This window comes from Trachypithecus francoisi, unplaced genomic scaffold (genome assembly GCF_009764315.1).
Source record: "Trachypithecus francoisi isolate TF-2019V2 unplaced genomic scaffold, Tfra_2.0 Contig01579, whole genome shotgun sequence".
Taxonomy (NCBI): domain Eukaryota; kingdom Metazoa; phylum Chordata; class Mammalia; order Primates; family Cercopithecidae; genus Trachypithecus; species Trachypithecus francoisi.
Genome location: NW_022681442.1, coordinates 9,032,110 through 9,473,079, shown reverse-complemented (window position 1 = coordinate 9,473,079; position 440,970 = coordinate 9,032,110). Strand labels below are relative to the sequence as shown.

Below are 440,970 nucleotides of genomic sequence, written 5' to 3'. Positions count from 1 at the left end.
TTTTTTTTTTTTTTTTTTTTCTGTATTTTTTTTTAGTGGAGACGGGGTTTCACCGTGTTAGCCAGGGTGGTCTTGATCTCCTGACCTCGTGATCCGCCCGTCTCGGCCTCCCAAAGTGCTGGGATTACAGGCTTGAGCCACCGCGCCCGGCCTAATTTTTTATTTTTAGTAGAGATGGGGTGTCACCATGTTGGCCAGGCTGGTCTCAAACTCCTGACCTCAGGTGATCATCCCGTCTCACCCTCCCAAAGTGCTGGGATTACAGTCATGAGCCACTGCGCCTGGCTTGTCTTTTCTTTTTGAGGCAGTCTCACTGTCACCCAGGCTAGAGTGCAGTGCCACAAGCAAAGCTTACTGCAGTCTCAACCTCCTGGGCTCAAGTGATCATCCCACCTCAGCCTACTGAGTAGCTGAGATTACAAGTACACACCACCATGCCTGGCTAGTGTTTGTATTTTTAATAGAGACGGGGTTTCATCATGTTGCCCAGGCAAGTCTCAAACTCCTGAGCATGGGAGCTCAGCCTGCTTTGGCCGTCCAAAGCGCTGGAATTACAGGCGTGAGCCACTGTGCCACTGTGCCCAGCCAGCATATGTGTTAACTCCTTTAATCCTTATGGCAGTTTCAGAAGTTAAGAAATGTAGATCAGAGAGGCTAAATAACTTACCCAAGGTTAAACAACTAGTAACAGACATTTGGAGTGAGAAAAGGTAATAAAGATAAAAGAAATTGAAATGGAAAAGAGATAAACAAATACTAGGTTTGGAGCTATGTGAGTTCCTAAATGTCTACTTTGCTGAAGGTCAGAGGCAACTTTTTTGTCTTCCATGAAAAAAAAAATAGCTTAATTTAGTTTCTCCCTTTTTGGGGGAAAACAGAGGACACCATTAGAATGTCGTGAGATGCTAGCAATAGACAGTTGTCTGCTTTTCATATTCTTACTTGACAGAATAAAATGGTGACGGAAAAATTTTTCAGTCCCATTAACTTTTTTTTTTTTTTTTGAGATGGACTTTCACTCTCATCACCCAGGGTGGAGTGCAGTGGCAACCTCCGCCTCCCAAATTTGAGCAATTCTCTTGTCTCAGCCTCCTGAGTAGCTTGGATTACAGGCGCATGCCCCACCACACCCAGCTAATTTTTGTATTTTTAGTAGAGACAGGGTTTCACCATGTTGGCCAGGCTGGTCTCGAACTCCTGACCTCGTGATACCCCCACCTCGGCCTTCCAGTCCTGTTGGGATTACAGGCATGAGCCACTGCGCCCGGCCCCCATTAACATTTTTTATGTTCTCGGATGTAATACTGAGTCTACAAAGCACAAGTGTGAGGCTCGGCACTAGGTCCTGGTGATGTGAAGGATCTTTGCATGGTGAGGACAGGCTCAGATCATGTTTCTTAAAGATAATAAAGTAAAACACATTCTCCTTTCCCTCTAAAAGTGTTGTAAGTAGGTGGGACCTAAGTTAAGGCAGAGAAAAAAGGGTAAAATAACGATAATCTGAGGACAGAGAGGAGGGACACTCCAGGAAGCAGGATTGGGTTGTATGAGCAGAGGCAGGGAGGTGAACGGGAGCAGCAGGATACCTCAGGTGCCAGCAGAGTCCAGGAGGTGCTTTCCTCTGCAGGCCACTCACTGTCAGGAGCCCTAGATTGATCTCCTTTCCTCAACTGTCTGGACCTGGCCATCCAGTGTAATAGATACTAGCCACATGTGGCTGCTGAGCACCTAAAATGTAGCTAGTGTGACTGGGGAACTAAATTTTTTTGTTTTATTTAAATTAATTTGAATTTTATTTATTTATTTATTTATTTATTTATTTTTTGAGACAGAGTTTCACTCTTGTTGCCCAGGCTGCAGTGCAATAGTGCGATCTGGGCTCACCACAACCTCCACCTCCCGGGTTCAAGTGATTCTTCTGCCTCAGCTTCCCAAGTAGCTGGGATTACAGGCATGTGCCACCACACCCAGCTAATTTTGTATTTTTAGTAGAGATGGGCTTTCTCCATGTTGGTCAGGCTGGTCTCGAACTCCTGACCTCAGGTGATCTGCCTGCCTCAGCCTCCCAAAGTGCTGGGATTACAGGCGTGAGCTACCGCCCCCAACCCTAATTAATTTGAATTTTAAAACTACAACAGTACAGAATACACCAAGCAGGCATAAATGCCATAAAGTCTACACAGGTGTATCATATATAAGCCAGCAGAAATCAAAGACAGAAAATCTTGAAAGAAACCAGAGGAAAAAAAAGACCTTTCATATAGAGGAGCAACAATAAGAATTACATCACACCTCTCTTCAGAAACCATGGAAGCCAGGAGAGAGGAGAGTGAAGTATTTAAAAAATATTGAAAGAACAAAAAACAGCCTAGAATTCTATATCCAGAGAAATTATCCTTAAAAAGTGAAAGGGAAGACTATCTCAGACAAAAATGGAGGGAATTTGTTGCCAGTAGACCTGCTTTCCAAGAAATGTTGAAGAAATTCTTCAGAGAGAAGGCAAATAGGCCAGGCGCAGTGGCTCACGCCTGTAATCCTAGCACTTTGGGAGGCTGAGGCAGATGGATTACCTGAGCTCAGGACTTTGAGACCAGCCTGGCCAACATGATGAAACCCTGTCTCTACTAAAAATGAAAAAAATTAGCGGGGCATGGTGGTGGCACACACCTGTAATCCCAGCTACTCGGGAGGCTGAGGCATGAGAATCACTTGAACCTGGGAGTTAGAGGTTGCAATGAACAGAGATGGTGCCAGTGCACTCCAGCCTGGGCAACAGAGTGAGACTGTCCCCAAAAAAAAGATGGCAAATAATGTGGCTCAGACATTCAGCTCTGCATAAAGAAAGGAAGAGCATTAGAGAAGGAATAAGTGGAGGTAAAAATGTTTTTAACCTTAATTGATCTAACAGCAGTTGACCACAAATAATAATAACAACTTGTATTTGGGCCAGGCATGGTGGCTCACACCTGTAATCCCAGCACTTTGGGAGGCCGAGGCAGGCAGATCAGTTGAGGCCAGGAATTCGAGACTAGCCTGGCCAGAGTGGGGAAACCCCATCTCTACTAAAAATGAAAAAACTTAGCCGGGCGTGTGGTGGGCGCCTGTAATCCCAGCTGCTTGGGAGGGTGAGGCGGGAGAATGGTGTGAACCCAGGAGGCGGAGCTTGCAGTGAGCTGAGATCACGCCACTGCACTCTAGCCTGGGCGACGGAGCGAGACTCCGTCTCAAAAAAAAAAAAATTGCAAACTCAAGGGCAACCATTTAAGCTATGGAAATAAAAAGTTAAAAAGTAAATGAAAATAATTTTAAAAATAAAAAGCAAAAACATTTGATAGACTAAATGAGGAGAAAAACTCAAATCATATTCAATGCTTAACTTAAAACCCGAAGAGGCAGGCCAGGCACAGTGGCTCACATCTGTAATCCTAGCACTTTAGGTAGCTGAGGCAGGCGGATCACCTGAGGTCGGGAGTTCAAGACCAGCTTGGCCAACATGGTGAAACCCCATCTCTACTAAAAATGCAAAAATGTAGCCGGGCATGATAGCACACGTCTGTAATCCCAGCTACTTGGGAGGCTGAGGCATGAGAAATCACTTGAACCCAGGAGACAGGTTTCAGTGAACCGAGATCATGCCACTGCACTCCAGCCTGGGCAACAGAGTGAGACCATGTCTCAAAAAAATAAAATAAAATAATAAAAAATGATAAAAATAATAAAAAATAAAAGCTGAAAAAGAGTGGAAAGAGTGGAACAGAAAAAAAAAAAAAAAAACAAGAACAAGAGCAGAAAAAAGAGAATAGTAACTGGGCCAGGCACGGTGGCTCAAGCCTATAATATCAACACTTTGGGAAACTAATGTATGCCAGGTCTGTCCCGCAGACCTGGCTGAGCAACAGATGAAATGAGTACTCAGACACTGGCATGCAGTGTAAGAGCAGCTTGTGGACTGCCCGGCTCAAGTGGCCAGAGTACAGCCCCGAGAAGCTGGAGCTGCTTGCTTTTATTCAGTGCAGGTACAATGCCAAAATCCTGAAGCAAACACAATCTGTGGGTAATTAACATTTATTGTTCCCCTTTCTGGGAACGTTGTGCCAATATTCAAAGGTCATTTCCTGGACATCAAACACACAAGCCTGATCAAGATAACTTCCCCTTCACTCCCTTGCACATACTCCTCGCCCTCTGCCTCAGGGTTAGAGAACAGCTGCCTTCAGCTTTCTCCCCGAAGCTATGCAGAGCCTTCTGACCTTAAAGAAGGCCTGTTCCTTTCCCTACCTTTCTCCTGCCACTCTGACTGATCTGCAAAAGTGGGTGGATCACTTGAGGCCAGGAGTTCAAGACTAGCCTGGCTAACATGGTGAAACCTTGTCTCTACTAAAAATACAAAAATTAGCCAGGCATGGTGGTGCACACCTGTAATCCCAGCTACTCGGGAGGCTGAAGCAGGACAATCGCTTGAACCCGGGAGTCAGAGATTGTGGTGAGCGGAGATTGCGCCACTGCACTCCAGCCTGGGCAACAGAATGAGACTGTGTCTCAAAAAAAAAAAAGTAACATGGCAAATATTAATCCAACTATATCAATATTCACTTTAAATGTCAGTGATCTCGGCCGGGCGCGGTGGCTCAAGCCTGTAATCCCAGCACTTTGGGAGGCCGAGACGGGTGGATCACTAGGTCAGGAGATCGAGACCATCCTGGCTAACACGGTGAAACCCCGTCTCTACTAAAAAATACAAAAAACTAGCCGGGCGAGGTGGCGGGCGCCTGTAGTCCCAGCTACTCCGGAGGCTGAGGCAGGAGAATGGCGTAAACCCGGGAGGCGGAGCTTGCAGTGAGCTGAGATCCGGCCACTGCACGCCAGCCCGGGCTAGAGCGAGACTCCGTCTCAAAAAAAAAAAAAAAAAAAAAAAATGTCAGTGATCTCAAGACACTATTTAAAAAACAGACTGTCAGCATGAATAAGCAAAACAAGACCCAACTATATGTTGTGTACAGGAAAACCACCTTAAATTTAAAGACACACTTAGATTAAAAGTAGAAGGATGGGCCAGACATGGTGGCTTATGCCTATAATCTCAGCACTTTGGGAGGCCAAGGAGGAGGATTGCTTGAGGCCAGGGGTTCAAGACCCTGGCAATATAGCAAGACCCTGTCTCTACAAAAAAAAAAAAAGAATGTTTTTAGCTAGGCCTGGTGATGTGTGCCTGTAGTCCCAGCTACTTGGGAGGCTGACATGGGAGGACCACTTGAGCACAGGAGGTTTAGCTTGCTGTGAGCCATGATCACGCCTCTGACCACCAGTGTGGCCAACAGAGACCCTGTTTCAAAATTAAATAAGTAAATAAATGAGGAAGGTTATACCATGCTAGCACTAATTAAAAGAAACATAGAATAGCTATATTAATTTCAAAAAAAAAAACAGACTTCACAGCAAAGAAAATTAGGAATAAAGAAGGGCATTATATAAGATAAAGAGGTCTATTCTCTAAGAAGGCATAACAATCCTTTATGTGGGTACACCATCCAACAGAGTGGTAAACTACATCAGGCAAAAACTCATAAAACTACAAGGAGAAATAGATGAATCCACTATTTTTTTTTTTTTTTTGTCTTTTTTTTTTTTTTTTTTTTCCTTTTTGTGGAGAACGGGGTCTCACTGTATTACCCAGGCAGGTCTCGAACTCCTGGGCTCAAGCTATCCTCCCGCCTCTGCCTCCCTGAGAGCTGGGATTACAGGCGTGAGCCACCGCGCCCGGCGAATCCACTATTATAGTAGGAGACTTCAACACCCCTCTGTCAGTAATTGATGCATCTACCAGGAAGAAAATCAGTAAAAACATAGTTGAATCAAATAACATCATCAATCAACTAGATCTAGTTGACATCAGTAGAATTCTTCACCTAAAAGTTTCTTCTCAAACTCACAACATTCACCAAAGTAGACCACATTCTGGACCGTAAAAAAATCAGCTCAACACGTTTTAAAGACTAGAAAACCTGCAGTATCTGCTTTCAGACCATAATGATTGAATTGAACTAGAAATTAATAACATTAGCCGTGCACAGTGGTGTTTGCCTATAATTCCACCTACTTGGAAGAGTGAGGCAGAGAATCACTTGTGCCCAGCCTGGGCAACTTAGCAAGACTCTGTCTCAAAAAAAAAACAAAAACAAAAAAACAGCTGAAAAATTCCAACATACTTGGAGATTAAACAACACACTTATAAATAATGCTTGGGTGAAAGAATAAGTCTCAAGAGAGATTTAGAAATACATTGAACTAGGCTGGGCGTGGGGGCTCACGCCTATAATCCCCATATTTTGGGAGGCTGAGGTGGGCAGATGACCTAAGGTCAGGAGTTTGAGACCAGCCTGGCCAACATGATGAAACCCCATCTCTACTAAAAATACAAAAATTAGCCAGGCATGATGGCAGCCGCCTGTAATCCCAGCTACTTGGGAGGCTGAGGCAAGAGGAACTCTTGAACCCGGGAGGCAGAGGTTGCAGTGAGCAGATATCATGCCATTGCACTCCAGCCTGGGGTACAAGAGTGAGACTTCATCACAAAAAAAGAAAAAAAGAAATATATTGAACTAAATGAAAATGAAACCACAACTTAAAATTTGTGGGATTTAGCAAAAGCAGTGCTTAGAGGGAAATTTATAGCAGTAAATGCATCCTTTAAAAAGGAGATCTAAAATCAAGATTCTACCTTTGAAGGCTAGAAAACGACCAAATCCCAAATAAGCAGAAAAAAAAATGATAATTGGAGTAGAAATCAAAGAAATTAAATAGGGGAAATCAGTACAGAAAATCAGTGAACCCAAAAGCTGGTTCTGTGAAATAAAATTGATAAACCTCTAGTAAGGTTAAGGAAAGAGAGAAGACTAGTTACCAGTATCAGAAGTGAAAGAGGGACCATCACTACCGATCCATGGACCTTTATTATCCATTATCCATGAGTAATAAAGGGGGATATAATTAAAACTCTTGCCCACAAATATGACCACTTAGAGAAAATCGATGGATTCCTTAAAAGAATCTGCCAAAACTCACCAAAGAAGAAAAAGATCATCTGAATAGGTCTATATCTATTAAAGACATTTAATAAATAATTAATGACTGAAAACAATCACCAAGCACAGATGGGTTCACTAGTAGATTCTACTTAACATTTGTAGAAGAAATTATACCAGTTATCTGTAGTCTCTTCCAGAAAATAGAAGCAAAAGTGATACTTTCTGACTCATTCTGTGAGGCCAACATTATTCTAATTCCAAAATCAAATCTGACAATATATAGGAAGAATTATACACCACCACCAAGTAGGATTTACTCCAGGTATGCAAGACTTGGTTCGATATTAGAAAAGCAATTAATGTAGCCCATCACCTCAAATCAGAAAGAAAGTCATATGATCATATCAATAGATACAGAAATAGCATTTGACAAAATTCAATACCCATTCATGATAAATACTCAGCAAACTAAAATTCAGGAGAACTTCCTCAAGAATATCTACTAAAGTCTTAACAGCTAACATCATACTTAATGGTAAGAAACTAGGTGGTTTCTCCTGAAAAATGATCTTATATCTCCTGATCTTAATCAGGAACAAGGCAAGGATGTCCTCTCTCACCATTTCTATTCAATGTCTTAGCAGAAGTCCTAGCAAATATACTAAGACTAGAAAAGGAAACAAAGGTATATAGATTAGGAAGGAACTAAACTGTCTTTGTTTACAGATGATATGATTGTCTATATGGAAAATCCCAAAGAAACAACAACAACAAAAGCCTCCTGGAACTAATGGCTAATTAGAGCAAGGTAGCAGGGTACAGCCTTGTTAATATCCACGCACCACCATGCCCAGCTAATTTTTGTATTTTTTAGTAGAGACGGGGTTTCACCATATTGCCCAGGTTGGTCTCGAACTCCTGACCTCGTGATCTGCCTGCCTCAGCCTCCCAAAGTGCTGAGATTACAGGCATGAGCCACCATGCCCAGCCAGCTTCCTATCTTTAATGACCAGTTATGAACATAAATAATATGTGACTAAAAATATATTAAAGTGTGTGAAAGCTAAAACCTCCACAGCATTAGTATTTAGCTGAGTGACACCCCAGCTAAGTGATGATGAGGCCACATGACTGAGTCAATTGCCCACTCACCCAGCCTTCTCCAACTACTGTGAGTATACATACAGGATCCTTTCCAAGGGTTTACACTGATTCCATTTCCATGGAAAATACTCAATATATATGCCGAAGAAAAGCAAATCAGATGCTCTCATTGCCTTTTACATTGTTTTCTCTCCACTGAGATGGGATGCCTGTGTCTGTTGAAACACAGCCTCCTTTAGCTTCTCTCTCTGACCATTCAGCCCAGCTTACACTGAGCGAAGCCCATTCCCTGTCAACCATACTATGTCTTCACATAATGCCTCACAGTAGTGTCAGTCTATGATAGTGATAACACACAGAAAAGCTTGTGACTGCTTCTGGTTGCCTTAGAAATCAGCTCAAGGCATCCTGAAGGATCAACAGTAGGTAACTGAAAGTCTGAAAGAGGGTCAGAAACTTTAATGTCTGCAAAACAGTGCTTTGCAGAATAGAGAATGAGTGATTAGAACATGGGAGAGCAGACACAGTTGGAGAGAGAGGAGCAAAGATGTATGTAAAGCTGGCAATTGATAGGGCAATGGTGGAAGCAAAAGGTGTCAGAACAGCATGAGGCAGTGACTCAAGGTACTATGAGGAAGTGGAACGGGACTAGCGAAGGATCAACAAACAGGATATGAGTCTTTGGTGACAGACTAAGAATGGTTGAGGCCGGGCGCGGTGGCTCAAGCCTGTAATCCCAGCACTTTGGGAGGCCGAGACGGGCGGATCACGAGGTCAGGAGATCGAGATCATCCCGGCTAACACGGTGAAACCCCGTCTCTACTAAAAAATACAAAAAAATCTAGCCGGGCGACGTGGCGGGCGCCTGTAGTCCCAGCTACTCGGGAGGCTGAGGCAGGAGAATGGCGTAAACCGGGAGGCGGAGCTTGCAGTGAGCTGAGATCGGCCACAGCACTCCAGCCTGGGCGACAGAGCGAGACTCTGTCTCAAAAAAAAAAAAAAAAAAAAAAAAAGAATGGTTGAGGCTGAGTGCAGAGGAACAGTAGGTATTATTTTCCTGCTATTTTGGGCAAGAGAATATTCAGCTATCTGGGAGTGAGTGTAGCCCAAGGATGAAAATGATGAGCTCTGGAGTCATGTAGGCACATATCTTGACTCTGAAACTACTCCTGGGGTCTTTGACAAGTCATGAAACCTCTCATAGCCTCGGTCCCTTTGCTAAGATTAGGGGATAATAAAGACCTATCTCACAAGATTGTTTGGAAGGCTAAGTAAAATAATCCATTTACATTCATAGTGTAATGCCTAGTGTATAGTAAACTCAATAAATGTTGCTATGGAAACAATATAAGAAGCTCTTAGAAAAGAAAAATATAAAACGGTATTATGAGTCTGTCTTTTTAAGAAATTAGCTTTATTAATACTTACCAAATAGTCTTTTGTTTTTTCCAGTTCTATCTTACAAAATCTTTCCCTTATTTTGCTAAAAGAAGCCAAAGAAAACAAAATATTTATAACCCAGGTTGTTAAACATAGAACCTATTTGCTAACGAATCAGATTAAGAAGAGGTCTCCAGGATGCTTAAACATAACTGTGCTCTATCCTAAGTAATACATTTCTCAGCTATATTTTTCTGCATTAAATTTTTTAAAATTTTGTCATCCAGTTTTATTACCAGTTTAAAATGTAAACCTTTGACAAGAATCATGAAAAATGTTAGATAGCTGTTGTTGGAAATTAATGACAGCTTATAAATTATATTGCTTGCTAATAACTTTGCACATAACTGCACTTAAAATGTACGTACCGACTTTTGCTTGTTTTCTTGTACTTACCAACTTTGAAAACTTTTCTCATCAAAGCTAAGTTCTTTGTCCTAGCAATAATATACAAAAACAGTAGTTTGTGATATTTGAAATAGCAATATGATCTTCCCTGTCCAGTATTAAAATAAAGGTACTTCTGACAGTTTCAGCCCCAAACAAAATAGGACTCTTTGTTTATTCTTTTATCAGAGTGCATTCCTTCCTTCCTGCAGGCAAAGACAGAAGTTAAACATACCATAGAGTCCTGCCTGTTGGCAAGAGAAATGCCTTCTGTTATATATGGAAATGGTGTCCCAAATCAACTCCCTAATATAATTCATACTATAGCATGTTTCCTGAAACCTTTCTCCAAATCCTAGTATAATTTATCTTTTTGATCTTCTAGATTGGCCTGGGCTAAAAATACTCAAGGCCCTCAGATTGCAGTAGGTTCCTATTCCCCACTAGAAAAGAAGATTAAAGTGAGGAAATACATTTACCTTGAAGTTTGGAGCCAATCATCATCATCATAAAAAACTTATCCCTGAGGTAGAAAGGGCCCACGTGTTTGGCGAGAAAGTGCTGTCTGCCTGTTTAGTTCAGCATTTGGCTCCGTGAGCACCAGTGGCACTGGCCGGACAGCACTGAACAGAGAATAACCACCCCTGCTCCCTCAAAGGGGTGCTCAGCCTAGTGAGAAGCATGGGTTTAGACAAACAGCATACATTACCAGAAATGCCATGGGAGGGTGAGGTTTTCTCTGAGTTTGTGGAAGGTCTGAGGGAGTGACTTTTAAGCTGAAATCGAAAAGTGGTCTACATAAGACCCTAGTAGTCCCAGCTACTCAGGAAGCTAAAGCAGGGGAATCGCTTGAACCTGGGAGGCAGAGGTTGCAGTGAGCTGAGATCGCGCCACTGCACTCCAGCCTGGTGACAGAGCAAGACTCTGTCTCAAAACAACAACAACAACAACAAAAACACTGATGACCTAGACAAGAGCAGTCAGTGAAGTAGTCAGGGGAGAGGGGTGGCGGATGAAAACCCAGCAAAAGTGGAATGAGGAGAAAAGGTGAGGTAAGAAAATGGAGAGGGATCACAGGTAACTCCTCAAATTATATTGTGAAGAGGAGTAAAAAAGGCGGATAAAAACCGGAGGTTTTTACATATGCTGAAGCCTCTTTTTCTGTGGATGGGAGTGATCCAGCAGCAGGGAGATTTTGAGGAAAGGGAATCTGATAATTGCAAAATTGAGTCTCGAAGCTCAACAAGCACAGGTGCAAGGCTTGGCATTGCAAAGGCGTAGGGGCAGTGTTTCCTCTGTAAAGTCAGGAAGGCAGAGTTGGGACAGAGGCAATGTGGTAGTTCTGGCAGCGGGGAGGGAGGAACTCCTGAGGGACTGCTGCTCATTCCTCAGGGAAGGCTAAGGCAAAGTACTCAGGTAGGAGGGAACACTGCGGGAGGAGAGTGTAGAAGGCATGAAGAGGAAGACATGAAACAAGGTTAACTATCCCTAACTGGGCTGGGCGCGGTGGCTCACACCTACAATCCCAGCACTTTGGGAAGCTGAGGCGGGCGGATCACTTGAGGTCAGGAGTTCGAGACCATCCTGGCCAACATAGTGAAACCTTGTCTCTACTAAAAATTACAAAAATTAGCTAGGCATGGTGGCACATATCTGTAGTCCCGGCTACTCAGGAGGCTGAGGCAGGAGAATCGCTTGAACCCAGGAAGCGAAGGTTGCAGTGAGCCGAGATCATACCACTGCACTCCAGCCTGGGCGACAGTGGAAGACTCCATCTAAGAAAAAAAAGTGTCCCTAACTGGGACATGGTGTAGGAGTTTGAGATCTGTACCATGGAAACCGAATAAAGGACATCCAACTTAAAATGTTCTAATACTTCCCTTTCATAAGGGTTTAGGTGGTGTCCTTTTTTTTTTTTGGAGACATAGTCTTGCTCTGTCACCCAGGCCAGAGTGCAGTGGCGTGATCTTGGCTCACTGCAACCTCCACCTCCCAGGTTCAAGCGATTCTCCTGCCTCAGCTTCCCAAGCAGCTGGGACAACAGGTGTGCACCACCATGCCCAGCTAATTTTTGAATTTTTAGTAGAGATGGGGTTTCACCATATTGGCCAAGCTGGTCTCAAACTCCTGACCTCAGGATCCACCCGCCTCGGCTTCCCAAAGTGCTGGGATTACAGGCGTGAGCCACCGCGTCCGGTCTAGGTGGAGTCCATTCTTCAGAAGTGAGGAAACTGTTAGTCCCCAAGTTTCAGCAGGAGAATGAAACACTTCATAAACTGAAGGCCTTGTCTTTTGACTTCCTGTTTGCTAAAGCAGAGGCATACTACTATCAATAGTATCAAGAAATGATGATGGGAGAAGCATGGGACTACGATACGGTTCCAAAATGGGAAACTAAAATAGAGGAAGAGGAAAAGAGACCACAAAGTGAGAAAACAGAAGGTGCTAAAAAATGGGACTCTCTAGTGCCTGAGAGGGAACTGAGTCACATAAAGAAACACACATACCAGGCTGAACGAGCCAGAGGCCTCAGGGACCACAAATACTGACTGCTCCCTCAAAGAATTCCCAGTGAAATACTTTCCCCTAAAATACTGGAAAAGGATGGAAAGCATGAAACGATCCAGAAAACACACAAAACTGAAACCAGTAAGCACAAGGTGACATGGACAAAGGAACAGATGAAAGGACATCAAGACTGAATGATCTGAGGGAGAACTCACAGAGCAAAGACATGCTCAGAAGCGCTCCAGCCCCATTCCATCTTTCCTAAAATCTCAAGTGGAGAAAGAGAAGGTGAAAGTTTGAATGCATCACAGCTTATCCAGTTTTGCAACCTTATCAGAAATCACTTAGAAAAGTGATGATTCTGATGGAGAAATCAAAAAAAGAGGGTAAAATTAAGAAACCACTCTGAAGGGAGCTCTTGAGTATGCCACCATTTTTGAGAAGTCAACTAGAAAAAAATAAGGTTTAAATTATTTTATATTTTTTAGACTAGCATACTTTTATAGTCATTAATGCAATAAAATCATATACTCCATGGTTTTAAGTGCATCAAACTGGCAAAAATAAAAAGTAAAGCCACAAGCACAGTATTTCCAAGTGTTTCAGCTGGCTGTGTAACAACTCTAAAACTTAGTGACTTAAAGCAGCCACCACTTTATCTCACAATTCTATGTCAGGATATCAGACAGAGCTCAACTGGACATTTCTGTTCCATGAGGTACCACCAGAGCTGCCTGGGGATATTCAGGTGATGACTGGGCTCATCTGGAGGGTCCAAGATGGCTTCTCTACATGCCCTTGTCAGGGAAGGCTAGAAAGCTGGGCCTCCCTGGCTCTTCTCTCATTTGTAGCTCTCCATGTAGTCTCAGTGCCACACGGTAGTTGGACTTATTATTCAGTGACTCACGACTCTACAACTGTGTATCCCAAGAGGCCTGTTGGAAGCTAGAAGGCTTCTTATGACTTGGCCTCCCAAGTCCCAGAACATCACTTCTGTAGTCTACTGGTCACATAAGTCACCAAGACCAGCTTAAATCCAAGGAGAGAGAAAACAGACTCCTATCAAAAAAAAACTTTGGGCTGGGCGCAGTGGCTCCCACCTATAATCCCAGCACTTTGAGAGGCTGAGGCAAGCGTTATCACGTAAGGTCAGGAGTTCAAGACCAGCCTGGCCAACAAGGTAAAACCGCATCTCTACTAAAAATAGAAAAAAATTAAGACGGGTGTGGTGGCTTGCGCCTGTAATCCCAGCTACTCGGGAATCCGAGGCAGGACAATCGGTTGAACACAGGAGGCAGAGGTTGCAGTGAGCTGAGATCTGGCCACTGCACCTCACCCTGGGGGACAGAGCAAGGCTCTGTCTAAAAAAAAAAAAGGTAGCCATTTTTAAATCTCCGCCTCCAAGACTCTGAAAAGCCTTTACTCTGAAAAGCCTTATCTCACACACCTTCATCCTTCGCTGTGCTTTTCATCATTCTTTTAACACTACTAATCCCAACACTTTTCTAGAAATCCAGAAACCTACAATTTCACAGCCTCTGAGTTGATCTTGACCAAAGAGGCATGGCTCCCTCTCTGAAGGAGTAAATATAGCAGAGGGTGTACAAGCCTGTTAGAATTATGCAGAAACACATTGTCTTATGCTTTCCAATCCACTTAAAATTTAACAAGATACCATACTCCTAAGCCTAAGCCCTAAGTGTCAGGGAGCAATGACTCTAGCATGTAGCCCCTCTACTTCAAGGGGTTTACAACTCATCAACTTGTGGGGAAGAAAACACTGAAGAAAAAAATAGCACGTCTGGCTATGCAGTATAAAGTGTTTTATTGAAAATATGGACTAGAGTAGGGCAGCAATTTATGGGGAACTGAGAATGGACCTTGGATGATAACTGCTTAGGCAGCATAGACAGGAGGAAGGCATGGCCACAGTTCCATCCTGATTTTTACCACCGTCAGCACAGAAATAAGGCTCCTCCCCAGCCCTTGGGGACATCCATGGAAAAGATGTGTGAATACATGAGATGAGCACAGACAGGACAACTGATGTAAGAACAAGGTGTTATTAACAAAACCCTGGAGGAAAAGAAAGGCTTTGGGAAGGTGATGAGTTTTATTTATTTTTTTTGAGACGGATTCTGGCTCTGTCACCCAGGATGGAGTACAGTGGCCCAATCTCAGCTCACTGCAAGGTCCGCCTCCCGGGTTCACGCCATTCTCCTGCCTCAACCTCCTGAGTAGCTGGGACTACAGGCACCAGCCACCACGCCAGGCTAATTTTTTGTATTTTTAGTAGGGACGGGGTTTCACCATGTTAGCCAGGATGGTCTCGAGCTCCTGACTTCGTTATCTGCCCGCCTCAGCCTCCCAAAGTGCTGGGATCACAGGCGTGAACCACTGCGCCTGGCCGAGTTTTATTTTTAAAAGATAACATGGCCGGGTGCGGTGGCTCACGCCTATAATCCCAGCACTTTGGGAGGCTGAAGCAGGTGGATCACCTGAGGTCAGGAGTTTGAGACCAGGCCGGGCGCGGTGGCTCAAGCCTGTAATCCCAGCACTTTGGGAGGCCGAGACGGGCGGATCACGAGGTCAGGAGATCGAGACCATCCTGGCTAATATGGTGAAACCCTGTCTCTACTTAAAAATACAAAAAAAAAAAAACTAGCCGGGCGACGAGGCGGGCGCCTGTAGTCCCAGCTACTCGGGAGGCTGAGGCAGGAGAATGGCGTAAACCCGGGAGGCGGAGCTTGCAGTGAGCTGAGATCTGGCCACTGCACTCCAGCCTGGGTGGCAGAGCAAGACTCCGTCTCAAAAAAAAAAAAAAAAAAGGAGTTTGAGACCAGCCTGGCCAACATGGTGAAACCCTGTCTCTACTAAAAATACAAAAATTAGCCAGGAGTGGTGGCAGGCGCCTGTAATCCCAGCTACTCAGGAGGCTGAGGCAGGAAAATCCCTTGAACCTGGGAGGCAGAGGTTGCAGTAAGCCAAGATCACGCCATTGCACTCCACTCTAGGAGAGGAGCAAAACTCCAACTCAAAAAACAAAATGTAACATTTTTTCTTTTCAGTTCAGAAATTTAAAGAAAAAGTAGCTCATAATAACCACTGTTGATTATTTTATCTTTATTTTTTTGAAATGGAGTCTCACTCTGTTGCCCAGGCTGGTATGCAATGGCCCAGTCTCGGCTCAGTGCAACCTCCACCTCCTGGCTTCAAGCAATTCTCCTGCCTCAGCCTCCTAAGTAGCTGGGATTACAGGTGCCCGCCACCACGCCCGGCTAATTTTGTATTTTTTAATAGAGAAGGGATTTCACCATGTGATCCAGGCTGGTCTTGAACCCCTGACCTCGTGATCCACCCACCTCAACCTCCCAAAGTGCTGGATTATAGGTGTGAGCCACTGCGCTGGCCACTGTTGATAACTTTAAAAAGTAAAAAGTACAGTTTAGAAAATTCAATAGTTGGCTGGGTGCAGTGGCTCACGCCTGTAATCCCAGCACTTTGGGAGGCCGAGGCGGGTGGATCACAAGGTCAGGAGATCAAGACCATCCTGGCTAACGCTGTCTCTATTAACAATACAAAAAATTAGCCAGGTGTGGTGGTGGGTGCCCGTAGTCCCAGCTGCTTGGGAGGCTGGGGCAGGAGAATGGCATGAACCCAGGAGGCGGAGCTTGCAAGGAGCCGAGACTGGGCCACTGCACTCCAGCCTGGGCAACAAGAGTGAGACTCTGTCTCCAAAAAAAAAAAAAAAAGAAAATTCAATAGTTACGGAAAGGTACAAAATGAAAAGCAACATAACCTTCGTTTACAAAATGTAACCACTTTTAAGTTTCTCAAATTAGGAAAGTTTGAAACAAACAGAAAGCAGAAAAAGGAAACATAAAGAAGGGGTCAACTTTAGACAACAACTCGGAAATAATTCCATTTATGTGCAATGTCTAGAACAGGCAAATTTACAGAGTATGTTAGTGCTTGCTTAGGGATAAGAGGTCAGGATGGGAGGTGAGGTAGAGTGGGTTCAGGGTCAGGGGAACAAAAATGTTCAAAAATTAAATTGTGGTAATGGTTGCTAAGTCCTATGAATAGATAAAAATGATTTATACAGTTTACATGGAAACTGTAGGCATGTGAATTTTTCTTTTTTTTTTTTTTAAGGCAGTTTCGCTCTTGTTGCCCAGGCTGGAGCGCAATGGCACAATTTCAGTTCACCACAACCCCTGCCTCCCCAGTTCAAGCGATTCTCCTGCCTCAGCCTCCTGAGTCACTGGGATTACAGGCATGCACCACCACACCCAGCTAATTTTGTATTTTTAGAGACGGACTGATCTTAAACTCCCAACTTCAGGTAACCCGCCTGCCTTGGCCTCCCAAGGTGCCGAGATTACAGGCGTGAGCCACCGCGCCCAGTGTGAATTATATTTCAATAAAGTTGTTTAACAAAAAAATAAATGCTAGAGTTGAGTCCAGACAAAGCAGGCCTGGCAATGTAGGCAAAGGACCTGAGCATGCGAGGCTTTGAATATCACTAAAGAGTTCAGATTTTTTTCAATCTTCAAGGCAGTGGGAAATCCGAGTAATATATGACAAGTGGTTCTGAAGAAGCAGAAGAGACCTGAAGGACAGGAAGTAGGCGATAACAGATTGGAGTTTGTGGTCGTAACCTGGGCAAACTGAGAGAAGAGACCAGATGGGGATTAGTGACTGGTTAAGGTAAGGGCTTGGAGGCTGGGGGCAATCTTATCTTTCATCTGAGAAAATAGTTGTAAAAGTGCCAGTATAGGTCTTATAGGGAGATTTGAAGGGCTGTTTTGTACATATCTAAAATAACCCACATGCTGTCCAGTGAGCAATTGATTGCATGTATCTGTAACATTTTCAAGAAGTTTAGGCATCAAAGTTTTCAGACTGTTTATGGTGTAAATGTCAGCATAAATGACAGTGACTATGAAAGGGGAACCAGGGAAAGCAACAGACATCAAGGATACAGTTTCAAGGCATAGATCTCCAAGTGTCAAATGCACACCCATGTATCCACTGGAGTTAACAATTTGGAAAGGAATTAGGAAATCTGGCATAAAACAGACTTGATTAGCGGGGAAGGAGGTGCCACACTGCCACGGACTGACATGAGGGGAGACAAGTGACTCTCATTAAAGAGGTGATAGGATAGCAGCTTGAAGAGGGTCATGGTAATGTTTTTTAAATGAGAGATGAGCTTAGTTGAAGGGAAGACTCCAGATACAGGTCAAGGGGATGACAGACAGCAGACTCCCCTAGGAGGCAGGAAGCGCTGGAGCCCAGAGTCTTCCACAGAAAAGACGCCTCTACCCCTGATGCCAGAGGGAAGCAGTGAGAAAACATGAAATAGCAAAGTGGGCACTGGGAGAAGAAACTGACTAGACTTCAAAGCACAGCCGAGATGAGAAGCATGGAGTAGCATGCTGGTAAGATGGAACCAGGGCTGGTGTTGCTGGGGAAAGTAGTCCAGCCTGGCTTGCCAGAGGATTTAATAGTTTCTTGTGTGTAAATCAGAGGCTGAATCATAGGAAATTGCTTGTATTTGACTGTATTTTACCTACAAAAACAACAGTTTCATATGATACAACCTATTTGTTGACTAGCTAGCTTTGTGGCAAAAAAGAAGTAGAAGGAATCATAATGGTCCACAGGGCATTAATAACCTAAGTAAAACTTTCACTGGTAGAGGACTAGACAAAGGAGACACTCTCCAATAATTAGAAAATAAAGAGCAACTACAATTATTTGTGAATATGGTGGTGAGTTTCCTTTAATCAAAGACAACCATGACAAATTTATTAACTATCAAAAGCTACATTTTACTAAAAACAATCTGCCTTTAAAAATGTTGAATCATACAATATATACAATACATGCCGCTTTCCGTTTTGGACTTCACTATCCATTTGAGTCCTAAAAAGGGGAAGAATAGCTGGTTAACAGTTTATAAACGATAAACCAAAAGTTCATATAATATACATAAATGAAATAGAACAATTAGCCCTCTTCAGTGAGTAGGGCCCAGGGTAATCCACATTATATATCTTATATTTATTCCCTTCTTTTTTTCTTTTTTTTGAGATGGAGTCTTGCTCTGTTGCCCAGGCTGGAGTGCAGTGGCGCGATCTCAGCTCACTGCAAGCTCCGCCTCCTGGGTTCACGCCATTCTCCTGCCTCAGCCTCCTGAGTAGCTGGGACTACCGGGCCTGCCACCACGCCCGGCTAATTTTTTTGTATTTTTAGTAAAGCCTGGGTTTCACCGTGTTAGCCAGGATGGTCTCAATCTCCTGACCTCATGATCCGCCCGCCCTGGCGGGATTACAGGCGTAATACTGGGATTACAGGCGTGAGCCACCGCGCCCGGTCTATTCCCTTCTTTCATTTAAAATATTTTTACAACTTGGAACAAAAGTATTTCAATTAATTGAAGCACATATTAAGTGTTTACATTAAGTATGAAAAAGCTTATTTTAATGCTCAAAATCACAAAATTTGAGCTGGAAAAAAATCCTTAGCAATGATCTACCTTGAAAATCTTCCCATTTTATATATGTATTTATAGATTAAAAAAAAATGAAGTTGGCCGGGCGCGGTGGCTCAACCCTGTAATCCCAGCACTTTGGGAGGCCGAGACGGGCGGATCACGAGGTCAGGAGATCGAGACCATCCTGGCTAACACGGTGAAACCCCGTCTCTACTAAAAAAATACAAAAATCTAGCCGGGCGAGGTGGCGGGCGCCTGTAGTCCCAGCTACTCCGGAGGCTGAGGCAGGAGAATGGCGTAAACCTAGGAGGCGGAGCTTGCAGTGAGCTGAGATCGGGCCACTGCACTCCAGCCCGGGTGACAGAGCGAGACTCCGTCTCAAAAAAAAAAAAAAAAAATGAAGTTGAAGCCAGGCGTGGTGGCTCATGTCTGTAATCCCAGCACTTTGGGAAGCTGAGGCGGTTGGATCACAAGGTCAGGAGTTTGAGACCAGCCTGACCAACATGGTGAAACCCCGTCTCTACTAAAAATACAAAAATTAGCCGGGCATGGTGGCAGGTGCCTATATCCCAGCTACTCAGGAGGCTGAGGCAGGAGAATTGCTTGAACCCGGGAGGCAGAGGTTGCAGTGAGCTGAGATAGCGCCACTGCACTCTAGCCTCGGTGACAGAGCAAGACTCTGTCTCAAAAAAAAAAAAAAAAAAAAAATGAAGTTGAGTGAGTAAAGCAAGGGACAAAAATAAATAAATAAAGTAAGGGGCATAGCCAATGGAATCTAGGTCTTCCCACCCACAACTGTGTGCACTACAAAATGCCAGATGATTATTAAGATTTCTTTCTAGAAATGTTACCCTTGATAAAAATGAAGAATTCTTTCATAGCCTAATACAAACTTTAGAAATGCCAATTTACTAACATTATTCTAAGGTAATTCTATCCTAATCCTCCTTTTCTGCTTTGTACTTATAAAATAAGCAAATCTAATGGTACAGTGAACAACAACATGGATGGAAGGATTCAATATTTCACTTATCTAATTTACCAGTTTGTTGGGGGGAAAAGAAGCAGCTGGGTACAGTGGCTCATACCTATAATCCCAGCAGTTTGGGAGGCTGAGATGGGAGCATCCCTTGGGCCCAGGAGTTTGAGACCAGCCTGGACAACATAGTGAGACCCCTTCCCTATTTTTTATTAAAAACAAAAACAAAACCCACCAAACCAAGAACAATCCTGCACTGTTTCTTTCAGCTGCAAATCTTTTTTTTTTTTTTTTTTTGAGATGGAGTCTTGCTCTGTCTCCTAGACTGGAGTGTAGTGGCGTGATCTCGGCCACTGCAACCTCCGCCTCCCAGGTTCAAGCAGTTCTCCTGCCTCAGCCTCCCGAGTAGCTGGGATTACAGGCGTGCACCACCATGCCCGGCTAATTTTTGTATTTTTAGTAGAGATGGGGTTTCACCATGTTGGTCAGGCTGGTCTCAAACTCTTGACCTTGTGATCTGCCTGCCTCAGCCTCCCAAAGTGCTGGGATTACAGGCATTAGCCACGGTGCCTGGCCTCAGCTGCAAATCTTAACAGCACAAATTTAATCAGTCCAGAGAAGGGAACCACTTCTCCTTTCTCACTTGTTACACAGTTCTAAAAATAGGGCACTACAGGGAGGCAAAAATCCAAATTTCACTGGAATGGGGAAAAAGGATACTTTGGATTGCCAAATAAACTTTAATAAAACCGTGTAGCCATCCCATTGAAAACATTACCTTCAGCTAGCATCAAGCACTTAGCTTCTGCTGCCTCTGACTTGGAGTAATCACAGGCTCTGAAATCTCAAAGGTCTTCACAATCTCCTGGCAGACAATAATGAACATTTAGGCATTGGGTTTACAGAAAGTGAAGTCAGAGTCAGAACTATGCAGGGGCAACAGGCAGAGCTTTACCTCCCAGTCACGGTAACTCAAAGCTATAATTCCTTGATTCCTAACTTGTGTGTTATGTTCAAATCCCTCATTTTCTTCATTAATACTAACAGGCTCTGTTTGAAAGACAAATTTTTCAAATTTATCAAAGGTTATTAAATCGGAACAGGTAATCTAAACGGAAACTGATGTATAATAGCAATGAAACCTGTATTGAAAAGATACTTATAATATTACATACTTTTTAGGATTTCATGCATTATGGAGCTGCTGCAGTATTATTACAGTAATCAGTCATCCCATCTGTTTCCATTTAAAAAAACATGTAGTAGAGTAACACATTCGAGACATTTGAAAATCTGTATATCTATGTGTCAACCACAGAGCTAAGCCCTAGTGAGTCCAATAGGACACTGAGAACATCGAAAGTAGCAAGTAAGTGTGATGGAGATATTCTCTCCACAGGAGACCTCGGGAGGACATGAGTAATGGAGAGTGTGAAATTATTCAGGTAAGAATGAAAGATTCATAGAACCTCCAGGAGAAAAGAAGGTGCTGGCGTCTGACAAAACGTGATTAGAAAGAGGGATACTACAGAAATGACTGCAGTCATTTCTAAATTAAGATCTGAGGGAAATTATATCATTTCTTTGTTAATATTTACAGCAGATGTTGAATCAATGATATAGATGAATCCATCAAATTTTAGACACTGGCCATGTTTTCAGTGTCTTCAGGTAGTTGAGCAAGATACAATATTGTAAACGTTAATCTACATTGAAAATTCATTTACATTTAGTAAAGTACTTAAATTCTACTAACAAATATATTTTCTCTAAAACTAATTTTTCCAAACATAGTATCATTTACCTATTATTGGCAGTCGGTCTTGGTCAAGTCTTATTCTTGCAAAACCATCCTAAAATGAAAACATGATTTTAGGAGAAGACAAACATTTAAGACTCAAACCTATAACCACTAGATGAAAAAAATTACTCAGAAAATTCAGTATCTCAGAAAATCAAATTATACCAAAGCAATAATGTGATGATATAGATAAGACTTCCCTAGTATCTTTTGTTTACACAGGGTATCTTTTGGGTTTCCAATCAGCTCTTTCACCCAGACACAGCCTCCATCCTGAGAATCTCTTTTTTTTTTGAGACGGAGTCTCGCTCTGTCACCCAGGCTGGAGTGCAGTGGCCGGATCTCAGCTCACTGCAAGCTCCGCCTCCCGGGTTCACGCCATTCTCCTGCCTCAGCCTCCCGAGTAGCTGGAACTACAGGCGCCGCCACGTCGCCCGGCTAGTTTTTTGTATTTTTTAGTAGAGACAGGGTTTCACCGTGTTAGCCAGGATGGTCTCGATCTCCTGACCTCGTGATCCGCCCGTCTCGGCCTCCCAAGGTACTGGGATTACAGGCTTGAGCCACCGCGCCCGGCCCATCCTGAGAATCTCTTAAGTGAAACTCATCTTGTCTCTTTAACTGATTTATATATATTTTGGAATACTCCACATTTTATTCTGCATAATTCTGTCACTGGAACCACTGGCAAAATATGCCTTTTTTATTATTTCTGAGAAAATACTTTGGTCAACATAAGCTTTTCTCTAAGGTTAAAATCAAATTCATCTTACATGTGGGAATGCAACCTGAAGTAAGATTAAAGACAGTCTAAAGTAAATTTCCGTGGTACATTTCTGAGTAGAGTTTTAAAACCGATTTTGAAATAATTTCACACTTAAAGGGCTATAAAACTACTATAAACACATGCCATACATTCTTTATCCATATTCATCAGTCATTAAAGTGTTAGTTACCACGTTTACTTTATCACTCTACATACTATTATTTATGAATGAAATGAGAATGATAGACGGCCTGCTTCTTTTCCCTAATCTTTCAGTGTGTATTTCTTGAGAACAAGGATATTCTCTTGTACAACATAACAACTATCAAATTCAGGAAATTTAACATTGGCCGGGCGCGGTGGCTCAAGCCTGTAATCCCAGCACTTTGGGAGGCCGAGACGGGCGGATCACAAGCTCAGGAGATCGAGACCACCCTGGCTAATACGGTGAAACCCCGTCTCTACTAAAGAATACAAAAAACTAGCCGGGCGACGAGGCGGGCGCCTGTAGTCCCAGCTACTTGGGAGGCGGAGGCAGGAGAATGGCGTAAACCCGGGAGGCGGAGCTTGCAGTGAGCTGAGATCCGGCCACCGCACTCCAGCCTGGGCGACAGAGCCAGACTCCGTCTCAAAAAAAAAAGGAAATTTAACATTTATACCATACTGTTACCTAATCTACAGTTCCATATTCAAATTTTTCCAATTCTTTCTCTAAATAATGTCTAAAACATAAAAGCAAGCACATAAAATTTTAGCTAGCTGCTTCTACCTAATATGCCAATTAACGTTTTGCTACAATGGGTCTGAAACATATACTGGCTAGCGTATACAGATACCTTTGCCAGCTCCCTTCTACAGCTTTTCTTATGTATTCTTTTAAAAGCATATAAAAGCAATTAGAAAAATAATCTTTAATCTTACCCGTATAATGAAGGAAACATGAAAGATGTTTTCCACTGTACGGGGGAAAGAGTGAGGATCAACCACAAAGTCAAAGAAGGACATTGGGGTATCAGCTATAGACAAAAAGAGAAAAAAGATTTGATTTTTGTTGATCATTAATATCAGTATACTCTAGCATTAGCCAGAGACAAAGAAAGGGTGTGTACTCATCCTGCTGCAGGAGTGCAAATCAATCCAACCCTTCTGGAGGCCAATTTGGCATCTCTACTAAAAACATGTATGCTCACCCACCTGGAAAGCACCTCTAAGAAGCTGTCCTACAGAAACATGAATGTAAGAACACAAAATTACATGCTAAGATTTTTTACTTCAGCAATTTATACAAGAGTAAAATGCTATAAAGAACTTATTCATCCAGCTGGGCACGGCGCTCACGCCTGTAATCTCAGCGCTTTGGAAGGCCGATGCTGGCAGATCCCCTGAGGTCAGGAGTTCAATACCAGCTTGGCCAACATGGCGAAACCCTGTCTCTACTAAAAATACGGAAAAAAATTAGCCAGACATGGCATGCGCCTGTAATCCCAGCTACTCGGGAGGCTGAGGCAGGAGAACTGTTTGAACCTGGGAGGTGGAGGTCGCAGTGAGCTGAGATGGTGCCACTGCACTCCATCCTGGGTGACAGAGTGAGACTCTGTCTCAAAAAAAAAAAAAAAAAGGAACTTGGCCGGGTGCAGTGGCTCACACCTGTAATCCCAGCACTATGGGAGGCCAAGGCGGGTGGATCACAAGGTCAGGAGATCGAGACCATCCTGGCTAACACAGTGAAACCCAGGCTCTACTAAAAACACAAAAATATTAGCCATGCATGGTGGCGGGCGCCTGTAGTCCCAGCTACTTGGGAGGCTGAGGCAGGAGAATGGTATGAACCCAGGAGGCAGAGGTTGCAGTGAGCTGAGATTGCGCCACTACACTCCAGCCTAGACGACAGAGCGAGAGACTTCTTCTCAAAAAAAAAAAAAAAAAAAAACCATTATGGAGGGTCTGTTAAATACATTTACAGCACAGCCATATAATGGGAATCAGTGAACAAAATAATGGAGATCTATATGAAATGATATGGAAGAATGTCCACTGGAAAAGTCGCATAGCAGAAGAATGTGCATATGATGATTAGCTTGGGAAAAAAAAAAAACAAAAACAAACTTTGTTTGAGTCAGAGTTTCATTCTTGTTGCCCAGGCTAGAGTGCAATGGCACGATCTCAGCTCACTGCAACCTCCACCTCCCGGGTTCAAGCGATTCTCCTGCCTCACTCTCCCAAGTAGCCAGGATTACAGGCACACACCACCACACCCGGCTAATTTTGTATTTTTTAGAGAGATGGGTTTCTCCATGTTGGTCAGGCAGGCATCGAACTCCCGACCTCAGGTGATCCGCCTGCCTCAGCCTCCCGAAGTGCTAGGATTACAGGCATGAGCCACCACGCCTGGCCAAAACAAACTATTTAGGTAGGTGTGTATAAAACTGATAAAATAATCTGAAAATACACACATTACATTTTATAATGAGGGGAGGTGGAACAGGTACTTTTCACATTTCTCATTTGAATGCATATTTCATTTTGTAACAAAAAAATCTTTTAAAGATAAAAATGAAAAAGTTAACTTCAAACTTTTCACATGAAATTTCTGAAGGGAAGAAGACTCTTCATTAAATGAATATGCATTTATTCAAACATTACATACAGCTGAAACTGCCTTTAAAATATAAGTAACCTCACTGAACAGATAAATACAAATTGCTCCACTTTGAGTGGTGTTACACTTACGATCATCTTGAAAATATGTCTGTAACAATCCCAAGATTCTTTCTACTTCTTTCTCTGTTGCTTCTTGATGAGATTCTTCCATTCTTCTTAACTGAAAAAAGTCATTATCAAGCTGATAGACCTACTTACTGGCCTATTAGCAACCTTTTCTTCACTCTTGCACACCCAAACTTTTTTTTTTTTTGAGACAGGGTCTTGCTTTGCCACCCAGGTTAGAGTGCAGTTGCATGATCTTGGCTCAATGTAACCTCAGACTCCTGTGCTCAAGGGATCCTACCACCTCAGCTTCTTGAGTAGCTGGGACTAGAAGCATGCACCACACATCTGGTTACTTCTTTTTTTTTTAACTCATGTTACCTTGTCTAGGATACCTTGCTAATTAAAAAAAATGTTTTTAGATATGGGGTCTTGCTATGTTGCTTAGGATGGTCTCAAACTTATGACCTCAAGTGATCTTCCTGCCTCAGCCTCCCAAAGCACCTAGATAACAGGCACGAGCCACTGTGCCCAGCCTAAATGTCATCTGTTGGGGATTACTAGCAGTTTATATCCCCATCTTAAAATTTATGGTTTAGGCAGGGCACAGTGGCTCACACCTGTAATCTCAGCACTGAGGGAGGCTGAGGTGGATGGATCACAAGGTCAGGAGTTCGAGACCAGCCTGGCCAATACAGTGAAACCCTGTCTCTACTAAAAAATACAAAAATTAACCAGGCATGGTGGTGCATGCCTGTAATCCCAGCTACTTGGGAGGCTGAGGCAGGAGAATCGCTGGAACCCAGGAGGCAGAGGTTGCAGTGAGGTGAGATTGTGCCACTGCACTCCAGCTTGGGTGACAGAGCAAGACTGTCTCAAAAAGAAAAAAAACATATATATGGTTTTAAAAAATACAGATTTTCTAGTTTCAGTAACTTTTTTTTTTTTTTTTTTTTTGAGATGGAGTGTTGCTCTGTGGCCCAGGCTGGAGTGCAATGGCGCCATCTTGGCTCACTGCAACCTCCACCTCCCAGGTTCAAGTGATTCTCCTGCCTTAGCCTCCCGAGTAGCTGGGATTATAGGCACCCGCCACCACATCCGGCTCATCTTTTGTATTTTTTAGTAGAAACGGGGTTTCACCATGTTGGCCAGGCTGGTCTTGAACTCCTGACCTCAGGTGATCCACCCGACTTGGCCTCCCAAAGTGTTGGGATTACAGGTGTGAGCCACCGCACCCAGCCAACCTTTTTTTTGTTTTGTTTTGTTTTTTGTTTTGAGACAGACTCTCACTCTGTCGCCCAGGCTGGAGTGCAGTGGCACGATCTCGGCTCACTGCAACCTCTGCCTCCTGGGTTCAAGTGATTCTCCTGCCTCAGCCTCCCAAGTAGCTGGGACTACAGGTGCCCGCCACTACGCCTGGCTAATTTCTGTATTTTTAGTAGAGATGGGGTTTCACCATATTGGCTAGGCTGGTCTCGAACTCCTGACCCTGTGATCTGCCCGCCTCAGCCTCCCAAAGTGCTGGGATTACAGGCGTGAGCCACTGTGCCTGGCCTCAGTAACATTTTTCTATCAGTTTCTTAATAGAAGAGTAACATTACCAAATTAACCATTTTCAGATTGAACATAAAATAGCGAAATACAAAAGGGCAGTTTAGAAATAGTGGTTCTCGAGTGGGTGTGACTTCCCCCCCCACACCCCCAGGGGACATTTGTTGTCATATGTAGATATTTTTGGTTGTCACAACTTGGGGGGTTGAGGTGGGCTATGAGCATATAGCAGGTAGAGGCCAGGGATGCTGCTAAACCTGCAATGCACAGGACAGTTCCCCAAACCAAAAATTATCCAGCCCTAAGTGTTGACAGTGCTGAGGCTGACCCTGGCTTAGGAGAGCTGATCAAAACCAGAGAAATGAGTTAAAGACAAGCAGCCAGTCCAATACAATGCTTAAAAGCTTAAATAAAACGATTATTTAAGTGACAAAACCTGGCTCCAGACCCGCAAGCTTAGAAAAAATGGCCAAATTGCATGCACATCATTTTAATGGCTATTTTAACTTTTAGGTGTTTTTTAAAAAGCAACATTTTGGCCGGGCGCGGTGGCTCAAGCCTGTAATCCCAGCACTTTGGGAGGCCGAGACGGGCGGATCACGAGGTCAGGAGATCGAGACCATCCTGGCGAACACGGTGAAACCCCGTCTCTACTAAAAATACAAAAACTAGCCGGGCGACGTGGCGGGTGCCTGTAGTCCCAGCTACTCGGGAGGCTGAGGCAGGAGAATGGCGTGAACCCGGGAGGCGGAGCTTGCAGTGAGCTGAGATCTGGCCACTGCACTCCAGCCTGGGCGACAGAGCGAGACTCCGTCTCAAAAAAAAAAAAATAAATAAAATAAAAAAAAATAGGCCGGGCGCGGTGGCTCAAGCCTGTAATCCCAGCACTTTGGGAGGCCGAGACGGGCGGATCACGAGGTCAGGAGATCGAGACCATCCTGGCTAACACGGTGAAACCCCGTCTCTACTAAAAATACAAAAAACTAGCCGGGCGTGGTGGCGGGCGCCTGTAGTCCCAGCTACTCGGGAGGCTGAGGCAGGAGAATGGCGTGAACCCGGGAGGCGGAGCTTGCAGTGAGCTGAGATCGGCCACTGCACTCCAGCCTGGGTGACAGAGCGAGACTCCGTCTCAAAAAAAAAAATAAATAAAATAAAAAAAAATAAAAAAATAAATAAAATAAATAAAATAAAAAAAAATAAAAAAAAAAAGCAACATTTTTAAGCAAACAAACCTGGGCAGGCATTGCCCTCTCCTCTTGTAGCATAGGAACTTTTCTTGGACGGTCGACTCGTGGCTTTGGCACAGGGCACTCTCCGTATATTGAACCCAACCTGATGAAAAATATGCTTTCATGTATTTTTTTGCCTGTTATTTGTTAAACAAACTAATTTTACTAAAAGTAGTTTGCATGGTATAGTCAAATTCAGACCAGACATTAGTGATATGCTGACATCAGACTAAGACTCTTGGTAAGGTTTGTGACAGCCTTTCTGCCTTCTTTGTATTTCTAAAATAACTCCTAGGAGCTTTACTCAACCACTGATACCTCCTCAGACACCTGCATACTGCCCTGTACAGTAGGCCAGTGAATGTGCCTGTGACATCTTCCCACCACCCAACCTATTATCTGTTTTGCAAAGCCAACTTCTAAAAGAGCAGGGGAAGGATGAGTATGTATGTGGGGAAGCTCCAGTGGGGTCAGAAGCCTTTGATCTGGGGAGACCAAGGCAGAGGCTCCCAGCCCAGGACTACGAACACATCTGTCTTAGAGTAACAGGGCAAGTCACAGCCATGGGATTCCTTTTCCTTCTGGATTCTGCCCTTATGCAGACTTGGGCTACAGTAATAGATGTAAGTCTGCATCATGTAGAGATCGAAGCCCCAAGAATAAGGCTCATGTGGTCCCTACCCTTGAGGAGACGGAAGTATACGATGTAGATGGACAGCTACGTTATACACGCAGATCCATTTCAACATCACATGGTGGGTTACTCTGGGCACACTCCTGCTCCACAAGGAGCAGTATCAAAAAATAAATTAATCAAAATTTTAAAAAGTAACATGGTAGATCCTAGGTGCTTAGAGAGTACTGCTCAAGTGCTGTGAGAACACCTGGGCAGAGAGATCTACCCAGACATGGGAGTGACGTGGTTGGGAAATCTGATCCTACACTGCTAACACCTCTCTGTCTGGAGAAGTTGCTGGAGGCTTCCAAGATGGGGCCTGCGGGATAAACAAACTTTACCGAATGGAAAAGGTGAAAAGGAACTGGAGGCCAAGAGAACAGCAAGTACAAAGACACAGAGTTTTAAGTACTTCATTGTGGCTGGAAATTGGGCTGGATGACGAGATAAAGTTTAAGGCTTTATCTTTATAACCTAGGATTTATGAGTTTAGTACGATAGCAAAAAACAAAGATTTAGACTTTATCATAAGATAAAGAAGTTTCGTCGACATCCTATTAAATAGAACATACACAAATGGCTCTGGGCACCTGAGTTACCTGAAGTCTTACTAAAAATAGATGGCAGACCCCACACCACACTACTACATTGGCATCTCCAAGGCCTTCTACCCGAGCCATTACCAATCTCAAAGGTATTTAAAAAGACAAATTAGAAAAGACAAATGCCCAGGAGCTATACCATTTAAAGAAGGACTGGGCCGGGCGCGGTGGCTCAAGCCTGTAATCCCAGCACTTTGGGAGGCCGAGACGGGCGGATCACGAGGTCAGGAGATCGAGACCATCCTGGCTAACACAGTGAAACCCCGTCTCTACTAAAAATACAAAAACTAGCCGGGCGAGGTGGCGGGCGCCTGTAGTCCCAGCTACTCGGGAGACTGAGGCAGGAGAATGGCGTGAACCCGGGAGGAGGAGCTTGCAGTAAGCTGAGATCCGGCCACTGCACTCCAGTCCGGGCGACAGAGCGAGACTCTGCCTCAAAAAAAAAACATAAATAAAAAATAAAAAAAAAAAAAGAAGGACTGAACAGCTCAGATGGCTACCCCTAGAGAAAGTATCTACTGGGCAAAAAAACCAATATACTTGAAGGTCCTCTTAGAGAACAGCCAGTAAGAGCTGTTCTTAGTTTCTCCATAGGACCATGCCAGGAAGTTAAGACAGAAGCCAACTTCATTCGAATATGAAGAAATCCTTTTTTTAAATCAGAGTTCTATCTAAAAAATGAACTGGGCAGTTCATGTGGCAGTGACAAGTAATCTTCAAATACAAGTCAGTGGTCATCCAATAGGGTATTATAATAAATGTCACTTTAGACATTAGGAGACTCATAAGATACCCTCAGTAGGAGGTATCATCCTCCTATATGGTAAGGATTTTAAAGATGATAAACCCAGAGCCTCATAAGCTAGAAGCAAAGGAGCCAGGAGAGAGCGCTGGTAAAGAGGTTCTGGCCTTTCCTGCTAAAGCAGAATGAGAGATCCTTTAAGGTTCCACCCACATCTAGAGTTTATGGACTTTTTTTTTTTTTTGAGACAGGGTCTCACTCTGTCACCCAGGCCAGAGTGCAGTGGCATCATCTCAGCTCACTGCAATCTCTGCCTCCCAGGCTCAAGTGATCCTCCCACCTCGGCCTCCCAAATAGCCAGGACCACAGGCATGGGCCACCACAGCGGGCTAATTTTTTGTATTTTTGGTAGAGATGGGGTCTCGCCATGTTGCCCAGGCTGATCTTGAATTCCTGAACTCAGATGATCTACCTGTATCCACCTCCCAAAGTGCCGGGATTAAAGGCGTGAGCCACCACGCCCGGAGTAGTGTTTATGAACTTTTATATCAAAGTTTCAAGTCTCCAAACAACGGCATCATGACTGTCACCTCTACAATACCAAATAATCTGTCCCTACAAAAAAAAACAATTTAAGGTTCACAAATAGCTGGTCTGTTGGATTTTTAAAATAATCTTACAGAAAGTGGAATGTATGGGTTTTATTAAAGGTGTTTTCTGCTGTTTTGCCTGATATTTTCCAAGAGTCATAGACGATGAATTCAAAATCAGGACTATCTTCCTCACGGATAAGTTCTTCAGCTTCTAGCGGATTTACACCCATATGTGTGAGCTACAAAAATGAAGGAAAACAAAAAACCCAGTTAAGCCACACGCAATCATTGTCCACATCCAATAATCTGCATCACTCAACCTTTAAGAGGCCAGCCTGCTTTCAGTGTCTTAACATGCTGGCTAAATTTCTTATTGTAAAGATAACTTTACAGTTAAAGTCCTCTTTTCAAAGCTACCATCTTTTTGGCAGAAAATATTCCTCAATGTACTTAAAACCTTTGGGTGAGAAAGTGAAATGATTTAGACTAGTGGTTCTCAACCTGGGTATACTTGCCCACAGGGATCTTTTGGCAATACCTGGAGATATTTTTGGGTGTCACAACTGATATGCTGCTGGCATCTACTGGGTAGAGGCCACGGAGGCTGCTGAATATCATACAATGCACAGTACCGGCCCCCAAAACAAAGACATGCCCAGCTCAAAATGTCAATCAATAGTGTCAGTGCTGAGAAACCCTACTGTAGCCCACTGGCAGCCAGTGATTTAGGTATGCCTGAACTGAGCCCCTGGGGAATTTCTGTATCACCAACAGTTCATGTATTAGTAAAGCTGTACTAGCATACAAATATAAAATTAAATCCCAAATCAAAAGCTTCATGACAGCACAAGCAAGTTCAGCTGGTTTTCAGATTTTAATTTTTTGCAAACGTCCTACAAATCTCTATTCAGCTTGTATCACAGTATATCCAGAGCGCAGTGGCCCGGCATTACTGAGAGAATGGCTCATCTTTTTTTTTTTTTTTGAGACGGAGTCTCGCTCTGTCGCCCAGGCTGGAGTGCAGTGGCCGGATCTCAGCTCACTGCAAGCTCCGCCTCCCGGGTTTAGGCCATTCTCTCGCCTCAGCCTCCCGAGTAGCTGGGACTACAGGCGCCCGCCATCTCGCCCGGCTAATTTTTTGTATTTTTTTAGTAGAGACGGGGTTTCACCATGTTAGCCAGGATGGTCTCGATCTCCTGACCTCGTGATCCGCCCGTCTCGGCCTCCCAAAGTGCTGGGATTACAGGCTTGAGCCACCGCGCCCGGCCGAGAATGGCTCATCTTAAAATTCCCTTCCTGGGAAGAGTAGACGGAAGTCAAATAATTCTCTCATCTCAAACTGTCTTACAGAAAATGTGTTACATTGAATTCACTTTTATGAAAGTACATTTTTATTACATTATACTGTAAAATGCCTAGAAGTTATCCAGTTATGATGGCAATATCATATATAAACAATAACCACAAGACCCTCGGGGAGCTTAACCCTATTAAAGGCAACCAGACTTTCAAGAAAGACTACAAGAGCCTGGTCAGAGTGCTACGGCCTGCTCTTCTCTGTTCCCTTGCTGCCCGTCCTACCACGGCACCCTTGTAGGTGGATGTGGCAGTTTTGGTCTGTTTAACTGACAGAGAGATCCACCAATCTTCCCTTACAGTGTCTATATTTCATGCTATACATAGGAAAGTCTTCTCCGCCCAGAGACTGGACAACTATTAATTTAAGGTTTTATATTTAATGCTTTAAGACTTACAGAATTTATTTTGATATGTTATTTAAAATATGGAGCTTGGCTGGGCGCAGTGGCTCACACCTGTAATCCCAGCACTTTGGGAGGCCAAGGCAGGTGGATCACGAGGTCAGGAGTTCGAGGCCAGCCTGGCCAACATGGCAAAACCTCATCTCTACAAAAAATACAAAAATTATCCAGGCGTGGTGGCAGGCACCTGTAATCCCAGCTACTTGGGAGGCTGAGGCAGGAGAATCACTTGAACCCAGGAGGTGGAGGTTGTGGTGAGCCGAGATCATGCCATTGCACTCCAGCCTGGGCAACAAGAGCAAGACTCTGTCTCAAAAAATAAAAAAAGAAAAAAGTAAAGTACAGAGCTTAACCTGATAAAGTAATTTTTAAAGAAATACCCAATATATGGTTACTTTATTGATGTACATTAGAGTGCATTTTCCTAAGTGTATTATGATTCACAATAAAAAAAAGTTAAAAAAAAAAAAAAAGGAAAAGGTTTGAAAAACAAACTGGAAATAATCTCGTGCCTCATGCCTTTACAAAAAAAGTACTTTATCTGGTCAGATCTCATAGTACTAAATTATTTTAATAACCATTTAACATAAACATCCAGTTAGAAATGCAATGTTCATACTGAGGTGCAGCTATCTGTACTAGGATAGAGGTTGGCTCAGATTGATACATTGACTGATTAATTGATTTTGAGACGGAGTCTCACTCTGTAGCCCAGGCTAGAGTGCAGTGGTGTGACCTCAGCTCACTGCAACTTCTGCCTCTCCTGCCTTAGCCTCCCGAGTAGCTGGGATTACAGGTGCCCGCCACCACACCCAGCTAATTTTTGCATTTTTAGTAGAGACGGGGTTTCACCATGTTGGTCAGGCTGGTCTCAAACTCCTGACCTCAGGTAATCCACCCGCCTCAGCCTCCCAAAGTGCTGGGATTACAAGCGTGAGCCACTGTGCCCGGCCAGAATAGAATTTTGTAAAAAGACAACAAAGTGAGCTACAAGGTCAGTCTCTGTGTGCTTTTTCATTTTTTGGTAAATTCATCAAGGAACAGTTTCAGAATTGCAGGTAACCACTATTCAAACTTGTCAAGAGACAAAGAAAGGTGAATAAAACATAAAACCAAAAAAACCAAAACCTGGCCGGGCTAAATGGCTCACGCCTGTAATCCCAGCACTTTGGGAGGCTGAGCCGGGCAGATCACGAGGTCAGGAGATCCAGACCATCCTGGCTAACATGATGAAACCTCGTCTCTGCTAAAAATAGAAAAAAATAGCCGGGCGTGGTGGCGGGCACCTATAGTCCCAGCTACTCGGAAGGCTGAGGCAGGAGAATGGCGTGAACCCAGGAGGCGGTGCTTACAGTGAGCCAAGATCAAGCCACTGCACTCCAGTCTGGGCGACAGAGTGAGACTCTGTCTCAAAGGAAAAAAAAAAAAAAAAAGCAAAACCCAATCATATTCATATGGTTTTGAAATATTCTCAAAGACGGACCAAAACATGCCCTCTCGCCAGGCCTAACTCAATTCCAGCTGGGCTCTGCCATCACAGAGTGGGCTTCTGTCCAGCCCAAGACAAAGGTCCCAGGTCACTGAGAAGGATCTAGAACACCAGTGAACAGAGGAAAATCGGCTATTGGCAAATGACCCCAGCACCCAGCATCTTAAGACAGCACGCTACGGGATTTTCACTCCAAGCCCCCACCCAAAATTCCACCACATAGCTGTGCTTTCATCTGTTTAATTTGGTAAGATCTCTCTAGAGGAATCTGAGACCAAAAAAGAATGAAGTGAAATCATCTGCATATGGATATGAGCAAAGTAAATACTTATGTAACATATAACAGAACATTTCTTATTCAGTCTGTAGCTTTGAACTTACTAGAGTTTCAACATATCTTAACATGTCAAAGGAACTCAGGTCTGAGCGCAGCTGCTTTGCTTTCTCTTTGCCCAAATCGGAAGCCAAAACAAGAAAGTGGGCATCTAGGACTGCTTCTCTTGCTCGGGACACTATGCAAAAAAGAAAAAATATTCACATTACAAAATACACGTTATCCATAGATATTTTCCCTACATTTCCAACTACTTACCAGGATTTCCCACTAGACTAACAAAAAAAAGAAAACCTCAATAGGCAACCGACCCATCTCCTTCTAAAACTTGCTCCCCTGCCCAGCTTACCACAACCTCTAATGAAAGCTGACCAGTCTTCCTAAAAGCCAGCTTTCTCTCTAGTTCTCCTACTCCCGTTAGCTGAATCACAACCCCAGTTGAGCAAAATCCCTGTCATGTCTAATACTCACTTTTCCCTCTGACTCAATAACCCATCCTAATCACGATGATCATGTGTGCCGATGTAAGGAAAATCAAATTCCCACTACATGCAGGGCCCTGTGTTTGGCATGGTGGTTTGTGAACAGCAATAGGTAAGTTGCTAACAAAGTTGCTAACCAAAATCATGGCATGTGCTAGGCTGGGACCAGGAGGCTCATGCCTCCATATGGCTTCACAGGCAACCCCAGCAAAGCCACCCAAATGAACAGTCTACAGGCAGCAGGTAGTGACCCCTGAGGATGGATGCTCAAGAAAGGCTTGACAGAGGACATGGGATTTAGGAAAAGCTATGGAAAAAAAGATTTAAATTAATGGAGAAACAGGCCGGGCGCAGCAGCTCACGCCTGTAATCCCTGCACTTTGGGAAGCCGAGGCAGGCGGATCACTTTGAGCTCCAAAGTTTGAGACCAGCCTGGGCAATGTGGTGAAACTCCGTCTCTAAAGAATCAAAAATTAGTTGGGCATGGTGGTGCACGCCTGTAATCCCAGCTACTCGGCTGCTGAAGCTGGAGAATCGCTTAAACCTGGGGGGCGGAGGTTGCAGTGAACCAAAATCATGCCACTGCACTCCAGCCTGGGCGACAGGTTTAGGTGTTCCCAGACTACTTTTCATACTCCCTGTTGCCTGCAGGGTCTGATTAAGCAACCCCTTAGCCCCACTGTTTCCTTTTGTTGACCCCTTCTTCATCTCCCTAGTATCCTGTGCCTGCCTGCCCCACTCCCTTCTCCTTTATTTATTTATGTTACAAACTGAGACCATCAAATCCATGAATGCCAAGCGTCTATTGTTTGCTGAGCAACTCCTAAGGCTCCATTGACTGAATAATTTTGCCCTAAAATATTGCTTTAAATACTGGAAATAGCTGAGAGAGAAATGATGTGGGGATAAAGAACTGACTAGATGCTCAGTAAATATCAAAGGAGTAATTGAGTCAAGCAAGACTAACAGTGAGGAGACTGGGAGTCTAGGTTGCAAAGAGAGGACAAAGCTTAAGAGGGTAGTGGAGGGATTTAACCAGGTGAAGGAGAAAGACCCGGTTCCTGAAGGTTTTGATGAGGTTTAGCAAATGCAGTAGACTAAGATGGCGAATTTTTAAGGAGGCTGTGGTCAAAGACAGACAGAAATTGGAGAGCATATATAAAGTGATAAAAGGAGACATTTAAAGAACTAGTCATACTCAGCAATGACTAAAAATAAACGTTCTAGTCCTTTAAGAATATGAGGAACCGGCCGGCTGCGGTGGCTCATGTCTGTAATCCCAGCACTGTGGGAGGTAGAAGCGGGTGGATTACCTGAGGTCAGGAGATCGAGACCAGCCTGGCCAACATGGCGAAACCCCATCTCTACTAAAAATACAAAAATTAGCCGGATGTGATGGAGCGTACCTGTAATCCCAGCTACTCGGGAGGCTGAGGTAGAAGAATCGCTTGAACCCGCGAGGTGGAGGTTGCAGTGAGCCGAGATTGCGCTTCTGCACTCCAGCCTGGGAGACAGAGCGAGACTCCATCTCAAATCTCCAAAAAAAAAAAAAAATGTATTTGGCTGCATTCTCCCCTATGTTCCCACAAACCTGTAAGAGAGGGCTGGAGGCGACAGTGGTCTGCGTAGTAGTCCTGTGGCTCTATGACCATGTACCCACATCAGGGAGTACCCCTGTTACCAAGCAGACAGACGGCTGCTACCAATACCACTGCCGCTGCTTTCAATTCAAACTAAAGTTATTTTTTAAAGCACCCATGGCCTAGAGTTCAGTGCTCTGGGATCTCTCTCACTCACTCACTCACACACAACACACCCCAGACTGGAGACCAGCAGGTACACTTGCAGGCCTTGCCACCTCCACTGCACTACAGGTGGACCAATAGCAGGGAGCTGAGGAAGGCAAGACTGAGGGTGGGACAGGAAAAGAAACAGGATGTCAGAGGCTAGCTCAGTTCTGTAATTCATCCACTCAACCAATGTATACTAGGGATACGGCAGTAAATACAGAAAAAGAAAAAAGATAACACATGCAACATCCTCAAACTTGAAAAGGCAACAGAATCAACTGGGGGCTTAATACAGACTGCGGGACCTACCCCCAAATTTTCACGTAAAGCCCTTATTATATAGTAAGCGCATAATACAAGTGGCATTATTGCTATAATGAAACGGTTCCCAAACTGGGAAAGCACTATTACAAATGTGGGAATTACTTGATGTCAATAATTTGGCGCTTATATAACACTAATGAAAAGCATCATAAAACACGAGAGAACATAAAGTAACAAATTACCTTCATTAAACAGAGTGTTAGCCTCTTCAAGGACCTCTGTTAATTTGTCACCGGCATTCAGTATGTCCTCCCGGTTTTCTATTTTAAAAAATACAAACTTTGGGAAACTTGTTATGCATTCACTAGTAAGCAGTTGACAAGGTTATCACCTACAACAGCAAAGCCAAGGCCCGGCCTCTGCGCCCTGAGTAATTACTTCCAATATCTTTATCTTTTTAACCAAAATGGCCCGGAACAGGAAAAAGGCGACCCTATCCTTTATGCAGCATGAATTTTAAAACGAAACCCTGGCTCCCTCTAACCTTAACACAAAGGGCTGGACTCCGGCTGCATCCTCTGAGTGCTCCATAACCGAGTGGTTCTCAAACTTTGCAAGCAACACACACCATCACCTGGAGGGCCACGCCATAGTTGGGCGGGCCCACCCAGAGATTCGGATTCCGTGGGTCCGGGTGGGTCCCGGGTGGGTCCACGTCCGAGAACGTGCATTTGACAGCTCTCGCGTGCCGCTGCCGCTGCGGGGCCGGGAGCCCACTCCGAGGACCGCCTGGAGCAATCAAAGCACGCGGAGTCCGCGTCTTGCCTCTCCCCACTGGCTGGCTGGGCTCAGGCGAGTCCAAGAACGGCTCTGGCCTCCAGCTTTTCCAGCCCGCCACTCGGGTACCCGCGCGCCCCCCGCCAAGGTCGCACGGCTCCAGCCACAGAACAGCTGTGGGAGCACTTTGTCAACAAATTAAGATGCTGCGCGCGGCGAACGGCTGGCAGCCGGCGCGTCTCTACTCGCGCCGCGCGGGGCCTGCGCCTGTCACCTGCCTCCGGTGCCCTCCCCACCGCGCCCGGCGCAGGGCGGGGACGGCGGCCCGGCCCGTGCCGCCCGGAGGCACCGCCTTACGTTGGACAGAGTTGATGAGCGCCCGGTACTGATGGCGGATCTGGCGGCACAGGCCTTGGTCGGCCTCCGCCTCCAAGCTGGCTGGGTCCATCATCTCGTCCCCGGAATCCGACGGCTCTGTGTCCTCCAGGCTCGGGCGCTCTGGGGCTTCTCTGCGCTCCGGCGCGGAGCCGCGGCGGGACCTGGGCAACAGCGGGGACCGCGAGCGGGAGCGGGAGCCGGTCCGATCCCGGTGCGGGTCGCGGCCCCGGCCCCGGCCCTCGGTCCCGCGGCAGCTGCTGTCCCCAGACATAGCGCCAATTCGCCGTGCAACTTCGGAACGGCGGAAGTTCGCGCCAGAAACTGAAACCCCTGCTCCACGCCAGCGCCTGCTCCCCGCGGAACGTGGCTCCCGGGCCCGAGCGAGCGCACAGCGACGCCTGTGGCTGGAGGCCGGCGACGGGCCCGGCCAGGTCTCCAAGGCGTCTGGGGGGTGCACAGGAGGGGTCTGGCGGGGATCCTTTGTTCCCTTGACAAGATGTGTAGTGAGCTCCCTCTTACTCCACACTGCAGGGCCGTGAGAATCTTGGTTTTCTGCCCCACCCCCCCCTTTCCCACCCCACTGGACCTGCATCTTCCCTAGGTCCCTTTGCCTGCCCAGGACACAGCCGAAGCCTGGCACCCACATGGGCACGCAGTGCATGTGTGTTAAGTTAAACGAGGTTCCTGCCGTGGAGCAGGATGAGCGCGGGACGTGGAGACCAGATGCGCTCTGCTGCTCACCTTGCCCTCAGTTTTCCGGTGTCATCATGGCTGGCGAGGGGGGACGGTGGATGAATCAAATGTTTATGTGCAACTGGCAATACCACTTTTTGTGAGGATGGCAGAACAGACAAATTAACAGGTAAACTGTTAACCATCCTTCTAAATATCTACAACAGAATGTCACCAGAGCACAGGGCTTTGGTCTAGGTCCTCCTGCCCCCCTCACAGAAAACCAATCACTGAGACACTATTATTACCAAGGAAGAAGGCTTTAGCAGGGTGCTGCACTCAGGGAGATGGGAACTCAGTCTCAAATCCATTGCCCTGACCAACTAAAATTAAGGGTTTATACAGTTGCAGGGAAGCAATGCAACAATGTGTGGGAAAAGAGGAACTTTCCTCTTTTCAGGAGGGGGAAGGAAGCTTTGGGGATGCGTGAGGGGCTTGGCATCCCATTGTCTGGAATGCGGTGATCTGGTGAGTTTCAGTTTTTTGATACTTTTTCAGAGGCCCTGGGGGTCCTTTCCTGAGGAAGGAACTCAGATAAAACAAAGGTAAATTTCAACCTTAAGACTAGAAAACATAATTTCTAAGTTTATTTAAAAAAAAATTAACAGTCTATGGGATTATTGGGTTGATTTTAATGACAGTCTATGCTAACATTTGATCGATTTTTTTTTTTTTTAGACAAGCTCTAGCTCTGCTGCCCAGGCTGGAGTGCAGTAGCACTATCTTGGCTCACTGCAAACCCATCTCCCGACCTCAAGTGATCCGCCCAACTCAGTCTCCCTAAGTCCTGGGATTACAGACGTGAGCCACCAGGCATGGCCTGATTCTCAAACTAGACAATTCTAAGAATACCTCCTGCAGGGCCCAATAAAGATGGAATTATATTCAGTATACTTTGAAAGATAAATATATGAATTTCACTCCATATATTTTGGATGGTATTCGAGTATTGTTTCCCAAAAGGTCTCTTTGGTGCTAAAAACACATTTTCTCGAAGGAACAATATTGTAAGTTGGGTTACTACACAACCTACAAATATACCATTTTGTGCATCGTGTCTGCTAAACTTGAGTTAGGCACTGTTCATTGCTGTCCAACAGCTACTACTTCAGCCACCCCTGCTTATCTGTATTTCATGAAGGGGACATGTGTGTGCCTGCTTCCTTAGATGAAATGTGATTGCTCTATCCAGGTCAAGGTAATCTTTTTTTTTTTTTTTTTTTTTTTGAGGCGGAGTCTCGCTCTGTCGCCCGGACTGGAGTGCAGTGGCCAGATCTCAGCTCACTGCAAGCTCTGCCTCCTGGGTTTACGCCATTCTCCTACCTCAGCCTCCCGAGTAGCTGGGACTACAGGCGCCCGCCACCTCGCCCGGCTAGTTTTTGTATTTTTAGTAGAGACGGGGTTTCACCGTGTTAGCCAGGATGGTCTCGATCTCCTGACCTCGTGATCCGCCCGTCTCGGCCTTCCAAAGTGCTGGGATTACAGGCTTGAGCCACCGCGCCCGGCCAGGTCAAGGTAATCTTATTCCCCTTCCCCAGTGACTGGTCTAGGGTCATGTGATGCAACCTGAGTCCGTGAGATGTGAGAGGGTTTCCCAACTGGATGGAACACAAAGCCTTCAGAAAAGAAAACCCTTGACCCCCTACCCCTTTGAGATGGCTGGCATAAGAATGTGGAGCCTGCCAATTAGCGGGCATGGTGGTGCATGCCTGTAACCCCAGTTACTCGGGAGGCTGAGGCAAGATAACTGCTTGAACCCAGGAGGCAAAGGTTGCAGTGAGCTGAGATCATGCCATTGCACTCCAGCCTCGGTGACAAGAATGAAACAATGTCTGAAAAAAAAGAATGTGGAGTCTGCCATATTGGCAGCATCTGGCACTCAGGATGTGACAAGCATGAGGAAAGACCAGAGTGCTGGGGACAGTGGAGAACAAAGATGGACATGGCTGAATTGCTGAATCAAACACATTACCTCTAGACTCCCTGTGAAGTAAGCCGTAAATCATGGTTTAAACCAGTTAATTGTTTTGTAGTTGTTGCTTGCAGCTCAGTGTTCTGTAACAGAATACTGAGCGTTCTTCCAGGTGAAAGTTCCTTCCAAGCTCCACACAAAAATACATGAAACAGGCTGGGTGCGGTGTCTCATGCCTGTAATCCCTGCACTTTGGGAGACCAAGGTGGGTGGATCACCCAAGGTCAGGAGTTCGAGACCAGCCTGGCCAACATGATGAAAACCCATCTGTACTAAAAATACAAAAAATTAGCCAGGCGTGGTGGTGGGCGCCTATAATCCCAGCTACTCAGGAGGCTGAGGCAGGAGAATCACTTGAACCCGGGAGGCGAAGGTTGCAGCTGAGATCACACCACTGCACTCCAGCCTGAGCAACAAGAGCGAAACTCCATCTCAAAAAACGAACAACAACAACAAAAACCCTGAAATAACTCATTTAATTCAAAAGTTATTTGAGGTAGGGCTGGGCGTGATGGTTCACACCTGTAATCCCAGCACTTTGGGAGGCCGAGGCGGGTGGATCATGAGGTCAAGAGATTGAGACCATCCTGGCCAACATGGTGAAACCCTGTATCTACTAAGCATACAAAAAATTAGCTGGGCGTGGTGGTGTGCATCTGTAATCCCAGCTACTTGGGAGGCTGAGGCAGGAGAATCTCTTGAACCGGGGAAGCGGAGGTTGCAGTGAGCCAACATGGCACACCACTGCACTCCAGCCTGGTGACAGAGTGAGACTCTATCTCTAAATAAATAAATAAATAAAAATATTTGAGGTATACTCATAGACTAGACAACCTACAAAGCACAGCAGTGCATACAGATAATTCAGGTACTTGCCTTTGCTTTACAGGGTATCACCAGAAGACAGGCATTAAACTGTTTCTAAAATTCATGTGGGGAGCCAGGTGTGGTGGCTCATACCTGTAATCCTGCACCTTGGGAGGCGAAGGCAGGTGGATCAGTAGAGGCCAGGAGTTTGAGACCAACCCAGACAACAAAGCAAGACCCTGTCTCTACAAAATATATATATATGTCAACATTAGCCAGGTATGGTGGTGCACACCTATAGTCCCACTGACTCAGGAAGTAGAAACAGGATGATCCCTTGAGCCCAGGAATTTGAGGCTGCAGTGAGCTATGATCATGCCACTGCACTCCAGCATGGTGACAGGGCAAGAACTTGTTTAAAAAAAAAAAAATTATATGGAAATGCAAGAGACCCAGAATAGCCCAAACAATCTTAAAAAAGGACAAACTTGGCAGGACTCAGACTTCTTAATTTCAAGACTTAAAGTTGTGTAATCAAAACTGTGTGGTATTGTCATAAGGACAGACATACAGGTCAAAGGAATGGAATTGAAAGTCCAGACATATGGGCCGGGCGCGGTGGCTCAAGCCTGTAATCCCAGCACTTTGGGAGGCCGAGACGGGCGGATCACGAGGTCAGGAGATCGAGACCATCCTGGCTAACACGGTGAAACCCCATCTCTACTAAAAATACAAAAACTAGCCGGGTGAAGTGGCGGGCGCCTGTAGTCCCAGCTACTCGGGAGGCTGAGGCAGGAGAATGGCGTGAACCCGGGAGGCGGAGCTTGCAGTGAGCTGAGATCCGGCCACTGCACTCCAGTCCGGGCGACAGAGCGAGACTCCGCCTCAAAAAAAAAAAAAAAAAAAAAAAAGAAAGTCCAGACATAAACCCATTCATTTATGGTTAACTGATTTTCTTTCTTTCCTTTTTTTTTTTTTTCTTTGAGACAGCGTCTCACTGTCACCCAGGCTGGAGTGCATCTTGGCTCACTGCAACCTTCACCTCCCAGGTTCAAGTAAATTTCTTCTGCCTCAAGCCTCCCAAGTAGCTGGTGTGTCCGGAATTGGTGGATTCTTGGTCTCATTGGCTTCAGGAATTAGTGGGTTCTTGGTCTCGCTGGCTTCAGGAATTGGTGGGTTCTTGGTCTCACTGACTTCAAGAATGAAGCCACGGACACTCACGGTGTTACAGTTCTTAAAGATGGTGTGTCCACAGTTTCTTCCTTCTGGTGGGTTCATGGTCTCGCTGGCTTCAGGAGTGAAACTGCAGACCTTCAGGGTGAGTGTTAGAGCTCATAAAGGCGGCCTGAACCCAAAGACTGAGCAGCAGCAAGATTATTGCAAAGAGCAGAAAAAACGAAACTTCCACCATGTGGAAGGGGAACCAAGCGGATTGTCGCTGTTTGGCGCGGACAGCCTGCTTTTATTCCCTTATCTGGCCCCACCCACATCCTGCTGATTGGTCCATTTTACAGAGAGCTGACTGAACCGTTTTGACAGGGTGCTGATTGGTGCGTTTACAATCCCTGAGCTAGACACAGAGTGCTAGACATAAAAGTTCTCCAAGTCCCCAGTAGGTCAGCTAGGTACAGAGTACCAATTGGTGTATTTACAAACCTTGAGCTAGACACAGTACTGATTGGTGTATTTATAAACCCTGAGTTAGACACAGAGTGCTGATTGGTGCGTTTATAATCCCTTAGCTAGACATAAAGTTTCTCCAAGTACCCACTAGACTCAGGAGCCCAGCTGGCTTCACCTAGTGGAGCCCACACCAGGGCTGCAGGTGGAGCTGCCCACCAGTCCTGAGAAGCCGGCACAGCCTGCACTCCTCAGCCCTTGGGCGGTAGATGTGACCGGGCACTACGGTGCAGGGGGCGGCACCCGTTGGGGAGGCTCGGGTCCTGCAGGAGCCCACCACAGAGGTGGGGCTCGGACATGGCAGGCTGCAGGTCCCGAGTCCTATCCCACCAGGAGGCAGCTGAGGCCAGGCAAGAATTCGAGCTCACAGGTGGCGGGCCGGCAATGCTGGGGGACTCAGCACACCCTCTGCAGCTGCTGGCCCAGGTGCTAAGCCCCTCACTGCCCAGGCCGGCAGTGTCGGCCGGTGGCTCTGAGTGGGGGGCCAGCTGAGCCCGTGCCCCCCAGAACTCATGCTGGCCTGTGAGCACGGTGCTCGGCCCCAGTTCCCGGCCACGCCTTTCTCTCCACACCTCCCCAGCAAGCAGAGGGAGCCAGCTCCGGCCTCGGCCAGCCCGGAGAGGGGCTCCCACAGTGCAGTGGTGGGCTGAAGGGCTCCTCAAGCTCCGTCAGCTTGGATGCCAAGGCCGAGGAGGCGCCTAGAGTGAGGGCTGCTAGCACATTGTCACCTCTCAGTGGGACTACAGGCGTGTGCCACCACGCCCAGCTAATTTTTGTATTTTTAGTAGAGATGGGGTTTCACCCTGTTGGCCAGGATGGTCTCAATCGCTTGACCTCGTGATCTGCCGGCTTCAGCCTCCCAAAGTGCTGGGATTACAGGCGTGCATCACAGCACCTAGTTGATTAACTGATTTTCAACCAAGGTGCCAAGACAATTCAATAGGGAAAGAACAGTCCTTTCAACAAATTGTAGTGGGACAATTGGATATCTGTAGAAAAGGAGTGAGGCTAGACCCTTCCTTCACATCTTATATAAACATTAACACAGAATGGATTGGACCCAAATGTAAGCTAATACCATAAAACTAAAACTCTTAGAAGAAAACATAGCTGTAAATCTTTGCGGCCTTGGGTTAGATGATAGTTTTTTTTAGATATGACACCAAAAGCATCAGCAACGGAAGGATAAAAAAAGATTAATTGTAGACAAAGTTTGGGATCATTTGTTACAGCAGCCGTAGGAAACAACTCCTGGTACCCAGGATGAGCAACCATGGGAAGATACTACTATCCCAAGGCCTAGAAGGTCCAAAGGAAGAAGCAGTGTTATCAGAACTCCATGAAGACTGAAGCCATGGAGAAGGGGCAACCAGACAGGAGTCCTGGTTCTGGAGTTTGCGCCATGCCAGGACCACAATACTATGCAAAGAGGAAATGAGGGCAGAAATACCCTGATCTCATCCTTCCAACCTCTCCTCCTGTGCTTTTACCTCTTGTTGGCTGAGGCCAACGGGATGCCAGAGGGCAAGAGAACCTGTGTGATGCAGCCCATAGGCCAGTCCCTGCTCAGAGCAGGACCAAGAAAGATGGAGATGGATTTGAGGTGGGAATGGGGACAGATGGAGAGTAACCAGCCTTGTGTGTAAAGACTCTGCCAGGGTCTATTTAGCTAGGTATATGAGAAATCCCACTATAGTGTGTTAGTCAAAATGGTCACAATTCTTCTTGTAAAACAGAAGCCTAGAAATAGGCAGGCCAGGATTGGTGCATTGGCTTCATTGCCTCAACCCCAAAGTGGCACATGTCACTGGGATTAAGCAGAAGTCTATTGAAGGTCTTATCAGAAATATTTTTCTACACAATAAAAATAGACACTAAGAGGAAGTGCTCCTCTTTAGCCAAATGTAGTCATGTCTGCATATGTTGTTCAAAATATGGCAGTCATCTTGTGACCATGTGAGGACAAATTAACATTACCCCGCAGCAAGAACCCAAGTCCTTCATGACATCACCAAGCTGCTACCACTGCCTTTTCTCTGGACATCTTGTTACAGGAGATAATAAATATCCTTATTGTTTTGTTTTTGTTTTTTCTTTTTTCTTTTTTTTTTTTTTGTGAGATGGAGTCTTGCTCTGTCACCAGGCTGGAGTGCAGTGATGGCTCACTGCAACCTCTGCCTGTGGGATTCAAGCAATTCTCCTGCCTTAGCCTACCGAGCAGCTGGTGAGCCACCACGCCCGGCTAATGTCCTTATTGTTTAAAACACTCTTCATCAGGTGTTCTGTTTTGTTATTTGTCAACAAAACTACCCACATGATGCATCTCTTCCCTACTTAAGCCAATTTGCTTTAGATTTCCTAATACCAAAAAATAAAGAATCCTTACTCGTGCAATCTAATAGTTCCGGAATATAGGAACTGTACCCTAAACAGAAAAGACTGATTAGCACGGTGGTTGCACATAATAATCAGGAATGAAGAGTGTTGCAAGATGATGAAATGGAGAACAACATGACGAGAACTAAATAAACTCTATCCACCTTCCTGGGAGATGAAGCCCCTGGATTACCCTCCTGGTTAAAATGAGATGACAATGAGGAGTTGTAAAGGATGTCTAGTAACCAGGACTTAGTGAACGCCAGGCAGAGAGGAGAGATGCAGAAGATGAGTTAGAGATTGGGCAGATTTGGAGTGAAGGAGTGCTCTGGTATCATGGCGTCCCCACTAGGCTGCAGCTTTTACCAGCCCTCTTGCAAATCAAATGGGAAAACATGCAAATTCTCAGTGGGAAAAAGTTTTTAATAGTTCTGGCAATGTTGCCTGTAGGGAAGGCAGCCCACCATAGGTTTCAGATGAAATCAGATCTGATTGGGTGCTAGGAATTCTAGCCTTGGTAGCCATGTATAGTCCAATCAGGGCGGAGTTAGAGTGTCAGTAATGCGTTTATTGTGGCAAGTGTCATGAACGTGTCAGTATCATTAACTACTCAGTGTGGGTGCCTGTAGTCCCAGCTACTCGGGAGGCTGAGGCAGGAGAATCACTTGAACCCGGGAGGTGGAAGTTGCAGTGAGCCGAGATTGTGTCACTGTACTCCAGCTTGGCGACAGAGCAAGATTCAGTCTCAAAAAAAAAAAAAGATAATTTGTAAATGAATAAAATAGGGCATGTTAGTAAACATGATCACACCTGCTAAATACTTGGAACCTCAATTCTAGACCACATGCCTCACTCATGCTGTAGAACAGTGCTTCTCAAACTTTCACATGCATTCGCATCACCTGGGGATCTTGTTAAAAATACAGATTCTGATTCAGTGGATGTGGGATGGGCCTCCAATTGTACATTTCTTTTTTTTTTTTTTTTTTTTTGAGACAGAGTTTTGTTCTGTTGCCCATGCTGGAGTGCAGTGGCACTATCTCGGCTGACTGCAACCCTCTGCCTCCCGGGTTCAAGCGATTATCCTGCCTCAACCTCCCGAGTAGCTGGGACTACAGGTGTGTGCCACCACACCTGGCTAATTTTTTTCTTTCTTTTTTTTTTTTTTTTTTTTTTTGTAGTTTTAGTAGAGATGGGATTTCACCATATTGGCCAGGCTAGTCTCAAACTCCTGACCTCAGGTGATCTGCCTGCCTCAGCCTCCCAAAGTGCAGGGATTACTGGCATAAGCTGCCAGGCCCGGCCTAATCATACATTTCTTTTTTTTTTTTTTTTTTGAGACAGAGTCTCGCTCTGTCGACCAGGTTGGAGTGCAGTGGCACAATCTCAGCTCACTGCAAGCTCCACCTGCTGGGTTCACACCATTCTCCTGCCTCAGCCTCCTGAGTAGCTGGGACTACAGGTGCCCACCACCACGCCCGGCTAATTTTTTTGTATTTTTTAGTAGAGCCTGTGTTTCACCATGTTAGCCAGGATGGTCTTGATCTCCTGACCCTGTGATCCACCCACCTTGGCCTCCCAAAGTGCTGGCATTACAGGTGAGAGCCACCGCACCTGGCCTCAATTGTACACTTCTAACAAGCTCCCAGCTAATAGTGATGCTGCGGATCAGAGACCCCACTTTGAACTGTGAGACTTAGGAGATACAGAACAATTTAAATATGTTTACTCAATTGCGAAGGCCCGAGTGAAATATTTTTTGTTGTTGTTAAAGGAGAGTTTTCTTTCTTTAGAGCTCAGACATAGGAGCTCCTGGCTCTTAGGTCTTCAGATTCCAGGAATTATACCAGCACCATCACCCCTGCCACCTGCTTCTTAGGCCTTTGGCCTTGGACTGGGAGTTACACCATCTGCTCCCCTGCTACTCAGGCCTTTGGACTCCAACTGCAGTACGCCACCAGCTTTCCTAGTTCTCTAGCCTGCAGATGGCATATCGTGGGAACTCTCAGCTTCTCTAATTCCATGAGCCCATAAGAAATCTTCTCTTACATATCTACATATATGCTATTGGTTCTGTTTCTCTGCAAAACCCTAATACATCCTCTTTCTGTATTTGTAAATTCCTTCTCAACAGTAAGAAACCTGGTTCCTATTATCATTGATAATGGGAGTCATTGCCTAATCCTCCTGTAAACAATCTCTGGCCATGCTGGCTGCATGCTTGGCATTCAGGCTTTGACACTTAGCTGCAATTGCTGATGCTCTCAGTGTTTTTCAAAGTGTTAATCAAGCTGGGCAATAAAGCTATACTTACTTTCTTTCATGTCTCTAGCACCCGCTACAACCAAGCTAATACGTTTCCTTCACTAAGGTACCATATGAGCCCATCACCAGCAAAAGTTTTAATAAATGCACCATCACCTTCTGCCAGAGACAATCTGTGTGCCACCTTCCACCAATGATGGTGTCCTCATTGTCAGCCAGGTGGCAGGTGACCCAACCCCAAACATCCAGTCCTCCTGTTTGGGTTTTTTTGGATCACACCACTTCTGGTACCAATTGTCACAGGTTGGATTCTCTGGGAAGCAGACTATGAAGCAGATTGGCATGCAGGAGGTATGTTAGGGGATGTATTGCAGAAGGGAAGGAAACAGAATTGGGCAGAGGAAGCAGCTGAGTTTCAACTATGCATCTCTCTTCTGCTGAGGCAGTCTGCAAAGGGGCACGCAGCTGAGGGCTGTCTGCGGGCAGCACTTCCAGTCACTGGGAAAATAATTTCTTTTTTCTCTGGACAGTGCATCACAGGTCCCCCCACAACATCATCAAGGTTGTTCTGCAACTACAAGTAAATTATCTCTTTTTCATCTATAAGTTGATTCACAAATTTGGAAATCAATGTGGAATATTTTTCTTTTTGGATTTCTGCGAATATTGTTTAATGCAGAGCTTGTGATCAATATATGATTATCAATTATATTTTCTTGCCGATACTTTTGCTTTCCTCTACAGTTTCTAATTGCTTTTTTTGGTACTATTTGAAGAAATATATTGTCAACTTTTTCCAACCTCTTCATCCAATTCACTTTTCTACTGAAATCCTCTTTTTCTTCTATTTTTTTCTTTTTTTTTTTTTTTTTTTTTTTTGAGACAAAGTCTCGCTCTGTCTTCCTGGCTGGAGTGCAGTGGGGCGATCTCGGTCACTGCAACCTCCACCTCCCAGGTTCAAGCGATTCTCCTGCCTCAGCCTCCCAAGTAGCTGGGACTACAGGTGCCCACCACCATGCCCATCTAATTTTTGTATTTTTAGTAGAGATGGGGTTTCACCGTGTTGGCCAGGCTGGTCTTGAACCCCTGACCTCAGGTGATCCGCCTGTCTTGGCCTCTGAAAATGCGAGGATTACAGGCATGAGCCACTATGCCTATGCCTGGCTTTCCTTTTTTTTTTTTTCCCTAGAGCTCTCCATCCCAGGGCCCTGTGTCTGTCCACTTCAGTTTGGATGAGCTGTTATTCCAGACTTGCTACACAGTTGTCACCATGGGGCTTCCCTTTACTGCCATCCTTGGTTAAATTCATTGCTTTCTGGGTTCCATGTTTAAAACTGTTTAGTTTATGCCCTGGTTTTGCTGAGGTATTTTCTTAGAAGAGATGCAAAGCAAGTTTTATGAGTCTAAAAAATGTCTTTATTTTACTTTTCCATTTAGTTGAAGATTTGACTGGATATAGAATTTGAGCTGAAAATAATTTTTCATCAGGAATTTAAAGGCATTGCTTCATTGTCTGCTTGAAATTGATTTTTTTTTTTTTGAGATGATGTCTCGCTTTTGTCACCCAGGTTCAAGTGCAATGGTGTGATCTCGGCTCACTGCAACCTCCGTCTCCCAAGTTCAAGTGATTCTCCTGCCTCAGCTTCCCGAGTAGCTGGAACTACAGGTATGGGTCACCATGGCTGGCTAAGTTTTTTATTTTTAGTAGAGATGAGTTTTCACCATGTTGGCCAGGCTGGTCTCGAACTCCTGACCTCAGGTGATCTGCCCACCTCGACCTCCCAAAGTGCTGGGATTACAGGCATGAGGCACCGTGCCTAGCCAAGATTCTGATTCAGCATTCACTCAACAAACATTCCAGGTATGTTCTAGGCACTGATGATATAGGTGCTCCTTGTAAATTCTTCATAAATTAAAAATACTGAAAGTTGAAAATGCATTTAACACACCTAACCTACTGAACATAGCGATACGGGAGTTAAGAAGAAATTACTTGGACAGATAGTGAGGGTACGGAAGTCCTCGATAAGGCTTTTATCCTTAATGAAAAGCAACCCCAAATCGTTTTTTAACAAAGAGCAGCCCGTAAAGTCAAGCTGCAGATATAAACAAACAAGCTGGGAGCTTGCACTGGTGAATGCTGGCCGGAGCTAGGGACTAGACATGTTCAAGATGGTGGCTCTGTCTTCCCTTCTCTTTGTCGGCCACTGTACGATAAAGAGCAGACAAGATAGTGCTGATCAACTGGAGAGTCCATTTGCGTAATAAGATTAGGGTGGGGCAGCCGGTCTTCCCCTCGGGCTATGTAAATGTCATACCTGATGGTAGCAATCTATGAGCTCTACGGAAATCAGACACTGCCTTTTCCAGCCTGCCTATAAAATCTGCTGCACTCCATCGCCTCCCGTTTTGGACATCTCTCTCTCTCTCCTTTCTTATATTAAGTTTTCTACTCCTTAACGCACCCATGTGTGTCCGTGTCCTGAATTCTTTCTCGTTTTGAGACAACGAACCCTAGCATAAGTACCCTAGACATTGTAGCTATTACAGTAGCACAGCCTAGCCTACCTAAAACGTGCTGAGAACCTTACATTAGCCTACAGTGGGGCAAAATTATCTAACACAAAACCTTGTTTGTAACAGTGTTGAATCTCATATAGTTTATTGAATACTGTACTGAATGTGAAAAACAGAATAGTTGTTTGAATACTCAAAGTACAGTTTCTGCTGAATGCATTCTCTCTTTTGCACCATCTTATGATAAATCTACATCAAATTATCATTATGTTAGGGACTGAAACTGCCTTTGCAAAACTGACAGTAACAGAAATGTGACATGGTTGACTTCATCTTGCTTCTGACCTCCAAGCTGTCTTTGGTTATTCCTGGGCATAGGCCAAGCTACCTTTGGGAGGAACTCAATTTATAGTTTAATTTGAAAGCAAAGATTATAATAGTCCCTCCCTAAAACTAACCCCCTCCTTTCTCAGGGACCAAAATCGCCTTCGTAAGACTAATGAAAGGCCACAAGAATAGGATTATGCGATAAACCAGAACTCTGCTAAAATGTAGGCATAGTTTCTACAGTCCCTTACTGTCCAGGGGTCATGTGGCCAGAGTTAACAAGATCTGTGACTTTCCCAATTACTCCTATAGGTAACATCACTATTGTAGAACTTAAGATTGGGTTTTTTTGTTGTTTGTTTGTTTGTTTTTGGTATTTTTAGTAGAGACAGGGTTTCACCATTTTGGCCAGGTTGGTCTTGAACTCCTGATCTTGTGATCCACCCACCTCAGCTTCCCGAAGTGCTGGGATTACAGGTGTGAGCCACCCCGCACCTGGCCAAGATTGGGTTTTTTGAGATGTTTTTCAGACTGACCTCACTCGGACTCATGACTCATGACTCAATATGTTCTGGGGCTCCACCCAGAGGCTGACTCAGTGCATAAGGACTGTTTTCCACACCAATATGATTTCATCCCCCTACCCCCTGACAACCAAATTGTCCATAAAAACCCTACGTTCCAAGCCTACAGGAAGACTGATCTGAGGGATAACTCCAGTTCTTCCACATGTGTCAGCCTCGCGGCAATTAAACTCTTTCTCTATTGTGATGCCATGGTCTCAGTGAATTGATTTTTGTCTGTGCAGTGGGCAAGAAGATCTCGTTGGGTGGCTCCAGAACCATCTGTATAATGATGAATAAGACAAAGTCCCTACTCTCATGGAGGAGACAGATAATAAAGAAAAGGGAAAAAAGGGATTTGGTAATTCTAAGTGCTATGAAGAATTTAAATAGGCTAAAGGGATAGGTGGAGAAGGGAAGTTGCATTTTTTTTTTCCTCCAGATAGAGTCTCATTCTGTTGCCCAGGCTGGAGTGCAGTGCAATCTAGGCTCACTGCAACCTCTGCTTCCAGGTTCAAGTGATTCTCTTGCCTTAGCCTCCTAAATAACTGGGATAACAGGTGGCTGCCACCATGCCTGGCTAATTTTGTCTTTTTAGTAAGAGGGAGTTTTACAATGTCAGCCAGGCTAGTCTTGAACTCCTAACCTCAAGTAATCCACCCACCTCAGCTTCCCAAAGTTCTAGGATCACAGGCATGAGCCACTGGGCCTGGCCTGGGAGCTGCTATTTTAGATGTGATGAGCAGCACAACATCTTTCCTGAGGAGGTGACATTTGAGATGAGACTTGAATTGTGAGGAGTAATGTGTCATGCAAAAATACAGGGAAATCATATTGTAGTCAAAGGCAATAGCAAAAAAAAGTCTTTGGGGTTAAAATGAGTCTGACACATTCAAGAAAGTTCAGGAAGGCACACATATCTGTGTCAGAGTAGGTAGCTAGGGGGACATGAGCAGGGTAGCAGAGCACATTCCACCCCCACCCCCAACCAGGAATGTCAGGTGAGCGTCATATGATGTTCAGGTGGTTGTTCCACTGTTTCTCTAAAATCATCATTGGTTGCAGCTAGCACCAGGGAAAGGCCGTCTCCCAATAGACAGAAAACACCTGAAGCTAGTGTCAGCGGCTTCCTGATAAGATTTCAGGAGTTGGGCAAGTGGGCTCAAGCATGCGCCCTAAGAGGCAAAATATCAGAGTTTAACTAATATATGACCTTCCTCTAGGAATTCACAACTGGCAAGGGAAAAATGCCTCAAACGAGCACGCGCACAACTTCAGTAAACACACTGTGAGTGTGGCCACTCCCAAGTGCTGGTAGGCCACTGCGTAAGTGGACAGCCTGCTCCGAGGGAAGGATCAGGAGAGAAGAAATGCAAATCCCAGAACCGTGCAAATATATAAAACCCCGCATTAAGGGTTGTACAGTGCACTTGGATTTCTCAAGTCACCCGCTTGGTCCTCTTCCAAGTATACTTTACTTCCTTTCGTTCCTCTCTAAAACTTTTTTAAAAACTTTCACTCCTGCTCTAAAAATTATCTTGGTGTCTTACTCTGCCTTATGCCCCTTGGGCGAATTTTTTCCTCTGAGGAGGGAAGAATAGAGTTGCTGCTGCAGACCCATCAGATTCCCTACTGGTAACAGCTGGAGTGCGGTAAGTAAGGAGGAGAGGGCTGGAAAATGAATTTGCCTCTGATTTCCATTACTTGAAAATTCGGGGTAGGAAAACTATCTTCCTAGGTTCAGTGGCTGGGGAGCACCAACCCTCAAGGTGAGAACCGCTTGGCTGAGCCCAGCCAACCCACAGAACTGTATGAGATATTTTCATCTACTGTGGTAGGCACCTAGTGAGAGCCCTTTTGCCTCTTTCAACTTTGGAAAAAATTATGATTTATTTTTATTTTTTAAATTAATTTTTTAAAATGTTTTTAGAGATAAGTTCTTATTCTGTCATCCAAGCCAGAGTGCAGTGGCATGATCATATCTCACTGCAGCCCAGAACTACTGGGCTCAAGTGATTCTTCTGCCTCGGCTTCCCAAGCAGCTGGTACCACAAGCACATGCCACCATGCGCAGCATGGGAAATATTTTTATATTACCTTCTTGACACTTTCTTCCTTCTACTTTTCTGTTTCATGTCTGCATCTTCCATCACTTAGATAGGGACCGCACAATTTGATTCTCCAGACGTTTAATATTTTTTCATATTTTAAATATTTCTTTAATTCTGTTTTTTGAGATATTTTATTAAATTTATCTTCAATCTTCTGTGGATTTTTTTTTTTTTTAGGCAGGGTCTTGCTCTACTGCCCAGGCTGGAGTGCAGTGGCATAATCATGGTTCATTGCAGCCTCGACCTCCCGGGCTCAAGCAATCCTCCCACCAGGAGCAATCCTCTCAAGTAGTTGGAACTACAGGTGCATGCCACTAAATTTAGCTAATATTTTTTATTTTTTGTAGAGATGGGGGTCTTGCTGTGTTGGCCAGGCTGGTCTCAAACTCCTAGGCTCAAGTGATCCTCCCGCCTCAGCCTCCCAAAGTGCTGGGATTATAGGTATGAGCCACCAAACACTGACAGAATTTTAAGTATCAGGATATAGGAAAGGTTTTGCTTTTTTCAATTTTGTTTTTGTCTTATGGCACAGGGCCAGGCAGGGCAAAGGGTAGATTCCATTGACACTTATTTTTAATTTTCTTCCCAAGTACGTTTCCACCACTGTTCCTGGTGTTTCAGAGCCTCTCCAGGGTCTGCAGAGTCTTGTTTGGGCTGGAGCCCCTTCTACTCTAGTCTAATGCCCCTCTTCCCTGATTCCTCAACTACCAGACCGTCATCTGCTTTCCATTAACCACAACCATGGAGAAAGCTCTCATTAGCTAATGGGCCTTCTCCAGTTTGCCACATTATTACATTATTGTCTAGACATACCTGTTTTTTCTTCTTGTTGTTTGTTTTTGAGACAGTGTCTTGCTGTGTCACCCAGGCTGGAGTGCAGTGTCGTGATCTCGGTTCACTGCAACCTCTGCCTCCCAGATTCACTCGATTCGCCTGCCTCAGCCTCCCAAGTAGCTGGGATTACAGGCACCTGCCACCATGCCCAACTAATTTTTGTATTTTTAGTAGAGATGATTTTGCCATGTTGGCCAGGCTGGTTTCAAATTCCTGACCTCAAGTGATCCACCTGTCTCGGCCTCCCAAAGTGCTGGAATTATAGGCATGAGCCACTGCGCCTCACCTGGACATACTTGTTTTTAAAAATGCTTTTGTTATCATTTTAATGAAGTCTGTTAAAGGAAAGGAGTTGTATTTGTGTGTTCTGTCTTCTTCAGTAAAGAGAGGACTTTTATTTATTTATTTTATGTATGGAGATAAATGAGCCTTAAACATTATATATTTTTATTTTTATAAATCCACCTGTTTACTGTCATTTCAAACATTACTTTGAATTTATTTTCCCCTCAGAGCTTTTAACTAATCAGGAGCTCTAAGCATTGCCTGGGAAATGTTTTCTTTGTGCTCTCTGCCATATGCTAGTGATTTTCAGCAAGGTTATGTTTACGTGTATTTCAATTGGGCAAATATGAAGTAATATGAAATAAAATAATATTAATCAAACCTGACTTTATGAGCAAGTTTTGAAATAGTTCACATCTCCTCAAATTAAAAATCAGTCTTTGCTTTTGCTAATTAATGAATGAATGTTTTGGTCAAGAATCATTTCAAAGCTGAGCAGCTGAGTGAAAGATAGAAACTGCACTCACACTGTTGCTGTATGGTGGCACCATCTCAGCCGGTATACAGAGACATCTGTGGGTTTTCATCAGGATCATGGGAACTGCACTGTTGTTTATAGACATTGGAACTCTGGTGATTTTAGTATAATTTAAGACTTTTTTATATCTCAAAGCCATTTTCTTTAGTCCATTTTCACACTGCTGATAAAGACATGCCCAAGACTGGGCAATTTACACAGGAGAAAGGTTTAATGGACTGACAGTTTCATGTGGCTGGAGAGGCCTCATAATCATGGTGGGAGGCAAGGAGGAGCAAGTCACATCTTACATGGATGGCAGCAGGCAAAGAAAGCACTTGTGCAGGGAAAGTCCCCTTATAGCCGGGCACGGTGGCTCACACCTGTAATCCCAGCACTTTGGGAGGCCGAGGCGGCGGATCACAAGGTCAGGAGATCGAGACCACGGTGAAACCCCGTCTCTACTAAAAATACAAAAAATTGGCCAGGCACGGTGGCGGGCGCCTGTAGTCCCAGCTACTAGGGAGGCTGAGGCAGGAGAATGGCGTGAACCCAGGAGGCGGAGCTTGCAGTGAGCCGAGATCGCGCCACTGCACTCCAGCCTGGTGGACAGAGTGAGACTCCGTCTCAAAAAAAAAAAAAAAAAAGAAAGTCCCCTTATAAAATCAACAGATCTCATGAGACTTATTCAATATAATGAATATTATATTGAAAGATCTGTCCCATCATTCAATTACCTCCCACCTGGTCCTTCCTAAAACATGTGGGAATTTAAGATGAGACTCGGGTGCGGACACAGCCAAACCATGTCACCATTTCACCCAAGTTTTATGTGTTGGTACTAGTGGGCGGACTAAAAAACTGTTCCCAGATCAATAAACTGGGAACAAAAGTGAGAAGTGGTAGAAAGCTGTGGAGAAGGCCCAGAACAGCCCACCCTAATATGCCAGGCTGTTCATCTGGAAGAAAGCAGTTTGTACACAAGAGAGGTGATGCTGAGAAAGTGAAAAATCTAAAGGTTTTAGGTGCCGAAAAAGTGCTAATGTGAAAACACGCCACGTGGTTTTAGGTAGAGGCCCCTTTACTTTTATGCTTTTTCCGACAGGAAAATTTGACTTAAGTTATTTGAGTGTGGAATTACACAAGTACTTCAAAACAAGTTATAAAATGTAATTGCCCAGAACAACTCAATTCTAGAATAGGGATTTTCCATTTTTGAAGGGCTTTTATGTACATCATCATGATTAAGTCATGCTGGGCCTATGAAGAAGATGGAGTGTGGGATCATTCTCTTTTTATACCTGATGAAATGAAAGTGCTTAGTGCTTGGGCAACTGATCCAAGTCACTGCTAGAAAATAGGTGAATTGGTCAGGCATGGTGGCTCATGCCTGTAATCCTAGCACTTTAGGAGGCCAAGGAGGGTGGATTGCCTGAGCTCAGGAGTTTGAGACCAGCCTGAGCAACACGGTGAAACCCCGACTCTACTAAAATACAAAAAATTAGCCTGGCATGGCAGTGGGCACCTGTAGTCCCAGCTACTCTGGAAGCTGAGCAGGAGAATTTCTAGAACCCAGGAGGCAGAGGTTGCAGTGAGCCAAGATCGTGCCATTGCACTGCAGCCTGGGCAACAGAGCAAGACTCCGTCTCTGGGGGAAAAAAAAAAAAGAAAGAAAGAATAAGGAAAATAGCTGAATCAAGACTTAGTATCCAGCCTTCAGAACCCTCATTAAAAACTCTCTGGGAAGCTAGGCATGGTAGCTCACACCTGTAATCCTAGCACTTTGGGAGGCCAAGGTGGGAGGATCCCTTGAGCCAGGAGTTCAAGAACAGACTGGACAATGTAGCAAGACCCCTGCCTCTACAACAAACAAAACAAAACTCTGGGAGGTCCTTTGGTATTACAGCATTTTAGTTATTATAAAACTCTGTCTTCTTTTTTTTTTTTGAGACGGAGTCTTGCTCTGCCACCCAGGCTGGAGTGCAGTGGCCGGATCTCAGCTCACTGCAAGCTCCGCCTCACGGGTTTACGCCATTCTCCTGTCTCAGCCTCCGGAGTAGCTGGGACTACAGGCGCCCGCCACCTCGCCCGGCTAGTTTTTTGTATTTTTAGTAGAGACGGGGTTTCACCGTGTTAGCCAGGATGGTCTCGATCTCCTGACCTCGTGATCCGCCCGTCTCGGCCTCCCAAAGTGCTGGGATTACAGGCTTGAGCCACCGCGCCCGGCCCAAAACTCTGTCTTCTTAAGGAAGACAACTAACTTTTAAATATGTGAAAAAAAGGAGTTATAGTGACTTGAATTTGCACTCTGAATACTAGAATAATTTTGAAAATTAAATATTTCTGATGAAAATTAGATTGCCTTTTAAGTTTTCTCTGAAAATTATACATTCACATGAGATAAAATCCCGAGACTAGAAAATAAATATGAAAGGGAACAGTCTTCCTCTTTCCCTGCTCCGCAGTCCACCCACTGTCACTAGTTTCTTATGTGAGTTTCCAGAAAGATTTATATATTATAATGTAGTGCATTGTATGGTTAGATTTAGATCATTGCCTTTATAATGTAGTATATACACATAAATGTATATCCTCCTTTTGGGTTTTTTTTTGGTTTGTTTTTTGGTTTTTTTGTTCATTTGTTTTGGAGACAGGTTCTCAATCTGTCACCCAGGCTACAGTGCAGTGGCACCATTACAGCTCACTGCAGCCTCAACCTCCCTGGCTCAAGCAATACTCCCACCTCAGCATCCCAACTATCTGGGACTACAGGCGTGCACCACCGCGCCTGCCTAATTTTTTTGTTGTATTTTTAGTAGAGACAAGGTCCCTCTGTGTTGCCCAGTCTGTTCTCAAACTCCTGAGCTCAAGTGATTTGCCCACTTTGGCCTCCCCAACTGCTGAGATTATACAGGCGTAAGCCACCACACCCAGCCCCTTTCTTTTTTCTTTACATAAACAATAGTATATCATACACACTGTTCTGTATCTTAATATTTTTCACTTGATGTATCTTGGAGAGTTTTCATTGTTGGTATGTAAAGAGCCCCTCTCACCTTGGCCCCGCACGGCGGCTCACGCCTGTAAATCCCAGCACTTTGGGAGGCCAAAGCGATCGAGACCATCCTGGCTAACACGGTGAAACCCCATCTCTACTAAACAAAATACAAAAAATTATCCGGGTGCGGTGGCAGGCGCCTGTAGCCCCAGCTACTCGGGAGGCTGAGGCAGGAAAATGGCGTGAACCCGGGAGATGGAGCTTGCAGTGAGTCGAGATCGCGCCACTGCACTCCAGCCTGGGCGACAGAGCGAGACTCTGTCTCAAAAATAAATAAATAAATAATAAATAAATAAATAGATGGCCCCTCACCCTTTCTCCAGCTGCTTCGCTTCCATTGTATGATTGCATCTTTAATTCCCTGTCTACTGATGAAACTGTAGGTGGCATGCTGTTTAGAACTCGCCTAACTGCTCATTCTCCCTTTCTGAAGGAGGCATATTGATATGTTTGAAAAGGACTGCTTGATACTATGTCAGCTGAGGCTGGTGATGACCTGTCCTTGTTTACTAGAAGCACTGCTAATTTTTTTTTTTTTTTTTTTTTTTGAGACAGAATCTCGCTGTGTCGCCCAGGCTGGAGCGCAGTGGCGCAATCTCGGCTTACTACAAGCTCCGCCTCCCGGGTTCAAGCGATTCAACTGTCTCGCTCTCCCGAGTAGCTGGGACTACAGGCACGTGCCACCACACCCGGCTGATTTTTTTTATTTTTAGTAGAGACGGGGTTTCACCATGTGAGTCAGGATGGTCTCCATCTCCTGACCTCGTGATCCTCCCGCCTCAGCCTCCCAAAGTGCTGGGTTACAGGCGTGAGCCACTGCATCCGGCAGCACTGCTAATTTTATGGCTAGTTTTTTTCTTCTTTTATGACTGCTTTGTTTTGAAAAGTGGTTTGTCCCAGCCAAAATATAAGTCAAATAAAGCAAATTGCAGCCCAAGGTAGTTGACACTGGCTTCGGATCCCAAATAAATGTGTAGTGAGAGGCACAGAGAGCTGCAGGCTGGCAGTACCTGCAGGCTCCCTGCTCCTTGTTACCCTCTCCCTCTAGGCTGCAGAGCCTTCTGGAAAGCTGCTGCCTGGCCCGGGTCAGATTGCTTACACGCCGCTGCCTCCCAGGCCAGCGTTCCCAGCCTTAAGCCAATGCACATTTATAGAACAACTCCATGTGATCCTGGGGAAGACAGACCACTGGTGGAGGGCAGTGCTGAAAAGGAGCCTCCGGAAGAGAGGGCCTTCTCCTGCTTCTCTCCTCCTTCTCTCCATGCTGGGGGGATACTGGGTGAGTGAGTCTCAGACTGAGAGCTTCTTCCTTTGAGCAACCTGTGGCTTTAAACCGGTTTGACCACTGAGATTAGAGGGATAAAAGCATTGCTTGCTTGCTTTTCCTTATAAAGTGAAATTAAAGGCACATCTGTGCCTCTCCACTCCTTGTTTCTGAAGCCAAATGAACTGTACTTTTTCTAATACGTCACTGGTTACTTTTGATAGACTATGGTCCCATTAATCTAGACCTTGGTCTCTTAATTTGTGAAATAAGGAGTTGAGCTAGATGATTACTGGAATTTCTTCTGGCCTCTGTTGCGATTCTGCCCATCACAAATTTCAGTTTCAAATGTTTGTGATTCTGCAGAAAGATGACTTAAGAGAGAACCCCGAAGGCCCTGAAGGTTTGTAGAACTTTGTGGGAGAAAGTCATTTGAAAGCTCATATTGTGTTGACCTTGACATGTTTGCACAGGTATTTCTCTAGACTCCCACAAGTGCTTTTCCAGGCTTGTTTCTGGTGTTGTGCCTGCCAACTTGAGCCACTGTGTGATCTTGACAGACTCTGTGTTTCTGAGTTTGACTTGGTGTCAGTTATAACTGAATCATCAGGTTAAAGCCAAAGTTAGGCAGAATTCTCTTTTTTTTTTGAGACGGAGTCTCGCTCTGTCACCCAGGCTGGAGTGCAGTGGCCAGATCTCGGCTCACTGCAAGCTCCGCCTCCCGGGTTCATGCCGTTCTCCTGCCTCAGCCTCCAGAGCAGCTGGGACTACAGGCTCCCGCCACCTCGCCCGGCTAGTTTTTTGTATTTTTTTTAGTAGAGACGGGGTTTCACCGTGTTAGCCAGGATGGTCTCGATCTCCTGACCTCGTGATCCACCCGTCTCGGCCTCCCAAAGTGCTGGGATTACAGGCTTGAGCCACCGCGCCCGGCCAGTTAGGCAGAATTCTAAGCCTCATGAGAGAATCCTACAGTTCAGTTAAACACAGAAGTGTGTGTGTATGTACTGTTTCATACCCTGTACCATAAAACAGAAATGCCCTGACCAAAATCCTTTATCCCACTGACAACATGTATAATCTATTGTGTAATATCTGCTTAGGTGTGTATACAGGGGGCAAAACTCCTCCCAGTTCTAGTGGCATGGTGAGTGTATTAGTCTGTTTTGCATTGCTATAAAGGAACACCTGAGACTGAGTAGTTTATAAAGAAAAGAGATTTTTTTGGCTCCTGGTTCTGCAGGCTGTACAGGCTTGGCACTATCACCCACTTGGTGTCTGCTGCGGTCTCAGGAAGTTTTTACTCATGGTGGAAGGCCAAGGGGAAGCAGGCATGTCACATGGCAAGAGACAGAGCAAGAGAGATGCCAGGCTCTTTTCTTTTTTGTGTGTTGAGACAGAGGCTCGCTCTGTCGCCAGGCTGGAATGCAGTGGCGCTATCTCAGCTCACTGCAACCTCCACCCGCCGGGTTCAAGCGATTCTCCTGCCTCAGCCTCCTGAGTAACTGAGACTACAGGTGCACGCCACCATGCCCAGCTAATTTTTGTATTTTTAGTAGAGACAGGGTTTCACCATGTTGACCAGGCTGGTCTCAAACTCCTGACCTCATGATCTGCCTACCTTGGCCTCCCAAAGTGTTGGGATTACAGGCATGAGCAACTGCACCTGGCTGCCAGGCCCTTTTTATTTTTTATTTTTTATTTGAGATAGGATCTTTCTCTGTTACCCAAGCTGGAGTACAGTGGTTCAGTGTAGCTCGACTTCCTGGGCTCAAGCGCTCCTCCCACCTCAGCTCCACCCCCCCCCACCCCCCCCCCCGCCAGTAGCTGGGACCACATGCACGCACCACCACACCTGGCTGATTTTATTTTTTGTAGACAGACTGGGTCTTGCTGTGTTGTTCAGGCTGGTATTGAACTCCTGAGCTCAAGCGATCCTCCCGCCTCAACCTCCCAAAGTGCTGGGATTACAGGAGAGAACCACCTCACCTGGCCTCCAGGCCCTTTTAAACAACCAGCTGTCATGTGAACTAATAGAGTGAGAAGCCACTCCTTACTACAAGGAGTGTTCATGAGGGATCACTCCATTCATGAGGGATCCGCCCCCATGACCTCCCACCAGGCCCCACTTCCAGTGCTGGGGATCACGTTTCAAAATGAGATTTAGAGGAGACAAACCTCCAAATTCTATCAGTGCAACAGAAGAGGAATGAAACAGAGGGAAAAATACAAGATTCATTTCTTCATTTCATTCAGCAAACACTTATTAAGTGACGCTGAGCAGGCAGTCACCATGGGGTGTAGAATGACCACAGTGGTCCCAGGCCACATGACTGAAAGAACGAGGTCCTCTAAATCCGATGGGCAAGGCAAGAGAGGGATTGGCTTGAGGGGAAGATATTGAGTGGACATTTCAAGAGGCTGATTCATCTAAGTAGACAGTTGGTGCAGGAGTGAGAGGTCCGGGCAGGTGCTTTAGGTTTAGAGCCTTTTCCCTGGACTCAGTAGAGAAAGCCATGGGAATCAGTGGACTTTCCAAGGAGAAGACCAGGCTAGAACACCACATCCTGAAGCTCCTGGTTGACTTGACTGAGAAGGTGGGAGGAGGAACTGGAGAAGGAGAAAGAGAGTGGGGTTTTGCAGCACCTCATTAGAAAAGCCTTAGGTGGAAAGAGGCTGGAGGAGGGAGGTAGGGGGACAGTCTCAGATGCTGCAGGGAGGTTGAAAGAGGATGAGAACGGAGATGAGGCCAGCATCTGGACATCATGGGCAGCTTTTGAGTGTGCTTTCAATCGGGGCACATTTGGTTGCAAGAAATAGAAACCCACCTGAAAAGGGGCATTTGCTGAGCAGACATAGTTCTGGGCTGCAGCAACTTCTCACCCCTGCTTCTCAGCAACCACTGGCTTCATTCTGGTCTGAGGGTGGACGGGTGTCCTCTGCTGGGCTCCTACCCCTGCCTCTCCCTAAGTCCAGCATGCACAGACTCTGGGCTTCTCTATCACTGGTCCTGGCCCCCATTCCTCATTGCCTGGTGATGAGTGGCCTCCTTTGATGGTCTTCCTTATCAAATATCTAGAGAGAAAATCTGATTGTCCCCACGTAAGCCAGAATCTACCCTTAATCGAATTAGCAGGGTCTAAGAGGTGGGTTGATGGGGTGGGCCAGGACCACTCAGACAGGAGGGAGATGGGGGATGTTGGGAGGGTTGAGGAATGAGAGGTTTTCAGAGAAAAGAACAAAGGCAGGCCCTCCAAAGTGGCTGCTCAAGTGTGTGCTGTCATGGGAGCAGAGAAATGAATGCTGAGGGTGATGAGAGTGTTTCTTTTTTTTTTTTTTTTTTTTTTTTTTGAGACGGAGTCTTGCTCTGTCACCCAGGCTGGAGTGCAGTGGCCGGATCTCAGCTCACTGCATGCTCTGCCTCCCAGGTTTACGCCCTTCTCCTGCCTCAGCCTCCCAAGTAGCTGGGACTACAGGCGCCCGCCACCTCGCCCGGCTAGTTTTTTGTATTTTTTAGTAGAGACGGGGTTTCACCGTGTTAGCCAGGATAGTCTCGATCTCCTGACCTCTTGATCCGCCCGTCTCGGCCTCCCAAAGTGCTGGAATTACAGGCTTGAGCCACCGCGCCCGGCCGACAGTGTTTCTAACTGCAAGCAAGGGCACATACTTAACAGCCAGGGACATGTTGGGGTAGGGGACAGCCCTGCTGGCTAATAGGGGGAGGGAGAGCCAGGGAAAATACAGTTGTGTACACTTGGAGCATTGGCCAGTAGAAAACCAAACTCATTCTGATGCGATCCCGATCCAATGCTCTGAACCCCAAGAAGGCCACCAGCCTAGGGAAGATTTGTCCATCTCAGCACAAGAGGTCCCATCCCACCACCCCCAAAGGCAGGCATGAGGATCAAGACTTCAGGTGGTGGCAGCAAGGGAGCAGCCAGACACTGCTTAAGAAACTGACAAGGAAGGCTCGTCGGCCGGGCACGGTGGCTCACGCCTGTAATCCTAGCACTTTGGGAGGCCAAGGCAGGTGGATCACAAGGTCAGGAGTTTGAGACCATCCTGGCCAATATGGTGAAACCCATCTCTACTAAAAATACAAAAAAAAAAAAAAAAAAAAAAGCTGGGCATGGTGGCAGGTGCCTGTAGTCCCAGCTACTCAGGAGGCTGAGGGAGGAGAATTGCTTGAACCCGAGAGATGGAAGTTGCAGTGAGCTGAGATCATGCCACTGCACTCCAGCCTAGGCGACACAGCGAGACTACGTCTCAAAAAATAAAATAAAAGGAAGACTCCTTTCTGGGGGCCTGTACTCACCCTTAGCAGATCTCTGGATAATCCGCTGTGACCCTTGTCCTAGGGTTTTTAATTCAGCTGTGTTTACAAGAGATGGATATCACTGTGTTTTTATCATCCTAGTCTGCAGGGGCAAGTTTGTTCCCATGATTCTATCTTGTGATATGTCATGGATATCAGGAGCAACTCAAGATAGCCACCACCTTGCCAACGTTTCATAAGTGTTATTAATGAAGGTATTTAAAATCGACACAGTGGAGAGAGTCGCTATGATGAGTGACTACTCTGAATTTGTGACCTAAAAAGGGGAAATTCTGCTCCACACTCAAGTCAGGGAACAGCCTCAGCAGAGCTCTGTGCCAGATCGGGTGCCAAAGAATTGGAAAGAGATTAAATCCAGCAACACTGGCTGACTCTATGCAACCAAAGCCACTTTCATTGGTATAAAGTTCAGGAATGACTGAAAGTGGTTGTGTCTCACTGTCCTGGGGCTCCAAAGAAATATCCAAGCCCTACCAAGGTCTGACCTCCTCTGAGTAGCTGCCTTTACTGCATATTAAATCCTGAGTTGCAAGACTTCGGCCTGAAGCATGTATTTCTTATTTCTCTCTGCTTGTGCTCAGTTACATGTGAAAGGACCTGGAAAAGTACAAATGTATGGGAAGCTGGAGTGGCCATTTCTTTTTTCTTTCTTTCTTTTTTCTTTTTTTTTTTTTTTTGAGACAGAATCTTGCTCTGTCGCCCAGGCTGGAGTGCAGTGGTACCATCTCAGCTCACTGCAAGCTCCGCCTCCCGGGTTCAAGCGATTCTCCTGCCTCAGCCTCCCGAGTAGCTGGGACTACAGGCGTGCGCCACCATGTCCAGCTAATTTTTTGTATTTTAGTAGAGACAGGGTTTCACCATGTTGGCCAGGATGGTCTCGATCTCCTGACCTCGTGATTGGAGTGATCATTTCTAAGTGGGACCAAGATTTTCATTTTGAGGAGACATAATTTTGCAGCTGGCTCCCTGAACTTAAAAAGCACAGCTTTGTATTCACTTTTGGTCATTCAGAAAAACCATTCCTCTGAATATCCTTTTGCTGAAACTGGTCATAAGGTTGAAGTTAGAATCTGACAAAGTGCTTTTGCATCTCATGTTTCATAGCAAACAGATGAGACAAGCAACGCTTGAATCCCACTTGGTCACAAGCTCATCGCCACATGTGTTCCAAGTCTTTGAAAAGCATTTGGTGATATTACTGTTTGCGGGGCCTGGTAGAAGTTTCCCTATTTGGCGTTTGTCAGCGTGCCTGTCTTTACCCAACACCAGCCTGCTTTACTGCCCCAGGACTGTCAATGCTTTGGCACATGCCTCCTCTTCATTTGGCATAAACAGAGAGACGTGGGTTGACATGTCTTGGCCCAACAGGTGTGGAGGAAAACGACCCTCTACAGACACCGATGTCAATCTTGGAGAAGCAGCTATTAAATAGATAGAGGAAAAACAATGCCTGAGGGCAATCGGTCACTCCTTCCTGAGCTTCGGTCAGATGGGTAGATCCCAGGAGTTCAGGAAGTTAACCTTTAGAAGATATGTTCATCTGTGGCAAGATCAGTCTGCAGGCCCAAGGTCTAGGAGCCAAGAGTAGTGGTCAGACACGTGGTCCTAGGATCAAACCAGTACAGATGCAAGAGAAGGGCTGAGTGAAGACTTGGGATGCAGCACTCGGATTTAGAGTTCTGTTGGAGACACCAGGTCTCATGTCTGAGGTGCAATGGGGAAATTCAGTTTAGAAAATGCAAATCAAAACTAGCTTACTTTAGTAGCCTGAATTACTGGCAGATTGCCTGCTTATGAAACGATAACCTAATTCCAAAGCCCACCACTGACAAGCCAGAGATTGACTTGGCCAGGATTGGCTTAGGAACTGGAGTGGGCCCTAGTCACAAATGAGGAAGGAAGCGTTTCTTTTCCTCCCTTCCACCCTGTCTCCTTTTCTTTCTTACTATTTTATTAGGGACTTTTCAAGTATATACAAAAGTAGAGAGAACATTATAAGCATCCTTATGTACCCACTACTGGTTTCAACAATTGTCTACAATGGTTGATCTTATTTCATTTATTATCCTCCTTCCCACTAACATCTGCCTTCCTCCCTCCACTGTTGGATTTTTTTTTTTTTTCAGACAGAGTCTCACTCTGTTGCTCTGTTGCTCTGTTGCTCTGTCGCCCAGGCTGGAGTGCAGTGGTGCGATCTTGGCTTACTGCAACCTCCGCCTCCTGAGTTCAAGAAATTCTCCTTCCTTAGCCTCCTGAGTAGCTGGGACTACAGGCATGTACTACCATGCCCAGCTAATTTTTGTATTTTTAGTAGAGACAGGGTTTCACCATGTTGGCCAGGCTGGTCCTGAACCCCTTACCTCAGGTGATCTGCCTGCCTTGGCCTCCCAAAGTGCTGGGATTACAGGCATGAGTCACCGTGCCCGGCACTGTTGGACTGTTGGATTATTTTAAAACAAATAATCCCATTGTTTAATCAGTTACAGTTAAGCATGTATTTTGTATTAGTTTGTTCTCACACTGCTAATAAAGACATGCCTGAGACTGGGTAATTTATAAATGAAAGAGGTTTAACTGACTCACAGTTTCACATGGCTGGGGAGGCCTCACAATCATGGCAGAAGGCGAATGAGGAGCAAACTCATGTCTTACATGATGGCAGGCAAGAGAGCTCGTGTAGGGGAACTCCCTTTTATGAAACCATCAGATCTCTTGAGACTTATTCACTATCACAAGAACAGCATGGGAAAGACCCACTCTCATGATTCAGTTACCTCCCATTGGGTCCCTCCCATTACACATTAGAATTATGGGAGCTGGGCCAAGCACGGTGGTTCACGCCTGTAATCCCAGTACTTTGGGAGGCCAAGGCAGGTGGATCATGGGGTCAGGAGTTCAAGACCATCCTGGCTAACACGGTGAAATCCCGTCTCTACTAAAAATACAAAAAATTAGCCAGGCATGGTGGTGTGCGCCTGCAGTCCCAGCTACTTGGGAGGCTGAGGCAGGAGAATCAGTTGAACCCGGGAGGCAGAGGTTGCAGTGAGCCAAAATTGTACCACTGCACTGTAGCCTGGGTGACAGAGTGAGACTCCATCTCAAAAAAAAAAAAAAAAAAGAAAAGAAAAAAGAAAAGAAATATGGGAGCTACAATTCAAGATTTCAAGATGAGAATTGGGTGGGGACAGAGCCAAACCATATCACATCTCTAAAAAATTAGGACTCTTTTTGTAAGCGTATAACCACAGTATCCTTATCATACAAAAAATGAATAATTACTTAATAATAAAAATTGTGTCAGTGTTCAAATATCCCTGGTTGTTTCATTTTTAAAACTTTTGATTTATTTAAATCAGGATCCAAATGAGTTTCACAAGTTGCTTTTGGTTGATATGTCTCTTAAGGCACTTTTCCATTTCCCCCCAGAGTTTCCATATTCCTCCTATATCCTCCACCATATACATCCTCCAGACATTTCCTATGTCTTCCACTATTATATCTGCCTTTTCCAGTAGATTATTTATGTTATGGTTATAAGAGCTGTGTTGAGTCTTTGCTAGTTCCACGCTCTGGGTCATCTTTGCATCCACTTATATTGATTATTTTTCCTCTTGATTGTAGGTCATTGTCCTATTCAGCCCAGGCTGCTATAACAGAATACCATAGACTGGTGACTTAAACAACATAAATTTATTTTTCACAGTTCTGGAGGCTGGGAAGTCTCCAAGATGAAGGTGCTGGCTAAGGCCCTGCTAGGGTCATCTTCTTGGTTTGCAGATGGCCACCTTCTTGCTGTATCCTCACATGATAAAGGGACCATTTCTCCCAAGTCTCTTCTTACAAGGGCACTAATCTCATTCATGAAGATGGAGCCCTCCTGACCTAATCACCTCTCAGATGGCCCACCTCCAGATACCTTCAGACTGGGGATTTCAACATAAGAATCTGGGGCAGGGGGTATAACATTCAGTCTATAGCAGTATGGTATATTATTTTCTGTATATAGTGTTGGAGTTTGCTAGTATATTTTTCAATATTTTTGCATCCCTCATGTTCATGAGTGATATTGGTTTGTAGTTTTTGTCTGGGGGTGTGTGTGTCATTTTTATCAGGTTGAGGAATCAGTGTCATTCTTCATAAAAGGAATTAAGGGGTTCTTCTGCCTTTAAAATGCTTTGGAATAATTTGTAGAGCACTCTGGGACTATCTGACCTTTAAAGATTTGGTAAAATTCCCTTGTGAAATTATCTGGGCCTGATCCTTTTGTTGTGGTATAGTTCCTTAGTAAATTTCTCTGTTTTTCTGTGGAAATAGGTATGTTTAAGTGTTGTAACTTTAATGGTGTCATTTCTGGCAAACATTTCACTAAGATGCTATCCATTTCATGCATTTTTTATTTGCACAGACATCTGCAAATCAGCCTCTTGTAATGTTTAACATTTCTTCTGTTACAATGGTTATTTGCCTCTTGTAATTTTGTGTTTGTGCTTTCTCCCTTTTTCTTTCTGATCAAGGTAGCTAGTAATTTTTCTAGTTTATTCATTTTTTAAGAATTAGGCTTTTGGCCGGGCGCGGTGGCTCAAGCCTGTAATCCCAGCACTTTGGGAGGCCGAGACGGGCGGATCACGAGGTCAGGAGATCGAGACCATCCTGGCGAACACGGTGAAACCCCGTCTCTACTAAAAATACAAAAACTAGCCGGGCGACGTGGCGGGCGCCTGTAGTCCCAGCTACTCGGGAGGCTGAGGCAGGAGAATGGCGTGAACCCGGGAGGCGGAGCTTGCAGTGAGCTGAGATCCGGCCACTGCACTCCAGCCTGGGCGACAGAGCGAGACTCCGCCTCAAAAAAAAAAAAAAAAAAAAAAAAAAGAATTAGGCTTTTGTCTGGGCATGGTGGCTCACGCCTGTAATCCCAGCACTTTAGGAGGCCGAGGTGGGCGGATCACCTGATGTTGGGAGTTTGAGACCAGCCTGGCCAACATGGTGAAACCCCATCTCTACTAAAACTACAAAAATTAGCCAGGTGTGGTGGTGGGCGCCTGTAATCCCAGCTACTCCGGAGGCTGAGGCAGGAAAATCACTTGAACCTAGGAGGTGGAAGTTGCAGTGAGCCGAGATCACAGCATCGCACTCCAGCCTGGGCAACAAAGCAAGACTCTGACTCAAAACAAACAAAAAAACAAAAAAGAAAAAAAAAGGTTTTGATTTATTCATTAATCACTCATTTTTCTCTTCTATATTTCATTTATTTCTGCCTTTAACTTTATTTTTTTCTTCTTTGTGCTTTTCTTAGTTTACTTTGTTTTTCCTTTCCAGTTTTTTGAGTTGGGAATTTAATTCATTATTTTCCTTCTTTCATTTTCACTGACAAATATGTTTGATGCAATGAATTTTCCTCTGATCACTGTTTTAACTACATCCCATTGACTCTGATATATATGTAGTGTTTTGCTGTCATTATAAAACTGCCTTTGCAAAAGTTGTAACACTGAAAGAGATCTGACCTAACCAACTCTATTTTGCCTTTAACCTCCAAACTGCCTCTGGTCACTTCCGATTGTGGGCCAAGATAACTTTGTGAGTTTTTTTTTTTTTTTTGAGATGGAGTCTCCCTCTGTCACCCAGGCTGGAGTGCAGTGGCGTGATCTTGGCTCACTGCAACCTCCGCCTCCCAGATTCATGCCATTCTCCTGCCTCACCCTCCCGACTAGCTGGGACTACAGGCGCCCACCACCATGCCCGGCTAATTTTTTGTATTTTTAGTAGAGATGAGGTTTCACCATGTTAGCCAGGATGGTCTTGATCTCCTGACCTCGTGATCTGCCTGCCTCAGCCTCCCAATGTGCTGGGATTACAGGCGTGAGCCACCACGCCTGGCCTAGGGAGTTTATAGTTTAAATGATAATCACCCCTTCCAAAACTAAGCTCCCTTTTTTTTTTTTTTTTTTGAGACGGAGTCTTGTTCTGTCGCCCAGGCTGGAGTACAGTGGCGCGATCTCAGCTCACTGCAAGCTCTGCCTCCCAGGTTCATGCCATTCACCTGCCTCAGCCTCCCGAGTAGCTGGGACTACAGGTGCCCGCCACCATGAATGGCTAATTTTTTGTATTTTTAGTCGAGCCTGGGTTTCACCGTGTTAGCCAGGATGGTCTCGATCTCCTGACCTCATGATCCGCCTGCCTCGGCCTCCTAAAGTGCTGGGATTACAGGTGTGAGCCACCGTGCCTGGCCCTAAACCGCCTTTTTAAAACTAATGAAAAGGGCTAGGAGCAGTGGCTCATGCCTGTAATCCTAGCACTTTGGGAGGCCGAGGCAGGCAGAAAACTAATGAAAGGCCACCAGGTTAGGACGATAAGAGAGGTCTAAATTCTGCTAAGATGTAGGTGTAGTTGGCAGGGCATGGTGACTCACACCTCTAATCCCAGCACTTTGGGAGGCTGAGGTGGGTGGATCACCTAAGGTCAAGAGTTCAAGACCAGCCTGATCAATATGGGGAAACCCCGTCTCTACTAAAAATACAAAAATTAGCTGGGGGTGGTGGTGGGCACCTGTAGTTCCAGCTACTCAGGAGGCTGAAACAGGAGAATTGCTTGAATCTGGGAGGTGGAGGTTGCAGTGAGCCAAGATCATGCCACTGCACTCCAGCCTGGGTGACAGAGTGATACTCTGTCTCAACAACAACAACAACAACAAAATTACACTAGTTGTTCCAGAGGTCAAAAGTTTGCAACTTCCCCAATTATTCCTGTAAATAAAATCACTATAGTACAACCTAAGGTTAGCCTTTTAAGATGTTTTCAGAGTTTGGTATTTCTGATTACCAGATGATTCCACCTAGACCAGCGATTCCTCTGTGGGCCCACGCCTCACCTCCCAGAATTGGACTCAGCACAGGAGTACCTTCTATCCACATGCCTCTGATTGCATCCCCAACCAATTAGCAGCACCCATTCCCTAGCTCCCTGCCCTCCAAACTATCTTTGGGAAAACCCTAGACTCTGAATTTTTGGGGAGGCCAATGTAAGTAGTGACAAAACTGGCTCTACATGCATTAAACTTTGTCTCTATTGCAATCCCCCTCTCTTGATAAATAGGCTGTATCTAGGTAGCAGGCAGGAAGACCCTGTTGGGCACTTACAATTATTATTATTTTGTATTTTGTAATTTAAATTTGTATTTTTGTATTTCCCCTTTTATTTAAGAGTAGTTTGAGTTTTAGATGTACATTTACCTATTTTTTAATCCTTATCCTCAGTGGTTTTACTAAAGTTTTCCCAGTTATCACTTAGTTGGATGAAATACATCATCTAGTAGATTCTCAAGACTGAATCTGATGGGTGTAGAATTCAGTAAGTTACTGTAATTATTATTATTATTTTTGAGATGGAGTCTTGCTTTGTTGCCCAGGCTGGATTGCAATGGCACGACCTTGGCTCACTGCAACCTCCACCTCCTGGGTTCAAGCGATTCTCCTGCCTCAGTCTCCCAGGTAGCTGGGATTATGGGCGTGCACCACTACGCCCAGCTAATTTTTTGTACTTTTAGTAGAGATGGTGTTTTGCCATGTTGGCCAGGCTGGTCTCAAACTCTGGACCTCAGGTGATCTGCCCGCCTCAGCCTCCCAAAGTGTTGGGATTACAGGTGTAAGCTACTGCACCTGGCCTGCTGTATGTTGAAAATTGTTTTTCTCTAGCCTTGATATATGAAGAACAGCTTGGCTGGATATAAAATCCTTGGTTCACACTTTAGTTCATGCGTTGTTTTTTTTTCTTTTTTTTCTTTTTTAATGCTGTTTCATTGTTATCTTGCTTTGTTTATTGATTTTTTATAAATAGGATGCCACTCTAATTCTTTTGGTTTTGTACGTTATTAGATCTTCTTGTCTGGAGGGCTTTTATCATTGTCTTTGAAATCTAATAGTTTTACTGGTACATGTCTTGGGATTTATTGTTTTGGGTTAATTTTCCCAGGTATCTAGTGAGTCCTTTCTTTTTTTTTTTTTTTTCTTTTTTTTTTTTTTTATACTTTAAGTTCTAGGGTACATGTGCATAACGTTTATATCATGTATAACTCCCCAATGCAGTCCCTCCCTTCTCCCCCCTCCCAGTGAGTCCTTTCAATATGTAGATTCAGGTATTTTCCTGTTTCTAGAATTTTTTCTTAGATCAAACATTTTAAATTTCAGCTCTATTCCATTGTTTTGTTTTTATTTCAGGCACTCCAATAATAGAACTATGTAATTCCTTCTTTGTCTGTCTCCTGTTTTCTTACTTTCTCTCTGATCCTTTTTATTTATTTCTTTATGCCATTTCTTATCCTCTTCATTGCTTTCCTGACTTTTTTTTTTTTTTTTTGAGATGGAATTTTGCTGTTGTTGCCCAGGCTGGAGTGCAATGGCATGATCTCGGCTCACTGCAACCTCCGCCTCCCAGGTTCCAGTGATTCTCCTGCCTCAGCCTCCTGAGTATCTGGGATTACAGGCATGCGCCACCATGCCCAGCTAATTTTTGTATTAAGTAGAGACAGCGTTTCTCCATGTTGGTCAGGCCGGTCTCAAACTCCCGACCTCAGGTGATCTGCCCACCTCAGCCTCCCAAAATTCTGGGATTACAGGTGTGTGCCACCGTGCCTGGCCACTTTCCTGATTTTTAAAATGCCTTTTATTAAATTTTAATTTAAATCTATTATCCCTTGGGTGCCTTATGATTTATTTATTTCTGAGATAATTTTGTCTTTTTCTTGTATTTTTTTCTGGAGTTCAATCAACAATCTTTTTACTCCTCCTTGCTTTTTGTCCATTTCTATTTGCATGTTTGAATTTCTGATTCAAGGTATTTTAGATTAATGGGTCATGATGGGAATGGGTTAGTTATCAAGACAGTGGGCCTGTTATGAAAGCCAGTTTAGCGTACTCTAGCCTCTTGCCATGTGATGCCTCTGACCATCTCAGGACTCTGCAGAGAGTCCTCCCAACAGCAAGAAGGCCCTCACCACGTGTGGCTCCTTAACCTTGGATTTCCCAGCCTCCAAAACTGTAAGAAATACATTTCTTTGTATTATAAATTACCCAGTCTATAGTATTCTGTTATAGGAACAGAAGATGGACCAAGACAAACACCCAGTTGCCATTGGGTAGTCCTGTTATCATTTCTGCCTTTTTTTCCCCCAGAAAGCATGCATTTTGAAGGCTACCCTTTGAATTCTGTCTATCCCTTTGTTATTATTATTACTATTTTTTTTTTTTTTTTTTTTTTTGAGACGGAGTCTCGCTCTGTCGCCCGGACTGGAGTGCAGTGGCCGGATCTCAGCTCACTGCGAGCTCTGCCTCCCGGGTTTACGCCATTCTCCTGCCTCAGCCTCCCGAGTAGCTGGGACTACAGGCGCCCGCCACCTCGCCCGGCTAGTTTTTTTTTTTTGTATTTTTTAGTAGAGACGGGGTTTCACAGTGTTAGCCAGGATGGTGTCGATCTCCTGACCTCGTGATCCGCCCTTCTCGGCCTCCCAAAGTGCTGGGATTACAGGCTTGAGCCACCGCGCCCGGCCTACTATTTTTTTTTGAGACAGAATTTTGCTCTTGTTGCCCAGGCTGGAGTGCAGTGGCGCGATCTCAGATCACCGCAACCTCTGCCTCCCGGTTCAAGCGATTCTCCCGCCTCAGCCTCCCAATTAGCTGGGATTACAGGCATGTGCCACCACGCATGGCTAATTTTGTACTTTTAGTAGAGACAGGGTTTCTCCGTGTTGGTCAGGCTGGTCGCAAAGTCCCGACCTCAGGTGATCCACCCGCCTTGGCCTCCCAAAGTGCTGGGATTACAGGCATGAGCCACCGTGCCCGACCGTACCTATCCCTTTACATTCCATGTGGTTTGAAATTTCTTTATAATAGTCCCTACTGTGACCTGCTCAGACACTTTTTAAAGAATTTTCTATGTTTGGGTATACTTAATCATCTGACAATAATTCTAGACCAGTGTAGGCCCCTTTCATTAGCTGCCCTCTGTATCGTCCCAATTGTTTCTAGGGAACTGGGTCTGCCTTTTTTCTCTACAAATACTTGTTGTAGGGTGAGGACAGGACCATGAGAAAAATCCAGGATTTTCTGACTTTCCTCTTTTTAGTTACAGTTTTGAAAAGTGATTACAGTTCTCTGTTTTATTTTCTGTCTTCGGGTTATAGAAAGTCTGCCTTTTGAGTACATTTACTTCTCCTTTCTCATTGTTTTATATCACTTTGGGAGGAAGTATTGGGAGACAGGTAACTGGAGGCCTCTATTATTTTCAGTTACCCCAAAAGCTAACTTAAAAACAAACAAATATGAAATTAGCTGGGTGTGGTGGTGCACCCCTGTAATCTCAGCTACTCGGGAGGCTGAGGCAGGAGAATCAGTCAAATATGGGAGGCAGAGGTTGCAGTGAGCAGAGATCGTGCCACTGCATTCCAGCCTGGGTGACAGAGAGAGACTCCCTCTCAAAAAATCCCACAAAAAACAAATATGATTAAGGTGTTCTTCTGTTCTTGCTCTTGCTTGGGGAGAAGTATAAACTGGCCAAATGGTACTTAACAAAGTCCTATTAATTAAGGACATTTAAAAATTATATAATAGTTGTTATTGGTCAGGCACAGTGGCTCACACCTGTAATCCCAGGACTTTGGGAGACCAAGGTAGGTGGATCACAAGGTCAAGAGATCCAGACCAGCCGGGCCAACTTGATGAAACCCCAACTCTACTAAAAACACAAAAATTAGTTGGGCATGGGGGTGCGCGCCTGTAGTCCCAGCTACTCAGGAGGCTGAGGCAGGAGAATCGCTTGAACGCAGGGGGCGGAGGTTGCAGTGAGCGGAGATTGCGCCCCTGCACCCCTGCCTGGCGACAGAATGAGACTCCATTTTCTTTCTTTCTTTTTTTTTTTTTTTGAGATGGAGTCTCGCTCTGCCGCCCAGGCTGGAGTGCAGTGGCCGGATCTCAGCTCACTTCAGCTCACTGCAAGCTCTGCCTCCAGGGTTTACGCCATTCTCCTGCCTCAGCCTCCAGAGTAGCTGGGACTACAGGCGCCCGCCACCACGCCCGGCTAGTTTTTTGTATTTTTTAGTAGAGACGGGGTTTCACCGTGTTAGGCAGGATAGTCTCGATCTCCTGACCTCGTGATCCACCCGTCTCGGCCTTCCAAAGTGCTGGGATTACAGGCTTGAGCCAGCGCGCCCGGCCGAGACTCCATTTTCAATAAGCTTGCCTGGGAAACAGAGCTTTTAAAAAGCTATTTGTAACTTAAATAATAAAGTAGCCTGATGTTAGCTAAAACTCTCTCTGAGGTCGGATGATTGCATTTGCGAAGTCCTATGATGTCATATGGGAGGCAAATATCTGTAGTTTCTTAGTTCTGCTCTGACATGTGTGTCATCAGGAATAATCTCTTTGGCTCTGGTGTATTTGGCACTGACACTATCTCCCTCTCAAAATCTCTCCCATGTTGTTTGCACTGGAACAGCCTCCCCACCCCTTCATTCTGTCATCCCTCTCTCTTGCCTTAACCCACACTTCTTCATGATGTTGATACTGTATTTGATATCCAAAAATGACAGCATAGTTCAGCTTTGGGGTTCAAAGTGATGTTGAGTTTTTGTGGGTTACAGCAGCTTGTTTTAATAAGAAATACGGTTTTTGCTCATCTTGTCTGCAGAGAGGGACGGTATGGAAATTGCGAGTAAGGGGAACCTTATATTTTAATGTGTCATCAAGCATCTGGTTTAGCAGGGGAAAAAGACGCCCTTTACTGCAAATCATGTTTCCATTTTGCAATTCCAGAATGGAATGCTCACAGCCTCATCCCCAGAGAGGCTGACACACTCTGGCATCCTGATGACACTGGGTCTGGCATAGACCAAGACAACACTGGTGGCTGCCAGTCAAGGGGCCATGCCTGTAAATGGTCATTTCAACAGTGGAGAGGGATTGGACGCATCCCTCAGTCTTCCCTCGCGTGGCATCCTTTGTGATGCAATGCTTAGATCTTCATGACTGCCAGCCACAGTTGGGTACAGGCTGGTGTGAAGGAAAGGAAAGTGAGAGCCTCTGGGGAAATCTTATCAGTTAGCTTTTGCAACATCACAAACCACCCCAACACTTAGTGGTTTAAGACAAGAGTTTATTTATTTAGCTTTTGATCCTGTGGGTTGGCAACTTGGGAAGGACTTAGCTGCCCCTCTGGGTGGTTCTCTTGGTCTCAGCTGAGATCCCTCATGTGTCGGTGTTCAGCTGTGGGCTGGCGAGCTACCAGCTACCACTCACCAGCCATGAAAACAAGGGAATATGCTGACTCTGTAGTCTCTGAACAAGGCAAATTTAGATTGGCTCTTGGGTAAAGGCCTGTCCAACTAGATTAGCCCCGTTGGTCCTTGGGCCTCACCACTCACCATTACCCAGTCCTTGCTTAGTGGTGTCATCACTGTTCAGAGCTCTGGGATATCTCACAGAATCGTGGGTATGATCTGGATAGTGGAGCAATGGAAATAACTTTCTAGCGATCTGGTAAACTCTCTCCAGATAGGATGCCTCAGAAGGTAGCGAGTTTCAGTGAGTTTCCCATCACTGGAAGTATTCAAGCAGACTCAGAGATCCCATGAATATTCTAGGTTCTGGTTTAGAGGTTCATAACTTGGAAAGCCAACCTGCCAAGGTACCTGGCCTCTGTCCCTGAAGAATCAGATTCCAGCTCATGAGCTAGAAACTTTATGACCTGGCTAAACCATCCTAGGACATGATTTCCTGAGACCTCCCCATTAAAGAGCAGTGTAGGCTGGGTGCGGTGGCTCATGCCTGTAGTCCCAGCACTTTGGGAGGCCGAGGCGGGCAGATCACGAGGTAAAGAGATTGAGACCATCCTGGTCACCAAGGTGAAGCCCTGTCTCTACTAAAAATACAAAAATTAGCTGGGCGTGGTGGTGTGCGCCTGTAATCCCAGCTACTCAGGAGGCTAAAGCAGGAGAATTGCTTGAACCTGGGAGGTGGAGGTTGCAGTGAGCCGAGAGCCCCACACTGCACTCCAGCCTGGCAACAGAGTAAGACTTTCTTAAAACAAAAAACAAACAAACAAAAAACAAAAGAGCAGTGCAGGGCTACAGAGCTATCCTCTCTCCCCAGTTTGGCTGCAGCCCTTCCCACCTCCCCAGCCACACTGTGTCCCTCTCCACCTGGCCCTGTGTCACTCTCTACCTGACCCTGTATCCCTGTCTACCCAGCCCTCTGTCTGCTCCCTGACTCAACTGCTTGTGCTACCCCAGTGCCTACTCCACTTCTGACCCTGCCAATCTGAGCCGTCCCCTAGGTCCACCTGCCATTCACAATTCTCTGTCACTCAGGCTGTAGTGCAGTGGCACAATCTTGGCTTACCACAACCACTGCCTCCTGGGTTCAAGTGATTCTCCTACCTCAGTCTCCTGGGTAGCTGGAATTACAGGTGCCTGTCACCATACCTGAATAATTTTAGTATTTTTAGTGGAGATGGAGATTTTTGGCCAGGTTAGTCTCAAACTCCTGACCTCAAGTGATCTGCCTGCCTCAGGCTCCCAAAGTGCTGGGATTATAGGCATGAGCCCCCGTGCCTGGCCATAGTCCTTCTCAATTCTAATAACCTGTGACAGAGCTTGACACTTGGATGGCAGGAAGTCTAGGCTGCAATTAGGTGATAATTTGTTGGTGGTGGTAGCGATGGGAATCTGAAACAACAACTTATTAACGTTGGAACCAATGAATGGAGTGAACTCACTTTACTATTCCTTTAATTGAACAAATATTTATTGGGTTCCAGTGCAAAGAGTCCTGAACCAGGAGAAAGAAGACCTAGGTTTGGATCTCAGCTCTGCCAGCCTATCAGTCAGAGTTGAGTCAGGAGATGAAAAGCTTCCAGTTTTTTTTGTTTTTGTTTGTTTGTTTTTGTTTTGGAGATGGAGTCTCATTTTGTCACCCAGGCTGGAGTGCAGTGGCAAGATCTTGGCTCCCTGCAACCTCCACCTCCCGGGTTCAAATGATTCTCTTGCTTCCACCTCCCGAGTAGCTGGAACTACAGGCGCCCGCCACCATGCCTGGCTAATTTTTGTATTTGTAGTAAATACGGGCTTTCACCATGTTGGCCAGGCTGATTGCGAACTCTTGACCTCAGGTGATCGGCCTGCCTTGGCCTCCCAAAGTGCTAGGATTACAAGCGTGAGCCACTGCTCCCAGCCAAACTTCCCAGTTATTTTAATAAAATTCGATATATGAAGAATTGTTATCTATGTAAGTAGAAAGGCAAAAAGCAAACTCTCAGGTATCATGGAAGGTAGCAACTTCAGAAAGCAGCTACCACCCTTAAGCCTGGGGGAGGAAAGAGTAGAAATTGAAATTATTAAAATTTGGAAGCTTATGGCCGGGCACGGTGGCTCATGCCTGTAATCCCAGGACTTTGGGAGGCCAAGGTGGGCAGATCACGAGGTCAGGAGATCGAGACCATCCTGGCTAACATGGTAAAACCCCGTCTCTACTAAAAATACAAAAAAAATTAGCCGGGTGTGGTGGCAGGCACCTGTAGTCCCAGCTACTTGGGAGGCTGAGGCAGGAGAATGGCGTGAACCCAGGAGGTGGAGCTTGCAGTGAGCTGAGATCCGGCCACTGCACTTCAGCCTGGGGGACAGAGCGAGACTCCATCTCCAAAAAAAAAAAAAAATTGGAAGCTTAGAGGAGCCCCACAGAAGTGAACCTCAGAGCTCCATGGAGGGGGATCCAGGTGGCTGGAACTGACGTGTCTGAGGGAGCACCATGTGACTGGCTCTGCAGGAATCAGTAAAATTGCACACTTGGTTCTTTCACTGCTGAGGGAGGGAACTGCTACTGCCTGGGTGAAGCAGTGGGCCAGGGTGCTGCTCACAGAAACAAGAAACAGACCGGAAGGAGTGTGTTCCCTGTCCTTCTTCCTCCTCTGGCCTCTGGTCCCTCCTGGCAGAGCTTCTTGAAGAGCAGTTGGCAAAGCAGAAATGCAGTTTGCAGAGTCCTCCAACATCTGAATGTGGGGGATTTGGAGATGACAAGCAATAACTCAAGCAATAACTCAATAACCGGCCCAGCCTGTCATGAGCAGAAGGATGAATATGTCAGTTCTGTTTCTGATCACTGGGTCATGAGAGCAGGGAATCTCTAAGGTTTTCCCAGTCCTGATGTTCTACAAGATTGGAATTTTCTACATCAAAATTTCTAGGTGTCCTCAAAGGTGGAGGAAAGGAAGAAATAGGAGGCTAAGGGGAGGGTGTGAAAGAAGAGTCATCATTTTACTCAAACCCCACAGAACAGCCAGGTGCTTGGTGCTGTGAAGGTCTCTTGCCAGAGGAGAAGGCAAGCAACCTCTGACAGATCTCTTTCCTGGGCTACAGCTGTTTGTTTGTATTAAAACGGGAACATGGTAACAGAGCTATTAGTAGCTCCATGCTCAGCTGTGTAAGGTAGGGAGTTAGAACACTGAATTCAGTCACCGGAGAAAGAAGCTGAGGTCTCCTGATGGCCCTAGGATGAGGGCTGGGCCATCTGTGAATAGCAACGGGCTTAGGTCGCTGGGTTTGTCCATCAACCATGGGAGCTGTGGGTCCCCCTTGACGAGCAAACACAACTTGGACCACGTCCTCCACTGATGCGGAACCGGACTGCCCGAGGCCTCTGTGGCTGGGGAGCAATGCCATGGCAGAAAACGCAGTTCTGAACTGAGCTTGCTGGCCTGGTCTGGTCCAGTCTGGAGAAGCCATTCAGAGCCTGTAGGGCCCTGGTAGAGATGAGAGGAGGCAAGCCTGTGTGAAGCCAGTTCTGATTCCAGCCTTGGAACTGGAAGACTGTGGGATGTTGGGTAAATCATTTCCAACCTCCAGGCCTCAGCTTCCTCATCTGTAAAAAGAGGCTTTGGAGAGGGTGGTCTTCAAGCTTCTTCCAGCACTAATAATCTAAATTATTCTATGTAGGAGAAATATCAGAATTTATTAAACTTATAAAACGATACAATTCTATCACGTTGCAAAAAAATATAATTTTTTCTTTTCTTTTTTTTTTTTTGAGACGGAGTCTCGCTCTGTCACCCAAGCTGGAGTGCACTGGCCAGATCTCAGCTCACTGCAAGCTCCGCCTCCCGGGTTCACGCCATTCTCCTGCCTCAGCCTCCCGAGTAGCTGGGACTACAGGCGCCCGCCACCTCGCCCGGCTAGTTTTTTGTATTTTTTAGTAGAGACGGGGTTTCACCGTGTTAGCCAGGATGGTCTCGATCTCCTGACCTTGTGATCCGCCCGCCTCGGCCTCCCAAAGTGCTGGGATTTACAGGCTTGAGCCAGCGTGCCCGGCCAAGATAATTTTTTCAATAGAGAATAAAAACTCTAATAGAAAACATGATGTGACTGCCTAACATATCAACAAATCCCAATAGATCATTACTAGGCTATACTCACAGAGAAGTATGGGGTAAAGACATTGTGCAAGCTGCAAAACCTCTCTAAGCCTTCATCTTATTGTTGATGAAACGAGACCTGTGTGATTTTTCTTTTTTCTTTTTTTTTGAGACGGAGTTTTGCTCTTGCTGTCCAGCCTGGAGTGCAATGGCACGATCTTGGCTCACTGCAATCTCTGCCCGCCGGGTTCAAGCGATTCTCCTCCCTCAGCCTCCGGAGTAGCTGGGATTACAGGCGCCTGCCACCACGCCCAGCTAATTTTTTGTATTTTTAGTAGGGACGGCGTTTCACTAGGTTGGCCAGGCTGGTCTCGAACTCCTGACCTCAGGCGATCCACCCGCCTCAGCCTCCTAAAGTGCTGGGATTACAGGCAGGAGCCACGGTGCCCGGCCAAGACCTATGTGATCTTGTCTCCGATTCCTCAGCTCCCTTCCCCTCTGTACTCCATGTGCAGTGTATAAAATGAGGCATCAGCCTGGCCTAGACTTCATGGTCCTAGCAATGTCTTTCACCTGCTCCGCCCATGGTGGCTTCTGCAGTCTTGCTGCTGTGTTGCTTCTCATGTCTCCATTTCCCCTTCTCTTGCAGGCCCGCGCATAGGGCCCATGTCCCCAGTTATGCTCTTGGTCATCTTGGCCATGGCTCTGGCTACCCATTTCTGCTTGGCTGCCTCAGCCACAGTGATTAGTCACCTGGCCTAAACTTGCACTTTCCACTCTCCTCCCTGATCAAGGAGGGGGATCACATGAGCTGGTACCTTCCAAACCAGCTTTAGTTGCCAACAACTAGAAAAACCATGCTCTGTTATAGAACTAAATCAATAAGAGATAAAGACAGGAAGTTATCTTTGAATTCTTTGCAAAAATCTTCCCAAGGTGGTAGCATCACATTGTTCATTGAATGCAGCATCTCCATCCTTCCTCCTGGCTCTCTGGTGGACTCTGGCCAAACCACTTATGTGCATTTATGGGCTTTGGCAGTTCATCTGCTATTAAAAAAAAAAAAAAAAGGACAAAACATATCTCATAGCTTTGCCCTAAGTATGAAAGAGGACATGAGCATCTAACAGAGCTTGGCACATTAAAAAAACAAAAACAAAAACTCAATGTTGGCTGGGCACGGTGGCTCATGCTTGTAATCCAGCACTTTAGGAGGCCAAGGTGGGGGGATCACCTGAGGTCAGGAGGTCGAGACCAGCCTGCCCAACATGGTGAAACCCCGTCTCTACTAAAAATACAAAAATTAGCTGAGTGTGGTGGCACACACCTATAGTCCCAGCTACTCAGGAAGCTGAGGCAGGAGAATCACTTGAACCTAGGAAGCAGAGATTACAGTGAGCCCAGATCATGCCACTGCACTCCAGCCTGGGCGACAGAGTGAGACTCTGTCTCCAACAAACAAATAAACAAAGAAACAAAAAACTCAGTGTTTATGAAATGCGTTAATAAGAAGTGAATTAGGCCGGGCATGGTGTTTCATGCCTGTAATCCTAGCACTTTGGGAGGTTGAGGCGGGCGGATCAGCTGAAGTCAGGAGTTTGAGACCAGCCTGGCCAACATGGTGAAACCCCATCTCTACTAAAAATACAAACATTAGCCAGGCATGGTGGCACGTGCCTGTAGTCCCAGCTCCTCGGGAGGCTGAGACAGAAGAATCGCTTGAACCCGGGAGACGGGGGTTGCAGTGAGCTGAGATCGCACCACTGTACTCCAGCCTGGGCGACAGAATGAGACTGTCTCAAAAAAAAAAAAAAAAGTCAGTCCCTGCACACCTGAGGCCTTTCTCACCTCTGTCATCTGAAGCTGTAGTTACATTGGCTTAAACTGCCCCATTCTGAGCACTGTGGGGTGCCGCTGCCTTCCCAAAGACATGTCTAAATGCCTCAGCTTTACATTTCCCCCAGCTTCTTTTGACTCCAAGTTTCTTCTATAAGATCTTAATTGGTTTGTGTCCCCACGAAATTCATATGTTGAAATCCTAACCTTAGTACCTTAGAATGTGATTGCCTTTGGAGATAAGACCTTTCAAGAGGTAATTAAGGTAAAATGAAGCCGTATGGGGGCGCCTGATCCAACATGACTGTTGTCCTTAGAAGAACAGAGTAGGAGGTCGGGCACAGTGGCTCACGCCTGTAATCCCAGCACTTTGGGAGGCCAAGGCGGGCAGATCACGAGGTCAGGAGATCAAGACCATCCTGGCTAACACGGTGAAACCCCGTCTCTGCTAAAAATACAAAAAAATTAGCCAGGCTTGGTGGCGGGCGCCTGTAGTTCCAGCTACTCTGGAGGCTGAGGCAGGAAAATGGCGTGAATCCGGGAGGAGGAGTTTGCAGTGAGCCGAGATCTCACCACTGCACTCCAGCCTGGGCGACAGAGCAAGGCCCCGTCTCAAAAAAAAAAAAAAAAAAAAAAAAGCTTAGGACATAGAGGGACACAGAGGGAAGACCATGTGAAGACATGGGGAGAAGACTGCCCTCCACAAGCCAAAAAGAGGACACAGAAGACACCAACCTGGCCAACACCTTGATCTTGAACCTCCAGCCTCCAGGATGAGGAGACAGTAACTGTTACTGAAGCCGGCGAATCTGTGGTGGTGTTACAGCAGCTGGAGCTGAGCAGAGCGGGCTCTCTTCTCTGCTCAGAGCATTCACACTCTCCCAGAAGCCCCAATCACCCCGGGCATGTGTGGGCCACAGAGTTGACAGTTTCTGGAGGGTGGTTTCCGGAAAGTGGTTTCTGGAGGGTGCTTTATGGATTTTACGTCACAGCAGCGCACACAGCTGAAGATGGAAGATCGCACATATCCCCCCTGCCAAGTCGCCTGTGCCGCCGCCATTTTGGTGAGCCATCCTCTCTCCCTCCCTCCCGCCCAGTCCTCAGGAGTTGCCCCTAGTTCTTTTCCTCCCTTTGCCAGGGCTTTCCCTGTGTTTTGCCACCTGTTGAAGACTTGCCGCCATTCCCAATTGGCTCATTCAAAACGTTTTACTTAATAAGATTCGCCTTCTTAGAAAAAGTATTCTGTGACCAGGCATGGTGGCTTATGGCTTGAGCCCTAGAGGCAGAGGTTTCAGTGAGCCGAGATCACGCCACTGCACTTCGTCCAGTCTGAGTGACAGAGTGAAACTATCTCAAAAAAAGAAAAAGAAAAAGAAAAATTCTTCTGTGGTTCTTTGAGGAGGAAGAGGCAAACAGTCTTGTCTCTCATCCCTCCAAGCTTTTTTTTTTTTTTTTTTTTTTTTTTTTTGAGAAGGAGTCTCGCCCTGTCGCCCAGGCTGGAGTGCAGCGGCGCGATCTCGTCTCACTACAAGCTCCGCCTCCCGGGTTCACGCCATTCTCCTGCCGCAGCCTCCCGAGTAGCTGGGACTACAGGCGCCTGCCACCACGCCCGGCTAATTTTTGTATCTTTAGTAAAGACGGGGTTTCACCGTGTTAGCCAGGATGGTCTTGATCTCCTGACCTTGTGCTCCACCCACCTCGCCCTCCCAAAGTGCTGGGATTACAGGAGTGAGCCACCGCGCCTGGCCCAAACATTTTTTTTTTAACCTGGTAGTGGAATTCTTTTTTTTTTTTTTTTTTTTTAACATAAAACCAGACCTCATTTGTTTTCTTTCTTTCTTCTAAAAAAAAAAAAAAAAAGGAATACTTGTGCAGAACGTGCAGGTTTGTTACTAAGGTATATGTATGCTACGATGGTTTGCTGCACCTATTGACCCGTCCTCCAAGTTCCCTCTCCTCACTCCCAACCCCCAACAGGCCCTGGTGTGTGATGTTCCCCTCTCTGTGTCCATGTGTTCTCAATGTTAAACTGCCACTTATGAGTAAGAACATGCGGTGTTTGGTTTTCTGTTCCTGTGTTAGTTTGCTGAGGATGATGGCTTCCAGCTTCATCATCGCTGCAAAGGACATGAACTCATTCTTTCTTAGGGCTGCAAATTCTTTTTTCAAGCAATGTCTTATGCAGAAGCCCCATATATGAAACATATACACTTGTAAAAATTCGGGTGAAATTCACCTTACATAAAATTAACCATTTAAAAGTGAGCAATTCAGTGGCATTTAGTATATCACAATGCTGTGAAACCACCACTGCTCTTCAGTTCCAAAACATTTTCATCACCCTAAAATAAAATCCTGTGCCCATTAAGCCGACACTTCCCCTTCCCCCCGCCCCTGACAACAACCCGTCTGGTTTCTGTTTCTATGAATTTGCCTAACTGGCTGTTTCCTATCCATGGCATCGCAAAATCGATGACCTTTTGTGCCCGACTTCTTTCACTTCGGGTGAGGCTTTTGGAGCTTCTCCTCGTTGTAGCATGTGTCAGGACTGCATTCCTTTTCATGTCTGAAGAATATTCCATTGTATGGATAGACGGCATCTTGTTTATCCATTCATCTGGTGAAACATACACACTTCTGCTCTGTTCCATCCAGAAGCGGGGCACTGAGCTCCGCCTCCTCAACTAGCTTCCTCCACCACCTCCAAGGAGCTCCTAAGGGTCCTCTGAGCTTGGTAAGATGCGTGGTCTCCGGAAGCCTTTGATGAAATAAATGCTAATTTGTTTCCATGGAGTGGTCCTACCTTGTGGCAGGGGTAAGGAGCTTCCATTTGCCTGAAAGTCTCTGCCCTACACAAAAAATAGAAACTGGCTGCATGCATGCAAAGGATGGCTGAGTGGTAATAACTGGAGGAACTGCGGGCGGCCGGACGCTGCGGGGCAGGAGGGCCTTTGGGTCGGTACTCTCTGCCCCACCCGAGGTCCACAGGGCCTCCTCCACCCAGGGTGGGCCGGCAGGTCTGCCTATCAGCGATCTGGGCAAGCCTGCTGCTTTTTATGACCTCACTTGCCGAAACTCAAGCCACGCCTGGGTAAGTACATTCTGCACACTCCATAAACAGGTGCCAGACTGCCGCGTCATCACATTTTTGCAAGTTTTTTTTTTTTTTCTTTTTGTATGTGTGTTTCCACATTATTTACGGCGGAATTTGCCCAGGTGCAAACAGGAAGCCCTGGGAGCAGTTGTCCCATTTTTAGAAAGACAGGTTTGTTCCCGGCCCTACTGCATAAAGGGCAAGAGAGAAGTGAGAGGTTCCTGGCGGAAGGCTCCTTGCAAGGGACAGTTCTGAGCTGCTAGGTGCGGCCAATCAGATGGCAGGGGCCGCTTTAGTTTGGATAAGCCCTCTCCGAAAGGAGCCCTGCTGATGTAATAACGGGGAAAATCCCTGTGTGAAAGGCCCTGAAACTGACGGGCTGGGAAACGCTGATTCCCCGTGGGCAGGAACGCTTGTCTAATCGCGACGGCTCTGCACGGCTCCTGCCCAGGTATGAAGTGCAGCGGTTTGCACCAGTGCTAGGGCGGAGATGCACTGTTTGCCCGACTGTTTGGGGTGTGTCAGGGGCTCTGCTTAGAACTCGCACAATTCTGAACGGAGGAGGAGAAAGTCCAGTTACTGAAGGGCAGAATTTCCATGCGCCTGCAGCCTCCAAATCCAGACCACCCCCGAATGTAAGTAGGAGGCAGAGATGTGTGCACCTTCGGTTCTGTCTTGGGAAAGCCAGAGAGGGTGGTGGTTGCAGAGTTCCCTAGAAGAGGATTCCAGGAAGCCTCGGTGGTTTTACAATTTACACCTCACCAGGAGTTTTGCCGGTCTCTTTAGTCTGTTTGTTTAAAAACCTAGTTCAGATGCCTTGATTTTTAATAAGGTTATTGTATTTAATTTGGTTAATGATTGTCACAAATTAGTATTACATTCAGCCTGGAAGATACAAGGAAGTTAATAATTGATAAGGCAATGATTCTTCTAACACTCAATATTTTCTAATGAGGGATCATCTTCCAAATGAACATAAAAAATAAATGGAAGTGATTAATTTTAAATGCATGTAGATTTTTACATTCTCTGAGCATGTGGTTGTGTGTGTATGTGTGTGTGTGTCTACAGCAAAAGGCAAGAAAGGATTAAGGAGTCATATCCTTTTGATTAAAGGGTTAGGAGTGAAAGAATCGACTGCTGTCGGGACGTCACTCACAGTTTTCTCAGTTTGGAGGCATTTTAATTGGGCCTGTTCGAACCATTTTCTTTTCCAGTGATGGTTCAGTACACATAGTGCAGGGTGACTACGCAATCAATGTTGCTTAAATAAATAAGCAAGTCAATGGGTGAATTTTAAACTCTCTGAGGAAATATTATGATGAAAACCATATTTCCATGAAGAAATCTTCAATTAGAAGGATGGAGTTTGAGGTTTATTTCCAACTTTTGGCCTCCCCAAACTGGGTCTTTGGCAAGCTCCTTCCGTTCTCCAGCCTGAGTTCCCCCACTGGGTTAGACTGGTCATCTCTACGGCTCCAGCTCTGAAAGTCTATGATTCTTAAAGATTTTCTGTAATTTAGTTTTTCTAACTGGAAAAAGTGAAAGTAATACCTCTAGGCCTGAATATATGATAGCATCATATGGAATTCAGTTGGATGAGGTCAGTAAATGTACTGGGCTTCTCCGTGAATTGTGTGGGAAGCACCCTGATTACGATGATCATTAATAGGCCGGGTGTGGGGGCTCACACCTGTAATCCCAGCACTTTGAGAGGCTGAGGCGGGTGGATCATGAGGTCAGGAGTTCAAGACCAGCCTGGCCAAGATGATGAAACCCTGTCTCTACTAAAAATACAAAAATTAGCCAGGCGTGGTGGCGGGTGTCTGTAATCCCAGCTACTCTGGAGGCTTAGGCAGGAAAATCGCTTGAACCCAGGAGCCAGAGGTTGCAGTGAGTTGAGATCGCACCACTGCATTCCAACCTGGGTGACAGAGTGAGACTCCGTCTCAAAAAAAAAAAAAAAAAAAGAGAAAGAAAAAGAGAAAGAAAAAAATAGATCATTAATAAACCATGTCACTAAGTGAGCCCATGAAATGATTCTAGTTGACTTGGTAGTATGCTGCCTTACATGATCTCATCTGGTCCCAATCACCCATTTTCCTTAGCAAGAAAGCCATTCTGCCTTGATAGAAAGTGTGTGCAGAAGTGAAACTGATTTGATGAAACAAGTGTTTAGAGTAAAAAAAATAAAAACCATATGTTGTTGGAGAGCAGTGGATTTCACGCCTCCTGATGTCTGACACTGAGCTCTGCCGTCACCAACAGTGGGAAACCAGCCACACTCTGAATTTCCAAACTGAACACAATTAGAAACAGAAAATAATCTGACAAGCAGCATTCCTCAGGCTCTTTGGCAAACGGACCCCTTTTGTCACTCCGTTTGTATATATACGTATATGTGTACGCTGGCACTAGCTCAGAGTCAGTAACAAACCTGTTTTTCAGAAGTGTCTGCCAGCCCGGGGTGGGGAGTGAAAACACCAGCCCGTATTGGGAAAGAAACCTGGGTGGCAGCTCGCGAAAGAAAACCCTTCAAAAGTAATTTTCCATGATGTGGCTGTAGAGATAAACATTTCCCATCATCTGGCTTTTGAGTTTGGGGAGATGAGCAGACAGAAAAAACCTCAGATCTTTTTTCGTTTCACAGATGTTTATACCCTTTTGTTTCTTCCAGTCACCTCTCACAAAATTCTGGGGACGCTGGGTACCCTGAATCACCATGGGCAATGAGAACAGCACCTTGGACAACCAGGTGGGTGTCAGGAAGCTTCTCTCTCGAGATACATGGTGCTCTTGGCTGACCTTGACTAGGTTCTTCTTATAGCGTCTCATCTTCACCCAGGAAGGAGCAAGCCAAGACAGCTTCTGCATAGATGCGTGCAAGCATTTATGGATCTATGCAGCCATTTTTCATTTCATTGGAATTCTCTTACGATTAAGGCTAGCTCTAGTTAAGGCCAGAAACACTAATTCTACTTATTATTTATTATTATTTTTAAAGACATGGTCTTGCTCTGTCACCCAGGCTGGAATGCAGTAGCATGATCATAGCTCACTGCAGCCTCAAACACCTGGACTCAAGTGATGCTCCTGCCACACAGCCTTCCATAGCGATCCTCCTGCCACACAGCCTTCCACAGAGATCCTCCTGCCACAAAGCCTTCCAAGTAGCTTGAACTACAGGCATGTACCACCACACCTGGCTAATTTTTTAATGTTTAGGTTTTGTAGAGATGGGGTCTGGCTATGTTGCCCAGGCTGGTCTTGTACTCCTGGACGCAAGCAATTCTCCTGCTTTGGCTTCCCAAAGTGCTGAGATTACAAGTATGAGCCACCATTACAGGCATGAGCCACCAGGCCTGGCTTTACTTTTTATTCTGTCTTCTAAAACTGACCTAAGAGAGGTTGGCACATTTTTCCTAGGTTGTGTCCCTCAACTTACATGGATTTAGCAGAGGTTAAAATAAAACCTTTCCATGCTGCTCCCCCAAATAAGGCTATGGCCATTAAAAAATGATTTTGAAATCTCTCAGTGTTGGGCAGATTAAACGTAAGTGGTCATTCTCATGTTAAACAAGATGTTCACAATTGAAGAATGGACTTTAACTGCTTAATTGTGCATCGGCTGAGATATTACAACCTATTCAAATCTTTCATTATCTATTTTAAGTTTGAAAGTTTTAACTTAATGCCTTGGTGAACAAAATCAGGGAGACACTTTCCCATTTATCTCACACAAACTGGAAAGTTTGGATTAATGACATTGAGTTCCTTGAATGAGAAAATTGGATCTAAAAACCCTCATACTGTAATTCATTTTCCCTCTGCCTTTTTCTTCCGTGCAATTTTTTTTTTTTGGACAGAGTCTCTCTCTGTCACCAAGGCTGGAGTGCAGTGGCATAATCTCCATCTCCCGCCGGGTTCAAACGATTCTCCTGCCTCAGCCTCCCGAGTAGCTGGGATTACAGGGGCCTGCCAACATGCCCAGCTGATTTTTGTATTTTTAGTAGAGACGGGGTTTCACCATGTTGGCCAGGCTGGTCTCGAACTCCTGACTTCAGGTGATCCACCCTCCTTGGCCTCCCAAATTGCTGGGATTACAGGCATGAGCCACTGCACCTGGCCTCTACAATTTTCTTTTCTCAAGCAAGAAAACAAAGGGTCCAAAGAAAAGTTGTCAAACTCCAGTGTCTTTAGGGGCAGGCCAGAAACAATAATTGTGTTAAAAGACTGGGTCTGAGACAACAGGGAGAGGCAAATGCTCTGGCAAACAGGGAGTTCTTGTCCTACTGTCTAAAGACGGTAGCCACCATCAGCTCCAGTGGTCGATTGCCCTGTGGGAAGGTGGGCCCAATGTTCTGAGTTCAAAATAACTCAGAAACCCGTATTTTTCTATGAAATGTTAAGTTGTTAAATTTTTTTTTTTTTTTTTTTTTTTTTTTGAGACGGAGTCTCGCTCTGTCGCCCAGGCTAGAGTGCTGTGGCCGGATCTCAGCTCACTGCAAGCTCCGCCTCCCGGGTTCACGCCATTCTCCTGCCTCAGCCTCCCGAGTAGCTGGGACTACAGGCGCCCGCCACCTCGCCCGGCTAATTTTTTATATTTTTTAGTAGAGACGGGGTTTCACCGTGTTAGCCAGGATGGTCTCGATCTCCTGACCTCGTGATCCGCCCGTCTCGGCCTCCCAAAGTGCTGGGATTACAGGCTTGAGCCACCGCGCCCGGCCACAAGTTGTTAAATTAAACTTATTATTTTGAGATATCAGTAGATTCACACGCGGCTTAAAGAAACAATACAGAGAGCCCAAGTATGGCGGCTCACATCTCTAATTCCCGCACTTCGGGAGGCTGAGGCAGGAGCATAGCTTGAGCCCTGGAGTTAGAGATTAGCCTGGGCAACATAGGGAGACTCCGTATCTACCAAGGAAAAAAAATTAGCTGGGTGTGGTGGTGCACACCTGCAGCCCTCACTACTCAAGATGCTGAGGTGGGAGGATTGCTTAAGCCTGGGGGGTCAAGGCTGCAGTGAGCCATGTTTGCACTGCTATACTCCAGCTTGGGCAACAGAGCAAGACCCTGTCTCAAAAAGAAAGAAAGAATAAAGAGAGGTTCCATGTACCATTACTTAGTTTTCCCCAAGGGTAACATCTTGCCAAACTATAATGCAATATGATAACCTGGATACTGGCATTGATACAGGCAAGATCACAGAGCATGCCCGTCACCAGGGGATTACTCTTGTCGCCCTTCTATAGCCAGGCCCACCTCTCTGTCCTCTGATCCCTAACCCCTGGTAACTGCTATTCCTATTCCCTATTGTTCCCTATTTCTGTAATTTTGTCATTTCAAGAACGTTACATAAATGGAGTCACACAGTAAGTGACCTTTAAGAATTGGCTTTTTTTTTTTCTCTCTCAGCATAAATCTCTTGAGATTTATCCAAGTACTGTGCGTATCAACAGTCCATTCCTCTTTATTGCTGAATAGTATTCCAGGAATAGATGTACTGTACATTTTGTTGAATGATTCATCCATTAAAGCTCATTTAGGTTGTTTCTAGTTTTTGTCTTTTACAGACAAAGCTGCCAAGAACGTGTGTGCAGGTGTTTTTTGAGAGCACACGTTTTCATGTCCCTAAGATAAACACCTAAGTGTGCAGTTGCCAGGGTGTATGATAGTTGCATGTTTAGTTTGATATGGAGCTGACAAACTTTTCTAGAGTTGCTAAGGCATTTTTCATTCCCACCAGCAACGTATGAGGGATCCGGTCTTTGGACCCTGGCTGTCATTTTGTGGTGTCACTTTTTGGTGTTGCTATTCTGATAGGGGTGTTGTGATATTTCCACTTGGTTTTAATTTACATTTTGATTATGGATAAAGTTGTTGAACACCTTTCATGTGCTTATCTACCATCTACATATTCTCTTTGGTGAAAAATCGGTTTATGTCTTTTGCCCATTTTCTAACTAGATTATTATTATTAATATATATGTTTTTTGAGACGGAGTCTCGCACTGTCGGCTGGGCTGGGGTGCAATGACATGATCTCGGCTCACTGCAACCTCTGTCTCCCGGGTTCAAGCAGTTCTCCTGCCTCAGCCTCCCGAGTTGCTGGGATTACAGGTGCGTGCCACCATGCCCGGCTAATTTTTTGTGTTTTTAGTAGAGACGGGGTTTCATTATGTTGGGCAGGCTGGTCTTGGACTCCTGACCTCGTGATCCGCCCACCTCAGACTCACAAAGTGCTGGGATTACAGGCGTAAGCCACTGTACCTGGCCTAGTATTTTTATTATTTTTTAAAGAGTTTTCAGAGTTCTTTATATAGTCTAGATCCTAATCCTTTGTCAGCTCATGGTTTGCAGATATTTTCTTCCATTCTGTAACATGTCTTTTTGTCTTCTTAAGAGCATCTTTTACAGACCAAAAGAGTATAATTTTGATAAGGTACAGTACATCAGTTTTTGCTCTTGGGGTGCTGCTTTCGGTATCAAATCTAAGAACTCTGCCTACACCAACATTCTGAAGATTTTCTGCTGGATTTTTTTGCTAAAAGTTTTGAAGTTTTACATTTTGAAGTTTTACATTTATATTTGAGTGCATGATTTATTTTGAGTTAATTTTTGTGTGAGGTACACAATTTAGGTATTGCACATTTTCTGGGTTTGGACAAAGGAGTAGTATCATGCAGGGTAGTTTCACTGCCCTAGAAATCCTCTGGGCTCCACCTACTCATCCTTCCCACACCCCTCAATCCCTGGCAACCATTAATCTTTTTACTGTCTACAGAGTTTCGCCTTTTTCAGCATGTCATGTGGTTGGATCCTACAGTATGTAGCCTTTTAACATTGGCTTCTTTCACTCAGTAATGTCCATTTAAGGTTCCTGCATGTTTTTTCACTACTTGGTCATTGCTTTTTAGTACTGAATAATTTTCCATTGCCTGAATGTACCAGTTTATTGATCTACTCAATAACATCTTGGTTGCTTCCAAGTTTTGGCAATTATAAATAAAACTACTATAAACGTCTGTGTGCCGGTTTTTGTGCAGACGTGTTTTCAGCTCCTTTGGGTAGATACCAAGGAGCGAGATTACTGAATCATGTAGGAGTATGTTTAGTTTCGTAGGAAACCACCAAACAGTCTTTCAAAGTGGCTGTACCGTTTTGCATCCCTACCAGCTGTGAATGAGAGTTCCTGTTCCATATCCTCCCCAGCCTTTGATGTTGTCGGTATTCCGGATTTGGGGTCATTCTAATAGGTATATAGTGGTATCTTGTTGCTTTAATTTGCATTTCTCATAGGATGTGGAACGTCTTTTCATATGCTTTTTTGCCATCTGTGTATCTCCTTTGGTATGGTGTCTGTTCAGGTCTTTGCCCCATTTTAAAGTTAGGTTGTTTGTTTTCTTATTGTTGAGTTTTACAAGTTTTTTGTATATTTTGGATAAAGTGTGTCTTTTGCAAATAATTTCTCCCTGCCTGTGGCTTGTCTTCTCTTTATCTTGAGGTTGAGGTTCTTTTTTTTTTTTAACCTATGAATGTCCATCTTTTTTTTTTTTTTTTTTTTTGAGAGGGAGTCTCGCTCTGTTGCCTAGGCTGTAGTGCAGTACCACAATCTCGGCTACCTGCAAGCTCTGCCTCCTGCGTTCACAACGTTCTCCTGCCTCAGCCTCCCGAGTAGCTGGGACTACAGGCGCCCGCCACCACGTCTGGCTAATTTTTTGTATTTTTAGTAGAGACGTGGTTTCACCGTGTTAGTCAGGATGGTCTCGATCTCCTGACCTCGTGATCCACCCGCCTCGGCCTCCCAAAGTGCTGGGATTACAGGCGTGAGCCACCGTGCCTGGCCAGAATGTCCATCTTTCTAACAACATTTGTAAAAGAATATTTTTCCTCCATTAAACCATTCCTGCTCCACTGTCAAAAATCAGTTAGGCATATTTGTGTGGCTCTGTTTCAGGGTTTCCTATTCTTGTCCATTGATTGTCTTGATTACTGTGGCTATATAATAAGGCTTGAAATCTCATTTTATTCTTTTCCAAAATTGTTTTTGCTATTCTTGCACCTCTAACTTTCCATGTTAATATTAGAATAAATCTGTCCATGTCTACAAAATACTTTCTGGGATTTTGATAGGAATTATAGTCCAATTATAGATTAATTTGAGGAGAATTGACTTCTTTACTATATTGAGTCTTCCAATCTGTGAACACATGGTATGTCTCTCCATTTATTTAGGTCATCTTTCTTTTTTTTAATTTATTTAATTTTTTTATTATTATTATACTTTAAGTTCTAGGGTACATGTGCATAACGTGCAGGTTTGTTACATATGTATACTTGTGCCATGTTGGTGTGCTGCACCCATGAACTCGTCAGCACCCATCAATTCGTCATTTATATCAGGTATAACTCCCAATGCAATCCCTCCCCCCTCCCCCCTCCCCATGATAGGCCCCGGTGTGTGATGTTCCCCTTCCTGAGTCCAAGTGATCTCATTGTTCAGTTCTCACCTATGAGTGAGAACATGCGGTGTTTGGTTTTCTGTTCTTGTGATAGTTTGCTAAGAATGATGGTTTCCAGCTGCATCCATGTCCCTACAAAGGACGCAAACTCATCCTTTTTTATGGCTGCATAGTATTCCATGGTGTATATGTGCCACATTTTCTTAATCCAGTCTGTCACAGATGGACATTTGGGTTGATTCCAAGTCTTTGCTATTGTGAATAGTGCCGCAATAAACATACGTGTGCATGTGTCTTTATAGCAGCATGATTTATAATCCTTTGGGTATATACCCAGTAGGGGGATGGCTGGGTCATATGGTACATCTAGTTCTAGATCCTTGAGGAATTGCCATACTGTTTTCCATAATGGTTGAACTATTTTACAGTCCCACCAACAGTGTAAAAGTGTTCCTATTTCTCCACATCCTCTCCAGCACCTGTTGTTTCCTGACTTTTTAATGATTGCCATTCTAACTGGTGTGAGATGGTATCTCATTGTGGTTTTGATTTGCATTTCTCTGATGGCCAGTGATGATGAGCATTTTTTCATGTGTCTGTTGGCTGTATGAATGTCTTCTTTTGAGAAATATCTGTTCATATCCTTTGCCCACTTTTTGATGGGATTGTTTGTTTTTTTCTTGTAAATTTGTTTGAGTTCTTTGTAGGTTCTGGATATCAGCCCTTTGTCAGATGAGTAGATTGCAAAAATTTTCTCCCATTCTGTAGGTTGCCTGTTCACTCTGATGGTAGTTTCTTTTGCTGTGCAGAAGCTCTTTAGTTTAATTAGATCCCATTTGTCAATTTTGGCTTTTGCTGCCATTGCTTTTGGTGTTTTAGACATGAAGTCCTTGCCCATGCCTATGTCCTGAATGGTACTACCTAGGTTTTCTTCTAGGGTTTTATGGTATTAGGTCTAACATTTAAGTCTCTAATCCATCTTGAATTAATTTTCGTATAAGGAGTAAGGAAAGGATCCAGTTTCAGCTTTCTACTTATGGCTAGCCAATTTTCCCAGCACCATTTATTAAATAGGGAATCCTTTCCCCATTTCTTGTTTTTGTCAGGTTTGTCAAAGATCAGATGTCTGTAGATGTGTGGTATTATTTCTGAGGACTCTGCTCTGTTCCATTGGTCTATATCTCTGTTGTGGTACCAGTACCATGCTGTTTTGGTTACTGTAGCCTTGTAGTATGGTTTGAAGTCAGATAGCGTGATGCCTCCAGCTTTGTTCTTTTGACTTAGGATTGTCTTGGCAATGCGGGCTCTTTTTTGGTTCCATATGAACTTTAAAGCAGTTTTTTCCAATTCTGTGAAGAAACTCATTGGTAGCTTGATGGGGATGGCATTGAATCTATAAATAACCTTGGGCAGTATGGCCATTTTCACGATATTGATTCTTCCTATCCATGAGCATGGTATGTTCTTCCATTTGTTTGTGTCCTCTTTGATTTCACTGAGCAGTGGTTTGTAGTTCTCCTTGAAGAGGTCCTTTACATCCCTTGTAAGTTGGATTCCTAGGTATTTTATTCTCTTTGAAGCAATTGTGAATGGAAGTTCATTCATGATTTGGCTCTCTGTTTGTCTGTTACTGGTGTATAAGAATGCTTGTGATTTTTGCACATTAATTTTGTATCCTGAGACTTTGCTGAAGTTGCTTATCAGCTTAAGGAGATTTTGGGCTGAGACGATGGGGTTTTCTAAATATACAATCATGTCATCTGCAAACAGGGACAATTTGACTTCTTCTTTTCCTAACTGAATACCCTTGATTTCTTTCTCTTGCCTGATTGCCCTAGCCAGAACTTCCAACACTATGTTGAATAGGAGCGATGAGAGAGGGCATCCCTGTTTTGTGCCAGATTTCAAAGGGAATTTTTCCAGTTTTTGCCCGTTCAGTATGATATTGGCTGTGGATTTGTCATAAATAGCTCTTATTATTTTGAGGTACATTCCATCAATACCGAATTTATTGAGCGTTTTTAGCATGAAGGGCTGTTGAATTTTGTCAAAAGCCTTTTCTGCATCTATTGAGATAATCATGTGGTTCTTGTCTTTGGTTCTGTTTATATGCTGGATTACGTTTATTGATTTGCGAATGTTGAACCAGCCTTGCATCCCAGGGATGAAGCCCACTTGATCATGGTGGATAAGCTTTTTGATGTGCTGCTGAATCTGGCTTGCCAGTATTTTATTGAGGATTTTTGCATCGATGTTCATCAGGGATATTGGTCTAAAATTCTCTTTTTTTGTTGTCTGTCTGCCAGGCTTTGGTATCAGGATGATGTTGGCCTCATAAAATGAGTTAGGGAGGATTCCCTCTTTTTCTGTTCATTGGAATAGTTTCAGAAGGAATGGTACCAGCTCCTCCTTGTACCTCTGGTAGAATTCAGCTGTGAATCCATCTGGTCCTGGACTTTTTTTGGTTGGTAGGCTATTAATTATTGCCTCAATTTCAGAGCCTGCTATTGGTCTATTTAGGGATTCAACTTCTTCCTGGTTTAGTCTTGGAAGAGTGTAAGTGTCCAGGAAATTATCCATTTCTTCTAGATTTTCTAGTTTATTTGCGTAGAGGTGTTTATAGTATTCTCTGATGGTAGTTTGTATTTCTGTGGGGTCAGTGGTGATATCCCCTTTATCATTTTTTGTTGCATCTATTTGATTCTTCTCTCTTTTCTTCTTTATTAGTCTTGCTAGCGGTCTGTCAATTTTGTTGATCTTTTCAAAAAACCAACTCCTAGATTCATTGATTTTTTGGAGGGTTTTTTGTGTCTCTATCTCCTTCAGTTCTGCTCTGATCTTAGTTATTTCTTGCCTTCTGCTAGCTTTTGAATGTGTTTGCTCTTGCCTCTCTAGTTCTTTTAATTGTGATGTTAGAGTGTCAATTTTAGATCTTTCCAGCTTTCTCTTGTGGGCATTTAGTGCTATAAATTTCCCTCTACACACTGCTTTAAATGTGTCCCAGAGATTCTGGTAAGTTGTATCTTTGTTCTCATTGATTTCAAAGAACATCTTTATTTCTGCCTTCATTTCGTTATGTACCCAGTAGTCATTCAGGAGCAGGTTGTTCAGGTTCCATGTAGTTGAGCGGTTTTGATTGAGTTTCTTAGTCCTGAGTTCTAGTTTCATTGCACTGTGGTCTGAGAGACAGTTTGTTATAATTTCTGTTCTTGTACATTTGCTGAGGAGTGCTTTACTTCCAATTATGTGGTCAATTTTGGAATAAGTGCGATATGGTGCTGAGAAGAATGTATATTCTGTTGATTTGGGGTGGAGAGTTCTATAGATGTCTATTAGGTCTGCTTGGTGTAGAGATGAGTTCAATTCCTGGATATCCTTGTTAACTTTCTGTCTCGTTGATCTGTCTAATGTTGACAGTGGAGTATTGAAGTCTCCCATTATTATTGTATGGGAGTCTAAGTCTCTTTGTAAGTCTCTAAGGACTTGCTTTATGAATCTGGGTGCTCCTGTATTGGGTGCATATATATTTAGGATAGTTAGCTCTTCCTGTTGAATTGATCCCTTTACTATTATGTAATGGCCTTCTTTGTCTCTTTTGATCTGTGATGGTTTAAAGTCTGTTTTATCAGAGACTAGTATTGCAACCCCTGCTTTTTTTTGTTCTCCATTTGCTTGGTAGATCTTCCTCAATCCCTTTATTTTGAGCCTATGTATGTCTCTGCATGTGAGATGGGTCTCCTGAATACAGCAGACTGATGGGTCTTGACTCTGTATCCAGTTTGCCAGTCTGTGTCTTTTAATTGGAGCATTTAGTCCATTTACATTTAAGGTTAATATTGTTATGTGTGAACTTGATCCTGCCATTATGATATTAACTGGTTATTTTGCTCATTAGTTGATGCAGTTTCTTCCTAGCCTCGATGGTCTTTACATTTTGGCATGTTTTTGCAATGGCTGGTACCGGTTGTTCCTTTCCATGTTTAGGGCTTCCTTCAGGGTCTCTTGTAAGGCAGGCCTGGTGGTGACAAAATCCCTAAGCATTTGCTTATCTGTGAAGGATTTTATTTCTCCTTCACTGATGAAACTTAGTTTGGCTGGATATGAAATTCTGGGTTTAAAATTCTTTTCTTTAAGAATGTTGAATATTGGCCCCCACTCTCTTCTGGCTTGTAGAGTTTCTGCCGAGAGATCTGCTGTTAGTCTGTTGGGCTTCCCTTGTGGGTAACCCGACCTTTCTCTCTGGCTGCCCTTAAGATTTTTGCCTTCATTTCAACTTTGGTGAATCTGGCAATTATGTGTCTTGGAGTTGCTCTTCTGGAGGAGTATCTTTGTGGCGTTCTCTGTATTTCCTGAATTTGAGTGTTGGCCTGCCCTACTAGGTTGGGGAAGTTCTCCTGGATGATATCCTGAAGAGTGTTTTCCAACTTGGTTCCATTTTCCCCCTCATTTTCAGGCACCCCAATCAGACGTAGATTTGGTCTTTTTACATAATCCCATACTTCTTGCAGGCTTTGTTCATTTCTTTTTCTTCTTTTTCTTTTGGTTTCTCTTCTCGCTTCATTTCATTCATTTGATCCTCAATCGCTGATACTCTTTCTTCCAGTTGATCGAGTCGGTTACTGAAGCTTGTGCATTTGTCACGTATTTCTCGTGTCATGGTTTTCATCTCTGTCATTTCGTTTATGACCTTCTCTGCATTAATTATTCTAGCTGTCAATTCTTCCACTCTTTTTTCAAGATTTTTAGTTTCTTTGTGCTGGGTACGTAATTCCTCCTTTAGCTCTGAGAAGTTTGATGGACTGAAGCCTTCTTCTCTCATCTCGTCAAAGTCATTCTCTGACCAGCTTCGATCCGTTGCTGGCAATGAGCTGTGCTCCTTTGCAGGGGCAGATGCGCTCTTATTTTTTGAATTTCCAGCTTTTCTGCCCTGCTTTTTCCCCATCTTTGTGGTTTTATCTGCCTCTGGTCTTTGATGATGGTGACGTACTGATGGGGTTTTGGTATAGGTGCCCTTCCTGTTTGATAGTTTTCCTTCTAACAGTCAGGACCCTCAGCTGCAGGTCTGTTGGAGATTGCTTGAGGTCCACTCCAGACCCTGTTTGCCTGGGTATCAGCAGCAGAGGTTGCAGAAGATAGAATATTGCTGAACAGCGAGTGTACCTGTCTGATTCTTACTTTGGAAACTTCCTCTCAGGGGTGTACTCCACCCTGTGAAGTATGGGGTGTCAGACTGCCCCTAGTGGGGGATGTCTCCCAGTTAGGCTACTCAGGGGTCAGGGACCCACTTGAGCAGGCAGTCTGTCCCTTCTCAGATCTCAACCTCCGTGTGGGGAGATCCACTGCTCTCTTCAAAGCTGTCAGACAGAGTCGTTTGCATCTGCAGAGGTTTCTGCTGCTTTTTTTGTTGTTGTTGTTTAGCTGTGCCCTGTCCCCAGAGGTGGAGTCTACAGAGACAGGCAGGTTTCCTTGAGCTGCTGTGAGCTCCACCCAGTTCGAGCTTCCCAGCGGCTTTGTTTACCTACTTAAGCCTCAGCAATGGCGGGCGCCCCTCCCCCAGCCTTGCTGCTGCCTTGCGGTTAGATCGCAGACTGCTGTGCTAGCAATGAGGGAGGCTCCGTGGTGGTGGGACCTTCCTGGCCAGGTGTGGGATATAATCTCCTGATGTGCCCGTTTGCTTAAAGCACAGTATTGGGGTGGGAGTTACCTGATTTTCCAGGTGTTGTGTGTCTCAGTTCCCCTGGCTAGGAAAAGGGATTCCCTTCCCCCTTGCGCTTCCCAGGTGAGGCGATGCCTCGCCCTGCTTCAGCTCTCGCTGGTCGGGCTGCAGCAGCTGACCAGCACCGATTGTCTGGCACTCCCTAGTGAGATGATCCCAGTACCTCAGTTGAAAATGCAGAAATCACCAGTCTTCTGTGTCACTCACGCTGGAAGTTGGAGACTGGAGCTGTTCCTATTCGGCCATCTTGCTCCGCCCCCTAGGTCATCCTTCTTTTCTTTTTTCTTTCTTTTTTTTGAGATGGAGTCTCATTCTGTCGCCCAGGCTGGAGTGCAGTGGCATGATCTCGGCTCACTGCAACCTCCACCTCCTGGGTTCAAGCGATTCTCCTCCCTTAGTCTTCCAAATAGCTGGGAGTACAGGTGGCCATCACCACGCCTGGCTAATTTTTGTATTTTTAGTAGAGACAGGGTTTCACTATGTTGGCCAGGATGGTCTTGATCTCCTGACCTTTTGATCCGCCCACCTTAGCCTCCCAAAGTGCTGGGATTACAGGTGTGGGCCGCCATGCTGGGCCTATTTTCTTTTTCATTATCATTTCTGTAATCTTCAATGTATAGATCCTGCATATATTTTGTTTATATATATGCAGTTATATAAACTGCATATATACCTAAGTATTAGAAGTTTATACCTAAGTATTAGATTTTCTTTGGAGTGACTGTAAATGGTATCATGTTTTTTTTTTTTTTTTTTTTTGAGACGGAGTCTCGCTCTGTCACCCAGGCTGGAGTGCAGTGGCCGGATCTCAGCTCACTGCAAGCTCCGCCTCCCGGGTTCACGCCATTCTCCTGCCTCAGCCTCCCAAGTAGCTGGGACTACAGGCGCCTGCCAACGCGCCCGGCTAGTTTTTTGTATTTTTTAGTAGAGACGAGGTTTCACCATGTTAGCCAGGATGGTCTCGATCTCCTGACCTCGTGATCCGCCCGCCTCGGCCTCCCAAAGTGCTGGGATTACAGGCTTGAGCCACCGCGCCCGGCCGGTATCATGTTTTTAATTTTGCTATTCACGTGTTCATTACTAATGAATGATTTTTGCATGCTGATTTTGTATCCTGTGTCCTTGCTGAATTAACTTATTAGTTCCAAGAAGTTTGTTTGTTTTTGTAGATTTCTTGTAATTTTCTATGTACATAATCACTTTATTTGCAAATAAGGGCAGTTTTATTTATTTAGTTTTTCCCATTCTGTACAACCTATCTTCCTTTCTTCCTTCCTTCCTTCCTTTCTTCCTTCCCTCCCTCCCTCCTTCCCTCCTTCTCTTCTCTTCTCTTCTCTTCTCCTTTCTTCTTTATTGCAGTGGCTAGGACTTTCAGTTCTGTGTTAAACAAGAGCAGTGAGAGGGGACATTTTTCCCTGGTTCCCAGTCTGAGGAGGAAAGCATTCGGTCTTTCACTGTTAAGCAAGATATTAGCTGTAGTTTTTTTGTTAAACATAATACTTGTAATCAAATTGAGGCAGTTCTCTATTCCTAGTTTGCTGTGGTTTTTTTTATCATGAATGAGAGTTGGGTTTTGCCCGATGCCTTCTCTGTGTCAGTAGATGTAATTGTATGATCTTTCTTCTTTGATCTGTTGATATATTGGATTACACTGATTGATTTTCAAATGTTGAACCAGTCTTGAATAATTATTTTTACACATTGTTGGATTCAATTTGCTAACACTTTGTTGAAGACTTTTGTATCTAAATTCGTAAGAAATATTGCTCTGTAGTTTTCTTTTATGTCTGGTTTTTGTATCAGGACAATACTAGCCTCACAAAATGAGTTGGGAAGTGCTTGCTCCTATCCTGTTTTCTAGAAGAGATTATGTAAAGAAATCTTACATTTAAAAAAAATGTTGGCAACTAATTTCAATTATTTTTAAGCACTCTGTGGGCCAAACAAACGTGCCTGCTGGCTGGGGTTGGCTCCGGGCATGTCTCCCAGTAATTTCCACTTAAAGGAATGTTCTGTCTTGTGTTTTAGAGTTGAGAAGGGCACAGCTATCGGGTGAGTGCCCTCAATGTGCACAGTACGGGCCACTAGACATATTTTGGCCTTTAGTCCTGCTCATTAACAAACCAAGCAGCTCAGGTTCAACCACTTCTTTGGGGTCTGATGGATCCTTTTGGACCCCAAGCTCCCTGCAGGCCCCACTACTGGCTATAAACAAGATAGAGCAGTGGGCAGGGGGTGGGATGGGATGGGGCGGGAGGTGTGTGATTTTGTGCTTCAGGGGACATTTAGCAATATCTCATGACAGTTTTTGTTGTCACAACTCAGAGATAGAGTGCCACTGGCATCTGGTAGGTAGAGGTCAGTGTTGCTACAGAGTATTCTACAATGCACAGAACAGTCCCCCACAATAAAGAATTATCCAGTACTAAATGTCAACAGTGCTGAGGTTGAGAAACCCTAGAATACAGGAACATTTGACTTAGCTGCTTTAACAGAACGCCCAGGGGAGGTGGGTAAACTTCTTTAACCTGCAATGAATTTCTACCTGAATATAGGCAACATTGAAAATGGGTTACATTTTTCTCCTCATTACTTTCATGAAACCTCACTGTCCAGAATTGAATGTACATTGTTTACTTAGGATAGACTCATTAGAAATGGAATTGCAGTGTCAAACGAAGGGATAGTACTTTCAAAAGGCTCTTGCTATATACATTGTCAAAATGCCTTCCAAAATAGTGATGTCACTTCTCCCACCAGGGCATGAGTGCCTGTGTCACTGCATCCTTGCAGGTGATGGATGTTTTAATGCTTCAGATCTTTACTATTTAGAAAGGTTAAAATGCTGGTGTGGGGGTTCAATACCCGCATCCCACTCCACCTGTCCCTCATTTCTCACCTCCTACCAGCTCCTGACTCCATCTCCCCTCCTCAGTCTTCATTCTGCTTGAGTGATCAGATGTTTTCCTAGCTCTGCAAGTTTTCACTTCTCCAGCCTCAGCCCGACATGACCCAGTTTGGCGGAGGTTTGGGTCATGTCTGGCTGAGGTTGGAGAAGTGGGGTTGCCTTTAGGATTCCAGGACCAGACGAGGGTCTGTCTTTGGTAGAGAAACAAGTAGGAATGAAGCGTGGGTGTGTCTGGCTACGAGACTCAGGGCTCTCCCAGGGAACTGGGGCTCCAGACCTATCTGTACCTGGTGACTCACAGCCATCCCAAGTCCCTCCAACCCAAACTCAGCTTCTGCCCCCATAATGCTCATCATCCTGTGATCCCCCTCTTGGGTACCATGATCCACCTGGCCATCCAAGACAGAAATCTGGGGGTCATCCCTGACTCCATCCACTCCCACCCCCACATCTGATAAGTCACCCTATGTTTAATTAATTAATTGATGAATGGCCTGGCCATTTGGCCTTCCAAATTTCTGGCTAATTAGAACTTTTTTTAAAGTAATAAGAGATAAAAGACCATCTTCAGTGACCATAAGCAGAAAAAGGGATTGTTGGCTTATAGAATTGAGAAGCCCACAGAGAGGTTCTGGCTGCAATAGTGGCTGAGTCCAGAGATTCAAAAGATGGCTCTGGGGATCCCTCTCACTGGGTCGTGCTCTAGTTTCCTTTGTGACTCCCTGGTGCCCAGGGAGGTGCCCCCAGCCTGGTGGAAAAGATGCCCTTGGCAGGGCCAGCCTTCCATGCTTCTTCCAGCCAACGGTCCAGCCTTCTCTTTTTTATCGAGACAGAGTCTCACTCTGTCACCCAGGCTGGAGTGCGGTGGTGTGATCTTGGCTCACTTCAACCTCTGCCTCCTGGGTTCAGGTGATTCTCCTGCCTCAGACTCCCGAGTAGCTGGGATTACAGGTGCATGCCGCCACCCCCAGCTAATTTTTGTATTATTATTTTTTTTCTTTAGCAGAGATGGGGGTTCACTATGTTGGCCAGGCTGGCCTTGAACTCCTGATCTCGGGTGATCCACCTGCCTTGGCCTCCCAAAGTGCTAGGATTACAGGCATGAGCCACCACGCCCAGCCTCAGCCTCCTGATCAGCTCCCATAAGGAATCTGAGTGACCCTGATTGTGTCATGTGCCCTCTCTGAAGTCAATCACTGTGCCCAGAATATGGGACACTCTGATAGCCACGTGAGTCGTACACTCACCCCAATAGGGCCAAGGTGGGCCCAGCTCTATACCAGCCGCTTCAATATCCCTTGGAGCAGTTTCTCAAAGGACATAAAGGCAGCACATATCCGTGAAATGATCTTCTCTAACAGTTTTTCTCCTCCCCATCCCTGCTGTCACAACCCTACCCTGTCACACCTGGATTACTGTGAACACCTCCACACTGCTATCTCTGCCCCAGTGGGCACACTCCTCATCGCACCCAGGCCCCTAGCCCCTCAGGAGACTCTGAGTATGAGTGCACTTGGAGGTCCCTGAATCCTGCTTGCTAGGGAATGTTTGGAAGGAAAGATGCAAGTCTGAAGAAACCTCCTGTTCACAGATTAAGGACCGGGCACTGAGGAGCAGCTGTGTCACCAGGGCAAAGGGTGAGGGACAGGCCTGCACAGTCCTGGCCCTGTGTACTTCATACACCCTCGGGCTCCTGGTTCCTCCTCTCTCTCTGTTGTCTCATTTCTGGGACGCCGTGGGCAGCGTGGGAGCATGACTCCTGGGTTTGGCCTGGGATATGTTCCGCGATGCTGAATAAGGCTTATGTTGCCAGCAGAATGGCCAGGCGTGGTGGCTCACGCCTGTAATCCCAGCACTTTGGGAGACCAAGGTGAGTGATCACCTGAGGTCAGGAGTTTGAAATCTTCCTGGTCAACATGGTGAAACCCCATCTCTACTAAAAATACAAAAATTAGCCGGGCATGGTGGCGTGCACCTGTAATCCCAGCAACTCGGGAGGCTGAGATAGGAGAATCGCTTGAACCTGGCAGGTGCAGTTTGCAGTGAGTTGAGATTACACCACTGCACTCCACCCTGGGCAACACAGCAAGACTGTGTCTCAAAAAACCAACAAAACAACAACAACAACAAAACCCCACGAAAACAGCAAAGATTGTCCATCTGGTCCTGTTCCCTGTGACCTGTCCTAACGGTGAGATCCCTTTGCATTTCAGCAGGAGGACGCCGGCTTGCATAACGTCATCCTGTGGCCTCCAAACCCTGAGCCCCCACAGGTACTGGGGAATGTGCTGTTCTGCATGGCTTCCCTCTCAAGCCCCTTCCTAACGTCTAGATGGTTGCAAACATTTGGTGTGGCATGTGCATTTATATATTTAGGTTTTCTCCTCCTCTCTCTTCCATTGCTTCTTCCATCCATCCCAAATAAATTGTAAAACACAGTCGAAATCGACAGTTTATGTTTAGATTTTTTAGGATAGTATTTTAGTGTGCCTGTCCAAGAACTGGCTTGGTTGATATGTTCCACAGTGCTGAATAAGGCTTATGTTACCAGCAGAAAGGAACGCAGATGCTGGGAGCCAGTACTAACCCCTCCGAACTCTTCTACTTTAATATGATTTGTCCGCAAGTGAAGCTGGGGATGGGGTGGGGACCCCACCTTTGCCGCCTGTGAGCAAAACCGAATCGTTGTAAAAGAAGATTAAATTCTGAATCAGCTGTCAGTATCATGCAACAATGTGCTAGCTGAGTTCCGCTCCTGTAGCTCTGCCCAAAGTGTTTGCCATCCACTGGGGAAGATGGTAAATAAGGAACTTTGCATCATCTCACAGTACTTTTTCCTGGAGAGGACCTTGAGGTTAGTGTGTGTTTATGGGTGTGGTCAGGGTGAGGCTGTAAAACCCCTGGCTCCTCACTGGCCTGCTCTGAAGTCCCCTTCACACCTGGCCAGGTGTGGCAGTCATCCAGGTGAAATGGTCTTTTTAAAAAGATTGGGTTGGGTGCGGTGGCTCATGCCTGTAATCCCAGGACTTTGGGAGGCCAAGGCAGGCAGATCACTTGAGGTCAGGAGTTCAAGACCAGCCTGACCGACATGGTGAAAATACAAAAATTACCCAGGCGTGGTGGCACACACCTATAATCCCAGCTACTCAGGAGGCTGAGGCAGGAAAAGTGCTTGAATCTGGGAAGCAGAGATTGCAGTGAGCCGAGATCACACCACTGCACTCCAGCCTTGGTGACAGAGTGAGACTCTGTCTCAAAAGAAAGAAAAAAAGAAAAAGCTGCTCTCCCCTGGAGGATGGCTGTTAGGTGGGTGCACCTGATGCATTTGTTCCTCTGCAGATCCCAGCAAGCAGTGATGTTTAAGGTTGTGAAATAACCATTTGCATAGAGCATTGTGAAACCTTTTCATAGGTGTGAGTTCATCTGCTTCTCCTCATTATCCCATGATCTGGGCTGATGACTCATGTTTTGTAGACTCAGAAGGAACCTTGGAAGGTTAATCATCCTGGGTCATTTGGGTGAGTGGAGGAGTGAGAATTGGAACTCTGGGTCACTCAGGCTGCTGGGCCAGTGGTTTTCAAACTGGGTTCTGGGAAATCCTGGAGCCAATAGCAATGCTTCCTGGACTGGCTGAGGACAAAGAGGAAGTGGAGAGGGGAGAATCCAGCTTCCTGCCCCTGACCCTTCCACCAGTGCAACTTACCCTATATGGCCTTATAATGCAAGATAGCTCTTGGAAGAAAATGTTTTGGGGCCAGGTGCAGTGGCTCGTGCCTATAATCCCAGCACTTTGGGAGGCCAAGGTGGGCGGATCACGGGGTCAGGAGTTTGAGACCAGCCTGACCAACATGGTGAAACCCCGTCTTTACTAAACATACAAAAATTAGCCGGGCGTGGTGGCGCATGCCTGTAATCCCAGCTACACAGGAGGCTGAGGCAGGAGAATCGCTTGAACCTGGGAGGCAGAGGTTGCAGTGAGCCGAGATCACGCCACTGCACTCCAGCCTGGGCGACAGAGCGAGACTCTGTCTCAAAAAAAAAAAAAGAGCTCTGGAATCAGAGTTGGAAAGAAACATTAATCTGGCCCACCTCCATTATTTTTCAGTTTTGTGCATGGTGGATCCAAAGGACAAGGGACTTACTCACTGCCACAAATCAGTGGCAGGTTGGAGATCAGAAGCCATCTTGGGGGATCCTAGTCCAGGCTCCCACGGGTGTCCCTGTTAGGGGAAGAGCACTTTGTCCAGCTCCATCTCACAGAGGTCTTCCATAGCGCTTTGCAGCAGAGCTCAAGAGTTCAGTCACAAGCTCCCACGTCGTGATGTGATGTGGATATGGTTTTTTATTGGCTTGGTAGACATATGGGAAGCCCCTCCCTGCTGGGCAGCTGGTACTTATTTAGGTGCTGTGATCTCTAGAGAAGCAAGACAAACAAGGGCCCTACTCTCTGGAACTTACAGCCAATCGAGGAGTCAGATAAGCAAGTGAATAAACAGACATCAGTGAGTAAATACATTTGAGACTTTACTGCGTATGTATTGTTTACCAGGCATTGCTCTAGCACTTGAGAATCAGCAGTGAACAATTCGGCTGTGATCTAGTCGAATGAAGCTTCCTTATGAGGCGCTAATAGGCAAAAAACGCATCATAAAATTTCCAATGGTAACCACGGTCAGGTGGCTATTTATTTTTTATTATTGCAGTAAAATATATATAACATAAGATTTACCATTGTAACCATTTTTAAGTGGACAGTTCAGTGGAATTAAGTACATTGCAGTGCAACCATCACCACCATTCATCTCCAGAACTTTTGCATCTTCCCAAACTGAAACTCTGTGCCCACACTCTCCCTCTCCCCAACCCTTGAGAACCTTTCTTTCCTTCTTTCCTTCCTTTCCTCCTTCCCTCCTTCCCTCCTTCCTTCTGACCGGGTCTTATTCTTTTGCCGAGGATGGAGTGCAGTAGTGCAATCATAGTTCACTGCAACCTCGAATTCCTGGGCTCAATCAGTCCTCCCTCCTCAGCCTCCCTAGTAGCTAGAATTATAGGCATGCGTTACTGCAGCTGGCTACTTTGTCTCTGTGAATTAAACTACCGTAGGTACCTCATGTAAGTGGAATCATATAGTATTTGTATGTGATTATTATTTCACTTTTGCGACTGGTTTATTTCACTAAGCATAATGTCCTCAAGGTTCACCCATGTTGCTGCATGTCACAATTTCCTTTCTCTATAAGGCCGAATGATATTCCATTGTATGTATAGAACACGTTTTGCAAATCCGTTCTTTTTTTTTTTTTTTTTTTTTTTGAGACAGAATCTCATTTTGTCACCCAGGCTGGAGTGCAGTGGCCGAGATCTCGGCTCACTGCAACCTCCACCTCCCAAGTTCAAGTGATTCTCGTGCCTCAGCCTCCCGAGTAGCTGGGATTACAGGCGTGCACCACCACACCCAGCTAATTTTTGTATTTTTAGTAGATGGACACTTGGGTTGCTTCCACCTTTTGACTGTTGTGAATAATGCTGTGATGAATATGGGTGTCCACGTATGTATCTGAGGCTCTGCTTTCTATTCTTTCGGGTATATACCTAGAAGTGGAATTGCTAGATCAGATGATAATTCCATGTTTAAGTTTTTAAGGAACCACTAAACTTTTCCACAGCAGCTGCACCATTTTATGTTTCCACTATCAATGTAGGAATGTTCTGGTTTCTCTACATCCTCCTCAACACTTGTTACTTTGTGTTGTTGTTGTTTTTAAATTACAGTCATGCTAGTGGGTGTGAAGTAGTATGTCATTGTGGTTGGGCTATTTTTGATGCAGTGCAGGGGACAGCTCTCTGTAGACACCTGGTGGACTGAGAAGGAGACAGCCACATAAGGTTTTGGAAAAGGAACATTCTGGAATAAGGTAACAGGTGTGTATAGTATAGGAATAGTGTAACAGGTGTGGGAGGAATGAGCTTGCTGTACTTTAAGATCAGCAAAGAAGGCCAGAGTGGCTGGAGAAAAGTGGATGAGGCAAATTGTGGTGAGCTGTGCAGCCAGGGAAGTGGGTGAGGGCTCATTTTTGTAGGTCCCGACCAGCCCTGGTAAGGAGTCTGGCTTTCTTCTACTTGTGGTACAAAGCCATGATGAAAAAAGAGCATTTCACTGGGATTTGAGCCTGTGTGCTCACTCACCATGGGGGTGAGACCCCAGCAGTCAGGGCTCTCTAAGGAGGAAGCAGAGCAGCTGATGGTGAATTTGTATCCAGCTCTGTCTGGGTTCAGCAGATTTGAGACTCAGCACTCAGTCAGGCTGAGCTCCTCAAACTGGCCAATTGGAAACTGACAAGCGAAGGACTGGTTAAAACCAATCAGCCACATTTCCGTCCAAAACTCTCTGGCTTTTGCTTTGTTGAGTCCCCGTGACTTGTTCAGGGAGATGGTCTTTGAGCCTTCGCAGGAGCTGCAGTCCCTCAGGTATACCCATCTGTGTGAGTAAATCTCCTCTGCTTCAAGCTCAGGGTCTTGGGTTATTCTTTGCAACTCAACAGTCACGGTGCCTGATTCTTTCTCTCGTACACAACGATCAAGGGGCTGAGCCTCTCAGCTGTGTTTGGCTCATTATTCTGGATGGGGCTGAGGTCTGGGGATAATAGAGAGCAAGAAACCTAGGAGGCCAGGCTCCCAGGTGAGGCTTTTTGTAGGTTTTTGTGGTTTTTTGTTTGTTTTTGTAGGAGATACCTCGGAGGGTAAAAGGAGTGCACTCAGTAGCGTTGTAACCAAACCAAAGCTTCAGTCACTCACCACTTGTAGCGTCCAATTAACAAGAGCTACAGGAGTTTGAGACTAGCCTGGGCAACATGGCGAGACCCCCGTCTCTACTAAAAATACAAAAAATTAGCAGGATGTGGTGGTGTGCACCTGTGGTCCCAGCTATTCAGGAGGCTGAGGTGGGAGGATCACTTCAGCCCTTGGAGGAGAGGGGGCAGGGGTTGCAGTGAGCCAAGATGGCGCCACTGCACTCCAACCTGGGTGACAGAGTGAGACCCTGTCTCAAAAAACAAATGAACACACAAACCAAAAAACAAGAGTGAGGGCTGACATGAAAAAGTGACTTTTTATTCCAAAGCTTAGCTTAGGGGAAAAAGTACAGGCTTCTCTTTTTGAGGGCACTGCTTTGGTTTTGGGGCAGAAAGCAGGGACTTTTAAAGGGGGGACTTTGCATGCACAGCAGGCGGGCAGGGAGCGAGCAGGTGGGGGACCACTGGGCTCACTTCAGTGCCTTATGCACCAGGTGGTCCAGCTGGCACAAAACTAGGTTCTAAGGTGGTCATTGTCTTGAGATGCTCTCCAGGTGGGAAAGAGTTCTGTCGTGGGCGTACTTGAGGTTGGAAATTGACAGCTGTCTCTTGAGGGAATTTCCTGGTGGGAGAGCTTTCTGGCTCTGAAGCTTCTAAGTGAGCACATAGTCAGATAAGCTTGTCCTGTAGGGAGTGTCTGGTGAAGGGAAAGTCAAGGCTATAAGGTTATAATTGCATTTCTAAAGAGCTACGTAGGAAGTGAGGAACATGAGAAAAGGAGAGAGAAAAGAAGAAATAATAATTAAAACCATTTTCTTTCTCTTAGAAAAATGGTGTACTCGGTTACAGCATCACAGCATTAAGGGACATTGAGTTTTGCAGGTGGGGGGATGCGAAATGGCTTAGAAAGAACACGGGGGAGTGCACAAGGTTCCTGACTCTATTTTGTGTTTTTTGCTTTTTTTCTGTTTTGTTTTGAGACAGAGTCTCACTATGTCAGCCAGGCTGGAGTGCAGTGGTGCAATCTTGGCTCGCTGCAACCTGTGCCTCTTGGGTTCAAGTGATTCTCCTGCCTCAGCCTCTGGAGTAACTGGGATTACAGGCATGTGCCATCACGCCTGGCTAATTTTTGTATTTTTTAGTAGAGATGGGGCTTTACCATGTTGCCATGCTGGTCTCGAACTCCTGACCTGAGGTGATCCACTCACCTTAGCCTCCCAAAGTACTGGGATTACAGGTGTGAGCCACCATGCCTGACCTCCTGACTCTATTTTGAAGCCATGATCTTCTGGGCTTGTGGAAGGAAAATCAGCCTCCCCTTGAGAGGGTGGGAACCTGGTAGGTTCTCAAAGGACAGCTGGCATGGGTAAGGTGGGAAGGTTAAGGGTCTGTTCTGTGATGATCCTGGGATATAAGGGTTCAGACTGCTGATCTGAGTGCAGAAAAAAGTGTGGGAATTGGAAGGTGGGGGTGGAAACAAGGTCAGATGAGGCAGCAGGGTCTGTGGCGGCCTGAGATGTGGTGTTGGGGGACAACAAGTGCCTGGGAGGACTGGGCCTTCAGGAAGATGAGGGAGGCAGGGAGGTAAGCACAACAGGACCTTTCCTCGGAGCCTCTAGGCAGTGAGCCGGCAGTTTATTTCAGCAATATTTGCTTTTGACACTTTTTGACAACAATTAATTGTTGCATTAATTACAAACTGATTTATCTTATTCAAGAAGTCCGTTTTAATAACATCACTATAGTCTTACCTTCGTATCCTGTGATTTCTTGTTTTGTCAGCACAAATGCTATTGAAACTCTCAATTTTAGTGGTAGGCTTGGGTTCTATTCTCTGTTCCTGAGGGAAGAGAAGCCATTGACAGAGGAAAATTGCCACACTCAGCCTGAAACCTGTTCTGTCCGCTAATCGGATTCCTCTTACTGAGCTGGGACCATGGAGCCTCAGCCCGGCCCCCTTGTGGGTGCCTTTTGCAGCAAGCTGAGTCCTAGTTGTTACTCTTGCTCCTTCCTTTGGGAATGGACTCACTTAGGCCTCTTGGGAGGCTGTTCTCAGGAGGCTCCAAGCAGCCTCCGTTACTGAAGTACACTTGCACAAGTGAGATATTGCACCACCTGGTGGTTGGAAATGAAGAGAACGCCGTATGTATAACCACAGCTCTAAAGGGTGACTCGTTTGGGGAGTGGGAGGACACGGTCCAATGGGAAGTTGGGGGGAATGTCTAACAGCCCAGGGGAGCATCACCTGTCCCTGAGAGTGTCAGGGTCCTGGCTTATGTGTGTCTCTCTCCGGGAAAGAGATGGTGGCGATGCTGTGATGAGAGCTGTCTCCACTCGACAGCCCTTCTGGGGGTTTCGTGCATCATGACTTGTGTAGAAAGCTCTATGGTGAAATAAGGGCCATGCCAGCCCACAGCCCCAAATGCTGAAGGTGGGCTTCACAGTTGTTCAGTTCTGGAGAGCCCTACAGGGGACACCCGGGCTCCAAGCTCCACGCATGTGGATTTCAGAAGGGAAGGGCAACCCTAACCCCTGCATTACCACTTTCTGGAGTTGCCCTTGGCCGTGGGACTGTCATGATTCCCATCTATGGCTCTGACTGTGTGGGAAGGAAGAAAAGACATTCAATCCTATCATTAGAATGATCTGACTTGAAAACATATCATCATTCAGTAACTCCATTCTAACACTTCTGTTGTCTGGGTGTTTCTGTAGCAAGTCCTAAAAAACATAATTTTCAACTCTAGAAACTGTGATCAATGCTATGAAGCAAGAAGACAGGTGCACAGACCCCAGACCTAGCCTGGGTGTCAGGGAAGGCACTCCTGGGGATCTTATGTTTGAGCTCAGAGCTGCAGATGAGCAGGAAGTAGGCAACATCAGAAGGACCTAGAGCCAGCTCAGCAGGCACGCCTCCCCCAGCTTGGGCAGGTCTCCCCTGGTCGGGTCCCTGCTCTGTGTACAAGATATGGCCTGGATGAAGTTTGCTCCTGAAGGAGACCTCAGCACTGTGGACATCTGAGGAACAGAGGACCGGGGGGACAGGAGAATCTGTGTATGCGAGCCGTCCCCAGGATCTGGTCATCAAGAAAGGCTGAGGTTGTCTGTTGCTCAGGTCCTGTGTGGTTATTGTTACTTTGCTTGACAGAGGAAAGTGCCATATATATGTGCACATCTTGTTTAAAGCTACGCTTGGTGCTCTAAGGTTAACTTGAAGGTTCCTTCTTTAGCTCTTGAGGAACTCAAGGAACTCAGCATTACAGCAGCTTCAGCCAGTGCAGGACAGGCAGCATTTCCACAGGCTGCAGGTGGGCATCTGAGCTGCTTTAACTGTGTTTAACGTGAAAGAAGTTGAGCAAAGAGCAAATTAAGCAGCAAGAATTAATTCAATCTTCATGACAGCAGAGAGTTTCCTCTTTCTTTCTTTCCTTCTTTTCTTTTCTTTTCTTTTTTTCTTTCTTTTGTAATGAGATGGAGTCCTGCTCTGTCGCCCAGGCTGTAGTGCAATGGTGCAATCTTGGCTCACTGCAACCTCTGCCTCCTGGGTTCAAGCAATTCTCCTGTTTCAGTCTCCTGAGTGGCTGGGATTACAGGCATATGCCACCACGCCTGGCTAATTTTTGTACTTTTAGTAGAGAGGAGGTTTCACCATGTTGGCCAGGCTGGTTTTGAACTCCTGACCTCAAGTGATCTGCCCACCTCGGCCTCCCAAAGTGTTGGAGAGAGGCTTGGAGAGGGGAACTGATCTGACCAAGGGCACATGGATTTGGGTTTTCTGACCATCCAATTACAGGCATGAGCCACCGTGCCTGGCCAACTTTTTACTTTAGAATATTTTTCAGATTTACAGAAAAGTTGCAAAGATTGTACGGAGAACTCCCATACAGATGCTTCCCCAGCTTCTCCTAAAGTTAACATTTTACACCATGCCTGTTTTAGTCATCAGTGTCTACGCAGAACCTAGACTCAGCCCTTACTATTCATGAGGAATAATCATCAAAACACCCGTCAAATTCTATTCTGTTGTTTTCCATCTTTTAAAGGAGGGGTGAGGACTCAAACCCAGCTCTCTCGGACTTCGGAGCTTATTCAGTTATTCTGCTCTATCATGATGTATCACATCAGAAAACATTCCGTTTGCAGAACGCTGAAATTCCACCCTGGCAGCCTGTCATTCGTTGGCCTGACAGAGTGCCTGCTAGGTTAGGCTGAGGTGTCCTCTGGAACCTATATTCGTCAATCTTTTGTGCCCTCTTGGAGGTGAAGAAGCATTTGGGAGGATCTAGCAGAACTGGTGTGAGAATCTGCCTTCCCTTCAAGGGGAAGATGGGCAGCCGGCTGGCTCTAGCACGGAGCATGTGTTTGTCCTCCATATTTGGCCAGCCTGGCAGTTGTTTCTGAAATCTGATTCCTAATGCCATGGGGATGACCTTTGGTCTACTTCCCAGCATTCACCTGCAGTCAGGCTGCTCCCAAGGAGCTTGTTCAAAGAGGGGGCGACTTGGGCAGACACTGTGGTCATGATCTAACCATGTGAATTAAGCATGGTTTCATTAACTCTATTGGCATAACCAGTGGGCAGTGGTCTAGAGTGATGGAGCATTTAAGAGGTAAGTGGATTTTTTTTTTTTTTTAGATGGCGAAATGCTTTAGCTCCTTACAAAGTATATTTTTTAGGACTGGAAAATTGCTGTAAATGTTTAAAGATTGCTTTAAAATAGACTCCAGGCTCTGGAGTGTTCCAGAGCCAAGGAAAGACTGTTTGTTTACTCAGCAATGGCAGCAAAGGAAAGATTTGAAGAAGCAACTGGGCAAGTAGCACGTGTTCTGTAAGGCTTGCCAATTGTTTTTCCAGGCTGTGATTTGGAAGTGTAAGGAGTAACTTTAGAAATGCATGCTGTTTTGCAGTGACGCCTGCTGACACACAGGTCCTTTGGAATCCAGTAAGCAGTAAAGCTTGACTATCTCTAAGATGGGGAACAGGAAGCGGGATTCAAACACACTAGGAAATGTGGCAAAAGAGAGAGCTCCCAGGGCTGAGGGTATGTCCTTCGATTTGCAGACGTGACCACCAGACTAAATAAGAATAATCTATTTTTCATACATTCAACAAATATTTATGGACTGCTTCTTCTGTGCCAGGTGCTATTCTGGGCATCAAATCTAGGCTCCTATACCACATTATCCTCAAATGTTCAATTGCTATAGTTCCTTGGAGCATGGCAGCAAAATGGCAGTGACCATAAAGCAATGAATTCCACTGTATGGCGAAGCAGCATAAGGCAGGGACAAGAGCACAGACTCTGGAGCCAAACCATCCTGGTCCAAATCCTGGCTCCACCACTTCCAAGCTGTGTGACCTTGGGCAAGTGGCTTAACATCTCTGTGCCCAGTATTCTTAGCTATAACACCGGGCTCTAAGGATTGAATGAGTTTAAATATGTAAAACACTTAAAAGAGCAGTACTTGGCACATAGAAAGTGTTCATAATAATTAGGTTGCTGTTGTTGTAGCAGAAAGAGTGCTATGTAAATTTTGGGTGTCAGTATTCTTGTGGAAAGAGCATTGGACTTCAAGGTGGGAGACTTGCAGAGGGCGGAAGGCAAGCCTCTCTGTTTCTTATCTGGAAAATGGAAAATATGATTTTACCTGCCCAGTATAGCTCACGGGGATTTTGTAAGAATCAGATGGATGTCAAAGAGCTTTGAAAAGTGCAATGTGCCATTCACACAGAGAGTTTTGTCGCTTTTAACTCCATCCAGATACGTTTCTGTTGGGGAGAACTAGTATCATTCTTGCAGGTTAGCTTTCTATTAGAAAAAGAAGTGGGCTGGGTGCTGTGGCTCAGGCCTGTAATCCCAGCACTTTGGGAGGCTGAGGCAGGTGGATCATAACGTCAGGAGATCGAGACCAGCTTGGCCAATATGGTGACTCCCCTTCTCTACTAAAAATGCAAAAAAGTAGCTGGGCGTGGTGGGGTGTGCCTGTAATCCCAGCTACTCAGGAAGCTGAGGTAGGAGAATCACTTGAACATGGGAGGCAGAGGTTGCAGTGAGCCAGGATAGCACCATTGCACTCCAGCCTGAGTGACAGAGTGAGACTCCACCTCAAAAAAAAATAATAAAAATAAATAATAATAAAATAATTTTTTTAAAAAAAGAAAGAGAAGTGGAGCTGAAAAGGGAGAGAGGCCTGCTTTTTTTTTTCTTCTTCAAAGACAAATCCAAGCCCTTGTTATAGTCCGTCTGCCTGAGGAAATGTAGCCCGTGGTCCCTTTCTTCCCTGGACTCGGAGCAAAGATCTGTCTCCTTATGCCATCTGTTGTTTGCATCTGTCTGGGCTATTATTCGTCTTCTTTCCAGAATTACTTTAAAGAAATTTTCTTCATGGAATACTGGGCACGAGATTTATCTGTTAAATTATTTGCAGAATATTTTACTGCAGGTCATCTGGTGATTGAAAGGGGGGCCTGGTCTTAGGTGTTAGGAGCTGAGGTTTGCATGGCAGTCAGACAAGTAGGAACTGGATTAAAATTTCAAAAATGCAGGACCCTGATTAAAAATACCACCCACTCTGTATTGTTAATCTTGAGTTATTATAGTAAAATGTGAGAATCATGCATCCAAAGATTTATAATTTATAGATAAAGAGTCTTGGCCGGGTGCGGTGGCACCTGTAATTCCAGCACTTTGGGAGGCTGAGGTGGGCCAATCACAAGGTCAGGAGTTTGAGACCAGCCTGGCCAATATGGTGAAACCCCATCTCTACTAAAAATACAAAAATTAGCGGGGCGTGGTGGTGGGCGCCTGTAGTTCCAGCTACTTGGGAGGCTGAGGCAGGAGAATCACTTGAACCTGGGAGGTGGAGGTTGCAGTGAGCCAAGATGGTGCCACTGCACTCCAGCCTGAGTAACACAGCGAGACTCTGTCTCAAAATAATAATAATAATAATAATCTTTCTCTGAAAATGAGGATTATAGAGTGTGAACTTATAAGGTGATTTAAAGTTTCCATGGTCTTGACATTGTCCTATGGAGATGATTGTCTTCTTGGATGCACAGATCAAGAGGCTGAGGCCCCTGGGGCAGGGCAGGGGCACTCATTAAGGGAATGGCTTAGCCAGCAAGGAGGTCAGGCCAACCCTGGGTCAGCAGCCCCCTCTCGTGTGAGGAACCATCCCCAGCTCTCTCTGCCTCCTTCGACACCGCCCCATGGAAGGGATCAAACAGAGATGCCCTGTCCTGGTTCTGGGATCAGAGATGATCGGTTATGTCTAGATTCCACTGCTGTGTGGTCTTGGCTCAGTTACTAAACGTCTCAAAGCCTCAGTTCTAAAACAGGGACACAAATATCCATCTTTCTCTTAAGACAGTTGTGCAAATTCAATGACATAGTTCATGGAAAGATACTGGCCCAGTGCCTGGCCTTCGTAAGTGCTCAATAACAGGAACACTTATTGCTGTTGTTTTATTTCCCCCCATATTCTGTCTTTCAGCTAAAATGAAGGAACATTTTTGTATTGTAGTATTCACGTTAGCACTAGAATGTATGGGTGCCTGAGAGATGAAGCATCTTTATGTTTTACCTTTGGACACAATGGGATGAACACAGATAGCCAGCCGCTCAGAGAAATGCACCAGGTAGGGGAACCCTAGCCAAAGCTAGCTTGCGCTTCAGGCTGGTGTCTGAAGGTCAAAGACTACAGCCTATCCAACAAGTCTGATGGTCTCAAGAAGTCCCCAGGTGCAGACTAGGCAGATGATTTGCTTTCACATGTCCTGCAGAAATGCCAGGATTAATTTACAAAATCCATAGGCTAGAGGTTGGTAGAGTTTGATGGGTGGGAACCCTCCCTTCCTGGTGGACCTTGGGGGCTGTCTGCTTCACCTCCAGGCAGGAGCCATACCTACTATCCTCATTGGGTGCCCTCTGTGTTCACACCCCTGCAGCCATGGGACTGGGGTCAGTCTCCCTAGACTGTGAGCAATGGGTAAGGGGAGGAAAGGAGCCTTATTTTTTTCTCTTCCCCTTCCTTCCTTCCTTCCTTCCTCCCTCCCTCCCTCCTCCCTCCCTCCCTCCTCCCTCCCTCCTTCCCTCCGTCCCTCCCTTCCTTCCCTTCTTCCCTCTCTCCTTCCCTCCCTCTCTCCCTCTTCCTTCTTTTCCTTTCCCCTGTTTATTTCTGTTTCTGTTTTGTAGAGATGGGTTTCACCATGTTGTCAAGGCTGGTCTTGAACTCCTGGGCTCAAGCAATCTTCCCACCTCTGCTTCCCAAAGTGCTGGGATCGCACGCATGAGCCACCGCACCTGGATGGGGAAGCTGTTTCTAATTCACACAGTGGCATTGTCTGCTTCTAGCCCATGCATTTGGCCCAGAGGAGTGCCGCCTTCTGATTTTCACCAAGGTGCCCATGGGCTAGGGAATGTCTGTCCTACAGATTTGCATCATCTGCTAGATTTAAGCAAGCTAGAAAGAAGTGAGGTCTTGTGCTGTCTTCAAATGTGTGTTCCACGTAACATGAGTTCTATAAGATGTTAAACTGTGGTACATAAACAAAGAGTCCTGTGGTGAAGAAATTCTGGTGAACTCTGAGTTAAAATTCGGTAAGTTATTCTGCTGTAGAACTCAGAATCTTGACTATGCTCATGTGCATTGTGAATTTCTAAAAGAGGCCTATATTATGTAGCACTTGTCAAAGGTGTTTGACCAGGGAATACTTTGTTTTCCTCCAAGCGGATCTGGTGCAGCTCATCTGGATGAGAGGTGGACCAGGGACTGCACTCTTAGTTGCTAGTGACAGAAATTCAGCTTGTACCCACTAAGGTGAAAAGGGCAATGCATGCGGCCTCCTCATAGAGCCCCCAGATGGCTAGGACAGAATGAGGCTTTGGCCCCAGCGGGGCTGCTCCCTCTGCCTGACATCTCAACTTTTCTCTGCCTGCAAGCTCTGCCGTCTCTTGCTGTGGCAGCTTCTTCCACCACAGCTGGAGACGGCTGCAGGTGACTCCCGCACTCACCTTCTATAGAACACCCCCACCGGAACTGCCCTGGTTCTTCAGGGAATCCCATAGAAGGTCCTGGCTTGGCCTGAGTCTCATGTACACTCCAGTGGGCAGGGACATGGGGCACTATGACTGGCATTTTCCATGAGAACCTCAGGGACGGAGGGTATGGGTGGACCTGTTCCTAAAAGAAGGCAGACCTCATCCCAGAACGAGGGGTGTGTGTTGTTTGGGGTGGGGGCACAGGGTCACCGCTGGGGAAACAAAATGAAAGACAGTCACTGCTTTGGGAAATACGGCTTGGGGCTTACAGAAGCCCTTCCCCTTCTTCTGATGTTTATATTACACGAAAATAGCATCATTTAAATAAGGTTTTTTTTTTTTTTAATCTCATCTCTGTCCTATGATTTAGTTTTGACTGAGCCTTATATTTTTGCATCCTGGTTTTAAAAAATCAACTAGGCCGGGCGCGGTGGCTCAAGCCTGTAATCCCAGCACTTTGGGAGGCCGAGACGGGCGGATCACAAGGTCAGGAGATCGAGACCATCCTGGCGAACACAGTGAAACCCCGTCTCTACTAAAAATACAAAAAAAAAAAACTAGCCGGGCGAGGTGGCGGCGCCTGTAGTCCCAGCTACTCGGGAGGCTGAGGCAGGAGAATGGCGGGAACCCGGGAGGCGGAGCTTGCCGTGAGCTGAGATCCGGCCACTGCACTCCAGCCCGGGCGACAGAGCAAGACTCAGCCTCAAAAAAAAAAAAAAAAAAAAAAAATCAACTAGTCTGTAGGAATATGGTTTATAAAAACAACAACAACAAATCCACTAACCAGTGGACAAGCTTACCCTGGAGCGGAAGAAAAGGTGGCCTCCTCTCAGAGGGGTTAGGATCCCAAGTGGTTGGGTCCGAATTTCTAAGGGTTCGTCATTTTCTTCTTCCAGTTAGTTTTTTCCCTAGGTTTCCAGCTGAATTCCGGTATGTGAAGCCATCGGTGTGGAGGGAGGGAAGTGTGTTTTCATCTCAGGAGTGCCGCAAACAAATCGGACACTTTCAAGTCTTAGTTTTAATGGCTCTACTTCTCCTAGGGATCTAGTGACCCCAAAGTGTGGTAGGTGTCCCCAGTTTTGGTTTTCTACTAAAGCATTCAGTTGGAACTGCTACTGCTTGTTGGACTTTGTTTCTTCCCCACTGGATGAGAGCAGCAGCCACCTTTGCTTTGCTCCCCATGTATCCTCAAGGCCTAGCTCAGTGCCACGCATAGTAGGTGCTTCGTTGGATGGCAGAGCAAGTGAACGACCTTATCTTGAATGCTGTGGTGGGGGCTCTGTTGATAAATGTTTTTCTGTTTTCAGAGACTCCTATCTGATTTCCTTTCCAATTTCTCTTTCTCCTGGCTCAGAGGACTTCATCAGCTCAGACGCCAAGGTCCACACAGCCACCGGGGAACAGTCAGAATATAAAAAGGAAGCAGCAGGACATGCCCGGAAGCCCTGACCACAGAGACGCATCCAGGTAGGAGGCCGGCTCTGGAGGACCGATGCAGCCCAAGGCCTGCCCTGCTCATTGCCTGCTCCAGCATTAGCTTTGCCCCATTTGCTTTGGAAACTGGATGCTTAAACCCATGATATCATCCCCAGTGGTGAGACATTCCAAGCAGTGGTTCACAGACCTCTCTGTGACTGGCTAGGCCTGCATGATTGAAAAGTTCATCCTGATTTCCTGCCCAAAGATGAAATTAGTAATTATGGACTTCCATTCCAGCCACACTCCAGAGTATCTTCATTGTCAGAACTGAAAATGGAAAACATCAAGGGTTCCCAGGGGTTTATCAGTGTCTAATCTGTGGCTAAGTGGAGTCTGTATCCCAGTGTGGTGGCTGTTGCGGGCACTGGACGATGAAACAGAGGACTGAGAACACAATTACCAAAGCCACCCAAGCCCTTCGTCCCGGGGAGGCTGGTGCATGAATCCCAGAAACCAGCTGTGGCAGTGGGATGTGGTGGCCCATCAGTCACTGCCTTTTTTTTGAGATGGAGTCTCATCCAGGCTGGAGTGTAGTGGCACGGTCTCGGCTCACTGCAACCTCTGCCTCCTGGGTTCAAGCGATTCTCCTCCTTCAGCCTTCCGAGTAGCTGGGATTACAGGCGCCCGCCAGCATGCCCAGCCATTTTTTGTATTTTTAGTAGAGACGGGATTTCACCATATTGGCCAGGCTGGTCTCTAACTCCTGACCTTAGGTGATCCACCCACCTCAGCTTCCCAAAGTGCTGGATTATAGGCGTGAACCACCATGCCTGGCTGGTCACTGACTCTTGTTAAGAGCCACAGCCAGGCCCTAGGGCTCCCTGCCGGGGCTCTCTCCTGGGCCTCTCCCCATGTTGGCCCCACACTCATAGTTTTAGGGGATGCAAGCAGTAGTCCAGCAGACTCGAGCACCTGGTGTCCAGCATGGACACAGGCCAGGCACGCTGGGGGCACTTAATAACTGCTTATGGGTTCAACTCACAAACAGGCTGTGAATTTGGTCAGAAAAACCCTGAACAATTGGAACCCAGCTCCCAGGAGTCTATCATGACAGGCCCTAAGGGAAACAAATGAACAGGAACTCTATGGAACAAAAGTGCAAAATTGAATGATAGGCCCCATCACAGACAATGAAACTTTGGCTCACAGGCTACTTCATAGCTTTGCAAAACCTTGAGACTCAGTGACTTTTTTTTTTTTTTGCTTTGGGTAAGTAAGAGCAACCCCTGGTGGCAGGAATTTCCATGCCTGGGGCATTGTTTTCTGGGTGGCTTGGGCTATGTGGCTTTCCAGAGGAAGTACTTGGGGCATCTTGGCAGGAGCTTTGGATTTCTTTAAGGAAATGGCAATCAGATGGGGCAGAGTGTTTTTTGCTGAGGGAATCAGAATGGTGCCTCGAATAGCACCTTTGATCTGTATTCTCTGCTGAAGATGGTGCCTCCTGTACCTCCCCAGACTCCCGTGGCTGTTCCATTTCCATGAAGTTTTCCTCAGGGTCACAGGACAAAGGTTTTAGTCTTTGATTCTACTGAGACCTCTAACTTGGCTCTGGATGACTATGAAACTAGTGAATGGATTTGTCTTTTCTGGAATCCCACACAAGTGAAGCCACTCTGGCTAAGGCCCAGCATCCAGCTCTTCTCTTTCCCTCTTGGTGAGGTCCCAGGATCTCCTAAGAGGACTGGGAATTGCTCGAGGCCTGTGTCACAGCTGGACTGAAGAGTAGCAGCAGCTCAAATGTCTTTTCTTGCTTATTCCCCGGCTTTGGTCAATTATTATTTTTCCCTTGAAGAATTGCCTCTCATTGGCATGCAAATTGAGCATAAAAGAGGTGCCTGTAATCCCAGCACTTTGGGAGGCTGAGGCGGGTGGATCACGAGGTCAGGAGATCCAGACCACCCTGGCTAACATGGTGAAACCCCGTCTCTACTGAAAATACATAAATTAGCCAGGTGTGGTGGCGTGTGCCTATAGTCCCAGCTACCCAGGAGGCTGAGGCAGGAGAATCGCTTGAATTCAGGAGGTGGAGGTTGCAGTGAGATGAGATCTCACCACTGCACTCCAGCCTGGGCAACAGAGTGAGACTCCGTCTCAAAAAAAAAGAGGTGTCTTCCAAGAGCACACTCAAAAAAGCAGCTTCCTGTTCACAATTAAAAACATTATTCCCCCCCATAAATGTGTGTGTATCTATAGTGCAGGGCCCTGTACTAACTCAGAAATCATCTATCGAGAAGGAACAGGCCCTCCTACTCTGCAAGGGCTGACAGTGAGTCCATCGCTCCTGACTGAGCAGGGCTCCTGTGTGTGCTTTCAGTGAGTCACCCGTCCTTGCTGTCACCAACAAGGATAAAGAGTATTTATCCGGTGGCTCAAGCCTGTAATCCCAGCACTTTGGGAGGCCGAGACGGGCGGATCACGAGGTCAGGAGATCGAGACCATCCTGGCTAACACGGTGAAACCCCGTCTCTACTAAAAATACAAAAAAAACTAGCCGGGTGAGGTGGTGGGCGCCTGTAGTCCCAGCTACTCGGGAGGCTGAGGCAGGAGAATGGCGTAAACCCGGGAGGCGGAGCTTGCAGTGAGCTGAGATCTGGCCACTGCACTCCAGTCCGGGCGACAGAGCGAGACTCCGCCTCAAAAAAAAAAAAAAAAAAAAAGAGTATTTATCGTTGATTTCACATATGGGTGCCAGACCCTATGCCAAATGCTCTGTGTGCAATAGATCATTGCATTTTTTTAAAACCTATTCAGTTCTGATCCTGAGTCCTTATTCTGCCGGGCTGGTGGGTATGCCCAGTGTATTAGTCTGTTTTCACACTGCTGATAAAGACATACCCAAGACTGGGCAATTTACAAAGAAAAGAGGCTTAATGAAGAACTCACAGTTCTAGTGGCTGGGGAAGCCTCCCAATCATGGCAGAAGGCAAGGAGGAGCAAAGTCACATCTTATGTGGATGGCAGCGGGCAGAGAAGAGAGCTTGTGCAGGGAAAACTCCTGTTTTTAAAACCATCAGATCTCGTGAGACCCACTCACTATCACAAGAACAGCACAGGAAAGACCTGCCCCCATGATTCAATCACCTCCCACAACACTTGGGAATTCAAGATGAGATTTGGGTGGGGACACAGCCAAACCATATCACCCAGGGCAGCCATCCTTGGGACTCCCGTCTCCAGAGCCTGGTGCATTGAGGCCATCATCCATTCCCTCCCCAACCCCAGAACTTTCCCTGTGATGCCAGTGACCACACTGCCCCTCCGGCCGAGGGACTGTGCTGCTTCTCTGCCACTGTAGGCAGGAGGAAATCTTTGGTGAGGCTTTGGGAGCCCCATGGCAACTTTCTTGAGCACCCTCCCTGCTCATTTCCCCTCTGAACCCGAGGACACGGTCTGGAAGTAGAGGGGGACTCTCAGAGGTTCCCCACTGTTCAGGGCCCTTTCTCTCCACTCTCAGGTGCATTGGCCTTGAGGCATCTGTCACTTGGCCTCATTGAACAACCAGCATTTTCTCTTTAAAGGATGTAAGTTTTTAAAAAAGGTGGGAAGAGCCATTGACCTGCAACTCTTTGTTTTCTACTTGGAAGAACTCCAGAGGCAGAAAACATAGAAGGGCCTGCAGTGGCCACCTGCTGGGCATGGAGCAAGGGAAGAATGTAGGGAGAATGCATATGTGAATATTTCCAAAGATTGCCCCTCTGCCCAGACATTATCTCCACTCTACATATGAGGAAACTGAGGCTTGGAGCATGATGTAATCTACCTTAGAGGTAGAAAATCCATCGTTTCTCCTCAAGGCTCTTCCCTCTCTCCGAATTATGCTAAAACATGGGGTTTACTCATCCCCAAAGCAGGTTAAGTTCTTCATTAGGAAGAATGCAGGGTCCCATCAGTTCAACTGCCTTGCTTTCCGGTTGCCACGTGGTGGCGCTGTTGTAACTTAGCCCAGCATAGTTCAACCGCCCAGAGTCTGGGAGTTGCCTCCGTGATGACCATCCCTGCACAGGCCCCTGTGTTCTTGAGGGAGAATGATCCTAGCCTCCTAGGGTGAAGCTCAACCCCAGCAGCATCTCTTTCTGCTCACTAGTCTCCACACCAGTACAGCTGATGTACCAGTACAGCTGATGCCCAGTCTGGACTGGTCCCTAGTTTGCCCTCCTTGGATATCACCAACCAGGGACTGAGCAGCATTTTCCTTTTAGATCCTTAAGACACAACCAATTTTATCATACAACTTTTTGCCAGATAATGGAGCTATTAATATTAGGTTGTATCAAGGAAATTACCATTTAGGTAGGTCAAAAATTGTTGGACATTGGCCATTTCCTGTGCTTCCATGTCATACTTGCTCCTTCTTCCAAAAAAGGCCAAGGGCAGTGTTTCGAGATGATTGGCTTTTCTCAGGGAGTGAGAATCAGGCAGGGAGTGACCTTCAGTGATTCCTAGCTGAATTCCTGGTGCCTTTGGTTACTGACTACAGTGCTTAGGCTCCCAGGCAATGGTAATTGACAAAAGACCAAGCAAATTTCCCAAACAAGGCTTTGTGAGGGGCTTATGTTTGAACACAAGGGAGATAACGCCCGAGCAGAATTCTCCCACTGGCTCCCCGAGGACAGGTCTTTTTGGTGTTTTAAGAAGGGTGTGCTGGGCGTGGTCACTCACACCTGTAATCCCAGCACTTTGGGAGGCCGAGGTGGGCGGATTGCCTGAGCTTAGGAGTTTGAGACCAGTCTGGGCAACACGGTGAAACCCTGTCTCTACTAAAATACAAAAAATTAGCCGGGCGTGGCGGCATGTGCCTGTAGTCCCAGACCCTCCGGAGGCTGAGGCAGGAGAATTGCTTGAACCTGGGAGGTGGAGGTTGCAGTGAGCTGAGATCGCACCACTGCACTCCAGCCTGGGTGACAGATCCAGACTCCGTCTCCAAAAAAAAAGAAAAAAAGAAGGGTGACATGAATAAGCATGAGGTATGGGAACGTCGTTACATGTTGGGTAGAGCACAGGGTGCACAGGCACAGTGAAAAAAACATGTTAGGCCATGTATTGCATGATCAAAAAATGGCAGATATGGAGCCATAAAAAAGAACGAGATCATGTCCTTTGCAGGGACATGGATGGAGCTGGAGGTCATTACCCTTAGTAAACTAACACAGGAACAGAAAACCAAACACTGCATGTTCTCACTTATAAGTGGGAGCTAACTGATGAGAACACATGGACACATAGAGGGGAACAACACATACTGGGGCCTATTGGAGGGAGGAGGGACAGGATCAGGAAGAATAACTAACGGGTCCTAGGCTTAATGCCTGGGTGATGAAATCATCTGTACAACACACCCCCATGGCACGAGTTCACCTATGTAACAAACCTGCGCTTGTACGCTTGAACTTAAAACAGAAGTTTATAAAACAAAACAAAACCCAAAAAATGGTAGATAAGCCCCATCTGGGTGGGAATTTTAGTATTATAATGAGCCAGTGGGTGAAGATGGGTGATTCTTCTGGACTTGTGCACATGCGGACAATAGGGTTAATTCCCTTGAGTAAGATGATGGTGGAATGCTGCTAACCTTAGCTTCTTCAAAGTCTCTTGGACAGCAGGGATGGCACCAGATGGGGCATGCAAGGTCTAGTAGAGTCCTGGTAGGGGCCAAGTCTCGTCCATACCCTGTCTCACTTTGTCACTGAATGAAGGAGAGTGGAGTTTTAGCTGTTATCTGATGGTCCTCAAACTTGAGTGGGCACCAAGATCACCTGTAAGGCTGATAAAGACACAGATTGCCAGGCCTCGCCTCCAGAGAGTCTGATACAGCAGGTCTGTTCTCATCAGTTAGCTCTCACTTATAAGTGGAGGGAAGGGGCATTTCTTTTCCTTTTTCTTTTTTTGAGATGGAGTTTCGCTCTTGCCGCCCAGGCTGGAGCGCAATGGTGCAATCTCAGCTCACTGCAACCTCCGCCTCCTGGATTCTAGCAATTCTCCTGCCTCAGCCTCCCAAGTTGCTGGGATTACAGGTGCTTACCACCATGCCTGGCTAATTTTTGTATTTTTAGTAGAGACAGGGTTTCACCATGTTGGCCAGGCTGGTCTCGAACTCCTGACCTCAGGTGATCCACCTGCCTAGGCCTCCCAAAGTGCTGGGATTACAGGTGTGAGCCACTGCGCCCAGCTGGGAAGGAGCATTTCCATCAAGTTCCCAGGGATTAGTGCTGCTGGTCCAGGGACCACACAATGAAGACTGCTGCATTCTGCCACGCAGCTGTGTGACCACCTCAGCCCAGTGCTGTTGGGGCTCAGAAGAAGCCTTCTCTGAGAGCTGGAGTAGACAAGGAGGGTCTCCTGGCAGGGGTGGAGGGAGCTTGAGTGAAAAGGGCAGGCTCTAGAGGTCATTCCAGGTAGGGGCAGAATTCCTGAACTGGACCTCTTTGGGGCTGAGCAGGAAGTGAGTGCAGACCGAGGTGGTGACGTTCACTGAAAGCAAGATATGAGGAGTGGCGCCACATTGAGGAGAATCTGTCAGTCAGGTGAGAGTTGAGATTTTATCCTGAAGTTAACAGGAAGCTAAGGAAGTGCTCTGTGGTTTGTATGCTTTTAAACAAGGGGCTTGGCACAGTGACTCACACCTTTAATCCCAGCACTTTGGGAGGCCAAGGCGGGTGGATCACGTGAGGTCAAGAGTTTGAGACCAGCCAGGTCAACCTGGTGAAACTCCGTCTCTACTAAAAAATACAAAAATTACCCGGGCGTGGTGGCACGCACCTGTAGTCCCAGCTACTGGAGAGGCTAAGGCAGGAGAATACCTTGAACCCAGGAGGTAGATGTTGCAGTGAGCTGAGATCATGCCACTGCACTTCAGCTGGGCGACGAGAGTGAGACTGTGTCTCAAAAATAAAATAAAATTAAATTAAAAATAAAATAAAATAAACAAGGGCTTATGCATACCAGCAAAGTGTTCCAAAGATAAAGGTAGGGGCACCGACTGGTGCAACTGAGGGGTAGAGGCTGGAAGGGGCACTAGGGGATATTCTTGCAGTAGAGGAATAGTGGCTGGAAGGAATCCCAAGGGGGAACCCACAGAACCCGGTGACTGCCTGGGTGTGGGCAGAAGAGGTGGAGTCAAAGAAAAGGAAAATCCTAAGCCCTCCATCTGGCTGAACAGAGTCCCTCTCGGCCAAAGGGATCCTAAAGAAGCCTTAAAAACTAAGTTTGGTCGGGTGCGGTGGCTCACGCCTGTAATCCAGCACTTTGGGAGGCTGAGGCAGGCAGATCACCTGAGGTTGGGAGTTCAAGACCAGCCTGACCAATATAGAGAAACACTGTCTCTACTAAAAATCAAAAAAAAAAAAAAAAAAAAAAAAAAAATTAGCTACTTGGGAGGCTGAGGCAGGAGAATCTCTTGAACCCGGGAGGTGGAGGTTGGGGTGAGCCAAGATCACGCCATTGCACTCCAGCCTGGGCAACAAGAGTGAAACTCCGTTTCAAAAAAAAACAAAACAACAAAAACAACAACAACAACAAAAAACTGAGTTTGGAGCCCTGACAGGATGGAGGTCAGACAGCCTTCGCATACCCACTCCTGACAGGATGGAGGTCAGACAGCCTTCCCATACCCGCTCACTCACTAGCCGATGTTAGACTTTCTTTCCTAAGGGTTCAACAGAAACTAGCAAACCAGCCCTTTTGAAAGACTTGTTCCACCACTGGTTTCAGCCAGATCCCCTTCCCTTTTTTGGTTTCAACACAACAGCTGACCAGCATTCCTTCTACATAAGAGATCACCCGCCATGGAGTGGTTCGACTCCCTGAGTGCCTTCGCGCCCTTTGCGTCACCTTTTAATGTATAGAGCCTAATTTTAATGCATTTAAATGTTGTCTCCACCTCAAAGTAAGCATGGGGTGTAACATGTCTGTTTGCTTACTATGAATGCACGCCCCTCTTCATGAATATTCATAGCTCCTCCTATAATCTGTTGAATGTGTCTACTTAGATAGCCTGTTCAGCATAAATTCTTGTCTCAAGCTTCCCTACCTCGAGTGCCTGCTTCCGGCTTCTGCTGCAAAGTGCGGAAGCGCTTCCGTCACTTCCCAGCCCAAGGGATGGATGGCCAACCTGCAGGCTGCAACCCTTTATTATTTATTTATTTATTTAGAGACGGAGTCTCACTATATCGCCAGACTGGAGTGTGGTGACGTGACCTTGGCTCACTGCAACCTCCACTTCCCGGGTTCAAGCGATTCTCCTGCCTCAGCATCTCAAGTAGCTGGGACTACAGGTGCGTGGCACCATGCCCAGCTAATTTTTGTATTGTTAGTAGAGATGGGGTTTCACCATGTTGGCCAGGATAGTCTTGATCTCTTGACCTTGTGACCCACCCGCCTTGGCCTCCCAAAGTGCTGGGATTTACAGGCATGAGCCACCGTGCCCGGCCAGCTGCAACTCTTTATAAGAAATAAGCTTTCCTCCCCAAGTTTATGAACCTCATGATTCTTCAGTTGACAAGAAGATGCTAAGGTTCTGGACCAAGAACCCAAAAGAAAGATCCAACATTAAACACTGGGAGATGTAAAGCGAGAGCTAGGCCATGCGTGAGCCACTGTGCCCAGCCCCGTCTGTTTTTTTTTTTTTTTTTTTTGGTTGTTGTTGTTGTTTTTCTTTTGTTTTTTGAGACAGAGTTTCGTTCTTGGTGTCCATGATGGAGTGCAGTGGCGTGATCTCGGCTCACTGCAACCTCTACCTCCCGGGTTCAAGCCATTCTCCTGCCTCATCCTCCTGAGTAGCTGGGATTACAGGCGCCTGCCACCACGCCCGGCTATTTTTTTTTTTTTTTTTTGTATTTTTAGTAGAGACAGGGTTTCACCATGTTGGTCAGGCTAGTCTCGAACTCCTGACCTTGTGATCCACCCGCCTCAGCCTCCCAAAGTGCTGGGATTACAGGCGTGAGCCATCACGCCTGGCCTCCACCTGTGTTTTTAATAAGCACCCCAGGGGATTCTTCTGAGCAGAGAAATTTAAGGAATGGTGAGCTATTACCAGAACCACTTTATCAGAATTGCCTGGGATATCAGTTAAAGTACCCATGTCCTGAACACCCTCCTGCCCCCTTGAAGAGTCTGAGCCAGCAGCTTTGGGATAAGACCCCTACATCTGTGTTTGTAATAAGAATCCCATGAGATTCTCATGAGAAAGCAAGTTTGGGAGACACTGACCAGGGTTTACCCCCAGGCCAACAAGGATAGCTAACTTTTGTTTGCACTTTGGATAATTCGCATACAGACTCATTGCCCCCTCTCCCATTCGCTCCTCTGTTTTTTTTTTTTTTCAACAAGTATTTATTGGGCACCCATGCTGTGCCTGCTGCTAGGTGGTGAGGATGTAGCTGGCATCACGCACCATGGGGCCTCTGCTCCGGTGGATAAATACACTGTAGTTGAGTTAGACATCGAGCAAGGAAACAAATAGAACAGAGACACTTTTGGGTGGTATGGAGGCTCTGAAAGGTGCCCAGCAGGGTGTCAAGCTAGAGGGTAGCAGGGAAAGTGGCTGCTTTAGATTAGATCTCTCGTTCTCAAAGTGGGGTTTCTGACCCGGTGGCCCCAGCATCACCTGGGAATTTGTTAGAAATGCAAAACTTTGACCCTACTCCCACTCACTGAACCAGAAACTCGGGGTGGGGCCCAGTGATGTGTGTTTTAACGAGCCCAGGGATTCTGGCACCCCTAAGGTTTGAGAATCACGAGATTAGATGGCCAGAGAAGGAGGTGATATAGAAACTGAGTCTGGAATGACAAAAAGGAGGCAGACATGGAAGACCTAGGGGACCAGGCATTCCAGGTGGAAGGACAGGCCTTGCAAAGGGCTTAAGGAGGAAGAATTCTTTAGAATCCTCTAAAGAATGCTTTGAGGAATGGTGACCATTGAGACAGTGAGAGATGGCCAAGTGGGCAGGGGCCTGATCAGTTAAGCCTGGACCCTGAAGGCCGTGGTGAGGAACTTGGATTTCCTTCTGGTGCTGAGGATGCAAGCAACACTGGGACCAGGCGGTCAAAGAAGGGGCCCAGGTAGAGCCCCAGGCAAAGCCCCAGGCAAGATGTGGTAGTACCTGGAACTAGGGCAGAGTTTCTCAAGCTTGTTTTTATTGCCACTCACTCCTGGCTGCCTGCAAGGAACTTAGAGACATTTATTCCCCATTGCCCTTCCTTCTCCGAGAAAGTTCAGTACCACAGGAAGGCTGTATATGTTTCTGTGCTATGGCCTTTGAGGCCACAGACTATTGTAATATCTAAGGTTCTTTTCACCTCTCAAGAACCAATTTTCACCCCACCTGGTGATAAGTCTTGGCCCACTGAGAGTGCATGGACTGAGATGAAAACCAGTGAAGGTGGAGAAAATGTGAGCAGCTTTCCATATTTTGGATATTTTGGAGCTAGAGATGCCAGGACTTGCTGATAGATGGGCTTTAGAAGGAAGGAGAAAAGAGGCCAGGTGGGGTGGCTCATGCCTGTAATCCCAGCACTTTAGGAGGCCAAGGTGGGCAGATCACCTGAGGTCAGAAGTTTGAGACCAGCCTGGCCAACATGGTGAAACCCTGTCTCTACTAAAAACACAGAAATTAGCTGGGCGTAGTGGCGCATGCCTGTAGTCTCAGCTACTCGGGAGGCTGAGGCAGGAGAATCACTTGAACCCAGGAGGAGGAGGTTGCAGTGAGCCAAAATCACGCCACTATACTCCAGCCTGGGCGACAGAGACTCCATCTCAAAAAAAAGAAAAAGAAGGATGGAGAAAAGAATGGAGGAAGATTCCTGAAGCTTTGGCTTGAGCGACTGGGCAGGTGGGATCATGTGCTGAGATATGCAAAACACTAGGCTCAGGTATGTCTGCTAAGTTCCATGGCCACAGACCTGGGCTCCAGGAGGAAATCCTACAGGCACCAGGTGAAGCTGGCAGGACAAAGTACCGACCATCACAGACCCAGGCTTGTGCTGGGGGAATCCCAGGAGGGCCTGGCATCTCTGAGAGAACAGCAGAGTTCTCCTTTCTGCTTCGGGGACAGCTCATTTCCTGCTCCATGTCCAGCTCCTTAGCACCCCAGCCTTTTTGGGGGACAGGTGTCTTACTCGATTTAATAAACACAGGCCCACTACCCACTACAGGTCAAGCTCTGGTCTGGACTAGAGGTACAAAGATGAGCAAGATGTCCAGTCCAATCTAGAGAAAGGCATGCAAATGAATAATTCTAGAACAAGCCCTGGGTGGGGGTCTCTGGGAGCACAGGGGCAGGGAGACAGGTACTGGCTCTGCTGGCGAGAACCGGGAGAGGTCTCCAGGGGAGGTTTCTTGGGGCTGGGTCTTCAAAACTGAGTAGAAGTAGAGGATTATGGGGAAAAGACAGTCCCAGGCAGAGAACGGCTGAAGTAGAGGATTACGGGGAAAAAGCAGAGAACAGCTGTCCTTATTGTAGATCCACAGGAAACAGAATTTAAGAAGGACTAGACACATAGACTTTACGACATTTCAGAGCTGCTGCTTTTTTTTTTTTTTTTTGAGGCAGAGTTTCGCTCTTGTTGCCCAGGCTGGAGTGCAATGGCGCGGTCTTGGTTCACCACAACCTCTGCCTCCCAGGTTCAAACAATTCTCCTGCCTCAGCCTCCTGAGTAGCTGGGATTACAGGCATGCATCACCACATCCGGCTAATTTTTTTTTTTTTTTTTTAATTTTTTAGTAGAGACAGGGTTTCTCCATATTGGTCAGGCTGGTCTCGAACTCCCGACCTCAGGCGATCCACCTGCCTCAGCCTCCTAAGTGCTAGGATTACAGGCGTGAGCCACTGCGCCTGGCCCAGAGTTCTTTACATCTGGGAGATAGGAGGTGTAGCATAATATTAAGCTCAACCTCTTGGCTTTTTCAGAAGACAAACTCCTAGTTAGAACAAGCACATCTTTGGTGTGGATAGCAGCAGCTATGGGGAAGGTTTAGAAACATGGTTTGAAAAAATGAACTAAAGAGGCTTTAAATGGAAGGCCAGGATGTTTCTTACTCCTCCCTTTCACTGCCATTTGTGGAACTGGTCTGCTGCAGGCTGGGCGTTGGGCCTAGGGTTACACACATCACCTCACCTGGCAGCTCTGTGTGGATGGCTGTAGATGACCCAAGGGGGCCATATGAGGAAAACAGGGCTCAGAGAAGTTAAGGAAATTGTTTTGGGTCACACAGACAGAAAGTGGCAGGGTAGGGACTAGAACCCCGGCTGGTTTGATCCACCTGAAACGCAGACTCGTAACTAACTCTCACAGGTGTCTTTTTCCTTTTTTTTTTCCTGAGATGGAGTCTTGCTCTGTTGCCCAGGCTGGAGTGCCCTGGTGCGATCTCAGCTCACTGCAAGCTCCGCCTCCCGGGTTCACGCCATTCTCCTGCCTTAGCCTCCCAAGCAGCTGGGACTACAGGCGCCCGCCACCACGCCTGGCTAATATTTTGTATTTTTTAGTAGAGACGGGGTTTCACTGTGTTAGCCAGGGTGGTCTTGATCTCCTTACCTTGTGATCCACCCGCCTCCGCCTCCCAAAAGTGCTGCGATTACAGGCGTGAGCCATGGTGCCCGGCCCACAGGTGTCTTCAAGTATTTGTGTTCTGGTCTCCATAATTAGAAAGTGAACCTTGGTCAATCTTTAACATTTAATTTTCCTATAAACAGGGTCAGTTCTTAGCAGAAAAGAGAAAAATCAGAAAGATCTGAGCTGTGCTTTGCGCATCGGCCGGGGCCAGCTGTTAGGGACCGAGCCCTGTGTTTCCCAGGCGGCCTGCTCTGTTCCTTCCAAGCTTGGGTGGACGCTGAGATCAATTCCCAGGCTCCTGCCCAGCCAGGGTGTGTCCAGAGTGGAGGGCAGCCTCCGCCCCTCCTCGTCCTGCTTCTGACTCATTATTTATCTTTGGCAGGAAGTAAACACAGAGAGGAGAGTGGGAGGGAGAGGAGGAGGGAGCTCCTGACTTTTGACACTGGCTGAAAAGGAAGATCATGTGCTGAATTAGGTGTGTGTCTTGTTTCCTGCTCCTCTGGTTTCAACAGAGCATTTGAGGCTTTAAACAACAGGGAAGAGGAGTATTTTTCCATTATGAGATAATACCCGTTTATTGTAGCAACTTGGAACATAGCGAAGAGTGCAGAGTGGGGAGGAAAAAATCACCAATGCCCCTACCATATGTGGACAAGGGCTTTCAAAATGTTAATGTTTTCCTCACACTCTTCTGTTTTTTTTCTAGTTCCTTTCTTTATTGACTGTAAGATAGCTATATTTTGTTAGGTGGTATATTAAGTGTGCATATATATTATAAAAACATGCAAATTATATATTATACATATATTCTAATATATTATAACATACAAATAATATATACTATATAAATTATATATATTATAATATATACACACACACACACACCCCTATAGATATGTGTGTGTGTGGCCGGGCGTGGTGGCCTACTCTTGTAACCCCAGCACTGTGGGAGGCCGAGGCAGGTGGATCACTTGAGGTCAGGAGTTTGAGACCAGCCTGGCCAACATAGTGAGACCCCGTCTCTACTAAAAATACAAAAATTGGCCGGGCGTGGTGGCTCAAGCCTGTAATCCCAGTACTTTGGGGGGCCGAGATGGGCGGATCATGAGGTCAGGAGATCGAGACCATCCTGGTTAACACGGTGAAACCCCATCTCTACTAAAAAATACAAAAAACTAGCCGGGCGAGGTGGCGGGCACCTGTAGTCCCAGCTACTCAGGAGACTGAGGCAGGAGAATGGCGTGAACCTGGGAGGCAGAGCTTGCAGTGAGCCGAGGTCCGGCCACTGCACTCCAGCCTGGGCGACAGAGTGAGACTCCGTCTCAAAAAAAAAAAAAAAAAAAAAAGCAAAAATTAGCTGGGCATGGTGGTGCATGCCTGTGGTCCCAGCTACTTGGGAGGCTGAAGCAGGAGAATCGCTTGAACCCAGGAGGCAGAGAGGTTGGAGTGAGCCGAGATCGTGCCACTGTGCTCCAGCTTGGGTGACAGAGCGAGACTCTGTCTCAAACAACAACAACAAAAAGTGTGTATGTGTGTGTAACTTATATATATGTATATGCACTTTCAAAATAATATGGCCGGGCGCGGGGGCTTACGCCTGTAATCCCAGCACTTTGGGAGGCTGAGGTGGGTGGATCACGAGGTCAGGAGATCGAGACCATCCTGGCAAACACGATGAAACCCCGTCTCTACTAAAAAATACAAAAAATTAGCTGGGCGTGGTGGTGGGTGCCTGTAGTCCCAGCTACTTGGGAGGCTGAGGCAGGAGAATGGTGTGAACCTGGGAGGCGGAGCTTGCAGTGACCCGAGATCACACCACTGCACTCCAGCCTGGGCGACAGAGCGAGACTCTGTCTCAAAACAAAACAACAACAACAAAAATAATAGGCTATTTTCAGAACAGTTTTAGGTTACCAAAAAATCGTGTAGCTAGTACAAAAGAGTTCCCATGCACCCTTCCCTCCTCCGTACGGTTTCCCCTGTTATTAACACCTCACATGAATGTGGTATATTTGTTTCAATTAATGGGCCAATATTGATACATTATTATTATTAACTAAAGTCTATACAGTAAGTTGTCACTCAGTCTCATTAATAGGTTCTTAGAAACTGCAATTTTAAATGAAATGATGTATAATGAGACCAGTTTTTTTCTCATCATTATACTGAAACTACATTGAACAAAACCACATTATTGACGAGCCTACTCTATATCTGTTTGCTCAAAGTTGCAGTTTCCAAGAACCACTGGACAATATTGAGGACTTACTGTCGTTTACATTAAAGTTCAGTTTGTGTTATACATTCTGATGGATTTGACAAATGCACGATGTCATGTATCCATCATTATATTAGTTTCACTGCCTTTAAAACCCCTTAGGCTCCACCCATTCCCCTCCCTCCATCCTCCCACATTCTTGGGAATCACTCTCTTTTTAGTGTCTCTAATAGTTTCTTCTAATTCCTTTTTTATTGGTATCAGATACATACTGTGAGTTGTCTAAATTTGAGAGCTTGATGAATGCTTATACTCCTATACACCTGTATTATCACACCCAGTTATAGATCTGGGTCATTTTCATCATACCAGATTGTTCTCTCTTGTTCCTTCCCAGTCAATACCCCTTCCCAAGAGTAAAACTATTCTGACTTCTATCACCATTGATTGGTTTTGGTAGTTCTTGAACTCTATATAAATGGAATCAAACAGCTTATATGCTTTGCTGTCTGGCTTTTATACACGGACACTTGTTGATTTTTAAAATTATTTTTTATTGTGGTAAAAGGGCAGAACATAAAATTTACCATCCTAACCATTTTCTAAGTGTACAATTCAGTGGTATCGGTTATAATCACATTGTTGTGTGACCAGTGTCTCTATAGTTTATTAGGTGAGAAGCTAGCATCATTGATTTGAGACCTTTCTAAAATATGGGCATTTTAGTGCTATAAATGTCACTCTGAGACCTGTTTTAACTGCATCCCACAAATTATATTTGTTTTTATTTTCATTCTGTTCAAGTACTTTACAATTTCCCTCTTTCTTCTTTTACTCATGGACTAGAGACGTGTTATTGTTTCCAATAGTTGGGGATTTTCCAGATATCTTTCTGTTACTGATTTCTAATTTAATTTCATTTTAGCCAGATAGGATACTTTGTATAATTTGAATCATCTCAAATTTATGCACAGAATATGGTCTCCCTTGTACATGTTCCATCTGTACTTGAAAAAAATGTTATTTTGCTATTATTGGATGGTGTTTAAAAAGTGTTAATTAAGTCAAGTTGGTCATAGCATTGTTCACGTCATCTGTATCCACACTGATTTTCTATCCACTTGTTCAATTATTGAGAGCGGTTTGGAAATACCAGACTATAATTGTGGATCTGTCCATTACTCCTTTCAATTCTACCAGTTTTTACTTCTTGTGTTTTGAAGCTCTGTTATTAGATAAAAAATTTTAGACTTTTTAATCTTTATTTTAGAATGTATAAAATTTTAAAATTTATACAGATAAATAGAATCCTTTATCATTATAAAATTATCTTCTTTATGCCTGTAATATTTTTTGCTGCAAAATCTACTTTGTCTTAAATAATATAGACAACAGCCTGATTACTATTTGCATAGTACATCTTCCCCTTCTTCCAATCTTTTACATTTAGCCTATTTGTGCTTTAAAAAAAATTTAAGTACCTATATTGAAGACAGCATAGAGTTGGATCCTGTTTTATTAATGCACTCTGAAAATCTATACCTTTTGGCCGGGCGTGGTGGCTCAAGCCTGTAATCCCAGCACTTTGGGAGGCCGAGACGGGTGGATCACGAGGTCAGGAGATCGAGACCATCCTGGCTAACATGGTGAAACCCCGTCTCTACTAAAAATACAAAAACTAGCCGGGCGAGGTGGCAGCCACCTGTAGTCCCAGCTACTCGGGAGGCTGAGGCAGGAGAATGGCGTAAACCCGGGAGGCGGAGCTTGCAGTGAGCTGAGATCTGGCCACTGCACTCCAGTCCGGGCGACAGAGCGAGACTCTGCCTCAAAAAAAAAAAAAAAAAAAAAAAAAAGAAAATCTATACCTTTTTCTTTTTTTGAGACAGGGGTCACTCTATCACCCAGGCTGCTCTATCACACCAGTGCAATGGTGTGATCTTGTATCACTGCAGCCTCCATCTTCCAGGTTCAAGTGATTCTCCTGCCTCAGCCTCCCAAGTAGCTGGGACTACAGGCGCCCGCCACCATGCCCAGCTAATTTTTTTTTTTTTTTTCCTGAGACAGTCTCACTCTGTCATCCAGGCTGGAGTACAGTGGTATGATCTCAGCTCACTGCAACCTCCGCCTCCCAGGTTCAAGTGATTCTTGTGCCTCAGCCTCCTGAGTGGCTAGGATTACAGGCATGCACCACCACACCCAGCTAATTTTTGTATTTTTAGTAGAGAAGGGGTTTCACCATGTTGGTCAGGGTGGTCTCAAACTCCTGACCATGAGATCCACCTGCCTTGGCCTCCCAAAGTGCTGGCATTACAGACGCGAGCCACCGCGCTCAGCCTAATTTTTGTGTTTTTGGTAGAGATGGTGTTTCACCATGTTGGCCAGACTGGTCTCAAACTCCTGACCTCAAGTGATCTGCCTGCCTCGGCCTCCCAAAGTGTTGGGATTACAGGCATAAGCCACTGTGCCCAGTCTGAAAATCTGTACCTTTTAACTGGAGTGTTTATAACATTCACATTTAATGTGATTGTTAATATGATTGGTTTAAATCTATAGTCTTGTTTCATTTTTCCTCCTTTTTTGCCTTCTTTTGGATTATTGTATTAGCTACAACTATTTGTGTTATTTTAGTGGTTGCTTTAAGAAGTACAATATAGGCCGGGCGCGGTGGCTCAAGCCTGTAATCCCAGCACTTTGGGAGGCCGAGACGGGCGGATCACGAGGTCAGGAGATCGAGACCATCCTGGCTAACACGGTGAAACCCCGTCTCTACTAAAAATACAAAAATTAGCCGGGCGAGGTGGCGGGCGCCTGTAGTCCCAGCTACTTGGGAGGCTGAGGCAGGAGAATGGCGTAAACCCGGGAGGCGGAGCTTGCAGTGAGCTGAGATCCGGCCACTGCACTTCAGTCCGGGCGACAAAGCGAGACTCCACCTCAAAAAAAAAAAAAAAAGAAGTACAATATACATATTTAATATCTCACATTCTACTTTCAAATGATTATATCATTTTACATATATTAGAAGAGGCTTACAACAATATGCTTCCATTCTGTTTCAGTCTTTGTTCTATTTTGTCTTTCTACATAAGCTACACATCCCATAATACATATTATTTGTGCTTTAATCAGACAATTATCTTTTAAAAGAGATTTAAGTAATAAGGAAAAAGAGACTGTATTTACTTGCATAGTTACATTTTCTGGTGTTCTTTATCCTGTTGTGTAGATCCTGAGTAACATTTAGTATTCTTTTCTTTCTGCTTGAAGGTATTCCTTTAACATTTCTTGAAATGTAGGTCTGCTAGGGGTTATTTTAGCTTTTGTATGTCTGGAAAAATCTTTATTTCACCTGGTTTAGGAAAATATTTTGTCTAGGCAAAGAGTTCTAGGTAGGCAGTTTTTTCCTTTCAACACTTTAAAGATATTGTTTCTATATACTGGCTTTCATTATTTCCAACACAATTCTTACCTTTGTTCTTTTCTTCTCTGGCTAGCTGTAGTATTTTTCACTTTGTCACTGGTTTGCAGCAGTTATAGGTTATGATATGCCTTGGCACAGGTTTTTCACTATTTCGGGTGTTTTGTTTTGTTTTTTAGACAGAGTCTCACTCTGTCGCCCAGGCTGGAGTGCAGTGGCCTGATCTCGGCTCACTGCAACCTCTGCCTCCCAGGTTCAAACAATTCTCCTGCCTCAGCCTCCCAAGTAGCTGGGATTATAGGCGCATGCCACCATACCCAGCTAATTTTTGTATTTTAGTAGAGATGGGGTTTCACCATGTTGGCCAGGATGGTCTCGATCTCCTGACCTCAAGTGATCCACCCGCCTTGGCCTCTCAAAGTGCTGGGATGATAGGCATGAATCATTGCCCTGAACACTGGCCCTTGCTGTTTCTTATGCTTGGCATTAGTTGAGATTCTTGAATATGTTGGTTCATAGTTTACATCATATTTCGAGATTTTTCAGTCATCAGTTCTTCAAATATTTTGTATCTCCCCTACTGCTGTGGGGACTCTACACATATATTTGGTTACTTGAATTTGTCTCACAGTTCACTGATGCTTTTTTGTTGTTGTTGTTATTTCTTTCTTTCTTTTTTTTTTTTTTTTTTGAGACAGAGTCTCACTCTGTCACCCAGGCTGGAGTGCAGTGGCGCGATCTTGGCTCACTGCAAGCTCTGCCTCCTGGGTTCACACCATCCTCCTGCCTCAGCCTCCTGAATAGCTGGGACTACAGGCGCCCACCACCACGCCTGGCTAATTTTTTGTATTTTTAGTAGAGATGGGGTTTCACCGTGTTTGCCAAGGTGGTCTCGATCTCCTGACCTTGTGATCCGCCCGCCTCGGCCTCCCAAAGTGCTGGGATTACAGGCGTGAGCCACCGCGCCTGGCCTGTTGTTATTTCTCTCAGTCTTAATTCTCTCTGTGTTTCATATTAGAACATTTTTAATGCTATATCTTGAAGTTCACAATCTTTTTCTCTCCAGTGTCTAACCTGTCATTAATTTCACCCAGTGGGTTTTTCATTTTAGACATCCTAGTTTTCATTTCTAGAAGTTTGATTTGGGTCTTTTTTTACATCTTCCCTCTGTGCTTAACTTATTCGGTCTTCCCTCTAGCCTCCTGAACATATGGAATACAGTTATAATTCTGGAAAAAAAGTCCTTTTGTACTAATTCTATCATCTGTGTAATTTCTGCGTTCAAGACAAATTATGTGATTTTTTTTTTTTTTCCGTTGTGGGTCACATTTCTCTGCTTGCAGGCTAGACACAGTGGACTTTAAGCTTTTTGGGTTCTGGATATTTTCATATTCCTATAAATATTATTGAACTTTGCTCTGGGATGCAGTTAAGTTATTTGGAACAGCTTAATCCTTTGCATCTCACTTCGTTAGATGGAATGAGAGAGAGCAGTGTTTAGGTGAGGATTAATCTTCCCCAGTACTGAGGCAAAACCTGCCTTAGTGCTCAACAGATGCCTTACGAGTGATGAGGTGCTCCACTCTGGCTGGTGGGAACAGGAACTGAGTGAGCTTTGAGGATTGCTCATCCTAAACCTTTCAGGTGTTTTGTTTTTTTTTTTGAGACAGAGTCTTGCTCTGTCACCCAGGCTGGAGTGCAGTGACACGATCTCGGCTCACTGCAACCTCCGATTCCCGGGTTCAAGCGATTTTCCTGCCTCAGCCTCCCGAGTAGCTAGGACTACAGACGCACGCCACCACGCCTGGCTAGTTTTTATTTTTAGTAGAGATGGGGTTTCACCATATTGGCCAAGCTGGTCTCAAACTCCTGACCTTGTGATCCACCTACCTCAGCCTCCCAAAGTGCTGGGATTACAGGTGTGAGGCACCGCACCCGCCCAACCTTTCAGGTGTTCTGTACCTCACCTCAGGGGGTTTCCACACCTGCACATGCTCATCAGTACTTTGCCCGTCTCTGGGGTTCTCTCTGTTCAGTCCTCTCTAGTATTCTGCCCTGGGAACTGCTGCTGTCTCAGTCTCCCCAGATAAGCAGCTTCACTCGGCTCACTACAATCTCAGCTCACTACAATCTCCACCTCCCGATCTCAGCTCACTACAATCTCCACCTCCTGATCTCAGCTCACTACAATCTCTGCCTCCCGGATTCACACCATTCCCCTGCCTCAGCCTTCCGAGTAGCTGGGACTACAGGCGCCCGCTACCACACCTGGCTAATTTTTTATATATTTTTTATATTTTTTAGTAGCGTGTTAGCCAGGATGGTCTTGATCTCCTGACCTCGTGATCCGCCCGTCTCGGCCTCCCAAAGTGCTGGGATTACAGGCTTGAGCCACCGCGCCCAACCCCCATTGTTTTCTTCTATCTCCAGGATTCCTGCTCCTCCTTTCCTCTGTTCCTTAGTAGCTAATCCTCCCTTTGTCCAACCCTTCTTGTAGTTAATAATTCCTCATATGACATTTTCCAACCTAGGCTCTCTGAAAACGTTGAAAAGCTACCATATCAAGTTCCTTTCTTGGGTTTTAAATGAGAATGCAGCAAAACACCTGGCATTTATTTTGGAAGAGGCGGGGAGACCCTTCTAGAAAAAAAGAGCAAGAGATAAGATGCCGCGGGCAAAGTTGTTTCTCTTCTCCCTTCAAGAGTTGCTTGTATCACCGACACTTGCAGTCTCCGCTGTGTCTTGCTGTGATCTCAAATGCCAACTTTGACGGTGGTTAATCTTCCCAAACTTGTCACTGCAGCTGTGTTAGTGCTGGGAAGGAAGCTGGATGATCTTTATGTCTTTGACATTGAGCCAGCTTGGTGCCCAGTAATGTTGACTCATCCACTTTTTCCCCCCATTTAGATTAATGGGATTACAGAGAGACAATCTCAACAAAATAGACTGGCAATCAGGATTTATTCTGAAAAGAAACCCTTCATCACATTTTTGAGCTCAGGACATATGAGCTCTGTCTGAGACAGGTAACACCGGTAACAACATATGGGTCAGAGAATGCCCCAAATTCTCTGAAAGGTTTTCAGTCATCAAGAGACATTTCCACTATGTACCCTGTTTTGACCAATGTTTTCTGTGGCAGGAAAATGATTTTAATTAATGCTACGAGTCTTATCAAGAAAGGATATAGACTGGGCATGGCGGCTCATGCCTATAATCCTAGCACTTTGGGAGACTGAGGTGGGCTGATTGCTCGAGCTCAGGAATTTGAGACCAGCTTGGGAAACATGGCAAAACCCTGTCTCTACAACGAATTAGCCAGGTGTGTGAAGGGGTGGCCTGCCCCTCCACACCTGTGGGCGTTTCTTGTTAGGTGGAACGAGAGACTTAAGAAATGAGACACAGAGACAAAGTATAAAGAAAGAAAAAGTGGGCCCAGGGGACCGGCGCTCAGTGTACAGAGGACCCACGCCGGTCTCTGAGTTCCCTCAGTATTTATTGATCATTATCTTTACCATCTTAGAAAAAAGGAAGTGACAGGATAATAGGATCTTCGTAGGGAGAAGGTCAGCAGTAAGACATATGAATAAAGATCTCTGTGACTTAAGTTTAAGGAAAAGTGCTATGCCTTGATACGCATATGTAAACATCTCCAGGTGTGGTGGCTCACACCGCCTTGATATGCGTATGTAAACAACTTATAGGCCCGGTGGCTCACGCCCATAATCCCAGCACTTTGGAGGCCAAGACTAGTGGATCTCCTGGGGTCAGGAGTTCGAGACCAGCCTGACCAACATGGAGAAACTCCATTTCTACTAAAGATACAAAATTAGCTGGGCATGTTGGCACATGCCTGTAACCCCAGCTACTTGGGAGGCCGAGGCGGAGAATTGGTTGAACCCGGGACACGGAGGTTGCAGTGAGCTGAGATCTTGCCATTGCACTCTAGCCTGGGCAACAAGAGCAAAACTTCGTCTCAAACAAAAAAAAAAAAAAAAAAAAAAAAAAAAAAGAAGGGATATAACAAAAATACATTTACTATTCTTTGTTGTTCAAAATATCCTCATGCTGTCAAAATAACATATAAAAACACCACCAGAATCTAGCTATACAAGCAGAACTCTCATTTGCATTTTTCTATGAAGCACTAGCAAGGGCTTAAAATTAAGAAAATGTTTATACTCGGGTAAATATTCTACCAAATCCCTTGATTTGGGCTTATTCGAGTTTTAAAGATCTTTATTGTGAATAAAAACAGGTATTTTCTCTAATGGGATAGTAGTTTTATTTTTGGTATTTGATCATTAAAAAAAGTCTGAATGATCAGAAATTATTATATCAGAATGTCATTGGCATGACTTTATCTAGACACATTTGAAGGACAGCAGACAGATGTGAAAGCCAGGTTCGCGCTGGCTCTGGGGAGTACCGGTGTCAACCACTCAGCAGCAGCCCCTTCCAGCAGCCAGTCTGGGAATCACAAAATGGGGTCGTTCTGCTGACTTTTAGGACCCCAGGAGAGGGTTGCTGAAAAAAATTGGTTGAAAGATAGTTTTTGAATTTTCTTTGAAATTCAGTTGCCTGTCCCCATCCCCACACTATGCTGGATAATGGATTTTCAGGAATGGAATGGCACCTGACCTTGAAGTCATATAGAAGCTCATATGAGGTCAGGCACAGTGGCTCACACCTGTAATCCCAGAACTTGGGGAGGCCGAGGTGTGTGGATCATCTGAGGTCAAGAGTTTGAGACCAGACTGGCCAACATGGCAAAACCCTGTCTCTACTAAAAATACCAAAAAAAAAAAAAAAAAATTATCTGGGTGTGGTGGCGGGCACCTATAATCCCAGCTGCTCAGGGAGCTGAGGCACGAGAATCTCTTGAAGCTGGGAGGTAGAGGTTGCAGCGAGCCGAGATCGCACCACTGCACTCCAGCCTGGGCGACAGAGTGAGACTCCGTCTCAAAAAAAAAAAAAAAAGTTCATATGACTTGGGTAGGATACTTTGGGATTTAATCCATACCCCCATACATATGTTGATCTCCCCAAGAGCTTTTTTTTTTTTTTTTTGAGATGGAGTCTTGCTCTGTCTCCCAGGCTGGAGTGCAGTGGCGCGATCTCGGCTCACGGCAAGCTCTGCCTCCCAGGTTCACGCCATTCTCCTGCCTCAGCCTCCCGAGTAGCTGGGACTACAGGCGCCTGGTACTACACCCGGCTAATTTTTGTATTTTTGTTAACCAGGATGGTTTCGATCTCCTGACCTTGTGATCCACCCGCCTCGGCCTCCCAAAGTGCTGGGATTACAGGCGTGAGCCACCACACCCAGCTCCCCAGTAACTCTTTAGAACCTCCACATATTTTTCTGTCATCTATTACCTGGATTGCTCAAGCATCACATACTTGATTTTTCGTTTGTTTGTTTTCTATTGAAGAATGAGCACAGTGAAGATAAAACCGGGTTAAAAATATGAAGCCAAGTCTGGCTGTCCTGCTAAGGTCAGTGGGCTTCCAGGCTTCTGTGTGGGGAGCATTGTTTGGACAAGTTAGAACCATGTGCGTGGAGTGGACACAGTGTACTAGGGTTGTAAAGAAGTTTCTGAGGAGGTGTCTTTCTCTGTGAAATACTACGTTATTATTGTTTTTTTTTTTTTTTTTGAGACGGAGTCTCGCTCTGTCGCCCAGGCTGGAGTGCAGTGGCCGGATCTCAGCTCACTGCAAGCTCCGCCTCCCGGGTTCACGCCGTTCTCCTGCCTCAGCCTCCCGAGTAGCTGGGACTACAGGCGCCCGCCACCTCGCCCGGCTAGTTTTTTGTATTTTTTAGTAGAGACGGGGTTTCACTGTGTTAGCCAGGATGGTCTCGATCTCCTGACCTTGTGATCCGTCCGCCTTGGCCTCCCAAAGTGCTGGGATTACAGGCTTGAGCCACCGCGCCCGGCCTACGTTATTATTGTTAAGACATGGCAGTTTTTCTCTCCTATTAACATGAGAATTTTTTCTTCTGCATGGATCACTTAGAATATAAATTCCTTTTCCAAAGTCTGGAATAGGTGACGCCTCCTACAGTGCAGGTGTCAACCTATGTGAGCAGTTATCACGGCAATGCAACTGTCAGTTTTAAAAAATGTATTTCTTCACTTATTTATGTATGCCATCATTCGGTCACTCATTCAACAGAGCATAGACCAGTGCTAGACTAAGACATAAAAATATAAATGAGGGCCAGGTGTGGTGGCTCACCCCTGTAATCCCAGTACTTTGGGAGGCTGAGGAGGGCGGATCATGAGGACAGGAGATTGAGACCATTCTGGCCAACATGGTGAAACCCTGTCTCTACTAAAAATGCAAAAAATTAGCCAGGCGTGGTGGCGCAGGCCTGTAGTCCCAGCTGCTAGGGAGACTGAGGCAGGAGAATCGCTTGATCCCAGGAGGCAGAGGTTGCAGTGAGCCAAGATCATGCCATTGCACTCCAGCCTGGGTGACAGACTCTGTCTCAAAATAAATAAATAAATAAATAAAATATGTATATTTTTAAAAATGTTTTTAAAAAATTTTGTATATTGTATAGAGTGAGATGAGCTCACTCTAACCTTGGGGGGATCCTAGTGGGAAACAAATAAACAAATCAAGAGGCCATGAAAGGTACTGAGTGTCTGAACACAGGGCCTGGAGAGTAGCATGCAGCCCCGGGAAGGGGAGCAGGAGGTCCCACCATGGACGGGGGAAGGAGACATCCTACCTTGGGAAGAGTTGAGAACTCCGTGTGTTCAGAGACCTGAATTGGCCTTGCTCTGAGACACAAAAGAGCAGTTCACATCTTCCTGGGTGACACAAACAGATTCTACCTGGGAGGGTGAGAGGTGAACAGTGTGTTTTGAAAACTATCCATGTCGTCCTCTCAAGGGCATCTGAAATGTCCTTACCAATTCTTCTTTTGATGTAAGGCTGTGCTTTCCACAGTGTGTTCTGTGGCCCATCATCCTACTAAAAGCTCTACTGAGAAAAAGGCAAAGGAAGATTTCCAAGAAACAAATTTGGGGAAACAGTGTGTATGTATTTTCTTGTTGACTCACAAGGCACAATGGTTTCTCAAAGGCTCTGAGAAGTCCTGCAGTAGAAAAGCTTGTTTAACCACACTTCACCTAGCGCTTCCTGCATTCTTTCAACAGAGGAAGCTTCATTCTTTTTTTTTTTTTTTTGAGATAGGGTGTCGCTCTGTCATCCGGGCTGGAGTGCAGTGGCGTGATCTCGGCTCACTGCAAGCTCTGCCTCCTGGGTTCACGCCATTCTCCTGCCTCAGCCTCCCAAGTAGCTGGGACTACAGGCGCCCGCCACCATGCTTAGCTAATTTTTTGTATTTTTTAGTAGAGACAGGGTTTCACCATGTTAGCCAGGATGGTCTCGATCTCTGGACCTCGTGATCCGCCTGCCTCAGCCTCTCAAAGTGCTGGATTACAGGCGTGAGCCACCATGCACGGCCTCTTTTTGTTTTTTTGAGTTGGAGTGTCTCTCTCTGTTGCCCAGGCTGGAATGCAGTGGCGCCATCTTGGCTCATGGCAACCTCTGCCTCCCAAGTTCAAGCGATTCTCGTGCCTCAGCCTCCCAAGTAGCTGGGACTACAGGTGCCTACCACCATGCCCAGCTAATTTTTGCATTTTTAGTAGAGACAGAGTTTTACCATGTTGACCAGGCTGTCTTGAACTCCTGACCTCAGGTGATCTGCCTGCCTCGGCCTCCCAAAGTGCTGGGATGACAGGCGTGATCCACCGTGCCTGGCCTAGGAAGCTTCATTGTTACACATCTAGCAATCATATTATGAGAAGCACTGAGTTTAGTTTTTAAAAACTCTGCATAGAGTTGTAAACTATGGAGGGCATATCCTATGTAACTTTCGTTAGTCATTAATGATTGATACAGAATGATTTATCTGAGTTGACTCAATCACTGAAATTCTTGAGGAGACTTTCTTACGCAGTCTTTTCAGCTTGGGATGGAAAAGGGAAAAAAGAGAAAGTTGGGAGTGGGTCAAATAAAGGGAATAGAGTGCTGGAGAGAATTCTGACCACTCACAACCACATAGCACCTTGCCTACTAGACTTATGATTGATGGAGAGAAAAATATGCAAAGCCGAGGACAGGAATAAAGATAGTGAATTGACCAGGTGACCACAGAAGCTTAGCTGTATCACTGTGAAGATCTGCATGTCCCTGAATTAACTGGTTTTATTCTGATTTCATGTTGGGTAGGACTGAAAACCTTCTGGAGTTTCATTTCCTTTCTTTGGGCACGGCCTCAGCCTTCCTTCTCCTGAAGAAGTCATTCGCGCAACATGGCCCATGGGCCAATTCGGATCTTGACAAGCCCTCAGAATGTGTGAGAAAATAAAGCACTTCTGACATCCTAAATGTTGTTGGGGTTTGGGGAGCTAATTAATCACAACCCTTTCCACCATACTTTTAATTATGAAATAGATGCCACAGTCTGAGAAAGGTAAGAAAGTCCACCTTATAGGGCAACCTGCTCAGGTCACCTTCCACGCCGTGGAACGTTTGTTCTTTCGCTCTTCACAATAAATATTGCTGCAAAAAAAAAAAGAAAGGAAGGAGGGAAGGAAGGAAGGAAGGAAGGAAAGGAAGGGAAGGAGGGAAGGAGGGAAGGAAGGAAGGGAAGGAAAGGAAGGAAGGAAGGAAGGAAGGAAGGAAGGAAGGAAGAAAGAAAGAGAAAGAAAGAAAGAAAGTCAATGGTATTAACGGCAAGGTGAGGCCGCAGGATGCCAAAACTGGAATCCTCATACTGCCCCCTGAACCACCCTTCCCCGCCAAGTCCCAGGCTACATCAGTGCAGGTGCGGTGAAGGATGGGGAAGGCTAGCCCCAGTGAGCTCGTCATGTGGCAAATGGCTGCGAGAGGAGAAGGGGCTGCATTGGGGTAGCTCGTCTCAACGACCTCGAACACCTTACCCCCACCCATGGGGAAACTGGCCTAACGGGGGCTGGCTCTCCCCATATCACCACTTGGAGAAGTCTCCTCCAGTGGATATGACCATAAGGGGGCAAAGAATATGGCAGAAGCATCATACTTCACTGAGAGCTCAGAAGTGTTGGTAAAGTCTCTAATTTGAGGGCCCAGGCAGGAATGTGGGGAACTGGGGATCACCTTTCAGTCCTCGAATCCCCTCATCTCCACATAGCTGTTGCCTCTGTTAACATTTATTTAGGTTGGCAGTTCTCAGAGGCTCGTCAGTCTTAGTCTGTGTTCTGTTGCTTATTGCAGAATACCCGAAGCTGGAGCATTTATAAAGAAAAATAATTGATTTCTTTTTGTTGTTGTTGAGACAGGGTCTTGCTCTGTTGCCCAAGGCTGGAGTGCAGTAGCATGATGTCAGTTCATGGCAGCCTCTGCCTCCCGGGTTCAAGCAATCCTCCTGCCTCAGCCTCCCAAGTAGCTGGGATTACAGGCGCCTGCCGCCACAATTTTTGTATTTTTGTATTTTTAGTAGGGACAGGGTTTTACCATGTTGGCCAGGCTGGTCTTGAACTCCTGACCTCAGGTGGTCCGCCCACCTCGGCCTCCCAAAGTGGTGGGATTACAGGTGTGAGCCACCGTGCCTGACATTGATTTCTTACAGTTATAGAGGCTGAGAAGTCCAAGGGCAAGGGGCTGCTCCTGCTGAGGGCCTTCTTGCTGGTAGGGCTTTTGTAGAGTTATGAGGTGGCGCAGGACATCACTGGTAAAAGAAATGAACATCCCAGCTCAAGTCTTGCTTCCTCTTCGCATAAAGCCACCATGATAACCCAGTAATCCATGAATGGATTAACCCATTTGTGAGGGCAGGGCCTTCACAACCCATTCACCTTCACCTCTTAAAGGCCCCCACCTTTCAACACGATTAAGTTTGGGGATTAAGTTTCAAGAGGAGTTTAAGGGGAAAACATTCATTCAATCCATTGTACTAAACCCACTGACTTTCATTCTACCCCGGCTTTCCTTTTCCAGAAAGTGCACCAGAATGCAACGAGTAACAGTGATGATGTTATGTTAGGAAATCTAATCTTTTGAATTATAGTAATTTATGAAAATGACAAATCATTCACAGGCTTTAGTACTTTATAATTAGTCACAAATGACTTGCAGTACATGCCCTGACGCACTAGACCTACCAGTGAGCATAGAGGTATGTGCTTGAGAAGTGCTGCCTTAACTTTGTTTCACAGACATGTTAAAAAAGTACTTTGCCTTTTCTAGACGTCAGTTTCCTCACTTGTGAAATGAGAGGTTTGGACCAATGAATTACTGGAATGCTATGCTTGATGGAAGAAAAGAATGTTCGTGATCGGGGCTGGGCCCTGTGACTCATTCATGTCTATAATCCGAGCACTTAGGGAGGCCAAGGTGGATGGATCACTTGAGCTCAGGAGTTCGAGACCAGCCTGGCCAACATAACAAAACCCTATCTCTACTAAAAATATGAAAATTAGCTGGGCATGGTGGCACGAGCCTGTAATCCCAGCCACTCAGGAGGCTGAGACACAAGAATTGCCTGAACCCGGGAGGCGGAGGTTGCAGTGAGCACAGATTACACCACTGCACTCCAGCCTGGGCGACAGAGCGAGACTTTGTCTTCTCGTGAAACAGCCATGATTTGGGAGCATCTCTATATATTCAGTATCCTCGATTTGGGTTCAGTTGTATCTGTCCATCCTACTCTCAGTCCATCCTGGCATTCACTTGTACATTCATATATTCAACAACATTTTATTGTTTGCTATATGCCAGGCACCAGGGATATGACATTGAAAGGAGACTAGAGCCTGACCTGCATTACACTCCAGTAGGGGAAACAGTCACCAACCATAGCGATGGCAACCGTGGCTAGCGCTCGGTGGGCCTGTGAAAGAAACGGATCTGGGAGCCCAGGCCAGGGAGGCTACCCTGAGAAGTGAAGAGTGGAGCTGCGACCTGGTGGGGAGCAGAGGGCTGCAGGCTCCAGGCAGATGCATGGCTGGGGAGCTTCTTGCGGGATGAGGCAGGAAAGGGGGGTTGGGGCCACAGCTGAGAGCAAAGTGAAGCCACAGTGGGGTGACAGGAGCAGACTTTGATTTCTAAGCAGTTGCTCTGGCCGCAGCTGGCAGAACAGAATGAAGGGGGCCAGAGAGGATGGGAGAAGGGGCTGCTGCACCTGTTTGGGTGAGAGGCTGGTGCAGGTAGCCAGTACAGGGCAGCAGGAGGCAGCACCACAGGGCTCGATCTTGCTTTGCATCAATGGCTCTTTGACCCTGGGTCCTGTCTTGAACTTCTTCGGGAAAATGTCCTTGTGTATGCAATGGGGCCACCCCTCTACCAGGCTGTTGTGTGGATTAAATGCAATAGTAACTGAAAAGTGCCCAGGCCAGGTGCAGTGGCTCATGCGTATAATCCTAACACTTTGGGAGGCTGAGGTGGACAGATCACCTGAGGTCAGGAGTTAGAGACCAGCCTGGCCAATATGGCGAAACTCCGTCTCTACTAAAAATACAAAAGTTTGCCGGGAGTGATGGTGCACGCCTGTAGTCCCAGCTACTTGGGAGACTGAGGCAGGAGAATTGCTTGAACTCAGGAGGTGGAGGTTGCAGTGAGCTAAGATTGTGCCACTGCACTCCAGCCTGGGTGACAGAGCAAGACTCGGTCTCCAAAAAAAAAAAAAGGCCCTGGCAGGGTCTGGCCTGAGTCAGTGTTTAGTACATGGGAACTCTCCATCTTTATGGTTTTACCAGTTCCTGAAAGCCTGGTCGTGCAAGGGCCATGTTTGTGTTTTCTGCAGCTGGTCTCCTTCCTCCCTTTAAGCATTGCATGCGTGTGTGTTTCCAGAACTATGCATTTAAGAACCCATCTGTGTCCCCATCATCTGCTCAGACCTTGGTTGTGGCAGATGACTCCCTGCCAGCCCCTGCCCATGCTTCTCCCTTCACTGTACTGTGAACATCTGGTCTGCGACGGAGGCTGTAGTCCCTGGGCCCTCCCTGACCTTCACACAGACGCAGTGCCCCTGCAGGGTGAAAGGCTTCATTCAGGGTGCTGGCTGCCCAGTCCCCAGGGTGCTGGCCTGTGGATTCTGAGCAGAGCCTCTATCCACACATTTCAACTCAGTCTTGAAGCATAAAAGGATATTATGTAAGCTTCAATTAACGCAGAGCCCTCAACAGATCAGTTCTTAGAATTTTTCCTGCCCTTAGGCAAATCTGCTCCTGGTGAGCAGCTTTAATCTGGCTTTAAAAATTACTTCTGATGGGTAATCAAAGCGATTGCTAGTGCCCAGCTTATGCTAAATAAACCAATGTCTGGGTTCTTATTTGGGAGGAGTTGTTGTGTATCCCATACTCCATGGAAAATTTGTTCCTGGTTGCTCCCTGATAAGACCGCACAAGTTTGCAAGATACCAAAATAGACTTTATCATCTTGTCCCAGATGGTAATGACTTCAGTCAGCCTGAAGGGAAGCCACATACTCTCCTAAGTTGGCAGTTCCTGTCAGAGGCATGGATGAGAAAGTGGCTTCGTTTATTTCCTGCTTGATAAAGCCGACATAAATAGGAGCACTTCGTTTCTGAATTATACACCATTAATCTTATCACATACTAAACTGTTTGACTTCAGTTAATGGGTGGGACATAATGAAATGTAAAGTGCTTGTTACAAGGAAAATTGCCAGGTCCAGATGCTGAGCAGCAAAGGGAGGGGGAGGAGGAGGAGCAAGGGGCGGCGGGGCGGGGGAGGAGGAGGAGCAAGGGGCGGCGGGGCGGGGGAGGAGGAGGAGCAAGGGGCGGCGGGGCGGAGGAGGAGGCGAAGACGTTGGTTGGGGAGACATCGGGTTTCGTTCTGGACCTGGTGCTTTCCAGAAAGCCAGGCCAAGACACTTTACCCAAACCCCAAGTAGTTTTCCAGATGTCAGCCTGCTCGGGCCAGGGCTCTCCATGGGCCCATGTGTCCTCCGTGACCATTTGCGAATTGGAGGGTTTTATATAATTTACCCTCTGAGTTTTCTCTTCTTTGAACTAGTCAGCTTCTTTTGGGTCAGAAAAGGCAAATCTGGTTGAGACAGTAGCCAGCTCTCTTTTGGGTCCTCAGGCACCATCCCCATGTCCCATGTGCAGGAACAGCCATTAGATAAAGATGAGGGCAGGGGTGGTGCTGTGTCCACACCTCTTTCAGGGGTGTCAAATGACACCGCATGTACTTCAGAGGTGAGGGGCAGGACAGAGAGGCTGGAATGGGGCTGGGGGAAGAGGCTCTTGCCTTCCTTGGAAGTTTTTTTTTATTCTGCATAGCACAGTGAATAAGAAGATTGCGGCCAGTGGAATCAGATGTCCACGTTGAGATCCATGCTTAGCCTCTGTTCTCCAGGGTTCTCATCTGCACGTGGCGAGGGTGGTACCCACCTTGCACAGCTGTTGGCAGGGCTAAATGAGATAGTCCACACAAAGCACTGAGGCCTAGTGAATTTCAGCCGTTATTATTTTCCCAACTTTTTATTTTGGAAAAATTGAAACCTCAAAAATGTTGAAAGGATAGGACAGTAAATACCCACCTGTCTATGGCATTGGTCTGCTCGGGCTGTCATGAGAGAACACCACAGCCTGAGTGACTTAAACAACAGAAATGTATTTTCTCCTGGTTCTGGAGGCTGGAAGTCCTGGTCATGGTGCTGGTGGAGTTGGTTTCTGGTAAGACTTTTCTTCCTGGCTTGCAGAAGACACCTGCTCTTGGTGTTCTCACATCGCTTTTCCTTTATGTGTGTGCATTCCTGGTGTCTCTTCCTTTCCTTTTTTTTTTTTTTTGTTTTGTTTGTTTGTTTTGAGACAGAGTCTCACTCTGTTGCCCAGGCTGGAGTGCAGTGACATGTTCTCAGCTCACTGCAGCCTCAACCTCCGGTGCTCAAGTGATCCTCCCACCTCAGCCTCCTTAGTAGCTGGGACTCCAGCTGTGCACCACCATGCCCAGTTAATTTTTATATTTCCCTTTAGAGATAGGGTTTCACCATGTTGCCCAGGCTGGTCTTGAACTCCTGAGCTCAAGCAGTTTGCCTGCCTCAACCTCCCAAAGCACTAGGATTACAGGTGTGAGCCACGCACTTGGCCTCTTCCTCTTCTAAGAAAGGACGGACACCAGTCCTATCAGATTAGGGCCTCACTACTATAACTTCACTTAACCCCAATTGCCTCCTTAAAGTGCCTATCTCCAAATACAGTCACATTGGGGGTTAGGGCTTCAACATATGGATTTGAATGGGGGCACAATGCAGTTCATAGCACATATTTTAAAAATTTAACAAGAATGCATCTCACCACCTCACTGTATGCATCCCTCCTGTATGGATGCATGTGCACTACCTGGTGTGGAAAACTGGAATTTTGGTAGTGGACATTGAGAGGAGACTCTTTCCACTAGCCCCATCCAGAACACTGTGGGCTTATGTGTGTGCGAATATGTGTGCATGTAACAAACAGTTACAAAAAGATTCCCTAAATTTTCCTTTGATATTTCCCCTATAATAACTTTAAAGAAAATGGTAAAAGCTTTAGAAAAACCATACTTCCATTAACTTTGTCTTGAGGAATTTCTCTTGTTACTAGAATATATATAATCATAACAAGTATATAGAATCACAATTATGTAAAAATAACAAGAATTATACCCCCAAACAATTGTGTAGGAAAAATCAGGAAGTTCACTAGAACTCTGAAAGTGGCAAGCATGTAGCAGTATTTTTTCTTATTTTTTTCCTACATTTTTCAAACTTTGTGTTGGCCACATATTATTTTTAAAATTAAAAAATGCACAGCATTGGCTGGGCGCGGTGGCTCACACCTGTAATCCCAGCACTTTGGGAGGCCGAGGCGGTCAGATCACAAGGTCAGGAGATCCAGACCATCCTGGCTAACACGGTGAAACCCCATCTCTACTAAAACTACAAAAAAAAAAAAAAAAAAGAATAAATATTAGCCGGGCGTGGTGGCGGGCGTCTGTAGTCCCAGCTACTCGGGAGGCTGAGGCAGGAGAATGGCGTGAACCCGGGAGGCAGAGCTTGCAGTGAGCCGAGATTGTGCCACTACACTCCAGCCTGGGCAACCGAGTGAGACTCGTCTCGAGAAAAAAAAAAATGCACAGCATTAAAACTATGTAGAATGAGCAACATAGTCCAAATACAGCATGTAATAAGCCATTTTATAATAACTGGATAGTTAGTTATGTGTAGCAAGTCCAAAATTTGGAGTCAAGTTCCCCCAAGTTCCCTGAGTTTCATTTTTTTCCTCACACATTACCCAGATAAATGTGTTCAAGTTAAGACAAATATGGATATGAAGGTGATTCAGCTCCCAAGAGTTATACATAGGTCATGTGCAGAAATTCCATAGCCAAATATAAATGATTTTTGGGTTATGCCTGTCACTGTCCCACCTGTTAAATGTGAAGAATCAAGTTAACTATTACCAGGAATCGCTCTTTATTTCAAAGCCTGGCTTTGCTAACTTGTGCTTTTTCCTGAACATCTAAGGATCTCTAGGGGTGCTGGGGACCGGCCTATAATCTTCACAGGACTGGTTCAAATCCCTATTATGATTTACTCTTATTAACAACCTTCTGGGTTGTCAGCACGGTGGCTCACGACCATAATCCCCGCACTTTGGAAGGCTGAGGTGGGAAGATTGCTTGAGTTTGAGACCAGCCTGGGCAACATAGCGAGAACCAATCTCTACAAAAAATTTAAAAATTAGCTGGGCGTGGTGGTGCAAACCTGTGGTCCCAGCTACTTGGGAGATTGAGGTGGAAGGATTGCTTGAGCCGAGGAGGCTGAAGCTGCAGTGAGCTGTCGTTGTGCTGCTGTACCTCAGCCTGGGTGACAGAGCAAGACCCTGTCTTAAACAAACAAACAAACAAAACCTTTTTGGGTTTCCTGCATTTTAGACTATTATAAATGAATTGTCACATTTCTGTATTCACTGCTGACCAGCATGGAAGGTCCACACTGTGTTTGAGATGCCCTGCAGTGGTTTTTGGGGGAAACGAGGGCATGCATAATGGTTGTGGGAGGGGTACAGGGAGCTCTCACAGAGAGGAATGAGCTGCATGAGGATGCTGTGTCTGTGGTCTGGGCACTTGGTGGCCTTTTGTGGGGATGGTGGGGGGTGACCTGCCTGCAATGTGGCTCTGTCCTTGGCATCCATGATAACCAATGAAACATTAAATGTTTTCAGGGTTGGCAGCGTTGGGCTTGGAGGCTTCTGCACTGCTTCTGAGAGTTCTGCCAGCCTGGATCCATGCCTTGTGTCTCCAGAGGTGACTGAGCCAAGGAAGGACCTACAGAGAGCCAGGGGGCCAGAACATTCTTTACTGCCCAGCCCACCACCACCCCAGGAGCGAGAGCACCCCTCGTCCTCCATGCCCTTTGCCGAGTGTCCCCCAGAAGGTTGCTTGGCAAGCCCAGCAGCGACACCTGAAGATGGTCCTCAGACTCAGTCCCCCAGGAGGGAACCTGCCCCAAATGCCCTGGGGGACGTCGCGGCAGCATTTCCCACTGAGAGGGACAGCTCTACTCAAGACCAAGAGGTTGCTGCTGTCCCCAGTGCTGGAAGAGAGAGAGAACCGAAGGAAGAGGGACAGAAATCCTCCTTCTCCTTCTCCAGTGGCACTGACCAGTCACCTGGAATGTCACCAGTACCCCTCACAGAGCCAGTGAAGGCAAAGCTGTGTGGAAAGGGGGACCAGCCTGGTGGTTTAGAATCCCAGGGGAAAGAGGCTGCAGGTGGCTTTCCCCCTGTAGAGTCCAGGCAGGGGGTGGCTTCTGTGCAAGTGGCCCCTGAGGCCCCTGCTGCAGCCCAGCTGGGCACAGAAAGCTCAACTGTCTTGGAGAAGCCCCCCCTAAAACCCGAGGCCCTGATCCCACAAGATCCAGCCCCAAGAGTCTCAGACAGAGTAACAGGCCAAGGGGAGGTGCCACCTCAGTATTTAACAGATGACTTGGAATTCCTCAGGGCCTGCCATCTCCCTAGGAGCAATTCAGGGGCTGTCCCAGAAGCAGAAGTGAATGCCACTTCCCAGGAGAGCTGCCAGCAGCCAGTGGGAGCACATCTGCCACACACAGAGTTGCCCCGGGGCTCGCCAAGTCCTGCCCTGGTGCCAGGGGCTGGGGGCTCTGGGAAAGAGGCTTTGGATACCAGTGATATTCAGGGTCACCCACAGATAGGGATGCAAGGAACCGAGTCCAGTCAAGTTGTCTATGTGGCAGCAGGTGGCCGACCTGAAGGGGGTTTGCTTGTGAGCCCTGAACCCTCCCTGCTCACTCTGACTGAGGAAGCACATCCAGCTTCAAGCCTCACTTCACTCCCAGCTGCTCAGATTCCTATTGCCATAGAAGGACCCGGATCATTGTCCAGGGAATCAGTTTCCAAGGCCGGGATGCTAGTTTCTGCAGATGTAGCCAAAGAGGTAGTGGATGCAGGGTTGGTGGGACTGGAGAGGCAAGCATCAGATCTTGGAAGCAAGGGAGAGCATCCAGAAGGGAGCCCTGGAGAGGTTCCTGCCCCATCACCCCAGGAAAGGGGAGAGCACTCGAACATGGAGCAAAGCCATGTGGTCCAACAAGGAGTACCACCCCCTCCTCTTCCCAGTGCACCAAGTGAAAGTGCCAGAGGGCCACTGGGGCCAATGGATGGAGCCAAGGCCCATGAAGATGCCACAAGCCAAGCCGTGGCTAAAGAAGGAAGCAGATCACCTGGTGACAGCCCTGGAGGAAGGGAGGAAGCCCCAGAGCCACCTGATGGTGGAGACCCAGGGAACCTGCAAGGAGAGGACTCTGAGGCTTTCAGCAGCAAGTGTGATCCGGAAGTAGGCAAAGATGAGCTTTCAAAGCCAAGCAGTGATGCAGAGAGCAGAGACCATCCCAGCTCACACTCAGCACAGACACCCAGAAAGGGGGGTGCTGGGCACACGGATGGGCCCTACTCCCAGACAGCAGAGGCCGATGCATCTGGCTTACCACACAAGCTGGGTGAGGAGGACCCTGTTCTGCCCCCTGTGCCAGATGGAGCTGGTGAGCCCACTGTTCCCGAAGGAGCCATCTGGGAGGGGTCAGGATTACAGCCCAAATGTCCTGCCACCCTTCAGAACAGGGAAGGATTGGGAAGAATGGAGCCTTTCCTGACTTTAGAACCAGAAAAATCAGATTTTCTGCCAACTCCTGTTGCAGAGGTTGCACCCAAAGCCCAGGAAGGTGAGAGCACATTGGAAATAAGGAAGATGGGCAGCTGTGATGGGGAGGGCTTGCTGACATCCCCAGATCAACCCCGTGGGCTGGGGTGTGATGCATCGAAACAGGAATTTCATGCTGGGGTTCCACATCCGCCCAAGGGGGAGAACTTGGCAGCAGACTTGGGGCTCACGGCGCTCATCCTGGACCAAGATCAGCAGAGAATCCCGTCCTGCCATGGGGAAGGCTGGATAAGAGGAGCTGCATCCGAATGGCCCCTACTATCTTCTGAGAAGCATCTCCAGCCATCCCAGACAGACCCAGAGGCATCAGTCTCTGACGTGCTCAAGGAGCAGGCCCAGCCACCTGAAAATGGGAAGGAGACTTCTCCAAGCCATCCAGGTTTTAAGGACCAGGGAGCAGATTCTTCCCAAATCCATGTACCTGTGGAACCTCAGGAAGATATGAACTTGCCCACTCATGGAGGACAGGAGCAGGCTTTGGGATCGGAACTTCAAAGTGAACTCCCCGAAGGCACCCTGTCAGATACTCCAACTTCATCCCCCACTGACACGCTTTGGGAGAGTTCTCCAACAGAAGATTCAGAATTGTCAGCACCAATGAGACAGAAGTTGCCTGCACTAGGGGAGAAGCGGCCAGAGGGAGCATGTGGTGATGGTCGGTCCTCAAGGGTCTCACCTCCAGCAGCAGATGTCTTAAAAGACTTTTCTCTTGCAGGGAACTTGAGCAGAAAGGAAACTTGTTGCACTGGGCAGGGGCCAAACAAGTCTCAACAGGCATTGACCGATGCCTTGGAAGAAGGCCGCCAGCATGCAGAAGCATGGCAAAGGGATGCAGGAGCTTCTGAAGCAGCTGAGGGTTGTTCCTCACTCTGGGGCTTGAGTAAGAGGGAGGTGGCAAGTGGAAACACAGGGAAGGCCCCACCTTGTCAGCCTGACTCAGTAGCTCTCCTGGATGCAGTTCCCTGCCTGCCAGCCCTGGTGCCCGCCAGTCCCGGAGTCACACCCACCCAGGATGCCCCAGAGACAGAGGGATGTGATGAAACCCAGGAAGACAGGCAGCAACCAGTGCTGGCCCCGCAGCAGAAAATGGAGTGCCCGACCACTTCGGATACAGAGGCCCCAGAGCTTCTTGCAAGTTTCCCATCAGCTGGGGAGCAAGGTGGTGAAGCGGGGACTGCTGAGACTGGTGGCAGCGCTGATGCAGGAGACTCAAGAAAGCAGCAGGCTCCAGAGAAACCCGGAGAAGCTACTTTGAGAGGTGGCTTCCTTCAGACTGAGCACTACCTTACCTCCGGGGAGGAAACTTCTACCTCTGCCCTCCGTGAGCCCTGCCAAGCTGAGCAGCCCACGGCCAGCTGCCAGGATGCCTTGCTGCTAGCCAGAGAGCTGGATGAGATTCCCAGGAGCACCATGGATATTTCTACACACGAGGCTGTCCCAGACCCAAAGGAGCTCCTGCTGTCTGGGCCACCAGAAGTGGCTGCTCCGGACACCCCTTACCTGCACATCGACAGTGCTGCCCAGAAAGGAGCAGAAGACAGTGGAGTGAAAGCTGTTTCCTCTGCAGGCCCCAGAGCTCCTGGCAAAATCCCCTGTCCTGTAGGGGAGCCCCCGCTTGCCTTGGAAAATGCCGTCTCCTTGCAGCTGTCTGCTGGCTCCCTCACCCCCCTCTTGCAACCAGGAGCTGAAGGTGGGGAAATCTCTGCAGTGCAAGCCAGCAGTGGCAGCCCCAAAGCCAGAACCACTGAGGGACCTGTGGACTCCATGCCATGCCTGGACCGGATGCCACTTCCGGCCAAGGGCAAGCAGGCAACAGGGGAAGAGAAAGCAGCAACAGCTCTGGGTGCAGGTGCCAAGGCCAGCGAGGAGGGCATGGCAGGTGATGCAGCAGGAGAGACAGAGGGCAGCATGGAGAGGATGGGAGAGCCCTCCCAGGACCCAAGGCAGGGCACATCAGGTGGTGTGGACACAAGCTCCGAGCAAATCGCCACCCTCGCTGGCTTCCCAGACTTCAGGGAACACATCGCCAAGATCTTCGAGAAGCCTGTACTCGGAGCCGTGACCAAACCTGGAGAAAAGGCAGGAGCTGGGATGAGTGCAGTGGGTAAAGACCTCACCGGGCCATTGGGCCCAGAGAAGCTTCTAGATGGGCCTCCAGGAGTGGATGTCACCCCTCTCCCTGCACCTCCTGCTCGACTCCAGGTGGAGAAGAAGCAAGAGTTGGCTGGAGAGGCTGAGATTTCCCTGCAGGATCAGGCTCTGCAGGATCCAGCTTCAGACAAGCTTCTGGGTCCAGCAGGGCTGACCTGGGAGCAGAACTTGCCAGGTGCCGGTGTGGGGAAGGAGATGGCAGGTGTCCCACCCACACTGAGGGAAGATGAGAAGCCAGAGGGACCTGGGGCAGCCTGGCCAGGCCTGGAAGGCCAGGCTCACTCACAGCTGGAGAGGAGCAGGCAGGAATTAGCTTCAGGTCTTCCTTCCCTGGCAGCTACTCAGGAGCTCCCTGTGGAGAGAGCTGCTGCCTTCCAGGTGGCTCCCCATAGCCATGGAGAAGAGGCCGTGGCCCAAGACAGAATTCTTTCTGGAAAGCAGCACCAGGAAACATCTGCCTGCGACAGTCCACACGAAGATGGTCCTGGGGACTTTGCTCACACAGGGGTTCCAGGACATGTGCCAAGGTCCACCTGTGCCCTGGAAGCCCCTTCTCCCCAGGGGGAGGTTTTGACTGTGCCTGAGGCCAACAGTGAGCCCAGGACCCTTGACACGCTTGGGAGTGAAAGGAGGCCCGGAGTCACTGCTGGCATTTTGGAAACGCAAAATGCCCTGGGCAACCAGAGCATCCCTGCACCACCAACTGGAGAAGTGGCAGACACTCCCCTGGAGCCTGGCAAGGTGGCAGGCGCTGCTCGGGAAGCAGAGGGTGACATCACCCTGAGCACAGCTGAGACACAGGCGTGTGCGTCCGGTGACCTGCCTGAAGCAGGTACGACGAGGGCGTTCTCCATTGTGGCTGATGACTTGGCACTGCCAGGAAGCTGTCAGGACCCAGCCTGCTCTGACAAGGCTCAGGGGATGGAGGGTACAGCTGCCCTTCATGGGGACAACCCAGCCAGGCCCCAGCAGGCTGAGGAGCAGCCAGGGCCTGAGTGCCCCGTTCCAGCTGGGGACAGGAAGGTGTGCGTCTCCTCACCTCCAGAACCTGATGAAACTCGTAACCCAAAGCTGCAACATTTGGCTCCGGAAGAGCTCCACGCTAACAGGTACTTAAATGAAAAAATTCCCATGGGAATGTGTGGTCAGTTTCAAAGGTGATTCCCAGCCTGATGTTTAGGAGTCAGTTGCATAGGCGAGTTGTTTTCTAAAATCTGAGTTTTCCATATCTAATTGCTAAATGAACCTGCTTACCCCCTCTGGATGTCCTGAGGCTCTGAAAAATGTGAGAACCATGGTTGGAGGCTGGGAGTTGTTGACTATGTTCCTTTTCTTGTGTTCCTTAATTCATCTAACTTAAACCACTGGCAAAGTATCAACTGTTTACTGACTGGCTGTGCACTATTAGGTGATAGGTTATAGTCAGTCATATGTTTTTCTGGAGTCCAGATACATCTGCTTTTGAATCTGGATTTATTTAGGCAGGGGGCCCTTTATCCTAGGGATTATTTTTGTAGTAGCCACTTAAAACTTTAATTGGGAAATCTGTTTTTTTCAGTAGGACATGGGGAGAAATGCCCTGCTATCTACAATATCCTATCAATTGTTTTCTTTCATTATCCCAGAGAGAGCCCCAGGCCTGGCCCATCCATCTTACTTTCGGTTCCTAAGAAGGATGCTCCAAGAGTCATGGATAAAGTTACTTCAGATGAGACCAGAGGTGCAGAAGGAACAGAAAGGTCAGTGAAAGATATTGGTCTTTGGAAGTCCATGGTGGCTTCCTTAGATATAGACACACTGGATGTTTTGTAAAGGAGAGTAGTCCTTATACAGCCCGAGTTCTTACATAAGAAAGAAGCAAATGGCCATTCCCATTTTATGTACAGGTACAGCAGTACCTGGGATGACTAAAAGCTCTGTTGTTGGAAAAGGGATTGAATGAGTTGCTTTCATACTTGAGTTTAATTTATTACCTTAAATTTAAAAAGTCAGTCTGGGCACAGTGGCTCACGCCTGTAATATCAACACTTTGGGAGGCCAAGGCAGGAAGATCACTTGAGCCCAGGAGTTTGAGACCAACCTGGGCAATTTGGTGAAACCCCATCTCTAGAAAAAATACAAAGATTAGCCAGGCACAGTGGCATGTGCCTATAGTCCCAGTTACTTGGGAGGCTGAGTTGGGAGGATTGATCATTTGAGCACAGAAGGTGAAGGTGCAGTGACCTGTGTTTGTGCCACTGCACTCCACCCTGGGTGACAGAGACCCTGTCTCAAAAAAGAAAAAAATCTTTATTGAGATGCAATTCACATACCATATAATTCACTCATACGATTCAGTGGCTTGTAGTATATTCACAGTGTGTAATCGTGGCTACAATCGATTTCAGGTTATTTTCATCCCCACAGAAAGAAACCCTACAGCCCCTAGATATCATACCCCAGCCCCATACCTGCTGCATCATCTCTAGGCACCCGCTCATCTAGTTCATTACGTCTTGATGCAAATGGGTTCAATGCTGATTTTGTCTGCGAAGCAGGAATGGCTCACCAACAGCAGTCACACTCCAGGAGATCTCCAGATTCAAGGAGTGTAAATGTAACCATGAACAAGTGACTTTCACGCTTGCAGTGTGCCTGCCTGTTCTTTTCTACGTGAAATGCCACCTAGTGTTGTGCAGAAACTGCTGCTCAAAGTTTCATCCTTTTGGGGAGACGGAGATATTGTGCACGTACACAGACACACAGTGAACAAACTTTCCGCCTCCCTAGGCCTTTGGCTGTTCTGGTGCTGTGTGTGCACACACATACACATGCATATACACTTGTGTGTATGAGTAGGGTGGAATCAGACTTTAAATTAGTATCTGTGTACCCTACCAAACAGCTGCAGGCATTTTATAAATGATCTGATTCATATTTTGCACGTTCGGAAAGAATGCATGATCACCTGTTTTTCGAGTCTGAACACTTCCACTGATACCCAGCTGCCTCTGCTGCCTGTCAGTAGTGACTCCCATACTCTGGGCCAATGTGGATGTGGGCGTGTGCTGGCCAAACAGATGTCAGTTTAATCTGCATTTGACACCCTTTTCTGCTACTGACTTAGGGTACAATTTCCTGCAGCCTTTGCTGTTATGTATTTTTTATATTCCCAGTTCAGGGGCAGGAGAAATATCTGTCTAGCTTGGAAAAGTCTTCCCCACCCCAAAAATGACCATATCAGGGCCTTCTTTTTCAGAGTCCTTAGACATGTTAGCACCTTCTTGAAGAACGCAGGGCCAGACATATAGCAGTACAATAAATATTGTACTCATTGTTTTAATTACTTTAAATTGTGCAATTAAAATTTATAAAGTATTATTATAAATTATCAATTTTTTCCAGAATACTTGTGAGGTATAGAAAAGTAGATAGAGAAGGGGTGGGCGAGGTGGCTCACGCCTGTAATCCCAGCACTTTGGGAGGCCGAGGTGGGCGGATCACGAGGTCAGGAGATTGAGACCATCCTGGCTAACACGGTGAAACCCCGTCTCTACTACAAAATACAAAAAATTAGCTGAGTGTGGTGGCAGGCACCTGTAGTCCCAGCTACTTGGCAGGCTGAGGCAGGAGAATGGCGTGAACCCGGGAGGCGGGGCTTGCAGTGAGCCAAGATCGCGCCACTGCACTCCAGCCTGGGTGACAGAATAAGACCCTGTCTCAAAAAAAAACGAAAAGTAGATGGAGAAAAATTCACAACCAGAATACCTACCAATTATTATTTCGTATTTTAGTATATTTTCATTTTAGCAGTTTTTTAGTGCCCTCAAAACACTCTTTAATGTTTTTAGTGCTGTCAAAACTCTTTAAAAACAAATCCTTAAAAAATTATTTATTCGTGTATTTATTTATTTTGAGACAAGGTCTCACTCTGTCACACAGGCACAGTGGCACAATCTCTGCTCAATGCAGCCTCGACCACCCCAGGATCCTCCCACTTCAGCCTCCCTAGTAGCTGGGACTACAGGTGTGTGCCACCATGCTCAGCTTATTTTTAATTTTTTTTTTTTTTTTTTGAGACGGAGTCTTGCTCTGTCGCCCAGGCTGGAGTGCAGTGGCCGGATCTCAGCTCACTGCAAGCTCCGCCTCCCGGGTTTATGCCATTCTCCTGCCTCAGCCTCCGGAGTAGCTGGGACTACAGGCGCCCGCCACCTCGCCCAGCTAGTTTTTTGTATTTTTAGTAGAGACGGGGTTTCACCGTGTTAGCCAGGATGGTCTCGATCTCCTGACCTCGTGATCCGCCCGTCTCGGCCTCCCAAAGTGCTGGGATTACAGGCTTGAGCCACCGCGCCCGGCCTATTTTTAATGTTTTGTAGAGATGGAGTTTCACCATGGTGCTCAGCTTAGTCTTGAACTCTGGGCTCAAGCAATCTTCCGGCCTCCGCCTCCCAAAGTGCTGTGATTACAGGCGTGAGCCACCACACCCAGCCTAGAAACAGATCTTCATGGCTGAAGCTGCATGACTGATTATGGTGTTAACAGCAGTGGAAATCTAGGTTCTGATGGTGTTCCAATTCACTTTGTTCCTGCTGAGACTTTTGTACTCTCTAGAGCTGCTCGCTCTGGTATAGCAGCTCCTGGCTACGTGTGGATGGAGATGTGCTGTAAGTGTAAAATACACACCCAATGTTGACAATTAGGACGAAAAAAAGAAAATACATCACTAGTCCTTTTGAATATGTTAATTATATGCAAAACAATAATATTTTTGATCTATTGGGCTAAAATATCTATTGGGCTAAAGTTAACTTCACTTATTTCTTTTTTTCTGTTTTTTTTTTTTTAATGTGGCTCCCAAAATTTAAAAAAATGTCATATGTGGCTTTTGAATACCTGGCTCACATTCTATTTGGATCATTTGCCTCCAGAAGCTGCTTTTCCTTGGTCTTTGAAGGAAATGGGGTTGTAAAAAATTGCCCTTCCCTGTACTTTGGGCTCTTGGGGAAAAGGCTTCCTAACATTGGTTGAGAGTTTTTGGAAAAAATTCAGATTGGACTCTCTCATCCAGCCTGCCAGGTTGGGAATGCTTCTTTCTCTTGAGGCGGAGGCTCTGAACTTCGTGCTTGTGAACCCATCCACCATGAGGAAGCCGTGTCCGTGGACCTGGACAGGTCTCGGAGGAAGTCCTGCCAGGTCAGGGGCTGTACTTCCTGGGAGGGGCAGGTGTTGTCTTTGATGGTGACAGTCAGCAGCAGTCTGGGGGAGGCTGGGTGGCCGACTTCGGTGGACACTGCCAGGAGCTGTGGTGGCGATGAATTTCAGGGACAGGTCTCTGAATTCACACCCCAGCTCTGCTCCTTACTAATTACATACCTAACCTCAGTTTGTTCGTCTGTAGAATGGGGATGACAACAGTTGTACCTGCCTCGAAGAATTGCCATGAGGGTTAAATGAGATCCTTGATTCAAGTGCCAGAGCATGCGCGTTCTGGTGCCCAGTGGGTGCTAGATTCCCTGTTGTTCTTTGATGGTCATTTCTGGTGCAGTGACCTGCATGATTATATCTCTCTTCAGTGTGGAGATGGTTTTGGGATCTCAGTCTGTTCTCCTGAGGTTGAAACTTCAACCTGACTGTCTTTCTTTCCCAGTGTTGAATTCTTTCTCTGCTAAAATATTTCAATGGCTGAGGAGAGTGAATGCTTTCATACCCCATACTGCACAGCCCAGAGTGATCTGCTACAAGTTAAAATTTTGAGATTGTGTTTCATTGTAACACTCTGAGTATCTTTGTGTACCATATTATATTGTATGTCACCATCAAAATACTGTTTCAAGTTACCTCCAGAACAAAGCAAAGCAAAATCAGGTTTTCTATGATCTTGCTAGTTATCAGGTGATATGCTTCTGTGGATTGAATTTTGAAGATTCTACCTATTTGAATAGGGCTGATACCACATATCAGATTCAATATCTAAGAAACGTGTGTTTTTCTTTTTTAGTGACAGGCTAGTTTGATAACCTAATCTCATACACATGTCCAGGAAGATAGCATAAATTTGTTTAGTGCTTTATTGTCCATCTTATGAAGTCAAATTGGCATTGCTAATGGATGTGGTATGGATATCCCGTGGCTTTGCCTACCTCCAGCCATACTTCACACCCATGGGGGTCTGTGTGTCCCACACTCTGAGAAGCAGGCACTCTTCTCACTCTGAGAAGCAGGCACTCACAATGTATACAAATGTATAGAATGGAACGTACAGAGACTGGCTGTGCATTTCTGTACATTGTATGATCCTCCCTGTGGAAGAGCCTGGGACTCAGAGATAGCCTCATGTTAGTTTCAGGTTGTTTTGCAAAAGGTGCTTGAATCAATTTCACCTATGTACATATACAACTATCTTCCCTGTTAGTGGGAAGTCTAGAATTTGGCATTTTGGTTATATAGCACTAATGTTCAGACATGTAGTTCTGGATTAATCTTGGATATCACCAAGCTTGTCATTGCTGAATATGTGTTTAAAAGGAGTCTCTCTCTCTCTCTCTCTCTCTCTCTCTTTTTCCATTTAGGGAAATGGTTGGAAAGGTATTTTCAAGTATTAGTGGATTTTAAGAGAATTAAATTGTTCCCAGATGCTTAGGGTCTTTGTGTAAACCTAGGCTGAATGTGGAAGGGCAATTGGATTGAAAAGTGGAGGGAGGGAGGACAGAGAGGACAGCTGGCCTCCCGTCAAGGAAGCCCTGGCTGGACCTGAAAGCCTCACTGGAGCCGCTGCTCTCTCTTCCTCCCACGCCTTCTTCCCACTTGGTCTCTGTTTCTTCCTTCTCTCTCCACTCCTGTCTAAAATTACCAGCTGTGACACCATGTTTTCAAGTTTAAGAATAAGCTTTTACAGGGTGGCCACAACTGTATAAATTAAGGAAAAGAGAAAACAACATTCAAGCACAGTTCTCTTAGCAGACAAAGCCAGGACAACAGACCTCACCCCCAATTTTATATGACATAGGAAATCGACACTTGGTAATGTCACAGCAATACTCTTCTCAAATGGGAGGCAGTTAAGTTAGACACATGCATTCACATCTCATTGGCCTCTTATTGGCTTCGCTACCTTGGATAAGCTGCTTAACTTTTCCATCCTCAGTTTCTCTCTCTATAAAATGGGAAGATAACATCTGTCTTTTAGGATTGGGGTTAGGATAAAATTGGAATGTTTCCAAAGCCCCTGGTATATGGTAAGTGTATGATTACAACGGTAACTACTCTTGTAATTTGAAATGTATTTCTTCAAAAGCATCCTGGAAATTAAGCAAAAGGAAGCAATGCCCAAGATCTCCAAATGAAATGATAACAGATCCTGCAGGAATCTGTCAACGCAGGAACTGGATGAGTGTCTGTCTCCAGCCCTTCCACGTCTCTGAGGCTATTTCTGTCTGTCAAGTTGGGGGCTCCACGAACCCTGCTTTGCCCACAAGGAGCTCATTATGTGAAATGAGATCACAGATTCAAATGTACTTAGGAAACTAAAGCCTCTACAAATTGGTGTCTTATCAATAGCTTCAGTCACTATAAACAATCATATACAAAAGTCAAGGAGCCTTTGAAAATGCAGCCTTTATGTTCCGAAGCATCTGTGTTTCATAAGTAAAATGAATTTCCTGAGAGGTTAATCTGTCATTTGGAAAAGCTTCAAGTATCTTTATTTATTTTTAGAGATAAGGTCTTGTTCTGTCTCCTAAAATGGAGTGCCTTAGTGAGATTATAGCTCTTTCTAACCTCCAGTTCCTGGGGTCAAGCAACTCTTCAGCCCCTGTGCCTCCCAAGTAGCTGAGACTGCAGGTGCGTGCCGCTACACCTAGTTAATTTTTAAATTTTTTGTAGAGATGGCATCTCACTATGTTGTCCAGGCTGGTCTCGAACTCCCAGCCTCAAACAATCCTCCCACGTTGGCCTCCTAAAGCACTGGGATTGTTATAGGCATAAGTCACCATGTCCAGCCCTCCATATCTCTTTAGAAAGTGGGTTCATGAAGCACCTGCACAAAGGGCAGCAGCCTCCTTGGAGGCAGGGGCTGGATTCTCTGTCTCCAGGTGGCTGGGACAGGCACACCACCACCTTGGCTTCTGGCTCTCCAGAGCTTGGAAGCCTGTCTGCCCCCTTGTCCCCTGTTCACGCTGCACTTGAACCTATAGCATGGAAGAGCCGCTCACTACCACTTCAAAGTCAAGGGCCAGTTTCATTCAGGTCAAGGTGGTGATTTCCCAAATTGAATGTCTCCAGGCTGACCTGCTCCTTTCTGGGAACCTGTTATTACGGCCCCCGGTGGAAGCCACTGTGTTTGACCTGGGTTTGGGTCTTGTTTCAGCAGCAATGTTTGAGAAGTGAATATTTTATACTCTAGCTGGTGAGAGCTGGAAGGAAATGTGGGGGCATTCTTATTGAGCGCCCCCCGCATACTTTATGGAGGAGGAAACTGAGGCTCGGAATGGGGATAGAGCTAGGGGGCTAACTAGCTGCAGAGCTAGACCTGAGTTCTGGCCCCTGATGGCAGGTTCCCCCCCAGATGCCTGTGCTGAACTGGGGACCCTCCTCAGGAGGGAAATGGGGCTCCTCCTTCCACCAACACCGGCCACCCCAGTTCTACTTCTAGGTTTTCGAGAAAAGACCATGTGATTCTGAGGTCTAGGGTGCGACAAGCACAGGCCTCCGAGTGGACAGGGCTCAGGTTCTAGTTCCGTGATCCTGGGGGCATCGCCTCGCAAGGCATTTGACTCACCTGTAAAATGGGGTGACATAGTACCTCTTTACAGTGCTGTTAGAATTAAATGAGCCACTTTATTGAGAGCGCCTGCCACAAGTGCTCTGTGTAAGTTCCTTTCATTTATTTCTCCCTCTGGGCCAGTGCACTTCCACACCACAGCAGCATGGTTCTTTCTCACTTCGACCCGTAGGTGGGTGCTGTTTGTGTACCCCTTTTCCACATGAGGAAATGGAGGCTCCCAATGGTGACATGGCTTGGTCAAGGTCAAAAAGCTAATAAGAGCTGGAACTAGGACTAGAACCTCAAGGCTTTTCAGACATCAGATGTACGTTCAGAATGCTGATCATTCTCTTACTAGCCAGGTGGTGTCCTGGGGAGGCGCCCTGTTCCCTACAGCAACGCTGTCTACGGAAACTTCTTAGTGATACGAATGTCCTGTGTCTCCATTCTCCAAGATGGTCGCTGCTGGCCACAGGCTGCCAGCGAGCACTTGAAATGAGGCTGGTGCCACTAAGGAACCAAATTGTTAATTTTGTTTAATTTCAACTAATTAACATTTATAGTGAAATACCCACATGGGGCTATGGCTTCCACACAGGACAACCCAACTGGAAGCCAGTATTTCTTTGCATTACATCAGAGGCTAATCCTCACCATCAGAGCCAGTGGGTTTGGTGAGGCTCTGTGTGTGACGTCCTGGACGTTTCTCAAGCACCTAGTGGTGCTCAGTGAGTATTAAGCCCCCTTCCCCTCGCTGGCTGGCTCTGTAAGTGGGGGGACCAAGTGGTTGTGTCTCTGGAGTGGAGGCTGAGGTGTGTTCATGGCACATCTGCCCAGTAATGCGGATGAGCAGGAGGTGTCTTTCTTGCACCTAAGGAGGTCTCGCATTGCACCTGGGGGCTTGGCTTTACCTATGGGACTGCATGTCCAGGCCTGCAGACCCATATCTGAGCTGGCATTGTAAGAAGGCCTGGATGGCCCAATGAACTGGCTCCTGACAGCAGCACTTGTGGTAAACCCTCCCTGCCCACAAACCACCTAGTGGCCACACCTACAAGAGTGCCCCTCACCAGCCGGGCATGGTGGCTCACGCCTGTAATCCCAGCACTTTGGGAGGCTGAGGCTGGTGGATCATCTGAGGTCAGGAGCTCAAGACCAGCCTGACCAACATGGTAACATGTCTCTACTAAAAATACAAAATTAGCTGGGCATGGTGGTGTATGCCTGTAATCCCAGCTGCACAGGAGGCTGAGGCAGGAGAATCACTGGAACCCAGGAGGCAGAGGTTGCAGTGAGCCGAGATCGCGCCATTGCACTCCAGCCTGGGCGACAGAATGAAAGTCCGTATCAAAAAAAAAAAAGAGTGCCCCTCACCAGACTGGGAGGGAGCCCAAATGGGCAGACATACGGTTTTTCCATTGATGTCTCTGCACTGTTCTTGTCCCGAAAACCTGGCAGGATGCAGAACAGGCCCCAGCTTACAGCATCTCAGCCCCTTCTTTCTTCTCTACTTTCTTAATGCCTGTGAAGTTGTCCAGTGTTGAATATTTTAGCAGCTTCCTGATGGCTCAGATGTGGACTGTGACAGTGTTTCTTTTTTCAGGGAAGGCACCGGAACAGGTCTAGTTACAGATGCTCTTAATGCCCTTTTGCAAGCCTGGCCAAGGGTGTTTAGGAATAAAAACTTTCCCAGTTGCTGGGCGTGGTGACTCCCACCTATAATCTTGGCACTTTGAGAGGCTGAGGTGGGAGGATCGCTTGAGCTCAGGAGTTAGAGACCAGCTTGGGCAACATAGTGAGACTCCATCTCTACAAAAATAAAAATAAAAGTAAAAATTAGCCTGATGTGGTGGCGCATGCCTGTGGTCTCAGCTATTCGGGAGGCTGAGGTGGGAGGATCGCTTAAGCCCAGGAGGTCGAGGCTGCAGTGAGCCAAGATCACACCACTGTACTCCTAGGTGCAGCCTGGGTGACAGAGTGAGGTACTGTCTCAAAGAAAAGGAGGAAGAAGAAGAAAAAGAAGAAGAGTAGGAGGAGGAGAAGGAGGAGAAAGGAAGAAAGAAGAAGAAACTCAGGGGAAGGGAGTCTATGTCTTGAGAGTGGGCAGGGTGGGCCTAGTGAGGACCCCAATGCACAGTGGATTTCGGTCAGCACTCAGTTCTCAGGCCAGGAGTACACTTGGTGGGAGAAGAGTGGACCTCTGAAGCTGCCCCAGGGGAGGGAGAGGGCCCTGGGAGCAGTAGGGAGGAGAAATGAGGCTTAGGATGAGATCAAGCTGGAGGCTGGGGTTGGTAGGTGGCTGGAGTTTAAATCCCGGCTCCCACTCGAGAGTGATGCTGGGTGCTATTAGGACTGCCCCAAGCCTCACCTTCTTTGCAGGTAAATGGGGCTGACAACGTCTCCTGGGGGTAAAGGAGGGTTTCAGTGGGGAGAAGATGAGACGAGACACGGCACACCCTACACAAAGTCAGCTTGCAGTGGAGACTTTGTGGACAAGGTCCCTGAGCTGCAGGGGGTCTTCTGGGCAACTCCATCCCCACAGCCAGCTCAGCAGCCATGCAGCAAATGTGCACCCAGGCAGGTACTTAGAAGGAGAAGCCGAGGGCTCTCCCACGAGGGAAGAGCTGAGATGAGCTTTGAGGACATGCTGGGTACAGGCTCCTCTGCTAGAAAGAGGTTTGGGGTAAATGGTTAGGTGGGTAGGTAGGTAGGTTGATGTGCGGCAAGTGAGCGACAGATGTGGTTTGTTGACTACCAGCCCAGGGCCCAGCACACACCTGAGGAGTAAACCATTCACGGGCTCCTGTCTGCTCACTGTGTACCTTGTAGGATCAGGAAGTTGGACATCATGATCCTAGGTTGTCTTTCTAGAAATGTTTGCTTAGATATGTGTTTGTGGCCATTTTGATAGAGAGTTGGTCTTGGCCTCTGGCTAAGAGAATAAGCTATGATCTTGTTTCTTGGAGAATGTTAGATTTGCAGGGCATGGCTCTTGGTTACCCAGCACCTGATACCTTGCATGAGGCACCCTCGGCACTGCATATGTGTTTGCTGCATAATTCAACACAACGAGCTATCAGGTGAGTCTGAGGGTTCCTGTCCTAGAAAACAAGGTCAGACAGCACTTTGGAGGCGGGCAGCTGCACCTAACTTCCGGCTCTGCTATTAGACTCTTTACCCTCCAGCAAGTTCCTTAGCCACCCTAAGCCTCAGTTTCTCGCCTGAAAGATGTGTATAATGCTAGGGTCCACCACAGAGAGTTACATAAAAATAACGTGTGAAAAGCTTAGCAAAGTGCCCGCCTGGCATGCAGTAAGCACTGAGGTATCAGAGATTACTGTTTTTTATTGCTATCATCATTTAAATGATTATAAGACTATTATTAAGGTAGATTAATGGTAAGTACCTGTGTTTTTACACATGGGTTCACAGAGTTCACGTACATCTGGCCTGGATTCGTTGGAATGTGCCACTACCCTCTAATGCTTCTTCCCGTTCTGTAGCCTCAGCCTCCCAATGGGGGTGGCTCTCTATGTTGCAATATTGTAAAGTGGAGCCATCTGGCACCCATGGGGAATGCATTCCCTTCCTTGTGGAAACTAGGGCTTTGGGGTTAACCTCTTGCCAGGAGCGGCTGCAGAGAGGCTGCAAGCTAACATTAGTGGGTGGGAGTGCGCCTGTGTGGTGAGCACAGCCGTGCTGAGCACATCTCATGGGACAAACCGCCTCAACTATTTTGGCATGACATTTTGAGCTGTGAGCCCATTCCAAACCTCCTAGAGGAAAGGACAGGGTGAAAAGTCATCTGGCCCTGCCTGCCAGATGCCATAGCATAATAGCTGGAGGAGTAGACCCTTCCTGGCAAGTGACCAGGCAGCTGGTATTGAAACATATACATGGCCAGAATTGGCAGACTGAGAATTCGGGGAAGAGTGGGAGTGCTGAGCCTGGACTTAGGTCTCAACCCCAGACCAGACTGCCTTTCCAGGCCACCTAGGAAGGATGCTCCTCTGGCATCCGAGGCTGGGTAGCAGGGAAGCTCACCTTTGAGATGAGGTACCACCTCATGCCTGGCTTGGGCATTCATAGTCATTCATTGTCTCCTTCCGACACACTCAGCTGGTAGGGGATAAAACTCCAGTTTCAGCAGAACGTTCTCCTTTTGAACTCTAAGCTGAGTCTGTCCTCCCCAGCAGCATCCACATACTTCCCAAATTGTGGTGAATTAAAGAAGCTGCAAGCACTGGCCCAACTAGCTTTTCCTGGTGGTTTTTCGGCAACCCTTCTGCAAATGCTATCAGCCAAGCAAAGGAAAGCCAGGGCCACACAGCACAGAGGCTGCAGCTTAATTCAGCTTAACTTTGTTTCTTTACAAGTAGGCTATAAATTTGTGGGAGATAAAATGCACTTAATGCTCACTGCAGGGTTTAGTTTTGTTTTTTTTTCATGAAGATGGGAAGCTTATGTGTTAGGAACCACCAGGGTCCTGTTGAAGCATTGTGTATACCTCTCATTTAGTTCATATTTTATCTTCAATGGAGAAGATTCTGTAAAAATGGAATGTAGAAAATTGCCCCTCCTGGGGTGACATTTTTGCTTTCAGAAACTCTTTGGGGCTGGGCACAGTGGCTCATACCTGTAATCCCAGCACCTTGGGAGGTCAAGGCAGGTGAATCACCTGAGGTCAGGAGTTCAAGACCAGCCTGGCCAACATGGTGAAATCCGTCTCTACTAAAAATACAAAAATTAGCCGGGCGTGGTGGCGTGTGCCTGTAGCCCCTGCTACTCGGGAGGCTGAGACAGGAGAATCACTTGAACCTGGGAGGCGGAGGTTGCAGTGAGCTGAAATTAAGCCATTGCACTCCAGCCTGGGCGTCAGAGCAAGACTCTGTTTCAAAAAAAAAAAAAGAAAGAAAAAGAAAAGAAACTCTCTTTGCATTCTGCATTTGGGGACTGTGACTGAGTCTAGGAGGAAAGCTGTAACTCTTCCCTGCTCCTTTCTGAGAAGGAAAGGTCCTGAAAAGCCACTGGCTCTAAGGTCTAACAAAGGCCATTTTGTGTCTTCTCTTCTTTTTTTTTTTTTGAAATGGCGTCTTGCTGTGTTGGCCAGGCTGGAGTGCAGTGGCCCGATCTTGGTTCACTGCAACCTCCACCTCCTCGGTTCAAGCAGCTCTCCTGCCTCACCCTCCCAAGTGGTGGGATTATAGGCATGCACCACCACGCCCAACTAACTGTTTTGTATTTTTAGTAGAGACGGGGTTTCACCATGTGGGCCAGGCTGGTTTCGAATTCCTGACCTCAAGTGATCTGCCTGCCTTGGCCTCCCAAAGTGCTGGGATTACAGGCATGAGCCACAGCGCCCAGCTGGGCCTTCTCTTCTTAACCCCTTTTCGTTTGGTATAAAAATGTGGAGAAAGGTATGAGTGCAGAAGCAGGCCCAGACTGTAAAGACATAAGAGGCAGGAACTCCAGTGTGGCTGAGAGCTTTTGGCCAGACCCATGTGCCTGTGTCTCTGGGTGACCCCTCTGCCTGCCTTGCCCCTCCCTTTACCTGTAGCCCATGATGGGACCACATTCTGGTTCAAGAGACAGTAGAGGCTCAGACAAACATAGTTCTGTGAAGCCTTCCCAACCCTTCCACTCCCCAGGAGTACCCCCATCTCCCACCAGAGTAGTGAGGTTCCTTTCTGTAGCTTGACAGTAATTTTAAGACAGGGGCAAGTGTATTACAGTTTGGTGAATCAGATTTTGTCATTTGTAGAGGAGATCGGGTGTTTTGAGCTGGACAGATCTAGTTCAAATCTGCTGCTTATTCACTGTAGGACATTCATCATGTTACTTAGTCTCATGAGGTCTCAGTTTCCTCACCTGCAAAATGAGTATAAAATTAGTACTTACCTCATGAGGATTCAGTGAAATAGTGCACTGGAAATGCTTGACCAGAGCTGGCACATCTATCACCCAAGGACCATCTCTCACTACTGGAGAGAGTCCCCCACAATGGCAGGGACTGTGCCTGGTCCCCAGTCCTTAGCACAGTGGGTTGCACATAGTAGCCCCTCAACAAATGTTTATGGAATGGTTGTGTTTAGCTGGGCAGGGTGGCTCACACCTGTAATCCAGTACTTTGGGAGGCCAAGACTGGAGGATCACTTGAGTTCGGGAGTTCGAGACCAGCCTGGGCAATATGGCAAAACCCTATCCTTTTTTTTTGAGACAGAGTCTTGCTCTGTCGCCCAGGCTAGAGTGCAGTGGCATGATCTCGGCTCACTGGAAGCTCTGCCTCCTGGGTTCACGCCATTCTCCTGCCTCAGCCTCCAAACACCTGGGACTATAGGCGCCTGCCACCATGCCCAGCTATTTTTTTTTTGTGTGTGTGTTTTTAATAGAGATGGAGTCTCACCATATTAGCCAGGATGGTCTTGATCTCCTGACCTTGTGATCTGCCTGCCTCAGCCTCCCAAAGTGCTGGGATTATAGGTGTGAGCCACTGCGCCTGGCCAACCCCATCCTTTTTTTAAAAAAAAAAAAAAAGAGAAAAAAAAAGACGGCAAAGGCAGAGTCTCAGGTACTACCCGAGGCCTGCTGAGTTGGAATCTTTACAGTCATGCATTGCTTAATGATGGGGAGCTGTTCTGAGAAATGCATTGTTGGGCGATTTCATCATTGTGTGAACATCGTAAAGTGTGCTTACGCAAACCTAGACAGTATTGTCTACTACAAGGTACTGCACGACTCTTCACCTGTCAGAGTTTGGGCAGTGCTGTTAGGTGTATGGGCCACCCTTTGAGTAGCAAGGGGTCTAGGGCCCTCTGCCCAACATTGGCTGCACACTGAAAACTCCCATGGAGCTTAAAAACAATGTTGATGCCTGGATGCCACCCCCAGAGTTTCTGGTTTAGTGGATATGCGGGTGTAGCCTGGGGGTAGTACATTTTCAAAGCTCGCCAGGTATTTCTACACAATACGGAACAGCTGGCCTAAGGCACACAGAAGAAAATCAGACCAACTCGGCTCTCAGATGCTTCTTTGTCTGTTGCAGCATAAGACATCTACATCATCACGCCCACTGCATAGGCTGAACTGAACCCTGTAACCGCGCCTCACTCCTGGCCCCGCCAGACCCTCGCACTACTGCGGCTGATCTATCAAATATTTTATTTTTCAACTTTGCCCTGATGTCACATGGATATCTGACTGTCTCCTAGAGAAAGTTGTTTTTCTGCCAGAGAAGGTACAGCAGGGAAGGTGTTGCCTCCTATTTAGTCAAAGGCTTATTTTAAATTGGGACTAGGCCAAGTTCAAGTGCAGGAACACATTGGCTCCTGGGGGAGCCTGGTCAGGTACATTTGGCCTGTGAGACCAGGGGTCAGCACTTTGGCTCATGGAACACATGTCTGTCTGAGCAGTGCAGACCTGGCTTGTGTGAATTGGGCTTTGTGTGCCCTTGAGGAAAATGCTGAGGCCACGTCTAGAAATTCTGGCTGAGCCTGAGAGCCATGTGCAGAGCTGCCCCCACACATTTCCTTATGTATATTTTGGGTTCAGACTGACATTTCATCTTAGCATGGGTGGAGGTAATGGCTGAATTTTTAGAAGGCTTGAATCCCTTCTACCAATACGTCTCCTTGCCCTGTAACCAAGTTTTGCTGGGTTGCAGTTCAGGAATGTATCTTGCTGCTTGCTTGTACAGCCCATCATGGAATGTGAGGACTTAGCTCAGAAGAACAAAGCAGTATTCCTTCTAGAAAAAAACAAAAAAGGAAAGAAAGAAAGTTCCTTGGAGTTCACCAGTGAAATGGATCTTATATTATGAGTGTGAGGGCTGAATTCCTATGATATGGCTGGGTTCCTCATGGCATATTCCCCTCCTGACATGTCTAAAGTATATAAGAAATAACCCACGGTTTAGCCTTGGTCACTGTAGACTGGTGAGGAGTTTGAGTTCTGCACCATGCAGAGCCTGTGTATGAACTGTGGCGCTGCTCAGTGTGGCCTCTGGGTAAGTTCACCACTCGAAGCCTGCTTCCTCCATTGCCAACTAAGGACAATAGCAGTACCTGCTGCATAGGCTCATTAAGAGAATTAAGGCAAAGAAGAGATGGGAGCCACTTAGCAGAGGGCCATCTTTGTGACCAGTGCTCACAAATGGTGTCTAATATTATTGTGGTTATTTTAGAAAAGCTTTTAAATTACCTTTTTGGTGTTCTTTTTCCAGTTATTAAGTGGGGAAGGCACAGTGCAAGTTGGCATGTGGATGGTATTTTGCCACTCTTCAAAGCTGGCAGGTAATGGGGTCATCTTCTAGGCTCCACATACCCTTTCAGTTTGAATTCTTGGTGTTTGAGTGAAGCCCCGAGATGCTGTCCTGTGGGAGAAGAAGAGTGTCACGGGGCAAGGTGGTCCTGAGCTGTAGAGCTGAGGGAGGCTGTTCCTAGAGGTGGGGGACTTGTCTTGCAGGAGAGAGGAAGGATGGAGGACAATGGGCACTGGACTGGGGTCAACCTAGCGGAGGCCCAGCCTACCAGCTGCCTGGTGAGCACTGCAGGAACGCTTGTTTCCTGACCTCAAGGAGACCATGTCCTGTTTTAAGAGACAGTACACAGGCATTATAAGATTAAAACAGCCCATGGCCCTAAGTGACTTTGCCTCTATTTGGTATTTAATGAATGTGGCCTTTTGTCCTTATCTAGAAGGCATTGTCTATGAAGGCAAGGATGTTGTCTCTTCACTGCCGTTTCTACAGCTCCTAGAAGTACCTAACATAATGTAGGTCTTTTTTATTTTTATTTTATTTTATTTATTATTATTTTTTTGAGACGGAGTCTTGCTCTGTTGCCCAGGCTGAATTGCAATGGCACGATCTTGGCTCATTGCAAGCTCCGCCTCCTGGGTTCACGCCATTCTTCTGCCTCAGCCTCCTGAGTAGCTGGGACTACAGGCGCCCGCCACCGTGCCCGGCTAATTTTTTGTATTTTTAGTAGAGGTGGGGTTTCACCGTGTTAGCCAGGATGGTCTCGATCTCCTGACTTCATGATTCGCCTGCCTTGGCCTCCCGAAGTGCTGGGATTACAGGCGTGAGCCACTGTGCCTGGCCAAATGTAGGTCTTAATAAATACTTGATGAATGACTTAATCATATACTTCCTTATTAGAAGGCATTGGAGATTCAATTGAAGAAGTGAAGAGATTCAGTTCTTACTACCTAGAATATTCTACCTCTCTTCTCCTGGTCCATGTCCTCTTCTTTTTTCAGCTCAGTGTTTCACCAGTGTCAATCATTCATGGGCCACCTTCATGACATTTACCATCTCTACACTTGTGTTATTATCTATTTACTATCTTTATATCTACTTATTAAAAATGGCTTCATTTTTATTTTATTTTATGATTTTCTTTTCTTTTGAGATGAAGTCTTGCTCTATCACCCAGGCTGGAGTGCAGTGGTGCCTTCTTGTCTCATTGCAACCTCCGCCTCCCAGGTTCAAGCGATTCTTCTGCCTCAGCCTCCTGAGTAGCTGGGATTACAGGCGCTTGCTGCCACGCCCAGCTAATTTTTTTGTATCTTCCGTAGAGACAATGTTTCACCATGTTGGCCAGGGTGGTCTCAAACTCCTGATTCCAAGTGATCCTCCCACCTTGGCCTCCCAAAGTGCTGGGATTGCAGGCGTGAGCCACCAGGCTCAGCTTTCATTTTTTATTTCGTTGTGTTACTAGTCAATGTCTGTGAAGTTATGGGTTGGTGTGCTCATGGTATCTTTTTCCTAGTATTTAAGGCCGGGCGTGGTGGCTCACGTCTGTAATCCCAGCACTTTGGGAGGCCGAGGCGGGCGGATCACAAGGTCAGGAGATCGAGACCACGGTGAAACCCCGTCTCTACTAAAAATACAAAAAAATTAGCCGGGCGCGGTGGCGGGCGCCTGTAGTCCCAGCTACTCAGGAGGCTGAGGCAGGGAATGGCGTGAACCCAAGAAGCAGAGTTTGCAGTGAGCCGAGATCGCGCCACTGCACTCCAGCCTGGGTGACAGAGCAAGACTCCGTCTCAAAAAAAAAAAAAAAAAAATAAATGCATAACTATTGAAATACTCTAATCTGAGAAATCCTAATATGGTAACACTGACTTATCCTCTAAAACTCAGCTTAACTATTCCCTCTTCTGGAAAATCTCCTCATATCTCTTCCAACGCTGGTTAAAATATTCCTTTCCTATCTCTGTCATGTGGTAGCCGTCATTATCTGATGACAGACGTAATCATAGGAACCATGTTGCATCTCACTTTTTAACCCTAGTGCTTTGCACAGGGCCAGGATGTAGTAGCACTTGAAAAGTGATTTTGAATAACTAATTGAAACTGCTTTAGTCTAGGGAAGTTTATGCTGTCTGGCATGCATGGGGGCCCCTAACAGGATGCTCTATGATTCTGTGAAGACAGTGTGCTGTCATCCAGGGCCCCAGCATTCCTAAGCTTCTATTTGGGTGCCCATCAACAAATCAGTTGTATGAACTTTGATTTAGACTCTCAGCTCCCAGCAAGGAACTAGTATGCTCTGTGTCTGGGGAGGGTTTGGCCTCTGACCTTCCGTATCACATATTCCCTGTCAGTTACCCAGCCAGCCTTGGATGCTTCCAGTCCCTGGTCTCATTTCCCAGGATTTCCACATGGATGAAATTGGGCATTAGCAGTCTGGGATGGAGGGGGAAGTGATCGGGGAGAGGCCTTTGATCCAGTAGGGCACAAGTGAGCCATTAGATGGAATGGAGGTTTCCTTCAGTCTCCTGAAGTTACCTTCCCTAATGTACATGCCATAGCCTCAGGTTCTTCCTGCTCTGAACTCTGACTGTACCTTGTGTCTGCTGCTGTTTTGGTTCCATATTACTACTTCTTGCCCCTCCAGCATGTGCCTGTCTTTCCAGGCAGCATCCTATCTTAAACACTTTTTTTTTTTTTTTTTTTGCGATGGGGTCTTGCTCTTTTCACCCAGGCTGGAATGCAATGGTACAATCTCAGCTCACTGCAACCTCTGCTTCCCAGGTTCGAGAGATTCTCCTGCCTCAGCCTCCCAAGTAGCTGGGATTACAGGTGTCCACCACCATGCCTGGCTAATTTTTTTATATTTTTAGTAGAGATGGGGTTTCACCATGTTGGCCAGGTTGGTCTCGAACTCTTCATCTCAGGTGATCTGCCCGCCTCAGCCTCCCAAAGTGCTGGGATTATAGGTGTGAGCCACCACGCCTTGCCTATCTTAAACATTTTATGTGTGTGTGTGTATGTATACATACATACATATATATATATATATATATTTTTTTTTTTTTTTTTTTGAGGTGGAATCTTGCTCTTGTTGCCCAGGCTGGAGTACAGTGGTGCGATTTCAGCTCACTGCAGCCTCCACCTCTCGGGTTCAAGCTATTCTCCTGCCTCAGCCTCCCCAGTGGCTGGGATTATAGGTGCCCACCACCATGCCTGGCTAATTTTTGTATTTTTAGTAGAGATGGGGTTTTGCCACGTTGGTCAGGCTGGTCTCGAACTCCTGACCTCAAGTGATCCACCCACCTCGGCTTCCCAAAGTGCTGGGATTACAGGTGTGAGCCACCGCACCTGGCACCTGTCCTAAACATGTTTATCCACTTATTGATTGATGGGCATTTGGGCTGATTTCATATTTTTTCAGTTTCACATGGGCACTCAGAGGGTGACTGCAGATGCTGGTGAGTATTTGATCCATTAATGGTTATTTCTGTGTCAGGCAAATTGAGCACAGGTTTCTAGCCTGGCTTCTCATTTGTATGTGGCTTTCCACTTCTCAGGGAAAGCAAAATATTGTTGCTACAACAGAATTTGAAAGGAAGCTGCAAATGCATAGCAAAGCATTGCTTGGTGGATAGGGCCACAGTTACTGCCTAGGCACTGATTTGCCTTTTGTATTCCACAAAACTCCTTTGGCAAGTGATAATGTGCTTTGTGGTCTTTCATTGCTTTCTGAAGCCTTAGGCTTAGTATCTACCATATGAGCACTTCTCAACGCCACAGTTGACAGCTCTTTGAAGATGCTGTTGGCTACAAGTAACAGACTACCCAGTACAAGAAAACTTCAACAATCATAGGTTTATCATTGCACCAGCAGGAAGTTCTGAGGTTGAGTAATTCATTAGTTCAGTGACATCACTGAGGACCCAGGCCCTTTTCATCTTCCTCTCTACCCACATTCAGTGTGGCCAGATGTTCCCCTCATCGTTTCAAACTGGCTGCAGCAGCTCCAGGCACTGTGCTCTCGCATGACAATGTCAAGAGGCGGGAAGACCCCTGATGGTCAGGAGCTATGCTGTCTTGTGTCTCTTCCAAAGAGTGAGGAAACTGTCTCCGGAAGGCCCAGCTGATTTTCTCTTCTGTTTCATTGGCCAAGGGTGTGTAACAGGACCATGCCTAATCCAATTATTTAAACAAAAGTAAGGAAACAAAGAGGAAGAACAGCAGTTTTGAAAGCAAACAATGCTGGCCATAAAACTTCAGATTCAGTTTCTCCAAGTGTGGTCTGAAAAGCATCTCCTTCAGAATTATCTACAGGCTGGGTGCGGTGGCTCACACTTCTGATCCCAGCACTTTGGGAGGCCGAGGCGGGTGGATCACTTGAGGTCAGGAGTTTGAGACCAGCCTGGCCAATATGGTGAAACCCCGTCTCTACTAAAAATACAAAAATTAGCTGGACGTGGTGTCAGGTGCCTGTAATCCCAGCTATTTGGGAGGCTGAGAAAGGAGAATCGCTTGAACCTGGGAGGCGGAAGTCGCAGTGAGCCCAGATTGCACCACTGCACTCCAGCCTGGGTGGGAGAGTGAGAAGATTCTGTCTCAAACAAAATAATAATAATATGTTTTTAAAAAAGAATTATTTAAAATATGCTTTCTAGAATACACATTTCTTTTAAATATATATATATATATTTCAATAGGTTTTTGGGGAACAGGTGGTGTTTGGTTACATGCATAAGTTCTTTAGTGGTGATTTCTGAGATTTTGGTGCACCTGCCACCTAAGGAGTGTACACTGTACCCAGTGTGTAGTCTTATATCTCTCACCTCCCTCCCACCCTTTCCCCCAAGACCCCAAAGTCCATTATATAATTCTTATGCCTTTGCGTCTGCATAGCTTAACGTCCACTTACGAATGAGAACATACAACGTTTGGTTTTTCATTTCTGAGTTACTTCACTTAGAATAGTGGCCTCCAATTCCATCCACATTGCTGCAAATGCCATTATTTTATTCCTTTTTATGGCTGAGTAGTATTCCATGCTCGCTCACTATATCTATCTGTCTGTCTGTCTATCTATCTATCTATCTATCTATCATATTCTATTTCTTTATTTTTTTTGAAATGGAGTTGCGCTCTTGTCGCCGAGGGTGGAGTGCAATGGTATGATCTCGGTTCACTGCAACCTTGGCCTCCCGGGTTCAAGTGATTCTCCTACCTCAGACTCCCGAGTAGATGGGATTACAGGCACGCGCCACCACGCCCAGTTATTTTTTGTATTTTTAGTAGAGACAGGATTTCACCACATTGGCCAGGATGGTCTCAATCTCTTGACCTCATGATCTGCCCACCTCGGCCTCCCAAAGTGCTGGGATTACAGGCGTGAGCCACCGCACCGGTCTTCTTTTTTTTTTTTTTTTTTCTTGAGATGGAGTCTCGCTCTGTTGTCAGGCTGGATGGAGTGCAATGGTGTGATCCCGGCTAACTGCAACCTCTGCCTCCTGGGTTCAAGTGATTCTCCTACCTCAGCCTCCTGAGTGGCTGGGATTACAGGCACACGCCACCACGCCCAGCTAATTTTTTGTATTTTTAGTAGAGATGGGGTTTCACCATGTTGGCCAGGCTGGTCTCAAACTCCTGACCTCATGATTCACCCTCCTCGGCCTCCCAGAGTGCTGGGATTACAGGCATGAGCCATGGCACCCGGCCCACATTTTCTTAATCCACTCATTGATTGATGGACATTTGAGCTGGTTTCATATTTTTTCAGTTGCAAATTGTGCTGCTGTAAACATGGCATGTACAAGTATCTTTTTTCATGTAATGACTTCTTTTCCTCTGGGTAGACAGCCAGGAGTAGGACTGCCAGATCAAATGGTAGATCTACTTTTAATTCTTTAAGGAGTCTCTACACTGTTTTCCATAGTGGTTGTACTGGTTTACATTAAAAGTGTTCCCTTTTCATCACATCTCCACAAGCATCTATTATTTTAATTTTTTGAGAGCACATTCTTGCAGGAGTGAGGTGGTATGGCATTGTGGTTTTGATTTGCATTTCCCTGATAAAAGGCACATTTCTGAGCCCCTTTCCTGATGTGCTGAATCAGAATGCCTGGGAGCCAGGCCCAGGAATTTGCATTTTAACATTGACCCACTGAGTCTTATTGGCACTGAGTTTCAGCCCCACAGCCTGGGGTTCGTGGTTGTCTCCTATTGATATTTTCATGTCATAGATGTCCCTTCAGCAATGCTAGTCCTGTCAAGCAGAGGCTGGGGGCCCAAGAAGAATGAAGACTCAGACTTCAGAAATTCCCTTTCTAGGTCTTGCCTTTAGAGATTCAGACAGAAATATTAACTGATGCAATGATGCTATCTGGCATTTGCTTCAAAACAATCTGGGTAGCAGAGGGAAAGTGGGATTGTAGATAAAATGGAATTAGCCATAATTTGATCATGTTGGATCTGGGTGTCATATATAGGATGCATTATCCGGTTTTTTCCACTTAAGTTTTTTAAAGTCTGCATTCCGGAGGCTTGCTCTGTCGCTATGCTGCCTTTGACTCTGGGTAAGTCCATCTCCTTCTTTGGATTTCAGCATAAGTTCTCTATAAAATTAGTGTTTTCACATTTTCATTTTTTCCCCTTCCCTCCTGGTGAACCTCTTCTCCAAATAAAATCTTATGTGGAACTTAAAGATATGACAAAAGTGAAACAGCTCTTTTTGCAGGTGCTATGGATGTCTTTAAGATAACTCCAGAAACCCTAGGACTCTGGAGAAGAGAGTTTAGCAGCTACTGTAGTAGAGCCTTGCTGTAAACACATATGCAGACCACCCTGATGCAGAACCATAGCCTGGTACTCAGACTGAAAGAATCCTTGGGAAGTAAAGATTCAGCCATGGATGCAATTTCTGAGGCATGTGTTGCTGCCTGCAAGTCAGTCTTCAGTAGATTCCAGGTATCCCAAGACAGAGAGCACAAGCCTGCATCTTCCCTCCTCTGTATTGCATTGCTACCCTGACTTGGAGCAGGAGGAGATGGCAGTGCACATTTACTGTAGCTCTAGGTTCACTGTCCAGGCAGGATTTCTGGTCGTGACTAGGAACAGAGCTGTGTGGGTTGGCCGAGAGTTTCTGACGTGGATGTATTTCTGTTGTGTGGCAGGATTTGAGGCTCAGTCCTGTATGATATTAGGAGCCCTTGACTTCATCTTCTGATGAGTTGGTCCTACATGGGACCATGGCTGTGTCCGAATGCTGGCTGCTCAAGACCATTGCACTGCCTGAGCTCGGTCATTCCTCAGAGAGGTGCTGAGGTCAGCCTTCCTCAACCAGAGTGGCTCTCCTACAGCGAATAACCTTAGACTCTAGAGATGTTAATGAAATCTAAGCTATCTTCTTAAATCCTTCAGCTGGGCGCGGTGGCTCACGCCTGTAATCCCAGCACTTTGGGAGGCCAAGGTGGGTGGATCACGAGGTCAGGAGATCGAGACCATTCTGGCTAACACGGTGAAACCCCGTCTCTACTAAAAATACAAAAAAATTGGCTGGGCGTGGTGGCTTACACCTGTAGTCTCAGCTACTCGGGAGGCTGAGGCAGGAGAATGGCGTGAACCTGGGAGGTGGAGCTTGCAGTGAGCCAAGATCGTGCCACTGCACTCCAGCCTGGGGGACAGAGCGAGACTCCATCTCAACAACAACAACAACAACAACAACAACAACAAATCCTTCAAAGAAGGGATTAAGTCACAGTAATAACCAGGTACCTACTGCATTAGTTTCCTGTGGCTGCCATAATAAATTACCACAAAACTAGTAATTTTGGCTTAAGACAACACAAATTTATTTTACTAGGAGTTCTGTAGGTGAAATGTCTAACATGGGTCTCACTGAGCTAAAATCAAGGTTTCAGTAGTGCTGTGTTCCTTTGTGGAAGCCCTCGAGAAAAAAATCCATGTTCTTTCTTTTTCCACCTTCTAGAAGCCGCTCACATTCCCTGGCTCATGGTACCTTCCTCTGTCTTCAAAGTCAGCATCTTCTAATCTCTCGCTCACTCTGCTTCCACAGCCACGTCTCTTTCTCTGACTCTCTTCTTCCTCCTCCTTCCAATTAAAGGACTTTCATGATGACATTGGGTCCACCTGGATACTCCAGGATTGGCGCCCTAGTTTGAAGTCAGGTGACTTCAGCAACTTTAATTCCATCTCCAACCTTCATTCCTCTTTGTCATGTAACTTAACATATTCACAACTCCAGGGATGAAGATGTGGCCATCTTGCCAGGGCCTTCCTTTTGCCAACCACACAGACCTGCCAGTAGGTTTTGAAACAGAGCGGCACCTTCCTCTGTCCTGAAGGATATGCATCTGTCAACTGGGAGGGGCTGTTTCACATGAACGGGACAGCACCTCAAATTCATCTTGGCTCTTTGCTCAGTTGGGGTGCTGGAGCTTACATGGTGGTGAGCAGTGTATGTTTCTACCATAAATGGATATGACCTACATTTAGGTCCTTTTAGAACTACATTTTAGAACCTTTTGTTTTTGTTTTTGTTTTTTTGTTTGTTTGAGACGGAGTCTCACTCTGTTGCCAGGCTGGAGTGCGGTGGTGCAATCTCGGCTCATTGCAACCTCCGACTCCCTGGTTCAAGCCATTCTCCTGCCTCAGCCTCCTGAGTAGCTGGGATTACGGGCACATGCCACCATGCCCAGTTAATTTTTTTTTTTTTCTGTATTTTTAGTAGAGACGGAGTTTCACCATGCTGGCCGGGATGGCTTCAATCTCCTGACCTCGTGATCTGCCCGCCTCGGCTTTCCAAAGTGCTAGGATTATAAGGCACAAGAACCTTGAAGACTGGGCATTCCCATTGTCTCTTCACTAACAGCAGATGGTATACATTTAAACTAGCCTATTTGGGTCTCAGTTATCATACTTGTAAAATGGACACATTAATACGATACCAGGAAATCCATGATAAGGATGTGAACAAGGAATCTATTTAAATTTTCATCAGAAATGTGACTCTTAGAAGCACTGCGTTATTTAAAAAAAAAAAACAGTATTTTCGCAGAAGGCAGTAAAAGTCTTATTTCTTTATTCTACAGAGAATCCTCATTGGGGGCTCGTAAGATCTGTTTCTTTAAGAGGAGGAAAGGAAATGCTGAGTAATTTCTGAGTCTCTTGCCCTTTGGTCCGAGTATATAATCTACAGCAGTGCTTTCTGTGACACTAAACTGAAAATTGAAAGCCTGGTATCTCTATAAGCTTTTCATGATTGGGGCCTAGCTGCAGAAATTTCTAGAGGAAAGGTGATATGCCATGGTATTGGCAGGTAAGCACCACTTCTCATGGGTGTGAGGTCCATGTTAGTGAAGGAGTTGGGCCCTTAAAGGAAAACAAACCTCACATGCCAATAGATACATAATTCCTAAAAATATGGCAGCAGGAATTGGTTTGGATTTAGCCTCTGCCGACTTCAGAGTGTGCAACAGCCAAACAGAAGGCACGTCAACAAGTTTTGCAAACTCTAGCACAGCCCGCGCTTTCTGTGGTTAAGCACCACTAATCCCACACAGGTGAAGAAAAAAGGGCCGGAATTTGGCCCCAGGAAGAAGCGAGGCACTATTTCACCCCCAGCTTCTTTCTGAGGCTCCCAGGTAGCCTCAGGCGGGCAATGGCCCCGCAGAGGAAGCGCGGGCCGCCTGGCCTGTACTTGACCTTCCCAGTCCGTTCTCACGCCACAGCCTTCCCGGCGTTGCCATGCGTAGTGGAAGGCCGTGGACAAACTAGAACAGTAACAAGTTGTCATGACTCAGAGACTCCTGGAAGTCTGCAGCGCCTCCAGGAGCAGCGGCCGGGCTGCGCGTCCGTCGGTCCGTGCGTCTCTCGCCTGCCGCTCTGCGGCCGCGGGCCCCTCGGTGCGTCTGGGCGCGCCCGGCCCTGCGCATTCCTGGCCGGGGAGGAGAGCGCGGCGGGCGCCCTGCGCGAGCAGCTGGCCGAGCGCTGGCCCGGCTCGGAGCGCCCAGGGCTGGGGGAGGAGCCTGGCCCGGCTGCCGCCGCTCGCCCAGTCATTGGCCTTTTGTGCTGCAACTTTTCCCGAGCCTTTCGGGGAGCCACGCCGGCCCTGCGCCGTTGTCCCGGGAAACTTTGCGTCCCAGGGCCGCACCGGGCCGTGGTGACCCCACGCGCCGCGCCGCCACCGGGCTCGGAAAACCCAGCGCCCCCGGGCTCTTTGGCAGTTGCGTCTCCGAACGAAGGCGGCTCCGTGCGGGCCATCCCCTATCTCCCCGGGCGGGTAAGTGCCGGGGCCACGGGCGGGCGGCCGGGGTCAGGAGAAGACGGGCGCCCGAAGGACCTTGGCCTCCAGACAAAGGCGTACTGGAAGTGGCCAAAGCTCATTTCGGCTTTCCCCGGCAGGGACTGGCCGAGGGTGGAAAAGTGGCAAACTACACATTCGGTCCCCTGCTGGCAGAGGAGTGTGGCTGCGGGGAAACCGCGGGCCCCAGAGTGTCTGCCCGGGAGCCTGGTTCCCTTGAGTGGAAGCGCGGGGGTCAAAGCCCGTGGTTCGGGGCGCGCGCCCGTGGCTGGGATTCCCGCTCGCGCTTGGGGTCCCCGCGCGTGGTTGTGGTTGGCGCCCGTGACCGGGCTCCCCGCCAGGGTTGGGGTCCCGCCCTTGGGCGGCCTCCGCGCCTTCCCACCAGGCTCTTTCCCAGCTTGTGTGGGCCCACTGGGTCGCGCAGGGGCATCCCCGGCGGGTCACGACGGGTGGAATAACCATAAAACTCTGCGCTGATTTCCTCCGAGTTTGGGACTTTTAAATTCTCGAATAGTTACGTCAGCGGGGCCGAGCGCACTTCGGAGATCGGGCGCAGCACGTGACCCGCCCGAGCGTCCCCACTGCGTCCTTGGCTCCCGCGGCAGAGTGCGCCTCTGCCTCGGGGTGTCCTGGAAATCCAGTCTCGGGGCGCTGGGATTTGCTGCCCAGGCTCCGAGCGCCGAATGCCCCACGCTGTGGCCAGGTGTCCTCTTCAATCCTGGTCTTTTCTTAAAATGGCTTCATTATCATCACTGTTAACTGTTGTTGCTATCTTCAGACTCTGTCAAATGCTAGGACAGGAGAATGTGATAGCGGGTTGAAATACAGCTGAAATAGACATTGTGGAGGGGAAATGGAAGTGGGGCCTAAGGAGGGGTGGCTGGAGAGGGTCGGGGGCCCTCGTGTCACAGGACGTGGTACATTGAGGATCCTAGGGCAGTTTCCTATGCTATGCCGGAGGAAGGTGCGGCTCTGTTACCAGGCAGAGAACCCTCCCCATTCTTATTTCTCTGATTTCCGATTGAGGCCACATTTCAAAAGCCGTTTCCATGATACCTGGAAATGACTTTTTCCTGGGACTGTGACGTGAGGCAGTGTTTCATCTGTGGTTTCCATTCTTTCAGATGCACGTGCAGATGAACAGTTGAATCTTCAGCAGTGTTTTTAAGATTGACAGTTGATGGAACTTGGAGGAAGGGTTTTGTTGAGAATCGCACAGTGAGTTCCCTCCCGGAGCAGCTGGCTTTCCGTTCTGAGGCCAGGAGGGAGGGCCTCCTGAGAATGGGGCCAGTTGAACCAGGCGGGTGAGTGGATTCCCACGGGGCTCCTTCTCACAGGCTCTGCCTGGGACTCATTCTCGGGGAGGGGAATCGGAGCAGCAAATAGGCCAGCAGCCACCCTCCTTGTGCAAATGCCACAGCAACTCAGAGAGTCACTAGTCTCTCATCAAAAGTTACATCCCGAGCCTCAGAAGTGTGATCATGGAATATGACCTGCTTGCATTACAGTTATTCATATACTGGTGTTATGGAACTACCTTATGGAAATCTTCAGGTCAAATGCTGCTCCCTCTGTGGAACCTAGATAGAATTAGCCCCTTGTCTCTCCGTTCCAGCCATCCTCTTTTCTCTCTTAAAATGTTCAAGAAACGTGCTTGAACATTTAAAATATTTTAGCAAGAAGGAAAGTTAAAGATCATGGTTTCGTTTTACAGATGCGAAAAGGGAGACTCAGAGAAGCCCAGGGCCTTGGCCAGGGCCACACATCAAGGTAGGACTCCAACCCCAGGCCCCAGACACTTGACCTGGTGTTCTCTGCGCCAAGTCCTGCAGCCTCATCGGTTTTATTAGGCTTTGTATCCTGGTTATTTGTGTTTGATGCTTCTATGGAGACAGACACTGCTTGAGGAAGGATATGTCTGGTTCACAATGCCATGCCACAAGAGTAACAGGGAGCCCGGGAGATAGATAGTGGTTGAATTGAATAAGACACAGTCCCCACCTTCAAGGAGGTAGGCAGGTGTGTGTGTGGTGTGTGTGTGTGTGTGTGTGTGTACGAGAGAGAGAGAGAGAGAGAGAAAGAGATACCTGAGCATGCACGTATTGGGCAGGCTTTGTGGTGAGGGCTAGTGTCCCAGGAGGGGATGTCTGGAAATGTGGGAGGATATTTTTGGTTGTCCCAGTGACTAGGGAGGGAACTGCTATTAAGAGGATATTTTTGGTTGTCCCAGTGACTGGGGAGGATACTATTGGCGTCTAGTGGGGGAGGGCTAGGGTCACTCTCATATGAGAGTCCTGCACAGCCGAGAATTGCGTCACCCCAATGCCAATAGCATTCTGATAGAGGATGCTTCCAGAGTTTGAGGAATCATGAGAGATAGTTCTAATTGGGAGGAGGAAAGAAAGGGTCTCTGGGCTTGCCCAGCTCTGGACTGTAAGCGTAGAGGAGGCTGGGAAAGAATGAAGGCTTGATAGAGAGCACCTGTGTGTGTGTATGTGCATATGTGTACATGTATGTGTGGGTGTATTTCCAGGACTTGGTTCCACAGCCAAAAGCAAACCGTTCTTGAATTTACTGTAGTTGGGGTTTAGCAGGCCCTTGCAACTTTTGCGCAGATGATCAGGAGATGGTTTAGGAAACTGGCAATAAAATCAGTAACTAGTGCTGGCTAGAGGAGCACAGAGATGGCTGCAGGGCTGGGTGCCCTCGTGACCAAGGTCTATGAAATCTGTCTTGGTGGCTAGCTGGGTTTTTTTTTTTTTTTTTTCCTGCCTCTCCCCTATTGAGGTCACAGTCCTTGGTTCATAACCCCAATAATCATTTTCACAGCAACTCCCTGTGGTGATAGAACATCCTAAGTATTATGAAATCATTCAGGAGAAACGGGAGGCATGAGAAGGAAGACCCAGGAAAACCAAAGCTTGCAGAGCAATGCATCTGAAAACAGAGGAGCAAGTGAAATTCTCCAGGGAACGTAGAGCAGCCCATCCTCTGTAATGGAGGTGTCATTTCAGATGTGTTGAGTATCAGCTCTGTCCCCCTCCCTCTGTCCGCTATCCACAGTGGTATGGAGTTTCAATCTGTCACTTTGCAAGTGTATTCACGACTGCTAATTGACAGAAAGCAAAGTCCCCAAGACTTTATTTTCCTTAGGTTGGGGAAGGGCAGTATAGAGAAAGCCCAGAATTTATAGACAAAGGTCCTGTATTAGAGTTCCTGCCATACTCCTTACCAGCTGTGTGACCTTAAGCAAGTCGTGATGTTGTGAACTATCTGAGTCACCTTCCTTCTTGTAGACGGTGGGGCCAGTTATCCCTGCCCACCTGGCTCTCAAAGCTGGAGAGGACAGTGATGTCATGCACATGAAAATACTTGATGAGCAAGCTGTAAAGAGCTGTGCAATGGAAAGTCAGTAGTGTTCATATTTTTCATCTGGTTATGATTAAAAGTACTGATACAGGGGAGCTTGATTTCCTAACACCTGCTGTAGCCTGTGTGCATTAGTGTAGGTTTTAAATGCAAACCAGGAGACATACTATGAAATGCAGTTCTTCCTTATTTAGAAGCTGTGTATTGACTCTGCCATTCACGAGCTGGTTATCTGGGCTTCATTTTTGTTCATCTCCGTTGCTTTGCCACACTCCTTTTTTTTTTTTTTTTTGAGACAGTCTTGCTGCATGAGTGAGTGAGTGCAAAGCCCTTCACACAACACCTGGCAAACAGAAGTGCTCACAATGTGAGTGGTCCTTATGACTGCTGTTATCATTAATACTTTCATTATAATGATTTAAATTTATTGCAGTATTTCATATATATTTAAATTTTGCCACTAGCAACAAAATCAGCATGCTTGCGATGTTAGATGAAGTCCCTCAGATCTCAGGGCCACAGTTTTTCCTCTGCTCCTGGGAGAGGTCAACCTCTCTGGTCTTAGAAATCTTTTTCTTTTTTTTTTCTTTGAGACAGAGTCTGGCTCTGTCACCAGGCTGGAGTGCAGTGGCGTGATATTGGCTCACTGCAACCTCCGCCTCCCAGGTTCAAGTGATTCTCCTGCCTCAGCCCCACGAGCAGCTGGGACTACAGGTGTGCACCACCATGCTTGGCTAATTTTTTGTATTTTTAGTGGAGACCAGGATTTGCTATGTTTCCCAGGTTGGTCTCGAACCCCTGGTTTCAAGTGATCCGCCCATCTCGACCTCCCAAAATGCTGGGATTACAGGTGTGAGCCACCGCACCCAGCTGCCACCTTCCCTTTTAATTGTTCATTTATATTTGCCTAGAAAATAAGTCCAAACACATGAATATGGAGCTCTTGTTAGGTCTGCTCACAGACAGTAACTCTGGGGAGAAAGAAATGGAAAGAGAAAGCAGCTGCCCCATTGGCTCATCTCAGGTTATTTACAGTCCCGCTAATTCTTCTCATTCTGTGGTTGTGTCCAGCTCGGTCCTCTGAGGTCCAGGAGCTATTCTGGTGTCTGCATCATTTAGAATAGATGGCTCCTGGCTAGCATTCTTGCATTGAAGCTCCTTGAGGGCATGGGGGTTGATTTCATATCATGACTGCTCCCCCAGTGGGGCACATTCTAAATTGAGAAGAGACAGTAAGCAGCTAGATCACATGGCCATTAACAGGATCTGTTTTCTTCTTCCTTTTATTTATTTATTTATTTATTTATTTATTTATTTTTATTTTTATTTTTTTGAGACGGAGTCTCACTCTGTCGCCCAGGCTGGAGTGCAGTGGCCGGATCTCAGCTCACTGCAAGCTCCGCCTCCCGGGTTCACGCCATTCTCCTGCCTCAGCCTCCCGAGTAGCTGGGACTACAGGCGCCCACCACCACGCCCGGCTAGTTTTTTATATTTTTTAGTAGAGACGGGGTTTCACCGTGTTAGCCAGGATGGTCTCGATCTCCTGACCTCGTGATCCGCCCGTCTCGGCCTCCCAAAGTGCTGGGATTACAGGCTTGAGCCACCGCGCCCGGCCTCTTCTTCCTTTTATACCCAGGACACCCCTCCCTCCATCCCTTGGGCTTGCTGTGGCTCCTACTTTCTGGCTCCCTGGTTCACACAGAACAGGAAAAGATTGAACATTACCTTTCTTTTTCTCTTTCTTTTCTTTCTTTCCTTTTTTTTTTTTTTTTTTTTTTTAAGACGGAGTCTTACTCTGTTGTCCAGGCTGGAGTGCAGTTGTGTCATCTCAGCTCACTGCAACCCCCACTTCCCCAGGTTCAAACTGTTCTCTTACCTCAGCCTCCTAAGTAGCTGGGATTACAGGCATGTGTCACCACGCCCAGCTAATTTTTGTATTTTTAGTAGAGTCGGGATTTCACCATGTTGGCTGGGCTGGTCTTGAACTCCTGATCTCAGGCAATCTGCCCGCCTCAGCCTCCCAAAGTCCTGGGATTACAGATGTGAGCCACCGCGCTCAGCCTAGATGTTACCTTTCATACCTTGGCTGAAACCGGTTCATCCCAGCAACTTAGCTGGCCTAGGACTCTGTATTCTAGAACTCCCACGTTGTCTTGTGGTCAGCCGTGTGGCAGGGTCTCACCCTGATGGCTGAAAACCCCTGCGTCATTGCTCTCTGCATCCTCAGTACCTTGTATTGCGTTTGGCAGAACAGATTTTCGGCAGTTTCTTGTTGAATCAGCTAATGAATCGTCTCCTCTCTTGAACTATAGGCTGTAAGGCTTTGCTTCTTGTTTACGTCCTAGACCTGGTTGCATTGCAGGGAGAGGAAATGGAGGTAATTTTGCTGTTTGTATGGTTTTGGAATCAGGGAAAATCTGTGACTCTGCTAAGATCCTGAGGACTGAATGACGTTTTTCTAAACACCAACTAAGATTTTGCCTTGTCTGTGTAAAAATACTGGCGGCATTTGTTGAGACCTCAGTTTGTTGTTTGTGAGCTAAGTGGCCTGTTCTCAGCCTGAAAAAGTTAGAGAGGAAGCTGATTGTGGCCTGAATTAAGTGTTAGCTAGACAGATCTGGAGGCAGAGGCTATTAATACCATTCTGTTAGTGCTATTTTCCATGAACCCATGCTGTGTATTGAGGACCTGTAGTGAGATGATGCTATGCTTTACATGTTTTTTAAATTGTGATTAAACAAACCACATACCATGTACCATCGTAACCATTTTTAAGTGTAGAGTTCGGTGGTAGTGTTCATATTTTTCATCTGGTTATGATTAAAAGTACTGATACAGGGGAGCTTGATTTCCTAACACCTGCTGTAGCCTGTGTGCATTAGTGTAGTGTTAAGTATTTTCATATTATCGTGAAACAGATCTCCAGGACCTATTCATCTTGCCAATCCGAACATCTGTACCCATTAAACAACAATTTCGCTTCTTCCCTTCTCTCCCCAGACCCTGGTAACATCATTATACTTTCTGTTTCTACATATACTTTTTGCTCTTATGTCTTTTAACAGTCTTTCAAGTAATGCATGTATCTCCATTTTACAGGTTCAGAAACTGAAGTTCAAAGAGTTTAATGAACTTGCCTAGGGCTTATAAATGGCGAGTAAGTGGCAGAGCCGGATTCAGGCTCAGATCTATGTCCAAAGTCTGTACTCTTTGTACTGTACTCGCTGCCTCTGCCCACCTACCCTCCTGGACCCCTCCATGTGATTTCTGTGCCCATTGTTCTGGTGAGTCAGTGCACCTGTGGTTTGGTGCACTGGGTTTGGGTATCCTCAGCCGAGATCTTGATCCCAGAGGGGCTGGCCCATTCAGCTGGCTTTGTGTTGCTTTGATCAGGAGGACAGCTACACTTCCACTCACCTGACTGTATAGCTTCTCCCAGCATCTGGCTGGGTTTATTTGTTATCTTTTGAGAGGAACATCAGGCTGGGCATGGTGGCTCACTCCTGTAATCCCAGCACTTTAGGAGGCCAAGGCGGGTGGATCACCGAAGGTCGGGAGTTCAAGACCAGCCTGGCCAACATGGTGAAACCCTGTCTCTAGCTGGTGTCTATTAGCTGGTGTGGTGGTATGCACCTGTCATCCCAGCTACTTGGGAGTCTGAGGCAGAAGAATTGCTTAAACCCGTGAGGCAGAGGTTGCAGTGAGCCAAGATCGCGCTGCTCTACTCTGGCCTGGGCGACAGAGCGAGACTCCTTCTCAAAAGAAAAAGAAAGAACATTGGCTGCCATCTCCCTGCCTAGTCCTCCCAGAGTAATTTCCTCTCCTTTGAGCTTGCCATAAAATTCAGTCCTTGGGCTCATTAATCCTGAAGGATGTGGGAACAACAGTAGTCTAATTTTAAGGGGTGATTAAATTGTGTATGAGGAGAAGGTTCCCTTTCCGTCCTGCAACCTGCCCTTCCCCACAGTAAGGTCTCCTGGGGAGCTGGAGCTGTGAGTCAGCAGGTCACCCCCTGCCTCCCGTCCTTAACTCCTAAACAGGAGCTGCTCTGCTTCCCTGCCTGGCCTCGGGGTTGGGCCAACATGGGCACTGATCACGACTTCCTCTAAGCCAACCTTTCTCAGCCAGGAGACCTTGGGTTTCAGATCAAAAGATTGTTTGGGCTGGAAGGGACCCTAGAGATGAATAGTCGAAACCCTCATTGGGTGGAAGAGGCACCCACAGCCCTGGGAGGGGAAGGATCTTATGCCCCCACCCCCTGGTGGTTAGAGCCACTGCTGATGCCCTGGCTGGCTGCACACACCCTCTTTCTAGGGAGGCAGCACTCACTCGGCTCTCAGCATGCCACTCCCTCTTCATAGCACATCATGAGGCTATAGGATCCTTCGCTGAGAGAACTGGAGTCAGAGCGGCTGGGATGGAGCTCAGCCCTGCGTGGCCTTGGGGAGAGGGACTTCCTGCTGTCACATTGCTCACAGTGACGAAGGGCCTGCACAGAGCCTGGCGCATGCTGGGTGCTCATAAACATTGGTGTCCTTCACTTGCTGCCACCTGTATTCATTCTTTTTTTTTTTTTTTTGAGACGGACTCCTACTCTGTTGTCCAGGCTGGAGTACAGCAGCGTGATCTCGTGATCTTGGTTCAGCTCACTGCAACCTCTGCCTTCCGGGTTTAAGTGATTCTCCTGCTTCAGCCTCCCGAGTAGCCGGGATTATAGATGCGTGCCACCATGCCCAGCTGATTTTTGCATTTTTTGGTACAAACGGGGTTTCTTTCACCTTGTTGGCCAGGCCAAAATCCTGACCTCAGGTGATTCGCCCGCCTCGGGCTCCCAAAGTGCTGGGATTACAGGCGTGAGCCACCGCACCGGGCCCTTTATTCTTTCTTAATCCACACCCCAGTTGATATTCAAATAGAGCCTGGGGTGCCTGAAGGAGCAGCGTCTGCGCCTGAGACACACACCTGGGCGTGTAGGTGAGGCGAGAGGAAGGCTCCTGTGGACTTTGAAACAGTACATTCTGTATTTTATGTTCGGGAAATAGCACATCCCGTAGTGTCTGTCTTAATGACGCCATCATTTGTGGAGCACTTTGTGTGTGCTGGGCACCTTGCTACAGAAACGTTCACATGACTGGTCACAAGGAATCTTCTCTGTTCCCTTTCCAGGAAGGACTGTCATTGCCATCTTTGACAGATGAGGATACTGAGGCTCTGAGAGGACCTTTTTCAAGGTTGTACAGCTGTTTATTGCTGGAGTGGGGTCAGGCTTGGGCAGTCTGGCCCTGGGCTCTGGCCTCCTGTCACCTGCCCTATCCTACCTCTCAAGGGATAGGAGGAGTGGCATTTTATTTCTTCATCTGTGAAGGCTCCCAGGCATCACAGGAGTATCTAAAAAACTGTTTAGGACTTAAAAAAATTTGACTTCAAAATGTGACAAGCACAGCTCATAATCGAAACGGGCAAATGTGCACTTTCATGTGGCTGCAAAGCATCACGGTGTATCAGCCTCATTGGCTCCTGGGCCTGGGCCTGGGCCTCTGCTTTGGTTCATTCATTCCAGTAAATGCATTACCGACTGTGGGCTGAGAATTCAGCAGGGAAGGTAGAGGTCCTTGCCCTGTTGCTGGGGGCCACGATTGCACTGCTGGCTCTGCCACCTCTCCCTCCCCTGCCAGAGGCCTCTGCCGCCTCCCGTGCCTCCCCTGGGGCTGTGCCGCTGAACTCTGGACAGGGAGCTATGGTGTGCCCACTAGAGGAAAGACCTGGGGTGGCGGGGAGGGGGTGGCAGTTTGGGTTTCCAGACGAGGACAGGGCCATGGTTCTTGCCATGGATCTCTTTGCTAGGTTGTTTAATTCCTTGAGTCTCGATCTCCTCTCCTCTTCTATAAAATAACTTGTCTGCCTTCTTCATAGCGGTGATGAGGAATCATAAAAGCGGCATTTGGCAAAGCTCTAAGATACTATACACATATAAGTTACTAAGTACTTTTTAAAAGTATTTCTTTCTTTCTTTTTTTTTTTAATAGCTGAAGGCTCCATCTTTAAATTGCCGGACTTTCTCATTCAAGAGTGGAAAATCTCTGTCCTCCCTGCATGGGCTTCAGGGTCCATTTGATAAGCTGCTTTCTCCAGGGTCCTGTGGGAGACATCTTCTTGTTCGTTAGCTTGCATCAGGCCCAGAGCATGCTATGGGACTTTCTGGCTCCTGTGCTCTTGGACGTGGGTCCCAGTCCTGACTCTGTTCTTCGCCCTTTTACGGGGAGGGGCTGCCTGAGTGAGTGCGTGCAAAGCCCTTCGCACAACACCTGGCAAACAGAAGTGCTTACAATGTGAGCTGCTCTTATGACTGCTGTTATCATTAGTTCTTTTATTGTAATTATTTAAATGTGTTATAATATTTCACATATATTCAAATTTTATCACCAAAAAATAAAATCGGCATGCTTGCAACATAAGTGAAGTCCCTCAGGTCTCAGGGCCACAGTTGCTCCTCTGCTTCTGAGAGAGGTTGCCCTCTCTGGTTTTAGAAATCTTTTTTTTTGAGAGAGTTTCCTCACCCAGGCTGGAGTGCAGTGGCACAATCTCGGCTCACTGCAACCCGTACCTCCTGGGTGCAAGTGATTCTCATGCCTCAGCCTCCAGAGTAGCTGGGACCACAGGTGCACTCCAACATACCCGGCTAATTTTTTTGTATTTTTTAGTAGAGACAGGGTTTTGCGACGTTGGCCAGGCTGGTCTTAAACTCCTGAGCTCAAGTGATTCACCCACCTCGGCCTCCCAAAGTGCTGGTATTACAGTTGTGAGCCACCGCGCCTGGCCTGGTCTTAGAAATCTTATTACTCACCTGGCCCCAACCCCGTGCCTGGCCTGCAGGGATGCCAGGCCACACTTTCCACCCATTTGCCAGATCCAGAAGAGATGAGTTGTTTTTCATCATAACTAAAAAGCACAGCATGCTTGTGCCAAGGAACCTGTGGAACCCACCTTTCAAAGCGCAGCTGGGGTCTGTGGGCCCCTCACCCAGAGGAATGCCAAGCGTGGCTCTGGAAAGGATGCCCTGTGTGTTCCACATGTCGTGGTGCCGGTGCTGTGGCTTCTAACTGTGGCCAGTTGGGTCATGCCCAGCCTAAAACTGGCCATGAAAATGCAGATCTCGGAAGATTCCATTTTGCTGACTTATGACAGGCTTTGCTTCTCTTTTCAAAACCGGAGTCAACAGATGTGAGCAGCCCGGGGCTCAGCTTTCCCTCTGTTGGTGAGAACTATGCCGGTGTTCTGAAGTGGGGTGCACAGTTTCTGGGGAGCCTGTTCTTGAGTTGGGTTGCAGTAGAGTCATTTTTTTTTTTTTTTTTGAGATGGAGTTTCAATCTTCTTGCCCAGGCTGGAGTGCAGTGGCACGATCTCGGCTCACTGCAACCTCTGCCTCCCGGGGTTAAGCAATTCTCTTGCCTCAGCCTCCAGAGTAGCTGGGATTACAGGCACGCACCACCATGCCCAGCTAATTTTTGTATTGTTAGTAGAGACGGGGTTTCTCTACTATGTTGACCAGGCTGGTCTCGAACTCCTGACCTCGTGATCTGCCTGCCTCGACCTCCCAATTGTAGACATGAGCCACTGCGCCTGGGCTCTTTAATCTTTATTAAAGGTAAATCAGTAATAATACCAGAGGTCTAAGGTTTTATGTGCAAGGCATACAGTTAATAACATAGTCTTCCAGCCATTAGATGTTCAAAACCCAAATCATCTTTGATTGTTCTTCATGTCCCTTCCCTCCACACCTAGTGTCAGGTAGATGTCATGAAGCCTCTGGAACGACTAACTCCACCTCCTCTGCAGTGGTCCCAATGTGTCCTGCATCACCTGGCACCTGAACCGTTCCAAAGCTCTTGCTTCGGCTTCATTGCCTGCATTTCTTGCCCCCTCCAATTAATCTCCACTGTGGCACAGTCATTATCTTCTGAATATTCTGCCACTGGCCTGTGTTTGAATCTCTCATGTTCCCCATTGCCCCAGGACAACAGGCTCGTAGCCTGAGCGTCTGAGGTTCCGGGGCCCCTGTCACACTGGCCCCAGCCCCAGCTGTCCAGCTAAATGTCCCCCCAGCTGCCCGATGCTGCTAAAGTGGGTGGCACATCACACTGTGTCCTCCAGACCCAAACGGAGCTCCATGCATGCTGGAGAGTGGCTCTTTGCCTGCATGCCTTTGCCCAAGAAGTTCTTTTCTTTTTTTTTTTTTTTGAGACGGAGTCTCGCTCTGTCACCCGGGCTGGAGTGCAGTGGCCGGATCTCAGCTCACTACAAGCTCCGCCTCCCGGGTTTACGCCATTCTCCTGCCTCAGCCTCCCGAGTAGCTGGGACTACAGGCGCCCGCCACCTCGCCCGGCTAGTTTTTTTTTGTATTTTTTTAGTAGAGATGGGGTTTCACCGTGTTAGTCAGGATGGTCTCGATCTCCTGACCTTGTGATCCGCCCGTCTCGGCCTCCCAAAGTGCTGGGATTACAGGCTTGTGCCACCGCACCCGGCCAGAAGTTCTTATTTGTTTGTCTTGAGTACAATTCCTGATTTACAGAAAAGTTATAAGAATACTACAAAAACCTTCCATGTTCCCTTTCCCAGATTCCCCAGTCATTGACATTTTACCACGTGTGCTGTGTCATTCATCCTCTCTATATATATCCATCATTGCTACTTTTTCTGAATCATTTGAGAGCAAGTTTCAGACATGAAGTTGCCACCCTCCAGGAAAACAAAAACCAAAACAACCTCCACCCTCCCTGCTTCCCCCTAATGTACCTTTCTTGCAAACACTCCTGCACGATGCCAGCGCAGCCCTGCAGCTGGGAAGTCGCCATCCAGTCCTCAGAACCTGCTTGGATTCACCAGCATATACCTTTTTCCATCTGATCCAGAATCCAGTCAAAAAGCATGTGCCGTGTTCTGTGTCATGCCCCCAGACTCTCCTTCCATCTGGAATAATTCCTCAGTCTCTCCCTGTCTTTTGTGACTTTTTTTTTTTTTTTTTGGAGACAGGGTCGTACTTCTGTCGCTCAGGTTGGAGTGCAGTGGCTCAGTCACAGCTCACTGCAGCCATGAACTCCCGGGCTCAGGTGATCCTCCCACGTAGCTGAGCCTACAGGTGTGCGCCACCATGCCCAGATAATTTTTTGTATTTTGTTTTTTAGTAGAGATGGGGATTTGCTATGTTGCCCAGGCTGATCTTGAACTCCTGGACCCAAGGGATCCTCCTGCTTCAGCCTCCCAAATGCTGGGATTACAGGCATGAGCCACCACGCCTGTCCCATGACCTTTATAAGTACAGCTCCTTCACGCTGGAAGAAGTCCCTCAATCTGTGTCACCTAGTTTCTTCGTGGCTAGGCCCTGGCTGTCTGCTTTGGGCAGGGATTTCACAGAAGTGATGCTCTGCCATGCCAGGGCACAGGGCATGGACTCTTTCACCACAGAGGATGGCCAAGTTGGTGCCTACCAGGTTTATTGGCTGTAAAGTCATCATTTTCCCCTTTGTAATCAGTCAGCATTTGGTGGGAAGATACTCAAAGGCTACACAATATCCTTTACTTTTTTTTTTTTTTTTTTTTTTTTTGAGAGGGAGTCTGGCTCTGTTGCCCAGACTGGAGTGCAGTGGTGCAATCTCAGCTCACTGCAACTTCTGCCTCCCAGGTTCAAGTGATTCTCCTGCCTCAGCCTCCTGAGTAGCTGGGACTCCAAGTGTGTGCCACCATGCCAGGCTAATTTTTTGTATTTTTAGTAGAGACGGGGTTTCACCATGTTGGGCAGGATGATCTTGATCTCCTGACCTCGTGATCCACTTGCCTCGGCCTCCCAAAGTGCTGGGATTACAGGCGTGAACCACCACGCCCAGCCTAGCCTTTCTTTCTTTACACTCTCCTGCCTGCCTTGGCTTCCTTTGATGGCTCTTCCTTGAATTGAGTGCCACCATTAAGGTTTCTTCCATGGCAGTTTTCTGTTTGTATTGCCCCTCCTACATGGACTAACTAGCTGGCATTGTATTGTAAGGGGGGCTTTCCCTTCTTCCCTATTTGTTCATGTCTTTATTTAGATCTAAATGGACTCATAGATTATTACTTTTATTCCATGGTTTATAATCCAGAACTGTGTGTGTGTGTGTGTGTGTGTGGTGTGTGTGTGTGTGTGTGTGTGTTCGATGTTCAAATAGTCCCAGATTTGGCAGTGGCAGCCCCTTTTAGGTGGTTCTCATGTCCTTTAACACGACTCCCCCAAGGAAAAACTGGGACGTAGGTACATGAATGTGCACATGCTTGTGTGCACACAGCCTTCCACACCTAGTTCTGGGTTTGTCTGATCCCTCTGATTGAAGCCCTGCCCTGAGGGATCTTTGGAGTCCAACCCCCTTCTGTATATGCAAGCACTTCTCTGATTTTGAGAACCTGGCTCCTATTATCCTTGATACTGGATACTATTCTTTGTAATAAATAACAAGGAAGGGAACAGAACCAACCTGGAGAGAGGAAGGGAGAAGCTTTTTTTTTTTTTTCATCTGGAAAGCCCTTTGCACACATTAGCCTATTGAAGCACTTTGCTTGATTCAGCTATTCTCCTCTCAGGACCTTCCTGTATCATCCCAGCCTGTAGAATCCTGGGTTTCTGTGGCAGTTTGTTCTTCTGTTACCACCTGCTATGCTGTGAATGTTTGTCCCTCTCAGCCCCAAAATTCCTGTGTTGAATTCCTAACTCCCAAGGTGATGGCATGAGGAGGTGGGGCCTTCGGGAGGTGATTAGGCCATAAAGGCGGAGCCTTTGTGAATGGGATTACTGCCCTTATAAAAGAGGTCCCACAGCGCTGCCTTGCCTCTTCTGCCACGTGAAGATGCAGGGAGAAGGAGCTGTCTGTGAACCAGGAAGGGGTCCTCATGAGACACTAAACCTGCTGGTGCCTTGATCTTGGACCTCCCAGTCTCCAGAACTGTGAGCAATACATCTCTGTTGTTCATAAGCCACCCCATCTATGAGGTTCTGTTGTAGCAGCCTGAGCCAATGAAGACACCACCCTTCACAGTTCTCCTTGCTTTGGACTTTCAGCTCCTCAGGCTCAATAAGCCCGTCACCCCTGGAGTGTGCGATCCCCGTGGAATCCACCCCAGTGCCCGCCTTGGTGCTCTTCCTGTGGCATGGATCCTATGTATAGAACTGAAGATGTGGGCTTTTAAGGCCGGAACCTGAGCGTCTTCCTTTTTGGGCAGAGTCCATTCCACCAGTCTCCGAAAGGGGTGACTCATGGCCCTTTGCAGAAGCACTTGTTAGTAGTACAGGCTTCCCTCCCTGACATTCCAGTGGCAAATCAACCCTTTGCTGGCCTGACTAAATTTATAGTGGGCTGGCCCCGGCAGCTGGTGGCAGCAGCTGGTGGTTGAAATCTGACAGATTTTTTTTTCCTCTGAAAAATATTTCAGTCACTCTAGTCCCAGAACCACCACCAGCAGAACTTAGAAGCTGTTTATAGCCTCTTACAGTTGCTCTGAGAAGAGCTGTTTTAGAAGAATCCCCCCATTTCCCCAGAAATCCCCTCCCATCCTTAGCCACCTGGAAAATATTCAGATCATTACAAAGTCAGAATGGGTCTGGAAGTGACAGCACAATGTCAATTTGACAATTTATTTCTTTGTAGCAGTTTCATATGATTGAGCCTAATGTATATGCATCTATACACATACGTGTTTATGTTTAACTTATAATGATTTGGTATGGAAGGTTTGTAGATCTTTATTTGAGCCTGTTGACTCTTGATTTATGCACCGTTCTAACAACTTCCACCATGTTTCTTAGCCTGTAGTCTGTTAGAAGGAGAGAACTGCAAGGCAGAAGGTGGCAGGGGGAGGCAGGTGAGTGGGTAGCAAGAAGTGATAACTGACAGCCTGGAGAGCGAGGGACAAGGCTGAGTCAGAGTTCTTGGTGATCGAGTAGTCCGACGCCTTCACTTTTCCAGACAGAAAGGCTAAAGCTCAGAGAAGTGCCCTGGCTTAGATCCCATGGTGGGGCTGGACTGGAATCCAGTCCCCTCAACCTCACATACGGTGATTGCATTTGGTGCCACAGCACCAATGTCACTCACTTATGTCATAGTTGCCGAGGACGACTGAGGGTCATTGAGAAAGTATTTAATTATGTTCAAGATCCTCTGTCTCAAAAAAGTCAGGGAAGTGTTTATGATTTGAAAAATAATTCCATTCCAAAAAGTTTAGATGAAAATGCCATCATGTAGAATATGTGGGCAGATATGTTTTATTCCAAATCTTCTTTGCTGGGACCTCATTTTCCCCCAGTGGTGCCTAATGGACGAAGCCTGGCCGCATTCCCGCTCTGGAATGAGGCGGACAAGCTTAGGTCCTCCCAGTGGAAAATATGAGTACAGAAGTGAGGAAAAGACAGTGGCTTTCTGATTGTCTCCACCTCTGAAAGCTTTCACTGAGCCATAGGTGGAAGTTGTTCCCTGGCACTTAAAATAACTTCTTACATATGGTTTCTAATTTATTTTACTTAAAAAAGTTGTATATATTCAGCATAGAACTAGAAAGTGGAGATAAATTTCATTAAGAAGAAAAAACACAAATGATTTTTCACCACCGAAAGAGAATTACCATTAACACCTTGGCAATACTTGTCCAAATTGCTTCATTGTTCAGGTTATTATGCTCACGCTGTCTCTTTCTGTCTCTGTCATGTGCTCGTGTGTGTATGTTTATACATGGACTCCATAGACACACATACCCATGTATATCGATATATCCATAAAATGTGGATCATGCTGGTAAGTTTTTTCAACAGATGTTTAATTAATAATGGACATGTTTACATCTAGATACATGAAAATCTATCTTATTTTTATTATCATTATTATTATTATTATTATTTGAGATGGAGTTTTGCTCTTGTCACCCAGTCTGGAGTGCAGTGGCACAATCTCCACTCACTGCAACCTCCAACTCCCGGGGTCAAGCGAGTCTCCTGCCTCAGGTGCCCGCTACCACACCTGGCTAATTTTTTGTATTTTTAGTAGATACGGGGTTTCACCATGTTGGCCAGGCTGGTCTCAAACTCTTGACCTCAGGTGATCCGCCTGCCTCAGCCTCACAAGGTGCTGGGATTACAGGCGTGATCTACCATGCCTGGGCTACTTTATTTTTTAAACAGCTGCAAACAAGCCCATCCTATGTCTGTGCCTTAATTTGATGAACTGCCCTCTACTGTTGGGCATTTTAGTTGTTTCCAGATTTTTTGCCATCGTGATTACAGTTGTGATCAGCATATTTGCCCATGCCCTTAATTATCTCCTTAGAATGAATTCTTGGAAGAACCATGGCTGTGTCAAAGGAAACAAAGTCTTTTATGGCTTTCAATGTGTGTTGCCAAAACTTTGGAGCTCTGTTTTTCCACTCAGATTTTATGACTTTGGAAAGTGCCATTGTCTGTAGTTTAGGATTCTACACATTGTGATTCACCAAGACACCCTTCCGGCGCTCCTGCCATCCTCCCTCTTCTGGGCTCACTGCTTCTTTCATTTCTCTTCGCAGGGATCTCTCTCTCTCTGACTCCTTGGGTGTGGTTGCAGGGCTTCAGGATCTTGTTCTGGGGGAATTGGAACGGTGGTGGGAACAAGGAGAATGGAGAATAAGCAGTAAAGTGTGAGTGCACACATGTGCTAGTCCAATCGTATTGAGAGGATAGTTGTGGGAAATTCACCCTGGACCTCCCCACTGTCTTTCATCTCAATGCCAAAGGCACTTTATGGCTGAACATTGGGTTGATGCTTCAGGCTGATTCTTCTGCCTAGGATCAAGTCCCACTTCTTTGACCTGGCCTTCTGATCTGGCTCCCGTCCACCTCTCCTCCTCATGGTCCCCGCCTTTTTTTTTTTTTTTTTTTTTTGAGATGGAGTCTCGCTCTGTTGCCCAGGCTGGAGTGCAATGGCCGGATCTCAGCTCACTGCAGGCTCCGCCTCCCGGGTTCACGCCATTCTCCTGCCTCAGCCTCCTTGGGTAGCTGGGACTACAGGCGCCCGCCACCTCGCCCGGCTAGTTTTTTGTATTTTTAGTAGAGACGGGGTTTCACTGTGTTAGCCAGGATGGTCTCGATCTCCTGACCTTGTGATCCACCCGTCTCGGCCTCCCAAAGTGCTGGGATTACAGGCTTGAGCCACCGCGCCGGCCATTTTTTTTTTTTTTTTTTTTTTTGAGATGGAGTCTCCCTCTGTCGCCCAAGTTGGAATGCAGTGGCGCAATCTCAGTTCACTGCAACCTCCACCTCCCGGGTTCAAGTGATTCTTGCACCTCAGCCTCCTGTAGCTGGGATTACAGGCACATACCATCATGCACAGCTAATTTTTGTATTTTTAGTAGAGATGGGTTTTCACCATGTTGGCCAGGCTGGTCTTGAACTCCTGACCTCAAGTGATCTGCCCACCTTGGCCTCCCAAACTGCTGAGATTACAGGTGTGAGCCACTGTGCCCAGCCAGACTCCCCTTTCTTTATCTATACTCTAGTTGCAGTGACTTTTTGCAGGTCCTCTAGAATACGAAACTCCTTCCTGATTCAGGGCTTTCAAATACGTGACTCCCTGAATGGGGAATAGGGCTGAGGGTGGGGGTATACTCTTCCTTATTTAAGCTTTAAAATTTTTTCTCAAGACAGGGTCACACTATGTTGCCCAGGCTGGTCTTCAACTCCTGGCCTCAAGCGATCCTCCAGCCTCAGCCTCCCCAAAGTGTTGGGATTACAGGCATAAGCCACTGTGCCCAGCCCCTCTTCCTTCCTCTTACTCTTCAACCTGTGGAACAAAGCCAAATGTGGAGATTAAGAGCATGACTCCTGGGGTCAAGCTTGGGTTTGTATCCTGGTTCTGCCACTTATCTGCTGTGCAACCTTGGATAAACTGCTCAGCCTCTCTGTGCCTTAGTTTTTACATCTGTAAATTGTGTTTAATAATAGTATCCACCTCAAAAGGGTTGTTGTGAGGATCAAATACAGTGCTGTCTATATGCAGTTAGAACAGTTCCTGGCACGTAGTAAGCATCAGGAAACATTTGTTGTTACTGAGCTGGCCTCAGCATGCTCACCACACCACAAAGAAGTTTTCCACAACCCCCATTGTGGGCCAAGATTTCTTAGTTTGTGTTCTCATGACCATCTGCACCTTCCTTCTTAGCAGTGACTGCAGTTGTTACTAAATAAATAAGCATTTTAAAAAAATGTGTGGGCCGGGCAAGGTGGCCCACGCCTATAATCCCAGCATTTGGGGAGGCTGAAGTGGGAGAACTGCTTGAGCCTGGGAAATCGAGGTTACAGTGAGCTGTCATGGAGCCACTGTATTTCAGTCTGGGTGACAGACGGAGACCCTGTGTCCAAAAAAAAAAAAAAAAAATCTGACTCTTGCCTGAAGCTGTCCTGTGAGAGATCCCATGAAGGTAGGGGCCGCTGCTCTCTTGTTCACAGCAGAGAATTGGTTTTCAGTAAGGATCTGATCAAGGAGTGGAAAGAATGGTTCTGCTACTTATTCATCAGAAAGTCACTCAGGGACCTCCTCGATGAAATAATAGGGTAACTGACTACAAGACTATGGATGTCCAAGGACTGAGCCTCTTCTAGCTTCCCAAACCAGCCTATGCTTGGAGGTTGCAGACTCTCTCAGTCCATAAAGGACGAGGGTTGTTTTTAAATTTCTAACTCATCATAGATGAAAACTTTAAAAAATATAACTAAATGAATTGCTAGAAAATGAAATAAAACTCAAGGCCAGCGTTTCTCAACCTTGGCACTATTGATGTTCTGGGCCACAGAGTCCTTTGTCTTGGGGACTGTCCTGTGCGTGGTAGGATGTGGAACCTGTCCTTTTATTATTAGATTTAACAGACATGAACGTATGCTATCAAATTGCTACAAAGGGGCTGGGCACGGTGCTCACGCCTATAATCCCAGCACTTTGGGAGGCCGAGGCAGGCAGATCACTTGAACCCAGAAGTTTGAGACCAGCCTGGCCAACATGGTGAAACCCCATCTCTACTAGAAATGCAAAAATTAGCCAGGCGTGGTGGTGGGTGCCTGTAATTCCAGCCACTCGGGCAGCTGAGGCACAAGTATTGCTTGAACCCATGAGGTGAAGGTTGCAATAAGCAGAGATCATGTCACTGCACTCCAGCCTGGGTGACAGAGTGAGACAGTCTCAAAAAGAAAAGAAAAGAAAAGAAAGAAAAGAAAGGGGGGGAGGAGAGAGGGAAGGAAGGAAGGAAGGAAGGAAGGAAGGAAGGTCGGTCGGTCTACAAAGGTTTCTAAACACTTACTTAAGGTTTCTCTACTAATGTTGGCATAGACTGGTGACAGACCCTGCTTTGAGCAGCACCAAACTCATCCCTCATAGAAAGGGAAACTGAGGCCCTGCTCAGGATCCAGATAGAAATGTGCTGTTAAAACACATTGAAAACTTGGAGGAGGCGTGGTGCGGTGGCTCATGCCTGTAATCCCAGCACTTTGGGAGGCCAAGCAGGCAGATCACCTGAGGTCAGGAGTTCGCGACCTGCCTGGCCAACGTGGTGAAACCCTATCTCTACTATAAATACAAAAAAAGTAGCCGGATGTGGTGGCAGGTGCCTGTAATCGCAGCTACTCAGGAGGCTGAGGGAAGAGAATAGCCTGTATCTGGGAGGCAGAGGTTGCAGTGAGCGGAGATAGCGCCATTGCACTCCATCCTGTACAAGAAAAGCAAAACTCCCAAACAACAACAAAAAAAACTTGTAGGAATGTTTCTGAGTTTAGGTTCTTTCCCTTTTCTCTCCCCAGTTCACCTGTGGCAGATGATGTCATCCAGCCGGCTGTCCCCACAGACCTGGAAAGCCCATCCTTAGCTGCCTCTTCCTACCATGGTGATGTTGTTGGCCAGGTATCTACGGATCTGACAGCCCAGAGGTACGGTGGGGACCCTGGAGCTGGTGGTGAGACCCCAGGGCCCAGTCCTTGAGGCTGCCTCCCTCCCTCCCCTCTCCTGCAGTTTCACTCCCTCTGCACACAAACACAGGGTGTGCACACCTGTCCTGAACAGGTGTGTGCCAGAGCTGGGGCCTCTCTTTTGACCTTAGGAATGATCTGAGATACCAGGAAGACTGTCTTCCCTGACCCGGGCCCCAGCACATACAATGGGCATTTTACAGATTTTTTTCCTGTGTGGCCTTCAGGGGTCCCTATTTGAAACAGAAGCCCTCCAGTAGACAGAAGGTGCTACTTCTCCTTTTTCAGGGAATGGTTGAGTTAGCTTCCTTCTGGTCTCCTGGGACAGAGCTGGATTCACTGCTCATTTTCTTTCATTTTTTGGTGGTGGTCAGAGAAGAGGAGGGTCAGCAGCACATGGCAGGGGAGCCAGAGGCCTGGGGTCCCTGCTCCTGCCCTTCTGCCATATCACCTCCCACCAGCCTCCCTTCTCCTTGCTCTTCACACCCCAGCAACCCCACACTCATCATGGTTCTCCATCTTCACTGTGCTTGGCCTGGATTCAGGCTTCACTGCTTCTTCTGCCTGCAAACTTGGCATTTAACCCCGGGCTTTCCCAGAATCAGCCTCAGAGTCAGCTCAGATGCCCATATATGCATATATAGGCACACATGTATGCCTCCACGTGTCTCTCTCCATACACACATGTACACATGCATGTCTACATATGTCTATACACACGTACACATGCATGTCTACATACGTCTATACACACATACACATGTATGTCTACATATGTCTATTACACACATGTCTATGTGTGTATGTCTCTCTGAATACACACGTACACACATTTGAACTTATGTTTATATCAGTGAAACATCTGCTTTTTGCCTGATATTGCCTGGTGCTGGGGAAGCCATGGTGAATAGGCAGATACTGTCCCTTCCCTCCTAGAACTCATGGCCCAGTGACCCTTCCTCCAGGAAGCCTTCTCCCCAAGCTGAGAGAAACTTGCCTCTGAATTCCTGCAGTCGCCAGTTACGCCCCATGTCACTGCCCTCCACAGATGCTTGTAAATGACCTGTATCTAATTCCATCTCCTTTGCAAGACTGGTAACTCCTCGAGGGAGGAACTGGTCACCTGTAATCTCTGGAACCGCAGTACCCAAGATGGCATTGGGCAGGCCCTGGAGGAATGGTGGTGACTTGAACCAGATGAGGGGGGACAGGGACCTGGGGACCAGCCCGTGCTGACCTCTTCCTTGGGGTGCAGGCAGGTAGCTGACAGCACCAAGACGCTTCTTCAAAACTAGGAGGAGGTTCCTGGTAGGGGAGAAAGCAGAGGATGGGATAGACAGGGCGGGAAGCTGCAGGCGAGAAGCAGATATTCCAGGGCAGCCATGCACTGATGTGGAATTTTAGATATTCCTTTTACAGGTAGGAGTCAGCCATAGTTCTTTTTTTTTTTTTTTTTTTCCGAGACGGAGTCTCACTCTGTCGCCCAGGCTGGAGTGTAGTGGCACAATCTCTGCTCACTGCAACCTCCGCTTCCTGGGTTCAAGCGATTCTCCTGCCTCAGCCTCCCGAGAAGCTGAAATTACAGGTGTGCGCCACCATGCCCACCTAATTTTTTTTTTTTTTTTTTTTTTAGTAGAGATGGAGTTTTGCCATGTTGGCCAGGCTGGTCTTGAACTCCTGACCCGAAGTAATCCGCCTGCCTCGGCCTCCCAAAGTGCTGGGATTACAGGCATGAGCCACCACACCCGGCCGAGTCAGCCATAGTTCTTACTTTTGTGTGAATTTAACTTCTTAAAGGAAAACCCTAGCTGTGAACGAAGGCCCCCAACACTCAAGAAGTATACAGAAGTTTCCAGTGAGAAGTGGGGCACCCCCTTCTTGTCTCTCCTATTCCTCCCGCTCTTTGTCCCATTTGGCTCCCTGACCACCACCGTTTTAGGAAGACCCAGGGGCGTCTGGCTGTAGCCAGTGGGGCACACCCTCCCTTGGCGAAGCCTGGAAGGGAGCCGAGATCACTCTCACCCGATGCTTCCATCTTACAGTCGAGGGATGCGGGGACATGAGGAAGCTCTGAGCAGAGGATGGTGCTGGACTTGGCTGGATGGCTCTCCCAGAGCTGCAGTCCAGCACGGGGTGTGATGGGTGCTTGTGAAGGCCCCTCCCATGCCTGAGATTGCGTGTTTTAAGTGATTTGTCCCAGGCTCCATAGTAGGTGAGTGGTGCATGCTCTTAAGTCTCCTTTTGCCTGGATACTTCCTGCGCTCCAGGCACCATGCTGGGTGTGTTTCATTGAGTGTCTCCGTAAATCCTCACGCCAGCTGTCAACGGTGGGAGCTGCTGTCATGGCCGCCATTTCACAGTTGAGCAGACTGGGGCTCAGAGACATTAACATAGCTAGTAAGTGGCAGCGCTGGGACTGCGGCAGCTCTGGCCCGGCTGCCCACCTGTGTTCTGAAACGTCCACTGGCAGAGCTGCAGGAGAGCTAGGCTTCCTCAAGACTCCGTGTCCTGGGGCCCTGCCTGTATCCGTGGTCTCTCTCTAGTCCAAAGAAGGTAATGCATTAGGTAATGCAGTTGTGTTACCTATAACCCTGACCAGGAGTGACCACAGAATGCAGGAAGGGACCAGTGGCTAAGCAGAGATGTCGGTGCTGAGAACTCGGCCAGCTTCTTGCCTTTTCTCCTTATGGAAAGATTCAGACCTCTGTGCAGAAGGCAGGCATGATTAAAACTGGGGGCAGTATTTGACTAAGGAATGAGCAATTTTGGTGCCTTGTCAGTGTTACTGAATATTTATCCAGAGTTGTGTTGTTTTGTTTTTACTGGATTGGTAGAAAAGAGATAGTTCTGTTAAGACCAAGGATTGGTCTGACTTTGGTCACCAGATGCCTCTGTAAAATACAGTAGGTCCTCATTGGCAGATTCCATATTTGCGAATTTGCCTTCTCACTAAAATGTATTGATCACCCCAGAATTGATACTTGTGGTCCTTTGTCAGTCATTTGCGGACACGTGCAGAGCTGCCCAGCACGCACGTTCTCACCTAAGGTTTAACAAGGCAACACCCTGCCTTCTTGTTGTGGCTCTGGCACTGTAAACAGGTGTCCTTGTGTGGCATGTTTAGTTCAGTTGTTGTGCTTTTCATTGGTGAATACATTATTTCAAATGAGCCCTGAGCATGATGCTGAAGTGCTCTCCTAAGTGCAATGATGGGCCTCGGGGCGAAAAGTTGTGCTTTAGAGAAGTTTCGTCCTGGCATGAGGTGTAGTGCTGGTGGCTGTGAATTCAGTGAAACAAAATTACCTATTAAAGAAGGCATCTTTAAACAGAAGCACACGTGGAACAAGGTTATGTTTTGGTTGATTGGCTGATGAAAATGTTGTGCCCAGAAACTCACAGGAACCTAACCCTATATTTCCTCTAGACGCAATAATTAAGTGTTTCCTAATTCAGGGTTCATGGCGACTTGATAGAACGTTACTGTAAATAGCAAGAATCAACAGCGCTCCACCTTGCCCATCTGATGGAGAAACTAAGCAGGCCGTTGTAGTGTGCAGTGGGGATTTAACCACAGCAGTGGCCCCACCACCCCATCCACCTGCAATCGCTGTGCACTTTCTGCTTCCCGCAAGGACAGAGGCAGAGGGTGGGATGCAGGAGGAGGGGAGGGATGAACATGGGGCAGGGGGCAGGCTGTAACAGTCTTCAGGAGAGGTGTGCCCTTTCAGTAGTTTAAATTTAAAAATTAAATAAAAATGTGTGTGTGTATATATACACGTATATATAGATGTGTGTGTATATATACATATATATGTGTGTGTGTGTATATATATGTATTTTAGATGTAGTCTTGCTCGGTCTCCCAGGCTGGAGTACAGTAGCACAATCTGGGTTCACTGCAAACTCAGCCTCCTGGGCTCAAGCTAGTGTTCTGCCTCAGCCTCCTGAGTAGCTGGGATTACAGGCGTGCACCACCATGTCTGGCTAATTTTTGTATTTTTAGTATAGATGGGGTTTCACCACGACAGCCAGACTGGTCTTGAACTCCTGACCTCAGGTAATCTGCCTGCCTTGGCCTCCCAAAGTGCTGGGATTACAGGCGTGAGCCACTGCACCCGGCAGAATTTTTTTTAATCAATAAAAAAAGTAGGGCGGGAGCATTTGCTTTAAGCCATCTGAGAGAAAAACAGAGAGCAAGCCTCACTCCTCCTTCCCTGTTGCCTGGTAATTCTTTGGTGCCCTGCCCTCTAGTTTCAAGAGCTCTTATTTTTCTGAGTAGCAGAAAAAGGAGAAGTCATCTCCATCTCTAAGGTATTTCTCAAATAAAATGAAAGGGATTTTGATGCACCCTTTCTCTATTGTTAATGCCACTGGAGGGCATCAAAATTTGCTCCTTCCTCAGGGAAGAGCTGTGAAACTGCATCAGGGGTTGAGCTAACCCTGGATGACAAAGAAAGCTGGGCCCAGATCTTCTAGAACTTTCTACAAATGACCACATTGCCTATGGCCACTTGTACTCTCATCTGTTCAGTATTTTCATTTTTTTAAAAAAGCAGAATGAGCCTGGGTAACGCTGCCTCTACAAAAATTAGCTGGGTATGGTGGTGCGTGCCTGTAGTCCCAGCTACTCAGGACGCTGGGGTGGGAGATTGCTTGAGCCCGGGAGGTGGAGGTTGCAGTGAGCAGAGACCAGGCTGAGAGCTGGGGTGACACAGTGAGGCCCATCAATGGTTTTTCAATGAAACCTTCCAGCTGCTGTACCACTGTGTATTAAACAGTGAAATGGGGCCCATCCAGGAGCCTCCTGTGCTTTTCCCACAGTCAAGAATCTACGCAGAGAGGTCCCCTGAGAACTTGAGGACTCCCATCCACATAGCTGAAAAACTGCTCACCGGATTCGTGTCTGTGGGTTAGACTTCAGTGTGCGTCAGAATCACCTGCTGACAACCCAGATTGCTGCCCCCTTCCCAGAGTCTGATTCAGGGGGGCTGCGAGGGGCCCAAGCCTGCATTTCTAATCCCTGGAGGGCCACCAGGTGAAGGCGGTGTTGTCCAGGCACTTGCTTTTCTCCTCACCTGTGAACAAGTGTGAGCAGTTCATCATAGCTCCTCAGGAAGGCAGACCCCAGGCCCAGCAGCTGAGGGCTGAAGTTTCTGGTCTCTGACTTTGGACAGAAGGAGGTGGGGTAGCCCCTGCTGACTGTCATAGCCTCACCAGAGAGTTTCCAGATTCGGGAGCAGAGTGTAAAATGGTCAGAAGTTGAAAGGCCAGGGAATTCATATTGACCACAGCTTCTATTTCTCGTCTCGCTTCCAAATCATGTAGTTTCTTTTATTTTTTTTTCTGTCTGCACAATAAGATGTTTTTTGTCTTCCCTTGGGTATACATAAGTGAGTTCAACCACCTCACAAAGGTTAGTTGAACCTTTATTTAAGCAGGTGCCTTATTAAAAACTGAATGATAGGCTGGGCATGGTGGCTCATGCCTGTAATCCCAACACTTTGAGAGGCCAAGGCAGGTGGATCACCTGAAGTCAGGAGTTTGAGACCAGCCTGGCCAACATGGCAAAATCTTGTCTCTACTAAAAATACAAAAAAATTAGCTGGGCGTGGTGGCAGGCATCTGTAATCCCAGCTACTCGGGAGGCTGAGGCAGGAGAATCGCTTGAACCTGGGAGGCGGAAGTTGCAGGGAGCCAAGATCGTGCCATTGCACTCTAGCCTGGGTGACAGGAGTGAGACTCTGTCTCAAAAAATAAGCAAACAAATAAAAACTGAAGGATAAGGTGGAGGAATTATTTTCAGTTTAGAAAACAGATCTCCCAAAAGTCTTCTCTGAATAATAGAATTCCTTTGTACCCTTTAGAAGGTACTTTGACATTCATGAATCAAATCTGTGGAGCCGGCCGGGCGCAGTGGCTTACGCCTGTAATCCCAGCACTTTGGGAGGCTGAGGCGGGCGGATCACGAGGTCAGGAGATTGAGACTATCCTGGCTAACATGGCGAAACCCCGTCTCTACTAAAAAAAATACAAAAAATTAGCCAGGTGTGGTGGCCGGCGCCTGTAGTCCCAGCTACTCAGGAGGCTGAGGCAGGAGAATGGCATGAACCCAGGAGGCGGAGCTTGCAGCCAGCCGAGATCGCGCCAAGGCAGTCTGGCCTGGGTGAAAGAGTGAGACTCCGTCTCAAAAAACAAAAGAAAAAAAATTGTGAAGCCAGTGACCAGCGTGCTGAGTAAATTGGGGTGCACCGTTACACTTCTGCAGAGCCTTTGAGTTTCCAGTGTCTGGCTGGCTGCTGTTGGGTTGAGCCACATGAATTGCCACGTTGGCAAGTGTCAAATATTGAGAATTTCATACGGTTCACACTAACACAAATTTTGTTCTTGTTTTGGTTTTTTTGTGCTGCTTGAGCTGCTTTATCTGTATAGGTAGATTTTGGCTTTCTGAATAAATAATCTTGGATATCAAAGATCACTCTCCTTTTATCCCTTGTGTCTCAACCCCTGTAGCCTCTGTACACCAGGACTCATCCCCAGAGAGCTCAGGACATAAGCAAGTCTTGCCCCTGGGCCCGCAGAGCTGCTGGTGATGACCAGGCATGGGGATTTATAACTTCGACGATCCAAGCCAGACCAAAGCCCTGCCTATGGTTTTGGGATGGTGTTTATCACTTTTCCCTTGGTGAATATTTTCGTTCCTGCTTAAGTTTTGTTTGGGCCAAGTTTGAAAATAATGTCCCTCCCCTGAGCACGGGCTCACTCTGTGAAGGTAACCTGGATAGACATGTGCCGGGGAAGAACTGAGCAGCCAGTTCGGGGTTAACTGCGCAGGAGCCCAGCGCCCGCTGGAAATCTGCACATCAGCTCGTTTGAGGCTGCTGGCGCTCTCACGTGACCTGGCTGGTGCTGGAACGCCGGTGGATCTCACCAGCGACCAGAAACGTCTGGACATGCCCTGCCTCGGAGCTTCCAGCCAATTCACAAGCATCTCTCAGCACCTTCTGATTTTGGCTTTGGGGCTTTTCAGTGGCTGCCTCTGAGAGATGCCTGTTCTATCTCCCATTGCTGAGTCTCATTTTATCAAGTCCCAGGCCTCCGTGGGACTGGCTGTTCAGCATTTGTATCAACCAAGCCTGGCTCTCCAAACCCACAGTTTCACAGCACTTTCCTTTCTGCACTTTGCATCTCACCTTCAGCATGACCTGAGTCAAGCTTTAACGCTTGCCCTATTATGTGATCATGTGCACTTGGGGATTCGGGAAGAAAAAAATCAAGAGGCCTGGGAGGAAGGGCTGTTGTGCTAAATGCCTTCCAGATGGTGATGTGAAATGGGAGATAAGATGCTGTCGCCCATCTGGTCAACAGGACTGCTGTGTTCAGCCTGCACCTTGGGGGCCGTTATCACCCTGCCGTGACAGCCTGGGCCACTCTGGTGTTTGTCCTTGCACAAGGGCTTAATTTGGCAGCTCTAGCCGATCTCTGAAATGAAATTTGCTATCAGTTCAGTGAGGGATTTGCCTGGCAGGACTCAAAAGCCCTGAGCAGGAAATCAAAGGACAACAGCTGCTGATGGTGTCTCACTGCAGCCAGACCTGCAGGGCTGAATGCGAGCCCTGGAGCTGTGTGTGTGGCTGGAGACTGCAGCCGAACGGGCAGAGTGACCAGTTGTTGTTTGTGAGGACCTTAGCAAGGTGCTAACTCAGGAATAGCAAGCTCTTTGGATCCATCGTCTCTGATCCATTGGTAGTGGTTCTCTAGGGGTCTGTGTTGAGATGGACTCTGAGGTCTTGTCCAGCTGGGCTTAGCCGGAAAGAACGCCTTGATCAATAAATCATGGCTGTCTGCTAAAAGCGTGGTGGTTTCTGTGCTGTCAACTCTGTCCTAAACAAAAAGAAATAGCAGGTTATGGCCGGGCGCAGTGGCTCAAGCCTGTAATCCCAGCATTTGGGAGGCCGAGACGGGTGGATCACCAGGTCAGGAGATCGAGACCATCCTGGCTAACACGGTGAAACCTCGTCTCTACTAAAAATACAAAAAACTAGCCAGGCGAGGTGGCGGCGCCTGTGGTCCCAGCTACTCGGGAGGCTGAGGCAGGAGAATGGCGTGAACCCGGGAGACGGAGCTTGCAGTGAGCTGAGATCCGGCCATTGCACTCCAGCCTGGGCGACAGAGCGAGACTCCGTCTCAAAAAAAAAAAGAAAGAAATAGCAGGTTGAATTTAAATCAACATATCCTTCCTCTTTCAAAAATATAAATACTCTAGGTGAATTTGAATTCAGCTTCTTGGTTATTCTAATAAAGTTTGGAAGATGCTGATTAACTCCTTAAATGGAAAAAGGCATCCCAGACGTTTAGCCCCAGGCTCACTTCCCACCGGAGGAAGAGAGCAAGATAACTAACAGGTGGAATGAGACCACAGAATGTGCAGGCCCCATCTCGGTGCCCTGCTTTCTCTGGGCTGGGTTTGGCAGCTGTCTGGAAGGTTCTGCAAAGGCCTGGGATTGGTCCTGGGCGTTTGTTCAGGGCCCGACTTCCTGAGAACAATGTCTCTAAGAGGAGTCACTGGTGGTCACGGGAGGCTTGAATGCAGGCGGAGCTGACAGGGGTTGTTGGTGAGGAGCTGGCTGCCGGCTGCCGCTACCTGCTTGCTCAGTCTGCTTGAGCAACATTGCCTTCTGGCAGCTCAGGGGAAGTTTGAGGGACCTTGTTTAGGCTCCTGTAGGACCGGCTTCCGAATGCCGTGGAAAGTCAGGGAGGGCTTTCGTCAGTGGAAGGACCTGATCAGAACTTGAGTTGGGTCATTCTAGTGACTGTGGGGCCTTGGATCTGAGGGGACAAAATGGAAAGCAGGCACAGCAGGATAGCCCAGGAGTCCTGCTCAGAGAGGACGGATTCCAGAAGGAGGAGGTGACTCAGCAGGAAGGGGTGATGAGGGGCATGGGAATGAGAGAACTGGAAGTCAGTGCCAGGGCCTGGTGGGCTGATGGTGCCACTACCATGCTGGGAAAATTGGGGGAGGAGGAGGAGGGTCAGGAGGGAAGAGAAGTTCTTTTGGGCCCGGGAGGTGTCTGTGGGGGCCCATGTGTTAGCGCTTGGGCTTGGATGGTGAGTCACTGAGTGTTTCCTGGTGGGAGCCTGACCTCCTCGGCCCCTGGGTATGAGCCAACAGGCGGTGGAAGGAGGGGGGCGCCTTTCTTAAATGAGCTGTTGAGTCACACTTGTTTTGTGCCTTTGGCTAATGGGACCCAGCCAGTGCAGGAAGGGTGTGGCCATGGCATTTGGGACCAACACAGGGAAGGGAGGAGGGAGCAGCCAGGTGGCCCCCAGGAAGAGGAGCAGCTGTGGGTGTTAAGAGCAGGCAGGGGAGCTTGGTGAGTGAGCCTTGGTTGTGCTGCCCCAGGGTGTTCTCAGAGATGGGGCAGGTGTAGCCTTGGGCATCTGCATCAGATGCCCGCAGGGTTGGCTTTGCTGTGATTAGCAGTGGGCCACATATCTAAGGTAGCATCTCCCCCTCCCCTCTGCCACCATTTTCTAAGACAGAGATCCTTCCTTGCAGTTTGATAAACAATACCCTTACAGAACCACAAACAATTCCACCTTTCCTCAATTTGCATTAAACTAAGTAAAATCTTGGTGGGATGTGTGTGGTGGAGGGAGGAGCACAGCCGTGTAATTTCTTGAGAAAGCAAAGTTAGACTAGTAGTTTTGCGTTCGTAAGTGGTCCATTTGCCGATTATGAGTACACGTCGGCCTCCAAAGTGCAAAATAGCTCTCTTAAGGAGCTCAAACGCCCCTGGTAGTTTGCATTATTCATTTTGAGTCATTCTTTTATGAAATAATTAATTTTAGTCACTGCCCAAATTGTTACAAATAATAGTTTGACAAAGGAGGCCAGTCACTCCATCTGTAAACCCACTTCGCTGTTTTGCTGGGTTTCCTCCAAGCACTTGTAATTTTTGTTTCCCCATAGATTGGTCTGCTCTGGGCTTCCCTTGGTCGTTATTCCTTGGGCTCTGTTTTTCTCTGTTTGTGGGGCCCCAAGGGAGCAGGCAGCGTGGGTTCCAGCCCTGGCTCTGCTCCCACTCTTGGTTGCAGCCAGCTGGACACTTGGCAGCTCCCTCTCTGCCTGCTGTGGGCGGCCTGGTCCAGGGTTGGGATCCTATGTGGCCCCTGTCCTCATGGACCTCTGAGGCCAGGGCGGTGAGGGGCTGGGCAGTGCCTGCTGGACCTGCAGAATCTGCTAAGCTGTGACCAGACTTATGGGCAAGACTGTGTCCTCTGTCCAGTGTGTGGTGTGAGCACCTATGGCAGCTGCCCTTCAGACCAGGGTGCTGGCCTCTCAGGTGGACCTCGAGAAGATGGAGCGAGCAGACGTAGCAGCCCAGAAGCCCACGAAGCCTGGACTCCTGCAATCTGGGAGCTCCCTGCAGGTGTTTACCCCCAGAGGGAAGCAGTGATCCCTCACTGCAAGGGCTGTGATGCCACAAACCCCAGCTACCATCTCAGGCTGGGTTTCAGGCCCTCTGTGCTGAGCCCACTATTCCACCTGGCTACCCCAAAACACCTTCAGCCTGGCCAGTCCCACTGTGGACAGAAGCACGGATGGCTGGAGAGGCAGGGAGGGCACCAGCCTGAAAGCTGTTCCCAGGCTTTAGTCTGTGGAGACCATTGCTAGCATTGCTTTTTGCCAGCGGGGAAAATCAGAACCTCTTCTGCACTGCGTGCCTAAGCCTTTTGGCTTTTGTGGGGAGTGGTCTCCAGTGCTACCCCTGGAGGCCCCTGCACACTGTGGTTCCCCAGTTGTCCAGCAGGGGGCACTCGTTCCCTGCCCGAGGGCCATACTCCGGCTCTGAAACTCATTCCTCCCCCCAGGACACGGGTGGCCCAACTGGTCCCGGGGCAGGTTCCCGAATTACCCCATCAGCCTTTTCCCCTGGATTTTTCTCAGCCTTGGGATTTGCGGGCAAAGCTCGGGGAATTTGTAAAGTTGTGTTTTGGTTCTCACCTCATAGAGTTTTATTGCCTATCAAAAACGAATAGAAATCATCATAAAAAAAATCCTCTCCTCGGCCGGGCGCGTTGGTTCCGCCTGTAATCCCAGCACTTTGGGAGGCCAAGGCTGGTGGATCACGAGGTCAGGAGATCGAGACCATCCTGGCTAACACGGTGAACCCCGTCTCTACTAAAAATACAAAAAATTAGCTGGGCGCGGTGGCAGGGGCCTGTAGTCCCAGCAACTCGGGAGGCTGAGGCAGGAGAATGGCGTGAACCTGGGAGGCAGAGCTTGCAGTGAGCCGAGATTATGCCACTGCACTCCAGCCTGGGCGACAGAGCAAGACTCTGTCTCAAAAAAAAAAAAAAAAAACCTCTCCTCTAAACAAAAATCAAACGAGAAAACTCACATAGCGTGTCCCGGACACCTGAGCTGCCTCTGTTAAAGAAACCCCGTTTCGCAGGAGCCTAAGAAGGGAGGAGCTTAAGGGCCTGGCCTGGGAGCCGCTTTGTTGCAGCCACAGGCCCTGCTGTGTAGAAGTGGAGGCCTGGGTGGGGAAGCTGGGGAGCCCTGTGATGGGGCTTAAAGAGTCCATTCCATGTGTGGGCGGGTGGGTTGGGTGGGGTGAGTGGGGCCTGATGAATGTGCCATTAATGAGCCCAGCCCCATGTGGAATAATTCCCTCATTGTGTCCCCAGCATCTCCCCAGCTGCTGCCCGTGCGGGTCTTGCTCCCTCGGCTGCAGAACACACAACTTCGCCTTCTGCCCCAGCTGGTGACGGAGTAGAAGCTTCTCCTCCCTCCTGCCCAGATCCGGCCAAGGACCTCAGCAGGTATCGTGCAAGCCCCCTCCACAGCAGCTGCCCCTGGAGAGCAGGGGCTTGGTGGTCTCTGGCTCCTAGGTCTTGGGGTGAGCTGCATTTAGGATGGTAACAAGGCGGTGACCGTCTGGCCCTATGAGACCATGTCTTTCTGGCCCTTTGGGCCGTAGCCAATGTCAGGTTTACCCTTGCCCACCTGCTCCTCATGTCACGGTGGGAAGCATGGTGTGAGCGAGTGTGTTAGGGTTTTGCAGAGAAACAGAGCCAATAGGATGGATGGATAGATGGATGGATGATCTATATGTGTGTGTATTTATATGTGTATATATATGCAGAGAGAGGGATTTATTTTAAGGGATTGGCTCATGTGACTGTGGGAGCTAGCAAGTCTGAAATAATGCAGGGTAGGCTGGCAGGCTGAAGAGTAGGGAAGAGTTGATGTAGCAGAGCCTGAAGGCCATCTGCTGGCAGAATTCCCTTTTCCTTGGGGGAGGTCAGTCTTTTTCCTTTAAGGCCTTCAACTGATGGGATGAAGTCCACCCACATTGTAGCAGGTAATCAGCTTGACTCAAAATCTACTGATTTAAATATTGATCTCATCTAAAAAATATCTCCACAGTGAAACTGAGACAGGTTGTATCAAATATCTGGGTTCAAAGGGCCAGCCAAGTTGACACATAAGGTGAATGATTAGAGCAAGTCTTTGGAACTCCTGTTTCCATACAAGCAGTTGGTTTTGATTATAAATCATTAAAGCCTCCTAAAGAGCATTCTTGGACAATATTTTGTGGAAAACCAAATGCACCTGGGTGTGCTGAGAATGGCAGGCCTTGGTCCTCAGGGAGCTCCTGCTGGCTGGGAAGCGTACAGTGCTGAAAGCTAATCCGTGGTAGAGGGCAAGAATATAAGGGTTGCCCAAAGCATAGACAACAGCTGCCAAACCAGAGTGTCCGAAAGTAGTAGAGAAATCAGAGAAAGGGAACATCACCGCATGCAGATGATATTCTAGAATACTGGGTAATAGTAGGGGGGGCCTAGAGCTGGACCAGAGTCTGCCTTACTGGATGATGCCACCCAGACCATTAAACTCTTCTCTGTCCTGTATCTCCTGGCATCTCCCTGCAGCTCTGTTGGTCCTGAGTCCCAGAGGGACTTTCCATCCTTCAGATTGTTATGCATTTGTTCCACCCCTTTTGGATCCACCACAGTGCCTGGTCTATACCATAATTCTTGGCCCAAGGACAAGGAAATGTATGGGAGGTCTGCTTTTCTGCTGATGAGATAGCACAAGCAGAGAGCAGGAACATCCCCAGGTATTTGGGGAGACATCCTTGGTTTGCCTTGGACATAGTAGGTGCTCAACCAAAATGTGTTGGAGAAAGACATACAATTACTCTTCTCAAATATTCTGCCCTTCAGTTTCTTATAAAGGTAAACATAAATCCACCATATGACCCAGCAATCTCCCTTTTAGATATTTACCTATGAACAATAAAAATATATGTCTACCTAAAAACTTGTACGCATATAGTCTTCATAATTGCCCCAAATTTGAAACAACCCAGGTATCTATCCACTGGTGAAAGGATCAACAAATTGTGGTATGTCTATGCCAAGGAATATTACCCATAAAGAGCAACAAGCTATTGATTCATGCAACTAAATTGATGAATTTCAATGCGTTAGGCTAAGTGAGAAAGGCTGGACTCAAAAGACTACATTCTGCATGATTCAGTCTAGATGAGATTCTGGAAAAGGAAAAACAATAAGGAATGGAAAACAGATCAGTGGGCACTGGAGGCTGGGATTTGTATTGGCTACAAATGGGCATGAAGGGATCTTTGTGGGGGTGATGGGAATGTTCTGTAAACTTTGTGAAATCATATACCTAAAAAGAGTGAATTTTACTATTTTTTGGTATGTAAGTTATACCTCTTTTTTTTTTAAAAAAAAAACTTATTCAAGGGCTAGAGTAGATTTTTGATGAAATATAAAATAAACATTCCAACTTCCAGACCTTTTAAGCTGATGCAGTCTTAGGGTCAGAGAGCATCTCTGGTGCCCATTTGCTCTCTGTTTTTCTTTCCAGAGGTCAGATGGGCTCACGGCTCTCAACCTGTCATAGAAGGCACACTGGGCGATCTCACCTTTAGCCCTGGAGCCCGCTGTGTGGGGTGCTTCTGAATCTCATTCCTTTACACATCTGAGCATTCAGCAACATGAACTTGGGATTACCCTGGGCCAATCACTGTGCTAGGGACAGGACTCAGAGGTCCGGAAGACAGGCACCATCCTGCCCTCGAGGAGCATCCAGTGTTGGAAGATAGACAGGGAGCGATCAGTTACTGGGGAGAAGTGCAGCACCCTGGGTGGATGCAACGCACAACCTCACTTAGTCTGGGTAGCTGAGGATGGCTTCCCAGGGAAGCAACTGAGAGCTTAAGCTGTGTGGGTTTATGCGTGGGCTGGGCTGGGGGTTGCTGAAGATACTGGGAAGACAATAGATATTGCTGGGGAGGAATAGTACGTGCATGGACCCTGAGGTCCATCTCAAAAAAAAAAAGTTATTGATATATTGATACATCTTTCTTATAATAACTGAAGTCTGTAGTTGCTATGGTTTGAGTATTGGTCACTTCCAAAACTCATGCTGAAACTTAACCCCCAATATGGCAGTATTGAGAGGTGAGGCCTTTAAGAGGTGATTGGCTTATGTGGCTCTGCACTCATGAATGGGTTAATCCATTCATGAATTAATGGATTGCTGAGTTATCATGGGAGTGTGACTGGTGGCTTTATAAGAAGAGGAAAAAAGACCTGAGCTAGCGTACTCAGTCCCCTTGTTATAGGATGCCCTGAACCACCTCGAGACTGTAGAGCCCCACTAGCAAGAAGGCCCTCACCAGATGCAGCCCCTTGACCTTTGACTTCTCAGACTCCATAACTGTAAGAAAACAACTACTTTTCTTTATAAGTTATCGAGTTTCAGGTATTCTGCTATAAGCAACAGAAAGTGGACTAAGACAATAGTTTATTCATGTTTTCTTAGTTTTTCCCTAATGTCCTTTTTCTGTTCCGGGATCCCATCCAGGACACCACATTTCCATTTTGTTTCTGTAGGTGCCTGTTGGCTGTGGCAGTTTCTTCTTAGACTTGCCTGGCTTTTGATGACCTTAAAAGTTTTGAGTTCTGGTCAGGTATTTAGTAAGATGCCCACTACTGGAATTTGTCTGGTGCTTTTCCCAGGATTGGACTGGGCCTGTGGATTTTGGGAGGAATAACAGAGATCAAGTGTCATTTTCATCACATCCTATCAAGGGTACATACCATCAACATGACATATCACTGCTGACATTGACCTCAGTTGCTTGGCTGAGGTCATGTTTGTTGAGTGTCTCCACTGTAAAGTTACTTTTTTTTTTTTTTTCTGAGACAGAGTCTCACTCTGTCACCCGGGCAGGAATGCAGTAGTGCGATCTTCATTCACTGCAACCTCCACCCCAGAGGCTCAAGCGGTTCTCCTGCCTCAGCCGCCTGAGTAGCTGGGATTACAGGCTTCCGCCACCACGCCTGGCTAATGTTTGTATTTTTAGTGGAGTCAGGGTTTCACCATGTTGGCCAGGCTGGTCTCAAACTCCTGACCTCAAGTGATCCGCCCGCCTCGGCCTCCCACAGTGCTGGGATTACAGGCGTGGGCCACTGCGCCCCACCAAGTTCCTTTTTTCCTCCCCTTTCAGTGCTGTAGTCTGTGGAAGGAAGTCACTATGTGCACACTTAAAGGGTGGGGAGTTGCGCTCCTCCTCTGTTAGGGCAGAACATCTACAGAGTTATTCAGAGTTTTTCTGTGCAGGAGATTTGTCTCTTCTCCTTCATTTATTAATCATGTATTTATATCTGCGTGGACTCCTGGATATTCATTTTATTATTTGGGTTATAATCCAATACTACGTTATTTCATTGCTCCGATTGTAGCAGCTTTGGTCATGGGCTCCGTGGGCTTTCTTTTAAGAGCGTCCAGAAGCCCCAAGGCAGTACAGTGATATGATGGGATGTGCATTGTTAAAGACCTGGCTAGCTGCCTGCCAAGACAGGGGTGGTTTTAGGATTGAGGCTCGCATTTCCTGGGGCTCCCTAACAGCTGTGGTTCCATCACCTTCAGTGTAATCTCCACCTCGACTCTCTCCACAGCTGCTTTCAACCATGGGGCCATGGCCTGGATCCAGGGATCCAATAAACCGTGTTTTTTTCCCTTTGGATGAGATCCTGGAGGTTTTCAAAGCAAGTTTCAAAAATGTTAGCTTGAACATTTCATTTCACTGAAATGGAAGTCGTTATTCACCCAGCCTGAGCCAGAATTTTTTTTTTTTTTTTTAAGGCGGAGTTTCGCTCTTGTAGCCCAGGCTGGAGTGCAGTGGCATGATCTCTTCTCACTGCAACTTCCACCACCCGGGTTCAAGCAATTCTCCTGCCTCAGCCTGCTGAGTAGCTGGGATTATAGGCACCCACCACCACACCTGGCTAATTTTTGTATTTTTAGTAGAGACGGGGTTTCACCATGTTGGCCAGGCTGGTCTTGAACTCCTGACCTCAGGTGATCTGACCGCCTCAGCCTCCCAAACTGCTGGGATTGTAGGCGTGAGCCACCATGCCCAGCCCTGGGTCAGAATTTGAGGTCCTGGTTGGACTCTTGATTTGGAAATGCATCTTCCGTGGGTTCCCGCCTCTAGCCGGGCATCTCCTGTTGGAGCCAGTGCGCCTTCTGGGTGTTATGCACAGGCAGCTGCAGTGCCCACCACATCTGTGGCTTTGTCTTCTCTCCTTGGGCTTGGAGGGGAGCAGCGAGGCAGTGAGACCTGGTGGATTGACAAAGAAAGCCCAGGGCACGTCTTATTACAGAATCGACAGATGCTCTGTTCTTGCAGACATGCTGGGTGACTTCCTGCTGCCTTTTCCTGCTTCTCATGGCTGCTGTGGAAAACGATGACACAATCCCACATTTCCAGTGCAAATGGCTTTTCTCCAGGAGTTTTCACACTCCCCTCCCCCACTCTCATTGGTAATCATGAGGCCATAGGCCTTGGGGAAAACAGATGTGACTTAGGGAGAAAAGCGAGGTTCTGGGAAGGAGAGAGAGCTTCAAGTCTCTGCCTCCTAACCCTGCCTGGAAGGGAGACCATTGCTGCAGTGATCACGATTCTGATGGGCCTTCCTTTCCCCTCCAGTGTAGCCTGAGGCCTTGTGGGGTCAGCAGGTCACCCTGACTTTTCCAGAGTTATCAGCTCTTTGAGAGCAGTATGAGGCTGAAGTCAGGCGAGGGGTCTGATGATAAGAATTTGCAGGAATACAAGTTGAAAGCCCTAACCTCACCAAGGCAGCCACAGCTGACCTCTGGGGGCTTGTGGCAAAGAGCCTGGTGTGTTGGACATGAGCTGAGTGGGTGTGGGTGTGAGCCCACGCAAGCATCATCTCTGTTCAGAGTTGGCCTCTCACTCCCTACTGCGGACAGCTGTCCCCTAGGAATTGGTGACTTGGAAACCTGGCCAAGGGCTGTCTGGATAGACCCGGGAGAAACGGGATGGGAGAAGCCGCTGAGCTTCTTGCAGGGAGGAAGCTGGATCCCTGGTGCTGGGCAGGAGGCCCAGCAGACACCCCTTGAGAAAATGCTGCCCTGAGCTGCAGCCTGTGTCGGCTGCGGCCTTGGCTCTTGAGGCTTTCCTGTGAGGTACCGCACACTCCCGGCACCACCCGCCCTGGGCAGCCTGCCCCAAATTGCTCCCTTCCCTCCGTCAACACTTCTCCAAGACCCGAGAGTTTTTCCTGCGTAGGAGGGGAAGGGCAGAAACCTCCCCATTCCCTCCACCCGAGTTAGAGAAGTGAGCCCTTTGGAAAACATGATGCATCTTCGCTCTGGAGCCAGTTCGCCAGCCCGCTCCCCAGCGCGGCACTTTGCCTTGTAGGCGGGGTGTGGATGAGCCTCTTGGCCTCACCAGGGAAAGGGGCTGGGTTGTTGGGCTGAGGGTCTCTAGGGATTAGATTCTGCGCTGACCAGACTGGGCTCTCGTGGCATCATTTCTTCGTTACGCAGGTCAAGTTTCCATTGTTCTTTTGCCTTTAAGGCCCACTGGGTCCAGGGCAGACAGCATAACTAACTACCCCGAGCCACGTCACCGGCCGGTGAGACGCGCGCGGGCATGGATGGTATCCCGGCGCCTGCTCAGTCTCCGTAATGTGAGCTGCAGCGGAGCGGGTGCTGGGCCGGCCGGCTGGCTTCAGCCTGAGGAGCAGGAGCAGAGGGCGTCAGTTAGACTGTGGCCTTCTCAGTCCCGTGGGCCCAGGTCTGCAGTTCTTTTCTTTTTTCTGGTAGGGGAGGGGAAGGAGAGCCGTCAGCAGCGGGGCTCCTTGGCCCTACTCTGGGGGCACAGCTGGGAGAAGCTGCAAAACTTCAGCTTGTGACGCCATCTGGGCTGCAGTCCCACGGCCCCTAGAGCAGCTGGGAAGGGGATCCCGCCCCGAAGTGGGGCTCAGGGAGGAACATATGGGCAGGAGTCTGAGAGCGCGGCTGGACACGCTCAGCACAGCACTGCTGGGTGGAAGGTTCCAAGGCAGTGTGGGGTCCCTTCTTGCCCTGAATAGGGGCAGCTGAGGCCAGGAGCCCACCCTCCTTCCCCAGCACGGCTGCCCAGGGACGGCCTTCGGCTGCCACTTGATGGTTTAGGTGCTTGCACTCCAGGAGGCTGCGTTCCTTCCAAGCCAAATGCGTACTCTCGAGCCCTCAGACCCAGTGGAGGTGCAGAAAGAGGGGTGACCAGGAGACCGCCGGTCACAGGGTGCCCCAAAGGAGGGAGAGAAATAGACCCCCAAACCAAGGGAGGCAGGGCCCAGGGAGGTGGGGTGGGATGGGACATGGCACGAGCATGTGTGGCTCGGGACCCCACCTTGCCGGAGTACCGCCCCGTGTTGATGAGTCAGTTTCTTTAATGCTTGGCTGGCAGGAGAAGGACCTGCTGAGCCCTGGAGTCTAGGTGGAGTCATGCAGTATTCCTCGGTCCTCTCTTCTGCTTTGTTTGCGTTTTTTTGATCCTGCCAGCCAGCCTCTCAGCAGATACATCCGAGTTGATTCTGTGCCACCGACTATTCAGAATGTGGCACAGGGGAAGGAGCATGAAGTTGGAAAGACATGCCTATTTACCAGCTGTGTGATGTGGCGTAAGTTACTTGACTACTCTGAGCCTTGGTTTACCCATCTTTAAGGTGGGGCTAGTGGTACCCACCTCTTGGGGGTTATTGTGAGTAGTAAATATACATGAAGAATGTAGCTCAGTGTTTGACAAGTAGGAGGCATTGAATTCATATTCCCCCTGCTTCAACTCCCAGCAGTGATGGGGAAAAGGAAGCAGACAGAGAGAGCTGTTCTGGAAACAGAAAAATACAACATGATAAACTTAACATAATACAACATGATAAACTCTCCAATAGGGCTGAGAACAAAAGACCTCAAGAGAAGGGAGCACCTGACTCTGCCTGAAGACGTTGGGAAGGCTTCCCAGAGGAGGCAGCATCACCAGTGAGTTTTGCAACATGACTAGGTGTTTGCTGAGAGTAAAGAAGGGCAAAAGTGCTTCAGGGAAGAGGAACCAAATGTGCCAAAGCTTGGCGTGTGGCGAGGCCCGGCAGATTCAGGCAACAGGTCAGGGAGGAACTGAAGGGACTGGAGGGAGGTACAGCAGTCTCAGACAGAGCAGCAGGGTGAGCAGCCAAGGTGGCCATAGTCCTCAGATTTAGAGGGGCCTGCAGCTGGACTGGGGAGTTTGCTGGTGCCCAAGAAGTGCAAAGAAACATGTCTTCTCTTTTCAAGCAGGGGAGAGTCAGGATGGAATTTAGTTTGGGGAAATACCTCTGGTGGTGAGGAGGAGGGTGGGTGCAGGAGAGGTCAGAGGGCCTTGTGGAAATTGTTACAGTGGTCCAGGTGGGAGACAGTGGTGGCCTGAACTAAAGCAGTGGCCGTGGGGATGGAGGGGACCTGGCTCTGTCTTTGTGCCTTGCATTCATCCATTCACCAACATTGATTGAGCATTTGCTCTGTGCAAGGTTGAAGGCAGGTGCTGGGGATACAGTGGTGACCCTGCAACGTGGGCCACAGTCTGTCTGAGGGTGACACTGCAGAGGTGGCTACTCCCAGACTGCGCTGTGGCTGGGCAGGGGCTCGGTGGGACGAGTTGCCCTGGGCAACTTGGTACCAGCATTTCCTCCCCTTACTGCCCAAGGCTGGGGCCCAGGTCGAGGGGTCTAATTCCCCATGTGGTTCCACCAAACATGGAGACCTTGGAAGATTCTCCTGGGCTAAGAGGCAAAGGATGGTGGCTTTTTGGGGATGATTTGCCCACCTTGTGCCCCACCATGGTGTCCCTGCTCCCGTCTCTGTCTAAATACCATCTCACTGAGCATCATTTCCTGGCTTTGCAGAAAGAATTACAGGGTTCTGCCTGCCTTTCTTGGGTTTAGATAATGGGGCTGAAAGCCGATGAACAAAATCAGAATGATTTCTTAAAGAGGGATGGAAGATCAAACAACAACAACAACAACAAAAAGAAATAAGCAAACAAAAATGAAAGGGGAAGTCTTCCAGGTTGGAGGACCTGCAGCCTGGCCAGAGTGGCTTTGCTGAAACCACAGGGAGAAGCTTAACATTGTGGCCAGTACACACGTCCTAACCCCATGTGCGTCCATGATTGACATGGAACGTCCCTTACTTGGTGGGCTGCAGTGATACTCTATTCCATTCCATTCCATAAACGCGTGTTGACACGGCTGACTTGATGATATGATTCCCTGCTGCATTGTCCCTGCTGAGGAGGCAGCTTGTCCCGAGGTTGGCACGTGGTACCTGCAGTGCCTCTGCCAACACAGCCTGAGACATCTGTCCAGACTGACGTAGTTGGGGAAGTGGGCTGAGCCATCCTGCATCCTCACTCTCTGTGGCCAGAACGCTGACTGTTGCAGCGCTGTTTGGCAGGACTCAGGGTGGGAGCTGGGACCTTGTGGAGAAAGGATAGAGAGCAACATAAGAGGCTCTGGCTGGGATTGGGTTTCAGGTTCTCCCTGGAGCATCACAGAGTGGCTGTAGTTTTCTTACTTCCTTTTTGTGATGACATCTGGCCTTTATTGAGTACTTTCTATATACCAGGCACCGAGAGCCATGCTTTTGATATATATTTCTTTCTTTCTTTCTTTTTTTTTTTGAGATGGAATCTCACTTGCTGTGTCTCCCAGGCTGGAGTGCAGTGGTGTGATCTCAGCTCACTGCAGCCTCTGCCTCCCGGGTTCAGGCGATTCTCCTGCCTCAGCATCTTGAGTAGGTGGGATTACAGGTGTAGGTCACCACGCCTGGCTCAGTTTTGTATTTTTAGTAAAGACAGAGTTTCACCATGTTGGCCTAGCTTGTCTCAAACTCCTAACATTAGGTGGTCCTCCCACCTCCCAAAGTGCTGGGATTACAGGTATGAGCCATAGCGCCTGGCCCGATACATATTTCATCTCATTTAATGTGCGTAACAGCCCTGTCAGGGAGATATTCTTACTGTGCCTGTTTTATAGATGGGACAGCTGAAGGCCAGCAAAGTCAGACACTGGCCGAGGTCCCAAGCTCTGAGGCCAAAGCTGTGACGGGAACCATTTGGGTTGGGTCCTTTCATATCTGTGGACTCCTCCAGGGAGCTTTCCAGCCTCTAACTCCTCTGCCTGATTGAAGACCTCGGGCTTGGGGTCTCAGAGATGCTGTGAGAGTCAGTGAGGCAGGGACGCCAGGTCCTCCTTGGGCCAACGTGATTTCTTGTTTTTTCACAAAACAGCCACAGCAGCAGCCACAGCTAAACATGTATTGAGCACTTGTTGTATGCCTGGCACTGCAGTACCTTGGGCTTTTTCACATATTATCTCATTTAAACCTTGCAACCTGCATGTCATGGAAGAGGAACTGTTACGATTTTCATTGCACAGATGAGAAAACGGAAGCACAGAGGCCTAATAACTTCTCAGGGTCAGCTTAAGGATGCCAGTGAGTGAAAAATGTCCCTTGCTTTCTATTCATCTTTTTGACTTAAGTGTCTGAGGAAGAGAGTTTAATTCAAACCTTATTGCCGAGCACCCAACCTGTCTTCCCTGGCTCCCCAATCACAAAAACAAACAAGATCTGCCGCTAGGGAGATTGTTGAGGTCAGGGAGACTGGGGAACTGGCTCTGGGCTCTGCATGTGGTACCTGGGGTCTCTTTGCAGCCCTGGAAGGGCTCATCCTAGGGAGGACCTCCTTGAGTTGCCTTCAGCCCTGGCCTCAGCTGGAAACAGTTTGGATGTTTGCCTTTCTCCTCTGTGTCTGCGAGTACAGCTCTGTTGACCCATTTCTCCATTCATACCCCCATAGTTATTGAGGGTTTCCAAGGGCCTGATGCCGGGCCAGGCTCCCTCTTGGAGCCAAACTTGCGGCTGCTAGGACAAAGGAGCCGTCACATACTGGGGCATGGGTGTGTGTATAAAGTGGGTTTAAGAGCATAGGCACAGGTAGGTTCCAAGGCAGGCAGTCACTGCACAGGGGAAATGCTTATGCGAAGTAGCAACCCTTCATGTCTTCCTGGTGTCATAGTTTAAAGAGATGCAGAAAAATATGTAAATATGCCATGCATTTGTTTTTTGCCAAACTGATGCCTAATAGCCTCTGCAAGCTGTTAGGAAACCTTGTCATGCCTGTGTCCTGCTCTCCCTCACAACAATTCCTCAGCTCAGCAAAGATCAAGCAGGAATTTGGTCAGTCTATTGTCACAGGAAGATTTTCTTCCCATGTACACATCAACTGCTAAAGATCTGAGAATTTGGGAAAAACAATCTCTTATCTTCAGACACAATTATATATTAATTGCAGCTGGCCACAGTTAGGCAGGATGTAGAGGGAATTATACCGACAGGGCCTCTCAGATGGTTATGGAAAAAGGGAAATATTTTTAGGGCTTGCTAACACACATGCAGGCGCACACACACCCACCCACGCGGACACGCTCATTCACTTACTCTGCCCACGGACTTTATGCTATCAATAGATGCTCATGGATGCTATTTCTGTCCTGGCTTTCTGGATTTCTGTTCCTTCATGGAGCCTTGAGTCAGCAGTTCTGATCCTCAGCGCCTGGTTTTTGCTGCCTGGCTCACAAGTAGGGCAGCCCTGTGCCAGGTTCTGTCTCGATTGCTGCCGGCAGGCGTGGGAAGAAATTTGCCCCAGATGCTGCAAATTCACCCCAGGGCAGTCACAGGTAGCCGCTGTCTCTGCTCGAAATGAGGGAAGGACGGAGAGGCGTGGAGGTTCTGCGTTTGCTTTCTGTACTTTCATCTTGGAAGCATCTCCACCACTGGGCCACTGAGGGGAGCCCCTCCCACCACAGAGGCACACATCCGCCCTTCCCAACCTGCTTCTCCAGTCTGGACTCAGAAACCAGCTTTGCTGTTGGTTTTGGCAGCTGGGAGACCCCATCTCTGTTTACACCCAAATGTTTTCCTTAAAAGGTCTTTTATTCCTAGTACAAAGTAGCCTCTAAAACCAGTGACTTTCAACTGTAGAGGAACTCAGTGGATTAACACATCAACATTCAAACCAAATGCAATATTAAGCCTCTTTCAACAAGAACCAAAATATTTTTGTGGTGCTTACTGAATTTTCTGTTCTTCCTGGAAATAGTTTCCCGAGAAGAAAGATGTATAACACTGGTTGTTTTTGATCCTAGACAGATGCAGTCACCTGGCTTAGGTGAGAGCGTTGGCTCTATCTTCTCAGGTTTAGAATGGAACTGGGCTTTATCTCGAAGTAGCAGCCTGAACTTTAGAGGTTGAGATTTTATTTGGCCCCATGTCTGCTGTGGGCCACCTTCTTGATTTTTGCCTGTGATCTTAAACCCAGTTTATAAAGGTAGTTACAGGAAGGACATCTGGGTTTTCTGAAGGAAACTGTTAACTGAGAAAGGCCACTTAAAATGAGTACACTTAATAAATCAAAAGTTTTATGGTAATAGTGGGAAAAACTTTTTTTTTGTTTTCTTTTTGAGACGGAGTCTCAGTCTGTCGCCCAGGCTGGAGTACGTGGTGCAATCTCGGCTCACTGCAAGCTCTGCCTCCCAGGTTCACGCCATTCTCCTGCCTCAGCCTCCCGAGTAGCTGGGACTACAGGCGCCCGCCACCACGCCCGGCTAATTTTTTGTATTTTTAGTAGAGACAGGGTTTCACCATGTTAGCCAGGATGGTCTTGATCTCCTGACCTAGTGATCCACCCACCCTGGCCTCCCAAAGTGCTGGGATTACAGGTGTGAGCCACCGTGCCCGGCCAGTAGTGTGAAAAACATTTTTAAGACTTCACTCTGAAAATAAATGAAAAATTATGAAAATGATTTTATTTTATATTTAACAAAATGTAGATTTTAATGGTAACCACATGTTAATGCTTAGAATGAACAAAGGATTTGGGCAGATGTTTATTTATTTATTTATTTATTGCCAGATTTTCAATGCTGCATATTCTTCACTTCACACCTGACTTCAGCTTAAGCAACAGGGTCACTCTTTCATAAACAGTTCTGAGGGCTTCTCTTGGTTCTTTCATCTTCACGTTCTCTCTTGGAAGCCACCTTCTGTCCTCATCCTGGCTGAGTTTCTCTTCTTCAGTTGCTCACAGGTCTGACTGTGCCAGCTGCCCTTTCTTATAGCTTTGGGGTAGGTTTTGAGCAATTCTCTGGTGTCACTTTAATTGACTCCATGACATCCTCCTCCTTCTTCCAGGTTTGCAGTTTTGCTTTCTGGTTGTTGGCACTGTATATTTGCTCCTTCAATCAGCAAGAGACTGCCAAAGACTAGACTTGTGAGGACATGACTGGGTGCAGTGTCTCACGTCTGTAGTCCCAGCACTTTGGGAGGAGAAGTTGGGTGGATCACTTGAGCCCAGGAGTTCGAGACCAGCTTGGGCAACATAGACCACATCTCTACAAAAATTACAAAAAATTAGCCAGGCATGGTGGCACATGCCTGTGGTCCCAGCTACTCAGGAGACTAAGGCAGGAGGATCGCTTGAGCCCAGGAGGTCGAGGCTGCAGTGAGCTGAGATTGTGCCATCGCACTCCAGCCTGGGTGACAGAGTGAGACCCTGTCTCGAATAAAATACAGTAAAATAGACTGGTGAAGACAGGAGGAGCATATGAGGGAGGATCAAGTCTATAAATGGTTACTTTGTTGATGACGTTGTCCTAACGCTGTCCTTTGTGTTCTCTTATGTAACCTTGTTAGCATGGAAACTTGAGTGGTGGGGACCCTTAGTGTAGGATGGGGGCACTAGAAACGCATCCTGGGAACTTTGTAGTTTTTGGATTTTGTTGATTGCCAGGAGAGCTGAGGAGCCCCTGCCGTGCTTGCTGACATAGCTATGTGGAAGGATATTGTATTGGTGGGAGGATATTGTTGAAGGCATCAGCCACCATATACATACAGTCACCTGGTGAAGGGCTTATAGGAGAATGCGTGTTCAGAAAGTCACAACAGAAGCTGCTCATCCGTGGGATGGTCTTTTTTTTTGCTTTTTTAACCTGTCGGATTTTGTGAATCATGTAACTGGTCATAGTTGTTGCCCTTTTTGCTTTGGCTGTTGGGAAACTTAGAGCCAGACTCGTACCCCACTCCTGCAAGAGCTAACGTCAGTACTTCCAGGCCCGCCTCACTCCCTCTGGCTTTTACCTACCTTTTCTTCCTGTATTTTCTTTGTTCTCTTGAATTGTGAGCTTAAATCCTTTTTGACATTAGGTAGGGTATAGTCTCTCAAAAGCTACCTCACGAGTGTCTCCTACGATTTCGATCTCAAAAGAGTGGAAATATCAAGCCAGCAATGGTGTGTTTAAGAAAAAGAGGGCTGAATTAATTTGGTAAAGAAAGGAAGATTTTGAGAATCTTATTCCGTCTTTTTGAACATGGTATTTGTGTTACTGATTTTTTATTTTTTCATATGTGATGAGAATTCTTAATGCTAACAACTTTTGTATAGCCCTGAGATTTTGGGGACTGGCCTCCCTCCCTCCTTCCTTCCTTCCCTCCTTTCTTCCTTCCTTCCTATAGATATCAAAGATTACAAATATGTTCTGAATTCTTAATTTAAAAATAAAAGTGAATCTCAACTGGCTGCGAGATTACAGGTGGCTCACACTTGCAATCCCAGCACTTTGGGAGGCCGAGGCGGGCGGATCACTTGAGGCCAGGAGTTCAAGACCAGCCTGGGCAACATGGCGAAACCCCATCTCTACTAAAAAATACAAAAATTAGCCGGGCGTGGTGGCATGCACCTTTGGTCTCAGTTACTCGGGAGGCTGAGGCAGGAGAATTTTTTGAACCCAGAAGGCCGAGGTTGCAGTGAGCTGAGATTGCACCACTGTACTCCAGCCGAAGCGACGGAGCAAGACTCTGTCTCAAAAAAAAAACCAAAAAACAAAAGTGAGTCTCATTTCTCTTTACTGTCTTCTTTTCTAGCACATTTGGGTTACCTCCCTGGGTCTAATAGTAAAATTCCCAGTCCTCTGCCTCTGTCATGACTGAATTGACAGAGTTTTTCCCCTGAAGACTCGCCTGGAGAGCTGTCCTTGCTTGTGAAGAACTCTGAAAGGTCCCAGTTGTAAATATGGTGAAGGTAGTAGAAAGAGATGCCGTAAATAGATCAGCCCTTTGCAAGGAGAGAACAAGAGAACCTTCTGGAAAAGGTGGGGCTTCACTGAAGCTTGTGCTTAAGCCCAAGAAACCACTCAGACTCCCAGAGGTGAGCATGTGAGATTTCATGCTGGCCTGTAAGAGGTTAACAGAATATCTGTACCGCTGCAAATAAACGAACGCAACCATCTTCTGCCTTTTCTCTATTCATCATAAGACGGAGTTTTGCCAGGACCTTCTCCCCGTCTGCTGAGGTTTCGTGCAGCATGTGTTTATGGGCTCTGGCTGTTGTTTGGGGCACCCTGCATGGCTGGAGGGCAGAGACACAAGACACAGACACACCTGAGACTCTAACAAGGCAAGAAAGCACCAAGGCATCAATGTGCAGGCAGCCGAGGGAATGGGAAGAAAAGTCTGGGGCTGGCAGGGAGCAGACCCCTCCGGGGAGTTGGGAGAGCTGGGATGTGATTTTCTGGAGGAACTGAGAGAGATGGAGAAGTTGAGGAGGGGGCAACTCCTCAGCAGTGAGGAGGTGAGGACCTGGCCATGCTCCAATGCCGAATCAAAGCCAGGAGGTCGAATGGGGACTTTTTTTGCAAAGGCAGTGGACAAGCTTTGGAACAAGACTGAGTGATGTGGAAGTGTGTCCCCAAAGCCCAGGAAAGAGCATCCATCCCGGGACCGTGACACCCGGGTAGAGAAAGCCCGGCATGGCGCCATTCTTGCCTGAGCCCAGGCTCTGTCCCTGCTCACAGGTACCCTGCTCATGTTGATGTGTGGGTGCTGCATTCAGGCCACACAGCTTCCCAGCTCTTTGAATGTTCGGCAAGGCAATGAGCGTGCCTAGCTCAGTGCAGGGCTCAGGCGTTCAGGCACTGCTGGGTGCAGAGTTGTGTGACGTGGGGCTGGATGCGCGGGGCCTCAGGTGGAGTAACAACACTCTCAGAGACAGCCCAGAGCCGGTCTCAAGTTTGGCTCCCTGAAGAGAAGTTGCTGGGGTTTTGTCCAGCCTCCCTCCACTCCCCACCATGGTGTAGTGGGTGGTGGTGAAGACCCAGGGCTTGGAGGAGCCCCGTTCTCCATCTGTGTTTACATTCTTCGCTCCTCCAGATGGGTTTCTCTGTGATTTGACCTACTTTCCTGAGTGTGTGTGCTCGGGCTAATTAGCAGCTCGGGGTCCATTGGTAGTGTTTAGAGAGTCTCACTGCTATGGCAACTGGAGACTCCCTGAGGCCAGAGGCAAAGGTGGAGCCACTCACGTTTGTTTTTCTTGGGGTATCAGAGGGGTCTCAAACTACTCGCAGTTTCTGACCGTGGCTCAGTCCCTTGAACCTCTGTGGGACTGAAGAGGCTGCATTACATGGTTTATCTTTTGGCTACAGGGATTTGTCAGGTTTGCTGCTCTTTCTGGTAGGTGTCACTAAGTAATGTGAGAATAAGCTGGTTTCCACTTATAGGCCAGGCACACAATAGGTGCATTAATATATGTTGAACTGCTTTTTAGAAATGATGGATGCATTCCTTAATGTATCCAGGTTTCTAGGGTGTCTTAGGGGACATCAGTAGGAAGGTTTGCAGTGGAGCCTGTCTAAGCAGGCTATGACCTTCGGGGGTCTAGAATATGTGGACTGTGGTCTAAAGGCCCCCAGGGGCTGTTTGAGTTCAGGGTCTCATTAGGGCCATGCTTAGGAGTGGTGGGGTTCCCTGGGTGGCTTCAATAGAACACATTGATTTCTTCTAGTTCTGTAGGCTGGATGTCTGAGATCAGGGTACCAGCATGGTTGTGTTCCTGATTTAGGCTCTCTTCCTGGCTTGCAGATAGCCACCTTCTTGCCTCACACAGCAGAGAAGGAGGGTGGGGGGTGGGGTCTTGTGTCTCTTTCTCTTTTTATACAGGTATAATCTCATCTTGAGGGCACCCTTATGACGTAATCTAATTCTAGTTACCTCCCAAAAGCCTCACCTCCAAATACCATCCCCCTTGGGATTAGGGCCTCAACACATGAATCTGGGAGGGAGGCACAAGCATTCGGTCCATAGCACAGCCCTTTTCCTCTCTGCTCATTCTCCCTCATTTTCTTCAGCTTTACATTTTCTGTAGGCCGAGTTACTAGATCACCAGCTTTGTTTTAAATTGTTTGTAAAGTCAGCATCAAAACGTCTTCAATGAGGGTCTGAGAGACTCTTCCATAAATAATTTACACAAACTAATCACACATGGGTTTTAGTTGCATTGACTGTAATGGTGCCCATATTCTGTGTATTTCTCTCCAGGTTTTTGTTTTGTTTTGTTTTTTGAGACAGGAGCTCGCTCTGTCACCCAGGCTGGAGTGCAGTGGCACGATGATTGCTCACTGAGTGTGTGTGCTCGGGCTAATTACCAGCTCGGGGTCCATTGGTAGCCTCGACTTACTGGGCTCAAGCACATCAGCCTCCTGAGTAGCTGGGACCACAGTTACACACCACCACACCCAGCTAATTTTGTTTATTTTTTGTAGAGACAGAGTCTCACTATGTTGCCCAGGCTGGTCTTGAACTCCTGGGCTCATGCAATCCTCCCACCTCGGCCTCCCCGAGTGCTGGGATTACAGACGTGAGCCACGGTGCCCAGCGCCCCTCCTGGTTCTTGATTGTGTTTTTGACAACAGTGAGATGCTGTTGTCCCGCTAAGTAATATACCCTGTCACTATGTCATAGCTTTTCAGTTATTGGGATTCTATGTAAAAGCACTTCACTTTAATGCTGCCTTAATTTCCTTTATGGTACTATACTTGGGGAAATTTTTTTCTTATAAAGAAGAATCCTGGTTCTGGGCATTCATAGATGGTATTTAATTTACTTTTTCCAATGTCCTTGCAAAATAGATGCTTTTCCTCTTTTGTCAGCCAAGGAAATAAGGTTCAGTATGGTTAAGTTGGCTCAGGCCACACAGCTAACGAGGGAGAAGTCAGGATTTGAACTCCAGTCTCATTTCAAACCCTATCTTGTTATCGCAGCAGAACCTCTACCTATAAGGGTAAGGACATTTAGATGGCTTTGTACTTTTGGACATCATCTGAAAAATGTTTTTAAAAGTTGGCAGATGAGTTCTAATTGTGGTTTGAAGGGGTGGCCTGCCGCTCCACACTTGTGGGTGTTTCTCGTTAGGTGGAAACGAAAGACTTGAGAAAAGGAATAAAACACAGAGACAAAGTGTAGAGAAAGAAAAGTGGGGCCCAGGGGACCGGCGCTCAGCTTACAGAGGACCCACGCCGGCACCGGCCTCTGAGTTCCCTTAGTATTTATTGAGAATTATCTTAGTCATTAAAAGGATAAGGGAGTGGCTGGACAATAGGATTATTGTAGGGAGGAAATCGGCAGTAAGACATATGAAAAAATCCTTGTAATATGAACAAGCATAAAGGAAAATGCTGTGCCTTGAGATGTATATGCGACATCTCCATAAACCTTTTAGCAGTATTGCTCCAGCAAGTCCCACCTTATTCCTAAGGCGGTTTCTCCTCACTCACTAAACAAGGCACACAATGGGTATTACCCGGAGATGTTCCATTGCCCAGGGAGGGGCAGGAGACAAATGTTTTTCTCTTTGTTGAGATTTAAGAGAATGGTGATGACGCCGGGCGCGGTGGCTCAAGCCTGTAATCCCAGCACTTTGGGAGGCCGAGACGGGTGGATCACGAGGTCAGGAGATCGAGACCATCCTGGCTAACACTGTGAAACCCCGTCTCTACTAAAAAATACAAAAAACTAGCCGGGCGAGGTGGCGGGCGCCTGTAGTCCCAGCCACCTGGGAGGCTGAGGCAGGAGAATGGCGTAAACCCGGGAGGCGGAGCTTGCAGTGAGCTGAGATCCGGCCACTGCACTCCAGCCCGGTCGACAGAGCAAGACTCCGTCTCAAAAAAAAAAAAAAAAAAAAAAAAAAAGAGAGAATGGTGATGACTTTTAACCACAAGCAGCCTTTAGGCACTTGTTTAACAAGCACATTCTGCACAGCCCAAAATCCTTTTAACCTTAAATCACCTTCGCACATGTCTCTTGCAAGGACAAAGTTGAAGGTAAGGTCACAGATTAACAGCATCTCAAATACAGAACTAAATGGAGTCTTTTATGTCTACTTCCTTCTATATAGACATGGTAACAAGCTGATCTCTCGTTCTTTTCCCCACAGTGGTTCCTCTTTTTTTCCTCATGTATTTTCTGAGTACCAGGCTTGGCTGAAGGCCAGTCCCTAGGTGCCCAGGGAAAGGGCCACTTTCCTCAGAACAGTACCAGCCCAGGTTAGAGCTTACCAATGTTTCAGCTCCGCGTGGTAAGCTTCTTTGGGCCCTCACCTGCATATGGAGCCCAAGAGGTCTGTTTTCTGACAGCGAAACAACCCCCAGGGTGCTGAGAATGATGACAGGATGAACAGGTTGCAGGATCCTTGCCACCAAGTGACACCCAATGCTGACAATGAGTGACGGCTTCCCCGGGAGGTGCTTTCCAGAGCACGCCTCATCACGCCACCCCTGACAGCTACCTTCCCTGCAAGATTGACATAATCATTAGCTATTTTCATATAAATGCAAAAGTAAACCTTCTCAATGTTTCCTGGAAATTTCATGTTGTTACATCCCACAGAATGATGTTGATCCTCTGGCATTCTGTTTGACACTGATACTGAATAGGAGCAGTGGAAAGTCATCCCCGTGAAGCTCTGGAACTACCGTGACCTCGAGTGTCGGTATCAAAAGAGCCCATCCAAATGTCCTTGGCCATGTCGCTAGAAAACAGTGTATTGGAGGCAATTTTAAAATGCTTTGAACAATTTTGTTTTTATTTTCTTTTGCTTTTGGCCACAGTTGAGATACATTTTAGGCTCACTGCCCTATGGGTGAAGAAAAGCTGGGAAAATGTGGAAGAGTCTTCCACTTACCCATCAGAGGTTCCATTTGAATTCAGTTGTGAGTCTGGGCTGGGAGCGCAGGAAGCGGTTGTGTTGAATGTACAGCATGAGGGGGACGGTGGGGTTCCCAGGTGTGCCCCAAACCTCCTGTACCTATACAGAGATGATGAACTCTTTCTCCAGCAGCCTTCAGTGAGGCGGCTCAGGAGCTCAAGCCTTGAGGGTTTCCCAGCCAGCCACAGGCCAGGGACGGGGATTTGGGGATTTGGCTGCTGGTGGGTGACATGCTGCCAGCCACAGAATGGCGCTGGGCACTGGGAGCTTGGTGACGGGGTGTCACGGACATTCCTACAGGCCCAGCCCCTGTTTAGAATCACAGAGCTGAGCCAATGCATGTCACGGAAAACTGCTTTTGCCCTGTACACGCATGCTGCATTAGGGGCCTGCCTTGGGCGGCTCAGCTGGCCAGGCATCTGCTTGTTTAGGGTGAGCCTTTGCACAGGGCTTGGCTTTGTGGAGCTCATTTGGTGGCCAAAGATGGTGTTGCAGCCCCAGCCTGCTCGCAGGCCCAGTACCTTTTGCTCCCTAGCTTGCCCCAAGCCCTGCAGACTATGCGGTGCAAAGGTCCGTGGAGGCCAGGCCCGGGCTGGCTGTGAGGGGAGAGCCAGGCCCTGCAGCTCTCCCTGGTACAGACCTCAGCTGCCTCCAGGGCCCAGGGCCTGAAGGAGGCAGAAGCCGGCGGTGGAAAAGGGCGCACGTCTCTCCCAGCGTCGCTCCCGCGGCCCGCTGCAGCCTGTTTACCTGTTCCTCCAACCGTCCCCCGGTCCTGGGCCGGGAGAGACCATTTCCTCTTTCCTGGAGGGATGAGCCAGCAGGGCTGAGCCCCCCACTCTCGGTGGTCAGCCCACCCGACCACCACGCCCCTCCTTTCTGGGGCCCCAGCTCCCGGGCCGCGGCTCGTTTGCATTTCAAAGCTGCACAATGCGGGCGGTCCCGGCGAGGCGGGAGGGGCTGGGGCAGAGGGAGGGTCTTCGCCTCCCCACCCCCAGCCCCGTTTCCGGAGCCCGCGATGGAGCTTTGTGAAGATGCAGGCATTGGGACTGCTCGGTGATGATGACATCATCGTGTCACACACAGGAGCCGGCTGCCGGGGGGGAGTTTAAGAGAAGAGCCTTTCGGACCACACCGGCGCTCACGCTCACACCCGCACGCCCGGGGCAGAGCCGCGCACGCCGGCCACACTCGGGCGCGCGCCGGCCACACTCGCGCGCACACATCCGCGGCGCTCGCCCCCCGGGCCCCGGCTCGGGCCGCGAGTCGCAGCTCCCTGCCGCCGCCGCCACGGATGCCCGCAGCTGCTCCCCTCTGCAGTGCAGCAACCCCGGCCGCCGGCCGGCCCGCCCCGGCTCTCGGCTGCAGGAATCGCGCCAGGACGCTGGCCCCAGTCGCAGCTAGCTTGCACGCCAGGGCACAGCGAGGATGGGAGGGTCGCAGTCCCTGCAGCCAGCCCCAGCCAGCGACCTGAACCTGGAGGCTTCCGAGGCAATGTAAGTGCTCTGCCCGGGCCGCCCCGAGCCTCCCAGGGAGGAGGAGAGGATGCCCGGGCTTTGTTAGTGTCGCCTTTCCTAATGCCTGTGCAGCCTGGAGCCCAGGCTGGCCTAGGGTTCTCCGCAGCCTTGCAAGGCTTTACCTGGTGACTGCTCTGGGAGGAGCATCTGGTAGCCCCAAGTTACCGCTGTGGGGAGAAACGATTCCCAGGAATGCGGTTTTGGTCGCTCAGCAGTGGGTGCATGGTCGGGGGCTTCTCCTGCCGTCAGCATCTTTCCTCTGCACCCCCGGCACAGTGGTATTTCCTGCAAGGGAACAGCCAGGCATCAGCGACTGCCTCCTCCTAGGAAGAACCCGTGAGCCTGGCAGCTCCGTGCCCGGGGAGACAGCCCAGTTTCCGGGCAGCTACGCGTGTGGCTGGGCAGATAGCGTGGTGTGCTCTGGTGGACGTTCCGTCCAGTTAGCCTAAGCATCATCCACATACTCACTCTGGTGAACACTCGAGGACAAGGCCGCTTGCTATTATTAGTAAAGGGCCGAACCGTCCTGTCATTGGTGGAGGCAGTGCTTGGCTGTGCATCGATCCAGGAATCCGATCTTTTCTCTCAACCACAGAGCTAACGTGCTCAGAAGTGGCCTTTATCCTGGCTGAGTGTTTATTAGAATTCACGTTTCTGTTATGGTCGTCTCCCTTACCTACCCAGGCATGTTTGGACGATGGGGCTTATTGAATGGGTCTGCCTGCCGGGTCGCATTTCAGCAACTCAGGCTTGTATCCAAAGTGGACCTCCCAGCCTCACCTGCCCGCCCCCCGCCTCCCCCCACCTTTTCCAGAGAGAAGACTGTTTCAGAGAAGAGTATTTTCTGGGGACTTGGGGTGGGGTAGTAAAGTGGTGGGTTCTTAAGAGTCATGGATATGTAGATGAAAAGATGCTGGGGATTGGTCTGTGTGTTGTAGGAGGGATGGGGCCCCGAGGTGGGGGACTTCCTCAGTGGTCCCCCGACCCCTGGACTTCAGTGAGGAGCTGGCTCGGCGTGGTGATGTAATGCTAGGCTGAGCCTTGTGGTTTTCTGGGCTCCAGCTCTTTAGCAGGGAATCATTCTTCGGCGCAGGTGTGCACCCATCATTTGTCTTCACTCCTGTAGCTTGAGAAAGCATCGTCTTACAGTGGAGGTACATCGTGTTTGAGGATTTTCTTTTTAAGTGTCAGGATCCTTGTGCTGTGCCTGCCTTGTTTCTCATGCACGTGTAGTATTGCTAGGTGCATGGAAATACAACTCGAGTCTAGGCAGAAAAGAACCATTTTAACCTATTTTTTGCAAGTCTCTATAGTGGAATTGAGTTAATCAGTGACAGGCACTGGCTAGCTCTCCCAGCTTAGACCTCTCACAGCTCAGACCTATCTAGTAAAGAGCTTAGGAAACAGAAAGGACAAGGTGGCTGTACGTTTGGGAAAATGTGCTCCTCAGTCATTGGAAATTCAGCTCGCCAGTCCCTAACATCCCCGCCCTCTTTCTCAGCTGAGTTAATAAATGATCAGTATTCTGTCAGGTGAGGGCTGAGTTTAGAGAGCTTCTGTTAGGTAACTGTGCCTTTTTGGATAAGGTCCCTTAAGGTTCTGCCCACTGGAATAGTGGTGTTTAAATAAAATTTCAGGCTGAATGACCACATTGTGATGGAAGCTGCTTATCAAATATTTTCACGGTTGAGTTGGTCCATATGCACCCGCCTGAGGCTTCTCTCCCTAGAACCGCTGCCTCTGAAATGTCTCTAAATATAGATCTTTAAGATAGTATATTCACTCATTCACAAAATCCCACCCTCCATCCCATAACATTTTTGTTCTAAAAAAATGGAGAGAGAGGAAGTGTTTGGGGCCAGTGCCATTGCTAGCATCTGTCCTCTTCAAAACCCGTCTCTGCTCTCTGAATAACTGGGGCTTATTTTTCTACTACAGATGTGCTCTTTTCCAGTCTAGAGGTTTTAAATATATATATTCGGAGAGTGCCTCTTTTCTGCCCAGACGCAGGTCTTTCTTGGTAGTATGTATTTCCGTGCAGCTAAAAATGCATGCATGTGAATAATACACAAGATAGCAACAGAGTGTGGGGTCCATGGCAGGAAAGAGGTTGCGTTGTAAGATGATGCCGTCAGGGCTGCGGGGATGGTGACAAACACAGGGTGAGCACCTGCTGCGGGATCCAGCTCCTGACAACCGGAATCTAGGGTGAATGTTTCCCTTTTTCTTTTTCTCGGCTGGTTCCCTGTGAAAGACTGGCTTAAGGAGGGCCATGGCGAGTGAAATCAAATCAAAAGATAGAGGATTTGGAAGTGACTGAAGGATTTTTTTTTTTTTTTTTTTTTAGCTTTAAGATTTCTTTCCTTCCAATTGCAGATTTGGGGTGCCTTTGGGCAGCTTTTGTAGCTCCAGCTGACAGCTTCATTCTATGCAGGAGTGCATTGGCGTAGGGTGGGAGCGAGTTTTGTATCTCTCCTTTTGAGAACTCAAGCATCAAGATTGGAGCAGCAGAAGTCCCATGGGACTGGGGATTGAAGCCTGAGGATGAAGGTGCAAGTGGTGACCAGTTCCTTGCTACTCCCAGAGTGGGCCACACATGACAGCATCCGCTTCCCGAAGAGGCTTGCTAGAAATGCAGAGCCTCAAAGCTCACCCCAGACCAGCTGAATCAGAATCTCCATTTCATCCAGTGACTTGTAAAGATGCCCAGGTGATTTGTAGGCATCTCAAAATTTGAGAAGCTATGAGCTGGTTCAGTCTTCCCGCCATCCTGTCCATGAGAAACAGCTGGCCGCTTCTCTGACTGCTCCTTTCTATCTGGCAAAGAAGTTCTTGTAGCAATAGTGGCCATTTGTTTCTAAATAGAACAGGGGTAGCAAGGAGAGGGAGAATCTCCCACAGAAAACACTGATTTCTCAGTATGGATGGTAGGAGACACAGGAATGGACAGGAAGTACTTTGAGTAAATGTGGTCTGCAGCTATTGATCAGACCTGCTGTTCATCCTTTGCGTCTGTGGCAGCCCCTTGCGGCTTCTGCTAAGTGAGGCAGCATTAGGTACTTTGTCCTTTGTGTAGCTGGAGACCCTTGTTTCAGGGGTTCCCTCAGCTTCCACCAAATCCCCACATCCTGGCCACTGAAAACCACCCAGGGGGCCATTATCATCAGAGAGCAAAAGTGGTGGTTCTGTTGGCAAAGTCGGCCTGTCCCGACTGTTACCCTACTCTGAAAGTGAGCACGTCCCTCATCTCTGAAAAACAAATCACAAATACGGAAACCCATACCTCTGTAGACCCATGGATCGAAGTAGAGGGGCCAGGGTGGGTGGGAGAGAAGCGATGGAGGAGGAAGCAACAGGCTCTGTGATGGACGCGATCAGGGAGGGAAGAGAAGAGACAGTGGCAAGTACAAAGTGGAAGTTTCATACCCTGGTAACTAAGAGAAAGAAGTGGCATTGGCCAAGATAGACAAGAAAACTGGATTGGGAGCTACTTTGGGGAAGTTGATGAGTTGGCTGAGATTTCAGAAGTGGGTGGGATCAGATGTAGCTGGAGAGAGGCCAGGCAAAAGAAGGATCTCGGGTACCACCGCAGTAGGTGGAGAGGTTGGAGCTCTCCACGCATCTATGGTTAGAAGTGGGGTTCTGGTCCCTTCCCTCATGTGGTTCCTGACCTTTTCTTTGGGAGCTGTAGAGAAAATCCGATGACTCTGATCCTGCCCCTCCTGCCTCGCAGGGTTTTTCAGAGGTGAGATGCCACATCTGTCAAGACTCGGAGAAAGACATAAGTGCCAGAAAACTGCTAAAGTGGAAATGCCCTGTGCCTGAAATTGCCGGCCTGTCCGTCACTCAGAAGGCCAGGAACAGCCGCTGGGGCTCCAAGCAGGAATCTTTCTTCAGCTCTCATTAGATCTTTTTCTTTTTCTTCTTTTTTTTTTGAGACAGTGTCTCACTCTGTTGCCCAGGCTCATATGTAACAGTGTGATCGCAGCTCACTGCAGCCTCGACCTTCTGGACTCAAGGGATTTTCCCACCTCATCCTCTCAAGTAGCTGGGACCATAGGCACACATCACCATGCCCAGCTAATTTTTTTTTTTTTTTTAAATAATTTTTTTGTAGAGACAGGGCCTTGCTATGTGGCCCAGGCTGGTCTCGAACTCCTGGGCTCAAGTGAGCCATCCGCTTCAGCCTCCCAAAGTGTTGGGATCACAGGCATGAGCCAGCGCACCCAGCCATAGATCTTTTTCAAGACTTTGTTTCTTGAGACAACCCTTGGCTAAATCCTTTAGCTTAGATGACAGCATTCCTAATGTGGGTTGCAGTCAGTTTCTGAGTTCCTGGAGGGAAATTTTACTTTGAATATTACTGTTGGACACAATAGAGTTTTTTCTCCCCTAAAATAGAATAAGCTGCAAAATTATCTGTAGAGTGGGAGGGGGAGATTGAGTCCCAAAGGAAGCTCGGGTGCATTTTTCCCTGCCATTATTCCTAGATATCACTAGTGTGGCCCTGTGCCCATGTTCGTAAGGATCCTGGGCCTTCACTATCTTCTCTGTGGTACTTGCCTGGAGGCTTTCTCTTAGGTGGGCTGAAGGCAAATATATTCCGAGGTCCTCCAGGTAGCTAGCTACCAGTCATCCAAGGGGCCATGCTGGGGCCCTGGGACAGGGTGCCCTGTCGAGGATAGGGTGAACAGCTAGGACTTGGATACTGATTGAGTGTGGCACTGCAGGTAAACATCAGATCAAGGTCAGTGGATTCTGGGTCACTCTTCTCCACCGACCCTTCCATTCCCATCCCTGTGTTTCTTTCTACTGTCTACAGCCTGTTTCTGTGGCTAGATTTTTGGTTGCCTAGGAAACAACTTTATTCTGAAACATGATTGGCTGTTCTTGCCAAATGGATTTACCCAAGCTAGGGCAGTGTTCTGGGGTAAGCAAGCGATGCTGAACAATTCTGTTTCTTCCCTTTAAGATTAATGGTGAGGACTTAGGCATTGTAAGCGATTGTTCTGTGAAAACCAATTGTTCATGGACTGATGCTTTTGTTTCAGGTTGGACAGGGGTTTAGGGGAGACTGGTTGGCTACAAAGAACTGACTGAGTCAGAACTGCTCACACATATCTATCCTGTGTTGGAAGCAGTAGCTCAGATGACATTTCTGTTTATATTTACAAATTCACTTTAGCAGTTGTGTCTGGAGTGCAGGTGTGTGCTATTTAAATGCCATTGCCAAATATGGAAACAGAGCTGATGCTGCAGTGTTGAAACCAGGAGTGAAAAGCCCGCTGAGCAGGCTCAGATTCAGCAGAAACTCTTGTGTGCCGTGTCTGTGCGCTAGGTTTTTTTCATTATAGAAATAACTATATCCCTTAATCCTTCAAGGTGGGTGATTTTTATAGATAAGGAAACTGAGTCCTCTGGATGGTTCAAATTAAGGGGTCAGCAAAGTTTCCATAAAAGACCTCATAGTACATATTTTAGGCTTTCTGGGCCATTCAGTCTTTGTGCAACATCTCTGCTGTTACAGTTCAAAAGCAGCCAGAGACAACATGTAAATCCATGTTCCGTGAAAACATGTTCTGTGAAGTTTTAGTTCTAAAAACAGGCTGCAGGTTGTAGTTTGTTGATTCCTGGTTATACGGATGGTTGGTACAGGGCTCAGACTTATGTCCCCTTTGGCCTGGCAGTCTTTGTTTTATGTTCTTTCTCTCTCTCTAAGACATCTCATTTATGCTGATGGACTTAAATAATATGTGCTGATAATGCCGCAATTTATATCCTTCCCTCTCATCTGAGCACTGTAATTTTCCTTTTTTTTTTGAGACAGGGTCTCACTCTGTCACCCAGACTGGAGTACAGTGGCACAATCACGGCTCACTGCATCCTTTACCTCCCAGGCTCAAGTGATGCTCCTGCCTCAGCCTGCCAAGTAGCAGGGAATACAGGTGCACGCCACCATGCCTGGCTAATTTTTAAATTTTTTGTAGAGACAGGGCCTCCCTATATTGCCCAAGGCTGGTCTTGAACTCCTGGGCTCAAGTGATCCTCCTGCCTTAGCCTCCCAAAGTGCTAGGATTACAGGCATGAGCCACTGTGCCCAGCCTTAATTCAATTGTTTACTTCATATCTCCTCTTGGATTTCTCCTGGATAGCTCAGGCTCAACATGTCCAACGTAGAACTCTGATGAACATCTTCCTCTCAAAAACAAAAACAAATGTACATTTTAAACAAACCCAGCCCCACCCCCCTCTTCCTCATCTCAACACCTGGCATCTCGTTCACCCAGGTGCTCAAACCAGAAACCTGATGATCAAGTCTTTTTTTTTTTTTTTTTTTTTGAGCCGGAGTCTCACTCTGTCCCCTAGGCTGGAGTGAAGTGGCATGATTTTGGCCACACTACAGCCTTCGTCTCCCAGGTTCAAGCAATTCTCCTGCCTCGGCCTCCCAAGTAGCTGGAAATACAGGCGCACGCCACTGTGCCCAGCTAAGTTTTGTATTTTTAGTAGAGACGGGGTTTTAATTCTGTATTTTTAGTAGAGATGGGGTTTCACCATGTTGGCTAGGCTGGTCTTGAACTCCTGACCTCAAATGATCTGCCCTCCTCAGCCTCCCAAAGTGCTGGGATCACAAGCGTGAGCCACTGTGCCTGACTGTGGTAATTAAGTCTTATCTTCCCTTCTCCCTCACCTCTCTTTTTTCTAGAACAGTCCACGTCCTTGGACTTCCATGGTTAAAACCTGTATCTGCTTCCCATTGCTTTTAGTCTAAAATCCAAACCCCTTGCTAGCACCTCCAGGCCCTGCCACCTGGCTCCCGCCCCTCCTCCCCTCGCCTGATTTTCACCAGGACTCTGGTCGCCTGTCAGTTCTTTGAACACACAACGCTGTCTGGCCTCAGAGACTTAGCACGCTCCATCCACTCCCCTCAGCGGGCATCTTCTGCTCTGTCCCTTTGCTGGTCTCTTTTTTTCCTGCCTTTATCTCCTTCTACCCAAGGAAGTTGCTGGCTGGGTAGACCAGGAGTCTGCTGCAAGCGCTGCAGGACTTGTGAGGAGGCTGGCATGTGGCTGTGAGCAATAGATTACCTTTGTTCCTGCATTTTTAGCCTTTACAAAGGAAAGCAGTGGGTCTTTTACAAAGGAAGGTGGGTCTTTTGTACAGTACACCCCGTGGGTGTGCAATAAATCCAGTGGGGGTGGTGGGCCTCCCTGCAGGTTTTGTACCTGTCTGCCTCCTTATTCAGAAGGTCTTGTTTCCTCTAAGTTTCTGCTTTTGCCTTTTCCTCTGCTTTCTCCTTAAATGGAAGTGGATGGATGCAGCTCTTCTTGCCTAAAACAGAAGCCGTGGGCTCTGGGCAGGGCAGTGGGGGGCCGAGGTAGAGGGGTGGAGGCAGGGTGGGGTGGCCCCTCTGCTCAGGGTTTCCCGGAGCCCTGCTGACAGGCAGTCACAGTGGCTCCGTGTCCTTAATGGGGCCAGGAACTCAGGCCAGCTGCTGGGCCAAGTTTACCGTCAACATTCCAGCTTCATTTACTCCAAGGTGTTTGTGGAGTTCCAGAGTCTGTGGATGTTAGAACTGGAAACATCAGGATTTTAGAAATAACAGAGGCTTTAAATCCCCCAGCACATCATCTGTGAAATATCACTTAGGTCTTTGCGGCTAGTCATTATTCAAAGTAAGTCAGGTAGTCATTTTAATCTTTTCCCTTTAACTTTCAATGCGCTAAAAGAAAATGTTTGTAGGTGGACGTATCATTTGGTAAATTCAGATCAGAGGCCTCTTCCCACGTGGTGAAACAGCTTAGACTGCAAATTCTATCTCCCGTGAGGAAATGCAATGGATGGTTAATTTGGGAATAAAAATGAGCCTCCTTGGCCCAGGCCCTTCCATGTATCTTTGCTTTGAAGTATTTTTTTCTTTTCTGTCTCCATGTAGCTCCTTAGGGATGTTCTAGAGGTCGGTTCCAAGGAGGGTGGGTGTTTACTGTGTTTAGCCCCAGTGGAAAATAGTTGTAGCCGTCTTCAGAGAAAGCTGACCCCTCCTGAGGTCCAGCAAGCCCAGAGGTGGTTGGACAAATGTATGGGCTCTAGGTATCCGACACCTGTTGAGACTGGCCTGAGTTAAAACCATCCAAGCCTGAATGTAGAGCCCTAGAGATGAGCTAGATTGTACTCAAGGCTGCAGGGATATGACCCGTGACTGCTGGGCTCTTAATGTTATGTTTTGACTCATGGTTACAGATGCTATTGGTCTAGGTTGAAGCTTGACATTTAGAAAATACCTGGGCTGCTGCTCTCCGATTGCTGCTGGGGAGAGAATCAGGCAGGGGAGGGCACAGTCTGTTGTTGCTGCCCACCCAGGAGGAGCTGAGTTTGCTGCCGCAGTCCTGTGCCAGCACCACCCTTCATGGGGCTCAGATCTGGGTCTCTGTACTTGAGAAACAGCCCACACCCAAGGGGCTCCAGCCTCTCACGGTGGCTCCTCTGTGCCAGTTATCCAGGCCCCTGGTGGAAGCTGCACGTTGTTCATTGTTCTGCATTAAAGGGAGGTGCCTACAGTGGTCTGGAAGTATTTTCCCTCCAGGAAGAAGGCGGGAGAGGTTGGCTTTATTGGCTTTACTTTAGGGAGAACATCTGCGCACATTTAGACCCTGCGTGGAACTTCCCAGCTGAGCCTCTTTCAGAAGAGGATCCTGTGACTGCCCATTGCCTTTCATGAATGGCCCTAAGATGCCATCCTGGGGCGCGGGGCTTCTGGGGGAGTGGGGAACATCCCTCACAGCACCAGGCTCTTGTGGCAGGAGGAAAAGCCAGGAGTGCACAGAGGGTGAGCGAGAGGCAGCCGGGGAGGGCAGGGGGTGAGGGGCAGGCCGTCCCTTTGGCATTCTGGCCCCTGTGTGAGAGCGCTGCGTTTGGACCCCCAAACCAGTGACTGGTGGAGTTTGTGTGAGCAGGTGAAGGCTTGTGACCAGGAGCCTGGGGCCAAAAGAGGTGTTTCTGAGCAGAGCTGCACCCAGAACATCCTTAGACAGGCTTTGCCTGTGGCGTCAGCCTGGGTGCCTTTGGTTGCAAGTAGAAAAAAAAAAAACAATTCAAACTGACAGAGAAAAGAGGGCATATATCGCCTGTGCCTGACAGGTGGGATTCCTCCAGGGGTTGTTGCCAGGATAGCTTTAGAAAAATGGGCCCTCCTCACCCCAGAAAACCCCAAAAAGCCCAAAGCATCAGAGTTTCTGGGTTTTAGAATCACCTTTGATCTAGAACAGCTGACTTACTCTTGTGGTTTCCTGGGGCTGCCTCATCCTCTCTGCAGCCTTCTTGACAGACATACTGGCTTCCAGCTGCCAGGGGAGTTCCCAGAGCCAGGCTGGGGAGGTGAGGGCCCTGAAAGGAGAGCCCGGCTCTACGCTCTGGGCTTTGGCTTGGTCCACGAATGCCCATTGATAGCTCAGCTCAGTCTCCTGCCCTAACTGAGGAGGCCATGGGAGGCAACCAGCTCCTGGGGCAACTTCCAAGTCTGGCACTTGTTGCGAGCATCTTTATGTGCCAGGGCACAGCCTAAGGGAAGTGACACGAGACACAGGAGAGGCAAGGGGCTGGAGGAGTGTGGTCATACGTGGCACTGTGTTCCTAGGAGCCGTGCTGCTGATGGCCCTGGGGTCAGTGGGGAAGAGCACCAGGCAAGAAGGGAAAGCATGTCTATGGAAGGTGGTCCTTCGCTTGCCCTGTGAGATGAGGGGAAGCAGGACTTCAGGAGCCAGAGGTCTTCCTTCTCCATGCCCTTCCTGCCCAGCCTTTCTAGTAACAGATAAGGGAAGAGTGTGGCTGAGCCTGCTATGGAGCACACACCATGAATGCCAGCCCCCTCTCTGGGGCACAGCTCTTACCCTCAGCCCCATGCACGTTCCAGGCTCCATGACCTGGGGCCAGCAGCCACCTGCTCCCACAGACAGGGAAGTGGGCTAGGCTGGGCTGGGCTGGGCTGAGCCAAGCCCAGCCTAGCCTGCAGCCAGCGGAGCTCTTCTGCCCGGCGCCTCCTCTCTCTCTCCCTTTGTGGGATGGGACTATCCCTGTTGTCCTGGTCATGCCACAGGGCTTGGTGAACTGTCCAAGGGTTCTTTTTCCTGATTGTAGTTCTCTGTTTCCTCTTTGTTTTTCCAGTAGGTGCAACTATCAGTCCATATCTGTGACCTGCATATTTTACCTGGACCAACAAGACAGGTGACCTGAAGGCTGAGGATGTGCCTGGTAAACTCAGCCAGCACTCCCAAGATAGAGCCTGCCCAGATCAGCCCTAGCCAGCAATCTCTGCTGTTAAGAACAGTGCAGCGCTTTGGCAATACCTCCCAGAAAAATAGCTAGTGGGCAATGGCACTTGCTCAGCGCAGACCTGCCCTAGGTTTCTGGACACATGACAGTGCCCACTCACTCCATGGGCTTGACACAACTGGCATTCAGGGCCTCATTTGTGATGTCAGTGAAATGGAAGTAACACCCCATCTCCCTCTCTGTTGCTAAATAATTCTGTAGGTAAGAAAGAGAATACATAAGTGTTTAGGGAACCAGGAGAAGAATTGGTGCATAAAACGTTCGTGAAACACTGTGCTCTTGTTTTTTTTAATTGACAAATAAAAATTCCATTGTAGAATGGCTAAATCAAGCTAATCTGTGTATTACCTCCCCTACTTTTTGTGTGTAGAATACACTTAAAATCTACTCTTACAATTTTCAAGTATATAGCACATTGTTATTGACTAGATATAGTCACTAAGTTGTACTTAGTGTAACTGTTGAACTAACTAGTAGTTGAACTGATTTCTCTTAGCTGACTGAAATTTTGTGCCTTTGACCAACATCTCTCCCCCATGTCCCAGCCTCTAGTAAACAGCATTCTACTCTCTGTTTCTGTGAGTTTGGCTTTATTTTAGATTCCTCATGAAAAGGAGATCACTGTGGGTTTCATTTATTTTTAAATTCTATTTACTTATTTTGAGACAGAATCTTACTCTGTTGCCCAGGCTGGAGTGCAGTGGCAGTCATGGCTCACTGCTGCATCAGCCTCCCCAGGCTCAGATGATCCTCCCATCTCAGCCTCCCTAGTAGCTGGGACACACCTGGCTAATTTATGTATTTTTTATAGAGATGGGGTTTCTGCCATGTTGCCCAGGCTGGTCTCCAGCTCCTGAGGAAACAGTTCTCCTGCCTTGGCCTCCCAAAGTGCCGGGATTACAGGCATGAGTCACTGCACCTGGCCTGGTTTTGTATTTTAAATACAGCATAATTTTTGGTGAAGAAAAACACTGAAACACTGATGCATTGTGATCAGTTAATGTGGGAAAGGATACATTAGTTAATGTGGGAAAAGATACATTAGTTAATGTGGGAAAGGATACCTTAGTTAATGTGGGAAAGGATACATTAGTTAATGTGGAAAGGATACATTGGTTAATATGGGAAAGGATACATTAGTTAATGTGGGAAGGATACATTGGTAATATGGGAAAGGATACATTAGTTAATGTGGGAAAGGATACATTGGTTAATATGGGAAAGGATACATTAGTTATCACTCCTGAACTGTTTGTGACAACAAGGAAACCCCTTCATGCCCGCACTAACCCTCCGAAACAAGCCTGCTCAGACCCCGTTCTGTCCAGAATGCTGTTTCTATTCTTTGTGCTCACTCCTTGGGTTCACATGTTGCATTTCTCGATGTAGGCTCGAAATTATGTGAATTTTTATTTTTCTGGATACTGTTTTTCTTCCACTTCTTCAAATGTGACTACGCTTTCAAAAATTCAGACCTTAAATGCCTGACAGAGTAAGAGGAAAGGAACCGAAGGCGTAGGGGTGACCAGGTACAGATTTTCCTGGAGACTGTCTGAATTGTCTACAACTCAGGGACCCAGCGAAATACCTTCTCACTATCCAGAGGTAATATTTTATTGGTCAAAAATTTTAGAAGATGGGCCGGGTACAGTAGCTCACCACTTGTAATCCTAGCACTTTGGGAGGCTGAGGCAGGCAGATTACTTGAGCTCAGGAGTTAGATACTAGCCTGTGCAACGTGACCAGCATGACAACATGGCAAAACCCTGTTTCAAAAAGTACAAAAATTAGCTTGGTGTGGTGGCGCATGCCTATAGTTACAGCTGCTTGGGAGGCTGAGGTGGGAGGATCACTTGAACCCAGGAGTTGAGGCTGCAGTGAGTCGTGTTTGCACCACTGCACTCGAGACTAAACAACAGAGTGAAACCTTGTCTCAAAAAATACACACACACACACACATATATATGTATATGAAGATGAAATTGGAGTAGTCAAGTTGTAAGATAGAAAAGGCCAAAGTGGCAGAATGGTAGCTGCAATGAAGATTGGGTGCCACTCAAGTTGACTTTCATTCTGAGTTTTCACATTTGTAAACTCAGAGGTCTGGCTCTTTTAATATATGGGTCCTTATTCTTAGAAGTAAGAGGCTGGCTTTGTCATTTAGGATTGTTTGGAAATTGGCATTCCTGAAATTCTCCCTTCGGGTCCTCCCTGATCAATAAAGAACTTTGGCTCTTACGCCTGGATGGACAGTGGTTTTGTGCCTCAGAGGCTCCCACAGGGGAGTTTTTTGAAATAGGCTGGCTCTTGTTTTATGAGGGTCTAGGGGACTCATGCCAGCGCTCACAGCTCATCCTAGCTAAAGAGAAAGAGTCACATCATATGTGTAGACAAAAATAGACTTTTTTTCTCTGTAAAATGTGTGGCCTTGTAGAGAACCATGCAGATTCAAGCTGCTCAAAGGCCTGATGTGGCCCCAGGAAGCCAGAATTTGAATGAGATTAGTCACAGCAAGTCAGCAAATGCAGGAGATGGAAAACTGGCTTCCTCCGCCCACCTAGGTTCTTTGACTGGGCTACAAATTAAATGGACATAAAACAGATTAACAGGAGAAAAAACACAGTAATTATGTGGGTACTCCTGGGAGTCCCACAAAATATGAGACTCAAAAGAAGGGTCAGAAGAGGGAAGCTTATGTAGCACCCTGAGCCACAAAAAGGAATAGGGGCCTGGGGTTTCTGGTGGGTGGTGGAGACAACTTATGGAAGGGTGAGGGGAGGAAGTGTAGGGTGAGTAAATGTGGTCTTGTTATGCCTATAAAATCTCTTGGTTCATCACAGGTGCCTGGGGCAGCCCCATGTCCTGATAGAGATACTTTACTAATGTAGATATTTTCTTAATGGATATCAATGTGTTTTACAAAAGGACAGCTTTTCAGAGCTACTCCTGTGTCTGCAGTTTATCAGAATAACCAGCCCCAGATATGACAAGCATAGTTTGGGGTGGTGTATTCTGGTCTCCTACAGTTATATTTTGGGGTAGTATGTCCTGAGCCCAACACGGAAAAGGAGAGCAGTAGGAATTTAAGAATTTCAGATAAAGTATTTTCATTTTGGAAGGAGCAGTGGAGGGAGGCTGGAACAGAGAGAAAGTCAACTGCATTTGGAAGATGCAGTTTGAAAAACAATGAGATGATTGTGCACAGGGCCTTTTAAAAATTATAATGATGGGAGGACGGAGTTGCAGAGATGATGGCACGAACCTGTAATCCCAGCTGCTGGGGAGGCTGAGGCAGGAGGGTTACTTGAGCCCAGGAGTTAAAGGCTACAGGGCACAATGATTGTACCTGTGAATAGCCACTGCATTCCAGCCTGGGTAACATAGTGAGACCTGTCTCTAAAATAAATAAAGTGATGGCGCAGGGAGTGGATTTTCCTGGAGACTGTCTGAATTGTCTACAACTCAGGGAGTGGATGGCTCAGAGGTGAAAAGTTTTCTGAGCAGCAGGAGAATGAAGCTGGGGAGGAGATAAGGCCCAGGCCTCTGGGGCTGTGATCTGTGATCGCAAACAAACAGCATTATTCTGTCGCAGAAAGAATTGGGAGTGTGGATTTCAGAGGTGTACAGGGGCAACACTTGAGCACAGCCCTTCCAGAACTGCCATGGTTCCTGCTAGAAGCTCCAGATCCTGGGTGAACAACACGCCCCAGATTCACTGAGGAGGCGAAGGAGCAGCATTTCATGCCTCTGGGAGGCCCCTAAGCCCTGGGTTTAACCCTGGGTTCAGGTGTCAGGAAGCAAATCAGGAAGATGGACGGCATTTGATATACAGTGATTGGATGGCTGGGCTTACCTCGGGACGTCTTAGACTTCTTGGGCTGCTACAACAAAATCCCATACATTGAGTGACTTATAAATAACATACATTTATTTCTAACAGTTTCGTAGGCTGGAAAGTCTTAGATGAAATTAGATTTGGCTTATGGCCAGAGCCTGCTTTCTGGCCCATAGCACCTTCTTGCTGTGTCCTTGCATGGCAGCAGGAGTGAGGGGTCTCTCTATGGCCTCTTTTATAAGGGTTTTTTCCTTTCCTTTCCTTTCCTTTCCTTTCCTGTCCTGTCCTGTCCTGTCCTGTCCTGAGACGGAGTCTTGCTCTTGTCGCCCAGGCTGGAGTCCAGTGTCGCAATCTTGGTTCACTGCAACCTCCACCTCCCAGGTTCAAGCAATTCTCCTGCCTCAGCCTCCCTACACAGGCACATGCCACCACGTATGGCTAATTTTTGTATTTTTAGTAGAGGCAAGGTTTCCCCATGTTGGCCAGACTGCTCTCAAACTCCCGACCTCAGGTGGTCCGCCACCCTCGGCCTCCCAAAGTGCTGGATTACAGGCATGAACCACCACACCTGGCCAGTTCTTCCTTAGTTCTGATGCTGGATCAGCGCATCCTGTGCTGAGTTAAAAAAAAAACAGGATAAAGGGTCAGGTGCAGTGGCTCATGCCTGTAATCCCAGCATTTTGAAGAGGCCAAGGCAGGTGGATCACTTAAGGCCAGGAGTTCGGGACTGGTCTGGCCAATATGGCGAAACTTTGTCTCTACTAAAATTACAAAAAATTAGCCATGGGGTGCGCCTGTAGTGGAGGCTGAGGTGGGAGGATCACCTGAGCCTTAAAGTTTGAGGCTGCAGTGAGCGGTGATCAGGCCACTGCACTCCAGGTTGGGCAGAGTGAGACCTGTCTCAACAAAACACAGGATAAACCCCTACTTTTTTTTTTTTTTTTTTTTTTAACGCAGCTTATGTTAAAATTCCAAGTGAAACCAGAAGTGTGACTTTTAAGTAGCAGGAACATGGAGATAATGGAAAACTTGGAGCCTTTGATGAAGGAGATTTGAGAAAACAAAGCACAAATCTGCTCTTTAACACCTTGCCATGAAAGTTACAGAACGCTGAAGCATGTTTATAAGTCAGAGGTCTGAAAGTCATGATGAAGAGGAAAAGCCAGGTGACTGCTGTCAGATTCAATACCTTATCCTGTTTCTTTCATCATGAAATGGAGTAGTTCGTTGGCAAGACGGTCAGGTCTGAGCATCTATTTGAACTCTTAACCTTGAGACACTGATGCTTATGTGATGTGGGAAATTGTATCTGCTCATTAGAGCTCTGATATGTAATTGAAATCTGAGATTACTTATCTGCCTTGTCATATTTAAACCACTGATTATGGCTCTGACATTTTTGTTACTCTTCAATCAACCAGTATATAAAAGATTCAGAATCTCTGAGAATTAAGAAAAAGCTGTTATCTTCCTGGTATCAGTTATAGTGCAAGTAAAAAGCAATGCTTTTTTTAGCCAAAACTTTCCAAAAGTACAGGTTGGGATCTCAGATCTTTCCTTGATGCCCTTCACTTTAACCCCTACTTTTTTTTTTTTTTTTAGGTGGAGTCTTGCTCTGTCGCCCAGGCTGGAGTACAATGGCGTGATCTCGGTTCATTGCGCGCTCTGCCTCCTAGGTTCACGCCATTCTCCTGCCTCGGCCTCCTAAGTACCTGGGACTACAGGCACCTGCCACCACGCCCGGCTAATTTTTTGTATTTTTAGTAGAGACAGGGTTTCACCATGTTAGCCAGGATGGTCTTGATCTCCTGACCTCCTGATCCGCCCGCCTTGGCTCCCAAAGTGCTGGGATTACAAGCGTGAGCCACCATGCTTGGGCTAACCCCTACTTTTACACGTGACTCAAACCCGGCCACTTCTCATCTTGGTGGCGAGCAAGCTCCGTACCCTTCTGCTTCCACTCCTGCTCCTGCTGCTGTTCTCACAGTTGTCAGAATGGCCTTCTGAAAACAACTTGGGGGCCAGGCCTGGGGGCTCATGCCTGTAATCCTAGCACTGTAGGAGGCCAAGGCAGGAGGATCACTTGAACTCAGAAGTTTGAGACCAGCCTGGGAAACACTGGGAGCCCCTGTCTCTGCAAAAAATGTTTTTAAAAAATTAACCAGATGTGGTGGCTCACACCTGTAGTCCTAGTTATTTGGGAGGCTGAGGTGGGAGGATCACTTGAGTTCAGTAGTTTGAGACCAGCCTGGGCAACATAGGGAGCCACCATCTCTACAAAAAATTTAAAAAATATATAGCCGGGAGTGGTGGCATGTATCTGTGGTCCCAGCTACTCAGGAGGCTGAGGTTGGAAGAATCGCTTGAGCCCAAGAGGTCGAGGCTGCAGTGAGCCGTGATTGCGCCACCGCACTCCAGCCTGGGCAACAGAGTAAGACGGTGTCTCCAAAAAAACAGCAACTCAGGGCGAGTCCTTTCCCTGTGTAACCCTCAGTGACTTTCAGACTCCTCATGGGTCTCAACGAGGCCAGGTGATTGTCATTGTTACCCTCCTCTCAGGTCTCCTGACAGACTTCCTCCTTCTTGCCCACTTTGTTTTCTTTTTTTTTTTTTTTTTTTTTTTTTTTTTTTTTTGAGACGGAGTCTCGCTCTGTCGCCCAGGCTGGAGTGCTGTGGCCGGATCTCGGCTCACTGCAAGCTCCGCCTCCCGGGTTCACGCCATTCTCCTGCCTCAGCCTCCCGAGCAGCTGGGACTACAGGCGCCCACCACCTCGCCCGGCTAGTTTTTTGTATTTTTTAGTAGAGACGGGGTTTCACCGTGTTAGCCAGGATGGTCTCGATCTCCTGACCTCGTGATCCACCCGACTCGGCCTCCCAAAGTGCTGGGATTACAGGCTTGAGCCACCGCGCCCGGCCCACTTTGTTTTCTTAAATGGCCTGAAGCCCATTCCTTGCACCTGCCACCCTCCTTCCCCTTCCTACCTCAGGACTCTTCATCTTTTTGTTCTCCCTGCCTGAAACTTTCTTCCCCCTAGTTCTAATGACTGACTCCTTTTTCACTCTTCATGTCTTAGCTTTGAGAAGCCTCCCTTCCCAGGGAATACAAGAGGAAGAATTTTTTTTTCTTTTTGAGAAGGAGTCTTGCTCTGTCGCCCAGGCTGCGTGGAGTGCAGTGGCACGATCTCAGCTCACTGCAACCTCCGCCTCCCAGGCTCAAGCAATTCTCCTGTCTCAGCCTCCTGCCTCAGCCTCTCCTGCCTCAGCTGGGATTACAGGCATGCGCCCCCATGCCCAGCTAATTTTTGTATTTTTGGTAGAGGCAGGGTTTCACCATGTTGCCCAGGCTGGTCTGGAACTCCTGACCTCAGGTTATCCACCCACCTCAGCCTCCCAAAGTGCTGGGATTACAGGCATGAGCCACCACGCCCGGCCAAGAGGGAGAAATTTTAAGGCATCCTAGAGCCTAGAACAAACAGTACCAGGCAGCCCTTCTTCTGTTTGGCTGATTACAGTTTCTCTCTTGAGTGGCTGTGAATTAATTCAGTCAATATTCACGTGAAATTTATTGCTTAGTTTTACAATCCCTTGCCCACAGCCACTTTAGCAGTATGTGTCTGTGCGTGTATGTTGTACAGGGCATTGTGGGATGTGTGGGAAGAGCAAGAAAATCACATTCTTTTTGCATAGCTCTGTAAACTCAGGAATCATTGGTACAGCTGTCCCCTGGCTCCTGGGAGCATGGCCGTGCTTTATGTTTCTTCATTGTGTTAAGGTGAAAGAAAGATGCAATAATTTTGGCTGTAGAATTTTAACACTTTAAGGACTGGAGCCAGTAAATATCTTCTAAGTGCCTGGCATTGTGCGAGGTGCCTTACAAATATAAACTCAGCTCTGAAAGCAACCCATCTACTAACCTTCTATTGCCCATTGCATAGACAAAGAAACTGAGGCCCAGGGGTGTTAAGTAACCTCTCCAAAGTTACTCACCTCGCATGAATTTGGAACCAGATCAGTTGATGCTCATGTTTGATGGCTGTGGTGCTGTTTTCTTCTACGAGATGTCAGAATCGTGTAATTCATATATTAATATGTGAAGAAAGTGCTTTAATTTAGACTTTATCATTTCAGAATTTTTAATAAGTGGGTTAAAGATTGAGTTGAGGATGCTGCATTATGTATGAGAGAATGGTGTGAAAACATCGGAAGCAGGAAAAGCACATTTTCAAGGCATTGAACAAGACTTATTCCCTACAATTAGTGTGCTGTTTACCAGCTATTCTTTTTCTTTTTTTTTCTTTTTTTTTAATCATGTAAAGAGGTTAGAAGAACGGAACAAAAGATTTAAGTCTTTCTTCCTCGTGATTGTGCTGCTTTATTGCACTGCTTGCAGATTGCGGTAGAAAATAAGCTTTTAAAACTTTCTAGATTTTCAGGCTTTCTACTAAGCCGTTGCAGCTTCTCCATCCACATCTGGGTTTGCGCACTTTATTTGTATGTGCCAAATCGTGATTGAGACTCATTGAGACACACAGTAGACCACAGATTGCCATATTTAGCAGAGCAGGGAAAGAACTCTGGAGAGTTTGCCTTTCTGATGAGGGAGAAGCGCTGTGGGAGGTATTTGTTGAGCAGCTACTCTGGGCAGGACCCTAAGAACCATCAACTTTCAGATGAGTGAAGCAGACCAAACATGAAACTTACTCTGGACGCAGGTTCTGTCTGAATCGGGCAAAGCTTCAGGTCGCTGAAGGCCTAATTCAGGTGTGTGTTATCCATGGCAGGGAGGGCGTGATGCCTGATTAAAATTCCAGCTGCTTGGCTCCCACCAGGAGCTCACCACGCTTTCTGAGTTGCTTGGGATTTAGCCAACTGGTTTGAAAACTGCATGTAAGGTGTGTCTGTATTTGTTAAAAACAATGACTTTGCAGCAGGACACAGTAATGGGTTTTCACGGAGTGAAACATTACCAAGAGATGAATGCAGGGATGTGATTGTCCTGTGCACTAACAGCCTTCAGATCCTTTCGCCATATTTGCAAGGTGTTGAAGTACCGCTTTTAAGGCAAAATTGTAAACGACAAGTTATAAAATCAAAACACGTGAGCTTTAATTATTGATGGAAAATGCAGGATTCTCGTCAGCAGGGCAGCCTCCAAATATGCCTTTCCTGATTTTGACCAGATGGAGAGAAGAGTGAAGGGGCATGGCGTGGAGAAAGAAAGGTAGATATACAAGAGGCAGAGACTCAGGGGCAGGTGGAGGCAGAGGCAGGTTCAAAGACACACAAAGACGCATAGGTGAAGATACATTCGACATAAAAAGCTTAGGAGCCAGGTGGCTCCTAAGCTCATATCTGTAATCCTGGCTCTTTTGGAGGCCAAGGTGGGTGGATCGCTGGAGGCCAGGAGTTCGAGACCAGCCTGGCCAAGATGGCGAAACTCCATCTCTACCAAAAATACAAAAAATTAGATGGGTGTGGTGGCGCGTGCTTGTAATCCCAGCTACTCGGGTGGTTGAGGGATGAGAATCACTTGAACCTGGGAGGTGGAGGTTGCAGTAAGCCAAGATCGCACCACTGTACTCCAGCCTGGGTGAGAGTGAGACTCTGTCTCAAAAAAAGAAACCAAGAACAACCAGGGGGTGGGGGCTTAGGAGCCAGGATTCCAAGGCCAGAGCTGCTCCTGCTCTGAATCCTATGGCCTCGTCTTTGCAACAGTCTACCCTGAGACTGTCACCCTCTCAGTCTCCCGTTGGCCCTATGATAGTGTTACCCTTTGCCCAGGATGTGGTTAATGAGAGTAACAGAATTCAGGGTTGACTTGACTCTCCTGCAGAGGTCTGGGAGAACCTCCATGTCACAGCCTTCCCATGTCACTCCATGTGGGTTCCAAGAATCTCAGGCCTTTGCAGCTGGGATGGCATGGCATGGACATGTTCTGAGACACCCCTCCTTGTTTATATGAGCGAAAGGAGCAAAAGAACAGGGTGGAGGGCCTGGCTGGCTGCCCCCATGGGCTGCTATGGATCTAGATGCAGAAACTCTGCTGATTCATTCCCCTGGAGGTAAGGCTGCTCTGGGATATGGCAGCTCCCAGACCTACCAGAGACTGATTTGCAAAGGAGAACTCCAACCTGTTCACATACAGGAGCCTCCGTGAGTGGGGATGGTACTTGGCTCAGGAGACGTGTATGCTTGTCTTGGCTCTGCCCTTGCCCCTGAGTGGTTCTGAGCCCTCAGACAAGATGCTGAGCCACTTGGCTCCAAGTTCTCCTCCTCAGTACCCAGGAGGACTTGAGCATCTTGAGAGTGGGAGCTTATCTGTCTGGTTCACCAGCCCAGGTGCCCGCAGGTGATGGGGAATAGGTCCTTCTGAAACCGTGAATAGTCAGGGAATGGTATCCATGTGCCTCTCCTGTTGTCAGGATCAGTCATGAGGAAGCTCTGAAGGACTGTAACATGTCAGCTGAGGTGAGCGGCCATGGGGTTCTCATTCCTGACACTTCTGAGCCCCTGGCTGAGGCACCCCCATCCTGGTCCTTGGGTACCTGCCTGAGAAACCATACTTGTAATCAGAAGGATGCTTGGTGAGTGTGGAACATGAGCCTCTGATGCAGGATGGATGTGTCTTGCTGGCTGGGGGACGCCTGGAGGGGGTCCCTGAGGCACCCCTGATAGTACAGCCTGGGGGTGGGGGGGTGCCCTGGTTGGTGTGTCTTCCCTGGCCAGTGCAAAGGGGGACAGCTACATTTTTGCCACTCCTCTGCTTCTTCCAAACTCCTTGTTGGCTCCTTCCCTTAATCCATGTTGCCCTGGACAAAATCCAGCTAACCGGATCCCACCTGGGTTCCATGTGTTGGTTGTATCCAGGACCTGGATGAGATTTGGAAGAACTTGCTGAGCACGTCTGGGAAGACCCTTGAGTCCCCAGCAGGGTGACTGAGCTCTGCCTTGTTGGGGCCTGTATCCTCCCTTGTACCAAGGCAACCTTGTTTCTGGTACCCGTGTTTAAATATCTTTTTCTGACTTACATAAACAACACCTATGCGTTGCTTTTATGTGTGTGTGTCTATACATAGACATCTATGTATGTCAGTGTACATATGTATTTAGGTATCTTTGTCTAAGTCTATATATAATTATTTTATCTGAAATAAGCTCATATTATATATACATTTCTTAATTTGCTGGGTTTTTTTTTTTGCTACTTATCACCTAACTGGGAGCTATCCTGATTGTACATGCAATCCCACTCACCTTCGTTAACAGTGATTATGTTACTGAGGGGTGATAGCAATGGGGAGTCTGTCCCCTGCTAGGTGCTTGGGGAAGCTCCAGCAGTTGGCCAGAGCTGACTGCTCTTTGAGTTCTTGCATCTTCTTTATGGTTTTTCTGTCTCTGCTATCACTTACTCTTTTTTATTGATTGATTGATTGATTGATTGATTGATTTTTTTAGTAGAGCTGGGATCTCATCATGTTGCTCAGGCTAATCTGAAACTCCTGGGCTCAAGCAATCCTCCTGCCTCGGCCTCCCAAAGTGCCGGGATTACAGAAGCGAACCACTGTGCCTGGCCTGTCACATGCTCTTTTTTTTTTTTTTTTTTTTTGAGACGGAGTTTTGAGTTTTGCTCTTGTTGTCCAGGCTGGAGTGCAATGGCGTGATCCTGGCTTCCTATAATCTCCACCTCCTGGGTTTATTCAAGTGATTCTCCTGCCTCAGCCTCCTGAGTAGCTGGGATTACAGGCACATGCCACCATGCCCAGCTAATTTTTGTATTTTTAGTAGAGATGGGGTGTCTCCATGTTGATCAGGCTGGTCTCGAACTCCTGACCTCTAGTGGTCCACCCACTTCGGCCTCCCAAAGTCTTGGGATTACAGGCGTGATCCCCCGCACCCAGCCATACTCTTTATCAATGCTATCTGTGTGCCTGCCTCCAACATTACCCTACCCCTTCTCATTTGATTTGGGTTCTGAAACCAGATACCAAACCTATTAGACTAGACTGTAAAAGAAGGCTAAGTGTGTTTCCAGAGAAGAGCAGACGGATCTTTTTATTGAGTCATGTGCAGGATCCTTTAGCGTAAGCTCTGTGTCTCATGACTTGGTGGAACAGAAATGTTTGTGTTTTAGGGTCATGGTTGTGTTTCAGATGGGTAAAGGGGTACTCGTTTGCTTGTTAAGTGGCTTGTGAATAGGTAGGGTGTTACTGTACTTCTCCTCTCTAGAGAAAATACAAGGACTTTAATGACAACCTGTTGAAAGCTCCTTCTTATGTCTTTTTGAATTCACTTTTCTTTTCTTTTCTTAATAGTATCCATAAGTAACTCATTTTCTATTTTTTCTTTTTTTTTTTTCTGAGACAGAGTTTCGCTCTTGTTGCCCAGGCCGGAGTGCAATGGCGTGATCTCGGCTCACTGCAACCTCCGCCTCCCGGCTTCAAACTATTCTCCCGCCTCAGCCTCCCGAGCAGCTAGGATTACAGGCGCCCACCACCATTCCTGGCTAATTTTTGTATTTTCAGTAGAGACAGGGTTTCGCCTTGTTGTCCTGGCTGGTCTCAAACTCCTGACCTCAGGTGATCCGCCCACCTCAGCCTCCCAAAGTGCTGGGATTACAGGTGTGAGCTACCATGCCCGGCCAAGTAACTCATTTTCTATTACATTTTTTAAGAATCTCAGTTTAGGCTGGGCGTGGTGGCTCACGCCTATAATCCCAGTACTTTGGGAGGCCGAGGCAGGCAGATCACGAAGTCAGGAGATTGAGACCATCCTGGCTAACATGGTGAAACCCCGTCTCTGCTAAAAATATAAAAAATTAGCTGGGCCTAGTGGCGGGCGCCTGTAGTCCCAGCTACCTGGGAGGCTGAGGCAGGAGAATGGCGTGAATCCAGGAGGTGGAGCTCGCAGTGAACCAAGATCACACCACTGCACTCCAGCCTAGGCGACAGAGCAAGACTCTGTCTCAAAAAAAAAAAAAAAGAAAAAAAAGAATCTCAGTTTAGTGGTCAGGCCCAGTAGCTCATGCCTATAATCCCACCATTTTGGGAAGCCGAGGTGGGAGGGTCATTTGAGACCAGCAGGGTGTGGTGGCACACACCTGTGGTCCCAGTTTACTTGGGAGGCTGAGGCAGGAGGATCTCTTCAGCCCAAGAGTTTGAGGCTACAGTGAGCTATATGACTGTGCCACTGTACTCCAGTCTAGGTGATGAGCAAGAATCAGTCCCTGGGGGGGAAGAAAAATGAGGTTTTTTTTTTTTTTGAAACACAGTCTTGTTCTGTCACCCAGGCTGGAGTACAGTGGCACGATCTCCACTCACTGCAACCTCTGCCTCCTGGGTTTAAGTAATTCTCCTGCCTCAGCCTCCCGAGTAGCTGGGATTACAGGTGCCCGCTACCACACCTGGCTAATTTTTGTATTTTTAGTAGAGACGGAGTTTCACCGTGTTGGCCAGGCTGGTCTCGAACCCCTGGCCTCAAGTGATCCACCCACCTCGGCCTCCCAAAGTCCTGGGATTGCAGGCATGTGCCACCGCCCCTGGCCAAACCTGAGTTTTAAGATTCCAATTTAAGTTACTCAATCAAGGAGTTTAGCTACAAAGAGACTTTGGCGATATCTGTGTGTGAAGGCAAGGAAACTAAAAGGGCAGTCCGAGGCTCTTGTTTCTTTATTTCTCCTGACACTTGATTCAGTTTGGCCTTTCTCCAGGAAGACACAGCAGGGTCCAGTTACAAATTAGTGAAATCATGAGCCCGGGTTGTGAGGGCCAGCTTAGTGTGTCACTCTGCACTTCCTGCAGTGGGCCCTCAGCCACTAGAAAGTCACTTCTCTTTTGCAAGGAGCCTGCTATTGTCACAAATAAGCCAATTTCGAAACCAAGTATGTTTGTGTTAGGGGAGTGAGTTTCAGCAGACACACATATGCACACCCACATGGGCACAGTGCCACACTGAGCCCCCTTCATTCTGGAAGCAGTCCCCTGGCCCTGGATCTGTGCCCCTTGAGGGGAGGATGAAGTTGACCTCAGCATGACCCGGAGCTTGCCCTTTCTTCGGTACACTCTGGTGTCTGCAGGCGGCCTGGCTTAGCACCAGCCACAGTTTGTTCCTGCCTCCAGGGTCTCTTTCCTGTCCAGCTCAGCAGCTTTGACCAAGTGAAACAGAGGACTGGGTCTGCTTGCTAGCAAAATTACATTTCCCCACATTTTCTTTTTTTTTTTTTTGAGACAGAGTCTTGCTCTGTCGCCCAGGCTGGAATGCAGTGGCGTGACCTTGGCTCACTTCAACCTCTGCCTCCTAGGTTCAAGCGATTCTCAGGCCTCAGCCTCCTGAGTGGCTGGAATTACAGGCACACGCCACGACGCCCAGCTAATTTTTGTAGTTTTAGTAGAGACAGGGTTTCTCCATCTTGGCCAGGCTGGTCTGGAACTCCTGATCTCAGGTGATTCGCCCCACCTTGGCCTTCCAAAGTGCTGGGATTATAGGCGTGAGCTGCTGTGCCCAGCCCCCAATTTCCCCAAATTTCTAATGCTTGGAGGCCAAGGGCAGAGTCAGAGCTGCAATAATAATGGGGAGGCATTATTCTTATGGTCATTAATATGTCCATTTATGTGACAGTCCCAGGGCCTGGGAGGTCAGGCGTCTTGCCTAAGGCCATGTGCTTGTCAAGGGGAGCTGGGAGGCATCCTGTAGTGGACTCTGGTTGTTTGTGGCCTGCCTGCCCTCCCTTCCACCTTCTGCCTGCCTTTGGGGAAGTCTGTCTCCCCATTCTGTTGAGTCTCAGCAGGTTGTTCCATTGTTAAGGTTCCCTACCCTCTTCCAGCCAAGAGACCCAAGAGGAGCCAAGTAGATACTCCCTCCCTGGAAGTTAAACCATGAGGTGAGATTCAGAAAATGGTTGGCGGACTGAAGTGCCCTCATTCCTGTCTCTGCAGATGTGGTTCCTTAGCTTCCTTAGGTTTTTAGTAATTTTTTTTTTTTTTTTTTTCTGAGACGGAGTCTCACCCTGTCATCCAGCCTGGAGTGCAGTGGCGCGATCTTGGGTCACTACAACCTCCGCTTCCCGGGTTCAAGCAATTCTCCTGCCTCAGCCTGCCAGGTAGCTGGGACTACAGGCATGCGCCACCATGCCTGGCTAATCTTTGTTTTTTTTTTTTTTTTTAAATAGAGACAGGGTTTCACCATGTTGACCAGGCTGGTCTCGAACTCCTGACCACAGGTGATCTGCCTGCCTTGGCCTCCCAAAGTGCTGGGATTACAGGCATAAGCCATGGTGCCTGACCATGCTTTAGTTTAAATTCAGAATTGGGTTCCTATTTCTTGCCACTGTATTCAATTAACACCTGGCCGTAACCCAGGAATGGGACTCCTCAATCTGCGGTGCTCTTTCCTCTTAGTCATGCTGTTGCTGTAACCTAGCGATGGTCAGGACGGCGATGGCCAGTGCTCCAGGAACCCTGGTAACATCACAACATAGCCACAAAGTGATAGCTACTTGATTCTGAAAATAGGACCCACTGGGAATCTCGGGGTAAATGTGTTGTCATCTGCTTTGATTTTTCTTGAGGCAGCCATAGGTGGCAGCCTGGAAAATTCTGGCAGCCTGGCTTGCCAGAGCCAGCTCAGTGTTTATTCATGGAAGGCAGCACCTGGCTGGCTGCTTCTCAGTCACCTGACCGTCCAAGATGGGCCTCGGCATTTGCTTGTATTGAAATCATGTTCTTATTTGCCTAAATATTGATATCGCAGAGCAGTTCCTTTTGTAAGTGCAGGATGGAAGAATTAAAGCAAAAGACTATTTTGTCAGCCCTTAAAAAAATGACCGGTCTGATCATGTTGTTTTATGCCAGCGAGGTGTGTGTGTGTGCACAGACTGGGGAGGGGAAAGCTTTTATTGGCAAGACCATCTGAAGGTCTCATTCAGCGGAATATTTTGTTGAATAGAATCTAGCATGCTGCAGTTTCAAAAATATCCACTCACTCACAGATTCCTCAGACTCTTACATGAGATGAAGAGATGAATGAGACTGATCTGTCGCCGAGGGCTCAGTTTTGTTTCTGGAAGGTCTCCCTCTCTCTTCAGGGATGGCAGCTGCTCTTTCAGCCTGGACAATGCTGGCTGGCTTTCCCCAAGCAGGGCTTTTGTCCAGAGCTGTTGCTTTTACCTGGGCTTGGTCTTCAAGGGAAAAAGAGGTGGGAGGAGGAGGGGAGCTCAGAAGAAGGAAGCCCCTGTCTTTGGCCTGCACTGTGTCCTTTCACTCTGAGGGGTGGTCCCAAGACCTTCCCTCCAGTTCCTGGATCACTTTCATGTTGGGAGCTGCAAACGGGAATTCTAAGGAATTGACCTGGATTCAAGTATGGAAGTGTCCTCTTCCCCTTAGACAATGCTCAAGAAGGAATTATTTCTTGATAATCAGGTAATATTCAAATGTTGTATAAACTTTAGATTTCCAGGATGGGTGTTGTATTTAGAGCAAGGCTCTTGTTTGGAGACAGTGCTCCATGAAGGTAGGCCCAGTTCTATGGAATTTCCAGCTCTGGTTGTCATGAATGGGCTGGCCACCTTGGGCAAGCCACTTTAGCTCTCTGGGCTTTAGCTGGGATAAGTGTGTTGGAATAGGATATGATCTCTAAATTTCCTTCCAACTTCCAAGATTTTATGGCCTTTGCAATTTATTATTCCAATCCCTTGAATTATCTCCAGTAAAACTTGAGCAAATGTAACCATTTAATGATATACTGGGAACTACATCTATAGTACCTCTTTATTACAAGATGCTTGTGTTTTAGAGATATACTCACACGTTCACACGTGTGTATATATGTGTGTATGTGTATATTATGTATGTGTGTGGATGCTCATCTTAAACTATTTTGTTGTCATAGTTCATAGAAGTAAAAACCTGAAAATGTTTAAACCAAATCACAAACACAGGGAAACAGACTCTTAGGGTCTGCATTTTCCAGCTACCTGACTGTTGCTTTGGGGCCATTTTCCATGTCCTTCTTTGACACAGTGTGTCAGCTGCGGAGGTGCTTAATTCAGCACTGTGTGGAACAGAGGCTTTACGCCTGCTCTGGGACTCTAGAGACCAAGGAAGTACTTGAAAAACACGTTTTTAAGCTGAACTAGCGCACACTCGAGGAGCTCGGCAGGGTCCTGTTTTCGTGGCCAGCACAATCTGTCCGCACTTGGATTTATGTGTTTCCCTCCTGCCTGCTTGGTTGCACACACTGCACCGTGTGGTATTGGATCCCATTAGCACATTGATTGCCTTATACTGATAGGTTAATTCGGTTGGTACAGCTGGTTGACACTCCTGCCCTGTCTGCCTTATTAAAAATTATTGCATGATCACAGGACAGGCCGTTAAAAATCAGGGGCTGTTTGTAATGACTCAAGGGTGCATCTCAGGACTCTTCCCAGTGATGTGCAGGGGGGAGAAATCAACAGGCATCCGGCTACCTCACGTCTCCAGCCCTTAGTGTCAGATTTTCAAGTTCCTCCAAACAACTTAATTGCTCTCCATGATAGACCTTATAATACAAGCATATTGTAAATTGAGCTCACTAAAAATGTTTGGAAGCCACAGACGTAGCAAAAAGGGCATAGGTTTTAGAGACAGGCAGTTCTGGATTTGAGACTTAACTTCCATCATTTAGTAACCGTACAGCCTCTGGCAAAGGAGTGTGCACCTCTATTGCCTAATTGTCTCATCTGTGAAATGGGCCTGCTCTCTGGCAGCCAGGACCTTTTCTTTTCTTAAGAGTCAGAGTCTCGCTCTGTCGTTCAGGCTGGAGTATAGTTGTGCGATCATAGCTTGCTGCCGTCTCAAACGCCTGGACTGAAGCGATCCTCCTGAGTCAGCCTCCCACATAGCTGGGATTACAAGTGTGCACCACCATACCTGGCTAGGCAGGACAGTTTTGAAGACTTTAGATGTGTGTACAAAGGGCCTATTCCTGTGCCTGACACATAACAGTATGTTCAACAAATGGTAGTAATTATCATGCTTTTCAAGCTAAGAATTAAAGTGTTATAAGCCAGGGGTGTCCAATCTTTTGGCTTCCCTCAGCAACATTGGGAGAAGAAGAATTGTCTTGGGCCACCCATAAAATATGCTAACACTAATGATACCTGATGAACTGTAAAAAAAAGATCACAACAAACTCTCATAGTGTTTTAAGAAAATTTACGAATTTATGTTGGGCCGCATTCAAAGCTGTCCTGGGCAGCATGCAGCCTATAGACCGTGGATTGGACAAGGTTGGTTTACACTATAGAAATATAGATATTTTATTGCATTTGCATATTTACTTCTGTAGTGGACATAGCATATGCATGTCCTGATAAATACATTTTCCTATAATTTAGATATTTCCTATAATAGAGATATTTCAGCAGATTGTAATGACAGCATTTCTCTTTCTGCTACATTTTTGTAGCAAATTAATTTTCTTTTCTTTCATTTTTAAAATGTGTGGAGCCTTAACAGAATAATTTCTTGTACTTTGGTTTTTTTTCTAGTAGGAAAAGAAATATCAAACAGCCAGTGAGAATTGCGCTCATACACTGGGCCTCCAAAGTGCTGCTTTATTTTTATGTACAGACTCGTTGGGGGTGGACTGCCGAAATCCTTGCTTCTTAGAAATGTATTTGAGCCCCTGGGAAACTGGATAGGGAAAAAAGAGCTAATTAAAAAAGCTGCCATCCACCTCCTCTAATTAACTTGCTCTCTGTTCCCAAGAGCGGGCTCAGAACTATGAAAACAAGGCAGGCAGCACCGGAAGTGAATGCCATTCTCGTGGTCCATGGTGGGCCCTGGGGTTTTGATGCAGAAATCGTTCATAGTAAACAGGCAAGGGACCACAAAGGGGCTTGGTGTGCCCTGGCCCACCCCATGCTCTGCCTTCCACACAGGGCGATAGTGAACGGTGGTCCCTCTGAGCAGGTGCGCAGGCTGGGCAGCTGCTGCAGCGGAGACCTCATTGGAATTCAGCGGCTGGAACCGAGGGGCATCCGGCCCTCCCTGTTGCTTGCTTGTGCTGTTCAGAAAGAGCAGGGCCTTTTGTGCTTCAGAGCCTGACGTTGCCAGTGCCCAGGAATGCAGAAGCCAGGGGATGGACGACTACTCAGGCTTTCCTCGAATCTCTGCTTGAGTGGGACAGCACCGGGGTCTCCGGACACTGGAGAAGCTCACAGCATCTGTGGCTGGTGGTGCAGCTAACTTTTTGGGTGACATTGAAAGAGATTTAGATCCAAGAGATACCAGCAGGGGAATTGGGAGTGGGAATTTGGGGGACAGAGGCTGTTCTTCAGCGGAAATGGCCTATGCCTCCTGGCAGATGTGGTCCCCAGTGGAATGGGCCCGGTGGATGTGGACAGCGGTGACCAGCAGTGGGGACTCTAGTCTGCTGGTGCTTCAGGGAGGCTCTGGAAAAAGGCAAGTCATCTCTGTGTATCTTGTCAGTGTTGCTCTTGATGGTGCAGTGCTAGGGGCCTGGTGAGGAAGTTGGGTTCCCAGGGCTACACCCAGGGCCGTGCCCAGGGCCTGCCAGGCTGATCTGAACTCTCATTCTTCTTTGCTGCTCAGTTGTGCGACCTCCTTTTGTTTTCCACAGTGATAAACAGATGCTTCAGGTACCTCGATCTGTTGTTGTGCAAGTGTGGATCTTACCCTCTCCCCATAGACAAAAGCTAAGCCCTTTGGTATTAATGAGTGTTTGTAAGAAGTCAGTATCTTCTGTTGTGTTTGCATGAATTTTTTCCTCGTGAAATGTAATAGTAGAGTGGGTTTGGCTCGTTGGATCCCATCAAAGGCAGCTATGATGTTTCTTTTAAACTCTTTTGTTCCCTGGAGGCTTTGTGGCTGGTTGGAGGAGCCAAGGTCCTTACGGGGGTGGAGGGGGCAAGGGGATCTTTGGTGCTGATGAAGTAAGTCACTGACAAACTAGTTGTAAAAGCATTGATATATATTTTCTGAAGTGAACTCACCAAATAGCTCTTTCTTCAGGTCCCAACGGATAGTGGAGGGATTGGTTTGGTTCCTGGTGCTCTCTGCCAGCTGGCTGATGGTCTTTAGAAGATGATGGCCTCTACTGGGGTCCCTGGTTCTTTGGTCCTTGTGGAAGCTCAGCAGTCTGAGCATCTCTCAGCATTGGGTTGCACGGCTTGGTGACACGGTGCAGCTTCGTGCCCACACTGTCCGTAGTCACCTGCCAGGTCACCCTGATTTCATGTCTTCACCAGATTTGCTTACTGGGATCATTTGTGCCATTCAGCCACCCTAAGTGTCCACCCTCTTGATAATTAACCCCCTCATTGCAAATGAATAAATCAATATTTTGGTCTGTTTAACCCTTCCAAAATGGGACTCAGCCCAGCTGCTCCTGCTGCTACCAGGCTAGCTGTCCTCTGAGGCAAAGCTGGGCTCAGGACCGTGGGCCCGTGGGCATCTTGAGCATAGGTGGAGCTGGCTTAGTACTGGGGGAAGCCTTATTCTTTCTGGCATAAAATTGAGTCACCGGTGGAAGCAGGGTGATGGGGAGGGCTGTCTGTTGGTTCTTCCTTGTGTTCTTTTTATTTTTTTTTAAGAGACAGGGTCTTGCTCTATCACCTAGGCTGGGGTGCACTGGCACAGTCACAGCTCACTGAAGCTTCAAACTTCTGGGCTCAAGTAATCCTCCTATCTCACCCTCCCTAGTAGCTGAGATCATAGGCATGTGCTGTGGTAATTTTTTATTTTTATTTTTTATAGAAATAGGGCCTCACTGTGTTGCCCAGGCTGGTCCCAAACGCCTGACATCAAGCAGTCCTCCCACCTGAGTCTCCCAAAGCGCTGGGATTAGAGGCATGAGCCACCACACCTGGCCTGTTGGTTCCTCTTCAGCCCAGGCCAAGGCGTGGCCAGTGACCTCTCCTTGTTAGTGGACAGAATTTCTCCACATGGATTTTTGGTTCAGTTCTCTGGGTGAAGAGTCTTCCTTGGAAACAGACTTCCCTGCAGACCAGCGAGGGCCATTTTCACTGTGTCGGGGTTGGTGGCTGTGCTTGTGTCTTAGTCTGATGCACCCCCTGCCTGGCCAGCTTGCTGGCTTCCTTCATTCACTCCATTCACCCACTCAACACGTGTTAATTCCCGGCCCTCCACTGAGAGGCTTGGAGATACTGCGATAAACAAGGCCGGCTGCCCTCCTGTGTTTTGAGCTCAGTAGAAAAGAAAGACAGTAAACACCACGAGAATTAGTCTGTACTCACAAGTTATGAGAGGTGCTGCGAAAGCAGGACAGTGGAGAGGATGATGGAGTGGATCATGTGGGTGAGTTGGCACCATGGCATTGAACATGCAGAATGCCCTTCTCTCTCTCTTTGAATCAATACCTAATAATGATTGTGTGCGGAAGTTCATCCAGAGTCCGCTGTGTGTGTATTTGCCACTAAGGCGAGAAGCGTGTATTTCCAGTAGAGCCGAGTTCAAAGAATACATCATTTGTGTGCAATCAGAGCCAGTGATAAGATTCACCCTTAGGAATCACGACTGAGAAAGTGACTTTCCTCTCATCTGTGCCTGCACAGCTTAATTGAGCAGGAACCCACTGGCTCTGGGTGCGAAGGCCACACTTGCTCAGCAGAACTGGCTCTGGGCCCCTTTCTAACCTGTGCTTCTCCCTGTGTCCTCAGGAGTTCCGATTCTGAAGAGGCATTTGAGACCCCGGAGTCAACGACCCCTGTCAAAGCTCCGCCAGCTCCACCCCCACCACCCCCTGAAGTCATCCCAGAACCCGAGGTCAGCGCACAGCCACCCCCGGAAGAACCAGGTAACCAAGGGTAGGGAAGTCCCCAGACAGCCTTGTGGCTGTGAGCCCTGCGGGAGATCTGCGGCACTTCCCCCGGTCAGGCTGGAGGCGAGCACCGAGTCGGCCTCTTGGCTTTGAGTTGTGCTTGATGTGGCTTTTGTAGTTTTCTTGAAAATGAAGGGTGAACAGATACATTGGATTATTCTCCATTTGTTTTGCAGAATTTTAGGGGAGGCCTCTGGGGAGATCGGGTTTGGAGGAGGGCAGTGGGTCTTGAAAGTTCACAGCACAGTCTTGGATTCTAGCACTTGGCGCCTTGCTCTTGTAAGAATGTTAGTTCTGGACAGGCCTGCGAATCTACATGTGTATTTCCAGCGCTAGGCTTGGGGAAGGAAGGTAGCCAGTGGGCGAGGATAGAGGTGGACATTCACAGCACATCATGGTGGTTTCTTTATTCCTCATGAGTCTTGTTGTCACCTGATTTCTTATCACATTCCCACATCTTTCTCCCTTAGTGTGAGTGGAAACACCTCTATGTTCCTTTTAGACAGGTGGTTAGTGGACAGATGGAATAGATCTCGTCCCCACCCCACCCCTGTGGTGTATTCTGCACCTCCCAGTTACACCAGCACAGAGAACCACCTCTCACATGGAAGATTCATAGGAGCTGGAAGAGATGGGGCCTGCCAGAAATGGCTCCACAGGCTGGCCAGGGGGCTGGGGGGTCCTTAGACCTGGACAGCTCTGGGCCCTACACTTTAGAGGACCCCATTCTGGCCTTCCTTGGGCCTCTGGAGGCCCACAGCCCTCCCTTGTGATTAGGAGTCTGCAGGGCCAAACCCCTTCTACCGCTTCTAGGCCACACGCTGGATACCTGAGAGTGGCCACTGCCAGGGGCCCCCTTGTCGCCTTCTCTAGCTCTTCCTCCCAAGGGCAAACTGTACCTGAGAAGGAGCCAAGAATGGGGCTGGGTGCCTCCAGTATGCTCTTGCCCTGGCCGGGAGCCAGGTAAACTGTACAATAAAACAACATTTTGACCTTGATGTTGGTTTTAGAAAGAAATGGGTAGAATTCTTTTTATCCGCCGTGGATTCAAGCAGCCCATTGTTTTGGAAAGGATGTACACTCCTGGGGCTTTGTTCCTAAACCAGCAAGGCCCGGTGCTGGGACAAGGGGGCGGGACAGTTTTAATGAGAGCTGATGCCTTTGCTGGAGTCTGCCGAATACTGCTCCCATGTCCCCCGTCTTTGACAGCTCGTCAGTCCGCAGCAGTGTCTGGATTTTGCTGAGTCAGTGTAGACGCCAGGCTCTGGGAGGATAGTGACTGGTATTTCTTTGATTTGAAAGTAGAGAAGAGCCAGGAGAGCTGTCTATAGTTCTCAGAGAGTCATTTGCATCTCTTCCTTTATTTTGTATGATAAAGCATATAAAACTGTTATTTCCCGTAATATTTTTAAAAACCTACCCATAAGTTTTCATGGAAAGTGGCTGGATGACAAACACATTGTAATCTCTAGGTCAAATATGTGATGAAGAATAAACTATTCTGGCCGAGGTGGGCGGATCACGAGGTCAGGAGATCGAGACCATCCTGGCTAACATGGTAAAACCCCGTCTCCGTTTAAAATACAAAAAATTAGCCGGGCATGGTGGTGGGCACCTGTAGTCCCAGCTACTCAGGAGGCTAAGGCAGGAGAATGGTGTGAATCCGGGAGGCGGAGCTTGCAGTGAGCCGAGATTGCACCACTGTACTCCAGCCTAGGTGACAGAGTGAGTCCATCTCAAAAAAAAAAAAAAAAAAAGAATAAAGTATTCTTGGCCGGGCGTGGTGGCTCACGCCTGTAATGCCAACACTCTGGGAGGCCAAGGAGAGTGGATCACCTGAGGTCAGGGGTTCGAGACCAGCCTGGCCAACATAGTGAAACCCCGTCTCTACTAAAAATACAAAAATTAGGCAGACGTGGTGCCGCACGCCTGTAGTCCCAGCTACTCAGGAGGCTGAGACAGGAGAATGGCTTGAACCTGGGGGAAGTTGCAGTGAGCTGAGAGCACACCACTACACTCCAGCCTGGGTGACAGAGCCAGACTGTGTCTCAAAAATAATAAATAAACAAACAGTTTAGAAGAAAATGATAGCATGTTACGGGGCGTGTTTCATCCCCAGCACGAAGGAGTGTGCAGAGAGGCTATTTCTGGCCACAGGTGCGTCTTTTGGGATTCCCAGTCTGATGTCCTGCCAGCTCTGGGAGAACAGGACGCCACTCTGTTCTCTTCTTTGGTCCTGTCCTACTTCCTTCTGCCTAACTTCCTTTCAGCAAAGCAAAGAACAATCTCCATTCTTAAAAACGAACACGCACAACACCGACCTCTCTTAGATGGCAGTTACTAAAAGAATGAGCATTATTGAGGATTAAGAGATAACCTCCACCAAGGAAGGGGATGGAAACGCTCATTGCCGCAGTCACAGCCCCTCAGAACCTTGGATTACACCCGTTGGAGTGTTTGAACGGGGACTTTATGTTTTTCCTCCTTTGAAAACGGCCGCGAGGCTGGCTGTGTAAGGATTGTACACTCAGGAGACTTACGGCTGGAACTGTGTCTGCTGAAAGGCCCCTAGCTTGGGCTGTACAAAGATCCATTTGATTTGCTGCCCTGGTTAGAAAACCGCCTCCCAGGCGGAGGGTCCCCTCGTCCATTCTGTAGACCAGCATGGGGCATTACGAAGGCGTGGGAAGGCAGCTGTGCTTGCTAGTGTAGGTGGCTGTAGGAGAAGAAAGATTCGTTCTGTGAACCACAGGAAAGAAGGGCACTAGGGGAAAATCTATTGTTTACTTTCCTCTACACAGTGCCCGGGATGTTGGGAAAGGTGCTGCGGGAACCACGTGAATTAATACACGAGACCTTTGGCTGTGAATAAAGACGGTTTTTCCTCCTGGCAACCTACATTTTATAAAGCACTCACTTGCCCTACCTTGGGTCCTGCCAGCGTTTCTGGGCTCCCTGGGATGGAAGATGTGTGGACTGGAGCAGTCCTGCCAGCCTGTCCTGAGGGCTGTAGCCTGGACCACAATCCTGAGGCAGAAGATGGGGCAAAGGATTACACCTGCTGCCAGCTGGGGTGGGCCAGGACTCAGCTCATCTGAGCGCAGTTCCCTTATCTGTAAAATGAAGAGGGTGATCTGTGGGCCCCTTCAGATCCTTCCAGCTCTGGCCTCCCTAGGTCCTGTGAACGGAATGGTTGGCTGATGTACAGAGACCGTGTTATTAGAACTCAAAATCGGCCACTGAGGGACATAATTACATGTCATATAATTAAATAATAGCTCCCATTCAAGCATTTGCCTTGTCAGGGCTGTGCTAGGTCCTCTGAGTGTTTCATCTCCCACTCAGGGGAGGGAGGATCAGCCGTATGCACACAGCATCCCTGTGTAGTGGATATCTTCCCCTGATTCCCCAGTGACACGTGGAGGTTACGAACCTCATGCGCAATCTCACAGCAGATAAGGGGCTCTGGTGTCAGAACCCAGGCCTGCCCACCTTCAAGCCCGGTTCCCTTCCATTTGGAGCCAGAGTGCTGTCTGCGCAGGTGCAGTGAGCTGGTGCCTTTGTGCGCCTAGCCTGGGGCAGGCCCTTAGTAGGTGCTGAGTGAAAGCTGTCCCTGGACCTGCTGTTGCTCAGACGTGTGCTGGGGCAGTCCTGCCAGCCTGTCCTGAGTGCTACAGCCTGGGACACGCCCCCGAGGCAGAGGATGGGGCAAAGGATTGCGAGTCAGTGGGTGATCAGTGGGGTTGACATGGCAGGAGAGTTGAGGCGGATCCATTCTGACAGTTGCCCACCTGCCCATCAGGGACATTGTTCAGCATTGGGGAATGCAGCTTCTTTACTCATTCTTGCTAGGAGATTGCCAAGCCCAGGGAAAGGCCCATGTTGGGGCCTTGGAGGTAACGGGGGCCTCCCGGTGCCCTGCATGCCTACACTGTTCCTCTGTCTCTGGGGACATGGTCCCACCAGGCACTGATTGTGCCACTGCACCTGGGGGCCCGAGTTGTAGAGCCAGGAGTATACAGGTGCACAGCCACCCGATCCAAGTGCCAGTGTCCTTGCCAGGTACTGATTGTGCTCCAGGTGGCTGTTTGTGGACAGCTGTCCTCACATTGACTTGGAATGGAGCTCAGTGCCCAGCCTGGCTGCAGAGCACACAGTGGCTTCCATTTTCTTTGGACCTGCCACTGGTTTTTGTACACACTGTCACCTGCTTTCATCTCCAAGGAGGCCACATGTGGGTGCTCCCTGTAGCCACGGGAGATTTCCTGGCATGGGGTAGGGCATCCCAGAACCCAGCTGAGGCCCTTCCCAGCCTGGGGCAGGGGCACAGGGGTGGATGTCACTATGGCGTGTGAAGAGCAGGGGGCTATGGTTGCCGTTTCCTGGCACCTGCTATGCCCTGGGCCAGGTGCTTACAGACTCTCCCTCTTCACCCACACAAGAATTCCCTGTGACAGCTAATGACAGCACACTGTCTTAGGTCCGATCATGCGGCTATCACAACGTAACCATAGACCGGGTACCTGTTAGCAACAGAAATGTATTGCTCGCAGTTCTGGAGGCTGGGAAGTCCAGGCTCAGGGTACTGGCAGATTTGGTGTCTAGTGAGGAACTGCTTTCTGTTCACAGAGAGCACCTCCTCCCTGTGGCCTGACATGGTGGAAAGACATACAGTCTTCCTCAGTCCTCTTTTGTAAGGGCACTAATCCCACTCTTGAGGATACTGCCCCCATGAGCTCATCACCTCCCAAAGGCCCCACCTCCTGATACCGTCACCATATATGAGGATTTCAACATAGGAATTTTGGGGACACACACATGTGGACGAGAGCCACAGTGAGCTGAGGGCCGAGCCTTTTCAGGCCTGGGTCTGGCTGCCACAGGCACTCAGGCCCTCTTGAGCCGGCTGCTCCCTCCTCACCATGTGAGTGTTTCATGTGCCCAGGACCAGGGAACAGGTGAGACCGCTGGAGATTTTGATGCAGTCCAGGCAGAGGCTGGCACTGCACCTGGAGGCCCTGGCCATTGAGCCAGGGGTATATGGGTTCATAACCACCAGATCCAAGCCCCGCTCATCCCAGGCTGGAAGGATGATGGAGAATTTGGGGCCTGCATAGAGCCAGGTGAGGAAACATGAGAGGACAGTGACCTCACCTGCCCACAGCGGCCACATCTACAGTGAGAGGACGGCGACCTCACCTGCCCACAGTGGCCACATCTACAGTGAGAGGACAGTGACCTCACCTGCCCACAGTGGCCACATCTGCAGTGAGAGGACGGCGACCTCACCTGCCCACAGTGGTCACATCTACACTGAGAGGACGGTGACCTCATCTCCCCAGGGTGGCCACATCTACACTGAAAGGACGGCCACCTCACCTGCCCACCGTGACTGTGTTCACATGGGGAGGACGGTGACCTCATGTCCTGTGCACCTTGGACGGAGACACCAACAAGCTGGCAGGGCCCCAACCCTCTGGACGCACATTCACTTCTCCAATGACCTCACTGGAGGGGCTTGACTGCACTCCACATCCGCACAGGCACAGTGGGCCGTGGATGGACCCTGGGATGCTCGGGGCTCCCACAGACCCCAGGCTAGTTGCTCAGCCCATTATCCTTCCAGGAAGACAGGGGTATCACGAAGCCCCACGGGTGTTGTTCTGTTACAGATGACATTTGATGATAATAGAAAAATAGTAACATTGTGGGGGGTGGTACTAGAGACAGTGACATCAAGGCATAGCAAGGTTAAGGAACTTTGGCCAAGGTCACCAAGCTGATTAGTGGCAAAGCCAAGGTTTCAGCTGCTTTTTATCTGACTCTGGACTCTTTGAAACTGACCTCTTTTGAATCTGACATTATGTTAGTGGTCTGTCTGCATGCTGTCTACTTCAGCTTTTAAAGAAAGCACTTTTCCAGAGTGTCCCATTTCATGCCTGCTTGTAAAGGATGAGGAGTGGCCCCAGGTCACAGCTGGTGTTATTTCCCCCATTGCCCTCTCTCTCCGCCTTCAAACGAGCAGTTAAGTCAGTAAACTGGCAGAGCCCTTGTGCTGATGCTGGGGCCCTGCCGGGGGAACTGTGGCCCCTTGGTAGGCAGCCCACCAGCAGGACAACAGGTGGGGACGTGGCAAGGAAAGCTGCTCATCTCTGGCTGACACGAGAGAAGTGACAATCAGCAAAGCAGGACAGACAGGTACATGTGGGCTGGGCACGGTTGCCTGTGCCTGTAATCTCAGCACTTTGGAAGGCTGAGTTGGGAGGATCACTGGAGCCCAGGAGTTTGAGACCAGCCTGGGCAGCATAGCAAGACTGCATCTCTACAAAAAATTTAAAAACTAGCCAGGTGTGGTATCACGAGTTTGGCTGGCTACTTAGGAGGGTGAGGCAAGAGGATCACTTGAGCCTGGGAGTTCGAGGTTGCAGTGACCTATGATAATGCCACTGCACTACAGCCTGGGTGACAGAGTGAGACCCTGGCTCTTAAAAAAAAAAAAAAGAAAAAAGAAAGAAAAAGTGACATGTGGCGTGCTCTAGGTGGAGCCAGGACCAGCCCGGGGTTGCTGAAGTCCCAGCTGTCGGAACCGCCCCCACAGCACAGTGGGGCTGTCACTCCAGCCGTGCTCCTGCGTGTCTTCTTCTTACCCCACCGAGCAGAGCCTCCCCTTAGGTTCTCCCCATCCTAACCATGGCTCTGTCACTTAGATGCTCACAAGGCGGACTCTGCTGGGAACAGTTTGGTTTATGTAAAGAGAATTTAATTTCTTCATCACTAAGTGAGTTAACATGGTCGGTAACTGTCTCTCCCCACAATGCCTTGACGGCACTTTTCCCTCTTGGTTTCTGGGAATTGAACAGAAGTTTGACCTCAGGAAGCAGAGGAGCACAGACCCTCCCGGTGGGGGTTCCTGGGGTCTCTGTGAGATCCTGAACACCTGCTGGTCTGAGGACAGAAGGCAGCCACGGCACGGGCCTCCTGCTCTCTTGCTGGTCAGTTTTGGGTTTGGTTTCTTGAGCTGTCTGTTTTGGATCACATCAGAGGAGGGTGGGCACCAGAGGACAGCCTCTGCCTGGCACTTCTGCAGCCCTGATGCCTCACGCCTCTGAGGTAAAACCCCCACAGGAAATTGGAGCTCAAAGGCCCATCCAAGCTTATCCTCAAAGCCCACTCATTTTTGTGGCCAAATACGAAAGCGTTGCCCACTGGAGGTTTAAGAATGAGGATAGACCCAGATAGAAGCAGATGAGGTGAGATAGCCCAGTTCCAGACTTCCCGATGAGGAGACGCAGCTGCGGCACCTGTTACGATGGGCCCCGAGCCCCACCCCAGCCCCGTGGAAGGAACTGCCGCTCTGCAGAGGAAGGAGGCAGATGGAGGCGGAACCTGGGGTTTTAATGAGTGTCTCAGGTGTATCTTAGGCTAGACAAATTTGGGAAATACTAAATTCATTATGGACTTGCTCTGAGCTGCCCACAGCAACCAGCAAACTGCCACACAAAGACCAAGTACTGCTTTATCTATATCTCGTTAGCCTACTTAAAATGAAGACCTTTTCCCAGAACAAATATTACTAATTGAGGATTACTATTCATGTACTTAGAAGATAGAAAGCCATGCTCCCTGTGTAGGAGACCATCTACCCGTGATGTGTCAGCTTAAGAGAAGAGTCTGTGAGTGCCTGGGCACACCTCTGGCCCTCTGGGTGCCAAGGATCCCTGCCCAGAGTGAACTCACGGCGGGACGGGGGAAGGAGGGAAGGATGGAGAAGCGCCAATGTGGGGGCTAGCAGCAAGTGCTTCTGTGAGAAATAGTCCAGCAAGGCTAAGAGTGTGGCCTTTGGAGAAGGTAGGGTGACATCAGCTGGGTGATGTCGGCTGTCCTGTCCTAGCGTTCTCCTTTTCCTGGGAGCCTCCTGTCATTTCTAACACATTTGTTTTCCCTCAACCTGGGCATTTTATTTGCCCAGCACTGGTGCTAGGTCTGAATTGTGGCCTCCAACATTTGTATGCTGAAGCCCCAACCCCCAATGTGATTATTTGCAGGGAGGATGTTTAAGGAGACAGTTAAGGTTGAATGGGTTCATACGGGTGGGGCCCTAATCCCATGGGGACCAGTGTTCCTATACGAAGAGAAAGAGACCAGGAGTGCACACAGAGAAAAGGCCATCTGCAAACCAAGGAGAGAGGCCTCAGGAGAGAAAAACCCACTGGCACCTTGGCCTTGGACTTCCAGCCTCCAGCACCGTGAGAAATACATTTCTGTAGTTTAAGCCGCCCAGTCTGCGGTCCTTGGTGATGGCAGCCCAGCAGGCTCATGTAACTGGGAAACCCTAGTGACCCTTTTCATCTGATGAACCGCAGGTGCTGACTTTGTTATCAGACTGAGCCAGAAACCTGGAGCCTGTGTGCAAGGCACTGTTCTCTAGGGCATTGCCCAGATCTGTGCCAGTGGAGACAGGAGGTGGAGGAAGTGTTGTGTGTGTATTCATCTGGGGTCCTGTCCTTCCTTACCTCTATAACCACAGCACACCCCACAGTGGCTGATATATAGAAGGCACCCCAGGTTATTTGTGGAATGAACAAATGAATCACACAGTTGATTGCATCTGCATCTGTCTTCACACAGATATGCCATGTGGATGTTTAGAAATCCAGCAGGGGAGCAGGGAGGCTGGGTGCGGTGGCTCTCGTGAGCCTATAATCTCAGCACTTTGGTAGGCTAAGGCAGGCGGATCACTTGCCGTCAGGAGTTGGAGACCAACCTGGCCAATATAGTGAAACCCATCTCTACTAAAAATAGAAAAATTAGCCAGGCATGATGGCACATACCTGTAATTCCAGTACTCAGCAGGCTGAGGCAGGAGAATCACTTGAACCTGGGAGGTGGAGATTTCAGTGAGCTGAGATGGCATCACTGCACTCCAGCCTGGGTGACGGAGTGAGACTGTTTCAAAAAAAAGAAAATCCAGTAGGTGAGCAGGGAGGACATGGAACCCATTTGGACCACAGGGGCCATTCCAGCCCTGTGAGGGACCCCGTGGAGCAGCCTGCTCTGGTGACCAGCACAATAAGACAGCCGCTCCCAACCAGGGAGGATTTTGCCCCCGCCAAGGGTACATGGCAGTGTCTGGAGACAGTGTTGGTTGTCACAACTGGGGTAGGGGGTGGGGCCTACTGGCATCCAGTGTGTGGGGGCCAGGGATGCAGCTAAGCATCCTACAGGGCACGGGACAGCCCCCGGGATAAAAACCTGACTGCCCCCAAACGTCCATAATGCCGAGAATAAGAAACCCTACAGCAAGATTAGGTTTCCGGTTCATGATGAGCTAACGAGAGCATGTCAGTTCTAAAGAGGAAAGCCATGCTAAGCAGGCAGGGAGCTCTTTCTTCTGGAGGAAGCAATGAGCAGATGGTTAAGCTGAATATCCGCTCATTGTTGCGTGATAACTGCTGACATTTGAAGGGCCTCCGAAGGCTTCCTTCTGCAGGCTGCAGAGGCACGTGTAACAGCCTGAGACGGAGGTTAGTTTTTGTGGGCCTTGCTTTAGAAATGACGGGATAGGCTGAGGCTCCTTCTTCTTCCTGCCAAGGCCCATTTGAAAGCACCTGGTCCCCCTCAGCATCCCCTGGTCCTCTGTGCCCTCCGTGTATCCAGGGGCAATTACGGAGCAGGAAGAGGAGGTCACTGCTGGTGGGAGGATGTGGTACTTGAGAGTACTAGGGCCTAGAGGAAACAGTGAGTTGATTTTAGAAAGAAGGGAGGCAACACCTTTTGAAATGAGAAGGAAGCAGGAGTGTTTGGAGAAACCATCTGGTAGAAAGAGCTCCGTATTTAGGGCATCTGCTCCAGGTAGGCCCTGGGTGGAGAAGACGGGAGTGAGAGGCTTGAAACCAGGACTAGCTCATAGACGTGCTTCCAAATGACGTTTTCAATCCAAGCATTTCTTGATCCTGTAAGAGAAAGTGTGACCAGTCAAGCGGGAAACAGAGCTAAGGCTGGTTCCTAAACTCAAGAAGCTTGGGGTTTTCTTGTGTTGTGAGCTGAGTTCTCTGCCAGGTTCTCCAGGAGAAAGGTTGCTTATGAGCAAAGCTTGGTAAGCACTGTGCAAAGTACTCACTGCCCAGAGATTTGCAGTCGGGAGCATGAATTGCTCTGAGAAAATCAACAGGAAGAGACCAGTTCAGGGGTTAATTGTGCATTTCCCAAACCTTGTTTGTTTGTTGGGGTGAGAGAGAAGGCTCCCAGATTTAGCAAATGAAAATACAGGGTGCCCATTAAATCTAAATCTTAGATGAACAAAGAATCATTGAGACATGGGACATACTTACATTTAAAAAATGTTGATTTATCTGAAATTCAAATCCAGCTGAGCATCCTGTCGTTTGTCTGGCAACCATGCCAGTGGCGGAAGGGGACTGGGGGCACATAACACCAGTCATGAGGCGCACACCCAGGTCTTACCTGTGCCAGCTCCATTTATTCCTCATTCTGCATCCTCCTAGTGCTTAGGCCTGCAGACCGCTTTATCATGTTTGCCCCCTTGTCCAATGACACACTTTTAGTTTTCTGGCAAATCATTTTCTGGCATCCGTGACTGCCTGGAGCAGCTGTGAACTCAGAAATGCATGAACGATGCCGCTGGGTGCCAGCAGAACCCAGAGCAGCCGAGCCAAAGCTGGGACTGGCCAGACCCCCATGGGCAGTAGGGTGGTGGGACCTTAGAGCATCATTTGGCCAACGTTTGCAGCATCTGCAGCGTGTTTGGGAAATAGGAGCTACCTCCTTGGCTGGTAGTGGCTGATGAGTAGAAAAGCTGAGAGGAGGCAGCTGGGAGAGCAATGAGACTAGGCAAGAGCAGGGCCAAGGATAGGCAGGCAGGACTGAAGGAGAGGTTACACCTGATGGCTGGAGCAGCAGGTGGCAGACAGCAAGTGCCACTACAGGTGCCGGGGGCCTCTGTGTACAGGCTCCCCTGTTCTTCACAGTGGCTCTGAGGAGTCAGGAACAGGCTTGTTGGTGGCTGTGGCTGGTATTAATATTTATGGAAGGCTCCATATGCCTTCCTGCAGGGTTTCTCTGTCTTGCTGTCCCACTCCTGACCCTTGCTTTAGCCACACTGGCCTCCTTGCTATTTCTGTAACACACCAGGTGCTCCTGCCGCAGAGCCTTTACTCGTGCTATTCCTTTTCTGCCCAGGATGCTTCCTTCCCAGGAGTCCTCCTGGTTCATGTACTTACCTTGATTCTGGTCTTTGCTTAGATGTCTCCTCAGAAGATCTTGCCTGACTACCTTATTTTAAAAGTGAAACTCCTATCCTGGCTTTATTTTTCTCCTTAGCATGTGTCACCCTCTGAAATTCTGTACATTGTTTGTTTATTTTTGAGACAGAGTCTTAGTCTGTTTGGCTAGAGTGCAGTGGCACAATCTCGGCTCTCTGCAACCTCCAGCTCCCAGGCTCAAGCAATTCTCCCGCCTCTGCCTCTGGAATAGCTGGGATTACAGGCGCGTACCACCATGCCTGGCTAATTTTTGTGTGTTTTTTTTTTAGTAGAGACTGGGTTTCACCATGCTGACCAGGCTGGTCTCGAACTCCTGACCTCAAGTGACCTGCCTGCCTCGGCCTCCCAAAGTGCTGCGATTACAGGCGTGAGCCACCACGGCTGGCCCTGGTGATTTATTCTCTGTCTTCCCCTGAGTAACGTGACTTCCAGGAAGGGAAAGCTTTTGTCTATTTCTGTTCCTTGTTGAATCTCTAGTACCTAGAACCATGCCTGGTCCTGATGAGACACTTGCTGAATGTTTTTGAATGAATAGTCTGAGCTGTTCTTTAATCGGTCCTCATCACCCGCATTGTACAGATGAGGGAACTCTGGGCAAGCCTGGCCTGGGTCTCGAGCTAATTATGGGTGGGCCAGGATCTGTACTCAAGTAGTACACCCAGTGATGGGCAGGGGTGGCCTGGGGCCGTGGTTTGTCAACCCCGACGCTGGAAGGTGATGTTTTGGCACAAGAGGAGAGCTCGTGCCCCAATGCATCCTGTGTCTGTAATTGATGGATTTGTCTCTGTTTCCTCAGGATGTGGTTCTGAGACAGTCCCTGTCCCTGATGGCCCACGGAGCGACTCGGTGGAAGGAAGTCCCTTCCGTCCCCCGTCACACTCCTTCTCTGCCGTCTTCGATGAAGACAAGCCGATAGCCAGCAGCGGGACTTACAACTTGGATTTTGACAACATTGAGCTTGTGGATACCTTTCAGACCTTGGAACCTCGTGCCTCAGACGGTAAGAATCAGGAGGGCAAAGTGAACACACGGAGGAAGTCCACGGATTCCGTCCCCATCTCTAAGTCTACGCTGTCCCGGTCGCTCAGCCTACAAGCCAGTGACTTTGATGGTGCTTCTTCCTCAGGTAATCCTGAGGCCGTGGCCCTCGCCCCAGATGCATATAGCACGGGTTCCAGCAGTGCTTCCAGTACCCTTAAGCGAACTAAAAAACCAAGGCCACCTTCCTTAAAAAAGAAACAGACCACCAAGAAAGCCACAGAGACACCCCCAGTGAAGGAGACGCAACAGGAGCCAGATGAAGAGAGCCTTGTCCCCAGTGGGGAGAATCTAGCATCTGAGACGAAAACAGAATCTGCCAAGACGGAAGGTCCTGGCCCAGCCTTATTGGAGGAGACGCCCCTTGAGCCTGCTGCAGGGCCCAAAGCTGCCTGCCCTCTGGACTCAGAGGGTGCAGAAGGGGCCGTCCCCCCAGCTTCTGGAGGTGGCAGAGTGCAGAACTCACCCCCTGTCGGGAGGAAAACGCTGCCTCTTACCACAGCCCCGGAGGCAGGGGAGGTGACCCCATCAGATAGCGGGGGGCAAGAGGACTCTCCAGCCAAAGGGCTCTCCGTAAGGCTGGAGTTTGACTATTCCGAGGACAAGTGTAGTTGGGACAACCAGCAGGAAAACCCCCCTCCTACCAAAAAGATAGGCAAAAAGCCAGTTGCCAAAATGCCCCTGAGGAGGCCAAAGATGAAAAAGACACCCGAGAAACTTGACAACACTCCTGCCTCGCCTCCCAGATCCCCTGCTGAACCCAATGACGTCCCCATTGCTAAAGGTACTTACACCTTTGATATTGACAAGTGGGATGACCCCAATTTTAACCCCTTTTCTTCCACCTCAAAAATGCAGGAGTCTCCCAAACTGCCCCAACAATCATACAGCTTTGACCCAGACACCTGTGACGAGTCCGTTGACCCCTTTAAGACATCCTCTAAGACCCCCAGCTCACCTTCTAAATCCCCAGCCTCCTTTGAGATCCCAGCCAGTGCTATCGAAGCCAATGGAGTGGACGGGGATGGGCTAAACAAGCCCGCCAAGAAGAAGAAGACGCCCCTAAAGACGTAAGTTCAGGGGTGGAGGTGGTAAGGATCGGAGGCGGGGGTGCAGATTGACTGTGACCGTTGGTCATGTGCCTGGATAACCTTCGACTGCCCTAACCTTGCCCCGGGTGCTGTGATGATGCCACGCTTATGGCCTTTGCACCAGGCAGACAATATACGTGTTTTCCTTTCTCTCTGCGGTCACAGTGGTGGCATTTTCCCATCCTCATACCCCTTTGTGTCCTTGATCTTTTGCTTTAATAAATCAATGGTCTAGAGCTTTACTTGTAGCCAAAGACCTGATGTTCAGCTCCAGAGCAGTCTGGGAGATCCCGTGTAAGGGAAAGGTCCCTTAGAAATCTGGTTGATCTCCCTATTAGTGACTGATGACTTTTTGGAGAAGCTAGGAGATATACCCTTTAAAATATTAAAATTTATAGTACTTGTTTCTGCCTATTAATGAGACATTAGCCCAGGAGGCAAACAGTAGATTCCAGGAGGCCCAGGAATGAGAGATGTGGCCTGGGCCCCTCCCTGCTGCACCCCAACCAGCCTGTAAGAAACACCCCTCTTTGTCTCCTTCCTCCTCTCCAGTCATCTTTTGTAGACAAAGTCCCTGCAAGTTCTGAAGAGATAAATGGAGCCTGAAAGCAGGGAGCAAATCCCCACAATCCCCAGGAAGCCATTAGTCCTTGGCTCTGTGGACTTGGCAAAGACACAGACATTTGACAATGCCAAGTATATTGTGCTTAAAAACCAAACACCCATGCCTCCAGAATCCATCCCAAGACCCGGCTCTAACATAGATGGCTGCTGTCCTTTATTTTTTGGCCTCTGTGGTTAATACCTTGGCGATTTCCTTACTCTTATGGGCAGTATTGTCAATCATTTGACAAAGCTGAGGAGATCAGTCTCCCAGGGGCAGCAGAACAGACCACAGTGCTGGCCCCTCTGGGTCTGTCTGGCACGAAAGAGACAGAACGACATGTTTACCTCCGTTCTGGGCTCCCCCTGACGTTGAACATCTGAGAAGAACCCAGGGCCTCCCGAGAGGAGCTCTCTGTAGCAGGTTACCTTGGATCAACCTGCCACTGTCTAGTGGTGGCTGGAGGCCATCCTGGCCAAAATGGGGACTTTTTTTTTAGATCAGTTCCCCAACTAGGTCCTTCCTAGAGACTCCCTAGAATTCACGTTGGAAACTTGATTTCAAGCCCGAAAGAGGAGAAGTCTGCAATGGCTGGACTGCAAGGCCATGTTCTCTCATCTGTGGAATGAGAGCCAACCTTAGCCACCACCTCCTCCTTCTCCAAGACATGTCCTGTGTCTCATAGGCGTCCCCAGTCACTTTCTTGTTTGAGCATCAGAGCTCACAGGGGTCGGGGAAGTTTACCCAGCTTGTGGCCTCACCTCTAGCGCAGAAGGGACTTTGGCTTGGAAGATCGTGCATGGGTCTGACAAAGCTTTTGGGGCACCACAGCTTTGTGGCATCATTAGGACCAAGAGAGGAAGGTAGGAAGGTGTTCCCCAGCAGCTCCTTCCAAAACGCGGGGCATTGCCAGCCTTCAGAAGTAGACCTTACAGCGATGGCCGCCATATCCTAACCCATTAATAACCAGTTGTCTGCAGATTTATCTTTTTTGTCAGTTCCTTCTGTCTGTCTCTCTTTTTCTTTGTCTTCTTGTCTTAGGATGGTTGAAGATGTGATGTCTGTGTGTTCTCTGTTGTAAGTAAATTTAATGCAATCTGCCTCTTATGCCAAATGTGCTTATTTTTCTGCCTTTTGTTTTTGCTTCCAAGCCCATTTTGTTTCCCCTCTATGGCTGCTACTGATGTATTTATGTGGTGGGCCTGGGAATGACGGGGCATGGGGCTCCCCAGTAGCAAAGATTACTTTTCTGTTTCATAGTGATTCGCATAAGAGACTGCTTGGCTGTGAAAATGTGATTATCCAGCATCTGGCTGCTTGTCAGGAATGGAACTTTTTTCCTTCCCTTGCATATTGGATGTCTTCATCTGAAATCATACATTTTTTTTTTAACTCTTCATTACATTCTTTCATTTTAAATTGGGCTAGTGGGCGATTGCTTTCAACACTACTGTGGCTTCACGTTAAAATAACTGTCTGGTCTAACCACAGGCAGCGATGGCCACAGCTTATTCTTGCTAACATGTGAAGCAGAAATGTTTGGGCCGTTCCAAATTGAGGCCTGCAGAGTGCCCTGAAATGCAGGGCCAGCACAGAGTGGAGCACACGGCTGTGAGAGCCATCGCCAGGCTGCCCGAGTCCTGCATCCTCAGTCACCCAGGACCTGGCTGGGTGTCGGCATGCCTCGTCTGCCATCTTTGGGTCACTTGTCAGTAGAAACAGAGCTGACCATTTCTGTGCCTCTGCTGCTTTGCCTCCCCTGGCCAGGAGGGATCTGTGGGCAGTTCTGGGGGGTCCAAAGACATGCACCTTCTCCCTGTCCTTACAAGGGAAGCTGGCCAGTCCAAGTGGCCAGCAGTCCCAGGATAGGGTCGAGTCCATCAGACTCTCTTCTGCCCAAGGGATTTCTTGAATATTTTTGAGCCACTTAGCAACTATAAAATATATGATTATATATTTATATGCATGAATAAATATATGCTTCAAGCTGCGATGGCACTATTTTAATGGCAAATGTTATAAAAGCTGTAAATAGCTATTTATAGTATTTTTTTTTTCATGATTAAATGCCATTGTTGGAGTGATGTGAGAGAACACAAGGAAGGAACTTGAGTGCCAAATTAAATTGCTCTGCCCACCCAGTTAACGTGCAAAGCAGGGGAGGGTGGTAGGATATAAGGAGAGGGATCATCCCCCAAAGCCTTGGCTTTGCTGGGAGTGAGACCATCCCATGGAGGGGCTGGAAATGGGGCAGGGCTAGTCTACAGGGTGGAAAGAGCCCCCATTCTGACTGTGGAAGTGACCCCCAGACTGCTTGGTGGACTGAATGGAACTGCTCAGGCTAAAAGTCATCCCTTCCTCCTGGGATCTGCTTCCTTGACCCTTCAGGAGTCTGCTTTGGTGTTTGCTTTGCCTCCCAGCCCCGCTATTCCTATGGAGGAGAAACAGAGAAGAGCTGTGAATCTTGTCTGTTTACCATGGTTAGGAGAAGACCAAAAAATTCATCTCTCCCCGGGCCCTATCTTTCGTCAGGATTCCACCTAGAAGCCTTCAGAGCATGGGAATCCATTGAGCTCGAGGATCCTGTGATAGGGAGGATTCAGCAGGTTCTCCTTGAGGACCCCGAACTTTCTTTCTGCGTGGCCTCCTTCAATTGTTCCTTCAGTGAGGTGTTGCCTTGCCCGTCTGTAAATCGGTGTCCTGAGCCTGGAGCCCCTCCCTGAGCCTTAGTTGGGTTCAGACATCCCTGGAAGAATCCAGATAAATTAATCTGCTCACCAAAAATTTGCTTTATAAAATAAGGACATTTAGTTAAATTTAGCTTCATTTTCTGGGTCATTCTCCAAAATGGCATCTCTTTAAAGATTTCCAGCTTGATGGATCTTTCCTTTGGGGGCAAAAATAATAGCTGTTAAAAAGTGAGAGTGGGTAGCCAGCGCGGCCGTCTTCTCGCTGGTGTTGCAGTGGCAGAGGCGGGAGGGTGGCCTGGGCCAGATGGCTCCGCAGAGGCAGTAGCTTCGGTCCGCTCTGTGCTGCTCTGGAGTGTTCCATCCCTCTGCTTGTTGTGTTTACGTTTTCCATTTTGTTTCCAGTGACACATTTAGGGTGAAAAAGTCGCCAAAACGGTCTCCTCTCTCTGATCCACCTTCCCAGGTACAGTGTTCCTTTGATCTTGATGGTTTTATGCCCTTCCTCTCCCAGGGGGGTTTTCCTCCCTTGTTGACAAAGCTTTGCTTTCTGCTCATCCCGGGCCTGTTTCCAAGATCATGTTTCCAAGACCCTCTTCTTGCCTCCTGTGTGGAGGGTCCCTCGATGTTTGCCTGACATTGTTTTGATCCCTTCACTTTGCGGAAGATCAGAGGGTGTCCCGAGAGTAGGAAGACGTTCAGGAAAAACGTTGGTTGGGCTCTAGAGGACCCGCTCTGCTCCATTCAGGCCAGTTCATCCGCTGTGAACTTCTAGGACTGTCAAGTTGAGAGTCTCTTGAGATGAACAAATAGCAGTGAGAAGGTGAAAAAACTCAGCAAGTGTCGGGAGCACTGAATTGTGCAGCCAAAATTGGAGTGGGAAGAAAAGGGAACCCCCTCCCCTGAAGAAGTGGGGCTTGGGTTCTTTCTTTCTTAGAGTCCCTCTTACCAGTTCCTCCATCAGATAGATTCCATTTCTTCTACCCTGTTTACAGACCAAGGAAAGTTATCCTCAAGCCTGTCAGTCATACGGTTAGGGCTAATTTCTGGGCCATAAAACAAGCAGACCTGCCACGCCTCCAAGTCTGAGCCAGCAAAGCCCCAGCCTACAGACCCTGGCCAGGGTGGGGGCAGTGGAGGGAAGCACTCAGCCCTGGGGATAGGGGCTCAGGTCCCAGCTGTAGCTCTGCCCTGACCTCTCTAGGTTCCCACCCTGCCCTACTCCACTTCCCACTCTCCTATGGACATGGAGATAAGATCCCCCTCTTTCTGCCTCCGGGGACTGGTGTGATGATTGTCAGGTGATTCTGGTGATATTGATATGCAAGCCTGAAGCACTGTGTGAGCATCCACAGCTGTCATAGTCATAAAACTAGCAGGAAAGCTCAAGTAACCAAGACACAAAATCCTGATTTCTTTTTTTTTTTAAATTGATGGTCATTCCCTGAAACCATTTTAAAAGGAGATTCATAGAGAGGGAAGAATCTGTGTGTCCATCTGTTTCCTTAATGGGCCATTTGGAGCAGAGTCCGAGAAGAGCATGCACAGGATTGTGACCGGGACCTGTCCTGGCTAATGGGTCCCCAGACCTGAGGGTGGGAGCAGTTTCTGACCAAGAGTCTGATGAGACAAGACACTGTTTCTCTTCTCTGCAGGACCCCACCCCAGCTGCTACACCAGAAACACCACCAGTGATCTCCGCGGTGGTCCACGCCACAGATGAGGAAAAGCTGGCGGTCACCAACCAGAAGTGGACATGCATGACGGTGGACCTGGAGGCTGACAAACAGGACTACCCGCAGCCCTCGGACCTGTCCACCTTTGTAAACGAGACCAAATTCAGTTCACCCACTGAGGGTAAGCAACTCTGTGGCCAGCTGGACCCCCACTCTGCCTCGGAGAATACTGCCCCTAGGGAGCCAAAAGCCAGGAGAGAAACGTCTCAGCCAGGTAACCATGTGATCATTACTGTGAGATGGTCTGCACGTCTCCCGCTGCACTTGAAGCTCAGGCTGTGTTTGAAAACAGCCTGAGACTTGAAACCAACCGTCCCTCGACCCAAGACTCCTGCTAAGAGCCAGCACGGCGCCCTCTAACTCCACCTCAGGACTCCACCAAGTGGGTCCTGAGCGCCCACTCGAGCTTTGCCCATGGCTTGTGTCCCCTCTGTGATTTTGATAAACACAGCTCCCAGGGGGTGTTATTCAGGTCATACTTTCAGTGTAGGTCACTGACCTGGAGTTGCTTGGCGCCACCGTTATTCCTAGGCCTCATATGGTGTTCAGACACTATGGCCACACCTTTTAATGAAGCCTCAAACCGGAGATTCGCCCCAGGCTTGCTAAGAGGACATGATTCCCTCTTCAGAAATGGGCTCCGCACACTTTGCTTATCTCTTTATATCCTCCTTCCTCCTGTGTGTATTCAATTTCAGTGTTCTTTCTTTTTTTTTTTTTTTTTTTTTGAGACGGGGTTTCACTCTTGTTGTCCAGGCTGGATTCATTTTGCCACATGGCTAAACACTGTCTCTACCAAAAGTACAAAAAATTATCTGGGCATGGTGGTGTGTCCCGGTGGTCCCAGCTACTCAGGAAGCTGAGGCGGGAGGATTGCTTGAGCCCAGGAGACAGGTTGCAGTGAGCTGAGATTGTGCCACTGCACTCCAGCCTGGGTGACAGTGAGACTCTCTCAAAAAAATAAATAAATAGAAAAAAATAAAAGTGACCATCTTGCTCTCACCTGACCCCAGAGGCCCTGTGATCTGGCCTCAGCCTCCCTTGGTTCCTCATTTCCCTCTGCACTTGCATCCGAGGCAGGAGCCTCTTCCTGGAAGACCCCTTACTCAGCTGCCTCTGCAGTGCTGCTGCAGACCCCGCCTGCTGGAACACCCTTCCCCCTACCCGCACTGCACTCCCCCGACCTTATCCCTGTTTCCCACCCTTTCCTTAGTGCTGCCTCCTCCCAGCCTTTCCCTGGACTTGGGATCCTGGCTCCTCCGCCCACCTTCAATGTTTGGTCTGTACTGAGCTGGGGGTATGTAACACCAAAATGATGTGTGTGCATTTCTTGCTTCCCAACTAGCTTGTATGTTTCCTGAAGGCAAGAACTTTGTCAGGTTCATCTTTGTTCCTTACAGCACCCTCAATGTCATGGGGCTAAAGTCAGGTTTGTGAAATAAAGTTAATACAAGGTCAGGAAGGTCAACAGCTTAGTAGTATCAGCTCAGCAATTTGATCTTGCAATGGGCATCACCTGCATCGGGTGTGGAGTGTTGTGGGGAAGAGACTTTACATCCCAGAGGCAGCAAGGGACATTTGAGCACAGGCATCAGACTTGGCCATTTTGATAGTACCTATGATGGGTCACATCTCTTGAGCTTGGTAAGAAATTTCTGAATGTCGGAGAAAAGCATTTAGAAACCATCCTGAGGTTGGGGCCGGGCGTGGTGGCTCACACCTGTAATCTCAGCACTTTAGGAGGCTGAGGCAGGCAGATCACTTGAGGTCAGGAGTTCGAGACCAGCCTGGCCAACATGGAGAAACCCCGTCTCTACTAAAAATACAAAAATTAGCCAGGCATGGTGGTGGGCACCTGTAATCCCAGCTAATAGGGAGGCTGAGGCAGGAGAATCGCTTGAACCCAGGAGGCAGAGGTTGCAGTGAGCTGAGATCACGTCACTGCACTCCAGCCTGGGTGACAGAGTGAGACTGTGTCTCAAAAAAAAAAAAAAAAAAGAAGCCAATTTGAGCTAGGCATATGATTTTGATATATGTGTGTCTTTAGTTTTCCTATCAGGAACCAAATACATGCATTTTTTTTCTTAGAAAATATAAAAAGACTAACAGTACTTTTAGGGTTAATATGTACCTCATTGGATGGTGGCATTTATTTGTCCATCTTCCACACTACTAAAACAGACAACTTACTAGCTGAGTGACATATTTCACAGTTGTTTGTTTCTGTACAAATTGAACAAATATGTAAATACATGGGTTTGGAACAAAACTTGGTTAAACCCATTACCTTAGAAAATGGGAAGATTTGGGAAGTCATGACTATAATTTTAGTTGGTAGACAATCAAAAATCCTTCATCAGTGTGAAGACACAACAGCTGCAGTTTCCGGAGGTGCGTTCCCGCTGCATCTACCTCGCTAACACACCCAGGGTCCCTCCAGCATCTGGATGTGGAAATACCGTTAATGTAATGAGGTCCGGTCTAGCAGCACCAGACACACACTCGGGTGCTGATGTGATCATCAGAAAGAATCCGTGCGGGGCCCCAGCTGTGATCTGAGACTTTTCATGAAGTCATCAACCGTAGGAAAAGGAAATGTTGAGTGAGAAATAATAATTATGATTTAAATACATATTCGCTATTGTATTAATTCTATAGGTAACAATAATAAGCTAGGACCTGTCATTGGGTGAGGACTTACTTTGAGCTGTGCAGTCTTCTATACTCATATGATTTTATTTCATCCTCTCAGTCTGCTGAGTGCTTTTCTACAATTCCCCATTTTAAGAACAAGGATTCAGAGCTTGGAGCTGTTAGTGACTCCCCCGGTGTTCTGGCACAAATCCGTGGAGAGCCAGGTCTGCCTGACGTAACAGCTGTGCTCTTTCTGTGAGCGTGGAGAAGGCTTGCTGCCTTCGCCTGTAGAATGAGGCTACTGACTAATCACACTTTCCTACCTAGGTCCGTAGGAGTGGAGTGTTGAAGAGCTTCAAGTTGTCTTTAATATTTCAAAACACCTGAGTGTAACTAGTTTAGAAAGATGCCCAGGGGATTAAAATACCATACTTGGGCTGTAATCGTATCAACTCACTAGCATGACACTGGTCATCTTCCACGGATGAAGAACTCATTGACAGTTATAAATGGTTTTCTTTGCATGGTTGCTTAGCAAATGCCCTTTTTTGGTGCAGTCTTTTAAAGCATGATGCAGTGGGAGAAAACTTAACCCATGTGGTTCTTGTGGAGGAAAAGATTAGGAACCATTGGTCTACACAGCTGAGTCCTCTTCTGGCTGTCCAAGAGACCCTGACAGAGTGCAGTTGTTTTAGAGTCACAAGTCTCAGTGACTCTGGTGGCCACCCAGTTTCCCTGTGTCCTTTAACACAGCTCTGTTAGTCCCTCCTTCCCACTCTGACAGAGGGGAAAGCGCCCTCCTTGGAAGCTGCAGCTGTTCTTTAACGGCAGGCACCGTCTCTGTCACACTGCAGACACTTAGAAGGGTGATGGTGGGGAAGCTGGGAGCAGCCTCTGTCTGTTTCCCTGGACTCTTTTCTTCTCCCCTAATGTAACATCACTTAGGTTAAAAGTTCCAAAAATACTAGCCATGAGCAGGAATATATCTGATCATGCTCCTTTACATTTGTGTAACCCAGAGAAGGATTTTTATCTTAAAGTATTTCATTTTAGCCTACAAAATGTAGGCTCTTTGAGCTCCACTTGTTCGATAAGACAATCGGCCAGGAGACATCGGGTGAGTTGGCTTCCCTGATCCTGGGAACAGAGACCTAGACTCAGTGGCATCCTTCTGGCTTCTGCTGAGGCTCTTTCCTGTTCCCAGCAAGCGCCCGGCAACTAGAGTCAGATGAAAGCAGCACCGAAGCCCTCTCGCTGTGCAGTGCCCCCATAGGAAATAATTACCAAAAGCAGCCCTCAGAAATGACGGGACCGGGGAACAATAACTGAGCCTCTTCAGCTGGGAGCAGCCACACACGCTAGCAAGGGCTGTCTCCTCCAGTTGAGAATATGATGTGCCACTTGGTATGGTGGCATCACCCTTCCTGGCCTACCAGCTGTGTGTGGCATGGTGTGAAAATGGGGCTGAAATTGGATGTGGCTTCACCTCTGTGCCTGCCCTTTGAGGCTTAGGATTTGAAGCAGATGAGTGAAATTTTGAAAACCAAGTTCAGAAAGATGTTTTCTCAAAGGATCAGAGATCACCCAAGATGACAGAGGGAAGTATTTGTTTCTCTTACATCCTGTCCAGGTCATTTTGTAAATTATAAATCAGGACCCCAAATGACTGTGACTGCAGCAAGCAGGGTGTGTTCCGAAGGAGCGTCTCCAGGCGTCTGCCACTCGTCTGGGATTGTGGGCCTTCTGAAACCAGGCATCTCACAAATGCAAACACTAATGTGGGTATCAGAGAACCCCACTTTTGCGCCGGCAGTTGTTCCTTCTGAAGGGAGGAATGAGGGACACAGGACAGTGGGAAGGGACTTCCTTTTGGCAGGTAGCAGAGAAGGCAGATGAGTGATCTCCATGACCTAGAACTCACCCAGATTCAACCACCAGAAGAGCTGAGGTTCCAAGTGGCACGCTTTAGTGAGGCGAGCTGGTTACCAGAGCCGGGCACTCGCCTGAGGCCACAGGTCCCTGGAAAAACTCTGCGGTGGTCTGTTGCTCGTGTGGTGTGTCCTGGGTGCCCTGTACTGTATTGGAGTGTGCTTAAAGATTTCTGTTAAATAATTTAGGGCTTGTAATGCCTTAGCAATTGTAATGATACCTTAGAAGAGGCAGCTGATTCACTATTATTTTCTCAACTTAAACAGCTTATAAAAGAACAGGAAAATGATAGTCCCAGGGTTTTATACTTGGAAAGTGATAGATAGATCAGGGAGAGACCCTAAATATCACCTCGTCCATCCCTGTCTCCTTCCTCCTTCTCTCTCTCTTTTTTTTGGAAGCAGTCTCGCTCTGTTACCCAGGCTGGAATGCAGTGGTGCAATCTTGGCTCACTGCAACTTCTGCCTCCTGGGTTCTGGGATTCTTCTGCCTTAGCCTCCCAAGTAGCTGGGACTATAGGTGTGCACCCAGCTGATTTTTGTATTTTTAGTAGAGATGGAGTTGGCCAGGCTGGTCTTGAACTCCTGACCTCAAATGATCCGCTAGCCTCAGCTTCCCAAAGTGCTGGGATTATAGGTGTGAGCCTCTGTGCCCTGTCCTGCTTCTCATTTTTAAGGTGAGGAGGCGATTAAGACTTTACAAATTAATGCTTCTGTCTTAAGCTGGGGCAGACCCTGGGGTTCAGGCTTGGTGTGAGAGTTGGAAACTCACTTTCTCTACTCATCTCTATTCAGGATGCAACAGGGCTTTCTGGCCTTCAATCCACAAAACTGTCTTTGATCTCATGACCTGGCCATGCCGAGTAGAAGGGTATGTTTGCCTCACCAAGGGAGATTCAGAGATTCCTGAAAGGTTGTCCACTTGTTTAAGTAGTTGGGGTTATTCAGCCATTTGCAGGTTTTAAGAAAGTCCTCCAGGAAATATCTCATTTTAAAGCTCATAGTTTTTGGATGATGCCTTTAACAATAGGCAGAAATAAAGGGGCTTTAAACCAGAACTGCTGTTTATCTTTATTTTCATCTTTAAAGAAGTTGAAAGATTAAACTTGATGAATTGCCACTGAAGCTTTTTCACAGTGGGTTTCTGAGCAGGTCACTCTTCACCTCTTGGCTTTCTATGTTAGTAGAAAAGAGGCACCTGGTAGCTCTAGATTGTGGCTTCTGTGAGGACAAAAGTCCATTCTGGTCTTATCCACCACCGTATCCACTATGCCCGGCATAGTGCGAAGCATATAGGAGGTGCTCCATTCGTTTGCTGGACGGGGAATTCAGTTGAGTGTCAGCTCAGTTTCCAGGTACTGGAGGCAGGCAGTGGTGTTTGCCATCTCCATTGAGCGTATGGGATTTTCACCAATCAATTTTAAACAGGTCATTTCTCCACCCATTGGACTTTACTAGTCTTTGTGTTTGAAAATAGATTTGGACCAGCCCTGAAGACACTGGTAGACCCCTAAGAAAGGCTCCAGGTGACTTGCAAAGCTTCTCTTACCAGCAGCACTGAAGGAACAATATCGTTCTTCCCTCACTTCAGAGGGTGGCCAGAGCCGAATACCCAGAGAGGGACAAGTAAGGGTCCAGTTCCAAAACGTCATGAGGATGTATCATCCCACGTGTTGCACATGAGAGTTACAGAGGAAACCAGCACCCAGAATGCACAGGCTGTCTTATGGGAACACTCAATGCAGAGCGCTCAGGTCTGGCCACACTTGGGCTATGCTTGGTCTTGCCTTGGAATTCCTCAGGACCTTCTCAGCCTCCCTAATGGCAGAAGCCCCTTTACAGCAAGACGTTTACCAATTGTCTGAAAATAGCCAAGCTGGGCCTTTTCTTCAGGCTGTATCAGAAGTTTCTAGGCAGTGGACACCGTCAGCCCAGAGTCTTGGGATAGCAGCAACCCTGCCTGGCTCACATCTTCCCATTTTTCTCCTCTGGCACTAACCTGATCTTTTGTTTTTTTGTGTTTGTTTTTGTTTTTGTTTTTGCAGAGTTGGATTACAGAAACTCCTATGAAATTGAATATATGGAAAAAATTGGCTCCTCCTTACCTGTAAGTTCTTCTGCCTCGGGCCACTTAGGGGACTCGCTTTCCTGCCTTCAGGGGCCTCCTCCCCTGTGCAGAGCGTCTCTGGGAGCTCAGACCCCAAATCGAGTGCTCTCTGTGTACACAGCTTCCCGGGTGCACAGCGATGATGGACTGGGGCTGGGGGGTTGAGGTTTGTACTCAATCCACTTTGTTTGACATTTTCAGGGAGAAAATCATAGAATGCAATTAGATGTCCAGCAGAATTACTTTCTTAGACTGAGAAAGAGCTAGAGACTTCTTTAAAATAATAAAATAAAATGAAGTAGTGGTGGTTTTTCGGGTATACGATTAGCTGTTTTTGAGAAGTTGTTTTAAGTAACTGAATATTTTCTCTGGGCAATAAGCCTTTCTCCCTGGTTTTTCATTTTAAGAGGTTATGATGGGCACTGTCTTTCCTGGCATAATACCTGCTGCCCTGAGGCATGTTATTCCAAGGGTGACCTCTTGCTGCTGTCAGCGATGCCCTCGGAGACGTGTGGCGCACAGGAGGGCTTGCTTGCAGCACTACACAGTCCTGGACGTGTTGCTCTTTGTCTTACTTTGCATCAGTCATTGATGCCGGGGTTACTGCTTCCAAACTGCAGGTTGCTGTAAGTTAGACCTGAAGGTTGGGTGGGAGAATGTCCCCCGGCACAGGCTTAACACAAGCGCCACGTCAGTGAGATCACAGCTGCCTGAGTATAGTGCGTGGGCTTTGTCATCATCCCCTGGTGTGTTGCTTAAAGAGCTTAGCTCTGTAATCACAACTGAGTCCCCAGTAGCTGAGGCCATATACATAATACTGAGGGTGACACATTTTACCACTGAAGGGGAACTGTCATGTGTTTGGAGATCTTTGATTTAAATGGATTGAAACCACAAGGGGCCCCTTCCTCTTGTGCCACCACCCACTGCCTGGTGCATTGGCAGGCCTCGCGGATGAATTTTGTGAGGAGCATGCCCTGCTCGGGAACAGCAGAGCCACCCAGAGATTTCATGGCGGTGCAGAGCAGCATGCCTGCCGGCCATTGCAGGGACTTCTTTGGGGACCCCAGCAGGGCATGTGGAGGGGATCTTTCAAGGCATCACCGAGAGATGCCAGTTTCCATTTTGGGGCTTGACATCCCACAGCCCTGTTTCTAGTCCAGCTGAGCTGCTCTCCAGGCCCTGCCCCTGCCCTGGGCTCAGTCAGCTACGGTCAGCCCAGATCTGGGCTCTTGCCCTACCTCTCTGTTTATCTGCAGTGGCCAGCGCAGCTCCTGGCCCAGAGAAGGTGCTCAGAAAATGTTGGTGAACTGAACAAAGTCCAGCTCACCAATGCCGTGGAGTCTTCTCCACTGGCGCACGTTCCTACTTGAACTCAGTTGTACTTTCTCTGCATCCTCCTTCCCTCCCGCCCCCCCCACCTCACTCCTAACCAGGCCCCACTTCCTCCTTTCTTTCTGGTGGCTCCAGAACGATGAAGGCTTTACCCTGGTGGGTTATTTGTTCCCTGTTGAAGAGTGCTGTGGTTTTCATCTCAGTTGCACGTTCAGGCCAGCTGTACCCAAGCTGATATGTGACTTTGATCCCTGCAGCAGGACGATGACGCCCCGAAGAAGCAGGCCTTGTACCTTATGTTTGACACTTCTCAGGAGAGCCCCGTCAAGTCAACTCCCGTCCGCATGTCAGAGTCCCCGACGCCGTGTTCAGGGTATGACTTCCATGATGAGAGAGTTACACATCACGCTGGATGTTCCAGAGCCTCTGAGCGCCTTCATGCTGTTATTTTGACTTCATTTCAGTGCATAGATTCAGGCAGCTGACAAGCCACATAATTTTTTTTCTTTTTAATAGAGACAGGGTCTCACTATGATGCCCAGGCTGGTTTCAAACTCCTGGGCTCAAGGGCTTCTCCCACCTCAGCCTCCCAAAATGCTGGAATTACAGGCATGTACCTGGCCACAGTACATGCCTTACAGGCATTACAGGCCACAGTACCTGGCCAGCCCACACTTTAGTCTCTCTGAATGTCCACAGGGACATAAACACATTGGTTTTGTTACTGGCTGCCCTTTGGACTGAAGAAAAATCCTTCAGCAGCTGACTGTGTGACCCACACCTTATAATCTCGCCCAGCACACACACACCTTATTCCATCATTTATCTAAAGGGGGACACTGTGGTCCAGCATTCAGAGCTTGACCCCAGGACCCCCTCCTGGTTGTGTGACCTGATGTGAGGTACTTGGCTCTCCTGGGCCTCAGTTCCCTTGCATGTAAAGTAAAAGTAATAATGAAACGGACCTTGCAGGGATTTTATGAAGATTAAAGGAGGCTATCAATCTTCCAGAGCATCCCCCAGCTGTGCGAGGGGGAGAGGGCACTCTGTCTTCCAGAGGGATGCTGTGTGTAAAGCTCTTGTTAAAGTACCTGGCACACTTCAAGTGCCTGGTAAATGTACATTATTGATATGGGTGTTCATGTTTGCATTTATGAGGGCTAATGTTTGGAGCAGCGCATTGTTTGATCAAGTAAGTGTGGGCGTTGCTGTAAGATTTGGACCAGCCTATTTTTGTCTGCCTGCCCCTTTAAGCGGGAGTGAAAGTGCTAGCACTAACTTCTCAAACTTACAAAAGAGACTTTGCAGGCTGCCCAAGGTGGTGAGAACTATGACGATGGTGATTACGTTACTAAAACAGTAGTGGCACCAGGTGACAGGTACCGCGTTAAGTGCTTTACAGGCATGCAGCATCTCATTTAATCTTCACAGAGAGGTCCATTGTCTCCATCTTAAAGAGAAGGAATTGGAGGCACGGTACCCAGTCACTTCCCCAGTGTCCACAACCAGGCAGCTGGTGGTCTGCCAAACTCCGGAGCTTGGGTCTATAGCCAGTGGCATCTGTACTTCTGCCCCTCGCTTGACTCTTGGTCCTGGGGTGACTGCCCAGTCTAGAGGCTGCATGGCCACTGGAGACCTGGCCCATATCCCTCGGGAAGTCCAGGATTCCTTGTGATATAAACATGGTCAGGGGATTCTGGTTGATTTCAGTGGGTTTCCCAGTGAGAAGACTGAAGATGCCCTTTGCTTCTCCCAGGTCAAGTTTTGAAGAGACTGAAGCCCTTGTGAACGCTGCTACAAAAGCCCAGCATCCTGTCCCACGAGGACTGGCCCCTAACCAAGAGCCACACTTGCAGGTGTCGGAGAAATCCTCCCAGAAGGAACTGGAGGCCATGGGCTTGGGCACCCCTTCAGAGGCGATTGAAATTGTAAGTGGAGTTGGAGGGCCCCCAGATCACAGGGCCAGCTGTGTATTGTCATCAAGAAGGCCAGGCCTTCAGAGCAACACTCACCTGGTACCTGCCATGGGTCCCACCCTGACTTCCGGACCACAGAAGCCAACCTGGGCGATCCCATACCATGAGGATGAGGGGAAGGTTCTCTGTTCATACCAGTGTGGTTTTGCATTTCCCACTTAAGTACTTTATATGCCTTCAGGGTTATTTAGTTTCCATTTTTCGCCCCTTAGGACGGACTGTTGCTTTGGAACAGTCGTTAAGCAGTCTTCTGCAGCTTCATCCTTGACAGAGGGCAGGGGACCCTTTTTTGGGAAAGTTAGTTTTCCTGGGACTTAGTGATGGGAATTTCTCCTGTTCAAAGACCAGGACTTTTCCTGTCCCCAAGCCCTGCTGGGGTCTTGCAGAGCAAATAGAGCTGAGCTGAAGGGCTCACCTACCCCTGAGTCCCTGCACAGCACACGTGTCACATGGTCTTCTGCCTTCCCCAAACTAAGTGATGCCCATGCCATGGTCTTCCACGCATCTGAAATGCACCATCCTTCTGGTGGATTTTAGTTTTATTTCATCTACCTCCTGCCCAGCAATCCCTAAGCAGGTGTGAAGCCCTTGATTTAGTGTGTTATTTTTGTTCTGTGTTAGTAGGCCATTTCTCTCATGCATCAAATGTTTATTGAGCACGTACTGTGTGTCTGACAGTTGGATGCTGGAGTGGATACTAGAACAACAATAGTAAAAAGAGGGTCTAGATGTGAATCAATCTGTCACATTAATACTCTGAAGCACACGTCCGTGATTCACCTTCTACAAAGCTGGCTTCTGATCCTGAAGTCTTTCTGATCAGAAGATACTTTTTCATTTGAAATCATCTTTCCATGATTTAGAAAATGACCTTTACCAAAACCTTACTTCCTGTATATATATATATTGGAAAGTATTTCTTGAAGAGTTATGTTATGTTTGGAAAACCCCCCAGCTAACTGGCCTTTCACCTTCTACGAGCTAGCTGCCACTCACTGACCAGGGAGTGAGGGTGGCGTGGGAGTGGGAGGACACTGAAGGCTGCGCTTTTGGGGAGGGTGTCGGGTCTGCCAATCTCAAGATGTCCATTGTCAGCATGTGGGAATTAGTCTAGATGAAACCACAAGTAATGGCAGCTAATTGATACTCTCTTTAGCCTCAAGGCAGAAATGTCCAGCAAATGGCTCTGTGGCCCTTGCTTGGAATCAATATCACTCTCTGTTCTCCTCTATTTTTCTTGTGTGTCCTCCTCTCTGCCGGCGTTCAGACAGCTCCCGAGGGCTCCTTTGCCTCTGCTGACGCCCTCCTCAGCAGGCTAGCTCACCCCGCCTCTCTCTGTGGTGCACTTGACTATCTGGAGCCCGACTTAGCAGAAAAGAACCCCCCACTATTCGCTCAGAAACTTCAGGTTTGTAGCCCACGTGTGACCTTTTGGGAGTTTGTGAAAACCTCAGTAGAGAATGAACCCCCGAGGCCCAAATGAAATGAGGCAGGATTTGATGAGGAACTGCCGAGAATGTTCCCACTGACTTATCTTCCCTTCAAAGAATGGTATACGTGACGTTCTTTACCCACGGTACCAAAGTGATATAAATTGTGTGATTACATATTGAACAAACCGTTTCTATTTCAGTTTAGAAACTGGGCCCAAATAGTCATTATTTAGAAGCGTTGATAGCCCCCAAAGCAGTTTCTGTGATTTATTCACTGAACCAAGAATATTAGATCACCACTGGGCCAAGCTGTTTATATATATACGTGGCTATCTCAGACTCCCAGTGAGATAACATCTGGGCTCAGTCTTGCATCTGGAACCAAAAACAGTGATGTACTCTATGCTTTAAATTTGACAACTTAATTTGATATTCTCTAGACTAGGATGTTCAGAGTAAACCTAGAGAGACTATTAACAGCCATAAGAGAGATGCAGCTCCATTCATGGAAACTGTTGGCCAACTTTACCTTAAGAAAGAAAAAGGGAAAGAAATCAAAGAAAAGAGAACAGTAAAAATTTTGATCCCATTTTGAAAATCATTTTGTATTCAACTGCACAATACTTCCTGACAGACAATCACAAGGGTGGTTTTTAGAAAAGGAAATTAAATGCTTATTTCATGATCTGCTGAGGTGCTAATTGTGAGAGAAAGATGGAGCGCGTGTTTTTCCCGAGTGCCTGTCATGACACATTTTCGTGGCACGTTCATTTCTCGGATGTGGAAACCATTGACGTCTGTCTTGATGCATTTCCCTGCGGTTTGCCCACACTCCCTGCGGGCAGGAGGAGTTAGAGTTTGCCATCATGCGGATAGAAGCCCTGAAGCTGGCCAGGCAGATTGCTTTGGCTTCCCGCAGCCACCAGGATGCCAAGGTACCGGTTTGCTGCCGCGTGCGCCACCTCCTGGGAATGTCATGTGTGCCGCTGGGGTCCAGAAGCTGCTTTGCTAACCATCCACCAGGCGGGCATCGTCGGTGTCCAGCAAAGGGTCATTTCCAAAAAGCTGAAAGCGTCACTCTTGCATAAATACACACTGAGCACGTAGCTGAGATCCATTTAACTCAATAATGCTAAACCGCGAGATGGTACTGCTAGTTAAATGGGGGAGAATACAGAGACCAGTGTATGGGTCAGTAGGGTAAAGAAGGCTAGCCTAAGACGGCAAAGTTGAATAGAAAACTGGTTAGCACCAATTTGACAGAGCAAAACAAAATCATGACCTTTGAGAGTTTTTTTTTCTACAGATAGCATTTGCTTCTCTATTGAACAAACATAATTTGCAACTTTTCTATTTTCTACAAGTTAACATCTGACTTTGTTGCAACGAGGCCCTAATCAATAATACATAGTAAGTGAAACCAAGACATCTGATAGTACTCTAGACCAGGCCAAAGAAATCCTTTCTGTAAAGTGCAGATAATAAGTATTTCCAGCCGTGTGGGCCATACTTGTCTGGCACTGTTCCAATAAAACTTTTACTTATTTGCTTTCTTTCTTTTTTTTTTTTCTTTACAATAAACAGCAGTGGGCCATTTGGCCCATGGAGTTTCCCAATTCCTAGTTTTAGCATGGAGTATGACATTGACAGGGCATGCAGAAATCTTTTTGCCTGCCTTCCGAGTTTGGGGTAACTTTTATTAACAATTTGAATGAGTTGCTGATGACGTGCAGAGTGTGTGTTTGTCCCTGGACTGCCCATGCAAACCTTGGTCTCTGAGGGCATCCTCGTTCCTACCCCTTACCCCACCCCAAGCTGGACATCCCGATGAACCTAGTGTGTCAGACTGTGCTCTGTGGCTTTGAACAAGTAGGTGAACCTCTCTGAAGGCCTTAGTTTTGCCGTTCATGAGATGAGGCCAATAATAGCCAGTTTATAGGTTGTTGTGAGGATGACAGATGTCTGGTATGCGGAGAGTGACACCATGCTTGACACCTAGTAGGTGTGTGATAAAGGAAAGCTGCTGCTGTTAGCGGACACTTCACCTTTTGCTTCTGTTACCTGATCAGGTGCTCCCAGTGTCTGTCCCCAGTGGGTAGATCCGGGTCCCATTTTACAGATGGGGAGATGGAGCCACTTGACAGTGATTCACCAGCCTGTTGGGGACTAGAACTCAGGTCTTCAAGTGAGAGGTCCCCAGCTAGGTATGGTGGTACACACCTGTAGTTCTAGTTCCTCGGGAGGCTCAAGTGGGAGGATTGCTTGAGCCCAGGAGTTCAAGGTGACAGTGAGCCGTGATCACGTCATTGCACTCCAGCCAGGGTGACAGAGTGAGACCCTATCTTTAAAAACAAAAAAAAAAGTACGAATGGGAGCCCCTGGCCTGCCTGCCTGGAGTAACAGCTCATCCGCAGGGGTCGGGGGGCAGTGACGTCTGTGTCTCTCATCCTTGGTACAGGAGTAAGAGTAAGAGTTCCGGCTGCTACTACGGCCCTGATGGCTCCCCCAGTGAGGTCTCCTTGGCCATATGCAAAAGAGAGACCCCACCCAGAGACAGTAGGTGCTTACACTGTGGGTGTGCAGGCTGGGAACAGCGAGACCCGGGGCAGGGACAAGAATGTCAGTACAGACTGGGGATGTCCTCGTTCTTGTTGCCAAATCATAAGCTTAGGTCGAATTTCTATGAAAGCAAGATTTTTAGAAAGCATGAAGCAGTGAGGACTTCCCCCCACCCCCACACGCACTAGATTTATTTCTAGACATCCTTGGGGCCTAAAGACAGAATGAATTGCATGTAGTTTGACCACTGTAAGTACCGTGTATTCCTGTCCAGAGTTTGAGATGGAATTGAGCATGTTTGGTGAGTAGCTCAGGGTGGAGATGGAGTGTGCTGAGGGCCGTGGTCCCCCTGCCACCTCCTTTGGAGAGCGGCCAGAGACAACTGTTGGCAAATAATAGTCAGGAGTTGACTTTTTGTCAATTACAAGCTGTTCTCAGAATATGTGCCCCAATTCTGAGTTAGAAAATAGTGTCCTGCATGTTCATAGTGTGTGGGTCGGAGAGGCAGCCCAAGCCACCTCTTTTATTTCAGAGGCGTGTGCTCAAAGGAGTATTCTGTGAGGGTAGAACTGTCTTGGAGTCTAGAGGGAACATTTTTCTCTAGTAGAGTAACTTGTATTGCTTTTGTAAAAAGTGCATTACCTGGTGATGTTGGCCCGTGGAAAATAGATGGTATTCCTGTAGCTACCCAGCCCGAGGGTGGTCCACGGGCCTGACCTCAAGTTGGTCCCTGTGGGTTTCTTTTCCATATAGAAAGATTGTCCCTTGCTGCATTGGAAACTGCTGATGCATAGGAAGAGAAAACAGCAGCTGTGTATCCAATTCGCCTTTTTTTCTGGCCATATATTTCAGCGGTAGGTGACACAGCTCCGTCATTTTGCCAACATGGTCTTAAGCTGTTGCTAACACAAAGATGAAATCACTTGGAACGAAAAATACCATATTGCATGGATGAGAGTCACCATGAGCTAGAGTGGGGAGTGGTTTTTCCGGTCGTCCCCCAAAGCAGCTTTGACTTCCATTTCTCTTTAGACTGGTGGAGAGCTGAGTCAGCCTTGGAAGAGCTGCAGTGGGGGTTTCTCCATCTCAGTTAGAAAATGTGAGAAATGAGGAAAAGTCCTTAGGGGCTGGGGTGTCAGGCTGCAGTCTTACCATTACTGTCCTTCCACATCCTTCTGGTCAGACGGAATTCGGCTGTGTCCTCCTGGGCATGAACCTGACCAAGGTCGCTGGAACTGTGGTGCAGGAGCCCTGAATTTAACACTCAGCCACGTCAGATGGAATCTGAATGTTGTGTCTGGGTGGCTCTCCAAGAGGCGCAGGCTGTGGGCCTTTCTGGGTTAGGAGGACCCAGTAGAAAGATGGAAGACTGTGTCTGGGTTCCTTAGGAGCAAGGCCATACAAATAACAAGCTTCAGGAAGGGGCGAGTCCTGGCAAGAGGCCCCCGGGGCGGTAGAGGGGTGTGGCCCCTCAGTCCTGGCCTAGAAGAGGCTGATGCCCGGAGCTTACATGAGCAGAAGGCGTTGGGGCCACCTATGTTGTCACTGAGCAGCCTGGCACCATGCTCCGTGTTTCCCTCTCGATTGCTGTGTCACAGACTAACCCCCCATACGCACACATGAGCTGAGATTCAAAAGGAGGGAGATGTGATGCCCAGAAGCCACGAGAACAGCCTGAGAGGAGTGACAAGTACCAACTCACGAGCGCCTGTGTATTTGGCCCTCTGGAGCATCTGTGGTCATTGCCTGGAGGCTATGTCTTGGCTTGGTAAGCGGGAGCAGCTGGCTGGTGCCGGTGGTGCCACCTGTGGGAGTGGCATAAGGCCTGATGCTGAGTGCCTCTCCATGATCCCCGCTCCTCCTGGGCTTGGGGACCGCCTGTGGTCAGAACTGGATGGGGCAGCACCCAGCGGAGGCCACTCTCCTGCTTGGGTGGCAGCACATGACCTGGACACCCCCTGAGCGCCAGGCCTATGTCCATGCACCGTGGCCTTGGTCCAGGTAGCTGTCATCTCCCTAGCTCATCCTGACTCCTGGCCTCACCCCTCCGTGGCCCCTCTGGCATGGCTCTCCCAGTCTTGGATGTGCAGGTGCTCTGCCCATAATTGGCCTGTCTCTGCTCCAGGGGACAGGGATCCTGCCACAGTGCCAGCCCCTCCTCTCCATGTCTGGCAGCAGGGAACTGTCCACAAGGGGGCTAGGACCCCACCCCCAGCTGCCAGCAGGAAGGACCCCAGGCACAGCCTGCAGGTCTGAAGCAGGAGACAGTGGCCAGAGGTTCTCGCAGGTCGCGGGACTTGAGTGGAGTGAAGGTTGGAAATTTTTACAAAGTCCATGCCTTCTGTGTCACAGCCATTTCACATTTCAATTTGTGATTCTAGTGGCTTTTTTGGCCCCTCTAAAGTAGCAAGTGAGGGTTATGTGAGAGAAACAAAGCTTAATCTAAAAATATCTGATCTTAAAATATCAGCGAGAGACAAAGCTATTAATTTCAGTTAAAAACAATTCTTGGTTGTAAGGGGAAACCAGAGTGTACACGATGAATTTCATCAACACGCAGATACTCGGGCAGTAATTCAAGAGGGCTCTGAAGTCAGCTGTTCCTTTATTGAAAACACCAGGTGGCCGGGATGAAGGGGTCAGTGAACAGTCTACATGGTAGTGTCCGTTTGCATTTTCTTAGAAACCTCATTATTTTATTGATTTTTTTCATTCCCTTTCTTGTTTTACAAAGGATTTTAGGCAGCATAAAGATAATTAATTCCTTCATTAGTCATATTTAGTTTCTGCCCAGTATGATAAAGTTAGTTTTAATTAAATCAATTTTCTCCTGCACTGCAGGGAGCCTGCTTATTTTGGTCAGAATTGAATCTCATTCTGGGAAACCTTGAGGCCAGTCACTGAGATTCTCCATTATATTCATCTTCAGAAGGTCCACGCTGAGTTTGATGGTGACTGATGTTGTTTTCATTTTGAAATTTTATTGCTCATTAAAAAAAAAAAAAAACACACATTTGTTGACTTTAAAAGTGAACAGTTTTTGTTTTTCCTTTTAAAATCCTTTATCTTTTTTTTTTTTTTTTTTTTTAAGACAGACTCTTACTCTGTCACCCAGGCTGGAGTGCAGTGGCATGATCTCAGCTCGCTGTAGCCTTCGCCTCCTGGGTTTCAAACAATCCTCCTGCCTCAGCCTCCTGAGTAGCTGGGGTTACAGGCATGCACCACCATGCCCGGCTAATTTTTGTATTTTTAGTAGAGACAGGGTTTTGCCATGTTGGCCAGGCGGGTCTTGAACTCCTGACCTCAAGTGATCCACTTGCCTCAGCCTCCCAAAGTGTTCGGATTACAGGTGTGAGCTACTGCAACCGGCCCCCAATTTTTTTTTATTAAAATTTTTTATAGAGATGGGGTCTTACAATGTTACCCAGGCTGTTCTCAAACTCCTGGCCTCAAGGGATCCTCCCACCTCAGCCTCCCAAAGTGTTGGGATTACAGGTGTGAGTGAGCCACCGCACGCGGCCCAGGATTTTTTTCAGAATTGTGTGTTTATGAACTTTCTCCATAAGGACAAATATTGAGTCTTGATCTCTGTGTCATTTTTCAACTGCTTCCTGAGAAGTGACAAGCAGAACTGTGAAAACCATTTTCAAAGAGTAGAGATAAACCCCTGCATGTGAGAGGCTCTGGCCCTGTGGCCTGGTGGTGCCCTTGGTTCTGGGAGGTCAGCCTGCCTCTGCTGAGGGCTATTAATGTGTATTCTGGTCAAGCGTCCTTGACACAGGGGCTTCTTGAGGGCCTGAGCCTGCCCTGTTCTCACATGAGTGAGTCTCTGGGGTCTGCTTGAAGGAGACTGTGTACTTCCATCTCTGGCCGGTGGATCATTTGGGTCCTGCTTCAGGGTCACCCCAAGTATGCTAGGCCAGGCAGGGGCCATGAAACCCAGGCAACAGACATTCTCTTCCAGAACAACCGAAACTATATAGTTTCACCCTGCGTGTATACAGCTAACTAACTGGTCCTAACTCAGTCATCTCCGTCCTATCCATTAAACTCCTGGAGTTTTCTACGCTGTCTGCCTTCTCGGGTTTATTTTCCCTGATGCTGTTGTAGGGTAGGCATGCCTGTTCTTGTGGTGGAAGGGACAAATTCTGGACAGGTACCTTTAGGTCCTCCCCCTTCCCAGTTACTGTTGACTCTTTAATCTTACCTGCTGTCCTTGATAAACCCTCATCACTCTTCCCGCAAATCTCCTTCTCTCTACTTCACTGTGGTGGCCTTTCACCATTCAATTTCTTCTCATAATTTCCCAAAGAAGCAGCAGTCCTTCTCTGCCTGTTAGAGCACTCTATTATTGATAACTAGGATAGAGGTTCACTGGGCAGCCATGACAGCATCACAAGGTTAATGCATAGGACTGAGAGTGTGGTTGGTTTGATGTTTCTTTTGCAGTAGAAGTAGACTGACAACCCGGCTGTGCTGGTCGATGATACTGCTAACACCGCATTTCAACTGTGTTGCAAATTGCCGAGCATTTTGTGCAAAGGGAAAAAGAATAACCACAGACTCCTCTTCACCTCTGGGAGGCTAGTATCTGCTCTCCACAAAAGGCTGTAAAGCCTCAAACCAACATCAGTTGAGTGGGTTGGGGTGGTGGATCATGCCACTTGTTCGGGGTCTAATCAGCAAATGTGGATATTGTCATTGACCCAGTTTTTAATTTTCCCATTTATGTAACAGACTTCATGGCAACAGAACTCCAACATAACTCTTACATCCAGAAACTCTACCTAGCCAAAGGTGATATTGGTTGACAACTACAGTAGGCCTTAAGCTTTGTGTGACTCACATCCTTTCAAACAGAGCTAAACAAATGGTCCCAAAATTGAAATGTAAACAGTCTTACAAAAGTGATCAAATCTGTGGTTATTCAAAACTAGGCAAACGTAGACTAGTAGACTAGAATTCAACGTTATTCACCATTGAGATCTCATTTTGGAAGTGGAGCCTGCTGAATAGTGCCCTGGGTTCTCAGGCGCTGTGCCTAAGTGGCTCAGCGTGTGATAAATGGCAGAGATAAGCAGGTACCAGACATGCTGGACTCCAAGGCCTCAGAGCTGCGGGGGCCTCTGCCATTAGCCCCTTTGTCTGCCTGCCCAGGTGCAGAATGATAGATCTCCATCCCTAGATTAGACTCGGCATTTCCCTGTTCATCAGTCTCTGCACTTTCTCATACTTTTGATGTTTCTTTGTTTCAAAACCATACAACTGGCCCATTCATGAGAGGGTGAGTGTAATCCTCTTTGTCATATGATTAATGCTAACTTTTTTTTTTAATTAAAAACCATTCCACAGAGAGAGGCTGCTCACCCAACAGACGTCTCCATCTCCAAAACAGCCTTGTACTCCCGCATTGGGACCGCCGAGGTGGAGAAACCTGCAGGCCTTCTGTTCCAGCAGCCCGACCTGGACTCTGCCCTCCAGATTGCCAGAGCAGAGGTATCGTGGCATGTGGTGTGATTACCCTCTTCCTGCCACTTATAAATAAACACGTATGCCCGTGGTCCACAAAGCCAGAGTCTTTGGAGACAGACTTTGTCCTCTGAACACTGCAGGCAAAGATGTATGGCGAACCGTGTGTTTTGATCTTCCTAGACACTGTCGTGTGGTGGGCCTTTTGGCCTTGTTGAATTTACAACAAAAAGCATGCCCCTTTCAGTTGCTACCCAGTGGGCACTGTGAAAGTCTTGATGTCTCGCTGCTTTCTTTTTTATGCTCAGGGAAGTTCTCTGAACGTAATTATGGTTTGTCGTAGGAATTTTTCATTCCACATTTATTCACCGTCTCCTTTTCTTGATGGATGAATTGCTCAGAGCCGAGTTCACTCATCTGGGGCTAACCTTTCTCTTCTTCTCCCTGAAACTAGATCATAACCAAGGAGAGAGAGGTCTCAGAATGGAAAGATAAATATGAAGAAAGCAGGCGGGAAGTGATGGAAATGAGGTCAGTTGGGGAGCTGGGTCTTCCTCGTGCCTGAGGGATGCTTACCAGTGGTTTAATAATGACTGCAGCTGGTGTGGTTCACAGAAGAGTATCTTCTGTGGAAGTTCTCTCTTCTTTATTACACACGGTTCATGTTTTTTCTAAAAGTATTTTTACTCTATTACTAATACTAAAATAGCATGCCCATGAGTTCAATAATGCATTCAAATAAATATAGGTACAATGCAAAACAGATCTTCTCCCCACTCAGCCTCCAGTTCCACAGCTCACAGATGACTATCTTCTGTGTGAATCCTTCCAAGAATTTTCCATTTCTCATCACAAATGTAATAATGAGTGTAAACAGCCTCTTTTTTCTCCAAAACAAATGAGAACATGCAGTATACATTATTCCACACTCTTTTTAATTTTCGTTTCTTTTCTTTTTTTTTTTTTTGAGATGAAGTTTCGCTCTTGTTGCCCAGGCTGGAGTGCAGTGGTGTCATCTCGGCTCACTGCAACCTCCAACCCTGCCAGGTTCAAGTGATTCTCCTGCCTCAGCCACCTGAGTAGCTGGGATTACAGGTGCCTGCCACCACGGCTGTCTAATTTTTTGTATTTTAAGTAGAGTCAGGGTTTTACCATGTTGGCCAAGCTGGTCTTGAACTCCTGACCTCAGGTGATCCACCCGCCTCAGCCTCCCAGAGTGCTGGGATTACAGGCATGAGTCACCACTCCTGGCCCACCACTCTTTTTAAATTTAACAGCATATCTTCGACGTATTTTATTCCTCTCTGCCTCATTCTGTTTAACAGGTGCTTAGTGGTCCATTGTATGGATATAACATAATTAATTTAAACAGTCTCTGTGGACAAACATTTAGGATGTTTTCTGACATTAGCTTAAATGATTTATTTTCATTGTGGTATATTGTAATAGAAATATAGCCACCATCTATAGTGTACATAAGTTGTTTTGTTTTGTTTTGTTTTTGAGATAGAGTTTCGCTCTTGTTGCTCAGGCTGGAGTGCAGTGGCGCGATCTCGGCTCACTGTAACCTCCACCTCCCGGGTTCAAGTGATTCTCCTGCCTCGGCCTCTCAAGTAACTGGGATTACAGGCGCCCACCACCATGCCCGGCTAATTTTTTTTGTATTTTTAGTAGAGATGAGGTTTTACCATGTTGGCCAGGCTGGTCTTGAACTCCTAAGCTTAGGTGATCCACCCGCCTTGGTCTCCCAAAGTGCTGGGATTACAGGCGTGAGCTGTTACACCCAGCCCCGATACTCGTTTATTATCAAAATCAATTGCATTCCTGGCTACCATTTTAAGAAGAAAGTGAACTGTAGGTAATCATATCCCGTTTTCTAGGTCGTGGTAGGATCTTCCTGAAAATTTTCCTGTTTGTTCCTTCTTTCTGCTGATGGTCCCCTGTGGCCACCTCTGGACACTGAGCCTAGTGTCCTGTTTCACATTCAAATGAAAGCCCTGCATTTGCATTATTTTTAAACCTCTTTGTTTTGTCTCTTATCTGGGGGGCATGGGTGGCTCTAGTTTTTTCACGTGCACTGAAAATGAGGCATGGCACCCAGGAAGGCTGGAAGTTCTGTCTCTAATTTCTTTTGCCTCCTGGGAGCTTTGCCTTCTTGGTGCCTGGGGAGTGCTTGTTTGTGGTTTGAGAAGTCGTACCACTGAGGGGCCCCCAGGAGGTGCCATTTACTAGCTGATGTGTTAGGATTTCAAGATGTCACCAGCTGGCGCAGATGTGCCGGCATTTGATAGCCTGAATGTCAGCCTCTGGAGCTAGACTAGGTGAAAACCAGGCTCTGCTTCCCAGCCATTCCGGGGCGTCTTACTTAACTCTGTGCCTCACTTTGCTTATTAACTTGAAAATGGGGGTAAAGAACAGTGCCTCAACAGAGTAGAGCAGAAGGATTATGAACAAAGGCTGCAGAGTCTGATGCTCGGATTCACATCTGGGCTCTGCCACTTGGCAGCCTTGGAATCCTGGAAGAGTTTCTGAGTCACTCTTACCCCACCCCAGTGTCTTCCTCAGTAATGCTGGGAGCAGTGAGAGCACTGCTTCTTAGGGTCATTGTGAGGGTAAAGTGAAAAAACAGCACCACTAAGGTATTTTCAGGTCCCTGGTCTCTCCACGCTTCCAAAAGGACACATCCCTTACCTCCTCGTGTCCTCAGCAGTGATGGGTTTAGACAGGGCAGCCTCAAAGATCTATCCAGCTTTGTGATTCTGAGATGCAAGGAGGTGCTGTTTAATGACAGGAAACACAGAAGTGCTTCTGTGTAGGATTCCATAAGAACCCTTGGGGGCTCATCTCGTGGTTACCTTTCTTGGGAGTCCATTCTGGGGTGAGACACTGACCTTAGGACCAAGGTTGAGCAGCCAAGGACAGGCACCCAGCATTAGACTTTGCAGAATACATTCTACTTTCATTATTCCTTTTACCCTTACTGAATTTGCCATACAGCCCCGAAAGGTGGGGTCTAGGAAGATCCTTACTGTACCAAGGAGTAAGCAGAGCACCTGCAACTTCAATGAATGTCACCCTCAGGGTCACACAGCTGGGAGGGGCAAGCTCAGCGGGAGCCCAGGCCTCCTGACTGGGGTGGGGGTCTCTATGGTCTTCTGTCATTAGGGTCCTGGATCTTCAACAGTTACCCGCTCTTGGTTCTCTTGTGGGGAATAATTATTAGATAATGTAGATGAACTCCTGATTCTTTTTGAGAAGTTTCTTCCAGCAGATTGGCTTTGGAGGAAGGACTTCTTCACACATCGGTTCTTCCATGTGGGGACAGCTGGGAGGCAGTATGACAAACGGAGTCTTAGTGCTTTTGTGCAGCTATTGTCTATTGAGGCTTCCCAGGAAGTTTACTCTGGGTCAGTAGGAGATAAGATTTGTGTTCAATGATGCCAGATACATGAGATGCTTTGGAAGAAGATGCAGATAAAAGGTGATAGGGTTCCAAGGAGAAATCAAGGAAGGCTTCTTGAAGGAGACGGCATTTGAATTGGACCTTGAGAAACAGACTGTGAGGGGTAGAAATCGAGAGAAAGTGAATAACATAGGCAGGGGCATGGGGATAAGAAGGCCAAGAGCAAACAAGAAATCATTTGTTCTTATTGAGCCACTGTGGTCATGACATGGCGTGGAAGGAGGTAAGATGGATGAGGGAGGTTGGGCCCAGGTTGCAAAGACCTCCATTGTCAGACTGGAGGTTTGGCTTTATTTTTAATTTTAAAAATTTTTTGGAGATGGAATCTCGCTCTGTTGCCCACGCTGGAGTACAGTGGTGTGATCATAGCTCACTGCAGCCTCAGACTCCTGGGCTCAAGTGATCCTCCCACATTAGTCCCTTGAGTAGCTAGGACCACAGACGCAGACCACCACACCTGGTTTTTGTAGGGATGGTGTTTCACCATGTTGCCCAGGCTGGTCTCGAACTCTTGGACTCAGGCAAACCTTCTGTCTTAGCCTCTTGAGTAGCTAAGAGTACAAGTGCACAGCACCATGCCTCATTCATTTTTTTTCATTTTTGTATAGGCAGGATCTGGTTCTGTTGTCCAAGGTGGTTTCAAACTCCTAGCCTTAAGCAATCCACCTGCCTCAGCCTTCTCAGTACCTGGGACTATAGGCATGCACCACTCTGCCTGGTTTGGTTTTTTTCTTAGTGGGCAGTGAGGGGTGTTGAAGGCTTTGCACAAGGGGGTGGCATATTTAGAGTCATGTACCAGGAAAATGAGTGTGCAGGGCGAGGACTGACATTGAAGGTGACCCTGGAAGTCGGGACCCCGCTGCACATGGGCCAGGCTGTGGCGCCCAGCTGTGTGAGATGGGAAACCATTCTGTTGTCATGACTCCAACGTGTCTTTACTTCTCTTATAGGAAAATAGTGGCCGAGTACGAGAAGACCATCGCTCAGATGATAGGTAGGTGTGCTGACCTGCGGGGGCTCAGGCCGGCCCTGACCTTTCTGAACTATGTGGAGACCTTGGAAGATAGGAGGCTCAGAGTGGGTTTCTGGTAGAGCTTGAAGTCTTTCAGGGAGGGACCAGAGCATTTCAGAAAATATGGCTTTGCCCCAGGACCGAGACCCTGGGGCTCCTTGGAAATGCCCCCCTGGACTGTGCCGTAGCATTATTCACACGCCTGGGAAGCCATGGCAGTCACCTGCCAGCTACCATCTGACCCAGCCAAGGACTCTCCACCTCGTGGGGAAAGAGATTCCTTTTGGTTGGGATATTTGGGGGATTTTTTTCTTTTTGCTTGTGGGAGAGAATAGGAATCAAATCCCTAGACCCTAACTTAGTTTAGACTCAAATGACAAAATACCCGACTCAGCCTTTCCTCAAGGACCCAAGGACAAGGACGGTGGGCCATGGCGTGATTGTCCGCCCCCTTCTTCCCGTGACCACGGCAGGCCCTGTTCACTGACCCCAGCACCGTTTCTCACTGAGATTGGACGTTGCCTCGGAATCCTTCTTAACGCAGCACCCCTGGCAGCCAGTACTGACAAACTTGCTGTGGTCCACAATAAAAGAAGGCCTCAAGTTATAAGCTACACATGCCTGGGCCATTTTTTCTTTTGTTTTCTTTTTTTAAATAATGAGAAAAGATCTTTCAGAAGTTCCAAGCCCAAGTTTTTACACTAGTGGTCACTATTCAGAAATCATATTATGACTGGGGCTGTGGGATGCTTTTATTTATTTATTTATTTATTTATTTGCTTAGGTTTATGATAATCCACTGTTTGTTTGTTTGGGGATGAGGTCTTGCTATGTTGCCCAGGCTGGTCTCAAACTTCTGGGGTTCAGCAGTCCTCCTGCCTTGGTCACCCAACATGCTGGGATTACAGGCGTGAGCTACCATGCCCAGCCCATGATAACCGGTTTTGTTGTTGTTGTTGTTTGAGATGGAGTCTCGTTCTGTCACCCATGCTGGAGCACAATGGTGTGATCTCAGCTCACTGCAACCTCCACCCCCCCAGGTTCAAGCGATTCTCCTGCCTCAGCCTCCCGAGTAGCTGGGATTACAGGCACCTGCCACCATGCCTGGCTAATTTTTGTATTTTTAGTAGAGACGGGGTTTCACCATTTTGGCCAGGCTGGTGTTGAGCTCCTGACCTTAAGCGATCCACCTGCCTCGGCTTCCCAAAGCTCTGGGATTGCAGGCGTGAGCCACTGCACCCGATCCGATAAGCAGTTTTTTTTTTTTTCTAAGGATATATGGAGTAAAAACTCCAGGTCACTGCAGACCACACTTCATTTGTCCAAGCTTGACACTGTGCTGGCACCTGGCCCCCACCCCCAAATATATGGATGTGTGAGTCACATCACACCTCTAGCTTGTCCCAAGATGAATATAATAGTAGCCTCAGCAATGGTGAAGAGGCCAGCAATTGAGTGCTTTCCATTCAAAGGAGCTTCAGTTTTGATTTATTGTAACAAAGTTCATTTCACCCAGAAAAGCAGCACATTCAGGTTTAGCCTCATGGTGCATGCTTTCTATCAAAGTGAAACTTCTTTATTAAATTGGTATAAGAATTTATGAACACATATGGATAAGATAAAGAAAAAACTCTTGGAGTTGAAAATGCTGGCAAAAATGGTCAGGCTAAGGGATTGATGTCTTCCTTATGCGGTGTTTGGTAAGTAGAACACAACTCTTTGGCCTCCGGGAGTCTTGCAATTTGAGAACATCGCTCAGGCCCTCCGTGGCTCATCTGGAAACATCCCGCTCCATCTCAGAGCCGTACGCTTCTTTTTGTCCTTGGTGATGACATTTTGATAAATGTTGAAATGCGGGGGAAAGGGCGTGAGCTTTTGCTCCTGAGAGAAGCCTACCCAGGCCATCTTTTATTGCTCAGCGAGTGAAGTTGATATACACAGACATTCCCTCTTGAAAATTAGAAGTGGAGAATTTCTCTAGTTGGCATAAATGTTCTGTCCTTGTCATGACAGAAAGATGACTCCCACGGTTTCCTCAAGGAGTATCTGCAGGTGACAGCAGTGAGAATCTTTTCAATCCTAGGCAGTGTAAGTTCCCGCCAAGCCCTGGAGAGAGTGCCACCTGCCTTCCTCTCACCCCGGCTCCAGGGATTAGGGCTACACATCACCCCCCATCCCCACCCCTGCTCCCAGACCTCATATGTTTGGCCTGAGGGGCCCTGTCTTCAAGAGCTGTACACACAATCCCTTAGAGCATTTTCCTGTCCTTGGGCTACTCTCTGGGTGGCCCCGTGAGACTCCTCCAGTGTCCCTGGCTGGGAGCAGCATTGCCACAGAGGGGCATCTCACTGTGTGTCTCTTCCCGGATCCCCATTCTCATTCACCCATTGGCCGTCCTCTTTGTCATTCCAAGGCTTTTTCATCAGAAAGGTGGCAGGCCTGTGGTTGTCATTCCTTCAGCCACTGTTGCAGGTCATTGACTAAAGTCACCATAGATTTCAAGGTCCTTGTGTCCTTGCGGAAGACGGCAGGGGGCTGAGGCATGACTGGGACTCATTGTAGCTGTGGGCAGGACGTGCTTCTTTGTGGCATGGTTCAGGTCAGGGTCTCTCCATGCGTGGCCACATGCCCAGGAAGGAGGCCCACCTGGGTTCCATGCTTTTCTTTCCATTTTCACTCACCTAACCAGCATCCCTCGTGAAAGAGGAAACAGGTCCAGAGAGATTGGCAGTTCAGGACCACCGTGACTGTAGCTGTATTTTGAAGTCAAACCAGCTCTGGCCCACATGTGCTAGCTCTTCCTGGCTCTGCTCCATTCAGCTTTCACAGATGCTCCACACCAGTGTGACATCAGTCCTGCCATTGTTATTCATTCGCATCAAATGTTACTGGAGAGGATATGTCTTATTAAGCTTAAATAGTGACTATTCAGAATTCAGAACGAAAAGAGACTTCTGTGCTTTCTGCATTCCAGGTTGTTGCAATTGATTTCTTTCTGCTTTTCTAACAACTGCCCTGATTATCTGTTTTGCTTCCATTTTCTGTTGCTTCTTGCCCTTTGCTTGCAAAACAAACAGGCAAGCCTGGTAAGTAAACGCTTTTCCCCCTAATTTGACACCTGCCCATCGCAACCCTTTGTTTGTTTGTTTTTCTATTTTTGTTATTTTTGCTTTGTGTATTGCTGCATTCCCCCGACATGATTTCATAACGTTTTCCCTGAAAAAGCCAGGAAGGCCTTCAGGAGCATTGTTCTGTTGTTGAGTGTAGGGCGTCTTTCTCCTGATTTCAAGAACCTAACTGCATTTGTCATGTACAAAAAGATTTGTGAAGCATTCTTGCCTCCTCTGTCTCCTGGGAACGGGGTAATTCTATTTTTAAAAGGGAAGAGGAAAGGAAACCTGAGGCAGGCAAAGTCTTGGATCCAGGAAATCAGATGGACTTGGTTTGGTAAACAGCTCCTTTACCAAGGCAGGTGAAACATACACATGGGCTCCAATCAGCCCAGAATATACACCATATAGCGTGCTGGGAACTAAGGAAGCAGCCAGAATTCAAAGAATAAAAACAAGCATTTGATGACTAGAGACATGTTGAAAGGCCCTTTCTTTTAGGAGTGTGGGTGTAGCAAGCAGGTTGCTGGTGATTCTTATCTCTGTCTATGTTAAAAAGCTCCCCCTTCGCAAGCCACTGTGACACTGTTGCACTGATTCCAGGGGTTACAGAGTTTATTATGGACAATGAGGCTCTTAATAATGGGTTACCAATACGGGACTCTTCCTCCTTCTTGAGGGCTTTATGCACAGTTTCTCATGTAATCTGCAAATGCAAAGAGATATAAATACTCTTTTCCCCTATTTTAGACAAGGAGGCTGAGACTCAGAGTTTAAAACCCTACTCAAGATCTCGCATATGGGAAGTGTCAAAGTGAGGTCTTGAACCCAGGCAGTCAGACTCCAGAGGCTCCTAGCCACTGGCCTGGGCAGCTCTGGGCTGCTGGTAGTGAGAGCTCTAGGAGTCCCACGATTGCAGAGGCAGGTGGGAGGGACATTCGGCGTCTTCAGGGCCAGTGGTTCTCCAAGCAGGGTCCCTGCTCCAGCAGCATATGTGTCACTCGGGAACTTGTGACCTGAGCATATTCTCTGCCCCACCCCAGACCTCCTAATCTCACGCCATGGGGTGAGGCGTAGCAGCCTGCATGTGAACAAGCCCTTCAGCTGAATAAATCCATGCTCACATGGGAGAGTTGTTGGAAATGAGGCACTGGGACCCTAAGAGGTCAGAACTTTAGAGCCAGCTTATGTCAGGACCGGAGCTGAAACTGAGGAAATGACCGCACCACACGGTAACAGTGTGCCTAGTTCTGGGGTATGGCAAGATGCAGATCTGTCCAGAACCTAAGGGAAAAGAACTCACGCAACCAAATCTCCCTGCTACTAAGGGAGCTGCATCCTACAAGGTCTGTCATTACAAGGGGCCCATGTAGAGACGTGGTTCGGGCTCTGTCATTTTCTCAGTGAACAGTGACGTAGCTTCTTAAACCCTCTGTTTCACCTTCTGTAAAATGAGGGTAAGAAAAGCTGCCCGGGTGGTTGTGATGCTCTAAGTCGTTCACTCGTCGCATGGACATGTATCAAAACATCCTCTATGCCCGGCACTGTCCTAGGCCCTGGGGCAGAGCAAGTGGACAAAACAGACTCTGGTGCCTGCCCTCACAGAGCGTGCATTCATCAGGGAGACGAGCTGCTGATACACTAGCATAGGCACACATGCACACACGTGCACGCATGCGTGCACACATCTGATATAAGGGGTGGCTGCCGCTGCAAAAGGAAAATAAAGGACTCTAGAGGAAGAGGAGCCATTTCCAGCAGCTCTGGGGAGGTGACATGGGATCAGAGCCCTGAGCAAAATGTTGGGGAATCCTGGAAGCCCTGGGGCATTGGAGGCCTTCATGGCTGGAGCAGAGAGGCCAGGAAGGATAGAGGGCAGAGCATGTTATTTCCATTTCAGAGGGAGGTCACTGGGGGGACTCTGAGCAGGAGTGAGGTGGTCTGGTGTGCACATTAGGAAGCTCGGTCTGGCTGCTGAGTGCTGGCTTAAGGACAGTCAACACCTAGAGCAGTCAGCAGGGCGCCCGCCGCATGGAAGGGTCCAGTCAGCGCTGGCGGCCGCTGTTCTGTGATTTCCAGATGTGATCTGTCTGCAGCAGCCAGCCCTCGGAGTCATCCCAGGTGGCAGGCAGCCCTCCCCGGTGACCAGGGCCTGGCAGAAAGACAGGTCTGCTAAGCTCCTTCCCCAGGAGCTCTGAGTGGGTGCTTCTCCCTTACCCCCTCTGCTGTCACCAAGAGAGCAAATGGTTCCTCACACACCTGGGCCAGGGATGGATCCACGCAGAGGACAGAGGGGTGTTTTGTGTAGAGTAGTCAGAGAAGACCTTTCCTATAAGTGTAGAAATGAATTTTTAAGCAGCCATAAAAAAGAGCAAAGCCATGTCTTTTGTACCAGCATGGGCACAGCTGAAGGCCATTGTCCTCAGGGAATCAATGCAGAAATAGAGCACCAAACACTGCGCATTCTCATTTATAAGAGGAAGCTACACATTGGGTACACACAGACACGAAGATGGGAACAGAAGACACTGGGGAGTTCACAGTGGGGGCGGCAGGAAGGGGGACAAGGGTTGAAAAACTGCCTTTCAGGTACTCTGCTCAGTACCTGAGTGACAGGCTCATTAGAAGCCCATACCCCAGCGTCAGTCACTCAGTATGGCCATGTACAACCTGTGTGTGTGCCCCAAATCTAAAAATATGTATTTTCTAGATATTTGGTGCAGATGATTAGCTTGGAATGGCCATGGGCCAGAGAGGTGGGGCAGAGGACAATGGTTCCTCTCACCAGGATCAGCCACTCGGAACTGGGCCGACATTGAATTATATTGTACATCACTGAGAAACTAACCTTGATGGAAATAGCTCCATGTTCCTTGGAGTTACGACACTTGCTGTATCGCAGACGCTATCTGTGCCTGTGTGAATGGAATTTCAGAGGAGACGGTTTTTTGGGCTCTGGGTTTCCAGACGACCTCTCTGTCCTGATACGTAGGAGAGCCCACCCCTCACAGCCCAGACCTCACACCCTTTAATTGTCCCAACACAAAGTTCACTAGCGATGTCTTCTTTTTTACTTTATGGATCTGTCTGCTTGCTGTCAGCAACCACATGGAATCACCAGGGACACCAATATAGACCTGTGTAGGGGGCTGCACTAGTCAGGTTAAGGAATAGTGATGGCTCATTTCTTCCTTACGCAAGGCTGCACAGGCCCGGGTCTGGGAAGCCGGGGCGCTGGGTTTTGTTCTGTTAAGAGACAGTCTGGGAGGGCTCTGGGGCGTGGGTTCGTCCCAAGGAAAAGCTGGGGTTTGAGGTGTCCCCGCCGGTGAGGCTGAGTTGCACCTGAGGCCTCGGCTGGCGCCAGAGACCCAGTTTCGACTTTCTGGGCTCCATCATTTGGCTCCTGGTCTCTCCTGCCAGAGGACGAACAGAGAGAGAAGTCGGTCTCCCACCAGACAGTGCAGCAGCTGGTTCTGGAGAAGGAGCAAGCCCTGGCTGACCTGAACTCCGTGGAGAAGTCTCTGGCCGACCTCTTCAGGAGATACGAGAAGATGAAGGAGGTCCTGGAAGGCTTCCGCAAGGTGGGGCTGAGTTTGGGGACGATGGAGGAGGAGGATCTGGTTGGGAGAGATTGTGGGGAGCACTGGGTGGGGGTGGGGTTCCGGAAGTCGGTCTTGAGCCACCTGCAAGGAGGGGGTCCATGCAGGCTGGGGAGGCAGACTTGGCTGCCTGGGGTTACACCCGCATCCGAGAGTTCATGGGGGTTCCCACCACTCCCGGGCATTTGTTCTTGTGGACTTGATGCCTATCCTCTGCCCTGCCGTGTCAGAATGAAGAGGTGCTGAAGAGGTGTGCACAGGAGTACCTGTCCCGAGTGAAGAAGGAGGAGCAGAGGTACCAGGCCCTGAAGGTGCACGCAGAGGAGAAACTGGACAGGTAACAGCCACTGGGGGTGGCTCCCAGGGGCCTCCCAGGGGGTGGCTGCCCTTACCCAGGCAGGCTGGGACCTCTGGCAGCACCTGTGACATTAGCTTGGAAAGGGGGAGTCATCCAAGTGTGTGTTTCAGTAAGACTCGTGAGAAGGCACACACGGTTAGCATCATTTAATCAGTGGAGGATGCATATTGCAATGTCCAGGGTGCCCCGGCACCTTGGCCTCATAGCGATGGAATTGGGTTTGGTGTTCTCATGGGCTCCTGTGCTCCAGCTCCAGTTGGTGGGAGCTGGAGCCAGACCAGGCCACTCTCCCTGCCTGGAGCTGGGAAGCAGGACATGTCTCTAGTGATCCACAAAAAAGAATGAAAATTCTGAGCTCCCTGTCTCTGCAGGGCCAATGCTGAGATCGCTCAGGTTCGAGGCAAGGCCCAGCAGGAGCAAGCTGCCCACCAGGCCAGCCTACGGAAGGAGCAGCTGCGAGTGGACGCCCTGGAAAGGACGCTGGAGCAGAAGGTAATGGGAGGGGCGTAGCCTCCAGGTGGGCCGGGCTGCTGCTCTCTGTGCTGCTGGCCAGTCCAGGTAGACAGGCTGGGCTTCCCTGGCCACTGCTGCTCCTGAAGACGAGTTCATGTTTCATGTGCATACCCTTGGCTCCTTCTAGAAGTTCCAATTTCATGCCAGCCCTGAGACCAGCTTCCTCTCCACCATTCCTGGAATTGCAGCCTGCATGTGTTAATTACTGCCATTTTCATTCCTTTCCAACATTCGTTTGTTTGTTGGATATTTATTAAGCGCCTTGTGTTAGGCGTAGCCCTTGAACCCCTGGATCCAGCATGTTTACTGGTGAGTGGAGGGGGTGCCCACCAGGCCCTGGCAGCGACGGCCAGCTGATGCAGAGCAAGGGCAGTGTCAGGACTGGAAGGGCGCCCAGGTGGCCTCTAGGGACAGGGGTGATCTTCCCGAGGACACTCAGCTTGTGCCCAGGTTTCCTGCTTTTGGATCTGGCACCCGTCGTCCACTGTGAGCACTGTCTCCCTGGGTGTCCAGATAAGACGTTCCCTCAGCCCAGCAGGGCCCTCTGAGCATTGGGCTGTTGAGTCTGCGTGTGTGGGTGAGGGCCAGCCTCCCTCCTTGGATGTGTTTCTCAAGAAGAGGATTTCCAGATGTGCAGCCTCCTTCCAGTCAATGTCCTGAGCCTTGGGGTCCCCCTGCATGGTCATCCACGAGCCCAGCAGCCTGGGTTAGCAGCACTACTTACGCATTTTGGGACTTGATAGGCAGTGACGGGGCATCCTTTGTTGGCATCAGGAATCCATGTGCCTCCCGAGTGGCCTCTACTACCCCAGGAGCGCCCAGCCAGCCCCAGGGGATTGACTGTCCTCCTTTGCCCACTGTGGTTGGTGGTGGTCTCGAGGGGCATTCGGGCCAAGCAGTGGTGATCTCTGCCCTGGGCAGGTGCCAGCCCTCACTCCACCTAAGTGATGTTGGAGAAAGAGCCCTGGGGAGCAAGAAACAGGGTTCCTGGCCCCACTGCACCATCTGTCATGGCCCTGGGCAAGCCTTGCACCCCACCTCAGTGTCTAGGTTACTTCTAGCCGTGAAAATTTGAAGCCTGTATCATTGGGCAGATGGATTTCCCTGAGGTCCAAATCTGATACTCACCCAGTCTCCACTAAGCCCTGTGCCCTACAGGATGTTCCTGGTTACCATGTTACAGATCATTCTTTTCCTTTTTTTTTTTTTTTTTTTGAGGCAGGGTCTTTTTCTGTTGCCCAGGCTGCAGTGCAATGGTGCCGTCATGGCTCACTGCACCCTCAACCACCTGGGCTCAAGTGATCCTCCAGCCTCAACCTCCTGAGTAGCTGAGACCACAGTGCCCCCTACCAGCCTAATTTTTTTTATTTTTGTTTTTGTAGAGACAGGGTCTCACTTTGTTGCCCATGCTGGTCTTAAACTTCTGGGCTCAAGCAGTCCTCCTGTCTCGGCCTCCCAAAGTGTTGGGATTATAGGTGTGACGTTAATTTAATTCTTTACCTTTCTTCTTGGGATGAAAAAGACAGATGGCTACTAGACAGCTTAATATCAAAATTGCATTTAAAAAATAGTCTGGAATATGCATATATTCAACTACCTCTGTTTTGTAGGCTCCGATGATTGCTCTTAGCAGTATAGTCAGAGCGAGATGTGTGGTCACATCTGTCAAGTGCAAGGTTTTGCTCACTTACCCAGTATTTATTTATTTATATTTTTTTGTTATACTTTAAGTTCTAGGGTACATGTGCACAACGTGCTGGTTTGTTACATATGTATCCATGTGCCATGTTGGTGTGCTGCACCCATTAACTCGTCATTTACATTAGGTATTTCTCCTAATGCTATCCTTCCCCCCTCCCCCCTCCCCACAACAGGACCCGGTGTGTGATGTTCCCCTTCCTGTGTCCAAGTGATCTCATTGTTCAATTTCCACCTATGAGTGAGAACCCACCCAGTATTTATGGAGCATCATTATGGTTTTAGTGTTGAGTGTCCATTTTTTATTCATTGTATGTTGATAATCCATGTGTGGCATATTTGATGACTTGAAAAATGGAATGTTTCATTAAAATGAAGATGATATTAGAAGCCGGGCGTGTTGGCATGCGTCTGTGGTCCCAGCTACTTGGGAGGCTGGGGTGGGAGGACTGCTGGAGCCCAGAAGTTCGAGGCTGCAGCGCGCTGTGATTGTGCCTGCAAGTAGCCAACTGCATTGCAGCCTGGGCAACAGCGCAAGACCCCGTCTCTAAAATAAAGAAATAAAAACCATATTTCACAGTCACTGTGGCTATTGCAGCAGTTGAACATAAAATGTCTCTTGGTGAGAAATGTAGCAATGTATAGTTTGAGATGGTTCCCCCGTTTCCTGTGTTTAAATTGCATTATCTTAAACTAAACTTTCAGAGGAATGAACGAATCACACAGGTTCTTCCCTGAAAGACCTAAGTGATATCTAGGGGACAGTCCCGTTCTAAAGAGATTCAGAAACATGATCCACCCAGGCAATTCTTGCATGGAGGCGCTGGACATTTCACCCAATCAGCGCTTTGTAAAGACCTTTGCTCCATGAACTGAGCTTTATGCTGGGGCAGTTTGCTTAGTGGTGGCTGATGATGCCAAGAGAGAGCCTGGAAAACCTCCAGAATCACTTTCTAACGGGTGTGCCGATGCCTCTCAGCCATCAGTCACTGAACATGATGTTGAACAATTATAATGGCAAAACCATATAGGAGCTGGGTCAACCTGAATTTGTGTTCCAGGCGTGCCACATCTGACTGGCTGTGTGACCTTATACACAACCCTAACTTCTCTGAGCCTCCATTTCCTCACTGAAAAATGAGGATCATACTGGCTTCCTTGAAGGCACTGTTGAGGGAAGCAGGGGAGGCCAGAGTCCCTGGGTGTGTTTAGCATGGTGATCAGCATGTGGTGAGCTCTCCAAGGAGATGGAGAATTACCCTTGGCAGCCCCAGCAGGGGCCATAGTGGCAATGATAGTATTTATTTTTTTCTTTTGAGATGAAGCCTGTCTCTGTTACCTAAGCTGGAGTGCAGTGGCACGATCTTGGCTCACTGCAACCTCCACCTCCCAGGTTCAAGCAATTCTCCTGCCTCAGCTTCCCTAGTAGCTGGGATTACAGCTGTGTGCCACTACACTCAGCTAATTTTTTGTATTTTTAGTAGTGACAGGGTTTCACCATGTTGGCCAGGCTGGTCTTCGAACTCCTGACCTCAGCTAATCCACCTGCCTTGGCCTCCCAAAGTGCTGGGATTGCAGGCGCGAGCCACCATGCCCGGCTGATAATAGTAATTTTAAGATTAGTGGTCAATGCTGGACCCCATTCAGAGCCCCATCGTCCAGCTGGCCTTTCAGCGCCTCTCTTGAGTTGTTGACCTCAGGTGCAAATTCGAGCCAGGAGGTGGGCCAGGGTTTTATGTTCGAGGCAGGCTTCTCCCACAGCAGGGCCTGCTGCTGGAAGGACTGTGACTTCCCCTCCACTGAGGAGAGCCACTGTTTCCCCAGCACTGACACAATGATGAGTGACACCAGGAGTTCTAACCTAGGAACAGAGGGCATGTGGGTCTGGGCTGGAACATATCTCAGGAGTTCTGAGGTTTTCAGGGAAGGGCTCTGCACAGCCTCAGGGACAGGCTTTTGGTGAAGACTCACCTTCCATGGGAATCTCAAGGAAAAGCTGGCTGCAAAACATCCCCAGTATGCTGGAGCGATTCAGCCCCCCTGGAGAAGGCCATTGGAGATTGGTTGTGCTGTTGAACTTTATTTTTTTATTTTTTATTTTTTGAGACAGAGTCTCACTCTGTTACCCAGGCCCGACTGCAGTGGCCCTATCTCGGTTTACTGCAAGCTCTGCCTCCCGGGTTCACACCATTCTCCTGCCTCAGCCTCCCAAGTAGCTGGGACTACAGGTGCCCGCCACTACACCCGGCTAATTTTTTGTATTTTTAGTAGAGATGGAGTTTCTAAAGACCCATGTTAGCCAGGATGGTCTCAATCTCCTGAGCTTATGATCTGCCCGCCTTGGACTCCCAAAGTGCTGGGATTACAGGCGTGAGCCACCGCGCCTGGCCTGTGCTGTTGAACTTGATCAGCATCAGAGCCAGCATGTAACCTATCTGAAAGCAAAGCCACACCGTCCATGATGGAGGGATCGTCCCACTGGATCCCCTCACTTTCTGAGAAGATGGACAGTGTAGGATCATCTATGCTAGACAAATCTGTGGCTGGTTCCCTTGATTAGACAGGCAAGCTGTGGTGGGAGAATCACCATAAAGCCAGCTTGCATCTGCCCCCACCCCTTGTCATGACCCTGTAGCCCCAGTACCACCTATTTGGCATGCCTCTGAGCAATGCAAGTGATCCCATTCACGCAGAACTGCGGAACCCTCCTTACGCTATGTCTCAAACCACGGAGGGCTTTAGCCCAGACCCTCCTCACCTCAGATCACATCCTTCACAGGCAAATAAAGGGAAATGAACCAGACTAGTTAGTCCTTCACTCTGTGCTGGTCACTACCAGGAAACTGTACATTTATCACCTCATTTACTTCTCAGAAAGAAACATGTTATCACCTACATTCTAGAGTTAGAGACAGCAAGGCTCAGAGAGGTTGTGTAACTTGTGGAAGATCACACAGCTAGAGCCGGGATGTATACTTGGATCATTTGGCTCCAAGTCATTTGTCTCACTGCTTTAGATAATTTCAGTGGGACCAAGGGGGCCTGGTGGACCCCCATCTCCCCAAAAAGCCCCATGAGCATTCTGATTGGCCAGATTTCAAACATCAGCAACTTCTTTCTTGTCTACACTTGCAGAATAAAGAAATAGAAGAACTCACCAAGATTTGTGACGAACTGATTGCCAAAATGGGGAAGAGCTAACTCTGAACCGAATGTTTTGGACTTAACTATTGCGTGCAATATGACCGTCGGCACACTGCTGTTCCACCAGTTCCAAGGACAGGTTCTGTTTTCACTTTTTCGTATGCACTACTGTATTTCCTTTCTAAATAAAGTTGATTTGATTGTATGCAGTACTAAGGAGACTATCAGAATTTCTTGCTATTGGTTTGCATTTTCCTAGTATAATTCATAGCAAGTTGACCTCAGAGTTCCTGTATCAGGGAGATTGTCTGATTCTCTAATAAAAGACACATTGCTGACCTTGGCCTTGCCCTTTGTACACAAGTTCCCAGGGTGAGCAGCTTTTGGATTTAATATGAACATGTACAGCGTGCATAGGGACTCTTGCCTTAAGGAGTGTAAACTTGATCTGCATTTGCTGATTTGTTTTTTAAAACACAAGAAATGCATGTTTCAAATAAAATTCTCTATTGTAAATAAATTTTTTTCTTTGGATCTTGGCAATAAATATGTCTCGAATTTATTTTCTGGGAAGGGTTGAGTCTTTTCTCACCTTTGTCAAATCAGATTTGGCTTCGTGCTCTTCTCTGTCTGGGCTCATTTCTTTGTCCATAGACTTCAATAACATTTCCTTTCTTACCGTGGCTGCATTTGTAGGATGAAGCTAGTGAGAAATACTGACTTGCTCCTGAAATAACTAAGTGAATGCATTGGACTAGCTGAGATTTGGTTTTAAAAAACCTCTTTGATTTCAGGAAGCAAATCTATTTCCTTTTATTGAGTCAAGGAAGTAACAGACTGCCACTCTTTCTGTTCAATCCCTTGGTGTGTGAAGGTCAATCCTGAAACCCCGATTCCCATCTAAAGAAAGGATTGGGAAGGGGTGAGCAATTGCCAGTGGGCGGCAGGCCACTTTGGAGATTAAACTAGCAGTGTGCCTGGCCGTAGATCGCTTCATTGCTGCTGACTTGCTCAGGGCTCCCAGGTTGAAGGCTGGGTGGATGAGGGGAGTTAGTGGGTAGAAAGGTGTGATCATCTCGCCATCAGAGAAATGCAAATCAAAACCACAATGAGATACCATCTCACACCAGTTAGAATGGTGATCATTAAAAAGTCAGGAAACAACAGGTGCTGGAGAGGATGTGGAGAAATAGGTACACTTTTACACTGTTGGTGGGACTATAAACTAGTTCAACCATTGTGGAAAACAGTGTGGCAATTCCTCAAGGATCTAGAACTAGAAATACCATTTGACCCAGCCATCCCATTACTGGGTATATACCCAAAGGATTATAAATCATGCTGCTATAAAGATACATGCACATGTATGTTTATTGCGGCACTATTCATGATAGCAAAGACTTGGAATCAACCAAAATGTCCATCAGTGACAGACTGGATTAAGAAAATGTGGCACATACACACCATGGAATACTATGCAGCCATAAAAAAGGATGAGTTCGTGCCCTTTGTAGGGATATGGATGCAGCTGAAAACCATCATTCTCAGCAAACTATTGCAAGAACAGAAAACCAAACACCGCATGTTCTCACTCATAGGTGGGACTTGAACAATGAGATCACTTGGACACAGGAAGGGGAACATCACACACCGGGTCCTATTGTGGGGAGGGGGGACGGGGAAGGGATAGCATTAGAAGATATACCTAATGTAAATGAGTTAATGGGTGCAGCACACCAACATGGCACATATATACATATGTAACAAACCAGCACGTTGTGCACCTGTACCCTAGAACTTAAAGTATAACAATAATAAAAAAAGGTGCAATTGTTTCCTAGGGCTGCCGTTAACAAATCACTGCAAACATCTGCAGCTTCAAACGGCAAAATTTATTCTCAGTTCTGGAAGCCAGAAGCCCAAAATCAAAGTGTCAGTGGGGTGGGTTCCCCCAAGAGGCTCTGTAGGAATCTGTCCCATTCCTCTTCCAGCAACTGGTGGCTGCTGGCTCTCCTTGGTGTCACTTGGTGTGTAGCTGCAGCACCCCAATCTCTGCCTCTGTCTTCACGTGACCTTCTTGCTGTGTTTGCGATTTCCCTCCTTTCTTATAAGAACACCAGCATTGGATTTAGGCCATCCCCAATCAAAGATGATCTCATCTCAAGATCCTCAGTTACATCCGCAAAGACCCTGTTTCCAAATAAGGTCGTGTTCACAGGTAGGAGGGATTAGGATGTAGACATGTCTTTTTGGTTACATGTGTGTCAATGGGATGTATGGTGTGGGCTGTAAACTTGGAAGGCAGACGAGAGCCCCTGATGGCCCAGAGCTCAACTGTCTCTCTGCCTCGGCATGGTGGCTACAGGCTACTCCTCTCACAGGAGGACAACCCCCACCCATAACAGGACAGGCCTTAGGCAGCCTCAGCTTTTTGGGGCCAGGGTGAGGAGTGTTTTCTGTGATTTACAAGGTGGATGAAGTTCGGCTGTGTCGGACAGCTCCAAGGAGAGAGGACCACATGTGCTGTTGGCCTGGCAGGCTGCTCTGGGGTGCGGGGATGCATGGTGTCTTTTGTGCTCTGAGGTCCTTTGTTTTCTTTCTGCTACACTTTCCCAATCCATCCAGCAGAGCCTGCCTCTGGTGCCACTGAGACCCTCACCTGCCAGGCACCCTAAGCCAGGGCAGGGGACTGCCTCTTTCCCACTGCCAACATCCTTTGCTTGGTCCAGCCTCCTGGTCACAGCACGTTCCAGGGCCCAGCCGTGACCCCTTACCCAGGTGCTCGCTTCTCTAGGCCAAACCCCTGCTCTGGCCTCACTCCAGATTCTGACCTCAACTATGTTCTCAGAAATGTGCAGCTTCTATCTCTTGGAAACTTATTTCTCATTAAGTAAAACATTTCCATTGTGAAAAAGATTAGAAAACAGGTAACAAAAAAACCTTATAACTGCCAAACCAAGAAACTGTTAATGTTTGTACATTTTATGGCCCTTTTCTCCATCTATAAAATATCTTATTTGTTGTTTGTTTGTTTGTTTTTTGAGACAGAGTCTTGCTCTGTCGCCCAGGCTGGAGTGCAGTGGTGCGATCTCGGCTCACTGCAAGCCCCACCTCCCGGGTTCACGCCATTCTCCTGTCTCAGCCTCCCGAGTAGCTGGGACTACTGGTGCCCAACACCATGCCTGGCTAATTTTTTTGTATTTTTAGTAGAGACGGGGTTTCACAGTGTTAGCCAGGATGGTATCGACCTCCCGACCTCGTGATCTGCCCGCCTTGGCCTCCCAAAGTGCTGGGATTACAGGCGTGAGCCACCGCGCCCGGCCTGTTTGTATTTTTAGAAGTGCCACCCAGTACCACCGTGTGCAGCCACCTGTGGTGATCCTGCATACAGTTTTGGAAACTTTTTCCCCTAATACTATAATGTGACCATCATGTTATGGTAAACTTTTTATATCAATGAATATAGCTCTTCGTCATTTTGAAGGCTGCACATCATTCCATGTGCCAAAATGTGTTTAACCAACCCTCCCCGATACTGATGAGCATTTATATTGTGTCCATGTTTTTGTGTCATTATACATGCCATGTGAGTGTCCTTACATATATTTATGGATGTAAGTATTCTTTAGGTCAAATTCCTAAGAGTGGATCACCTGGGTTAAAGATGTCACTGCACTCCAGCCAGAGACCACTGGGACCAGTGGCTGAGCAAGTTGGGTTTATTGCTCATTGCAAAAGTGAGCCAGGCACACGCCAGAGGAAGCCCTGAGCATCTCGGTTGGAGGGTCTTCGGAAGGCTGCAGGCATAGGATTCGGACTTGGGTTAGTCTTTCCAGGGAGGATTTCAGGAAGCTGGGCTTTGGTCTGGCAATTCTAAGACGGGGTGCCTCGATAAATCTGACCTACAAGAAGAGAGGACTAGAGTAAGAGAAAGCTGCAAGTGGTAGAGAAGCAACAGTCATGCATATTAGCCAGAATTGAGAGAGTTGGTCCTTTTTGTGGTTTGGATGATGTCCAGTGTGGCTGCAGACATTTGCGGAGTGGGCTGGTTTTTCTTTTTTAATTCACTGCAGTCCAAGTGGCCTGTCTGGTGCTGATGTTTTGTGAAATGGTTTACCCCCGGATGCCAGGGGCTGCTTTTCTCTTTCTCAAAGGGTTTGCACATTTTTAAAGTTTGGGAAGCTCGTTGCCAAATAGCCTTCCTCTAAGGTTGTACTGATAGATGGCCCTTTCCCTCCCCTCTCAGTAGTCTGTACATTTTGGGGTGTGTGATCCAGCCCCTGGGCTGCACTCTTTCTGCCTGTCAGCCCAGCCTAACGAGGAGGAGGGAAGAGACATCCAGAATAGTAGTTGGAGTAAATAGTATAACTACGAGAAAATGTTTACTGTTTTCCCTCCATGCTGTGATTACGCTTGTTCTCAACTAATTTGTTGTGCTGTCTACAAAGCCTCCAGTGAAAGAACATTTCTATTTGCTATTATTACAGGTAAGTGTCTGAACTGAACAGACCCTGCCTGACTGCCATCAAAATTACAGTGCCCAGAGCAGATAAGCTCAGGGAAGCAGTCAATTCCCTTGCAGAATTGTGTCTTAACAGAGCTTATGTCTCTCTGGATAAGAGTGACTCAGGCTGAGAAGTGAGTGGCCCCAGAATATAATAGATCATTCCTGTAGCTGGAGACCTATGTCATGGGTCTGACAATGCCCATTCTGTGCAACTGCTAAGAAGGTTAGAGAAGATGATCGCAGCTGCTGGGCACATGGTAAAGTTTAATCAATGGTGGAGATGATCGTGACAATGAAGATTATAGGGACTTGGCCTTTGTGGCCTGGGACTCGAGAGAAGTAGGCCAGCTCTCTTGGCCCCGAGGGGTTTGGCCAGGCCTGCCTCATGTCCTGGGGGCAGGGGCCAAGCTATAGAAAGATTCCTCCATAGGGAGAGGGGCTTTGCCTCAGTCCTCCTCCTACCCAGGGGCTGCACGTAGGTGCCTTTGTGGATGGAGACGTGGAGGTTGGATTAGGCTTGCACTGCGTGCAATTATAGCCCACACAAATGAATGGAAAACTAAATCCCAGAATCCCAGGCTTGGCCTCAGGCCCACCTCCATGCTTGGCTGCCTCGCTGCCCCAGCATCACCCAGGCTGCGGCTCTGTTCCCGGGATGCTCCAGGAAGTGGCGTGCGTCAGCTCACTCGTCTTGTTAGCACGCTTTGCGGTGGGTCCTGAGCGGTGTGTGTTTCTATTCAACCGGCTTTTCTTTTGAAACCCTAAAGGGCTGTGTCAAGGTGAGCAGGGATGTGAGGTGGGGGAGGCCCCCATGAGAGAGGGCTGGGGTGATGACTGCGCCCTCTTCACCATTCCCCTGTGGACGATCTGACTGGAAGGTGGAGAGGAAAGCTCGCCCCTAGAGGCTGCACCAGCCCCTGGTGAAGCATTGGGCTGCGGATCTCAGTTCCACCACCTTCTAACTGTGACTGGGATAGGTCACACTGTCTCTGGGCCCACAGTGAGGATTCCTACTTAACCTCAAGGCCATTGTGAGGTGTGTCTGGCCCCAGGACCCACATGGGCTCAGATGAGTTGCTTTTTCCCCTGCACTTATTTTCTCTCATGCACGTGTTCACCCTCGGGATGGCAGTTGAGAACTGTTTATATTATTTTGCTTTGCTGAGTGGGAGCTCAAGAGCAGGCACCTGACCCCATTCGAGGCTTCCCCCTCCCCGCCGTGCCCCAGCAGCTTTGGGATTCTCAGCATTCTTAGGAACTTTGGTTTGCTAAGTCAGCTGAAATCTTGAGCTTCTAACTTTATTTTTCCTGGCTCAGCATTTCCTCGGGGTTCTCAAATTAAAGGTAGCTTTGTTGTGATACGAAGATTACCTTGTGAGGACAGGGAGTGGATATGAGTGGAGAGGGAGCTAGGAAAGACGGGAGTGGGCACTGAGGACGGCAGGGCCAGGACCAGGGGATCTTGGGGATTCCTTTTCTCAGCCCCTTGGGTGTAAGATCTGAGGGGCCCAAGGGCCATGCCAGGGAACATCCCCCTGTAGACACCTTCCCATTCCAGGCTGCTGACCTGGGAGAGAGAAGCCATCAGTGCTATGCATGGGACAGGCGAGGGAGGCGACGGGGACAGCAAGAACTGCCTGGCTCGCTGGTAATTGCTCCTTTCATCTACTCCTTGATGCTGGTAAGGTACTGAGGTTTCTTCCTCTTTTTTTCTTTTTTTTGAAATGTGAATTTCAACATTTCAAATTACTGTTTCTTCTAACATTGTCTCTTTTTTTTATTAAGGTTAAACATAAAATTTACCATCTTAACTGTTTTTAAGTGTACAGTACAGGATTAACTACATGCATTTTTTTTTTTTTTTTTTTTTTTTGAGAAAGGGTCTTGCTTTACCACTCTGGAGTGCAGTGGCACCATCAGAGCTCCCTGCAACCTCGACCTCCTGGGCTCAAGTGATCCTCCCACTTCAGCTTCCTGAGTAGCTGGGACTACGGGTGTGTGCCAAAGTGCCGAGCTAAATCTTTTATTTTTTGTAGAGACAGGGTCTGGCTACGTTGCCAGGGCTGGTCTCAAACTCCTGGCCTCAAGCAATCCTCCCGCCTTGGCCTCCCAAAGTGGTGGGATTATAGGCGTGAGCCACTGTACCTTACCCTAAGTGCACATTATCGTGCAGCAGATCTCTAGAACTTTATCTTCTTACAAAGCTACAATTCTCTATGCATCGAACAACCCCCTTTTTCTCTCCCCACCACCAACCACCATTCTACTTTCTGCTTCTAACAGTTTGACTACACTAGATACTTCACATTAAATGGAATCAGGCATTATTTGTCATTTTGGGACTGACTTTATTTTGCTTAACAAAATGTCCTTAAGGTTCATCCATGTTGAAGCATATGACAGACTTTCCTTCTTTTTAAAGGCTGAATAGTATTCCATTGTATATATACACTGTGTTTTCTATATTCACTCATCTATCAGTGGACATTTGGGTTGCTTCTACTGCTTAGCTGTTATGAATAATGCTGCAATGAACATGAGAATGTAAATATCTCTTCAAGATCCCAGTTTCAGTACTTTTGGATGTACACCCAGAAGCAGAGTTGTTGGATCATCTGCTAGTTCTATTTTTAATTTTTTGAGGAACCACCATACTGTTTTCCATAGCAACTGCACTATTTTATATCCCCACCAAGAGTGCACAAGGATTCCAGTTTTTCAACATCCTCACCAACACTTATTCTCTGTTGGTTTGTTTTGATAGTGGCCACCCTAACAGGTGTGTGGTGATAGCTTATTGTAATTTGGATTTGTATTTTCCTGATGATTCAGGTTATTGAGCATCTTTTCACATGCTGCTTGGCCATTTGTATTTCTTTGGAGAAGTGTCTATCCAGGTCCTTTGCTGAGTTTAAAATCAGGTTGTTTGTTTTGTTATTGTTAAGTCGTAGGAGTTCTTTATATATTCTGAATATTAACTCCTAATCAGGAGTAATATCCTTATTAAAAATGTGTTTGTAAATGTTTTCTGCCATTCTATGCATTACCTTTCTACCCTGTTGGTTGTTTCCTTTGCAGTGCAAAAGTTTTAAAGTTTGATGTAGTGTCATTTGTCTATTCTTGATTTTGTTGTCTGTCCTTTTGGCATCACATCCAAGACATCATTGCCACTCAAATGTAATGAAGTTTTATGGTTTTTTTTTTTTTTTTTTGAGTTGGCGTCTCACTCTTGTCACCCAGGCTGGAATGCAGTGGCACGATCTTGGCTCACTGTAAGCTCTTCCTCCTGGATTCAAGCAATTCTCCTGGGATTACAGGCACCTGCCACCACGCCTGGCTAATTTTTGTATTTTTATAGAGACGGAGTTTTGTCATGTTGGCCAGGCTGGTATCAAACTCCTGACCTCAGGTGATCCGCCCACCTTGGCCTCCTAAAGTGCTGGGATTACAGACGTGAACCTCTGTGCCTGGCCTGAAGTTTTTCCCAGCCTGAGCAACATAGCAAAACCTTGTCTCTACAAAAAAATTTTTTAATTAGCAGGGTGTGGTGGTGTGCGCATGTAGTCCTAGCAACTCAGGAGGCTGAAGCAGTAGGATTGCTCGAATCCAGGAGTTTGAGGCTGCAGTGAGCTATGATCGCATCACTGTACTCCAGCCTGAGTTACAGAGACCTTGTCTCAAAAAAAAAAAAAGGAAAGAAAAGTTTTTCCCTATGTTTTTTCTAGGAGTTTCATAGTTTTCAGGTTTTATATATTTAGGTTTTTAATCCATTTTGAGTTAATTTTTGTATATAGTGTAAAGTAAGGGTCCAACTTCGTTTTTGGCATGTAGATATCCAATTTTTCAAACACCATTTGTTTCCCCATTTTGTAGCCTTGCCATCTTTGTTGAAGATGATTTGACCATATATGTGTAGTTTTATTTTGGGGCACTCTATTCTGTTCCATTGACCTATATGGCTATCTTTATGCTAGTACCATACTGTTTTGATTACTATAGCTTTGTAATATGCTTTGAAATCAGGACGAGTAAGGCCTCCAGTTTTGTTTTTCCTTCTCAAGATTGTTTTGGCTACTTGGGGTCCTTTGAGATCCCATATGAATTTTAAGTTTCTTGCTTTTTTTTTTTTGAGACAGGGCCTTGCTCTGTCGCCCAGGCCAGAGTGCAGTGGCACAATCTCGGCTCACTGCAAGCTTCACCTCCCGGGTTCACACCATTCTGCCTCAGCCTCCTGAGTAGCTGGGACTACAGGTGCCTGCCACCAAGCCCAGCTAGTTTTTTGTATTTTTAGTAGAGATGGGGTTTCACCGTGTTAGCCAGGATGGTCTTGATCTCCTGACCTCCTGATCCACCCGCCTCGGCCTCCCAAAGTGCTGGGATTACAGGCGTGAGCCACCATGCCTGGCCTGATTTTTTTTTCTATTTCTGCAAAATATGCCTTTGAGATTTTGATAGGATTGCATTAAATCTGCAGGTTACTTTTAATGTTATTAAGTTTTCCAATCCATGAAGTGGGTTTTCTTTCCATTTATTTTTGTCTTCTTTAAATTCTCTCAGCAATGTTTTGGAGTATTTAGTGTACAAGTCTTTCTCTTTGGTTAAGTTTATTTTGATGTCATCATAGGTGGAATTGTTGTCTTAGTTTTCTATTTAATTGTTCACTGTTATTGCATGGAAATGCAACTGTTTTTTTTGTGTTGATTTTGTAGCCTGCAACTTTACTGAATTCATTTATTAGTTCTATCAGCATCTTTGGAATCTTTAGTTTTCTAAATATAAGTTCATGTTATCTGTGAACAGAGATAATTATACTTCCTCCTTTTCAAGTTTGATGCCCTCAGTATCACAAATTATATCTTTTCATATTTTGTAATCATTAACATAGGTTTGGTTTTTTGCGGGGGGTGGGGAGTGGGGAGAGCTCTGTCACCCAGGCTGGAATGCAGTGGCATAATCTCGTCTTTACCAATCAGTTCAGCCAGTGATTCTGAGGACCTCAGCCTCAACCTCTGGGGCTCAAGTGGTCTTCCCACCTCAGCCTGCTGAGTAGCTGGGACCACAGGTGCATGCCATCATGCCTGGCTAATTTTGTTTGTTTGTTTGTTTTTTTATAGAAATGATATCTCACTATGTTGCTCAGGCTGGTCTCAAACTCCTGGGCTCAAGCAATCCTCCTGCCTCAGCCTCCCAAAGTGCTGGGTTTACAGGCATGAATCACCATGCCCAACATAACATAGTTTTCTAGTTATAGTTATTTTTAAGCTTTTTATCTTCTAAATTCTGTATAAGAATTAAGTGATTTACACAACAATTACAGTATTACAGGATTCTGAATTTGTATATGTATTTAGTTTTTCTAGAGAGCTTTCTATTCTTGTTTGTTTTCATATTATCTATTGTTTTTTCATTTTAACTTGAAAACTCCCCTTAGCAATTCTTGTAAGACAAGTCTAGTAGTGATGAAGTTCTTCAGTTTTGGTTTATCTAGGAAGGTCTTTATTTCACCTTCATTTTTGAAAAAAAGAAAAAGTTTTTGTCAGATATAGTATTCTTGGTTGGCAGTTTTCTTCTTTCAGCACTTTGAATATAGCATTCCACTCCTTTCTAGCCTATAATGTTTCTGCTGAGAAATCTGTGATAATCTTATAATTGCTCTCTTGTACATTATGAGTTTTCTTTTTTTGTTGCATGATTATTTCTTTGTCTTTTAGTTTTAACAGTTTGATTTTGATATATCTTTGTGTGAGCCTCTTTGGGTTTAGTCTAGTTGGAATCCTGTAAGCTTCTTGAATGTGGATGTCCATTTTCTTCCTCAGATTTGTGAAGTTTTCAGTTACTATTTCTTCAAATAAGCTCTCTTCCCTTTTCTCTCTTCTCTTTCCGAAGCTCTTGTAATATGTGTATTGGTCTGCTTGATGGGGTACATGTGTCTCTTAGATTTTCTTTACTTTTCTTCATTGCTTCTCCCCCCCACAACTTGATAATTTCAAATAACGTCTCTTCAAGTTCCCCTGATTCTTACTTTTGTTTGATCAAGTATGCTGTTGAATCCCTCTACTGATTTTTTTAAATTTCAGCTATTGTATTCTTCAGTTCCAGAATTTCATTTTGTTTTTTTTTAAGTTTCTATTTCTTTGCTATTTTCGTTTTGTTTATACATTATTTTCATGATTTTGTTCATTTGTCTCTTTTTGTTCTCTTGTAGCACACTGAGCTTCTTTAAGATGATTATATTTATTTCCTTGTCAGGTAACTCATAGATCTCCATTTTTTAGGGGCAGTTTTTAGATTTCTTTGATTGGATTTATTTGATTTATTTGATTGGCATTTATTTGATTGGATTATGTTTTCCTGTTTCATGTGCTGTGGGTTTTTGTTTTTATTTTATTTTTTGCTGTGATTTGCTCATTTGAAAAACAACAATCACAGCAGTCTCTCCTCCCATCTTTATAGACCAGCATCCTACAGGGAAAAACCTTTACCAATCAGTTCAGCCAGTGATTCTGAGGACCTCACAAACATTTTTTGAGGATGTGTCTTCTCTGGGCTTGTGTGTATAACTTCCCAAATAGAAAGATTTGCTGGTTTATTTTTAGGAGCTTGTAGGCTCTTGTTCCTTCTAATGTCTGTTGATAGTGCTGCAGGTTCTGTGGGACTGCGACAAGACACTGAGCTCTCTTTTGTTTGCAGTGACACCCGGGCATCCAAAATATGCCAATTCCTCATCATTGCTCCAAGTAAGAGGAGACAGAAACTAGTCCTGTGGGCATTGTGCCAAAAAGCTGAAATGTTGAGTGCACATTCCAGTCTTCTTTTTCTTTCCCAGTAGAGAAGTCATGAGGTGTTTGCTCCAGATTGCACCAAGTTGTGCTGGCTTTGGGGAAGGGCTATCTTGTTTTTGTATGAAATGGTTTTTCTTGCCTGTTTCAATGTGGTTATTCTTTGCTTTGAGCTTGCATGGGGGTACAACAACTTCTTAACTCATTTCTGGGACCTCAAAAGGCTTTTTGAGCTGTATGTCGTCAAGTTAGTTTCCCTGTCAAGGAACAAGATCAGGAGCTTCCTATTCTGCCATCTTGCCCAGATCCTGAACAAAGCCTCTTTGTTTTCCACAATGTTCTCACTAGAAAAAATTGAACAAAGCAGGGTGGAGGTGTGTATGGGCAGGGTCAAAGTGTGTGTATGCACAAGGATTGTTGGAAGGAGGAAAGATATTAACATTTGAGCACCCACAATGGCTCACTCAGGTTAGTGCTATCTTTTATTAGTCTTGAAATGATCTAGTGAATGAAAACTATTTTTATTTTACAAGAAGGAAACAGGCTCAGAGAAGTTAGAAGACTTGCTCAGGTCAATCAGGAAACGAGGCAGCCGGGATTCAATCCCAGGTCTTCATGACAGAAAGGCCCACATCCTTTACAATCCCTGGAGAAGTGTTTCTTTACAAGGAATTCCAAGCAGAAGGTGGTGGGGAGATGAGGTACGGGGTGAGGATGCTCGCAAGCACATGTGGTGGGTCCTCACATCCATTCTTTAGTCTAGTTGGTGCCTTCAAGTCTGGACTTGACTCCTCCACTGCATTTATGGACTATAGAAAGAATTCTGCTTGTTCAATGGATAGAAGCCACAGTGGGGCTCACCTAGGGTATACATTGTTAGATGCGTTGGAGTGGCCTTGTTCTTCCTCATCTTTGTTTGTTTCCCTTGGGTGGTCAGTGGACCAGTGGTACCTCCCCAGGTTGGTGGTGACCAGCCGGGCAGGGCTTCTGCGCTCTCAGGGCTGGACTCTCAATGGCAGAATCTGGAGAGTTCATGGACTGTCTTTTGGGTTTATTTGAAAAACCAACCTGGAGATCAAAAGAGATAGGACTACATAAAACTCAGACTCCTTGGCCTCTATGAGCCCTGGGCTATTGAGCCACTTCTCCTCTTCCTTCCTCCTTCCTCCGTTCTCACCCTGCACTGCTGTCAGACTGCATTGGGCCATTCCTTCAGTGGCTCCTTATTTCTCCACTCTAGCCTAGCATATGCTGTTCTCTCTGCCTGGGACACTCACCTTTATCCCCATCATTTTGTCTTTCAGCTAACTTCTATTCTGTGATGTCACTTTCTCCAGGGAGTCCTCCTTGAACCCTTGGGCCTGGGTCAGTGTTGAAAAATATAGGTTTTATTATTATTTTGTTATGATTGAGATATGGCGAGGCCAATAGATAAGGAGATAATTGCCTTTGAATAGTTTGTTACAATTCTCAAGAGGGGGGGCATACCCTGCCACTGGGCACAAGGGCACACAAAGAAGCAGTAAGGTTAGGAGACATAAGGGGTGAGGGGAAAACATGGGCAAGAGCCTTTATTGTGGATCCCATGGGAAGAAATGAGGGAAGCAGTGTAATCAGGTTTAGAATTGGTGAGTTTGAATAATTTCAGTGGGCTCTGGGGTATAGGGATAGTCTCTCATCTGGTAGTACTTGACCCTGGGTGATTAGGGCAAGTGGATAGCGGCCCTGAGTTTGACAGCTTGATAAGGGAGGTGGTTGGGGTATAGGCTCTAGCTTACTTGGCTTATATATGAAAGGCATGCTTGTAGGAGTCCTTTACTAACTCTAGGAATTATTAATAGCTAGCCCTGGGAGGGGCAGTCCCTCCAGAGTGAGCAAGGCCCCAGATGTCAAAGCGTCAGAATGACAAAGCAGGTTAATGCGGTTGATTGCCTCTCCTATGAATTCCCGCAGCTCACGGACTTGACTACACTGTGAGCCTTACAGTGCCGATGTTAAACCTCCAAAAGTAAGGTGCCCAGGCATGGAAGGTGATTTTCAGGGGCAGCTCATGTACGACCTTTTTTAAGTTATGTAGTTATTTTAATGTATATTCCAAATAAACCAGCATACTAAATATGTTACTTCGTTGATAAAATAAATTTACTTTAAAAACATCATAATAAAAATGTTATGTAGAAATGTAAGTCCAGTATTAAAGAACAATTTTAAGCAAATGACATCAGAGGCTGCGAAGGTAGTGCACATCCTTCTCTTTGTCCCCATTTTATCTCCAGCACCCAATACAATCTTGACACTCAGACCTTGTCTAAGTGAGTGAATGAAGCAGCCCTGGGCCAGCTGCATTGGCATCACCACACTCCAGAACATCTTGGAAAAGAGGATCAACAGTGGATGGAGCAGAGGAGTTGTTTTAACTTTTTTTGGCAGATGAGAAAATGGGAAGCCAGAGCCAAAGAGGACTTCCTCAAGGTTCCACGGCAAGTTCATGGCCAGTTCTGACCCAATCTTGTTTGTTCTTTCTTTCTTTTTGAGATAGAGTCTGGCTCTGTCACCCAGGCTGGAGTACAATGGCATGGTCTCGGCTCACTACAACCTCTGCCTCTGGGGTTCAAGTGATTCTCCTGCCTCAGTCTCCTGAGTAGCTGGAATTACAGGTGCACATCACCATGCCCAGCTAATTTTTGTATTTTTAGTAGAGACAGGGTTTCACCATGTTGGCCAGGCTGGTCTTGAACCCCTGACCTCAAGAAATCCACCCACCTCAGTCTCCCAAAGTGCTGGGATTACCTCCACCTCCTGGGTTCAAGCGATTCTCTTGCCTCAGCCTCCTGAGTAGCTGGGATTACAGGTGCTCACCACCACACCCGGCTAATTTTGTATTTTCAGTAGAGACAGGGTTTCTCCATGTTGGTCAGGCTTATCTCAAACTCCCAACCTCAGGTGATTTGCCCACCTCAGCCTCCCAAAGTGCTGGGATTACAGGTGTGAGCCACTACGCCCGGCCACGTTCTGTCTGTCTTTTGGTTCATGCAAGGCCTCCACCAGGGGTTGGTCTGGAGGTAGCACTCCCAGAGCAGCCTGTACCCTGGCTGGGTGCACTGGGGCTCTCAGGCACAATCTCCAATCTTCCAGGCCCCTGAGGCTCCGGATTTTCTCTTTTCCTCAATAGAGGTGAAGGATGTGTCTAGGGTCGCACAGCTAGCCAGTCAGAAGCAGGTCAGAATTGGGTGTTCTTTTCAGTGTACTCCACCACCTCTCCATGTGGGTGACTGGATGGAGTGGGCTGAAATGGGCTCTCTGGCAAAGTAATAAGCTCCCCATGCCTGAGGGTGCAAGAAGAAGATAGATTTCCCTTCATAATCCCCCTGACTGTGACATAGGAGATTTTGGCATAATGGGGTTCCAGCTAAGGGCAGTGCTCAGCGAGGTTTGATGTCTGAGTCACTGAAGACCTTTGCTCGTCGGATTTCCAGCTCATTGGCTGCTTCACAGGCTGGGCCGAAGGGGCTCAGTTACTGACACTACCAGGAAAGAGCTCTCAGGGAAACATGCTGGAGGCTATTTCCATTGATTTGTATTTGCTGTCTTTGACTTTGGGCATTAGCTCAGCTCCTGGGAGATCTGTGGGGGATGTATGTGTTGAGAGTTCTAGGGGTGAGCTGAAGGCCTCAGATTCTTGAGCTGGACCCTGCAGAAAGCGATGGATTCAACAAAGGCCAGGGTTCTGCCTAGGACTGCTGGGGGCGTGGCATCCTGGGACGCTACCTCAGAGTGGCCACTAGAGGGAGCCCGCTCTCAACTGCACCCCTGAAGTGATACCTGGAGGCATCCCTAGGTTGGCCCATGATGGAGCAGGTGAGATGTCAAGCTGGTCCAGGGTAATGTCTTTCAAACTTGTTAATTGGAATCTTACATGGGGCCCCACATTCCAGGGACAGTTAGCAGGGAAAAGTTTGGGGTGGAGGGAAAGGAGCCGTGTAGAGAGAGGAAATCTGTCTGTTTGTACACAGACTTCTGTTCAGCCCGTCTCCGCCCCCATGTTCTTGGCACTGGGCTAGGAGGGAAGCCATGGACCAGACCTGAGGGGGAATGGAGAGCAACACGATGGTCAGGGAAGAGAGAAGGTGCGCAGCGGCTGTGTGTGCACACCCGTGTGTGGGTGCCCAGATGAGCCTCTGTCACTGCCCCGGAAGGGAGCTCAGCCTGAGGGGTGGGCTGTACCTCCAGCTGCCACATGTCCAGCAGAAGGGGTTGGTTACCCTAGTCCCCATCTGCCTCTGCATCAAGAAGCACGGCATCCATGGTGAAACCCCGTCTCTACTAAAAATATAAAAATTAGCTGAGTGTGGTGGCAGGCGCCTGTAATCCCAGCTACTGGGGAGGCTGAGGCAGGATAAATGCTTGAACCCGGGAGGCGGAAGTTGCATTGAGCCGAGATTGCACCAGTGCACTCCAGCCTGGGGGACAAGAGTGAGACTTCATCTCAAAAAAAGCAAAAACAAAAACAAAGCACAGTGTTGCCATTAACAGTCATGCACAAAAATGCAGGCGGAAACGTCTAACACTTAGCGAACAACTCAGGTTAAAGAGTAAGTACAGTAGGACCGCATTTTCAAAAATGTGTGCATACATACAAAATGTTGATGTACTATTCATGATGCTGAATTTGGCTGTGGAATCCAAATGATTTTTATTGTTAAAAATTTTTGCCTCTGAATTTGTGCCTATAAATGCATTGCATTTGTAACAGGAAAATAAACTAACAAGTGTTTGTTTTTCAAGCCTGAGAGAGGCCCACACCTGGCTCAGGAGTGCAGCCTCTGCCTCTGGCTCCTGAGGCCCCTGCAGCAGCTGTTAGAGGCCTGCTTCCTGTCTCGTGCTGCCCCTGATGGTGGGCAGACCCTGAACTGGGACTCCTAACCCCCTCCCCAAGACATGCCAGTGTCTTCAGCCCCTTGTCGCCTACATTATTCTCCCACCGGTTTTCTTATTGTGCACGTCCCGCCCTACCTCCTGATCTCCAGAAGAGCTACACTGAGAGGTGAGCAGCAGTGGATTCCTTTGGACTCCACCTCAAATCCTGACTGCAGCACTAGCTGCTGCTGCTTCTACTAAACACCAGAAACCTGACAATCAGCTGCTTCCCCAACCAGGTGGCAGTTGCTGGGATCAGTTGTAGACTACCACGAAACCTCCTGTCATCTCATTCCCAAACCCGAAATCCAGTGCACAACCAAGAGACATTGCTCTAAGCTGAAGTGCACCTCTGGAAGCTACTAGAACAGCCAAAAGATCCTCTTAACACACATGCATACGTGGATGCAATTGCAAATGAGGACATAGGCAGGTGGGTACAAACACCAGGGCCATGTTCATACCCAAACACAGAAGCAGACATACCTATGCATACGTAATCACATGTGCACACGTATGCATGTGGCACTCAAGCATGTGCACAGGCAGAGTGGTGGTTACGGACTAGTACATCCAATTACCCAATTCTAGAGATGTTTATGGAGCACTTTCTAAAGTCCAAGTTTGGTTGCAGGGCTCTGGGGATGCAGAGATGGGTGAGCCACTCACAGAACGTTCCACAGTGATCAGCTTCTCTGCAAAGCAGAATACGGTGTTGGGAGGGGTAGAATCACAGGATTTGAGGGCTGAGGGGGAGATAAATTCAGGGGTACCTCCCATTTATAGAGTGTTTCATAGTTTCTAGATCACAGCCACAGGAGACAGCACAGCTACTTTCCTGTTTTACTTTAGGATGTATGTGACCTAGGAGAGGCTGGCATCAGGTCTTACAAGCTGCACTGCCTCCGGGTTCCTGTTACTGTAACTAGGGATTTCTGTGATCCCTGGGGTGGTGGTCCAGGCCTCTGATGGACCCGTGGTGACCCACGTGGTCCTGACCCATGTGGCTTCCACCTCCCCATCCCCTAGTTCGGGTCCTGGGCTTCACAGGCCAAGTTGCTGAGGACACTGCAAGATTGTACTCAGGGCCGGGCGCGGTGACTCACACCTGTAATCTCAGCACTTTGGGAGGCCAAGGTGGGCAGATCACCTGAGGAGTTTGAGACCAACCTGGCCAACATGGTGAAACCCCGTCTCTACTAAAAATACAAAAATTAGCCTGATATGGTGGCGGGCACCTGTCATCCTAGCCATTCAGGAGGCTGAGGCAAGTGAATTGCTTGAACCCGGTGAACCTAAGAGGCGGAGGTTGCAGTGAGCCAAGATCACACCACTGCACTCCAGCCTGGGCGATAGAGTGAGACTCCATCTCAAAACAAAACAAAACAAACAGAAAAACCCAAACGTCTTCACTCTGGATGCCAGCTTGAAGGCTCTTGGTCTTGTCCTTGACTTTGAGACAGTCCTTAGCTCCCAGAGAGAGCAGCATTAAAAATCATAATCAACGAAGTACCTCATTAGGCATAGCTTTTCATAATGCAGAACCCTCCATTTTTATTGAAATATTTTTGTCAAAACCCAGAAAACACTAGAAATAGAGCAGCCCAGAATGCCAGAGCTGGGAGGGATCTGAGAAGTTTCCAGTCTCATCTCCTCCTTTTACAGATGAAGCCTGAGGATTTGGGGCTTGACTCTCACTGAGGCTCTGTCCTGGGTTGCCCCAGGAGGAACAGGAATGGAGGCACTTGGCACCCACATTGGTCTCTGAGATGCCATCACTCACATCTTCTCCCCATCAGCCAGGGCCTTGGACACAGCCCCAGCCTGAGCTGAAACCCGGCCCTGGAACAGGAAGTGCTTGGAACCTTCCCTGCTGTTGCCATGGTGCTCACAACCACCCAGGAAACCAAAGGCAAGCTCCCCCTGTCAAAGCCCCTTTGGCCGATAAGAAGAAAAGGGTGAGCCCCAGATGTGGTGAGCACTCCCGGGCTTCAGGCTCAGAAGGCGCCCAGCCCCCAGCTCTCCTGTAACTCAGAGGCCACTGTGATGCGAGTTCCTCCACTCAGCAAGCTTCTGCTGTGAACACGCCTGTGGTGGGCAAGAGGGCTTGAGAACGGTAAGTACGATGGGTACTTTTCAGCCACTTCAGAGACCAAGAAGGGTGTCTTTAGGGACAGGTGCTGCTTAGACTTGGGTCCCTCTGGTCTACTTGGCAGGGAGGGAGTTTGGGGAATCAGGAGGGGTCTGGGAGCCGAGAGACCATTGTTGGTAGCTCCTGCCCACCCACAGGGACCTCGGCACAGGCTCTCAAAACACATGAAGGGGCAGATTGCCTGGTGGGATGAAAAAAGAACACATTTCCAGGCCGTTGAGATGTCCCTGGATTTCAAGATCAGCTAAAAAAGTTCTTAGATATTGATCTAAGAAAGCAGGAGCTTTGGGTAGCTGAGTGCAAACCCAGCCTCCCTCTCTCTGTAACTGGTGCTCTGTGGGCATAGCGAGTCCTGTGTGGGGTTGATTCTGTACTGACTGGGTCTGCTTTAGAATGGAACCCTCTTCTCTCTTCTCACATTCCTTTAGGCCACGTTGAGGATTCGGGGGTCTATGTCTAGGGCAGTGGGAAGCTGGTGAAGGGTTTTAAGCTGAGGAGTTCATCATCCTGGCTCCTGTGAGGTAAAAGGATCAGAAAAGCATGTATGTGTTACCTGAGGTAGGAGAAGCCTCCTCACGCAAGGTGGAAACTCAGCCATCAAGGAAAATATACATTGCTCTAAACCGAAGTGTACTTCGAAAGCTACTTGAACAGACAAAGATGCTCTTAACACACATGCATACATGGATGCAATAGCAAATGAGGACACCGGCAGGTCGGTACAAACACCAGGGCCATGTTTGTATCCAGACACGTTTCTTTTTCTTTCTTTCTTTTTTTTTTTTTTCCTTGAGACAGAGTTTCACTCTTGTTGCCCAGGCTGGAGTGCAATGGTGCGAGTTTGGCTCACTGCAACCTCCACCTCCCAAGTTAAAGTGATTCTCCTGCCTCAGCCTCCCAAGTAGCTGGGATTACAGGCATGCGCCAGCATGCCCAGCTAATTTTGTATTTTTAGTAGAGACAAGGTTTCATCGTGTTGGTTAGGCTGGTCTTGAACTCCTGACCTCAGGTGATCTATCTGCCTCGGCCTCCCAAAGTGCTGGGATTACAGGGATGAGCCACCGGGCCTGGCCCCCAGATATGTTTTCAAATTAGAGATTGGCAAAGGAAATACACACACACACACACACACACACACACGACATATTTTCATACCTAATGAAACAGCTTGTTTACCATAAACAAAGTCAAAAGACAAATGATACACTTCTGCACCACGTATGGCAGACACAGTGTTAGTGTCCCCAGTACATACAGAACTCCTTAAAAAATGCTCAGGAAACTCCAGTAACCCAGTAGAAAAATGCGGAAAGCCTATGATTAGGTGGTTTTCAGAAAAGAAAAATTAAAAGGCCAATAAATAGATAAAAGAATGCTCAACCCCACTGGTAGCCAGGAAAGTTCAAATTAAAGTAAGAATCTAAAACCATCCGACACTCACCAGCTTGGCAAAAATAAATATGATGATAGTACCTAGTACTGGAAATGTTGTGAAAAAACACCACCACTTATAAATTGGTGATAGGAATGTTAATTGCTGCAATTTTTGGGCAAATGAATTGGTATTAACTATTTCAATTGAAGATACAGATCTCTGACATAACTATACCACTTGGAAGACTATCTCATAGAAATAAAAATAACACAAAGATATACATACACACACACACACACACACACACATATATATATACAGATCGAGATATAGGTAACGTATAGATATATGCATACACACATGTATGCAAACTGCCATAATAATGTATATGCATATTGTTCCCATTGTTCTTATTATGGGAATAAAATGTAGGAAATAACCTCAATGACTTGACAGAGGAATATTTTAATAAATAATGATGCATTCACTGTATGAAATATTATGGAGCCAGGCACATAATGCCTAAAATCCTGGTACTCTGGGAGGCCAAGGAAGGAAGATTGCTTGATATCAGGAGTTCAAGACAAGTCTGGGCAATATAGATCAGTCTGGGCAACCCTGGCTCTAGAAAAATCAAAAAATTAGCCAGGTGTGGTAGTGGACGCCTGTAGTCCCAGCTACTGGGGAGGCTGAAGTGGGAGGATCACTTCAGCCCAGCAGATTTGAGGCTGCAGTGAGCCTTTATCACACCACTGCACTCCAGCCTGGGCAGCAGAGCAAGACCCTGTCTCAAAAGTAGAAAAAGTAATATTAGGCAGCTATGTTAAATTTTTTTTTCCTGCCATTGTATTGGTTCACTTGTTACAACAAGCATATACTATTAATACTTTTGCAATTAAAAAGTTCAATTAAGGCAATTAAAAGGCAAAGAAAAGCCCGTCTGCCCAAGTGGAATGGAAATTCTGTGAGGCAAGGATCATGTGCATTTTGCTCACCGCTGTCTCTCAGAAAAGGCTAACACCTCTTTCCATATGGCGACTGCACAGGAAATGCTTGTTGGTGAATGGATGAACATAGCCATGACTGTGATGCAGGTGAAGTGCTATTTGGGGAGCAAAGGGGAGGTCAACTGAGGTTCTTGGTCATCAAGTGCCATGGCTTCTGCTGGTTTTACCAGCTCGCCCACTTCTTCTCTTCTCTGATGTTGCTCTGGGGAACTACCCAGTCACCAGTGCACATTCTTCTTGGGAGAATTAGTCAAGGTGTCTGCCCTCAGGGGCCAAAGAGTGGGCCCCTGAGCTAAGCTAGGCCAGTTGGGGCCTCTTGCTGAGAATCTGGATTGAACAGAACCCTGTATAGATGGACTGTGGGAGAGCCGACTCATGCTAGAGGCAGCGCCTGACAACAACAGCCACCAACTGCTGGTGGGTGCCACCCAGGTCCCTGCAGCTGCTTCCTGTTCTTTCCCAGAAAGTTCTCCAGTTTCCTTTTGAGTCTATGAGACCCTCCTCTCATCACCATCCTTCCCATCTATCTTAACCTCCCCCCAACTCCATAATCAAATGGGTTTCTGTTGCTTGTAACCCAACTGCCCTGATAATGTTCAGAGATAGCTGGAAAGTCCTTCCACTCTTCCTCTTTCATGACCTGTAAGCCAGGGTGACCATCAGTCTACAGGACTCCAGGGCAGCCCTGGCCTACAGCCATTGTCTAAGCCTAATCATTAATATCATCCCTTTAGTCCCCTGGTCTGAATGATCAATTATGTGATCAGCCTACTTATAGCTATCTTTCGGTCTTTCTCGCTTTGGCAAAGGATTATCTTCTGTTTTGCTTGATCTGAGCCCAGAACAATAGCAGAGATCTATCTGTCTACTCATCTGCTTACAAAAAAACTAACAAACAAACAAACAAAAAACAGCAACAACAAGATATTCTCTTGATCGATAAAAAACCCACATTCGAGGCTTATTCATTATCCTTCCTGTGGCAAAATATAGATTCTTTAGGCCAATCTCCTCCATAATATTTTGAAAAGTATGGAAAATTTCACCTTTACCTCTTTTGTCTTCTAGGTTGCTTATCTTTTCTCTCCTGTGTAATCTCCACTTTCATTCACGATAATGTCGAACATGGTAAGTAGATCAGTTTCTCAAGAAGGTAGGTGATGAGAAGAAGCACTTGGTTATGGTCATTTTGACAAATTTCCACAAGGGGCTGGGTCCTGCACCACCGAGGACCTTAAATGTTATTGGCTGACTCGGCTGGAAAGAGTGTGTCCAGGCAGCGGGCTGTACAGAGAGCAGAGAGCAGGCTTGTGGTCTGAGGTGGCGATGTTTTACTTCTCACATGACAGCAGCACTATATCTAGACTCAGATTCCACAGTTTTTAATCATCCACCATCTTCTAGGCACTATACTAAGGTGTATTTCCCAAACTTTATTCTACTTTATACTTTTTACAACATTGGAAACAAGGTGATATACCCACAATCCCCACCGCCGCCATCCTCACCATCATTGTCATGATGACCATTACTGTCACCACCACCACCTGTTAGTCCCATTTTACACATGAGACCTGAGAGCCTCAGAATGTTAAATAACTTGCTCAAGGTCACACAACTAGAAAGTAGCAATAACAAGATTTGAACTCAGATGCTCTAGTCCGTGGCCCATGGTCTCGCCACCTCTCCATTGGTGCCCTGGTTGGCTTGGGATCAATGACATCCATTCTTGTGGGTCCTTCCTGGTGCTTTTTTCCTTGCTAGGTTGCTTTGGGCCTTCAGTCTAAGGTTTACGTCCATGCTGGGTATTGTCCTTCTCTTTTATGTAAATTGCTGAATTTCCCCTGGAGCCTCAAGAAAATCTCTAAGTAAAAGCCCCTGCCCAAAGACTCAGCAGTTCCGCTCCTGGGTATATAACCAAAATAATAAAAAGACAGGTGTTCAAACAAAATCTTGTCCATGGATACTCACAGCACGCTTCACAATAGCCAAAGGTATAAACAACCCAAGTGTTCATCAACTGATGAAGGAATAAGCAACATGTGGAATATTTACACAATGGAATATTATTCAGCATTAAAGAGGAATGAAGTACCAATACATGGATGAACCTTGAAAACATTATGTTATGTGAAAGATGCCATCCACAAAAGGCCACATATTGTGTGATTCCACTTCTATTGGGTGTGATTCACCCAGAACAGGTGAAAACATAAAATCAGAACATAGGGGCTAATCTTAGAAAGCAGATTAGTGGTTGTCAGGGGCTGGGGACGCGGGAACATGGAATGACAGCTTAATAGGTATGGAATTTCTTTTGGGGGTAATGAAAATGTGCTGGAATTAGGTAGTGGTAATGGTTGCATAACATTGTAAGTGTACTAAATGCCACCAAATTGTACACTGTAAAATAGATAAAATTTTATGTTTTGTATATTTTACCACCATTAAAAAAATTTCCTTGCCCAAGATCTCCACAGTTTAATATCTCTCTGTATGACAAGTTAGGATAAGTACTCAAAGGACAGTACTTAAAGCATGATATTACCCCTACTTGTGGATTCTTCAGAGAGCTACCTGCAAAAAACAATGTTTCTCCCTAACCTCTTGCCCTCTGACACCTCTTGTCTTAGATCCTAAATTCCAAATTACTTTGTAGCTTGAGATCCTTGGTCTATGGAATACAGCGTCTTTACCTTAAGATGTCTCGTGAGAAATATTAGCCATGTTCAAAAATTAACCAGCACTGTAAAATTTGTCTTGATTTCCTTCCTGCTGTACAGTTTGGAAAATCTGGCATTTATGTGAAGTTAGAAAAAAAGATGTCTTCTCTTTCTTTGATTACCAAGCAGCACAAAGCTTGGCTGGAACGCCGGATTGCTGGCTCAACCAACAGGTGGCGTTTCCCCAAACAGCCTTTTACTGGGGACCTGCTCTCACTTTCCCAAATGTGCAAGGCTCTGAGCATAGACTTTGAGGAAGCTCTGAGGAACCCAGACAGGTAAGAAGACTTAAAGATTTGTGGGAAGGAATGGCCCATCATTCCTGGGAGGGGAGGTGCCTGATGACCGGGCCACTCTGATTGGCTGGAGTGGCTGTCAAGGGCATATCTGCCAGGAAGGCTCCCTCTGGAGCCAGCTTTCAGGCACCGACAGGGTCATAAGTGACTACTACCTCTGAGAATGTGGGTGGTGACAAAAGGGCAGCGAAAGATTGAATTTTTTTTATTTTTATTTTTATTTTTTTACAATTTTTCTTCCCATTGGGAACTTTGAACCCAAACAGGATTCTGAGTTTATCATCCAGGAACCAACTGGTTTTTTGACAAATAAAACTTAGTTAGTCCTGGCCCAGTGTTTAGACAGCTTGTGAATGTCCATTTTCACCCAATCAACTGATCCTCTCTCAATCTCATAGTATTCTGTGCAGCAGGCTAGACCCTCACTTCCTCATGTGATGAGTTCTCTCTTGCCCCTCCTGGAAACACAGAGCTGGACCCTTGCCTTAGTCTGTTTCTGTTACTGTAAAGAAATACCTGAGGATCAGAAATTTATAAAGAAAAGAGGTTTAGTTGGCTCAAGGTTCTGCAGGCTGTATAAGAAGCATGGCGCCAGCATCTGCTTAGCTTCTGGTGAGGGCCACAGGCTGCTTGTACTCATGGTGGAAGGCGAAGAGGAGCCGAGGGTGCAGAGATCACATGGCAAGTGAGGAAGCATCAGAGAGGAGAGAGGGGAGGTCCCAGGCTTTTGTTAACAACCAGCTATTGTGGGAACTAAGAGAGTGAGAACTCACCCCTGAGGGATGGTATTAATCTGTTCATGAGGGATCTGCCCTTATGACAAAATTACCTCTCATTAGGCCCCACCTCCAACATTGGGGATCAAATTTTTTTTTTTGAGACGGAGTCTTGCTCTGTCGCCCGGGCTGGAGTGCAGTGGTGCGATCTCAGCTCACTGCAAGCCCCACCTCCTGGGTTTACGCCATTCTCCTGCCTCAGCCTCCCAAGTAGCTGGGACTACAGGCACCCGCCACCTTGCCCGGCTAGTTTTTTGTATTTTTTAGTAGAGACAGGGTTTCACCATGTTAGCCAGGATGGTCTTGATCTCCTGACCTCGTGATCCGCCCGTCTCGGCCTCCCAAAGTGCTGGGATTACAGGCTTGAGCCACCACGCCCAGCCGGGAATCAAATTTCTACACAAGGTTTGGAGGAAACAAATATGCAATTTGTACCACCCCTATTGCAGAAGGCACACCTCATTTCCCTGGTGCCATGGACCTGGCTTGATGCCACTACCATCCCTAGGCTGGCAGCATCTGTCTTGTGACCTCACAGCCAAATCGAAGTGAGCATGGACTGTACTCCTAGGGCAGCACCTGGCACAGAAGAACTGCCTGCTCAATCTTTGTTCAGCGAGTAGCCAAATCTTCCCTCTCTAGAGCCACTGGCCAAGTCTGTTCTGTTGCTGAGTTAGTGCCAGGGCTAGGCCAGGGATGCAGGTGCTGGAGCTAGGCCTAGGAATACAGACAAAGTGATCCCAAAAGCTGATGAGAGGGTCTGGGCAGCAGGAACTAAGTCCCTAGGAGTTACTGAGCTAAACTGGAGGCAGTGGCCTGAGGGGCGGGGTGCAGAAATGGCATTTGGTGCTGGGCATTTGGGCTGTTAACAGCAGTCTATCAACAGCGTTGGAATCCCCACTTCTTCACTTACTAATTCTGTGACCTTTAGTCAGTGGCTAACCCTCTTTGGGCCTCAGTTTCCTCATCTCTAAAATGGTTATATAGCACCTTCTTCAAGATGAAGAGTCATCTTGAGGATTAAATGAAGCCATCTATTGAAAATGCTTAGCACTTTTTCTGGCAAATAGTAGATGCTTAGTAAACAGAATTATTTTCTTTATTGATTGAGCAGCATTTTAGTAATTAATCCCAGTTATTTCATCTTGGGGTGTCTCAGCTCTGTGCTCTGCCAGTCAACACCTCCTTTATTTCACTCTGCCTCCTTGTACCTTCCCCAGTTCCTTCCTCCAGGACAACACCTTCCTCCAGCACAACAGGGCCAGAGGAACCAGTCTTCCAGGGAGAAGTTTTCACACATCTGGCCCTCTGCTTTGTGATGCTGGGAAGCTGCATGTCCAGAGGCAGCAGATACTCTCAGGTGTTCTGGGCAAGTCTACAGCCGTGCATCTGGTGCTCAGCTGATGCAGGATCGGTTCTGCCAGGGCACTTGGGCTCTGTTCCGTAAGCCTCTTGTCCTCCTCCTGAGACAGTGGGCTAGCCTGGGCACAGGCTTATCATGGTGACAGCAGAGGGCACGAGAGTATGCCCAGGAGCACATGTGACTTTCAAACCTTCCACCATTTCACATCCACTAGGCCCCATGAACTGAGGCAAGTCACGTGGCCAAACTCCCAGTCAAGGGACAGAAAACACACTCTATTTCCTTATGGAGAGAAATTTTGCAATATGGAGGTAAAAGGTTTGGACAGAGGGAGGGATGAAGAATTGAAGTCACTGGTGCAGTCTACTGAATGTGGGAGAAACTGATGTGCTGTAATAAACCAAACGTGTCTGGGCATGGTGGCTCATACTTGTCATCCTAGTGCTTTGGGAGGCCAAGGTGGCAGGATAGCTTGAGGCCCAGCCTGGGGCAACATGGTGAGACCCTGTCTTTACAAAAAATCTTAAAATTAGCCAGGGATGGTGGCATGGACCTGTAGTCTCAGCTACTTGGGAGACTGAGGTGGGGGGATCACTTGAGCCAAGGTGATAGAGGCTGTATGAAGTGAGCTATGATTGTGCCGTTTCACTCCAGCCTGGGAGAGAGGGCGAGATTTGTCTCTAAAAATAAAAATAAATAAAAAAAAAAGAGAAAGACACACACACACACACACACACACACACACACACACAGATACCTACCTTTTCTTTGTCTTCACAATAGGAATTTCTTCCATGTGATTATGAGAAACTTCTTAGAAAGAAAAAGGGTTGTGTTTAATTTAGATAATAACATGAAAGGCTTTTTCCTGGTAACTCTTGTGAACCTTCAGGCATCAGGCAACTCTCAGATGGCAAACTCCACTGTCAGTAAGGGCCTGGAATGCTCCATGAAACATACATTTTGTCCCCCAAAGCACTGTATGACTGTTTCTGCCCCACCTGGCAAGCTGTGTTCATGTCATGGATGGTGTCATTGCTGCTTTTCCCACCTGGGGGTGCTGTCCGCTTGGACAGGAGCTGGACCAGTCTGTATTTCTTGAGTTATGGAAAGGGTCATTCATGGTGGAAAGCTGAGGGAGCAGGCTCCCAATTTCCTGTCTGTTTTGGGTGTGTCATTGTGTCCAGCTGGCCAACACTTCCTTCAGCCATGTCTGTGGGTTTTCATGATGCAGGGAGTTCCTGGTCAGCCACTCAGAGGAGCTGATCTTCAGGCTGCTGGTCTTCTTGCCTTGGACCTTTTGCAGGCTCTGTGGCACTGAGTGTGGGAGAGGAGGCTGAGAGGAGGAAATGTTAACTTCCTTGCAAGCACCCTAATCTTTTCGTGCCTTAGTTTAGGTGCAAATCGGGGATGCTGTCTTACAGGGTTGCTGTGAGAATTACGTGATATAATTTATGTAACGAGCTTAGAAAAGTGTATGGCACATATACACTCAATGCACATGTGTCAAGTGTGTCCCTGGGGTCCACTGGCATGTATGGATGCGTGCTGTCATGGAAACCCAGAGATCCAGCGCAGGGGTGTGTGACTCAGGCCAGACTGGGGAGGGGGCACCCCCACCCCACGAAGGCTTAGGGGATTGTGGCTCTAGGAAAGACCCAGAGCCCTCCCTGTCCCCAGCTGGTGAAGCTGCCTGGTGGTTTTCTCCCTTTCTGCCCGCAATACCAAGTCTATTCAAGGGTGGGAGGAGGTCATGCTTAAGAGATGAGGATGGGAAGAAGGGACCCCTATGTTTTTATTTTATTTTATTTATTTTTATTTATTTATTTATTTTTGAGACGGAGTCTCGCTCTGTCGCCCAGGCTAGAGTGCAGTGGCCGGATCTCAGCTCACTGCAAGCTCCGCCTCCCGGGTTTACGCCATTCTCCTGCCTCAGCCTGCGGAGTAGCTGGGACTACAGGCACCTGCCACCTCGCCTGGCTAGTTTTTTGTATTTTTTAATAGAGACGGGGTTTCACCATGTTAGCCAGGATGGTCTCGATCTCCTGACCTCGTGATCTGCCTGTCTTGGCCTCCCAAAGTGCTGGGATTACAGGCTTGAGCCACCGCCCCCGGCCTATTTTATTTTATTTTTAACCAGAGAGCAGTTCTGGGATAGTGGGACTAGAGACCAGTGACTCATGTTATAGAGGTGTTAACCTAAATAACAAACAGAGAGGAGAGGAAGACTCTCTAAAAGTAGTTGATGTTTATTCCGGAACAGGCATTGCAATGGAATACCAGTGCCACTGTAAACTACATGCGTATTCAGGGAAGTAAAGGAAAACAAAGGTTTTTTGTTTTGTTTTGAGACATGGTCTTGCTTTGTTGCCCAGGCTAGAGTGTAGTAGTGTAATCACAGCTCACTGCAGCCTCAACCTCCCAGACTCAATTGATCCTCCTGCTTCAGCCTCCCAAGTAGCCACTACATGCTATATTTTTTATTTAATGTTTTGTACAGATGGGAGTCTCTCTATGTTGCCCAGGCTGGTCTTGAACTCCCGGGCTCCAGCGATGCTCCTGCCTCAGCCTCCCAAAGTGTTGGGATTACAGGCATGAGCCACCATGCCTGGCAAGACAAAGGTTTTTAAAGGAAAAGTGAGGAGGATTACATCATTCCTCTGAGATAATTATCCCTGGCTACCAGGATCCATAACAAGGGTGACACCAGTTTGAGCTGCTAGGCAGATGTCCTCGCAGTACTTTTTTGTGTGTGAGGTTATGATGGCCTTTGTGTGCAGTTGTAGGTTTTGCAGAGTCTTTTGTGATAGCTCTTATTATCAGGCATTCGTGTGTGAGAATTCTCCCTTCCTGGCCTTCCCCATCTCTATTTGTTGGGTGGATTTTTTTTTTTTTTTGAGTTGGAGTCTTGCTCAGTCACCCAGGCTGGAGTGCAGTGGCGCGATCTCGGCTCACTGCAAGCTCCGCCTCCCGGGTTCACACCATTCTCCTGCCTCAGCCTCCCAAGTAGCTGGGACTATAGGCACCAGCTGCCACGTCTGGCTAATTATTTGCATTTTTTTTAGTAGAGACAAGGTTTCACCATGTTAGCCAGAATGGTCTCGATCTCCTGACCTCGTGATTCGCCTGCCTCGGACTCCCAAAGTGCTGGGATTACAGGCGTGAGCCACCGTGCCCAGCCATTTTGTTTTTTAAAAGAGATTTAGAGACGCGGTCTCACCCAGTTGCCCAGGCTAGAATGCAATGGCTATTCACAGGCACAATCACAGCTCACTGCAGTCTCGAACTCCTGGGCTGAAGTGATCCTCTTGCCTCAGCTTTGCGTGTACCTGGGACTACAGAAGCATGATACCATGCCAGGCTCCGTCAGGGTTTTTAAGGCATCATAACTCCATTTTTATTTTGACACCTTTCACAGAGACAATGAAAGAGAGAATGTTAACCGAAGGCAAGTCCGTGCCAGGCATTCCAAACATTCACTCTTTCACTCTTCCCTTCCTCTGAGACCAAGAGGCAGAAAATGGAAGAACTGCGGTCCAGCCCCAGGTCTATATCACCCTTCCTAATTCATCAAATTGGCGTTTTGACCTTTGGATAGTTTGCTCCAGGAAGTCCGTATGCCCATGAGAAATTTACTTCCCCTTCTTCCCCTTCTGCCTTTCTCCATCATGGTCATGACTTGGAAACATGAGCTCCAGCCTAACAGCACATTCCCAACATCCCCGCACCAGGCGTTGCAATGGGAGTTCACCTCGGACCACTTAGTCCCAAACGGTGAGACAACTCACAGATGCCATGTGTTCCGTTCACTTTTCCAGTGATCCTAAAATGAACTGCAGCCCTTGGGAATGGCAGAGCCTACATGATGGTTGGTATATCTTGACAAGCAGCCCTCACACCCAGGAGAAGGCAGTGTGCTCACCTCTGTTTCCTGGCATCCCTTGGCTCAGCTGATGACACTGATGTTTGTGAGGGTAGTTGAGTTCATGGACCTTGCGCCATATTTTCCAAAGTCCATGGCTCCATTTTGAGATCACGGTCTGAACTCTTGACTCTGGCCAGCTCTTTCCAGACGTGTCACCCAAGCCACGAGGAGGATCGAGGGAGGAAGCGAGGGTGGCTTGGATGAGATCTCCACTGCTCCTGTTGAATAAGCAAGTCCAGCTCCCACTGCCTGCCTTAGGCTGAGTCATTGGCAGCCACCCTCCCCCTTGGCCAGGGCAGCACGTAGTTGGTAATATTCTGGACATAGGCTCCCACCCATGCTTCCTGCATGCACCCTGGCCCACGGGGTCTCCTGGGATTGTTGGAGACAGCATGGTGAAGTTGACACTGCATGACACAGACCAGCTGTGGTCACAAACGTCTCTTGGCTGGCTGGCTTTCTGGGATGACTGTCTTTAAGCTGTGAATATGTGACTCAAATTTTGTTTCACTTCCTGGCTTAGCATGATGAGTCCATGGTGTTTATCTATGTGGTCATGGATTCATTTAATGAATATTTGCTGAGCACCTGCATGATGGCTTGTGCCAGGGTCATAGCAATAAACACATGCCCAATCTGTCTTGCAGAGGATACACAAGTAAACAGGCAGCCACAAGACACTCCAGAAGGAGTTTTAAGGGGGAAATCCCAGGACGGGCAGGGGGAAAGCCACTGGCCCAACATCCCCAGAGAAAACAGCAATGAAGCTCATTCTGAAGAATGAGTAGGAGCTTAGCAAGGGGAAAGGCAAGGAGGAGAGCATTTGGGAGAGGGAGTAGTGCATGCAAGAGATGAAAGCAGCGGTTGGCAGGTCCAGGTGCAGGCTGCTGAGAAGGGCTGGAGTGGGGACCGTTGAGGGACCAGGCTGTAGAAATATGCAGGAGCTGGTTAGCCACGTGAAGGAGTTTGGACTTTCCCCCAAGAGCAATGGGGAAACACTGGAGGATTCTCAGCAGGAAAGAGACGAGACCAAATTTGCATTTTGTGGTAGGCAGCCATCTGAGCAGAGCAGGATTGGAGGCTGGGAGACTTTGGCAGTGACTGGAGGGAGATCATAGGGGCTTGGAGGAAGGCGATAGCAAGAACAGCAAAGAAAGATGGACAAATTCAAAATATCTAGGCAAGTGATGAGATGTAACAACACTCGGAATGCTGGTTTGGGCAACTGCAGGCTGGTGGTGCCATTTCCTGAAATGAGAATCTGAGTGAGCAGGGTAGGATTTGGGGTAGATGCTAAGTTTAGTTTTTGGACACACTGAGAGTGGGACCTGTATGACCTCTAAACAAAATCGTTGGTGAATTAACATCCCAGAAATGAGCAGAAACCTCTATTCTTTTCTCCCAGCAGATATTACTGAGTGTCTACTATATGCCAGATAATGTTTTAGACACTGAATAAGGTGTCATTCAGGCAGCCAAGTACGACCTCAAATACCCCCTCAGTAAGCCCTACCCACAAACTGAACACAGGAATCAGCATTATAAGTCAGCTATCAGAAAGCCTACAGGTTTTCAGATCGGCAGACAAATGGTGACCTGAGGAAACTTCCAAAGGGTGAGATATGAGTAGCTTGATCAATGGGTGCTTTAAGGAAGTTTATGCTAGAATAATGCATGTTGTAGTTGGAGAAAAATGTCAGTATTAACTCCTGGATTTTATGTTTGCATTTTCCCTTGAGGTTATACATTTCACAAATTCAGAAGTTTTTCTGTGACAATTTCAAGAACAAGGACATCCAAAGTGCGGAAGCAGGTGAGTTTGTGTTCTCCGTGGATTAAGTCAGAATGTTACTGACTTCAGGGGCATCTTATGGTCTTTACCGCAGAAAATCAGCCCATAAGCCAGGGTGCTAGTCCATAAGTTGCGATTCTTATCCACTTCCCAGTGTCTGAGAAATAATAGGTGCCCTATAAATATTTGTCAAATGTGCAGTGAGTGAAACCAAGCTTGGTAAAAACCAAGCATTTTCATATGCTCCTCGCTGTGATAAAGACAAATGTGTTGGTGTCAATAAATAGCTCACACCTGTGATCCCAGCAGGGAGGCCCAGGTGAGTGAATCACTTGAGGTCAGGAGTTTGAGACCAGCCTGGCGAACATGGTAAAACCCCATCTCTACTAAAAATACAAAAATTAGCTAGGCGTGGTGGCATGCACATATAATCCCAGCTACTCAGGACACCAAGGCAGGAGAATCACTTACCCCAGGAAGAGGAGGTTGGAAGGTTGCAGTGAGCTCTAGCCTGGGTGACAGAGCAAGACTTCATCTCAAAAAAAAAAAAAAAAAAAGTAGTCTTTGTATTGAAAGACTAAATGGAGTGCAGCAAGCATAAAGCAGCTGTTCTTCGTCTCTTTGGGCTCTAACCAGTCATGACTTGGACGTTCACAGCTGCACTTGTTCAAGACGACTTTTCTGAGGCAGGATCAAGAATCAGGATAGGTTCTTTTTTGCTAGAAAAAGTTCATTGAGCCTCATGAGGAGGCTGGACAGCTTCTTAAAGCAGCATTTTTTTTTTTTTTTTTTTTTTGATAAAGCCTACTGCATGGTGTGGCTGCCTGAGATCAGAGCCAGCCTCCTTTCCAAAGAGAGGCTAACAAATTCTTTTCTCACCTTCAACTCTGAACAGGAGAAGTAGTCTAAGACCATCTCCTGGCATGAGAGGAAGAGCTCTGGATTGATTAGTGATGGCTGCCATGCATTGGCCATCCTGAAAGTGGAAATTGACATCCAGTGAGTGAATATGTTGTATCCACAATTCTGCCCCTGCCTATAATCACCCTAATGGGCTGAGACTTTTTCTAACTCAGCATAACCAGACCACCTAAGTCGATGTAATATTTGAGATGCAAACCCCCTGAACCCCAGCACCAAACAATATCATAATATTGGTGAATAACAATAATAATAACAGGAAGAAGAATCAGGTACCCAAGGTCACACTGTAAAACTAATGGCAAAACCAAGAAATACGTAGATGGGGCTAGTGGCTCTTCAGGTCCTGTCTGGCACTCAGATTGAAGGTTTTAGGCACCTCTCATTACTCCAGCTCTGTACTAACAACACAGGAGCTGAGCCATGCAGAGTCCTCTCCCCATGGCCTCCCGAGCCTCACCTGGCCTGGCATCCTCGGTTTCGCCCTCTGCCTTCCTCTATCAAAAAGCCTCTTCTTTTAGTGATCACTGATTTTATCCTCAGGTTAGATGCCCCGAATAAAGTCTTCTACAGTTTGGAAAGCGCCTTCTTTTATTGTCAAGGGAGGGTCACGAGAATCCTACCCTCTTTGGTAGGCCTGCTATTACATTTCAGATGGGTCATGCTTTGGTACTCATAGTGCAGTAGTTCTCAACAGAGAACTGGGGGGTGATTTGGCTTCACTGGGGACACTTGGCAATGTCTGGAAACATTTTTGGTTATCACCGCTGAGGAGGGAGTGCTACTGGCATGTAGTAAGTAGATGCCAGGGCTGCTACTGGGCATCCACATTGCACGGGACAGCTCCCCAACAGGCATGTATCTGGCCCAAAATGTTTACAATGTCAGGGCTGAGAAACACTGTCATAGGGGAAGCCAGAACGTTCTTGTTGCCTTGGCCCCCCAAGAGTGCCCCAGACAATGTCCCTGTTCCACAAAGCTTTTCCTGATTCCCCACATTGGAGGGCAGCACGAGTGCCTCTGAAGTCCTACAGCTGTTAGCCGACAGCTGTCCTGGACATGTGGCATGTCCTGGGTGACCTCGTAAGACTCCTTCAGTGTCCCCCTCAAAGCCACTCAGCCCCCGAAGCCCACACTTCACCACTTCCTTTCTGAGATGCCTGGGGAGGCTGCTTGCCTGCTTCATCTGCTTAATGATCCACCGAGCAAAGGAGTTGGGGGAGAGGAAGCTGATGCATCTTTGGGTGGGGACGTTATTGATATGTTGGCTCAGCATCATTTTCTCTCCTCAGATGTGATTCTCGAGTGCCTGGGCTTCAAATGGGAACTCCATCAGCCCCAGCTTTTTCAGTCTGAGACCTTGGCCAAGCTCTACCTGAAAGCCCTGACGCAGGGCACCACATACCCCCTGAGGGGGCTGGAGGAGCTTCTGCGAGGTACTTCCTCTCTGGTGCCCAGTGCTGGAGCCCCAGTGCCTTCTGGCTTGAGGGTCCCAGCTTGGAACCTGGTTATCTGTTTTGAGACCACGGTCACTCTAGCAGTCAAGAGCAAGGCTCCACGGTGTTATCTCATCTCGTGACGGCCTCAGTTTCTTCAACTGTAAAATGGGGATAATAGTTCTTAGGATGCGGCTTTGAAGAGTAGAAGAGGTACTAGGTGTGAGATTCTAGAACAAGGCCTGGCACACAGCAAGCACTCAGGACATGCCAGTTATTATCCTTGAAATAACCCGAGTCTTGTCTGGCCAGCCCAGACATAGAGACTCTACCTACTTCTTTGAGAAGGAAAAATGGGCTGTGGGGAACTTTCTGAAGAGGTTTTTGGAAGGAAGGTGGAGTTCTGATATCTGTGGCTTCTTTGGCCCTAAGTATGCTAATTCAAGGCCCACATGTGTGCATCTATTTTGTTGCTGTCTTTGCTTTTCTTTCCTCTTCTCTTCTCATCTCTCTTTTACCTCATTCCAAAAAGAATGTAGGCCACTTCTTTGTCTCCTTTTCCAGTCCTGACCACCCCAGCCTCCTCTCACCTGGTCTCTAAGTTGTCTCCATCTGCACTGCCAGCTGCTGCTTTGGGCTACAGGTTGGCATCCCCTCGGGCTGACTCATAAGCAGGTGCCATGGAAAATTCGAGGCCCCCAAAGCCAGCCAGCATACCAGTCATGATGGGCTTTCATTTCCAAGACATGACAGCAAAGCCCTGTTATTCTAGAGTCAGACAGGCAGCCGGAGCCCCCAGTCATTCCGCCCCCGCGAGCCTGAGCCTGGAGGGAGAGCCCCGCTGCCTGCGGGAATCTGACTCAGCCCTTCCCCGCGGTGCAGGCAGTGAGAGCCAGTTGGGCTCTGCAGAACTGCAGCAACCTCGGTGCTGGCTCATGAGCCTCTGTGCTCTTCTGAAGCCTTTGTCCCAGTGTCTTCAAGAGCCAGACTGGGCTCTTCCATCTCCCCTGTACCCAAGTCAAAACATTCATCAGACCATCTGTGAAAGGCTCTGGTGAGCCAGACAGTGAGTTCATGGAAAAACAGGAGAATTTGGAAGTGGAAATGGAGTCATTAACATTACGGTCTTTACTGTGTCTAGAATGGGTCCCTAAAATGAAAATATTTGGCCCTGCTAAGACAGCCACTCTGATCCAAGCCTTCCTGCTAGAGGCTGCACCTGGCTGGGAGACAAGAGGGAAGGTGCAGATGAAACCCCAGTGCCCTGGACTGTCACGACTCCAGCGTCTCCTCGCGAGCTCCATGGACCGATCAAGCCCTGGGATTCATGTCTTTCAATAGGAACAGTCACAGTCCTTCATGTGCCTTTAAAAGCGAACATATCTCACAATGGTGGTTTGCATACGTATCTCACAGTTATCACTTGCATGTTCTTGAGATCATCTGTGTTGCTATCCTGAAACTTCTGGCTGGACGCTGGAGTGCTGGACTCTGCAGAGATGCACCAGCTCTCCAGCTGCTCGATTTCCTTCCATGGAGAGTGGAGGAGCAGCTGTCCTGGAGAGGACGTGTTTATTCTCTAGCGGGGAATCCAAGAAGGAAGTGGCCCACTTACTGAAAACGAACTAACCACCTTGGCTTTGGAGAACCTTGGAGAAGAGTGTGAACAAATTACTGATATCTTCTCCGATTTAGGGGTTTTACTCAACCTGGAGGGAATATTGAACTTCTGTCTTTCACTTACTCTGACATAAGTGATTTCCTCCCTCCCTCCCTCCCTCTCTTCTTTCTTCTCTTCCTTCCTTCCTATGTGGAATGCTCAGCTTATGCCAGGCATTGTGCTAGGAGCTTACCATCTGAGGGGACAGACAAACCCAAAATGATGGGAAAGCATGACAAATACCGTGAAACATTATAATATTAACTGCCACCTCCTGCATGCCTACTGTGTGCCAGGCACTCACGTGCATCCTCCCATTTACTCCCTGCCATGGGATGGATGGCAGGCTGGCATGAGCAGATGGGAGGCCGTGTAGTCATGCCGGAGAAGAATGTGACCCAGAGTGGAACAAGCCTGGCGCTTAGTAAGTTCTCAGTGAGTATTTGCTGAGTGAGAGCCAGCACAGAGACAGGTGACGGACGACAGCGGGGAAATATAGTGCGATGCATGTCTTGATACCTCACGGTCATGCCAGGGTGGTGGGTGCCTCCCATTGTGTCTTCACCATGGTCGTCACCTCCATCCATCATCATCTCATTTCCTTTACTAGCTCAATCACCTAAGAAGACCAAAGAAAAATCCCCTGCAAAGAGGATGATCATTTCCTTGAAGATCAATGACCCACAGGTCACTGAAGTCGGTATGTATATACCTGTCTATATTCTAAGAATGCCATTGAACAAATGGTCCTCCCAGATTTAAAAATGAACAAGCAACAGCAAAGCAAAACAAACCAACAACAGTAGACTGTGTTCAGTGCTTTCTTATTCAAACGGCCCGAACGTGCAAAGAAAGAAGGGGCTAGAAGGCTAGGGTGACTTGGGGAAATGGAAGAAGGTGGAATGCTACTAAAGAGAGGTTCTTGTCATTGAGAAAGGGTGTGAAGGATGCAGAGACTGGAAAAAGATAGCGGCTTCTCAGACACAGACCCAGCGCAAGAGGAGTTGCTGCTCTAGGCTCACACCCAACCAGAGAAGCCATCAGGCCCAGCCTTGCTCCCAAATAGCACTTCACCTGCCTCTTCCTGCCAAGGACCACCCCCTACCTCCCCCAACTTGGGCTCACTCCCCATCCCCTCACAGCCACTCAGGGGTAGTCTCCTTTGTTGCCCCTGTCTCTCTTGTTTTTGTAACTTCTTATGAGTCTTAAACTATTTCAAAATAAACAGGTATTTAAAAATGCATCTATGGGCTGGGCACGGTGGTTCACATTTGTAATCCCAGCACTTTGGGAGGCCATGTGATGGCGCTTGTTTAGGAATCGCTTGGCGAGGAAACTTCAGCACTAGTTGGGCCATTTGCGACAGAGGACACTCTGATGGTGAATCAGCCAAGTCCATCTGGCCCCTAGCCATGCAGTTCAGTTCCTGAACCATCCAATTATTCTAGCTCTTTTTGGAAGTCTCCAGACTCCAAGGAGAATCTGCTGTAAGATATATGTTGTCTCCAGAAAAAAAAAAAAATGCATGACTTGCACACAACATTCTGCACATATTTGGGCAGTCACATTCCTGCACAGGCCACAGACCCCAGGTTAGGAGAGAACCCAAGACGGTCTCACCCCTGAGAACAGGCTTAAAGGAGGATCCCTTCAGCGGAAGCTCCACTTTCTTTAGCTTCAGCCTCAGCTCCTTTGGGAAGGCTGGTAGCATAGATCGTCAGCTTCCGGGTGGTGCCTGCATCCAGGTCAGAGATGGTGCATTTTCTCTAAGGGCACCTCTGCCTGCCCAGCTGCAGCAGTGAGGGAGGGCCCTGGGTGGTGTCCTGTGTGCAGAGCCCCACACTGACGGCTCTCTTGGCTGTGCCTCCCCAGCCTTCGCCACGGCCCTGAAGAACCTCTACATGAGTGAGGTGGAGATTAACTTGGAAGATGTACTGGGGGTGCTGGCTTCCGCCCACATCCTCCAGTTCAGTGGCCTGTTTCAAAGGTAAGGAAACAAGGCTGACTTCGGGCAGGGCCAGGCCTGGGGGAAATCGGAAGGGCAATTCCTGGCCCATTTGGTAGAACATTCCTCTTCACTGGGCTAAGACACCTCAGGTGTCTTTGTGCCAAGCATGGCCTTGAGCCTGGAAAGGAACTGAGACATTCATTCACAATAACAGGTGAGCCATCTCTCCAGCAACATACTAGTTTTAACCAAACGATTCTCAACTCGCGGGAATGAAATGCAAATGGGGGGATTTCTACCACTGGGAGAGACTTCATGCGTATACACAGTGACTTCCTAGTAGCCCTCAAACCAGGCTTGCTTATCAATTTCACCTCTTTTCATTGGTGGCTAAAAAAAAAAAAATCTTTCTCCAAGTCATACACACACACAGAAGCTGGCAATTGGAGGGTAAGCTGACTTTCCCATCACTGTCAGTCCTCGTTTTTCCTGCTCATTTGAGATAGTCTTGTTTTTTCTTGTAAATAATATTTTTATTGTTATAAATGTTACATACGGTCATTGTAGGTCTTTTGGAAGAGAGGAAAATGCAAAGATCAAAGTTAAAATTGCCCAACAATGCCCCTGCTCATTTTAGGTATAGCCTCTCTTTTGGACATTCAGACCCCGCTGGCCCACCTGGGCTGCCCAGCAGGAGGGTTCATCCGGGTGTGTCGGTGTGGGGAGGAGGTGGTGGGGGGCCAGGAGGCATTCAAAGCGGGTTGGCATTGAATGTGAAAGCTTCCTCATCCTGACAAGGGTTGCCTGGGCTCATGGATGCAGAAATCATGAGCATGAGGGGGTAACAGACATTGCTTGGTGTTTCTGCCTGCCTCCAAGCAACCGAGGAAATGCACCCTGATGGGGTGAGATCAGAGCTCCCAGTTTGTGTTGGACTTTTCCTGCAAAACCAAAAGCAACCTGGGTCCGTGCAGGGTCTGTGCTCAGTTCTGCAATAAGGTGCCCCTTGGTCTCCATGTACCTTGGTGGTCTCTGACATAAAATGTGGCTTATAACATTTGTCCCATCTACTTCCCAGGACTTTGTTGGGGAGTAGGGGATGTCAGCACATAGGGCTTTGGGATGGAGTGTTTGCCTTTCAGTTCCCAGCTCTTTGCAGGGATGACCTCATTTCCTCTTCCCTGCAACACTAGGAGGTAGGACTATTACTATGCTCATTTTACACATGAGAAAACTGGGACTTTGGGAAGTCAGTAACTTGGCCAAGGCCACACAGCTGCCAGGTAGAGAAGCCAGGACTCGAAGGTCAACGGGCCCTGGAACCTGGACCTCTAACGCTGTACTATTCCACTTCGCTCGGGTGAGGTGGTGATGTTGTCACTTGCGCATTTGTGGTTCTGACCCTCCCTTCGATGGCATTTAGTCAGGAGAGGTTTGCTTAGGGTCACCCACTTGTCAGTTTACTCACTGACACCCACACTTATTCATTCATCTGCCTCAAGGACGATTTCTTGGGCTTCTCTGGGAGGCTAAGGAGACAGTGAGGGACCAGATGGGCAGGATCCCTACCCTCTAAAGTCTCCTGTCCAACCTTCTCCAAGACACCAGAAATAAATAAAGGTGGATGGAATGAAGTTTGGGAATTCCTAACTGGAAAATTTTGTGCTGTGTATTATTAAGTTCAAGCAAAATTAGTATCTATAAGAAGAAAGAGCATTTCTTAGATTTTCTCCTCCCTTTCTGTGTGTCCTGTAATATTCCTCCGTTCCGTTAATGCTTGTGAAAGGGTAAGTGAACCAAGTGGAAAGTCATTCATGGGATTCATTTCTCTAGAATATTTTGTCTCCTCTCCTGGGCTTTTTCAGGGATGTGTGCCTACCGCATTGGTGTCCTGAAGACAGAGGTGGTATCTTGTGGCTTTTTTTTTCCCCTCATTCCTGATGCAATTCAGTCTAAAGAAGAGATCTGGGCAGGAGGTGGTCTGCCTGTTTTGTTTACTTCTTAAACCTCAGTCTCTTTTTCTGAGTGAGTGCAGGAATGAATGAGTATACCATCCAAGCCAAGAGAAGACATTAGCTACTCTGCAGAGGGGAGAGACAGATCTCTCCTGGGGATCTTACGGGTTTCAATTCGTTTTTTGTAGAGTTCACACAGTCAGATTCAACCCCACGAATGTTTTTGATCTGGTGCCTCATTCTGGGGACTCCTGAAATGACTGGGTCCAGGCTTTGATCTGGAGCATCTGGCAGCCTCATTGGGAACGCAGGTGCCTGGACCTCTCTGCAGGGGACACACATTGAGAAGGGCCTGGAGTCTTGAAGAGGCACTCCCGTGTATCGACATGGTCAGACTGTGGGGTTAGGTGGCCGTGGTAGATGGGAGATGAGTAGTTGCAGGCAGAGCCAACTGGTGTGGCATCTTAGAGCCATCTAAGGAATCTGGCCTTGACCCTTAAGGTGGTGGGGTGAAAAGTCCAGGTTTTCCTGAGATGTCTATGCCCCTTCCATTGTATATATCTCCCACTGTCAGCCCAGCATAGTCTTGTGATGTATAACTATGAAATCTAAGCTCCTTTACACAGAGAATTTCTGAGCAGCTATTTCCTGGTGCGGTCCAGGAAGTTATCTCTGACCTGAGTGCTGGCAGGGCAGCTTCCCTCTTGAAGTGGGGCCTCTGGCCACCTTCTGTCTCCAAGCCTCAGCTGCCCTACCGTAGGAGCAGACTGGAAGCCGCATCTCACCTTCAGAACTCTTGCCCTGGCTTATCCAGAGATGAACCAAGAACATCAGCCTCTTCATCCTCCTTTCCCCTCCCCCCACCTTGTTTTGAATGCCAGAGCAGGAAGGGCTTTGCAGCTAATGAGCCAAACCTTTCATTCCACTGATGAGCAAACATAGGCTTGCCTGAAGCTGATGGGACCTGCCCAAGATTCTCCAGATAATTGTGGTGGGGCTGGGATTCCAGGTCAGAGGCCAGGGCGGGCCTGCACACAGCTGGGCTGAGTCTTGCCTGCCTTTGAGAGGCTGATGGCGCAGTTGACAGGGTGTGGCGTCATCGGATACATGTGTGTTTGTGTTTCTGTGTAACAGAAGCGACCCAGGTCACTCTGATAGCATCACAATGTTCAGGTGCTGAATGAGACCTCACAGGTTATCTCAGCTGAGCTCCCACTCAGTGGGAAATTGCCAGATGACTGTTTGATTCTGAATCATACATACCTGAGGCCTCCCATCTTGAAGGGATGCAGTGTGTGCACACAGCTTCCACTGGGTGATGTTCCTTTGACTCATGTCAATATCTTCATTGGCACTTGGGCTAGAGTCACAGCTGGGATTATGGCTGTCACATGCACGTCCCAGCGCATACGTGCATGCATGTATATGCACCCACATGCTCACACACATACACACGGAGCACCTCCCGGTTGTCACTTGGGTTCCTCCAGGCTCACAGGGCCAGAGAGGCATTTCCTTGCCTCCATGCAGGGTTGAGCTTCCTCTGTGGGCAACTTCCTGGTCCCTTCGAATTTCCAGAAGTGGAAACCCCCCACCTCCCTGAGCCCAGAGGCGAGCCTGGGTGGCTTTCTTTGCTTCCTTTGGTCTGGGAAGTCTGATCATTCCAGTCCAGCCCAGGCAATGGGTTTGACCGCGAGGAAGGGGAAGCATAAGAGAAGATGTCAGTCTCCTGGGGCACTCATTTCTTCTCCGCAGCTCCAAGCCCAGTTAGTGCTCCCTGTAGGTTTCCACAGACAAAAGCTAGCACCTAAAGGCTCCTGTGCCCAATGAGGGTGGGGCCCAAGCCTCCTGTTCAGCCTCATCACACTTTGGGCTTCCCCCTCTGCTGACCGGTGAGGCCATGAGCTCCAGGAGGAAAGGGCCTCCATCTGTCCCTGCTGGCATTTCCAGAAGCAGCAGCACAGGGCAGCACAGAGCTGGCGCTCAGGATGCATGTGGATAGGGAGGGTTGCTTCCCGGCAGTCTGTTGTTTCATGGGAGGTGGAGGGAGGTAAGGAACCAGGTAGAAGAAGGAAGGCATGGACATCAGAACTAAGGCAGTATGTGGGGAGGAGCAATCAGGGTGACTTCCAGGAGGAGGTGGTGCTGGACCTGAGCTTGCAAGAATTACAGCAGTCAATGGGGGAGAGAGAGGGGACAGGGCGGAGCAGCATTAAACTGGGATGAGCCTGGCCACTGAGACCCAGTGCAGTTGCAATGGCTGGAGGTTTGGATGAGCCCAGGTCATGCAGGATCCTGTAGCCACATGAGCAGGTCTTGGTTCAGTCAGCAGAGCGGGGAGCCTGGGCTTGGGAGGGGAGAGTGGCAGAGCCTCTGTGCTTTAGGCTGAGCCCCTCCTGTGTGAAGGAGATATGTGGGAGGAGATATGTGGTAGATATGTGGGAGGGTGCAGGGCAGGGAGGCTGGCTGTTGAGAGGCTACGCAGAGGCTCAGCTGAGAGACCAGGAGGGTCTGAAATAGGCAGGGGAAGTGGGAACGAGAGGAGGGGCGCGCTCAAGAGACAGCCAAGATACAGGATTGACAGGACTCAGCAGTCTTAGAAGGCAAAATGCCCAGGAGATGACAGCAGCACCTCATGTTTACTCAGCACAGGTTTCGCCAGTACTCAGGACACCTCCTAATGGGTAGAGTCAGTCTCCCTGTCTGAAGGGCCGATCCTAGCACACAAGGGGGTAGAGTGCCTTGGCCGTGACCAGATTATTTATTCATTTATCATTTCTTACCTTGTTCTAGTAAAGGCTTTGAGTGACTCCCATGAATACATGAAATGAAGCCACAGAACACCAAATTGTTTGTTTGTTTGTTTGTTTAAGGAGGAAGAAAAGACGGAGAGGCTACCATTGTACACTAACTGTAATAACCCACACTCTTCCTAAGATGGGCCATACATTTAGCTCTGAACTTGCTAGTGGCAGATAAAAAGGGAAACTTGATCAGTGATATTAGATAAAAACCAGACAAAAGTTTAAAAAGCAATTCACTTGGGAGAAGTACAGCTACTATTAGTATTAAAACGGTGGATGTCTTCAGCAGATGACCCCGAGCAACCTAATGATCAATGTCCTCAACAATATCTGTAGAGTAAATGCAACAATAAATCTTACAATGTTTTTTTTCTTGATGTTGGCAAAAGCGGCACACCAAAATGCAACTCAGTAAAAGCTACTTCAGGGATGTGGTTGTTGGGGGCAATGAGACCCCAGCTGCCTTCTGGTCTGGCCTTATGGAAGGATACGTTTTAGAATAAGTGCAAGAGGTACTGGATGTCCTTTAGGCCTCTGCCCATGAGCAATGTGTATCTCAACTGAGTTTAGGACAACCACTGAGTTATAATGAGTTCAAGGTTGTGCTTCAGTATGAGATCCCAGTGGCTACTCTCTGGTGCCCTGTTCAATGGAGTGAACATGCTTCAAGGCAATTTTGCTGCAGAGAGGTTAATATTAGCTGTGAAAGTTCAGTCACTGAAATGTCTGTGACCCTACCTGCCACATAGCACATCTACCACACTCCATCCACCCTAGCTCATGCCCTTCTTGGAGAGAGGCAAGGAACCAAGTAGAAGAAGGAAGTCATGGAAATCAAAGCTAAGGGAGTATGTGGAGAGAAGCAATTAGTGAGATTTCCAAGAGGAGGTGATGCTGGAGCTGAACCCAGATGAATTACAGTAGTCAAAGAGGGACAGTGTGGAGCAGTGTTAAACTCACAGCACTGCAGCTATGCCAGCCCCAACATTCCCTCAAAGTGTGACAACGGCTCCTGCCCCAGGGCCTTTGCACATGCCGTTTCCTTTTCTTGCAATGCTGGTCTTCCAATCCCTGGCCTGGCCAATTCTTTGTCCTCCTCTTTCAGGTTTTAAGTGCCTCTCTTCTGACTTCTGGTCACTTTTCTGATTCAACCACACTAGGCTGAAGTCTCCATTTTCTGCCTTCCCATCACACCTTGTTCTTTAACTTTTTAATCCTTAACATGACTGTCAAATGTGGTTATCTGTTTGAAAGTTGACTTAACATGTCACCTCAATGGCCCATCAGTTTTGTTCTTTGTACACCAAGGACCTCTCTGGGTGCCTAGCACACGGTATGTGCTCAGCGAATAGATCCTTCATGGGTGGGTGAGCCAAATCGACGGGTCCTAGTCATGAGCTCACAGAGACCTTCATCTGAAAGCTGCTCTTTGATTCCATTTGTGGGCAGAGAGGAATGGGACTTGAGGCCCCTCTGGTGGCACCATAAGGGTCTGTACAGGAAGACAATCCTCAGGCAGGGGGATGACCAGATGGCTGTGTTGGCTAAAATCAAACCTCAACTCAGCACCTGGTAGCACTTCAGCTTTGAGCAATAATCCTTGTTCCCTGCTATAGGGTTACTTTGTTTTCTCTTGAAGGATTTGATCTCTGGCCTCATCTCCCAGGCCCAGAGCTATTTCTAACAAGCCATGTTGGTCTTGTCCTCTGGCCAAATGTCCATATCCCTAAAGTGAGGCTCCCTTCCATGCAAAAGTCTGCTGCTGTCCTGGAGTTGAACAAGAACCTCTGGGACTTCCCGCTTCTCCAAAAGCAGTGTGGGGTTCCTCCAGAAACTGCAGTTCTCTCTCTCCAGGTGCGTGGATGTGATGATAACCAGACTCATGCCAAGCACCATCAATAACTTCTACAAGGCTGGCTGCAAGGTGAGAACAACCCAGACAGGGCACATCGCCCCTTGAGGGGACCTTCAGGAGCAGCCCACATGCTGGGGTTTTACCTACCAGGCCTACTTCCCCCCAGAATATTGATTTGAAGTCACTAAATATTTTATTTTGCCACATGAACACATTTTTTTTAAAACATCATTTTATTTTTAAAAGGATGTTTTAACACCAAAAAAATAGAAAGACTTTAATGTTAGATGGGGGAAGAAGCAGCATAGCCTTTCTCACTGAAACAGTAGAAGACAGGACATTCTTGCTGGAGTTGTGAGGTCTGGACTCACCTGGATCTAATCAGTGTGTCAGGGTTAGGAATAAATGATAGAATCCAACCTTATTCTCAGAGGAGAAAACAGAGCCAAGGAGGGCAGCAACCTGCCCAGGGGAACCAGCTGGGTCCGAACCCCAGGCCTCCTGACTCCAGCTCTCTCTGTATGGCCACCAGTGACCTGGGGGGATACCAGTCAGCAGGCCACAGTTCTCCTATCGTCGCGTCCTCCCCTTCGCCCCAGTGGTAATTCCAAGGTCACTTGTGGTGGCATATGCATCCTGGTCAGCATTTCTCAGCAACGCTTGGGCTGCAGAAGGACCCCAGGCCCTGAAGCTATTTGAGATGTACTAGAACTCTCTCAAGGTCCCTGGCTCTGGGAAGCCTTTTCCACTTTCACTGCCCTTTAATTCTTGCTTTTTGGGTGTGTTCACATCATAGCCTCAGAACTCCCGCGGGGAACACCCCTTGGGCCCTCCATGATCGGCCACTGACTTGAGCCAGTGGCAAGGCCTATGGTCAGGCTGCCTGGGTTTGCATCCGGCTCTGCCACTTACAAGTTGTGTGACCACAGGCAAGTGCAGGAACCTGGGAGCGTCAGTTTCCCCACCAGTGACATAGGGATAACAGTCATCCCATGTCATAGGTTTTCAATGAAGATTGATTTAAATCAACTGAGGGCAGTGCCTCGAGCATAGAAAACACTTAGAAAAGGTATACGCTGTAATTCATGTATTTTTTCTAGTTTATTTTATTTTATTATTTTTTTTTTTTTTTTTTTTTTTTTTTTTTTTTTTTTTTTTTTTTTTTTTTTTTTGAGGCGGAGTCTCGCTCTGTCGCCCGGACTGGAGTGCAGTGGCCGGATCTCAGCTCACTGCAAGCTCCGCCTCCTGGGTTTCCGCCATTCTCCTGCCTCAGCCTCCCAAGTAGCTGGGACTACAGGCGCCCGCCACCTCGCCCGGCTAGTTTTTGTATTTTTTTTTAGTAGAGACGGGGTTTCACCGTATTAGCCAGGATGGTCTCGATCTCCTGACCTCGTGATCCGCCCGTCTCGGCCTCCCAAAGTGCTGGGATTACAGGCTTGAGCCACCGCGCCCGGCCTATTTTATTATTTTATTTTACTTTTGAGACGGAGTCTCGCTCTATCGCCCAGGCTGGAGTGCAGTGGCACGATCTCGGATCACTGCAAGCTCCGCCTCCCAGGTTTACGCCATTCTCCGGCCTCAGCCTCCTGAGTAGCTAGGACTACAGGCGCCCGCCACAACACCTGGCTAATTTTTTGTATTTTTAGTAGAGACGGGGTTTCACTGTGTTAACCAGGATGGGCTCGATCTCCTGACCTCGTGATCCGCTCACCTCGGCCCCCCAAAGTGCTGGGATTACAGGCGTGAGCCACCGCGCCCGGCCTTTTCTTTTTTATTATACTTTAAGTTTTAGTGTACATGTACACAACGTGCAGATTTGTTACACATGTATACATGTGCCATGTTGGTGTGCTGCACCCGTTAACTCGTGATTTACATTAGGTATATCTTCTAATGCTATCCCTCTCCCCTCCCCCCACTCCGCAACAGGCTCCGATGTGTGATGTTCCCCTTCCTGTGTCCAAGTGATCTCATTGTTCAATTCCCACCTATGAGTGAGAACATGCGATGTTTGGTTTTCTGTTCTTGTCATAGTTTGCTGAGAATGATGCTTTCCAGCTATTTTGCAGAAAAGGTTTGAGCACGTCTGCAGAGACCCTCCTTCTGAGCACACGTGTAGTGTCGTCGCCGGCCAGTAGAGGGCGCCAAGAGCTCAGGACTTCCTTCATCAACTGGTTTTTCTTGTCTTAGTACAAGGAAGAGCAGCTTACCACCGCCTGCGAGAAGTGGCTGGAAATGAACTTGGTTCCTCTAGTGGGAACGCAGATCCACCTCCGCAAAATCCCGCAGGACCTGCTCCACAAAGTGCTGAAGTCCCCCAGGTCAGAGCTGGCTCCCAGGGTGCGGCCCCTGACGGGGGGATGGGAGAAAGTAGGGGCCAGCCTGGGGAGGGAGGTGCTCTGGGGGAGGCTGCACCCACTCCTTAAGCTTCCTGCCCTCCTGGACAGCTGGGCCTTGGCTGGGGCTGGAACTCAGGGTGCTGTGTGTGGGGCTGGGGAAAGGGCTCCCTTCATGCTCCTTCTTGTGGGTAGGGACCCTCTCAGTATCTGCTGTCTCAGGTATTTTCGCCTGGGTGTGAAAAATGAAAGACTTAATTACCTAAGTAATTTTTAGAAAAAAATCCTGACATTAATGCACATTCATTATAGAAAATAAAATCTCTCATCTTAAATCAGTTTACATCTGCAGTGCTGACTCCTCTGCTAAATAACTCTACACCCACGTATCTGACCACCTGCTTGACCGCTCCGACAATTAAGATTAAAACCCATCTCTTGGTGCCCCTGCCCTTTCCTGCACCCCAACCCTGCCCTCAGTGTTCCTCCACCATCTGACTAGCGGATCAAGCTAGAGCCTTGATAGTCCTGGATGCCACTGTGACCACACCCCAACCTCGAGGTCATTTCTCCTTCCAAATCAAGTCCAGTGCTATGGGCCTCTCTCCACCGGTAGCAGCCCCAGCCCAAGATCGGAGGTCCAATGTCTCTTATTTTGGACCAAGGTGACCTCGAATGTCTTGCTTCTGATCTGGACCCCCTTCTAATTGCGTCTTCAGCCAACAGCCTTTGCCTCTGGTGACCTGGCTTCTTCAACTCACACAGCTTAAGTGCAGCCACGGGCACCCCTCCTGAAACTTCCCTGCTGAACACCTCCCCATACCAGGCCTTGGTTCATGCCCATCCTCCTGCCTGAAATGCCTGTCCCCTGCCAGGCTCCTTCTCCCTTACAGAAATTCATGGACATGTTTCCCAATGCCGGGCTTTTTAGGTTATTTCCAATGTTTTACCAATATAAATAGCACACGGGTGAACACCCTTCAACATTTATCTTTATCTCAGATTCTTTTCCCACATTAAATTCCTAGAAGTGAAGTTACTAAGTCAAAAGAACTATCTATTTTGTATTAGTCTCTTAAACATTTTTGTTTGAAAATAATTTCAAACTTAAAAGTTGCAAGAATAATGCATAGAATATATACAATATATAATGCATAGAATATATGCTATAATGCATAGAATATATACATAGAATATATACACAATAATGCATAGAATATGTAGTTACACTCGGTACTGCCAATCACCATAGAGTTCAATTTCCGCCTTGCTTGCTATATCATCTGCATCTTTATGTGTATCTACATATACACTTGTTTGTTCTCAACTATTAATATTTGGGGGTAAGTTGCATTTGTTAAGTTCCTTTACTCCACATGCTTCAGTGTTTTTTCCTAAGAAAAATAATTTTTGAAAAATATAACTATAGTGCAGTTATCAACTTCAAGAAATTTACATCAACGTAATACTTTAATGTCATTTGCCCAATATTGCCTTTTATAGCATTTTTTCTTTCTTCAATGCTGTTTAGGACCACTTAGTTGTCATATCTCTTTAGGACTCTATTTAAAAGGATCTTGGTACCCATTTCCAAGTTACCAAAATTTTATTACCTTTGAGTAAATTTCAAAAGTGAAAACTAAATTCTGCTTAAAATCCTAGTAGAATATTAGAAAATGAGTGTTTACTCATGTTTATGTGTGGAAAGTGTTCTGATTTCAGAAATTAGATTTGGAAAGATTTATTCTACTGTTGATGTGAATTGGCTACGTAGTGTGCATTGCCCTCACATTTACGGCGATGTGAGGCAGGTAGACCAGAGTTCTGGGACAGAGGGAAGGAGACCATATTCTCTAGGAAGCCTCCAGGAGTCCCGGTCTCATGCCAGCCCAGGGCACTGGCTCACTCCTAAAGTCATTTCGTGGTGTTCTCTGCTTTTCCCTGCTTAGGTGCTCCCCTACTCCCCAGCAGAGCAAAGGTTGCGCAATTGTTGAAGAAAAGATAAACATGGCATCCCCTAGACTTTTCATAACATTGTCCCTCCCTTGGAAAGGCTGAGCTGTCACACCCTGGCAGCGTTAACCAAGAAAGGAGAAAAAAATGCCTGACCACAACCAGAAGGTTAGTGGTGGGATAAGCCTGACAAACGTACGCGGGGCAGGAAAAGAGGTCAAGAGCATTACGTGTCAAGTGTCTAGACTCACCAGCTTGGCAGACATGACTGATGTGGAAAATGGGTCCTACTCCTCCGGCCCCTCCCCAGGAGCTGTCTGCACAGACAGTCCAGGGCTATCACTGAATGGGAGAAGAGCCCTGTGTGGCTTCGGGCTTGTCATCAGCCACGTGCCCAGGCTGACCACTTCCCAGCCTCTGCTCACATCTTCTGAGGCTGATCTCCAGTGGCTGCCTGTGTTAAAGCTTGAGAGAGGTGGGAGACAGGGTTCAGGAAGAGGGGTCTTGTTAGAAGTTTCACCAGCTAGGGCTTCTCATGTTAGGGTGCTTGTGAGTGCCCGGTGGATTTGGCACCGTGGCCCATAGCTATTTCAGAATGCATCTTTCTCGAGCAAACATTTTGGTGTGTGTTGGGTGCTAAGTGCACTGTCCCTTTCTATCTCCACCACCCCATGTGGTGGGCACAGTTATCATCCCTGATATAAGAGGGCTAATGATGGGCAGGGCAGGGCCTCCACTGGCTCCAAAGTCCACGTCTTGCCCTGTGTGCTGCACCCCTCATCGGTGGTCATGGAGGCCAAAGCTACCAGCAACTAAAAAGACATGGTGAGAACCGAGTGGTCCCAAGGAGTCACGTGGCCCCAGAGTGGGATGTGTGGAAATGCAGACTCCAAGGTTAGGGGTGGAGTGGCCCTTGGCCTGACTTATCTGGCCCTCCAGCTGTGGGTCCAGTCCCCTCTTTGTGGTCACAGGTGTTTGGAACAATCCATTTCCTAGCAGATGCTACAGCTTCTGGGCCATTCGGCTGTCTCCATCTGAAGCCCCTTGAGCTCAACTTCCTTCAGGTTTTGCTTTCCATTTTGTAAACCACCTGGGGTAAAATATGCAACAGTTTTCCTGACCTCCTGGGCCTCTGGTTTTAATTTATTTCCCTGGCATTTGGTTTTCAGTTAATTTTTTAGCGGTCACTACTGGGTTACCCTGTTTCTATTAACTCTAAGAAACTTTCCTTCCAAGTTCTGTTTTTCTGGAAGCCAAGCTCCTCACGGACTTAGGAGGATGGAGATCTCAGAGCACTGTCTAGCTCCCATCTCGACAAAAGACTACCTTGCAACCAGGGGCACTGCATCCCTGTGTTTCCAATTCTCCCTGACTTCCCGCCTATAACCCGAGAAGTCTCGAGGTCTCAGGAGTTCCCTAAGTAGAGCTACGCATGTCCTCCTTGTTGCATCTGTCCCACGGCTTGCCCTCTAGCATGGGACAAGTTTCCCAAGGGTGTCTGGGACACCCCGGGCACCCATCTCAAATATAATAGTTCTTGAATCCAATGCTTCTTTAGTTAATACTAACAATACCCACCAATTATTAAGCACTAGTTGTATGCAAAATACTCAAGTGGGTTATCCAGACTGATTCCTACAGCAGCCTAATGAGGTGGATACTGTTATTGGCGTTTCCTGCCTATGGAATAGAGATGATAGGAAATGATGGGATCAGCTGAAGGTCTCCTCATGCAACATGAGAGTTGGGATTTGAACCCATGTCTGAGTGGCCTAAAGCCTGTGGTCATTACCAGCCCACTGATGTGCTCTGCATGAGGCCTTCTTTTTCCTTATTGATGGTCAAGAACGATAAGAATATTGATGTTATTTTTACTGTTAAAAAAGTATAAAGTTAGAATGATAATACAAAATGTGGTTGTATTCATCTGCCCAAATGAACAAATATTAATATTTTGCCTGAAATTGAGAAATCAAACATTTCCAATGAAGCAGAAGTCACCTATGTTCCCCTCCCAGTCCTATTCCTTTCCTCACTTTCTGCCTCCTTCCCCTCCTAAAGACAAACCACTGTTAGGAACTCATGCAGATTTAATCTATGTGATTTTACTCTTACCACATAAATAATATTGCTTTACAAGATTTAAACTTGAAATACATGTTCTCATCGTGATTGTAACATTCTGCAACTTATTCGCGGACATTGTGTGCTGTGTTCTCTCCATGTTGATATTTACATATCTAATTAGCATTTAAAATTTTAATTGTACAGGGTTCTGTTGAATGAATGCACAATGATCTCTTTTCACTGCCTTCCTAATGGCCTTTTGTTTTGTTTTGTTTGTTTGTTTGCTGTGACAAGCGATGCAGCAGTGGGCATCCTTGTTCATATCTTACTCGCATGGTCATGATTTTCTCTATGGTCTACGTGCAAAAGAGAGCTTTTATTGTTGATATATAGTTTTCTCAGTAAAAAATAGAGGACAGTGTCTTATCAAAAGCATTTTTTTCCCCTAAAGAACAAATACTATTTACATTCCAATGGCTGCATTAAACACACATGGTACAGCCCGTAGAGGGAGGTTCAAGTCCCTGTGGGTTCTGTCTTGGTTGAGGCCATCAGAGCTCTTAGGTAAATGAAAAGGTGTATGAATGTCTTTGGTGTGGTTGTCTGTTGCAGAAACAAATACTTTCAGGTCTGATATTGACCTAAAGACAGAGGAATTGACCTTAATAATTATCCTTCATAAATAATAGAACCAGGATTCTGATTCGCGGAGCTCCCAAGGACTCCCCAGTGTTGCTGCTAGCCCCTCTTTAGTAAGACCTCAAAGGACCTTCTGGGCTTGAGGACCTCAGGTGTGGAGTCTACACTGGAAGTCACACCACTTTGCCAGCCCAGCTGACAAAGTTCTTCACGGGGACATCATACCAAGTGGCTCTGAAGAGAGTCTCCCTTTCTGGCCTCACGATGATTTGCCCAGATGGTGACAAACTTGGTCCTGTCTGGCCAGAGTCAAAGTCTATGCATTTGTAGGTGGCCTGAAAACCAAAGGAGAGGAAAGAGACCATTTTACTCTGTTCATAAATAGCATGAGAGGTGGGTGACATTTTCATTGTCCTTTAGAGTCACGATTTGTCTTTTGTGCCACCCACCATAACCACATACAGTGGTTGAGTGTGGAAGTGGTGATGTATTTTAAGGCCAGGGTGCTATGTCCATGGTCAGAGACTGAAAATGTCAACGGGTTTAGGAAATGTTGAAATGGCTCCATAGATAACAATCAGAGGCTGCTAGAGAAGGGGGCTGGGAAACAGCCGTACTTACAGAGCTGACATTACGGGGTAGCAGCTATTCTTTGGCAATGCTTGTTTATGGAAGAGAGGCCTCATGCTGCAGCAGGTACTGCACGGGCTCTGCAGCTAGGAACTGACTTTGCCACGTATCCATAAGAGCTTCCATCCGCTGAGCATGTCATGATGTGCCAGGCCCTGTACTTAGCACTTCGTATGTGTGCAGTCAGTAGAATGATGGCCCCACAGATGTCCACATCCCACTCGCTGGAACCTGTGAATATGTTAGGTTGCATGGCAAAGGAAACTAAGGCTGCAGATGGGAACTAAGGTAACTAATCAGCTAATTCTTTTCTTTCTTTCCAACTTTTATTCTAGGTTCAGGGGTACATGTGCAGGTTGTTACATGAGTAAATTGCATATCACAGGGATTTGGTGTACAGATAATGTTGTCATCCAGGTGATCAGTATAATATCCTTGATATAGTTTGGATGTGTGTCCCCACCAAATCTCATGTTGAATTGTAATCCCCAGTGTTGGAGATGGGGCCTGGTGAGAGGTGATTGGATCCTGGAGGTGGATTTCTCACTAATGGCTTAGCACTATCCTCTTGGTGCTGTTCTCCTGATAGTGAGTGAGTTCTCTTAAGATCTGGTCATTTAAAAGTGTGTGGCTTCTCCTGCTCTTGCTCTGGCTGTGTGAAATCCTCCTCCTCCTTTATCTTCTGCCAAGATTGTAAGTTTCCTGAGGCCTCTCCAGAAGCCAAGCAGATGCCAGCATCATGCTTCCTGTACAGCCCACGGAACTGTGAGACAAGTAAACCTCTTTTCTTTACAATTACCCAGTCTCAGATATTTCTCTGTAGCAATTCAAGAGCAGAACAATACAACCCTACACATAGTTTTTCAATCCTCGCCCTCTTCCTACCCCCACCGTCAAGTAGGCCCTGTGCCTATTGTTCCCTTAATGGTGTCCATGTGCACTCGATGTTTAAGCTCCCACTGATAAGTGAGAACATGCAGTATTTAGTTTTCTATTCCTGTGTCAATTTGCTTAGGATAATGGCCTCCAGCTCTACCTGTGTTGCTGCAAAGGACATGCCTTTGTTCTTTTTTATGGCTGTATAGTATTTTATGGTGTATATGTATCACAGTTTCTTTATCCAGTCCACCACTGATGGGCACGTAGGTTGATTCCATGTCTTTGCTATTGTTAATAGTGTCAGCTGGCTTTAAAATGAGGGGCTTATTCTGGATGACCTGGGTGGGCCCATAGTGATCACGAGGACCATGTAAATGTGAAGAGGGAAACCAAAGAGTCAGAACCATAGAGAGATTTGAAGATGCTGAACTGCTGACTTGAAGACTGAGAAAGGGGCCATAAGCAAAGGAATGTGGGTGGCTTCTAGGTGCTGGAAAAGACAAGGAAACAATTCTCCCTTGAGCCTCTAGAAGAAACACAGCCCTGCTGATAACTTGATCTTACCTTGTTGGTACTTCTGACCTCCAGAATGAGGAGAAAATAAGTTCGTTTTGTTTTGAACCACTTGGTTTGTGACAATTTGTAATAGGAGTGATAGGAAACTCATACACTCACCTCATCTGCTCCGCACCACTCTCCTCCGAGAAGCTGCTGTGATCACACTTTCACAGATGAGGACATTGCAGCTGTGGGGCAATTAAGCAACTCACAGGAGGTTCCACAGCCAGTTTGGTGAGAAACTGAGATTCTAACCTGCCCTGTACCCAGGTCTGAGCCCAGAATTGTGTGACCTTGGATAAGTTATTCAGGTTTCAGCCCTCAATCATGGCCAGAACTCAGGTGAAGTGAGTGAGGCACCTTGGTGTAAAATTTAAGGGAGCACCAAAAAAACTTAGTCATGAAGATGCAGCATATTTTACTGTAATATATTAGAATTAAAAGTGACAGACTGGATTAAGAAAATGTGGCACATATACACCATGGAATAATATGCAGCCATAAAAAAGGATGAGTTCGTGTCCTTTGTAGGGACATGGATGCAGCTGGAAACCATCATTCTCAGCAAACTATCACAAGAACAGAAAACCAAATACCGCATGTTCTCACTCACAGGTGGGAATTGAACAATGAGATCACTTGGACACAGGAAGGGGAACATCACACACCGGGTCCTACTGTGGGGTAGGGGGAGGGATAGCATTAGGAGATATACCTAATGTAAACGACGAGTTAATGGGTGCAGCACACCAACATGGCACATGTATACATATGTAACAAACCTGCACATTGTGCACATGTACCCTAGAACTTAAAGTATAATTAAAAAAAAGAAAAAGAAAAATAGTGGTAAAGACCACTATTTACAAAAATAAATGAAAATAAATTATAAAAATTGATGCAAAAAATGCCATGATGAACAAAATACTAACATTTTAAATAAATATAGGGTTAATCTCAATTTCTACATCTATAAAAGTAAGGACTAACTTTGCAGGATGGTTGTGTGGGATTAAATGAAAGAATCTACAGAAAACATCTTGGGAACACCTGACACGTAGTAAGAGCTCATTAAATAATGATCATCGTATTGCAGGGGCACACAGGCCCCCACGTCAGGCTGCTGAGAGTCAAATCCTAGCTCCGCCATTTCCCAGCTGAGTGGCCTTGAGTAAGCTGTTTACCTGCTCGGTGTCTGAGGCTACCTTCCGACTCAAAGGTAGCGTCACCTCATTCCCAAACTCATTCTAACCAGTTTCTTACAAGCACCATGATTTTGTGCTATTTCTAAAATTTCTTCTCAATCTTTTTATTTTGGCCAGGTTGTTTACCTTTAGTGAATTCCGTCTTCTGAAAACAATGCTTTTGTGGGTCTTCTTGCAACTAAACTACAAGATTCAGGCAATTCCAACTGATGAAACCGTGATGACATTTTTTAAGAGGTAATATAACTTAGTGTTGATTGATGAAATACACAAATACTGAAATGTACAAACACTGCTCATAATATTACGGGGGAAAACCATCAGTGATAAAATTTTTTTATAGCATCATTCAGAGGGCAGTTTTTTTTTTAAAAAAAAAATAGGGTCTAAGATTATAGGATGCTTTCAAACCACCAAATTTTGGTGGAAAAGTAAACAACATGTAGGTGTTGTACGGTGAGATAATCAGATGCTTCTGGGAACTTGTTGTGTCCAGTAATAATAGGCTTGATGCAAAAGGTACTCCTCGGTTCAGGAAAATGACCACACTAACCTGACCTTTAAAACTTCGTTTGAAAAAAAAAGCAGCTTTCTTAGGTTGAATAAAACTCATTTTTTTTTTTTTCTGTGGAAGTAACTGGTGGCATTACCTTGTTAGGTTTATGTTTCTGGTCCCTACATCCTCAGGAATGAGGGCTTCCAAGAGTGATGAGGTGAGTTTAAGGAAGTAAAGATGCTTCATTTCTTTTGCATGTGTGAGTTTAGCAGATAAACACACATTCACATATTGACCTGTTTAAGCCAAGTTTCATTTGTATTGTTTTGAAGCATTTAATTCATTTCTGGAACATCTGTGTACTGCGTTAACTAAAGAGCCCATTTTTTCCCTCTGTCTTGTTATTTGAGGAAAGCAGTATTCAGTGTCGGAATTACATGTACTTTGTTTAGTTTCCATATAATTTGCTTTGAAGCCAAATGTTTTACCCGCCCTCCCCCACTCTTTTAATAGCCTATGAGACACTTTTTCCAGTGAGTCATGCACCACCAGGAGGAATTGCTGTTTGGCTCCAGGTCAGCTCTCCTACTGGAAACGTCTTAGCACTGGGAGATACGAAAAGAGCTAGAATGTGGTGATTCATTAGAGCTGTGTTTTTAACGTGGGAGAAGCAAGTGAGGAGAAGGGAATCAAGGTGTGGGCCCCCTGCCAAAGCTGCTGTTTCCGAGGCCTTCGCTTGCACTCCTGAGCCAGAGACACCACAGCTCTTCCCCGGAGTGGCAGGCACACGGGTGTTTCTCACCACCACGGCTTTTCCATTTTCCTTTCGAATCGACATTGATTTGTCCCAGAGTTCACATCGCCATGCATTTCCCCAAGCCCCCTGATCCTGTACAGTTTTCATTGTTGGAAACCATTTGCTTCTTTCCAAGTCATGTCATTGCCCCAACCTAAGCACTGATGACAAATCTTTCAACAGGGGCCGAGTCCTCTCAATGTAGAGTGGGGGGTGGCTCCAGACAGCCAGAGCCTGCTCTGTCCCTTCCCCAACCTCCCTCCTTCCCTGCTCGGCCCTCCCCTCTCTCCAGTAAGCTTTGGGTCAGACTGGGAGAAAAGATGGGAAAGCGTGGGGCTTGGATGCTCTCCCCTGCACGCTGTCCAGGCCCACTCTGTCAGCACGGAGGACCCTGTGGCCCACTTTTAGCACTGCAGATGGTTCTCCTCCTTCCCAGCTCATCTCCTGCCCCAGAGTGGTAGCACCTCGCAGTTGTGTCCTTGTCATTGGCCTCCATCTCCCAAATGCATCTCCTGAGCCCTGGGCTCCTTCACCTGGGGGTCTGCTCTGACTGCTCCTGCTTCCCCCAGTCCCTGCCTGCTCTGCCTCGTTTCTGTCTATCCGTGACAGGGGCCTCCCACCAGAGCTGCTCTGCCCAGCCCCTGATGAACCCCTCAGTTCATGTATATGTCCTGCCCCTCACAGCGACACCATAAGCAGCTTCAACAAAGGGCTTATGATCCTTTCTCTTGCCCCAACTTGCCTGGCACCTTGCTGGACCATGAGTCTCCATCAGACATTTTTTCTTTTTTTTTTTTTTTGAGACAGGGTCTTGCTCTGTCATCCAGGTTGGAGTACGGTGGCGTGATCATAGTTCACCGCAGCCTCAAACTCCTAGGTTCAAGCGATCCTCTCACCTCAGCCTCCTGAGTAGCTGGGACTACGAGAGCATGTCACCATAACTGACTAATTTTTAAAATTATTATTTGTAGAAACAGTGTCGCTCTGTTGTGCAGGCTGGTCTCAAAGTCCTGGTCTCAAGTGGCCCTCCCACCTTGGCCTCCCAAAGCACTGGGATTATAGGCATGAGCCACTGTGCTGGGTACATTTTTTTTTTTTTTTCTTTTTGGAGGCAGGGTCTTACCCTGTCACCCAGGCTGGAATATAATGGCACAATCTCAGCTCACTGCAACCTCTGCCTCTACTAGTGCCTCAGCCTCCCAAGTAGCTGGGACTACAGGCATGTGCCACTGCGCCCAGCTAATTTTTGTATTTTTAGTAGGGGTGGAGTTTCACTGTGTTGGCCTGGCTGGTCTTGAACTCCTGGCCTCAAGTGATCCTCCCACCTCAGCCTCCCAAAGCATTGGGACTGCAGGCGTGAGCCACTGTGCTGGGTCCATTTTTTGTAGCTCCATTCTTCTCAGAGAAGTGGGTCTTAAATGCTGATGGAAAATTCAGAGAACGCCATGTGTATGGCAACTTGAAACCATAGAGATAGGAGACACATTTCCGTTTCTATTGATGGGTGGTGCTCGTTGAGTGCACTAGCCCAAGAAGGATTCTCAGTTTTTCTCTAAGCTCTGAGAAGAAGAATGTTGCAGTAGATTAGCGGTGTCTATCCTGGATGCAGGAGCCAGGCTTGGTGGCACCCTGGCTCCATGTTTGCCATCCCCTGCCGACAATCCCTAGGGCTGACCAGCGACAGTGCGGGGGGCCTTGTAGCTGCTGGCCTAGCAGGGCTGGTGGCTGGAGGGCTCGGGCTGCCCTGAGGCACCTCTGCTCCCTGCGGAGGTGGAGGGAGACTGCAGGGAGTCATGGATAGCCTGGGCCAGCATTGCGTCACCAGGGGAGTTGAGCTACAAACTTCGAAGGGGCAAAGGGAGCAGATGATCAAGGAAGCTCAAGTGGTTGCTGACAGGGATGTGCCAGGAGCATTTCAAAGTGAGACAGAGGAGCAGACCCCGGGGGAGACAGTAAACAGGCAGAGGAGCAGACCCTGGGGAAGACAGTAAACAGACTTGGAAATGAGAAGAGAGGGAGCTATTTGGCCCAATTTTAAAAATTGCAAATATTGATAAAATCATTTAAATGACAGAGCAATCTACTTCCTGGGGAGGAGGACATGTGGAGGCCGTCACATTATGGGAACTCACAACATGGATCTGCACTTTCCTAACATGTCAGTAGTGGGACAAGCTGAACAAATATTAGCTCACCCGGCTCTTGACCCTACCAGGAAAGAAGCTGAGCAGCAACTGCGGGCATGGCCTTGGCTGGCCCAGAATCCGGAAAGGAGGGTCGAGAGCCATTAACTGAGTAAAATGAGTCAGACGCCCTTTCCTCATCTGTCTCAGCAGTGTCCGGAAGACAGGCTAGGAGGGAACGTAGTTGAATAATTGACTTCTCCAGCAACAACTATACCCAAAATTAAAGACATACGTCCAAGCCATTTCTACTCTCCCATTTTCTTTTGTTCATTAATTTTTTTTCATTCTTTCATTCATTCAACAAATATTTTTTGAACATGTGCTATGTGCCTCAGACATTGACATAATATTGAAGGGGCAGTTTCTCTGCCTAGCCAGATGTTTAGAAACGACTTCGTTTATTTTTGTTGCTATCCAAGAATATCAATGTAAGAAGGAAATATAAACACACACGCACGGTCATGTGTGTGGCTTGCAAACACATGCAAACGCACACCTATATGCATATAAACGCATCACAATTACACACACCTAAAGCATACACACACACACACTCACACACATCCCTCTACATTCTACAGCCTGTTTTCCTGGCAATAGCTAGTTTAGAAAAACAAATAGGCTGTCCAGAATTAAATTTAACATCTCCTTGTAGGAAAAATAAAAAATATAAGCAAAACTGTTGCCTTCATCCATGAAGGAAAAGTCATCATTTCATTCCACTTGGTAGTCTGAGACGTTCAGGAAAGCTGTAAAAACTTGTAATCGGAGAAAGGGCAGAAGCAGGCACATTTTCAACTTTTTAAAAGAACATTTTAAAATCAAGGCATAAAATGCAGAAAAGTGCGTGAACCTTAAATGAAGAGCTCAGTGAATTTCCACAAAGTGAACACACCTGTGTAACCAGCACCCAGACCAGAACGGGGGACATGGCCAGTCTCTAAAGCCCTTATCTCAGTCCCTACCTCTTCCACCAAAAGTAAACAGTATCCTGACCCCTTTTACTGCCGACACATTTTCCCTTTTCTTGAACTTTGTATAAATAGAATTCTACAGCATACACTTTTAAATATCTGTCTTCTTTCACGCAATAGTGTATCTGTAAAATCCATCCACGTGGCTGCATGTAGCAATAACTTGTTTATTCTCATAGGATATTTCATTATATGATTATACCACAATTTATTCAGATGTTGATGGACATGTTCAGCCACTAGGAATAGTATTGCTATATACAACCACGTACATGTCTTGTGGTACACATAATTATGTGCTTCTATTGGGTAAAAACCTAGGAATAGAATTACTATGTCATAGGGTATGAATAGGTTCAACTTTAGTAAATGCTGCCAAACAGTTTGCAAAGTGGCTGTGCTAATTTATTCCCTAACCAGCAGTGCATGAGAATTCTGATTTTTCTATATCCTTGCCAACACTAGGTATATTCGGTCTTTCACTTTTCTTTTTCCTTTCCTTTCCTTTCCTTTCTTTCTTTTTTTTTTTTTTGGCAGCCTCGCTCTGTCTCCCAGGCTGGAGTGCAGTGGCATAGTCTCAGCTCACTGCAACCTCCACCTCCCAGGTTCAAGCAATTCTCCTGCCTCAGCCTCCCGAGTAGCTGGGACTATAGGCATGTGCCACCACACCCAGCTAATTATTGTATTTTTAGTAGAGACGGGGTTTCACTATGTTGGCCAGGCTGGTCTTGAACTCCCAACCTTAGGTGATCCACCTGCCTCAGCCTCCCAAAGTGCTGGGATTACAGGCGTGAGCCACCACTTCCGGCTGGTCTTTCACTTTTCTAATGGATGGAGAGTGGAACTAATTGGCCTATTCCCTTTTAATTTACGTTCCCCTGCTAATGAGGCTGAGCATTTCTTTATATATTTGTTAGCCATTGGGTATCTTCTTTAGTGAGGTGCCTGTCCAAGTCCTTACCCCATCTTTTCTATTAGGTGGTCATGTTCTTTTCTATGTTCTGCTACATTGTGGTCCATGTCCTTGTTGGATATATGAATTCCAAATACCTTCTCTCTGTGGCTGGCTTTCTCACTTTCATAATGGCCTTTTGTTGTTGTTGAGACAGAGTCTTACTCTGTTGCCCAGGCGGGAGTGCAGTGATGTGATCTAGGCTCACTGCAAACTCTGTCTCTTGGGTTCAAATGATTCTCCTGCCTCAGCCTCCTGAGTAACTGGGATTACAGGCATGTGCTATCACGCCTGGCTAATCTTTTGTATTTTTAGTAGAGACGGGGTTTCACCATGTTGGCCAGGCTGGTCTCAAACTCCTGATCTCAGGTGATCTGCCTGACTTGGCCTCCCAAAGTGCTGGGATTACAGGCATGAGCCACTGTGCCTGGCCTCATAATGCTCTTTTGATGAACCAAATTTTAAATTTTAAGGCAGTCCAATCTATCAAGCCTTTCTTTTATAGTTAGTACTTTTTTTTTTTTTTTTTTTTTTTTTTTTGAGATGGAGTCTCACTCTGTCACACAAGCTGGAGTATAATGGTACAATCTCAGTTCACTGCCACCTCTGCCTCCCGGGTTCAAATGATTCTGTTCCCTCAGCCTCCTGAGTAGCTGGGATTACAGGCACATGCCACCATACCTGGCTAGTTTTTGTATTTTTAGTAGAGACGGGGTTTCACGATGTTGGTCAGGCTGTTCTAGAACTCCTGACCTTGTCATCCGCCCGCCTCGGCCTCCCGAAGTACTGGGATTACAGGCTTGAGCCACCACGCCTGGCCTATAGTTAGTGCTATTTAAGTATCTTTGCCTATTCCAGTGCCACGTGGATATTCTCCTATTTTCTTCTAGAAGCTCCATTGTTTTACCTTGCATTTAGATCTAGAGTCCATCCAGAAGTATTTTTTTGAGTATAGTGTGAGGGACGGGCCATGGTCACAGTCCTTCTTTTCATAAGGATGCACAATTGATCCAGCACCGTTTACTGGAAAGGCCATGCTTTGCTCTCTGCTCTGCAGTGTCACCTTTGTCACAACATATTTTACATGCTATAAGTGTTAGTGTCATGCACCTATATGTATGACATATGCATCATTTTTAGTATCTCTATTCTGTGCCATTAGTCTTGTCTATCCTTGAAGCAATACCACACTTTCTTAATTACTGTTTCGTTATAAATCTTGAGATGGAATAAGACATCCACCAATTTTGTTCTTCTCCAAGATTACCTTGGTCATTCTTGGTCCTTCGGATTTTCACATATTTACATTAGAATCAGATTGTCAAATTCCACCAAAAAAGACAAGAGAAAAAAATGCTGAGATTTTGACTGGGAAAATGTTGAATATGTAGATCAATTTGGAGAAAATTGACCTGTTTAGAATACTGGGATTTGTAATCCATGAAAATGGTATACATCTCCATTTGTTTGTCTTTTAAAATTTCTTGACCAGGCTCAGTGGCTCACACCAGTAATTCCAGCACTTTGGGGAGGCCTGAGGCTGGGAGTTAGAGACCAGCCTGGGCAACGCAGTGGGACCTCTTTACAAAATAAAATTTAAAAATTAGCGGGGCATGGTGGCACACTCTTGTAGTCCCAAATACTTGAGAGGCTGAGGCAGGAGGATCACTTGAGCCTGGGAAGTTGAGCCTGCAGTGAGCTGTGATTGTGCCAATGCACTCCAGCCTAGATGGCAAAGTGAGACACTATCACAAAAAAAATTAAAAATAAAAATAAAATTTCTTGCAATAATATTTAACAGTTTATTGTATAGAGGTCTTGCTCATTTTCTGTTGTATTTATTCCTAAGTGTATAATGTTTGCTGACTCTATTGTAAATGGTATCATTTAAACATTTTTATATTCTAATTGTTCAGTGCTGATACACAGACATACAATAGTTTTGCATATTGACTTTGTGTTCATATATTGACAGATTTTCTTATTAATTTTAATAATAGCCTGTACATTTTCTTGTATGTTTTCTACATATAATTATGATTTTTAAAGAATAACGCTAGATTCATCTCTTTCTTTCCAAATCTTGTGTCTTTCACTTATTTTTCTTCCCTTATTGCACTAGGTGGAATCTCCAGTATCATGTTGAGTAGACGTGGTGATAATGAATATCTTTTTTTTCTCCCCAGTTTCAAGGAAAAAGCTTTCGGTAATTCCCAATCTATGTATGCTGTTTGCTGTGGGTTTGGCGTAGATACTCTTTATCAGATTTTGAATATCCCCTTCTATTTCTAGAGTTTTTAAATCATGAGTGAATCTTACCAAATGGTTTTCAGATTCTCTCAAAATGATATATAGTTTTCTCCTTTTTGCTGTGAATGTGGTAAAATATATTGATTTTTCAAAGCAATAAACTTTGAGGTGTGATTTAATTACAGCAAAATAAGTACATTTTAAACATACAGTTTGATGACTTTGATAAATAGATATGCCTGTATAACCAGCACTGCAATCAAGATATAGAACTGTTCATTTATTTTTTAATGGTAAACCAACTGTGTATTCCTAGAATGAAACCAACTAGGTCAAGCAATGTTATCCTCTTTTGTGTCACTGAATTCTATTTGCTGACTGTTTAGAATTTTTGCCTATATATTCATGAGAGATATTAGCTTGAAATTTTCCTTTCTTGGTTTATCCTTGCCAGCTTTTAATTAATATTGAGGTTATGCTAGTTTCATCAAATAAATTTCAAAGCAGTCCCTCTTTTTCTGGTTTCTGGAAGAGTTTGGGAGAGACTGCTGTTTTGTCTCCCTGAATATTTGGAAGAATTTATCAGTGAAGCCGTTTGGGTTTGAGATTTTGGAAGACTTTTACTTACAGATAGAATTTTCTTTATATATATAGTATTATTCAGATTTTATGGGTCTTTTTGTGTCAATTTTAGTTATGGTCTGTTTTTCAAGGAATGTGTACTTTTCATCTAAATTGTTTTAAATTTACTGACACCAGTAATTAACAAACTTTATCTTTTTAGAGCTTTTTTGAGGAATAATTGGAATTCAATAAACTGCACATAGCTAAGGTTTCAATTTGATGAGTTCTGATGTACATAAGTACCCAAAAAATGATCATTACCATAAAAATAATGAAAATATCCATCTCACATAAAGGTTTCCTTATGACACTTAATGATCCGCTCGTAGGCCGGGTGCAGTGGCTCACCCCTGTAATCCCAGCACTTTGGGAGGCCGAGGCAGGTGGATCCCCTGAGGTTGGGAGTTCCAGACCAGCTTGCCCAACATGGTGAAACCCTGTCTCTGCTAAAAATACAAAAATTAGCCAGGCGTGGTGGCGCACATCTGTCATCCCAGCTACTTGGGAGGCTGAGGCATGAGAATCACTTTGAACCTGAGAGACGGAGGTTGCAATGAGCCGAGATCACACCATTGCACTCCAGCCTGGGTGACTGAGTGAGACTCCAACTCAAAAACAAAACAAAACAAAACAAAACAAAACAAAACAAAACAATCCACTAGTCCTCTTTGCTGCAGCCCCACCACCACCCTTGGTGGGCAAACACAGATCTGCTTCTATCATTCTTGATTTGTTTGCATTTTCTAGAATGTTATACAGTCATGCGTCACTGAACAACTAGGATGTGTTCTGAGACATGCATTATTAGGATGTTTCATCCTTGTGCAAACATCATAGGGTGTGCTTACACAAACCTAGATGGCATAGCCTACTACACACCTGGGCTATATGGTATAGTGTATCACTCCTGGACTACAAACCTGTACAGCATGTTCCTGTACTGAATATCATAGGCAGTTGTAACACAATGGTAAGTATTCGTGTATCTAAACATAGAAAAGGTACAGTAAAAATATAATAATGTAAAAGATTAAAAAAAGGTACACCTGTACAGGGCACTTACCATGCATGGAGCTTGCAGGACTAGAAGTTGCTCTGGTGAGTCAGTGAGTGAGTGGTGCATAAATATGAAGGCCTAGGACATTACTGGGCAGTACTGTAGACTTTTTTTTTTTTTTTTTGGAAACGGAGTTTCATTCTTTTTGCCTAGACTGGAGTGCAACGGCACAATCTCGGCTCACCACAACCTCCGCCTCCCGGGTTCAAGTGATTCCCCTGCCTCAGCCTCCTGAGTAGCTGGGATTACAGGCATGCGCTAGCACGCCTGGCTAATTTTTTGTATTTTTAGTAGAGACAGGGTTTCTCCATGTTGGTCAGGCTGGTCTCGAACTCCCAACCTCAGGTGATCCACCCGCCTTGGCCTCCCAGCGTGCTGGGATTAAAGGCGTGAGCCACTGCGCCTGGACTGCTGTAGACTTTATAAATGCTGTGCACTTAGGCTACACTGAAATGTTATTTCTTCAATAACGAATAAACTTTAGCTTACTACAAGTGTTTACTTTATAATTTTTTTAATTTTTAAAACTTGACTGTTTCATAATAACACTTAGCTTAAAACACAAACACATTATACAATTGTACAAAAATATTTTCTTTATAATCTGTTCTATAAACTCTTACCCTGTTTTTAAAAATTTTATGTTTATTTTTTACTTTTTAAAACTTTTTGTTAAAAACTAAGCCACAAACACATGCATTAGTCTAGGCCCACATGGGGTCAGGACCATTAATGTCACTGTCTTCCACCTCCACATCTTGTCCCACTGGAAGGCCTTCAGGGACAATGACACCCATGAAGCCGTCATCGCCTATGATAACAACGGCTTCTTCTGGAATACCTCCTGAAGGTCCTGCTTGAGGCTGTGAACTTTTTTTTTTTTTATAAGTAGAAGGAAAACACTATACAATAAAGATTAAAAGCATCTAATAGTAAGTACATAAGCCAGTAACAGTCATTTATTATTGATTATTAAGTATTATGTACTGAACATAATTGCATGTACTATACTTTTGCCCAACAGGCAGCACAATAGGGTGTTTTTTACACCAGCCTCACCACAAACACATGTGTTGTGCTATGGAATCACTAGACAATAGAACTTGTTCAGTCCTGTCTTTCAGTTCCATTATAATCTTTTGGGACCACTATCTTATATGTGGTCTGTTGTTGACTGAAACATTGTTAAGTGGTGTCTGACAGTATATCTAGAATGTTATGTAAATAAATCATGGAGTCTGTACTCCTTTTTTTCTGGATTCTTTTACTCATCATAATTATTCAGAGATTCATCCGTGCTGTTGCATGTATCAGTAGATCTTTTTGTTTATTGCTGAGTGATATTCCATTCATGGATTACCAAAATTTGTTTTTCTGTTCATCTTTTCATAGACATTTGGGTTGTTTTTAGTAACTTCATAAATAAAGTTACTATAAATTTTCCTGTACAAGTCTGTATGGGGGAATATGCTTCCATTTCTTTTAAGTAGATAAATACCTAGGAATAGAATGGCTAGGTAAAATGGTAGGTGTATGTTTAACTTTTTAATAATCTGCCAAACTGTTTTCCAATGTGGTCGCACTATTTTTTGTTTTTGTTTTTGTTTTTTGTTTTTGAGACAGAGTCTCACTCTATTGCCCAGGCTGGAGTGCAGTGGCATGATCTTGGCTCACTGCAACCTCACCTCTGCCTCCCAGGTTCAAGTGATTCTCCTGCCTCAATGTCCCGAGTAGCTGGGATTACAGGCACATGCCAACACGCCCAGTTAATTTTTGTATATTTAGTAGAGACGGGATTTTGCCATGTTGGCTAGGCTGGTCTCAGGCGATCCACCTGCGTTGGCCTCCCAAAAGGGGGCATTTCATTTGCTCCACATCCTTGCTAATATTTGGTCAGTCTTTTTAATTTTTGCCAATTTAATGCATTTGTAATGGTATCTCATTGTGATTTTAATTTACATTTCCCCAATGACTAATGATGGTAAGCATCGTTTCATATGATTATTTGTCCTTCATTTATCTTCTTTAGTGAAAAATCTGTTCAAACGTTTGGCCCATATTTTTAAAACCTGTTTGTTTATTATTGAATTGTGAGTATTCTTTATATATTCTGGATACAAGTTCCTTTGTCAGATGTATATTTCATAGATATTGTCTCCAAATCTATTACTTATATTTTCACTTTCAAAATAGTGTAGTTTGAATATCAGAAGTTTTTTATTTTGATGTTTAATGTGTTGACTCTTTTTTTTCTTTTCAGTTCATTCCTTTTGTGTCCTACTTAATAATCTTGCCAAAGCAAGACGACTATGATTTTTCCTCTATGTTTTCTTCTGGGAGATTTATTGTTTTAGCGCTCACATTTATATTTATGATTAATTTTGAGTTAAGTTTTATATATATGTGAGGTAAGGGTTAATGTTCATGTTTTGCATATAGATATCCAATTATTCAGAATGATGTGTTGAAAAATTATCCTATTTTCCTTGAGTTGCTTTTGGCACCTTTGTCAAACATCAACCATATGTGTGTGTTTATTTTGGGACTCAATATTCTGTTCCTTTAAACCATATTCCTATTTTATACTAATATATTATCTTGATTAGGTAATTCATTTTTACTAAGTCTTGACATAAGGTAATGTAAGTTCTCCAGCTTTGTTCATTTTTTTCAAAGTTATTTTGACTACTCTAGCTTCTTTGCACTTTCATATTAATTTTAAAATCAGCTTGACAGTTTTTGTAGAAAGATCTCATGGAATTTTGATAAAGATTGTCTTCAATATACGGGCCAATTTGGGAAGAATTTGCATCTTAACAAGATTGAGTCTTCTGGTCCATGAATATCGTATATCTTTCCATTCATTTAGGTCCTTTTAAATTTCTTTCATAAATGTTTCATGTAGTTTTGCACATTGTTTAGAAAATGTATCTCTAAGGCTTTCATATTAACACTATTGTAAAAGGTATTATTTTAACTTTGATTTCTGATTGTTCTTTGCTAATATGTAGAAATATAAAATTAATTTTTTACATTGACTTTGTATTATGCAACCTTAGGAGAACTCAACTGTAGTTCTAGAAACCTTTTTTATAGATTCCTTAGGAATCTACATAGGCAATCATATCACCTGTAAACAAAGATAATTTTATTTCTTCCTTTTTATCTGTATGCCTGTTTTTGTTCTTGCCTTATTACACTGAATAGAATATTCAGTACATTGTTGAACAGAAGTGGTGAGAGTGGACCTTCTTGCCTTGTTCTAGATTACTGGAGGAAAGAATTTAATCTTTCATTATTAAATAAAATTTTAGCTATAGGTTTTTTATAATTACCCTTTATCATGTTGAAGAAGTTCCTTTTATTTCTAGTTTGATGATAGATTTTATCAGGAATAGATGTTTTATTTTGTCAAATGTTTAGTTTGCCCTTCTTTTCCTAGTTTCATAGGTGGAAACTTAAGTCATTGGTTTAAGACCTTTTTTCTAAGTGTTTAGTGCTATAAATTTCCCTCTAATTATTGCTTTAGCTGCATCTGAGAAATTTTGATATGTTGTGTTTTAAACTTCATTCAGTACAAAATACTTTCTAATTTCCCCTTTGAGTTCTTCTTTGCCCTATGGATTAATTAGAACTGTGTTCTTTGTTTTGCAAATATTTGAGGATTTTTAAAGATATCTTCCTGTTACTGATTTCTAACTTAATTCCATTGTTATCAGATAAAATACTTTGTATGATTTTAGTTCTTTTAAATTATTGAGACTTGTTTTATGGCTCACAATATGATCTCTCTTGGTAAAAATGTTTTAAAAGTCTTTATAATTGTATTTTATGTCTATTTTTAAAAATTTCAACTTTTATTTCAGATTAAGGGGGTACATGTACAGGTCTGTTTCATGGATATATTACATGATGCTCAGGTGTGGTACAATTGATCCTGTCACCCAGGTACTGAGCATAGTACTCAATAGGTATATTTCCAGCCCTTATCTCCCTCCCTCCCAACTCTAGTAGTCCCTAGTTTCTATTTTCCCCATATTTATGTTCATGTGTACCCAATGTTTAGCTTCCATGTGTAAGTGAGAACATATGGTATTTGGTTTTGTGTTTCTGCATTAATTCACTTAGGATAATGGTCTCCATCTGCATTCATGTTGATATGAACACAATATATATATTTTTAATGGCTATGTGGGATTCCATGGTATATATGCACTACATTTTCTTTGTCCAATTCACCACTGATGGGCATCTAGGTTGATTCCATGTCTTTGCTATTGTGAATAGTGCTGTGATGAACATATGTGTGCATGTGTCTTCTTCGTAGAATGATTTATTTTCCTTTGGGTATATACCCACCCAGTGATGGGTTTGTTGGGTCAAATGGTATAGTGCAATTTTCAGTTCTTGAGAAATCTCCAAACTACTTTCCACAGTGGCTGAACTAATTTACATTCCCACCAAAAGTGTATAAGTGTTCCCTTTTCTCCACAACCTTGGGAACATTTGTTATTTTTTGACTTTTTAATAATAGCCATTCTGGCTAATATAAGATGGTATCTCATTGTGGTTTTGATTTGCCTTTTTCTGATGATCAGAGATGTTAAACATTTTAGCGTATGTTTCTTGGCCACTTGTATGTCTTCTTTTGAAAAGTATTTGCTCGTGTCCTTTTTCTACTTTTTAATGGGGTTGTTTTTTGCTTGTTGATTTGTTTAAGTTCCTTATAGATTTGGAGTATTATACCTTTGTTGGATGCATAGTTTTTATGTTTACTCTGTTGATGATTTCTTTTGCTGGGCAGAAGCTCTTAAGTTTAATTAGGTCCCAATTGTCAATTTTTGTTTTTATTGCAATTGCTTTTGAGGACAATCACAAATTCTCTGAAAAGACTGATATCCAGAAAGATATTTCCCAGGTTTCTTCTAGGATTTTTATAGTTTTAGGCCTTACATTTAAGTCTTTAATCCACTTGGTAAATGTTTATTATGTTTTTAGTATCTGTGGAATTCGTTGTGATAGCCCTCTTTTCATATCAGATGTTGAAAATTTACATATTTCTCTTCTTTCTTTCCTTGATCAGCATTGATAGAGGGTTATTTTATTAATTTTTTTAAAAACACCTTTTGACTTGACACACCTGTTGATATTTTTCAATTGTATATTTTCTATTTCATTAATTTTTCTCTTCATTCTTTCCTTCTACTTTCTTCAAGAATTACTTGATATTCTTTTTCTAACCTCTTGAGATAGGTGTTTAGATATCTGATTTCCAGGCTCTCTTCTTTTCTGATTTAGAGCTATACATTTCCTTTAACTGCATCCCAGGCGTTTTGATATAATCTGCATGTGTATAGTGTATTAGGTCAGGAGTGGGGGCGGCTTTATCAGACATTCTAGTAGGGGACAGGTGGGTGGAGAAAGTGAGGAGGACTTGGGAACAGTTGCCACTCTCTCCATGAGGGGCAAAGGGTCTGAGCTCTGGTGATATCAAGAAGATGGAGTGGAAAGAGTGTCTGTAATAACAAATATGGTAGCAAGAGAATTAATTCATTCATCTGGTTCACCTGGCTAGAAAAGGAGATGAAAGAAGATGGGAGAAGCAGCCCAATGCAGTTTGGAATCCATGGTGATTTATACAAAAATATGGCACCTGTGGAAGATGATCTTATTTTGGATTAATTATGGTGAATTTAAAGAGATCAACTCTTTATCAGGAGCTCAGGTGTATGGTGTATTTCAAAAGCCATCTTGCTAGAGTGATCTGCTGTGCCTCCACACTTGGCTCAGTTATCCCCAAGGAAATCCTCCAGGAGCACCCTCTCTCCCCACAGTCTGATTCAGATGTTCCGTCTCTGGGCTCCATAGTATTGCATGCCCATCTCTGTAAGCTTTCTCACTTGTAAATAAAATAATTATTGGGATTATCTATTCCTAAGCATGGCTCCCACACTGGCCATTTGCAGCAAGGACTGTATCTCACTCACTTTACCCTCCCAGTCCTCAATCTTTAGTAGCTAGTAGCTGTTGACTAAGTACTGAATGAATGGTGCTTTGAATGTTCTTTAATGGTGGTTTTCACCTCTGAAATATTTCACTTTAACTCTGAAAACTACTCTGCATTGCATGTCAGGTACATACCATAAGAAAGAATATAGTGACTTTCTGGTCTTTTCAGTGTTAAATTGAAACAGTGTCCTGTTTGCAGAGTGACAGCTTGAAGTGCACAAAACATGGGATGGTTTCAGTCCTGCTGGGTATGGATTTGACCTTGATTTGCAACTTTCTCCCTCCAGCCTTAGGCATTACAGTATGTATGCTACATTTAAAGTGGAACTGTCTTCTCAGGGCCTAGGGATGACTCTCCAGTTGCTTTGTGTATGCTCAGGTTCAGGAGGAGATTGACAAGTAGCTTCTTGTTGCTTCTTATGTGTCCTTTTATGGTATGTGGGGCAGGGCTGGATCTGAATGACTACTAGAAGGGTGGAGAATTCAGTCCTCAATCAGGTGAAATTGGTCACTATAATTAGAAGCAGAAAATGTCTTCCCACCTCCAAAAACCTTTCTGAGAATAGTGTAGAACTCTTCTTATGATTGTACTAATTGAAATGAATGGCAGTTTGGGAGCTACAGGACAACAAAATGCATTCAGGTCATGTCAGTTTGTAAATTACTTTATTAATTCAAAGAAGGTTGATGCTGGAAGGTCCCTTAGAAGTCACCTGGTCTCACCCTTTCATTTTGCAGTTGAATAAGCTAAGGCCCAGGCATAATGAGGAGCTTACTTAGGCTCCTTTTGCAAACGGATAGTGGTGCTGGGGTTGACCTTGGTCTTCAAGGTCTTCTGACACTCTTAGCTCTTAGGGTCAAGGGCAAATCAGCAGACATGTAATTCTAATCCTTAGCTGATTTGTTAGTCACTAAATAGGTATCTCTCAGACACTGCAGGGTAGATTCTGGCAATGAGCTTCCACCTCACCAGAAGGAGGAATTAATTTGAACGTAGCCAATGAAGCCAATTCCCATATGATCCAAACTTCTAGATTCCCCTGATTCTCCAGCTGAGTCTGTTCTTTCCTGTACCCTACCCAAAGCTGACCCAGCCTTTACAGAGCTGGACAAAGCCGGTTCCAGAAAGCCTTCTCTGATCTCACTTGTGCACTGGATGAATTCCTCCTCTTAGCTCCTCTTTGCGGAGGGAACAAGAGCATGTGCTGGCTGCATGGGTGTGCACTGGCGAACCCAACAGCACCTTCCCCCACCCATTTCCCCATATACCATTCCCAAGGGAACTGCAGGGGGAAACTTTCAAGGAGAGCTTCCCTGCCATGCCCTGTACCCTGGGTGCCCTGAGCCCACTGATTTCTTGAGGGAAATGTGCTATGATGCTGTGTCCCCAGGGAGGGCGAGGCCATGTGCCTCTTGTGATTCATGAATGGCATTTGCAGATGTAGCCAGAGTTAGCATAAAACTGGGCAACCCTGGTGTGTCAACACTGATCTCTTTACCAGCACATTAATTTTGAAATATCCCATGAGTCACGGATATTAGGCCATTAAATTGTTCTCTTTTAGAATAGCTCAACCAAGCCTTGTGCAGGGAGGTTGATGTATTCTGGGTCAAGAGGATTTCTCATTATCTGATGTTCGTGCTTCTTGCCTTGTTTGTGTCTTCTCTTGCTCTGAGAGGTGATGACTCTATTCCCCTTTAATTTGGATCTCTGGAACCTGAGTGTCTATTGTTCTCAGGGTCCCTAAATATTATGCTTAGTTCTTACTGATTTTCCCCCTTTGCCACATTGCTTCTTGGCTTTCCAGACATATTGAGAAGCAGAAGCACCAAAACATACCTTCAACAATAAGCATGGAGGAATGGAAGAAGTATAAGAGTCTGAGTGTAGGAGGTTCTTAAAAAGGGCAGCTGTGGTTGTGAGTAGACAGGATTTCCCTTTGTGCTAGGGTCAGGACCATCTTGACAGACAGAAGGACATTGAACTCAGTCTCAGTGAAAAGCTGGTAGGTCATAGTGACAGCAGACAGGACCACATGGGCATTGAGATAGCAGCATAGACGCCTGTATGTGCAGCAAGTGTGTGTGAGTATGTGCACCAGGGCTGGCCCTACTGGCATTCCTAGCAGGCAAGTTGTGGGTGAATGGAGGGATGGGATGGTGGAAATGAGGCTGGAGATTTGGCAGGGACCAAGTCGTTCATCCAATTAATTCACCCAACATATTGCAAGCTAAGTGTCAGGCCCTGTAAAAGACACCAAGAGTACAACAATGAACAATGCAGACACAAACCCTGTCATCACGGAGCTTGCAATCTAGGAGCAGAGACAAGCAATAAATGAGATGTATGTTAGGAGAAGTCAGCCCCGAGTCTTAGCCCCACCTCTGCCGTTCACTGCCTGTAGACTTTGGGCAAGCACTGTAAGCACTGTGCATGGAGGTAATGACACGCACTCACCGGGACTGATGGGTGGGTCAGCCCTGACTCAAAGAAAAGGCCCAGGACAGCATGTGACAGGGGTCCTAAAATGTGGTGACCTTTGGTAGGTTATGATGTGGGGATGGCGGCAGGAATTATTGTTGCATTTACCACAGTTGAGTGTCAGGAGCCAAGAGGACCATTTCCTGGAGAGAGAGAGAGAGAGATTTTTTTTTTGAGATGGAGTCTCGCTGTGTCACCCAGGCTGGAGTGCAGTGGCTCGATCTCGGCTCACTGCAACCTCTGCCTCCTAGGTTCAAGCAATTCTCCTGCCTCAGCCTCCCAAGTAGCTGGGATTGCAGGCGTCTGCCACCACGCCTGGCTAATTTTTGTGTTTTTAGTAGAGACGGGGTTTCACCATGTTGGCCAGGCTGGTCTCCAACTCCTGACCTCAGGTGATTCGCCCACCTCGGCCTCCCAAAGTGCTGGGATTACAGGCGTGAGCCACCGCTACCGGCCTCCATTTCCTGGTTCTTTGATTTCGGAAGAGTCCCAAGTCTTCTATGCTGAGTTGTATTTTGGGCAGGGGGAAAAAGCCATTTTCTCTTCTCATTGTGAGTTATTGCCCTAAAATGTGTATTTCTTTCAAACGTCTTAAAATTTAATATGTTAGTTCAAGTGTTTCTCAAATAAGCAAAGTCATTTTTAACCCTCATGTCTTTTTTAAAGTGGGCAAAATATGCATAGCATAAATTTTTCCCATTTGAACCATTCTTACGTGTTCAGTTCAGTGGCATTAAGTTTATTCACATTGTTCTGCAGCCATCTCCAGAACTTTTCCATCTTCCCAAACTGAAACTCCACCCATGAAACAACTCCCATTCCCCTTCCCCAGTCTCTGGCAGCTACCGTTCCACTTTCTGTCTCTATGAATTTGATGACTCTAGGTACCTCATAGAGTAGAATCATCCAGCATTCACCCTTGCGCCTGGCTTACTGCTCCCGGGTTCATCAAGCTGTAGCATATATGTATGTTAAGGCTAAAAATCTGAAGTGCTGGGAATATCAGGGCTGTGGGTCTGATAATCACAGGAAGGGTGGAAGGCTCCAGCAGATGACAGGGTAGAGGAAGTGAGAAAGTTGTGGCTAAGAGCACCTCTAAAATTACATTATGTACCCATCAGAGGGAGACTTGTCCCCAGGCGCTGTCTTTCTGAGTCTATGGGAGATTTGTCCCCAAGGTCTGGCAAGTAGAACCCAGGGCCAACCTGGATGTGTCCTTCAGTAGCAAGGAACTGTGAACTGTCTTCCCTAGAGAGGTCACGCCCCAGGGTTTCTCAGTGAACTCTGGGAGGCATAGACCATCGCCTGAAGTTGTCTCAAAAAAGTAAGCACTAAACCAAAAGAGGTCTTTGCACAAACAGAGCGCAGTACCAGAGAAATCATGCCAGTCTTTGAGTTCACCAGCGTAGCCAAGCACAGTAGTCCCCAGACTTAGCAGCTGCTTGCTCCCTCCCATCTTACGTGACACCATGTGAAGGCACTCACCACTGGGCCAGAGAGGAGCAGGTGCCTCCGCTCCCAGACAGTTAAGTGGCACCAAGTAAAATGGAAAATGTGCTGGACTGGCCCTGAGTGGCCTGTGTAGGACACTGGCTCCAAGACAATAGACCTTGCTAGGCTCCCAGAGCCAGGTTATATTGATCAGTTCTGAGGGTGGACCACAACCCTTAGATCCTTTGAGATTTCAGGAAATCAGAAGCTGAGGACACCACTTTCTTTCTTTGAGGTGGCCCATAACTTGGGTGATTTGGAGGGTGGCAATGATGATGAATACCGCCAAGAACAATTCCCTGCATTTGACCCTGCTTAAGTCCATTCACTTTCCCTGGGGCAGGAGGACAATGGTGGCGCTTATGGGTGTTGAGGACTCACTGGGTGCCAGCAGCTGGCCCAAGCCCTTCCCACTGTCAGCTTTACTCCTCCTTCCTCCCCAAGGCAACACCTGTGGCTGCTGCTCCCACTTGATAGAGGAGAGTGAGGCTCTGAGAGGCCCGGTCACAGGACTGTGACTGGCTGGGTTGGGATTGGACCCTGGTCTGCCTGCCTCAGGGACTCCAACTTGGTTGGATGATGAGATGACTCATGGCCTTTCCATGTCAGCCACAAAAGTGGGTATCCTTGCCACTTCCCAGAGGCCCCAAGGGGTCATCAAGTCCAACCAGCTGTCTCAACAAAGCTGTTTCCAAATCCTCTGGGACAGGATGGCTGTCCAGAGAGGCCCTGGCTGAATGGCCTGCGGGTCTGAGTGCCTCTGAAAGGGAGGATCAGGGTCTCGGTTCCTCTCGTCCCTGCCAGCAGCCTTGCCATGCCAAGCACGTCAGCAGAACCGGCGTCTGGAGCTTCCTGGTGGGGGGCAATGCTTTCCTCCAGATGGGTCCTTTCCTTTCTGGGGCTGAATCTGTTTTTAAGCTGCAGCTCCAGCAGGGGCCCACTGCTTAGGGCAGCACCCGGCTGTGGAGCCCTGGCCATAGATGCTGGCTTGTCCCCAGAGCACTGGGCAGGGCTAAGGAGGATGGCGTCAGCTTAGCCCCTTCTTGCCACTTGGCACCTGCTGCCCAGCCATGATGACGCCTCAGCTGTTCCTCCATGACATGATGAAAAAGAAGCAGAAGAAGGAGGAGGCTCAGATCATCTGAGGAAAGGAAGTGAGCCAGTGTTATTTGTCTCACGAAGATGTCAGTGTTTTCAGGGCACAGGCACCGCACCCACCAGCCCCGGCTCCACTTACCCTGGGTAATGGAGGGCTGGTTCCAGAACCAGTAGTTCTGCACTCCTGAAAGTATCTGCCTGACTTTATTTATGGCTGCTCTTTCCACCTCCGGAGACAGGCACAGGGTAGATGCTGGTAAATAACCCTCGAATCGAATCAGAACTGACTTGTCTTTATGCCTACAACTTTTCTGCACTCCTAGGTCTATCTTCTGGGACCTCTGGCGTGGAGCGGTTGGGAGGTCCCAGAAATTCCCAGATCTTATAAAAATAAACGGTTCCGGGAAAGCTGGCGGGCATCTCTGACAGAGGGGACCACAGGGTCAGTGGTGCCTTCTGTCCAGCTGAGACAGGATGTAACTTGGACATCACTCTTGATTTACGGAAAAATAATCTACAAGTACCCTGGGTGGGTCCTATGCAGGCTCTGCCTTGAGGGAGTGACTGCATTTCCAAAGGGACTTGGAAACATTGTTCCCCGTTGTCCCCATTTATGAAAAGTGACCATTTTTGTGAAGTAAGTTATTTCAAAACAAGGACAGGGAATGCGTGTCTGTGTGTGTGTGTCTTCTCAAAAAGAACTGGATCTTCTCAACCTGGCGCTGACCTTCAGCTCCATGAGGAAGTTAATTGGAGCTTGGTATTAATGCTGAGTATAGCAGAACTGATCCGGAAACCAGCTGCTAAAACTAGTTCCCCACACAGCCATTCTCTTCTTTTAAATTTTACCAGAAAGCACTTACGAAGCACCTAATTTGATCGCTTACTGGAAGGGCAGCATATGTACAGGGGGAGTCAGGAGTCCCAGGTTCCAGTCCGAGCTGAGCCTCTTTTTCCCATCTGTAAAATGGAGCTCACCATCCTTGCCCCGTCTGCCCCACAGGAAGTTGGTGAGATTCAAGTGAGAACTGTAAAGTAACATGCGTTCCCATTAGTCACTAAATACACTTTTATTGAGCGCCTGCTATGTGCAGAACTCAGTGGTAGATGCTGAGGAGAATATAAGCGTTTGTCTCCATTACCATCTCTGGGGCTGGACTTTATAAAATGTCATCTAAGCCACCATCTGCTTCCATATACCTGACCCCTCCAGAGAGACTGAGGCTCCATCTCCCCCTGGCTGGTGAAGCCACTAGTCTCTACAACATGGCTTTCCCTAGCCCGAGCTAATTCCAGAAAGGAGTTTGCTGAAGGACTGTTATTCTTCTTTATGCCTCTGCTAAGCTTTCCTGAGAACTGTTGCTTTCTGGACCGGGATATAGGACAGAGCTTGAGGCCACTCTTCCTCTGCTTGCGTCTGCACGGCATCACCAAAGGTAAGCCCCAGTCCCGGGGAGCGCATCCACAGGAAAGCTGCTGGGCACCTGCCCACCCCGTAGCCACTGCTGGGGGAGCCTCACCTGATGTTTCCAAGGGAATCACCTGAAACATGGTATTGTCACTTCCAAGCTATGTGATGTCAGGAAAGTCATGCAGCCTCGAAAGTCATGTAGCCTCTTGGTCTCACTTTCCCTGTCTGTAAAATGAGGGTAATTGGAGCTCTGATGAAATGCAATGATGGCTAAAAGGGGCTTATATATTGTGAAGCAGTGTACAGCTGCCAAGGGCTGTTTTATTGGCGTCTAATTGTATGTCCTACCTCGTCACATGCTTCACTTCTAGGCCCTTTGTTCTGCAGTTTGGGAGAAAACTCTGGATTTGTGCTCCCTCAACCTAATGCTCTGGGCACAGGGGATGATACCTGTAACTCGGAAAGAGGAAAGAAATGTGGGTGAATATGTTTTTGGCAGTCCAGGAGGCCACCCAGTGAGATCTTTGCATCTGAAAGGACATCTGAGAACATTTTCAAAGCCATTTCCAGCTATCCAGATACAATAAGTGGCTCTAGAATTCAGGAATGGTTGATGGGGCCAGGTAGTTTTTGTCCAAGTTGCTTCTAAACACTCCAGAAACACTGATTACCTGATCTCAAACCTCATTTCCCAGGCAGGATTGCAGTCAGGGGGCCGTGAATGTTGGGGTGAGGCGTGGTTGTGGGGGAACACTAACTCTTCCCCAGGGACCTGGGAAGGGAGATCTAGGGAAAAGTATAGGGAAAAAAATAAAACTAGAAATTTTAAATTGGAGCTATGTGCAACTTAAATATCTTCTTCCTTTTTGCTTTGTAATTTTTTCGATAATATTGTGAGAACTGAAATATCTTTAAAGCATAAGGAGGACTGGTCAAAGCTGACCTTTGAGGGTCACTGATGGCTTTTCCTTTAACAATAGTTCTCAAGGTACCTTCCAGGGTTCACTGGGCAGCAATATCTTCGTGCAGGATTGTTGAGAGTATATTTCATTCAAAATTATATAAGTTACACTTAAGTTGTACATTGATGTGTAGTATAGACATTTTTTTAAACTGAAGTTGAAATGGCCACCCAATTTGGAGTGTGTTGTTTCCTTTGGAAGATTATTTGTATAAGGTGGGGTTTTTTTGTTTTTTGTTTTTTGTTTTGAGATGGAGTCTCACTCTGTCCCCAAGGCTGGAGTACACTGGTGCAATCTCGGCTCACTACAACCTCTGCCTCCTGGGTTCAGGCGATTCTCCTGCCTCAGGCTCCCAAGTAACTGGGATTAAAGACGTGCGTTGCCACACCCAGCTAATTTTTGCACTTTTAGTAGTGACGGGGTTTCGCCGTGTTGGCCAGGCTGGTATTTCTGTAAGTTTTTAAAAGAGAATTGATTTGGAATAGAAAAGTAATTGACTCTGAACATAACCACAGTGACCCTGAGATGGTTTATTTCCGCTTTGTCAATCAAACCTTAAAGGAGACCATCCACCCCTTTCCCTTCCCTCAGCTCCTGACTTCTTCCTTTTCCTTTCTGTAAATGAGACTTCTGAGGCTCTGGTGTGAATAGCACTAAAAACCCTACTCTTTGTGTTTCTTCCCAGGCAAGGATCTGGAGGTGCTGCGGTACATTAACTTCTTCCCAGAGTCGTGGCTGAACCGGGTTACAGCCAACCACTACCACGCAGTGAGTTGCCTGCTCTGCGAGAACACAGTTGTCGAAATGTGTTGCCTCTCTGACTTTGCTTTTCTGGAGATGGGTTTCACTTTTAAAACCTCTAGATCTCTGAGGTCAGGACATATCTGGATCGTCCTCCAGGGAAAGTGGGGGAGAGCAGGGCCTGGGAAGGAGAGAAGGGAGGAGACCCAGCTTTCGAATCCGGGTGGTTTGAGCTCCCCTCATAAGCATTTTTGTTCTTGGTGCAGATTAACAAATGTTGGGACCAAATTACTCTTCCTCCAGTAATAAATGAGCATGTCTCTCTGTGCACCCTCAGCAACACAGAGCATTTACATTTCTAATCACTTTTCTTAATTGAGAAGGGAACAACGGCATCTCATTTTTTAACATGCATTTCCTTTATTACTGGTGACTGTGAATGTTTTTCTATGTGGCATTTCCCCTTTGTCAATTGTCCATGCAAACTGTTGTAGTTCTTAGGTGTTTTCAATCTCCCGTTTTCAGAGATGAAGAGGGGCAGTGTGTGAGTTCTGAAGAAGTATGAGTCACTAGTTAAAATTCAATCCTGCTCAACAAATACTTACTGTAATATGCAAGCCACAGTGCTCAGTGCTCCCCGCACCATAGATCTTGACTCCGTGGAAGGAGGTGCTTTTATGGGACATAACTCAGGACCATGCTCTAACAAGGCAGCAGAGGAGTGACAGAGAGGGGACAGTCTGTGCAGACATCTTGGGAAGTCCCCACCTCGCTCTTGGTCCTCTGACTCTGCCCACCTCCTTCCTTTTGTCCCCTGCTCCTAATGCCATCCTCTCGAATCCCACTCCCTCCCCGCCCCAGCCCTCACCTTGGAGCCTCCCATGAGGGGCCTTGCTTGCTCTTGATTTTGTGACCGTGATCATCTCTGCCCCATGTACACATTTTATTTCCCAGGTGAGACTGCTCAGGTACTTTTCTGTCTTCTCCTTGCATCCTCTGAAAGCACTGGGCATAGCACCCGACACAGTAGGTTTTCAATAAATGTCTGTGAACTGAATGAATGGCTGAATGTGAGTCTAGAGGCAAAACTCTTTTTCAAACATGGTGAGGGGTGCAGGCATCAAGAAAGAGGCATGAAGATGAAGACAGGCACTCATGTCCAGAGGATCCCTTTGTGGTCAGTTGTGTGTGTTTTCCTTTCAGCTGGAGAATGGGGGTGACATGGACCAACTGAAAGATCTTAACACCCAGGCTGTGAGATTTGGGCTGCTTTTTAACCAGGTACTAAGAACTGCACCCAAACAAGGGGAAGAACTGTCTCTCTCATGCTTAGTTAAGAACCTTTGGCGGGCAGCCACGATCACTTCTGGCTCCTGGTAGGAAAGTCAGGGGACCAGGAGAGAGAATCATAGGTGTCTCTCCTGCATGGTCATCAGCTCCCAGGAAATAAAATTCACAAGGCAGGGGCCTGGGACAGGTCGTTTAATAATTACCCCACTAAGGGGACCAGCGATCCTGGTGGTCCTGGGATGGAGGAGTTGCCCTGGGATGTAGGACTTCAATTCTAAAACCAGGAAAGGCCAAGGCAAACTGGGAAAGGTTGGTCATCCTATTTCTCACAAACACCAACAGTTGCAAACTGGCTCAACAAGAGACTCCACGCCAAGTCCATGTTTAAGCTTGTGGGGTGAACTCAGTCTGGGCAGCTATTTTGATAGATCTTAGAATAAAACTGCAGTGGGTCCAGGAGCTTGATGGCAAGGCATCTTGGCACTTAGTGACCAGGGGAGCGTTGGGGTTGGTAGCTGTGCTCCGTGCTGGGTTCCCTGTGATGGAAACAATTTTCCAAGAAATCACTGATCCCCTTTGATTATTTCAAGGCACCCCCACAGTGATCTCAAAAGAATTCATGTTTCAAGAACTAAGGGATGCTGAATGTATCATCAGAGAGTCCCCTCTGAGTCATCCCTGGAGAGGCTGGCTCAGCCTTTTGGTTGCAGAGATGTCGTGCCTAAGTGGGCAGATGGAGATCACAGAGCCAGGGACTTCCTACAAGTGCTATGAGTGGCTCTTGGGTCCATCATATGGAAACAACATGCTTTGTTTCAAAGGTCTATAGACCACAGGTCATCTAAGAACATACCTAATCTATTCTTTACCTCACTAAGGAACATGAAGAGTAAATCATATTGTCACTGTTCAGTAGTTACTACTAAGGCTACTACTAACTTCTACTAACTGTACCAACTGTTTGTAGTGAGACCAAGGAGAGGAGGGTCTAAACCCTCCAGAAACACTGATTACCTGATCTCAAACCTTTTTTGCCAAGCAGGATTGCAGCCAGGGGACTGTGAATGTTGGGGTGAGGCATGGTTTTGGGGGTACACTGTAACTTTTGCAAACTTGATGGGTTCCCAGGGACCTGAGAAGGGAGATATAGGGAAAAATATGAGGAAAAACATAAAAATAGAAGAAATTTTAAATTGGAGCTGTGTGCAGCCTAAATATCTTCTTCCTTTTTGCTTTGTAATTTTTTTCTGTAGTATTGTGAGAACTGAAATTTTTTTTTATTATACTTTAAGTTCTATGGTATATGTGCACAACGTGCAGGTTTGTTACATATGTATACTTGTGCCATGTTGGTGTGCTGCACCCATCAACTTGTCATTAACATCAGGTATAACTCCCAATGCCATCTCTCCCCCCTCCCCCCTCCCCATAATAGGCCCTGGTCTGTGATATTCCCCTTCCCGAGTCCAAGTGATCTCATTGGAGACCTGAAATATTTTTAAAGAATAGGATGAATCAGTCAAAGCTGACCTTCAAGGGCCACTGATGGCTTTTCCTTTAACAATAGTTCTAGAGGTAGCCTCCAGGGTTCACTGGGCAGTGGTATCTTCTTGCATGGTTGTTAAAAGTATATTTCATTCAAAATAATATAAGTTACACTTAAAAGCATTAATATGTAGTATAGAATTTTTTTAAACTCAGGTTGAAATTGCCATCCAATTTGGAGAGAATTTATTCCAAATTGTTAGCAGTAATTACTACTACCAAAGATTTCAGTTTCGCTTTCTCCATGTTTCCTACGTTAAAATTGCCGTTGTATTTTCACTTTCAAATCAGTTGCTGAATGAGTGACGTTTGTTGTTGTTGCTTTACTTTGTTTTGCCATGTCCTCTTGACTTTTTTTTTTTTTTTTTGGAGACAGAGTCTTACTCTATCACCCAGGCTGGAGTGCAGTGATACAATCTCCGCTCCCTGAAACCTCTGCCTCCGCTATTCAAGCAATTCTCTTGCCTCAGCCTCCTGAGTAGCTGGGACTACAGGCACACACCACCACATCTGGCTAATTTTTTTTTTTTTTTTTTGGTATTTTTGGTAGAGATGGGGTTTTGCCACATTGGCCAGGCTGGTCTTGAACTCCTGACCTCAGATAATCTGCCTGTCTCAGCCTCCCAAAGTGCTGGGATTACAGGTGTGTGCCACCGCACCTGGCTGACTTTGAACACTAGATATTTCTCCCCCTTCACTTTGTTGTTTCTCTTTCCCAATTTAGGAGAATACAACTTATTCCGAAATGATTGCTGTATATGGATTCTTCTTTAAGATAACGGGACTCAAACATGATACTACCTCTTATAGTTTTTACATGCAGGTAAGGATAGAGTGCACGAAAGTTATGTCTCTGAAAGTCTTTTAGAGTTAGAGTCAATCCATGTTGAATTAATAATAATTGATTCATCATTAATTACTAATTGACATGAAATGTAAGTGCTAACCATGCTCGTATATGTGATGTCATTTGATTTTTACAACCACCTTGGGAAGTAGATATTGGTAGCCCATTTAGCAGATGAGGATCTGAAAACTGAGCGTCTTTGTGTTTATATGACCTCTACTGGTAAAGCCAGGATTAGATTCTAGTCTTCTGTCTCCACATTGGGGCTCACTTCATCTTCAATTTATACAAACAATTCAGTTATTTTCCCATGAAGATAACCGGTAATGTCCCCAACTGGGAGAGGGGGTAATTTTGTTTAGCTGCAAAGTGGGCTATGGGCAGGACCCCAGAAAGGTGCTTGACTTCTCCGTAGTGCTCCTGCTGGACTTTAGGAGAGGCAGGAGAATGTTATGTTTAGGAATGGAGAGTCCGCAGGCAAATGGCCTGTGAGCTATATGACCTGGGCAAGTGCCAGGAACTCTCCTCTGTGCAGTTTCCTTACCTTTAAGACACAGAAGGTAACAGGACATACCTCACCAGATTGTTGTGAGTTTAAATGTGTTAATCTGTGCAGGGTGGCTTGGAGCAAGCTTGACACACAAAGCACCATGTGCATTAGGGAAGATGAGGAAGATGATGATGATGACAATGACAACTATGATGAAAGATCGCCGTGTTCCACTTAAGATTTGCTTACAAGTCTCTCTTCTCTAAACTGCAAGCTTTTGAGAGGCCATACCTTATTAATCTTTTTATTACTACTGCCAAGCACAGTACCGAGAACATAGAGGAGCTTTATTTTTTTATTTTTCTTTATTTTTTGATATGGAGTCTTGCTCTGTCACCCAGGCTGGAGTGCAGTGGCGCAATCTCGGCTCACTGCAACCTCCATATAAAGGGGCTTTAAATGGCTGGCTGAATGAATGAATGGATAAATGAGTGAATTAATGCATGAATGAAGAAACCAGAGTATTAGTCTCAGCTTTGCCAGTACCTCATATGTACCCTGGAGCAAGTCATTTCTCTTTCTTGGGCCTCAGCTCTTGGTCTCCTCAGTGGTCTCCACTGACTCAGGCATCTCCCTACACAATGAATTCTTCTGGGTGGAAGAGACGAATTATGTGACAACAACAGTCCAAATGCCCTTATTGAGTACTACGTTGGTTTTTTAATTCTGGCAAAGCCATCATAAAGCTTGACTTATGGTGTTTTTCTAGATTGGCCAAAGCCCAGGCCATCAGCCACTGGTTTATGTATGATAGGGGCTCAAATAACAACCCACTCAGCAGCAGCAACTTTTAGGAGATGGTGCCAATTGGGAAATGCCCGCTTGCTGCCTGCACACATTATATACCAGGGTCTATGTGCCAGGCGCCGGCTTTCGCTAACTCTGGGCCACCCCGATTGCAGTTCCACCTGAGGTGGGTCACTCTCTTTGCAGAGAATAAAGCACACAGACCTGGAATCCCCCTTTGTGGTCTACGAGCACAAGCCCATCAGCCTGCGCACGGCACGCCTGGTGAAGTATGAGATCAGAGCCCAGGCCCTGGTTGACGGCAAGTGGCAGGAGTTCAGGACAAACCAGATCATACAGAAGTTTGGGTTGACCAAGCTATCCTGCAAAAGCCATGCAAGTGTTCATGTTGTCTTTTTCTTTTATTTCCTTTTTGCTCTTTCTCTCCCCCATCCTTTTGGGGATCACTGGCTTCTAATCTCCAGTGCTCTACACTGAAGATCCCTGGAAAATCCGGCTCAGTTTCTTAAGGATTATCACAGCCTCAAATAATGCTAAAGAGAAATCTCTTCTAGAATGAAAAATCGTGGATATGGATAACTATAACCCAAATCAGACTGCCTGACTTGGGTAACACTAGATCTATTTTATAAGCATCAAAGGGTATTTTTTTTTAAGTGAGGAGGCTCCATGGAGCGTATTTGCCATCACTACCTCCACTGATGCCTGTGAGTGACACATTAATTTCCCTGAAATCCACAGCCCAGACTCACCTGCCTCACTCTGGCCCACTGGGGAAGGACAGGGCCCATCTACCTCAGTAGGTGGTTGCCAGCATCTAGGCAGATCCATTGCCTGGCCTGGCTTCTGACCAGAATAAGACTTTGCTACAAGCCAGTGAGTAATTCCCAGTCCTGACTGCACATCAGAATCACTTGGGGGCTTTATAACTACCAAGGCCAGAGCCCCACCCAGATCACCAGACTAGATAGATACTCCATGGGTCGGGCCTGGGTATCAGTATTTTTAAAAGCTTCCAGGTTATTTTCTATGATGTTAGAAATCACAGTAACAATTTCCTTTGTGGGGGCAAGGGAGAGGAGCTGGGAAATTAACTGACAGAGAACATGAAGGAGATTTCTGTGGGGCTGGAAATATTTGTCTTTGGTTTTTTTTTTTTGAGATGGAGTCTCACTCTGTCACCCAGGCTGGAGTGCAGTGGCACGATCTCGGCTCACTGCAAGCTCCACCTCCTAGGTTCACACCATTCTCCTGCCTCAGCCTCCCGATTAGCTGGGATTACAGGCGCCCGCCACCACGCTCAGCTAATTTTTTGTATTTTTTAGTAGAGACGGGGTTTCACCCTGTTAGCCAGGATGGTCTCGATCTCCTGACCTCGTGATCCGCCCGCCTCGGCCTCCCAAAGTGCTGGGATGAAATATTTATCTTGATCAGGGTGATGGTTACACAGGAGTGTTTACTTTGTGAGAATCCATCAAGCTGTCCTCTTCAGATTTGTGCACATTATTGTGTTTAAGTTATTCCTAATTTATTAGCAGTTTATTTCCAATACCCTGTGCAAGTTATTCTGATGTGCAGCCATCGTTGAGAGCCAGCATTTTCTACAACTGTTAGGCCTTCCTCTTTCCCCTTCTGGGGGGCCATTGTGTTTATCCTAAAGGTCACATTCGCTTGGTTTTGTTTCATGTTTTAGATCTTGAAAATCCAAACTGTGGGCATCCCAATCTATGTAAGTTTTGCATTCATCTTCCCACCATCCTGACAGTTTCCAGAAGAATCTGTGGGATTTTCCCCTCACTGGTCTGCATAAAAGAAAATAAAATGACATAAAAGGGAGCACTCAAGCATTCCGTTGCCTTTCCTAGTTGGTGATGGTCTCATTCGAACTTTTGTCCACATTTGTATCATTTGAGGGTGGAACGTGCCAGACCCAAGAGTACATTTACCAGCCCTGCCCCCACAGCACCCTGAGTCCAGGCCTAACTTTCTGCCCCCTCCCAGCACCATGGAAGCACCAGCGGCGGCAACAGACTGCAGCTAGGAGTGTGGAGGACTTCCCTTAGATGCAGCTCTGTCTGCTACACAGAACAACATGCCTGCCAATTGTCCCTGACAGTTTGGGCTCAAACAGAACAAGAGGTAGGAGGGGATGGAAGTGATTCTTAAGTACAGAGCGACTTATTCATTATCCCACCTTTTAAACTGAAGCTCTGCAGTTTGGAAGGAGGGAAGTAGACAGCCTTCCTTCCCACTTTATTTTCTATTGCAGTGTCACAAAGAACCACAAATTTAGTGACTTAAAACAACACATTGATTACTTCACAGTTTTCATGGTTGAGGAATTCAGGCGTAGCTTCACTGGGTCCTATACTCAGGGCCTCATAAGACTACGGTTTAGTGGCAGGCAGGCTGTCTTCTCATCTGAAGAGATGGCCAGGGGAATTCATGTCCAAGTGCGTTCAGGTTGTTCGCAGATTCATTTTCTTGCAGCTGTATGACCAAGGGCCCTGGCTGCTACCAGGGTAGAGAGAAGGCTGCGCAGGCCCTAGTGGCCCCCTGCAGTTCCCTGCCATGTGACTCTCTATAGACATTTCAAATCATGGCTATTTGCTTCTTCAAGGCCAGCAGAAGAATCTCTCACTCTAGTCTGCTAAGGCAGCATCTTATATAATGTAAGGTAATCATAGGAGTGGCAGCCCCTCCCCTCTGCCCTACTTTCTGGACTAGAAGTAAGTCACATGTTCTACCCACACCCAAGGGAGAGAATTATACAAGGGGTCACCTGAGGGTGTGTCCACCACACTGTATTACCCATTGTCTTTGGAAAAGTGATGGAGAGTCGATGACGCTATGCAGACAATTAGGTGGATAAGTTTAGTCTAATAATCACCTTAGAGTCAGACACAGCTGGGGGAGCCTCCTTCCCAGCAGAGTGCAGTGTGCAGTGTGCAGTGTGACCTGGCAGGGAGGCGCAAAGGAACTGGGTGTTGGGAGCCTGTTGGCAGGTTCTCCCCGCCCTTCCCCAAGCCCTGTTTCCCAGGCTGCTTCACCAGCTTGCTTCTGGCCTGGTTCAGTCAACGGGAGGTGGGGATGGGAGCTTGGAAGACAGAGAACAGGAGAGGCCTGGGTAGTTTGTACCCTCTGGGCTCAGAGGACATTTTCCAGCAGTAACTGTGTCTCCTTCCTCCGCTGCCCAGCTCGTGCCCCAGCTCATGCCTGCAGCCTCCTGCCAGGGTTTCAGCACCCATCAAAGATCCCTGCTTCTGGTTCTGATAACACCTCACCCCTGTGTCCCTCCAGAGTTTGGGGCAGTGGGGACTTCCTTCACTGCGGTCCCTGGGTCGCCTCATTCCCTGTTTAGCTTCGTGAGTTTTACTTCATCTGGGAACCAGTTCTCTGTATTATATTGATACTGTTTGAAACCCCTAGAGTAGTTTATGTTTCCAGGTTAGTCCCTAATGTAAAGGGTTTTGGTGAGTTGGCAGATGCGGTTCAGTGGGGTGGATGATTGGATAACACGACCTCAGTGATTCTTCCCATCCCTGCGGGGCGGGGTCTAGGATGAGGCAAGTGAGGCACTTGCTTGGGCATATAACCCAAGGGGGCACCGAAATACTCAGTAATATAGATAAATAGTATTTTAATTCAATGTTTTAAAAGACCAAAATCAACACACACAAATCTATGACAGAACTTGGTGAAATGTCATAAGGTGAACACACCCATATAACCAGCACCCCAGATCAAAAACAAAAAGAACATAACCAGCACCCCAGACACCCCAGTGGACCCCCCAAGGTGAATACAACACCAACTTCCATCTCCATGAATTAGTTTGGCCCTTTAGTTTGAATATCTTACAAACAATCTGACAGCACACACTCTGTCACGCCTGCATGCTTTTGTTCAGCATCGCATTTAAGAGATTCCTCCAGGTTTTCACCAGGAGCTGTAGTCTGTTTTCAAATAACATGATAGTTTCACTTTTTTACTTTTTTTTTTGAGACGGAGTCTCGCTCTGTCACCCAGGCTGGAGTACAGTGGCCGGATCTCAGCTCACTGCAAGCTCCGCCTCCCGGGTTTACGCCATTCTCCTGCCTCAGCCTCCCGAGTAGCTGGGACTACAGGCGCCGCCACCTCGCCCGGCTAATTTTTTGTAATTTTTAGTAGAGACAGGGTTTCACCGTGTTAGCCAGGATGGTCTCGATCTCCTGACCTCGTGATCCACCCGTCTCGGCCTCCCAAAGTGCTGGGATTACAGGCTTGAGCCACCGCGCCCGGCCCACTTTTTTACTTTTTAAAAACTAAATGTTACTTCAATAAAATAATACATGTCACAGAAAAGTGAGAAAATGCAAAGAAGAAAATCAAACGGCCTGGGACTGCCGTCACTGAGATGTTTGGTAGGCGACTTTCCAGGAGGAATTTTAGGTGCATTTACAGTTCTCTTTCCATTTAAAATGGGATTTGCAGTTCAGAGCCTCATTATTCTCTTGAGAGAGCTAAACAGGATGGCAGGGTGTAGTGGCTCATGCCTGTAATCCCAACACTTTGGGATGCTGAGGTAGGTGGATCCCTTGAGCCCAGGAGTTCAAGACCAGCTTGGGCAACATGGCGAAACCCCATCTCTACAAAAGATATAAAACTTAGCCAGGCATAGTGGTGCGCAGCTGTAATCCCAGCTACTTGGGAGGCTGAGGTGGGAGGATCATTTGAGCCCAGGCAGTTGAGGTTGTAGTGAGCTGTGGTTGTGCCACTGTACTCCAGCCTGGGCAACAGAGCAAAACACTCTCTCAATTAAAAAACAAAACAAAACAAAACAAACCAAAAAAAATGGGGAAGGCGGGGGAGGTTGAACAGGATAACAGGATGATTTCTTTAATAGGGAGCACAGTGTTTGCGGAGGAAGGAGATGGTGTTTTTGTTTCACCTTCAAATTGTGGGGCATCAGAAAAGTCACTTGTCACTTATCTTCCATGACTGTCACTTTCTTATCGGTAAGAGAGACATAAACTGTCCCCTCTGCCTCCTTCTCAGGGCTGTGAGCCCCGCAGGCAGCCCTGTACGTAAGGCCCTTTTATGGACCAGCCCCTGTGCAGATGCCTGGGGGCTTGGCGTTACTGGCTCAAGCAAAAATGCAACCTTGTGGCATTTTACCACAGTTCTATAGGATAACAGGGATGACAAGAACTGAAAACACTGACAAGCAAATCTGCAGATGTCTAAGAGAGGAGAGGTTGTTTGGAAGCGTCTCTGAAACATGAATGATTGCCCAGTCTCTAGGGGAAACAACTGTTAGGTATTTGAAATATGTAAACTCATTCGCCAGGAGTTTGCAAGAGTGGGAGAAACTTGCAAAGCAGTGATGCCAAAAATGTGTCTGTAAGGTGAGCAGTAAAGCAGAGCAGGGAATATTAGGGAGGGGCTGGGGCGGGCAGGAGAAAGGCAGCCCTAAAACCTGGGGTGGGGCTGAGGTGGCAGGAGGAAGGCAACCCCAAAAAGACAGGGAAGGACTGAAGGCTTGGGCTGCCTCCCCCTCCTCTTGACCTGGCAACAGGAAGGTACCAGAGGCAGTAGGACTTGGGGTGTCAGGGAGGGGCCCTGTGATGTCCTTTCCACCTCCTCATAGTACAAGGGGGGAAATGGAGCCCCAGCAAGCTGGAGTAATGATTCTGGTGGGAAAATGCTCACTAAGCACCATCTCGCTGAATCCTCCCGACCCCATGAGGTAGGTGTATTTTCCATGTCTGATAAGAAGGAAACTGAGGCCAGGCCATGGTGGCTCACACCTGTAATCCCAGTACTTTGGGAGGCTGAGGTGGGTGGATCACTTGAGGTTAGGAGTTCAAGACTAGCCTGGCCAACATGGTGAAACCCTGACTGTACTAAAAATACAAAAATTAGCTGAGTGTGGTAATGTGTGCCTGTGATCCTGGCTACTTGGGAGGCTGAGGTGGGAGGATTGCTTGAACCAGGAAGTTGGAGGTTGCAGTGACCCAAGATTGTGCCGCTGCACTCCAGTCTGGGCCCAGATAAAGTAAAGTAAATTTATTCATCCAAGGCTCCTCAGTGTGGCAGAGCTGGGAGTCCAGCTCAGGCCTGGCCACAGGCCTGTCTGTTTCTAGCTCCCCTGATGGCCCACTGAGAAGAGTGGAAATGTTTTAGGGTGTTTAATTCAAATATTTCTTGAACATCTATCTGTTCAAAAGCAATGTGCACGGAGCATCTGCTGCACGCCAGGCCGCGATGTGCACGGTGTGCTCCATATGATATCTCATTTGATTATGATGGGGCCTTGAGCAGGGGCGAGTGTGGGAGAGTGGCACATACCTAGGCCTGGAAGGATGGTGGGGGGGGTGTCCTTGCAGGTGCGGATGGAGGGAAACAGTACACAGATGGTGTTCCAGCCCCATGGCTCTAGGACTGAATATGCATCTGAATTACCTGGGACCTTGTGCACGTGCAGATCCTGGGCCCTGGCCGAGATAGGCTGATTTTGAAGTCTGAGAGACACTCAGAAATCTGCACTATAACAGGCCTCCTGGGGGATGCTGATGCAGGGTGTCTGTGGATCACACCCAGAAACTGATCTGTGTGTCAATTCCACAGCAGGGTTTCTTACTGTGCTCCACACACCCAATTGTCTTCCTTACCCAGTGCCAAAACAAAGTCCAAACAATAACAAAAAACCTGTGAATCGACTTCACCACACTGGCTGATTCGAAACAAAGCAAAACAAATTTCCTAGAATATGAAATAAACAGAACTTAGTAATGAGGCCCCTCCTGTGGGTGAGCCATAATTCACAGTCACAGTTCACCCCTTTCCACTAGGGGGCATGGTCCACCTCAAAAATTTTAGTGGCAAAAATTTGCAACCTAAAAACTCATTTTACAGCAGGGAGTCCCCTTGCTTTGTGGTTGAAAGTGAGTTGTACATCTTGGGAGAGGCTCTGTTTATCCAAACATCCACAGTATGCACATCATAAAATCTCTGAACTTGAGAAGTGTTAGTTTTGAGACAAAAATTCCTAAGATAATTTTACAAGCTTTTCTTACAAGGGAGAAATTTGTAGAGATTCAAGGGAGAATTTGAATTTTAAAGCCCAAAGTCCCAATGCCCAAAGCAGTGGCCATGAGCAGTGGTTAACGAAACATCTTATGTACCATGTCTGAAATGTCTCGTTCACCTCTCCCGATGCCCACCTTTCTGGCTCACCTCCTGGCCCCTCCCCTTCAAAGGGGGCCCTGGACTAATTTGGTGCACACGCACGGAGTCTTTCGGGTTCTAGAGTACAACTGACCTGTGTTTGAGTCTCAGCCCTGCCCCTTACCAGCTGTGTGGTCTTAGGCAAGCCATCTAACCTCTCTGAGCCTCAGAGACTGATCTGAGATAGGCAATCAAACTCATGGTAAGAATTAAATAAGTTGATGTGATTTGTAAAGCACCTACCACATAATATGTGCTTTGTGCAATTTGTTCCTTATTGTTTCACCCTTATTGCTTGGAGTCAGGTAGTACTTGTTGAAGGCCAAAATGGTTGCTGTGCGATCTTGGGCCAGTCCCTTTTCTTTCTCTGGGCCTACTTCCCTTTATGCAAAATGAAAAGGTTGACTCAGGTGCTCTCTGCAGTCTTTTCCGGCTGCAATCAGCAGATTCTCAAATTCTGTGAATATGGAAAAACAGATGTGAGTGGTTGAGCCTGTGAACCAGAAGAAGGAGGATTTGGAGAAAGGAACTGTCTTATTTTCCCATGGGCTCATCAAAATGGGAATGAATTGGAAAGAGTAAGAGAGGGTTTTTTCCTTGCCCTCTTTAGAGGGTTTTGCATCCTGGAGACTAGTATGTCTTGTAATTCCGGGGAAGAGAGAGTTTGTTCTTGCTCTTGTAAGCCTAGGCTACTGATTGGGGTTGGCCAAGCTGTTGGGGAGAAGAGTGAGCTTCCCAGGGATGACCTGGATACCAGAAGTCCCAGGCCCTGCTTGAACATGGGGGTAGGTGTAGGATGTGGGGGATTGGGCCTCTGGGCCCTGAGGCCTTGAGAGCTGGGGAAAGAGGTTCTCGTGGAGGAGAGAGACACAGAAGAAACCTCCGTGAGACAGACCCTGAGGGCAGCACCAGCCAACAGAACTTTCCACAATGATGGAAATGTCCCATATCCGCTCCATCCAATGTAGCATCCGATGTGGCATCCGATGTGGCATCCGATGTGGCATCCGATGTGGCAACCGATGTGGCAACCGATGTGGCATCCGATGTGGCATCCGATGTGGCAACCGATGTGGCATCTGATGTGGCATCCGATGTGGTATTCGATGTGGCATCCGATGTGGTGTCTGATGTGGTAGCCATTAGCCATGCGTGGCCTTTGAGCACTTCAAATGTGGCTGGAGCAAACTGAGAAATTGAGTTTTCAATTTTATTTCATTTTAATTCATTTAAATTTAAATTGCCATAAGCTTAAGTAGAAGAAGCAAGGTAACAACAGCACCCAACATGAAACCAGAACTGGATGCTTCCTGGCTTTGCAGACTCTCTAGGGTTCTGAACCTCTCAGTCTCTTCCCAGGCCCCCCACGAGTGGAGCCTCAGTGGCAGGCCGTGCCCATGCCTGAGGCTCAGCCTGAGGCCACCTCAGACTTCTTTCTGGAGAAAGCCTTGCTGCAGAAAAGGAAAGTTCCCATGCTGGGGAAGTGGAGCTCAGCTCTGTATTGATATTATTCTTATCTTGCTCCTTCTACTTGCGCTAACCACTTAAATTTAAATAAATTAAAATGAAATAAAATTTGATATTTCACTCTTAGTCACTCTAGTCATGTTTCTTTTTGTTGTTTCTTAACTCCTCCTTGCAGAGGAGCGTTAACTCACAGGCCGTGTGCCCAGAGTCGGCCAAGCCACCCTTCAAGTGCTCAGTGGACTCAATGGCTAGTGGCTGCCCTGTGGGCATGGCAGATGTGGGACAAAGGGCTCCTATGGCTGCCCCTCATGACTTTGAGCTTTGTGACTTTGAATGAGTCATGTGACCTTTGTGCTTTTGTTCCTTGACTTTACTCACGCCATAGATTTACAGCGAGCTGCTGCAGGCCAGGCTTTGGGTGAGGCTGCGAAGGCGAACAAAACACACAGTCTCTGCCATCTTGGAGCCTACAGTGTGTGGGGAAAGACAGTTATTAGTGGAATATGCACTAAAGAATGCCTGGGTGCCCTGAAGAGCACAGTTTCCAGAGAGCATAAAGCAAAGAAAGCTGACCTGGATCCTGGTGTGGGGGTCAAGGCCCAAGGAGAGCCCTCCCAGGGGAAGCAATGCTTACACGGAGAGCTGAAGTAGGAGTGGGAATTGAAACAGGTTTAGGTGAGGATGTAGAGAAACGACTGCTCACATGCTGCTAGTGAGAGGGTGAAATGGTGCAGTTGCTGTGGAAAACTGGTGGCTCCTCAAACAACTAACGTACAGTACCATGTGACCCAGCAATTCTCACCTCTAGTTACATACCCCCGAGAAAATGAAAACGTATGCCCACCCAGAAACGTGAACATGAATGTTCATAGCAGGGTTATTCACAATGGGCAAAACAGTGGAAATTAGCCAGGAGAAATGGCGTGCACCTGCAAAAAGGGTGAGGTGCCTGTAGAAAGGAGGTTGGTGCATGCCTATAGTCCCAGCTGCTTGGGAGCCTGAGGTGGGAGGATCACTTGAGCCCAGGAAGTGGAGTCTGCAGTGACCCGTGATCGCACTACTGGACTCAAGTCTGGGTGACAGAATGAGACCGCCCTTTACAAAAAAAGAAAAAAAAAAGTTCTCACTTTGGTAGCAGATATACTAAAATTGGAATGATACAGAGATTAGCATCACACCTGCACAAGGATGACATACAAATTTGTGAAATGTACCATGTTTTTAATGAATTTTTTTAAATTAAAAAAAAGTAAAAGAAAAAGAAAAAAAAAGAGAAGTGGAAACAACCTAAATGTCCATCAGTGGATGCATGGATAAACAAAATGTGGTTTATCCATGCAATAGAATATTACTCAGCCCTAAAAAGGAATGTAGGACTGGCACGTGCTACGTGGATAAACCCTAAAAAGATCATGCTAAGTGAAAGAAGGCAGTCACAAAAAAACACGGTTATGTAACTCCATTCATACGAAATGTCCAGAGAAGGAACGTCTACAGACAGAAAGTAGATTCGTGGTTGCTCAGGGCTGGAAGATAAGAGGATGGTCACTAAAGGGCACAGGGTTTCCATTTCAGGTGATGAGAATGTTTTAAAATTGAAAGATGGTGATGATTGGACAACTCTGTGAATATGCTGAAAACCACTAAACTGTACACTTAAGTGGACGAATTGTGTGATACATTAATTCTATCTCAATAAAACTGGGGTTTATTTGGAAAAAAAAAGAAGAGGAATTAGGGGCTCGGGAGAAGATTTAAGCCCAGACAGCGTGTGCAAGTGAGCCTCGTGCCTTTAAAAAAACACAGAAGGCCCCAGTGGTCAGAACCAGCAGAGCCAGCAGCAGAGGCTGGAGATGTGGGCAGCCGGGACATCCCTGGGTTTTGGTGTCCTTCTCAAGAGCACCTAGTATTCAAGAGTTTCAAGTCTGGGGCTACCCTGATGAAACCTGGGTTTTGAAAAAGTTATTCTAGATGCTGTTTGCAAGCAGAGGTGAGGGGAGCTTGGGCAAAAATGCCAGGTGTCAACATGGTGTGAGATGTGTTGTGGGTGAGCAATGACTATCTGGGCCAGTGGTGCAGGGGTAAAAGAATTTACCAAGACAGTTGTAGAGAATGAAAGGCAAATTTACTAGAGAAAGTATGAAACTATGTTGTGAGAAGGCAATGGGCAGGCCAGCAGAAGAGGAGCTGACTGCAAGGAAACAAAGGCTGGCTGGAGATTTTATAGAATAATGCTTATGCTGTGTGCCGAAGAGGGCTTTGTGCAATACTGATAATGCAAGGTTGCAGGGAGCCAACTTGCAGGTGTCTGGTGATAAGTTGGGTGCACAATAGGTACCTGTTCTGGGCCATGAAGAAAGGCAGATTTGCAGCTTACGGAGATGCCCCACGTCCCCTGGTGGGAGCTTTCCCCTGCTCCCACAGCCTGACTCCTTTTCCCTTACCAGGACTCCACAGGGAGGACAGGCTGGGGGAGACGTAGAGCTCAGCCCCTGCCCCATCCCAGAGAGGGGAGGGAGAATCCCTTAACTTCCCTGCATGATTCCTTAACTTGCCCTGGTCCTGAGTTACCATTGAGGGGGGTGCCTGTGGCCCCTTGGGGCAGAAAGCTCCTCTGCTATCACATATCACAAAGTGGTTGTACCAGTTTGTTTAAAGAAACACATTCCCAAAGCACACTGGCTGCTGGCAGTATAAGTTGGCACTGCCTTTCTGAGGTCAGTGTGGCAGCATATTAGAAAAGAGCTTAGGATGTTAATTACTCTGGTGGATCATGATAATGATGGTCCCGGTGAATCGCACCTCCCTGTGTCCACACCCCTTGGCTTTGTGGTGCCACCCATCAACAGATGGAGTCATTTCTACGTCCTTTTGAGTCTGGGTTGGCCCTGGGGCTTGCTTTGGCCAATAGAGTGTGGCAGAAGTAACATGGTAGCATTCAGTAGTTTGGCGCTCAATGTGCCTTGTAGCTTCTGCTCTGGCCGCTTGGAGACCTGGGACCGTGTAGTGCAGGTCGCTGCTAACCTGCTGGAGGGTACGTGGCCGTGTGCAGGAGAACCTCAACCCGACCACCAGCCCCAATTGCCACACATGTGAGTAAGGCCATCTGAAACCTTCCAGCCCAGTCGACTCTGCTGTGGAATGCAGCCTCATGAGTGACTCCAGAAGAAACTCTGCAAAGGATTTCTTCAGCCAACCCTCAGAATCATAAGAAGTAGTTAATTGTTGTTTTAAATCACTAAGTTTGGGGGTGCTTTATTACCCTGCAAGAGCTAACTGCAATACATACCCTTTGAATTAAGCAAATCCACTTTAGTAATTTATACTTATAAAATAAAAATCCAGAAAATAGCCCATGATTTAGGTACAGAGGCATTCCTTATAGCATTGTTTGTAATACAAAGCATCGGCGTGATTTTAGTTGCCCAGCAGCAGGAATTAAACAGAATAGGGTAGATCTGTACACTAGACAATCATTAAAAAGTTTTTGTTGAAGCAACTTAGTGGCAAGATTTCCAGAATATACTGTTAACTGGAAAACGAAGACAATTCTTTTTAAGAATGCAAATATGATCTATTAAAATATGCATATTCTAAATATATTTTAATGAAATTAATGGATCCAAAAGCATATGCAGCTTTGATTTGATAGTATAAAATTGTTCTCTAATGTGGGTGTAATAATTCATCTTCCTCCCAACACTGAGGAACCTTGCTGCTGCTTTCTGTCCCTGTTGCAGGTGGTAAAGGGTGCTTGACTGACACATTTGAGAGGCTGGTCAATCCATGCACAGAGCTGATGTGAGTTAAGGCAAAGGAAGCTTCAACCTTTATTTCATTTAGCAGAATTTCCTGGTTTCTTGGTCACTCAGAGACACCTTCTCAGGACTTATTTCTCACCCAACCAAAGGGGCATCATGTGCTCCTGGACTCCTTTAAGGAGAAAGAAACTTTGGGTGCAGCATCGTGAATTGTAAGCAGGAAGCCAGGCTTCTGAGAGACAGATGGAACTGCAGCCGGGAGCAGGGGGGTTGTCATTTGTCTGCCCTGAGCCACCAGAAAGGGTTCAGTGAGTCTTGAACACAGTGATTAACTTCTCTTTAATCTATGCATCACTGCACAGCATAGCCAATTGCTTGGCTCCCCCAAGAAGAGACATGAGTCACTCAATGTCTTACTGTGGCCTGAGCACGTTTTATTCCAAGCAGGTGCAACTGTTCGTGTATGTACCTTTGAGATACCCACGAAATGAATAATGCTTGTTGTCCTCCTCCAACACCAACTAAATATTGAATCAATGGTTTGCTATTATAATAACAAGTGAATATTGTACTAAGACTCTTGTTTTGCTGGTTCAGTGCCAGGGAGATAGGTTCCTATTTCTTTTCCTGGCTGTTGGGTCACGACTGACGGTCCCTGGGATGTGGGGCATCTCTGTAAGTAACAGGAAGTATATTAACTCATGGGTTAATTGAGAAAATCATTGACGAAACCACATAAGTGTGTGCTGTGCAAGCAACCCTTGGACTGCCATAGAGGCCAGGGATAGGGAGGGAAAATTGGACCCAGCTGTGGCCTGCTTAGCTCTTTTCTTCCAATGTGGGTCACTCCTTGAACTAGGACAGTCTGCAGGTGTTCCCATTGTGCTCAGACAAACACTCAACTCTTAACCCTTGAAAGAAAGAAGTAGGAACAACGGCCTGCTTGGGCATGTTGGAGACACAGAAATTGTGGAGGGAAAAGCGGCAGGCCCTTTTCACACGGTGGCTGCCTTACCCTCTCTTACTCTGTTATACAATCTGTTTAACTTAGTTAAGACCCTATAGATCTAGATTCCACCCCCTCCTTCCCTACCACTCTCTGGCTGGGTGACTTTTGGCAAATTGTCTATTTTTTCTGAGCCTCAATTTCTCATCCTCACAGAACCATTGTGAATACTAAATGAGGGGCAGAATGGGGACATGTGATAGGCAGAATAATGGCCCCAAAGACATCCATGCCCCAATCCCCAGAACCTGTGAAAGTTAGCTTATGTGACAAATGGAGCGCTGCAAATGTGATGAAGTTAAGGATTTTAAGATGGGAAAATTATCCTAGATTATCCAGGTGGGCCCAGTATACTGAAGGGGTCTTTATAAGAGGAAGGCACGCCCTCACAGAGGCAGAAGGCAATGAGACGACCGAAGCAGAGACGGGAGTGATGTGGTCACAAGCTGGGGGATGCATGCAGGCCCTAGAGGAACAGACTTTTCCCTGGAGTCTTCGAAGGAACCAGCCCTGCTGACCTTGACTTTAGCCAAGTGAAACTGATTTCAGACTTCTGACCTCCAGAACTGTAAGAGAATAAACTGGTATTATTTTAAGCCATCAAGTTTGTGATTTGTTACAGCAGCTGCAGGAAACTAATGCAGGCTGATTTGTAAAGTCCTCCTGTAAAAATGGCAGAATCTCCTGTAATGTAGCCAGAGCCAGGTGAGGCCCAAAGGGGTGGGTGTGCCTGATAAGCCAGGAACCTGTCAGCCTGCAGGTGTCTATTTGCATGAGCTTATTTGCAGGGTGCTGCCTGTGAGGCTGGACTATGCCTGCTGCCTGACCCTGCCTGGTCACCCAGATATGAGCCCAAGCCCAGTGAGGAGACACTGCATGGACAGAGGTTAAGGAACAGTTCTCCAAAGTACTCTGACAGCTTGTGGGTACAAGCTGTGCTGCTTTGGGGCCCAGTGACAGGTGAGGTGTGGAAGGGGGCAGGGACATTTGTTCCATTTCTGTTGCACACTTTACGGCATGGCTACAGCTGGATAGACACCACCTGATGTATTCTGACACCCTGAAGGCTACAGACATCTCAAGACCACTAGCAGACCTCAATCTTGATCACTGTCCAGGTGGCAGTGAAGAAATATCCTCTTGCAGGCAGCAGGCATCACCAAGAGGTTTGAGCCAGAGATATGGTTCTCCCCTGAAGATACCATTGCAGGTGGTTAAGCAAAAGCCACTGGCATTTGGATTAATGTGTGTTGGTGCCCACCCACAGATAAGGCCTTGGGACCCCCAGGCCACTGCAGGGCCTGCCTTTTGGCATCCACCAAGGTTTCTCTCTGGGACACCTGTTCCCTAGTGGACCCAGTGACCTGAGTCCCCAGCACAGACATGACCACACCTCCCATTATGTAAGGAAATCATGTATGATTCTCTGGAGAAAATACTTTCCAGTTCTTATCACTCCTCCCTACCTGCAACACATATTCTGAATCCACCTGGAGAGCCATGAAACTCAATGGCAAATGGCAGGTCAGATGCCACCAGACTTCTCCTTCTGGCCCTGTGTCTTCGCTCTATCTTATTTTCTTGCTTCTTGCCACTCTCTAGACTGATCTGCTCATTTCTGGCTTGTTCATCATGACTCCAGGAGAGCGTGGACTTTGCCTTTTCCCCTGTGGAACTCCTGGCTCTGACATGGCTGCACAACATGTCACAGCACTCATATCTCAGTGAATTAATTAGTCGACGCCCCAAGCATACTGTGGGTGGAGGGCGGGTGCCTGGGACTTGAAAGACATGTGGCACATCTCCAGGTCCACTGCGCACTGAGCTGGAAGATTTCAGAAGTGAGCCATGTGGAAACAGCACAGGAAGCCCACAGAACGGTTCTTCCATTGCAGTGGCCTGAGGGAGGCTCAGTGGAAAGCTATGGGAGACACAGAGCGGTTTTTCCATTGCAGTGGCCTGAGGGAGGCTCAGTGGAAAGCTATGGGAGACACTGACCTGGTCCTCTGCCACGTGACAGCTTCCTCTTCCCTGAGGGCGTGGGAGAGACTGGGGATGGCGGAGGGAGGAGGAAGCAAGTGGGATTTCTCCTTTGGGGTCTTTCTCTTCCTGCCTTCTCCTCCTTGGCCTCATTTTTGTAGCATCGTTACAGACTGCATCTTCTGTCCCCGCCACCGCCCTGCCTGTCCTCCCTTCTCAGGCCTGACTCCTGCAGTCAAGTGTTAAGGGTGTTCTGGAAAGTTCCTTCTGGGTCACCCAGTGCTTAAGAAAATCTCACAAGAGGATCTTAGCATCACTGTGTTTTCCATCTTGAATCATTCTGATATAAAATTTGTGGTACCAAGGTGGGAGGAGGAAGAAAAGGGGAAAGAAAGAGGCAGAGAACGTCTTCAATGATTCAAGGTTTTCTTCTTCTGGAAGTCAGTCCACAAAATCCCAACTGTTCTTGATCTCTGAGATTCTCAAAGCCCTACATGGGTAATGCTTGTGTGTGATAGGAAACAATTTTCTTCCCCCTAGTTCATCTTAGATGGACACTTGTATAAAGTACAAAGAAAAATGAGTAACTCAAAGATTTACAAAATACAACCTCGTTCATGGTGCATTTGTGTGTGGCAACACCCCAATGCTGTAAAGGTTTCTAAATGCTTACTCCCCATTTCTGCAGCTATCCCATTGAGCATGGACAATAACTGTCTGTGCACTGGTACCAGTCTGTGAACACACTTGGAGCTCACAGCATAGATTCATGGACAGACTGTCTGTTTAAGGCTAGAGTCCTGCAAGTGTTAGTTATTCTTTAGTATATGAATCTGCAGCCAAAGACTTTCTCAGTAGAGAAGGAAAAAGAAAAGCCACTCTGATGCTTTACCACTCATCCTGGTCTTGCTACAGGGAAAAAGCGAGCTCCAATAAACATAGGGTCACTAAGCCACTGTCTCCTTGGCAGCAGACAGAGAAGGCCTTGTTTGGTTGTCCAGGACTGTCAGAAAAGGGAGAAGCCACACTTCTGCCATGAGGGAACACTGGAGGTCATGTTGGGTGGGAAACGGGGTATGTCATGGTGCCCTCCACCAGTCCTGTCAGGGAAGCTGGCCCATGTGAGAGGAGTGGTTACTGCCACTTTAGTTCCGAGGATTAGCATGAATCTCGTGCCATGACTTCAAAGTCGTGATGACTCCATTTAAAAAACGGTATTGGAGGGCCAGGAATGGTGGCTCACGCCTGCAATCCCAACACTTTGGGAGGCTGAGGCAGGTGGATCACCTGAGGTCAGGAGTTTGAGACCACCCTGGCTAACATGGCAAAACCATGTCTCTACTAAAAATACAAAAATTAGCTTGGCATGATGGCTTATGCCTGTAATCCCAGCTACTTGGGAGGCTGAGGCAGGAGAATCACTTGAACCCGGGAGGTGGAGGTTGCAGTGAGCTGAGATAGCACCATTGCACTCCAGCCTGGGTGACAAGAGCATCTCAAAAAAAAAAAAAAAAGGTCATTGGTACCTAGGATGGCTTGCGTGTTTACTATGTGGTTGGCTCCCAAGGTGTCATCTTCAGCTACCCTATTTGGTTGTTGCCATTGTTATCATTGTCACTTCAGAGATAAGGCAGCCGGCCTCAAAGAGCCAGAGAGCACGGCCAATAAGATGAGACTTGTGCATGGCAGCTGGGATCTGAACAGGGACCATCTGGCTTCAGGGCACCCTTATCTGCTGCATCAGGCCACCTCCCAGGTTCATAAAAGGGGCTATTCAGGACGCTTTGGAAAAATATTCCCTGGCATAGGGCTCCCTGGAGTCAAAGGCAATCTCTGTGCATTGAAACTATGTAAGAGCAAGAATTCAGCCACAGAAGTCATGTAGAGCAATAGTTCTCAGACTTGAACATGCATCAGAATTACCTGGAGGGCTTGTAATCACAGATACTGCTGGCTCTCAACCTCAGCAATTCTGACTCAGTAGGTCTGGGTGAGATGGGAGAATTTGCATTCAGCAAAGCAGCAGGTGTTGTCCAGGCTGCTGGTCCCTGGCTCACACTTTGGGAGTCCCTGGTGGAGAGACAGGCAGGACTGTGCTCTGGGATGTGCTCTGAATAGGATTGTTACTCCCTGGGTGAGGCGGTCCTGAGGGGGTGAGGCGGTCCTGAGGGGGTGTGGATGAAAAGCCTGCTGATAGCTCCACTGTCCACTCCAGACATCTTCCCATCACCCCTTTGCAAAGGGCCAGTCTCTCTAAATGCAACACAGCCATACTCAGCTTTGGGGCATGAGGGCTCAAAAGCAAATGCTCTGATACCTCTTGGACTATGTTGCTAGCCCCGTGCCAGGTGCAAATTAGGTGTTTACCAAGTGCCCAGGTAGATTCTCTTCGATTAGCAAATCCTGTGAATTCCTAGATATCCCCTGGGTGGGAGAAAGAGCTGATACTTTTCTTCCTCCCCACATTATTTTACTTACTTTTAAAATTGGAGATGTACTGACTCAACTCAGAAATGACAAGGTGATACGGTGTGGATATTGTCCCCTCCAAATTCCATGTTGAAATGTGATCCCAGTGTTGGACATGGAGCCTAGTGGGAGGTGTATGGGTCAAGGGGGCAGATCCCTTGTGAATGGCTTGGTGCCATGGTAATGAGTGAGTTATTGTTCTGTTAGCTCATGTGAGAGCTGGTTGTTAAACAGAGCCTGGCTCCTCCTCCTTCCTCTTGCTCCCTCTCTCACCATGTGACATACCTGTTTCCCCTTTGCCTTCCACCATGATTGGAAGCTTCCTAGGCCCCCACAATAAGCCAAGCAGATGCCAGCACCATGATCCTTGTATGGCCTCCAGAACCATGAGCCAAATAAACCTCGTTTTAAAAATAAATTACCCATACTCAGGTATTCCCTTATAGCAATGCAAAACAGACTAAGACACATGGGAAGGCAATGGAAAATGTGATTCCATAGGGAAATTGACATTTTATGCAAGAGAAGGAATAAATCAACCCAGCACTCCCACAGCCCAGGCAGGCAGGCTCTCAGTGCACTAGAATCCAACCTGCACATGGTGGGTGACACTGTGTTGTGACTTCTGCCTGAAAAGTGAATCACTCTGGTCAACAAAGCAACATCAGACTTGACAGATGGACTATTATTTCAGGACCCTCTTGGACCTGGTGTTGCTTTTCAGAGGATCCACTTCATATCACAGCAAACATGTGAAAACTCAGCCCCTTCCATGTTACAGCTAACCTATTCTCTTGTTGATTTTGAAAGGATTTTTTATAATTTTGCTTTTGGAATTATTTAGCCATAAAAAATATTTAATGTATAAGTGGCCATGATTTCTTAGCAGTCTTGTCTATTTGGGAACTTTTTGTGAATTGAAATAAATCTAGTCTGGGCATGGTGGCTCCTGCCTGTAATCCCAGCACGTTGGGAGGCCAAGGCAGGTGGATTGCCTGAGGTCAGGAGTTCAAGAGCAGCCTGGCCAACATGGTGAAACCCAGTCTCTACTAAAACTACAAAACAGAAGTGAGGCATTATGGTGGACACCTGTAATGCCAGCTACTCGGGAGTCTGAGGCAGGAGAATTGCTTGAACCCAGGAGGCGGAGGTTGCAGTGAGCCAAGATTGCGCCACTGCACTCCAGCCTGGGCAACAGGAGCATAACTCCATCTCAAAAAAAAAAAAAAAAATTATGTGTGAATATTTAATTAAATATGTATTAATTCCAATGTTGTTATTTCTTATTTTGGAGCGAATAGATTTTTTTTTCCTTCAGCGTTTAATCATGTCGAAAGGCTCATAGGACCAGGCACTGGCTTTTTAGTGCCTAGAGGTTAAAATATTCCTGCCACAGGTGGGGTGCTCTTCTGCAAACGCCTCAGCCTGGGCGCTCTCCTGTGGACGTTTGTGAAGCTCATTCCCTCCGCTCCACCAATTGTGAGCATGAGCATCACCTTTACCATGAGGCCGGCCCTGGCCACACTCTCCCTTCCTTGGCCTCCCCAATCCGCTTTACTCTTCTTGCCTTTGCCACTTTCAATGGTTCATGACATGTACTCACTTATCATGTGTACTGTTTACTATCTGTCCCTCCCAGCCCAGACCCACCTACTCCATTCAGATAGAACAGAAGCTGCAAGAGGACTCAGGGCTTTGTTTTTATCCCAAGTACCTAGAAACATGCCTAGAACTTAATATATTTGTTGGGTAGAAGTGCACATTTAATTGCAGCTAGGGGTCAAGATACTAAATGGGGGCTTTTCCTTATGTGCCCGAAGCCAAGGAAGGAGACAGAACCTTCTCTTGCATAATAATATCTAGGAAAGCTATTGGCCAAGCTTTACCTGGAGGGTGAGGAAGGTCTGGGTGTTGTTTCAGTGCCCTAACTGCCAGAGCTTGAACTCAAAACTGGGGTTGTGCAGGCAGGATGGCTTTAGTTAGGTGCAGGGAAGTCCAATCCATGTAAATGTCATCTGGTGCCTCCTTGACCTAGATGGCCTAATTGCCTCTGATGGCCAGATGGCAAGGAGGTAACAAAGGGAGTCATACTTCTGGAACATACTCCTGGAGTCTTCATGAAGTGCGCTTTCCTAGACTTATTCTGTCCCCCATGCGCATAGAGTGTTGTTGAAATTGTCTATGTTGTATCTTCAAAAGTCACCATCAATTTGCCCTTTGGGCCATTATATGTGCCACCTTCATTATGGGGTAGCCTTTCTGAAGAGCCCAGTACAGCACCAATTGCTTTCCTGGTCACTGATCAGGGCAACTAATTTCTTAGGCAATTAACCTGCATCGTCCCCTCACCCCTCTTTACTATGCCCTTGAGAATGCCTCAGTTAATTAACTCAGATAATTTCTAACTCCCACTTGAGCCAGCAATTCTTAAATTTAGTTTAAAACCCAAATTTAAAACAGGCAATAGAGATCCTCCTATTTCTTTAGACTGGTGGATATTAACACTCCCAACTAGTAACAACACTAATAATGTAATCATAATTTTTTGAGCCCCAGTGTGCTAGGTAATGTTATCACCAACTCTTAATACATTATAGAAGGATCCTTTCATGCAGGTTAATTAGATAAACATATGCAAATTCAATGGCATTTTTCTTCATTTTGATGAGCAAGGATTTGTTTTGATCTTCCCAGTGGGGAATTTGTGTGTGCAGGATTATGATGTTAAGTTGAACTGTGGTGTGTGTGTGTGTGTCTGTTAAGCCCAGCACTCTTATGTGTCTTTTAAGATTGTCATGGTAGACATGGCAGGAAATGCTAGATCTTGAGTCCCAGCTCTTCCATTTCTTAGGTGCATAATATGCTCCTCTTTCCTCCTCTGTAAAATGGGACACACCTGGCAGGGTTGTACCAAGCTCTAAATGAAACTACATGTGTAAAACTGAACCTAAAATAGTGTGGCCCACACAGTACTTTGGTTTTGCTCCACTTGTCTGAGGATCCATCATCAAAGAAGAGATAACAAGTCCATAGTGTCCTCATTGCCTTAAAGAAGTGGTAAAAGTCTAGGTGCAAAGATGCAAAAGGATCTAGATGAGAGAATCAGGCAACAGGTGCAGGTGCAAGGCTTGCAGAACTGACTGACTGCTCAATGAGTTGATAGGAAGCTCTAATTGAACTGGAACTGGGTCTCAGCTTTATCCTGTGAGCCAGTAGAGAAGATGGGGGCATCAAGAGACTCAAGGGGATTGCCCAGGCTCTGCTGTCACTCTCTAACCTTGAGCACACCTTTTCCCATGGAGGGGGCTCCCTATATGTATAAGGGTGGAAAGAGAAGCTGGCACTCCCTTGCTGCCTCCCTTCTAGCATGGCTATGAGAGACAGCACTTGTGAATGGCTCCTCAGTTGGCAGACATGCCAACTGTCTGTCAGAGCCATCTCCAACCCACAGGCTCACAGACAGTAGGATGAGGGCCATGCCCTACCTCCAGACTCCCTCTTCCTGGGATAATAATGTGCTTCCTTGGCTTGCTGATGTTAGTTGCATCTTCACTAATGAAGCAAATGATGCCCTTTCTTTCCCAGAGGAGGTTGGTGGCTGCAAAAGGGACAGCCCCACCTCAGGATGGGAGGGCACCTGGGCTAATGTTCTTCTCCAGTGGCAGCTTGGAGTGGGCACTTCCTCTGGTGCACATAGCCCCAGAATATTTGCCTTTGTTACCAAGATAGGCCCGGATGCACTTTCAAAGAAACCAGAAGCTGCTTCTCTTCAGGAACTTTGTTACCCTGGTTACCTGGCAGGGACATCTGTCTGCCACAGGGGGAGGTCCTTGACAGTAACTAGTACTTTACAAACACCACAAAGGCCAGGCCGGAGGGGCTCGGCCTCAGGGCCACAGTCATTTACCACCATGTCTATCCTGTCCTGCATTCAGTGACTCATTCTCTCCATTCACTGTTCATTCATTCAGGCACTACTTTGCTCCTTGGTTTTATTCAACTATCAGTTTGGTCATCCATCCATTGATTCATTCAGTATTCAGTTAGACATTCATTTGTCCACCAATCTTCTCATTCATCCATCTCTCCATCCACCCATCTCCCCATTCCTCCATCCACCCACCCATCCATCTTTTCATTTGGTCAGTCAGGAATTAAACAAGCCAGGCAATCAGTAGACACATATGTACTCCAATATCCAAAGCACTGTCTTTTGGGAGCAAGGACGGAAGGGTACTAACATCCATTGCCAGATTACTATGTGCCAGGTACAGTGCCAACCTCTTAACATATTTGATTTTCACATTAATCCCAGAGGCAAGTATTATGCTTCCCACCTACAGAGGAGGAAAGTAAGGCCAGAGAAACTGTCTAGAGACAGTCAACCAGTAGGAGACAGAGCCAAGGTTCCAACCCAGGGCTTCCTAACTCTTTAGCCCCTGTCTTTTCCAGTTTCTGTTTATCATCACTATTTACAAAGTGCTTTGGTATTCCTGTGATACCACAATCCTGGGAGATGCATCATATTGCCCCACTGTGCAAATGAGGAGAGTGTGGCTCAGGGAGGTTGTGAGATGCTGGAGGCCACACGGTGGCTAAGGACAAAATTAGAACTTGAACTCAGGTCTTCTGAATGCAAAGGTTTTGTTCTTTCCACAGCATTGTGTGCTCCAAGAATTAGCCACTTGGAGTAGCAAGTTCTGAGTGGCTCTGTTCACTGGGTATATGGGAAGGAACCCTGGGTTCTGGGGAGGGGGTGATGATCATGTGCTGGGGGGCAGGGGAGGATTTATAAAGGAGGGAGAGCCAAGCCAGGCTTGAAGGACAAGGGAATGTTGCCAGCTGGAGAGCACTCCGAATGAAGCAGAGGTGCAGAATCTGTTTAGGGGTTTGGCTAGAGCAGGACACCTGTGTTGGGCAAAGGAAGATGGAATGTAGGTGAGGCCTTCCCTTCCAGAAAGACTGCTCAAAGAGTCCAGAGGACTTAAGTAATCCACAAATCTGACTGTGTCTCTCTCTTAGTTAAAATTCTTCAATATCCCCTCTCCATTTCTTCAGGATAAAACCCGCACCCTTTGCCCTCTGTCCCTGTCCCTCTGCCTGTGCACCTGGCCAACACCCAGCAGCCCTGCCCACAGGGCATCCTACCTCTAACATGTCTGTGTAGGTGCCTGGATGCAGTGGCTTCTCCCGGCAGTGACTCAGGGAGCAACTTTTGTTTCAAGGAACCGTATGGGCAGGCCCGCCACTCCCTGGCTGGCCTCTTCCATCCAAAACAAACAGTCTGGCAGGCAGCATGTGGGCCCCAGAATTAAGAGAAGGGCATTTCAGGATAACCAGGAGAGCTTCCAGAGAAAAGCTCATTTGTTGTTAGGAAGTAAAGATGATGAACCCAGGAATAGGCCTGGGTAAGCGTGGGTGTGTGACTTCTCTAATGGCCCAATAGACACCATAATAAAAGCCACTTATTGAGAACTTACTGTGTTCTAAGTCCCATCTTCACAATTTCTATGCAGCAGAGGGATCATTTGCCCAAGGAGGAAACCGAAGCTCACAACCCTTTAGCCAGTGGCTCAAAGTTCCACAAGCCAGCAAGCAGTAGATTTGAACTCGGGTTTGTCCAGCACCAACAGCACTCTTTGCAACAGCAGCATGGGTCAAAAAGCTTAGATCGCAGAGATGTGATCATTTAGGTCTTTGCAAAAAATCAATCATTTTCATATTTTTAGAGCAGTTTTCCTAAACAATGTGCTAGTCATCTCTTTGGGACAAAAAGCCTAAATGGATGGAGAACTATTGAACCAGGACATTAGGTTTTCTGAGTGGTGCTGCTGGGTTGCTATACTGGAGTGGGAACTATACTGATGGGCTTATGCAATTGACAAGAGAAAGGACAAGAGGAATCAGAGAAGGAATCCCACAATGAATCCCAGAATGGTCTCCTCTGACCAGCTTCCTGGGCAGCTCCACATTCCCCAGTGGAAAGCGGGCAGAAATGGAGAGATCAAGGCCATGTAGCAGTGCCCACAATGGAGCTCAGGGCCATGCCAGGACTCCAGCCGCCAGTCCCTTGTAGGTGGGCTCACTTGTGCCCCACCTAGGGGCTCCATTCTCCCAGGTTCTTAAGCTCATCTCCACACGGGCCATATGGGGCTCAGCATCTGATGTGAAGCCTAAGGGCTTGGAATTAAGTCATCTGGAGCTGCTACCAGGATTGAGCCCTGGGCAACTGCATATCACATTCAAGCTGAGTTTGTTCCACTGGATTTCCTGTCAGACTGTCCATAGGAGTCTCTAGCCCTTTTCCAGGCCTGGGGCTTGCCTTGTTTCTGCCAACCTCCCTTCTGAAAGCCAGATTTGCCCCCAGGCTCATCCACCACACCACTATCCCTTGATGACCCCCACCCCTACTGCCCCATCTCTCATCCTGGACACTGTACTAGGGGCTGATGCTATTGAGGTAATTAAGACGTGGTCCCTGCTCTTGAGGAAATCATGATCCCCTGGGGAAAACAACACTACAGTCTAAAAATGGGGAGCAGTGGGGTTGCAGAGGACAGAGGGCCACTTCTGTAAGCTCAGAAAGATGTCTCAGAGTCAACGAGTTTTGATTGGAGTTAATGTTTGTGTTCCAGTGTAGGCAGATTTTATTTGTGGGAGGTTAGGGAGTGGGGTGGCGCTGAAGGAAAAATCCATTCTGCGCAGAGGAAGCAACATGAAAAAAGACACAGGAGAGGAAACAACTCAATATCCTTCAGCAGGTGAATGGATAAACAAACTGTGGTGTATCCACACAAGGGAGTACTATCCAGCAACAGAGAAGAATGAACTCATACACGCAACACAGAGGAATCTCAAAATACTTAGGCTGAGCCAAGGAAGCCACACATAAAAGAGTACATACTGTATGAGTCCATTTCCAGAAAGTTGTAGAACATGCAAACTGTAGTAACAAAAAGCAGACCAGTGGTTGTGGTTGGGGTGGAGGAGGTAGTCGGGGGGAATGATAAAGGGGCAGAGAGCAGTTCTGGGGGTGACAGATGTGTTCACTGTCTTTTTTTTTTTTTTTTTTGAGACAGAGCCTTGCTCTGTTACCCAGGCTGGAGAGCAGTGCCACAATCTTGGCTCATTGCCACTTCTACCTCCTGGGTTCAAGCGATCCTCCTGCCTCAGCCTCCCAAGTAGCTGGGATTACAAGTGTATGCCACCACGTCTGGTTAATTTTTGTATTTTTAGTAGAGATGGGGTTTCATCATGTTGGCCAGGAAAGTAGCTGGGATTACAAGCATGTACCACCACGTCTGGCTAATTTTTGTATTTTTAGTAGAGATGGGTTTCATCATGTTGGCCAGGCTGGTCTCGAACTCCTGACCTCAAGTGATCCATCTGCCTCGGCCTCCAAAGGGCTGGGATTACAGGCGTGAGCCACCACGCCTGGCCTTGTTCATTGTCTTGAGTGTGGCAATGTTTTCACAGGTGTATTTATAGGTCAAATCTTACCAAACTGTGCTCTTTCCATATGTCCACCAGTTTATTGCATATCAAGTATATTTCAATAAAACTGTTTTCTTTTTTAAGGCAGGGAACCTGGAATAGCTGGGGTGTGGGGAGCCCCAGGCAGTTGGGTTAGGCTTAAACAAAGTGTCTGAAGGCTTAGAGGCCCAGGTAGAGTTGTGACGAGAAGCTCGGATTTTATTCCGAGGCAACTGGGAGCCACTGAAGGCTTTTAAGCAAGATGATGGCACTATCAGGTTTGTATGGGAAAATGATTGTTCTGGAAAGAGGCTGGTCAGGAGTCCAGGCACAGATGGGAGGACCTGGACTAGGTTAGGAATAGTGAGACAGAGAGGATTGATGGATTCAAAAGATGTTTAGGAGTCAGAATTGGCAGGACTTGGTCTCTCACTGGACATGGAGAAGGAAGACTGGAAGGAGTCAAAGGTGGTGATCAGGCTTCTGTTTGGGTGACTAGGAGCTGGCAGGACTGAGATGAGAACTCATAAGGGGCTCAGCTTTGCCAGATGCTCCCCTTAGGACGCTGACTGCTGTCTCCAAGGCTTCTCCAGGTACTGACAGTGGCTTGGAGTTTCTCTGCTTTTGGGCTGTGGTGCTTCAGACCACATACATGCTCTTCCTGGAGCCAACTTGAGGCGCTTTGCCCATTCCTTCTCCTTCTCAGTGGTGCTAAGATGCTTAAGTCATGCTCGGTTTCTGGCCCAGATCTGTCCTTGTTCTGACAGGAAGGCAGACAAATACTAAGCACCCAGGGAGAGGTATCATGGGAAGATTCCCGGACCAGGAGTGGGGAGCTCTGAGTTTGACTTTGACTCTTTCTCCTCTTATCTTCAGTTTCCTGTCTGTAAACTGAGGCAGATAAGATCCTTGGGTCCCAGCCCTGGCTGTGCATTAGAATCATCTGAAGGTCTTTTAAAACAACTGATGCCACAGTAAAATTCCATTACACATCTACTAGAAAGGTTAAAATAAAAAGGTTGACAGTATCAAGAGCTGGTGAGAATATGGAACAACTGGAACTCTCATACACTGCTGGTTGGAGTAAAACTGGTGGACCAATCTGGAAAACAGTTTCACTGCTTCTTATAAAGCTAAATGTACTCTTACTATATAACCCAGTGACTCCACCCAATATCCAAGAGAAAAGAGTACAATTGTCCACCAAAGACTTGCATAAAAATGTTCATAGCAGCTTTATTCATAATAGCCCAAAACTGGAAATTCAAATGTCCATCAACTGGAAAATAGACAAATTGTGCTTTGTGTGCAAAAGAGAATATTACACAGCAATACAACACACATTGACGAAGATAAATTTTATAGACACAATGTTGAGCAAAAGAAGTTAGACCCGAAAGAGTATAATACATCCTGTGTAATGACAGTTATATGAAGTTCAAGAACAGACAGAACTAATCCATGTAGATAGAAATCAGAATAGTGGTTACCTCTGGCTGCTAGAGCTAGAGGAAGCCTTCTGGGGTGTTGGAGCTGTATCTTACCCTGGATGATGGACACACAGTTGATTGAGCTTTATACTTAAGTGTTGTAGACTTTACTATATTTAAGTTATACCTCAAAACAAAGCAAAAAGAAAAGAAGGAAAAAATAATAGTAATCCCAGTCCCTCGTGACCAGAGATTCAGATTGGTCTGGGGTAGGGTCTTAAGAATTTTTTTGGCCGGGCGCGGTGGCTCACGCCTGTAATCCCAGCACTTTGGGAGGCCGAGGCAGGTGGATCACGAAGTCAGGAGATGGAGACCATCCTGGCAAACGCGGTGAAACCCCGTCTCTACTAAAAATACAAAAAAATTAGCCGGGCCCGGTGGCAGGCGCCTGTAGTCCCAGCTTCTCAGGAGACTGAGGCAGGAGAATGGCATGAACCCGGGAGGCAGAGCTTGCAGTGAGCGGAGATCGCGCCACTGCACTCTCAAAAAAACAAAAAAAAAAAGGACTTTTTTTTAAAGCACTCCCAATGGTTCTAATGGGAAGCAGATTCTAACGTGCATGACATCCATGAGAGCAGTCCCTCTTAAAGACCCTCTTTCGGCCGGGCGCGGTGGCTCAAGCCTGTAATCCCAGCACTTTGGGAGGCCGAGACGGGCGGATCACGAGGTCAGGAGATCGAGACCCTCCTGGCTAATACAGTGAAACCCCGTCTCTACTAAAAAAATATAAAAAAATTAGCCGGGCGAGATGGCGGGCGCCTGTAGTCCCAGCTACTCGGGAGGCTGAGGCAGGAGAATGGCGTAAACCCGGGAGGCGGAGCTTGCAATGAGCTGAGATCCGGCCATTGCACTCCAGCCTGGGCGACAGAGCGAGACTCCGCCTCAAAAAAAAAAAAAAAAAAAAAAAAAAAGACCCTCTTTCCCCAAGGGTCCAGGACTTGGTGCAGGAGAAGTCTGCGGCTGGGCTTATCCTAGAATGTGCAGACTGCAGTTTCAGATAAGGAAATAGGTAGAAAGCTTTCTTTTGTGTGAAGGAAGTTTTGCATGAAGTGCTGGTGCAGAGATGGCTGCTGGAGTCTCCAGCGCAGGAGCAGTCTGGCTCTGTCACTGTGCGCCTGCACTGGCTTCTCGGAGTCAGCCCCACGTGCACACCTGCCCTGGCTACCCTTGGCTGGGGCCCAGGCTTGGCATCCCTTCTCAGCCCCTCGAAAGCCGCGCCAAGGAGTCAGGAAAGCCATGGTTCGCATGAGTCGCAGTGGGACTGGGCGAATAATTGTGAATGGAATTCGTGCTTGTGACTTCTGGTTCTCACAGCTGCGGATGGCGGGGATCACCATAGGAATTCTGAGTATTGTTCAGCACTGACTGCAGCTTCTATTGTTGGGCTCTGATTACAGCTTTTGTTTCACCATAAAGTACTGTTATTAAATGCCAGTCAGGAACAAAGATGTACTTACATGCCAGGGGGTCAGGGAAGGTATGCTATTTCTAAAGCTGCCCCTGCTGTTAGTCTAAGGGCAGGTAGGTTGTAGGGGGAGGAGGGCAAGCTGGAGGCTTTTAGATGAAAGTGAAATGTTTCTGAAGGAGCCAGACAAGATGGGAGATGAAGACGTCATCGCAGCCCTGCTCTAGTCTTCCCACGTCAATTCATTTATACTTGTTTATTTTTGTGGCCAGGAGAGAGTGGGGGTCGGGTGCACAACCAAACATCTACTGCACGTTAGAATCACTGGGAGTGCTTTTCAAAAGTCTTCGATTTGTGGGGAAACAAATTCAAATACCCCCTTAGCTTGGTGGCCTGAGCCCTTTCAAGTCAGGCCTCTGCTACGTCCCCAGCACCATACCCACAAGGCTCTGTTCCCCCATTGCACCAAATTCCACTAGATCCTACACCACAATCCCATCCCAGTCACTCTCATATGAACAAGGACCATAGCAGTCAAAGTAATTTTAGAATCTACCCACTGCCCATGTAAGAGACTCTGAATGTATTATCGCCTTGGTCAAATGGGTTCAGGGAATCGGGCCAAACTAAATCATAGAATCGCTGACATCGATGGAGCCACTAATATGTGCCAGATCTTTATTGCATTATTTTATTTAGGACTAATGATGGGGCTGTGAAGTGGGAACTATCGCCAGAGGAATCAGGTAACGTGTTCAAGGTCACCCAGCTAGTGAGGGCAGATGGACTCCAGGGCCCCACCTTCTTACTTTCCTTTCCAGGGCTAGGGCCCATGACATCCAGGCTCTCCTGGTGGAAGCAGTGACTTTTATGTTCTCTTCCTTTTTTTTTTTTTTGACGAAGTCTCACTCTGGTGCCCAGGCTGGAGTGCTGCAGTGAGGCGATCTCGGCTCACTGCAACCTCTGCCTCCCAGGTTCAAACGATTCTCCTGATTCAGCCTCCTGAGTAGCTGGGATTACAGGTGCCCAACACCACACCCAGCTAATTTTTGGATTTTTAGTAGAGACGGGGTTTCATCATATTGGCCAGGATGGTCTCGAACTCCTGACCTTGTGATCCGCCTGCATCTCGCTCTCAAAGTGCTGGGATTACAGGCATGAGCCACTGCGCCCCGCCTGGTGAGGGGAAGGGGCCTAAGGTACAATTCCCACAGGCCAAGGAGCTTGTGAAGCCCAAGACGGACTTGCTCCCAGATCCTCTCTCCCAGCTTTGTTTGTAAGGAGTCTTCCCCTTCTAGAATGCTCTCTACTTCAGTGCTGCCATTAGCAACCCAAGTGTGGCCCTGGATGATCATCTTGATTTCAGAAAATCTTGTGTTTCAAGTTTTCACACCACATTGGAGCAAGAGTCCACACGTCTGGATGACAGCCAGCATCCTGTGCTCTGCAATTTTAGGGCTTACCACCATCCCAGGTCTGCCACATGTGGTCAGGCACTAACTAGGGTGCAGATGCAGTTGGAACCCACCAGACCCCCAGAGATCATAGGGTTGCTGGGGACCTTTAGAATTCCAGTGGCATTCAGCGAGTTTAGATCCTGTCCAATCCAGATGTTCAGTGTTGGGCTCCCTTCCTTGTCTGATAATCCTAAGGCAGGAAAGACCTAGTTCTGCCCTCTACAAGTCTTGGAGGCAAGCATCTCCCCGGATGCCCTTTTTTTTCTTCCTTTGTGGGCCTGGAATTTGAGCTGATTGCTGACTTATTCAGAAATCCTATTCTTGCACCTTGGTAAGCATAAAATATGGACAGTCCTTCGTGGCACCTTCCTGAAGGAGGATTGTGCCCCAGTCCTGGGATGCAACAATTAGCTCCAGAAGGAGACTCCAGTCACCTGATTGGTAATCTGGGCAGGTCACTTAATCTGTGCCTGCTCAGGGTGATTACTGAGAATCACGCTTCCCCTCACTTGGTCGATGCCAGTTGTGTGGCAGGGTCAGACAGCCAGCTCCGACTCTTCACCCACAGAAGCAACCCCACTGACTCCCTGCCTGGAGTTCTTGTGCCATTTTTACACTAAAAAATAGGGAAGAGCTGTTTTTAACTCTCTGCTACCCAGTTTCTGGAGGGGACACAAAAAAGAACAAAGCCGGGTTCACAGAGTGTTCAGTTCACGTTTAATTCTTGTCCTATCTTGGTTCTGATTTCTGGTTAGAACAGAGGTTTGCTTCTGGAGGTACTCCTTCTGCTTGGCTTCTGATGCTGGCTCTGTCCATAAAGGGGGCTGTGGCATTCATCATTCAACACATACTTCTGTTCTAGGCACTAAGGATACAAGCAGGAACAAAACGTAAAATCCCTGTCCTCGTGGAGGTTACAGTTTAGAGGGATATGCAGAAAATACATATATATATATATATGCTTGTATAATATGTAGGAAAGTGACCATTGCTAAGGGGAAAAAGATAATGCAGGAAATGCAGCAGACGTCAAATATTAGAGAGGTGACTAGCATTCAGGAACTTTCTGCGTGCCTCTGTACACTGCTTTTGTGTTGTCAGAGGGGCTGACATCTTTCTGGAAGCCCCAGAGCCCACCACTAAGCATATGGAAGGGGCTCAAGAGCTATTTTTGAATGAAACATCAAAGTGCTTCATACGTGCAAAGCATGATGATAATGATGATAGTGATACTTTAAAGGTAAACTGCAGGCTAGGCGCAGTGGCTCATGCCTGCAATCCCAGAACTTTGGGAGGCTGAGGAGGGGGTAGATCACTTGAGGTCAGGAGTTCGAGACCAGCCTGAGCAACATGGCGAAACCCCGACTTTACTAAAAATCCAAAAATTAGCCTGTCATCATGGCAGGCACCTGTAATCCCAGCTACTTGGGAGGCTGAGGCAGGAGAATCACTTGAATCCAGGAGGTGGAGGTTGCAGTGAGCTGGGATTGTGCCACCACACTTTAGCCTTGGCGACAGAGCGAGACTGTCCCCCCCCACCAAAAAAAAAGTAAACAGCTAAACTGTAGATTCTTGAATTCAGACTCCTCCTTTTTCTTCAGATGAAAAGTAGCAATGGAATATTCCAGCATTCCTCAGTGCCTTCAGTGTGTCCGGAGTGTTCTTGGTTTGCTCCCAGACTGTAATTTCCCCATACTATTTTTTTTTAAATAACACTGAAAGCACTGTTATGTAATAAACCTCTGCATCCAAAAAAAAAAAAAAAAGGCTAGAAGAAAAGCAGAGAGCTTTTTCTTTTCTTTTCTTTTCTTTTTTGTCTCTGTATTTATTGGCTGATCGGGAGCTATCAATTTTCTGGTTATACTGCAACCTCAAAACAGTCCTGGGATTATCTTGTTGTGTGTCTTTGGGCAAACTGAGTTACTTTTCTGGCTTTCTTCACTGTATGTAAATATGGCTCTCAATGACAAAAAAATCTGGGGGCTTGTTATGCAAAAAGAACAAAGGAACAATTTTTTTTTCTTGAGTCCCGTTCTGTCCCCCAGGCTGGAGTACAGTGGCACGATCTCAGCTCACTGCAACCTCTATCACGTGGGTTCAATTGATTCTCCTGCCTCAGCCTCCTGAGTAGCTGGAGTACAGGTGCCCACCACCATGCCTAGCTAAGTAGAGGGGGTTTCACCACGTTAGCCAGGCTGGTCTCAAACTCCTGACCTCAAGTGATCGGCCCACCTTAGTCTCCCAAAGTGCTGGGATTACAAGCGAGAGCCACCACATTGGCCAAAGGAACAATTTCAAACCACTCATCAATGATGTCAAACGACATTCAGGAGAGAGATCTGGTGGGTCCAGCCTGGAGAGGGTGAGAGGTTCTTGGCCTAAGTGTTCTATTCTCAGGACCAGTATTTTCAGATCAAATAAAAGATGTGAATTTGACTTTGAATTCCAAATAAACAAATTTCCAATCTGGACTCTTCTAGGATTCTAGCACTGAGAAGCTAGAGACTCCTTCTAGACATTCTAGCCAGGGAAGGCAAAGTCAAATGATTAGAGGGATAAGACAGGTGACACCTAGATTTTTGTTTTTAAATGTTAACCACACATTCAGTTAAATCAGCAAAAACCCACTGTGTAGACCAAAGGAAACAATCTGCTCTGGCTACTTTATAAACTATAGTGAGGCCAAACCCTTTCAACCATTATACAGATGAGTCCCCCAAAAGGGACAGATGTCAACAAGGCTGCATAGCTAAGGTTTCCCAAAAGATAATCAAAATATCACGTTGAATGAAAGGCAATTGAAAATGCTAAGTCTGAAAGAGGCAGTAAGAGAGCCGTTCTATGCAGTTTGCAAGATATTTTCACCTCCATCAATTTATCAGACTCTGAAAACATTCTGTAAGGCAGGCAGAGTGGATGACACTCATTTACAGTTGAGGTCACTGAGGGTCAGAAGGGCAAAGTGTCACTCTCTGCATAAAGTCACATAGGTAAGTCTACACAGGAAATTCTAGGGCTGTTCACTACACCTCTGATTCAGATAACAGGTAGGCTTC

General features: G+C 47.1%; 3 protein-coding genes and 1 pseudogene across 23 annotated transcripts; 3 read left to right on the top strand and 1 right to left on the bottom strand.

The window, feature by feature from the left end:
- Positions 1 to 18,226: 18,226 nt before the first annotated feature.
- Positions 18,227 to 38,273, bottom strand: NSMCE4A (NSE4 homolog A, SMC5-SMC6 complex component). Of its 5 annotated transcripts, none has more exons than XM_033180629.1 (11): positions 37,862 to 38,273; positions 36,970 to 37,047; positions 34,239 to 34,369; positions 30,696 to 30,847; positions 27,999 to 28,098; positions 25,240 to 25,330; positions 23,431 to 23,525; positions 21,750 to 21,798; positions 20,901 to 20,995; positions 20,724 to 20,810; positions 18,227 to 18,395 (listed from the first exon to the last, which is right to left on the bottom strand). In XM_033180629.1, the coding sequence occupies exons 1-10, from the start codon at positions 38,151 to 38,153 to the stop codon at positions 20,736 to 20,738; spliced, it is 1,158 nt and encodes a 385-aa protein (XP_033036520.1). In that variant the 5' UTR covers positions 38,154 to 38,273; the 3' UTR covers positions 18,227 to 18,395; positions 20,724 to 20,735. The 5 variants fall into 5 exon arrangements, 2 of the variants coding, with proteins under 2 accessions (XP_033036520.1, XP_033036536.1); XM_033180645.1 differs by having other exon boundaries at positions 23,431 to 23,465; XR_004429999.1 differs by lacking the exon at positions 18,227 to 18,395 and adding an exon at positions 20,470 to 20,623 and having other exon boundaries at positions 20,654 to 20,810.
- A 14,245-nt stretch (positions 38,274 to 52,518) lies between these two features.
- On the top strand, positions 52,519 to 325,778 carry TACC2 (transforming acidic coiled-coil containing protein 2). 16 transcript variants are annotated; one of them, XM_033180494.1, is made up of 25 exons: positions 59,119 to 59,205; positions 87,520 to 87,597; positions 104,145 to 104,204; positions 119,118 to 119,230; positions 153,650 to 158,923; positions 159,440 to 159,553; positions 205,312 to 205,437; positions 217,168 to 217,302; positions 270,295 to 270,431; positions 282,534 to 283,845; positions 285,512 to 285,547; positions 287,563 to 287,623; positions 288,813 to 289,014; positions 295,501 to 295,562; positions 297,155 to 297,270; positions 298,654 to 298,825; positions 300,141 to 300,281; positions 301,152 to 301,241; positions 308,218 to 308,361; positions 308,789 to 308,865; positions 312,748 to 312,791; positions 319,340 to 319,500; positions 319,749 to 319,855; positions 320,248 to 320,368; positions 325,223 to 325,778. In XM_033180494.1, exons 2-25 carry the CDS (start codon positions 87,565 to 87,567, stop codon positions 325,286 to 325,288), a joined length of 8,904 nt encoding a protein of 2,967 aa, XP_033036385.1. In that variant the 5' UTR covers positions 59,119 to 59,205; positions 87,520 to 87,564; the 3' UTR covers positions 325,289 to 325,778. The 16 variants fall into 16 exon arrangements, with proteins under 16 accessions (XP_033036425.1, XP_033036435.1, XP_033036385.1 ...); XM_033180486.1 differs by lacking the exon at positions 59,119 to 59,205 and adding an exon at positions 85,079 to 85,477; XM_033180534.1 differs by lacking the exons at positions 59,119 to 59,205; positions 104,145 to 104,204 and adding an exon at positions 52,519 to 52,773.
- Positions 325,779 to 341,679: 15,901 nt separating this feature from the next.
- On the top strand, positions 341,680 to 410,033 carry BTBD16 (BTB domain containing 16). Of its 2 annotated transcripts, none has more exons than XM_033180476.1 (17): positions 341,680 to 341,867; positions 343,100 to 343,550; positions 347,037 to 347,096; positions 348,821 to 348,969; positions 356,791 to 356,864; positions 359,057 to 359,200; positions 361,471 to 361,560; positions 362,733 to 362,847; positions 369,422 to 369,491; positions 371,613 to 371,743; positions 379,807 to 379,926; positions 401,449 to 401,540; positions 403,163 to 403,245; positions 404,422 to 404,499; positions 406,778 to 406,876; positions 408,384 to 408,572; positions 409,891 to 410,033. In XM_033180476.1, the coding sequence occupies exons 3-17, from the start codon at positions 347,085 to 347,087 to the stop codon at positions 409,957 to 409,959; spliced, it is 1,515 nt and encodes a 504-aa protein (XP_033036367.1). In that variant the 5' UTR covers positions 341,680 to 341,867; positions 343,100 to 343,550; positions 347,037 to 347,084; the 3' UTR covers positions 409,960 to 410,033. The 2 variants fall into 2 exon arrangements, with proteins under 2 accessions (XP_033036367.1, XP_033036359.1); XM_033180468.1 differs by having other exon boundaries at positions 348,818 to 348,969.
- Positions 410,034 to 417,996: 7,963 nt separating this feature from the next.
- Positions 417,997 to 418,096, top strand: LOC117069892 (annotated as a pseudogene).
- The last annotated feature ends 22,874 nt before the right edge of the window (positions 418,097 to 440,970 follow it).

What these genes read in the sequence shown, in the direction of transcription:
- NSMCE4A (XM_033180629.1), bottom strand. Translation starts at nt 38,153, where the DNA reads ATGTCTGGGGACAGCAGCTGCCGCGGGACCGAGGGCCGGGGCCGGGGC. An exon ending in AGAGGGCAATGCCTGCCCAG is followed by an intron (nt 25,331 to 27,998) that starts GTTTGTTTGCTT and finishes GACTTTTTTCAG; the next exon opens with TTAAGAAGAATGGAAGAATC. An exon ending in ATGTTTCCTTCATTATACGG is followed by an intron (nt 21,799 to 23,430) that starts GTAAGATTAAAG and finishes TTTTCATTTTAG; the next exon opens with GATGGTTTTGCAAGAATAAG.
- TACC2 (XM_033180494.1), top strand. Translation starts at nt 87,565, where the DNA reads ATGGGCAATGAGAACAGCACCTTGGACAACCAG. An exon ending in CTTCAGAGGCGATTGAAATT is followed by an intron (nt 298,826 to 300,140) that starts GTAAGTGGAGTT and finishes GCCGGCGTTCAG; the next exon opens with ACAGCTCCCGAGGGCTCCTT. An exon ending in GACCATCGCTCAGATGATAG is followed by an intron (nt 312,792 to 319,339) that starts GTAGGTGTGCTG and finishes CTCTCCTGCCAG; the next exon opens with AGGACGAACAGAGAGAGAAG.
- BTBD16 (XM_033180468.1), top strand. An exon ending in CCCACAGGTCACTGAAGTCG is followed by an intron (nt 361,561 to 362,732) that starts GTATGTATATAC and finishes GTGCCTCCCCAG; the next exon opens with CCTTCGCCACGGCCCTGAAG. An exon ending in TTCAGTGGCCTGTTTCAAAG is followed by an intron (nt 362,848 to 369,421) that starts GTAAGGAAACAA and finishes CTCTCTCTCCAG; the next exon opens with GTGCGTGGATGTGATGATAA.